Here is a 576716-nt window from a genome sequence, read left to right as displayed (position 1 = left end):
TGAAGAAGAGCCAGAGATGGAGGAGGAACTCTGAACTTTATACTTCAAGTGAAGGTCTATGTCTCAGAGCCTCCCCCGAGGCTCTGTATTAAAATTGCATGGAAGCAAGATGTAAACTGGTCTTCAGTGTTACACTGGTCTACCGAGCTGCCAGTACCAAAACTTGCTGTCCTGATGCAGCACTCCATAAAATTATGCCTGCCAGAGTGACTGAATCTGGCCTTTCAGAGGTTTGGAAAGATTTTTTATTTGAGAAAACCTTTCACATATCAGAAAGTATAGTCTTACCAGCAATAGTGTGAAAAAAATGATCTGGCAATAGGATAATAGAATATAATTTAAAAAAAGCACCCAACATCCCCCCTCCCCCCCAAACCCCAACACATTAAGACCCACACACTGAGTTTGGGCATAATCTGATATTTCAGGTAGACTATGATGTTGACTGTGTCCAGCAAGAGTCCTCTTCTCATTGCTTGTCATATTTAAAACCCCTGTTAAAACTTTTCATACAGTGTTTCTCATTTGCAAAGTGGGCTCGTCCTCTCCCTCCAAGCTCATCTCCAGCCCTGGCTGTTAGTGAAAGGAACTGAGATGTGGAAAAGACAGGGATGAGTAATTGTGGGCAGAGTGGCAGTGCTGGAGTTGGGGGTGCGTCCCAGGCTCATTGAAAACAGTGGGCAGAGCTGGAGGAGAGCAGTGATGGAGCTAATCTCATATCTATGATTCATTTGGAATTGCAGTGCATTTGTTTAACATTCAGCTTATGTTTGACTTGTATTTATTGATGTTTGCATTAAATCAAGTATTTTTCCTGCACTCATGTTATATCAACAAAGCTATATAAAGCATTTGACATCCTTACAAAAATTCTTCATATGCTACTGTTTATCATCTTAATACTAATAAATAGATCAGTAAAACAAGCAAACAAACTGATTTTCAGGTGCGCTGTCAAGTTACAACAAGTGTTATTGCTATACACCTTCCTTAGTTACTGGGAAATGTAAAATCAGGAGAAAAATTTAAATTGTATTTTTCCAACCTTGCACCTGCCAAATAAGATCCCATGACATAATCCCATGTGCAGAATTAGATACTACTTATTGTGAATGTGCCTGGCAGAATCAATCTGGGCTATGTAAAGGAAAATGAGAGAAGCGTCAGTGCTGCCTGAAGTGTTTAACAATGTTTTTGTTTTAGAGTCTTAGATGTACAGAAATCCCAAGTAATAATTAACTTAGACACATTCCGTACTGCCTTGAACAAACAAAAGCTGACACTGTACTATAAGCGAGCTGTGACTGTAACCCAAGAAGACATGTCCCACCAGAAGATTTATACCCACCCCAACATATTTTGGCACAAAGTTGCCTCAGCAACAGGGAAAAACAGATTATGATCAAGGTTAAGCAGCTCACAGATGGTTTTCTAATGACTGACAAGGCAGGTCTGTTCAAACTAAAGCTGGGGCCAGTCACTGTCCTTTTCAGTGGTTACTGGCTCCTTCCAGTGACCGAGCTGCTGTGGCACCTGAAACGTGTATCCAGAGCCGTGCCACTGAGGAGGTGAATGTCCCATTCCTGTGTGCTGCAGGACCGTCGAATAGGCTCATACCTTGTTGACTGCTGTGCACGGAGCCTGAACACAGACATGTTACATCACCAGTGACGAGCAACATTCCTCTTTTGAAAATGGCTAATGAACAACCCAGTCAAACTGCAAACACTTCTTACAAACGGTAATCGGGCTAAAGGTGACACACATACAAATTATACTTTGGAGTTCCAGTAACCCAACAAGCCATAATTAAAGATCACCTGATCCAGACATAGCAATACCCTGAGCTTATTTGTTTATGATTATACGTAATTTCCATCAAGGACTTCCAATAAGCCATATTCATCATTCTCCTTCAGACATCAGACTAATGACTACTGTGGAAGTTATATGGCATTAAAAAACAATGTTCCTAAACTCATGCATATTCAAAGTGATGTAACTCAGCACTGACCATCTGTCTGCCAGGAAAACGAATATTTCTACTTTGTAAATAGTTTAGTTTGTAGCAACTAAGATATCCAGACCGGTGATGTCCTCCCAGCTGGATGGGAGATTCCACAAGCATCACTAAGTAACAAAAGGGAAACCATATCAGGCAAAGATGAACATCAGGAAAGGCAGTGAGGAGTTGAACAATTGCATTAATTAAATTACTTACAAGGGTTTGTGAAAAGTCCCATAAGCCGATTCACTTGCAACCAAAAACTGAGTAAGGTAAAGGAGAAACTTGACTCCAAAGTCAGTTTCAACTCCAGGGAAGGTAAATTTCAGGATAGATTTATTAACGGAGATGCTGGAAGACTGTGTAGGGTATTTTGGCAGTCAGTTTGACAGGTCAATCTAACCAGAAAATACTTCAAAGTCAGACAGAAATCATGGGCAGCAAAATACATCTTAGACAAGTATTTAACTTCTCTGTGTCTGCCTTTTAATGGAGTGGCTGATTTCTCATGTCTTTCCTTTTAATATCATTTTTGCTTCTTATGCATTTTTTTTTAGTATAAAGGCAATGTCGGAAAATGACACCCCATTTTCATGAGGAAGGTGATCCTCAGTATGGGTGGTGGGCTCACTGACCATTCCCAGAGCCATCTACAAGATGACTGAAAGAGCAACAAGCACTCCTTCCTCAGGCCACGTGGCTGCCCGGTGATCTGGGGGCACAGGGAACACGCACTGGCCATAAGCTGGTCTTCACTAGCCAGTGCTTCTTCTTCCACAGGGCTTTTTGGTCAGTGCCTCAGTCACAAAGAGTCCTCCAAATATGAAAATGTTCCATTATAACAAAACATGGCGGAGGATAAGAGCTGCATTTCTCACTTTATCTCCTTCATCTCTTTCCCATCCCACAGCAACCAAGAGGCAGCATCAGGGTTTTCTCTCACACATCTGTATGTGGCAGCACCTTTTGCGGAGGAAGGAGGGGAACTTTTTTGCATGTTTCTCCTCTCTAACGATCTAACCCTTCAGTAGAGCATTCTCATATGAGCTCAGCTGGGTTGGTTACTATTCTAGGTAACCACAGAAGTGCACACACATTAGCTAGACCATCTCCCACCAGCACTGAAAGCCCTCTGCTGCACACCTCCTTCTCCCACTCATTCCTGCGCTTGCCTGGGAAGCTATTCAGGCAAAGCAGCAGCTGAAACGTAATCTTTTTTTAATTAGTAACAACTGCATGTACCAGTAGAGATGTACTATTGCAAATCTACGTGAGCACTGACCTCAATGCTCTTTAGCCTAAATAGAGCTCACTTGCTAGACCTCATCTGTATAAATACTGCTTTTTCCCTCCGCTAAACATGAAAATGTTTTAGCTTTCTTAAACCTGGGATTCATGACTGTACAAGGAATTACTTATCTTTGAATCACTGCCTATCACTCTGTTAAACCACAAAGTATCTCCCTCTGCTTTCTGCTGATAGGGTTGATTTTCAAAAGCAGTTAGCAATTTGAGGAGCTTTAATGTGGGATGCAGGAAAGAAGTCTCCTTTACAAAACTTCTGCAGTGTTTCCTTCCAAAAATCATTCCCGCTGAAACAGCTGGCTGTGGGCCCCTTAGATGTGAGAAGTTTGGAATTACAAACTTTGCTGAGATTGTGAACTTTCTCTCTTTATTATTGTGAGAAATTATTGTGAATTATTGTGGGGAAAAACTAGTCTGAGGTTGTAGGTCTCCACTTAAAATTGTACCCATGCTTGATCTCACCATCTTCTTTTTTTTTCCTATATATTCAGTTTATGTGCAACCTAGTTTCCTCCACTGAAGGTTGTGAATAGCAGATGTAACCTCATTGTCCTTACTGACTTCACTGAGCTATAATTGAACACCGCTTTTGCTACGCTCTCAGCAGTGTTGCTTGTATGCTGCAAGTCATCTAAGTACTAATATTGAATTTCTTCCATCAAAAACTAGCCCCTAGGGGCAAAAACAAACCAGAAATAATTAAATTCATCTAGTAAACCGCAGGCTCATTTGAATAACATTGCCTTCTCTTAACACTGTGTGTACATACAGTAAGCATAGATCATTACAGCCTGGCATTAGCTCGAACGCCTGTGAAGCCAAGATTCTCCATTTTGGATTCACAAATAACTAGTGCTTTGAACGAGAGAGAGAATAAATCGGACTTCCTTTATTTTTTCCCCAAGTAGAAATGCTATGTACTCTATTGCCAGGTTTTTCACAAAGTGCTCTGCTTTCTGTTTGAACTCCTTTTATATTGCACTAGTAATTTTTTATTGCTTCCAATCTATCAGAGTGAAATGACAGTAGTCTTATGTCAAACCAGTTATACATCTGATTGAAATCCCTTCACAGTTCACCTGAAGTTCATTAGTTTTCTCATTTCTATGCTGTTCACAGGATGAACCAGTTCACAGTTCATGCCTTCCCTAGGATCACTCATATCTATTGCGTGCCTCAGAGGTACAAGTGCTGACCGACAATCTATGGGATTCAGCTTATTATTTCTATTCAGTATGACACAGCTTCTCATATGGATGCTTCCCATTCACTAAGTTGTTCATCTTCCTATTTAATTTGTTACACTGCATTTCTCCTAGCACATACGGTATGGTAGGCAGAAACTTGCAATCAAGTGGCATTTATCAAGTGCCTTGCTGAAATTTAGGTCTGTATATAAAGCTCAGTGATGAATGCCACCTCTCCTATCTTCCTTCATCTCTTGACATAGAAAAGTTTTTGCAGTCAATGATTTAAGGAAACAAATCAATATGTACTTGAATATTGTGAAGTGAGATGTTTTGATTTTTAAAATTTCTCTGTTTCAGCTGTGCTACTTTGTATTTTGCATACGAATAAAAATCATGAAGAGTTACATGTCACACCTTAAATATGAAAGATAACTGTCAAATAATTCAAACAGAAGGCTCTGTAAGTCACTTTACTGAATAACTTCTTATTGGAAACTGGGTGAAATGAAGGAGAATAGTTCTTACTGAATCAGAGCAAAGGGAGTCTTGCCTTCCAGTCACACCTTTACACAAGTGTTTCACTACATAGCTGGATAACTCCCAACTTTGGTGTGTTTCAGTTTGTTTCTCCACAAAATGGAAACACGTACTCATCTGCCATATCTTGCAAAGGTAAAATATATGAAGATTTCTTTCAAGGAATTTCATCAAAAGACACCAAGGAAGTGGTCAGCACCATTATTTTTATCTTACTTAAAATTCTCCGTATCAAGACAAGACAATGCAGCTTTTCACTTACATGTCATTCAGCTTATTTCATATTTTCCATTAGGTTATGTGTGCTTTGGATGGAACGTGTATGTTCCCTCAGTGATAAACTTCCTTGTTTCCCTGGGAGATGGTGGGAGTGCTGCATACAACTACATGCCTCTTGTTCTAGTTGGGAGAAGTATTACAGGAAGAAGAATGACAGTTACCCTTTACTGAAGACCTGAAAGCATTTTGGGTGGCACTAGTGTCGCATAAAAGCACAATTAATGAATGTCACTGACAATGACAAAGCCTTCCTAAGGACGTGCACATTCACCACCTTATAACAAAACAAAGAGCAAATCCTTAAAGAAAGAGACACATTCTTATGCGTAACAGTAGTCTTAGTTTATGGCATGTCATTTGTATAGCTATTTATTTTTAACAGCTGGTGAGCAAATGACTTTACTATAATGTTGAATTCTTTCACTTGCTGAATACATTTTTCCACAAAGGTTTGATCCAAAGTCAAATCAAAGTCAGTCTGCATCAGTTTACAAACGAGCCTTCTGTTCTACATTAATCCGTGGTCTGACTGACCATGCTCCTACTGATGTCAATGACGAATCTATGGTGCCATTTGGTTGGAAAGACAACCAACCAAAACTGCCAGATAGCTAGAAATTTGGTAGAAGCTTGAATACCAGAGCTAAGATTACTTCAGAAGTTAGAACTAAACTCATATTTTTAAGAAAGTATCCACATGCAATATGATGCCTCTAGTACGCAAAACACATCAGAGGACCGTAAACTGCTTTTATGGTGTGAAATAAATGTTAGATGGAAGAATGAAAATGTTCTCAAGTTTCATAATGACAATTTTACAAATCATTCTGTGCAATCCTTTCTTGAGCCTTATTTGCTAGAGCAAACTATATGAATTACTACTGTATTATTCCAATGACATGGAATTGCTTAAAAAAATGGCTGAGAATTGCTAATAAAACTTTACGTCCACATCATCAGTGATCTTAAAACTTCAAATTGTTAAACTGTATTAGAAACATTTTTTTCAGCTATTCTAATCTACCCCTCCTTAGCTTTCCAAAGACGATTCAGAAAAGAAGTGAACCCAAACACCAGCTCTGTATCTCCCCTGCACTGTCATGATCCACATTTCTCCCTGAGGCAGGGTGCTGATGCCATGAGACCTCGTCATGGCAGCGGCTGAACAAGAGCGTGTCTGAACTCTCCTCCTCCTTGAACTGCTGCTTGTTGCAGAACTGCTGCGGCAGAAAAGTAGTGTTCAATATAGTATATCTCTAAACTAACTTGTGCATACCCTACCTACCTTCTTTGCCTAACCACAGTACCCTCTCTTTTGCAAGCCAGCACTTTGGTTTTCTGTATTCCTTATTTCTTATTAACATTGATTTTCTCTTCCTGGTATCCTCTCCGTATTTTTGGTGTCATTGTATTGGAGTTTTACTTCTCTGCCTTCCATAAGTAGCAGATACACCTGCTAGCCCTCCCAAGACCCGATGTGAGAATGCAGGATCTCCTAATTTGCAATGATGGATTCATCTATACTGTGCATATATGGCAGCCGTAGGGCTGTTCAGCTTACCTGCTGTTCAGCCAGCAAGCCTGTAAGCCTGACATCCAGCATGGTCAAAGCCACATGCTTCAGGATGCTGCATGCTTGAATGCAATAAGACGATTACCACGTTCCCTGGTGTTTCCAGACAGGATGTCTGCAGGCAATCTGCAATCTGCCAAGCTGATAAGATATGGACTGGAAGCAGAACATGCTATGTTGGCTGTTGTTCGTGAGATCATTCTTCCACAGAGAAGGATGGTATTTCTTTGTCTACAAAAGATCCCATCTACTCTGTTCCTCTTCTTCAAATCTGCAGGTTGTTAAGAGGTCTTGTGAAGAGATATGAATCTTCCTCTAAGCATCAGTGCCAAGATCTGTTGTCATGTGAGGAACTCTCCTGCTTGCTTCACGCTGCTCAAGCAGTGTGGCGATTAGGAAGAGATGTGTCTGTGTCCAAGGGAAATGCTAACACTCCAACTTGTGTTCATCAGAGTGATGAAAAAAATCTTAGGCATATTGAAATGCCAAGGTAGAAGCTGTGAATTTTATGGGAAACATTCAAGATTCCTTATCTTTCCTACAGTAAAACCTTGCTACCCAAGACATGATGAACGTGCAGAGACAACTGATTACTAGCAGTAACACCCTAAAAGACTAGCAGCCAGACAGGTAGACAATAAAGAGGCACTAGCTGTTGGACAACAGTTTTCCCATTCCTTATAGGCCTTAATTTCTGCTAGATAAGTAGAGAGCCATACAACAGTTTCTGCAGTACAAATGCTGCCTCCTCATAAGATCATCCTGGTGCTCAAGATGGCAATCCCGTATTAGAGGTCTTCCTCGTGATATGTGCCAACTCTTCCTCTCAGCCTCTAACACTTCCCATCCCTCATGCTATTCAGCTAAAGACTACTTACATGCAGTAGTAACTAACGCCAAAATTCACAACAGCCAAAAAAAATTCCCTTTTAATAGCTTTAATAGCTTGCACTGCTTTGCTGGCTATAAATGGAGCTGGTACGTGATAAGCTTGGGAAAATTTTCTACAGAAACCACCTTCTGACAAAAAAATGTATTTGTTACTGAACCAAAAATGGAGGGCCAAAAGCTGCTGCTTTCGTTACAAAAAAAAAGGGGGGGGGCACTCTTCTTTTTATTTAAAAACTACATACTAGAACTGAACATTATTGGTTTTAGGCTGAAAACCAGAATACTTTGGACAGAGGCCAGAACATTTCAGCTGAGAACTAGCTAATGCTTCATCACTGTGGTTAGCAGATGTGACTGGATCCACACAGGGAGTGAATTTGTTCAGCAAAACTTGACATTTTTTCGCAGTCACATTTCAGCTAGAAAAGAAACCCTTTGAAAATGCAGTGATAGATTAAAAGGATATCATCCCTTCTTTGTGAGGAAAGCCAGGTATGTACACTTAGAGTGGAACTGGAAATAAGGCTCTCACAGGCTTTCCCTGCTCGTTCTCCTCCCTGCCGCACACAGTCTGTCAGTCTCACCACAGGAGAGAGCGGTCAGACCTGTTGGATAATGGGCATGCAAAAAGCTGTCGCTTCAAGTATTTTTAAAAAGTGTATTAGCTTTTCTGTACTGCCCCCCCCCCACCTGACAGAAGAATACGTTTGGTAAAGGCCCAAGCCTCTGCAAAATATTGTGATTCTATGTGCTTGAGACACTCAGTTATTTAAAGGTTTACTGTATGTGGCAATCCATAAAGAGCTCAGGAAAGCTCCCCACTTAACATGTTCTTCAAGACAGGAGCCAGAGGAGTTTTAAAAAATTCAGGAGGTGCTTAAAATTATAATCACTCAGTATAGCTTATATTGCTCTCCTCATCATGCAGGTTGAAATAAAGACTGGTGTGTTTGTTGTTACCTCAGTCCCAGATATTTTTAAGCTGTGTTCATGCCATTCATTGGGGTTAATTTGCTCTATTTGTGCTGCCAGATGGAGAGACTTTCATGCTTTGCATACAAAATGCTCTGGCCATCTCCTGCCTCCACATCTTGGAAAGTCCCAAGCATGCCCAAGCCCCGTCCCCTCCCTGTGCAAGGGAAATCTGGCCACGTGGCCCAGAAACACATGCTGCAGCCTGCTCGCTGTTTGGCCGACGGAGGAATGGCATGGCACAGCATGGCATGACATGGCACATGAGGGAAGTCTAGCTGCAATCACTTCCGAGTGGTGCTACTCTAGGGAGATGCATCTGCTGTCATTTATTTTACCTTACTGCTTCAGAAGAAAGTAATCTTTTTTCTTCCTCTCTTCATCCTTTATTCCTCCCCTCTCCACATGGCAAACAGTAATTTTTCTGTTAACCATAGTTTCATTTTGCGACAGTAAGGGATGCCTGTTCCCCTGGGGCTGGAGTTGCGGATGCAGCTCAAGCTCTGCATGTCGCTGGGCTGAGGGAGCTCTGCCACTGAGGGGGCAAAGCTCCTGCCACAGCTGGGTTGCTGTTTGGCATTGCCAGTGAACAAAATGCACAGCGTAGAAGTGAAACCACTTTGCTCATTAGAGATCGATGTCCTTGCGTGGCCCAGCGCCCAGCAGCTGCCTGGCAATACTGTGCAGCTGTTGCAAGAGCTCCAGTTTAAAAGAGTATTAATCCACCTGTTTTGCATGTGCTTATTTAGCAAACAATAACACTGCTGTTACTGACAACTCTACATAGGAGTTAAAAGTTGGTGAAAGAACAGAAATTTTACTCCTTCTCTAAAAAAAGTGATTTCCCCCAGGGCAAAGGGAGCTACTGGCGTCTGTATGGGTTCATTACAGTCATCTCCTAAAGCTCTCCCCTGCTACACCAGTGGGGTGTCAGGGGAGCTCCTGAGCTAGCTCTGGGGTGTAAGGTCCTCAGGGACCATTGCCAGCTGCCATGCGCTGGAGTGCTGAATGGGCCCCATCCTGGCCATTTTCAGAGCTCATTCGGGGTTTGACATGTTCCTCCCTCTTCAAGAGCTGTACGCGATGCTGCCCAATAGACCTCTCTTCTCTTTCTCTTTCAAAAGCCTCAAAGCCTATTCTTACAGCTACACAGTACTGGTGAACAAATCCCTCAGGTGTCTCAACCCCAACAGCTCCTGCACAGGATAAACTACTGCTGTGCCACAGAGGCGGTAGAGGAGGTGGGTACAGCACGGTCTAGTTGGAGGAGCCAGCCTTGATATTTTGGGAGGTTGTAATCCCAGTCCTAACAGTTTAGAAAGGCTGTTGAAAGATCCAGTTTATTGCTTGGCAAAACATCCAGGTTTTGCCAAGCAACATTCACCCAGTCCAGACTGATGCTCGCCAAGGCTTGACAGACTTAAAGCACAACCATCTTTGAAATAGGCTGTAGAACCTTCCCATTTCCTTTTATTTCACTCTGTCAAGTGGATTTAAAATAAACCAAATCCCTCTCAAATACTCCACACGCTGCATGACCGCTGAGCACAAGGAGCTGCTCCATTACTGGTGTAGCGTAATGGCAGGCGAGGGAGTTCCCTCCATCCCCGCCGCCCGCTCATTCACGCTGCATTGCTAGGACAGCTATATGCCAGCTTACCTTGTCAGCTCTCACCATGCATGTTTAACGGCTTTCTTTTGCCACTACAATCAGATAGCTGCTTTCTTTACCCTCCTTATGACCTTAAGACATTAAGAACTCATGCATTTTTCTAATTATACCATTTGATTTTTGAACTTTCCACCACTGTTTTAAAACTGCCTGGTCTCTTCCAGCATTTGAAACTACATGAAAACTACAAGAAATATGTTTGCTACTCCTTTTAATAGTTCTTAAATATTGATCATTTTTAATGAGCTTCATTGTAAAGCACCCTTATGACTCTTAGCAAGGACACTGTGTAAATGCACGGCTGTGATGATGTTGACCCAGCAAAAATGTTTTCAGCACTTTAAAACCTGTAGTTCTGACATGCTCTAGAAAAATAGGCAGGGTTTTATTACAAACTGTCTCTTGGATACAACATGCTGTAGTAGTAGTAGTAGTAGTCTTAATATGTTTTATTTTTTTAATTAGAGCCACAAACAGGACCTGGAAGAAGAAGGCTTGGGGTGGTTGATCTTTTTCGTGTCTAAGGGCAGCTCTTTGTGTAAGACTATAATATTTTCGGTAATGGGCCAAAGTAGCGCAATGTGCAATACTGGTTCTGGCATGTTTTCAGTGATCATGGCAGAATTTATTTCACCTCTCATCATGAAGGAATATATTCTATTGGGTAAGGAGTGTTCATTATTTTAGGCTTGACTCAGTACAAATATATATTAAAAAAAGGAATATAACTAGCTTCAGCCCACACAAAGCCATGAAGCCAGATGTCTTTTTTTGCCTCAAATTCAAGTAGATCCTTTATAAACTGATGTGGAAAAAAAGCAGAAAGAGAAGTTTTAATTATATGCTACAATCAAGAAGTCATTTTACATCCCAATTGGCAGAGCTCTTACTGTGTATTTTAAGCAAGATGAAGATGACAGAAGAAAGCAGAGCAAAAACTAGCTTCTATACTAGTTCTCTGGTGCAAGGAACAGCTTGATCTTATTTATTGTGTAGTTTTTGCAAGTTCTGATATTTAGAGCCTGTCTTGTAACATCCAGGAAGAAACACTAAGAGTTCTTAACCATATTAGAATGAATTATAAATTAATTTCCTGGAGTCATAGCCACGGCTCCTAGAGGGATGTTAGCATATATGCCATTTCTTTTGGCACCTAATGAGGCTCTGCTAGATCTTTCATCATTAGTCTTCACAAAAATGAATGGGGATTAGGGGGGAGGGGAAATTCTTTCAGCATTCACTTTATAACTTCATGCTATTTTATGAGAAACAAGTAAAATATTATAGTTTTCCTTCTTAATGAATTTGCTTTGGCAACTGCCAGACTTATCTAACAGCTTTTTTAATATATCTAAACTGCAAAGTGGCAGGATCCAGGATTAATGCTCAACCCTCATAAAAATTGCATTTTGTAGATACACACCATTTGACTTCCCTCCCCTTCTAAACAGAAGACTGATCTAAATAATCAGTTCTTTATGCTTCAGTACATTTACTGTGCAAATTTAACATCCTGTTCTTGATTAGAAAATAGAATTCGGCATCAAGCTTTTTAAATAGAGCTGCCTGTAGGTTTTGGCTAGTAGGTTTCACACAAAGTCATTCTCTCCTCATTTCTGTAAGTTTTGCTGAATGTAGAAATAGCAATAAACATAATCATAACTATTAGCTTTATGTATAAACAGTTTGCAATATTGGGTACTAAAAAATACTGGAGAGTTTGTTTGGCACATCTAGTAATTGGTAATATAACTACAAAACATTAAACCTGAGGTTTTCTGCTTCGGTAAAAGCCTGGAGTAAAAAGGGTAATAGTGCTTTTGGGGATACGAATAATCTCTGAAGAGTGGAGCTGTTAAGGTTTCCCAGTCAGTAAATAGCACTACCTCTTTATTGAATGTGATTAGTGAAGTGTAATGATTGCATAGTTACACACTGGAAGAGCAATCATAATTACCACTGGTAACTATAACAGTTTCACTCCTGTGGTATGGAGTACCGAGTATCTGTTAACTGCTGATCCGCGTGTTAACTGTTTTAAAATGTCTGAGACAAACTGAGCCATTTGAATTCAGGTTTCAAAATTTCAGTCAGTATTCTTAATTCTCCATAACTGCTGAATACCTAAGACTTTGCTTAATTTGATTTAACGTTACAATCATTAATAGTTCTTTAAACATAATTGTTTCAATGCTGGGTGAGATATTACTTGTCCTCCTGTCGAAGTTAAGGCAGGTGGACCTTCAGGCACAGGGACTCGTTCTGCCTTTGGATTCCCTCTCACTGGCCCAGCCTCATGCTGCCATTTGGGGATGCCAGACCTTGTAGCACAGCTGCCAGAAGTCCCCCTGCCAACACTAACTACTAAGTATTACTAAAAGCTTATGTCCTCCTCAGTAATCTATCATCATGGATACTGTCATCTATTACTTTACACTTTAAGAAACACTTTGACAAGTAAGGAAAACAGAGATTTTTTTTTTTTAACAGAGGAATGTCTAAAGAAGGGACGTTTCTGCCACAGACAAAAAAGATTTAGAAAATTAGACAAAAATAAAGCAATGTGCATGGAAAAATCCTTTTATTAATCCTCTCTAAAATTCGAAATGCTCTCAGACTAATGACTCCCAAGGGTATCACAGCCCTCTCCCTATTCCTGTTGGAAGCCACTGGTGGCCAGAGATAGCGTCTTCTTTTCACATGAAGCGGTATGCTTTCTATTGCAAACCTGAATTACTTACTAATAAAACGGGGCTTTATCCCAGAGAGCAATATTATTTTGTTGCTATGTATTTTTGTAAATGAGTTACTAAATCTGAAGAACTCCATAATGTTCAACTGGCAAAAAAATTAGGGCTAACCATATGTCCAGAAAGCTTTACCCAAATAGTTGAGGATCCTCTGTGTGCTGGAAAATATTTTCTCAATTCTCCATGAAAGAGTATTTTTCATGCAACTGTTGTGTGTAGGTAGATTTTTATACCTGTGTACAACAGAGCTGATCTAATTTTACCTGTCTACAATATAGATGTGCCCAAGTAGGTGTTGCTTGTCTGAGGTCCAAATATATGCAGTGGAGATGTAGTTTCCATGGTCAGTGGTACCTGAATAACTGTTTTTCTTTCCCAAAAGTCGCTGAGTCACTCTCTAAAACTCCACTGACGTTGATGGGAGCTGAGACATCTGTATAAGTCATAGTGCATCTAGATGCTGGAACTATAAAATGTAGTGGGAGATGGTGACAAACTTAGGACTCAAACAGCAAACCTCAGCCCAAATGTTCTTCAGCTTTGATGGTTTGCATCCCTCCTTCACCAAGTATCAGCATGCAGTTCCCTTCAAAACAATAAGGCTTGGAACACTTACTAAGGAGCTGCAACATCGTGCTTCAGAGGCCAAATATCTAGTTAGCTGTGAGTCACATCCCATCTATTGATCCCATGCCATCTGGAAGCACAAGCTCAAATAGCTACCATCACCCGTTGTGTAACTTTGGTAAAGTCAAACTGTCAAGATATTTCAAGTCTCTGAAAGTGTTACTGGAAAGAATACTAGCTGGCCACAGGAACGTGGGGTACAGAAAAAATAAGAATTTGTTATGCCAGTGGACAAAATTGGAGCAGGGCAGAATAAGCCCCCTTAAGAAAATAGATGATAAAAGTAAAAGAAAAAGGGGTCAAGAACAGTCAATAGCTGCAACAGAGGATTAGGCATAGAGCCATTCTGGTGGATTTGGGCCAGATATAGCCTGAGGCTGTACTTAAGCCGCTCTGAGTTGGAATGTTTAGATGTTAGTTTGAATGGCTATAAAAGTTTAATTAATGTCTGAGGGGCTTGGTGAGACAGATGAGCAGAGAATTAACATCTGAAAACTGCTTCCCATAATGAAACGCTATCAGTTTCTCATAAAACTTACAAAAGCAGAGAGAAATATATGAAAAGATATTTTTTTCTTTTGTTAATATAGAGCCTTTGAAGAATTCCTTCATAAAGCTTAGAATTCTTACTATAGCTGTGATAATTATTTCATAGCTGCATCTATTTCCTTTCCGGACTAAGAGGTTTATTTATAAATATCTTTGATTTCAAAATACTGTGACCAGAAAGAAAAAACAAATCTTCATATTTGCATTTTTGTTGCACAGAAGTCTGAGGGTACCTTTCCCTGTCACTACATATCTCAGTGTGCCAAAATCAGTAGCAAAACAACTGAAGAATGCGATGACATATTTGGTAGCTGCACAGAACCTTATCAGTCTTGGTGCTTTGGACATTTATTGATCACCCTCTCTGGTCAGGTAGTTTTCTCCCACAGTGTGGTATTGCGTAGCTGACTGTGCGTGGCATTTGTATCTTCCTGCTGCAGCATTCAGCACTAATTAGTTCTAGATATGTGATATTGTACCCTTGGGCTGTTAGCATGTTTGGGTAAGGTAAATATTTCATCTCCATTATTATATATGGTATTATGAATACATTCAGCATGCCATTTAATACCTAAAAATCTACCCACATAGGCAAAAAGTGCATAACAAATGCAACCCATTACTTGTGCACATCGTCTTCTTGCGTCTTGAAGCAAAACTCTACTAAAGATCTTTGGTTCTGCATGATGGCTTACTTCCACAGCAACCTCCTAAGTTAGTTCGCATGTCCCCCACCTTTGGTGGGACGCTGTTAGCATGGTCAGCCAGGCTCTCTTTTTCCTTCCAAAGCAGGAGGTTCTCTTTGCCACCCAAAATAACACTGGCCACTTAACAACATAACAAAATAACACTTAACAAAATAATCAGGGCAGGAAATATTCAATCTTGTATCATAATGAGTTTATAAGATAGGCTGAGCATTTTGCCCTTCACGTTGGCTAGAAGCGGGAGTGCTATGCTTCTGGGAAGTGGAGATTTAGTGTTTTCCAGAGTATTCACAGGTACTTATTTTACTTCTTCATCTGTCCCCCAGGACTCCCTGTACCTACCCTGTAGGTAGCTGGCTGGTTGACTTAGTTCTGGTTGAAGTGATTATTTAATGTTGAGAGAATGTATTTAGTTTGTGGTTGATGATAGTAGAAACACAGAGCCTCGGATGGATGTCTCTTTTGTCTTCCCTAAATCTAAACAAATACATGAAAATCAACCTATTTTTCTTCCTTATTCTTCTCAGTTGCCCATAGTGACTGGAACCCAGAGAATTTAATTGGACTTCCATATTTGAAGGCACATTTTTTTACCCATGTTAAATCATCAAGTGTTTTCTTTCTGGGGCAGAACTGCAGGCTCAGCTTAGATAGGTTCAGTTGGAAGCCATGTTTGAAAAATTAAATCTACATTTTTTTCTCTAAAATGCCTACAAAGAGACACATATTAATGACCAGCATTTTGGAACAAGCATGCTTAGATATTAGATACTTAGGTTATTTTTCAAACATCTGAATGAGAGTGGCCTGATTTTCACGAATGTTAGTCACTTACCGTATCCAGTGGAATTCACTGGGGTTGTGAATTTTTCTGCAGTTCAGAGAATCAGTCCTTTCCATATAAGAAACAAGTATTTGGGCTTAAAAGTGTGGATTTTGTTGGCAGGAATATGGATATGCAATTTAAGGGCCATTGTTTTGAGACTTCTGATGAAGGGAGAAATCAACAGAGCATTGCTGTGGCAATGGGTGTATTACAGTATGATAGCACAGCACAAGCTGCTGATTCCTGTAAAAGTAAGTTTATATGCAAATGCCTATATGTTAGCACATATGTAAAGTAACTTTGGTTTGCAGCTAATCTGGAAAACAAAGTTCATAAGAGTGACATGCATGAATCCTTCCTCATCTGTAACTGAGCTATCCAAAAGTCAAATCCTTGAGCTATCCAAAAGTAAACCAAAGTTTCTGTCATCTTCATGTTAGGAATGGGAAGTTCCAATCCTCCACAATTCCCAAGGTTTGAGCTTTTCAAACATAGCTTATTTGGAAGAGAATCCACGATGAATAGGGTTTGGCTGCTGCTCTCAGAATATTTACAAGAATCAAAATGGTAATTTTGATTTTTCCCATCCAATTGTTTTGGGGTCTCTTCTGTTCTTAATTAGAAGCCTAGACACAAATAGAGACATCTCCTACAGACTTTTGAATGTGATTAGAAAGAACATAGTCTATAAAATAAGAAAAATAAGGAATGAAAAATCACAACCTCTAAAGAACAGGCACAGCATTATGGATGTTCAATTCCCAAAAGGGAACACCACCAGTGGCAGTGTAGCATTTTAGAAATCCCTTTCCCAGTGTGGAGCAGTGGAGTCTACAGGTCAATGGGAGTGTTGAAATTATCTGTTTGGGGTCAGCTCCAGCCTACTCATCAAATAATTACTTTTGGTCATTGGGCTTTTTTAATATTGCTGCTGCTTTTGATGACCTTTTCGTCATTTACCTACCCCTTATCTATGCAGGGACTATTTTCGGGAAGATTAAAGAGACAGTGCATACAAGAATATTTTAGGACCCTTCACCTGTTTCCTCTGTAGGATGAGTGACCAGGCACTGCATTTGCAGGACCTTTGCTTTAATTGGACCTCCAGGCATCATGGCTATAAATGTCTCCATCCTTATCTCTGTCCAAGACACTGCTACATTGCTCATTACAAATTCTGCCAACATTGTTAAAGAACTTACTGGGGAAACAACCCTTCATACTTGCCTCTGAGGCGAAAAAAGTAACAGCTGCTCATTTCTAGTGTCTACTGGTGTCCTTACAATGAACCAATTCATTATTAATGATATTATATTTATAGCCAATTCAATGGAAATCAATTAATTAGGCTGAGAAGTTTTGCTGCATGACCACCCCTAAAGCCTTATCCTACTCATTAATTAAAGTCAGGTTTTGTCACTAATTACACTAGGAGCATGCCCTAAAGAGAACTATGTATAAACCCTGTCCGTTACAGCCTACAGATTAAAACAAAGAAGAATGAAAACTTTCCAGAACTACTGAAGTTCTGTTTCAAGTCAAGTTTCATCTGTACCAGCTCGAGGGAACTTTTTGTCTGTTCCCTTTACACCAGTAGCTTCAGAAGTGGTAAAAATGCCTTTAAGTCTGAAGGACCCCAAAATGCTTTACAATCAGAAATCACTTCAACATGTCCTGAAGTGCAGCCTCCTTTGTCTTGAGAGGGAGCAGCTGCTCAACTGTGCACATCAGCAACACACAGCAATTTCAAAGTGAACAATATCAATTCTGACTGAAACCACAGGGATAAATTTAGGCCAAAGTAATGTGGTTGCCCAAGCACACTTGTGCCCAGGATATTGTCCCCCGCCGAACCCTCACAAAGACCTGCCAACAGATAATTGATTGCTACCTTTCTTTTTTTTATACTTTCTTCCAAAATAGAAGGGAGCTACAGCTGCAGTGTGCTGCAGCACAGATCCTCCCACTGCTTCACCTCTTGCTTAAAAGGGAGCTGTACAAAGGCCCCATCAAGATCCCTGTTCATAAAAAGCATGTGGGTATGCATTTCACATCACATGTAGGGTGCAGGTGCACTTGACAGGACCTCTGAATGGACAGATAGGGCAGGTGGAGCACACCAGCCTTGCAGACTTCTGCAGAAAGCCCCCAAAGCAAATGGCACTGCTCTAATCCTCCCCCAAACAAGAGGTGAGTGAAGTCACCTCTGGTCAGCTGTGCCATCCTGGGGCTAGCAAATCAATAAGATGATAGCCTTAAGGTTTCAGCACAGCAGGCGACACTGAATGCAGGTGGAAACCTCCAACCCTCCAAGTTCATGGCTCATAAGCACACTGCTGCGGGTGTCTCTGCGGAGTCACGCGTAGGGCTGTCTTCATTTCTGCCCAGCACTGGGAAACATCTGGCTGTACCGTTGCACATACAACCTAGTGGTTCCACAAGTTCAACAAAACCAAAAAAACCTCAGGGTTCATGAAATTTTGTAAACCTTCAACTGCAAACATCTTTAGAGATGAGAAAGAGTAGTTCAGTGCTATTTGCTATCTAAAAGAAAGAAAGTGAAGTCTTTTCACACAAATTCATCCCAAACGCTAAAGACTTTACATGTGCAGCGTGGCCACTACTGAAAGTTGTTAACAGAGCTCTACAAAGAACCCAAATATTACTAACCTATACATTTATTCCATGCTTGTATTTTTATACTTTCTCCCAATCAAAGCACTTTTTCCATTAAGCCAGTCGCTCCTCAAGTAGAACAAGTAATAGCTGCTTGCAACTTGTCTTTGTTCATTTTACAGCAAGATTGTAGGCAACTGTAATGTGCTCTGCTTGTCTTAGATCAAACTATCCTAAATATCCTCAAGGATGGACAAGATCTTTGTGATGCAAAGAATCATACATACTTAATTAAAGCCCAGGAAGTATCTGTTGTAAAGATGCATTGAGCTGAAGCGATTATTTTCTGTGTACACTTTTTTAGATGCAATCTACATTACTTTTAGATCTCAGGTTCAAACATAACCTTTGTTCTTATGTCATTAATTCACTCTCTCGGTGATTTACTCTTTATGATTGTCCCAGGGGCACTGAGAGCACAGTCGCACAAGCATCTCCCTGTGCTGCGCAAATGGATATGTGATACACTTTCAGGATCAAGGATTGAACTGCCTGTGTCAAAATACAGGGTTTGTATGTGGCTCTTGTAAGCCACATCCAGCTCACATATGAAGCATATGTGTAACAGGTTGGCGTGCTCTTATGCAACAGCATGAAATATTCATGGAAGTTCATTGAACTTGAAAGTATTTGAGGCTGTCGACACAGTAAAAGAAACTTATTCCACCTCATTATATCTGGAAGAATAAATCTTAATCATGTTGTTGGCATGCAATCACAGAGTAAAGCATAGCTGAGAAAGACTCTTAAATTTTTTAAAAAGTAATTTTTTTCTTTTGATTATCAATGTTTTTTCTAATATCATTAATAATGCATTTCTTTATAATGTCGGCACGGTTACCTTATGTAGCCTTTAAACTTTTAAGTCTTTAACTGTGTTCCTTACTATACTAGCATTCAATCTTCATGGAAATAAAAGGGGTTTATATCTTAAGATAATTTTTATTGCTGTACAGCAGTCCCAGAATGCTTTTGATTCAACTACCTTGATGCCAAAATGATACATACTCCTTAGTGATAGGTACAAATACATGTAGAAAGTATAGAATCATAGAAACATAGAATGATTTACATTGGAAAGGACCTTTAAAGATCATCTAGTCCAAACCCCCTGCCATGGGCAGGCACATCTTTCACTAGATCGGGTTGCTCAAAGGCCCATCCAGCCTGACCTTGAACACTTCTAATGATGGGGGATCCACAGTTTCTCTGGGCAACCTGTTCCAGTGTCTTACCACCCTCATCATGAAAAATGTCTTCCTTATGTCCAATCTAAGCCTACCCTCTTTCACTTTAAAACCGTTGCCCCTTGTCCTGCCACTACAGGCCCTGGTAAACAGTCTCCCTCAATCTTTCCAATAAACCCCCTTTATATATCGAAAGGCTGCAACAAGGTCTTCCCCGAGCCTTCTCTTCTCCAGGCTGAACAACCCCAACTCTCTCAGCCTGTCCTGATAGGAGAGGTGTTCCAGCCCTCTGATCATTTTTTGTGGCCCTCCTCTGGACCTGCTCAACAGGTCCATGTCTTTCTTGTTCTGGGGACCCCAGAGCTGAACAGAGTACTCCAGGTGGGGTATCACCAGAGCAGAATAGAGGGGGAGAATTACCTCCCTTGAACTGCTGGCCACGCTTCTTTTCATGCAGCCCAGGATATGATAGACTTTCTGGGCTGCAAGCGCTCATTGTCGGCTCATGTCCAGTTTTTCATCTACCAGTATCCCTAAGTCCTTCTCCTCAGGGCTGCTCTCAACCCATTCTCTGCCCAGCCTGTATTTGTGCTTGGGATTGCCCCAACTCAGGTGCAGGACCTTGCACTTGACCTTGTTGAATCACATGAGGTTCGCAGGGTTCCACTCCTTCAAGCCTGTCAAGGTCCCTCTGGATGGCATCCCTTCCCTCAAGCATACCAACTGCACCACTCAGCTTGATGTCATCTGCAAACTTGCTGAGGGTACACTCAGTCCCAAGTATAGGACAAAGTGAATGATAACTCTGTTGCAAAGCAAGCGCATACTCTCAACTGAAACATCATAGGCCAAAGAGGTGTTCCAGATTCCATAAAACTTTGAATGCTTTGTTATAAACACAATTGAACTAGCAGCAGAAACTGCTCTGCAAAATGTCAGGGGGTCTATGGAATATTCCAGTGGACTATTCGGTGCAAAAAAGGGAAAAATCAATCTGGAATATTGCATAGATGTGTAGGGCCCATCACAATGGAACTGTAAACTGCAAATGGTAACAGTTGCTGATTGATTATGTTTTTAATGGTCATATTCAGTACGTTAACTGACCTTCATTGGCTTTTGTTGTAGCTTTTATTACCATTAGAAACCACTAACAGAACATAATATGATAATTTTATAATATCTAATTTTGATAATTGCCTATTTAATAATAGATTTGTCATGCATATTAGGAAGTTGATTATAAAACTTCCTGCAGGAGACATAGGTCAAAAGGTCTAAAGAAGACATGGAAAAAAAATAGCACACTAAATAGGAACAACTGGGTCTGACAGACTTGTTGTAAACATTTTTAGAAATGTGAGAATTAAGAATCACTGTAAGATTGTCTCTTGCAGGACACTCATACTGGTATAATTGAGAGGAAAAAGTGCCAGTAGATGGAAGTCTCCAATGCCCAGCATTATGCATGGCTTTCCAGGAACACTACAGATTTTGCTGGGCATTGCTGACAGCTACCAGAATGTTGGTCTCTGGAAGTCTTGACTGTTTTATTCCCTAAAAGCACAGTAGAGCAGTACTGGCTCCAACCAAGCAAAGAGAATAAGGCCAGTCTCACAGGTTGGGTGAAGTTCAGCCTTTGTATTAAGATGACAAAAAGAAATGTCAGCATTTGCCAATGGCAAATGGCGTGCCAATGGCAGTATAGCGTGCTCTGCCTTCAAGACTATTTTCAGATTATTCTGACTCGACTGCGACAAGTGGCTGTCTTGTGTATACAATGAGTAAAGTAAAGTACAACTAATGTAGGGCTTTGCAAATTCTAAAAAAAAAATAAAGAAAACCATCATTGCTAAATACATGCTGGAGGTGATTCCGCTGCCTTTTTAAACTGTTTAAATCTTAGGTCAGAAGCAGAATCTCTTCCTGCTAGATTCATCATTTTCATACAAATTCTTTTGTGCACGTGTAGATTGAAAGGGCCCATCTTAGTTTGTTCTTGCCAAAAATGCTCGTGACAGCTTGAATTTTCACCTGTATTCCCTAAATACTGACTGTAACTTTTATTGTTTACCAAGTGTAAATGCTGTGTATGCAAGGACTTGCTACAAGAGAGCCTGTTGCAACTGTCCTGCCTTAAATCTAAATGGATGCTGAATTTTCAGTGTGTGCACCTTAGAGTCTGACGTTCCTCCGCCATTTGATAACAGCTTGTGGCGGGTGGCTGCGCAGCCAATACTCATCAAAGCCTCAGATTTTTGCCACAGTTATTTCTGCTGCAAATAACCACCTTTGGGACAACGACTGTTCCAGGAGCAAGGAGTCTATAGCTTATGTGATGAAGAAAGCCCATGACTTACTGCTGTTGGCAGCCACATCCTATTTATTTTTTATGTTATCACTGGACAACACAAAAATGCATGTTAACATGTTGGCCAATAAGGGTGTTAAAAGGGCCTGCTTGGCATTCATAAAATGACAGATCAATGAGTCTTTTCAGTGCAAAGGGAACATGTTGTACCCAGCTGAGATCTTCAATTTCCACTATCCACCAGAAAAGGAATAAAAAGCTAAATAACAATGCTTTGTTTCTATTCTTGGGATAATTAGTTTGGATTTGCTCTGAATTTCCAGGGAAAAGGTAGGGTTATGCCTGCTTTCTTTGAATAATTTCTATTAACTCTTTTCATGGGCTCGCTAGAAATATGGCAGCAATATTAAAAAAGAAAAAAAAAAAGGAAGGGTTGGCAGGGATAAGAGTAAAAAAGCTGTTTTCTCTGAAGGTGTTTCATGCACATGTTTACTGCCATGCTGAGACTTTCATTGTCAAGACTAGACTGATAATCCAGGGCAATGTCTTCTCCTTTATTAATGTAATGCACAGATGTTTGCCTGTTTAAATCTTAATACATGTAAATGCCTAAACATTGCAGTGGTCTGAGCTGTGTCTCTTTTTCTCAATCATTTTCTCAATCATAAACATACATTGTGTATATTTAATTTCTTTCTAAAAAGGACCTTAATTTTCTTCAGGTTAAAGGAAAACTATGTTTCCCTTTTTTCCAGCATTATGTCCAGTCAAGGAGAGAAAGCTGTTACTAGAATTGCTGTTGTAATTGAAGTCTCAAAACCTATCATGCTGTGCAAATTATAAGGAGAAGAACTAGAAAAGCCAAAGATACAAATTAGTAGACAAGTGAAACCCTGTATTATTTTCAGTCAGCACTTCTGAAACATCATTGTTCTCTATAAACTCTCCAAAGACTGCTAAAAAATGCAGTAGATAATCTCTGCCAATTGCAGTTCCTTGTAAAAGATGAAAAAAAAAAGATGCAAAAGCCTAAAGCAGACATTTCATAATTTCTTTTTACATTGTAGTCCAGCAGATTTTAACAAGTGCAGCATAACACTTATGATCTTCACTTTAACTTTGCATCATTTTCTTATCTGTAAGAATAAATAGAAGGTCTAACAGTGATCTTTCCTAGTGAAAAAAAAGAAAATTAAATTTAACCCCCCTTGAAATAGCCATGTTAGCGTGCCTTAAAATATCAAATATCGAAACCTTTGCTCAGTAAAGGCACTCCTGTTAAATGTTTGACTTTTAACTACCTGGAATCACACAAATGTGTGCACTGCATGTAAACTAGCAAAAATAATGGGAAATTAATTGTGGCTACTTATGATAACTAGTTTGAACTGTCTTAGCTCCCATAATATGGCATCAGCAGTTGAATTTACTAGTCAGTTATTAATGATTATTTATGAAGAGTAAGGCATCAAGCTCCACTCCTCACTTGTTAAGCAGTCATTAAGAGTTGGTCCTGGTGGGACTCCACATCTCCATGAAGCTGTGAAGAAATGGCATGGACTTAAGAGTGTGCAGTGAACAGCACACAGCTTCCTACTTGGAAAGGGGGTGACGGCTTCATTGCTATTAGTGGGCATCCTTATCTTGCTCTCATTTAGACAACAGCCAATTTAATCAGCATTTGAATAAAAACAGTTATGCTGGAGGGACAGAAGAAAACAAGGAAATTTTTCAGCTGGATTTAAGTCCTGTTTGTCTTAAGATACATGCATAATCTTTACTGGTCAGACCAGTATACAGTTTGTAAATGTTGACTTGCCAACAATGCAGGCAGCCAGCATGCTCCGTCCCCTAAAAGCAGTGGACACCATTTCCTACTGGTGACCGTTTTGCCGTTGTCTCAGAAGTCCCCTTGGTACAGCCTCTTGTGCTTACCTGCACATGATATTCTGAGCCTGTAACAAGCTCTGTGTAACACAGAGTGTTGCACCAAGTGAATTCAAGAATTACCTTGGTTATCACAAGGGCATTGTACCTGTCCTCCCATTTTTATGCTGACTTCCCAGGAAAAAAAGGCTCATATGCAAGATTTCTGTCCTCATCCTCAAGGCTTGGATCTAAAGTATTTATCTCTAGTGTTACTAGCATTCTATCATGAGGAATATACCTATATGTCTGCTCCTCAAATGCAGTTAAATTATCCATTGCAAAGATAAAGATGCAAGAATTTTCTTGGGAGACAAGCAAAGGATGAACCCAGATCGTGAAACATACTCCCACAGATAACCACAAACTGCTTTTATTTCTAAATCATGCTTACTTGACCTTGCCTTCATTGACAGATATAGAACAGATACATGTTTATATATTAAATCTCCATAAAATATGTGGCTGGGAAGCAAGCAAAAAGGGGAAAAAAAATCCACTCAAATTAGAAGCTGTATTAACCATGTTAAATATTCAATTAGTGAACCACACCAGTCAGGCCACTGTTTACAAGAAGATAGGTGATTACGTAGTACTTCTTCAAATATTATTTATCATTTTTATACATTAAATAAAAGAATATTGTTAATATACCACAAACAAGCTGTGAAATAAGCATTTAATATTATACCTTTCATTAAAACAAAACTCAGTTTTGCTTAAAGGCTAATCAAAGCTGTCCAACAAGGATCATATCTTTAATGATCAAGAGCTACAATAACATTTAAATAGGCCTTTTGTAACATACATTTTAGTTCAATTAACTCACATCACCTCCTTTCTGTTTTCTGCTTGTCACATTTTTAAAAAAACTTTCAAAAACTGTTAGATATTTTAATTATTCTAATCAATGACTTTTTATAATGATGCAATGCTGTACTGTAAATATAGCTCCTTTTTTCTCATGCCTTTTCAAGTGCCTTCTTCTATGGTGGACACCAAGTGAAGTCAATAATTTGTGTCTGATTTTACACCCCTACACAAACATATTCACACATGAATTGCATTAAACCAGAATCTGAATTACACAAAATCAGTCCTATTGAAGGGACTGCTAGAAAATCTCAGAGCCAGGGCAGATTTTCTTATCTAGTCACTGGAGTTGGCTTGCAGACAGGCAGTCGATCTGATCCAGAGCATCTCTCTGATGGTAGGCAGTAGGAGACATTACAAGGAAGTGTAAAACACCTATCATGGACAGCAATGTATCTGTCAGGCCACTCGTGCTCAGTGCTTTTGCCCTCAGGTGCCTCTGTCTTCCTCAGCCACATCCCCCCAGGGATCCCAAATAGCCCAAGTTTCTCAGTATTTTCTAGATTTTACTTCAAACCTCAAATCTCAGTCTTGGGTTTTCCCTTTCATGTTGCATAGCTGCCTTCACAGGCCTTACAAGTTAAGTCCTTCCCACCAAAACAGCTGATCCCCCACCTAAGGGTTCTCTGAATTTGGGAATTAACACACCCATCGTGAAATGCTGCAGCCACCCTCTTTAGACTGCAATTATTCACAAGGAGAGAATTTGTAGAATTCACAGGGAGGCTGGCTACAACAAATAGTCCTACATGAAGATCTTGGCAAAGTCCTCTCCTTTTCTCTATTGCGGCTTAAACTAGAAATATAGTCACTGCCTGTTTGATTGAACTTTCTACTAAAATTTCTTTAACAAAGATCAGGATGCACCCAGGAGTTCAACGAAGCTGAAGTTTTCCATTTGCTGAGCTTCAAGTGGCATGCCCTCAGGAATTACTGCTACACTTCCCTGACCCAGCTGTGCTAGCATGTTCAGAAGTGAATCATTTCCCTTGGAGAGCCGGCAGGAATGTGAGGCTGGCAGAGTCACAGGTGTAATGATTACATACCCCATTCTCTCTTTTGTATTCATGTCTTTGGATGCTCAGTGCTGGCCAAACCTAGCGTGTGAGATGAAGGGTTTGTGATGCTCTTCCTTTCACCTGCTTCTGCCAGCGAAGTGTAGTCAAATGGGCATTCATGAGCAATCTCATTGGAGGAGCACCCAACTGGCACACTGAGAAGCTGTCCTTAAGATACCTCTCATATCTGCCTCCACTCTCAGTGCACTGTGAACCAGTTCAAAATGCAGACTGATGCACAAATGCTTGACTGTAGGCTCAAAAGATAGGAACACTTGATTTTTAGCTTTCACAACTTTATAGCAATTTCAGATGAAGCAAAGCTAAATGTCCTTAAAGGAGATGCAAAAGCTTTACATGATTAGCATTGCTGTGTCCATGCTCTGGATAAGTAAACAATAAAAAGGGAATTTCTAAAAATACCCTTTTAGACCAAGAGCCTGGGCTAAGATGTGCTTGACTTGATTCAAAGGAATCAGTTTGTGTTCCCACCAAAAATAAATAGGCAGTGTTTTTAAATATTCCTCCTAAATAAATGAAGAATAAATTTAAAAAAAAAAAACAAAACCAGGAGTGGGACTCTAAACTGGGACACCCCAAATTCCAGGCCCTTTCTGAAAGTTCTGGCATGTGACTATTAAGAGATCTTTCAGAAATCCAGTGGCAAAAGCTGTGACTAGATTTCTCATTCTTACTGTAACCCCACCCCCCTATTAAAACCAACTTTTTTAATAAAACCAAGGAATTATACGTAAGCCACTTGCAATGACTTTAAAATCTCTATCTGAAGAAAAACATGTGTGTCCTTGTTTTGCCCCAAGCAACACTGGCTTTCTGGTCTCCTTGCTGTTTTCTGTGCCAAGCCTCTGTAGTTCGCTCTGAGTGGAAGTTCTGAGTCAGAGCAAACAGGGTACACAAGAAAGAGAGGGCATCTCTGCTGAGAGTTTCACAGATCAACCCCAACTGCATTTTTCAAAAGAGGATAGCTTCTGCAGAGTCATCATAATAGTCTTTTCTGGAAGCGAGAATATTCTGTGTGTTTCAAATCAGATGAGAGAAAATAGTAGATAAATGTCTGTAGCAGAATGACAGCACGGAGGAAAGAAATCTAAGGATTTCAGATACGATGAAGTGACAGCCCATGCTCAGGTTCTTAGAAGGCAGATTAGGGCTCACTAGCATTTCCAGGTATCAGTGACATACAGAGAGCCCCTCTACCAGGATTTTTTTTCAAATAAAATTTTATAACAACTTAATGATTTCCTATTATTTTACATCCATCACAGTCGTTCTCGAATTTTTAAGAAAAAGATAAGGACTGGGTGAGAAGCTGGACAATAACCAAGAAAGAATCAGGTCTTCAACAAGATCTGTATCTGACACATCAGACAGTAAAATAGTCCTAATGTTGGTCTTACTCTCTCAACAGCTGTAATAGAATAATTTAGGCAACATAAATCAACATTTAAATAGTTTAAGCTCTGTTAACCTTAAGATGTACCATAACTAAAGAGACTATTGTGATTTATATTGGGAAAGATTAATTCTCTTTAAAATAAAACAGTAAAAATGCATTTTGGAGAGGCTAATGAAAGAAGATAATACAGCTGAATTTTAGAAGATTAGCTAAATATACCTGATTTGCATTCTGAAACAAATTAAATCAAAGTACCCAAGAGAGACTTTGCAGCTAACCAGTGCAACTGATTTAAAAGGGAATAATATTCATGAAAACAATCTTAGCCTGTCTCTTGAAGATGTCTGAATCTGCAGAAGAACATTTGCAGTTTCCATTTGCCTAAATTTGTTGCTATCCCACATAACAGCTTCTCTGTCTCCCTGAAATGAAAGTGTAGTTCCACTGATTGAAAATTACATTGAGATAAACACCGTCCTATGTATCCTATCAGGCTGAATTCCCTTTGGTTTACACAGCTTTCACTTACCTATGTTCAGAAAGGATTGTAAGCGTGTATTAAAATAATATCCTTGACACTCTCAGACTTAGGGGTCTCAAAAAAAGATCGAAGTACGTATGGAAGAGCCAAAAAGTCACAGTTATTGAGCTGCCGAGGAAATTAAAATTGCACACAAATAATAATATTGACTACCATTATCAAAAGGGCGCTGATTTCTAATCGGGTAGGTAGCACCTTCCTCGAGGTCAGTTCCCTGCCCAGCTTTTCTGCTCTATGGCAGCGAGCTGTGTCTCGCTGGGTGAGAGGTGCTTTGGCTGCTTTTGCACAGAGTAACGTGCCACTACGCACCAGGAGTGTGGTGTGGAGACAAGGTCTGTTGGGGTGGTTGTAAAAGAGGGCAAGACCCAAGAGCCATTTCCTGGGAAGTGCAAACCACAGCTTTTTTAAGCTAACGCCTTCTTTCTCTCGTGTTGTGGAGACCGCGCTCTGAGGCCTAGAAGACAAAATGCTTTGGTACTAGGAAAGAAAAAATAACCACTGGTTGTTCTAGCTAGCACTGAGCTGGGTTTTCATCAGTGACAGATCAGTGTACTCTGGATTCTTCTAATGAAGCCCATTATTTCTGTTACCTGAACTTTGCACAGTGCAGCATTCAGTGTCACATTGCTGAAAGCTTCACAGGATAATATTTCCCTTGACTGCACGCTATGTGTCAATCATGTGCTTTTATATCTCTGTGAAATACTTCATTTGGTTAACAAGGCATGTCTACTATGCTTTTGGAAGCTATACTGTGTGGGCAAATTTGCTGGTATTAAGTAGCTAATGCTTACCATTTAGACCAGGAACAGTGAAGATTTTGTATCGGGAAATAGGACTCATATTATAAGAACATCTCCTTTAACTAACCTTCAGCAAAAAACCTGTGGAAAGAAACCTCAGCCTGAAAAGCAGCGAACGTTAACAACAGCTTATTCCAGCATCTGGAGTGCTGGCCTGAAAGGCACTCACACCACCACCCTCCTCCTCCTCTGCACTGCTCATGTTTACAGCTCTCAGCCACCAAAAGCAATATCTGCTTTTTAGACCAGTGGATTAAGCAGAAACACTCCCACACAGCTGCATTGTATTTTTACTTAGGTCGCTTTGCAGATCTAACTCTGTGGCATGGAGTCAGTTCAAAAAGATACGTGCAGTCATTCCTTCCAAAATTAAGATTTATCTGTTTTTTCATTAAGGAGCTCATCAGGAGAGCCCTTTTCAGCTCAGTTAACATCAAAATATTACAGCCTAAATACAATTTACTCAGATGGAGTTTCTCAAGCGGCCCCAGCTCCAGGAGTAAAAGGATGCTAAATGTCAGTAAGAGCATGATCCATGTCCTGATACAAATGCACCAGCCTTTCACGAATGCTTTCAGCTCTTACATAACATTAATGATTTTGCTCTGCATGGAGGTGCCTCTGCTAGTGGTTTACATCATTCCCTAGATCAGATTATTTACTCAGAAATCATTTTGTTTCTCTTATCCTTTTCCAAGCTGTTCCTGTTTGTTAGAAGGATCACACTGAGTGCCTCTATACTCCTAAATAAAACAAAGCCAGGGACCAAGCTTGATTGCTGATTGTCCACACAGCTTAGTTGTTCTCTGAGCCCCTGGCTCTGCTGTGGGTCACTCTGAACAGCTGTCTGTCTTAAGACAGCCCTGATCTGCATGAGGCTGCTGCTGCACAGCGTACGTGTAAACCCAGTCCCTGTCGCTTGGACTGGGTTTGAAACCAGCTCCTCTTTTATTTGGCGGTGTATACATAGCTCTGGAAAATAGTGCAAGGACTCTAAGCATGGCCCATGTGTGTAAAAATCAAACCCAAGGCAGCTCATTCCTGAGGGCTGCTCTTTATGCGTGCTGCTGTATCACAGTGCCTTGGTACACACTACTATGCTCAGTTCACTTTTCTGTGTGCTTATCTTTCTTTTTTAAAAGTTAATCTACATATTCACCTTCTTACTATAGTGGGCAGGACATGGCTGTCTGACACTTCTTCTCCTTTTGTAATACAGTGAAGACCACATTCTGGGAAATGGCTATTGTATTATGTGACAGTCCAACATGACCCTCTGGACTGGAGGGTGGCAAAGGTATCATCTATTTAAAAAAAAACACAACCAAAACAATTCTGTAGAAGGTCAAGGCACCCAGAGCAAAAAACTGAACTGCTTTTTTGGTGAAACTACCTACATACTATAAGAAAGACCAGAACAGGAGATGCGTGGATAATTTTGGGGTATCAGGGAAGAGTCACCATGGACTTTATGAAGGAAGTCCTGCCTCACAAACTCCTGAAAGAGTTAGAAAGCACTGCAGTAGAGCTTACTAGGTTTTTCAACTAGCTCCTGGCCACCTCGGTCATCAACAGTTCTTAGGGAAATGAAGCAACCATGGGATAAGGAAGGTCTCCACACGTATTGGGAAGAAAAAGACAATAAACCAGGTCAAAAGTATACGAATAAAAAGACAGTTTTCACAGTAAACTGTGGAGCTCATTCTGACAAAGGGTGGCAGGGATTCCTAGTACAAATGGATAAGTTATGGAAGAGACACCCATTGAGTGTAACTGAATACAGGGCCACCACCTCTGAGCTCAGTCTCTGTCGGGGGCTAAGAGACTACCCTCGGAAGTAGCACAATATGCTTGAATTTCCCTTATTTTCTGCTCTTATATTCTACTCTTATTTTTCTGCTTCTGGTCATTGTTGGAGAACATTTGGCAACAGCTAGTACTGCTATTCTTGCAGTCGTAATTACGTCAAGCTGACAAAGGCGAAAAGGAAATGCATGCAGACAGGAATAGTAACTCTACCAAAACTACAACCAAAGCAGAGAGAATAATGTGCTGATTTCAGTATCAGGGAATATTGGCATCACCTACATTACCAAATTACATGCTTAAGATAGGGAATGTGAAAATACTTCCTCATGAGAGTTCATTGCAGTCATTGGGACCCTTTCTAGTGGATCTCAGTTGTTTTTGCATACAATGAGGTAGTCTGTGCAGGAGCGTCTTTTTTTAATACATCTACCTCCCAATCTGTGGAAATTTATCTCTGTTATAGATAGAGTCAGCAAAGAAATAATGCTTGTTTTTCAATTACAGACATATCATTTTAGTAGAGCTTCCTTCCCAGGCCCCAGTTTTTTATATTTAAAGGTTTCAGGTGTGATACTGCTCTTTTGTAAGCTTACCTTCATAGTTTATGGTCTAATTTAGTGAAACTCACAGGAAAAGTTCAATTTATGAACAATACTTTACATATAAAGAAGGTGCTAGTAGAACAACCTGTGAACTACCTTTCAACGATGAATTTTTTTTTTTACCTTACTGCATTATTCATGATTGTCAGCTGTTTCAGAATTCATTGCTGTCAGTTACTGCATGTGCTTTTTTGGGTTATTCTGTACATCTGGGTGAATTGACAGGCAGAAGTATTTAGCATCTCTTCCTACACCGAGTACCAATTAATACAACCAGTTACCTGATCAAACCTACTGGGAAAAAGCTATACTGGATCAAAAGCTACTTTTTGAAATTACTTCTTTTGACCTATTTTGCATATTATGATTAAAAAACTTTTACCTCCTGAATTTTCTTAGAAGAAAGATATTTTTTTGCCCAGAGGAGACTGTACCTCAGCTTATGGCAACAATAAATATTACAATAGTGCAATGTGCACATTGCTACAGAAAAATGGGATTATATTAAAGAAACAAGCACAAGTGGTGGCCTTGGGAAGGCCATGAGCAGCTCTCTGTTCCCGAGGACCCCAGCCTTCTCTGAAATGAAGCAAGATGACACTTCTACTTGGTTCAGTTTGCCGCTGGCACAGAGGGCCCTCCCCACCTCTTCTCTCACTAGTATCCTGATTAATGCAGTTTTTTCTCTCCATATCTTCCCAATGACGTTCTTGACAGGAAAGAAACTGCCCACGGGTATGGGCATTTAAATCAGTTTTATATTAATATAGTTTCCCTTATTAGAAAGAAGTAATTTATTTATTTTAATTTAGACTGATCTCCTAAGCCACAGTGATACTTTTGTACCCTGCAGAACTCTTTACAACGTTCACACAGGGTTAATTTATATATGTTAATGAGCATTCAAATTTGTTCCCATAATTTATCAGAGAGAAGTGGCTACACTCATTAGGCATGCTCATCAGTGCACAACAACCACTTAATGTAACACAAAATACTCCCAGGAAACTTAGGTGACCATAAAAACATCATTGACTCTAATCCCAGAAAATTTCAGAATCACTGCTTTGCCTTCCAGCTGTTCCCAACCCTCTATGAATTACAAACCACCCTGAGAGAGGAAGAAGAGTAAGTAATATTTACTGCAGCATACATTAGTAATTAGCACACCCATTAAGAAAGATGGGGGAAAGTTGCAAGAAGGGAACAAATTGCCCACTGTCATTCATAGACCCAAATGAGCCGAAATAAGTCTTTTCACCTTTTGGCATATGGCACTGTAACCCCTGCTTCCAGTACTAACACCAGAGTGGTAGCAACCCCAGATATCAACCCCAGCAGAGCTGACAACCACTGAAAAAGAAATATATGTCACCAGATCTGCAAATATGCTATATGACCCTTGTTTTATTTGCCCATAACCATACTTTTGAAAGAAATACAGTCAAATGCTCTGGAGAGCTCTCCATGGACACGCATGCCGGGCTGCCAGAGAGCCGCTCTCCTTTAGGAATGGATTGTGATCCAAGAGTAAGGAGGAGAGCAAACTCTCCTGCTGCTTACCCAGCTTGCTCGACTCAGAGGCTGCTAAAGCCTCTCTGAGGCTGGCATGCCAGAAATTAACAATTCAGAGTGTTTTCCTGAAACTGCGTATTTACTCATACGAGGGGGAAAAATCTGAACGCCTACATGAAATAGAACCACCTGGCTCACCTTCCAAATAAAATTTTGAATTATAGCCTGTGATGAATAACCCCAGTGTAAGCAGTGTGTTATTTTAATGGTGAACAACAAGGGCCATTTTCAAGAGCTTACTGCCGCTGGGAGAAAAGAAAAAAAAAAGTAAAAATAAATTTTACAGTAACAGAACGAGTTATAACTCCCTTTCAGCCTGTAAATATAGACATCTACTGCTGATTCTCGATCAAAATAGTCACAAAAATGGCAAGTAGCATGTCAATTAACACACTTTCAGGATTAGGAACAAAATTATAATGCAATATTAAGATATATATTCAAATGCAGAAAGCTGAAATAACACAATGTTAAGGAACCCCTAGTGAATATGAAGTAGTCCTCCCACAAATACAGAGCAAATTAACATAGTTCTCACTTCAGTGTTCTGTACAGTGTTCTGTACCTGTACAGAACAGCCATTGAGTGACTGATTTAACCTATCTGGCAACAGATTTTACAGGCATTCTTTTGAAGTTCTTGGACCTTATTGCTACGGCCCAGAATAAGTAAGGCAAAAAGAACAAACAGAAATCAGTGTGCTGTTTTCTGTATACTGCACTGGCTAAGCTTACCCTGCTCCTCCTCTGGGGCAATCTCCAGTGATTGCAGCAAAGCTGTTCCAGAACATGTTGGGAACTACAATTCAGGAGCTACGTGAGCCTTTTAACATGAAATCCTGCACTATGCAAAAGCAGCTTTGTTTCAGTTAAGAAAGAAAACTAAACATTGTGTAAATGAACCGCATTGTTCGTGATCTATTAGGTTCTGATCTATTCTGGTTCTTAAAATCAGGAGCTATTCACAGGACTGGTTCTGCTTCTTGTGCCAAGGAGGGCATAGGTGGAAGCAAGGATCTCCAGACGCCAGCCTTGCACAGGTCGGCACTTGGAGTTGCAAGAACATGGCCTCAAAGCTACTGAATCTTTTGATCAGTCTGAGGTTTACTCAGTTACTGTTATGGAGTTGGGATGCAGAGGTATCAGTCCTACCTTTGTAAAGGGAATTTGTGCAATGAAGTAGGGAGGAGGTGAACATGCTACCGAATGGGAACAAACATACCTAGGACATTTCAGAGCTTCTCTTACGGTTCTTCGCAGCACCCTGAGAGAAGGCAACAGCATCTGGAAGGGCTGGGGCAGTAGGGGCAGTAGGAGGAAGGCAAGGGTGCTGGTAGAGGGGATGCCCCGACATCAAATATTTCACTTTAGTTGAAAAAAAACCACAAAGGGACTGGGTGCAGAGAAAGTAAAGCTATTCTGACTCCCTTTCCTAGCAATCTATCCAAAATGTTGTGGAGTGGAATCAGATAAAGCTGCTCTTAGGCTCTTCTATTCAAACGATGGATTGAAAAAAAAGAAAAGATAAAAAAAAAAAAAGTAAGTAAGTCCCATGAGCAGTGAGCAAATGCATCCTGGTTTCTTGTGGGTCTGTGATGTGTAGTTGATTGTCTTCAGTGTCTAAACTTAAGCTCCAATTTTAGTTTTCCCTGAGCGGATTGCCTATTTCCTACTGAAATGGGAAAAAAAAAACCCAAACCAGAAATACTGCAGGTTTTTTGTTAGACGAGGATACTTGCAAGCTCTTTCTCCTCTAATAGGCCACTGATTTTCACCAGTTGTGAATCTCAACCCTTTAGGCAGCTACAGCCAAAATTGCCCAGCAAGTTCAATAGTGGAAGGGGCAAGAAAAGCCAACAACCCCAGCACACAAACATAGGCCATGGGATTGACAAAGCCACCAGTCCTCTTCCAAGCACTTCACTCACCGGCCCATGGTATGAGACTCAAAGTTGTCACTGGCAGGCGTACCTGATCCTAAGGACTGCACACATAGGAGAAAGCAGGCACTGTCAGTCTCTGTACTGACCAGATAAAGGAGCATCTAGTCACTTAATAAGACATGCTGAGCAGAGGTAACCATCCCTAAGTCAGCCTGCTAGGCTTACAGTTTTAACATGCAAAATCAGACAAAAAAATTACTTATATAGGCCTTTCTAGCCAGAGTAGACGTTTCCTCCATTTTTGCAGCTGCAGTTCCTGAGCATGTTAGACACTTCAAGAGATTTGATTTATTTTCGTATTCAAGTGTTATAAATAAATGCAGGTCATCCGCTTCTAAGTGCCCACTTGTAACATTTGCAAACATACTGTTCAAAACCAGTATGACAAAAGAATGTGTGCCACAATAGAGACATTATTTTTCTATTTATCTATGGGGAAAAAATCTGTTCCTGGTATAGCATTAGCAGCAAATGTGACACTTAAATGACCTTCATAGCTTTGTGCCTCAGTCTAACATTATATACTTAATATTACACTTCAGAGCATATGATTTTGAGTATTAAAATTGAGCCTAAACAATAGACGTGCTAAATAAAAGATTACATTGAAAGAAATCATATATATATTATTTCAGGAATCCAAAATGGACATGCAATTTATCTTTGATCAAATTGAATGATTTTCAGTTTTAAGGCAATGGAAACAGCACTTGGGATTCCTACCTACCCTGAATTTAGTCCACCATTACCTACTGTTACCTGTCATGTAACACACTATCCTGCATAGAGCTCACCTTCTACTGCAGGGTAATAAAAAACTTTAATTCTTATTGGATCTATAGGTTTTGGGGTTTACTGGAGTCTGAAGGATCACTCTTTGGGGCATAACATATCCTGTTGCTATCAAAGAACAATGGAAATGCAGTCATCAAAGTTACTGAGATCACCTTTGGTTTTAGGAATATAAGAAATTGGGATCTGTGGAACTGCCTTGCCAGATCACACCGTTACCCATCAAGACCGTGCTTACCAGACATATTTTCAGGTGCCTCAAAACACTCAAGAAACACTGTAGAAAGCCCTGCTGCTACAGGAAATATAATTTCAAGCCTCATTGTCTCTGTGTCTGCTCATTAATTTCTTTTTTACTTGATGTATATTTCAATGGTTTTGTTATTGACACAAATGTCTAACTGCTTGGAGAATCTTGCTGAACTCTTGGGCTCAGTGGTTATCATATGGCAGTAAGTTCTACGGGTCAGAAATTCAGTGCTAAATGGAAGAATACCTGTGTATGTTTCAGGTTTTTTGTATTTCAGTTGCATGAAATATCTCCTTAAACACAGCACTTGATTGCCCTCCTCTGTATCATGATTTCACATACTTTACATACCCTTCTTCATCTCCTCTCTGAAACAGAGTCCCTGTCTATTCCATTTATATTCCTATGGAAACCTTTCATTGCTTCTAATTATTTCGGTAAGGAGTCCATTAAACGTGTAAAATGTTATAAAGGGCAGTGAAACAGTGGAAAATATTTTTATATGAGAAATATGTATGTGCATATTTCTGTGTGTGTATGTGCCCATGCAGAATATCTGAAGTATTGGCAATTCAGGGGTATAACATGACAACATTGCTCAGAAAGTCTGAATCACGGGACTATCTTTTTAAATACTGGTGCTTCTACAAATTCAACTCTGTAGATAGGTCAATATTTTATGTCAGTACATATATGTTCACAGATGTACTTACACACTCCCATCCATGCACCCACACACTATGTCTGAAGATACCTTGTAAATGTGTAATGAAATATGCTACATATACAATGTAGTATTATTTTTATTATTACTTATCTCCTCACTTAGGCATCCAATCACACTTCGACCATCACTGCAGATAAAGAACACTTTGGTGAATTTTTTTAAGGTCCTTCCTACCCCCAAGTGGTTTTTTTCATTTTAAAACTACCAATATCGTCCATGATACTGTTTTGTTGACATATTCCATCTATCATCCCACTGCCAGTTTACCTAGCTTTGTTAGGTGCCTTTGTTAGGTGTTTTTCACACTCTGTTGCACTTCAGGTGAGCTCTTCTGTCATTTGAAATGTATTTGACAGCATTCATATTGCAGCTCTGCAGTCATTGCTTGGCTGGCCTTTTGCCAGCATGACACCTGACCATTTGCTTATATTCCTTGCTTTTTTATGGCTTGCCATTCTATAATCATACTTCTCTCACCTTGTGATTACTTAATTTCCTTAACAGCCCCCACTTCAGGAATTTTGGCAAAAGTAGTTCTTAAAAGTCCAAATAAATTATTTCAGAATGTTTTACTTTAGACATTACTACGCTAGCACGTACAATAAATTGTCAGTAGATTGAAAACAGTACTTTCTTTTACAGCATCTATGTTGATTTGTATTATGTATCTTCATCTTCCTATTGGTTTCTAATGACTTCCTTTAATTATTGTTTCATCCTGTTAGCCAATACTGACACTGGACAAACTTGTTTATAATTTCCACAGTTACCACAAAGCCTTTGTTAGAGATAGGACTGAAATTTGCTACCCTAAGGTCTGCTGTTAAATTAACATTGTGTATTTTGTTAACAACACAACCATGTTGTTCTTGTGTTTCCACAGAATACTTGGTGGAGCAGCAGCCAAGTTTTCTTTTAAATACGCTAGAGCTTAATATAGCAGCTTGTTGTAACATCTCTTCTTTTGACACCTCAGTCTCACGAGGTTTCAGCTTTATTAGCTGGAAAACAGCTATTTCCAATGTTTTCTGTAGTCAAAATGCACACAAGAGCATAATTCCATTTAAAGACTTTATCTACCTCCTTTACATCTTTAATGGCACATGAATGAGAGAGAGGCAGCATGATAGAGTATGATCCTACTCAAATACTCATAGGCATGTCTCGGAGAGAGGGAAGGAAGAAACCTAGGTTGAAATCCCTGATCTGTGCCCTTGATCCAGGGACCAAATTGTCACAAAGTACACAAATCAAGCAGTGTCTTCGGATTTTGACAATAGCACACAATAAAATTAACACATGCTAATTATCGTCATTGAAGAACATTGTATGTAGACAAGCCCTTACTCATTTTCTCCGTTTCGATATACTGAAATGCTAATTATTTGCCTTGACAACTAAGAACACCCCCATCTTAGGGTAACCTTCAGGCTCTCATCAAGAAGCTTTTCTGAGAGATGTAGGATGATGGTCCTCAGACTTAAAAAAGAAGCTTGGGGAGTAGGGCAGATAGAGAGGCAAAAGAGAGACCGAACATGGGTTTTCCTGCTCTGGGTAAGCACTCCTGTTCCTTCAGGCATGTTTTTATGTAACCAAATGCATTGGACAAACACCGAAAATTGCTTCCAAGTCTGGCAACAGACTGAGGCAGTCTTAGGTATGTAAATAAGCAAATCTGGAACAGTCCCTGACCCAATACATAGACTCTGATAAAGTTTTCTACTGGTACTACGTAGCAGATAAACCAGAGGTTTTCAGGACTACAGCTGTGAATTTAACTGCCTAAATTTCACCAAAATCCTCACTTCAACAGAAACCTCTCTACCTGCAATTGTCCTGCAACTCACTGGAAGCTGGGGTACCTGAAGAAGTAAACAAAGCCAAGGAAGAATTGGTGCCACCGGTACTTCTGAGTGACTGATTTCTGTTCTTGGACATTTCCACAAAAGGAGAACAACACCTGCTTGCTCTTCTGAGAAAGAGCTGTCCAGACTTCTCTGGAAGTTAACTCCAGGAGAGGTGTGAAGGCATCTCTAATTAGCCCAAAATAACACTGACTGGAGGGAAGCAGATCTAAAGCTCTGTGTGTCTCTGTTGCTAGCTGCTACCTAAACAGCTCTTGTTTTGGCCTTTACGGGTTCTGTTCTTTGGTGTTAATTCTCCTCACACATTGTAGGAAGAGCAGACATACCTCCTAAAGGAAACTCCTACTGGGTAGAAGAACACCTTGTAAATCCTCCTTGTGAGCACAGACTGAACTATTTATTACTATTTAAGCATATAGACTACATCCAACTATATATCTGTAGGTCTCTCCCCTCGCTTCTGCAAAGTCCCGGCAAGATCCCACACTAAACATGCCAATGATTTTCTTAAGGCAACAACACCTTTACTAACTTGGAAGTTGATTTTCTATTTTTTTTCCCTCTTCCTTCACCTTACAGCATTAGCACTGTTGCTAACTTGGAAGAGTACCTGCCTAATAAAGCAATTTTGTAAACTTCCAGTGCAGCTGCTAACTAGGGAGCTGCTTCATGTCCACAGGTGAGCACCCCAGCGAGTGGCTGCAGCTGGTGAAGGATATAAGCATGAGGAGGAAGACTCAGTCTAAAGCACTGAGGAAGATTTCCCAATCAGAGGAGGAGAGGAAGCTAATGCTCTGGATGGAGGAGGACAACAACCACCACCACCAGCAGAAACCTTTCTAGAGGCGGTGGAGCAAGGAAGGAAAACCTTTGGCCCAGGACTAGCATAGAAGTGAGTAAGGGAAAGTTCATTCTGGCTGGATTGCACCACTTGTTAAAAGACTAAAAATAGCAAGGATCCCTTAAATCCCGTAATCTTTTACTTAGTCAGCCCTTCTTCTGTGGTCCTGAGGGAAGCAAGATGCAAAAAGACCAGCAAATATAAGGCTCAGTCCTGCCTTTCTATTGAACTCTCAGCTCCTGTTGACAGCTATTTTGGTCTGTAGAGAATGAGGATTTGGTCAGTTGTTCTTCCATGCTCTTTTTCTTGCAACCTTTAGACAAAAATGAGCAAAAACTCATTAAGAAAGTCAATTAATCAAAGCAAAGCAGAGGAAAAGCTCCATGAAATAGTGCTAGACTGAGGACAGGCATGTTTGCATGAATATTCACAGCAAACTCTTCTGCTACCTCAGACTGACAACCTCTGTTTATTCAAAAGCGAAGTTACAAGCCCCTAGAAAAACTAATCAAAGGACTTGCTCTATAGCTTTGTCATATATTGTTCATGAAGTTGGACATTTACTCTATTCCCTTGAGTCATTTTGTACTGAAATGGAGTTCTAGCCTAGCATTTCATTAGATTCATAAGCAATATAGGCTGAACTAAATGAATAAAGGCAGAAAGGTATTGAATTTTTTGCAGGCAACTTTCTGATTGGAATGTTTTTCATTTCTGTTGAGAATTCAAATGTTGCTTGTGTTCTACAAAACCAAAATATGAATCTACACACACTTTTATCCATTTCATGGAGCAGTGACTCTAGAAAGTTGCCTATATACATAAGATGACATAAGATAATAAAAGGAAAGTGTCGTAGTCACTCTTAATTTCATAGAGCAACTTCAGCAGCAGGAAATGCAGTTACCAGCAAATAACACAGTGGCCTGAAGCTGAACGTATGGTATTTGTCATACTGCTCAGCTGTGAAACTTGCCAATATGGCCATAGGAGGGGAAAAAACCCAAAAGTAACTATTTCATTTCGGTGGAATGTATTACTCGTTTGATGTAAGTAAACCCTGTTATCAAAGGCTGGAAGTTAAATTAAAAGACAAGTGTAGAAAATTCTGAGACATTTAAAATGGAAAAAATTGTCTCCCTGAATTGCAGGAGACCATGTGATCTCTCCCTGTAATCAATTGAAATAATTGAAATTCCGAATATTTAATTATACCCCAGTTCAGAAAATAATAATCTTTATCTCATTGTACTCATATGAAAGACAGTGTGGGCGAGCATATGGAGCTTAAAGATGATTAAATTAGTGACTAATTTACTGCAAAAAGAGAAGAAAACAGAAATATAAATAAAAGTTGGAAAAGAAAAATGTCTTTTCTTTTACAGATAGCATATGGCTAAAAATAGAGTATATACAAAATTTAATATTTTAGATAAACATAGTAAGGCTCTCATTTAAGATACAATATTCCCTTATATCTTAGCACAACTGATACCTGATTAGATAAGGATGATGGATCCTGGCTCTTCTGCTAATAAGGTCTATGACCAGCAGACTGGTGGTTGTGCTTGGAAGTAATGATTTCCACTTACAGTGAGACTTTAGATGGGCCAGCTGCTCTCTTTGATCTTGGGGGGACAATACCACAGCTATAATAATGCACCTTTCTTGTAAGGAAGGAGTTTGCCTTTTCAGAACACATAGAAGCTGCTGTGGCCAAGACACTGAAGAAGATGTGCCAAAAATTAGGGTCCAAAAGCCTTATTTAGGTGGGTAAACAAAGAATCAAGTTTTCCAAAGTGCTCAGCTGGCAATAATTTCCCTTCAAGAGACAGCTGACAAGAGCTTGGCACTTTCAGAAAGAGGTTACTTACTTAAGCAAGCGTAAGAATGCATAGGGAAGTTTGCCTCAAGTGCACGGGATTGCAAAGATGAAACTGTCTTGTTTCCTTAAGCCAAAGTCAGAGCGAAAATAAAGCTGACTGAAATGATGGTTAGCTGATTAATCTATATAATTTGCTGCCACAAGACCGTATTGAGGCTCAGGGCTGAGTACAACATGCTGTATGTGCAAAGTTGTCTTGGTTTAAAAACACTTAGGGACTGTCATAGGGTGATGGGATAATTCAGGCTGGGAGGGATCTCAGGAGGCCTCCAGTCCATCTCCTGGACCAAAACAGGGCCAGCTCTGGGGGCAGACCAGGCAGCTCAGGGTTTGGAGCAGTTGGGGCTTGAAACCCTCCAAGGACGGACATGGCACAGCCTCTTAGGGTGACCTGCTCCACTGCCTCCCACATGGGGAGATAGTTTCTGCCTATACCCACCCTGAAACTCTCTCACTGCAACTTGTGCCCATTGCCTCTTGCCCTCCTGCCCTGCAATGCGGTGAGGAGCCTGACTCCATCTCCTCCACGATCTCCTTGTAGCTACTGGGAGGTGGCTGTTAGTGCCCCCAAAGCCATCCTCAATTCTCAAAGAGGGTCCCGTGGTCATAAAAGCAAAATCTGTCACTGGGAACAGCCGTGCAGCCAGCTAAAGCCCCTTCCCCTGTGTGGCAGAATCCAGGAGAAAAACACCAGGACCTCCGTTGGCTGTGGCAGAGGTGCCTGTGTGGGGCAATGATCCAAGGGCCTGCTCAAGCCCCCGGCAGCGGGCCAGGCTGGGAGACAGGGGCCTGTGTCCCTGTGGGAGGGCGTCTCCCTCTGCCATCCCCCATCACTTCCCCCTGGTGCTGCGGTGGCTCTGGGATGCCTCTCCAGGCACAGCTTTCTGCCCCCACCTGCCACAGGGCACCCACCCTCCTTGCAGGACTGTGGTGGAGGGTCAGCCCTCTGCCATTGCCACGAGTCAGAAGCCTCCAGCCATCCCTGCCATGGGAGCCCCCTGTGCCCCACAGACTCTGCCGGGGCCCTTCTCTCTGCCAGGGACTCAGGGAGGGGCCCCTCAACCTCTCCGTCACCTCCCCCTGGGACCAGACCACCTGCTCGCCTCCTCCTCCGGCCCCTACCCAGCAGCAGGCGCAGCCAGCACTCTCGCCATCTCTGCCCTGGGGACGTGTCGGAGGCAACGGGCAGCTGGACAGAAGCGGCCGGAGCTGTGGCCGGAGGTGCCCCCTCGCCCCCGGCACGGCCCTCCTCCCCGGCGGCCTCGCAGCTCAACTTGCTCAGCCGGCGCTGCCCTCGCAGCAAAGTTATAAACTGGTTTGGCTAAACCCTGCTAATTTTAGGTATGAACTCTAGTAAACTGGTTTAAATTCAGCTTGCAGTGACTCAGCTGGCATTCATAAACACTAGCGTAACAAAAAGCTAATTTTAAATCTGTTGTCTTGTGTACGGCTGCATCAGTTTAACCAGAGGGGCTTGCAGGCAGATTTAAGCTAAGCTGGCGCTGCTTGGTTGCAGAAGAGCCTAGGTCTGGAAAAACTGACGTGCTGATACGAGTAAGACCGTTGGTTGTAATTATGAAATACTTCAGCTTGGGTATCTTCCTGCTGCAGGGTATAAACTAATGACCCGCTGCTGTATGGAAGAAGCCTTTCTTCCTTCAGGTGCTCTCGGTGGAGCAAACGAACGCCTTCCTCCAAAACACCTGCTGTCATCCAGCACCTCAGAAAGGCTCGTGAGCTGGACAGACCGCTACCCACTTCCATAAAATAATTAAAATTCTCAAGTAAAACACGGTGATGTTGTCATTAATTTGGGACCAAATCCAAGGGAATAGAGAGCATGGAACAAGCCGTCCCCTTCCACTGGATCAGATGCCTTTCTTGGCATTAATTGGGAATGCGTCAGCAGGGGAGGTAACTCTGTTAGCTAAATGAATAACGTTACTGAAATTTCTCAGGTTGTCTGTGCCAAATCTGTGTTTAATCGGCCTGACTTGGAAAGGCTATAAAGGATCATTTTATTAATCTCTAAGGTCAGGATTTTAGCAAGGATTTTGAATTATTAAAGAAACTGGCTGATAATTGGGGCAGAAGGTAGAGTCATGCTCAGCTTTGAAATCACAGCATCAGCAAAAACTTTCTTGAGACCTATTACTGGATTCAAAGGGGCTGAGACATGCATTTAGAGACAAGAACTGCATTTTCTGTTGAATGATTTAAAATATAGCAGTAAAATCCATCTGGATCCAGCATGTTTTAGGGTTTGCTGAACTAAATTGTCTATGTTACTTTCTTTGCTTAAGAGACATGGGTACACCACTGTAACCACAGATTTCACGTTTCCTGACTTCCAGTAAAAGAAAATCATCAAACATGAAGCCATACCAACTTGAACAGTTGTACTGAGCTATAAAACATGACTTTGAGAGTTTGGCCTAAGAACACCTCAGGGATGCAGGCAGAGAAGTGACAGTGGATGAGGTCTCCTGTTGAGATTACCTCTCGGCGGCATGAGTGACCTCCTTCCTGCATTGCCACAAGCTTCCTTCTCCCCATGAGGAAGAGCCGTCTATCCTGTACTTGGTTCTTCTGGGCAGGAGGCAAGCCGCAAGACTCCTTGACCTTTTTTCACTAGCTGATAGCCTTGACTCTTAGTGTCGCTTTCGTAGGCTGCATGATTAACAAGGAAGTTACTCTAGGCAGTCTCCATCCTGAAAAACGCAAGCACTACGAGTATTCATTCCCTTTCCAGTTCTCTAAGGAGCAGAAGTTGACTCCTCCATCCAACTTTGAACAGATGGGAAGATGTGGATCATACACCACAGATGCAACAGAGTGATGAAAGGAAGCAACGTCACCTAAAGATCTGACCTAGCACTCAGACTGGCCATGGTAAAATTTCCATGGTTTAAAGCAGATTTTAGTGCCATGTTATTATTGTGAACTCAGTTCTTCTGCATGAAGACATAGGTTGGTCTAGCTCAGCTTGTTAATGGGGAAAGAGATTCACTGAAGCTCTGCTCACTGCAGCAATGCAGCTATGGCTGACTGGACTTCTCTCAGCACAATAACCCAGACATTTAACTAAAACATTGTAACATCAATCACCTGTTGTCACTACAATCCAGGATCATTTGAGGAGATGAAAGTGATAACATCTGAATTGTTGTAAGATTTCTTTTCTTCCTGCACCTCCACACCCCCCCGTACCTGAAATTGCATCCAATTGTATGGAAGGGAAAAAAATTATATTCCTATAGAGCTTGCTGACCTAAGGTCAGTGTTATCTTATTGGAAGTGAAAGCATACATCCAGACTTCATTTTCTTTTAATGAGTGAAACACTTGCTATGTAGTTTCTTCTGCTCAAGAATTATATCGCACAGAAGGGCTATATATCCCCTAATAAACTCTTTTTCCATTTTTCCATTGCCTTTACTTTCTCAGTATCAGCCTTTGAAAACCACTCTAACAGTTCCCCGAATGAGAATGGTCTTTTTTTTTCCATCACTTTGAGCTCTTTCCTGTGTATAAACTGAGATGTTTGGAAAGGCAATATGCTTTCAGATTATTAGAAAATAGTTATGTTATTGTTTTTGCAAAGACCAGCAGACACAAGATGTTATTAAATGTATTTCTGAATATATTTAATATTCAATTACAAGGCAGAAGAGATGGCTCAAATCAAATCTCAGGATGGGCAGACTCCTTTGGGAAATGCCATCTCTAAACTGAAGATTTTTAGCCGTGAGGGCAATAAGCCATTGGAATATGATCCCAAAAGACATGAGCAGTGTTCTATTGTCTGGAGACTCTAAATCTGAATTGGAAACAAAACCCCAGCCACTCATTTCGCCGGGGATAGGATTTCACTCTGACTATTTTATGAACACAGTATCTAACTAAGGTACTTGAACTCGTGGTTTTCATGAAAAGACTCAGTGATGTTTTAGGGACTGTTTTGTGCAGGTTAGTGTAGATGTTCCTAATAGCTGGAGTAGAGGATTTAAAACCTCTAAAGGATTCTATGAGTATTTCAATTTAATCTTCTAAAATATCTGTATTTTCTATTTGGGGAGCACTATGTGCTTTACAGCTACTGATGAACTAAGTTTTAGCAGTCCTGTGAGATCAGTAACCATGTGCTTGCTACAGATGCAGAAGCTGAGGCACACAACATCGAAGTAACTATCCAAGAGCCACAGAAAAGAATAAAAATATCATCATCCTATGATCCCTCTGCACCACTTCCAGCCTGAACTGACACCTGACTCTCAGAAGTGATACCTACCTTACAGGCCACTGGTGAGATACACCCCTGTGAGCTACACACAAGGAAGATGAAGCTATGGCAGGATGCAGGGATACCGTGCTTCAGCTGACTTGCAGTCTTCTGCCCACTGTTCTCTAGGTTACCAAGCCATTATTAGGCCAGATGGTGGAAAAAAGGATAAAATCACATTAGAAGAAACAGTTACTTTGAAAAGTAGAGGCTAAGTGAGAATAGGCTGGGAAGGACAATATTTGACAATAGCCTTTGAACAAGATTTCCCACTTCTGGCAAGGCAATAATGATGTAATTATGTGAGAAAGACTGACGTGACATCATTTTCCATCCCACGGAGTTGAGAGAAAAAGACAGAGAGCAGGCACTTCGACAACAAACCTGTTGAAATTATTTTGTTGATTTATCTCTGGTGATTTCTGGTCACTAATATTTTAAAATAGCAACAACAAAAAGACATGTTTAGCTTTATACAGGTATCAACGGTCCTGGTTAACAGGGGAGGTCACTGACGACTGGAGGTTTGCCAACGTGACGCCCATCCACAAGAAGGGCCGGAAGGAGGATCCGGGGAACTACAGGCCTGTCAGCCTGGCCTCAGTGCCGGGGAAGATTATGGAGAGGTTCATCTTGAGGGCGCTCAGAGGGCACGTGCAGGATAACCAAGGGATCAGGCCCAGCCAGCACGGGTTCATGAAAGGCAGGTCCTGCTTGACCAACCTGATCTCCTTCTATGACCAGGTGACCTGCATAGTAGATGAGGGGAAGGCTGTTGATGTTGTCTACCTGGACTTCAGCAAAGCCTTTGACACTGTTCCCCACAGTATTCTCCTGGAGAAGCTGGCGACTCGTGGTTTAGACAGGTGCACTCTTCACTGGGTAAAAAACTGGCTGGATGGCCGAGCCCAGAGAGTTGTGGTGAATGGGGTGAAATCCAGTTGGCGGCCGGTCACAAGTGGAGTCCCCCAGGGCTCTTTATGATGATCTGGATGAGGGGATTGAGTGCTCCCTCAGCAAGTTTGAAGACGACACCAAGTTGGGTGGGAGTGTTGATCTGCTCGAGGGCAGGAAGGCTCTGCAGAGGGATCTGGACAGGCTGGATCGATGGGCCGAGGTCGATTGTATGTGGTTCAACAAGGCCAAGTGCCGCCGGGTCCTGCACTTTGGTTGCAACAACCCCATGCAACGCTACAGGCTTGGGGACGAGTGGCTGAGCTCCCCTGCAGAAAAGGACCTGGGGGTGTTGATCGACAGCCGGCTGAAGATGAGCCAGCAGTGTGCCCAGGTGGCCAAGGAGGCCAACGGCATCCTGGCCTGTATCAGAAACAGTGTGGCCAGCAGGAGTAGGGAAGTGATCGTGCCCCTGTACTCGGCACTGGTGAGGCCGCACCTCGAATCCTGTGTTCAGTTTTGGGCCCCTCACTACAAGAAGGACATTGAGGTGCTGGAGCGTGTCCAGAGAAGGGCGACGAAGCTGGTGAGGGGTCTGGAGCACAAGTCTTATGAGGAGCGGCTGAGGGAACTGGGGTTGTTTAGCCTGGAGAAGAGGAGGCTCAGAGGAGACCTTATTGTGCTCTACAACTGCCTGAAAGGAGGTTGCAGAGAGGTGGGTGTTGGTCTCTTCTCCCAAGTGACAAGCGATAGGACTAGAGGAAATGGCCTCAGGTTGCGCCAGGGGAGGTTTAGACTGGATATTAGGAAAAATTTCTTTGCTGAGACTGTGGTGGAGCATTGGAACAGGCTGCCCAGGGAAGTGGTGGAATCACCATCCCTGGAGGTGTTCAAGGAACGTTTGGACGAGGCATTGTGAGACATGGTTTAATGGGCATGTTGGTGTTAGTTGATGGTTGGACTTGATGATCTTACAGGTCTTTTCCAACCTTAGTGATTCTGTGATTCTGTGATAATTGGTCATAATTGCTTTTGATTTTTGTTCATCAGCACTTAAATTTCCAATGAAAATTAATTTCCTAGCAATACGCTTGACCTGAAGTTCAATGATCATAAACAGGGTTTACTCAGCAGCTGACCTGTATAATCTCCTAGCTAAGGAATTACAGGTTGGAGTGATATCCTGAGCTGTTGGGTTTTATGATGTCCCTCACCATAGCTCTGAAAGGTTTTAAAAATTCATTTACAATTCAGGAATGAGTCACAGTAGTCCTTCATTATATATGAAGGAAAAAAGTCTAATGACTTCCACTGGGATGATACTGCATTTCAGGAGAAGGACTGTAAAATCTATTTCTGCTTATGGCACTTCTGTTTTTTAACCCTTTCCTCTTACTTTCTTACCTTGAAGAACACAAAGAATTCCTGAGAGACACTTTAGCATTTTTGGTATCCATAGCAGCCAAAGGAAACACATTTTTCCAAAGTACTTTCTGGGAAAAGAAATTTTCAAGCTGCAGGCAAAAAAACCTGCCTAAAATACCCTAAGAAAAAAGCCAGTTTATCTATGAAAACAAATGAGCATCAAACAAAGATTTCTGCTAATCTCATGTAATAAACACCCATAAATCTTAAGCTAGTTGTTTGCAGGTGTACGTGGGTATGATAATATTAAACTGATCACTGCATATGTTTACACATTCAGCATTACCATACAAGACTCACTGATGTTACCTACTACTTATCTAGCAATAGTTACTTTAACCTGTTATTTTATAAGTAAGTGATGTTACTTGTTGCTAGATATATACTAGTTAAATAAAAATATATCAAAAGCTACCCATGGTAACTGTTGGTAACTATTAACTCTGTTATCTATATTTGATTCAGCACCCTGGTACTTTTACTTACGTGGTTTCACAAATGCTAACATGTACTTTCAATAGTTCAATCATTTTCTTAGTTACTTTGCCTACGTACTTGTGTCCTTCTAACACAAATGGCTGCTTTGAAAAAAGGAGACAAAAAAGGAAGAAAAGAATAAGGCAAATATTTCTCGTTCAGGTTAACTGCTTTCATTTCAGCATGTATTCATTTATTATTTAGCATGTATTTAGTCGTGCAACAAATCTGGCTTCACCTCTCAGATTTCTTCCATTACTGTTTCTGTGCCACGGTTCTCTGTCCTAGTCTCGGATATGGAAATGGTAAGTACTTCAGGGAGGGAAGTCTTCTTTGACTAACAAAGTGATTGCTGGTGTTTTGATGACCTGTAAGGTACAAGGGCTCGTTTGGTAAAGAAACTGAAAATCTGGCATAATGCTCTCAGAAGTTTGCCAATCCCTGTATTAAAGGAGGTTGGTCACTCACAACAACTTTGACATGAAAAGGACTATTTAAACTTGCCCATGTACATATTTCAGTGCTAAAACTTATGCATGGTTTTCCAGTTATTCCCCATGTGACAGGCATAAAGAAAATTCCAATTCTTTTTTAGGTGAGGAGGAACAATGCATTATCTGGAAATAGGTTTTTATTAATGAAATAATTGCGTAGGTGGCTACGTGCACAAAAGACTAAGAAAAGAGACAGAGGAGACAATTCTGTTATTTCAAATTTTGGCATTGGAAGAAAAGTACTGTATTTGAAAGAATGGATGAACAGATTGCTCACAAATTGGGAGCATGCTTCCAGGGACCAGAGTCACACATGTGCTTAAAACAACAGGGAATAAGGCCATTATCTCTACATGTAGCCATTTTTCCTGTGTGTAGGGCAAAGCAATGAAGACTCAAGCCAAGTGCATGTAACCTACTACTAATTCCCAAGGAAAAAAGTCTGATACTCAAGCAATCACAATCAGAGGGAATATCTTGAGGTACTTAATAATAGTGGTTGTAGAATACATGTATTTTTTTCTACATTTAGCAAGGGGAGGAATAAATTAAATCAATTCAAGAAGGAATTAGATAGTATTTTGTATGAATAATTCAAGCAAACTCTGCCTAAGCCTTGTTAGGCATTAATGTAGCTTTAAGTTTCTGGACATCTAAAACTAGGCAGGCAAAGCAGAAAAGCTAGCCAGAGAGATGAAACCTTGTTTGAGCTATATACTTCTGTAGGTGACACATAACGCTTCTAGAAACAAGGGAGGATGATGAAGTATGAGGGTGCTGGCACAGGTGGAAATGGAAAAATAGATGTGCCTGTTCCCCTAGAGAGCGGTGATGGGAGAATGGGACTATTGTTACCGACTGTGTGTCCTCGATGCTGCAGTCATCCCTTCCAAAGCAAGGGGAAATCTATGAAATGATCTACGTTCATTTCACTGAAAGGATACGCCTAATTCTGAACCTCTGACAACTATCTCAGAAGGCCCTTTGATTTATTCTGGGACAGACTAAGGAACTTCACTTGGCAAATACTGCTGGTTTCTATCCAACTTAGCTTCTGCCTATCCTTCAGTATTTATTACTAGTAGGTGGATCAAGCTCCAGCTGTGTCAAATAAGAAACTTCATCTACCACAACAGCTACATTTACCTTGTACAGTGGTACAGACAAGAGTGGGGGCAGAGCAATGTCAGCTGAAGGATTGGGTTTTTAACAGCCTCACGGAAGAGGCAAATTACTGAAATGCTGTAACAGCTTGCCCTTTCAGGAAGCCTTTCTGTCACAGGCAACCCTCAGAACTGCACATTTTTTTCACTTCCAAATGATCTTGCTAACATTTGGTTCCTTTCCTTCTCTCCCTTCTCTCTAAAAACAAAGCGAAACAAACAAACAAACAAGGAAAAAACCTTTGAGCCTTGAAAAGGATGCAAAACTAAGGTTGCTTGAAGGTTGCTGTGTATATTGCTACTAATGGCATATGGAAGGTTCAAACATACTACAGAGAGAACTGCTGGCCCTAAAATAGACTACTTTTAAAAATATATCCTACCTTGACTGTTATCTGTGGTGCAGCAAAAAGCTGCAATCTGTCTAATTCAGGTAGGTCTCATCATTTTCCTGTATATCAATCAGTCCCACAAATTAAGCATCTACTCTCTCACTTCCTAGGCCAGGAGTCTAACCTCAATACTCTGAGCTGGCAGTCTGATGGTACCCAAAGTCACTCATTGCTTCAACATGTAGTGAGGTGTTTATATTGAATAATAGGGCCTGATCCACTAGGGCTTCAAATGCTCCCTCTGGGACTTCTCTCCTACCACAGCTTTCTGCACACTCTCACTATAGCTAGCTAATTATTTTTGCTGTAAAAAAAATAATCAAAGTCCAGTTGGCCAGGGTTTCCCTGCCAGCCTCTCTCCTTTCCCTGCACCATCCCAGGTGTTCCTCACATGGCAAAATTGGGAAGGTGAAAGACAGAGTGGTGCTTGTTGTACAGAGAGGGACTTCTTGTGAAGACAGACAGTTTGCCACTAGTGAGAGACAACTGAATAAGGTAGAGCAGGGAAGGGGAAGGCTGTGCTAGGGTGACATAGTGGGAAAAAAATAAAAGCGACCTATGCATCCCCCTGCAAGTTCCCAGCTGCCCTCCCCCAGCTCTGGCCAGTGATCCCTCCTGCAGAGCAAAGCGCAGCCCCCTCCTCCTGTTACTCCTCTCTCCCCTTCCTCTCCCAACATGAATGGCTTTGCCACTGTGCAAAACTGCCTCCCCACACCATGCACAAGGATAGGGAAGGGATTTTGCTTCTGTTCTTCAGGCACCAAAATTCATTTTGGCTCTGCTGTGGCTGTGCTTTGAGCTGGCTCAGAGTTAAGTCATGGCTTGATAGCATGCATTGCATTAATGTCAGGGGAGGAGGAGCAATCAGCAAAGGGCTAAAAGGCTCACCGCTCATTCTTAATGACATTTTACACAGTCAGCCAAGATTATGTCAGCCTAGTGATCAGAGCAAGGAAAATTAGAGCTGGGGCTTCTTAGTTCTGCACCTTGCTTTTTCACTAGTCTGTTGCTTGGGCTTCCTTGTTACAGGCAGGTCTGATGATAATCCTCCAAATAAGCAGCCTTACATCATCCTTTATAAGCATGTGCTTTCTCTTGTTAGACCCTTGTTTCCATTTGCACTGGCTCACTGCTGTCTTTCTAGGCAGCTAAACCCCAGCATATGTGTGAAGGACACCTTCAAGGGGATCCGTGGCACAGTGCTGCCCTGTGTCATGGATACAGGCACTGGGATGGTAAGCAGGGAGCTTTGCCTACATTTGCTATATTTTGGCAACTACCAGCTTGTCTTAGGGCACCATGTGCAAAGGAAGCAAGACACATCTGAGCCTGGAGGCCAGGGACGGTTGCAAATATAATTAATAGTGAAGAGTGTGAGGAGCCTGGGAGGAAGAGGGGTAGAAGTACCAAGATGAGAGGATGGGAGGTTGGTATGGGAGGTCAGGAGCTGGAACAGCAGAATGGGAGAAGGCAAGGGAAAAGGATAGCACCACAGTGGTGAGGGGGACACCAGTGTGACAGCCAACTGGGAGCAAAGGTGTGAGTGCACTGGGATCAGGGCACTGGGGATGGGGTGGGATGCATCCTAGCTGGGTGAGGAGACTGGGACCAGACCAAAGAGCCAGAACATAGTGGTGATGGCTGGGGATCAAGAAAAAGAAACAGGAGTGACACAAAGGTGCGGGGGGGATTTTTCTCCACACTGAAGTTTTCTATGTTTTGACCAGATTCCCAGATCCTACTCAACTGGAGTCCAAGGCCTGAGCATGCGATTTCCATCGCCTGTTGACTCCAGACCTAGCAAGGAGGTGACACCTCTCTCTGTAGGGTAGGGCAAGGGCTCACAAAATCCCACCTCCCACTGCCTGCCTGCCACACCTCTGTGCTGGAAGAAGCAGGTGTCTCCTTTGCTTTGTCCTCAGACTGCCCGTGTGCTTATCCTGGCTTGTATGAAGGAGGTGCCACAACAGTTAACAGACACAGATCTTTGAGACTCATGGGTAGACAGTGCTCAAAATATTTGAAATTGTGTGTGCAAGTACCAGGTGCAGTTTCTTCAGGGAAGGAGTGCCTTCTGAACATAGGATAAATGCTGGGGTGGGAAAAAGAAATATCAAATAAAACAGAGGATGTTTAAAAGGCTGTAATAGGTGGGAGATGAAACAGCGGAAGAACATGTAGGGTTTTTTTGACCAGTGCTCTTTTTAGTGATAGGGATCCAAGCCAGATTCCCTTTCAATGCCAAATACATCTATTGAAGTCCAAGCAACAGACTTAATTGCAGCAGGAAATTGCTGTTTTAAAAAGCATATCTGTGAAGAATGGGAGAATGCATATGGCACATATGTGGCTCGACAGTTTTGCTAAATAAACCATGAATTTTGACAAGTGTGTATCTGTAAGTTTGCCATGGAAATAGGATTGTATAACATCACAGCTGAAACAAAAGTTCAGCCTCTGAAAACTGTGGGGGTGTGCTGCTAAAATGTTTGCTTCGAACGTTAGCTGACTAGTTTTATAACTCCCATGCATCTAGTTAATGCTCTTTTAGACAGTACATGGAAAGGGTGGATGTGAGGACTGTACAATAAAAGCATTAAAATTGTTATACCGAATGGTCAGAGCCCAATTTCAGAGTTTCAGAAAATGACAGAAGTTTCTTGCATTAGAAAATTTAAGAGACGAGACTTCCCAGCTTGTTTATGCAGGATTCTATCAAGTGGAGGTATGGAAAAATATTTTGTTCTCTGTTTAATGAGGAAATTACACTGTAGGGGTATTAATATCATTTGAGGGAACTGGTTAGTCTGGCAAACCAATAAGGAATGGGCTGTAAAGGCTTTCTCTTTCAGGTTGTTAATACAGAGCCATTCCCCTCATGCCAAGAGCAGGAATTATGGTGAAGAGGAGCTGTTACTATTAGTGACCCCATGATTCAGCTCAGGAGTCTCATGCAGAACCCAGTGAACACATTCTCAGTCCATAAATCACTGGCATGTTTGGCAAAGTGTTCGCTGTCCCATCAGCCAAGACCAAGAACTAAGTAGGTGAAAAAGCACATCCCCACAAGACTGCCAGAAGTGGTAATTCTGGCACAGGTTTGGTATGCTAATTGCTTCATGGGGGAAACAAACTGCCATCAACCATAAGGTAAGCATGGACATCTTTATCCAAAAGATAAACAGCAGGATGAGGGTTCATAGCAGCTTTTGTTGCACTGAGCACTCAAAGTCACCCTGCACTGGCTTCGCAGGTCAGTCATTCCCAGTCAGCCCATCTTGGCCTGTGTTCAGGGGATGCAAAATCTAAAGTAACAAAACCAAGTTTTCCAAATTCGATCTGAATTTCAAAATCACTGGGATCATTCTTAGTCTTCACTGAAGGTCTGTTTTGTAATTCACACAAACTGGCTCATCCTGGTTCCTCCAGATATTAGCATGACCACAGCATATTTTCAAGGTGGCTTTGGCTGCCCCTTGTTGTAGAGAGCTTTCTTACCCTGTCCTGGGTCAGCACGTGGCAAAAGCAAAGGCATCCTGCCCCTGGCATATACACCAGCAATGACCCCTCCACCGTACCCCAGTTTTGCTCTGTCCCAAAAGGAGAGCTGACTGGGGTGGGGGAAGGGTGATGGGGTACGTGTGCACACACCTGTGCATGCAGGTACATGCATGCACACATGTGTGTATGTGCACATGTGTTGGGAGACAGGTTCTTTAAGCTACAGCCCTGGAGGAAACACGTTGCTGAAGGAGCCAAAGTGTCCATTTCTCCTGTTCAGTAGCCACAAAATGTCCTGGGCACTGTACAAGGCCTGCCTTACCAAGTGTTTCTCAGGTTGGCAGGATTTCCCCAGGGAAAAAGGTCCAGCTATTGCTGTGGCATCTTTCGTTGTTTGTAAGCAAATTGTTTCTTAGGACTGTATTAATGTTAGCGTCCCCTAAAATAAAAAGCAGAAAACATACAAGACACAGGTCTACATCTCACTTCAGTCTTTCTAGACAGTGCCCTTTCCAAAAGGTTATATGTTGCTTGATTCATACAGAGCTGACGACCTGATTCTGCTTTTATTTTGTGCCCAACAGATTTTGTCCGGTATACACGTGTCACAAGTCCAGACTAACACACTACACATGGCTGAAGCTGGGCACATGAACAGTCAAGGCATGCACAAAAGTGTTTTTGCACAGAGACACAGATCACTGTGTCATGGCTTTTACAGGTATCCTCTCCCTCCATCACATGAAACATGTGTTGGGCCACATGCAGTATACAGCTGCCAGGGAAGGGCATGCCATAGAGGGCTGAAACATGGGATTAACGTACCTCCTTTTGCTCTCTGCTCCCATGGATTGGTTGGAGACAAAACTAAACTGGAGTCTCATTAGCACAAAACTTTGAAAAACCCTTGAAGTTTGGCTCTGACCACACCCCCTACATGGCTATACTCTACAGCAGGGTAATGTCATTTGCAAGACCAGGGCAGCAGAGGCATACAGCAAATAGGGAGCATCTTGGTAGGAAATTTGAAATTCACCAAATGGCAAAGATCCTGTTACAATAGTTTGTCTCCCCCACAGCCAAGACAGTTGATCTATTAAATCATGGAAATCACAGACCCTGCAGTTCCAGTGCACTGGGAGGATTGTATTAAACTCGGTCAGCAATTATCGGTAATATGGGATAAAAATCTTTACCCTGAAAGTAAGCTTTAAAAGGTCATAATGTAATCGCTGTCACTGATGGTCTCTGCAGCAGCTCTTAGTCTGATTGCAAAGCAACAGAGAAGAAATGCAGATGCATAAGATGAATGCAAACCCTAAACTGCTATTTCTGTCCCAGTGTTATTGGCAAAATTATAGACACAGTACGCATCAGCTTTCTCCACACTTGCTAGTCTTAATAAATTTACCTTTATTCTTCACCAAATTTCCTCTTTATTGTTGTTCTGTGAATGCTCATTATGAGCGAGCACAGAAATGCCAAATGAGACAGGGAAAGTGGGAAGCAAGCCAAGGAGTCAGTGGGAGATTCAGACACGTTTTCCAGGCCCTTTGCATTACTCACAGAAAATGTAACACACGACTTAGTTAAAGCTGCGCTGCCAGATTAGATCTGGAGCTGGACATGGTGGCACCTTCCACTGCAATGAGTTGTGGAACGGAGACATTTGGAGCCTGATTTGTGTGTTGGGAATTTGCACCCTGACAGGTGTTACAATCTGCCAGCTTGCATCAGTGCTGGCAGTGCCCAGCTCCCTCACACCCACAAGTTCAACAGCGGAGGCATTTCTTGGTGCCATTTCTTCATCCGGAGGGCACTTCCCGCTCAGTCATATCTGCAATTCCCTTCCCAAGGGGGCCCCGAATCACCTGCGCCACAGCACGTCCCTAAGGCAAGTGGCAGAACAGATTTCAGCTCTCCCTTGGCTGCTTCCAGAATCCCGCTCACATACCACAGCCTGGTTATGCACAGCAGTCAGCAGTTAATCCCAATCCATTTTTAAGGTAGTGCAGGTAAACGTCATTAAATTCTCTTGCAGATGCTCTCATATAGAATTAAAAAGGTCTTAGAGTGATTTAGTGCTTGGACTACAAGTTTTGAGGTAACATGTTATAGTATGCCAGCTCCTACATATGCATCAGTGTGTGCTCTCTGCCCTAGCACCACTCTAGCTTGAATGACTTCACTTCTGCTATATATTAAGAATCACTGACAATTACTGCAGATCCCTCATACATAATAATTTGCCATCTAATAGCTTGCTGCCTCTACTACACCACTTAGTTTATATCACTTTGAAAATAATTTCTGCTTAATTGAGTTAAGGTCAACTCTTATTGAGAGTGCTGGCACAGTGACTAAATGCAGTTCAGCTTATTTACTCTTAAGTGTTAATGTACAAGAAGCAGATTTTTCATACAGGAAACAAATAATTAGGCACATCCTGAGCAGTACAGCTGTTTAGCTTCACTGTACGTTGTGATGCTACACCTCTGACTACGGCAAATCCTACTGAAACTAAAATGGTCTCCTCTTCCCAGCAAATCGACTTCTTATTGTAAAGTCATTCAGTAAGTTACCTCTAACAGTGGCTTTACAAATGTCTCATGCTGCTCGAATGGCTCTAATTTGCTTAATGAAAGGGCAATTTTTAGTTAATCAAAAGCTTCTCAGTGGATTCTGAATTAACAGTTGGCTTGCTGACAAGTAAAATTAATTAGAACTTTTTTTTTCTCCTGCTAAAAGAGTAAAATAATCTCTTGCTCAAACACATTTGTGATAGAAGATACCAGGATGCATCTCAGGCATTTATTTTCTGAAAAGGTAATGATATCAAACTTAATAAAAAATAATAAGTCATGAATACCAGGGCTTGTGTACAGCTATCTTTGCTATGAAACTGATTTTAAACAATAAAAGTTAGCAGCCTTAAAGCTGCTCCTCCTTCTGTGTTTCATCTTAGTCCTAAACACCATAGCAACCTACCTGGATGAAGGAAAGGCTGGCAGGTCCTGTTTCTGCCATCTTCCCACAGCACCCTGCCTGCCTCACACAAACTCACAAGCACTCTCTTCTTCATTAAAACAGAAGATAGTACTGCTTGGGACTGAAGTGGGCCTCAGCACACTAACTGTGGCACCAGAAAAATGCCACAAGTTTCTGAGTAACTGTCACTCCTGCAGCTTCCAAACCTGGCTCAATATCTCTGCAGCACAAGCTGGGGCTTGTAGCAAAATGCAGCCTCTCAGACAAAACCTCAGCTGGTTAATGTAACCACCAATGCTCTAAGGAAAGATGAGACAATTCCTGTATTGACCCAAATCTAAAGCAAGCCTCAATCTAAGGTGACCTTCAGCTTTGGAAGAGCTGAAGCTGCAGAGCGGCACACTGCACAGCAAAACATCAAACACTCCATGCTGCCTCTCAGCCTTCTTCCCTCCAGTCCCCAGCACAGCTGAGCCAAAATTTCTCTCTTTCCTCTGTGAGCCCTTGCCTGAGCCCCAAACACCCTTCCTGCCACCGCAGAAACAGCCCCACAGCCCCTTGGGGGGGCACAAGCCACCTCGCCACAAGCCCCCCTCTGTCCCACCCTGCTTTCCCGATCTCCTGCTGCCCATCAGCCCTGGGCACCTGCCCCCTAACTCAAGGGCCTTACACAATTACACAAGTAACACTGCTTCAAGCCGGCTGTGAAGTAGCTAATTACGGCTGATAGGTGAGGGACCATAACTGGAGGGGTTCAGGAATGCACATTCTACCTCCCCAAATAAAACGGTGCTTGTCCTGCAGCTGCGATCACAAGTCCCATCATACTCTGACAGAACATCTCAAGGTGAAGCCCTTTTTGCTTTGGGCGTTTGATAGCATCTGCCCCAAAGTGAGATAGGAAATGGTCAAATGAGCTCTAGAAGATTCTTATTGCCAAATGCAAGTCTGCATATCGTTTAAAATACAGCTGGGGTCACTACAGTTCTGAGGTGTTCAACCAAGAGGGGTTTGTTGTTTTTTCTCCCCAAATTAGCTTATAGTAGCTATTAGAGCACCTGCCTCAATTCTGGAGAAAGTCATAGCCAGATCCAAACCCCTGGCCAGAGCCTGAAAGGTGCAGAGTAACACTGAGTTTATGTGGCATTTAATAGGAATTGAAGGTACATAGCACTTCTTAGGGCTTGGCCTGGACACATCATACTCCTTCCCTCCAAAGAGCAAGTACCAATGTAAAATGCTGAAACTGAAAGTAATCTGTTTTAGAGATATCTGTACATACCTACTATGGTTTCCTAACAAGGCTTATCTAGCATTGCTATCTATATGTCTACCTGTCATTCCTAATATCTTGTGAAGCTGCTGGCCAATTTCGAGGAGATTTGACAGAGTAGCAGAAGAATCAAGGGTGTTTGGTTTGAACATGATTCATGGAAAGAAGAAGCGAGGCAGAGAAACGACAGCCACCCAAGCTGAACCAGTGTCCACATGGTGGTTCAACCTCAAGACACAAATCTTCAGGGAATCAAAGCATAAGACTGGCTCCACTGCTCACTGAACCTCTTCTCCGCCACCCTGAAATCCATCAAAAACATCTGCTGGAACCTTCACTGCAAGTGGAACAGGAGTCTCAGTGAGCCAAAGGTTTCACAAGCAGCTAACAAATCACATATACCTCCTAATGTGAAGGTCAATCAGCTCCTGTGTTTCTATTCACGTATGAAATGAATAATACTTACCCTAGAACTGAAAGAGAAAAAACAAGCCATGTCACTGCCGGAGTTCATCCTATCAGCAGTGACCTCAATGAGTGTTAGATCAATTCACTTAAAAACACTAATTTTCAGCTTAAAAAAAAACAAAAAACCAAACTGAATGAAGTGGAACATTAAAGTCACTTCAGCACCTTAAGATGCTTTACCTTGAAAGGTGCAGGCACTGCACAACAGGAGTCAAAAGCAACTCCATTCGATGGCATTTCAGTGTGTGACATAAATGTTCATGAAAAGAGTTACGAAAAGAGTTGCTAAAGCCTACTGAATCCTCTGTACCTTCACTTCCCACGCCTGTTCTTCACTGGACTTCAAAACACAGTGGAGTTGACCTCCTCTGGTAGGATATCCATATGATTGCAAAAGAAAATTGCATTTGTATCAATAACTTATTACACATCTCATTAGGGCTTACTGTTTTCAACCATTAGCAGCCATTTGAATGGACCTTGTATGTTGTGTTATGGAAGGAGTGTGGAAGCATGCCATATGTCTAAGTAAAAATGCATACTTCAGGATCTATTTCAGCTGAGACTAAACTGATAACAATAGTAAAGACAGACTATTGTGATAAGAAATTGATACTGTTCACTGTTACAAAGATTTGTATCCACACTTCACTTTTGGTTGGTTCCCCCCCCCCCCCCCATTTATTGCCTTTCTTTATATGGTACCCTTTACAGGTCTTTATTTTGCTCTTTGTAATGGCAGGAGAAGTGTAATTATTCTTGTGAGAAGCTGACATTGTTTGTGCTATCTGGTTCCTTTTCCTTCCTAAGGTAAATGAAAAAACAGTCTGCATGGTAGCAAAGTTAATTTCTTTTTTCTCAAATACAGCTTCTTTTTCTTCGTGTGAAATGGCCACCAGCAAAGCGTTACCCTCAGTCTAGGGGGACGGTGTCTGCTCTCCCACGTGCCCAGGGGGAAGCCTGGGCCCTGGCGCTAGTGGGTGCTGCGGGGCAGGCTCACAAGCCTCGCCAGAGGGGCTGATTAATGGGGTAATTTATCCCGGATCTAAGTTGGGATATAGCCTGATACATATCTCTGCCCTGCAGGGCTGCGTGATGGGAGAGGAGGTTGTGACCAATGTCCTTGCAATGTCTGCGGTACCTACTTATAGCAAGCCTGTAACAAACTGCTGGTGTAGTTTACAACTCTTGGGCTGGTCTCTGTTATTCCTGGGGGACAAAGATACACTCCACGTCCCCCAAACCGGGAAAGAATAGGATGCCTTACAAGCAAATAGGCAGGGGCACATGTTTAAGTGTGTCTGCCAAGACTGAGTACATGGTCTTGACTCAGAGGAATACCCTGGATGAGAGAAAAGGATTCAATTCTCCCCATTCCCTTGATTCCCAGTGAAAAAAGAAACAGTAACATTGTTGTGCAGTTACTACAGTCACAGCTGAAAGACCAAGACTATGGCCAACTGTACAGCAGCACATCAACCAACACACAGCCCTTCAAAAGTATGCAGAGAAGTCCTCCTCCCTCCCTCTTCTCTCCCCAGACCCAGAAATGCCTCCCCATAAAATCCTTTTTAATCTACAAAGATCAAGGGAATAAAGAGCAGGTGGAACCAGCCCAGCTTTGTCCCATACCCCAGCTCCCACCAGGAGGTGAGGGAAGTCTGGTCAGGCAGAAGGAAATTAGAGGTCAGTAAGTGCTGTGAGATAACAGGTTTTCACCTGACGTTGCTGTATCAGAAAAACATCCTTTCCACTTAAAAAATCTGATTGTTTATATACCCATATTATTGATTGCAAAGGACATCTGAATATCTTTGTGCACCGTTAAGCAGTTCTAAAGATTTTGCTGGAGTCTGGTGTGTGTACAATGATCAAAAGAGACACCTCCAATTAGTATTGAAATTTGGCCAGGACTGCTCGTCTTATCAAAGATTAAAACTGAAGCAAAATTTGACTTTGTCACTACATTAGCCTAAAACGCTGTCAACATCTTTTTCTTTGTGCCAACCCTTCTCTCACCCCTCCAAACCCATTCTCCTTGCTGCAGTTTTTGCAGCTGCATGTTCTGGTCTTCAACAGCAAAAGACACAGTATCTAGGTAGAAACAAATCATCTCTACTTTCTTAAACTGGAGGGGACTTTTGACCTTTTAAGAGAAGAAAGAAACAGACTTTCCTACAGCCATTTAAAAAATTAAATGGGTACTAGCATACGAGCTCGCCTGGAGGTGAATTCTCTACCTGCTCTTTCAGGACTGCATCTAGCTTGATTTTTCTTCCTCTTTCAATTGCTCCTGAAAACTTCATAACCCCCTGCAACGCTGCATATGCAGAAGGTGTGCCTGCACCGTGGCTGTCCTCTGCCGAGGTCACCCTCTGAGGGGGCTGGAGGCCGGCTGCTGCGTGCACACCTCAGCACGCTGAGGGACACATGGACCTCAGCCTGTCCCCACCTAACGCGGGAGCAGTTCTCAATGCCGCGGCTCGCCTGCACTGTGAATCTGCTGCCAACACGGAAAGCAGCTACCAAATTAAGCGTTATTACTCACGGGCAAAACTGCTCCTCTTCCCCTTCATCTGTGACTCCGCTGATGTCCCAGGGAATGCAAGGGGTTTGCTTTTTCCCACCACCAAAGTCCCTCTCCATGATGGAGATGGGAATAAAGCACCGACCCTGCCCTTTGCAGGAGCAAGAAGTGCATGAAGCCGCTCTGCGCGTGCTGCCCCTTGGCTGGGAAAGCCTGGTGCAAGCTGGGCTTACTCTGTCAGAGCAACTCGGGGGAAGGAAAATCGCATAGAGGAGAGAAGGGGGGAGAGTGGCGGCGAGCGCGTGGAGCCCAATCACCTTTCATCATTTTACGAGTTGGAAACAAGATACGGTTAAGAGGTCATGTGCCCTGAGTGATTTACAAACGCAATGGCTGCACAGGAAGCCGCATGAGGTTTTCTTTTCAATAGAAGCAGCGGTTTTATTGATATTTTGTCCAACATCCAGGCTTAGAGATTGCCCATCATATATAAGGGAGAGTGTTAAAGCACTTAAAAATATATTAAAACAGTTTTAAAACCCACATGGCTGGGGGATGGTGTTTCCTCCAACCGGGTAGCAGAAGTGTAGGATTTAGCACTTTCAGTAGCAGACTGAAAACCTCTCCAAGGCAGTAAGTGGAGCCTCGGATCCTAAGCCTAACACTCATATTCGATAAGGAAAAATAGCCTCTTTTTCTGAACCAGGCCAATTTACTACAGGGATAAGGAAGATGACACCGTGAGCGTGGCTCTGTGTGTACCCACATTCCCCTCTCAAGTGAAAAATGAGGAAAACGGTAGCGGTCTTCCACTCCGTATTGAATCAAGCCAGGATGCTAGCAGGGGAGTCTTACACAACACAATGAATAAAGCGCATACTTTTCCTTGTGTATCTCTGTCTGGAAGGGGCTAACCATGTAATGCTTGTAGAAACAAGGAGAGGGTCTTTGCTTACAGGAGAATATTGTGAATTCATATTCCAAGTGTTTAAAGTCCACCTAAAGGGAACTTTAAACGTAGCACGATCAGAGAGGAAGAGAAAGATGTCAGGTACTTAGCCAGCAAGAAAATGAAAGAAAGAGAGATGCTGAGCACAGGGGAGCAGGCTGAATGTCTCTGGAAGTCTTGCCTCCAATTATGGAATACATAGAATGATTTAAAGGGATATTGTAAATTCAAATTCAGTGTTTTAAATAATTTATAGCTAGAATTCAAGTCCCTTGAACAGTCTATCCCTACACTGGTTTGGCTTCTTTCATCTGCTTAATATATTTCACACCTTTCCTCTAGCACAAACTGAATTTAAAGAGGCTAGAGATTTTCTTTGAGAAAACAAGATCATATTTGGTAGAAAATGCAGGAAATATTTGCACAAAAAAAGGACTCTGTCAGAGGAAGCTCTTTTAAAAATCTTAAGTGGGCTCAGTACCTGCTGGTGCTGACGACCACTCCATGGCTTGAGGGACTCACAGCTCTCACTCGTGCTCTGGTCCAAAAGGGGAAAGTGTGCAGGATCCTTCCACACCAGCCACATCACGCAGGCAAAGCACTGCTAGGCAAATCTGCGACGCTGCAACAAGAGCTCGTGGCTGGACCATCAAAAACAATCCGTGTACACTATGCCTAGTGAGGTTGGGCTACACAGCATCCTAGGTAGAAAAGGCAGAGCGAGAGGGGCACTGCAGACAGGAAGGAGGCAGAGATCCCAGGAGAGGAAGAGCATCCGTCTCTCGGCCACAGCCTTGGGGTGTCTGGAGAACAGGACCCTGAGGATGGGAGTTCATCAGCACCCTGCTTGCTGCTTCTGCAAGGCGGCCAGATCTTTCACATATTTTGTAAGCAAGCTGTGCTGGAAATCACTGTCAGCCTTCTCAGGGGAAACCAGCTTACTGCAGTGCCTTCAAGGGTAAATACCCAGGAGTCAGGGGCTTCCTGCTGCACTCAGACTATGGGAGAAATTACAGTGCTAGCCCAGCTGGGCATTGCCCACTTCTGCTTGTCCACCTCCTTCTGGCTGTCTCTTGGTTTATGTAAAAACTGTAAGCCTGGAAATGGGACTTTCTATTTTGGTTTGACCACCATTTGTTACTGTGAGTCCACGACACATAGCCAAGGCTCCAAGGTACAACTGCAGCGTGAACAGCAATGAAGAGAGTGAGCAGGGTCTGGTCTGGGGCACTGCTGCCCTGCACCAGAGGTGTTACAGAGGCTCAGGGATGATAGAGTGCTATACAACACAGCGGCCCCTGGACTGCTACAAATTACCTTGGAAGTAGTTCTTATTCCAAGCCCCAAAACACAGATTGGAACTCATGATATAAAGTTACCTCTTCCTTCTGTGTAGTTTCTCTTTCCTAAGGTACCTCTGGCAGTGCAGAAGATCTTGGACAGCATCATTTTGATCTGACGGCATTTCTGTTTCCCTCTCTATCTGGACTGTGCTTGGTGTTCTCTCTTCCTCCCACATCTAAAATAAGGAGACTGCAGACGTTTCGACAATTCTCATATTGAAATTCCAAATGGTTGTGAGTGCATTACAGAAAACACTTTCAGGGACTGTGGCTCTTCAATTATTTATGGCAATATTATACATCCAGATTTGCCTTAACGTAAATAGTATCAAACAGGAGCAGAAAGAGAATAAAACATTTGAGCCTATTTTTGAGACTCCTTACATGCCACGGAGCTCCTCACCCACCCTCTGAGATCTGTTCGCTCCACTCACTGCTGCAGCAGAGGGTGTGTAGGTAATCGTGCCAGGGATGAGAGAAAACCCTCCCTGGAGCAGGTCATACAGTCTGCAAAGTCCTTTGCAATTATTACTGAAAATACCAACTCCTCTGTTTGTTTCACTTAATGAAGGCTCTGGATGCATTACTTCATGCTTAATTTCTAGTCTGAAAATCCTGGCATGGCTGGCATCGATGCAAGTATCTTTTGTCCCACTAGGGCACAGATTAATTTGTAGGTGGTCAATGGGAGACCAGATGGCTTCTCTGAGCCCTGAGCATGCAAGCCCCTCATTCCCAGTTAAGATACTCTTCCAGACTTGTTACTGCTGCTTCATTTTGCATGTATCCAAAACAGCAGTCAGTGGAGATTTAGGAGCACTTCATTGCATAAAATGCAGACTGTATTAGTATTTGGAGTCTTTAGCAGATGGCTGGTGAATCCCAGAGTCTGGATAATATATCTGCTCTTGCCTGCAGGTTTTACAAAGCTAGGAAACCCGAGAAGACACTCAAACCTCTTTGTTGCTGGGACAGTCACCACTCACTCCTAGGGGCTCTGTGGCTTTGAGCAACTTCCTGCAGGTAAGACTGCAACAGTGAGGAAGCAAACACCGAAATGTTCTCTCTCCTTTGAGACTTATTTTCTAAAAGTAAATGTCAGTCCAGAAGTATAATAACGCCTCTATCCCAGAAAGCCAGTTTACTGACACTTACAGGAAAGACCTTACCTGTACAGCTCCCCTCCTGGGACGGTTCTGCCCACTGCAGGCACAGCCACAGTCCCCCACTAACTCCAACAGCACCAGAGCCGGCTTTGTTCCTCCCACTATCACTGCCCAGAAATGCGGGTGATCTCTTTCAGATGGTTTAGGGGAAGATATTCAGAAGTGAAAGGAAGAAAATTTACCTTATTTCGTCTTAGACATCTGAAAATACCCCCTTCCTTAGGTATATGACTGTGTTGCAGTAATTTGGTCATGACAATTAAGGAAAGTTAACCACAGCTCAGGGAGATGCATTTATATTCTTAATTTGACTTCCAAGAGCGATTCCATGGAAACTCATGGGACTGCTCATATAAACAGAGTTATAAACATATGCAAGCTTTTGTGGCAATGGATTGGTCTATATCCCAGTGAATTTTATAGACCTGTGTCTTTGCTGATCAGCACTCTTTCTTTTGAAATTTCTTCTGCAGCTGGGTTTGCAAGCAGGACTGTGGTGTACAACAGAGTCACACAGCCAGGCTATGTGTGTTGATGAATCATACACTGCACAGCCACTCATCAAAGAATTGTGTGCAAACCTCATTATCTTAAACCCAGCTGACAGCTAAAGAAAGAAAGGATAGTTAAAGAAAGGAAGGAAAAGGGAAAAGACAAACAAGCCAGCTTGCCTGTTCTTGAGAGCCTTTACAAGAATACATCGAAAAAATACAATTCAGTCTTCCTTTTCCCATTGAAAAAGAAAAACATCCAACCCAAAGGCATTTTAAAAAGCTCCACCTGCCCTGAGCATGCTCTGGTACATTCTCCCCTTCCTAGAGCTTGTGAAAATAAAAAGCCCTGAAGAATACCTAATAGCAGATTCTCTGTAGCTCAGCCACACTCCTACTGGGGGGCCTCTGCTGATCGCAAACTCACCTATGCAGTCCAGTGAAGAGAATTACTGGGGAAAATTATATTCCTATACTTTTCATAGCCAGATCCTACCCTTTCCCAGCCAGGAGGGAGCAGATAGTGTTACACATTGCTCACCGTGCAGTGGTAGTCAGTCAGATTTGGGCTCCCTTTACAGACCCTCACCTTCAGACTGATACCCGAGAATAGACAATGCACTGGGTGCTTAGGGACACCTGCCGTACATCCCTTTTCCCTGCTATTATATTCAATAAAAGCACAGAGAAACCAAAGTGAGGTTTTGTTTTCACCAAAACTAGGGCACAAATGAAGGACCAATGTCAACAGAAGAAATCCAATGGGATATCAGCCTGAGATCACCCATTAATCATAGGTAATATCAGTCAGCTGGCTGTGTCAGCCATCGTATGCTTTCCAACCTCAAAGACACTCTTAAATGAGAGATGGGGGAGGGATGAGAGAGCGGTGGAGGAGGATAGTCATACAAGGAGATAAACGTTGCACATTTATTACTAGGAAACATTCAAACATTAAGCAAAGGTGATAGAAACGACAAGTACTAAGTAAATCTATATGGCATAGAGTTTTCCTTTTAATTTTAAGAAAATTAGCATTTGTGCCTGTACATGCAGTCTTCAGAAGAACAAAGCAGAGATTATGTGAGCTACAATATCCATTGTCTTCTTTCTCATCTATGTTTCCATTATCTTTTGTAGAAAAACAAAGTTTGTGAATGAAGAAGGGAAACAAAAGGTGTCATGTATCAGGTATATCAGAATAACTTTGTTAATTTTCATACTTTGTAACAAGGTAGAACAAAAACATAGAGGGAAACCTTATCTTTTCTCACAGATAAAGAAGAAAAGGAAATATCTTTGTAATTAGTCAAATTGGTTTTGCATTTCTCCTTTCCAGAACATAAATCAAATGAAAAATATTTCTAAAGAAATTATTTGCGTGCACTGCAAGGCTTTTCAGAGGATGTTCAGGATCCAGAAGGTCACCATGAACTTAATGAGTTTTTCATTCACAGGTAGCCTTCAAAAACACATTTTAATTGACACAAGGAACTTCTTTAAGAAGTTGTATGGTGTCTGGCTATTTAAGAGAGGGAAGGTACAACAGCTTCTTGTTCTTTTTAGATTTGATGAAAGAGAAAAGTATTTTTGAGGTCGCACATTCTAGTGCTCAGCATCAGTCTGTGGTGTTCACTCAGACACCAGCAAAGGTGCAACCTATAATTTGCAAGTTGAATGCAGGCCATGTTGGGGGATGAAAGGAGCAGGGTGCTGTGTCTATAGGTAGGGATTCTCGGACACACAGTGCCTCCTGCAGGTATTGACAGGCTCCTCTGGATGTCCCCTTTCCATGAGGTCCCTACTGACAATGCGCATGTGGTTTTACCCCAAAAGAAGTGTCACCAGTGCAATAGCAAATCCTAATGCCAGTTCAGAGGACTCCCTTGCAGCTCCCACAGGCTCACAGTTCTAACCCTTTTAACCCAGTCAGTATCAGAAAGGAGAAAATTGGTCACTGCTTGCTGAATTTTCTTTCTTTTAGTGTTTGAATCACAATGCTGGAATTGAGATTCCCCTAAGCTGAGCACTGTACAACAGGAAGACATAGTCAATAACCACGAAAGACTGCAATCTAGATAGACAGGAGGTGGAAAGAGAAACAAGACAAGGAGAGACACAAATTGTCCAAAGTCACACAATAGCAAAGAGCAAGTCACTATCCTATAAACAGAATTGGATTTTACCTTTTAATCAGAAATATACCTCAAGTTTGTATCATTTCTAGCACTTCTCTTCCAAGATCAAATGATACCTCCATAAAAGCAAAACAGTTCTCTCACTTGAAACACTTTCTGGGTTCTTCATTATCTCTGGTAAGAGAAACCTAATACAGAAAAGCCAGGAATCAAGGAGTAAATCATTAGTATTGTTGCTTTTATTATTAGCATAGCTGCACTTCAGCTGCCCACAAATTTTACATACAGCTGTAGTGAAGCTGAGCTTTGATTTCTTTCCTTGAACTATATGGGTAAAATTATACCAGGTCTCATTACTGCTTTTTAATCCTCCCCATATTTTGAGGCTTATTAGCTGGGGAGGAAGAAAGAAAAAACGAAGTTGACTAATCATTAAAACTCCACAACTGTCATTAAAAGAACAACAGCACATCAGGCATAACTTGTCTCTGTCATGTGTGAACAGCACGCATGTGTGTTGGTGAACAGACACTGACAGTGCAGATGGTGGCCCATGGCTATCGGCAGCTCCGGGGACAGCCAGTGCCACGCTGCATTTCTGTGCCACTGTGCCTTTCGTCAGTCCTGTGTGGGCTGCCCCTCTCACAGGTTACAGGCTAGGGGAAAGAACAAGTACCAGGAATGTTGCTTTTCCCTCGAAGCAGATCTGTCTGCCAAGTGGGCACTATCTGAATCTGTAATGTGGCTGTGCTGGTGGAGAGGAGGATTTGCTCAGAGAAATCCCATCTTTTCCAAACCCAAAAGAGAGAGAAAAACCACATGGTCACCGTGATGTGTCTCTGACTCCCCTGTAAAGTTGGTGGAAGGAGAATAAATGGAAACAATAAATGCAGGACTTGCAGCAAGACAGCACGTGTGCCCTCCCACCAGCTCAGTGCCCGGCTTGTTGCCTTTCCCTGACCCCACCGTACCCCAAGGACAGAGCGGGGCTCTCCCACGCTGGGCTCAACCCACGTCTCTTAGAAGTGCCCAACTCAATTTAGTTCTGAAGGATTGCTAGAAAACCTGATCAGGCATATTTTGTAAACCAGTGGTCTCTTGCCAAGTCATTATCTCATTAGATGGGCTTCTTTTATATTGCTGAAAAATAGAGAGAGCCCTCTGAGCTTCCTGGATAGTTAACAAGACAACAATGGGTGAGATCACACTGTCATGCCCATTAACACACTGAATTTTATGTATCTCTTGGTACCCCAGTCATAAATGTGACATTTTCCTCAGGACTAGGTGATTGTTTCAGTGTTTACCAGGCACTCAGTTTTCACACAACACTGTATTTTACTCCTGAGACAATAATTCTGTCACTATATAAAGCTGAATTCAAGTGAGAGAAGAGGAGATTAATTTCTGAACAATAAAATTATTGTTTTCACAGAAGTATCCTTACAGAGGACAGATTTGGCTACCTTTGTTCATTTGAAGTAATCTTTTCCTCTTCTCAGTGGTTGGGTGAGTCAAGCTGCAGGAAGGTGGGCAGAGTTTGGCAGGTGGAAAGCAGCTCTCCTTTCTCCACTAAGCCTTCCCCTCCTCCAAGCCAAAGAGAAGTATCTGGAGATGGAGTCCTAAACAAAGTTTTTAAAAGCTGGTTTTATTGGGCATCACAGGTTCTTTCAAGCACTTCATCAGTTCATGATGAAATGAGCTCAAAGATGAGATGAGCGGATCAAGTCAGCCTGATCAACAGAAAATGCGAAGATAGAAAAAAGGAGGTAATAAACACATTTGAGCTTCTAATTAATCTATCAAAAGCTCTGCTTTCCTTTTAGTCTAAAATAAAAGAGATTTTAATAAGATTTCTTTCAAAGAATAGTTTTATGATTGTTGTACTTTTCCTTTTATTGACATTGATTTTTAACCTTTCCTTATAAGAACAGATTTTTTAAAAAAACCTTTAGGTAAGGAACATTATTAAGCAGCTTTTTCTCTTTTTGTAATGTCTACATGTGTGAATGGCAGACAAATTAGTACTGGAGTGTTGAAGGAACCTGAAAACACATTGCCTCTGACAGTGCTAACAATCAATAGATGGAGGATACAACAGTTTAACCCACAATTTCCCAGACTGTTTCTCTCCTCCCCCATGCACCTGTCTTTCCTGTAGCACAGCAAGGAATATTAAAAGCATATAAAATGTATTTTACTCTGGATAAATATTAGAAAGAATTAAATCTTAAAAGTAGACCCAGCCAGACATGCTAGTTCTCCCGTTCCACCGCCCATCACCCTGGGGCAGAAGGTGGCGACCGCTGGTACAGACCAGACCGTTTGCACTTCTGTTCCCTCTGCACACACAACGTTTTGTTTCTGTGAGCAAGCAATATTGCAGCACCAGACTGGATAGGATTGCTAAATGTTTTGACAGTTTGAGAAAAACCCAATAACGCAGCTTGTTCTCATATTGTAAGTGTAATGGTTTGCATAAAAATTCAGAGAGACACTGCTGGGGAAACACTGTTTAATTGGACTGTAAGACCTCATTGCATCACAGAAACAGTGCAATCAATAAGCCCTACCTACAGTTGCTTAAAAACGGAAGTAATTTATAAACAATAACAGCTGACAAAACCAATTTAAACCATCGCTGTGCTAAAGGTCTTGTTACTACTTTGCATCCTGTGTCGTAAACCTGCAGACATAGGGTGAACTTTTTGGCTCAGCTCTCTCAAAACCGGTGAAGGTGTGAAGCACACGTTGCGCAGAGGGCTGCAAACCTGAGCACTACACATTAAAGATAAGGATTCAAAATAACATACATCTGTTTTCCACACTTAACAACAGCAACAGTTACTGTCAACTGCATAAAGAGAATTAATCTGAAATCTGTTGCCAAATCAAACTTGAGCCTTAATGTGAAAGCCAAGATTTCATAAAAAGGGTAGATGTTATTAAGAAGACAGCTAATCAATCAACTACCAAGACACTCAGCTTCTCATCGAATCTGGTGCCGTTTGTAAAACATGTTGAGATCCTTGACTGGAATGAGATGCAATAGAAAAGCGAGGAATGATTGTGGGCAATCACACCCTGGTGATGAAGTGCCAAGGAAACATCAATAGTAGTCAAACGGTAATTTTCCTGATTACAACAAGCAATCTAGGCTCCCCTTTCCTCGGGGCTGATGAAGAGTTTTAGATCAACTGTTTCAGGCAACTGAGTTACAAGCTGTGACTGGGTAAAAAAAAGCACATATTGAAGTCTAAGCATATAGCTTGATAACGTTGTCTTCAGTGGAACATAAGCACATCCTTAGTTTTATAAATGCGTTTAAGTACCCTCCTGATGGGAACATGTTGTTAACGAGGCTTTTTACAGTAATTTCTATTGGAGTCATTTACAGGCCAGAGTTTCAGTGTGTTTGGCATAGTGAAAAAATTGGAGTATCAGTTTCTCTGCTCTGTGAATTATAGAATCAAAGTACAAGAAAGAGAAACAACTGACTGGCAGAAAGAGATGGGAAGCAGCAGGAACATACACAGCAATGGGACAGTGGAAAATAATGAGGTAAACAGTGGTCACTGCAGACGGAGAATGGCTTTCATCTCATTTAACTTCAAATTTTACAGTCTAAATTTGTATATCTGAGTTGATTGCCCAAGACTCCCTACATCTGATCGATTTAGCTGACTCACCATTATATGCTGAGGACAAATCACACTTTAACATACCTTCTCATCTCCACTCTTCATCTCCAAGCGCTGCAATGGAGCCCAGAGTAACTAGCCCATAAAAACTAATAAAAGAGAAAGGAAGGATGATAATAATAATAATAATAATAATAATGCCACCCACAGTAACTTTAGCCGAAGGGTGGAGATCCACAGTGTGATATTAAGGAAATAAAAAAACCCTAGAATTTTAGTTGAGACAGAAGCAACCATGCCAAGAGCAGCCAGTGGCATGGTGAAGGCAGCTGCTATTCACTCTGAATGAATTAACTCAAAGAATGTCTGTGGAGGAAGACAAAGAGGAGTTTGACGCCTGTAGATCATTTCTTGAATTTTCATTTATATTATATATATAAAAAAGCTTTACAATCCTTCAGGTGCAAACTGTTGCTGAAGCCTCAACTCTTTCTGTATTCATCCAATTCAACTGCAAGTTAGACAGGAGCTCCTGGGAAACGCTGGAGCTTGGTCAGAGAAAGCTCGCTCTTGCACGACCTGTGATGTCAGCCCAAGCAGCCCCCTGCTCGATATTTGTAGGGAACCCTTTGCCTGAGTCCTCTGCCGTATGTAAAACAGCCCTTGCAGCAATATCATGTGGGTGAAGCCAGGTCAGTCAGAAGTTCCCTCTGTAAGGGTTTTGCCCTTTCCTGCAGCGCATTGCTTGGTAAGACTGATGGGGAGCTGCCATGCACATCCCACTCAGTGAAAGCCCATGGGTCTTACTGTACATTGCTGTACATTGCTTCCTGCCACACTGAAGCTCATCCTTGAGCTTACCTGACTCCACTACAGGCTAGTGGGTGGCTTTACTCCAATCTTACTGATATCTTAGGTGACAGATTTGATCTGGAGTATATGATTTGATCTGGAGTCTGCTGAGCATATGCCTACCATCTGACCCTGTATGTGTCTGTGACTGTGCTGAAGTTAGTGCATAAGTATGCATATGATCCACATCTGAAAGCAACATTTTATTTTATTTTTAACCAGTCAGATGGCATACCTATCTCCTAACCACATCCTCTCCAGGTAGACCAAACAGGTAGACCTTCTTGCTTCTTGACACTGACTTGGCTGCATGAGGGTGCTCAGTTCCAGCTTGATTACCAGTAAGTATCCTTCAAAAGCGCCCAGCATTATGACCCACAGAAGCAGATGAGATGTCTGAGGTTTAACTGACCCTAGAGCAAAGCTGCCAGGAACAGCAGTTCTAGGGTGGATACATGAAATATGGAGCCAGGAGCACCCCCTCCTTTGGCTTGTTCTCTAGGCTGTACTCCAAGTAGGTGTTTCTGGACCAGAACCTGCTTTTGCTAAGTACTGCAAAAAAGGAAAATCATAAAGATGGCCCTTAGATTTGAAAACTTACATGATAAAAGAGACCAAATGGAAATGTAGACCAGTGTCACCACTGTGGTGGTCTTGCAGTCTCACTTGTTTCACAGTCTTCTTTGTACTCTCAGTCTACCAAGATGTTTCTGAAGAAGGCATTAGCTTTGCTATGAAGAATTAATTCCTCCGTAAAGCACGCTGCAAATTATGTCACACACTTTTTAAAATACTTACAATATTCAGTATGCCATACTACAAATAGATTTCTAAAATGTCAACAATTTTAAATAATCACCAAATGCATCCATGAAAATGAAATGCTAGTAGAAACAGCTATGATGTTCTATTATTCTCTAGATGTGTTTGCTGTTTTGGATAATCTTTTATAGTGCTGCAAAAGGGGTTTCATATTCATTAGCTGGCTCTTGTTTGTTGGAAACAGTTGATTTACTAAATATCTTGCTTATTAGTGCGGAGGCACAGAACAGAAGGCAATATTTCATGATTGCATTTTAATAAACAACGTTGAATACTTTATTTTTAGTAGGTAGCTGGCAGCAGTTAGGCTACCAGTTTTTATTTGTGAAATGATTCAGCTGATGGAATCTGATGTTTCCTTTAAGTTGACCCTGCCCTCTTCTGTCATCTTCCTACTAACACAGTTCTGCCAACCATTCAGGCCAAGAATCTTGCCTGTGATAGCTCAATAGATTAAATAGTTGAGATCCCAACAGATAGCAGCACCCATTACTGACTCATTTTGCAACCTTGAACTAATCATGTCATCTACTGTTGTAGAAAGTGTGTGAAATTGATTCTGTCGTGGTTTAATCCCAGCTGGCAATTCAGCCCCACACAGCCACTCACTGACTCCCCCACCAATGGGATGGGGAGGAGAAGCAGAAGGGTAAATGTGTGAAAACTCATGAGTTAAGATAAAGACAGTTTAACTGCGTGTGCAAGGAAGGCAAAAAAGGAATTCATTCACTACTTCCCATGGGCAGGCAGGTGTTCAGCCGTCTCCAGGAAAGCAGGGCTCCGTCATGCATAAGGTTACTTGGGAAGACAAACGCCATAACCCCAAACGTCCCCCCCTTCCTTCTTCTTCCCCCAGCTCTATATGCTGAGCATGACATCATATGGTATGGAATATCCCTTTGGTCATCTGGGGTCAGCTGTCCCAGCGGTGTCCCCTCCCAACTTCTTGTGCACCCCCAGCCTACTCGCTGGGGTGCTGTGAGAAACAGAAAAGGCCTTGAGGCTGTGCAAGCACTGCTCAGCAATAGCTAAAACATGCCTGTGCTACCAACACTGTTTTCATCATGAATCCAAAACTTAGCACCATACAAGTTACTACGAAGAGAATTAATTCTATCCCAGCCAAGCTCAGTGCAGATTCATTGTGTGCATGTACTGCATTTTGAAGACATAATAATTGGTTAGGTGTCACCTTCTGCCATGGGGTAATGGTTGAAACAAGAACCAGCTTTAGGGTTAATGTACCCATCTATCTAAAGCCCTGACCAATGTGAGGATCAACATCACTGGACATCTTTAATGAATTTTGCTTCACTTGGAAGCTTTGAGCATATATAAAAAAAGAGATGTTCTTTATGAGAAAATTAACCAAAAATTAGTTTGAGGAAGTTGAGAAATATATTGAAATTATAAGCAGAACACTCCCCCCAATACCTTTAGCAATAGCTAGTTAATGCTGTTCATCATTCATCAGTATAAACATCAAATTACCATCTGTGGTTTTACTTTGATTCTCTTCTTTCTTCCTATAATAAAGCCTGTGCCTCCTATTGGAGATGCATACTACATATATATATGCTATTCCATCCCCACCTTAATGGCCCTGCTGGTTTTCAGCACGCTCAGGATTTTGCCCCAGGATGTGTTTGTACATCTGTGTATGTGGCAGAAGGCATAGGGAAAGGATTATTTTTCACTCTTGACAGCATGAGGGATTTGAGCATCGATGTTAGGCACACTGAATCTCCTCACCAGAGTGAAATGAAATCTGCTCTAAAGACACAGTGGCATGGCAGAGACTGTCTCAAATGCATGCTTTGAGAATATTGAGAATATCACTAAAGTCATACAATAAAAGGCACTAAACAAAAAGGAACTGTACTTTCTCTGATTAGTCCAACCAGAGACCAGAGAAACCCAGTTACATTCAATCTGAGACCTTTAATCACTAACCTTTTAGTCACCCCTGTCTTTTCTGCACTTCAAAAATGAAACAGCACGAAACACAGGGTTACTTGCAATTCTTGTTATTATGCTTCTTAAATCAGCAATGGGTTTTAGGGGAGAATGAGACGTGAGAAAGGTGAAATGGGATATGAACGTGAGAGGATGTTTTCTGCATGCAGCCAAGCTCATCCAGATCTCCAGTGAGTCCCTAATTCACAGACCACTGGGACAACAGAAGGACTGCACTGACTCCACAGGCTTTGCGGTTCACAACCTAAATGCCCAAATGACATTCAGAATTTCCTGAAACCTGAATCGGTTCAGTCCAGAAAATGTTGCACCACAGTAAGCACTATCAATTCTTTTCTGCCCACACTTACTCTTTGTTCCAGTACGCTTCATTTGATTTTAAATTTATGCTCTTTCTCTTAAGGGAAAAGACTGCTGAGATTTCAACCCTGTTGTGATTTTGTAATGCCAAGCATTCCTGGATTACGCCAATTCTTGTTCTACTTTGCTAACCATTATGTTAGTGCACAGGGAACAGGAAATTAAAAGAATTGGTAAGTTTTCCTTGTTCAATCTGGACAAAACATTAGAAAATATCCTTCTGAAAAAGAAAATGTAACAGGGGTTATTCACCGTTTTTACAGTATACCTGGGAAACAAGTACTCATAGTTTTTCAATAAGGCTTTTAATCTGGAAGTGACCATATGGTCTATTTACAGGCATAAACAAAAGAAACACATGCATAAAACCTGATCAAACAATATAGTCAACCCATGTGGCACCCTACGCTAACTGAAGACATCCCCAGATATGCCTGCATGGTTTTCCAGGGAGTACTCACAGTGTAAATGGTAACTGGGCCAAGAAACTGTCTTGGCAGCCCTAATCCTGTCTCCAGATAATATCAATTGCTAGATGAACTGTAGCAATCCAAAGGTATCCATTCTGCCCAGATTGCTATACACCAGGCAAGCATCACATCCAAGAATTTGTCTCCCCTGATAGCCAGAACACGTTCCAAGGATCTTTCCGAAAGATGGAGCATGAAAGCTGGGTGACTAATCTCAATAGCATCTACTGCTGGGGAAGCCATTGGTCCAGAATAATCCACAGTAAGCCTTGGCACACGGATCAAGTCACCGCAAGACGCCAACCTCCACAGCAGTTCTGGTCCGCAGCATCCCTCTGAACGGGTGCTTGCAAATTTTGAGGAACATGCTGTTCCTTCCTCCACAACTCTGTATGCTCCCAGCCTATTTGTATGCTTTTGAAGTGCATATATTTTCTTCTGAAGGCTGAGATTATTAAACACTGGTGTTTGCTACTATTTTTCTCTCCAGAGGATGGGTGAGAAACAGAAATTAAATCGCTATATTAACACAGAATCAGGAGAAGGAAGTTACAACGGGTTCCCCAAAAGACAGATGATTCATATATTTCATAAAAATTGTACCATAAGTGTTAGCTATCATTCTCAGATAACATTATTGTTGTAGGCATTGTTGCATGTAACTCATCATTTATCTAAATTGAAGCTTTACACTTCTGCTCACTCTGCAGGTCTCGGCCCTGCTATGATGGAGCTACTGTAGCAATGTATTATAGTGTCAAATCAACTCACGTTTTATATTTTTAACTAAAGAAAGTCAAAATAACAAAATGCAGCCAAGGAAGGGACAACTGCTATCATCTGCAGCTACACGTAGCAGCTTAGTTCCTCTACTTTTTTGAGGATGGTTTCAGAGTTCCTGCAGAAGTGTAGAGTGATATTATGGAAGGCAAGTTGTGATTTCAGGAATCTCTATGTTCAGATGTCCATGCTGATATCCTTTACACAGGACTGATGTTCATAAAAAAGGTATTCAGCAGTTCTGACAAATGGAGCAGTTCAGGTCTCTTATTTAGATACTCCTGAACAAAAGCATGAAGAATCTCTTGTTGCTTTTGAAAATTTTGTAAATTAATTAGGAAAAAAATTGTCATGTCCTAAAGCAAAATATTTTACTCCATGAAGTACTATTTTCCTGTGTTCCATTAAAATCAAAACATGTAAGACACTTTCATTGTCTCTAGAAATTAAGAGTTATTAAATAATAGCAATAAAAATGAGGGAATATGTTATTGTTGACAAAATGTAAAGGCTGGAATAAAAGATTTGTCTTTTATTAATGCAATTATTTATTTCTACTAGATGAACATCATACTATTTTTTTCCTCTACTACTTTTCTGGCCCTAAATATTCAATTGCTTCCCAATCACAGCATACATTTCCACTTGGTCTTCAGGGGTTTGGGGTTTGCCTTATCCTCTCATTGCAATGAGTACATCCTGTCACTTACCCACCTTCCTCATGAATAGGGTCGGTTTCTGTCCCACTCTAATGGGTCCCTGCCCACAGTGACAGTAGTGGGAACGTTGTCAGCATTTGTGGGAACTTCCTTACCTTCTCAAACCTCTTGTCCCCTTGGTCTGCTCATATAATACTGGTGAAGTTGATACCTACTTTTTGATAGATGGAAACTGTCATGTCAACCTGCTTCAGCCCCAGGGTTGAGCCTGTATCATTATCAAGCACAAACAAGGAATAGGAACATGGGGGTCAATCATCTCACAGTTCTGATACCAGGCAGGCAAGCTAAAACTAGAAACAGGAATATGGAAACCAAACATATTTTTAGTAAACAACCTTGTGCCCAAAACTACTTGGCAACTGTAAGAAGTCACCTATTCACTTACTCTGTGAGTAGGAGGGAATCTGCTAGGAGACCGACACAATGTGAGTCGTAAAATGATCATTGTCACAAACCTCTGCTGGCAGCCTTTCACATTTAATATTTCCAGCTGTAATTAATGAGCCATTTTCCATTGTTCTTGCCTGGGGAAGCCAGTCACTGTACCCAGCATAACCTGCCTGTCCTCCAGAAATGAACTTGCATTTGTTGATTTTTTTTTTTTTTTTTTTGCTTTCCCGTAAGAAAAGGAATCTTGCCTCTCTTCCAGCCCTGTTGTATTTTGGTAGCGTAAGACTGAGTTTCCTCAACTCCTCCCAAGATCTAAAGGCAAAACTAAAATTCTACAACTGCCACTATTAAGAATTGGCTGGAAATTTTCTACTTTTACATTATCACTTGCACAAGCTCCACAGACAGTGGCAACTGCTGGAGCAGTCATATTGCCAAAAGTTCAGTTTTCTCCCCCCTGCTGCATTGTTCAACTTAATTCAAGCCTGTACTGGTGATCCAGCTGTAAGAAGCCCCCTGACCAGGGTGCATTAGACTGCTGGAGCTGCACTGCCATAATGGAACAGTGGGAGGTGGCCAGAACTTCCATGCCAACCGCGGGCTGGTTGACATGAAATGAGTTTGGGTTTTGTTGTTTTTTGTTTGGGGTTTTTGGGTTGGGTTTGGTTTTTTTGGTTTGGGTTTTTGTTGTTTTTTTTTTTTTTGCTCAGGATGAAAACAGAGAATTTTTATCAATCTCTCACAGGCACAATGAAAAATAATTTCAGAATCCCACCAAAAGAAAAGCTTAATTTCTTGGTTAGTTAAGAATTTAGATGTAGAGCATGGGCTTTGGAAATGTGGAAAAGAATTAAGCAGAAACTACAAAGCAAAACCAAAAAATCCATACTCTTCCCCTAAAAATCAGTAGTGGTATCTTAATTTAATGGTGAAGTAGCTTTTTAGCTTTTATTTCCCAGTTCTGTGTTCTCTGAGGTACTGGAAATGTAGAAATATAAGGTGGAACGACAAGATGCAAAAGGCATAGGAAGTTATGTAAATATGTCTAAAACAAAGAGCTTCACTTGCCTTGAGACATGTCAGAGTGCATACATTAACTTAATTTCACTTACAAATAAAAATGTCTTTCTTGCAGCTAAGTTAAACTTGAGCCAATGCTTCATTTCACTTTGCATAAAGGCGAGGATGCCAAGACAATATTCCAGGCATGCAAATGTGTAAACTCAGAAATCTCAAGACAGGAGTATTGCTTAGGAATCTCTCCACAGCACCTTATGAAAAAAACACATTCATGTAGTACTGTGCACTTTTTCAGTGGGATGAAGGGCACTCCCAAACCCTGCTTAAAGAAAGGGCAAAGTGGGCACTGAAAGAGAAGAAGCTGCTCTCTCTCTCTGAGTTGTAGTTTTCATTTGTTCTGAGACTTTCCACTGAATAGGCCAATCAATTCCTGTTTTTCAAATCAATTTTTTCTTGCCTTGAAGACCTTGTGCTGATAAAACACTTTCAAGTATGACTTTGAATTTATCTTTTTGTTCTGCATTTATTATTATTGGAAAGTAGAACTCCGTAATTGCCATTATGGCAAAATTTTTCCCACAACATTCTTTGGAATAAAAAATTATTGGGAAGTTGTTACTTCATCAGTGACAACCCTTTCTGATGCTCCTCTGCATTCAGCAGTGTTTCAAAAAGCAAATGTTTAAAGATCAAGCCTGCCAGTGCCAGTGTGCTGATTCTTCTGGCCTCTCTTCTGTAGCTCACTCTAATAAGGCAATATTTATGACATTTGCATGCAACTGTAGAGTACCAGCTGGAGTGTCATTGAAAGAAGCACAGACAGTGATTCCTGACACATTTAAATTACTGACAAAGTTGAACCACTTATCCCTTGTAACCTTTGAACTCACATCAAACCAACCAAACAAAACTAAAAAACCCCAGCACACCAAATTGTATTTATATCATTATTTTAGGAACATTTCTGTGGTGGCATTCTAGATAGCTCTACCTTACTCAGCTGAGTTACTCAATATATTTGTGATACTGAGCCCCAAATATAGCACTTGATATGGAAAACAAAGTTTGAAAAGACTTGAGCTTAGTAAGAAATACCTTTTCATTTCCGAAGGTAAAATTACTTCTCTTTCACTTATCTGATACTTCTTGGAGACCTCATCTTTAGAGTTCAGAACCAGAAATACTAAACTACCATAGCTCAGGATGTTCCGGCAGGGCTGGAGATCATCTAGCAGATAAAACAAAGAGATTGTCTGAAATTTCTAGACCGAAGAGAAATGCTTCTGTGAACCTGAGATTTCAGACACTGACACAGCATGAAACCTTTTGAAAATTTTCTCTCAATCCCAACCATCACCCATAGAAAGGGCAAAACCATCATCGTTTGATGGCATTTCCGCAGTGGGATGAACAGTTGTTCCTCAGCCCAGCTGACTCCATGCTTGCTCTTAGTTCTCAGCAGGCATGAGGTAAGAAATGGTAGGTTGTGTTTCAGTGAATGAGGCTTAACAAGAGAAAGTGGAAGACCAATAATTTATAGAACAGAAAATGGTGGTAATTAACAAGCATGATAATTATCACCATCTAGCTATTTTGACAGAACATCTGGGACTGCGCTTAATCCAAAAGAGAAAAGCTAAAAGTATGCTGTAAAGCCTTCATGCTGCTGGAACTCAACAATGAACCTGAAGGAGGACGGACCACATGCTCATCTTACATTTTCTTCTGCAAACTATTAACATTCTGATAACTCTACACACTTTGCAAGAGGTTCTGGCAAGGTACTCAGAAAAGGAGATAATTTTTCTGAGACAAGAGGAGCATATGCTTCTATGTCAGGGTGCTTACGGTTGTAACTCTGAAAACATAGACAGCTTTTATACTGAGATAAAATAAAATAGTGATGCACTTAGATTGAAAGGCAGTGACTTCATAAAAAACAGAAAGTCCTATAACAACATGATCCAGTAGTTATGGTAAGATGATAGTGTTGGCATGAATGCATCAATTAAAAACAATGCAGTGCATCTCTGAAGAATATAGATTAACTCAGATTTACTATGGGTTCACTGCTCACTACTGCCAAGAGTGATTTTATAAGCAGCAGCGAATATATTGAGAACACATTTTAGAAAGCATGAAATACATTTCAAGTTCCAGTAAAATAATTGGAACCTTCTAGGGTTTGTTTAATTATGCAATACAGTTAACCCCTAAGTTAGTGATTTAAAACTTAGGTTAAATATATGAGAAAAGCCTGACATTTCATTTGAAATAAATAAGATTTTTTTCACAGTAAGCATTTGAATTAATTTTTTTCGTATTGGAAAACTCCTATATGTTATGAAATGATGTTGCCCTGCCAAGTTAAGATGCTTTAATTAAATTTAAATCAGACAGACTTGCTACAAATTGCCAGATAAAAACAAATATGAAAAATGAAGCTGCAATAAAGAGATCTTCCTTGAGTTATTTTACCAAACCGGTGATTTTGAAGTCTATTAACAGCTGTAGGCCCAAAAAGTGTGTGAAATCATTCAGGTTGACAGATCCAGAGGTCCTTTATCACTAGAGGTGAAACTATAATTTCAACAACAGATTAGCCATTATACTAAAAAACTGTACTGCCTACAGCTAGCCAGTGGCCAAACTCCTTCTATAACATATTATAGAATTAAGTTATAGGATTATAGTTATTATAGAATTAAGTACATCTCAAAATGTACAACAAAACGTTTCTGGGACGTTTGCAGAATAAGGTTCACCCTGCAGCGGCTCGTGCTATGAAGAAGCTAGCTGCACTGAGTACGCACACAAAGTCTATCTTTACGACCTGCTAAAACACTGCAATTAACTGGAAGTCTTACAGCAGCCAGTTTCAGAAAACATACAAAAGGTCGACATTCATAACCTCTGCCTCAAAAATGCAGGGTGCTGGCTGACAAGAAGGTTTGTCGGGCCACATCCACCCTACCAGCCCCACTCTTCTGTGGCTCTTCTGCAGCCTACCTTCCATCCCCATCATAGGGAGGGAGGCAAGCATGGGCGTGCATCCCACATGCAATGCAGCACAGTCCACACAACACGCAGGAGACATGGACCAAGCCAGTGATTTTGGGGAGGAAAAAAAGTATTCGCGCTGGAAAAGGTGGCACCTCTGGAAAGGGGAAACTTTCCATCCCACCCTACAGCTGTCCCATGGCTATGAAGAGAACAAGAAAGAGCAAAATGCAAGTGTAGAGAGGTCTGTTATTGTGACCTCCCTTCTGTTACTGTATTAGCTGAGTAACTCACTGATTTTTAGCATCCCTTCCACACCATTATCTGCTCTGTAAGTCAGAGACCCAAGGGTTAGTTGTGTTAAGGGATTCAGGTTTTGCAGCAGCGAGCGTTGCAGTATCTGCCTTCTCGGTGCCTGGCTGCCGAGAGCCACCTCCACCGGAGGGCAAGGTGCCACCAGAGCCCAGGCACCGAGAGACCGAGTTTGCAACAGGCAGAGCTGGGAGCGGGGAGGCACCAGGACTTGCCAAGAGACACGGCAGAGAGAGAGGCACTTGTCTGACAGCCCGCTGCTCACGGGGCTGCACCTGCCCGAGTCATGGCTATGACATTAGCCTCAAGTTGCGCCAGGGGAGGTTTAGACTGGATGTTAGAAAAAACTTCTTCACCAAAAGGGTTGTCAAGCACTGGAACAGGCTGTCCAGGGAGTGGTTGAGTCACCATCCCCAGAGGTATTTAAAAGATGCGTAGATGTGGCGCTTAGGGATACGGTTTAGCGGTGGACTTGGCAGCGTTAGGTTAACAGACTCCATGATCTTAAAGCTGTTTTCCAACCTAAATGATTCTATGATTAGCATGGTGTTGGGATTTCTAGCCTGGAGTCCTCTCCTGCATTGCAGCTGTACATTGTACTGGGTCCTGTGTAACACAGAGAAAAGTCATTGCTTGTGTGACAGGGAAGCAGGAGGTTTCCATTTTAACCAAGTTATTTTGTACAGACTTCATTCGCTATCCCAACCACCTTGCCGCAGCTTTTACGGTCAGCATGTTCCTCTCCCCTCCTGTTGCAGTTGTATTACTGGGCAAAAAGTAATTAAAGGTTCAGTGGACTAGAGAGAAGATGCCTAATCTTTTAACCAGTGACTGGGAAACTTGACCAGAAGTGTAGAGGCTTGGTTTCTAACTGCTGCTCCCACAGCTGTTTGTAAGTGTGCACAGAAACAAAATATTAAATACTCTGTGAATGTAAGTATGAAAATCTGTGTACCTAAAGAATTAGCTTAGGGAGTGGGGAGTAAGGATCAAAATTTGGGGTTTAAGATGCTAAATTACTCATTCCCATTTAGGGGACCTCAATCCTTTATGAATTTAGGCCAATAATGAATATGACAGGAACGGCAGACTTGAACCACAGGCTCTCCAGACTGAGCCACCAGACTTGCCTTCCCCTCCACCAGCTGCTCCCACTCCCCTGCAGGTAACGGTGATACATATGCAAAGACTTATTCATTCTTGCAACAACATCGCATTGACTATTTGTCAGTTACAACAAAACTGCACAACTTCATATAGCAGCTATAGGGACTGCCCATAGCTTTAGACATTGTTGTCATCCTACCAAGACCTCACCTGGTAAGAGTCTGCCATAATCAGCTTCATTTTACAGTCTGCATTCTTCTGTATTCCCACCAAAATATTTTGCAAGTTTCTGATACATGCATCTGCCTTTGCAGAAACATTGGTTTATTGTTTAATCTTTGAGGGATCCGTGAAAATAGAAGCACATAAAACTTTGCCAAGATCTCTAAAACAAACAAACAAACAAAAAATCACATTATTCAGTCAGTGCAGGAAATAAAGATTTATAGAAAAGCAAACAAAAAAACAACACCTGAATCACTGCCTCAGTTTTTCCACCACATTTTCAAATTTGTTCAGTGTCAGCAGAAACTCCAGGGTTTTGCTAAAGTCTCATCTTTTCCAGTCCCTGCAGCTGAGTTACGTCTGTCTTTCTCTGATAATCAAAGAAAGGCTGCTTGTAAAAAAGCTTTTTCCTATTGTAAGTACTGGTTGCCTTCTTCAGGCAATGTCCTTCACTACCCAGAACTCAGTTTGGTCATCTATTTCTTGGCTACCTGCTTATCTGGCAGAGTATTATTTGCTCGTCCTTTACCCACGGATAACAAACTCATCCAGTTTTGTAGCCCTCTGCTAAATACAACACCTTTTCCAACCTGCCATAGGTGTGCCGAGTCAAAACAAGGAGGTTATGTTGTAGTTATGCAAGCAAACAACACACACACGTTGATAGAGATACATTTAGCCAGGTACCAACCCGCTACATCACTGATGGGTGCAAAGTCAACAAGTTTCACAGGCGTACTGATTTTGTTAAAGCTTTTACTAAAGGGAGAGTCTCCCACCACTGGCAAAACAAAACGCCAGCCAAACTTTACTCTTTTAAAACACATGCACTGGCAAAACTGGGAACAACAGATTCAAAAAGTTTTACTTTCTTTCCAACAGATTGAAAACAAAATCCTGAAAAGCCTCTCTGCGGTGAAACAGAATGGTTACGGATGCCTCTCCCTCAGGCACGGAGCATGCGAGACCAAAGACTGCTGTTAAAAAACAATTTAAACTATTTGCCCCATTACACTATGTGAGGCATAGTTATATAAGACTGTCTGCGTCTCCTGATGAAATCAGTGTCCATGGGCTTCTACAAATACATTTGCATTTTTAGCCTTCTCTTAATCCACAAAAGAACCTTACATGTATCAAAGTTGCATCTTGTCCTTGAATGCTCCTTTTTTCTCTAAACTCTCTATTTGGCAGTTTATCTGTTGTCTCCGCTTTCTTTGTGGCCTCTTGACACCATCTGTGAATTCGATTGGTATGTAAGTTTTCTTCTGTTATTATTGTAGGTCATTTATAGAGAAGTGAGTATTAGGCTCAACACTAATCCCCAGTGAGCTCCACTTTGCTATTTTACCACTCATAATTGTTTTGGTTTCTGATTGTTCAGCCAGTTTTGTATTAAAACCGCAATTATCCCCGTGTTTTTTTAAAGAAATTGTTTAAACTGGATTCCCTTTGTGGAATGCCTCAAATTTTTGCAGGAAGATTTTTCCTTTATCTACCGAAAGTAGAAATGAATGAAAGAAAGGAACCAAGTTTGTTGGGCTTCTCTTCAACCCATGTGGCCTGCAGCATATCTAGTTATACTCATATATAACTGCTTACACAATGATTACTTTTGTACTTACCATACTATAAAGGCATTGTACATATTGTACACTTCCATACGTAGCATACTTCTATATGTACTGTATGGAAGTTGGGATATATAAGACTTGTCTGCAGCATAATAAAATTTTACTTTCGACTCGATATAATGACAGTTGCTTACTCCTGCATATTTGAAGATACGGATTTTTACTATTACAGCAGTACCTGAAATTCCTATTCCTTATCTCTTCTTCCTCCAGGTAAGATGGAAAGAGAACTAGCTCAATGTTTATGTTTCCTTATAAATGCTTTCTTAATATAAAAGTTCAAAAATGAGGGCTAACTTCTTGTGATTCTAGGGAAAAAAACCACATTCTTTAATATTTCCAGCCAAATGTTAAGCTTTAATTAATTAAATACCACATAATGAAGTCTAACGATAGTCAAATACATCTTTCTCCTCTAGAATAACACTCTCTTAAAATAGCAGTTTCCACCATGAAGCAGAGAGCATAGAAAGTGCTTGATATCCACATCAATTGGACCATTCCTTGTTCTTCATATCATCTTCTGCCTTGTCCAGTGTCACCATGAGATGACAGTACAGAAATTGCGCCACTCCGATGAGCCAATAACCGTTGTTAACACCAGTATTCAGGGCTGGACACTATGCACATCTCCCTGTCCTTACAGGCAGCTGTACTTAAAACTTTCAAGCTATTTATCAGAGGCAAAGGTGCCGACTTCAGTTTCCTCTAGCACATTTCAGCTAAAGCACAATAAATGTTAACAAGACGACTGGAAAAATACCTAACATAACCCTCCATTCAAGGAAATGGTGTTGTCAACTAGGGGAGAGAAAAGGTTTTTTTAAATATTTTGACTGATTTGCCTCTTACGCTTTCATGTCTGCCACTCATAGCTCCACAAGACTTGTCAAATTCATTTTTCTAAGAGGAAGATGTGAATTTTCTTCCTGTTTTGCTCCAAGATGAAATCAAGGAAAAAAGAGAGGTCTTCTGTAATCTTTCCATACACTAAATATTTTTCCGTCTGCACTTGGACAGCATAATTAAGTCGTTCTCATTTTGAGTTTGAATCCTTAATCATGGTTTTCCTAATAAAATCCTCTCTGGTTTGACGGACCTCATGTTAGTTCTCCTCGAGTGAACTCCAGACTGATTACTTGACAGGGAGCATTATCTAATTAATTATTTAGAGAAACAGCTACCAAATTACACACAGAGATTGAACAGCATATGGTGATTCAGTTTTAATCCTCTACTCCAAAATCTAAATCCCAGGTGGTGGACTACATTCTTCTTCTGATTATTAATCTAATTGCACCTGTACTATCCCAGAAAATGAACTTCTTATCCTTATGGACTCTTCATACCGGCTCCCCTCCAGGGACAGCCGCAAGAAACTTTCATCATTTCATCCATAGTGACAGAGAAGCCTACACCCATCCCAGTTTAGAAAGCATGTATTACATGTCCACAAAATCCACTTGTTGACCGTATTTCTGAGCAGTTTCTCAGCATTCCTGGATGTTCTCCACTTCATAACCCACTCCCATTGTCACAACTGTAATGCCACCCTCAGCACTTCTCCTGAGGCACCCACTCACTGAGTGCTCTACTTCTGATGAGCAAATCTCCCTTGTACCTCCTTCAATACAGGAAGCCCAATTTCTTACCATTTCCTGTCATTTACTCCCAGTACACACATGCCCCAGACAGACTTAAGGAAACAGAATTAGGGTTTTGAGATTTGTTAGCTCTGATGATTACTCACAAGTCTATTTGGAAGAATAATTGAGCACATTAACTCAATTGACTTCATTAGTTGACTCCAGACACTCTATAGCTTCGTCTGATCTCAAATGTAAGTGTCACTGCATCTTTAGGGAAATCTTAAAGGCAGAGGAGCAGGCAGTACCCATGTGCGGTAAGAAGAGCTGTCAGAGAAGACGACAAGCCTGGCTGAACAGGGAGCTTTTACTGGGACTCAGGAAAAAAAGGAGAGTTTATCACCTTTGGAAGAAGAGGCAAGCAACTGAAGAAGAGTACAAGGGTCTCGTTAGGTCATGCAGAGAGGGAATTAGAAAGGCAAAAGCCCAGCTAGAGCTCAACCTGGCCACGGTCGTAAGGGATAACAAAAAAAGCTTCTATAAATACATTAACGACAAAAAGAGAGCCAAGAAGAATCTCCATCCTTTATTAGATGCGGGAGGGAACATCATCACCAAGGATGAGGAAAAGGCTGAGGTACTTAATGCCTTCTTTGCCTCAGTCTTTAATAGCCAGACCAGGTATCCTCAGGGAATCCAGGTCCCTGAGCTGGAAGACAAGGATGGAGAGCAAAATAAACTCCCCATGATCCAGGAGGAAGCAGTTAATGACCTGCTATGCCACCTGGACACTCACAAGTCTATGGGGCCTGATGGCATCCACCCAAGGGTGCTGAGGGAGCTGGCGGAGGAGCTTGCCAAGCCACTCTCCATCATTTATCAACAGTCCTGGTTAACGGGGGAGGTCCCAGACGACTGGAGGCTTGCCAACGTGACGCCCATCCACAAGAAGGGCTGGAAGGAGGATCCGGGGAACTACAGGCCTATCAGACTGACCTTGGTGCCGGGGAAGATTATGGAGAGGTTCATCTTGAGGGTGCTCACAGGGCACATGCAGGACAACCAAGGGATCAGGCCCAGCCAGCACGGGTTCATGAAAGGCAGGTCCTGCTTGACCAACCTGATCTCCTTCTATGACCAGGTGACCTGCCTAGGGGATGAGGGGAAGGCTGTGGATGTTGTCTACCTGGGCTTTAGTAAAGCCTTTGACACTGTTTCCCACAGCATTCTCCTGGAAAAGTTGGCAACTCGTGGCTCAGACAGGTGCAGTCTTCTCTGGGTAAAAAACTGGCTGGATGGCTGAGCCCAGAGAGTCGTGGTGAATGGAGTGAAATCCAGTTGGCGGCCGGTCACAAGCGGAGTCCCCCAGGGCTCAGTTTTGGGGCTGGTCTTGTTTAATATCTTTATCGATGATCTCGACGAGGGGATTGAGTGCTCCCTCAGTAAGTTTGCAGACGACACCAAGTTGGGCGGGAGTGTTGATCTGCTTGAGGGTAGGAAGGGTCTGCAGAGGGATCTGGACAGGCTGGATCGATGGGCCCAGGCCAATTGTATGTGGTTCAACAAGGCCAAGTGCCGGGTCCTGCACTTGGGTCACAACAACCCCATGCAATGCTACAGGCTTGGGGAAGAGTGGCTGGAAAGCTGCCCTACAGAGAAGGACCTGGGGGTGCCGGTTGACAGCCAGCTGAATATGAGCCAGCAGTGTGCCCAGGTGGCCAAGAAGGCCAACGGCATCCTGGCTTGTATCAGAAATAGTGTGGCCAGCAGGAGCAGGGAGGTGATCGTGCCCCTGTACTCGGCACTGGTGAGGCCACACCTCGAATCCTGTGTTCGGTTTTGGGCCCCTCACTACAAGAAAGACATTGAGGTGCTGGAGTGTGTCCAGAGAAGGGCAACAAAGCTGGTGAGGGGTCTGGAGCACAAGTCTTATGAGGAGCGGCTGAGGGAACTGGGGTTGTTCAGTCTGGAGAAGAGGAGGCTGAGGGGAGACCTTATTGCTCTCTACAATTACCTGAAAGGGGGTTGCAGAGAGGTGGGTGTTGGTCTCTTCTCCCAAGTGACAAGCGATAGGACAAGACAAAGTGCCCTCAAGCTGCACCAGGGGAGGTTTAGACTGGATATTAGGAAAAATTTCTTTACTGAGTAGTGAAACACTGGAACAAGCTGCCCAGGGAAGTGATGGAGTCACCCTCCCTGGAGGTGTTCAAGGAACGTGTGGACAAGGCATTGTGGGACATGGTTTAATGGGCATGGTGGTGTTAGTTGATGGTTGGACTTGATGATCTTACAGGGTTTTTCCAACCTTAGTGATTCTGGGACTCTTTATTTTTTTTAAACTTAGCTATGGCTTCAAGACTGTTTAGGCAGGGAAAAAAAAAGAGCATTACTAAGAAAATTTAAAACCTGCTTCAAAATGCAGTTATTTTTTTCGGCCTAAATGTCCATGCAAATGACAAAAGTAGTGTCAAACAGACTAGAATTTGTGTGGCCTCAAACTTAAGGACAGAAATAAAATGTATATTCAGAAATAACTCCTTTCATGATGCCCTGCAGCCTTCTTCATCAGAGCTTCATGCATGGCCTGAAAACCCACCTTCTGCATGCATCCTCCAGCAGATGCAAGTGCAAAGACTGATAATCTGTATATCCCAAATGGCCTTGCAAATGTGACACAGGTGCTAAAAGCTCAGCTCAGCTTTTTAAATATTTAAATAACTTCCCTGGAAAAACTTAGGCAACTACAGCCATACAGATTGCCATACTAGATTTGGAAAGAGAAAGGATTTGTGGACCACTCCCTTGCCTTACACAGATCTGACTTCAGTCTAGGTTTTTCTTTAGACACCTACTGTCTTAGACAGAGACAGGCCTCAGGCAACAGTGACAACTTGTTACCTCTCTCATCATAACCAGAAAGAGACAAATAATTCAACAAGTGGGTCTAACAACATAACCAACATATTTTTCTTGCACATACAGTATAGAAACAGTGGAGGTCTCATCTTGCTTCTTGTTTTCTTCCGATGCATGATTTCATCAACTTCACCATCATGCACAGGGTAATTCTGTTACTATGGTGGACAATTTATCTCTCTCACTTTATTAACAGTCATTCCAAACAAGTAAAAAAAACCCTGAATCTAGATATTTAGATTTATGCCTTTGGCAAAGGCAGACTGTTTTGTAGATTAGCAGATATAACCACCCTACCTGGAAAACCTTGCTATCTGAGGCTTGTGTTATGTTCGCACAGATGTTCACAAATAAATTCAGTCTCTGATTATTTTCAGATTAATGGCATCCTGCTCTATTAAAGCACTGCCAAACATCATTTTATTGCCAGTCTTGCAAGGTTTCGTGCTTTTTTTCCTGAAGCTCCAACTCTAAGACATGAGATTAGCCAAAAAACTCAATTTTCCTTTCTAAAGTCTCTAGCAAGCCTTGTCATAAGCTTGACTCATGTTACCCTAGGGGCCCAAAGACAGGAGTTAATCTTCACATTTTCTTAATCACTCTCAAGACTTTTAAGGGTCTGACTCATGGTTTCTAATGCCTACGACTGGCAATACTGCATATACATTACATGTGTCATATCATCCATCTGCCAGTAAGCAAAATCTTTACGAGATGTCCAATTAGTTACTACTCATACTGTTTCTAATAGATACTTTTTTTAAAAATGCACAAATCTCTGATGCCAAAGAAGTTATATCACTGCAGTAGTCACAGCAACAGAAAATAAATTCCTCGTTAATCTGATTAAAAACAATTAGTAAAATCTACCTCCTACTCAGTCATGCATGTGAAACCTAAACAGAACTACTTTAGATTCCTTAACTCAGCAGCGTACAAAACAGAAGGTTGTAAAGCCGTGAAAACTCTTACTAAGTATCAATTATGGAAGCATTCGCTGTACTGCTGTCATTAAAATACAAGTTGCCTCTTACACTTGGGAATGTTTATTCCATCTGAAGAGTCTCTCATGGCATGCTTACTGATGCCCCCAACCCACCAGTGGAACACGATGAGCACCTTCTGTGCAGGTTGAAGGCACTTGGCGAAGAGCTGCAGGTTACCTCCATCATTCCACTGAGACAGACACCTTTGCCAGGTTAGCCATGTGGCAGGAGATTTGTCAAACACCGTATTTCTAAGAAGCTTCTGCAAAAAGAACGGCAGAACGTCTTTTTGCTCATAACATGGGATGGTAGCATTTCATATGTTTAAATTCAAATTGATGGCAAAATTTGATGTTTTGATTACTCATGTTGACATTTAATCAATTTTACACTTTAGAGAAAGGCACTCATTTACAATACTTGGCATTAAGTAACCAAAACAAATCAGAGAGCCATATTTAAAATAGAAAACATAAAAATACATACAATAGAACTAATTTCAGGCATATTTAAATTATTCGATAACTTGACTAGATATTCACACCATTCAATTCACCTGACTCATTTTGGCTGTACTTTCGAGCCTACAAATAAAATCCTAATTATATTTAATACATATTTGATGATTATAGCTTAAAATGAATCAGAAACATCTAAACACTTAAGAAAACTGTGCAACTTGCTTAGTCTGAGTCAGAACCATTCTCCTCCTCTCCTTGAATCTCATAAGCATGTTTTTGTAATTTTCTAGACTACTACAAAAAATACAAGCAAGGAAAGAAGAAACAGAGTAAAGTAAGAAAGTTCGTGGGATATATCTTTGTTTCAAGGACTTTAAAGATTAATAACTTAATAATTAGATTGGTAATTATCAATAGCTTATAATTAAAGACTAGAAAAAGTTTAATAAATTGAACATCTACTCAACATTCACAAATATTAGAGGCACAACCAGTACACTACTGCTGTGATGGAAATATCTGCTGTTCATTTTGCTAGGAGCTAAACATATTTATCTCTACATTTTTTGCTATATAAACACACTTCATTTTCTGGCATTGCGCTGAAATATCCCCATGAACATATTGTATGATTCAACATTTTAATACCTGGGTTGCTTTCCCCAGAAGTAGATCCAATATCTCATGTTAGTAAGAGAAAAAGTAATTCTCAATCAAAACCTTCCGCCATTTCTAGCAACAAAATGTCGGAGAAATTACTCTATTCCTTAACAGACACTTTTAAAGGTCTGTATTAGTGCCAGGATTTATCAATTTGCATCTCACAGGTTTGTTCATTCTCTTTATGATGATGTTATCCACTTCACATGATGTGAGCGACCACTCCCAACTGACATACAGGAGGAACAACATGCACCTTTTTTGCCTTTTTTTTTTAAACAGATTTCTCCTTTTCATCTTTGAGTGTGTGTTTATACTTCACTGATTTTATTCAGCTTGCTATAATCTTTAGCCTTAATGCAAAAAAGTCAACTGCTATATGCATTAGAAGGGGAAAATACATAATGCATGCAATAGGGAGGATGCATTGAGTTAGATCTTAGTAAGCACCTACATCTGCCACTCTGTCACTTCTGATAGCGTTTTCCTGAGGGCAAGATATATTCCAAACTTTGTTTTCGGAGTTGAGGGGGGGTAGGTGTTGTTGTTGAAGTAAAAACCACCAAAAATTGAGGCAGAAACACTGCATTGGTACCTCTGACAGTAAAAGTACAGAACCTGTATTCACTAATTTCATACAGAAAAATGCAGCAACTATACAGAAAGCTGAAAAACTCTCCACATTCATTGTTTCATAAGCAAGTGAAATAATTGACTATGTAAACACATCAAGGTTGTACTGGTTATGGTCAAACACATTATGAAATTAACATACCATCTAGAACTGTTATTCCGGGGAACCTCATTACACTGAGATGTATTTACATAGAAAAATAAATAGGTAACTTGACTTGTTAATGCAATTAAATGCAATCACCTCATATCACAAAGGAGATTCTATAGCACACAGGACAAAAATACATTTCTTGATACAGTTGGCCTAATATGCCTGCATTGTGGCTACTTGGCATTTTCTCCTTGAATTTAGAGAGTAGAGTTCACGTGCTCTGAAGTGCAAACTTGCTTTCCAGCTCTGTTAATAGGTCAAGAAGGTAAAAGCAATCAAACATGCACCAGGCCAGAAGTTAAGATGCAGCTGTCTGTCCAAGAGCTGTCAGCATTGTGCTTTTGTACAGCTAACTACCGCAATAAAGGCTTGACTTGAGACTCAGGTAAGGATAATACATGTTGCTTCCTTCCCTCCTGCCCCAAAAAGCTTATTTCCACCCCAGTATACATACTTTTGGGAGACACGCTTAAGACTCCAGAGGGGAAAACATATAATTTTCAAGAAATGAAGGATTTAATATATACGTATATATTTTAACTCCAATAACCATCTCCCCAGTTATTTCCCAAATGTCTTGATAACATTTTTTATGATGCAAACATGAAAAGCAGTAACAGCTTTTTATTTCTAATCAGTTTTTTATTTCCTCTTTGACTGCAGACATTCCTCTCTTCACATAATCCAGAGCAAGGTCAGTCTGCACTACTGTTTGACAAGTTCCCACTAAATATTTCCAACATAACAGCTGACCACACACAGGCTGCTAGCCCACACCAAATGCCAAGTGAAACCGTAGCATCTGCATAAGCTTGCTTTCAGAACGGAACATGGAACATACTTTAAATTAGGACTTGGTCACATCTGCCTCAGTCATCTCAGGGGAAAAGGATACTACATGAAAGCCTGAGCTTTGAAACAGGAGTTTGAAAAACATAGCAACACAGTCGCAAAGTGAAAGGCAACGCAGCAACTCTAGATAGTGCACGTAAAAGAACAGCACAATTTTTTTTGAAGGATAGGTACAAAGTAAAGCCTAAAATTAGGACTAAAACTGAAGAATATTGAAGTTACATTCTGTTAATATATACCTCTTTGGTAATCTTTACAATCTATGTAAAGCACTTTACATACAGTCAGTTTCATACTTTTGTGGCACAGTGCCAATTACTCTGGTACCTTCATGCTGACAAAGTCAGAGCAGGTACTGGAATTAGTAGTATTTGTGCTAACCGAGCACCGCAGGTATTCACACGGCAGCACACTTTACGTGCCACATCAGCAGCATTACCTCCTTCTAGTTCTAGGCTGCAGCTGTTCTCCTCTGCCTTCTCCCAAGAAGGGTCATATTCAAAACCCTACACCACACCTAATGCTGGAGTGGCCTACTCTTGAAGGCAAATGCAAGGACTTGCCTTCAGCCAAGAGATCTAACAGTATGCACTATAATTACACTGGTATATTTTCCTCAAATACACAAACAAAAACCTCTTATTTGGAACCAGAGCCCATGTGTGTTATGCAAACAGCTACGCCCATGTAAACTATTACTGCCCATTAACCTGCTTTCTCAGCTCAGCTCCTCCTCTGCAGGAGACGGTCTCTGAAGTCTGCTGGCAGACTTGCTCATGTGAACGCTCCCTAGCCTGCTTCAGTCGGTTTTCCACATTCCTTCAGCTAACCTAAGCCATTTTGACTGAATCAGGTTAGAAAACATTGATATGAGTAGCTCTACAAACAGCGACCAACGAATGACAAACAGCTAAGCACAGAAACCTCTTTCATCAGTTCAGATGGATGTGAATCCCATCAAAAATCTCATCAGCCAAGGACATCCTGAGTTACAGATGCACACCAGCAGTATAACTATACTACTAAGCTTCCCCCAGACACGTGAGCCCTTTTCCATTCCAAGTGAATTTTGAGGGTCACACTGGTAAGTCTCTATATATCTTAAGACTAGTAAGAACTACCCTCTTACACAATCTGGTTCAAGTTTTTGTGAGTCTCTTGCACTGCTTCAGCTTAAAAAAAAAAGAATATCAGGTATAAAAATAGGAAAGCAGTAAAAGAAGAGTGACAGTAGGGAAGGCGTATGTCAAAGATGCACATTATTGTAATTGAATATATCAACCTAAACTTTTTAAATTCAAAGAGAGAGTGTCCAGGGAAGTCATGTCAATTAAAAGCATCAAGAAGTGCAAAAAGGTGCTACTTTTGAGAAAAGTTTTTTGGTTGTTATGAGAGCAAGATAGTTTGTAATATTATATCCAATAGCAGCTTCAAGAGAATTTTACAAAAAAGTTTGTTCACATAAAGACTACATTAACTAGACCTTCAGAATTTTTCCCCTCTCACGTCTTTTGAGAATCATCACAATCTATCATCACAAGGCAACACCGACAGTATTAATAACCCCTGTATGCAGAAATTGTCATTTTAACAATTAAACGCTGTCACAGAATAAGGTTTAAACTCCGTTCATAACTTGCCTTGTACTCACAGGTACCAATAGTGGAACAAAACCAGATTTGGCATATTATACACACTCTAACATTCCTGCAACAGAAAGTATTAAGAATGGAGTTTCAGGTAGTATTCCAAGATTAATCTCTTGTTAGTCATTAGCATTTTGCTGAACCATCTTTTTAGAAAAACAGGGTCTAAGCCTAGAATGAAACATGTTTGAAAAGTGGATTTTTAGCTACTTAGATTCTGTTAGAGATTCCAAACTTCTGCAATTTTAGAATGACTAAAACTTACAAATGTTTTTTTTTGGTACAACAGAAATGCATTAAAAAAGAGTAGTACTACTAAATGGTAATCTTTAAAAATAATGATGACCAAATCTGCATGCATCTATGCCAAACATATAACAACCATTAACACTCTTTATAGAAGTTTTTCTAAAAAACAGAACCCAAATTGCTAAAACCAAGGTAATCCTCACCTTTTCAGTTCAAAAGCTTTAACGCACCAGCACACTCTGAGAAGTGAGTGACAATGAATGTCAACAGTAGATTTCAGACTTCCTTTGGCCTCTTAGTCTAAGTTTGCCATTGACATTTGAAGCTGATTCCTCCTAACTACTAGTTTCTGCAAACCTGAGAGGAATGCGGAGTTTTGCATTACAGGTTAAGTGTTCTAACGGAAGTCTTCTGAACTAGGAAGGATTACAGATTGATTAATGCAGTAGTCTATGAGCCTTGAGTCTTATTTTCATAAGTGCTTTTAAAATCTGTGTCTGTCTTGACCTAGCAGAGGATTCTGAAGCCCAGAGTTCTGAGTAGTGGATGAGGTTTTGATGACAATCAAGACAAGAATTATATTTCCATTAATTTCTACTGAATGTATTGTCAGATTTCTAGGAACTCAGTACTCACTGAATTCCTACTTCCAGAGCTAAAGTGTTTAAAACTGTCTAAAGAGACATCCTTCAGTCTGTAAAGAAAACCCAATGATACAGAAAGGGCTTCTCTCCCTGTGTTGTCAATGCTCCCACCTCTCATTATATGCATACTTAGCAATCTCAAAAATACTAATCAAGCACAAAGATGATTTTTTAGTCAAAATCACACATTTACACAGCAGCCACTGTGAACTTTATTTAAAAAAAAAGAAGTGTTTGCCAGTTAAACTGCCATCACTTTATTGACTTCTCCACTTGTAGAAAATGAGTTCTTTTGTAATGGCTCTGGAAATCATTTATTGCCAGGTAAATGGTGAATCACTGGCAGCGTATGCTCTCCTTGGAACTCTGGCAGCCTTACCATGAAAAAAGCTATATACACACCTTTGCAAAATGCAAAGCAAGCAACATATCTTTCAATCAAGCAATAAAGTCATTCTTGAGGCAGATGTCATGCTAGCCAAACAGCAAAACCACCTTTACATTAAGCAATCTTTTCTATCATGACAGTTCCACAAAATGAAGTGCAATTTGTGAGGGAAAAAAATCCGTAAGACACCAGTTATGCATTCTTCTTCACGTAACTGTGTAGTCAAGTCTTATTTCTCAGGCTGGAGAGGTTGAGCTAAAATGAAACACAGCATGATGGTCTATCTTCATGAAAATGTCCTGTTGCTAACGCATCTGCTTTTGCCTCCTTTCCTCTTTAATAGTCCTATGCATTAGAAGCCAGAACAAGGCTTCTTCATTCATCTGGAGTCGGAGTTATATTCAGTCCTCTAAGCAGCTCACAATGCAGTCTGTAACACATGTCTGAAGAGTTCTCCGTTCTCAAGTAATCCAACCACCAGAGAAGATATTCCCCTATTTCTTCAACTCCAGAAGTGGTTTTAATTCCTTTTTCATCTTCATCTTGTAGCCATGTAGCAAAATAGCATTGTCATGGGCTACGTATAGTAGGATTTAATCTTTATTAATAGCATCAGTAGATTGCCCGAGGATTTTTAGTACTGTAGTAGGCTTCACATGCAGCTACATAAGCAGATTCTGGGAAGAAATCATCATGGTATTCTGCTAAAAACCTGAGAAGAATGCACACAAAAAAAAAAAAGAACAGAACATGAAACATTTAAGAGAAAAGCTATTTTCAAGTTCATTTTTAAGCTCAGCAAAACCACAGCCTCAGAATTAAGAATTATTATAGTTTGAAATTTGGCATACAAAAGGCTTGCCCTATTTTTACAAGTTTTACATAGTGAGAAACAGCCTTCCCCTATCACTCTCAAATCCAAATAGCATTTAAAAAATTTGCTCAAGGTCAATTAAAAAAAAAAGTTGAAGCTACGCAGAAAAGAATGCAAAGAACTATCACAGAAGAAAAAAGTGAAGATATCTTTCTGCAACTTCTGTTAGTCACCTGCTCAGCATGCTATTTTCATTTATATCAAAACCATGATTTTCAGTTATCGTTATGTCAGTATCTTAGACAAGTGGCCAGTGACCATTAACTCAAACTGTATCTTTTAAGGTAAGTAAAGCTATTATTTCTTCTTTCATGTGCCTGTGCATTTAGGGTCTCCACCCTTCATGCCTATCTCATTTAAGTATGGCTCTCAAAGACAAATGTGCATCCTTTGCAGAAATCTGAAACTAGGGAACTGGATTTGCAAGCTGGTCTTCAAATATTATTCCAACAGCTAAGCACCCAATATTTTATCATGTCTTCCTGCTCTACTAACATACAACTCTTTCTTTGGTTTAGGACTGAAAATGAAAATAAACAGTGCTGCTACTAACACCAGTAACAAACAGCTAAAATGACCATAAACTCTCTGCTCTTTCCTTTATATACAAAGATACCGGGTATACAAATGGGGGCAAAAGGGCAAAATGGTTCTTAAACCCTGAAGTACACCAACAAGTTGTACTTCACAAAAAAACACAGACCTTCAAAAATACCTGGATATTAAAGATCTGCATCAATAAACATGGCAAAATGTTAGCTACAGGTTCTCTGTTTGAGTTAGAGTGGGAAGCAACGGAAACAACAGGAAACAATGTCATTTGCAGAATCTGGTTTCTCTCAAGCACCAGTGGCTAGGGAGATGACTTCACTATGGGAAGCTAAAAATATCAGTTTAGCATAACCAATACTCTGGACACAGAAAATCCAAACTAAAAAATAAAAATGTACAGGTGAACGCGATTAAAACTATAGTGTTTCTCCAACCTCACTCACAGTTACACTGCCTGAACTAGGCATGTCCTTTGATCTTAAGAAAGCCAAAGCATCAAAGAATACTGACAAGATTCTCTACATAAGGCAATCTAAATTTAATCAGGAATATATTAATTGCTGAGAGCCCATACAGAAAGGTTACAGCACAAAACCACAGATAAATGAAAAAAAGGTTGATTTTTACACACACAGACACACAACCCTTGTACTTACACATGGGCATCAAACAAGTGCTAAACTGGAGATTACATCCTACTAATTCCAGGAAAAGCAGTGAGAAATACAAGCTTTTTTAGAAGAAATCTATCCTTCAATGTGTCACTATTTATTTAGAAGGCACTTTGTCAACTTCCTCTGTACTTGCTTATTTCACAGGAATTCTGTAATTAACAGTATAGAGGGACATAGGGTTGTTTCTGTTGTAAAACATTTCAGGTTTAAGACATGCAAGTGAACTGGCTGGACAACCAATACACTTCCAGAAGATCAAATGGCAGCTTGTTTTTGTTTTTAAAATATTACCTAAGGAATTGAGCAGAAAAGGCTCTATTACATGACCCGTAACAGTGTCTAATCAAGCACATAATTTCTAGTAATATTCATCTGGGCAGGTACTGCCAAAAAGGGAGAAGGAGCTTTACCATATTTAAAGCAAGGATCCAGCTGGCTCTGCCACAGACTGACACCACATAAGCTATCATAATAAATGTGTAAGAGCTAAGTAAATTTAAAGTTCCACAGAGTCTTCATTCATGCAATCCTAAGTGCATTAAATACTTTAGCATACTTTTTACTTATAAGTATTCATGCTGTGCTAGTTCCTCATTGGGTCCAACAGCAGCTTCCAATTTTATTAAATAGCACGAAGCAAAAAGGATTACACAATTAAGGTTGAGAGATAATTTAAAAAAACTTCTATGAAAACTATTTTGCCTAATCAAAAAAACTGTTTTCAATATTAAAGCATGTTACAGTTGAATTGTACTAATTTCCTATTTGCAGAAACAAAGGCATTTAAATAAATGAAATAAAAACAGCAGTGAAGTATTTTCCCCTGAAAGAGCAAACGGCAGTCACACTCAATGCAATGAACTACTAAGCAGTGAATACAAATTAGTTAAACTTTGGCAAAAGAATGAACCAGAAAAAATAGTTTTATTCTTTTCTTGAACTAAAATAAATAGGACAAATCTAGATTAAAACCACCAATATTTGATTAATACACTGTTTGAACCACAGTACTTAGTGATTTACTAGCTCTTGTAATTAAAACCATTCACCACCTACTTTTCTAGGCTTACCAGGCCATAAATTGCTATAATACTTTATCAAATGCTTTTTTTTCCTGAGATAGAGATACCCCTTAGAAAATAATCCAAAGAAACCCAAAACCAATTCACACAATCAGATCCTCCTAATCTTCACTGAAAAATGTCATTCATTTGCACTACACACATGCACACCTTACTCTAGGAAAACCACTACAAAAGAGTACTGAAATCATAGCAACTTAAAAGCTAAAAAAATAACTGAGTCATCAACTGCTATGACCTCTGACTGTAATTAGCTACAAATAACTTTCTGGGATATGTGGGGGTGGTATGAAGTGAGTGTGATAAGGCTTAAAACTTAACAGACTTGAGTCTAACTTTTAACATACTTAGACTGCACAAGATTAAGATGAGCCACGAGTGGAATTTAATTAATAATTCATTAATTCATTTAATTAATAATTCATTAACACATGTTAATGACTTCGAGATAAACAAACTACAGGGGCCAATCAAATTCTTAGTGTCACTGGATAACATTCCATAAAACACAGTACCACATGCTAGATCATACAAGGGAGTATGTTTCAAGAGGACATCAATATAACAAAGGAACCTTCAGAGGACATTGAGTAGCTGACAGTTACAAGAATTTTAAGGGCAAGTAACAGGAAACAGATTCACCTTCTCTTACAAATTTCTTGACTTTTACTTAAGATCATCAGTCATAAATGCCAGTTTGGTGCAAGATAAAGTGACAGCTGGTAAAGACAAGAAATTTTAGCTGAGATGCTTGTGGCACAGCTACAACTCAAAAAAAGAAAAAGCAGGCAGAACGCATGCAGTCAAATGTACCTCTCTCTGTTTGTAATGCAACAGCTGTGAAAAGCAAAATACCCCAAAGCTAGCAAATACAAATTACTTTCTGCAGAGAAGCGGGAGGAAACGGGCAAAATAACACAAGGTCAGCTTCTATCCCAGTCCCTTGTATATCTGTATACAAAGAACAGTGGCACTTCTGAAACTGCTTTCTATTCAAACTACATCGCAGTGCAAAAAGCTGGCACAGAAATATTAGGAGTCTCTTAGCTACTGGATATTTCACTAATGCTTTGCTCTTGGAAAAGCTGAAATAGCACAAAGATCAATTACACTGGCACCTGCAAGTCACGAGCCAAGATTTAAAAACAGAGGGAGCTGTACTTAGAGCAAGCAGAGCCAACATTCAGCTATAGATCAGAAAGCACATTGCTATTTAGCTATTCAGAAATTGCTTCATTACTTTTAACTTACAAATCTGATAAATTCAGTCACCTGTTGCATTATTGCCTTTTTAATTTTTATACTTTTTACAGAGTTCATATGCGTACACCTACACAGTGAAACTGCTTACAAGTAACTGACTTTTGAGATGCACAGTCCACACAAACATCTTGATGTAAGGCTGCACACTTTTTTCTCATCATAAGCATCCACAAAAAGAATATTTAAATTTTACACTCATGGTCAGAACAGAGAGGTAACATGGCACAATGCAGCTATTTCCCTCTCTACCACAGGTTCCTAGAAGAGCAACACTTAAGAAAGAACTAGAGGGGATGGAGACAAGGGAAACAGACACGTGGGCAACTTAGCTTGAAGAATTCCTATGTTCTGATCTTCAAGTGCGGCAGTCTGTAAGCAAGCTTACCTCAAATGACTCCAAGCAATAGCCTCACAAATATACTACCATCTGGCTGAGAGTTATGCAGGCAGATCTACCAAAAAGAGGCATGGAACTATCATTATCCACGTTAAAAGGCCACTTGACATACATATGTCAGGAACATTTCTTATAGTCACTGAATGAGCATGAGCTTTTAAGACTGTCATTTGGTAGTGAAAATGTCCTTGTCTTGGCAGCATCAACACAACCTATTACCTGAAGTCTCTGCATGAAGAAAAACATTCTTGTAAACATCAGCTACCATCACATGAATAAATTCAGGGACAGCCTGAAAAGTGTGAAAAGCACGAAGAGAGGAAAACCTTAATAATTTTGAGAAGGACAACCTCAGCCATAAAGGTATAAGAATAGAGTTAAAAGGAAAAGTTTCCAGGAAGGTGACATCTTACACACTTTTGCTACAGAGTTCTAGCATGTAAGCAGATGTTTTGATGAGATCGGTGGCCTGGGCTAGATGCTGTTTGAAAGGCAACTGTAATGATCTATCTAAAGGAATTTGCTTGAAGAGCATGGTAAGTCCTAACTCCGAGTCACCTCATCAAAAGAAATGTCATTAGCAGATTAAGAAGCTATCTCTTCTCCGAGACTACTACTCAAATGCAGGATTTGAAAGCTAAAACGCTTAGTTTCACAGAAAAGCATATGCCACCACCTGCCCCCACCCCCTCCAATTGATAGACATGTCTCCATCTGGAAGGCTGTTCAGGGCAAAAGCTCACCAACATAAAGTTCATCATAACCCCAATGCAGTCAACAGAATGAGTGAAGGGAAAAGTTTCAGACGTTTATTCTGATATTCAGTGGCTCAAGAACCATGCTAAAAGCACAGACAGACTTGTTTTGTTGACTGGACTCTTGTCACTCATCCACATACAGAAACCAAGATCATCTTCCTTGGCCTTGAAGAGCAAGTGCAGAGAACTCTGAAAATACCAAGCTGCCAGCATAACATTTCCGGTAATTAGGCTGAGTGAGTGAAAATTAAAAGTGGTAACTTCTAGTAGGCCTTTTGCGAAAACAGTCCTACAGGAGCTTAATACAGGAGTCCTTGGTTGGTCTTGAGGATGACAACCCACTTTTGGCAAGGCCAGTACAGATCCCAGAATCAATTCCTAGAGCTGCCTTCTAAAAAAGCTACCATAACACACAAAATATTTTGGCCAGCCTCTCACTTTAGATGCACAATCCAAACCTCTGCTACTATAATTAGGAATATGCTCATTCAAATACGCAGGCACCTGATGATTTGGTAAGCAGAAGGAAGAGAAGCAATCCACATGGTGCAGTTTCAGCAAGTATTTTTGGCAAAGCAATCAAACATTAGTCAAGAACAATAAGCACACATGAGCAGATTCTGCAGACCAACCAGACAACAAAAGCCTACTGAAAATAAGAACCTGCACCAGGTACTCATTGGCTAAGAAACATTCAACATAAATGTGCCAAAAGTTTGAGAGGACCCAAAATGGCAGTTACCTTTCTACCCATCCAATGAATACAGTGAAGCCCACATAAAACTGTAGTAACACCCTAAAATAAGGCATATACATTCACTGTGCCAGTAGAATTCCTTCATTTCCAAGTGTTTTAAAACTTTAAAAAAGTTCCTTTACCTGTTCGTGCCTCTAAACCCACCTGCCCATTTACACTCAGAACCTTGATTTTCTCACATTTAGGGTCCAGTTTCTAATATGTCATAATTGCTATGCTGCACAGGTACTTTTTGTCAAGTAACCAGTTAATCTCAAAATTGAGAGGCAAATAGAAAAGCCCTAATCAATATAAGAAACAGTAGCAGAATTGCATTCTTTGTGATCTTTCAAAAAGTGATTTTTAATCAGTTCCCATCGTGCAACTTTATTAAGTCACAATGAGCAGGAACTCCGTCACAAGCACCTTCACCTAAATAAAGATGTTTTCTATTCCATTCACCATGTGCAATGCTTCATTCTTTCATTCTCAGAAAGCCACTAATAACCTCTCATTAACTGCACATTAGCACAGACTAGTGGTCATAATTCACCACTGCAATTATTTATAATAAAATTATTACACTCAAAAAATGTTGTGCTTTCAAAACCAGAGATTATTTCTTACGGTTACCTCAAACAACTTGTCATCTTTCCATATACACATTTTATTATCACAGCCCTCTAATTTGGTCACATTCCAATTTGGCATCCTTCTCATAAAATACTCGACAGTATTAAAATACTTTTCTACCCATGGAACAGAGTGGCACAATAGATACAAGCAGGTTGCAAAATATCAAGAAAAAAAAGATCTAAAATGAAAGAGACAGCTTACAGGATATATTTCAAACTCAGTATCAGTGGTTTATTTTAACAAAACCAAAGTCTTTGACCATTAAGAATGTACTTTTGCATAATCTGAAATACTACATATTGGCTTCATCTGGAAAAGCATATTAGAATTTCTAGAAGCATTATTTTAGAAGTATTTCATCACTTATTCTTCTGTATTTCATGAAAGTCAAAATACCTATGGCTTTCTGAAGTGCTGTACCATTTTGTTTTGCTTTTTTTCCTAAAATGCAAACAACACTGACTGAAATTACCTCAGTGAAGATGGGTCTTACTATTCTAAAAGCAGACATGTGATATTCTCCTAATTTTTGAGTATCTCCTATTGGTCAACAGTCCTGAGAATTGACCTCTCTGATCCCAAAACAGTTTTACAAGTCAAGGTGTGTTCAAATCAATGGAAATGGCAAAACAAACTGGCAGCTTCTTGCCTATCATTTCTCACCACTTAAGCAGCACCTGGAGGCATGCTAGGCACCTCACAATACAGAGAAGTTGTATAATACAGCACATAGAGCATTTTATTAAAAATATGGCTGAAATAATGGACTTGGTTAAAAGGCAATACTTACTCCATCTCAAAAACTATTAACAGGCAGGAAGATTTAATCAGGGGTCCTTTGCTAGTAAGATTACCAGTTAGTAGGCACCAGTTACTGTGTTAGCTTCCACTGCTTGCTCCTGAAGACTAAACTCAAACTGTAAGTGAAATTCGGTGAAACCAGCTGGTGAGTTTGTCACTAAAGTCCATTTCAGACTGTTACTCTTCTGCAAGTATTAGGTATTATTTCAGACCTAAATAATTTGAAGTGAAGACTAAGAGTTTTGTACTTAATTTGAGAAACTGATTTTCTACACTTCTGCAAATCGTGTAATTGAGAAATCAACTTTCATGTTCTCCATGAAGACATTTTCATTATGCATAGCTGTAGAAAGCTGCATTAAGCACAAAGGGTAGAGTTTCTACTTAATATGAAACTCAAAAAGATGTATTTCATACATCCTTTAAAAATGTATGTTGTCTGGGAAACAGAGATCAATCTTGTCTAGCAGCAATCTGGGGGTATGACTGGAAAAATACTACCCATGTAGCATCTCAAAGTGAATTAATGCATCTATCAAGTACTGAGTAAACTCAATAAAACAAGCTTCCAGACAAAGTGTTATATTAAATAAGTCTCAGTTTCTCAGCCCACATGAGATTAATAGTACAAATGTTAAACGAAACTGCAAATTTTAGCCATAAAAATCGTAATTCAAAATTAAATCAGTATCTATGCCAGAATTAAATCAGTTGTGTACCACATGGAAGTTTTATTTAAAAATACATAAACTACTTATGCTTGGACTACTCTACCTAGAATTTAAAGAAGATTCAGAAACAGTTTTATTAATGCAAACAGACAGCTTCAATCCTTTGTCTGCTATTAGAAAAATAAAGAAAAGGAGAGTACTTCAGCTTGTCACTCAAGAGCAATTCACCAAAAGAAATTAGGCAGTCTTACGTAAACCGGCTGCTATCATCTAATGCATACAAACTGTGCAGGACAGTTCTTACCTTTCAAAAGGTAAGCCAGAATAGAACTGATAGAAAATATTTTTAATAAACATCCATTAAACCTTTCATTCCCAAAAGGGAAAAGACAGAATGTGGAAATTGAAGAACTAGTACATAATGTCACCTCAGCCTCAAGTTTTCTCTTGTGATAATGCAGAAGTATTTCTGTGATAAAAATCAAGTCTGAACAAGTTTCTAGAAACGTAATTGTTTGACCACTTTCAGTGACATGTGGGACAAAGAAAGAAATAACCCAAATGAAAGACGTCCTAAAGACCCATGAATACATGTTGAAAAAAAAATCTAATAATTTGCATTGGTTTCTATGTTACCTATTTGAATACACAGTAGCATATCTGGTAAGGAAACTAGTCTAAGAAGAATATTTATGGCAAAGCTACCTAAGATCAAATACTTCCTACAGCAGTAACTATAACTTGGAAGCTTTTTCAGGAAGGCTCTTAATTTGACCAGTTTTGACAAAACCATAGTAATCATTACTTTAGCATAGAGAAGAAACCTTGAGAACAGCATCAGCAAAACATACATGACACTGGCTTACAAAGCACTTGAAAAAACACACACAGCCCTTCAATATTTTGCTGTACCAAATATGAGATACCCACACTATGCTTGCCTTGGGGGGCTCATTTTGGTATAGTTGTAGTCTGGTCTTGAGGACTGAATGCCCCCTAATACTGGAGCACACTTCTGGTTAAGTGATTTCCAAAAGGAATCCAGCTTGTGTACTCAGAGCACTCTGCAATGCAACACAAAGCATGGTAAGCAGGAACTACTGAGAGATTTGCTTTAAAAGCACAGTTCTATCTGACCTAAAAATTATGATATGGAAACATCTTCGATTTTTTTTTATTTTATTTCTGTTTATAGGCAACTACACATTTCAACAAGATGGTCAGATGGAAAAAATAAGACACGTATGGATACTATCACTAGAATTTTCAGTTTAATCACCTGGGGGTGGGGGACATGTTTCCTCCTTCCCTCTATTCCACTCCACCACAGCTCATCCATAGAATGGGTATGGAGAAACTGCATTTAAGATGCTGAAGTGTAGAGACCTGCTCTGACCAACACAGAAGAATCTGAACAGGCAGAGGTCTGATAAAAACTGATTTGTTCCACAGTGAGTTAAGCACCCTAAATAATATTCACCCCAAGCAAAAATAGGTTTCCAATGATAAGCACTAATGCTGTCCTGCTTAAAAGTATTTTGAATACTAACAAGGATCTAACAAAATACAGATGTAAAAAGGAATCAGTAAAAAAACCTTAATGCTTCAAGAGAAAAATTTTGTATTGTAGAAACTGACATTTGAGACATCTTTTATTTTCAACAAACAATTAAAGTAAAAACATTTTAAAGCTTTCGTCTCCCTGATCTCTAACAGGACTTTTGATATGCTAGTGCCACATTATGTTACTTTTCAGTATGTGGCTATTTAAGAGTCTTTGACCAAAATTAAGTTAGGAGTTCCACATTTGTTCCAGATGTTTACTATTTACAACACTTTCTCCTATAAGTTTGCCTTGGCAAATTTATTTTCTACTGTACTGATGCTGCACATTACAGTGCCACACTAGATATCTTAACTACCACTACAATGTCATGCAGAGATACTAACTAGAGTACCTGACAAACAAAGCTGATCATGGTGCAGTTATAACCATACTGACTCCAGACGTGGACCTAGTGTGATGAGAAGGAGTTTGGGTACTCCTGCAAGTCACTGCATTGCATAAGAGAGAAACCTTTCTGTTTAAAGCTCAATTAGGATAGACTTTTCATTAAAAACACTACCATAATTAAAAACATATTCTAAACCACAAGTTTCTCCCCCGCTAATATTGATGCAACATCCAAACTCTCAGATTATGCTCTGAAAAATAACAATGCAGTGTTTGTATTTCTTCACAAAACATGCTTCTTAACCAAGTCAAACTTGTCATTCTACACATACTAGCAAACAAGCTTTAATACTTCAGTTCTCTATCACTGTGTTTATCAAAATTTTAAGCAGGGAGTTCAGGTTCCCTTCAATTTGAATTATAGAATCAAAAAATCTTCTATTAATCTTTATTCAAATTATTATTGTAGTTATAGAAAATCCCTTTTAAAAACCCTTTGTCATTCCAGGACACTTAGATCTATGTAACAATGCAAACACTGCTGTGGTACATTGTGTCACATTACCTCAGAAACATTTCGAAGTGTTTTACTAAAGCCTTTAGGTTTTTGTCAGGAAAGCACATCTTCCCCAGTATTTCTGGTAGCTTTACTGCAAATAAGAGAAATAATGTTTACAACTGTTCTTGTAAAAGCAACTTCTAATTACTTTTATCTACTATAGAGAAAAGAAGAATATAAAAATTTCTTCTCCCTGCAGCCTCCACTTCTCTTTGCAAGTTACTCAGTGATCTTTCAAAGCCTTACTAAAAAGAAACATGCTAAGAAAGTGAATGCTTCTTGGTCTAATGATGCTTGATAGTGTACTGGAAGTAATGTTTGCTTGCTTTTGTTAAATGAAGGCTTACAGAGCCAGTAAAAGATAACCAAATTTATGAACAGCCTAAGAGTTTTAAACAGACTAAAATGTACATTTCTCCAAGAATAAAACTAAATGTGATAAAGCAAATAGAAAAATCACACAGATACGGTCACTGGGGAAAAAAAAAAAAAAGAAAAAGAAAACAAATAAAGCAGTTCTGATTGAGCACAGAGTTTTGCATCAGTTTACCAAACATCCGTAGCAAATGTTGAGATCCATAGATATATGAGGGAGGTGGTGGTTGATCACTTGGTGGATAATTCTCTGGCATCAATTTCCAGGACAAAACCTAAACATAAAATGTGAAAATGTTGGTTATGAAATCTTTATAGCACCATAAATAATTTAGTCTGTGCAGAACTTCAAAATCAAAGATGAAATAAGTAATACAAACAAAATCTTTTCTTACATAACCCTACTCTGAGGTCCATGAAACCTTTAATCACTGAATCTAGGACAGTAACATAAAAATCTGTTACCTCATTCAATTCATTGTTTCTTCTACCTTCAAAGCCAGTAAAAACTGCACTCCCCTCTTTGCTAGGAGTCAAAGTTATAGGTGAAGATGATCCACTATGAACAGGGGTTTCTTCAAAAGAGAAGGAAAAACAAAACAAAAGAAATTATAAGTAAATTTTATTATCTGTTTTGTGGAACTATAAGCCATTAAATTAAACTAAGGCCTGCTGCTAAAATGTTTGAAGTCTTAAACACTGGAATTCAATAAATGCTATCCTAAAGTAGGCTCACAGAAAAGCAGCTCCTTGAATTCTGTTGAGAAATACAGTACCAAAGTACTGAGAATATTGCTTTGTATTTCTCCCTTTGATATAAGGCCTCAGAGATAAACAATTGGTACAAAAAGTAATGAATTCCCACTTCAATCATTCAGTTCACAGTCCACACGCCATTAAAAAAAGAACAGGACTTAAAATCTTGTTTAGAGCAACAGTTTAAAGAGCAAAACCTACTTTTTTCCAGGTGCAGGAAGAGCTTTGGCATAGAAGCCGGGGTCTCAAGATGCCGTCGTTTGGGTTGTGGGGAAGCACTGCTTTCTGATAACCTGTCGCAGTTAGAGCTATGGCGTGTAGAACGTCTCAGCGACTGCAGAATTTCAGGTTCAGCTTTTCGTCTTTTTGGCGTTGCTGGCTCCCCTGTTGTAGGCTGGCTGTCAGTTGACTGAGGCGTTGGCGGATTCAACAGAGGAGGGCTTGGGGAAAGCTCCTCCTGATTTCTAGGAATAAAGGCAGCTTTATGGAAGTGAAGAGACCAGGGCTCTTCCCCCAAAAGAGATTCTTCTGGTTTCACATATCTTGTTAAATACTTATTCAGATGAGACAGCCTCCCCCCTATAACTATCAAAGTGACGAAGCCTTCTTTTAAATACTGTTTTCCAGAAGTGTATTATTTTCAAATTTAAAAGTTAATTAATATAAATTTACATTTCAATGTAGTTTTTTTCCCCCACAAAGTTGCAGCGTAACTCTGCACCAGTCAGTACACATCCCTTTTGAAGTTAACCAGATAGAAATTCAGAATCTGGATTCAGGCAAGCAATTCACAGAAAAGTTCATCATTTTATCAAGACAATTTTTAAGTCAAAGTCTGTGAGAAATCATCCTATTCTGAACACATAACCACATTCTATTGCACTTTCCTCAGGTGATAAGCAGTATAGACTCTGTATACCCAACCTACCTGTTAGTATTTGTTGAGTTTTCTTTGATGGGAAGAAAGAATTTTGATGAAGTCACCTTCTTAAATTGAGCTTGTTCATAAGGATAGAGCAAAATTAATGGAAGTGTGAAGTCAAAGGTTATTCTCAGCCCATCCACCATCTCTTTACATAGCTCAACACTAGAGAAAAAAAACAAAGGATTATTAATTTCAAAGTTGCATGTCAAAATTTTTCAGTGTAGTTGTAGGAAATTCCCTTTTAATACAGATCATAATGTCTTAACTATGATATGCTGACTTCATCACTAAGTAATGATGAGTGATTAAAAGTGTACTTGAAGAGACAGTGACTGCTGTTGGCAACTTCAGACAAATACAAATTTTAAAAGACTGCTTAGTAAAGTCAAACAAAATCATACAATTGTTTTATTGTATTACTATTTACTGGATTAATAAAATCTACTTTACAGTACATAAATTTCGCTAGTTTTTCATGTAAAAATAGTTTTGGTTTTCAAAGTTTACCAGGCTCAAAAAAGAGGCACCTGCCACAAAAAGTAGTAAGTACTCAATAGATTGAATCTCTGTCTAAAAGGCATATGCAGAATTTGATCTATAGCCACTAAGATGCAGTTAAGGCTGTGCTTAAGAGATATCCAGTGAATCAATAAAAACAGATACATTTGCATTGGAGATCAGTTTCCAATGGCCTGCTCCTGGTAAGCAAAGCACTACATTTAGAGGCTACTAGGAGCTTCAGTTTTGGGCTTGTGTAAAAGACTCACGGTGCTAGGTGGTGAGTAGATCTGCTGTTACAAGCAGGACCAAGAACACTGAGTCCAGCCCACCTCCAACACCTCGCACCTCTATGAAGGTATTCATCTCTCACATCTCAAGTGCATATATGTGTACGGTAACAGTAATTCGATTCTGCCACAATGACCCACATTAGAAATTCCATATCTCCTATTACCATTCCATACTACCTGCTAAAACTACTGCTTTTTTTTTTTTAAACACTATATATGAATTGGGTCAAGGGACCATCATGTGCAGAAATTCTATCACATCCGAGAAGGTCAATTACCTTCTGTATTACAGCAGCAAGGGCAATACAATAAAGTTGTCAGCTGAATCTCTCCTACTTAATGGATGACTGAAATTTTCCTTATTAAAGCACATTCTTTATTGAGGAAGTCACTTAAACATACACCTTTAAAAATCACAATGTGTGTACAACCTTCTGTTCATGTTTCTGATGCCTCATCTAACTTCTTGTTTGGGAGATTATATTACAAAGAAGAAAAGTATCATTAATCTGTCAAATAATGAATGACATCAATATAAACCAAGACACTCACATAGACCAAAATATTGCAAGGAATAGCATAATTATGTACCATTGAAATAGAACGTGGTAACAAAAGTCAAGATTTCTCTTTGATAAAATACAAGATTTCACCTCAGTGTAGACTTAGATAAAGAAGCAGTCTCATCTAATATTGAGAATCTTTAACATAAGAGAAAAAAACAACAAACAAAAAAAACACTGCAAACACGCAGGGTTAACACACTGCATTTGAAGCATGGTAGAAGAATATACAGCTCAGCTGAAAAAACAGCAACTAAGATGCAATCGATTTTAATAAACAGGATTGGTATTACTACACACATTGTTTCCCTACATATTGACCCTAGGATTTAAGAGGATATGTGATAATGACATTTAAAAAAAAAAAAAAACCACACCTGCACTTGGAATTCTCTATAAGTGTTTGTATAAATCTTTTATCCTTTATAAAATTTGAACCTGTTCAGTTTTATTTAGGCAGGGAATTCTCATATCAGATACTCTCTCAGGGCTCAAAAAATTCTTCACATAAACAAAAGCAACACATTCTTCCAAAACAGGTCACAATATTACAGAAACACAGAATGATAGGGGTTGGAAGGGACCTCTGGAGATCATCTAGTCCAACCCTCCTGCCAGAGCAGGTTCACCTAGAGCAGATTGCACAGGAACGCGTCCAGGCAAGTTTTGAGTATCTCCAGAGAAGGAGACTCCACAGCCTCTCTGGGCAGCTTGTTCCAGTGCTCTGCCACCCTCAAAGTCAAGAAGTTCCTCCTCATGTTTAGAGGGAACTTCCTACGATCATGTCTGTGCCCGTAACCTCTTGTCCTGTCACTGGGCACCACTGAAAAAAGACTGGCCCCATCCTCCCGGCACCCACCCCTTAAGTATTTATAAGCATTAATAAGATTCCCCCCTCACTCTTCTCTTCTCCAGACTAAAAAGACCCAAATCCTTCAGTCTTTCCTCATAAGAAAGATGTTCCAGTCCCCTAATCATCTTTGTAGCCCTTTTGCTGTACCCTCTCCAGCAGCTCCCTGTCCTTCTTGAACTGGGGAGCCCAGAACTGGACACGGTACTCCAGATACAGCCTCAGCAGGGCAGAGTAGAGGGGGAGGATAACCTCCCTTGACCTGCTTGCCACACTCTTCTTGATGCGCCCCACGATGCCATTGGCCTTCTTGGCCACAAGGGCCCATTGCTGGCTCATAGTCATCCTGTGGTGCACCAGGACTCCCAGGTCCCTTTCCACAGAGCTGCTCGACAGCAGGGCAGCCCCTAACCTGTACTGATCCATGGCGTTATTCTTCCCCAGGTGCAGTACCCGACACTTGCCTTTGTTGAATTTCATAAGGTTCCTCTCTGCCCAACTCTCCAGCCTGCCCAGGTCACGCTGAATGGCAGCGCAGCCTTCCGCTGTGTCTGCCACTCCTCCCAGCTTTGTGTCATCGGCAAACTTGCTGAGGGCACACTCTATCCCTTCATCCAGGTCACTGATGAATATATTGAACAGGACTGGACCCAGTACTGACCCCTGGGGAACACCACTTGTTACAGACCTCCAACTAGACTCTGTGCCCCTAATCACAACCCTCTGAGCTCTGTCTATCAGCCAGTTTTCAGTCCACCCCACTGTCCATTCATCTAGCCCACACTTCCTAAGCTTGCCTATGAGGATGATGTGGGAGATGGTGTCGAAAGCCTCGCTGAAGTCAAGGTAGACAACATCCACTGCCCTCCCCTCATCTATCCATCCAGTCACGCCATCGTAGAAGGCTACCAGATTGGTCAGACATGACTTCCCCTTGGTGAATCCATGTTGACTACTTCTGACAACCTTCTCTTCTTCCAGATGCTTTGAGATGATAGGGTCTCTCTCACTGATAAACAAATTGTCAGTGTCACTGTACTATAGGTATCTGTCAAATATTTTAAGCCCCATAAATACACATAGATCACAGTATAAGCTCACAGAAGTGAACAGCTTTAAAATAGAACAATGACTGCAAAGTGATTCTTCTTGTGACAACAGAGCTGGACTAAAGACTACTTACTTCTTCTCCGGTGGCACATAATGAAGATTCATATTAGTGTGTGGAGTCATCTGATGGTGCCGAGATCTTTCATTGGCTGAAAAAGCAGCATTAATAGCAAAATGTTTCACATATGACTCCAGGATGGTTATTATATTTGTCTGACAAGGAAGCTTCACTAGCTGAAAAAGAAACAACAAATTAATGTCTTACAAAAACAAATAGTAAGTATACCAAGCTAAAACAGGAGCTTGTAACGTACTGACTAGTTTAATAAGTCTCTGTTACATGAAGTTATTTCATAAGTGATCAATTTGAACGCTTCAACTGCATTTTTGATCAATCCTTTATAAATGTCTGGAGAAACAAAAATATGGTCAGGTTAACAAGCTTACTACATTTCCAGCTTTAAAAACAATCTGCACTCTAAACCACAATTGGGTACTGAAATGTTACATTCTTAAATATAATGACATCACTGTTCTAGCTATAGAGAAGTCTGCTCCCTACACTCTTTTTATTCTTCCTTATATCGCCTAAGCTCACCTTTGCAATAAAGTTCAAAAAAACCAGGAGTTGTTATACGCAAGAACTACTTCTGATGCCCTCCCCACACTGACGTCCACATTCATTTCATAGCTTTTATTTCATACCCGTTTTCTTCTATTAATATAGTAACAATCTTCCTCAAGCTTCTTTTTCAAGACTTCAGGAATTTCTATGCTTATTGCTCTTTCTTCCATGTCCCTTTTTGTGTGAGTGTCTTGTTCTTCTTTCTACAACAGACCAGTGCAAGAAACAATATATTAATTGTGCTTTTGAATATTAGTAAAAGAGAACTTCAGTAGTCAGGATACAATACAACAATCAAGTTTTGTCATGCAAAAATAAAATATATAAAGTATAGTAAATATTTAAGTGGATAGTAGCCTTACTGCAAGCAATTTAACAATACTGCTTTGAAGTCATCTGTGAATTCATTTTTTAAAACTTTTTTAATTTAGCATTTGCTTAAGTATTTAACACAAAAGAACAAACAGCAATTTGTTAGGTTTTGCTGCTTCAGATCACCCACGCTGTAGAAGTTAGATTCCACAGACCTTCAGAACAACTGTTTACACTGTACTTTCTTTTCGATAATGTAGAGAAAATAAATGTTTTTTCTCTAAGTCAGTCTTCTACATTTTAATTTAAGACCAGAGTTGACATGCCCATTTCACATTAAAATACAAAAGCCAGAAAGATCCTGCTGCTGTTAGAATTTGTTCAACCTGCATAGACCAGTAAAATTTTACAGCACCCACAAACCTGGATAATCTAGTTTGCTATGTTTTCTCACATAAGCCTTATGTGTAGAAAGAGAGGAAAAGAAACAAATGTGTATTTTTAGATCAATATCAAAGAATTCTACAAGAATATGACATCTTCTATAATGTTCAAAAACTCAACCACAGTAAGCACCAGAAGAAAATTATGCTTTTAATTTCAGCTAAATAACCAGCTGTGGCCTATATTTCATCTACTTCAATTTTTCCAGTTTTAAATACAGATGTTCAAATTCAGTATGGAGCTCATGAATATACCATTTCTGTCCTCTCTTCTATGTCACTTTCTTCACTTTTTATTTCTTCATCTGTTCCTTCATCACTGTCATCAGAAGAAGAACTACTTATAGCTGCATAAAAGAGATTTCACGTATTTATCTCACATTATTACATTGCAGATGTTAAGACCAAAAAAATTCAGGCCTCAATGCAAAAAAAAACCACCACACAAAAACCCAAAAAACACAACTACCTTGTTATATTTAATGAGAATGAATAATTCTAATTTCTTTAAACACACAAGTATTATTTACAGCACACTATAAACTTTTTAAATACATATGACAAGAAGTTTACTGGAAGTATTCTTGAATCCCCTCTAATTGAAAAACATTCACTTTTAAAAGCTCCCTACATTTCTGAACACCCAGAAATCTTTTCAGTTTTTATTGGACTTTAGTTCTGAACAGGGGATTAACATATTAATCATTCAACCAGAAGGTCTGGATCTGTGCAGCAACAGTTGCCAGAACATCAGTTAAGTGCCAGCCAGTGTTCCTGCTGGTTTTCAAGCTACAAAGAAAAATGCTATGAAATGAAAGAGCTGGCTTGAGAGTGAAATCAGCCAGTCAGCTGACAAGAAACAGACCTTTGTGCCAGGTAGACTGGGGGGAAAAAAAAAAAATCTTACTGCCCCCTAAAATATGTAGAAACACTAGCAGGGGAAAGTGTCTTGTTTCCTAACACCAAATAAAGAAAACCGAGGGCTTCTTGCACCTAGTAATAGTACACTAAACAAAGCAGCATTAAGTTCTGAAATCACTGATTAGAATAGTTGAGTGAAAGTGACACAAGGAAAAGCCTCTGGAACACAAGAAAGGAGATAACAGATGCTTAGCATGAAACATGCTCATTCTTCATACGAGTGCCTCTGTATATTTCAAATAGGACTGTAATATTCTCGTGTCACCCTAATAGCAAGTTACAGCATGCACTGTACCCCTAGCTCAGAAAATTAAAGGCATCATGCCAGTTATTGAAGAATGAAAACAAGCTCACAGTTTTCACTACTCTCATCATTTTCTTCAGCAGGAAGGCTTTTTAATACAGAGTCAACACCAGGCAACCTGCAACGTCTCTTCTTTCTTCCCTTTCTTCTCCTACAGAACATAAAACGGTTCACTGAAATTTGGATAATATTATTTAATTTATTTATCCTAGCTAATTACATTACATGCAAACGCACAGGAAATGTATATTTATTTTAATTAATTAATGTTGAAATAATTTCGACAATGCTTATTTGAGAGTGGATACCTTAATGTGCGTACATTACCTCATATTCGTGTTCTCAAGCAGATCCTCAAGCCATGGCCAACCAATATTAGATTATTGCCTTTGGCTGAAAAATACTTCAGGTTTTCCTAAGTTATTTTTCAAGTATATTTCTTTGGGAAGATGTAGATCCAATACACAGGCATTTTGCAGCAATAGTTAAGAATAACATAGTTATTAAGTGTTAGTCATTTAGTGTGTTGTTTAATAACAATATGTAGGTATCTACCTTAGTATGAGGAGAGGAGCTCTCTAGAATGCACTAACTGTACTGAGTAGTTATCTACCATCTACAGCATGAGCTTAGAGGCCAAGCTCACTTTCAGACACCTGCATGTATCTGTATGAATCTCTCATTCATTTTGAGACTAAAAGGATTCCTTACATGCGAGCCACAGCCTTCCGCGCCAATTTACGCTGTAATCTGCGGTTTTCGTCTGTATCACGAAGAACATGATCTTCAGCTGCCCATCTATCCCAGCTAAGGATATGTCAAAAGAAAATTATTAACAGCTATGAATATATGCCACTCATGATTACTAGTGAATTAATATACATTAAATCTAAAAAGCACTCTTTTAATGTCATTCAGAAGCAATAACTGTATCACAAGGTTTGCATCCTTTTATATGCACATGGCTTCAACTCTCCTGTTGCTGTCTAAGATCTCTCAAACCTTGACTTAACATACGATAGTCTTTGTAGCACCGCCACATGCTATAGATCCTAGCCAGAGACTGCACTCATGTACTGGCCTTGATAACCAAACAATCCAGGTCTAGATTTGTACTGGCCTTGATAACCAAACAATCCAGGTCCAGATTTGTACTGGCCTTGATAACCAAACAATCCAGGTCCAGATTTAACAAAGTATAAACTCCTTTTATTAATGGAAACCTAGGAGCCACAAGTATATGCCAAAGACAGTTAACCCACGAAGTTTAAACTCATGGCTATCAAACTGATCCACTGAATTTATGGATACAGACCAACTGTCAACATAAGGAAGTACATTAAAGGCATTCATAAAACCAAAAAATATTCATGCAAACATCAAAGTTCTTTGACATTCTATGCAATGCTTTTCTATGCAGAATAAAATAGAAGAAATGGGAGAAGTGAAACCATGCATACAGGTTCTTACCTTCTGTTCCAACCGTTAAAATGGATCAGATATTCTGGAATCTTTCTGCCTTTCTCATCTTTTCCAACAACAATATCAACAATCTGAAACAAATATTGAATAGCATGTATTAAAAAGCTTGAGAGAAAGTGAGCTTTACAGTATTTAGGGAATTTATACACAAAGAAAAATAAGAAATGTTTATTTACGGAAATGAAATATACCTATAATTTTGCCAGTGAATATTGATATAAGCAAAAGATACAGATTACACTAAACACTAAACTAGCTTTTTTGTTGACCACTTTTAAAGTTGGGGACTGCTAACCATCTTTGTCCTGTCCTCAGATGTCCCATGCTTTCAAGACAAACAAAGGGAGATGCAAAACAATGCAGATATGTGGACATACATCTCAGCTGCTAAGGTTTTCTCCTGTGTCTTGTCTCTTCATGCCTTTAAAGCAGGAGACAGAGTTCTATATATATAAACCTCAGAAACACTGCTCCCTTGAACAACACTGAATCTTAGCCACAAAACATTAAAAGGCTTTGTGAATATCTGAGCCTTTGTTTTCTTCCTCTCTTTCACGCATGTAAAATGGGCCTGTCTGAAGGGCCTGCACCTCAAAAGAAAAAGACATTTCAGATGGATCATTAAAAAGAGCATCAGGACTAGTAATAACAAAGGAATCATTCTGCCTGCACTTGAATGGCTCTCAACAGAACATGAATCTCCAGATGCACCCAATAGTTAGGCTACAGTAATGTTTTAACTTGGGAGTCCAGAATTTAAGAACTATTGATGGAGTCAAGGACAGTTATGCTGGAGTTTGGGGTATTTGGAAGTAAAGAAGAAAACACTATTATTTTTTGCACTTAGATTACCTCTAGGGCTGGCAACTAAAGCTGTTGGGGTGGTCAGAACATAGGAATACATGTACAAACAAAAGGGCAGCCCAAAATATTAGAGGAAGGTGGAGTTCCTGATCAAAGATGTTTGAAACGCACTGATCTACACAACTAGCAAACTTGTAGCAAAAAGAATGAAATTGGTCAGGAATCCAACTGCAATACCTCCTTTTTCACCCCTCTCTGTAACAAAACAAAACAGCACAACAGAACTGTTTGCAACTTAGGTACAGATGAGATTTAGGACTGAAAAATTATTTCGTGTCCCACTGATATCCCAAAAACAATAACATATTTACATAAAGCTCTACAATTACTGTCACAATTCTTAAGGCCAGGCCCAAGTGAGTCAGTCACCTCTTACTGCAACACTTACGGTCCACCACTCACTACTTACTATCACATTTCTGTATATTCTCCTGTACCATCGGCACCATTTAAACCCTTTTGAAAGGCAGAAGGAAGGGCAGCAAGGGTAGGAGAGCAGGGCGGGAGAATAAAACAAGCTACGCTACGGAAGTACAGGGATGAAAGTAAGATTTCAGAATTACTTTGCAGGTGTTCAGCCGAGAACGGAAGGCGGGAACCGAGTCTGACACTTCCAGAGCCCCTCGGCGGCTCTGCTCGCTACCTGACGCCAGAGCAAGGCCCCGACGGCCTGGGCTCCATCGCCTCTTTGTCACCCAGGCAGCGGGACGCCTCCGCCCCGCGGGGGGAAGGCCCAGAGGCTCGGACGCAGCTGCTACGCGCACCCGCCACCCCCGGGCGGAGGGGCCGGGTGGGTGGGGGAAGAGAGCCAAGTCCCGCCGCGGGGCCGGGATGAGACGCCCGGGGGACAATGACTGCGGCACAAGGAGGAGGGGAGGAGAGGCCCGGCGGGGATGGGCACCGCCTCGCTTTGTCTCTCAGCCCCGTGGCGGCGGGCGGCCCCCGCCCTGCGGCCTCTTCGCCTGCTCTCCCCCTCCCCGGCCCAGCGGCCGTTTGTTTCTCGCAACAAGTGCTGCCGGCGAAGCCGCCTCCCCCCTCCGCCTCCTCGGCTGGGCCCGCAGCCGCTTCCCCCTCCGCCTCCCGCCCGGGGGCGCGCGCAACGCCCAGCGGGGAGCGTTAACGGCAGCAACGGCGGCGGGCCGGGCTCCGCGCCGGCCCCGCCCCTCCGCGTTCCCTCCTGCCCGGCGCGCCTCGCGGCTGCCTCGCGGCGGGGCGAGAGGAGGTGAGAGGGAAGGCAGGGTCGCGCGCGGCGGGTCACCTTGGCATCATAGAGCACTTTGGCCTTGGTGGGGTCGGGCTCGAAGCAGAGAACTCTCTCCCCCCGGTGGAACTTAAATTTCATTCCCCGCGAGGTCATTTGTTCATCATGGCGCAAAGGAGAGGAGCCCCGCCCCCTCCCGCGGGGAGGTGCCGCGGCCGGCCCCGCCCCGCCCCTCGCGGCCCCCGGCTCCTCAGGCCGAGGCAGGCGGGCGGGCGGGCAGGAGGGAGCGTTTTGGGATGCTGCGCCCGGCTTCCTCGGCCCTCCGCGGCTGAGCGGCGGCCGACCGCGACCGCTGCGGAGCCGGGCTGCCCTCCTGTGCCCGCCCCGCCGCCGGTCACGCGGGGTGCGGGCACAGGTGGCTGGGAACCGGCCGCGGGAGGGGCCGTGGCGAGGGCGCACGTACCTCCGGGCGGGAGGGCGGCCGCCTGCCCTGGGCTAGGGGAGCCTGGGCTGGGTGGCGCCAGAGGTCTCGGCCCTGGCAAGCCACCCGGCTGTGCTGCCCGTGCCCCCCCGCCCCGGGAGCGTGGGCCGGTACCCGCCTGCGGAGCGCTGCGCTGGAGAGCGTAAGTGCACCCCGAGAGCAACAGCGGCCCTTCTCTCCGCCACTGCTCCCCCTAAACGTCACCACACAGTTCCCATTCGTTACCCTGTTTCCTCTGTTCTCCACTAGGCAAAGATGTACTCCCAAGATGGCTACTGATACACTGTAACCTCCTTCAAGGTTTGTTTTCCTCTCTACGGTTCTTTTAGCCTTCCTGCGAGAAAATAACACTAGAAATAAATAGGGTGTTGGACTAGAAACTCAATTACCTAGAGTTTGATTTATCTTCCCAGTGTTCAGTTTCAAATTCTTCAAGTCTCAAACAGAATGCAAATAGTGGAAATAATCAAAATCAATTTGCATTTTTCTTGCCCATGTACTTTATGCTGACTGATGCTTGGAAGGGACTGGGGTTCAGTCACGGCAATACTGCAATTTCCCACACAATGTTATTAGATGCTTCCTCAGGCCATTACAGTTTTGATGCCAGTTCTGCATTTGATTCACACGAGACCATGACAGAGCCAGGAGGCCTGTGCTTAGCCAGCCTTGCAGAAAGACCAGTTAATTTGTGATTATTTAGCATTTCCAAAGTTGATTTTCTCTAAAAGCTGTTAGATTAAACAGAGAAAGGCAACTGTGCAACTGAGCATACACTAGTCCGGTGCTAATGGGAAGAGAAGTTTAAATCCTCCTTTTTCCCAGTCTCTGATACTGATAGCAAAGCTGGAAACTGACAGGAATGCCATGGGAAAGAACAGGGTGCTGTTAGTGTATTACCAGAAGGTTTCTGAAGGTCAAAGGCAATAGGGTATGCCCACAAAACAAGATTCTGAGAGGATGACTGCTCCCTGGGACAGGATGGACCGAGTACTCAATTTATTTTGATTCAAAACTTACATATTTTTTATAATGGGGGTGGTAGGAAAAACCTGCTAACTTTCTGCTAAGACAGGGTGGAGTGAGAGAAGCCAATTGATGGAAGAGAAAGAGTGTGAGAAAATTAAGGAAGTGTTCCTGAAATCATTCAGACATCACTGCTGCTTAGGTTAAGAAACAGGCTCCAAAAATGTACAGATGCAATGTCAATTGCAGAAAGTGTTACTGAAGTTCCCTTTTTGTAAAGAAAAGGGAAATGGTGCTGGGCACTTGCAGAACAAAGCTGCTTCCAAGGGACTACCATGCTTTAAAAAATGGGGAGGGGGAAAAAAAAAAAAGCAGGAGAAGGAAAACAACAAACTTGTGCTTGCATCCCTGCCTCCAACCTGGTGTTAAGAGTACTTACACAAGAGGAGCCTCCCACCATTTCTGCACAAACAGCTTTATGTATTTCCACCTTGATTCCCCCTTTCCCTTCCTCCCCACTTGTCTCCACTTGCAGACTCTGCTTCTTGTTCATCTCATCTCAGCCTCTCCTAGTTCACCCCAGCCCACTTCCATGGCTCCTACCCAAGCTACACCTCATGCCTTTTGACTGAAATTTCTTCTCACTGACATTTCCTAACACATATATACAGCTCTTTGCCACAGCTATTGGGGTCCAGTTGTTGCCTTGTCTCCCCTCTCCCTGCTCCCACACTCTGATACGTGCACATGTGCATCTGCCCTTATCTTCCTGAGCCACCTTGCTGCAGATGATCCTTGCCAGCAGATCCCTGGCCTTGCCAGATCTCCCACTAAGGCTCCTGCTCTAGCAGGATTTTTAAAAACCTGGACATGGGCTGCACTTAACAGAGATCCATCCAGAGGGAGCCCCGAGAGCATAAAGGCAGGCACATTTATGAAAAACTGGCCCTGTGATAGTGCTACCCAGGCAATGCCTAGGTCTACCAGGAGATTAAATGCAGAACATGGATTTTCTCAAAGGTTCTCCACAGCAGGGACTGCCAAATGGCTGTGCAAAACAAAAAAAAAAGAGCAATGGCCACTTGGAAAATGGTGTGCATGTGCATGTACATAACTACCTGTGGAATGCCTGTGATGAGTTGTACCTGCCATGTTTGGCACATAAACACATGTATCAGATTTAGCAAAGCTTGAAATATAAATCCTCACTTGTATCCAGCAAGTCCGTTACAAGAAGAAATGAAAGGCAGCAATGCTCTGTCAGGCGCAGTGTCTTTCGGTTCAACGTCCCAAATGCTGAGGAAGAGGGAGAGGGCTGAGAGCTGGAAGCGTCCAGTGGAGCAGGGCTTATTCAACACTGCTGAGCCAGGGGATGAGCTGACCCGCTGCATATTTTGAAGAGATTCCCAGGACACGACATCGCTTCCAGTAAAGAAGAGCGGTTTTACAGCTCCTCTGGGAGACAGAGTTGCGACCCTGGCCTGCTGTCAAGCAGCCCCTGCCAAAGTGCACCCCACCAGATCATGAGGGCTAAGGGTTTCTCGAGGAAGTATTTCAACTGCCTGCCTTACTGCAGGCTGAAAAATCACATTGCAGAGAGCCCCGCGGCCACGCAGTTTTTATTTAAACAACACAACAACCAGCGTTTACCAAGAGGAAACGGAGCCGTCGCCTGGCCGCGCCTCCGCCGCACAAGATGGAGGCGGCGCGGGGCTGCCGCGCCCCCCGGGGGGGCCGCAAGGCATGCTGGGAGCTGTAGTCTGGTGGCGGGGGGGGGGGGGCCGCAGCGCTGCCCGGGCCGGGGTCGCTCCCTCGCCCCGCGGGGAAAAGGTGGCAGGTGCTGGCAAAGAGGAGTATTCGGGGCGGTTTTGTGCCTCGTCCCTTTCTGCGCAGCGGTTTGGGGATTACCGAGTCACAGGCTGGCCGGGGACGAGGGGTGCCCGCGGCAGCAGGCGGTGCCCGAGCCCGTGTGGAGAGGGCTCTGGGCAGGCCGCGGCGCTGCCCGGGGGGCTGTGGCCCTCGGTGGGGGCGGAGGGCAGCAGCGGCAGCGGGAGCTGTAGTGTGCGTTTGGGAAGTTACGTGCGATCCTTTGGGTTGCTGCTCGGAAAACGGGCCGGTGCTTGCCTACGGACTGCTCTGCGCGGAGCTTTCACTACCGCCATGGACGTAACCTTAATTTTACCCCGGTCTGCTGTTACTAGGCTTCTAGTTAGACCACTGAGGTCTTGTTTTCCACACCTGCAGGCAAAAAAAAGTGACAGCACCTTAAAATACGTCTTCAATACGTAGATACATTTGTGGTGTGAAAACCACACATACTGATTTTTCACTCGGTAATAAAAGATGAAAACAATCAAGTTTGTTCAGGTTTCCACTGAGGAGTTTCCAAGGTACTGCTATTCAAGTTGACTATTAAGGATGTAGTGAAGGTCTTGTACATCCAGAGCACAAATTGCAAAAGTGAATTTCCAGAAGCAATGGTAGAGATACACACGCACACATTGCTTATAGTTAATAGCAAATTAAGTAGTGACTACAGGTTGGTCTAAATCACATTAAGCCATAGAATGTAGAATCTCTAAGAAATTATAAAGGTGCTTCTCAAGCACCAGCAGGTCACCAACCAAAATACACGTTTGCAAGATGTGTTGGCTCAGGGGTTCGCCATCAATTTCATCAGTGTTTTCTTTTTGTCTGGAGAAAAGAGTACTGCATTAAGACATGAGTGAACGCTATGAATATGATTACATCTCAAAAGAAGTCTAGAGGGAGGTTCTCCAACAAAGTCCTGGCTGAAAGGATGCCTAAAGCAGTGATGAAAGATGCAATCTTATGCTGCGTTTGAGATTTTGTGTTTAATACGTAAACAGCTCTGCTTCCAAGAAAGACCAGTTCTACCAACAGCATTTCCTAAAGTGAACAAACTGCATTATCCTAAATACTGGCTAACTGCTTGGGTCAAAAAGAGTCAAGACATTTAGCGGAAGTCTGTTATATATGGATGTTTTTAATTGTTGAACTTGTAATATCTTAATGACATACCCAGTTAGTTTGACAAGATGTAATATGCATAGCTGTGTTAGTTGTTACTGTTTGAACCTTCCCTGTTGTTCATTATTTTGCCTACGATGTTAGGATGGCAGGTACGTAGTTACCTGTATCATCTTAATTGGTCCAGTGCTTAGCCCACACACATTGAATGGCAAGGCACATCAGCTGAGGGCAGTAGAGGCAAGTGGTGTTTGTATAAACTCCAGCACCCACAGTGTTAGTATGTTTCTTATAAATGCTGGTGAAACTTCAGTTATAGTTAAGCGATCAATATTTTTTATCCCTGCAATGAATTTTTCTTTAAAATTCCTCCTTCATCTTTCAGGGTGGAATCCACAAGCAGAAATTTTTAAGCATTCTGAGGGTATTTTGGCTTCACGAGACTCCTTTCACATTGCCCAGTTTAGAATCCCTTAAGATTGTGTAACTTTCTTCCTAAACCTTTATTTAACAACCATCACCTGCACAGGTTCTCTTGTATGTTTTGTTTGTTAGCAAACAAAATTATGTGTTTTGGAGCTGATCAGGAGAAGAGAATACATTATTTTTGGCAGAGTGACATTCTTCCTTTTTGCCCACTCATTTTTCACAAGTAATTATAACCAGTAGTTTTAGCATCATGGGAATTTTCCCATTAATATTACAGGACACTCAGAGGAAGCAGAGGACATCTACAGTGGGCGGAGGAGGCAGTTAGAATCAAAGCACAGCTCACAAAAAATAGTCAATAACCCTTTGAGAATTTTTTACTGCATAAGTATCTTGCTGGATTGCAATGCAGAGAATACAATTTCAATGTGTGTCTGCACATTTAATGAAGTAATAGCCCAGTTGTCCTCTCCCTGTAGTTAATAAAAATTAGCTTGAACACCAACATAATGCTATCCTTGATTCTTTGAGGTAATCCTCAAAAAGCTCAAATGGTAAATGTTTAAGAAGGAGAACATACTTCTCCAGTGTCACTAAACTATATATATATATATATGTCTCTAAAAGTACTAAACTGTTTGCTTCATTTTATTAAGGCAAACCCTGTTCCTTTCAAATCTCCTAAAGTTAATCCCTGGCATTAATGCTCATTTCTGCTGTTTACATTGACTTCATAAGCCTTCAGACTAAACAGAGAAAAAGGAGTAAGGATTCTTCCCATGGAACAGCTCAAGAGAGAAATCCTGACATCACTTAGATGAAGTGTACTTCCTGCTTCAACATAATTAAATTGTGAGATCTTAAAAATAAAAACAAAGCAAAAAAAACCCGCCACCCTAATTTAATGTAAAGCTACAGACATCTCTGGGATAAAAAAGGGCTTTGCTTCCATATGCTACAGATGGGGAGATTAACAAGACCTGTGAAGGACATTCCTCCTAATGTTCTTGTTTGGGTATCTGTTTCAAACTAAGAAGTTTCAGCCAAAGCAATTGTTGCTTCTAGGGACAAAGCTAACATTTGTTCTGCACAAGGGGAAAAAAAAATCTCTGCTGGTTCTAAGGCCCTCAAGGATTTCAGCAGGATGGTGGCCTTAGTGTCACAAATGTGCCTTCTGCCATCCCCGTGAAGGCAAAACCAGATTCTTGCAACTGGGCTATGTTTCACACACAGAATCACTACAGTTGGAAAAGACCTGTAAGATCATCAAGTCCAACCACCAACTAACACCACCATGCCCATTAAACCATGTCCCACAATTCCACATCCACACGTTCCTTGAACACCTCCAGTGATGGTGATTCCACCACTTTCCTGGGCAGCCTGTTCCAATGCCTCACCACTCTCTCAGTAAAGGAATTTTTCCTAATATCCAGTCTAAACCTCCCCTGGTGCAACTTGAGGCCATTTCCTCTTGTCCTGTCACGAGTCACTTGGGAGAAGAGACCAACACCCACCTCTCTGCAACCCCCTTTCAGGTAATTGTAGAGAGCGATAAGGTCTCCCCTCAGCCTCCTCTTCTCCAGACTGAACAACCCCAGTTCCCTCAGCCGCTCCTCATAAGACTTGTGCTCCAGACCCCTCACCAGCTTCGTCGCCCTTCTCTGGACACACTCCAGCACCTCAATGTCCTTCTTGTAGTGAGGGGCCCAAAACTGAACACAGGATTCGAGGTGCGGCCTCACCAGAGCCGAGTACAGGGGCACGATCACCTCCCTGCTCCTGCTGGCCACACTGTTTCTGATACAGGCCAGGATGCTGTTGGCCTTCTTGGCCACCTGGGCACACTGCTGGCTCATCTTCAGCCGGCTGTCAATCAACACCCCCAGGTCCTTTTCTGCAGGGGAGCTCAGCCACTCGTCCCTGAGCCTGTAGCGTTGCCTGGGGTTGTTGCGAAAAGTGAAGGACTGCTCTCTAGCCAAGTGCCAAGACCTGGCCACATCCACCTTACAAAGCAATTGCTTCCCTTCCGTGGACCTAAGACACGATCATTAGTATGTTTATGCTTTTTTTGTTGGCTGTTTCTTTTCCTGCAAAAAAAGGCTTATTGGAGTGATGTTTTCATAGTATGAAGCTGAGAACATGTACACTGTGCGCTGGAGAGTCTGAGGGTGGTGAGAAAAGGTGATGCTGGGCACGGGAAGGGGAAAGGAGGGAGGCTGATGTGGCGTTTTCCTGGTGCATGCTGCCCGCTGGAAGGGGCTGCACATGCACCATCTCCTGGTCTGGACACTGTCTGGGACAGCGCTAGTTGACATGAGCCAAATCTTTTCCAGGACAGATGCTTGCAGTTAAGCATAATGGGCAATTAGCAGTCCAGTGCTTAAGCTCATTTCCAGGCCCTGTTTTTTCTAATGCTGTAGACATAGCTTTAGAAACCTTTGGGCAAAAACCATTATACTGCACGTGATCAGCAGAGATATCTTTAATTTTAGAAAGTCTCAGGCCAGGGTTCCCTGAAAGCAGCTTAAGAAGTTTCTGCTGCTGGCTGTTTTCTCCCCACCACCGTCAGCTGTCCTGGAACAGCTGTGTGTGCAGGAAGGAGGCTGATCCGAGGTTGGGTTGAGACCTTATAGCTGTAGCAAAATTGAGCAGAAGCTTGGGCTGAAATACAAACAATGTATAGTAACAAATATTCTTTAAAAGAAGAAGACTTAAATAACTCCAGGTGGACATCCCAATTACATTTGACTTCAATGTTTTTGCCTTGGTTCCTGTCTTGTAAAATGATAATAATGCTTCAAGCCAGCAGGGAACTAAAGCTAAAACTTTCACACCCTTCTGGTTTAAATGGACCATGAAGCAATCACGGAGTGTGAAACGGTGCTGGCACCAAGGCATGAAGTCTGCAGGCATCCAGGGAGCAGGCTGTACAATCCTTGGGCTTTCAGTTGTATTTGCAGTTTTGTCTTCAGATTTGCCTTTCGGTGGCCCAAGACTCTTAGGAGACTGAGCACACTTAGTCTGCGAGAAGCTTGGCCACGGTAGCAGAGTGGGGTCAATGAAGTTGCAGAAGTATTTTGAAAAAAAAAAAGGATGAAATATTCATAATCGCAAGTAATTCAATGGGTGTTTATTGAGGCTTAACAAATGCTCAACCCCATCCACATAGAATAAATATAGGGAAAATATACAAAATTTTGCTGTTTTCCTACAGGGTCTGTCATTGTTTTGTGTTGCTATGGAGGGCAAAACATTGCAGGGGAAGAAGTAGAAATAAGGTATTTGTACATACCATGTATCATGGAAATTAATTGTCTGTAGTAGACAACACACTCTGGGCATTAGGATTGTGCATACTTTTCTTGGGAAAGAAATGGCTCTCTTGGAATGCAAACCTCCATTATTCCTGGCCTTAGCACTGCAGCATCATAAATAATGCAGTTAGCTGCTGCCCTGAAGTCAGGAGCTTGGAAAGGAAAAAGAAAATACAGATCCTACGGCTGCTTTGGAGTCCAGAGAAGTGCTGAGGCTGAGTGAGGTAGGGTGTAAGAGGGCATGTGGAATTCGAGTGGGGAGGGAACAACTGGGGTCTGTGCACGAGAGCTAGGTGGATGAGCATTTTGTGGCTGAGCAGAAGCAGCCTGTGCCAGACAGAGCAGGGGGCACCCCACGCCCCAAACTGGTGACAGAGGTAGCTGTTTTCTGGTTGTGGAGCACAGCTGGGCTGCACAGCAGCACACATCCCCCCAGCTGTTGGACCAGGTTGCCCAAGGTATGAGGAACACAGTCTTAGAAATCAGTCTTTTCCCTTCTGCAGCGCCCACAGCACAGAAGAGTGTTTTTTGGTTTCTTCTTCTTTGTAAAGCCACTCCCTGAGTACTGATGCTTGCAGTCCCTTGATGTGGTCTGCAGAAAAGTCCCTGAGTTCAGGCAGCTGCAGAGACTGAGGTGAAATCCTTGACTTTTGGAGGGGACCTCGGGATGCACACATGGCTCTTGTTTTCCTCCTTACTATGAGCTCTGCAACCCCAACAATCCTTCTCTTCTCCACCCCCTCATTTCCCCTTTTAATGTTTGTCGTGGTTTAAGCCCAGCTGGCAACTAAGCACCACACAGCCGCTCGCTCACTCCCCCCCCTGCCCCAGTGGGATGGGGGAGAGAATAGGAAAAGTAAAAGCGAGAAAACTCGTGGGTTGAGATAAAAACAGTTTAATAAATGAAATGAAGTAAAATAATAATAATAATAATGATAATAAAAATTGTAATGAAAACAACAACAAACAAGAAAGGCAAGTGATGCAAATGAAAACAATTGCTCACCACCCTCCGACCGATGCCCAGCCCAAGCAGCGGTCCCCCGGCCAGCCTTCCCCCTAGTTTATATACTGAGCATGACATCATATGGTATGGAATATCCCTTTGGTCAGTTGTGGTCAGCTGTCCCGGCTGTATCCCCTCCCAACTTCTTGTGCACCCCCAGCCTACTTGCTGGCGGGGCGGTGTGAGAAGCAGAAAAGGCCTTGACTCTGTGTAAGCACTGCTCAGCAGTAACTAAAACATCCCTGTGTATCAATACTGTTTTTAGTACAAATCCAAAACACAGCCCTATACTAGCTACTATGAAGAAAATTAACTCTATCCCAGCCAAAACCAGCACAATGTTTTTGATTCTTTGCCCTCTTTCATTGTAGCACTTTTTGTCATCCACAACCATTTGCTTTTCCTCAGGTCTGTTTCCCACCCACCTCCCGTTTTTGTGGGCTGGGGAGAGATGAAATGACATTTTGTTTTATAAAGAAATGGGCTGATATACCTCCCTGGCATGGAAAATCAGTGAGAAAATTTGCATCTGCTTTTTCACCTAAGCCTCTTTTTTATTCCCGTTCTGCTTTCCAAATAAGAAGCTTGAGGGCACCTACCTGAGGCTTTCTAGTAGTGCTCAGGAAAGATTCCCGACAAAAGAAATTCCATGTAAGCAACTTCCAGCCTGCCCGTGCCACAGCTTGTGGTCTCCCCTTGTAGCCTTCAGCTCCCCACACCTCCCACTCCCTTGGCTGGAGTGCAAGGTTCCCATTAATGTTCTTTGGATGTAGGGTTTTTTGCATGACTCAGAAAGGGAAGGGTGAGCACATGAACGGGGTCAAGATTTTTCCTCCTGTAGCTTTAAGAGTATAAATTGGCAATTCATTAAAGTAAATGGTGGCTGATACAAAACTCTGACCCTGAGCACTTGTTCAAAGAGTCAGAAAAGTTGATGTGAAGTACAAATAAGCAAATTGCACCTTCTCCTCTTGAACTATGAAATTACCTTTTGCAAAGAGAGGCATGTCCTCATGCTGCCAATATACTGCATACCTTCAATTTATATGCTGATACAGTAAAGTCCTTCTTTTCATGTGCCCATTCTTCTGCTAAGCTCTATTTTTCATGGTCATCTTATTCCAAAGTATAAAGAAGGGGAGAGACTTTAAAAAAGAAATACCTGAGATAACAAGATACAATATGGTCTTTTATTCGGTAAGGTCACTCAGTCAACACCTTCTGTTCCTCCCTTTGCTTCTGTACCTGTACATTAAGCAAGTCAGACAAATGAAAGTTTCTGAAGTCAAGGCACAGAGTGTCATTGAAATATGATGTAGCATTCCTGAAAGGTTTAGCTGTCTCTAGTACAACAGGATCTGGACTATGCAATTTGTGGAACAACAATGTAAAAAAGTTACCAAGGTAACCTTTGGAAGACACAAATAACAGTGCCTACTATAATGAAGATATATTTCCATGGATCATTCTTGACAGTTTTTCATCTGACATGACAAGAGTACTTCTGAATTATTTCTAAATGAACAGACATGGCAAAATCCATATTAAGGAAATTGTTTCTTAACTTAAACTACTTTTATTCTTTTCATTAAAGAAATAATGGTGGAGGTAAGGCTGATGATAAAGTTTTAAATTCACATTTTCACGTGTTTATAATTTGTCCAGTAGTTTGACATTTTTCATGCTTTATTTGACCCATATGCTTTTAAGTGTCTTTTTTTATCATTCACAAAAGTCTTTTAGGCATCTCCTGAGTTATTTAGACCCTGAACATAAATTTCTGTAGTTAAAACATTTTGGGGATGTGTATTTTCTTTTCTTGCTTGCTTGGATAACCCCAAAATAACTTTAGCTTGTAATTTGGCATGTAGTTACTATGGAACAGAATGTCATTTTTCTGAGTGCTCAGAAAGAAAATTCTCTCCGAAATGGTGAAGCCCTCCATGCTCTTCCACGCATGACGCATATTTGCAAAGGAGTCCTTTAGCTCAGAGTGGTGGTGCTGGCTTCATGGGAAATAACCATGAATGGCCTTTGCTATCCTCAGTGTGAGGAGCTGACTAATGGCTTTTGGAAAAATAAGTGTAGGAAGGGGTGGAGCTCTGGAAGCAGTTATGTGTCTTCCCACATTTTCTTCCTCTCTTCCCAAGCTGAGACAAATTATTGTGGAGAGACAATAGCCCTGGCTACGATTGTAAAATGAAGGATATTTGGTATGAGGTAGGGGTCAGAAGTGGGCTTATGAGTCGAGGACTAAGAGCGGTGAGCAGCAGATGGTGTGGGAAAGAATTTGTGGAGTCGGATCGATCTCTGTGAATTACACCCTTGCGGTGTGAAACCCCACCCTCTCAGTCCTTCCTTTCCTTCCAGGCTCTAAGCGACTTCAAAACCAGTTCAGAAATATAGTGCACATGTTCCCCATCCCTTGTGCCCACTCAGTCCATCCTAATTAAGTTATAAGGAAGGCTACACAAACCAGTCTGAAAATGGGAGCAGAAAAACAAAGCTTTTGTTTTCCCCACTCTCTCATTGCCAGAGACTTTCTCCCATTTCTTAGAATACCACCCAACGTTCAATTCATAAAGTAGTCCACAATGAGCTTCCTTCAGGCTTCTCTTAATATTGTTTCACTGTATATAAATACTACTGTGAAAAAAAGACTAAGTAAGTGATGAGGAATGACTGTGCAGGCTGGTGGCTGGGTCCTTCCCCCAGGAGGTAGGACCTGGACCTACCCCTGCTCCAGTCAATGTTTAATTATTCACAGAGAATGAAAAGTATCAAGAGGAAAACCTGTCATTCTAGCCCTGTCTAGCAGCTGGTGACCACAGCAGTTCTTCAGTTTTTGGGAGAGGTGGATTCAGACGTCTGAGGTAGAGAAACTACCATAGCCCTGGCCTAGCCCACCTTAAGTGAGTTCTCTTCAATGAACTGGGAGTAACAACTCTCTTCCTCTGACATGTCTGCGATTTTTTTCCCCACTCAAACCTATCTAATAACCTAATATTTAAATTAGTATTGTTACAACTAAAATTAATTCCCCAGTTAATGGGATTTTTTTTGGCTTTCTTTTCTTTTGTTCAGTTTTAGATATAAGTTTTATTATTAAACATTTAATAATATAAATGTTCCCACTATGTTTTATTAGTAATATTCAGGGGATTGTTTATGCTCAATTAAAGCAATTACTACTTCTTATCTATTACTCAGGCTGCTATCACTGGTACATAGAGAATTAAAAATGTATTTTCATATTCTTTCAAGCCTTGAGTAATTCCTTTCTCAACATATTTATTTTGTGCTAAATGAGTGCATCTTTGTTCTTGTCTCTTCTGCCTTCTGGTATTAGTCAGTGTGCTCTCGATTAACCAGCCTTTCCCAGGGAAGAATGGTTCAGATAAAGAATGCAGAGTGCAATTTGTTTATTTTACCATTTGCAAATACAAATAAACAGAGGTAATGCACCCTGGAAAGAGAAAGCAGGAATGCTTCTCAGATGGTGGGCTCCCCTATGTTCTTTGGTTTTTTTGCTGGAGGCTGAAAATTCAGCAAAACACATAATTATCCCATGTGTGAAATTCCCTGTTTTGTTGGAAATTATGCACAAGCTAAACTCAGTTCCTATTCAGGAAAGAGCATTAACACATGCTGAAATATTAATATCTACTTTAGTGTATGGCTTAAATTGTGCCTAAATCTTTATGGTTAAGACAAATTAATCTTTTAGAAAGAGAAAGCTTCTTAGCTATCCTTCTTGTCATATCTGTGTGCATAATTTGGAGACATTTAGGGACAAGCTGGACAATGGGAAATGCATGTGCCCTGGTTAATCTAGATTCACAGGAACACTTTGACATGGGTCCATTTAATGGACTTGATAGACTAAAGGCAGCAGGGGATCCTCCTTGAACCATGGGAAAGAATAAAAAGCTTGGCTACAGGACAAAACAAAATACAGAGGGGAAAAATTTATTTTTGCCTAATAAGGAGAAAGAGAAAACACTGAGTGATTTTCCTGTAAAGCCTGTTGTTATTACCTGTCTTTTTAATAATGATTAGATCTTGAGAGAGAAAAGTAAGCTACAGTCACTAAACTTGTATTGATCTAGAGCCCCTTGTAGCTACAGGCAAGTGAGTGTGCCAGTATAAACTGACATTAAATCAGACCCATGAAGTTTTGAGGTAGCAGCGCTTTAAATCATGTTCTTGTCTGTGGGCATGGGTTTTGCATTTGACTTCAAAATTATGCAGATACCCTAAATGCCCAACTCAGCAAAATAGTTTGCCATCATCTCTTTGAAAAATAAGGGAGCTGATAAGATACAGTAAAAGTACTCAAGAAATGACTGCCTGGAGTTGTACTACTAACAGATGGATGGTAACAGTGAAATGCTTAATTCGTCATTAGGAAAAGCAAGATCTTTTCCACTGGTTCTTTTCCATAAGCCCTGAGCACAGAGCTTGTCACACCAGTCCCCAGGGGATGCCCTTCTGACCGGCAAACAGCCAGTTCCAGTGGCATCTTCCACTGTGCAGCGTAAATCCTCCACGAAGCTGGGGCTAGTGTTTCCCAGAATCACGGAATCACTATGGTTGGAAAAGACCTGTAAGATCATCAAGTCTAACCATTAACCCAACACCACCATGCCCACTAAACCATGTCCCGAAGTGCCTCTTTTACACGTTTTTTTAACACCTCCAGTGATGGTGACTCCACCACCTCCCCGGGCAACCTGTTCCAATGCTTCACCACTCTCTCAGTAAAGAAATTTTTCCTAATATCCAGTCTAAACTGGATATCAGTTTGCAGCAGATCATCAGCCAGCTCCTGCACAGTGTAGCCAGGGCAGACACATCTTTTGGCCAGTGGCAATAGCTCTGATCCAGCCAAATTTATTTATGAACAGGCATGTTTCTGAGGGAGGATATTGGATAACTATGAAACAGCTGTGGACCTTCTCAGTGGCCAATATGGTTAATTGCAGCTTCCCTTTGTACTCCATTAAATTATAGCAAAAGTTGTAAAAAGGCCCAACTGCAAAGTTAGAAAACTCTTTTCATTGGGAAAAATCACATGGATTATTATGAGGTTAATTTTTGCCAAACCGTATAAGTAGTTGACAGCATCCAAATGACAGAGCAGCCTGCGCATCCCTGCAACAGTGCTGCTGGCGTATTTAGCTAAAGTGGGTCTAGGTCCTCAGCGAGAGAAGTGCAGGAAGGCAAGGTGATGTGTCAGGACAGAGGGAGAAGGGAAGCAAGTGGTGAGCTGAAGGCAGCGCTTCAGAAGATGAGCAGTTTGGTTTGTGGGTACCAATGGCTGGCCTGCAAATGCCAGCATGTTGCTAACACAGTGATTCTTCTGGGTAAAAGATAGCCAAAACTTGGAAGATGTAACTTTCATCCAGCCTTTTGGGCCTGGCACATCTTTGTCAGTCCTTTGTGAGACTTTCCTTACCTAGGCCAAGGTGGGCCTGGGCCTCTTTCCTGTGCCTGTGCCTCTTGCCAAGCCACCTCAACTCCAACTACAGCCAAAATCACTTACACCGCATGAGAGCAGAGCACCCAACAAGACTGAGCCAGATGTGATGGAAGCTGTGCAGGCTGGAATCCTGTTGCCATGGCTCGATCCCCTTCAGCTTGGGCAGAGGCACTGGACCGTCATGGATACTGGGCAGAAGCATCCATGAAAGGGGCCATGAGCAGCCATACCACCCAGCATGCATGTCTGAAAATGTATCACTATGGCTGCTATAGGAATAAAGGGACCCAGTGTTTGAGGCAGGCGTAAACAAAAGCCAAGGAAATTAATGGAAGCCATGGCAGCACCAGTCTGACAACACCAAAGGCGCCTGCTTTATCACATCCAAAGTCAAGAGGTGAACATCATCCCTGAATAGCCTCCAGTTTCTCCAGGGAGTCTCTGGGGGTCTCGTTTGTTTTCAGGGCACGAGAAGAGAGATGAGGATGATGCCTGGACTGTAGGCGATGGGGCAGTGATGGTGACAGGGGAGGCTCTTGGCATTCCACTGCTTGCAGCCACAAGCATCTCAAGATGCCCAGGGGTCAGAACAAACAGCCATGCTAACAGGCACAGAAGGCAGCTTGACAAGTCTTTTGCTCATTTGGTCTGCTTGGGGTTTTTTTCTGTTTGTTTTTGGTTTTGGTGGTGATGGTGGTGGTTTTTTGAGCTAGATCTTGTGTGCTTTGCCATGAGGAAGTTTAGTGTTGCCTGCTATGTCTTGTGCTCAGCCTGCCTGTGGGATTCAGTGCCTCACACTTCTGTGTTGTCCAGGCATGCAAATCTACACCTCCCTCACCTGCCCCATTGTGCTGGCTGTGTCCTGGCACCCTCAGCAATTCATCCCAGACCTCACATGGCAGCAATTGTAAGAAAGCAAATGCAGGCATAGATATAACCAGTGGTTTTTTATTGGTTAGGTAGCTGGGTCTGCTTTTGTTTTCTTAACTTCTTATTCCAAAACCAATTTTCTGTGGTAAAGTGAAAATAGGAAGGGCCTGTTTGTTCTCTCTGGCAAGTACTTATCAGTTCTTCTTTGATCCATACATAGTGTACTAGGGGTTGTAAAATCAAACTGAAGGTGTTCAAGTTATCCCCTGACATCTCTGATGGCCCTGTATAGGTTGCTTTCTCCTGTCCATAAGTTCAGGTACTAGTGGATACCCTGTGCTTGAACAGTTTCAGGACATATTGGTCCGGATTCCCCCGGCCTTGAGTAAGATGCAGTTTCACTGATTAGCATAAAAGAAGTCACCAGGAATTAAAGGGCAAGTTAATGTCCTAATTAATTCAATCACAAGGACTTTACCCCTTCAACAAAGCTGTATGTAATAGGCGCCTTCCTAATTAAGGGGGGAAAGGAGAAATACAGTCAGTATACAGTCAGTAGCCGCTTTGGGGAGCCCAAGGCCAGGAGGAAACTTGTCAAAAACAGTGGGCCCAAGTCTGGGGAAAATGTGAAAGTCGTCTTTGTTGATGATCTTCTTGACAGCCTGCTAGAAAAAAGGAGTAGATGAGACAACTTGCAGCCAAGTATCAAGTGTATAAGATGTGTTATGCTTATTTTCCTTGCATGTGTCAGTTAAGAATGACTAACGGTGGCTGGCGAACCAGACGCCTTCAAGTCCCCCGAGAAGTTGAGGTCCTAGCCCCTGCTCCAGGTCTGCTCTTGCGATGCCCAGCATCTCAGTGCCCAGGGACCCTGGGGGGGCTGCAGGATTCTCATTCATCAAGGGTCAAACAGGGACTGCCTTGGGAGTTTGTGACAAAACCCAGAAATCCAAAAGGATTAGTGTTTGGGGAAATCTCTTTGGTGGGCAGTGGGGACTGAGATGAGTCTTGGGGTTTACTCAGATTGTGAGTAACATAGAGGGAGAGCTGAGAAAGGCTGAATAATCTATGAACTGGATCACTTCCAACAGCCTAGAAGATTGCTCTTTCCAGTATTGACTTTGGAAAGACAGGATGTTGAGATTATAGACATGCTAGTTGGAATAAGTAGCTCATTCCCATCCCATATTAATACAGTATTTGGCAACCAAAGGATGACATTTTGCACTTAGATTCCTGTGTAAACTAAATCACTTTACATGACACTGTTGTTTTTATATTTCTACTTCATTTATTTATTGAAGGCAATTGTTTATATCAGACTACTCATGCAATGTCCAAACTTCTTGGGATCATGTATACTAAGCTGTTAAGCAGAATAGCCTTGGCTACTGAAAGTGGCATAGATTTATATCTTGTACATATCTGAGAATTCCAAGGACTAGAAAAAAGTTCCTGAGAAATTTTTAAAGTACCTTTTGAAAAGGTGATACAAGAAAACTGACTTAGACCTATAAAGCATCATACAGACAGAGCATAATATATGAAAAACATATGGTCTATATATAGAGCATGAACTTAAAAATTAAGACTAAAAGACATTTTGCTGATCAAGTTCCAGAAAAACTAACAGATGGGAAAAGACATGGTTATTTAAAGGCTGAGAAATGAGCACAAATACTATTAGACTCTGACTATATTTCAGTGAATAAACAAATGCAATCCTTACTCCACAGCAACATAACATGTCATTCCAATGCTAAGAACAGTCAGAGGCAAAGAAAATGCTTCATCGGATTGTTTTATGGTCATCTCCCACATCTTAATGATACATTGAAGTGAAATCTAAGTGCGGGCAAGGAAACAAAGAATATACAGCCTATTTACAATTTAAAAGAGACTATGATTTGTTCTAGTTTGCTGCCAGGGTGGTGCTGGAGCCCATTCATCTCCTAACATGCAAGCTGAGGGTACTTCGGACTTGGCAGCCTGCTGGAGATGCTGTGGCTGACTGTGGGCACCGCGGCTCTATCCGGCCTCCTTGGCAAGCGGCCACCACCGAGCCCCCTCCTCATGCAGGAAAACAGGACCTGACGGATAACCACAGCTTTCATCTGACTTTTCTGGGACTTCTCTGCAGCACTTTTTTTTTTTTTTTTCTTGTATGGTGGTTAGTTTTCCTCATTATGGAAGGCTCTGGCTACTGTTAACCTGGATGCGGTAATGTGTATGAACATGCTCTGTCTTGACTCCAGCTTGGCGTTGCCTTGCCATAGCTCGAGCGCTGTGAGATAAGTGATGTTCTGCCCTAAGTTGGGTTCATACAGACGATTTCAGGGTGAAGGCACAGCACTAAACTGATTACCAGCTTACATTTTATTTGTTAAATATTAACTGCCAACAGCTTACAGCCTCTCTGGAGGCAGATGATTACCTTCTCTACCCTGTTATGAAAACAAATGTCCTCTCTTCCTTAGGATGCCTTTTCTGTTTAACCAAATTTAAATATCTGATTTTTTGTGAGACTTGCCATGGTTAAATCACTGTCATTTATTTCCTTTTGTAGTGATCTCAAATGAGTTTGGGAGGATAATAAAACTTTCTGTAACACACTGATTAGCCCTCTTAATTAACAGGGCTGAATACAGCCAAAAATATAGTTTCCAAAATATTCAGCCTCAGCCCAACACAGTTCTGTGTTGCTTCATGTGTCATTTAAGCATGCAATAGAATTCCCAGGAACTCTGATTCTCTTTGCAGGTGATGTTATTATAAATAGGACAGCATTTTTCAGATAGATGATTTCTGGTGCAAATGATTTGCAAAGGCATCCTTGATTTTTGTGGAGGCATATGTAAACATTCTTCCTGATATTTGGCTTCTTCTATTAAAAAGCCAAGTAAGGGAACAAATAGCCTTTCATATTTTAATGACAGGAAAACACTCTTCTAGGATGTGCCCTTTTCATATTTTCAGGTGCACCTCTGGTACTGCCGAGCACCTCCGGACCTCTTGGCACATGAACCTCTTCAGAAACCCTGCTGCAGAGATTGTGCAAACACGTTAGAGCACCAGCGTTTGGATCCCACCACGCAGAAAACTTCATCTTGTTTAATATTTCCAGCTGAGGATAGAAAGATATCCTTCCAGCCTGGAATGATTTCTGGAGTATTAACTAAACATTGCCAGGTTTATGGCCAAACTGAAATGTGGAAATCACGGATTAATGCCCCTTTTGTGCAACTTCTCAGCTAATTACTTAATTCTGAGCACACAAGGGTTTCCCCTGACCACGTGTGTGTTTTCAGAGGAGACTTCAGCTGCATGACTGTGCTTGTAAGACTGAAACTTTGTATGAAATAGCTTGTTTTATTATGTGCTTAGGCTGTGGTTTGACAAGGTGATTTAGGGTGTCTCATACTGTATCTAACAGGCACAAATTGCAAAGTGCTAGACAAACTCACTCGGCTGGTTCATAATGGTTCAAAAAATGTAGGTAGGAGGTATGCCTTGTCCTAGAGACTTGCACAGTCCGTCTGAATTGTTATGATGTAAGGCATATGTAAGGTATTATATAAAGTATTATAACACCTTCTTTTGGCTGAGGTATTGTTTGTCCTCCTGTGGCTGGCATAAAACCAGCATGCATAACATACTTTGCACTCTGATTCAGCATACTGCAGAGGTGTTCACATCTGATATAATCAAATATGTGCTGCCAGGTGATACAGTAGCACAGCTTCTGTATCCATTACCATGACTTATGTCACTTTTTACAGCAGAACCTAACCCAAAAATCAGCAAAACTCCCTCTCAAGTCAGGAGGCTTCGGAACAAGTCAGTCTCTCATTTGCTTTGCTCCCCCCAGGTTGAAACAGACTGGGTAACTTAACTGGTTTTAAAAGAATGCTTCATTTCTTAAGAGAATGGCCTTGACTTAATCTCATTCAGTAAAATGTTGTAATAGTGACTTTCCCACAAATAAGGAGCAGTACATTAGCTTTTAAGAAAAAGCATTTGATATTTAACAGCGCCGCATCTTAACTAATTTTTAAACTGATGTATCTATGGTATTTTTTTTAAAGAAATCTTCAGTGTAATTATTGGTTTGTTCATGTATTATTAGCCCTGGGGAGAACAAGGAAGGAAGGTGTGATGTGCTGTGATACGTATCAGGAGATCAGCCCTGGCTCAAAGGTGACCCCAGCCTAAGGCAGATAACTAAAGCATCTAACAGTGGTATCTGCTTAAGCTACAAAAATTAGGTGTAGTTTGGGATTTCAAAGGCTTCAGAAGAGGGGAGTGTTTTGATCTGGTTTTAGTTTTCGCCTGGCTTAATTACAATGCTCTGTTAGCACAGTCTGCTGCTGGTTTCTTTTTCCTCGTAGCAAATCTGAATGCACTCCTAATGCTCTTGACAGTGATCCCGTTCCCAAAGTCGTACCCAGGATAAGGCGTGTGACTGAAGGAAAAAAATAAAAGCTGCTCACAAAGCTGTGTCTCAGGCCTTTCAGACCTGCAGTTTGATTCCTGAGGTATGTTTCCCAACGTTGTCTTTCAAAAGGTGTGCACCTGCCAGGCCGAGTGGGGCTGGCCTTATCAAGATGGTCATGGAGGCCAGGAGGTTTCACATCACAGGTGAAACCACATTACCTCATCTTTCCAGACAATCATTCACCTGCTGGCACACGCGCTTCTGGCTACAGACTCACAGCGTGAGACATGCTGAAGTCAGAAGAAAAGGCTGTAGATTGCTGTGGGAATAGTTGATGTTGGAAAAACCAGGCAGCAGCTGTCTGTGACATTCCATACGGGTTCAGCAGTCTCTGCATCTCTGGGACTCGATGCAGCCCCAGAGCTCCGCATCAGTAGATTGTAAGTGAGATTGCAGAGGGGATCAGTTGTTGTTTTGGTTGGGTATTTTTCTGTCCTATATTTGCTCCTGTAATGAGAAGACAGTACATACTGGGAATCCTATGTGCTAGAGCACACAGTAGCAACTAAGCAGGAGCTATCATCGCTCTATGATGACAGGAGGACTAGTTATGTCAGTCAGGTTTACGCAAAGATATTTGTTTCTCTCTGCGCAGGCTGTGTTGCAACAGAACAGAACTACTTGGAGTTCAGCATTTGCTCAAGCCAGTCTTAGGCAGTGGTTTTATTACACTGTGCACACTGAACATGCATGTTTGCAGGGACTGGTAGTGCTTGGGAGCAGACTTGAGAGCAACAGCAACATAGCACATTTCCCTTGGGGAGAGAGGCCACAGCTAATTGACTTTCAGGCATGTGAAACAAAAAGGACCTGCTCTCAGAAGAAGGGGAATTACAGCTTGCCTAACAGAAGCTACAATGATTGAGCAAAAGCAACGGGTTCGAAAGAGAGTTTCTAGTTTCATTTCTTGAGCACAGGGACCAGGGAGTCAGAGACCTGAGGGCTGGAAAGTGGAAGGGGAAAAATTGAGCCAGTTTAGGCAGTATTACAGGCATATAGGACACACTGAAAAAGGAGATTATTGAATGATGACGGTATCGAGTAACAAAAAAATTGGCTGCAAAATTGAGTATCATTTGCTTCATCTGTCCTCCTTACTCCCACAGTGTATCACCTTACCTTTGAGATTTCTATGAGGCCAAGAGTATTTCCACCTTTTCTTTGCTGATTAGACCCACGGAGTGCCTTAAAGATCAATTTAATTATTTATTGCAGAAACAACGCCCTGTTTTTAACCAGGTCCCAAGCTGCTGAGTTAGGAGTGTCGGTGGGTGAGAAGGAAGACAAAACAGCAGCAGAAGCGGTGAAGAGTCTCCTAGTTTGAGGGCCGAGTTCGGAGAGGGGCTCCGGAGCAGAGCGGAGGTGGGTGGCAGGGATGCCAGGCGGGGAGGCGGGATGGGGACCTGGGGCGGGGGCAAGCGTGAGGACCAACCGAGAACGAGAGGCACATTCATGACACTCAAAGATGTGATGAGGAAAGAGCAGGTGGGAGGACATGCAGAGCCTCGGGCGAAGGGAGAGAAGGGGAGGAGGATGCTATGGGGACACGGGGCATAGAGAGGCTCTGGCATGCAACATGAGGAGACAGTTGTAGGAACCTGGGTACACAGTGAAGGCCCCAGCCATCAGGCAACGGCGAAAAAAGTTCACGGGGGTGTTTTTAATCTGACTCACAATAAAAATAATTTTTAGAAATTAAAGCAAGGATAAACAACAGAGGAGGAAAGAATCAAACAGCATAGGGACTATGTGTAAAGAATAGAAAGCTCAGAAGAAACTTTAGAAAAGGCATACTTCAGATTTAATAAATAATCCTGCATTGTAGGCCTGTATTGACAAGGAGCAAATGGTGTCCTTGAAAGGTGCCTTCTCAAATGATGTCTCTTTCTTATCAGTAAGAAATAGGGCTAGGTCTAGTAACTGCCTCCAACTTTCTCTAGAAATATTTTGGTTAATCTGAAAAAAAAAAAGTGTTTTTTTCAGAAGAACCAAGAGTTAGCTCAAAGAGACTGAGAGTGTTTTTTCTTTTAATCTTTTGCTTTGTTTAAGGAGCTGAAAAATCAGCCTGATACTCAGCCAGAGCAGTTGCAGGTACTTTGCAAGCTGCAAGAGTTCACCCCACCCCAGGGCACGCTAAAACACATCTCTTTGCACAGGGCAGAGTAGGAGTTCGCACAGAGTTACTGACCAAAGTCGCATTTCCAGTGCTGCACCGTAACTCACTGACACGACTTGGAAATGTGCCTTATTTGCATTGCTCGGCTAAGGGTTCGTTCAGCACATCCCAAAGAGAATGACAAAGCAGGTCCTTTCCCATGGGCTGCTGCCAGGCTGATCCTGAGGACTGCTCTGAATTACGCTGCTTTGCAGTAAGGACCCTTATGCCAACAACAGGCATGTTTCAGCAGTGCACTAACCGTGACCTCTTGCTTTCAGCAGGCACAGCTCTGACACTAGCAGGAGGCCAGGCGAGCACCATATAGGGCCAGCATTGCTGACTTATATTAGCCATACATCGTCCTGCACCGGTGAAATCCTCAACTGACCTGTGAACAGTGCAAAGGAGGATGGATCTATCCCTAATGCTCTAACTGAGAACTCCTCAGCCTGGTTTTTATGATGTTATGCTTAGATTTATCAGTTATTGGTGATGGATGTATATGGTTAAAATCCAACAGCAGACCCTCCACGTTTGTAAGTTTTCAACTTGAAAGCAAAATGAGTATCTAAATGTAATGGGAAGAAAAAAGCTTAGAAGTAAAAATGTAGCAAATTAACCATTTCAGTCTATTGTCCATTGGTTGGCCAGGACTCATTACAGTATTCCTGTTTACACTGAAAACACAAACATTAGCTGGATGTGAGCATGCAGGCAGTTAATGGAAAACGTGGATGGACTCTGTGTGCTCTTTCTCTTGATTTAAGATATCAAACTACTGCACACACATGCAAAAAAATACACTTGAATTCTACTTTCCACTTTGGGCAGCTACTAACTCACCATTTCCATTCCAAATGTTTATTTATTTTGTTTATCTCTTCCCATCTTTTTCCCAGGACACATGGTTGTCCTCAGAATGAATTCTCCCCCTTAAAGCACTGCAATGTGTTAGAACTCATTTCTCCAGCCAGAAGGACAATCTGTGTAATAATTTCTGTGTTATGAAAACATACCACCTACTAGAAGATGGTAAAAATCAAAGTACTCATTTGTTATTTGCTCTGTAGTCTGCTGGGGGATCTAAAAGCAATCAATGAAAAGATTGTCAGTGCCTCAGGAGGATAATGAGAACTCTTACTGTCCAGGAAAGAAAAGTTTATATTGAAGCTTAGTGGATACTCATCCTGTGCATGTGAAGATGTATGCTGTTTTAAAACATGACAAATATCTTTCTGACAGTGGGAAATTTTCCTGGGATACAAGAATGATGTGCACCAAGACAGCAATCAAAAGACACTGTGTCTCACCAACAGTTTGTGACCTGGTTTTCTGTCCTCACTCCACTTACCTAGGTTGGTCCAACAAGAGGTGCCTTGAATTTACGTGACAAGCTCTGTGGTGCACTGGTGAGGTAGCAGCTGCCCCCCCTGAATTTCAGACCGGGGCTGCTGTTGCAGTTAGTGGATGCAGCACTTGCAGTGCTTAGACTGCTTTGTGAGTAAAGTCCTGGCTCTCTAGCTCCCACTACAGAGGTGGGCATCTGCCTTGTCCAAAAGTGACAGATGAGCAGCAGAGCAGCAGTTCACCTCCTTCATGTTCCTGTCTCACTGGGGGCACTGTTAATAGCGAGCAGTGTAGCACCGCATAGGGACTGGCACTCGCCAGACCTACGTCACTGGGATGCTGCCACAGCTCTGCAGTACCTAATGCTCAGCTGCTTCTGCAACAAGCATCTCCTTTCCCTCGTAGTGACAGTGAAGCTGCAGGGAGTCTGCCATGCCAGTGCCACGGTCAGGCACGTGCCATGGGTTTGGCTTTCTCTCCCTAGCTTCTTCTTGGCAGCTCCAGGGATTTTTCAGGTGTTTCTTTTTGTATTGGTATTGGGAAGGCTTAGTATTATTCCACTTAAAAGTCTGGATGAGAGAAATTCAGTGCAATGTTACGGAGGCACGATACAGAGTAGCTACACCAAATGCTTCTCAAGACGCAGCGTGTTGCGATCGTGGAATGGTTGGTACAAGCTATGTCTTGGGAAGAACCAGGACAGTGTCCGAAGGAAAAATCCCACCATCTGGAATCACTTGTATGAGAACCCATAATTTCTAAATCCCTAAGTACTAGATCCTACAGTCCGCACACACCCAAAAATACGATTAACATTGGCACAGGAAATGGCTGCAAACAATCTTGAAACGAAAGTTTCTTCCTGTTAAATACAGATGAAATTCCAAGTTTAAAGCGGCAATCAAGCTTTTTAATTGCTCCTTTCAGCTGTGGTTTTGTAAGAAGTGGAAAATAACTGCACAGGCATTGGTTAATTTAGAAGAGTCTACTCTGAAGGGAGATTTTGCAAAATGTTAAGGATAATAAAACAGCCGTTTTTACATCGTGCCACAAAACTCCAAGTTAACAAAAAAAGCCTGGCTCCAAGCCGGACCACCAAAATAGAAACTAAAGATAGTGCTACAAATATAGTCTCAGAAATTGGTTCACAGCAATTTGGTTATTCTCCAAGTTTAAAAAAAAAAAAAAAAAGGACTGATTTTAAATTTCTGATTTAATAATGCTTTGAGAAATCCCACTTGTATTGTAGGCCATCTCCATTAATGCAAAAGCCAAGTTTTTTTTTTGTTAGCACACACACCTTTGTGTATTAACAAGTTGCATGATAAGATGATTATAATGTACTTCCAAGGATTTGCAGTAAAGAGAAAGAAATTTCTGTGCAAATTCCTAGATTAATCCATTTTCCTTTCATGGAGTAAAAGGGAGCAAAAATATCTTAAAATAATTGAGATGGGTTTTCTTCTGTTTTATAGAAATTTCTATTTTCTGGGGAAAAAAAAACCACCCAAAACCAAACAATTTTTCTGACACTGCAAGTTGTTAAAATAACATATTCAACAATGAAAACACTCAATTGGAAACACTTTTATAAATAAATGTAATAATAAATAAATGTACACAGGTGTGATGCTGAACATAAGGGGCCCACCTGTTGAGAAAAATTGGAGTAATTTTTATACAGTTGCAGTAGGAAACAGGTTCACTTTAAACAAAATGCATTTAGAGATTTTTTCTTTTTGGCATAATGCTGAATCTAAGGTCAGATGGCTAAGCGTTGTTTTAGAAACACAAGAAGTGGAAGCTTCTACTGTAAAGAACAGCACAGTGTCTCAGAGGACAAGAGACCAGACAGGAACAAAATAAACATGAGGACACAGAAGTTGAGCTTCTCTTACTCGCTACCTAGCAGAGGTATTTAGAGATGTTGAAAGCACCTGCATCCAGAATAAATTAGAAGGAATGCTGGGATATTTGAAAATTATACAGGCTGGATAGTCCATCTTTAAAGGAAATGCTGAGAAATTGCAGAGGGCCCTGGCAAACCATCAGATTACACAGAACAACAGTAGGTAAAATCCAGCATACATAAAAGCAAAGTAACACGCAGGGAAGATAAACCATGAGTATATCTTGGAGGGCTCTAAACAGTTTCTACTCAGGGCATCGCCACTGACTGCCCCCTGGGAACTCCTATTCAAAAGAAAAAAAAAAAAAAGGTAATTCCAGGACAAAGACTGGAGTGGAAACCACAATAAGAGATATCATAGTGAAGAAATATTCATATGCCACACTCAACAATTTGATCTGTACAATGCATCTTTATAATTTCTGACCCGTCTCTCAGTATTGACTGTCTTCAGCACAACAGGCAGCAAAGTCTGACAGATTTTGCTATTTCCTTACTGCTTGAAAAAGGCTTCCGGTTAAAGAGTATTTCCCATAGGTTACTGTTGACCATGTTTTCTCCGGCCTCCCGTAGGTCTGTAGTCACAATTCCCAATGCCTACACACAAATTTGTAAAACTCAGCTTTTCTAGCCATCAACTAAATTCCTGCTTCTGCCATCAGCTCCTGGAGCAAGATGAGCTCAGGCAATCGCGGTGCAGCCCCGGCACAGCACCACTTAATTCTCTATATTGCTCCCGCCAGCCCTCAGCCACAGCTCACCCTACTTCTCTCCCAGCAGCACTAACAAGTGTTCCAGCACCATTTTTGAACTCCCAGCCCAGGTGCCACGGGCAACAGGGCTGGTGAACTGACCCTTTCCCCCTGCCAAAGCCTCCACAGCAGGCACATCAGAGAGGCAAGGAGGAAAAGCAGGGAACCTACAGCCAGCCCCAAACACCATCTCTTTTCTGGATGTAGCACCTAGCATGCGGTGCTCCTTAAAAGGGATATCACAGATGAAGGTCATTAACTAAGTATTAGGACAACTCTCCCATCCTTAGCTATCTCAAAGGGCTCACTCTTCTTCACTGGCCCACCTGCTGGCCCTTTGACTCTGGTCCTGCCTATTTTCAAAGGGTGCAGCAAAAGAGAGGGGAGGGTCAGGTAAATGATATTCTCTACATTTTCCTAAATAACTCTAGCCTTCACAATGATGTCTGAAATTGCTTTCCTTTTCACAGTGGCATGTCTCCCACAGGCAGGAGTGAGGGAAAACCACATGAGAAGAATAGGTCCTTTGCTTGTTATTCATAAAGTAATTAATCAATAACGCCACTGGAAACCTGTGGTAGAACTTCACGGGCATTAAAACAGAAATACGGAAGTTAATTTAATTGCCAGTAGTTTTGAGCAGAGCAAACTAACAGATGAAGCTACCTAGAGCTAACATGTGAAAGCTTTCAGGTTCTTGCTTGACCAGGCCCAGCATTTGCAACACTATTTTTAAAACACTCACTACATCAAACGGGCACATGTGTTCAAGGCAACATCCCCATCTCAAGAAAGCCACTTCTGCATTTTGAAAGAGAGGTAAAATATGTTTCTTGTGACTTGCTAGGTTAAGCCACAGAGTCAGCCATCTCACCAGGATGTGTTTTGTCAAATAATTTTCTCCTCCTACCACAGCCAAACCACCCCATGCCCATGCCACTCTGCGATGATACACAGGGCCTGCTGTCATACACTGCTAGGCAACACAAGCTATAGCAATAAGTAGGTTTACCTTTCCTGGTCCTCCACCACTGTGAGATACCAACCAAGCTATGACCAACATTTCCCAGACTTAGGAAAGCTTGGTAGCATTCATTGCACTTTTACACTCATGAGGAAACATCTCTACCAGCCCTCTTGACCTGTTTCTTGGTTCCAGCAGTTCCCTCTTGCAGCAGCTTTGCAGAGCAAGATGTCAAGACTGAAGCTGTAGGAACACCAGAAAAACACAAAGAAGAAGAGTTTCTTCCATTTCCGTGCTATGCAGAAACTGCTTATTCAGAGACTGTGGGCTGGAGAGATCAAGAGAAGCAAAAAGTTGCTTCCTATGTCAGAGCCCAGCAGTTCAGCTGTTGTGAACCAGCGGGGAACCAGGTCACCCAAGGTCTTGTTCTCCCACTTTGGAAACAACTCCATATTAACAGCTTCCTCACACAAAAGGCAGGCAAAGGATATGCTTTTGCATTTGTCTCCCTTCTGTTGGAGAACAACCAAGACTACTTACACCTCTGTGCAGTACAGGGCCACAAGCAACTTGTGCTGCTCTCAACAGTGTTGTAACATGCTAAAAGTTTGTGTTTTCAATGCTTTGAGCACTGACAAAAAAAACCCCCAATGTTCTTAAATGCTTGCTAAGAAAGCCACAAAGCATTTTAACCAATCTTAACACTGGTAAATTGTATTGTTCTCTACCTTATTTTTATTGAAAGATTCAATTTTATTCCTTTTCATTTCCATGCAATCAAAATGTTTAAAATACAAAATGCATGTTTTAGGAAATGGTGCATACCAGATAGCACCCACTCTTCTCTCAAAAAGCATTTGCAACTGTAGCTGATATGTTGTTATTATTATTTGTTGCACATTCCAGTTATACAACTAAAGTACTTTATGTGTCTTTTTTTTTTAAAGCATAGTAAGGCACAAGAACAGTGATCTGTTAAGCTCCATAACCAGTCCCGTGAAGTGCCCTCATGCTTGGTGGGTCAGCAGCACCAGCATAAGGGCACTTCACTGGCAGGTGAAGCTGGCCAGGGCTCCTTTTTCTGCCCATATAGTGGCCTACAAAGCACCGATAGCAGTAACAACATGCACATTCATTTTCTGGTACCAAATCTCATGGAGATACTCTACCTATTGCTTTTCTACTAGCTGATACCACATTAAGCTGTGTAGCTGAATCTCCTTTTCCTAAGTGGCAAAGTGAAGGACAGATTGGGTTCCCTGAAGTCACTTTTTTTGCCCTTCAATACCACCAAATTTATTGTGCTGTTTCTGCAAAACGTCCATGTTGTTGCAGATGTAAACAGTCAGTCATTTCTCCCAACAATCCAATGTAATGTCAGTGAGATTTCCCCTGTTATCCACCAGTACTTGTTAACAAAGTCACATACCTGGCTTGGGAGACTGTTGGTGAGGGAGAAAGGACAAGGAAAATTACATGGAAAGAAGGAAAATGAAATGCTTCTCCTCCCAACCCACAGCACTTTGAGAAGCCTCTTGCTTCAAGTCCCTCATTAGCTGCACAGTCACACCAAGTGCAGCAAGATAGACACCTGCATGCCCTGAGCAAAGGCACCCTCAGAGATTTCCCCACCTCAAACTGATCTGTATTTTATTCTCAAGAATCCTGGGTTGCTAACATTTGTAATTCCAGTGCCTCTGTTAAGTACTTGTAAAAACTTCATTCCCCAGATTTAAGGGGAAAAAAAATCTTTTTGCTTAGCCCTGCATGGATCATCCATGGGAAACATGTATACAGTAGGGAACCATCTGCATGTACTGGTGGTATTTCTTCCTTTGAAACACCGGCGTGAATGACATTTGACTGTTATGGAGTGAAAAAAACCCAGAGGAGATGAGGGACATATGGTGGAAGATAAAGGCCGGAATGCCCAAGCAGAGGGTGGGAAGTTTAGGCAGGGGAGGTACGAACTCTTGGCCTGTGTTACGCATTTCAAGGAGCTGTCTTGTCTCTGTTTATGCCACGGACATCTATAGGGCAACACACAGTCCAGGTCCTCTGCCACCACATTGTCTTGCAGCTTATCAACTAAGCAGCCCCACCAACTAACACCAGCACACCCAGCCCTTTAACTGCCTATGACTGCCTCTGCAGAACAAGCCACTCGCAATCACGGGCTGAGATGTCATATAGCCTCATAACTTCATGTAACCTCTTATTTTTGGATAATATAGGGCATTTATGGGCACTTTGAACATCAGCAATGCAGGTGGTGCTTGTCATATCTGAAGCCAGTGTAAGCATATTTCTGTTTTTAAACAGCCATTCCTGACTTCAGATCGTTAGGACTGCCATTTTAAGCAGCAAGTGCAGACGGGTACACCTGTCTCAAAGGGGGAAAAGGATCTTTGCACAGGAGTCAGCAGGGCTCATTGAAAGAGCTTTAAACTAGATTTGAAGAGGGAAAAGGACAAAACCAGGCTTGCTAGAGATAAGCCTGGGGGCGGCACGTCAATGCTTGAGGGATGTGTGCTAGCAAGGTCCTTCGGTCTGCCGTCTCAGCGGAGGTAGGGGATGGAGATCTATGTGGCAGCAAAGATGCAAGGGTTATTGATGTGTTAGAAACCACAGAAGCGCCTGAGAATGGTCACGTAGGAAGTAGGGCTTCTCCCCAAGAAAAGGTGGCGGGATCAATAGCCCAACTGAAGTGCATCTACACCAATGCACGCAGCATGGGCAGCGAAGAGGAGGAGCTGGAAGACATTGTGCAGCTGGAGAACCACGATATAGTTGCCAACACGGAAACATGGTGGGATGACTCGTACAACTGGAGCGCTGCAATGGATGTCTATAAACTCTTCAGAAGGGATAGGCAAGGAAGGAGAGGCAGTGGGGTAGCCCTGTATGTTAGGGAGTGTTTTGATTGTCCAGAGCTTAATGAAGGTGACGATAGGGTTGAGTGTTCATGGGTAACAATCAGGGGAAAGGCCAGCAAGGCAGCTATCATGGTGGGAGTCTGTTATAAACCACCCAACCAGGATGAAGAGGCAGGCAAAATATTCTATAAGCAACTGGGAGAAGTCTCACAATCACTAGACCCTGTTTTCCTGGGGTACTTCAACTTACCAAATGTCTGCTGGAAATACAATACAGCAGAGAGAAAACAGTCCCAGAGGTTCCTGGAGTGTGTGGAAGATAACTTCCTGGCACAGTTGGTGAGGGTGCCAACTAGGGAAGGTGCCCCGCTGGACCTGTTGTTTGCAAACAGAGAAGGACCTGTGGGAGATGCAATGGTTGGAGGCCGACTTGGGCATAGAGATCACAAAATGATAAGAGTTTTCAATTCTTGGAGAAGTAAGGAGGGGGGTCAGCAGAACTGGTTCTTTTGGGGGACTTCAGTCACCCTGATATCTGCTGGGAAGGCTACACAGCCAGGCATGTACAGTCCAGGAGGTTCCTCCAGTGTATTGATGATAATTTTTTGACGCAGGTGGTGGAGGAGCCAACAAGGAGAGGTGTACTACTGGACCTAGTATTGACAAACAAAGAAGGACTGGTGGAGGACATTAAGATTGGGGGCAGCCTTGGCTGTAGCTATCATGAGAAGGTAGAGTTTAGGATCATGTGCAGTATGCATAAAACGATAAGTAGGATTGCAGCCTTGGACTTCACGAGGGCTAACTTTGATCTCCTTAAGAAACTGCTTGGAGAAATCCCATGTGTTAGGGCTCTAGACGGCAGGGTGACTCAAGAGAGCTGGGTGGTATCCAAGTCCCATTTCCTCCAAACTCAGGATCGGTGCATCCCTAAGAGCAGGAAATCAGGCAAGGGACGCAGGAGACCCGCATGGTTGCACAGGGAGCTTCTGAAAAAGCTCAGGTGGAAGAAGGAAGTTTACAGTATGTGGAAGAAGGGACTGACCGCTTGGGAAGATTACAAGAATGCTGTCAGAGTATGCAGGGATGAAACGAGGAAAGCCAAGGCCTCCTTGGAATTAAACCTGGCAAGGGATGTCAAGGTCAACAGAAAAGGTTTCTTCAAGTATATTGGAGACAAAAGGAAAACTAGAGAAAATGTGGGCCTGCTGTTGAACGAGACAGGTGCCAGGGTGACAGATGATGCAGAGAAGGCAGAGTTACTGAATGCCTTCTTTGCTTCAGTCTTTACTTCTCCAGCCAGCCCTCAGGAGACCCAGACTTTGGAGGTAACAGAGAAAGTTTGGAGGAAGGAAGACTTTCCCTTGGTTGAGGAGGATCAAGTTAGAGACCAATTAAGTAAACTGGACATGCAGAAGTCCATGGATCCTGATGGGATGCACCCATGAGTGCTGAGGGAGCTGGCAGAAGTCATTGCTGGGCCACTCTCCATCATCTTTGAAAGGTCTTGGAGAATAGGCAAAGTGCCTGAGGACTGGAGGAAAGCCAATGTCACTCCAGTCTTCAAAAAGGGCAAGAAGGAAGACCCAGGAAACTACAGGCCAGTCAGCCTCACCTCCATCCCTGGCAAGATGATGGAACAGCTCATTCTGGGTGTCATCTCAAAGCATCTGGAGGAAAAGAAGGTTATCAGAAGTAGTCAACATGGATTCACCAAGGGGAAGTCATGTCTGACCAATCTGGTAGCCTTCTACGATGGCATGACTGGATGGATAGATGAGAGGAGGGCAGTGGATGTTGTCTACCTTGACTTCAGCGAGGCTTTCGACACCATCTCCCACATCATCCTCATAGGCAAGCTTAGGAAGTGTGGGCTAGATGAATGGACAGTGGGGTGGACTGAAAACTGGCTGATAGACAGAGCTCAGAGGATTGTGATTAGTGGCACAGAGTCTAGTTGGAGGTCTGTAACAAGTGGTGTTCCCCAGGGGTCAGTACTGGGTCCAGTCCTGTTCAATATATTCATCAGTGACCTGGATGAAGGGCTAGAGTGTGCCCTCAGCAAGTTTGCCGATGACACAAAGCTGGGAGGAGTGGCGGACACAGCGGAAGGCTGCGCTGCCATTCAGCGTGACCTGGGCAGGCTGGAGAGTTGGGCAGAGAGGAACCTTATGAAATTCAACAAAGGCAAGTGTCGGGTACTGCACCTGGGGAAGAATAACGCCATGGATCAGTACAGGTTAGGGGCTGCCCTGCTGTCGAGCAGCTCTGTGGAAAGGGACCTGGGAGTCCTGGTGGACAACAGGATGACCATGAGCCACCAATGGGCCCTTGTGGCCAAGAAGGCCAATGGCATCGTGGGGTGCATCAAGAAGAGTGTGGCAAGCAGGTCAAGGGAGGTTATCCTCCCCCTCTACTCTGCCCTGCTGAGGCTGTATCTGGAGTACCGTGTCCAGTTCTGGGCTCCCCGGTTCAAGAAGGACAGGGAGCTGCTGGAGAGGGTACAGCAAAAGGGCTACAAAGATGATTAGGGGACTGGAACATCTTTCTGATGAGGAAAGGCTGAGGGACTTGGGTCTTTTTAGTCTGAGGAAGAGAAGAGTGAGGGGGGATCTTATTAATGCTTATAAATACTTAAGGGGTGGGTGCCAGGAGGATGGGGCCAGTCTTTTTTCAGTGGTGCCCAGTGACAGGACAAGAGGTAACGGGCACAAACTTGGTCATAGGAAGATCCATCTAAACATGAGGAGGAACTTCTTGACTTTGAGGGTGGCAGAGCACTGGAACAAGCTGCCCAGAGAGGCTGTGGAGTCTCCTTCTCTGGAGATACTCAAAACTTGCCTGGATGCATTCCTGTGCAATCTGCTCTAGGTGAACCTGCTCTGGCAGGAGGGTTGGACTAGATGATCTCCAGAGGTCCCTTCCAACCCCTATCATTCTGTAATTCATTCTGTGTAACTGCTACCTTGGACTTCCAGAGGGCTGACTTTGGCCTGTTGAGGGGCCTGGTTGACAGTCCCTTGGGAGGCAGTCCTGAAAGGCAAAGGAGTCCAGGAAGGCTGGACGCTCTTCAAGGAGGAAATCTTAAAACACAGGAGCAGGCCATCCCCATGTGCCGAAAGACGAGCCAGCAGGGAAGAAGACCAGCCTGGCTGAACAGAGCGCTTTGGCTGGAGCTCAGGAAAAAAAGAGAGTTTATGACCTTTGGAAGAAGGAGCAGGCAACTCAGAAGTACTACAAGGATGTCGTGAGGTTACAGAGGGAGAAAATGAGAAGGGCCAAACCCCAACTAGAACTTAATCTGGCTACTGCTGTGAAACACAATAAAAAATGTTTCTATAAATACATTAGCAACAAAAGGAAGGCTAAGGACACTCTCCATCCTTTATTGGATGTGGGGGCAAACAGTGACAAAGGCTGAGGAAAGGCTGAGGTACTTAATGCCTTCTTTGCCTCGGTCTTTAATATCCAGACCAGTTAGTCTCTGGGTACCCACCCCCCTGAGCTGGAAGATAGGGACGGGGAGCAGAATGAAGCCCCCACAATCCAAGGGGAAATGGTTAGCGACCTGCTACACCACTTAGACACTCACAAGTCTATGGGGCTGGATGGGATCCACCCAAGGGTACTGAGGGAGCTGGCGGAAGTGCTCACCAAGCAACTTTCCATCATTTCTCAGCAGTCCTGGCTATCTGGGGAGGTCCCAGTGGACTGGAGTTTAGCAAATGTGACACCCATCTACAAGAAGGGCTGGAAGGAGGATCCAGGGAACTACAGGCTTGGCAGTCCGACCTCGGTGCTGGGAAGGTTATGGAGCAGATCATCTTGAGTGCCATCACATGGCATGTCCAGGACAACCAGGTGATCAGGCCCAGTCAGCATGGGTTTATGAAAGGCAGGTTCTGCCTGACTGACCTGATCTCCTTCTATGATGAAGAAGTGACCTGCTTGGTGGATGAGGGAAAGGCTGTGGATGTAGTCTACCTAGACTAGTAAAGCCTTTGACACTGTCTCCCACAGCATTCTCCTGGAGAAAGTGGCTGCTCATGGCTTGGACAGGTACACTCTTCTCTGGGTTAAAAACTGACTGGACGGCCGAGCCCAGAGAGTTGTGGTGAATGGAGTCAAATCCAGCTGGCGGCCGGTCACAAGCGGAGTCCCCCAGGGCTCAGTTTTGGGACCAGTCTTGTTTAATGTCTTTATTGGTGATCTGGATGAGGGGATCAAGTGCTCCCTCAGCAAGTTTGCAGATGACACCAAGTTGGGTGGGAGTGTTGATCTGCTTGAGGGTAGGAAGGCTCTGCAGAGGGATCTGGACAGGCTGGATCGATGGGCCGAGGCCAATTGGATGAGGTTCAACAAGGCCAAGTGCCGGGTCCTGCCCTTGGGTCACAACAACCCCATGCAACGCTACAGGCTTGGGGACGAGTGGCTGGAAAGCTGCCCCGCAGAAAAGGACCTGGGGGTCATATTCAGCCGGCTGAATATGAGCCAGCAGTGTGCCCAGGTGGCCAAGAAGGCCAACGGCATCCTGGCCTGTATCAGAAACAGTGTGGCCAGCAGGAGTAGGGAGGTGATCGTGCCCCTGTACTCGGCACTGCTGAGGCCGCACCTCGAATCCTGTGTTCGGTTTTGGGCCCCTCACTACAAGAAGGACATTGAGGTGCTGGAGTGTGTCCAGTGAAGGGCAACGAAGCTGGTGAGGGGTCTGGAGCACAAGTCTTATGAGGAGTGGCTGAGGGAACTGGGGTTATTTAGTCTGGAGAAAAGGAGCCTCACGGGGGACCGTATCGCGCTCTACAACTACCTTAAAGGAAGTTGTAGCAAAGCTGGTGTCGGTCTCTTCTCCCAAGTAACAAGTGATAGGAGGAGAGGAAATGGCCACAAGTTGCACCAGGGGAGGTTTAGATTGGGTATTAGGAAAAATTTCTTCACTGAAAGGGTTGTCCGACATTGGAACAGACTGCCCAGGGAAGTGGTAGAGTCACCATCCCTGGAGGTATTTAGAAGACATGTAGATGTGGCACTTAGGGACATGGTTTAGTGGTGGTCTTGGCAGTGTTAGGTTAATGGTTGGACTTGATCTTAAAGGTCTTTTCCAACCTAAACGATTCTATGATTTTCTGCCCCTGCAGGTGCAGACACAATGCTCATATTACATGGTTCAGAAAAGAAAAAAACTGAAAACTTAATGTGATCTGAGTTTTAGACTTTGCACAGAACCAAAAAATTAAGCTGAACAGTGACTGAGTTTTGTGGAAAGGATTTTACGGACACAAATGTTTGCAATTAAAAAATTCAAAGAAAACAGATTTTGTTTGGATGTAAACATTCCCCTGCTGCCCTGGAAATACTAACACAGCAACACTGCACTGAGACATTGGGAAGAAAGTGTTCTTTAAAGTAAAGAGCGAGCAACAACCACCAAAAAAGGTAAAAGTACTTCTTGAAATATTTCAAGTTTACAAATATGTAAGATGTTGTAAACATGTTCCTGTTTTTTAGATCTCTGTTGCCATTTAGCTGATTGCCCAGTAAACTGCCAAACTGCAAAGATGCCAACTGGTTTTGATGAGAATTCCCCAGGGGGAAAAAAACTAAACAAAGGGAAAAAAAAAAGACTGCTGGGCCCAGAAGATTATATGGATAAAAATTTATGTGCTGTATTGGGCTGGACTAACGCACATTGAACTTTGTGATAGGGCAAAAGTCAAACCTGAGTGCCAAAACAAGAGAGGAAAAGTAAGATCTAGCTTTGTGATTTCTCCAGTCCAGTTTTCATGACATAATCTCTTTGTAGAAAGAACTGCCAAAAGCACTCCCATAGACATTATCAATTGTTGCAGTCCCTGTTAAGCATATGACCTAAAAAACAGTTTGATAACTTCGCTAGGCAACATTTCCGCAAACATCTAGTCTGTTAGCACTGACTCACATCCCTCCCCTCAATGGTTACAAGTGTCTCTGGGCTTTTGGTTTTGATTTTACCATGGGAGTGGACAGAAAGACCTGTTGCCAATGCAACCAGCTTCTCAAAAACACACGAGCCTTGCAGGCAGCCAGGGAGTCTCCTGCATGCACCCCATCCAGCCACACTTAGACACATACTAAATTTCTTCATGTTAGACCATACCAACTTGGCAGAACTATGTACAAGGGGAGAAAGGCTCCATACATGCAGAGAGTCCAGTCAGACACTGCCTGATCCCACGGCTGGCCCTCAGGGCATGATTGCTGTGTTCACCAGATTTTATAAAGAAGAAAACAGTAGTTGGTGAGATGATGGGAGAAAAAGGAAGATGGGAAAGCAACAGTTTAAGCTTAAATTGGAGGTTATACTGAGTAACTGACAGGATCTCATCAGAGCTCAGAAGTTTTGCCCAACTGCTGATGCGACAAGCTACCTCACATGCAAAATTTTCTCTTGCCATCTAACCTTTAAAAGACACATCATTATACTAGTAAGGCCAGAAGAGTAGTAACATTGTCTTATTTTTCATATGGTCCAGATATCTCAAAGCTAACTGCTGCACACAGGTGGAAGCTAGAAATCCCATTTATTTGACTCTACCTTTGCTGATACTCAACTTTAAACTCCCAAGCGGTGTCACCTTGCTCAGACATATGTAATTTAGCTTCATCCCTTTCTCAGTTGCAACACATTTTGTGCTGTTAAGAGTCACATTGCACTAGTTTTAATTTGCTCTTTGTAATAACAATGCATATCAATCCAGCACATGAAAAAGCACATCGGTGGAAAAAAAAATCCTGTCTTGCTTGAAATCCCTAACAATAAACTTGTCTGAAATTACCCCCCAAAAGTGCATGCTACTTAATTCTAGTCAACTGACAGAAAACTTTTTTTCCATAAGATGCCAGTCCTCCCAAACAAATCAATTCACATACATTTTACAAGTATTCCCAACTGGTAATTCCATCTGTCTTGGTGAAAAGCTTTGCTGCAACTTTGTACAAATGCTCAAGATTTTTTGAAAAAAGCATAAGAAATTGCAGCAACACTGAAAAGAGGACATGCCCCCCATGCTAAGTAATAGGACTAACAGAAATAGTATAAAAAAAAAATTCCTATCTATCACTGATTTCTGATGCAGATCACAGTTGCTGAACAAATAAACAGAATCATAGTTCATTTCCACGCTAAGCCTCTCACCAACCGTGTGCTCTATCTTCATACATCACTTAGTTAAAAGGTTATCCTCAATGTCTGCGTCAGTCAACAGGCATCTTCAGCATCTCCATGCTGCCTGCCATACCATGTAAATGACAGCAAGTTTAGCTTATAATCACCGAAAGAAATCGATTCGTAAGTCAGAGATGAAGAGAGGATATGCAATTCTGCACCACCCTTTCAACAGAGCCAGCGCGCTGGCTCAACAAGTACAAGACATCAGGAGGCGTAAAAGTAAGATTGACCCAATGTCAATGACATACGCAAACCCACACAGTAACTAACTGCTGGAATTTGAAGAAACCCATGGAATTCCAACCCTTTGAATGACAAACTAATGGACAAGGAAATTTCATGCAGAAGCTTACAGCACAGCAATGAGGGGGAAAGCACACATGCAACAATAAACCCCAAAGCAAGGGTGCACAAGGACCACAGTGAAATTACTGGGTGGCTCAAAGACAGTGATGAAGGCCAAGTTTATGAAGAACTAAAACAAAAAAAAAAAGCAGTGGTGGTAAGTCCCACATGTCTTAAAACACCACTAATAATTTGAAAGACAAGTTTCTTTATGAAAGCAGGCAACAATTTTAAAGCAGCCACTGACACTGGCGAGCAAGGCAGAACCCTGGCAATTGTCTACAGCAGACGCAGAAGACAGGGTGGTCCAACCCAGCACCAGTAGCAACCAGGAAGCTGTGAGGTGACAGAGTGCCAGGAAGGGCACCAGACTGTATGAAGACTGGAGAGAGTAACAAACAAACCCAACAAATTCTTGGCAGAAGGACTCAGCGAAGAACATTAGGAAGTGCTTCAGACTCCAGCTGGGTATGCTGCTCCCAAATAGGACAAGAAAAACAAAACTGTTGCAGCTTTGCTGCTCTGAGTCAGTAGGTTAAGACCCACACTTATGCAATTCATCAGTGGGACTGAGGAGACCAACGTCTGTTCATACTTCCTTGCTCCACATCCCCTCCTTCCCCTGCCTCCCCCCAAATCCTGCCACTATTACAGCACTTCCTCAGGAGGAGATGCCTGGAGTGGTTCGTGTGTAGCGATGATGGTGAAGAGACACAGCATGGACTAGTGAGTAACTGAGTTCTGATTTCTTAAGAAAACAGGACAATGGAAAAATGGCATGAGTGATCTGATTATTGAGCTTAAGCCCCTTCTCAAAAATGAAAGGTATTTTTATAACTTGTAATTCCATCTCTAGAAGTGCTCTATATTCAACTGTGTTGAATACAGATACCTCAGCATTCACTGGATCAGAGTCCCAGTCTGGAGGCCATTAGAATACTGGTATTTCAGTACAGGGGCTATTTCGTTTTCAGACAGATCAAGGCTTAATACATACTGTTGTCTCAACAACTGGCAAAGATGAATAAGCTACAACTACAGTTACAACATTATGAAGCCTTTATGCAAAATACTGAAAGCAAATTTCAAAGGCCTATGTATTTTCCGTCAACATTTAAGACTCAGTTGTGCTTTCATAACTGAAAAACAGAAATTTTGTAAAAGGTCAAGCGATGGAAAAAAGAGATGACAAAAGGGGAAGTGGCAATGTAAGAACAAGGAAAGAAAAAAAGGCTAAGATTAAGAACAGCATTTATATATAAAAATTTATTTAGGTGAAGTCACAAACAGTTTAATATCAATTTACAAACACTTCATGTTATGCATATTATTGAAACTATCAAGAAAGGTAAAGGAGAGCAGATAATGGCAGCTTTTTCCTGAAACAACTAAAGGCATACCCTTACCATCATGCGCGTTACTGGACCATAGTATTACCTTGATCATACTCCCTAGTATGCAAAGGAAAAGGAAAAGAAAACAAAATGCTGAAATGCAGAATGATTAAACCGTGAACCAGTGAATATGATTTTCATGAACACCAGACTACAAAGGTCTAGTCTGATGCTCAGGATCTTAAGTATTCTACAATGATAAAAAAAGAATAATAATTTAGGTCAATTATTATATTTGATCAAGAATTTTGTAATGCACAATTGGGCTATAACTGATTTCTGGCAATGACAGCAATGGTTAATGCATTTTTCAGAGAAGAATGGACAGGCAATATTGAGCCTCACAGAATAAATCTGTTGACAACCTGAGTTATTATACCAAGTGTATGATACTGTTTCAAGTCAAATATACATTTATGTTGCAGATAGTCTCAATGAAATGGTAAAAGTAACAGCTGTAACAAGACAAGTTATGATTTATTTTTTTAAAACAAATATAGTACATAGGTTTTTGAAGTGTCCGGTTGTGATCTGCAAAGATCCAGGATTGCACACAAGTTTGCTCAAATGAGAAGGGTTAATCTGCACATAAAATTGGCTTATACTTTCAAAGTAGTATTTTAGGGCAGGGTTCTCCTCCGGGAGACTGTTCCTGACCTCATTCAACCAATGTTCAATTTATTCACCTTCCTGAATCTTTGCCCTCTTTGGATAGTCTGTGACAAGTGCTGCGCTGCAGGAATTCCTGTTTTCCAGCAAACTGGCTTGCTCTGCAGGTTTGTAGTCCATTGTTACAATTGCTGATTGGGTAAAATGAATTTCCTACGTCTTCTCTAGCACAGCTTGCAACGCAACAGAAGCAGAGGTAAAAGAATGCACTAGAATACCAGAGCTCCACTTAAACACCAACGGAGTCAGGCTGTTGGCACCAATAAGAAATTCTGTATTTAACAAATCTGCAAATATTTAAAATCCAAAGTTACTCAGTTTTATATATAAACTCACCCACTTAGTCTGACTGCCATCCCAACTGGCGTTCTGTTTTCATGGAGTCTGGAAAAAAAGAATTGAGAATTGTCTGAAGTTAACGCAAAAATAAATTTGCAGGAATCAATCTCAGCTATCCTACATACGCACCAGTTACCTCACTCAAACTAAAACTAGGGTTTCTCACTTTGTTCTTTCTGTGTAAAGCAAAGTTACAGCTCTTCATTGGTGCCTTGGAAAGGACAGCTAGCCTCAAACACAACACTTTGTTTTCCTTGACTTTGTTTTTACTGGTTAACCTTCTGTGGAACTGCAGAACCAGAGATAAAGGCAATACATCAAGCTGAAATTTAAGGAGCCTTCAACTGAAATGGGAAATGAAATCCAGTCAGGCTGCCTAATGCTATCCCTTGAAATTATGAAAACAAAATCAGTTCAAACATACAATCTGGAAGAAAAGGTCTTTGTAAAACGCCTCCTCTTCCCTCCTGACAGCTTGAATGTGGAAAAGCTTAGGTTCTGGCCAAAGCTATAAGCCTATAAAAGCCTATTCTCTCCCATTTTAATTCTCCGATTCTTTTGTCCAAATGTGATGTCACGTCTTATTTCTCTGAAGTAGTTTTACACAACATAATTAGAGCTTGCAAGGAGCTGGGGGGGGGGGGGGGGCGGGGGGGGAAACCCACAGGTCACCTCCAAGAGAGCAACATTGCCTTTCTGCTGCCTTGCCAATGATAAACTCATGCTTTATCCTAGGCCTCATCTACCTTTAACAGCTGCTCAAACCATTATTTCAGTTAAGGACATTTTAAACAGTTCTAAGAGATTATGTGCTACCAATTAAAAACTGCTCTAATAATAGAACAGCAGTTGAACCCACGCTGAACAACTGCACAACTTTTACTTTTGCTTTTCATTGTGCCACTAAAGCACTACTGTTTTTACAGACATTAAACTTTGGTATTTTGTAAGTTATTTAGTTAAAATAAACATGCTTAATTTTTCTTTACACAATTTCTGTTTGGGGACGGGGGGGTGGGGAAATCAATGCCACTGCTAAAAATCAACTGAGCAATTTCCACGAAACCAAAGGGGATCAAGACCTCTGGTGCCTTCAGCAGACAACAGTGCAAAGCTCTGCACTGACAGACCAGCTGCTGTGGAAGAAGTTTCAAGTCTGGTTAACATGACAAGCTGAAGATCCAGTCTCGGATGAGATGAAATCTATGACCCACTGCTCATCTGGTGCTCACATAAGATCCGTAGCAAAACAAGAACTGAGCCGTTGTTCTTGAGAATGGAGAAATCTAAACAGAGATATCATAAAAAGTTGCATAAATCTAGAGCATGAACCACAGAAGGCCACAAGGCCACAAGGCCTGCACTGGGACCTGTTCATCTATATTACTGCGTGGTGTTTGCTCCCTTTCTTTGTCACAGGTTGGCCCAGAGAAGTCACTTTCGATAGGTATCAAAGTCAGAACTTGGTGTGACACACCAAACGCTTGCAGATGCCCTGAAAAAGAGGCCTCTCTTTCTGTATCAGGCTAATAGAGTCGAACAATGTAGCCACTCCTCTGCGCTGGCAATCCCCAGGAAGCACAGGATCTGATGAGCTAGCAAAAACCCTTCAAGAACACAAAGGTTCTTCCTATGGTCCTAAAAAAATTGTTTAGAAATAAATAGAGCCAATATAACATAATCACCCTGCCATCATTCCGCTGGCATGAAACTCAACATTTAATGTCCAGCATTTTCTGTGCTGGGAATTTGACAGACTACAGCCACCAGTATTTAGAGAAGCAGCACAACCCCTAATATAGGCAGGCAGCCCTTTGTACAAAGGAGCTCGCTGTCACAGCTCAGGCAGTGGAGAGGGTAGATCTGCCCGTGTACATCAGCAGTTGTACCAATTCAGTGACACTCGATGCCTATACTGAAAACGAAACCTTAACATACACACAATCTTCCCTACTTCCCCTAAGCACACCCACCATCTTTTCCCACAAAACAGGCCAGAACTTGTGGATTAAATCTACTGAGTCCCAAACCAGGTTAAATCTCCAAATCACAGTGAATGTGCAAGCTGTGGCCATTCATACTGAAGTTTATCTTGATTCACATCAATTTTTCTGGCCTCCCACACAGCCTGCAACTACCACATGCTCCCATAGTAACAGGAGAGTCTGTACTCTTTGTCTTACATATGGATAACTGTACTGCTGAGAAAGTTAATTTTTTAAACACAAGTCAGAGAAAAAAAAAAAACAACAAACACCTTTCTTCTAACGTCTTTAAGAAAAATGCAATTATATACCAGGGGAGGGAATTAACAGGGTTCCTCATTTCTGGTGGCCAGAGAAATAAACGCTACAAACAATTATTTGCTGAGAGCATGCTTTTCTCTCCAGCAATGCTCACACCTCCCACGGTGGCCAGCCGGACTCCCACACGGCCCCATGCCTCACCAGCTGATGCCGTGGCCCTATGGTCAGCATGAGCGAAGGGTCAGTGCCGTGACACGGGAGCTGCCGACTGACTCAAGGGCACCCCAGCTGCCCCCTTCTCCTCTTCCCCTCCGAGGGGGCACCGTACCCAGCCAGGGGAGTGGGGAAACGTGCTGCCGCGGCCGCCGGCCCATCACACCTGGCTTTTTTCCTCCTGCTTGGGGCTCTGGGACGGTGGTGGCGGTGGTGGCGGCGGCGGCGGGGCCGGCGAGGCCTGCGTCTCGCCCTCAGCACGCGGCTGCCTGCTGACGAGCGACTTGAGGGGCGCCATCCACTTCATCCAGAGGTCAAGGTCGACGTCGCCCCAGGGCAGGGTGGGGTCCTTGGCCGCCCGCCGCCGAAAGTCCTCGTCGTAGCTCATCCACGAGGTGCCCCCGTAGGTAGCGTGCAGCTTGCGGATGGTGTCCAGGTACTTGAACATGGCTCCGCAGCGCGCCGGGTGCTTCTCGCACAGCACGCTGGCGTACACCAGGAAGGCCGAGACCCACTGGTCCAGCGTGTCCCCCGGGCGCGGGCCGTGCTCGGGGGCCAGCTCTGTGTGGAGCAAGGAAAAGAGGTCAATGAACTCCCCCCGCCAGATCCGCTCCTTGGTGGCCTTGGCCAGCTGGTAGCCCAGCGGCCGCCGCAGCCCCACGTAGGGGGTGGCCGCCGCCTCCGCCGCCGCCTCGCCCTGCCCCGCCGCCGCGGCCGCCGCCGGGCCCCCGGCCGCGCCGCTCGCCGCTGCCGCCGCCGCCTCGGCGCAAGGGCTGGCTGCCGCCGCCGCCGCCCCCAGCGCGGCCTGCCGCTCCAGCCAGCGCGGGTTCACGTAGACGGTCCGCAGGCGCGGCGCGGCCCCCGCCGCCGCCGCCGCCCGCGCCGAGCCCTCGGCGCCGGGCTGGAGGCGCAGCACGGCCAGGGCGGCCGGCGCGCCGGCGGGCAGGTCGCTGCCCTCCCGCCGCGGGGCCGGCTGGGCCGCCGCCGGCACCTGGAGCAGCGAGGGCGCCGCCCAGGGCGGGGAGCCGCCCCTAGGCCCGGCCGCCGCCGCCAGCGCCTCTAGGCCCGGGAGGCCGAGCCGCGAGCCGGGCGCCACGGCGCCGAGCACCCATCGGGTCTCGGCGATCCCGCCGCGGTCGCGGGGGCTCCGCGACCTCCCCTCCTCCCGGCGCCCGGCGAGAGCCGTCCCCAGCGTCAGGGGGGCCGCGGTCCCGGCCCGGCGCCGACGGCGGCTCCGCCGCCTCCCACGTGGCATCGGCGCGGCGGCTGCGGGCAGGGCGCGCGGCGGGGGCGGGGGCTACAGCCCGGCGGGGCGGGGCGGGGCGGGGCCTGGCGGGGCGGGGCGGGGCCTGCCTCCCCGCCCCCGCGGCTCTGCGCCCCCCGCCCCGCCCCGCCCCGCCCCGCACGGCCCGGCCCGGCCCGGCCCCGCACGGCTCAGCCCCGGGTGATGGGAGCCGCGGTGAGGGCCCGCTGCGGTGCCCGGGCCTGCCGTGCGTGCGCATCTCGGCCGGCGGCCCACAGTGAGCGAGGGGGTTAAGCGGTTCCCGGCACGTCGCATGGGTTTGTACTGTTTGGCACTTAAATGCTGGGCTCGGAGCATATAGCATATATACTCTCTCTGTTTAAAAAAAAAATACATATCTATATAGTGTGTATATATATACACACACGATATAGACACACTATATACACTATATATAAAAAAGTACATATTCAGTTATATATATACTATATAGTATATACACACACACTATATATATATGTACACTACCATATAGTAGGTATACAGTAGCAGTCACTCATATCATCATCATTGCTTCAGTACAGCCAACATTTGGAGGAGTAATGACATTCCATCACTTTTGCCTTTCAGCCTAAATGAGCGTCTTTTTCTCTTTCTAGAAAATGGCTGGTTTTTTAAGGGTGCTATCACCCAGATTCAGCTGTCCTAGCTAAGCACTGAGTAGCCAGTCTGGGCAAACACTTGCTAAGACTCCTCAGTGTCTTGGCAACTGACCCACGGAGCCCTATGCCAGATAAGAAACAGGGGAACGTGAGGACTTGACAGGAGACGCAGCCCTATGGGCAATTTCCTTCCTAGTCACGTCAAAACACTTTCTGCGTCAGCATGGCACAGCCATACACATCTTACCAAGGTACTGCCAAAACACACGGCGGCCTCTGTAGAAACAGGACCAGGCCATCGCAGTACCTGGTCACCACCTAGGTGAAGGTCAAACACCACAGGAGCCAAAGCTGGGTGCTGGCTCCTCGCGTGGACTTGAGTTATGCACCCACCGCCCAGCTGCTTCCACAAACGCTTCTGTAGCACTTTCTCCTCTGGAGGAGCAGCTTTGCACATTGTGCTGAAATGCCTATGGATCACTTCCACTGCCATACAGACAACAGTTCTGCAAAAAACATAGCAGTTCTTCCGTCTTCACAGAAAAACTGGAAGAGCTAATTTTTAGATATAAGTCTTTTTGTCCAAAAAATCAAATCCTAGGAATTACAAAGTTAGGAATTCTTCTGTAAGAAAAAAGTAAGGTAAAAGAGTGGCTTCACTTTTTGTTATGCTTAATAAATTCTAAAGAAATAATAAGAGTAGCAAAATGCTCCTATTTTCTAACTCACCCTTATTTTCAGAGATTTGTTCAGAAGTCTGAACAAAATAGACTTTGCTTAATTCTTGAGATGAATACTCATATTTTGACAATTATTTTTTTTAAATGCTACCAAAACAGGTGCAACTGTGATGAACTTTTAAATATTTTTATTTTAAATTCTGTTCAGTATCCCCTTCTAATTCCAGATTAATGGCACATTAATAACACCAGAGATGGTTAAAATAACTCCATAATTTCTCTAAAACTTGCCCATGCAGCAGGCTTGCTAGTAAGTCAGGTGATATGCATTTATACAAAATCTCTAAAAATTTTCTGAAGGTTAAGGTTTTATTGACTTTAATACAAAATTCATATTTGGTTAGAACCACAGAGTCATTCAAGTTGGAGGAAACCTCGAAAGGTCTCTAGTCCAACCTGCTGCTCAAAGCAAGGTGAAAACTAAGCTAAGACAGGGCTGCTCAGTGCCTTGTCCAGTCAGGTCTTGAAAATAACCAATGATGGGGATTCCATAACGTGTTCCAGTGCTTAATAAACCTCAGTGATTTTTTTTTCCTTAGATGCAGCCCTGTTTCAGCTTATGTCATCCACTCACTCTGTGCTTCAGTACAGAGCCTGGCTCCACTTTCTTGATAACCCCCTTTCAGGTACTGGAAAGCTGCTATTAGGTTTCCCTTCTCCAGGCTGAACAACTCCAGCTTTCCTGCCATCTCCTCACAGGGCAAACGGTCCAGCTCCCAACTGTCTTGGTGGCCCTCCCAGGGACTTGCTGAAGTTTATCAAGGTCCTCCTTAATTGGAAGCACTCAAACTAGACACAGTGTTCCAGATGAGGTCTGTCGAATGCTGTGTAAAAGGCAATAATCACTTCCCTTGGTCTGTTGACTACACTTCTGTTGATGCATCCCAGGATGCCATTAGCCTTCATCCCTGCCAGGGCTCCCTGGTGGCTTATGTTTGGCCTACTGGCCACCAGGACACCCAGGGTCCTTCCCACCAGAGCCGCTCCCCAGCCTGTCAGTGCCTAGCTCATGGAAAAGCAGGGGGTTAGTCCGCACCAAGTGCATTTGTCCTCACTGACTTTTGTAAGACCCCTGTTTTCCCATTCATCTGGCCTATCTAGGCCCCTCTGAATGGCAGCGCTGTCCTGGAGTGTGTTGATTGTACGCCTTAATTTGATGTTGTCCACAAACTGGGTGAGAGCGCACTCTCTGTCCTGTTGCAGGCTATTGATACGGGTATTAAACAGGACAGGTCTCAAGATAGACTGCTGAAGGACTTCACTTGTAACCAGCTTCCAGGTAGAGTATGAACCATTAATCACTATGATCCAATCAGTTTTTCTCTCATTTAATTCCATCAACAAGGAAGCTGTGGGAGACCATGCCAAAAGCCTCCTATCCACTGCTCTCCCACGATCCATGGATCAAAGCAGGTGATCAGGTTGATTAGGCATGATTTCCCCTTGGTAAATCCATGCTGGGTCTTTCCAGTCACCTTTTTCTCCTCTATATGCCCAGAAATGGCTTCCAAGAGGACTTGCTTTTGTGATTTTCGCAAAGTGAGGCTCACCAGCCTGTAGCTCCTTGGATTGTCTTTGCCCTTTTTGAAGATAGATGCAATATTTAGCATTTTTCAGCCATTAGGTACCTCTCCAAATCTCCATGACCTTTCAAACATAAAAAGTGGCCTTGCAGTGACATCGGCCAGCTCTCTGAGCATCCTCAGATGCTTCCCAGCTGGTTCCCCAGACTTGCATGGGCTGGGACTCCTCAAGAGAAGACCCCTGACTTGGTCTTCTTCCACTATTGACAGATTCTTTTCTCCTTGAGGCACAAAGGGCTGGGAGACTTTGTTGGTGAAGATCAAGGCAAAGAAGGCATTAAGTAGAATCATAGAATTATTTAGATTTGAAAAGACCCTTAAGATCATCGAGACCAACTGTTAACCTAACCCTGCTAAGTCCACCACTAAACCATGTCCCTAAGCGCCTCGTCAACACGTCCTTTAAATACCTCCAGGGATGGTGACTCAACCACCTCCCTGGGCAGTCTGTTCCAATGCCTGACAACCATTTCGGTGAAGAAGTTTTTCCTAATATCCAATCTAAACTTCCCCTGATGCGACTTGTGGCCATTTCCTCTCATCCTATCACTTGTTACTTGAGAAAAGAGATCAACACCCACCTTTCAGGTAGTTGTAGAGTGCAATACAGTCTTCCCTGAGCCTCCTTTTCTCCAGGCTAAACAACCCCAGTTCCCTCAGCCGCTCCTTATAAGACTTGGGCTCCAGACCCTCAGTCTTGTCTGCGTTGTCACTAAGTCACCTGCTGCTTTCAGCAGAGTTCCCACATCTTCCTTCTTTATTCTTTCACTGCTACTGTGGTGGTAGAAGCTGTTCTTGTTGCTCTTGGCATGGTTTGCCGGTTTCACCAACAGCTGAACTTTGGCTTCCCAAGCACCATGCCTGTATGCCCAGGGAATACTTCTATATTCCTGCTCTGTGCGCTAAGACTGAAGATATTTCAGAATAAAAATGATGACTGGAAATTCATAACTGTCAAATGCACTCATCCTTCAAAATATTTCTGAATTCCTATTGCATTATAGATCCATATCACTCTTGCTCATTTTCAGAAATACAGACTTGAAAAGTTGAGGAGGGACTTTTACATTGCAGTAAGTCAGCTGACTACTGCATAAGGTGGTGTTGGGCTGTCAGACAGAACAAAGAATAAACATCCTCACTGGGTTTGATTGTTCCCTGTAACAGCGTATGACCATGCAAGCTGTGAGGAAAGCCTTTCTGGCTCCAGCACTCAGCACATCCACTGCCTGTACTGCTACCCCCAGCTCCAGGAAGGCCTGCCCAACTCCTTGACTGCTATTGCAACCTTACAGGCAGCAGTTACACAAACAGCTTTGCTTCGGAAGAGAAGGGCTGATGACCACTATTGGATCAACTGGCATTGTCTCACTATTCCTCTGCGTATACGGCTGCACAGCTGATAGCTTGTGGCTGGAGGTTAGTGCTAAGGTTTGGGGACTGGGTCTGTCTGTTTGCTCTGTGCTTGTACAGTGCCCACCAGAGCCCTGGAGCCTAGCTGCATGGGTGTCTAGCTGCATTGGTCTCACAATAATGCAGTTCATAGTGATAACCAACAGCAACTTAAAAAATAATCAGTAAGTGCTTATATTGCTCTTGTCCCCAAAAGACAGACAGCAGCTAAGACAGGTAGTGAAGTTGTCTAGACAAAGCATCTCTATACATATGCTGTATTTACTCACTGAATTGCAGCTGTGATTCTCCAGTTACTGGAGTTACTCCAATTTTTCATGAGGGCTCTCATGGAGAAAACCAGCTAGGCAATAGTAATACCTGGGCTAAAGTAGGTGGAAATCAGAATGCTTTGCTCCCACTTCACTTAGAGTAGCTACTCGTAAGCTGACGTATGCTCCTAACATTGCACTTACCCGATCGTTTCTGTCTCCTTTCACAGGTTGTGTGTGCAGTGTGTAAGGATCTGAGCCGGCACTTGGAGGTTTGCCCGCTGGCAGCTGGCTGTGCCTAAGAGTATCAGCTCTTCACAGTGGGAAATGCACCTTACTGAGAATGGCAGGAACTGTTTCCAGTGGGTTTTGGAGGCAGGCGTGATTGTCCTCTCTGCTCCTCATGTGATGAGCTCGTTACAGCTCTGAATTTCCCCCTCTGCCTTTTTCCTCATGTCTTCCTGTCTCTTCACGTTCCGATCATATGTTTGTAGAAGACAAAAAAAGTGAATACTTGGAGCCACACTTCTGTATAGCTATATTGCAGACGTGTCTCTCTCAACCAAATTGCTAGCATGGGCACAGAACCACAGAAAAAAACTCGGATCATTGTTTTATGCTTCAGACCTTCTTTTTAGTCTCAAGCATGAGACCTTATTGAAGGCATTAATGAGGAGGCAAAATGAAGCTTTAAACAGAAACAGCTGCCACCTTAGCTGCGGAGGAACTAGCGGGCTTTGGAATTAGGCAATAGAAGCTTATTAAAATAAGGAGGAAAAGCTCCTTTTCAGATGAAAAAATGGAGAGAAAAATCCCATTTGGAAACATTACATAAAACCAGAACAGCTCCCTTTGAAAGTGGATGGGCTAGCGTGCTGTTTCTCTTCATGAACCTTAAATAATGCCACAAAGGAAAGAACTGTCTACTCCCTCTATTGATGAAACTAGAAAATGCTGCCACAGAGCACTTACCTGCACAGGCTCCAGGACGCCTGGGAGGACAACACAACCTTATGCTAGGGTTTGAGGAGAAAATGCAGCATGAGGAGAAAATAACCCTCGTGTTGTGCTCAAGCGCTTTTTTTTTTTCAAAATAGTCAGTCTTTTTCTAAGGAATTTTAAGAGTTGTCTGCGATACTTTGGGGGCAACTGTGGAGCTGGTGGCTTCTCAGGTCAAAAGAAGGATGCTTAGGCCCCATGGAATCAGTAGTCTAAGGGTGATTTCATCTGAGACAGGGGAGATTCAAGAGTTGCACTGGAGCTCTTCGCTAGTCTGTCCTTAGGCGTCTTCCACTCCCTCCATAAATAAAAGTATAGGTCTAGAAGCAAAACAGGATTTGGGTTTGTGTGTTTTGCTTTTCATCTCGAAAAATGTAGTGGCTGTATTCCTCACTGACAACAGAGCGATAGATCTGAACTCACCCATGAAGCTAATGGTTAGCTGCAGCTTAATAAAGTTGAAACACTAAGTAAATGATGGAGTGGGGCCTCCAGAAAGAACCTGACAAGCATTGTCGTTGAACTGCTTCAAGTGAGGGGAGGACTCAAGAGTTCCCAGCTGGGAGAGGGGGGCAGGAGTCGGATCCTGTGGCTGAGGGACTGTTTCCTCCTCTCCAGGTGGGGAAGGAGCTGGCTGGCTGGCTGTGTGGTATTCTTTCTCTGTGTGTGTTCTGTTCCTGTATTTCTTTACAGTTTTGGCTTTCCTAAGTTTTTCCTTTTGCCTGATAAAGGTTTCCTTGCCTATGCTTGGAGAGAGAGCAGAGAAATCCTCTACAGAGGATCAAGCAAGTTTAGTTATTTGTCCTGAGGAGGCTTAGCTTCGTTGGTCCCACTCCTTTTTTCTGCTGCCGTGAGGTACCCAGCAGAACAGCTACAGGTCTTGGGTGACCCATGCTGCTTGTGGGACTCACGTCCACATGCCTCTACATGAGGTTGTCCTGCACAGGCTGTCAGACAGGAGTAGCGGAGCGTGCCCTCAAAGCAGGGGTTCGTTAAGTATGTAAAACCATCTTCTCAAACTGGTGCAGGATGGAAAGAGAGATTTGGGTCAGAACATAATTGCGGGTCGAGATCCGTTGAAGACCCGGTCCCGGCAGCCCTACAGACGTGTGCTGTAGACTGCGAGCACCCTGCCTATTGCTGTAAGTTTTCCCTGAAGGCACCACCTCTCCCCGACGCGGGCGCGGAGCATACGGGGGTCCCACAACCAGCAGCAGCCCAGCGCGCCCCCGCCGCTCACTAGCGGCCGCCGGCGGGACGGGGACACGGCGCTGGGCTTGGCAGGGTCAGGCTGGGGCTTTCCCTGGCTGCGCCTCCGGAACGACCGCTCCGAAAAACGACTGTCCCACGCTGCTCGATCCCTCCCCAAAGCGCAGCCGCACGGTGCCAGTGCGGCCGCAGACCCCCGTCGGGGCCGCCCGGGGCAGCGCCCGGGAGCCGCAGTCCTGGTGCACGCGCAGCCCGGCGGGGCTGCCGGCCGCCGCCCCCCGACGTGGCCGCCCCGCGGCGGCGCCGGGCTGCGGGCGACACCGGGATCGGCTCTCCCCGCCTCGGGGGAGGCAGGCGGGCCCTGCCACACGGGGACCCGACGGGGTGGGGGGGCTGCGAGCGGCTCCCGTGCGCATCGCGGCCGAGGGGGGAGTGACTTTGGCAGGCTGCGGCGAGCCGAGATAAAAGCTCCGCTGCTGCCTCCTTCCCTCCCCTTTTCTCTCGTAACTTTTTTTTTTCCCTTTCCCTCCCTCTCCCTCCCAGCAAAGTGACCGCGGCGGCGGCAGCCCCGGAGCAGCCCCAGCGCCGGACGCCGCCATGAGCCCCCCGGTGCCGCCGTCGGGCCGCGCCGACGGGGGCTGAGCCCAGGCACCGGGGGCGCCCCGGGAGCCGCGCCGCTGCGCGCCGCCGCGGCGGGGACCGGAGGCAGAGGCAGCGAGACCCCGGGACCCCCGGCCGCCCTCACCGCGCCCGGGGCAGCAGCCGCCGCGATGTCGGCGCAGAGCCTGCTGAGCAGCGTCTTCTCCTGCTCCTCCCCGGCCGCCGCCGCCCCCGCCGCCGCCAAGAGCCTCTCCAAGCGGAGGCTCCGCCAGACGCGCAGCCTCGACCCCGCCATCATCGGCGGCGGCCGGGAGGACGGCGAGGGCACGGGCCGGGCGCCGCGGGCGCGGGCCGCCGGCAGCCCCCCGGGGGAGCGCCGCGGGCCCCGGGGCGCCCCGCCGCCCCCCGGCGCCTCCTTCTCCACCCCCAGCACCCCGCTGGAGCGGTCGCCGCCGGGCAGCGCCCTCTTCGACGAGGAGAGCCCCCGCGGGAAGCGGAGCCCTGGCTGGGAGCTGCCCTTCCTGGCGCGCACCCCCTCGGCCTCGGCGCTGAGCGGCCCCGCCGGCCCCGCCAACAGCATCTTCTCCTCGCCTCGGCGCTGGCTGCAGCAGAGGAAGGGGCAGCCCTCGCCGCCCGAGCCTCGCCCCGCCGCCTACGTCGTGTGGAAATCCGAGGTAGGCCCGCCTGCCCCCCGGGGACGGGCACCCGCCGCGCCGCCCTCGCCCCCGGCGTGCGCCGCCGCCCTCTCGCCCGCCCCGGCGGGGCGGCCCCTCGGAGTCCCGCAGCTGCCGGTCGCCGGGACGGGGCGGCCCCGCGGGGGCGCCGCCTGCGCCCCCCTTCGGTGGTGGGTGCGCGGCGCGGCCCCGCGCGTGTCCGCGGGAGGGTCCGCCACGGCCCCGGGTGGTGGCTGCGGTGCCGTCGAGGCCGTCGTGGGAAACGGGCAGGGGTGTTAGCGCCGGGCGCGGGGATCCGCGGCGTTGGCGGGACGGACGGCGGCGTTTGGTGTTCCCTCGACAGGCTCCATATACTGTTGTGCCGGGCATGTAAAACCTTCCCCTCCCAGTTTCACACCTCGTAAACTGAAGTATGCGATGGCTTCTAACAAGATAGACAAATTATTTTTAATGTGCACACCCAGTGAGCTGTGATTTATTTGACAATGCACATGTGTCAAAACCACATGAGGAGCGATCGTATTCCAAGACAAATCCAACTTCGCAATACAAATATTTATTCGTTTAACTTGGATGTCGTCGATGTTGGACTGCAGATATCATACCATCTGGACAAATGTATTGAAAGAATGTGGCATTGTTTCTTGATAGCGATTGCTCGGTGAGTTGGTTTCGCACAGCCCTTCACAGCGGGAGGAGAAGAAATTTTTTGTTTGAAGTCATTCTCCATCCTGCTTGTGGTGTTCAGGTTTCCCGCTTTACTGCTTAGTAGTGCCTCCTGCAGCTTTTGGGCTGGGGTCAGAAGGCAGCCTTTTCGTTTTATTGCCATTTCCATCTACGATGTATTTATTATAAATAGCCAATACCAACTAGATCTACCACCAGAACAGCCCCATTGCTTCTGTGGGATGCAGAAGTCCTTGAAAAATCATTACCTTACACAGTGATCTGGGATCCGAAGCCACACTAGGCACCATCACTGCACAAGATTACCAAAAGTAGTTTTTAAGGGCAAAGGCTGCCTCTCACCCCAAACGAGCCCCCCTGTCCTCCTACTAGCTTGGGTATGAAAGCTGTCGACATCCGCCAGCTGGGATGGAGTGTCAGCACCGGGGTGCCCACTTCAGGCGTGGTGGTGGCTAGCACTGAAAGAGGCAGCGAAGATTTTTAGCAGTTTTCAAAAATGGATTATTATTAAGTCTTGCCATCAGAAGGTATTCTTAGCAGCATTTCATCTTGACGCTCGAATTTTAAGTTTGCTAAAAATTCATGTTTTCAAAGAAAGTTCGTGGGAGTTGCAGTGTCACTGACAAAAACCCTCCAGTGAGGCAGTGGATGCTCACACTAATTAAGGGTAAGTTGGCTGCTTATCCACTTACAATTTGATAAGGAACATCAAAAAGTATAAGATATGTAAGATTGCCTGTGCAGAGTTTCCTGACTGAGTCCAGGACTCCGAGCATGGTCTCTGATCTGCAGCTGTAAGCGCGTCTCCCTGTTTTCACTGAATCCAGGCGAAGGTGTCGGATGCTCGGGGCACGTAAGGGTTAGTTTACCTGGCATTTTTTGCAGGTCTGTATGTTGTCAAGCCACGTAGCACAGCACACCTTCAGACTGCAAATTCAAAAGCGCAATTATTTTTTCTACTTTGGTGTGTATCTAGCATTTTTAAATAGTCAAACCTTTTTTTGGGGTGTGTGTCATAGTGCTAATAACATGATTGCATTATAATGATGTAATTTATAGTTAAATTTGATTCAGTGCAGTTTCGTGTGATGTTACAGAGCTGTTCTCTGACAAGTTGTTGTTTACCTGGTATTTGAACCTCGGTATCTTTCATACATTTAAGAAATGGGTGTTTACCTGACAGAGTTCCGTCTTGTGTTTTGGAGGCATCTTTCATATTGGTGAGGCCTGATTTTTGGAGTAACTGAGACATATGTGTGAGTGCAGTCTTAAAAAAAAAATCACCTTTATGTGAGGAAAAAACCCCAACATGTGGTTCTGTCATAAGAGAACAATTTTGGGAATGTCTGAGCCCAGCGCTGTCAGGGCAAGTGAGTATCCACGTCTCTGTGCCGGGTCCCCGTGGCCGGGCTGGGCAGGTGGCTGGGCCACCCCTCTCCACGAGCCCTCAGTTGGGCACAAGTGTCATCACAGTCGTTGTCCCGGGAGTCACGGTGGTGGGGCTGCGATGTCGGAGCAGGGCGTGCTGCACCTGAAGCCGGGTTGCCGCGCTGGGTCAACGTTGTCACTGTGAATTCATGGCATTGTACATTGGTTGACATACAGCCTGACACCTACAGGTTTCAGAGTTTCTATTTTCAAGGTGTTATACAAATACTTAGTTACACTATCAGCAATGATGCGTATAAACGATTTTAACCTATATGTTAAATGAAACTGCACATACATAATTTGGATTGCCTTCTCCCTCTCATTGCAGGCATGCATCCTAATGTTCATTCAGTATGGTTTTATCATAAGCCAGCATTGTTCATAGAGGATTTAGTTGCTTGCTTCCTATTTAGTCTTTATTGGAAAAGGACTTGTTCAATTTTTAGGAAGTGAAGGACTCTGTTTCTGGGGCTCCACCCTAGCTGTGGCAAAGCAAGTGTACTTGAGGAGGTGAAAATACCACATTTTATTGGGTGAAAAGGAAATAACTATTTCTAATATAGTAACTTTAAAAGATCCCGTTATCCAAATTGTTGTATTCTCTATAGGAAATCTATCGTTCAGTTTTTTCCAACTTGAAAAATGAAGTACATCACGGCAATGATTTTACTCAGCTGTAAAAGACAAGTGAATAGAATACTGCAAGCCAAAAATGAGCATGGAAGGTTTTGGTCTGAGTATTTAAAAATTCCCATCCTATTAGCTGGGGAATAAAAAGAGATACTCATTACAAAACCTGCTTTCTTTACCTTCATTCCAACATCTTCAGCATAATTGCACTATTTGGAAAAGACTTCTCTAAATCCACTGTGAAAGCAACAGGGTTATGCACTAAAAATAATATTTTAGGAGATATATGTGGGAATTATTTTCTTCCCCCTACCTTAATCTCTAAAGCGGTAAAGAGAAGTAAAAACTCAACGGAGATTTTTTTCTTCAGAACCCCCCAAAATAATAACTTCTGAGCAGGATGTCCTTCACCAGTCCCAAGCTGGATCTGTGCGGTGGCGCCTAGCGGGACGTACGTGGTGACGACGGGGTTTGCAGCACGCCCTGCCGCGCGCTTGGGCAGCCCCGTGCCTCGGGGCTGCGGCGGTAGGAGCACCCGGCCGGGCTGTATTCAGATCTTAAAGCCTGCACCGAGCGCTGCCTTCCCAGCTGATCTGCGATTTCTGTGTATGAGGCCAAAATGTCCGTAGTAGCTTTGGTGCAGGGCCAGGAGAAGGATGGATTGTTCGGTTTACCTTTTTTATTCTTGTAGTTCTTTGACTTCAGCATTACTGGCCTAGGGAGGGAAAAGTTGCTGCTCAGTTCACGCGGCCACTCATAAATAATTTTTAATGCAACGCCAGACTGCACAGGGGATTTCCAGTTTCAGCAGCAGGTCACACCTGAAGGCTTTACACAAGGAAAGGTGTTAGGCCTATATTCTTGGATCCACGGATTTTTGGACGTGAGGCATCATGTGACAGAGGTATCTCTCACTCCTGGGTGATCTGGCGCTTCTTTATGACATGTAATTTTATTCACCAGAATATTTTACAATTGTAAAGATTATTTTTAGCTGAGCTTTACTTCGCTGACAAGCATTCTTTCCCCTTTCTGTTTTCTGTTCATGTATAAGCTGCCTAAATAAAAAAACCTGTTCCTGGGTCTGTGGCAATCAGTGAAAACACTTCCTGTGGTTTCAGCAGGGCAAAGCCAAGGGGGATTTTTAACAAGGGAAAAAAGCATTCATCCTCAATTCCCATCAGATCTCAGCTGTCCTTTCAAGCCATTTTCCTTAAAGAAAATTCATTTTCACTTACAAAATTAAGCCTGTTATGACTATTATGCTTTCATTAAGTGTTTCATAAGGTCAAGTGACTCTCTAAGTAAACTAAATATCATGGAAAAAGGTGGTAAAAAACCATAGAGATACATTAATGCCTTGATTCTGCCAACATTTAGTCATACATTTATGCTTAAGTATGTGAGTAGTCCCATGCAAGTTAAGGATGCTTACAGTGCCTGACTGGAATACGTCTGCCAGGTGAAAAGTCCAAAATAGCTCAAGATGAATAGATCTGTGTGAAGTCTCAAAGTGCATTGATTCTTTTCCTAATTTTTCTGTCCTAAAGACAGCAATGGAAAGCAACAGCACGTGTGTAACAAATATGGCAAATCATGTGAATGTATCTGAGTAATCTCTTTGTTATGATAAGCCAAATCTACACACTGAAACTTACACGGTGTGATTATTTTGCTATTGTACTCCGTGCATTACTGACTAATTAAACTTTAACATGTCCAGCTAATACGCTTTTTTTGGGGAGAGCTGTTTTTAAAGTAATGGTAGCGTAACATCTGCAGCCTTCCCGCTTGCGTGCCTGGCTGCTGGGAAGCAGGAGGCACCACTGTGAGTTTGCAACTTGCTCCTCAGCGCCGACGGGTTGCTGCGGGCGGTTGGCTCAGCCCTTCCTCACTTCTTCCTCCTCCTGGCACAGCCTGCGATCGACCCACCTGCTCGCCCGGGGAGGCTGTCTGTCGAGCACAACAGGGCGAGGGGTTTCCCATGATGCAGGAGGGAAAGTCACCCTGGTTCCTCACCAGATTTTGGGGGAGAAGCCAGGAGTCATCCTGGTGTCTCCTGAGCTGCCGGCCAGCCAAGCTGTGGCAAGCTGCGAGGATGTTGGAGATGCTCATCTGCAATATCAGAACAACATTAGTTCAGCTAAATTATTTTGTAACTTCTGTGTGAGTCATACGGAGTGATAATTTAGGGCATGGCTGTCAGATGTAGTGAACGCTTACACCACCAGTTTCAGCTAATACTTGCCTTGGGCGGTCAGCTTCCGTAAATTCACTTGCTTGATACTTTTAAGAGTTTAAATCCATTGGGAAGGCGATCTCAGATTCCCTCTTTCCGCTCCTCCTTGCTTGCCAAAGTTTCCCCCTGAACATCACTGGTTTTTGCAAATTAATTTTAACCTCATTTCCCAAGTTGCTGTGAGTGGCTACCTTACTTCTTTCTGCTTTTTTACAGCCAGTGCTTGCTTCAAAACTATGCTGGAAGGACATACATGAAAAATACTTTCCCAGATAAAGGGTAAAGCAAAATTCCTAAAAATTGGGCAGACCAAGAGGTCACATTCCCATATGGATATATATCTTTGGGTGCTTCAAGTGAGTATTTTTCTTTGAGGTTAGCGGGAGAAGTTGTTTTGGAGAGAGAAGGGACTGATGACATAATCAAGTTTGCAGGAGCAGAACCTGTTCATTGTAAATTTAGAGGCGGGAGAGCTTTTCTTTATTTTTCCTTCCCCTGTTCAACTCATGAGCAGTGATTGATGCCTATTCTGAAACTTTTAGGTTACCTACAGAAAAGAGAGAAAGAAGGCAGTTTTCTTCCATTTGTTAGGATGTATGAAGAAAACTTGAAATAGAAGTATATACATACTGCATCACTTTCAAAAGATCTAGGATGAGATACATAAATGAAGACATCCTTTCCCCAGTTTTCACTAGGCATTGCCCTTCAAGTGGTGTTGATGTGACAGCACATTTGTCAAATCAGGGGTAAAGCTGAACCTTTCGAGGTGTAAAAACAAAGCCGCTGCACTTGGAACTAGGAATAAGGCTCTCCCATTGAACGCTGCAATAGTTCACATCGTCTAAAGGTCAGTACTCCCCAATAAACTAATTTAACACTATACATGCAAATATTTTAATGGAATACCTCCTCAACATTTAGTCTTTTGTGACAATGTCATATTTATTGCTTTCCAGTTGCCATAGGCTTAGAGGGTTTATATTTGCTGAGCTCTTGGCCTCATGTTTTTGACTTCATTGCTTCTGCATTTGCCTGTGTTTTTTGTGTGGCTTGTTATGATGAGATGCTCTAGAATTGTTTCCCTATCAGATGCAAGATTTGTCCGTCTTTTGGAAGGAATCACAGGGAATGTATTAAATTGCCATCAGCACTAGCTGATCTTTTTGCCATAATGATCTCTGAAAAGTGATATATAGCTGAAGTTAAACGTGAGCTCACTGTTAAACTTGTCCTTAAGCACCTTGATACCTAACCCAGACACTTTTCTATATGGATGAAAGAGGGGTTTGAACATATTCCCATGTAGAGCCCTGATTAACTGTCCAGGATGCAAAATGGGAGTCTGGCATGTTTAAACGGCTTTTTGTCACCTTGTTTTTTTGGTCTTCCTCCAAACATTTGAAAAACTGGACACTCCCCCATCCCCAAAATTGCTAACTTCCATTTTTTCCCTTTGAGGGGGACTTTTTAATGAGATGTGTGAGAACTGTATTTTGGAAGGTTTTTGTTTTTAAAGTAAAAAACTTTGTCTGCTGATATTTACCACTGAACTGTTCAGCTTTATTTTCTTCCATAAGACACCCTAAAACACTAGACACACAGATTCGTTTCAGCCTCAGTCCATCCCATTCAATGCTGTAAGAGTTCTGTAATTGCAAAATTTGGTGGGCAGAAACGTTGTGGATCTTGTATGAAGAGGAATGCCATTAAAAGTAACTAAATATATTCAACATTTCTGAATTTGGCAAATGCACTCTTTGCATTCCCAACTAAATTACATCTGAAGACATTTGGTGAAAATATGCGAGTTGACAGCTAGGACAGACAGAATTCTCCCCGAGTGTGCATTGCTTAAGTAATGGGAAAGGAACTTGTGAAAATAATAGAAATGAGACTGAAAAGCAATTTTGAACAACCTCTAAAATATCAACAACCCAGACTGCTGTCTTGACTTCGTGATGGAGTTGTGGCACATTTAGCTTTGCAGACTCTCTTGTATAACAAGAACTGCAGCTGTCACAATTTGCAGGTGGAGAACTTTTCAGGAGTCTCTCTTCACTCTTCTGCAGTGTTGTGGCTGTATAAGCGTATAGGTATTAAGCACCTTTTTTTTTTTTTTTTCCTTCCAGATGTAAATATCAGAATGGAAACCAGCAGGGAGCTCTGAACACTTATGCTGGTATAGTAGTACCTAGATCGTATCCGTGTCAGAGTTGCAGAATTGAAATCTTAACATAAAAAGGTAATGAAAATTAAGGCTATAATGGCAATACTATCTTAGTCTCATTAAACACGATATAATGCTGCTCATATTTGATTTTCTGGCTATGTGGCATAGTATTTGAGAACATAAGGGTCACTGGAATTAAGCTGATGTTGTAAAACATAGCTTTTGTACATCCTAGGCTACACTGTTTTTTAATGGAATCAGGTGTCTGGATGGTGGGAGAAGAGGCCAAATACTCCATTCAACTTATGGAAACTGGAAGGGGGGCAATAAGGAGGTAAGGGCAAGATTCAGACTTCATTGGAATTTGACATTGTGACTCATTGTCCAGTTTTGCAAGGTACTGAGCTCTCAGACTTCAGTGTGACAGGGTACTCAAGCATGTGCTTTACTTTTGGCAGGTGAATACTGCTAGTCAAAACAGAGTATCGGGCAGGAAGCAAAGCCTTTAGTTATCATTCAGTCCTAGGAATTTTACTTACTTCACCTCTCTTTAAAACTTTTGCATCTATTGTTCTGTGCAGATTTTTAAGCTGTGTTTGTTCAAAATATTTTGTATTATTTTTTACCTGTTCTTATCCTGTAGCAATAATTCATATCAATGGAAATGCATCTGCAGGCTTTCAGGATGAGTTTCAGCTTTTCCTAGATGTGTACAGACTGGCTGTTTCAAGTTACACGTCTGTTCTGCTCTGGTTGTCAGCAAAGGAGTTATTAAATCCCTGGGAGAGTTAAGAGTGTTTTTGAAGGATTTGATGAGCTTCCAGTGCTTGACGCTCGCCACATTGTCATACTGGAACCAGATGCTGGGTACCACATGTTCGTGTTTTTGGAGCTAAGTAGGTTAGGTATTGTGTCTCTGGCCCATAAATACCAACACCAGTTTCCTACCCTAAAGCTCTTATCCCTGGATCATCATCCTCACAATCCTGGCTATGGGAACAGCTTGCATCAGCCTCCCAAGTTGTGAAACCAGCACTGTCTTTTCTGGATTTTCCTACTTGCTCTCTTCTGCATCCTCTCAAAGAAAGACCTTCTGATTTACAGTATTTCTCCATGAGGACACTTTGACAGTGTAAGGTCGACAAGAGATTTTTGAGCATTGCACTTAGTGAGGATGCACATGAGCACTCAGTCCCATACAGAAACTCTCCCTGTGGCTGCTGAGAACCTGCTAGGACTTTGTGTAGATCTTGCTTATCTCTTTTCTCCCCTATTCATTTGTAAGTTCCTGTTCTGTGCACTCAGACCTTTTCAGGTTGGGCTTGTCTTTTGTCCATTTCTAGTTGTCCTTGTTATGTGTATCTTCAGTTATCCTCCATGCAAAACATTAAAAAGGAAGATAATGTGTCCTTTTCTTGCTTTCATCATCTGAAGTTCATACTAAAAAAAAAGCTGCTTTACTGTTGCTGTAAATTGGATTATTAAATTATTTGGATTGGCCAAGTCAAATGTTAATGAGTCCTTTTGTTCTCATAAATGGACAAAATGGTTTTCAGCACAGTACAGAGTATGATACGGACTTTGCTAACAAATGAAATATTCATTTTTTTATAGTTTGATTAAGATTACTTTTGCACTGCTTCAGAGTCCTGCTTCTCCAAAGGATTTGATTTTCAGTGATGGGACTGTACCTCCACTGAACATCTATAACTTGTTTTGTAAGAGGAAGACTAATAGACTTTTTCCATTGCTATTTTCAGGTTTTATTTGCTTTATCCCTTTGTTTTCTGCCACTGTTGTAATATGGCAAGATACTTCTGGAGCACTGTCTTTTTCTTTTTTCTCCAAAGGGTAATTTCAGTTGACTTGCACCCTACTGAGAGTAATGTGGTGAGAAACCAGTTGGCATTGCTCTGTTCAGTTTTCATTTGCCTCTCTCTCTGAAAGTCTAAAAATATTCCTCCTACAGGAAATGTTTTTCATTCTGTTATGTCTTTTGCTTCCTGTAGGAGGTATTTCTTTAAATTTATTGAATAAACCTTTCTGAATTGTATTCCCATAAATGTTTAGGCACAATAGAGTCTTTAGGCAAACTGTCCCAGAGATCTCACCATCTTCTGTTTTTAGAAGATACGCAATTGCTTCTTTATACAGTGCCGTCAAGCTCTGGGACAAGCTGACGCTTACGTGAAATGGGAGAATTTGAAGCTAAAGAATGCGGATTAACACATCTGCTAGAACTTCTCAAATTTTGTTGTTTTGATTGTATGTATCATATTAATCCTTCTTGAACCATAAAGAAATCCCTCTTCTCTTTTCCCTGCCCTCAATTTCAAAAGGATTCTGGGCAGTATTTTCATCTCAATCTCATTACCGCAATTTCTTTTGTAAGTGTATGTGTATATAGGAAGGCTAAATCCTCGTAACATCCTGGTTGGAAGTCAACTATGTTTAGCTGTTAATTTAATGTGGATGACATGTCAGGCTGTTATTTGAAAGGGGCGGTGGGGAAAGAGAGACTGGGATAGATTACATTTTCATGCTCCAAAATAAGACCCTATCTATCTACTCTATCCTAAATTAGAACAATATGGTTGAGTTTTCTTGTGGCTATTTCATAACATTCCTGCTGACAAAATATGGTGTGCCTTTTGCTCATTGCTTCACTACTGTTTCTCAAGCATGTGTTCGTGTTTCTGCATCTAGCGACAGCTCTTGTAGCAGCACACCATGGGGACACGTCTCATATGTCTTTAGAAGCGGACAGTTGTATTTGCAAACTATATTCTAAGTGGACTGCACTAGATACTGGGTGCCAAACCATAGACAGCTGGGAGAATTAGGCAGCCAAATTACTTAGATAAGCACAATTAGAAGTTTTACTTTTTTTCAGGGATAATGCACCTTAATTCTGTATTCACTAAAGGCATATGATGTAATTTGCAGTCAGCCTGTGTGGAGAGTTTTAAAGCAACTTTTTAGTAGAATGTTTAGTAAGATTTATATTGGTACATTTGCATATTTGACAAATGCCTGGTACACTGGCCAAAATGCTTTTTGCTCTTTTTCTCTGCTTGAGGTCTGAGCAAATACCATCTCCATGCTCCGTGAAGGCTCAGATAAAGACATTGCTGTTTCATAAACCTCTCCTCAACGGAGGCAGAGCGGGTGTAACAGATGGGCATACTTTTCTTTCTTGAACTATCTAACAGAGCTTCCTGCCTTTTTTTTTTGCCCAAATGCAGCTAAATCACACCATCTCACATGGATCAGAGGAAAACCGGTTAGATATGTTAGTGAGTGGTGGAAGGTATGTAATGTGGAGTATGCCTGCATACTGTGTTGTATGACCAAGTAGGTAACTGGCAGGCCAAGAGAAGTGACGTGGCCCGTGTGAGTCCACGTGTGTGCAAGGGAGATGCTGGCATAACTGGAGCAAGTGGAGTGGAGAGCCATCAAGACAGTTAGGGGATGAGAGTGCTTAATGCAGAAGGAAAAGCTGATTCGTTTCAGCCTGGAGAAGAATAAGGGGGAATGTAATTCCACTTTTACTACCTAGATGGGGGCTAAGGAGAAGATGGAGCTGGGTCTTCTCAGAGTTGCACAATGACAGTCACAAGTTGCAGCAAGAGGAATTTTGACTAGATCTAAGGAAAAAACCCTTTCACAGCAGGAGTGGTTAAGTATTGAAATGAGCTGCCCAAAGAGACTCTGGAATCTCTGTCCTTAGAAATTTCCAACCCTTGACAGGGCAAGGCCCCGAAGAACCTGATTGAGCTTTGAGGCTGGCCCTGCTTTGAGTAGGAGATTGAATCAGATGACCTCCAGAGGTCCCTTCTGACCTAATTTTTTCTGTGATTCTGTGAGTATCGTTTCTTTCCGCAGTAGAATGAAACCTCTGCTTGCTTCCCTTGTACTACAACATACATTCGACTGAACAAAGTTGATGGGTTACTGCAGAAAGTGTGATGTTCTCCAGTGTCAACATTTGAAGCAGGCTTATAAGAAGAGCGATTTCTTTCATTGCATCGTTCTCCAAAGTTGTTGCTGCGATAATACTCTGTGAGGCATACCCTCGCATTACACTGCAGCTACACTGCTGGTGTCTCACAAATGCAAAGAAAGCCAGAGTGGTTTTTTTTAAAGATGTCAGTAAAATGGCAAAAAAGCCCCAGCCAAACCCTTCTCAAATGCAAGTGTTTTGCAGAGACAGCTTGACAGTGCTCTAGCAGAAATTCAGCAGGGGTTTGGCATGATCTTGACTGGCAGGGAAGTTTCAGTAACTACTTTCCAGGTAGGTTTCCTGCCAGCTCATTTAACCAAGCCTGCCTGTATATTCCAGCATTAGGGAGCACAGGGCTTACAAGGTATCTACCTTCATGACGACGTGCTATGGGGACAGACCTGCTCTGAAGTCGAGCTCTGTCTGCTTTTGTGGGTTATTTCACTTTAGGTTTAAAAATACTGAACATTTGGCAAAACACCAGTATCTTTTCCTCACCCATTTCAGGGTAGTTCAATGTGCTCATGACAGGCCATATGATTTGCTGCCTAAAACACTTCAATTAAATGCCTGTAGTAAAATGATGGTACAGAAGCATTCCTGTCGATTTCGCTTTTCTCACTTTCATTTTTGTCATCTTCCTGAGTGTATGATAAAAGTAGAAATAATCTGTGAGAGAAACGGAAGAAGAAGGAAAAACAATGAAGAGGTATGCGAGAAAGAAAGGAAATCTCCTGCCGAGCTTTGAGCTGGGAGTTGCATCAGATACCCAGAAAAATAGGTGTGGCAGTAGGACAGTTCAGGCTTTGCCTATATTGTCTTATACAGCAACAGTTTAACCTGATACTGACCTTACAACTTATGAGCTTAAGGGTATGGTTATGTAACTGGGATCAGTCAAAGCTAAACTAAACTGGAATAGGCAGATGGGGCCACACAGCCTGGAAAAAGCTGGTACCAAATTGGCTTGCTGAACTAAATGCTTCCATGCTACTATTTAAAAGGAACACAGGGCATAATTTGCTGCTGTTTACAGTGCAGTGGTGCGCTTTTTTGAGCTTCTGGAGTATGTTGGTCAACATCTGATCTCCTGTGTCTCTTCTCCTCGCTCTTGAGAAACGATTTTGGCAAGTCTGCATTTAGCTGGCAGAGGTTTTGTCAAGCAGCATCGAGTTTGAAGTTGGGCTGCCAGAAGGATCTTGCCCACAGTAAAATTAAGCCTTGATGGCTTGAGGTCATAACCTTTTGCAGTCTTGATAAGTACTTTTTTCCTTGAATGGACAAGAAAGTAAAAGAGAAGAAAGGTGACTGTGGATTACAGCTGTGTGGTTCAAATAAAAGGAGAAAAGGAAGGGGAGAAGACCGAAACAGCGTTAAGTAAAACATCATTAGGGCTGGAAAACAGGATTGCCACTGAAGTGCCACCACCGCTGGGAAGAGGAGAGCTTTGACCCCTGCTTGGATGTCCCTGCCCCGTCCTGGGTGTCCCCGCCCCGTGCTGTCCTGGGGCTGCTCTGTGCTTCGGACCGTGCCGGCTGCACCACCTGGCCCTCAGAGAAGCTCCCAGCTCTGGGGCAGTTTGGTAAGATAAAAGGTCGGTGTTGGACCAGCGGTGCGTGGTCCTTACTGGCTGCTGCGGTGTGTTGCACTCCCTGAATAGTTCTTACCATCGTCTCTAGTGATGAGATTTTCTGAAGCCCCTGACTCGCTTTTGAAGATGAACCTTGAGCTCCTAGATCGTTTAGATAGTTTTTGAAATCTTATTGTAGAGCTTTTATATCCATACTTTTTGTTACAGTAATTAGAACCTCCTTCCTTTCTTCTTCTTCCCAGAGGAAGTTGCCTGTAATGATGAGGTCTTCCACACAACTGAATACCATTTTTCAGCAGTAAAGGGGTCTTATGTTTTGTCCATATGTCTTCTTGAGCTGTTTCTCATTTCAGTAGCGCTTTCAAGTTGTTTCTGTAAATATTGTTCATGTTTTGTTTGTGCTTGCTTTACGGTGATTACTGTGTGCTTTAGCACAACTTGCTATATTATATTTGCCTTCTACTATCATTTGTTATTTTCAGCTTGTGACAGCGTATCTGCTTGTTTTTTAGAAACGTCTTGAGGCTGTATCAGTGCATTATTAAATTCCAAGTGTAGGCACTTCATTTCTTCAATCCAGTAGCATTCAGCTTATATACGCTGATGGTAAATGCAAATTGTGATTGCTGTAGAGTGTGGGATCTGGCATAAGTGCCAGAATTAAAAAGAGAAGGTCTGCTGTTCTTTGGCAACTCCCTCTGTCCCTGTGATAGCTGGCTTGGAGGGGACACTCGGGGAGCTATGCTGCAGGGCTGTACTTTTCAAACAGAGCTTCCTCTCTGGGAGTCTTTTGAAAACAAAGCTCCATGATATTTAGATACTGGGTTTGAGGGCTTGGTTGTTTGGGAATCTCTCTGACAAACTGGCTGGAAGCTGGGTATTGTCTTGCTTTCCGTGGAGGAGATCCTTCCTGTATCCCCAAGGCTGCCGAAGGCTGCAGCCCCAGCAGAGCCAGCGAGGTGCCGCTGCAGGAGGAGTGGGTAGCGATAAAGGGGTTGATACTGCATGGTCCATGTTGCCCAGGCTCCACAAACACCAGCTTTTACATCACGTCTTCTGAATCCGGATGACTGGTGTAGGGAACAGAGTGGGCACTCATTGCTTGGCAGGTTGGAGAGCTGTTGCACCCTGGAAACAGAGACATGGGAACAGCGAAGTAGTATGGCCATACTACAGTTGTGGTGGCTACACAGTCTGTTATGGTCTCAGCTGGCAGGACACCTTTCCTAAGTGCTTTGAGCTCATGGGGTCCCTTCTTCTGGACGAAGTCCAAGCTACTTGGACTTAGCATTCAGCGTGAGATTCAGCCATATACCTTTTCTGGTGCTGAAGATAGCAGGCTTAAGATGTGTCACTTGAATTACAGTTGAAAAGAATGAGATTCCTGCAGTGAATTATTTATTTCTGGCTTCCTTCCAGTTTTTTGAAATACACTCTTTTGGTTGAGATAAAGGCATTTAATAACCATATTGCTGTGCTAGAGGGTGACTGGCCCCTTTAATTAAAGTAGGACTAAAGCATTTGTAGGAGAGCAAGAGCTCTTCTTGTGCTGGAGCTAACTCAGACGGATGGAGTGGAAGCCAAGGGGAAAGGAGAAATATGGCTGGCAACATCTGGGGCAAATTAAAGCGAAGCTGGAAGGGAACAATTAGTTGGGATGTTCCCAAGGAGAGTGTGGAAGGTTCCTGTGGAAGACAGATAGCAGAAGGGCTTGTTTGCTGACCCCTCTTGAAAGAAAATCCAAGGCTAGGGGAGGCTGAAAGCAGAAAAGCAAAGGGGAGTTTCCTTGGCATGTTCCTTGGAGCCAGCGATAAAGGGCCAGAGGGAGTGAGAGAAGGGGTCTCTTTCCAGGCTTGAGGTTCTGGGGATGGCTGTGCAGCAGAAGCAGCTGCTGCCCTGTGGAGGGCACAGAACAAGCAGCATGCAGGGAGTGTAATGGGACCTCCTGTCAAGTCCAAAGGTTATGTTTTTGGTTATTTTGGTTATTTTATAAGCCAGCCTTTGCAAGCAGGGAGACTGAGAAGCCCTGCTGGGGAGGGCAGGAAAGATTCAGGGAAGAAAGACTGTGATGGCTGAACAGAGATCTGGTGACCACTGAGCATAGATGGAGATGAAACTGGGGTAGCCGTTGTGTTGATGCGCTCGAAGTATCATATATATTTTGGGAGAAGTGGTTGAGTTGCTGGGGCTTGTCTTATTAGCAAAGATTGTTTTGTGCAGTGAAGTGCTCTGATTTGCTTTGCAAGCCTTAATGAAACCTGGAATTGAACCCCTGAGGAGAGAAATTGTGAATTGCATCTCTGCTTTACCACACCTTCTATGAGGGGTAGTTGCCCAGGAGAGCCGGACTGCAAGTAGTTTGTGGGAGGAAGGGGAAGAGTTTAGGAGCACAATAAGGGAAAAGGAAAGCACGGGTGTTTTGGGATGATTGGTGTTATGAACTGCAGGGGAATTATTTAATTTTTGTGACAAGATGTTTTGCCTGTAAAAAAAAAAAAAGTATAATAAATATATTGGTTCTTTCTTTCTAAACTTGCAAGTAATGTTTGATATGTTATTTTTTGCATGGAAAATGTTTTTTGTTTCTGCATCTTTCTCTTCCATGAAGCATTATCACATGCAAAAATGTTAGTTTAACCATTTCATAACAATTTAAATACATCTGGAGTCCAAGTTAGTAAAAATCTGTATGTTACTTACACAAAACTTCATTGTACAATGCCCAGGAAAAGATAAATAATGTAAAATGTACCATTTCTTAGTAATGTATATCTGTCAGTAGTAAGTCAAGGTTTTGTCTTCGTTCTGTCAGGAAACATCTCCCAGCTATAAGATGTGGTTTCCTGGAGATGAGACAGTGCAAAGCAGGGTGGGTGAAGTTTGTAGTGGGTAGAGCTGAGGCTCCGCAGACATGTGTTTGAATGCTCAGCGTTGTGGAATATTGCTTTGCACTCCAGCACGGCAACTGCATGGTTGCATATGCCACCATGCCAGGGACTGTCGTGCTCGACTCAGATGGCATTAGGTGTCCCTACCAAACTCCCCCAGATGCCTTTTACTGAGGAGCTTCCAGAACAAGGAGGCATGTGAGCGGTTGTGAGATCAAATAGTTGGAGGTCAAATGCCTCCGGAGAGAGCTGGAGGGCTTCTGCCTTTACTTCAGAGTGAGGAATTGGTGATTTATGCTCAACTGGCGCAACATCAATGTGTAGAAAAGGATCTAACATACTGAATTTGGAAGAAATGAGCAATTTATTTTTTTTTTCCATGCTTTGTATTAGGATAACTCTGGAAATACTCTGTTTCTGGTTTTGCTTTTGTTCTTCCCAGCTTTTTAGGAAATATTTGAATGAAAGGAGTTGAGGCAGTGTTCAAGATCATTGAGGGAGAAAATAATTTACCCAGCTTGGAAACGGATCAGCTGCAGATTTTACTGCAGGGACTAAGAAAGCTTTTGCCCTTGCCTTCTTCCTCCCTTTGCCCTATGGATTGGGGCTACACCCACTCCGTTAGAATATGTTTTATTTACAGTATTCATAGCTTAGATGCTTCTTAGAGTATCTTTTGACTTCCTTCCGAAGAGTGGAACAGAAGTAGTGGTCAGGCGATCACTCGGTCCTTAGGAGCTGCCTGGGGGTGGCTTACTGAAGCACCGGGAAGGGACAAGGCTCAAAAAAATAGAGCTGCAGATGAGCCTGTGGATTTGATGGCTAATCCATGCAGGAGCATGGGAAGTGTCTACCGTGAGGGCTAGGTCTCTGTGCCACATGGCCCTACTGAGTAGGGCAGTGGGGTGGGGTGGGATTTGGCAAGTGCTGCTGGGTGTTTCCCTGGGGGACGAGGATGCAGCATTAGTTATTTCTGGAAACTACACAGCCTACAGAAATTATATTTAGCTGTTAGATAACTGGTTTAAACTGGGATTATGCCCAAATTAGGCGTGAGATAGTAAAGCTGAGTGATAAGAGTATCTACTCTTATCACTACAGTACCTGACTGTAGGGGGTTGAGGGACAGAAATGGGCATCCGACAGTGTGAAAATCCACAGAGAATCCAGAGGATTCGTGTGGGCATCCCTGCACCGCTGGTGGCCTTGTGTTGCAGAGGTGATTTTTACATTACCATAGTGTCTTGGTACCCTATTTGTGGGTTAGGCCATCACTGTACAAGATATTGTATAAACACAAGAAACCTTTTTTTTTCCTCCCAGAAATTTGCTTCTGTATATACAGAAGAAACAACAGATAGACACACTTGCACCAGGAATTGTACAGAGACTGTTTTGTGATATTTAGTGGCCTCAGCAAACAAATGTTTTGCCCTTGCTAAGTTTTAGAAATTCTTAAGCCATGGGAATAATAGGTTAGTAATACAGATATTTAGGGGTAATTTCTTTAATAGTAAGAGGAGAAGGAGTGTTACCCAGTGCACAAAACTGGGTAACGGAAACCTGACATGGTGGAACGAACATAGGCAGTAGCTAAGGATAATGGCGAGGATGGGACTAGTTGCAGGGGGGGTATGTTTAATGTTTGATGTAGTAACAGGCTGAGTTGCAATGGAAGGCTACATAGAAAAAGTCGACATCATCAAAGCCAAATAGTCTTTGCAGAGCATTCTGGATGAATATAAGTAGAGCAGCATTGCGTTGGACAGGCGCGGAAAGAGAATGCCGCAGCTATTGAGAAGATAGAAGTCTGCGTAGGATTTCTAGCTGGGTTTTGTATTGAAAAGGCTGTGCATTGACAATTTGTGTATAAATATAACTTCTTTTAGCTCCTGGCTGGAGGTAGGTGATAGGAGGAATACTGCATATGCTGACCTTTGTTATCTTTCTGCCTCCCTTTCCACAGGCATCAGATTCTCCCCATGTCCTGGAGAGTGTGTCTAGATGCGCAGTGGAGCATGGTGTAAAGATCTCTGGTCTAAGCTGGGAAGCCGATGTGATGCAGGGCTGCTGCACTGGGTCTGCTTGGGTCCCAAAGTAGTGCAGCCATGGTCCAGCAGTGACTAAGCTAAGAAATCTAATAAAACTTAATAATCTCTTGAGGAGAGGGTGCCAGGTACTGGGAAACCATAGTAATAATAAATGAAATGTGAATGAATTTAAGTATCAGTCTACTTTTATCTCTACGATAGCTAAGTGTGTTTCATTAGCACATGCTGTACCTGACTGGGGTATTGGATCATGCTTGTACTGTAAAAGGAGTTTGACACCCTTTGTGAATGAGATTACCTGGAGGTGAAGCAGAAACCCAAGTTCAGCTATTGCCCCTGTAGTGATACCTCACCACTCTGCTTCTCTCCTGTCCCAGCAGGAACCTGGCTGGCTCTGACAGCCCCTTGCCTGCGGCAGTGTTACTCCCCTTCCCAAGAGGTGTCTTATGATCTTCTTTCTTGATCCCCGTGAACAGTGGTGGTGTTACCCCATCGGTCTGCCGAGCATGTGGGGATGGTGTGCCTTATGAAGCAGTTACCGGACTGCCGTGGTGGCTGTGAAGGTGCCACCCCCTGTGGTGGGTTACTGAATCCTGGTGGCTGGACAAGAGGGTGATGCTGCCCTTTCAGCTGGCAAAGGCAGAGGCATTGTCGTCGGAAAGGGAGGAGGTAATGTGTATGGTTTTAAGTACACAAATTTAAACTCCAGGCAGAAATGCCTTTTTTTCTTTTAAAAGCAGCAAAAGGACAGTCTGGATGAACAATACTGATAAGTAATTCCTTTTGTTTGAAAGTTACTTAGCTTATTCCAAGAACCTTTTGCAATGTTTTTGTTGCACAGTAAATGTCTTAATGGAAAGCTGGCATATTGCTGTGAATTATTAACACTTACTTAACAGGTGTTTACATATGTTTGCCTTGAAACTTAGCTCTTTAATACTATCTGAATACACTGTGTTTTTGAGCCAGTGTGTTAATAAAGGTGCAGATGAGGTAGGAGAAGGTGGCTGCTGGCTGTTTATACATAACAGCTGTGCTGAGCCTCCTCCAGTGTTGTTAACCATGCACATCTGAGTTTCTTACCTGCTTGTTATGACCACTTAACTTCTTCTGAACTGTTACTCTGTCAGCAGCAGTAATTGTAAGCCTTTTCTCTAAATACCTTCTTTATTCTTTCTGAGAAGGGCAAACCAACCTTCAACCATACGCAGTAACCCTGGAGGCTCTTACTTGCCTGGAGCCCCGTTCCTGCTCATACCCAGTAGTGGACCACAGCAGCTTGTGGGGCACAGACCAGGGCACAGCTTTTGTCTTCTTCAGCACCTCAGCCCCCTGACAAGGAGAGGTGCCCCCGGAAGCATGACACTGTCTTTCATTTGGATGGGTGTCTTCATGTTCTCCGTTCAATACCCTTCTGGAGACAGACTGTCAAGCTTCCACTTTCTACAGTGGTTAATAACATCTCGCAAGGAAGTTGCTGGATATTATAGCCAAAGTTGCATGGTACAGTTCCTGGTCCTGATCCTGCTGCCCTCCAGAACTGTACCATCCTCCCCAAACCAGGGATTATTTCTGTGAGAACTTGCTTTAATGGGAGACAAACTTACCTGAGTAAAAATTGGTTTTGCAGTGGCCACTTTTTAGTACTGGGGGAAAAAAGAGAGAAAAAAGTGCAGTAAAACCACCAGAAGCTGAAGACCCATTCTCCATTTAAGAGGCCACATATCTTACTTGGAAATGCAAGTTCAGGAACGTGACTTTAATTATTGGTGACCTTGTCACCTGAGAAGATGAATTAATTTGTATCTTTTGCCCTGCGAGGTGGGTATTTTTGTGTCTTGATTAGATCTTTGTATGAGAAGTTGAGAGTGGAACAGGCAACTTCTAAGCCAGGTTTCAGCCTTGGTAGGGCCCAGGTGGCTTTCACAGAAGTCCTTGCCCTGGTAGTTAGCCATTACCAAGAGGGATCTAATGATTTACCTTTACCTGAACAAACATCTAAAAGGACAGCGCAAAGGACCAAGCAGCATATGCAGTGAAGCCTGCCTTGACAGCTCTAAATTTGCTGTGTTGGAGGTAAATACACAGAAATCTTCCCTGTGCAGCAGTTGCAGCTCATGGGGACAGTTCTGCACACCCAGGCTTAGCCACCATGGGGTTGCTCTGTGGTATTGGTGGCACTGGCAAGACAGCTGAAGATGCCTGGCTGTCCTAGGGTACGTGACCCCTGCCCTGCGGGATGCCCTGTGACCCACGGGCTCTCTAAAGTGCCCACATGTACTGCGTGCACTGTTCAAAAGCTGGCTTGAAAGTCCCTTCATCGGAGGCAGGTGTGAGTTAAGGTACCCAGTGGGCTGCTCCTCCACCTTTTTCCCCTACCCACCTGAGTTGTAAAGGTGTGCCTTGCATGGTGTCAAAATCACCTCCTGGGAGAGCGTGGTTGAGCTGTGCTTCTAAAATATCTTGTTTCACTGTGAGAGTAGAAGCGATGGAGTTCTGGACATCCAGGAAAATGGTAGGTTTGAAATTAGGAAAACAGGAATATGCTCTAAGCATTAAGACATGTGAAAACACTTCTCACTCTCCTTCTCTTAAATACATGCGATCCCATATATACAACAAGAAAAATTATACTCTTCAGTGAATATTTAACATATAAGATTTTAAATCTTTCCCTTATCATAAATGGCATTTATCAAGGTGAATCTTAGGATTAACTAAAACATGTATTTCATCTTTATTGATGAGTTTCTTTAAACTTTGGAAAAATCTCTTTAAACTACTTGAAAAAATAAGTATTTCAATTTTAAAGGAATACAAGCATCATCTCTCCTTAAAAGCATGTATAGCAGCTTTCTGTTGATTTCTGATCCTGGGCTCCAAGTCTGCTCATAGACATAGTGGGAGAATTAATTCATATTTATGGTGCCTTTATCTTGCTAGAATGTGCTAGACTTCAAAGTGCTGTGCTTTGATTGTTTTGCAGAAATGCAAGGCACTAGTCTGTAAGAGAAATATTTCTAGCCAGAGAATCAGAGACTTTTGTAGCCAGTTCTGCTATTTAATTTTTTTAAAAAACTAGAGATTGGTATGGCTAACGAACACAAAGCTTTATCAAGCAGCATGCTGATTTTAATTGGCATGGTTTCTGTATCAGTGGTGGTGGTCTTATTTAAAATACATCTTAACATCTTATGGAATCAATTAAATATTGCTTTGCAAATGGCATGGTGTTTCAACAGATGTGTAAACAACATGATCTTCCTATCAGGAAAAGGTCAGAAATAAGTCAGCTTTAAAATTAGGGTTGGTCATATAATGCTCACGAAGGAAATACGGTCTTTTATACTGAAATAATAGAGGGTATCCTGGTGCCTATTTTGGGACTGAAGCAGTATAATTTTTTGTCAGGGAACCACAACACATGGTCCATTTTTAATACATGTGTTTATTTTAATAAAATGAAAACTAATATTCAATCAAAAAAGCTCATAGTGCGATGCTGTCAGTCAGGACTCTGTTGCGGTCTCCGCTTGACGGTATTTATTTCTGTCTGTGATTGGGGTTTGTTTTTTCAGTTAATTTGCCTTCCCGTAGTAGGGAGGACTGTATTTATTAGATCTTACCATGCCTAATCTAACATGAACACCTGCTGGGAAGCTGTAATACAATGTCAACTGCGCCGGTGAGATAAGGACCCGATTTGTTTTTACTTGACACTGTTTCGTATTTACCGTCTTTCTTTAAAAAACATTTTGGAAATTTTGGTTTGGTGTGAATATTTGTTTAAGCTGTCCCATCAGTCACCACTATATTTTACTTCCATAGGCAACGCCGTGTCTGACTCCAGTACGTCCCTGCATGAGTCTCTTGATAATCTTTTGTGTGAGATGCGATCTGCCTCCTTCCAGACTTCCTACATCCACAGGCTTATTTAATTTCGAGACTTCTTTCACTTCATTGTTCTTCTTTGCTCTTTAGATGACTCAGTACTTCGTGGTTTAGACAGATCTTCATAGAGAGACTTGTTCATATTGCGAGAGGAGTAAGCAGCGTTCCCTTAGAAAGTGTGTTGCTCCTGTGACTTGATCTAATATACTGAATGGGAAAGAAATGCAGAATGTGTATGATTATTGACTTATCTGTTATGCTGTTTGTAACCAGTGAATTAACACATGAATACATTTATAAGATATTTTTAGTCATTTTTGTATGGTGTATGGCATTTCTTTGCTTAGATGCCTTACCACACCTTGGAAGCAGAGAGCTGGCATGTCATTTGTGTTAGAAGTAGCATTCAACAGGATATGAATTATTTTGTCTTTATATATACAAGCAATATTATATTCTGTCCTCCTCTGCTCCTGGGAGAAGGATAAAAAACAGATAAAATTGATACAAAAAGTGCGTATTTTATGCATATCCAGAATGAATCAGTGAGCTGAGGATCTGTAGGGAAACGCAAATTCATGAGAAGATTTTATCTCTAAGTGCATTTATATTGATGCTCTATAATCTGATTTATGTGGTTGTATGCTTTTAAGTGTCCCTTGAATTGAAGGACATCACTCATTTTGATGTTTTCATATAAATATAATTTCATCTGTATATGCTGCCATCAGAAACAAATATGCAGCTGAAAAGATAAAGTTTAAAAGAACTACCCCCATATAACATTGCAAATATATTTCTTGCACATGTGTATGTTCCCGTATAGTTCCGTGCATGAATAATTTGCGTATGTTCAAAATACAGGACAAAATGTTTCCCACATTTGGCTTTGGCAGGCCAAATGGTATGTGTGAAAACTGGACAAAAATAAAGATTCATTATTGGCCTCACATCTGAGGAAGTTCTAGAGCATAATGTTTTCCTCCAAAGTCCTCTTTAAGCTTGTGTTTAGTAAATTAGCTTCAGATCTTCCTATCCAGTGCCATTCTAGCATAGGAAGAGGAGCTTTGGCTTGCCAAGTACTGACCAGCCAGCTGAGATGTGCGTGTGGTGCGTCTTGATATAAGTGCCACTTTTGGGCAGGGACATATTGGGGAGCCGATCCCCATCTGCTAAGATAAAGAAGCCACGTGAACAGGTTGGATCTTGCTTCCCTTCAGCATAACTCTTATACCTTCATGTAGAAGCGAAGAGGCAAGGGAGCGAGGGGAGCAGGTCTGGTGCAAATCCAGGTCCTGCCCGTGGGTAGTGTCAAGAACCAGCTGGACCCAAGGGCACAGAGAACCTCCTGAATCTGTCACAAGAAGTACTCCATGGAGCTGATTTGGCTGAAGATTTAGATTGGCTATCTCTTAAATCCTTAGGGCTCTTCTACAGAAGCCCATGTGGGAAGACAGCACCATGTAGCTGGTTTTATTCTGTGACTTTCACAGGTGCTTTTCATTTTTGCATGTGATTGTATCCACTGCTTGTTCCAGCCCCAACATTAATGTGTTTAGAGTTATAGAAAAAAATGCGTAGAGCAAGAGCATCATGCTAGAGAAGTTCTACGTGACTGTATAATTAATGAGTACTTCCCACTTGAGTTTAGAGTCAAAGTTCTACAAGCAACTTTATCATCAAAATTTTGCAGTTTTGAATGCTTACATTTGCAAGTTTTGTGTTCTTGTTAGGTGGCCTCTCATACAGGATTGCACTTATTAACTGCCAAAATGCAAAGGCTGAGAGAGAAGGATGGTTTCTTTTTTTTCAAGCTAGTCCATCCAGGTCAGAATTCTGGGAATTACTTTGTTACATTTCTATACATGTGTGGAAATGCGGCGTTCTTACAGTTGCGCTTTTTTTGTTGTTTTGTTTGGCTTTGGTAATGGTGAGCTACAAATGAAATGATTAAAATTCCACCCACTTCAGCACAATCTGTATAAACATGAGCCTTCAGAAGGCCGGGGCTCTTTTAGTTTTAATCTGAAAAATTTTCAGTCTCCCTTCAATGTCTTCTATATCTTGTTTCCACTCTGCTTTGGATTATTGGGGTCTGCTCCATTAAGATGATTCAAAATGCTTCATGCTTCCCTGGCTAATGATAGCGGTAGGTGAGGTGTCCTCTCCTGTTCCCCATCCTCATTTTTCCCTGAGGTCCCCGGTGGGCTTTCACAGCTCAGTTGAATTGGGGCTCGCTTTCTTCCTGAAAATGCATTCACACATGCATTCACGGGTTTCATTTCTTTAGGATAATAGAACTCTGGGTTGCAAACAGCCCTCAGGAGTAAGGAACAGACTCCCGGAGAAACTGTAGCTAATTTGAAGTGATTTGGGGGCTCTGAGCAAAAAGCTTTTGCAAAGCTTTCTTGTCTGTCATGGGTAGGTAAACATCCAAACTTTGCCACATCACATTGTTAAAATAAATGTAGCTGCAGGCATGTGCTGTGGGTATTCAGGCAAGCAAAATTCCCTTTAACCAAGGCAGAGAGAAGAATGTCACCAATGTCACCAAACCTGTCAAGTTTATCTGGAAAATACAGACAAAGGTGTGACTAGCACCCATAATTTCATTAAGAGTAAATTTCAGTAAACTCAAAAGAACTAATTTATTCATTTGTGTTTTGTCCTCAGATGCTTTTGGCATTCTCAAAGTTTGTTACTTAAACTTTTGGGGAAATTTTCCAGGTGCTAAGGATGTCATATGCTGTTTATAGCTGAGTTATAACCCCTTGTCTTGCCTCTTGTCTGGGTCTTCGATTATATTTTTATTAGTGGTCCTTTAGATCATGTTTGTTTTTGCAGTCCAGGCTGGTTAACTGTAGTGGTTTTAATTGCTGATTTTAAACATGTACTTAATTAGTAAGTGAGGGATTTGATGTAAAACTTTTTGGATTGTATTTCATGGTTATTTTTCTTGCAGGATTGATTTGTATTGATTGATAGCTGTTTCATGTGTTGAGTGTCAATGGCAATATAATTTTTTCCTTAATTTGGTACTTCTATTGCTATTCAGACTGACAAACTGTGTACATACTCTTGTTATAAATGGTGAGTGATATATGTAACATGTGGTCATATTTTATTCGTGGTGATGTCTTCTTGGAATTCAGTTCATGAGGCAGAAAATCAGTGTTATAAAATTGTTTAAATAATACTGAGTTACATATATGAGAAGCACTGAAAAGTGTCTAAACCCATGTTTTGCTGTTGAAACTAAGGGAATTATCAGACAGTCAGTTAAACAATGCTGCATGTGCATTAAAATTATCATTTTAATATGGATCAGGCGTGTGCGTTGAAACAACTCTGTTCGTCACCTGCACTCACTGATTGTGGAGCAGCCTTGGAGCACGTGAATGGAATTGCTTTTACATGAGATTAGACTGCAAAAATGTACTAGTGCATGTTTAGCCTACATCAGGTACGCTGGACATTTGAAAAAGCAAGCTGTGCTTTGCATCTATAACTAAGGCAATTATTAACTTGTTAGAAATCCTGGACAGTATCTGTAGGTAGGACTACGTAGGTGTCTGAACAGACTGTTCTTGGTTTCCATTTCTTTCAGATTTCTTTCAGATTCTGCCAAGTTTTTACAGATTTGGAGGGGGAAAAATATCCTTTCTTCCAATCAGTTCCTCAGCCTTTAGATGAACTAGTTCTTGAACTGGGCCGAACTGAAGAAAATGCTCTTAATTATCAGCAAAGTAGTTTGTGACTGAGCAAACCACTCTGTTGGTTTATCACTTTGATGCATCCTACAGGTCCTTAAGCAGTTTGTTTTCCAGTTCAGTGGTTTAACTTCCTCGTAAACTTCATGGGCAGATGTGTACTGTTTGAATTTAATATCAATTCTTTCAATATGATACAAAACCATAAGATTATAGTAAATAAGATTTTCACATTCTAGAAGTTTGTTGTTTATTCTTTTGGGGTAATTTTCTGGGTGCTAAGGATGTCATACCCTGTCTGTAGCTGAGTTATAACCACTTGTCTGTTTGTCTAAATAGATCTATTTAGAAATAAAATAAGTAAAAGCCATAGTTATCCATCTTGTCAGTCACTTATACCTCTATTGTCCAGAATCCTTGGATGCAAACCATACCTGGCCCTCATTATTTCTGCTTTTTCTCATCTTCAGCTATCAACAGTATATTTCAGGGAAGAGTAAGTATGGGTGTTATTTTGCTAATGTCCTTCCACTGTAAAGATGGAATGCAAAAGATGCAAAGAAATCATGCAGCTTTTGTGTGTTTTCCTCATCCTTGAGCCCTCCCTTCTTCTACCTGTTTCGCTTTTATTCCAGAATGTCATGACCCTGAGTTTCTCTTCCAGCACATGGCTAGGAGCGCCCTAGGCTTTCTTTCAGCAAGTGAACCACTTCTGTGCTCGTACCCGAATCAGCCGTGAAGTAAGCAAACAAGTGTCAGGGATGGGTGGGATGAAAAATCATGCTGTGCTGCCTCCTGGGGACCAGCTGTGTGAGTGTGGGTGTCCCATATGCCCAGAGTTGCCTGGGTTCCCTAAGTACTTCTGAGATGGCTGGCATTGGGCTGGGGAGGGCATCGCTCTCTTTCGTGTCCCAAAAATAAAGTGAAGGAGTGGTGCATCTGGGTGCTGGGAAGAAAGAGCTTGGGAAGCCTTAGCCACCCCTCAAGCGTTGTTTCTGTGACTGGGGCTCGGCGGTCTGCCCTTAGTGCATTTCTGAAACTGGCCCTGCGGGCTAGCGGGGACTGCAGGGAGAAGTGGGGGGCTCTGTTTTGGGTTCATGACTTAGTACTGTGCGTAGCAGAGTGTGAGCCCCAGACTGGAGCTGGCCAAGCAGGCAGTATAGATACAACTTTTGTCTAGACCTCCCGTGAGACCACAGCCTATGTGCTCAGGAGGATGCAAGTCAATGAACTCATCGTTCTTGTGCTCACCTAGCAAGAGGTCACAGTTGTCTGTATATGCAACAACTGAAAATGAAGGAAGAACTTCCCTTGTTGCTTTTGGGCTGTGTAGGGCTAAGGTAAGCACTGCTACCTGAAAATAAAAGGAGGCTTTTCTTTGTTTTAAGTGAGATCTTTGCACAATCTGTGCTTTTGGCTGCTAAGGAAAGAGTACTCCTTTTAGTATTTCATTCTTCTAGATAATGATTGTATTTGAACAATGTGTTAAGCAGCACAGCCCTTCTGAGCAGGGAGTACTGTCAACTCTTGGCTTATTTTCTCATGTAGTTTGGTCCACAGTTTGGCTACAGCAGCACAATTTCACAGTATGCGCATGGGGTTTTATATCCATTTTCGACAAAGCTTTTATTTGGCATATGATGTGCTGTCATCCGATACTACAATTTAATATTCTTCCCTTCCCCTCCTCCCCTTCCCCTGCTGTGGTTTTGCTATCTGTCAAAGTTGCTCTATGGCTGTTTGCAGTTATTTACCTTTTTCACAACTCTTGTTCAGTATGGTTTGTATTTTCTTCCAGATTGTTGTGTTATGCTCTCAGGTCATTAATCTCTACATTCCCTTCCCAGCAAGGTTGTGGAGGATCAGACCTTGGAGGTCTCCTGGAATTTTCTTTAGCAGAGTCCAAGGTCATGAGTTTGAATGCATTGTTTGAATATTCATCCAACAGGACCTTTGGATATGCAGCGACTGAACTCAGCTGAGCCCTGCTGCTTGCAGCAGTCGTGATCAGTCTTTGTTTATTTAACCCAGGCTGTACTTTAAAGGGGTTTTGGTTACAGGCGTATTTGGAATCCTATATAGATTGCAGCGGCACTGACGTCCTTATATTATCTCTGAGTATCTTTATTGCCGCTGAGCAAAAAGGGAGGCTCTATTCTTTTTGTTATATGATCAATGAGTTATTCTAATGGCTTTTAGATCTTACTGTCTGGGGAAATTTTGAGTGAAGCTACAGAAGGTCAACATTTCAGAAAAAAGTGAGACTGCGTTTTATAGCTGAGGGAGTAAGATGCGTGCATTACCAGTTCTGGTAGAATTTAAGTTTAGATAAAAACGTCTGTAGTTCTTTTGATTTCGGGAGGAGCTTTCTCCCAAATGTGCCGGGCTAAGAACCGTTTTCCAGATTCTGCCGTTAGACAACTCCAGGACTTGCCAGCGCATGAACTTTGCCAAACTGCAGACAAGTGACTCTGATAACACTGTGGGCAGTTTCCCTGTGGCTATTTCGGTCCTTGTGACAGAAAGGTAAATGGTAAAAATCACATGTGTTTCCACTTCAATTTCTTCTGGGATGACATGAACAGTTATAAAAGTCAGATCACGAATATTCATGGGGAAGGAGAAATAGAAACGATAAAAGACTGGAGTAGAGGACTGGAGGCACAGGGTTAGGACAGCTTCATCCTAAACCCAGCCCCTGAAGAGACCCTGGTGTGGAAGGTGGGGCCATCTAGCAGGAGGTAGGGAGGTAGATTTTGAATGCCTCCAGGGAGATTTATTGTAGGACGTATTGGGAAGGGTCGTTCTACCTTTCATACATATTAAAAGGTTGTTTCCTTAAAAACTGTACATAAATGGAAGAAATCTGCCAGATCTGCAGTGTTCGGCACTGCAGTCTCTCAGGGGCTTTCGAGAGACAGGTGCTCAGAGCCGGCTTGGGGCATGTCTGTAGGCCTGTGGGGTGCGGGGTCTTTGGGCGTAAACCTGGGATGCTTTGGGATGTCAGACAAAGAAATAGGGTTTAGCGTCTCACTTGTCCCCCCATCCCAGCTGCTCGTGGGCTGCTCCCACCAGCACGGCACTGCTCCGGGCGGCTGGCAGAGCTGCTTCTGGGACCCGCGTTTCTCAGTCTCAATCAGCCAGGTTAGCTTCTAGTACTGTGCTCTCTCAACGCGGCTATTTCTGCCCGAAAGGTGCTGGCAAGCTCCTGGGAGCAGCCAAGCCAGCAGTCCAGGGCAGGCATTAATCTCCAGTGACGGGGAGATGACAGGGAGCTGGGGCAAGCCAGGGGCCATAACCTTTGCAGTCAGCACAGCTGGCATTGCAGAGCGACGCACGGCCAAATACCTCAGTGTCGGGAAGGCATTTAATACCCACTGTGCTTTTATTTCTCATTATATGTACCAAATACGTTAGCTTTAAGTTATGCAGTGAGAAGTTTTTGTGCTAGAGATGAAACTCATGCTATTGCAGTTCAGTTTTGCAATATCCATAAATTCTGTGTGGGATATAAAATCACTCTGCAGTTAGAAAAGTTGCGATATAATTGTAGGCTCCACTGCAGGCATTTGAAACATTTTGAATGGTTATGGCAAAAGTTATGGCAAAAAGTATGAAGACATCACCAGCAAAAAGTATTTGGACATCACCAGAATTTAACGCATGCTGCTCAAGAAGCTCTGCGCTAGTCAGACTGTGTGCCGTGGAGTCGATCATTCTGGCTCTGGCTGTGGCTAATGCTCAGTGCTGTAGAAGAAGATGAGAAATTCATAATGCAAGTGCGTGCGCCTGTGTGAATACAATTACGGAAGGAATTAATACGCAGTAACTTCAAAGAGCACTCTCCAGCAAGCAGAAAATCACCGTTTAGCCCATGGAATCTTTTCTCCCAAGACATTTGTCGTTGTTGCCTTACAGGGCACAGTTTGTCTTTTTCAGAGTACACAGTATAAATGATGCAAACCCAATTTCAGATACTCAGCTAGCCGTGACACACAGCCCTGAGAAATGCTCATTATTCTTTGGCTTTGCTCTTCTTTTTACTTATTTATTCAAACAGATTACATTCCCATTTGGATGGGATTAGCTGTGGTTTGAAAGTATTGCTGCGGTTTGTTCTGTGAAAATGAGTGTAGTATTTAGCTGAGAGATGTCTGTTTCATGACCTGAAACATTTTGGATAGAGCACACAAAAGTGTCAGCATTTGTATCTAACTAGATTTCCTGTCGTATAAAGACGTGAGGCACGTTTGGGGACTTCTCATGAACTTACTGTTCCTCTTCCATGGGGACAACACAGAAGTTGGGGTTTTCTTCATAGTTTTTCTAGGAAACAGATGCAGTTTTTTTCTCCCTCACTGTTGAGCTTCTGATTAATGTTAATGAATGTATCCAGAACAGTCTAAAACAGTAGTGCTCAACATTTTGCTGTGACGGGGCACGTGAGAGCATCCTGTGGAGTGACCTGCATGTGCATGTGTGTCCCCAGTGTGCCTCCATCCTATGCCACTGGTTGTATAGCCCAGTGATACGCATGCACAGCTGTTTTTTCAACAGTCAGCAACGTGACTTTGCCTTCAAACAACTTAAATTTGCATTTTTAGGATTAAAAATAACCAGATAAGTGCAACAGATGTGATGTATATTTAATGCTTATTTGTGCCATTTAGTATGGCAAATCTGAATTTTCTTAAAGAGACAGGATTATGGAGCTTGGCTTCCAGGTTCATTTTTCAAAATGTGAAACAGAGCGTTTAAGCTGCTGTGAATAGCTACATTGCTGCTATGAACATGAACTATTTTTCCTAATTTCATTTAACAGTTTTATTTTGGATACAAGTAATTTTGTTAGTGTTGGAAACCCACGCACAATAACATAGCTCTGATGTTGAAGGACTGAAACTCTAATTGACTGGCCTTGTCTCTCAGAAGGCAGAGTGCAATGTAAACAAGAAAACACAAACCATAAATGGTGAAAAGCTTACTTTTGAATTTTAACCTCCTGAGCTAGACTACTGAAAATTCATGCTGGGAACCAACCTCAGCATGAATGCACACCATTATTTTCGTAGGAAACATAAATTTTTTTATCCTCTGCAGTGGTGATATTGTTAAAACATGGTGTAACCGCTTTATGGTATCTATGTGTTTCTTAGCACAAATTAAATTGTTCCTTGACTCAAATTGAAGTAAAATAAAAATCTGTTTATATTCAAATGGACAGAGTTAAAAAATAGGGTGCAAATTTAACTAACCTCAATATCAATCTCCTCCTTGCTCATTCACCCTTTGAGAAGCACCGTTCCACCTCCCCAGGGAGACTTGTGCCCATCTGAGACCATCCCTTCGCTAAGGAGGACCTTAGGAAGAATAGGAGGTCTTGTTGCCACTTCTGTTTCTTGAATATTAAGCAACAACCACAGATATAACAAGACAGCAGGTTGTAAACCTGGTTTGCAGGTGTACGTCTTCAGTCACGTGAACTCATGTAATCTCAGGTTTTTTTCTGACTCTGTTTCCTCAACTTACATTTTTCAGGTATGGCTTAGACTTCATTTTATAATACCTGAGTATCTACAGCCTTAAATGGGAAATGTCTGGTCCTGTTTACAGTACTTTATACTGTGCATTAGTAAAAGGGCTACCTCTAGTAATCCCTGGTATTTTTGATGTCCTGATTCAGCCTGTATCTCTCACCTAAGAGTTTTAATTCATGGCCCCTGAGGAAACTTGTGGCTGGTGTTGAATACAATGACCAGTGCAGAATTCAGCAGCAGAAATGTGAAAACCCTGGTCCGGTGTCTCTTCTTTGCATTTCTGTGGACTCTGGCCTTTCTGCCAGTAGCAAAATTTCCTTTGCTACCTTCAGGATCTTGCTTGTGATGGAGACTGCTCTCATCAGCTGTATCCCATCAGGTCCTGGAGTTCCTGCTCTATAGATTAAGGTCACGTTGAATGGTCCACTGGACCTGATGTAAAGCTAGCTGTAGTCAGAGAGAGACTTAAATGAACTTTCTGTCAAACCCTTTCTCAGGAGCTGGACCTACATCAAAGAACCCCCATTCCCACAAGAAATTAGCACAATCTCAAAACTCTCCGTGTTCACAGCTGACTCCAGCTCCCGTGGTATAGCTTATCTCATCCATGGTAAACACTGAGAGCCAAAGCTTATTACTTTTTCATGTTGAACCTAACAGCGGAGAATTTGTTCTTTTTTCTATTTTGAGTCTTTCTATTTTTATACTGCAATGAAAAGCAGTACCTAGTACTTAGCAGTGAACCTCTGACTTCCAAATGTGGTTCACTCTCAGGATCAAGGGACTGGAGACTGGTTCCTCATTTTGATTTTTCCTAGACTTTTCCAATCCCTTTGAACCAGTGAATAAATTGTCCCTGTGTTTTCTTGCCTGTAATATGTCCTCATTGTAGTCCACAGCTGAAATGGTTTCTCATGAGAGCAGGAAATAAGTTTTCCCAAATGTGTATTTGTAGCATTTGTAGTATTTTCTTGATAAGGGTGGACTCCTGAACTTTTCCTAGTTACCTATAGATAGATTTTTTTTAAAAACTGGAATTAGTCCAATTCCTTTTTTTATCTCTGTTACTCTTTAACAACATTCAGATATACATGATCAAGGTGGTGAAACTGTTTTTTACAAGAATCCAGCATTGAAAGAAAGGTGATTCTTTGATCCCTTTCGGAGATCCTGTAAGAGGGGACTGTAAGTGTTTCAGTGCTACATAGTAAGCCAGTGCTTTTTCATGTTGCAAATTGCTGTGTAAAGACATTTAAAGCCTCCTGTAGTCATTAAGATTCCTCAGCTGGATCCAGCGATATCATGCAGAGCTGCAAAAAGTATTTTATGATTAAGGCTGCTATCTGGTGATGCAGTCTTCAGAAGAACTGTTTGATGCTTTCCAACAACACTTTACATTTTAAGCTATACCAATGATTTTTAAAATGCATTCTGAAGGTCTGGTAGCATTTCAAGAGAGTGCGTAGGGTGAGGGGGTTCAGAGTCTAACAGCCAAACAGAGGTGAGGCTGCTGCGGCTCTGTGACCCCAGGTCCAGCATCTATCCCTGATAGGCACACATGCACTCTATATATATGTGTGTGTGTATACATGGTTATATAGACACATGGATCAATACAGACAGAGGACACACAGCAGTCACACAAACATGAGTGGCATAGATGGCCTGATCCTGTTTCTCCTTTCCTGCCATATAAGATGAAAGTCAACTATAGACATCTATATAGAGCACATCTATATAGACACACATATATATAGCATATGTATGCACATATATATACTCAGTCTAGTCCGTAGCTGCCCCGGGATCCCAATCTCACCAGTTGGTGGCACTTGGGCATGCAGACCCTGGAGGCACAGCCCCACTGCAGTTGCTGGTACCGCAGCCACTCGGGCCCCTCTGCCCATGGGCTGGCTCCAGTTGCTGCATTCAGAGCCCTGTACACACATGTGCAGGCCGAATAGGTTGCCCCTTACCCAGGAAAATAGCTGGAAACAGAGCTTAACAAGAAGGCATCGTGCTGGTTGGGCACAGGGCACGGCGAGACACTGATCAGAAATGTATTTATGTATGACTGGCCCGTTATCCCCTTTCCCCTCTATTTCCCCAGGCTTGTTCTTGCCCAGTCTATCCTGACACCTCTCTTTCCTCACCTTCCACCCCCCTGCCCTCAAAACACCCCATAATAAGTCTCAGAGATTCCCACAATCCCTTTAAAAACACCCCCTGGTGAGTCTTGCGCAGTCCCAAGGTGCTTTTCCCCATGCTCCGTAGCCTGTACCCCCAGCTGAGGGGGGCTGTGGGGCCAGCTGTCCCGGGGGTGCCACCCCCCAGTGGGCTGATCCTCCTCCTGTGATGGTCTGGGGAGCATTGAATGGGGCTCCCTTGGCACCAGCAATGTTACTGGGGTCCCTGTGCTTGTTCATCTGGTCCTGGATGGGTCCTTGTGTCTATGGTAATCAGCCCTTAATCAGCCACCCTAATGAGGAGGCTCTGTGCTCAGGCTGTGTGTCTCGACTGAGATGTTCCCCTCCTATTTCTCTGCAAACTGGTGGACAGGCACCAAACCACTTGTACGTGGGTGAGGTGGTACCTGCAGTTTAGGTATACAGCATGCTTGTTTCCATAAGCACCCTGTTCAATATTTGTTATGACATTGTTTGTCTTTTTTCCTGGAAAACTGAGTGTAAGTATGATTTCTTTTGATGCTTGAATTCTGGGATTTTCTCCCACTGTCTTCACGCTGCTCAGAGAGGCTGGGCTGCATAGGCAGATAGCTTTTGAAAAGCTATAGCCAAAACCTTGTGCCCCTGTGGCAGGTTGCTGGGAGGCTTTCACAAAGGCTTTGAGCTGTTCAGTGGGAAGCAGAGAGAGCGACAGGTTCACCCTGGAAAGATGACTCAGTACCCTGGAAAGAAGGAGGTCTTGATGTGTGTCGTATTACCCTGAGTCAGCTTTATCACTGAGAAGATTTAATGATAAAAGCATGTTTACTCAAAACACAGATTTACAGGAATGGAATGAAGTCACTAAAGAAGTTAAAATCACAAAAAGATATTACTAAGGGTACAGTTAAAGCAAATTCTTCTTTCCCACTTCAGCATTTTAGGTAGCTTGTGAGGCTAATTAGCTCTTTTGCAGCCTGCTCTGCAAAGTAGTTAGAATTAAGTGATGAATTATAGGGGTCTGTGTGGTTCCTGGAGAGAGCTGCTTCGGATAATCCCCTCCATCGTTGGCTCAGGGGGGAACGAGCTCCTGCCTCTCTCCTCCTGTGTCCCTGGCCCTGCTCCCTGTGGTGGGCCATGGGGTAGCACGTGGTGGTGCTGGGCCAAAGTCAGTCACACCCACTGTCTCACCACCATGGCTTGAGGAGCATTTCTACACATCAGTGCGTTAAGTAGGCATTAAGCTCCTCCCGTCAGGTTTTGGTACCTTAACAGTGACTTAAAAGTTTATTTCATGAGAAGGAAGAATAATGGACTTTTTTTTCCCCCATATTGATTGTAATTGCTGTATGCTTTTCAGGGAAGCTACCCCAGATCTATAAACACAAGGAAAGAGGAACAGAGTGCCTAGGCACTGTAATCTTTTACTATCTAATAGGTTAAGGCTAACAGCTCCTAGGACCCTGACAGAGTCTAGTTTCTTACTGAGTTTGTTTTATTTCGCTGCACTGGAAGTGGTCTCTTAAGGAATGAAAATATTGATGAGGGAAAGCTCAAAGAAAAGGAAGTAAGCTTATTAGAAATTCTGAGTTTAGGATCTGTTTTTAGAACTTGAAGTATTCAACACTTGATTCAAATTAAAGCACAAGCCCCTAGGCTGAATCTGTGACTAAAACTGAAGGAATGGATGAAAGGTAGACTGACTTTCAGATATTAAAAATCATGATTCTTTTTGCATTTAGGGGGAAATTAGAAAGGCCTTCTGTCCAAAATGGAGTGAAATTAATTGATCCAAGGTGACCTTTTCAGTTCATTGCACTGGTTGGTTATACTGTAGGATTAAACAGCTCTGGGCCAGAATCGTGGGGATAACATCATCAGAAAGGTGTATTGGTTCGTGCTTAGTAAGATAGTCATGAGTTGCCAGCCATTAAACTGTTTGTGTTTCAAATATCAACACTTAGCCTGAAACAGTGAGCCAGTCTTGAAATTAGAACAATTTTCATTACATAACGATGGGAGTGCTTTGCAGGTATTTGAAATGCCAACTGTCTGCTGCACTGGCGTCACCTGCAGTCCTCCGGTTTGACCTACCTAAATACTTTCTGCAGCTGAAATGTGTGAGCCTGTGATTATAAATACTGAAGGTTGTTTGAGTTGTGATAGCTGCCGGTGTGCATGGTCTTGCTCCATGGAAGTAAAGTAATTCAAGCAGTTTGTTCCACCTGCTGGCTCTTGCTTATAGGTGTTGGCTGGAAGCAATGTATTGATGCCAGAAGAATTGCTGTTAGATGAAGGAGAATTGGTCTCGTGGCTTCAGTGCTTGCTTGGTTGACTTTTTCTCAACAACTTCTTTCTTTATCTTTGAGACTATCTTGTATGAACCTGAACTGAGGTTAAGCCAAAAGCTCTGATGTCCTTGGTGGGACTGTCAGGCCTGTTCAGTTTTTTTTTTTAAAATGCAAGGAGGTTTCCCAGTGACTTCTGTGTTGATAGAATTTTTGAAAACCCTGTAAGGATTTACTTATTTTTTTACCATAGAAAACATTGGATTGAAATGAAGAAGTGGGAACTTGGCCTTTTTAAAGGCCAAATATTGGGTTTGGGGTTTTTTTTCCTGTTGATAAATAGGCTTGGGCAGTTGGTGATCAATAGTTTGTGAATGTTTATGGGATGCTTCATCAGATGCAGAACAATTAATTGTTTCTAGCAGTGGTACTTGCTTAATCGGTTCTGCTGGCGGCTGGAGAGAAATATGAGTATTCTCCTGGGCAATGATTACACTCCATGGATCTTTCAATCTGGTAAGACTCCAAAAAAGTGTAAAAACTCTGTTTTGTAAATTAAGATCAGAAACTATTATTAGCTTTTGTTTGTATTTCAAGCATGATGTCATATTTGGTATAGTGCTACAGAAAAAGACTCCTAGCTCATGGCTCATATCTGTTTTTTCTCAGCTTGGCGTCTTCGGTGGCTGCTCTTGAGGCTGCCTGTCTCTCTAAAGAGGAATGCTTCATGTGATAACCAGGTTTTTAGGGGCTGATTCAGTGTTATTGCCCTCATGGGAAGAAGGACAGGAGGCTTTGCTTGGAGCTGGTCATGACTACATGATTTCCAGCCACCTTATCCTTACATAAAACTGGATTAAACAGCTTCAATTTTTTATGCTGGCATAAAGCCATCTAAGGCCATTCTAGCTAGACGGCCCCAGGCTTTGTGGGAGGGGTGCACAGAACTTGCTTCTGCATTTTTTTGATGGTTTTTTCCCATCCTTCTATTTATACTGCTAAATAACTGTAGTAATTTAGGGTTAAAAAAGGCTTGAGGAAGTATAATATCACAACAAAAACATATGTTTGGAACTGTAAAGCATCGCAGGAAACAATGTTCTTCCAAGTTTCATGAAGTTGCAGTATGTTAACTGCCCTTTTGTAACGTCTCTTCCAGTCTTGGCTTTTCACACAATGAGGATGGAAGCTGCTGAATTTTGGAGTAACTATGTTAAGTAAAAGTCACTATAATTGTGGAGGAGTAATATGATCTTTAATAAGTCTCTTTTCAGTAATTGGAAGTTTTCCTGAATATTTATTTGAATAAAGTTCTGGATCTATCAAAAGCTTGAAAGCCTCTTGTATATTGTGTCTATTTAAATTCAATTTACTATAAACAAAATCTATTCATTGGAAAGTCAAGTATGAGGGAAGGGGAATATTATTCTTCATACACTTAAAAACAACCTTTCAAACCAGAGACATCATCAGTTCATGAAGACAATGTTACAAATTTTGTTAAATCATTATTTCATTTAGGTTTCTGAGTCCTTTGGCCATGTATGCAGAAGCGTTTAGTGAGAATACTGTAGGGGTTGCAGTTAAAGGTAAAATACATCTTTGTCAGAGGACTTTTTTCTTAATTGTTCTGTTTGCTGGCTGAAACATTCTCCTTTCCCTTTGTCCATAGAAATGTTTTCTTCTTCCAAATGTGGAGTTTTATTCTCTTACAAGGTTGAAAATGATGCAGTAGCTTGAGGGGCAGAACAGCCAATATACAGTATTGGAATAATAGCAGATTTAAAGCCTGGTAACTTGTGAATTAATAGGGCTATAAAAGAAAGCCTCATAATACTAGAAAACAAGCACTCCCCCATTCCCAAAGGAATTGTACAATGTGTTTATAGACCTGATGTATCCTGAGAGAAGGCACTTCGCACCATTATTGTATTATGCATGGCAAAAGAAATGTTAAAGAAGTAGATACTGAAGAGATAAATAGAAGGGTAAATATTAGAGGTGTAATTTATATTTACAGCTGTCTACTCTCTACATTAAAGCTAGATTTCATGAATGAAGAAGCATAGCTTTATAGGCAAACGGACAGAAAAGGCAGCCCAATGAATTGTCCTCTTACCTTCATTACAGCAGTGAGGGGCCAGGATGTTGTCGATACATAGACAATACGGCTGATGCTGTTGTGTCTCAACCTGAGATGGCTCCTGCAAGACCAACCCGGCCGTCCCTCACGTGTGCTTTGCAGCATTCCTAGTTGGAGGAGCACTGTGCCAAGAACTTGGACCAACCCTTGGGGCTGCAGAGGTTATGTGTGGACCTTTGTCTTGCCGGTGCCCACTGCAGCTTGGATATTCTCATCACTGGAGATCTGACTACAGAGATTAATACAAACCTTCTCCGAACCGTTTGACTTACAGAAAACACTTGACAGCCTATTTTTTTTGTGGAAGGCTTTTATTGACAGTCACTTAAGATAAACAACTTCATTCCTTTGTGGTTTTGCAACTCGTGAGTAATGACACGATGTTGGACTATTCTGTTTTAAGCCTTCAGACCGTAATGGCATTGTATGTGTTGTGTAATAATGTTGCTTTGTATGAGTTTGTCAAAACTCTACCAGGTGTCTTAAAGGCAGTAACACTTCCAGAGCATTTTCCCCCCCCCCTTTTTTAGAAATCATTACTGTATTGTAGTGTGCCATAAATAGTGGAAGTGAAGCAAATGTTCATCTCCTGAGTGCCTGTAGAAGTACTTCCTTGAATATTCAGCTTAGCCTGGCAAATAGTCCTTGTGTGACCTGTCTTTCTTTCTATACTTTCTACTTTTTTGCACTTGGAGTGAAGCACTTGGTTAACTCTTTCTGTGAAATCTAATCTAATATTAGAATGTGCAGCTTTCAGGGCTCTGTAGAAAGTAACCGCACATGAAGTCCTACTCCACTTCTTAGCATCAGTAGCTCTAGCCTGGATGGTAAGCATCTCATAGCGTTACAAGGAATAGGATCAAAACACAGCAGCACAGAGACAGCTAACACATGTCACCACTTTACGTACACAAATATGTTTTATAACTAAATAAGCAGTTTTAAACAGTACACTAGTTATTACTTCAAAAAAAGCCCAGACAACTTTCCCTATGAAAACTTTTAAAGCTAAACACTAGGAGAGGTGAAAAATGTTCTCTGTAGAATTGTGCTCACACTAACATTATGGTGTTTTAGAGATGATTTTCCAAATACAACAGCTGTGGTTTTGTGTGTGTAAATGATCTTGTTTTCTATGTAATGTACATACTTCAGTAGAGGAAATGAAATATGAAAACTGTAATGTAAATATTTTTAATTTCAAAAGCATGGTGCTCCTGCTATCTAATATACATACATACATATATGTATATATGGAATTCTGAATGTGCTGTCAGGTGCTATAGGACAATTTTTCCTGAGACTTTGTAAGTGTGAGACAGAGGAGGTGGCAGCTATTTGAATCTGTTCAGTGCTGTGCTTCACATCTTTCCAGATCAGAAGGCATTGGGATTTATTTTGCTCTGCCTGCCGCAAGTGCTTGCAACCTCAACAGGCAGCAAAAAAAGGGCAGAAAGTGACAGTGCTGAAGGACGCTTGGGCAGTAGTTCATCTAACTTTCTGCAGTAATTAATTTCTCTACTGGGTTTTCAACACATTTGTGAGTATTAAATAAACCCAGACATTTGCAGCCCATGTTAAGAAACCGTTTGTCTAACGGACCCAGCAGTAATTTTGTTTTATGGCTCTCCTACCGAAGAGCCAATAAGGGAATGAATAAAATGGTTCCTGGATCTCTGCTGACTTTCTGTTTAATCGCATTGCTCTTCATAATAGTTGGAAGCAGCTTTGTGTCTGTTACTGATACATGCTTAGTCCAAAATAATTGTGAAAATCAATAGCCTATGGAGCATGTTACCAGCTTTAAAGGACAACTCCCCCACCCCCAGGTTGAATGTCTACAAGAAGGCATTTTGTGAAGTTCACTGTTTTAACTTCTTACTTGAGCAGTCTTCTAAAGGAGCCCCAAACACGTCAAGTTGTTACAGGATTCTCACAGCAGTCTGACAAGGCTTTGAATTTTGCTAGCTTCCCAACAGAATATTATGCTAGAAGTATCTCTTTCTTTTTGCTTTTTTCCTTTTCTTTTCCTGAGGTGCAGTAGCTTCATTTGGACTAGAAGATGCCTAAGGCTCTTTCATAGTGCTTCAGGCAAATAATCGTGTGGTCCAAGTTTCAGCCGTTTAGAGTAAATAATTGAATTAAAAAATCTAGGAATGTGATGCTTGCAGGTTAATTTTTCTCCTTAAATGTGCTTCTTATATGCTTGTGACAGTGGACTTGTATATAGTAGTTCCAAAAATGACAGTAGTATCTCTTTACCGTATTCCTGATGCATCTGTTCTCAGTACTATCTGCTGACCTTTGCTATAGAAGAAATTTTGTGCTGTCCTTGGTTTTTTGCACCAGCATTGCAGAATCAGCTGATATAAAACAGGGAGTTCTTTACTGCCATTTCATGGTACATATAATGAAGCAGAAGAGGTGCGTTTTCCTACTCCACTGCCTCCCAGGGTATCGTTCGCAAATCATGAAGAGGAATGTTGCATATGAAGGGCTATCCAAGTGCTAGAGGTGTCCTCACTGGACTGAAAAGTCCGTGACTGCATAACCTAGAAAGCACTTTTGACTTTCTAAAATTCAGGGTGGCTTTAACTGAACTTGAGATTTCTTTGGTTGATTGAAGGCATGATGGAGAAAACCTTTAGTGATTATTGCATGATGGGTGCCAGGGAAATTTTTTTATATTTATGTTATATGAGAGCAGTTAATTTGATGAAATGCAATCTCCATTGCCACCCTTCTCTCACCATGTTTGCTAAATCTGAGCACATATGCAATTGTTAAGGTTTTGCTCCTCCACATCTTTCAGCATTGGAATTGGGGTGGCAGGAAATCCAGCTGAGGCACTGTTATTTTTGTTCATCATACAGAGTTTATATTTTAAAAATAAATACAGTTATTTTTACAAAAGGGCAATAACGCGTGTGAACATAACATAGAAAAATCACAGAGGAGACATCAAATCCTTAAATGTTAAATAATCTGCTTTACAAATTAGAAGAGTTACGCCAATTCCCATCCTATCTGGGACCTTTCTGCAGTGAGACTTTTGAAGACTAAAATGTGTGTTTCGCAATAGACCAGCAATAGTCAACAGTATATATTTCTGCTTTAGCATTTTTCTTTTTTTCAAATGCAGATACAGAAGGAAGCTTTCCCTACATATTCTTCAGATTAATTTCTGCTCTATTCCAGAATAACGTATTAGATCTTAAGGCAGGAAAAGAACATGATGATCCAGGCTGACCTCCGGTGAGGCCACCTGTTCCTGTATCTACCCCAGCATCTTACGGCTGAAATAAAACAACTTGTGATTTTTTTTTTTTTAAGTACAAAATTAAATGCATTAAAAGAAAATGAACACTTGCACTAATTTTTGTTAGATACGTTGGCTCCACATGCCAGATATATAACCTGTTTGAAAATTTGATTCCTTTTTTTCCTTAGCTTCCTATTTTTCATACTGAATAGACAACGTGTTATTGTGGACTGGATGGAACCTTAATAAATGTTTGACTTATCTTATTCATAGTAAAAGTAAGAAGGGCATTATAAAATGCCTCTGCTCCCCAAAATCCTGTCCTTCAGCTGGCATAGAGGTTTACCTTTGAGGCAGAAGAAGTATCCCCTGTCATCTGATAACCATTCCTGGGATGGGAAGACAGTGTGTTGAAAACGCAAGTGATCAAGGGAAAAGCATTAGTAAACCAAGCACAAAATCAGAACAAGTACTAGGAATGAGCAGTGGAGAAAAAATTGCAGCCGAGGGGTTGTTCAGGCTGTGTTGGCAGGATAGGGCTGGGAACTGTTACCAAAGAAACTATCTTTTCTTTGATTGTATTGTGTAGAAGGGAAAAGGACATTGCATGCTTTTTGTAAGAAAGAGTTGGGCTTTATCAGACAAACGCTTGACTCCATTGTGGTTTCTTTTTCTGACACAAGTAACCTGCAAAAGCAGAATTTTGGTTTTATGGGTCAGAAATGCATAAATCTTATATGCACTATATGCACACCTGTGAGCATGTGTGCAATTTACATTTCTGATACAGCAAGTTAACTAGACAGAGTTATTAGTGAAGGTCAAAATCTAATAAGGTTATCTGCTTCAGCATAATGTATTTCATTTCAGTACTAAAATGGTAAAGCAGGGCTAGGCATCTAAGCCAATAGACATGAAAAATAATGAATACATTTTGTACTGATTGCCCAAGCTAATCTTGCTCTAACTTCCTTGGCTCCTAAAATAAAGTAACTATTGACCTAGTTCTAAAAATATACAGGATCAGGTAATATCTTAATTCTGATTTCTTTTGTTCAAACTTCGAAATGCTATTGCTTGCAGCTGGCAAATATATGCTGGTAGGGAACAGTGCCATCGTGAAATGCTGCAGACTGAAAAAAATCACCTGCTTGTCCTGGGATGAGTGCCATCGCTGTCTGACGGAAACGTCAGGCTGGTCTCTCAGCCTCTGAATGGGATGCAGATGTTTCCAATGGGGGAGGAATTTATCTATATAGCATAGGGGATGATGCAGCAAGAGGTGACAGTGTTTTGCATGCGACTTCTTGTATCAGAACATAGGACTTTTTTCCATTTCTCTAAAGGCAAACCCACAATCTGGTAAATATTAGAAGAAGATTGCTCATGTACTGGCAGAAATTCAGGGCAGCTGTTTGTTTTGGCTGATTCAATTTTAAAATAAATATTCCTAACAAAATAATAGAAAAATATATGTAGAATATTGTACCTTTGTTTGGCATTTATGGTACGGTGCACTGAGTTCTCATTAAAGTTATCATCATCATTTTTACGTAGTAGTTGGGCATCTAGTCAAAACAATGTATGCTCACAAATAACTAGGCCTGTGCCTGGAATAGTCAAGCAATATATGACATTGGCTTTCCTTATTGCCCTTGTTTGCTCCTTTTTTTTTGTGTGTGTTGGGCATCAGGTCTGTGAGCTAGGTCCAATGTTTGAATCCAATTATTGGATTACTTCTTTCCCAGTTACTCCCCAAAGTCCTGTCTGCACAATCCTTTGATATCTGTATTGAAACTGGGCTGCAGTTAATTTTCCAGGGTGGACTTACTGAAAAGGGAAATTGAGCAGATTGATGTTTTCCCATTTTTAGTCTTTACATCCTTTTGCATCCCCGCTTGGAGGTGGGAGAGCAAAAGGAAAATACATACCAGTTTATGATAAACATGGTCCTCAGGAAATTCTGCAGCCTGCAGATCAGAGGTAGAGGTATTATATTAATATCTGTTGCAGTCTCTAAATGCTTTTGCCCTGCTTCAGCAAGCTGCTACTAATAGTCCATTCCATAGGATATTACTAGATGCTTTTTATTCCCTCTGTTTACAACCAGTTCCTACCCTTCATGGGTGCAAGCAGGTTTATGGGCCCTGCCCTATCACCTTGCCTCCCCTTTGAACTTGAATCCTCAGTTGAAATCTGGACCTTCTCATAGACATCATTCCTTGGATATTTGTTTAATTTCATGCTGAATTGACTGTCTTCCTGCTCTGGGCTTTGCTTTGATGTGACCACATTTTGTTTCCATTATTTAAAGTTGTGGAAAACCTATTTCCTGTTCCCTTGTAATTTCTTAATTTAGTACATTTTAATGTATCTGTCCATATTTCTTTCCTGTGTATATAATGTCTAATAGAGAAGAAAATCCAGGATGATATAAAGAAAAGTTTTATCAGCATTAGCATCAGGATAGCTCTGTTATTTCTGGGCAAAGGCCACAAATGAGTTATTCAAGACATGATAAATGAAGGGGAGACTATTGTAGGAAACTTCTTTATCATGCATAACCCATATAAATCACTGTATATGGGCAGAGGAATACTTTCAAGAATTTAAAATTCTTGTTGTGACTAGAATGAATTCAAAATATAAATGTTAGTTTATTAGAACAATCAAATTAATTGAACAAGTTGGCATGTTTTAGAGCAGTTTAGGTGTGATGAAGTCTTACCAGAGCAAGGCAGGCTCTGGGAGATGCTTGACAAGATGGGATTGCTGGCCGACTCCTTTGAGGACCAGTTTGTCTGTTGTGAAGATACCGACTCCAGAGTCCTCAGGCCTGAGGCGGGAGGCGCTCTAACCAGGACTACCCTGAATTCAGGGGTTTCTGGCCCCTTTCTCACCTGTTTTCTCATTCCCCACCTTTGTCCTAGCACCCCTAATTCAACCTGATTAGGACTACTGTCATTGCATCTATAGCGGCAGCGTTTGTTTTGCTGAGCAGACACAAGAGGAATCAAAAGACATTATGTATTTTTGGCAGAACAACATATCTAGGTCAGGGTTATAATGTCTTTTATGGGGGTCCAATTTGGTGAAGAAAGAAAATAAATGCACTTGAAGCACACAGGGAAGACCCATAAAGGGCCAGCACATATGATTTTTGTCAGCTCTAACGGGGCCTTTTTTGTATCGTTCAGCCTGGATCACTGGCGTACCTTGTCCCTTTGCTCCAGGGTCTGCTGGGATCTGTGAACAACCATACATGTTGCCTCTGCCTCAAGGGCCCACTGTTTCCAAGACTAGATTATTTAGCTTGATGCAGTTTGAGCTTGGAAAAATTCTCTGGTGGCGTAGAGGACCACCTTTCAGTCCTGCAGAGATGCCAGCAGTCAGACTCAATCTGGTGATAAACGTGTTAGTAGGATGGCAGTTACTCTTCCCACTTCTCACCACACTGAGTCTGGTTTGTCCAGCACCTCCAACCATAAAAATTTTATTCTGTGAAGTGGAGAAAAATAACATCTTCCTCTGAGACACTTATTTAAAATAGGAAGCTCTTTTGAAGCTCACTGGTGATGTGCAATGTTGAGAGAAAATCTGGTGGAGGGATTAATTGTGGTTTTGGGGATGGGATACATTTGACTATAATTGTGACCCCATCCTTAAAAGAAAAAAGAAAAAGGTGGGCACAGTTCTGATTTCTAATGTCTACTTTTTCACTGCTGATAGTAGGTTTAGGTAATCTGTTGCACTTTAGGAATAAGATCTTGGGTTTATAGCAGATAATGTTGTACAAACACAGTTCAGTAGCTGTCAAAAATGCAACTAGATTTTTAGGAATTATAGAGAACAAATAAAGAACAAAACAGAAAGAGAGCTTTTGAAGCAGTTGCCTGATCCATCCTTGCCTCCTTTGCTTTGCTTTGCCCAGGAGCCGTCTCAGGGCCCACAAGCAGGTTTCGTTTTAGGAGAAACTCACCCAAAAGATGCATTCAGAAACACACCTAATGTGCTTAATTTGCAAATGGGCATTTGGTCTGATCTATTCCAAAATACGCAGTTCCCCCCACCCTGAACAGGTATGTAGAGTCAGGTCCTCTGCTCTGCACACCAGCCCCTCTGGAGTTGCAGTACTTGCTGATGTGGAGGCAGCGGAGGAGCTCCTGCTGTGGGCCCCTGTGTCGTGGTTTAAGCCCAGCCGGCAACTAAGCACCACGCAGCCGCTCACTCACTACCCCCCGGTGGGATGGGGGAGACAATCGGAAGAGTAAAAGTGAGAAAACTGGTGGGTTGAGACAAAGACAGTTTAATAAGTAAAGCAAAGGCCATGCATGCAAGCAGAGTAAGGAATTCGTTCACTCCTTCCCATGGGCAGGCAGGTGTTCAGCCATCTCCAGGAAGGCAGGGCCCCATCGTGCATAACGGTTGTTTGGGAAGACAAACGCCATCGCTCCGAACATCCCCCCCTTCCTTCTTCTTCCCCCAGTTTTTATTGCTGAGCATGACGTCATATGGTATGGGATATCCCTTTGGTCAGTTGGGGTCAGCTGTCCCGGCTGTGTCCCCTCCCAACTTCTTGTGCACCCCCAACCCACTCAACAGTGGGGTGGTGTGAGAGGCAGAAGAGGCCTTGACTCTGTGTAAGCACTGCTCAGCAGTAACTAAAACATCCCTGCTTTATCAACACTGTTTCCAGCACAAATCCAAAACTCAGCCCCATACTAGCTACTAGGAAGAAAATTAACTCTACCCCAGCCAAAGCCAGCACACGGTGGCACGGAGGAGCATGCCATAGAGCTGTGCTTGCTACATGCTTGCGCTCCTCTCCAGGTGTCTCCAGGTACTGGGGACCTGATACTGGGCCAGGCTAGACCTTTGGTCTGTTATGGCTGTATGAAGGATACCAGGATCTTAATTTTAATGGAGACATCAATAGAGACATTATTGAAATAGAGTTACTGAAAAATAACGATGGCCGTATTCTTTTTCTTTTTTGGTCATTTGAGCACTAAGGACCTTACCAGGAACAGTGTATTTTTTGCATCCATTTCTGAATGTAAGAAGGAGGAATACCCATCTTGTTGTTAATACAGTCCACGTCCCATATGAAGAACAAGCTTACGTCTCTCACAAGAACTGGCTTTACTGATGCTGTTAGTGAAGGCCTGGGAGTGGGATCCCCTGGCCAAGCTGTGCTCCAGTGCTACCCATCCTTGAAATTTTCCCTCTGCAATCTTTTAATCTTAGAGGGTGTTTTCTGCCTCCTGGTGATGCTCCATCTTAATTCATTATATACAGCATAACTTGAATATAGTGTCATAGCTAATTGCCACCATATGCTTGTAAACCACAACAGTTTTTTCTACCACATGTTACAACAGCAACTGAACTCTGGCTACTTGAAATCTGTCCCTCCTTGAAATCTGTCCAAGAGCAGACACCTAACTCGGGTCCTCTGAGTTACTCTCTGGCAGTCCCTACCTCTCTCCGCCGACTCCATGTACTACTTAGAATCACAGACTCACAGAATGGTTTAGGTTGGATGAGAGCTTCAAAGATCATCTAGTCCAACCCCCCTGCTGTGGGCAGGGACATCTTTCACTGCACCAGGTTGCTCAAAGCCCCGTCCAGCCTGACCTTGAACACTTCTAATGATGGAGCATCCACAACTTGTCTGGGCAACCTGTTCCAGTGTCTCACCACACTTATAGTAAAAAAATGTATTCCTTATATCCAACCTAAATCCACCTCCTTTCAGTTTGAAACCATCACCCCTTGTCCTGTCACTACAGACCCTGGTAAAAAGTCTCCATCTTTCTCCAGGCTGAAAACCCCCAACTCTCTCAGCCTTTCCAGCCCTCTGATCATTTTCATGGCCCACCTCTGGACCCCCTCAAACAGGTGCATGTCTGTCTTGTGCTGGGGACCCCAGAGCTGGATGCAGTAACTCCACCTGGGGTCTCACGAGAGCAGAGTAGAGGGGGAAGAGCAGAGTAGAGGGGGAAACTTATGCACGTACCTTTTGGAGACCTGTTTATACCAGTCTCAACTAGCCTGGAGTGGAGGGAGTATATACACCTTATGTTTTCTGTGCCACAAACTCATCTGAAGTGCCTGGAATGCAATCCTTGGGGACAGTTAATTATGGCAGCATTTACATTTCTAGATGTGTAACAGCTGTTCAGTTCGAGGCACCTTTTTGGTGCAGTGCCCAAACCATGTGCCGTGAGGCTGAAGGAGGGTGTCAGCAGCAGCAGCGGGTGGGCAGCAGTTTGAAGTGAAGGGGGATAGGTACAGACACACATAATATTTGGGTAGCCCTGATTGCTCCAGCAATCAAAGAAGAAGTGGACGTTTTAACACAGGACACTATGCAGAAATAAAAAAAAAAGACTTAAGAGAGGACTTAGGCTCCATGCTTCTTCAATGGTCTTTCTTTCTCATCCAGGTATCCTAATGAATTGCCTGCAATGGCTCTGCCTACATGAGCAGTAAGGTTTTTGCAGGTGCTGGTCCTATTCATCGCAAGGTCATAGGCCCTGGTATACTAGTGCATCAAACTTGGGTTTTTTATATAGAAGTGTTCAATTTCCAGATGAACATCAATGATCAGTAACTGACATGCATATGCCTGTGTGGAAGGAAGGATGCCGGCTGGGTGGCGAGCTGTCACCTCTCTCTCCCTTCTTCTCTCTCTTCTCTTCTGTCCTTTACGTTCAGGCTTTGGCTGCAGTTCCTGGAACCAGCTGCTATCAGACTGTGGAAGATCTTCTTCTGATGCCAGCAGCAGCATCTGGATGCCTGGCACAGCTCTTTGAACAGTTGTCTTGATTTCTGTTGTGGTCAGCATGCAGCTGGAATTTTTTATCCTGCCTGGATGCCTTTTCTCTTTTGGCTCACCTTGAATTATTTGGAATTTATGTGTTTCCATCCCATGGGGGAAACAGGACTTTCTGCAGTTACTTCTCAGTACTTGTGTAGAGGATCCTTGCAGCTGAAATACAGCGAGAATTCCCTTCTGCCTTTGCGTTTGGATGCGTTTCTCGTAGGAGATGCACACTAAAACTTACTCTCACCCTGAAGCTGTTGCACCCTCGTAGAGCATATGCTGGGACTGTGAGTACAAAAGGAGAAACTTTTGTAGAGGTGGTTGAAAATTTTTTAAAATATATTTTGTATCAGAAAATTCTAATTTGTCCAAGCAGAAACTTTTTGCGATGTGTATTTTTTAAAATGAAGATTCAGCAATGGTCTTTCTTGGGTCTAAGGTAGGATTCCTGCTAGCAAATATGGATATGAAAGCAAAAAAACCCCTGAATTACTAGTAATGAACCTCTTCCTCCCTTCACCTGGGTATGAGGGAGGTAGGTTCAGGTTCCCGCTCTACCTGATTTAGTGCTGCAACAGCCTGGCTGCAAATTTGGGGTGTTTCCCATTACAGCCTTTTACTAGGCCAGCTGAGATGTTAGCCCCATAGCCCGCTGGCTAGCACATGAGCCTGAGACACAAGGAACTACAGCTGAATCCAGGGCTTCCCTGAACCAAGGTGTGGATTCAGGAGATGGAGGAGGAGATTCCTGTCCCCAAAATGTTAGAAAGAACTGGATTTTGTCACACTGTGGGGTAAAACTAGGTATCACTGCTGCATTTTTTTTTAAAGGGTCTTATTTGTGGTCTTGGCCATACCTAACTGCTCATTCGCTTTTCATGCTTGCTTACTCTTTTACCGTGCGGGGGTCTGAGACATCTGGGGTGCAGGTTGCATCGTCCTAGAAATACTCCTCTGCTGCCCCTTGCTGTGTTGAGACAGATCCTTGCCTGACAGCAGTTTCCTCAGGCTGCAAGCAAACATGCACCCCGCAGCAGGAGAAGCCAGAGGATTGCTACCAAATTAGGAGACGGGTTTGCTGGCTAGGTCAGCAGAGATACTGTGGAAATGTAAAAGACAGCTTTCAGATCTGCCAGCTGCTCTGAAGAAGCCTGAAGTAGTTTCTGGAGCAACAGATATTTTCGGGGATGCAGCAAAAGCGAGCAAATGTTTTTGGGTCAGCTGGGGCTTCCTTTAGTTAGGGCTGAGTGGTTGTCACTTTTGACGCCTTGGGACAACTTTCTCTAGGAGGAAAAACTGCCTTTCATTGTGTCTGAAAATGTGGTCCCCGAACTGCATCAGGAGAGTCCTTTATGGGGGAGCACGAAGCAGCGTGTTGGCACTTGCGCTGCGGCTGCTGCCAGGCTTGCAGCCCTGGCTGTGGTGTGAGCAAAGGGCCTGGAAAGCTCCCACCCCTGCCCGGCTCGGCTGCTTCCCCGCTGCACCAGGTGGAAGGGAGGGAGAAGGAGTTTTGGCCTCCTCAAACCCTTGCTTCTTTATGAAAATGGCCAAAAGAGCCAAGTGGAGCTATTCTTTCCCAGGAAAGCCTTTTGCAGGTGATGGCTTTGCATCCTCACCACCCTGAGTCATTGGTGGCAGGAGGAGGAAAGGAGAAGCTGAGAGGAAGCAGCTAGGGACAGCTGCTGGTCCTGGCTCCCACTGAGGATGGACAGGCTGACGACTGCTTTCACTTGTCCCCACCAGCCCGTCACCCAAGGTCCATCCCAAGGAGCAGCGATCCCCCTGCCTCCCCATGGCTGCGCTCCTGGGGGCTGGGAGGAAGAAGTAGGGGAGAGATGGACCCTCCCAGGTGATTTTGGGGTGCAGAGTGAAACAGGGCAGAAGTCTTGTCGGCAGGTGTTCATTATAGCTCTGGCCTCTTCAAAATAACAGGCCTTATTTGGCTTTTGAACCAAAAAGGTTGGGACACCGTTAGTTTACTTAGTGCTAACAGCAAGTCAGCAGCATTACTCCCAGGACTTCACATGATCTTTCCTACCTGTGCTAGCTCACTATTTCCCTCACTTGGCAGCTACATTAACTGAAATAATAAGGGAAGATGTGACTGCGGTTACACATGGTGCTTGGCAAGGACTCTTTGTCCTGTACGTTAGCCACAGATTTATCCTTCTGCTATGCGTACCGTCAGTTTTTAATTTCCTCCCTTTATTCTGTATTCCAATTTCCCTTCTTTTTTCTTCATTATCTTTGCCTTTACCCAGCCTTGTTTCTCCCTGTGGTTCAGTAACTGCCATCTTTTACCTTGGGTCTCTCCCTTCGCGTCAGTGAGAGAAGAGACTGTACACACGTACCACGTGCAGACATCTCCTACACACACACGTGCATTGGGATCCCTGCCCATGTGGGCATGTGCACATGACCAAGTATGTCTGATTGGTTTTGCACCAGTAATTTAACCTAAGCCAACTAGCTTTTATTAAATCCACAACTGTCACATAGGGCATAGGCAAGAACCGCAAACCATATGTTTCTTCTGTTTCACCACGTGCTGTTCTGACTGCGTGTTGCAAGAAATACTCATATGCCCCTAGTAAACCCCGTAACTAGTGAAGTTATGGCAAGGTGGGGTGTTTAGTAGAAGACAGTCTTTGGATTTCTAGTTTGGACTGATCATACCACAAATAAAAACCTGTAGATCTGTTCTATGCATTTCAATGATCATTATTACAGGCTCTTTTTTTTTTTTTTATCAGGGGAGGAGTAATTTTTGAGCAACTTGTAATACATTGCTTGTAACTTAAAGGCAGGGTATCTGAAACACGTAGCTGTGGTCTAATTCCAGCTTCATCCTAGAAAATATACATGTAGTCAAAGAGGGGACTTTAGATTTCTGGACATTACTCAGAGTTCAGTCCAAAGACACTTTAAACACAGGCAGGAAATAGAACAATTTCAGTCCTTTTTTTTTCTCTTTCTAGCAGGCCGAGAAAATACAGAAGGTTCTCCCTTATTTTCGTGGACAATTTGTTTTGTGCCGTACTTAACTAGCTGTGCTGAAGATACATAGCCAATGTAAAAAAACCCCTTAATTTATAAATTGTTTGCATTGGAGAATATCCTTCTCCAAAATCATGTTGCTATTTTAACCTCTGTTAGTGTTAGTGTATGGAGGAAGACTGGAACAATTTGCTTTATAGCAAAAGTGGAGGAAACTGTTTTGCCTCGCACAGACCTGAATGAGCACACAAGGAGGGCGAATGGCTATGGCATGTCCTCCCCGTTCCTCCCACTTGTTGGTCAAATCTTTGTTTCCTTAATTCTGTGTATTTCTGAAATTTGAATTTGTGTTTGTTTTCTGACTGAGCAGTTCTAATCTCATAAGGTATTTATCAAGTACAGTTTAGACTAGTAATGGGAAACACAGATAGTACATTGAACACGTTAGTAACTTTTCTGAAGGCAAGATCACTCCTTGGGTAACAAGTTTTTCTCTTTCTAAATGAGTTGCTGTTGCAAGATTTGTTTTCCTCATACTAAATGCAAGGTCTATCACAAATCCATCTAACTTCTTGGTCCTGGTTATCAGATCAGAAATGCTGTGGCCACATGGAGCAAAGCACTCATCCAATGTTGACTTCTTCCGCTCCTTCAAAATTTGGGGGTTAACCTTGTGCCAACAAGATTTTTGTGAGTCAGGTATTGTTCTGGCCTTCTGCAGCCCGCATAAAAGCATAATGATTTGGCCTATTTAACAAAAATGTAGTTGTGTGTCTGTTCCTGGTCTAGAAGAAATTTCTATTGCTGGCTTATCTCGCAGTGCGCAGGGTGGGTATCACGGAGCATGGAACCGTGGCCAAAGGCTCTTCCTGGGTGTATTATTTTGATAGCCTTTTTCATGATTGGTTTAGGAATGAAAGTGTCCATACTGAAATGTAGATCATCACTAGCAAGTTTCAGGGTACATCTGTTAAAATCTATGGCGTTCACACTTCTCCGAATACTTAGTGTGCAGGCTCAGGTAGGTAACACTGCACCAGCGATAAACCCCTCTGTCTTTACGTCTCCTTGGCCTAGAAAGAGTTGACATTTCATGCCATGCGAGATGACTGTGTGCTGCACTTCTGTGTTTGACAGATATTTTCAGCTACCACAAACAGAATTTAAGAGAAAATACTGATGATCTTAGTGTATCATCTCACTTTATTGCAAGTGAGAAATAGAAAAGTAATACTGTTTTCATAATAATTCAGGCTTACTTCCTGACCACTGTGTTACTACTTAATCATGAATGGTATTGTTTAGGCATTTTAAAGGGAAAATACAATAAAACGAGAACACTAAAAGTTTCTAAAATATTTGTCTTGCTGTATCACTTTAGCCCACAGTAGAGTACTGAGCAATGTTATGTTTTAAACCATAACAGTTTTGCTTTCAGTGGTGCTGTGTAATTGAGCTGCCAGTCTACCCCGTTTTATTTCCTTCATACTTTTGTCATCGCTTCTACAGAAGTAGCACAAAATATTCCTTTTCCCTGCTGTGATTAAGATTCATCATCTCATGAAGATTTCATTTTTCCTTCCATTTCCACTTCCACGGTAAAGCAGTGACTGATCAAAATCAAGTCATTGTATACCAGCTAAAAAGGTTTAAACTGACAAAAAGAATCAATCCTAAAAGAGAAGACAGCTTTGCCATAACATCTGTTTCTTTGAGGGAAGGAATAGTTTCATTTGGGATGGAAAATATGTATTTATGGATATGAAATTGTTCTTTTGCAGTGCTTTGGTGCTTTTGCTACATTCCAGCACTGCATTTTATGTTAGTAAAGGCAGTTTAATGCCATAAAAGATCTGCTTGTGCTAGCTGGTAGATGATTAACCTTCAAAATGCATTTCATATGCCCAAGAGTTTCCCACTGTAGTGTATTGGCACACTAATCCCCTTTTTGTTACTTGAACACCTCTATCATCCAAAATGGGTGGATAGAAGATTGCTTTAAGCATTAAGTTCATGGGGAAGAGCTGTGGAAAGGGGAATGGTGAAAGAACATTTGTCCAGGCTGTTGGAAGCTCTGACAAATGGTTTTGGAGACCTTTGGTGAGATTATTAATTGTTACAGCTACAAACCAGTCTTCTCAAGAGGAGAGGTGGCCCTGAAAATAGCTGAGGACTGGTTTTGAGAGGAGAAGGCTATTAGTGGTTGGACCATTGTGGAGGAGGACTTGAGAGCACTGGTAAGTAAGTAAAGCATGGCAGGTTTGGCGGACGTGAACTTTGCGATACTGATTGACAGCATTGCTGGGCTTAAGCATGTGTTGATGCCCATGGATAAAATATGCTATGGTCAGAACAGGCCAGATGAGGAGGCAGAGGCAGAAGATCAGACACAACTACCTGTTAGATTGGTGAGCTAGACGGGGCCTGGGAGAACAGCGGAGCAGAGGAGCCATGTTGGCACCTCCATTAAGACTTTAAGACTTTCAAGTGAAGTGTGTAACCTTTCCAGAAATTGTGTCTTGCCAGTGGGAGGCTGAAGTACATATGTTTATTTAAAGGACCTGACTGTGCTCAATTTTTAATGCATTGATCTTTTTTCTTCTTTCCACTGTTTCTATTTATCTAATAATAGCTTCCTGGGTGGTAAACCCAGGCAAAATAACTCTCAAGCAGTGTAATTACTGATAATGTGGCAGCTGGAGAAGGATTTATGCTGTTCTTGTTGGAATGATCTTAACTGAAAGGCAGCAAACTCTGGACATAGGCAGATCAACAAAAAAAGGAAAATTTATTACACTTGGCTGCATTTGTTGTTGTAGTGAGTGGGTGTGAGAGAAATATTTTCATGATTAGCCTCAGATTCAGGGCACAGCATTGGATCAGATGGTTAGTAATAATGTCTATCTTGTCTCCAGTAACTATGCTTACAACATCGGTTGACTACAATTAGTAACTTGTTCCAGGGCATAAAACTTCATTGTTCCCATTTCTATTTTGTTTCAAGTCCTCGCTTCAATGCGATCAGGTCACTCGTGGCAGAACTTCAACAAGGAGCCAGGACCGCATGTCCATGGGTTTTGTGTGCTGGATTCATGGAGAGGGACAGCCTGCTCTTTCTGCAGAGAAGTCCTCATAGATGCCAGCAGCGAGGTGATGGGGAGCAGGAGGGCTGTGAATAAGGGAGGACAGAGACACCGATCTCCTGTCCTGCTCTGCTGCCATGTCCCAGATACCTGGTGGCACCTGCCAGCTACCTGTTTTCAGCACTGTCCCGTCTCCACGGGGCCTCTGGGTCTCCTCTGTGGACAACTTCTTAAGTACTGAAACCTCCTGGGTGGTGAAAGTTGGCACAAAGGCATTAGGTTGCAGGAAGGGACGTGTTGCGGCTTTATTTTGCCCTCCTGTGATGACATGGGGTTTCCCAAGAATCCCATCTGTTTTCAGGTGGAGGGAGCATCATCACCTTTTGTAAGCAAAGGGGGAAAATCCTCCTTGAGGGAAAAGAAAATCAGAGGCGAGCTATAGTGGTTTCTTGATCTTCATTTTTTTAGCAGAGATTAGTGAAACTGTCCTGGTTTTGCCTGGGATAGAGTTAATTTTATTCCTAGTGGCTGGTATAGTACTGTGTTTTGGATTTAGGATGAGAAAAATATTGGTAACACACTGATGTTTTAGTTGTTGCTGAGTAGTGCTTAAACTAAGTCAAGGGCTTTTCAGCTTCTCATACTGCCCTGCCAGCGAGGAGTCTGGAGGTGCACAAGAAGCTGGGAGGGGACACAGCCAGGACAGCTGACCTGAAGTGGCCAAAGGGGTATTCCATACCATATGACATCATGCTGAACAAAAACAAAACTGGGGGGAGTTGGCCAGGGGGGAGTGAGGCCACTCCTAGGGGACTGGCTGGGCATTGGTCAGCGGGTGGTGAGATTTGCATTTCGCATCACTTGTTTTGTGTACTTTTTTATCATGGTTATTTTTATTTTCTTCCTTTTCTGTCCTATCAAATTGTTTATATCTCGACACACGAGTTTTATCTTTTTTCTGATTCTGTCTCCCATTCCACAGTGGGGAGTGAGCGAGCGACTGTGTGGTGCTTAGTTGCTGGCTGGGTTTAAACCACGACAGAAACAAAAATACATTTGTAAGAAGATAACTCTAGGATTTTGAAGCATACTTCTGTAAAGCTCAGGAAGATGGTAGTGATACGCAGCACACATACATCATCTACTGTTGAAAAGATTGAAGAAAAATCTCGGTATTATTGGAATGATAGAAACTTAATGCCCTGACTCTATCATGCAAAGATATGTGGAAAAAGCCTATTCAAGAGATTATGGGAATTCATCAAGCATGAACAGCTGTGAAGGCGGCCTTAAATTTTGAGATTGATGGAATTTTTGCAATACAGAACATTTTAATTACTTCATCTAAATTCTGTCTGCAAGTTAATGTTTTGTACTGGTGTCACAGTGTTTGAAAACACTGCATCATATGATGATGAAAAAAGATGATCCTCAAGGGTGAGAAAAAGGCTGAGGTACTTAATGCCTTCTTTGCCTCAGTCTTTAATGGTAAGACCAGTTGTTCTCCAGGTACCCACCCCCCTGAGCTGGAAGATAGGGACGGGGAGCAGAATGAAGCCCCCACAATCCAAGGGGAAATGGTTAGCGACCTGCTACACCACTTAGACACTCACAAGTCTATGGGGCTGGATGGGATCCACCCAAGGGTACTGAGGGAGCTGGTGGAAGTGCTCACCAAGCCACTTTCTATCATTTATCAGCAGTCCTGGCTACCCAGGGAGGTCCCAGTGGACTGGAGGTTAGCGAATGTGACACCCATCTTCAAGAAGGGCCAGAAGGAGGATCCGGGGAACTACAGGCCTCTCAGCCTGACCTCAGTGCCAGGGAAGGTTGTGGAGCAGATCATCTTGAGTGCCATCACATGGCATGTCCAGGACAACCAGGTGATCAGGCGCAGTCAGCATGTGTTTATGAAAGGCAGGTCCTGCCTGACTGACCTGATCTCCTTCTATGACCAGGTGACCTGCTTGGTGGATGAGGGAAAGGCAGTGGATGCTGTCTACCTGGACTTTAGTAAAGCCTTTGACAATAAAGCTTGTGTAGTGCTGGAGCGGGAGGGAGCCCTTTGCCCTGGGCCAGGCACTGCAAGGTGCGTGATTGGCTCTAGTACGTGGGACGTGGCACATTGGTAAAGATGCTGGCATGACATTCACCAGGTGCCATTGAGACCTGTGTGATAATTGTCACTCTCTGTCTTGGCTTGAAAAGCCGTCTAGGATGCCTGATAGCCTGCCTTGTCATCTGCTTGTAAATTATCTTCCATCGATTATGTCCATCCTGAAAACGACCCTTTTTCTTGGACAGAGAGTTCCTGCATCATAAACTTGTTAAAGAATTCGTTTTACCAGAGTGGTATGGATCTGCTTCATCCTCTTTTAGTAAAGTCCTTGAAAGTCCATACTTTTCTTTTAAAGGAAGGAAGCAAGCAGTGTTATTCTAAATTTTGCCTTAGCTCATCATACATTTTACGAGCAGGTGGGTCATCTGTGCTGTAATGACTTTCTTCCAGGAACATTCCTTTTGTTACATTCACATGAATTCTTCTAATGGAATTGTTTTCCACATAGCTTTTAGTAATGCTCCTTTATGAAACTTCCACCTGCATGTAAGTCAAATTGTGTAAAACTTATTACAGTATTCCTGTAAATGATTTAACTGAAGAAAATTTACAATGAAGAAATATTTTACTACTGAAACTTTTCTAAACAGCCAGTTTTCAGTTGTATTTTTCTTTCCCCAGAGCGATGAACACTGATTCTTGAGGCTTTATATCTGTGTGTGCTAATGCTGAAAATGTATTTAAGGTCATAGAAGCCATTTTTACTGGCTATTTTAAAATATCCCAAACAAATAGTGAACCAGATTTTCTAATGTCAGATTTTTTTTTTCTTCATCTGGCTATTCCAGTGTTGATTTTGCATCTTCTAGTACTACTGAATAAGAAATACAAACTTTTGCTGCCAATCTTGATAAAAAAATTGTTGCTTCTGAGGTATGAAAAAAAATTTTCTTGGATTCCAGTTTCACTGATGTGTGTTACAGCTGCTTGCCTTGTAACTTGCCCTTGATTCAGCACAGCAACTTCAATGTGATTATTAATTAGATAGTAAGATATGACTAAAAAAAGTGTCCTTGAAGTAGAGCTTATAGTAAACAACATATTTTTCCATTTCTTATCTACATAATAACAGTGCCTCGAAAAGAGAGCAGTACTTTCTGGGCTTGTTGCAGCACTTCAGCTTTCATCTATTTTGCAAGTAGAACTAAAGTGGGTTTTAAAGTAGGGTCAGCAGCACGCTCTTTGTAGGCTACTGCTGTGGTAAAGACTTCTCAGCCACCTGTGCCCAGCATGGAGCTACCCTTGCTCTCCAGTTGGGAGAGCTTGTTGAGAGCTTGTTGGCCAGGCCTCGCAGGTTACTGGTATGCATGCTAACTGCAGTGGTATTTCTGTAAGGCGAGTAAATCAGCTGGTAAGGAGAGCATCATAGGATCATAAAATCATGGAATGGTTTTGGTTGCCGTGATCAAGGATGTCAAGGATGCGCTGCTGAAGATATTAGTCAAGGTTGAATCAAATGTATGGGGACTACACTGCTAACCTGCTTAAGTGCATAAATAAGGTGGTAAATTTTTACGTCAACCAGACCTGTGGAGGCCTTTGAAGGCCCTAGTAGTGTTGCTGCGATGTTGTCCTTTCTCATTGGTTTCTGATATTTGGTTCTTGTTCCCTGGTTGCAGTTTTGCAGCCTACACTTCGGTTGCAGCTGGCGAATCCCACAAACTGAATTTTGTCTATTGCTTCTGTTCCCCAAACTGTGATCTAGCCACTACCCCTACTCCCCAAAACTCCCCAAAATATGAAGTATTTTTTTCCAAATGTTATTTTTAGCTTCTTTCCCACTTATCAATGACTGAAATAGTGGAAATGGCAATTGTTGTAACTGACCTCCCTTAACAGTTTAGTATGGAAAAATTTCCTTTTTGTTAAAAAAAAGATGGCAGTTGTAATCCAGTCAAAGAAAATGACAGTTCCAGCTCCATGGGAAGAAGCAGTGGAAGCTGCTATACACTTTTTATAACCACCATTTTGCTCGATTCTAATTTTTCTTTCTCTTGATACTGCCTTTTTTTTCCTTTTTTTACAGAGTAATGTTTTATCAGACCTGGAAATGTTCCCAGAGATCTCTTAGCTAAGGGGAAAGAAAGATAGAATCATAGAATCGTTTAGGTTGGAAAAGACCTTTAAGATCATCAAGTCCAACTGTTAACCTAACACTGCTGAGTCCACCACTAAACCATGTCCCTAAGCATCTCATCCACACGTCTTTTAAATACCTCCAGGGATGGCGACTCAACCACCTCCCTGGGCAGCCTGTTCCAATGGCTGACAACCCTTTCAGGGAAGAAATTTTTCCTAATATCCAATCTAAACCTCCCCTGGCACAACTTGATGCCATTTCATCTTGTCCTGGAAATGATCACACCATAAGGGGACCAGGGGCTCAGATCCCATGTACACGCCAGCTCGTGGGCATGGAGGTTCCTACTGCCAATTACATGGCATGTGTTTTTGCCTTTGCCATCAACAGAACCCTCATCCACACTGTGGTAGCCCAGACACGCCCCCATACACACCCCGGCTGTCTTTGCTCCAGACGAGCTACAGGTGATAGTCTGGAGGTAGTGGGTGTCTCAGCATGGTGATCGAAGGCAGTGAAGCTAGCTTGATTTAAAATATGCTTTTTGTCCATGACTGGGGGGAATAAATAAGCAAAACCATATCCAATGACTTTGAACATCTGTTCTAGTGCTGTCTGGGGCCATATGAACTGTTTATAATCTGAGGAGGTCTAAGTGCATAATTACTCATTTGCTGTCTTTCCTATTCATTTCTGTAGCAATGCTTGATATTTTTCTTTCCAGTTTACACTTGAATTTGATTTTTTTAATGGGTAATAGTACTTGTTTCAGAGGAAATTAAAATGTGCCGCTTAAGTTTCTATTCGTAACGTACTGATAATGAGTAACTTAATTAGTATTTTAACATAATCTTAATTCTAGGTTAACTTTGCATTTAGCTATAAAATGTGCCGTGTCATGTTCCAGGAATAATTCAGATTTAGGCAATTCAAAAATATTAATAGCTTTTGTTGTGTCACGGGAAAAGAAGAAGAAAGCAACAAATATTAATGTGCCTGAGTCACTCTGACTGTCTATTCTATCATATATAGAATATATGTTATCACATAAAAGGAATATCCTTTTAATTGAAAAAAAAAAAGTCCCTATGAAGCAACTCTTTTTCTTTCAAGCTTCCTGTCTAGACTTACAGTCAGAAAAAATCTCCAGGAACTGACTTTTCCGTCACTGTCTCTAGCTAGGGCTGAGTGATACGCAGTCTGCTCAGTCCGTCCAGCAACATCTCCTATCTGTACGTGAAGACTCCCAGGAAAACATCACCATTTCTAATCAAATGTCCACAGGATCCCTGGGGAAAAGAGATGGTTTCCTATCTCTGGAGATGTCCCTATAGCGTTTACATGGCTGAAGAAGAAAAGCGGGAGACAGCAGTTGGTCCCAACGAAGATGCTGCAATGGTACGTGGGCGTCTGATAGCCCCTACATGAAGATCCCCAAAGGGCCTCTCATTTTATTGTTTGGTGGTTGCTTTTTTTTTTTAAATTTATTTTATTTATGCTAATTACTTGGTTTTTTGCTTAAAATATCAAGGGTAAAATCCTGGCACCCTGCTGCAATTGGTGGGAGGTTTGCTAACGAGTCTAATGGAAGTGTGTAAATGTAAAAAGGCTTTATTCTGAAATGTAACGTTTTACTTTTGTTTTTAAAAGAAGGCTTCCTGCCGGCAGAGCTTTGTTCAGTGGCTTGGGCTTTGGCAATGACCCTCCTTGACTGCCGGGGCTGCCTGAGGGGCTGTGCCAGTCGGCTTGATTCCCATGCTGCTCAGCCCTGGCTTTCCAGGCAGGCTAGGCTGGGCTGGCTTCTGCACTAGCCGGTGGCTGGCTCTGGCGTCAGGGAAGGTGGATCTGGCAAGAGTCATACTGCAGTTCTAGCTAAAGAGAGCTGGATGGGGTCTACAGCTTGGTAAGAAGTTTGTGAGCAAGCAGGACCACTGGCTTACAAATGTAAGTAAGAACTAGGAAAGCCAAACAGGTTGGTGTAGCTTCTGTCGGCGCTTACAGGTTGTTTGGCTCCCCCGTATCCAGTAATAGCTGCTTAAACATTGAGTCAGAGTAGTGTACTGGCTAAACCCATAAGTAACACAGGTCCTTGCCTTGAGAAGAACTCATCCATTCATTTTACATCTGAATTTCCTTCGTGTGTGTACTTCAGGAAATAGCAGAAGGTACTGCTGTCATTCCCTGCATCATGGAGACCATTCCTGGGACCACGTCTAACCCTATGGGTCATTACTCATTTGAGCTCAGCTGCTGGTCTTCAGCCCCAGACCTAATTAGGAAACATCGCCCTGTTCTCTTCACAGCTCCTGATGGAGGCTGAGGCGTTGGCTGTTCTCAGGGAGGTGTGGATGCTCCCCTCATGCTCCCCTGGGCAGCCTGAAGTGCACTGTTATCTCAAGGAGAGTACATTTGGATTTGCAGGCAATGCTAACACTTAGGGAGGCAGAGCTCTTCAGTTCTCATTTTTGCAACATGCAACTGATGGAGTGGATTTTGGCAAGTTCTTTTGACATCATAGCAGAGCAAGGAAGCAAGTAGCTGATTTTCTCTTTCCCATGCCAAAGCACTGGGAAGAAAATATCTGAAGTTTGTAGTAGTGGGACTAGGGCAGGCTTTTATCTGTTTCAGATGGGCAGCTGAGACATCATGTCAGGCAGCAAAGTGCAGTAGGGTTTAATCCAGATGTAAGCATGTCGGGACTGGAAATGCCCCAGCAAACAGCCCAGCTAGTTTCTTGCATCCCAAATCTGATTTTAGGGCATATTAGCCTGTGTTGTAATAGTTTGCTATTTCTTTAATTCTTTGCAGAGAGGACATGAAGGAACACCGCGCTTGTATAATATTCAACTGCTCAGTGGTGGGGGGTGCAGTGTTTTTGAAGGCCAGACCCCAGCAGCATCCCTAGGGAGAAGCCATAACACATCAGACTATGATTGGAGTTAATCTGGAAACAGAAATCTAAGACAGTTCAGGCAGGCAAAACAGGTAGGAAGTAATTAGGTGTTCATGAGCTCCTTGGGATATCTACAAAACAGAAGAAAGGAGAAAAAGAGAGCTTTAAAAAAAAAAGGTAATTGGAGTGCTATGAGCCCAATGGGAAGGAAATGATTTTGTGTCCAAATGTGCATATGCAGTGACTTTTTCCTTCATGTGTTTTGCTCCAGAGCTTTTATTTGTGCACCATGTTCTTGTGCCTAATAGCCTATCCTGCCTTTGGAAGGGGATGAAGGAGGATTTGGTCAGCAACAGCTGATAGTTGTTATTAAACTGTTGTTGAGCCTACATGGAACAGGGTACACTGGAAATTAGGGGCTGTTGTGAAGGGGAGAATTATAGCTGCATCTTGGTATAGTGCATTAATGCTGAGCCGGATGACTATGAAGTTCACAGATTTGGTGTTTATAGTAGTGTAAGTATGAAAATATTTCATGCCTGAATTTCCTATCAAGAGCAACTGGAGAAGATAATTCTTCCAGATGTCTTGTAAATGCAAATTTGTTGCTTTTCATAATAATGCTGTTGTAGTGTGATCACAGAAAATCAAGGCAAAGCTACAGTTCCTGGTAAAAAGGGATTTAAAGCAGATTTCTAACTGAGAGAAACCGATTGCATGCTCTCTGTAGCCCTTGCATGTGGCTCCCATTGTTGCAGTTTCTTGCATGTCTTGCACACACTTGTTTTGTTTTGTTCTACAATGTTTATTTACCCAAAAATTCCTTTTGGCTCTTTTCACATCAGGCTTTGAGTCTCAGACTGACTCCTTATAGCCCAAGTCCTGTAGCAGTAGTGTTTGCTATGGAGACATATTTCTGGGAACCTGGAGAGCTCTTGACTCCAGCAGGCTGCAGGATACAGGGAAAGTGAAGTGTTTCATCCATCCTAATACAGTAGTAGTGTATTTGGTACCTCGGTATTGGGCCCAGAATCCCATTTCAGAATAAGTTGCCTTTTTTTACACTTCTGAGAAGGGAAGCAGTGGGGTTGTACCCTGGCCTTCCTGGGAGCTGGCCAAATCAGGCGGCAGGGATACATGCAGGATGGAGGCAGGGGGAGATGCGTGCCTTGGGTAAGGTCAGGAAACCCACGCAGTTCAATTTTTTAAAATATGTATCTCAGAGAGAAGGGTAATAGGAAGGAGGCTGAGCGGAGTTTATAGAAAAAGGGCTAAACTGTAAACTCTTCCCCTTCGGAAAGCTGAAGGATATTAAGGTTGCGACCTAACACATGATCCCAGAGAGGATGCAACTCAAGATGTTTTCTTTTCCTCCTTGTGAGGTCTTGAATGCTTATTATGAAGAGGAAATGTATATTTCTTCACTAAGAAATCACATGGGGATTCTGGGGCTTCTCAAGAAGTTGGTCTCGTTATTTTATTGGATCCTAGTTGGAAGTATTGGAAGTGCTGTGCAGAAGGTGTAAGAGCTCTCATAGCTGCCGAAAGCCTGTACGTGATGTTCTAGACTGAAGTGGGATGAAGTTTAGCAATTATTTCCAGTGTCCTCTTCACTTCCTGAGTGAGAAGGCCACTTGGAGCAGTGCCCTGATTTTGCTCGGGGTAGGAAGCATTGTCTGCCTACGTGGTGGACACCATGGTTTCCGCCCGCCCTTCCAGCAGCGGTCCCTGCCCGGGCAGCGGGGGCATATTCCCTGGGCATTAATGGTACAGATGGAAATATTGGCAGAGCGCCTATAGCTGTACCGTGTTGGTGTGGTTTTGTATGGAGAGAGTGAGGGGCAATGGGATTTGCACCAGCAGACCTCTGGATGAGGCAAGTTGGGCTGGTGCTGGTTTGCTGCGCTGGAGCACAGTGCCCGGGGCACCCTGGGGAAACAGATGTCCCATGCTGCCGGGATGTATGTGCTGCCAGGATGTATGTGCTGCCAGGATGTATGTGATGCTGTTGGTGCGTCCCAGTGGGGCTGGACCTGGTCACCGCTGTGGCAGCTCCCCGAGGGGCAGGCTGCACGGTCATGGATGAGTATCGTGGAGCCATTGACGTATGGTCTCTGCTGCCTGTCTCTGGTGCTTCCTCCTTCCTGTCCCTTGTATGTAAAAATCAGCCACAGCTGCTAAACGGTGCCCTGGTAGACTTCATCTCCGACTTTCTGCTTTTCAGATGCATAATTGCATTTTTCAAATGGTGGTGGTATGTTTTGCTGTTTCCTCCCTTGTGCAGCCCAGCTGCTCTCTACGTCTTCGTAGAAGGTGTGGGTTTCAGGCCAGGCAGCAGAGTTCATAATTTCCCTTCTCCTGTGGCTTTTCTTTCATTTCAGGCATTTTATCTTATGGGACATTGAGGTCAGCATTATTGTTATTAGAACATTTTCCAAACTCTCATTTAATAGACCTTCAAAATTAGACAAATAAAGGATACGTAATGAGTCAATCAGGCCATCACAAAAGGCTCGATAAATGGGCAGTAGACCAGTACAGTCAAACAGGAAGACTACAGGAACTCAGGAAAATGCTACCTCTCTTCATAGATGTTTTGCCAGATGATGTTTCAAAAAGAGGGTTTTTTTCCTTGGAATTTTTTTTAGTGTGAGGACCAGGGGGATCCTGAGCTGAAATCTGCTCAAATCCCATAAAAATAGTTGTCCGTACATGTAATGAACTGATCTCTGCTTTCAGCCTTCCATTTTGTTTATATTTTGTAATTATTTGTGGTCCAGCTGTTATTGCTCTTTATAAATAAGAAACTAGTGAAATATAATGGAGTTTTTCATTCAGATACCCTCCAGAATGTGTTTGGTTATTCTTGCATGTGCCATCTGTTTTTAGCAAGAAGAGCTTGGATTAATCAACCATAACAACTGGTTTAGCAATATTATATTTTCTAAATAGATCGGTATGATAAGTATGATTATATTTGGCATGAAAAGCTGGTAGATCTTATTCCTGTATACGTAGCTTTTTTTTTTTTTTCAAAGGAGAGCAATATTTTTTCCTTTGAGGAATGTCACTATCGCTGGAAAAACGTACTAAGGAGGTGAATCGTATTTCATCAGGCGTCCTAAAAATCTCAGACTCCCTGTCAAGGCGACTCCGTGCCATTCCTGAAAGAGTTTCTAGACCAGTCCTGTATCATATAATCAATATACAAATTATCACACAACTGTTTCCATATCTTTAGAGTTTCTAGTTGGACGTTGCTCTTTTCCAGTATTTCATGTTTTATTATTGCTCCCCCTTAGCTTTCAAATATGATGTTAATTTATGTACACTCTTCCTAAACTCAGCTTGAAGCAGATGAGACCCATATGTGAGCTAATAATTCTAGATATAGGCCATAGAAGAGAGCTGAACACTTGTTTCCCTTTTCTCATTCTCCTATGAACCCACATTGACTATTTTTGCATGATTCATCATATTAAATAAAATAACCAACTCACTAAGAAATAGTTCATTTCTGTTTGTTAGAGAATTTGGTTGAACATGAAATAAAAATGAGGTACACCTTCAGTGAATAATTCCAGCTGGAAAAACAAGGAGGCACATTATTGAAAAGGCAAAGCATTTGGCATCTTAGAAAGGAAATGTTTCCTTATTAATTTCACAACACATAAAACATATGACACTGAATATAAATATGCTTTCATTTTAAAAAGAGTGAAAAGTAGCCCCTAACCTCCTACACGAAGGAATGGGGAAATATAAGTTGATGAACTGTTTGTTTTAATTTATAGTGATATTGAAGCTGAGCAGTCCTGTCAGGAAGAAAACTGAAACAGTTTCTGTAGAAGAAAATTGTATTTTCTGCAGTTTTTCAGTTTTCACATTGATTCAGAAAAATCAGTTCGTGGCATGCTATAACAATATACTTTGCTTCTCAATGCAATAGGGTATCAGAGTCATATTGCTCTTACCACTTTAAGTATTTATGTATAATAAGTAATATATATGTAAACAGAAACTATTTAATGTGCTGAATACTTACGCCTTCTTATTGTTCAGTGTAAGACAGTCAGTTTCTTCTGTAAGCTAGGACACAGGACAGAGCCCCTCAGAGGCTTGCTTGCCTTTACATGCAGACACATTTATATCTTGCGATCTGCGCACGATGGCAATGGAATATGCAATTTTTTTATACATCTGCAATGCATTCTGGATAATGACATTGCTGTTCCTGCCTGTGATTTCTGAGGACTGAAGGGTATTGTGAGATCGTTCTGATTTGATAAACGCTGTTGAAAGTTTAAATATAATGTTACAGCAGATATTGAGATAATTATGGAAACAAATGTGTTTAAAGTTGGATAAACACATCTATGTTAAAAGATATTTCAATTCGGCAGTATTTTGTAGTTTAATAGTATTTTATTATTATGGCTTCTAATCATCTCATTTTAGATGTGAATTGTAGCACAAATATGTAAGTCAGCTGTGAATGTTCTGGGGTTTGAGGTCCTGTTTGAATCTAGTCAGGTGTAGTAGTTTTACTGTACAGGTAGAATGAAAAGCGCATGGTTTCACACTTCGGTGGTCTGCATATAAATGGCTTATTGCAATCAGTACGGCTTCATGGATGTGCTATTTGCAGGATGCCCTCCACATACTGAAATATGGAAGTGCTGGGAAAAATGTGTTTACATGAAACAGAAATAGAAAAGGAGTGTATTCATAGCTTCTGCTGGAGAAAGAAAAAAAACCCTTTGCGTACTGGTAAAAGGACTAGATTGTATGATTCACATTTTGGAGTGGAAAAAATCAGGTAACAAACAGTAATTTCTGTTTTAAGTCTCCTTGCACTCCAAATGCACCCAGGTTAATTTTCTCTTAACTTTAACATGTAGTGTGAGTATGATTTTTTTTTTAAGGATGAGAAAATGTGGCCCTAATCTTACCATAGCAAAGCAGCATACTGTATATACGTATGCCCCCCATATAAATACATATATACACATACTCCACCTTACAAAATATTGGCAGTTCTATTGAAGTTAATGCTTCTGACTACTGGCATAGCCTAGAAACAGTGTTATTCTGATATTTCATTATTAGAGAAACAGTATGGGATCATTCAAAACCCATCTGCAGACTCCTACTGCAAGTGAGGAAGGGAATACAGTTAGGAGTGTGTAAGCAATCGTTCTCACTTTACCGTTTCCATAGTGTTGAGTGCTTTATTTTGCAACCTTGAATTTCCCTGCTTAGGGTTTTTTAAAAGAGAAATAAAAGCAAGTTTTAAAACAAAATCTTTAATCCACATGGTAAGAATTAAGTTAAAACCAAATAATAAAATTCAGAGCTTCTGTACCGTATTCATTTTAATGCTTCAGCATTTCTGACGTGCTATGAAGAAGTCAACCTTTGCAGGTTACAGGTTATTATTAAAAGCTATTCTGTATTAAAAATGCATAGTCAGTATTTTAAAACCAGCAAATCATATGCAGTACGAAAAGCCAGATTTTTCACCTTTATCCTTTTCTCGTACTTGCTAGGGCTTTTCAGAGATACAGCAGCCAAAATCAATTTGTGAGAGGGAAAATTTATCTTCGGATCGGCCACTTCTGAAGCATGACTAGTTGTTCCCCCTCTAAAAATCCAGTGGCAGCCCTGAAGAGAGGGGAACGAACCATATGTCAGAAACCTTGGGGCAAGGTGATGGAGCTGCCCCTCAGCCGGAGGTTTACCTTTGGCCCGCAAAGGCTCACCCCCAGGTGATGTGGTGTGCCAGTGCCGTTTCCATCCCAGCCCCAGGGCCGCCTGCCTCTGCACTCTGTGCCTCTGTGCTTGTGCCTCATGACCGCCTGCACCCCGGGCAGTGCTGCTTTTGGTTGGAAGAAGCAAAGATTTATGATGCTCGGTTGGTCTGTTTTCTCTGTACATCATCATACCGAGCTCCCATGAACTGATCCGGTTTGTCCCACTCCAGGTCTGAGGTGGGTATGGGTCTTCCAGATGTCTTTAAAGGTGAATCTTCACGCCAGTGCCTTTTCTGGTTCTTTTTTTTTTTCTATTTCCTAGGAACCAGTACATGCTGCCAGTTGCAATTGTTTGCCTCTTTTGGTGGAGCTAATGCCCTTCTGTTGCGCCCGCTGCGGTGCTTTGGGCAAGCCAGAGTTGAAGCGATTTCTCCCCCTGGCAATGCTGGCAGTGGGCGAAGGGTGGTTAGCTGTGTACAAAGGGGCTGCAAACCCCTCTCGCTTCCTTTCCTGCTGGCCAAGGTGCAGATTGGGGGGTGTCTGTATCATAGGCTGTTTACAGCTGCATTTTGACTCTGAGCTTTATAGAGTTTGAAGCAAAAACCGATTTTCTGAAATCGGTTACCTCAGTATTTTGACGATGCTTGTCTCTGTTGCATTCGGTTTACTATTGCTAGGATGGTATAAAGTGGGTGAGATCACTTCTTCCTTACATACAAGGGAAGCTAGTTAAGAAACAAGAATCCAGTTGTGTTTCTCTTGAGGAGCCAGCATGCTAACAGAAAAGGAGTATTTCATAGTCTGCTTGGCTTTCATTACTTCCATATTCCTAAACTCATGCTTTTACTAATGTACATGTTAATATTTTACTTTGCTACTGATTATGCTCTATTTTTGGTTCCTACTTCTTTTTTTAATGTCAGTTCTTGCCCTTAAACACGTTTGACGCATGATTATCCCTTTTCAAAGAGCAGTTCCGTCACTGTCCCAAAAGGAAGTGTATTGGCCGTGTAGTTCAGGAGGCTTCACGGGTGAGTAATTGGCTGTGTAGTTCAGGAGGCTTCACGGGTGAGTAATTGCAAAGATCAAAGATCCTCACATATCTGGTGATCTTTAGAGCAAATTAAGTGCTTCTTGGAGATGATGCTATTTTTGCGTAGTGTCAGGCATCAGCCTGTTAATATCATGCTCTATTTACAGAGACTGTTGTCTTTCCTTCTCTGTACAAAAGCAACTTCCTTTCTGTCTCATCTGTTTCCACCATCACTGTCTCCAGGATGGAAACAAATTTTAGCGAGACTGTGAATAATAAGGAATGGGTAAGTAAACCACCCAGAGAGAAAATACAGAGAAGAGTGCCAAGCAGCCTCTTTCTTCTTCCCTGGCGGGGTCAGGTGGTGGAGGAGAAGGGCTGGGGAGAGGGTGACAGCAGAAGTGGCACCGTGAGGTACCACTGCCCCGTGGAGTTATTCCAGCCAGCGGAGCAGCCCTTTCTGCCTCTGCAGGTGCCCACTTCAGCTGTTAATAGCACGTGGGTTTGTTTCTCATCGTGCTGTTCATGGGGCTGTAACAGGCTGTAACAGGAGTTAATATATGGGTACAGGCATGGGTGCTGTGGCCGGGAGATGTTAATGCGGGAGGCAGACTCCCCTTCTGAATGTAAAACATGACCCCCAGGTCTCTCCAGCCCACGGTTAGCACCAGCAGGTCATTTGCTGTTGCCCAAGGGCTTCCCCTCCCAGTGGGACATTTGTGACCTACTTTAGAGGAAAATAATGAAAATATCTTGACTCTCGCACCTTTTGTGGTAAAATATTTAAACTTCTGAAGTTGTTCTTCACATAAATTGTAAATCATTCAGTTAGAGGCCTTGCGAGCTGGTCCTACAAGCTGTGATGGTTTATAAATCGCCATTTGAGAAGGTGAGCTTTTCTCGACCAAAACAAAATTGTCTGTTCCCCAGGAAGAGCACAGCTCAGGGGACACTTGCTCCTCTTCACGTGCCTCTCAGTTTGGCTTCCAAAGAAGAGCCAGCAGAGGCAGGGCCAGTGTCTGTGACCATCAGGGCAGCAAAGCATATTGTAGGCTTCCAAAATTTGCTTAGCTTCCTGGGTAGAAAAGTGTGCATGACTGGTCCTGCACGCTGACTAGTATCTTGAACTGAGTAGCTTCACTGAAGCCAGTGGCAAGTCAGAAACCTGATGCTTCTCTGCTAAATCTTTGCAGGATTTAGGGCTGTCTCTGGACCACTGCTTTCTTGCCCAGACACACATGCGCTGCACATGTCCTCATGGTTTGCTAGGCAGTCCCATGTGCTGAAAAGTGATGTAGTATTACCAGCCCAGATTAGTATTGTTCTTCCGTAAGAACTGACTGCCTTGAAATCAGGGACTGTAGTTGAGTACAGATGCCCTCACTTTGTGATGCTCAGTCTCCAGATGTGCTGTGTTGTAATGACACTCTAATGGCAATAATTTACACTCAAATTTTGAAGGCAGTGCTCCCACAGGACGAATTTTAAATAATTACAACAGTGGCATATCAAGTTTTAAATAGAAATCAGTGGGGCTCCTTAGGATGTCATGAGATCTGGGAGCCTGGTTTTCGGTTGCCCATGTGCACAGCTGGCCTGCCAGCCTAGGAGCTGTCAAGGAGGCAAGAGGGGCTTGGGAAAACAGGCTGATTTCTTCTGAAAGGGAATGGGTTTGACAATTTCTGGTGAAATGTTTCATGCTCAAAGAACTGTCGTGTTCCAAGAGGAAAGTATTTTGCCCAAGCAGTTTTTAGCAATGCTGGTGGTGGTGGTTTGGAGTTCGTTTTCTTTTGTTCCTACATGTGGGTTAGCAAAACATAGGTGAAAAGATAGCTAAGAATAGAAGGTACCATTGCTTTATTGTGCTATTCCTCCTTTTTCCCTGTTTCTCTGACACTGTTCAAAGACTGTAACACGTAAAGGGTACAACATTTTAGTTTCTTCCCCACTATATGAAAGAGTTAAGTTTAGGGCTAGGTTATGCATGTGGATTGTGCAAAGCGCCTGCAATGCCCTTGTGAATTTGGCGGACAGCCTTAATGTTGCCTGCATACCACAGTGACGGATGCACCAGCATAGCCTGGGAAGACGTATGTGTGTCCCAGCAGCACCTGCCCCTGCACTTACGGTTTATGGAGATGGGCAGTTTATTTTCTGTTGCATTTGTTCAGTTGCTTTTTCATCATCTGAGGTTGCTTTAAATTCAGCTTTCAAGTTTTAAAAACCACTGTGAAGGCGGCAAGTTAGGAAAATATGGCTTGATTCGGGGAAAAGGTATTGAACAGGCGATTGATGTTACTGAACCATGGCATTGCCTCTGTCTGCCCCTTCCTCCTTTCTTGTCTTCAGATGGTGACAAATTCGGAGAGACGACATCAGCCAGACCTCCATGGTATGGCGGTGGTGCTGTGATCCTACTGCACTGGATCATTTTTCAAACCTATTTCAAGTCCCTGTTTCTGTCAGTGTGTCCCAGCATTCTGTTCATTTTTCTGCCGTTGTGCACACTGAACAGTTACCTTCACACTAAGTCATGCTTCATTTTCACTAAACTAAGTACACCAAAGCAACAAAATGAAGCCATTTATTTTCCCATTCCGGTTTCCCCAAATGTGCTGTTTATGAGAAAAATAAGCACCTTTGCAGCTGAGAAAAAAAGAGAGTAATTTTCATCTACATTGAACAGGAATGTGCTATTTTGTATTTATATACAACTTCCAACTAATGTCATAAATGGTTAAGACAATAGTATGTCCATCAGAAAGTATTCAATCGGTACATCAGTCTATAGTTTCTATGGTTGGCTGATAAAGCTTTCATATTGTTTTAGTCTTTATGCACTGTCACATTAATTTATTGCATGTTGCTTTCATGGTATATAGTAGCTATCTTTAAATCTGTATATAGCTCATTTTTGCTGACTTTCTTTCTCTGTATGCAAACCTACTCTTTTTGAACTCGGATAAAATCAGTTGCTCCGCATGCCTTGGCGTCTTGTGTGAGAATTCGCTCCTTATCACTGTGCAGTAGAAAGCTTTAGGACTTTAATTTATTCATAAATATTTCAAAGGTCTTTGCTCTCCTTGTTATCTGTTTGGTTTACATAGATAAAATGCCTAAAATGAAATATTTGGCTTATACAAGAATAGGGCTCATTTGTAAACCCTCCGGAGAAAGACGGACTTCCCATCGATGTGGAAATAACGCTGGGGGCTCCTGCCAGCTGTCACTGCCCTGGGGTGCCTCTTTGGTCTGGGGTGCAGCTGCAGTTAAAACTCCTGAAATGCAGTGAAGTGAACACAGTGAAGAGGGAGAAGAAGTTTTGGGGTGTCAGATAGTTTTCCTGACCACACGTGACAGAGAAAAGCTGTTGCTGAGCAAGTTCTGCCCTGCGAAGCGAGTACCCAGGAGGGTTTTGCTTTGTAGGAAAAATAATACTTTCTAGATTGGTGCTTTATAAAGTGAAATAGTAGAGGGACAGTGTCTGCTGATAGGAGACAAGGTTTGGCAGCTTGGGTGGGGAGCTTGTGGCACTGCTAGTGTGGGGGAGTCAGCAAATGCTTCGCTTTAATGAACGAATCTAGCCCACCGCCCCTGGGCGTCCGTCTGTCTCTCTGGCTCACACTCTTTTACCACCACACGTCTGATGAGACTGGACGTCACTGGTGCCAGCACCGTGCTCCTTGGGGGTACATACGTATACCCAGACCCACGTGCTTTTAATAGCTTCGATTGTGTTTCTTAATTGGCTAACTGTTGACAGTGTGCAGAGCTGTGAAGAGGGGTGAAGACGAAAAGAGCAGGGCTTTGCTCTGTTATATAGATATTATATAGATATTATTTACAAATAATAAAATAAGAAGCTGTCCCATGAGGAAAAGAACTAATGAAATCTGTTACTTCCTAAGTCTTGCCCTCCTCCTCAGCTGCTTCACTCGGTCTCCCGACCTTTCTGGTAGCGCTCCTCCCCTCCTCCCCTGTGCGGGTACCATACTGCCAACATCATCCTCGGCTTGGGGGCAAACAGTCATTGTACCCCGCAGGTCCCCGTTTGATGTGCTGGCTGGCACGCATACACTGATGGGCAGCCCAGCGGGTGGCACGGACTCATGCCGCACTCGCTGTGTGGTTTTTCCCTCTCTGACACTTCCCTTTGGGCTTCTGCTCACCAACTAGGGTTGTTACAGAGTCTGTGGGAACACAACGCCTCCTCTGTCAGACTTCTCTTCTTCTGTGGGGTGTGGCTGATGCTGGCCAGTGAGTCCACAGGAAAAAGGGCATTTGTCTTATTCCCTTAGAAAACTGGCCTTTTCAGGGGGGAAAAAAAAAAAAAAAAGCTGTATCAAACCCCCTTTTTCCAGTCTTTTGTGTGGAGCCTGCCTCCATTAAAGCTGTAGATGCTTCAGGGCTGAAAGCTCTGCACGTGTGAAAAGCATGGAAGCATTTGGGGCTTGTTGTCACATCGACGGTGCTAGCAGTGATGACGGGAGGTGCATGAAGAGCAGGCAAGGTTGGTTTTCTGTATGGTGATTTTAAAGGCACACCTATAATTAGAGGAGTGGGAGTTTAGAGATTTTTGTGATTTTGTCCGATTGAAAGATTTGAAATAGCCATTCCAGCAAGTTAAATTGAGTTTCTTTAGGAGGAAAGACCTAGCAGCACACACTGACTAACACAGTCCATGTCATTGCTGCACAAAGACAGAGGTTTTGTGAGAAGTTTTATTATAGAATAATCCTGATGCTTTCTTTTTTGAAATCTTTAAAAATAACAGCATGCCATTGTGCTTGAAAGTATACTGTTTTGATGAAAATCTACAGAGAAAGACTTCTTTTCCTATTACTTTTCAATTCTTGGCACAGCCTCTGAAGGAAACTATAAGTAACCATATTTGCTTGATTTAGGTAGGGGGCAGAGGTGGAAGAGAAGACTTGGGCTGGGAGCAGTATGTTTTGCCACGTTAATCATTTAGGATTTTCTCACTTGAAAATGTGGCATCCCATTGTTATTCTAAACATAGTGTTTTAAACATACCCAGTGGTAGGGACAAATGGATGTATTTATGTACATCTATCAAACATACGTATTACGTGACCTCGCGTCAGCAAAATATTTTGCTGCTTCTTTGTGCTGAAGGAAAAAGAGATGGGTTTGAACCACAGCCTAAAAATCGTCAAGTGCCGAAGATCTGAATGTAATTCTGTGGTTTTGTTCCCAAAACTTATTTTTAGATTGGCCTGTCTTCTCCTCACTGGAGAAATAAATCACAAGTCATTTACGAACAGCAGATAAAGAATTGCAAAACTTCGGGCTGGATGCCCTTACCACAGGCTGGTGGACTGATTCTCCTGAAAGTATTATAAACTCTCCTGATTTTCGCTGAGGAGCGGAGAGTCTTGCTGTGGCTGCAAATGCATTCATCTTGCAACATGTTGGATTCAGCTTCAGGGTTTTTTCCCCTTGCCTTTTCAACTATTTCCTCATTTATTTTTTTCCCCTTTTTGGGGGCTGATGCTTCTTAAATTCCACGTAGGTGCTTCTCTGAGGTTTTTTTCAGGTGAAGAGGTTCGTATACCCCAGCCATTCCAATACATTCAGATCTGAAGCTTCGCAGTGCAAGCATAACTTTGGCTGGCCACATCAGCCTTGTGTTGGCAGTGCTGGTGGTGCTCCATCGCCTCTCGTCCACCCCCATTGCCACCTGTCATGAAGTTACAGGGACTCTTGCCCTGTTGCTTGCTTTTCTTAAGCTTACGCTCACTGGGGGATGTAGCTTTCATCAAAAATGAAAAAATAGAGTGTTGGCACTTGCACAAAATATCTTGAAAGCTAAGGACAAATAGAAACTACCTGAAGGTACTTATTTTTAGGTTGTTTTGCTGTGTTAGTGAGTCTCATACAATTAATGCTGTCCACCATGAATAACTTCTGATTTTGTGCAAGTCTGCCAGACTTGGCAGAGAAGGAGAGGTTCCCACCAGTTTTGTAGAAATCAACCTCTGGGTAGAAGAGAGACACGGATGAGCGCGGCCACACAGGCGGGCAGATTCCTCTGCGCTCCAGATGCACCTCAGCAGGCAGTTGCTGGCGGCCCGGCGATTCCTCATGGACCTCTGTGCTCCATGTCGAGGTTTTGAGGTCCCAAGCCATGTTTTGGAGTACATCGGTTCGGCACCACTGTGCCAACCGAGAGAGACAGCCCAAGCGCGCCCTGGCTGGAAGCGTCCCCAGGCCTGGTGTCCCTGCTGGCAGTGGGAGGCATGAGGGACACGAGGGTCTCGGCCCATCTGGGGGGGCACGGTGGGTTCCCACCAGGGAGGCGCTGCTTTTAGCAGCTGGGAGCTTAGCAGAGATGGGACGTGACCGTTGCCTCTGTTCGGCCACGTCTCTTTCTGGATCCTGTTTTCAAACTGGGAAGAGTCATTAAACCATCAGTTTAATCTCAAAATTAAATTGTAATTATAAAATGAAAAAATACTTCCCCATCTTCCCTCCACCCCCTCCCCTTCCACTGATGGTCCTCATTAAGGGATGTCACTTTCCTGTAAACCAAGTGACATCCAGGACACTTTCAGAGTGGATCCAGTTACTAGGCATGCGTTTGCCATTGTGAGGCTGGCTTCTGCATGCTTTGCGAGTTTTACTGAATATATTTAGCAATTCCAATTGTTTCTGGTAGTGCTTTTTTGTAAGCACCGCTGGGAATGCTTGTAAGTGTAGCTGCACTGTTTTCAACATCTTAGCATCTCTAGCTCACGCTGGCAGCAATGGAAATCGATAGTGTTGAACGTGAGCCTGGGATGTTGCTGCTTTGTCGGCATGTCCAGAAACTCCTTAAAAATTCCTTTGGGGTCAAGTCCACAAAATCGTTTCAGTGAATCCTGGGTGGTAATTAACCAATACGTTTATTTCAGGCTGAATGAGAAGATTAATTTCAAGAGTTTGGTGGGGTTTTTTTGCCTTTCAAGTATTTTTGCCCTTTATGCAGAGAATATTTTGAAACTAAAGCATTGAGTTGAGGAAGCACACCGTTTTCGTATTGAAAGTTTTGGAGCACATCAGCTGTTTTGGAACTGCCTGTGCATTGACACAAGCGTTTCAGCAGTAGAAAAATGGAGAGGCAAAACATTTCGATGCTGTGACTGTATTTGTGCATACATGACATGAACTGAAAAGTCTTGAGGGAGCAGTTTTACCTTGTTGAACCCAAGCCTGGCCCCATGGGTTTGGAAGTCCAGCCTCTCAGCCCCTCTGGGTGAGCAGCTGCTGCCGTCAAGGGTGTTGATTGCGGGGAAAGCCCCAGGGTGGCAGGGGTAGGTAGGTAGCCTGAACCAAAAGACGTCCTGAGTCCCACATCAGCAGCTGAAGAACAAGGTGATCAAGCATTAACTCTCTTCTGAAGATGCTCCCAGTGCTCCTGGTGCAGAGACCTTGGCAAAAAAGGGGTGTTGATTGGTCATGGCAGCACAGAGCTGCTTTGAGCCTCCCGCAGGGATGTCATCCCATGGAGAGTGAGGCTTCTGCTCCATGTGACTTTGACAAGTGTCAGGGGTCTTACCAAATAAGCCCAGAATTAGACATAGTTTTTGCCTTCTTGAGAGCAGATTGATAGGTGTTGCCTCATGGTGCTCTGTACATTATCAAGGGAATACGAGTTAACTGGCTTCAGCAGAAGATGCACCTGTTTGATGCAGAGGTGATTTCCTAAGGAAAATGTTACATTGTGCCTCAAGGAAATGGCGGTGGGAATTGCGGGGAATACTCTACGAGTTGAAAAAGAGAGCACCATTAGCCTCTCCCTGGAGGCGCAGCGTAGCCTGCCACTCTTCCCACCCTTCACCACCCCGGGAAGACGTAAAATCAGAGACAGCCAACACCAGCGTTGCCGATCACTGCTGCAGTCTGGAAACATCAGCACGGAGGAACTGCTCCGTTTCATCTACATCTACCCTCTTCACTTATTTGATATTTTTTTCCTGTTCTTCACATTGCTTCCTTTGCTGTCTTAATTGCTCTGGAAAAGGTCATTTTGAACGTTATTTAAGAAAAGAATTTAATCTGACACAGGCCAGGACTGAGTAAATGAAATTTCTGTTTGAAAATGGCTGTTAGCGCTGTTTCCTGTTGGCTTCATTTTATCCCGTTACTTACTATTAGAAAAAACAGCATAAGATGCACTTCTTAGAAAATCCAACTAATGCATTTGCTTTTTATTCATTATTTTATGTAAATCTTTAACACTACATTCCCTTTATTGTTTTACTCTGTATGTTTGATTTCTTAGCAGAAAGTTACCATTTTGACACCTGAGCACAGCTTGTACTTTAAATGATTCATGTAGTGACAGGCTGGTCAGTGCCATGCATGGTGGCCTTGGGAGTGGGAAATGCCATTAAACCTAGGTATCCATAAACCTTAGCTTTGAGTTTAATCATTAACAGCAGCATCAGCTTCCAGTTAATGGGCTCAAAAGCTTACCGGCAGAGCAAGCTGCGGTGAGTGTCACCTTCCAGATGAGCCAGGAGCAGCAGCAGTCCTTGCTCCTCAGAAGAGCCCTGTCCTTCAGCATGCCGCTGGAGTTCCCTTTTTTTGCCTCCATCTTACTGAACAGCTTCATAATGATGCTTATAGGTAAACTTTAACTCATAAGGTATTTCCCCACCAGCTGCTGTTTGGCAAAAGGGCGCAGGTTTAGACCTGCCGTAGGTAGATCTTTGTTCTTAAAATGCCCTTTCCAGTTTGGTAGAGAAAAATGCATATTCATCTTCTGTGAATTCAGATTTATTTCTTGTGTGACCCTGGCACTGAGTGGGACAGTTGGGGTGCATAGGTGTTTGCTGCCAGTTGAGGTGACCTTGGCTGTCCCACCTGTTGGCAGTCCAGCACAGGGCCTGTGTCACTCTGCTAGCTCCCCGGGAAGTCTCAGATAGTCTAAAGTGCCTTTGAAGTGGCACTAAATGGTTACGCTTAGGCCCCTGGGTCCCTCCCAAAATGTATGCACACCCCCTGTTGAGCTGAGTGTTTCAGTGCCTCTGATTCCTCTGAGATCCCCCTCTTACTAGGGAGGAAGAAGATTAAAGTAAGATAGGATTATTCTAGAAAATTTAGGTTCTTGATTACAAAAGCAGAAGCAAGCTCACTGCACAAGAAAACAGAATTCAGTTCTGGATGATATTTGACTGTAAAGCTCATCAGCAGTTGCTCTGATGCTCAGCTGGCATAGAGGACCGCCTCACCCCGTCTCAGAGACCATTGTGAAACTATCATGTCTCCGTTCTTTTGATACAAATGGAGATCCCAGCTGCTCTCCAGAGACACTGTACTCTCCTCTTGATCAAGGCAAAAGCAGCTCTCTCCTACTTCTTACCACACTGCTTTTCCCGCCTCTTTCCTGCCCTGCTCCCCCCGGATTCACATCATCGTCTCTTCCCTGTTGCTGGAAGCTGGCTTCCAAAGCCACAAGATAACGACAGCTTCTAGGGTTTCGGTCTAAAGTGAAGATGGCAGAAGAGAGAACACATGAAAAATTACCTCTTTCGTGACATTCTTTGCTTTCAAGGTTGTCTGCTTTAGACTGTACTATTTAGTATCACTCTAAAGCTGCAAACTAAACTCCAAGATACCCGCTCTCAGCTGCACACAGCCAGGATGGTCTACCCTACCCTACCCTACCATAGGAAGCTTAACCTTGGCCTTTGTAGCCTATAGATTGGAGGGACCCTTGGGTCATTGGGTCCACCTTCCACCTCTGCTGGCAATCATAACGGATGGTTGGTCCAGTGGGCTCTGCACGTCTCCCTCATGGCACAGCGTGGAGAGTGGTTTTTGGCACCCAAGAGCAAACTGAGGAGTTTTAGTATTTGAGATCTTTAGGCTTAAACAGTACAAATCATATGTAGGTTTGAGGCCATGCTTTCTCTGGACAAAAAAAGCTTTGAATTGCTTGTATTGAAGTTATTGATACCTGTGCGTGCAAGGGTAAAGAGGGCTTTTGCAGGTTGCGGCCTTCCCCAAAGCGAGCGTATATGTTCAGGAACACCCCTGCAACAGCTGCGGGTTCCATCAAGACACGGAGTGGTGCGACTCCTCAGAGCCCCACAGAAACATGTGTTGCCATGCAGAAAGCACGCTGCCAGCTTCTGTGTGCTCTGGCAGGAGCAGTGTGCCCTGCATCCAGCCCAGCGGGTGGGGGACGGCCCCTCGGGCTGCCCTGGGAGGGCGAGTGGCCAGTCCTGTGGGGTGGACGAGGTGGTTGGACCTCTCCCCCCAGCATGGGGGGGCTGTGCTGCCAGTCTCCAGCCTGGCCCCCAGCAGCATCCTCCCGCTGGATGCGGGGGGGATTTTAGCCATAAAGAGCCTTTTTTGTCTATTAGGGGAAGCACTTGCGAGGAGGGTGGATCAAAGGACCTTAGTAGCTCCAGATGAATTGCCACACACCTCATTAATCAGCTAATAAAATGCAATGAATATCCTGCACTTCGAAAGCCAAGTGAGAGGCCTCGCAGTCCCTTACACCGTGAATTTCCCACATTGTCCTCATTTAACCTTGCTCTGCAGTGGCTTTTATTTTTTATTATATTATTTATAGAGTGAATATTAGTGTAATCCTTTCTTCTTCAGCAGTGGGTAGCATCCTTAGAAACAACAATCAAGTGCAAATCAAAAAATAGACACCCATATATTTTTGGAGTTTATTTTACAAACTTATTTGTAATGGCCAGAGAAGAAAACACAATTAATAAGGAAGCAGGGAGTGGAAGCTCTGTTCTTTTATCTGAATATTTGTTTTGGCAGTGACCTGGAGTTCTCTGAAACACTGGCTTAATTGTATCTCGAGTTTGCCAACTGTAATTTTCTCTATTATTAGAAATAATGGCATTTTTTGGTTCACTTGAAGAGATTTATTTTCATAGCAAATGCATTATGTGGATCCTGTTAATGTAAAAATCTAACTTTTTGTTAACATCTTGCATTTAAGTTTATTTTGTGGCCCCAAGTTCTGAGATTTAACTCTAAGGAGCATTAACGCATCCTGAATCAGACCATGTGTGAGGGGCTGCTTCCTGCCAAGTGATCCCCTCTGTGGACCCATACACAGCCCCGTCAGCGTGTAAGGCTTTAAGGGAAGGAAGCATATTCAGACCCTTCTGACCCTTCTGAGCATGAACATTTTCCTCCAGTGGAGCAAAAGCTACATCTCCTACATGGGTAACCTCTGTATCCAATAATAAACTCCTGGCTCAAAGTGTGTAAATGCTTGGGCTTAATTTTTAGCAGCCTTGTGTACTTTACAGTTGTGCATTAGACTTTTTGCAAGAAAGCAAGCATTTCTTTTACTTTTGATGTGGAACCACTAGCATTTTTTTTTCATATTTTCTCTGAAGTAGCTGACATAGAACTTTCTCCATAATGGAATATTCACATTACTCCTGATATTAAGACTACACCCAGTTAAGACTAAAACACCAACTATTGCCAGAGTAGTGATAAAATTATGAAAGTTGGTGAGATGATTGCCTTTGCAGAAAGATTTCCTGTGAGTAGTAACTCTGATGATGATGTTTCATGTAGAACATGAAATAAGAAATCTGCAACGCCTACCAGAGAGGACAACTTTACTGTACAGTTTGGACTCTTGGGAAGCTGAAGGAGTCATTAGAACTGGCAAACTTTGCAAAGTATTTATGTTCGTGTATGAATATTCACAGATGAACAAACAAAGTAACATCCACGAGTGCTTTATCCAGTCTTCTTTGAGATCCTTCAGAGGAGAAGGCTTCCTCTGCTCCTCAAGACCTCTTCTGCTTTTGACTGCCATGCAGCAGTATATGTGAGGGCTGTTCCTTACCTATCAGAAAAGAAAACGCTCAATTTTGTAATGGGGGAGAGAATCCAGTCTTTAAAAACCATCTTTCAATTTATACTGTTTGTTTTTCTGGCAATTCCCTATGACCACTTTGCTTTAATAATTTCAACATGTTCCCTTTTCTTTTTTCTTCCATCTTTTACTATATCGTTACCTGCTTAAAAGCAAAATTTAAACCCTCCTTAGTGTTTTTTTTCCACATAGAAGCATTTGCAAGACTGAAGTTAGAGTAACTGGTATCTTTTGCAAGACTAGCATTCTCCCTAAAAATAGGGTGTGAATCAAATTAGCATTTAGCAGTTTTTGTCATTATCTCGCTGGTATATGTTTCAAACAGCTCTTTGTAATGAAATTTCTGTATTTATAGCCATCTCACTAACTGAAAATTTTCCTGGGGACTTTGTAATTGTGTGCTTTGTAACGTTAAATGCTCTTCCTTAATAGCAAAGGACAAATTTTGTTAAACTCTGGTGATATTTTGTAGTATATATCAGTAATGATGTGGTGAGGGAAGAGAAATAAATTATGAGCGTTATAGCTTATAAGTATTGCATTTACAGTCCAGAAAAGCAATTAAAACTTAATGAAGCGACGAGTTTGGGAGTGTTGCAAGGGATAGATTGGGTGTCAGTTGCATAATCATATTACTGCTGCTTAGGAGTTTACTGTATTTTAGTAAAGAAGCTGTTTGTAAGAGTTCGTGCACATGTTCCTTGCCTGTGGCAAATACAAAGTATTCAATTTAGTTTAGATTGCAGTGAAAGTACGATAATTCAAGTCATATTACTTTGCATTTATCTACGTCTAAGCATAAATATAAACAAGTTACTGCAGATCAGCTGACACACACTAACTTGTTAACTCTTCTCATGAACCATGTGCTCAAGCCCTTAATTCTGCCTAGGAGGGGAATCCCTAAAAAAAATTGAAAAACTTTAAATACGTTAAATTCCTCAGTCATTTTGTTTCATCTTAGCAAGGAACAGAATACCTTACATTTAACCTGAAAGTGGATTTTATGGACTTTAACAGTCTTTGTGGATTCGCGTAAACTAGCAAAAACGTACTTTTCAGTTTATAGAGGGAACTGAAGCCAGCCATTCCAACTTTTCATTAAGAACAGGGTTGAACGTTTTTTTTGTGGAGACTAATTTGCCAAAAAAAAAAGTGGTTTCTGTAATCCAGAAACTATTTGGAAATTTGGGATGATTGGCTAAATAGGTTTGGATGGAAAAAGGTTTCAGGCTAATGTGGTAATTGTTCTGCTTTTACCAATTACCCTGTGATGAGGGTGCTCACAGATGATAACAAAGAATGGGTTCAAGGCCAAGAGGACTTGAAGCCACATCAATGATCTCTTACATGAGTAACGTGATCTGCAAAATAAAGGATATTTTGGGCTATATTAGTTCTTATCTCTGCTTTTATCGTTTTCCTTTAAAACAATAAAATAAAAGACTTACGTATTTGTTGAGCCTGAGGAATGAAGGGTGAGAGTGCCAACGCGCTGGTGGTTAGGGCACTTGCCCTGGATCCAGACCTGGCCCAGATGGTTATTTTTGTACTTATAACAGCTTATGATTTATAACAGTTTAGCACCTTGCCACCACCACAGCTGCTGCGCTCCCTTTCCTGTGCTGTTAGAAAACATGCCCAGGGAATAGCCATTCCAGTGCAAATTTAAATATTTTCTTTGACTTGCGGAAAAACTATGGATTGCTTTTCATTTTAACTTCAATGAGAAAGTTTGAAGTATTTACAAAAAACCCCAAAACAACAGCTACATTTTATTTTCCTCCTGTTGAATTGCTAAAATAAAAGACAAGCAAGCAGTTGCACGGTCGCAACTCAGAGCCATTATACCACCAAAGCAGGTATCCCCAGATGGGTCCAGTTCTCTGTAGCTTTGACCCAAGTGAGGTCATCTCTTTCACCTGAAATGTATGGTCATCTTGCCATTCTTGTATGACACCGCTTGCTGCTCGCTCTGGAGGGGTAGACTACCTAAGCTGCAAAGCGGGATGGGTACCCTGTGTAGCAAATCTAGTATTGCGATAGGCTTAGCGATGAAAGTAAATTGAAACTTAGCTTGAAAAGGCTTGAAACTTAGCTATGAAAGTAAATTCTAGAGAGTTAGAGGAATAAACTTAGCTATGAAAGTAAATTCTAGAGAGTTAGAGGAATAGAGCAGAAGTGTTGATGGCAATATGGACACACTACTCTCTGTCCATTTAACACCTCTGCTCCATGGCATCTCCTTGTTTGCACGATGAGTTGGGCTAGTAAGAGACTGAACCCACTGCGGCGATCACATCTTTGCATGTGGTTGGAGAGAAGATCTCTGATAGACCTTGACTTTTAGCTTGTCTGAAAAAAAGCATAATGAATTAATTTACTAGAAGCTGGAAAACTTTATATTAGAGGCAGGGACCAAATTTTCAGTGAGGATGTACAAGTTTTAATGTCCAATGAAAGGATACGGTGGGATGCCTGTAACTTGACATGTTTAAAGCAGAGTCGCCTTTCTAGCTGCCAGAAATCTGAAATGTGCTTTCTTTTTAACACTTCTTTTCCTTTAACTGGTATGATAAGTTAAAAATCCAAAATTTCAAGAGAAAATAAGTTTTTAACTGTGTTTTATTTTGATAAAATTAAACCATTTTGATACAGGTAAGTCATAATAATTTTTTAAGTTTTTACTTAATTACTGTATCTTTGTGGAACATTTTTAGTTATCAGATAATCTCTTTCTACTGAACAAGCTTTCCAGTGGAAATATGTTATCTGTTCATAGGAACATGTTCCTGTAGTACCCATAGCCCACAAAGAGGGTAGGTGAACACTGTGAACCTATTAGAATTCAAAACCTCTGATGAAACAATTTTTTTCAAATACTTTATTTTTGTAGAACTAAATTTTCAAAGTATGAGTTCCAGAAGGATAAAATGGTTTTCATTGTTCAGTGTTGGTTTATGGCATTAAAAGAATGCATGACATTTTGAAGAGAACAACAGGTTCCTTTTAAAAATAGTGTTTAATTCAGGAATAACACTGTCCAGTGAAAGATCACGAGAACTGTAGCAAAGCGCATACTAATGCTGACTTGAATTTATAGACTGTATATTTTATCCTCCTCCCTAATAAACATAGAATGGGCTGAGAAGAGATTTTGTAGACTCTGAGATTACAAGCCACTGTAGAAAATACTGTTTTTTTAAAAAGAATATCCCACTAAAATCAGGGGATATTTGTAGCATACAGCAACCTGTAGTAACCCATACCCGTGCCATGAAGTATGGCTTTCTGAATAGCAAAGAGGACTTTGAAAAGAGCTCTTGGAGAAAGCCAGCCTCCTGCTTTCTTTTCTTGTTCCCCATTCTTTGGGGAAGGGGAAGCCTTGCACAGTTCAGTCAGGGGTGTTTGCAACGTGGGAATCAAAAGAGAAATCTTTAAGTGTCTGTCAAAACGAAAACATATTGGAAAAAAAAGGAGTACATCTTTTAAAGTCTCCTTCAGTTTAGAAACATCACCTTTTTCCTGGCCTGCGTGGTATCTGAACTGTCTTTAGTCTTGCCTTTTGTTGGAGAAAAAAGTGACACTGCTGCTTACCATTTGTCATAGATCTAGAAGGGTGTTTTGAGTGATGGGAGGGAAAAGGTCACCATCTCCAGGCATCCCCATGCTCTGAGGTGCCCCCTTGGAGGGGAGCGTGGTGTCAGGGACCCTCGCTGTTACTGAGAACCTTCTGCCGAATGCTGCAGGGCATTGGGAAAAGTTCTTGAGAAAATGGAGGCATTTTTCGAGAAAAATGAGATTGTTCTGAGCTTTTCCATTTACAAAACCTATGCTTTTGGACAGCAGGGAAGAGCTCTAGCCTGGTCGTTTTGGGGAGGGTAATTTTGGTGGGGCTCCAGAGTCAGGGGAAGGCTGCAGAGCACTGAGGTATTGTGTGTTCTGTTGTAAGGTGCGTCCCTGGTGAGGGGCTTTCAAGTAGATACATTCTGTGGGGGAAGCAAATTGCTCTATTAATAGTAGGATGCCCACAAAAAATCCCTTCAAGTGCATCAGTTAACATATCCAGTGCGATCCTAAAAGGCTAGAAAGCAAGGCAGTGACGAGTTTAAGTGGGATGAAAAACAGACGCAGCTCGTCTTTAACCTGAAGAGACCGCTTCGGTGGGCTGACATGCAGTTTGCTCTTGGGGAAGGTCTCTCTCCCCTTTTTTGTTTCTGTTTCTAACTTACATATTTTGTGTTTTGTCTCCTGTAAATGCCGCTGTGAAAGCCCTACGCTAAGAGCGCACGTGGTATTAAAGAGGTGCCAGCCTTTGAGATGGCAAAAAGCTTGTGTGACGGAGAAGGGGACCGTGGTGAGGGTAGGAGAATCTCCCAGTATATCCTGAGACCCAAAGGAAAAAAGCACAGGCAACACCTCTGACAGAAGCCACTGCAGCTGTGGTGACCTTCTGCCCTCAATGCTGACTCTCCAGCTGGAAAAGATACCAACCACGAAATGTCTGTCAGCATGGCGAATGTAGGACTTCCCTCTTCCAGCAAACGCAGAGACGAACCTTGGACTTCCCTCTTCAGGCATTTCTGTGCAGAAGCATCTGCCCCTGTCCCAGACGTGGACACAGCTCTCACTGCCATCAGCGAGGGGTGCGGGAGACGCCATCCCGTGCCGAGTGAGCCCTGTGAACGCTCAGCCCTGCTGCAGCTGCGCATGCTGCCAGCCCGGCCTCGCTGCCCTGCGAGGTGCCTCCGCTGCGAGGCTGGGGCTGGGAGCAATTAAACCATTTTGCTGAGTTTTTCAAGCAGTTAAAAATAAACACGCTGGGAAAAAAAATAAATACACTTAGAAAAGACCACAATTACAAAGACGTTCCCACTCCTCCTTGCTTTCCTGTTTAAGTACGGATAGGTTATCTGTTTGGGGGGGGTGGAAGAATAGGAGCAAGGCTGAGGAGCAAACAAAGTGACTTACTCCCGAGTTCAAGACTTAGAAGAAATCTAAGCTTCTCAGACCATCTTCTTATAGTGTCTTTCCTCACAGAAAAACACCAGGCCTGTAAAAAAAGGTGTTGTCAACAAGAACTAAGTTTTGTTAGAGCGACCTGGAGCAGAGCAAGGCAAATTACGTGCAATATATTTTTCATCAGAAGTGTTTATGCTTTTGTAAAATGTCTGCAGGGTTGAAGCTTATTTTTTTTTTTTTTTTTCGTTTTTAGAGAGGAGTTTCTTACTGGCCTTATGCATGGTTTGCCTTTGTTTCAGTGTTGCTTCATTTTGCTTCTGTTCTCCCCCAGATTCTGCTGAAAAATACTGAGATGCATGTAACTTCTTTTTTAAACTTCATACTACTGCTGCTGTGCTGCAAAAGCTGCCTTCAGTTAGTCCAATGGGTTGCTGAGCCTCTTCGGCATAATCAGGATGAATGGTGGATGTCATTTGGTCTCCCTGTCTCTTGGCAGACAACTAAGAAGTTGAGTGGGAAAGATTCAGTTGCTGATGTTACTGGGGAGAGTAGAAAGCTGGGCTTGGCAGGGGGGGAATGTGTGTTTGGGTTTGGGTTTTTTTTTACTGTGGCCCAATGGTGCATCCACATGGCTGAGGCTCACATAAAGATGCTCTCCTTAGCCGCTACCGCCGTGGCGTTTGGCAGTGTGGCATTCAGCGGTGTTCAGTGGGCAGTGGTGGCTCTTGTGTGTGCAGTGAGAGGGGTTTACAAGCAGTTCTGATTCCCGCAGCCATCTGTCCTTCCTTCACCATCAGGCTTGGTGATGCTCTGAGTGTTTGTTGGGATTTTGGTTTGAGAGCAAAATCCCTGGCATACCATAGCAGGCATAGCTACTACCTCTGCCTCTGCACATCGTGACTGTCAGTTGCTCAGCTGGGTCTCCTGTTGCCTCTGTTCATCAGGGCTGGAGCCAGGCTGCCGGCAGCACGTCCCCCCATGGGCATGCAGAGCCACCCTCTCCCGTCACACCCGCCTGACCGCCACCTGCACACCACCCATCCTTCAGCTTGCTGTTGCCTCCAGTGGAGTGGTATGCTTAGGTTGTGCTGCTTATCTTGTATCTGTTAAACTGTGGACTTTTATATTTTGCTCTGTGTACATGTGTGTGCGGCAGTATGCATATGGATGCATGCGCATGAGTATTTAAGCTAGGTCAACTCTTAAAATACTTAACTTTGTAGTGTATTTACACTCTTAGAAATATGGGACTGAATGCCACTGTTTTAAACTGGGTGTTATACAAGTTTGCTGATTCTAATTTAATTTCTGAAATCCTTGCTGGAATGAAACTAGCTGTCTCACCCTCGGAGCATATATACTATGAACTTCAGACAGACATGTGTGCACAAGAGCAGTCTCATCATTACTTTTGAAGGGAAAAATTGTGATCACAAATGAACACTTGCCTACCTGTTTGTAGGATCACAGCTGTGACATACCTGGTACACTAAAGATAAATGACAGCGAACCCCTCTACTCAGGATTTCCTGAGACTTCTTACTGCTTAAACTCTCATTTCTTATCCTGATAATTAAAAGCTAAAATTATGTAAGGCTTCTCACTTGAAGTTTTTAATGAGCAGAGCCATTCAGGAAGGTCAGTATGATGTGGTGCACCTCTTCAGATTCACTGCTCAGAGCAGTACGTGCTGCTACCCAAGGAAGCAGAGATACTGGTGTAGTTGGGAGTAAATGCAAATGGACATCAAGCAGCAAAATCTGTCCTCCTAAGAAAACTTGATTCTTAACCGCGCCACAAATCTTTTTGAATTTCACCCCTATTGTCCTTTGCACTCCCCAGAGCTGGTTGTCTATTTAAAAGGGGTCTTCCAGGAGCAGCTTTCCATCCATTGAAGAGGGTAGAGGTGCGAGCTCATGGGGAGTAGCTGCCTGGTTTTTTGGAGTTGGCAGGAGGGCAGCTGCCAGCACCTCTAAGACCATTGGGCTCTCCACAGAGCAGAGCAGAAGTCAAAAGGCCTGAAGACCTCAGGCAGCCACGTTGTTAGTGGGCAGGCAGTATGAGTCTTACAGATTTTAATATTTAAGATTTTAGTTCAGTACAGTGGCATATAAATACTGCAGTCCTAACTAAAACTAATCCTTCCAAGCCTTAGATTTGCACCTGAAGGGCCTCTCTAGACTTAGCAGTTCCGTTCTTCATATTTTGATGGAGTTTTGATCTTTCCTTTTGGGTTCGGAAAAGTTATGTTATTCTGTAGCTGACATCATAAAAAAAGCCTGGGTAGGGTCTCTGGAGGGTGCCGCAGGGGACACTTCACAGCGCTGCACAGATTGCTAAAACAAGTTGAAATACAGTCTATGGTAAGTGGAGTCCATGGAAAGTCCATGGAAGTTCTCGTCCATAGAAAGTGTGTGAATTTTGTCTTGAGCAAAAAGCCCATCTCCTGTAGAGGCAGGACTGAGGTGCTTTAGGTGGACTTCCAACATGCAGTCTGACATCCCTGCAATAAGCCCACGGGGACACTGTGTCAAGGAGGTGGTCACTCCAGTAGGCTTTCAGAACTTGCTGCAGCAAGTAATAAGGAAATGTTGTCTTCAACTCCAGCAGCAGCCTAGAGGACTTTAGGGTGGCTACCTCACTGTCATCAATATCTGAAGTATTTCTGTATATTGTGAGATATATGTATCTAATGCATATTATACTTTTAGAAAGCTATTAAATACTACATGTGCCGAATATTGAGTGCATTGAGAAAAGGGTCTGAATCCACCTTGTATAAATGCATGCTATAATAATGCTCATTAAGAGTGGAAAAAATATGCTCTTGCTGATACTGTTGTAAATGCAGGCTAGCTATAACGGTTTGTTACAATTTATTACAAAAAGATTAGATGGCTTGTTTATGTATTGTGTCACATTCTTGCACCAGTTCTTACTGAAATTGTACCCCACCTTCTTATGCCCTATGCACTTTTCCTTCATCTGTGGCTACAGCAGTATCTTCTGTGTAGGAAAATAAAAAATAATCTTGCTTTGCAATGTCTCATACATTGAATAGCAGAAGTTACTGAGAAGACTCAGAACTTGTCTAGCAATGGCATTACGCTTCATCCTTTTTCCTCCCCACAAGCTCTTGGTACCCAAGGTGAGTCACTGGTTTTTACTTTATTACATCTGTGGTTTTTTTCTTATCTCCCATTTGTGGATCTCATCAACAATAATGGTCAACAGGAGAATAAACTGGATGTGTTATGTTATTACTGCTTATAAATTTTAAATTGACTACTATCAACTTTCTGAAGCAGACAATAAAATATTTCTCATGTGCATTGCATTTTAATAACAGGAAGAAAGAAGGATGAGCTTGAGTTTAGCTGTCATGTATTGTTGAATGCTTTGTTTCAGCTGCTTGCAACTGCAGTGGCCCTTTTGTTTAATTCTGTAGTAACTGTAAAATGCTGTGATTGGTGTGGTTTTGGGTTGGGTTTTTTTTCCCTAAAACAGAGGCAGCCTGTTTTAGAAGCATGTAACATATGCCTTTGGGATGCTGAACAGTCCTAGATTTACATTTTTCTTTGCAGATTGCAATTATCTCTTTTAATGACTCTTTTATATTAAAGAAAAATAATGGAAATCTTCCATTACAGTTACAGTGTTTCTAATCTTCCTTAATTTCTAGGAAGATAGCAACAGAAATCAGTGAAGGGTGAGAGGAAAAAAGTGGAGCATCCAGATAAGCTTTCCTGGCTAAAGAAATACATAAAAAGATAGAAGTTTTCACCACCCAGATACAGAAAGGACCAGAGGACGTTCATGCTTGGTAATGGGAGTGTAGCACACCAATAATGGTCATTTCTGGTCCTCTAAAAGCGTTTGAAGTCAAGAAGGCTTGCTTGGAAGTGGTAGATATTTAGGGTCTGCAATATGAGAAGTGTGCCTTTTCATTAGAGGGTTTGTACTGCAAACAGTACACTGATCTGTGTCTTACAGAACGGGGACTGTCTTTTCAGTTGTTATTTGTTTACTGCTGCTCGGGTTTTATTTTATTTATTTTATTAAGTTATTGGGTGGGGAAAGAGATTTGTTGTCTTTGACATCAGAGCTTTTACACTTTGGCGCTGCCACCCTGCAGAGGCTACTTTCCACTGAAGACAGGCTGATGTTGGTTCCTCCCTTAATTCTTAGGCTCTTTTAGGAGTCCTGAATATTTAAATACAGGCCTTTTCAATCAGCTTGAAGCCAAATAATCACTGACTTGATAGGACAAATTTTGAGGAGAGGGGAGCTAGGAAGTGAAGGTTAGTTATGAAAGCTAGAAAGTGAAGGTTAGCCGTGCAGATGGACAACTGGATGGAGAACAGGAAAGTATTTCATGGAAATGTTTGCAGAAAAAAACATACCACATTTTGAAGCTGAATTAACTCTGTGATTTGAACATTTTTAACTGATTCCACAAAGGATACGCTGAAAACTGCTGTCACCAGCAGCCTGGTTTTACGCCTTGCATCCTCAGGATTTCACCCAGCAGCTGTGTGCAGCTCTCTTTCCAGTAACAGCTTCATTTTTTGTTCCCAGTGGGGTTTAAGATCACTCTGTCTCCAGAAGTGAATGGTGATTTTTTTTTTTAAGAGCTGGTTAATCTTACATTTGACTATAAAGCTACCTCACCAGTAAAAAAGGTACCAATATCTGGTGTTTGTACTGCTGAAGCAGGGCAGAGCCAAAGGCGATGCTGCACGCCTACGTCAGAAGCGATGTACGTATCGATGCTCGATTCAGCCTCTCCTTACTCTTGCCTACACTGCCATAAGGAAGGTGAAAAGAAGGGCAGCAGAGAGAGGGTTGCTGGGAAGGGCTCAAAGTGTTTATGATTTCTCTAGCAGTGGCCTGCCAGCATGGTCTGCCTGGGTGTGTGGCACAGATGATGGAGCTGGTTTGGGTCAGTATTTATTAATGCACTATTTCCTTTGCCAGTCTCAGCAGGAAGGACTCCTTGTGCAATGACTTCAAGCGCTTCCCCAAGGACAACTTAAGGGAAGAGAGTGGGGAAAAGTTTATCTGCCTTCCAAAATTCAGTATCATAGGTGTAAAATATTTGTTTTGTCTCTTGCATTTTATGTTTTGGGGTTCAACTCCATTTCACAGATACTCCTTCTTTTTAATTTCATTAGACTACATGCTCTTAAATTATCTCCCCTGTCTCTGGTCCCTTCCCTTTTCAAACCTTTAGCGTTTGAAATTCCTAAAATATCGTCAAAGTATTATTTTTGGGTTCTTTTATGTTATCATTGGTCAATGGCAATAATAAGTAGTCGTTTGATTGAACTGAATTAATCATTCCCTGCATAAGTTAATAAGAAAGACCATGCTAAATTTATTATGTAAAAACCACAGCTTGAAATTAGGAACTAGCAAGAACATGATGCAAAAACACTGATCCTCCCAGGGAGATGCTGATGTTACAGCTTATTATTTTACTTCCTTTTTTTCCTGTCATGTGACGAATCCTGTTTGTCCTGAGCTTCGAATCCTTTCCAGCGTCCAAGAGAAACCTAAAGATGTTGATTTGTTTGGCTTCTCAGGCCCTTTTTAGGAAAACAAAATATTTGGACCCAGGCAACAGATAAGCACTAGCGCTGTGTTTTTAAAACACTGCATATTCAGAACTGGGTAATAGGGTCATTTTAAGACCTTTGGTAGGATAAGGGCAATAAGAGCTTTTTTTTAAATGGCATCTGTTAATATTTTCCTGGAGCTACTTGCAATTGTAAGGACAGTTCTGTCTTGTGCTTGTCTTAAATTTCGAATAGTTCTCATCGCTGTCCAGAGAGCTGGTGATGCATTGTGGTTTTCTGCATTGTATCAGGATAGGTACTGGCATTTTCACAGCTGAACTGAACTGCCTTGTAATGAGTTGTAGCAGCATGAGGAAGAAGGCAGGCTGCAGAGCTTGTCTCATTGCCAGGGTTTTTTGTTTACTTTTTGTTATGATTAAATGCCTGTAAAAATAAGCCAGTGATTGAATCCAGTCCTTAATTTGAAAGGGACAAAATGGAACTGGGAGTAGGAAATGTCACGCCTGAATCCCCTAATCATTAAAAATCAAAGCTTTTGGTGGTGTCCCTTGCTGAACCTTTTCTGCTCGCTGGAGGCCTGTGTCTTAAGATAAGGCTGTATGGAAACCACTCACTTGGAAGGTCAGAGCAAAATCTTTTGTTTCCATGGAAGAGGGCAAAGTGTTCTGCCACATGGTAGAGGACAGGCAATACACAGGCTTTTGGTGGGAATAAAGTGCTAATTTTAGCACTGTCCGGCCAAACCAGTACTGCTGTAATGTCAGGGGCTGGAGGCAGCCACGGTGGTGGTGTGTCTGCTGGTCTGGTCCCAGCAGGATGTATTGGCTTCATTGTGGAAACAGCCAGACAAATCTGTCCCTCTGAAAACAGCTCATCCCCAGGGCTTACTCTGCAGCGTGGTCTATTGCTACCCTTCTCATCCCAAGCCCTTCTTTTTTCTCTATTCCTTGTCATCGGTGAGTAGAGATACATCTAGTCTAACTCTAGATCTTTGCAATGTAGGTGTCTACATGAGAGTTACCCACCCCAGTGTCTCTTTGCAGTCAGTCCAATGGAGGGAAGAACTCCATGTGCTGGATAAGATGAGTGCCTTTGCCTATGAAAAGCTTCTAGATGACCAGCCCAGATTTGCCCTGACCAGGGCTTCTTAAAAATGGCAGTTGATCCAAATGAATGGTTTGGTTTTGGCTTTTTCATCTGGATGAATATTCCAGTAATTAAAACTTTATGTAAATAACATGTATTTCACATTTGGTAGTTCCCAGTGCTAGAGTTTCAGAAGTGGATGGAAGTGAAAAAGGCCCACTGCATAAAATCCGCCAGGTAGACTCAATGCTTTCTGTCATTAGAATCATAGAATCATTTAGGTTGGAAAAGACCCATAAGATCATCGAGTCCAACCGTAAACCTAACACTGCCATGTGTCCACCACTAAACCATGTCCCTAAGCACCACGTCTACATGTCTTCCATTGCTCAAGAAGGGCTTATGGTTGACCTATAAACTGGTCTAAGAAAACATTTCCATTTCAGGGACTGTCATTAGATGCCTTACAGTCTAGGAAACGATCATGCTTTCCCTTCAAACAAGTATTACGGTTCTTTTTTATTCTTTAATTCAGAAATCCTTTGTGCCTTTTTGTTGTCATAATGGAGCGTGCACCTCTCATTAAATGAGAAGGTCTGTATAGATGCTAGGTGTGACATTTTCTTGAATATTAATGACCTAATTACAGATCTGTGAGGTCTCATTTGTTTTGGCTGTCACTTGCTCAACAGCCCACATCCCATTGTCACTTGCCACAGCGTCTGCGCTTCTGGCCGCAGCATGGATTGTGCTGCCAGTGCGCTTTTCCTATGAAGGAATTTATTCTGTGGTCCAGATTTTTATAAAGGGAAATCAGATATGGTACTATCATCCTGTATTGTCTGTTTTTCTCTGGAGCTATGTCCCAGGAAACTTCAGGACTCCTGGCAGGAAAGGAGTTAATGCACTAGAAAGGGATCACTGCAAACTGGGTGGGTTTGGGTTTTTTCTCACTTTAATCTTTGGTGTTTCATAAACCTCTCTCCTTGGTTTAGAAACTTTAAGCTAGTCCCCTGGCTTTGGGATAATAAACCAAACTCTTCCTGGAGAGTGGCAAAAATAAATAAAGTGTGTCCCTTGCTTTTGGAATATGTACAGAACAGTCACTTTTCTTCAAGAAAATATCAACAAAGCCAGTCCACAGTCTGGCCAGGATTAATACTAATAATCCATTTCACCTCTAGCAGGGTCAGGTGCTCTGTCCCTTGGATTTTGGCCTGGTGGTTTGAATCTTCTACATGCCACTCCAGAGAAACACTGGTCTTTTCTCAGACGACTGTTGTGTTACAAACCTTGCTTTTGTGGGTTTTTAGGGGTCCCAATCTGAGGGCCATTCTTCCAGGCTGGGCCCCATAGGAAGCTGGTGCTAAGGCAAGGAAACAACATCTTTTGCCCTTTTCAAGAGAAAGATTAGACCCTGAGTCAATCTCGATCTTTGGCAGTGGTGTTTCAGCTCCACTAGAAACAATGTTAAACGAGCACAGAATGACAGGGAAGGATGAATGCTAAGATAACACCGTATGTTTGGGGACTCTCTGGGGAGCTTTCTCTGCTCCAAATTTTCTTAAAAACAACACAAAAAGGGGTGTCAGATCCTGTCCTTGCATTTTTAGGAAGCAAAAAGTTGACTGGATTAAGAGCAGATCTTTCATCGTGGTATATTTTAGTTCAGTCACTTACGGGAACTTGTGTGTCATTAAGCAGATATTGATGTTAATGATGGCAGGATGCTGGCAAGAAAATTACCAAACGTTAAATTCATAGGCTAAATGTGATTAAATCTCCTTGATCCATTGAGGAAGTTTCATTTAGATTGCTGGTAAGTACTTTTACTCATTAGTATGGAACTGTATCTTTTGTGTGTATGTGTGGGTGTTTTTGTTAAATTGAGACACTGAAAGGATATGAGAGGGACACACTTGGAAATTTTCCAGGCTTAGACTAGTCCTCTTCTTTTTGCGGAAATCATTCATGAGACTTGAAAGCACACATTTATTGTGTATTCACAGTGGAAAATAATTCAAGACATCTTGCTGTCAGCCCTTTTCTTTCCGTTATCTCCCAGAACTTACTCTGAAGAAGCTCTGATACTAATTTTAACTTTGAGTTCTGATGTCAAAGAAGTTAGTGCTAAAACTGTACTCTTTGTAGTAACTTTCTGGTTATCCCTCATGTTCGCAGGTAAGCTATCGTGACAGTCCCTAAGTTTCTGAAACCAATGAAAGCGCTACAGTATTTGTCACATTTTAAAATCTTGCAGCTTCTACAAAATGAGCTGCCATCAACAGGAGAGAGAGGAAGCTTGAATGTAAACACTGATTTGCTCATGGAAAATATAAAAGCATCTGAGGTCATTTGGGAGAAGAATTATCCACAAAGTGATCCCATACTAGAAGGACCCATCTGTTAAGTTCAAGCTTGGTTCCATGCTGGAAACCTTGTGCCAGAACCAGATGAACTTTTTTTACAGATTATCTGTCATAATTTCCATAATACATATGATTCCCCTGGGAATTGTGAGCCAAATAACAAAGGACAAATTGCTTAAGAGTTTATTGCCCCAGTAAGTAATTTTTGAATATGAGATGGGTACCAAAGCACCTTTAGCTGTTGTCATGATAATAATTTCTCTGTGGTGTGAGGGTCGTGGTGTTTTACTTCAGGGACTGACTGTGCCTGTAAGGATCAGCTTGCAAGTTGCCTGTTGCGTGGGAAGAAACCCCTCTTCAGATAGCTGACATGACAGCTCTTACCCCATTGTTGCAAGAATCAAATGCCATGCTTTGAGGGAACATGGTGCGTCTGCAAGCGTCTCATCTTCTTTATAGTCTCACCACAAGCTGGCTTCTTTGTGTTATTTTCAGAATACCTATGGGATTTGCACATGAGTAGGAAGTGTTGAAAGGAGTGCACTCTTCAGCAAGCTCTGTGGACAAGGTAACTCTTGGGTAAAGCCACATCGTTGGCATTTATTGCATTCCTTCCACTCAGGGCGGGGGTGGCCACTATGGCCAGTTGCGTTTGGTGGAAAGCATCTTGTCTGCAATCTAACATGAAACCTTGAGGTCTTTTTTTACGTGCTGAAGAGACTGGGCTTTTGTTAGATGAGACGACTGCTGTTTCCTCTCAGATCAATAAAAGACTTTGTAAGTGTTTTTATCTGTGGGCAAATGTAGCTGTAGGAGACTTACTGCCCTGAGAACAAGGTGTAGCATCGTATCCACTGTCCAGTGGAGGCAGGTGGGAACATAAAATTCCTGTGATCCGCAAACCTGTATTTTTTCCGACTTCGGTTTCTGGTGCTGATCAGTGAAACATTTTACCTGTTCTGTCTGAACTGCCTAAAAGTCTTTTTGGTTATTCACAACTTCCACGGGCAACTGCATAGTAAAACGTGAATATAGTAAAACATGAATATGTGCTCTTGCTGTATAGAATAGAGATAGTAAATACTAGGCATCTAAGAAGAAAACTTTCAATGATGCAGGTCGAAAGGCATGATAAGGGAGTGTACTGTATATATCCTGCAGATAACATCTAGCAGTACTAGCTTAATTTAGAAAAGTGCAAAGAGGAAAATCTTGCTTTGAAAGACCTGCAAAATCCGTCTTTATAAAATGATGACAAGAACTGTCCTCTGAGTAGGAAATGAACATTTTCTTGAAGCAGAGTTACTTTATGAGATAAAAGCTTCAAAAACAGGGTCATTCCATACTGAAGAGTCACAGATCCCTGGGGCATTTTTCTGTGTTTTTATATCTGTTTCACAAAATCACAAGATGAAGGGGTTGATATAAAGGCAAGACTTTGTATCTATAGAGTCCTTTATTTCTTGAAAATCATCACTGGTGGATAATTTCTAAAAATAGTGTTACAAGCTACTGAAATGCTACATCAGTTCAACAAAAAAGCCTGAGAAAAGAAGGATGATTCGTAAAAAAATCAATTGCAAACTCATCCCTTATAGTGCTTGAATCCTTGAAGAATTTTAAATAGGAGTATCCTAAAATGTGTATTATTCACAAAGGATCCTGCTGCTGAGGGGCAGACATTAAGTGCTCTTACTGTCATCATCCTCTGGGTCAGTGCTTTGTAAATCCATAATCCCCAGCCTCTGATATTTTTTATGTAATTTTTCTTAGCGTTTAATATGACTTTATGTTTGTTTTCTGTCTCACAAACACTTGGTTCCTATGGCAGCTGTTGGGGGGGAGTCCTTTACAGTGTGTTTGATGAGATTTGCTTTTAATAGAGCTGTGTTTCGAAGCTTTCCTTGTACTGGGATCCCTTAGGGTGGAGTACTGAACTTGGTGTGTATCTGGTAGGACACACTCTTTGAAGACGTCACACTCTGAGCAGTACAGAAGAGCAAACTGATGTGACCATTGTCACAGAGCATCTCTCCAGCCACACTCAGTGAATTTGTGGACTGATTCATGTTGCTGTTCCCTGGTGGTGTCCTGACTGTGGGCTGCTGTGGGTGCTGGGTGCAGGTGATGGGAGCTTTTCCTGCTGGCTGGAGATGAAGGGATTCATATAACGGCAAGGTCACAGAAACAGTGCTTATGCCTTCACTCGAGATTCTGCTTCTTCATGTCAATTTTTCTTACTTAGAAAATGAGGACAACGTTAGCCAGAAAGGTTAGAGCAGTCAGCTGTCATGCTGAAATGCATATTTCTGCTTTCTACTTTCTTACAGAGATATTCAGAAGTTACTCTTAGGGAAAAAGACATTCTGAGGGCAAAAGAACTGACATTAATACTAATTTCTCCTTTGCTTTTGGCATTTTGGTGGTGGGGCACTGTCTTATTTTCTGGACTGCAGTTGAACAGGGCAAGAGGCAGAAAGCTGTTTGCGTGGTCCTTGAAGGAAAAATGTCAGTCAGTATTGTCTGAAAGGTAGGCCAGAAAAGGCAGTAAGTGGCACAGTAAAAGGACACTTAGGCTTGCACAGCTTTGTGGAGGTGAGCCCAGGGAGAGTCTTCACTCTCTCAGTCCCTGTGCCAGAAAGTCACTCTGGCTGGTGCAGTCGGCATTACTGGACTGCTGGCACTTGCCATCACAGCTGATATGGGGGTAGGAGCAAGTGATGTTTAGACACGTCTAACAGTGATGTTTAGATATTCCTAGATGTAAAAGACTTTCACCAAATAACTAATGAACCTGTTAATACTGTTTTATGTGTGGTTTGGTGAATAGAAGAATTGGAAGTGGTATTGCAAACTGAGGAGAAATGCTTGCAGAGCAGCCTACTCAGACCAGTCAAACAAAGAACTTTTTGAGGTGGTTAGAAGCAAGTAGTGAGTTTTCCCACAAAGAATAGAAAAAAAGAACAGAAACATCAATAAAGAAATGTTTAAAAGTCAGACACACAAACCCATAGTAAAAAACCATGAGTCCTGCTTAGTTACCATAAAAGAAATGTGCCAACAGTAAAAGTTCTTCAGCTATTTATAAAATAAGGGATTGCATTTGCTCTGCAGAGATGGCAAAGCAGCAAACCAAAATGATTAAATGAAAAATATGCTTCAGCTTTCAGTGATACCCACTGAAGGGAAGACGACTAATGGAAGTGAGGCTTGGAAGTGGAAAATAGCACAACCAAGAGGAGGGCAACTCAACTGAATGATTCAGAGGGTATTTCTCTGATTATTGCCAGGTTCTTAAAGTAAATGGAAATGTATATCTGGCAAAAAGGATTTTTAATGAATGTCAAGTCAGTCAAGTTGGTGACTGTCCCTGAAGGAACACAGGGCAGGAAATGTAGTACTAAAATTTGAGAACAGGTAGAAAAATTTGGTCTAGGTAATACGGATTACTTCACTGAGTTTCTCTGTGACCTGAGGGCTTTGAACATGTGTTGAAGGAAAGACTAGTTCAAAACATGGAAGGAAATGGAAAATAATGTGACACTTTTCTTTGAAAAGAGCTCATTTTCAAGAAAGGGAAATGTAGTAGATCTGATCTTTATTTCAATATTGCCTTGAAAATCCTAGGAAGTGTGGGAGATTGGTGTGCTGTATCTCCATAACCACAGTAAACTGCCTGTCTGTCTGTGCAGGCATTAATGGGACTCATATACTGAGCAAGAGGTCAATCCTATATACTGAGCCAGACATCTGTCTTGGTCCAAAATAAATTAACATTTTTTATTAGTGACTTGGAAAGTGGAGTAGAAACTAAGTTTATTCACTATGCAGCCAATGCCAAACTGAGAGAGGAGTTGCTCTGCAAACATTGAAGGACGGGATTAAAATTAATTTGTTTTGGTCAGCTAGGTCTGAAATAAGATACAAGTCAAGTGTAAAATACTGTATTTATTTATCAGCAATCAAGGGTACATCCCCATGATAGGGGATGAATTGTTTGTTAGGCAACAGGTCTGCAGAGGAAGATGCAGTGATTATTGTTGCCTTGCATTTAATCTGTGCTTCAGAGTGGCATGTGTCGTAAAGGAAGCAAACAGCATACCAGCGTGCATAAACAGGACTGCTGCATACAACATTTGCAAAGCAATCTGCCCACTTTAGTTAGCCCTGCTGAGGCTTTAGGAAAAAAGTACCATGTCCATTTTTGGGCATCCCTCATCAAGAACCATGTGGGCCATCTTGAGGTAATTCCGATCTACCAGAAGTTTACAGACTGCTATATATAAAAAAGTCTGAAAGAACTGGGATTGTTTAATTTGCAGAAAAGAAGATGTGGGAGAGACACTCCAAATTTCTTAAATATAACCACAGGCAAAGAGGCAATATAATTCTCTTTGTTCGCAGCAAATAAGACCCCCAAAAATAGAGTGAAAGGGACACATGTAAACATCAGTATTTCTCTGATGATAAGAATAGTGAAGCACTGACATAGATTGCCTAACCTGTACTTACCTTCCAGGGAGAGAGATTTTACAGCTTTGCTAGGTAGCCATGTCCTGGAATAGCTCAGCTGTAGCTGACCCTGGCTGTCAGGATTTTCCAACTATGCCTTCAGTGACTCTTAAGTTCGTCTACAGCTGAGCACAAGGGTTTATACATTGATAAGAAACAAGTAGAGAAGGTGACAATATGTTGTTCTAGAAAGAGGAGGAGCATGTAGATGGACAATGGCTAGAGAGTTTGTTGGAGATGAATTCTACTGTAAAGTGGGATACTTCTCCTGTACTTTTTAAAACACCCAAAAACGCATGATGGAATTTCCCATAAACTGTCAGGAGAAAGAATCAAAGACTGTATGAAATCCTCTGTTGCCAGTCTACTTTACATAGAAAATATAGTGATTAATAGCATGCAAATTCTCTGGTGTGTACATAGCCCATGTATCCAGAGAACTTAGAGATCTGTAGGATTATTTCCAAATCCCTCATGTGAAGAAAAAGGCAACTCAGAACTACTGGCCTGAGTGCATCTTAAACCCAGCCTTTCTCAGAGATGACAAGAAGTATGTTTCTTGGACAAAGCAGCGCAGCTGCAACCGCACATGAATTAGTCAGTCTAGCTGCTGTAGCAAGACATTTTTTCTGCTTGCTAATTCGTACATGATGTGGCACATGGAGCTGAAAATTGCTTATTCTGTATACTCATTAAAATAACGAGCAACATCTTTGCAGGCATGGTGGGTAGCATCGTTTGCATCAGTGTGAGCAGAAATGCAGTTGTGGCACCCGTGGTATGTGCCAGACAGTACCGGCTCCGGCTCCTGGCAGCGCAGCCCCGCAGCAGGGCTCTACCCCATGCTGTTGGGAGTGAGAAACAAGGAGGAGAAACCTTCTCTGCATTTACTGTACATATACAGACAAGTTCTTTAGTTGACATTGCTTCTTTGATGTGGTTGACATGGTAAGAAGTAGGAAGACATGTGTGTTGGCCAAACCAGTGTCCAAATACATGAATGGAGATGAAGTTATAGAAAGTACCTTCAAAAGGCCTGATCCAAAAGCCATTTGAGTAAAAGAGGTTCTTCTGTTGGTGACAGATTTGGCTTATATGGTTGCCATTTTCACTTTTCCACCTGTTCTTTTCTTCCAAATCTGTGAAATAAGCATTTTTTAAAACAGACTGCAAAAAGTGTATGTGTGGAGAACAGTTTGTATTAGATTTTCTTTCTTTTTTCTCTCCCCTCCTCCACCTTTTTTTTTCATAATTTGGATCACTTGACAAAGCTGGGTTAGGATAGGACTGGATGAATAGTTAAATTAGTAGAACTGAGAAGATTGTAACTGTAGGTGGGAGAGGATGTATGAACTATTGGAAATAGTAAGTGGATAAACTGGATTTGACAATAATAGAGTAATCCTTGTATTCTTATGGTCACTTTTGAATAACCGTTAGTCCCATTATGAAAATAACTTTTTCCTTGGTGACGTAAAGAAAATCTGTAACTTGCTGTTATTGAAAGGAACAATCATTATTGAAAAAACTTCATTCTCCTACTCCAGCCTCCTTTTAGAGGACAAAGACCACAATTTATAGAAGCTAGTCCACAGATGAATAGAAACAAAAATCCTGAAGTCTGTGGAAGTGACAAAAATAGGTTAATTATGGCTGCTGAAAGGAAATAAAAGGAGAAGGAGTGATTCCACCCTTGTTTCTGTGGGAAGATTTTAAATACAAATCTTTCAGGGAAAGACAAATCTGGCTCTTGAATCAAGTTCTTGCCCGAAATGTACGTGCTCATACAGAGACTATCAGAGTAAGGAAGTAGTGGATAGACAGCTTTGTACCACGAACTCATTCTGCAGAAAGGATTCTCTTTTTCTAAATGTTTACATTAATTCAGTGGTGTTGAAACCCACTGTGCCTCGTGTCTTGAGCTTCCCTTTGCGCATGCATGGGGATGAGCGTGGGCAGCCCTGCACGTCGTGCATGCAAAGGCGGGGCTGGACAGGAATGCGTGCCTGCCCATCGTTGCGTGGGAGCCAGCTTGGGCACACTCAGGCCTCTCAGTCTGTACTATAAACACTTTCAAATGGATTTTGCTGGAATAAAAGCACAAGAAGCAAGGTGCTGTGCAACACAAGACGCCCTAGCTTTAGGAAAGAGGGATGGAGGTTTTATTCTCATTACCTGAAGAGGGCACTACTGAAGACATGAGACATTTTCTACCCCATGGGTGTTTTTTTTATTTGGGGGGAGTGGGGGTAGAAATAGGAAGTTTTGGGGTTTGTTTGTTTTTTGTTTTCCTGGAAGGTTCAGTTGAGGCAGATTCCTCTGTGCTCATACTCCCAGCCGTGAAGATGCTCGAGCCTAGGGGAGACCTGGGACAAAAAGTGAGAGTAACACAAGAACAGAACTTTGCAATAAAATAGTTGTGATATGCCAAAAGTGCAAGGCTTCCTGTCCTATCGTAAATGTGTGCAAATCCTTCAAGGATGAAAGCCTGATCTGCGTTAGGTCTGGTACATGCACATAAAGACAGTCTATTTAAGAGATTACCAAGAGTGTTTCTCCATGAAAGGAGTGGAGAAGGTGGGTTGAGAGGGATGGGATAACCAAACAAATAATTCAGGGATTGTGGTCTAAGACTTATGATGAAACCAGGTTAAAATGAAACTCTTAACAACATCTGAAAGTCTTATGAGCTTGTTATCTTGTCATCTAACCCTCTATCTGGTAGGTATATATGGGTTCTTGCATAACGACTGGATTAATCTTTTAATTTCTGACCTCCTACTTTTTAACTGTGTAAAAGGGGGAAAAAGAGAGCTTACCGAGAGTTATTCCTTCTCCCCACCCATTTCCTAGTAGTGCTGAGTTGCTGTCTAAACCGTGACCCAAACTATTTCCCAACCCAGCATCCATGTGTGCACACCACTTACATCCTTCCTGCCAATTGAGATGTAACTTGGGTTTGTAGCTTCTTTCCTCACTCCCTGCACTTCAGTTTTACTGGAAGGAATGGGCATGGTACATGGATGGGGAAAGAAGGGGCAATTTGGTGGTGAGATTTGTGGGATGCTTTGCAGACCCCAGGTGTCTCATTCATGTGCTCCAGACAAAATAACATCCACGCTCTTGCTTTTCTCCTGACACTGCCAGCACACTTCATCGAGGTAGTGAGCATATGCCTCGCTTCACTGGGATTGTTTAGGTGCTTGAACACCCTGACTTTTGCTAGAGCTCAAATGCTCTTTGAGGCTGTGAGTTGTTTTATATTTAATTTTATTCTGTGTTTCTTTCTGTTTCACAGATAGTGACCATGTGTTTTTACTGTATTTATCCTTCCCTTTGAATTTCTTCTTTGCAGAGAGATGTATGTATGTGATTCAACATTGCCAAACCCAAGCGTGAATTAAATTAAGCTGAAAGATCCAGTTATTTTACAGCAATCTTCATTCTGAAACTATCAGACAAGGCTAAGGGGCAGTTTTGCACATCAGAAGACTAGTTTAGATGGCTGTCACAGGAAACTGGTTTAACTTTATATATTCAGATCAGTAAGGTATGCGAGACATTTACTTCATTTTAACAACTTCATGTAGTCAGATACTACAGCTCTAGGTGGTAATGCCACCCAGTGGAGAAGAGGAATATGGTCAGCTTCCGACAGGGACCAAAAAAATGCAAATAAGAATTTCTTACTAGTAAAGGTGTAAAAACACTCATTTTAAGAAGGAATTAAGATTTTTGTCCCTTTTCTATATTTAGTGATTGTCTTGCTATTTTCTTATTTCTAACTTTTTACAAAGATATCTGAAATTTTAATCTGTTTTAATATTATTAAACTAATACCTGTATTTTAAAATGACAGAAAAATTGTGCTGAAAATGGAGTTCATATAATGTATGAGATTTCATTATTTCAAAACTTCGTTTTTCCTTTGAATTAGAATAAAAATTAAGATATTTCAATCTTTTATAAAGAAAATTGTTGAAAAAATATTAAAAGCAATCAAAATGTTCTTATGTTGAAATTATTTTTATATACTTCATGATTTCTTATATATGAAAGAGAAAATGAAACTTGTTGAAAAGTTTTAATTTGATTTTACTATTAATAATACATTTTTCCCAGGATAGAAAGCTAGATTCCTACATACTTAAACTCAAGAAAATGTTTCCTGGTGGCAAACTAGAAAAACATGTGAGAATTTTTTTCCTTGTGTTTCATAAATACCGGGTTTTGAGATGTCGAGTTCTTACCAGGAGTGAATTTGTTCTAAAATGACTGATACAATATAATTAGGAACTGTCAGTCAGATTTGTTTCTTTAAGCATATTGCAGTCAGATACGCTTCTTTAAGTTTCTTCAGTCACATAATATGCCATCAATCCTGAAATTCTTGGGAAACCTGGAGTTAACAACATTCATAAAGGAAGATGTTTGGCAAGTTGCAGCTCACAGAGGTGTAAAGCACTCATATGTTGCCTGCCAGCTTACTAACTGTTACCAAGCAGTACTTGGTATTACGAAGACCGCTGAGGCTCCTGCGGTGGCAGGGGGGTTGCTGCACGCTGGTTGCTGAAGGAAAAGAAGGCACCAGAGAAGGAGCCTGGGTGGGTTGAAGGTTGCGGTTAGGTTCAGTAACATTGTTCATCCTTCACTCTTGCCTTCGTCTGAAAAGGTGGGATTTTACTTTAATGGTGCCTGTCTGGTTTGCTACTGAAGTTGCTCAAACTGTGAGCCCTGGTTGAACCCAAGTAGAGCAGCCCACCCAGAACGTTGTTATTGTCCCATCGTTATTGTCCCATTCCAAATTGCTGCCTGTCTTCACTGTCTGGTCTCATGGTGAGAGTTTGCTCAGATCTGCTCATGACCTGCTGCGAAACAAGTTAATTTTTCAAGCAATTGATTGCTTGGCAGGTGAAAAGAGATCAAATTACTTTCACTTAATGTTTCTTGGCAATCTTACTGTTTCTGTTGTGTTGCGAGGGAGACAGCATCCCTCATGGCTCACAGCCGCACTGTTAGTCATATGCTGGCCTGGATCAACACTGCCCAGGTTTTGGAAAACTGAATCCTCCCAGGGAAACTGCAACCTTTGCCAACCCAGCCAGCCAACTGATGCTGAGGGGCCACTCAACTCGATGGCTGTGTGTACTCGGCTTGTTTGGAGCTGTAGTTGCAGGCTCATGAAATACCACTCCATAGCGCATGAGCATTTTGCCAGTCCCTCTGCAACAGTTTGGATTTTTCCATCACTGTTTTCCCATATCCCAGGTTTGATGTCTTCAGCCCCATTGCAAGTTTGTGCGCCCTCCTGGCGTGGGCGATGGGGGAGCTCAGGGCTGGGATAGTGAGAGGCTGCCCTGCCACCCGGAGCCAGGCATGGGCATGGCCGGAAGAGAGCAGGCATGGACTTCAGTGGGACATCCCTTGCCTCGTCGCTGCTGTTTCAACTAGCAAACTAGTTCCTGACCAAACCCTAGGCCTGATGATTTTTTGGGTCCTCTACTCAAAAAGTTTTTCAGCTTTTTTTTGAGCTTCTTTGGTTCTGTGCTTATTTTTTCATATTGCTTGTGGCCTCAGAATCATGCTATAGCCAGCAGCTTTGCTTTTAAAGCTGCTTCCCTAAAGTTAGTAGGTGTATGTGAGGGTTTTTTAAACAAAAAAGCTGCAACTTGCCGTATGATTTTTTTTTTACATATGGGGGAATAGGGAGAGAAGTGATGACTGGGAGTTAGAAAAATACACTGCTTTCCTCTGAAGGTTGTTGCTGACTGTTCTTTGTGGAAGAATAATGACTAATTTTTCAAAAATGATTCATTAAAAAGAACACTGCTGGGTGATTTTCCTGACTGTTCTTTGTGGTAGAATAATGAATAATTTTTCAAAAATGATTCATTAGAAAGAAATCTGCTGGGTGATTTTCCTTATTTCCTGTGGGCTTGTACATGGCATTTTGCTCTGATTCTGAATGGAACAGTGAGGAATGATTAGAGCATGTACTGATGGAGATGTATTAATGTCAGCTGACCAAAAAGCTGAGGTCTCTGCGTCAGGAAGTGTGTTTTTTACAGCGTGTTTGCTGCTAATGTAGCGATCACGCATTTGAAAATGTTTTGTTTCATCAGTATCGAAGCTGGAGTTTTCAGGAAAGCCAATGATACAGATGTTAATGTTACTGGACACAGATTAGAGGAATGTGTGCATGCAGCTATGTAAAATAAAAGGAAACGTCATTCTTGTTTATGTACAAGCGTAGACAAGTTTATGCGTCTTTAACTATAGTAGTTACCCTGGGTGCTGCACGGGACATCTGTGATGCAATGAGTGTTCAGTGATTCACTGATACAGAACATGAGGACGAGTGTGATGACTCACTTTTTCCCTCCCGCTTTCTTTTCCCATTAATCTGAAGTAAAGCTTAACAACTTCTACCAGATTTTAAGGAAAGATTCATACGGGCTCTAATAATTTGAGAGCGAGTTGTATTCGATTGTAAATTAAGTTTCCCTTAAGATTCCCTGAAGGGAAATAAGATTCGCTTACTTCCTTAGATAAAGAAAAATGAACTAGACAAAACACTTGAGAATTGCTACAGGGATTAAGCTTGCAGCAATGCCAATTTCCGAAACCCAGCTAGAGCAAAGATTGCTAGGTTTTGGGAAAAAAAGATAATATGAAGACATTTTTACTCCTCCAAACTTTAATTTTTCTTCTCCCATTTACAGATATAAACAGACGTTTCTATTTGACCGCCTCAGAGTTCTCCCATAACAATCGGAATAAAAAAAATACTATTTTGGAAGAAAAAAGTAAAAAATGTTGGAAGCCACCTTTGGAGAGGAAAAAGCAGGGGCACCTGCTGTGCTGGTTGTAGGTATCTGTTTTAGTAAAAGTTTTTGATGGGCTAGTCCCTTCACAAGGGTTTAGATTATTCTGCCATTATTTTCCCATGCCCCTTGTTTGATGTATCCATTTGGCTAAAAACGATTGAGTTTTGCTTAGCTTGCTATTTGATGGCGATTCTGATTCAGCTTTTCGGGAAGGAAGAACTGTATTTCACAGACCACACGAGGGAGTGTTGTTCTGCGTGTCCGGCTGCCAGCAGCTCTATTGCTAGCATGGGGCACTTCAGCTTCTTGGTTTTACCCTGCTAAAGGAAAACATTTTCTTCAGCAGTTCTCAACTTTTTCCAGGCTGAAGTAGTTTCTCAATAACCCAAAACTTTTTTCAGTGGCTAGTATTCGGAATTTATTGCTTAATAATGCCAGATCCTGAGTGCTGGCTGTACAGCTGACGCACTGGCTTTCCACCCTGTGCAGCACCTGTGCTCGGAGTGTGTGCTTTGTGGGAGGGTGAGTTGGGGGAAAGCAGGCAGGGTTGTTTTATGTACTTTTCTGCTTCCCTCTTCTCCTGCCAGGAGAAGCACAAGTTCAGCTAGATCTTACCTGAAAAGAGTCCTTCTATCGCACTAGCTCTAGTTCCCATTACAGCATCTGCTATGTTGGAAATGTTTGTCAAACACCATTTATCTTGCACTTCAGATTTCAGGAAGTAATCTCAGAGCATCACCCTTTCTGCTTTATGGAGGGGTGGTTTGCTTTAAGGCTTGCACAGACAAATTCTTTGCAGCTGCATTGTTGGCAGCTCTCAAACAGGCATCTTACATGAACTCAATCTAGGTGCTTGGTAGCTGTATGCCCATGAGTTGCTTGGCTCTTTTCACAGAATCACAGAATCACTATCGTTGGAAAAGACCTGTAAGATCATCAAGTCCAACCATCAACCATACACCACCATGCCCACTAAACCATGTCCCACAATGCCACGTCCACACATTCCTTGAACACCTCCAGTGATGGTGACTCCACCACTTCCCTGGGCAGCTTATTCCAGTGTTTCACCACTCTCTCATTAAAGAAATTTTTCCTAATATCCAGCCTGAACCTCCCCTGGCGCAACTTGAGGCCATTTCCTCTTGTCCTATGACTTGTCACTTGGGAGAAGAGACCAACACCCACCTCTCTGCAACCCCCTTTCAGGTAATTGTAGAGAGCGATAAGGTTTCCCCTCAGCCTCCTCTTCTCCAGACTGAACAACCCCAGTTCCCTCAGCCGCTCCTCATAAGACTTGTGCTCCAGACCCCTCACCAGCTTCGTCGCCCTTCTCTGGACACGCTCCAGCACCTCAATGTCCTTCTTGTAGTGAGGGGCCCAAAACTGAACACAGGATTCGAGGTGCGGCCTCACCAGCGCCGAGTACAGGGGACGATCACCTCCCTACTCCTGCTGGCCACACTATTTCTGATACAGGCCAGGATGCTGTTGGCCTTCTTGGCCACCTGGGCACACTGCTGGCTCATGCTCAGCCGGCTGTCAACCAACACCCCCAGAGACTGTAGGGCAGCTTTCCAGCCACTCTTCCCCAAGCCTGTAGTGTTGCATGGGGTTGTTGTGACCCAAGTGCAGGACCCGGCACTTGGCCTTGTTGAACCGCATACAGTTGGCCTCAGCCCATCGATCCAGCCTGTCCAGATCCCTCTGCAGAGCCTTCCTACCCTCAAGCAGATCAACACTCCCTCCCAACTTGGTGTCGTCTGCAAACTTACTGAGGGAGCACTCAATCCCCTCGTCGAGATCATCAATAAAGATATTAAACAAGACTGGCCCCAAAACTGAGCCCTGGGGGACTCCGCTTGTGACCGGCCGCCAGCTGGATTTGACTCCATTCACCACAACTCTCTGGGCTCAGCCATCCAGCCAGTTTTTTACCCAGAGAAGAGTGCACCTGTCTAAACCACGAGTCGCCAGCTTCTCCAGGAGAATACTGTGGGAGACAGTGTCGAAGGCTTTACTAAAGTCCAGGTAGACAACATCCACAGCCTTTCCCTCACTCACTAGGTGGGTCACCTGGTCATAGAAGGAGATCAGGTTGGCCAAGCAGGACCTGCCTTTCATGAACCCGTGCTGGCTGGGCCTGATCCCTTGGTTGTCCTGCACGTGCCCTGTGAGCGCCCTCAAGATGAACCTCTCCATAATCTTCCCCGGCACCGAGGTCAGGCTGACAGGCCTGTAGTTCCCCTAGACCCTCCTTCTGGCCCTTCTTGTAGGTGGGCGTCATGATCGCAAGCCTCCAGTTGTTTTCTAGTGCTTGAGGCAGCCAGAATGTCCCTTCCCCTTGCAGTAGCAAGAGATGCGGTCTTGAGCCCTGCGACATGAGGTCAGGACTGGAGCTGATAGCCCTGTTTGCATGTCCCATAGGACAGGTGGCTGCTGGACACTGCCAGGGCTCGTAACTGTTCAAGTATTTAAATGACGTCTCTGGGGTATATGCACCCAGAGCAAGACCTGAGGCAATTTATCCAATATCTAATTTTACCCTGAAGAACTGGAACCTATTTTTTGGAGGAAATGCTACCACACATTGAAAGAGAAACGTGAAGAGCCCTGGAGAGAGCATGGCAGTCACTTGCCAATCAATCCAGAGAGGAACATTATCTGTGAGTGATGTTACAGGAGACCCCTGAGTGGACAGTCCTTTTGAAGGCACTATTATGTGACTCTGTCCAGTAGTGTGATCTCTCCCTGCAGTGTAATTCAACAGATGTGTTTCCACTAGTTTTCCTAGCTACAGATGGGCCAGCACTTTGTTGGGTAGAGGAAAGTACCTCTCTAGTCATGCATGGCTTTTAGCTCCCTACTGCCAGTTTTTTCCAAGTGGCCTCTATGCTGGAGAAGGAAATATTTTATCTTTTATTTCTTACAATATCTTGCCCATGCATTCCTCTTTCACAAAAATTCAGAGGTCATGATTCAAAGGCTTCAAGCGAGGCTGCCAGTAGCTCAAAATCCTTATGTACTTAAGGCACTGTCATGTGTGTTGATCATACAGAAATCTGTCAGTCTGGCAATGCACTTTAGTTTGGTCTGTGGGACTTAAGGCAAAGAAAGTATTCTGTTTGACAAGAGTAGTAAATGATGAAGTAACTCTCTCAGCACTCCCTAAATAGCCTCAAATAGTTCCAGGAAACATGTGGTACATCCCAACTGAGAGATGTGAAATTAGACTTGTGGAGAATTAGCTTCTTGGAGCAGTCTCAGTGGAGCAAATGATAACATGTGGCTTTGTATAGTGATAGAATTAAAACCTACAGAGGAACACAGCTGCTGGGTTGCACTACACTCCAGTGCCCTGCAAAACTGAGTAAACACTCCACACTGGAATATCCATTTCAATGAGCCAACTTGCAGATTGTTTCCACCATACTCAGTCCCCCAGGAGATAAAGTCTTCCTTGCCATGACTTGCTTCTCTTCTTCCTAAGTTTAAAAATTTCCAGTTCTTGTGGAACAAATGCTTTTGTTTTCTGAAACCATCAAGTGCATTTTTAACTTTGTCCAAAAAACTTGATACAGTTCTGGCCAATCTGCAAATGACAATACGCCAGCATTTGCCATTCTTTATACCTAACTTCTCATTTTCCATTTTTCTCCTCCCTTTTCCCATGCAAAAGTGTATTTCCTGTCTAGCAAAGTCTTTCCTAGCCACAACTGCCCTTGCCACTGAAGTGGCAACACTAATGTATCTATGACCTATTTCCTTCACAAACTGAACTTTTTGTCCCAGAGCTAGCCTCTGCAACTGCTCAAAATTTCAAAAAATCTCTTCATTTCCTGCTTTTGCATATTATCCAGGATTTTTCTTATTAGATACTGGGCAAACTGCTGCAGACTGTTCCCCTCTGAGAAACAGAAAGTTGGGAAGCATGGCTCTGTCATCTAACTGATGATCTTCTAAAACCACACAGTTGTACAACTCTGCATTCAGTCACACCTCTTCTTTCTGTTGGTCAAGCTTTCAGCAGGAGGCTCCATAAACCAGGAAAGCCAAGCATAAGTTAGGCCTCTGGTTATGAGAAGGATTTTAACCTTCCGCCCAGCTTCTTAGCAAGATCCAGCAGTTACTGCCTTGCAGCCAATCAAATGTACCTGACAACAGCAGTGATAATGAATTTATCAACACCACCTGGACAGCTGCTGGCTGCAGGGATAGATCCCTTCCAGCTGGGGCTCACAACATGCTGCTTGTGCTGTGGGGTACTCCCAGGTTAGACTTCTGCCACAAAGCGTTGGCATGAGCCCCAGAGCAACTTGTAGGAATACTGTCTTTGTCATCCTCCAGTGCTGCTGTCACTGCTGGTCTTCAGAGTCCTCTATCACTGTGCGGTCCTGCTGGTCATTGCTCACTTAAGGATCATGTGGGACATGCTTTGCCAAAGTCCTGGCTTGGTGCCTCCATTCTGTTGTTACAAACCACATCACAGCAGCAGCAACATCCCCAAGAAATGCCATACATACATGTATGTATTTGTGGAAATTTTTGAGTGAATCTTGTAATGACGCCTGTTGGTTCACAGTTATTTCTGTGTCTTTCTGCCATTTCTGGAAGAATGTCTTTTTCTTATATTGTAAATGTTGGGTAAAAGTTACTGTTCTGGTGCTAGGTGGGACGTGCAGGAATATTGGGCAGCAGATTTTATCATGAATGAAAGAAAGACTTTTTCTTAAGAGCACATGATTCAACTCTGTCAGGATATTAGGAGGGGCAAGAGTATAGATGAGTTAAAAAATGGATTAGGTAAAAATCAGAATGCTTTGAATATAGCTTGTGGCAGTCCTTAAACTTTGCATTGCTGGAACTGAGGGGGAAAGCCAGTGTAAGGATAACTTCATACTTGCCCAGTGCTTCTATGGTCTTGTAAAACATGTAGTTCTGTGAGAGAGAAACCAGCTGAGGTCCAGCCAACCTTTGCTCTGACACACCAAGCCTCAGAGAGGACTATTAATAGGATAGCAAAGTTATTTTTTAATGCTGTGGTCCTCCTAAAGGTATCTTTAGACTTTCAGGTCTTTCAGGTGCATTTGTGTGGCCTTCTCAATGGTGCATTTGTGTGGCCTTCTCAATGCTCCAGAACAGTTTTAGCATAGAAAGAATTGTAAAGATTTCTGAGGGATGCATTGGAGGATGAGTTGCTTTACTGTAGAGGAAATTGGAAAACTGGAAAATGGGTTAAAAATGGAAACTACTTTTAAATTTCACAGTATGTGCACAAATACTGGTCCATATTATTTCCCTTCTCAGCATATTTGAGTCTTATCAGTACTGTTGTTTCATACCTCCACCCTTATGAGCAGTCTAGGCATCAATAGGACATCAATATCTCGGAAACATCTGGAGGTAAGTGTGTCGGTCTCATGCATTAGAAGCAAAAGGAAAATTATTCTACGAGTAAGCATTACCACAATCATCTTTACTGTTTGGATTTTAGGGAATGTGAGCTAAGACCCATCCAAATGTTATTAAGCTGTTACTTTTAATGAGGTACAATTGACTTGGTCATAATTTCTTCTAGGCAGCTGGGCGTAGAGTATTAGGAGAACAACATTTTCCTTTTCAGGAAAGTGAACAAAGAATGGGATATAATTGATTATGTAGGTAATTGTGACCTTGTTCTTCTCATGGAATAGTTATGGCTTCTCAGAAGGAAACTTAAAATGATGGAACAGGAGCATAACAGAATGGCACAAAGAAGATGATTTCTTGTTTATGGAGTGAATAATAACTGTGAAATTTTTGGAGAGAAAGGTTGATCAAAAAACTGATTCTCATACACTAATGACCAGTAACAGCTGTAGTTTGAATTTGATTTACTGGGAGGGTCTTCACCTAGAAATCCAAAACATGTATACTGCAGTAGCAGATGCACTTACAATAATACCTGAATTAGATTAATGGAATTTTTTACCCCAGCATTGAGTTAAAGAGAGGAAAGGACTTCAATAAATGAAAGAATAAGACTGAGTTCTGTCAGTGACTTGCAGCAGAGGCCCTAGCATGCCTTTGCTCATAAATAACATCTACGTTGTAGCATTATGATGAAACTTAATTTTGGAAATACCTTATGATCATTGGAAAACTATTAATTTGCATGTGTATATATAGTTTTATTTGAAAAAGAGTTAATCCATTGTACAATTTTGGTCATCCATATTCAAGTACAATGACCTAGGGCTGGAGTAGATCCAAGTAAGTGCTGCTAAAATCAGGGAGGAGGAAGATCAAAAGATTTTAGATTGCTTAGCCTCACAAAAGAAGGACATTGAGAAGGCGGTAGGATTATCCTTTCTTAGTAGGGACCAAATGCTAGGGATGAAATGGGAGAGCATAGCTATTTAAGCTGAAGATTTAAAGGGCTATAATGTGGCTCTAAATAACCTCAGGACAGAAATTAGAAGATGGTTTCCAGCCATCAAAACAGTGAGGCTCTGAAACTCTTCAGAATGAAAGTAATGGGAGTAAAGGCAAAAGGTTTATGAAGAGACTTGTCTGCTCAGAAATCTTGTGACTGTGGCCTGAACAATTGCTGCAGTAGTTGCCAATACCCAGGACTCTCGGCTCAGAGGTGCCTTTCAGTCCCTGTACTGCAGGTTTTGAAGCTATAGTGCAAGCCTGTTTTACGTCCAGGCATACCCTTTTTTTTTTTTTTGTTTCCACACAACAGCATCAACAGATATCCAGAAAAGCCACCAGCCACAAACAGCATACATCCCTAATATATGCTTTAAGCAGGCTGAAAGGATTTTAGGATCTGTGGCTTTGACTTCAAAGGCTGAAGCATCATCATGGGATGCTCTGTAGCAGCACGTCCAGGTGCAAGACCCTGCTTCTGACTGTCTTGACCATGAATGGCAACTGTACAGGGAGCAAGGGCAGTTGAGTGTGTGGTGGAGTTAGGAACAGAGCTTGGAAGTCCCCAGGTAGATGGTTACTGAAGCTCTGAACTCTATTTTAGAATAGTGCTCTTTCAAAATGATTGTATGGTCAGCATGCTTTGAGAGGCCTGCAGAAGGAAGGGCTTAACCTAAAGAAGATGTTGAGTCTGGCTGCCATCAGTTAGGAGAAAAAAAGGTGTGTATGGCTACCTGGCACTGCAAAAATGATACAAAATCAACACCTCATAGTTCTGTTGGGTTTTCTCCTCCATTTTTTTTTTTTTCATTTAAGCACCAATAAAATGTTCCTTTAGTTATGCTTAAAGGTTTTTTTCTTAGAACTTCCTCTTCTTGATTCTTGACTTTGAGTCTTGAAAAATACTGATGTAGGAAATTAATGGTTTTGGTAGAAAGGCAGCGCATTATTGTGACTGAGGGTGAGCTACTGTTTTTGGATGATCAGCTAACACTGAACAAAGAAACAAGAGGCAAGCGAACAACAGAGCAAATGTAGCCCTAAAGAGCGTCAGAGCTTGTAAGGAGGCTCTCATAAGCCAGTCTCCATGGTACACTGTGTACATTTCCATGGCCTTGTTTATACAAGGAAGTATTGAGTAGGCAGCTTAGCTGTTCTCCTTCCGCTCTCTAGGCAGTCTTACATTAGAGGATTTTAATAATGCAATTACCATTGTAGCTGTTTAGCACACCTACAGATTACCTTGCATTCCCCCACCTCTCCCCTAACACAGGAGGCATACAGCAGAGTGATGCTGGAGAAGAAGAGGGACCGCTGTTCAGAGAGTTCCCCTCCTTCCTGCTCCTCACAGCACGAATAAGCCTGACTCCATTTTGAGGGAGAGGAGCTGCTCTAAAGGCAGGAAGGGGAGTCAGGGAATGACAAGACTGTTTGCAGGGTAGGTATGATCTTGCAGAAGAGAGTGGGTGGGAGAGGTATTAGGAGAGAGGAAGGTGATCCCGGGGGAGCAGTGAGAATGGAAAGGCCTCCTCAGCCTCACGCCCACTAACTCATGCTTTCCAGTATGGACATCAGTGATGCCAGCATGGACAGAGGAGGCAAGTGTTCCAGCTGGACGTAGCCATACTCCTTCTGCACAGCCTCATGGTATTACTGCCTATTTTAGGGGGACAGCTATGACAGACCAGAGCAGTGACTGGCACATCATGTTTCACTACCTGTAGCCAAGGGCCAGCCTGAGAACGCGCCAGGTCCTTCCAACAGGTCTGGGGTGCCCCGTTCCTTCATGCACTGTCATGTCCCAACCCAGCAAGAAGCAGCATGTACTAGTTAAAACCAAACTTGAATACAGCTTTTAAATACATCACTGTTTGGGAAAGGGGAGGGGTGTGTTAAAGGGCTGTCAAACGTACAAATCAACAGGGTGTCACATATACTCGGCAGCAGTTCTGCAACTGGGGTCCCATGGAGCTGGTAGGACCAAAGTCAGATGTGTAGATAAGCCCCTTCTTCCACAGCCATGAAGGAATATGCACCAAAAGGCTATGCCAGGAACAAGGACGCCTAATCTAAAGGCCTTGAAGTGTTTGTGAGAAGGGTCATGTGAATCTGAAAGTTGGTGGCAAATATCCTGCCCATGGGACTTGCACTCACTGAGACATGTTTATGTAGGTGGAAGTTGTTTGTCCAGATGGCACTCAAATAGCTTTGCTCTCCATTTCCTTGTAGCAGTAAAAGAGCTGCACATGGATCACATTCAGGAAGTTGGCCCTCTTTATTTTTTAAAAGCCTAAATATTTACAGTTTTCTTTCTGGGTGAAAGAAAACCAGGTGAAATTGCGTGAAAGTCCATCTATCAAGAGGAATTAAATGAGTTGACTCATCCTGTTGACGGAGAGGCTGGCTCTGTGGTTACAAACCAAGGCTGAGGCCAGCTCTGCTCCAGACCTCTGCCAAGGCAGCTGGGTCACAGCTGGGGTGTGAAACTATGCGAGCCTTGATACCGGTGGCTTTTCCTGGCAGGAACACCTCGTCTGCAGGTAGTCCCTCTGGCAAAGCTGCATGTAACCTGATGGTTGTTTCTCTCGCAGGGTGGAGGTTTCCTATGCAGCAAAAAGTGGTGCTGCTGGAATGAAGGGTGTCTCAGCCAGAGGCAAGTTTAACAGATCAGCCTTCCCATGTGAGTAAAACACTTGGGAGCCCCAGGGTAGGGAAATCTAGAAATCTGACTTGGCAGATTCCCCCTATATTCACAAGTAAGTTGTAACAGGGCACTTGGGGGTATGTAATAGCTTTCCCATTGGCTTGCTCTTATACTCCTGTCCCCCTGGATACGCCACTGCTGTGTGACAGGGCTGCAGCACTCAAAAACTCAATTTGTCAATGAAAAATTGCATTTGTTTTCAAGCATCCAGAGGCATTAAAGAACAGTCATAGGTGATTTTGTTTGCCCAGTTTGAAGCACCTTTAAAAAGGCATGGGTTACTGCATGCTTTCCAGAAAAGGAGGTCTGCAAGAAATCACCTTGTTTAAAATCCTTCCAGTTTTTCTAAAGGGACTAGCAATTTTTGATGTCTAATTTAGGCTAACAATTTTAAGATAGAAAGCACTATAAAAATGCCACTGGACTGGATACAGTACGGTTTATATGCTGTAGCAGAGGAAGCAGAATTAGCATTTTATAGTGTTAAACCATGGCTCTTCTCAATGTGGTTATCCTGTATGTTTCCTTCGTCTTGCCTCCAACAAAAATATTGTAAAGTGTAGGTTGTGAGGGCAGGGAATACTAAAAATGCTATGAATGCTTTTTCACACAGTTTGAAAGAGAATTGGATCGAAAACTTAAGCCGCAGAATAGTTTCTTGCTGAATACTGGTTAAAGTGCTGTAGGTTTAGTGTTTGGGGAACACATCTTTGTAATACTTTCATGACGTAAAGGATGATGGCAGAGGCCACTGTGAGTTCAAAACCAAAGGAACTTTGGAAATCAGATTTTAAATCCAGAAATTACGCGTAGTACTAAAGTCAAACACATGGCAGAGAAATACCATGTATTAGTCATGTACTGAAAAATAAATATTTTGCCTGTGAATTTTAAAGGTATGAGACAAACCAAAATACAAACACACTGGTTTAAAATAATGACTAAAATAATATTCGCTCTACATAACTAGAGTATTTTTTTCTAATTTCAACTGTATTTCGGTCTTACTTGTTTTTTAATTCGTCCTGGAAGAAGAGTATCTCATTTGTCTGCTCATACACTTAAGGAAATGCCTCCTGAAATGCATTGGATATACCCAACAAATTGTCTCAAAATGGCTATCTACCAGTCCTCATCCTCTGTTCCTTACCCACTGCATCTTTTTTCTCACGTAGCTTCTATTTCATCTCCTGTTGCTGTCTTCCCACAGTAGCATGTAGTCTTTGAGTTCCCATCCCCGGATCCTTTCTCTTGCATCTCACATCGTCCAGCTGTCAATGCCTCTGCGCAGCTCCCCATTCAGTGGAAGTGTGAGATGAAAGGTAAGTCTTCCTTGTGAGACCTCTCTCCAGCTTAATTCACAACATATTGCTCATTGTTTCCTCTAGGTTTAGGATAAGAACCCTGGTGTATTTTGCTTCCTCCAACTAGGGAAGCAGAGACCTCACAGAAAATAAAGGTACAGCTGGAAATCTGTCCAGTTCCAGCTGCACTGATTCCCAGTAGGTTACCAGGGGGTATTCTGACTCAGCTGAAATCATGCATAGTCACAATTTTCTCATGAAGTTTACAGCCATGCATAAAATAAAAGGCCTTATATAAATACAGTGAATAATATATATTTTAAGATTACTGTAAGAACAAAATAGCAGTGGCTGATAAATGCCAGGATGCCAAATAAACGATAATATCCTTTACATTCCAGTAATGATCTGAAGTCCTGGTAGAAAAGATTTTGAATGAGAAATTTAGAAGCGTGTGGCAATCTGATTTTTAATTCACTCAGGACGCATCCATGTTCTTTCAAAATCAGTGGGGGTCCCATACTTCTTTTGCATCTTCTGTTATCAGTACCTTGTATCATAGGTACTGCTTTTTTGGTGAAGGAGTACCATCTTCTAAGGTCATAGTTATATCTCCTTAAACAATAGGAGGTATGAGAGAGGGGGAGTAGCGAGTTAACGTGGGCAGTCGTACCCTTTTGGAAAGAAATTAGTTTCTCATTAGGCAGCAGGCCAGCCTGATGTCATTATCTCTCACTGCCCAAGCACTGGATGTTCTTCCATGTTTCATTGTTCCATAATCTTCTTGTGTGGAAGAGTGGTGTTAAAAGGTTCCTAGTGGCGTTCAATAAAAAAAGCATGGGACTGAAGAAATTGGCACCGACGTGATCTTTCCTAAGGGAACAAGTCCAGTAGCGAGCTGTGAAGGACACGCTGTTTAGAATAGCAACCTTTTCTGCAGGACTGAAAAGCTTAAACTGATTTCTCTTAGATACTCATGAAGATGAACATGTATATTACCAGGCAAGAGGCCTTTAAAATTGGTGGTCTCTCCCATTTTAGACTGAACATGCATCACTGTCCGAAGACTGCGTAACATACTTGTCTGTTTTCACTGCTCTGTTTCTCCTTAAGGGTTTGTGTGGAAATTAGGAGTTTGCAGTATTTCCTTTATCAACTTGCTCCTCATCTTTCTCCTTAGTCCCGAGTACTTCCAAAGGAGCTGCAACTCGCTAGTTTAGGTCCCGGTCTTTCAAACATTTACCTACCCCTAAATTTAATGCACATGGACAATTGCAGTGAGATCAATTAAACTAGTTCAGTACATAGAAATCAGCTTATGTACATGTACATTTCCTGAAGAATTATGTTGGCTAACTTTTCTGAATACAACAGTTCTGCATACCAAAATGTTGTTGTTTTTTTTTTTTTAAATATACAATGGAAAATGACAGACACAGTAAAACCTCCAACTGGGGTTCAGTATGCTCCAGTAGTTTTGTGGTTGTTTTTCTCGCACAGACTTAATGACAGCTGAAAGCACATTACTATGAAAATGGCACTGAATTATTTGCACTTATCATAGTAATTTTCTGGAACTAGTTTTTTTCCAGTTTCTTGCCAGAGATTAGGATCATATGAGGAAAGAAGAGTTATTACGCTGCTTGTCAAATTCACACAGAAATGCACTTGCTGTGATGCAACAGTGAATCACCTTTTAAGCTTGGCACAAGTGAATAAAACTAAGGCTCAGGTAAAGCAGCATCTTAAATGTAAGCATGTGTGGGACTGCAAAAATCCTTAACTAAGGACCGATCTTGGCTTACAGTGCTTTTAAGTTACCTTGTGAGTGGGTCAGACTGAGAGCTCACCTCTGCCAGAAGGGCCAGACTCACTCTTTCCTCGCTTGATCCTCCTTCCCTGACCCAATCGCATTGTCTTCCCCCTCCCCTCAGGTCTTGGCATTTCTTTATGGTGAACCAGTTCAGCTCTCAAACCTAGCCAAAAAAAAGGAGAAACCCTACACATCTTTTTTTTAACCCAGGTTATTCGTCTAGCATTTTAGAGAGAAAAAGGTGGCAGAAATAGAGTGGACTGGAAACTCCTCATTTTGCCAGTGAAGAAATCAAGTTGCCTCAGGCCTCATCACAAAATTGCAGCATTTGAGCTTGTTCTACCAGACAAGGCAGATTGAGATGTGAATTAAGAAGTAGCTGTTCCTGGATAGTTTTCTGCATGAGTGTTTGAGTTAGGTTATGTATAATTATTCCAGAATAATGCCCCATATAGACTAGTCTGTGCCACTGATAATTCATTAGAATAAAAGAAACCAACTCACTGATTTCAGGCAGGCTTTGCAAGGCTAGGACAAACAGCTATTTAACCCAAAGTGAACACGACTTAATTTGGGTATCTGGTTATTAACTGCTACTGAACCCTGAGGTGCCATTTTTAGTCACTTTTCACTCAGGATGGTCTGGAAAGCACCAAGCTACCCCTTCGGTGTTTCAAAAACTATGACTTTTTACTGCACTTTTGGAACCTGAAAACTTTCAGTGCTGAACAGTTTCAGTATAAGGGACAGGAACCTTTTCGAGAATCTAAATTACTGGAACCAAACCTAATCTATCACAGAGAAGTAGGAATTTCAGCCTTGATGTACCCTTGAGGCCCTGATATGCACCAGTCACATACAAACTTCGTTTTGTTGAGGATCTGGTATTATCATATTAGTCATCAAGGCTAAGCCCATGGGGAAAGCGAAGAGCTAAACTGAGTCTTTCCCAGTGGAATTTGCGGATTACTCATCTTTTTCTCCTTGTGGCAGGGGAGCACACACAGGCTTACAAAGCACAACAGTTTCATGACGAGAGTTCAGGTGGACAGGTCACCATGTAGGAGGGACTGCAGTGCACTGCAGTGCTTCTGACTCGATGTCCCTGCTTTTCCCCTGCCAGTGGGTCAACAGATCATCCCCCTTGTGCTGCGTCAGGAGGTCACACGATGAGCTGGCTCACCCTGAGCTGCCTTCCCGGTTGAAAGAGAGACAGCGCAAACCCAGGCTAACATTTTAAATCTAGGTCAGTGCATTGGTCTTCTTCACTAACTGATCTGGGGCTGCCTAGGAAAGGCTCTCATCTCATGGGGCTTTCCCCCCTGCAGGACGTATTTGCTGCTTCCCTGGCATCAGTACGGTGGTGGAGTGGTTCAGACGAGCTCATGGATACAGAAGGGAGCTGGCCTGCCCTCCAGGGTGGCTTGTCATGGTCTGTGCAACCAGAAATCAAGCTCAGCATCAGGGCTGGGGACAGAAATCCCTCTATGACTTATCATGAGCCTCTTCCTGCAATTTTAGAAAAGTAATGGATCCATCGAAAAAGCAGGATAGCTTTCTGCTGTCCTAATGAGTTACGGCTCACTGAAGAGCCCAATGAGGACCGTGCAGGAAGCGTAGAGAGGAGTGCAGGCATAGCACTGCCTGGTCCTGGGGAGGGAGGAAAGAAGCCCCTTGCTTTCCAGCAGCAAATATTCAGGTTGGCTCAGTGGCCTCTTAGCAAGTACATTACCGTGTTGCATACCAGTCATAAAACAGCAGGTGAGAGCACAGAAGCAAGGTACAGAAGCAAGGTACAGAAGCAAGATGGTGTCTGGGGGAAAAATATGACCAGTGTTATAGCCAGCTACAGTAACAACAGCCTTTTTGGCTTTAAAAATGCCCAAGCCACAGAAAGGCAGAGTCACCAGAGAGGAGGGGGTGTTTCAGCATAGAGTAGGCTAGGGAGCAGTGTATTAGTCAAATACAAGCCCAGCAAGCAATGCCTCAGTTTCGGTAGGTGCGACCCCAGAGGATGCAGGAGGATGCACATGGAGGGGGCCGGGAGGTTCGCGTGGGTGTGCTCAGGACCCCGTCCGGCTCCTGACAAACCCCTCCACCTGGAAGGAGTCAGCTCCTCGCATCGGGGCCCTTTGGTTTCTGTGGCATATATCTCACTTTCTAACGTAACGCCATTTGCTTTTGACATTCCAGTTTAGCATGGAGGTACGAGACAACAGGAAAGGCAAAGAAGCCGCACGCCCCAATTTTATGGTCTGATAAGGGTGGAGGGAGAGAGGTTGCTCCCAGTGCCAGGCAGTCCTCCCAGTTTTGTCTCACTGGGTTATCCAGAGGCCAGCCTAAAGATAATGCTACTGTCAGCTGCCCTCCTTCAAGCATGGTTAACGTCACCCTTGTGACTGCAGTGTGTTAAAAGGAGACTGGGGAAAACAGGAGGACATATTTGTGGGGATTATTATAATTAAAATCAGTGAGGAGCTGCATTTGCACCTTTTTAATAGGTCTTTGTTACAATCTAATTTTCTAAATTACCACATGATGGTACTCAAGATGATCTGCTCCACAACCTTCCCCGGCACCGAGGTCAGGCTGACAGGCCTGTAGTTCCCCGGATCCTCCTTCCAGCCCTTCTTGTAGATGGGCGTCACATTCGTGTCATTCAATCTGGGCTAAATTAGAGAAAAGCAAAATTTAACATCAGGTAGAATTGTGTGGCTAGATTTAATGCCAGAAATTTCATGTTAATAATTGTGTCTGCTATGCCCTACAGGATTAGGCATTTAATAAGGCAATGATGAACCTCACAGAAAACCATTTCCAAATGTACAAATAATAAAAACATGAAAGAATGTTGCAAAAATGTCAGAGCAAACCATTCTCTGAAATGAAAGTATGATGGTACCTGAGTAATTAATGCTGCACAAAAGCAAAACATCTGTGAAAAGGTCCGTTTTCCTTGCTTCTCACAGGTCATCAACCTTGCTCTTTTCAGCGGGGTGTTTGTATCATGACTTTCAGATAACAATAACTGCTTTCTTGTGCAGTGTACAACACTATTAATATGACATGACACAGACACCCTTAACTTAATTCTGAAGGGAGACCGGGGGCCTGTTTGCACTGCACTCATCAGACTGCTGTAGCGTCCCGGCGGTCCTGCAGGTGAAGGTTATGGTGTAGCACCACCTCCTTCTCTGGCCTGATACTCTGAGCTCTGGGGACCCACCTACAATAAAACTTTCAGTCACTCTTGCCGTACTTTAAAATTAGGTCTGATTAGGTTGCAATTTCATGATTTCTTTAAGGAAGGCAGTATTCCTTCTGCTTCCTCTGTGTCAGCGCCTGCTAAAGACACAGCTGCATAGTGAGTTGTTAGATCAGAAAACTGATCCAGCTGAGAACTCATCTTTTGCTCCTTTTTTGCTGCTGGGTGAATTTTCAGTAAGTCATTTTATCACACAGTCACAAAATTTTTAGCACTGCGATGAGGAGGAGACTGGGAACATGAATATAGAAGTGATGGGAAGGTGTGACCATCACTTTAGGAAGCAGTTATGATAAAATTGGCTGCAAATCAGGAAAACGTCTTCATTTGTAGCTGGCATAGATGTGGCTCGCAGTGGGAAACAGGCAAAACTGTGCACAGAGGTATTCTTTCCCATTGCCAAGCAGACATGCCTGTGTAAGCAACCTCTTTTGAAGAGATTGCATTTTGTACACTGATCTCATACTGCTCTGGGAAGGGAAGATAATTGAGAATTACTGCCTCCAAGTATGTAGCTGGAGAGGTGGAGGAACGGAGCAGTAAGAGCACTCAGTGATACGTTTCTGGTGAGTGGTTTTCTAGCAGTGCATGCCTGGTATGTCATCTCCATTGTGTGATCTGCCAAAGAACTGCTAGCAGCATCACAGTTGGCAGGACAACCGTATGCAAAGGGTTAATGAAGCATCAAGACTCATGTTTTAGGCAGCCAAGAGAGCACCCTTTCTCTGGTGTGTCCCTTATGCCTTCTCTGTTTCCACTCCACCTCCAAGCACCAGTGTTGGCAAGGGAAGCTAAGAGCCTTTTTAGCAACAGGGAAAGAACTGTGAAGTGTCTAAGTTGGAGTAAATCACAGTGCTGCAAACAGCAAGATTATGATGACTGTCATCCTCTTGTACTGAAGAATGACTGAGCCCTGTGGTCACTGTTAGTTATGTTTCCCCTTCTGCAGATGTCTGAGTTTTCTGTGATTTCTCTTTCAGATCCATATTTTGGCATGTGGGATGGGAGGCGTTCCTGGGTGCTGGCAATCGGGCAGGAGCACACCTGCAAAGTGACAAGGGTCAAGTAATGGTGTTGGAGATCACATGGCATAGGAGGGCAGGGGATGCACAGCTGTATTCTCGAGAGGACTTGTCACAGGGCTTTGCTAGCAAAGGCATCCCTGTTGCAGTGGAGCAGCATGGCTTCTGCACTGGGAGGAGTTGCCTGATGAAGCAAAGTTGGTTGCCTTCAACCATGATGCAGCAGGCTGGGCAGGTGCCGTGTCCCACAAGCAGCACTGCACTATGTTGCTTATCTATGAGATGTTGTCACAGCAGTGAGGAAGTAGGAGATGGAAGTTAAACATGAAAATTATGCTCAACAGTCCATATCCATCATTATGTACCAGCATTGACCAGTGGCAGGATTTCAAAGCCTGCTGACAGTAGTGGAGAAATTTCTGGTTATTTGAGTGTGTTTAGGAGCCAGCCCTAAGGCAGGAGTAGAATGTAGCTCCCATTTTCCTGATACGGTATGCTCTTTGGGGAATGGATGCAACATAGTTGTTTGTATTCTGGGGCATCAACCCTGTTTGAGCCTTGTAAAACAACAGATAAAAATAAACAGAGGTCTGCCTGCTTGCCCTTGCTGCTATAGAACTGTCACTGGTGTTGTACATTCCTCATAATTTTATGTATTTTATTTCATATCAGTTATTAATTTTGTCGTGTCTACCAAAACCATTTTTGTTTCCCCCTTGAATCATCAGCTTTTAAACTTTTTCTCTCTGATACTGCGATACGTTACTTCCTCAGGATATGACATTTGTCTGCCTTGGACTGTGCTCCTTTTCAGGAAACATCTCATTCCAAATGTCTATGTTTCTGTTTATTGTAACATTCTTCTTGTAAATGGGCTGTGGTACAAATGCAATTGCACTAGCAAGTGCTTAGCTTTTCATTCCTAAACTACTTCAGGAGATTGGTTGATTGATATCTTCTTAGCCAGATACTTTCAAACTGACGTGTCTCTGTAGTCAGGAGGTAGAGGCTTACCTTTGGGGACAGCGTTCGCTCAAGTGAACAGCTGTCCCTGAGTGTTAATACCCAAGAGTAGGGGAAAAAGCAGAGCAAGGTTCCCCTCAACAAAGCAGCAAGCACTCACCTGGGAGGAGAGACCTGTTTTCTAGTGCCAGGTTTGTTCCTATGTCCTTTCAATGACTTCTCAATGCTAAATCTGTCAGCGGTCTTGGCAACAATGACAGGAACTCAGATATCTGCCAGCTGAGGATTCACTATGAAGAATAAGATGATGTGAGCCCCCTTGCCTCTGAGTATTGCCCCCTTGCCATGGCGTAGTCTCATACATTGCAGCTGTGTGGTCCCTCCAGTCATGTAAGGGCTCTTTCCACTGCTCCTGCCCTTCTCCACAAAAAAATGTGCTTATTTGTGGGACTAGTTGACCATGATGCTCACTCTCTGTCATAACTTCTCATCTATTTTCCAAACCTCATGTTCTGACCACCACTGCATTTTTTAAGGAAAAAAAAAAAAAAAAATTACTTGCTTGCCCTTAAAGAGAGGACTTTCCAGGAGCGCATTTAGCATAGCGAACATATGTCTTACTTGCCAGTGAGCTCTTGGATAAGAGCATTCAGCCATTAGTTGAATAGAAATTGTATAGCTGGGCATCTTGCCTGATGACTTTTGTTGTCAAAGAGGTAATACTTTTTTATTCAGTGTTGGGAGGCCCAGCTGCGTGGTAACTCATGGAATTCAGTTTCAAAGCATCATGATTTAATTAAACAAAAGGATTCCCCTCTATTTGATAAACTTGCTAAGATGGAGAAATTGCATTAGAGAGGTAGAGCTGCATAACAAAGAATGTGTGATCCAAGAATAACAGCACAGTAGTTTTATGTGGTGGTGTTTTAATGTCTCCTCAGATGTTGAGGTACTGTGCTAGTAAGCAGTAAGCATTACTTGCTGTGTACAAGTCAATCCCTTTCTTCTGATCTGCAAGTGGGTTTAGTCTTTTGCAGTTTTTTGGATATTTGGAAACAAGCACATCTAGAGGTTTAGTCTGGCAGTAAGCAAGCTTTGAAGGGCTGCAAATCCAGATATATCCAGAAGCTGAAATGCTTTTTCTTTGTTGTTGTTGTTGTTTTGGGGTTATTTTAATGAAAAACCTGGAATGAAAATCTATGTCATTGCATAGGATTTCATGGTCTTACACTCTTTGAAAGTAAGTTGTCAGAAACCCAGTCTTTCTTGTGGTATTTTGTAAAACCCAATCAGTGCTGAGGCATGTAGAACCAGAGAAGCAAACCTTACACAAAATGGGAAGTTCATTGCATTTATTTGACCCTCTCATCAATCTTGAGTTCTTTTTACATTTGGTAAATGAGTTAAGCTTGCTTTAATTTCACTTCATTGGTTTCTCTGTTACTGCTTGCTAGCTGGACTACTATGCAATAATATTTTTACTTAGCTTTATTTAAGTTTATCTCTCAGCTGAAGTGGAGTTCTTTTGCGCCTTACTGTTATGGACAGAGTGCTGAAATTTGAAGTTTCAGACTTGTGCTTCACGGTATCTAAAGTTACAAGTACATCTCCCTACCAGGATATTTTCCAGCTGAAGTCACTCTTGGTGAGGCTGGATGGTCCAGAACAGAAAAGACGGTATGTTGTATAAAACAAAACCTGATTCTATACATCTTCTTCTTTTTCAGTTGTCTCCAGTACTATTGTGAGAAACTTGATTGGGATCAGCTTTTACTTAGAAATCATTTACCATGGTAAATTATAATATTTATATCACAAATATTTACACAAGTTTAGTATTTATAATATTTATACAAAAATTAAGCCAATGAGATTATAGCAAAAATAAACAAATAGGGAAAAATAATGATAGATAAATGAGAAAAATTCAGGGACCAGCAGTTCAGCTTCTTGGAAAATATTTCTAGGTTTTGTATTCTGGGATGGAGTTAGTTGAAAGCAAAATAAAGGTGGTATTTCTGAGAGTTTCTGAACGCGGGAGAGGGAAACAGAATCCTCACTTTTTACATTTGATTTTTCCCTCGAAGTTTCTACACTTAATAATCAGAGGGATTTGAGAACAGATCAGCCCTGTAAACTGTGTTGACACACGGTTTGTCCAAACTCGCCCATCCTCTAGCACTGGCCTCCTCTTCCCTACCCCTGTGCTCCAAGCTGCCACCCTCTCTGCTATGCCCACAAACCACCACGGCCTCGGTGGGCACTAGGCAGGGCTGCAGAATGACCGGTTTCACAGTGCAATCCCCCAAGCAGATGCATCGGCACCATGGGGGGGGATGGTGCTCAGCCTTCAACAGAAGAGGGAACGAGGCAGCAGGGAGCTGGGGACCAAAATTCCTTAGACTGGTGTTGCTGCCAAAGGATTTGTTTTGTAGAGGTGTGGCCACACAGGTCTGCAGGGTCAGACCATTTGGCCCTGGGAGCAAGTGTGCTTTTGACATCCTCCCATGCTGCTTTAACTCAAGACTTTGGGTGTAGGCTTAGCCTAAGGAAAGAGGGACCTAGCTCTTATTTGGCCAAGTACAGGATATGTGAAGCAGAAGGTGCCATGATCTAATCCTCTGATTGACGTTGCGAGATTGACCTTCCTAAGCTGCATGGGGATCACACTGTGTGTTGTTAGCTTTGCAGTATATATGACCCCAGGCCTACATCTGTATTTAGTTCAAAGGTGAAATAAACCAAGATCTGCCCTGAGGCTAACGGGCACATACTGGCTGGATTCAGCACACCACATAGCACTTGACCCTGCATCTCCTCTCGCCTTTGGACATTGAACTTAAGAAGCAAAAAACACAAAGAAAAATAATAACAAAGTGTATGAAAAAAAGAGGTGGCTAGGTCACAGCTGTCCAGAGTATGTTTTTATAGCATAAACCCAAGAATATGTCTGGCATGAGGGCGTATAGGCACCCCTAAAGCTGTAAAGCTTATGGAGGTACTGCTGGAGAACTCTGCTGGGTCCGCCAGATGCTACGTGTGTCAAACGTGGCAATTGGCTCTAGCCATTTATATTCATATAAAAGCTTTGATGTGATTAAGAGTTTCTAATCTCCATTTTCATATATAGTTCTAGCCTGAATTCAAAATGTTTTGTAGCTGCTCAGCAAGACCATTCAGGTGACTTTCTTTTATTTCAGAGGAGCATGATTTGTCTCAGATGATGAGCAGGATTACCTGTGAGCGGGATTTACAGTATTGAATATTATTTGGAGATGGGTTTGGAAATACTTTAAGAGGAGTTTCCTGATTGTGTGTCAGGAATGTACACTAAGTACATAAACATGACCTTCTCCATCTTCACCCTTTTACATGAAAACAATATGAACCCTTCAAACAATGTGTATTGGGAGATTATTGCACTTCTTTAGTGGCTCAAGTCTTTCACTCAGACACGTAGAATAAGTGATATGGCAAGAATTCCTAATGTTGCTAACAGCATTCGCAGTTTTGTCACCAGAAGTCTTCCTAAGGAAGCACATGAACGGAAAATGTTAGCATATCTCATTTGAAATTACATATTGTGTGAGAAAAACTTGTTTTCAGCTGCAAACTGACTGCCTAGAGTATTTGTGTACTTTTGAAGTTCTGCTAGGAAACAGGAAATATTTTCATTCCTAATGTACATTTTTTTAATTCTGAGGGTTAAATGGTTTCAGTCTCCTAGACCATTTTAATATTTCTGGTGCACTATGTTAGACAACACAAGGCCACATGCTGCAAAAGTTCTGTCACTGTACTGAGGCTCTTTCTTACAGGTAATAAATTACTGCTGACACTCATCTCTGAACTGTCAGGAAACCAACTGATGTATTTGGGTGAGATGATTCAGGTTCAATAAGAACAAATTCAAGGAATTCAGGAATTTTCTCCTTAAGCACAACAATTTGTTATTAACTATTATTTCAACTTCTACAGCTGGGGTTTTTTTTTCAGTTCTGTGAGGCATTGAGAAGCATCAGTACGAAAAAGACAATAATAAAAATTGTATTATCTTTGCAGCAAGCATATTCCCCAGGATTTGCAACCCAATTTTTCAAGATATATGCAAGTACCTAAGGATACTTACCTGAAACTGGTCTCACCAAGGACTCATGTTTTCTTTATTGCTACATATAGACAATATATTCCTTTGAAAAAAAGAAAATTAACTTTTAACATAGCTTCTTTAGAAGCGGGTGCAAGAGTTAAATGGACATAAGACTAATGTAGGGCCAGGATAGCTTTCCAGTCATTCTCCTGAGGAAATGATAGCTACATCTCTCTTCATCCTGACCCAGATCCTCCAGTAGATATCCCTGCTGCATTTTGCTGGCAAGACTTTAGAAGTAGGATGATGCTGCTCAGCCAGCCCTGTCTCCTGCCAGGCCATCTGAGCAGAGACACATCCCATTTTGTTACAGGGAAAATAGCGTATGGCACGAGGACAAGTTAGACAGCTGTGTATAGGAGCACCCAACCATGATCTGGGCCCACAGGCTCCATTTGCACCAAAAAAAGTTGCAGGGCTTCTATTTAAATCTGTTTTAAAATTGTTTTTGCAGGCAGCGCAACTGCCTGATGGGTATGCTTATTTCAGTAAAGTTTTAAACTGCTTCACTGGCACTGGTGCCCCTGGCAAACTGGTTGAGAGAGAGAAACAACCTTCTGAAAAAACATGAAGTGATAGTTTTTCTTCTGTGTGAATTCCTAGTATCATCTCACTGTAAGCTGAGGCAGGAGCTGGTGCTAGCAGTTGTGGGCTGAACAGGGGCGCACTGCAGCTCTTGGTGGCACTTCATCATTACCCGTAACATGGAACTGCACCCTTGACTGGCTTTAATTCACTGCATCTTCTGTCTTAGGTAGATTGGTTTAAAATACCCTCTCTAGCATGTTGTAGAAGCTACTCTGGCAAACCCTACTCCAGCAGTCTAAGAAGTTACTGGTCACTCCCTCCCCACTCCGTCTCCCAGCTGGAGATGGCTGCCCTTACAGCAGCAGGAGCAGAAGAAAAGGTCTGTCGGTTGAGTGGAACCGGTCAAATTTTGGCATAAAACTACCTTCATCAGCAGTTTTAGCTGAGCAGCCAACATCCTTCCAAATCAGCTTTGGCACAAGTGCTCCCGCAATGGAAATAACCACAGCTGAGGTTAAAGCCTCAGCTTTACTCACACTCACTTTCTGTGCTCAAACTGCGAGGAGGAGAAGACAGAGGGAAAGGGAAAAGGGGGCTGAGTAGTCCTCATTGGAGGACAGGCCGGTTGGCAGACACTTTTACTCTGTTATGGCTCTGGTTGTTCTGGAAGATGACTTAATGAAGTATTTGCCTGAGCTTTTCCTTTAATAAGATTTTTTTTTTTTTTTGATGTATACTTCTTTAATTGACCTTAATGTTTTTATTACATAGAGAACTGTTATATACAATGAGTCAGATTAGCAGGAAAAAAATCTGAGATGAGTAAGGAATTGGCTGATGGTGGTATGACAACAATTAGTGCTGAAAGCAGAAATGTTGGCTGGAGGGAAGTTATGGAGAAACTCCTGTTGGTCTTCGGACCAATTTAGTATAATAGACCTTTGGAATAAAAGAAGAATTGTACTAATGAAATTTGCTGATGATGCAAAGCTTGGAGTGGTAATCAACAGAAAAAAGGATTAAGATGTCCCTTTCTTAAGGGGAAGGAAGGAGCTGGATTATCTTGCAAATCAGACAAGTGGAAGTGGTGTGATATGAGGAACAGAATGCCTAAGGAGGTAAGATTAAGAGTTTGGCTGTTCGGTGTAGAAAAACAAAGCCTGAGAGGATTTGATTACTACCTGTCTGGAGAATAAAAATCAGGGAATGCTTAGAACTGTTTCACTTAAAGGGCTGTCTTAGTATATAAACAGATGATCTGAAGGAGGACACATTTAGTCTAGAAGTTAGAAAAATTTTCTAACCATCAGAGGAGCAAAATTCTGCAACAGCTTCTCAATGAGAGAAGTGGAGATGCTTACCTAGTTCTGCCTGTGTGCTTGGGTAATTTGCAGAAGGTTTTGCGTGATGTTAATGCTTGTGACAGTAGGAGACTGGGCTTGAGATGCAGAATTCAATATTCTTTTTCCTGCCTGGGAATATCTGGAAAAAACCCCACTGACGTTATCATAAGTTCTGTTCATAAGCTACTCAAGCTGCTTACTTCAGAGCATGATCTTTCCTCTTACTTCTGGTTATTTCATTAGGTTGCTAACAAAGCTGACATTCATTTATCAACGGCTTTCAAAATTAACAGCCGATTGCTCTGAACTGAGAAAGGTCACACCTCTCTCAGCTGTTGTTGCAGGTTGCTGGCAGAGCTAGTTCAAACACTGTGCCACCGGTATGCACTGAGTCAGAGCTTTGCAAGTGCTCTTTGCAGCTCAAAGGACTAGGGGTTTACCGAAGTTTCTATCAATAATCTCGTGCTTACGAGATAAAAGATTCCCATCGCAGGAAAATGTGCCAGGTGTCTGAGTATTGTGAACTAAGCCCACGGGCCACCTGGGCTCAGCAGGAGGCTGTTGGCACTGTCCCACTTGAGACGTGTTGACCCCTCTTCCTGTAGGGTGGAAGAACATCAAAGATTTGTGAACTTCAGGCAGAGGCCTTGGATGTAGCAAGGTACTGCCAATTGCCATGACAGTAGAGAACAGCCAGTTAAAATAACATGTGGTTTAGGTGGGAGAGTATTTAGATCGGACAAACAGCGTGTTTGTTCTGTACGATTTCCAGGACTGCTCACCAGAGAAGTTGCACGTTCCTGTGTCTACCTGTGAGTGCAATGGCTCAAAGAGGGGATAACGGAGCGTGGCTTATTTAGGAGCAAATTCTATTAGTCTTAGTTTTGTTCCTGAATTGATTTTTGTAATTTACTCACATAAAAATCTGAGCCTTTTAGCTGTAGCTGGAACCATATCTCTGGGAACTCTGTTGAGCCACTGTTTCCTGTGCAGCCCTTACCTGGCCTCCATTCTATATCTATAGACCTCTTGTTGTATAGGGAAAAAAAGTCTACAAGGGTGGCCTCTGTTTTTTTCCAAGGTTTTTCCAGTCTTTTGAGTAGAAGATGTGCTCTGATAGCATTCTCATCCTAAAGATGATCCCCTTGGCTTTCCATATTTATCATCATTTCCCCACACCTTACACGGATAATTTCAAGAGGATTTTGCTTGGTCCAACAACTGTGCACTCTCACCTGTACCGAACACTATCTCTGTGCGTGCACGTGTGTGCGTATGTGCTGACCACAATGTTTAAGAGAGCTTTTGGTCAGAGAAGTCTTGTATGTTGGAATCAAAATATCCCTGGAGATGTATGCAATTCTGTTGCAATTCTTGATGGAGGTGAAGCCTGTTTTTTCCTCCTACCCATCCAGTGCAGTTGGTTGGCTATGAACAAGGCAGGCTGCTTGACATGCTGAGTGACAGCTATCTAGGGAGGTGGCATGACAGCCTGTTAATTCTCAGAAATGTCTCTTTAGTGGAGTATGTCACATTTCCAGCCTTTCATTCCATTTTAAAATGGGAAAAAGACAGAAATACAGATTTTTTCATAAGATGGATGCTTATATTTCATGCACACGTCTAATTCTAGAGATTTTTCTAAGAACTATAACATGAAAATTAAAGTATTGTATTAGAAAAGATTTTGTTGACTGAAGAAAATGAAACATTCTTAACACTTAATGAGCTCTGTTACCTACTACCTATGCAGCTCCATATCTATATTCAGCTGAATGATGCTGTTGAAACTATACGCAGTAATGCACCTTAAACAACCATAAATGAAATCAAATACCTTTCAAGTGGTTTAAGTAAATGGAAAGTTATTTTTCTTTTTTGTAATTGATCTGGGACTCTAAATTAACGAACCATCTGTAAATTATATCTTTTCAAATTAAAATTGTGCATAGAATGAAAAGATGAGCACATTGAGACATTTGTAATTTTTGTTTAAAACCTGTATTTAGGATCATTTTGGGGAAGAGTGGTGTTTAAAAAAACCAATAATTTTCTGTTCAAGCCAACTGACTGATCTCTCTGATAGTTTGGTTCTTCATGTATTTCTGGTTACCAGCAGTCCTAGGCAAGGCCCAACTCTGACTTCACTACTTATGCTCAAGATCATTCTACTTCTGGGTTTCTCTAGATGTATACTGTTTCCTGCGTGGGAATTTTGTCAGGGTAACAGTTGTGGATTTTTCTACAACTCTTTGAAGAGTCCCACAGTCTGAACTGAACTGCCACATAGTTGTGTAGCACCAGATTACGTCAAACCCAGTGTTTTCCGTGAGCCTTGGTCTCAGTGCCATACTTGTGAGTAAATGCAGATAAACTCTACATATCTGCTTCTGTGTTTACTGACAACTTCATGTACTGGTAACTTTACTAATTTTTTAATTTACTGTTCCAAAACTTGCTGGGCAGGCCCACATAGAGCCAGTGGGTCTGATGCTTTCAGGAAATGCTGGATTTACTGCATCTGCTCTATACGTATACCCAGAAAGTCCTGGCTTGTGCAATAACATTCTTCACAGTTGTTTCTTGCTACAAGTGGACTCGTTTTGGGTAAGACCCTGGTTTGCAATGGGATGTTCTTGGAAATTATTAAACTTCCTGGGACTCTTCACCACCTGGTGGTTACTGGAGAAGTTACATTATCACGGTAAAACCAAATGATGTATCGAGTCTGTTATGAAAGCAGTCATTAGTCAGGCTTCACATGTGCTTTCAGCTGCATAATCACCTTTACTATTGCCTCTTCTTCTGGGCTGTAAAGGAGTCGTGTCCTTACTCATCACCCCCTCTGACGTGTTAAGTAAATGAAACAGCAGCAAAGTGTACACAGTGGGGATACCATAGCTTAGAAGACTTTAGCTTCAGCATTTTCGAAGTCATCACTGACATCACCGCTGCTGTGGGGGTTTTTTGTGCATGTGCACATGTGATTTGTGGGCTATTAGCAAAGAAGGATTTTGCTCCAAATGCTCCCTTGAGCATTGTCGTAAATGCACCTCTGTTCTAAGGAAGGAAAGAAAGGACCTGATGAAGCAGACTGAACTTTGCTGTGCAACCTTAACAACTGTTTTATAGCTAGAAGCTTTATTGAGTTCCTCTGAATTTCTCTGATTTTTCTCTGTAGCTTTTAAGCCCTTCTGATAACTGACGGTTGGTGATGACTCTCTTGGAATAACTGGAGTGATTTGGCTGCAGAAATACACTTATTTGCTGTGGGAGAGGCAGAGACATTCTGTTGCAACAAAACTGTGTAGGACCCAGTACATCATGACCTGGGTCCTGCTCAGCAGCGCTCAGTGCTGCTGGTATATGAGTGATTAATTAATGCTTAATAAGAAACTAGCAAAGACCATGCATGATAAGAAACAGCCCTAAAGTTGTTGTTACAGTTTTACAAAGCAACAAAAACTGTGAAGTTTATTCTGCATGCAGATAGGTGCCTGAAATGTCATTGTAGCTGTCACTCTTCATTCCTGCTCTGACAGCAGTAGGTTCAAGATAAATATGAAGTTTTTCCTTGAAGGGGAGGGAAACTTAAAGAAGGATGACAAAGGGTTTGGGGATCCGTAGTTGGTTTACTGTGAGGAGAAACACAGGATTAGACCAGATATCGGGTCTGTTCTATCCAGTACTCGAGGCACTTGAAATAGCAGCCAGCACTGAGAGCCCCCCATGGTGGGGGGGCAGACACCTTAGGAGCCAGGTGTGGGTTAATGAGTTGTACTGTATCAGTATGCTCAGTGATAGATTTGGTTAAACCCTAGAGCATTAGATCTAATATTGCTTCCAATTCTTTATGTTAATGCTGGACATGCGTGTTGCATGTCCAGTCCTTTTTCTTATTTTGTCGTCTGTCTCAACGACTTAGCATGGAAGTGGACCATAGAATCTAGGTAATTAGGCACAGTGTTTTCCTTCCCAATTCACGTATTTAATTTTGTAATCCATTGCAGCTCAGGCCAACCTCCCTGCCCCCCTCCCCCCCAAAAAAAACCCCAACAAACCAAAGGAAGTGCATGCATATACAACTATTGCTAGTCTAACAGTAACAGACACCAAGATCTTATACAATACTTTACCTCAAAGCATCTCTGCAGGAAATAGTGCTGCAGCATTGTACCAACAATGTAGCAAAGCTCAATGCAATGCCTTAGGGACCTCATTTATTTTAAAATTAATCCATTTTCACTTATTCTCCCTCTCATACTCATGAGCACCAATGTGCATGTGTTCAAGTAGTCTGTCTAGTATTCAGGCATGAAGATGTGTGCATCCAGGTGGCCTGCTCAGGTTTCCTTGCCATGACAGATGGATCATCTCCTGGGTTCTTCATAGCTTGGTGACTATGTACTGGTTTCTGACAGGGATTACTCTGTTCTCCTCCTGCTCTCTTGAGCTGCCAGGATCTACTCACTGTCCATTGTCTCCTGATCTGGGAGCCCTGTCTGAGAACTGAAAGTCCTGAAGTTGTGCAGGGACCTTGGTGAAGGGCTAGCCAAGATGCCACCACCACCTGCCATTGCCACAGCCCTTCCTCTGCTGCTCCTGTGCCAGGCATTTCCTTCCATTCCCCATCTGTACAGGTCTTAACTTACCTATTACTGTGTGTCTGAAAATACCAGCCTGTCTGCAGTAAGGCATCCAGCACTGAGGGATGCTGTTACTGTGTGCAGTTGTGTTATTGCAAAGCAGTGGTCAAGGTTCATTACGACTGAGAGTGGGACACCATGATCCTCTTGCCATGCTGGTGCAGACAGCTGGTATGAAGGATGCAAACTCTTGATGCTGCATTTGTGTCAGCACAGTGGTGTGCAACCCTTAGGACAGTCAAGCTCAAGCTTTGATTATACATTTCACCTTAGGTCTCTCATTGTTCACCTTTCTGACTGATCAGCATTCATTCAACCTGCAAATGCAACTTCAGTGTTTTCCTGTTTTCTGTATTCAATGTCGTTGTTTCATTGCTGTTAGGTTTGCAGAAGTTGCTGTTGTGTTTATGAGGGTACACAACTGGAGTTGCTCAGAACACACAAGCCTGGCTTTACTGCTGGCAGCACAGGTAGCAGTGCATTAATGGACCCTGTTGCATTTCTACAGTTGCTGTTACAACATGTGAAACATGACATGAAATGTATTCTTTTTCTGCAAAAAAGGATTCGGTTCCCTTGTACACAACATGGCATCTGGAGGGCTTATTCATAATACACAAAACTAAAAAGCCCTTTCCTTTTGCTTATAAAACAGCCACACATTTACTTCATATCTGTATGATAATAGCACTTGGATGATGCTAACAAAATCAAGGCCATAGCATAGCAAATTTTCAGAAACAAAACCTAGCTAACATAGCAGAGCTCTATGGGAGGGGAAAGTAGTTTTATTTTAAAACAAAACCAGTTTCACACACTTTCACCCACTCTCTCGTACACATGTACACAAAACCACCAAGACCATGTCTCCAAGTGGTTTGTCTGGCATTCAGTCCCCAAGTCCAAGTGATCCAGCCAGGATTACAAATGTCAAGAGATGCAGGTCTCTCTCATCACGTCTCTTGGGCCCTTAATGGTTGTGACCATTCTCTGGTTTTGCATGTGACATTTGTACCTTGTAGGAGCTGACAGGGATTGTGAGCTTTTAGCTTTCCATCCTACCCCACCTCCATGAGTCATCAGTAACACTGCTGAATTACTCACTGTCTTTTGTCTCCTTGTGTGAGTGTCTTATGTCTCCAACTCTGGTCTTCGTATCTTCCCACCTCAGCAGCCCACCTTCAGGGACTGAAGGGCAGTATTTTCTTGATAATGTTAGGCTGAAAGAAGGATAGCCAAAATCATCATAAAAGCCACTTAAACAGTAAAAGTTCAGTGACTTAATTGCTCCCTATTTGGAATTATGTATGCATAATTTTAATAGACCTAGCGATACTGGTTAAATATTCTTTAAAATATTAGGCCTAATAGTACCTTAATGAGGTGCAGATATTATTTACCTTGTTTTACAGAAGAGGAAATGAAGCCGTTATCTCAAACTAGGGGTACTAAAGTCTTGGTACCCTTGCCTACCATGACACCTGAAACTAAACAGTATTTATCATGAGGGTTTCTTGCTCAAGCAATAGCATCACAAACATCACTGGAGTGTTTGTAATTTCTCTTACTTTAGTGGGATTAGGGAATCAAACTCTGCTTATTTTTTTTTAAGACTAGCTTGTATATTTTAGTTATGTTAATAGGTCAAAAATTGTAGTCTGACTGGTAGGGATCTCTCATGGGGCAGGTTTGAGACTTTATCTCAAAGGGGCAAAAGGGAAAACAGAGTTTTCCTACGTTAAAACCTGGTAATGAATTAAATGAGGTAGAAAAAAAAGATTTTTTAAAAAGAAAAACAGATACATTGAAAATATTTCTGTCTCTTAGTCTTAAATGCACTACACCAAAGTCTGTCATGATATTTTAATACAGCTTTTATTAATCAGGAAATTATCCATTTTATACCAACGTGCTTAAAGCAGCAATGATTGTAAAGCTGCATGTTATTTTCTAGTAGAATGTGTTCCTTTGTTTGTTTGTTTTAAGAAAATATTAGAAGTCTGAAAGTTATTACAAAGGGGTTGTTCTATTCTTGTGGCCTGATCAGGGGAACCTCCAAGACAGCTTCAGGGGAGAGGTTGTGAAAGTTACTACATAATTACCTGTATTTCCACGCAGCAAAATAATTTCTTGGACTTATATAGGGAAGAAAATTCGGTTTATAGCTTTTTCTATACTTCTCTTGGGTTCTGTCACAACATTGTAAACAAAACGTACTTCAAAATTCTTTGTAGTCTTCCTTGTTTATTCCAAGGAGAGAGTTCATTGCTGTGTAGACAAAAGCCAGCAGAGCTAATTCCTGGTGTCAGACTCTGCCTGGTCATTCATTTTTCCTTTTACAACTGGGCTGATGGTAACGCCAATGGGTATCTGGTTGCAGTAGGATTAGGAGCAAGACTTGGGAGAGCAGGCAGTGTTGCCCAGGCTGTGGCTGTGGGTGTCGGCACATGCAGCGGCTCCCAGGTAATCTTTGCTGCTCGGGGTGGAACGATCATTCCCATGGGGACACAGCGTCTGCAGGAGTGTGTCCAGCTCAGGATGCAGCTCTGGAGAAACATGATGAGTGTTGTAACGTAGTGCAGCCAGATATGTGAGTCCCCAGGAAGCACAGAGGTAATTTAAAGTCATCCTTATACATTGAACCCCCTTTCTCTTTCTCTGCAGTTTGGAGCATTCTGCAATATTTTCCTTTGGTCAAGTGGTTGATTTATATTTGTAAAAATATGTTTTATGGTGCAACATAGAATTGCACTGAAAAAATCTAGGCCACAGTAATGGTGTGGTTTTAAAACTAAGCACTTTTTGAAGTTGGATGGCTGAAGATGTTACTACCCACAAGGCCTGCTAGAAGGATACCACCCCACCACCAGGTCTGCTGAGAGAGCAGTCTTTGTGATTATTTCCTAGCCCACTTTCATCAAAAATCATCTGGATTAGCCAAAGAAGTTTTCCCAGTAGCACAAAGAGATATTCTTAATTTAAAAAAAAAAAAAAAGTTCATTTATACACGTCCACCTGCCCGTGTGTTTCCTCAGATTTGCTTGTAGAGCCAGGTTAGCCAAAAGCCAGGGATTAAGTTAGCTTGACGCATTCGGGCATGAGTTGGGAAGTCCTTGGCTGAGCAAGCGAGCCCTCAGGCCTGAAGGGGCTGCCACCTCCTGGAGAGGGGCTGTGAAGGACCACTTGGGAGGGGTAACCTCTTCCTCCAGAGCAGCCCAATCCACAGAGTCCTCCTGAAATCCACCCACTGCCTTATGCCCTGTCCCCACTCAATCTGTTTTTACTGGACTATACCGATTTAGAAAGGGTGTTTCGACACACCTGGTGTGAATGCGTTAACCTCTAACTTCTAGAAGTAGTCACATCTGTCCAGAAACTGGGTGCAGAGGTCAGACCTCAGGCAGTATCTTTCCAATCATGATTTGAAGCACTCGTGTGTCTGTGCTCTGTATCAGTGTCTTCAGTTAAGTTTTTGTCTAAGGATTGAGTGCACAGTGTTTTTGAGGCAATTATGACTGTGTTATCACTATGGAAATGTCAGACTGATACATTCACTGAAACATTTGGAAAGCAAAGAACTATTTTAATTTGCTAGTGATAAAGCCATCACTTTTCTTGAAGAGAGTCGTGTCCTCTGTGAACGTGCAAGTGCTGGTTCCCATGACCCTCTTCTCCTCAGCATCCTTATTCTGTCCTCTCCTGCCTACATGTCCCCTGTCCCTGCACCCTCTGATCACTTCATCCATCCGATCCTATGAGTAGCAGTTTTTTTGGGGGGACCAGCTCCCTCTGCCATCCCACAGAGGGAATGGCAGGAACCTTATTTGGACTTTCCATGCGGGAACAAGTTGCTGAGGCTCCTCCAGGATTAACTTGCAGCTGTATTTACTAGTGTATACCTTTTTTTTTTTTGGAAGAATAATACACAGCAGGAAAATGGTCAACCTTAAACTAGCACAATATAGTTTACAACTATGGTTACACTCTGATCTTTCAATAAATCTACTGTACATGCTTTCACTTTGTGCAGTGTCTTTCATTTCTATGCATGGGAGCGCTGCACATGGACATCATCGGGACCCAGTCTGTGCCTGGCTTATGCACTGTGCACCTCTGCACCTTTTCTTCTAGCCTATAGTCTCTGAGCAGGGAGAACAGCAGCATTATTTGCATGGTCTGAAATGTTTTATTGTCTGTCTTGGTCATTGGCTAACTACACATCAAGGTAGCCTTTTGGGAAGACTGGAAAAATCTCTGTGCCCAATGACTGTTCCTAGTGGGCTAAGTTAAACCTTCTCAACTTCTGAATAAGAGTTTCCGTGGAAAGTTCACAGTGATCTGGCTGATAGGCTTGGCTGGTATAACTTTAGCATGTTAGCCTGCATTTCTGGAGCAAACAAATATGGTATGGATATGTTGAAGTAACTAACACAAATCTCCTGAAGAAGCAAGTGTATTGAGCAAAAACTTTGTATGAAAGACCTCGTATGTATTCAGAATTCCAAGACTGTGCCATGTTAGAAATCCTGCTTTTGTTAGGTTAACGTGTCTGTGTAATGAAGAGATTGCAGGAGAGCTGATGGAACAAGAAAGCCGCATGATGAACTGCTGTACAAAAACTGCTGCTCTGGAAGCGGGTTTTCACTGCATCTTTAAGCACTGCTTGCTTTGGGAAGGTGGCTGTGTCTGAATTACACTTAACAGCTCTGCTTTCTGTGTTTTGTGCTCACTGGTGATGATTTCTTAGTGATTATTTCTTGCCTACTTTAAGCTCTAAAGTATGTTCTTGCTGCCGTTGCATCCACAGACCTAGCGCAGCAACCGGGACGTGTGCTGTGCTCTGTCAGACGTGCTTGGCAGGGCTCATCTCTGAGTTTCATGCAAAGAGACTTTGGAGGGTGCTCTCCTTGCAGAAACTATGCAGTCCCAGAAGATGGAGTGGCAGTGAAATACGACTTGAGAAGAAAAAAGCCCGGTGTTTCAGATCCTGTGTTTAATTTGGGAGCTGGCAGTTAGCAAAAGCACCCATTAGCTTGGAAACTGAACAAATGTGTTATGATAATTAGTGAGAAACGAAGAATATGGGACCCCTGAATACCATTTTAATTAAAATAATTTTTCAGAGAAGAACAGCATTTTAAACGCATGCTATCTTGGCAGCCCTGAGAGGAATATTAGTAGCAATATGAACTAAAAACTCTGACAGTCACCTTTGGAGAAAGAATGGCTCAAACTGCTGGGCACAGTCAGATATGCCCTTTCCAGATCCATGTGGAGCTGTAACGAAGTTACTGCTCTGCTCCCAGAAGTTACTGATTTCTCAGCTGAGTAATTGAAAACGTGAGCACTTTAACTTTGCTGTGATAAAATGAGTTTGCTTAAATCCCCCAGCTGAGCGGGTGCTGGTTTCCGACTGAGGTGAGGTAGCTAACAGCTGTGGCCAGTAGCTTTTAAACAGCTCTCATTTGATTGCTTGTAATTGCCTAATTATAGTTTGAGTCAATTAAAAAATATACTTCTACTTAAACTGTCATTAACTCATGGTGGAGTTGGGGCTGCTGCCTTCAAAATCAACTTTTTTAGATAACAAAAAAATTGCATTCCTTTTATTCTCAAACCCTGCTAAATCTGTTTCCATAAATTGCAATATTGTACGTTAAGTCAGAACAAAAGGTGCTAAAATGTGGAAAATACTGGCATCCAGAACCAACATCCTAGGGCAGGTTCTCTTTCATTTGTTTCATCAAAAATTGGCAAGTATATGAAAGAAAATATTTACTTTGTCGTTTGTGATTCTAAGGACCCCCCTTGTCTACTCCTCCAGACTTTCTCTTCATTTTTGCTGTCAGTCATGAAGGCTGTGGCTTTATGAGCCTTTGCTGGCTGACTAGTTGCTGGGGTTGTTTTGTTTCTCCTTTCCAGGGGCCCCTGACTCAGGAGCCTCCAGCTTTGAAGCATCAGTGCTAGCAGGAAGCCTAAACTTAAACAACATCAGTTTTGTCATGTCTTTGTCCAGAGGCACCCTGACAGCTCAGAGGCTTCTCTGCTCATTTGCTATGTACTGACCTGCCCTAAAACGTAGATGTTTGGTTTATGTCAGCATTGGTAAAATAAATCCATGCATGTTTATCCAATACAATCTTGTTATACTTTAATAATAATTTCTGCTTTCCCGGTGTCCTCAAGACTGTTGATACTGTGGGAAGTCACTGATATGACGTGGTGAGGTGGTAAGAATTACAGTGTGAGGAAACCATGTAAACATATAAAAACTGTCATTTGTTTATGAACACACACAAACTTCATATCCCTTGCCTTTTGTTAGCTGAAGGCTTGGGTTGTGCAGTTATACTCCTTGAAGAATGTTTGTGTCATTGTTTAAATACGTATGTGTATATATAGGTACGTATGTATTTGTGTGTATAAACCCAGCCTTTTGACTTGGAGCGTACTTTGAGATGACAACAGCTACAAAGGTTTAAAAACCGCATAAGCCGTGGCATTCAACTCTTTCATAATCGTGAGTTCAAATCGCATCTCAGAAGTGCTGTTAGCTCGTGGTTGCTGAGAAGTCCTGGATGAATCACTGCTGTCAGCAGCAGAGCAATCCAGGTTGGGGAGGTTTTCTGTTCCTGCTGCCTCCGTGGCAGAGGCAGATGTGGGAGCAAGGAGTGAGAAAGAGCAGCTAAGGACCTTGGTGGCTTTCTCTGGGACTAGATAAAGTCTATGATGGGAAGAAAAGAGACCATACTAAGAAAGATTGGGTTGGTAAGGGGAACAGTGGTACCTGAAATAAAAGGACATGTTTAGGTCAGTATTTTGCCTCTGCGATAAAAATAGGGAGGGTGGAGGTTGCCCCAGAGCTGGACACATCTCCTGAACACAACAGATACATTGGTGCGCCGCATCCCACAATATGTGTCTTTGAAGTAATGCATGTCAAACTAGACAGTAATGGAGGGAAAATTGCCATTTACTGGGGATTTAACAGATGTGACATTTGTTAATATGCAATAAGCAAGGCTGATGTCGTAGCAAATACAAATCCATGGAAAATTGACTGACTTACGGTAACTGTTAATGGGTTTCTGAGGAATTTCTTCTACGCCTGGTAAGAACCTTTCTTTTATTAGTTTGAGACCATCAGAACAGTTTATCTGCCCTGTGGGGGTTGTTAACATATGCCAAGAACATCAAGATAATATCAGGAACACAGAATGAGAAATAATAATTTAGGGACTGAAATGTAATAGCCTCAGGGGAACATGTGGACTGGTGACTGGATAGAGTGGTAAACCAAATTTTACTAGGGGTTTTCTTTCCAACGGTGCCACAAATGGCTTTGTGGCCAAGAACCCCATTTAACTTCCCTGTGCACGAGTCTATAATGAAAGTATTCATGTTTGCCTATCATCTTCAGCGTGTGTCAAATCTTTGTTAGTGAAAGGCTTTGGGATATTACAATGTAAGATACTGAAGATGTGCAAGGCTTATCATAGTATCTTAGCCACGAATAGCTCCATATACAAAAAGCTAGCATGGGGTTGACCCTGTTTCCTGAATGAAGCAGTGCTTTATTTTGTTACCATGTTGCCCTTCTTTCATTCAGAAAGATTTTTCCCTACCAAAAGAGTGCTTTTATGAAATGAATATTTATGAATGAGTGTCTTAAATTATGTTTATTCCATTCCACCAACCTCATAGTAAAATGAGGATCTGGCAGAAAACATGACTGTATTGCTTCAGTCTATGTCATTCACTTGGACTACAGCATTTTTGCAACAGGGAATATCCCTGACTGTGTGCACACCAAATATCTTTCTTCAGCTCTTCATGTGCTGCTTTAGTATAGTAACCACGTGGAGGATCAAAACAAAGGGATTACAGGAAGAGAGGGATTTGAAGGTTGATGTCATATCTATTCACACATGTATATATAGTCTGCATTACTGCTAAATTCTTGGGGCTATTTTTACAGATAAATCATGGGATATATGTAAGCAAGTTGACTGATAATGCTTCTAGTAAGAAAAAAAGAGTGTAACTGCAGTTTTTAACTGCAATAGATTGATACGCACTAGTTTCCTTTATACTATAGCAAAACAAATGGCATCTGTGAAGAGCAGTTTACAAATGCAAATATTTTCTCAGGTATTTAAAAAGCCACATCCCTGTTTTAAGTAAAAAATATCCATCCCTCACCTTTCTAATTATTCAGAATAAATACTTTCAGAAATTTCAGCTTGCACAGAGCAGCAAACAATAAATAAATCACATAGCCAATAATATATCCAGCAAAGACCTATTAGTTGAATAAATACATCCATAACAATTTTGAAGAACATTGCCACATCAAAGCCCTCACATGTACTCTGCCTCTTCTCTCTCTGGCTTCCCACAAAATTTAATATGAGGTCAGTAGACTTGAGCTAAAGACCAAAATGCTTTGCATTCAGGAAATGACACTGACAAAATTAATGGACACCAAGAAAATGACCACGAGTGTATGTGAGTTTGATCACAAGCCCCAGAATTGTCCTGGTTTCTGGAAGGTGTCTAGCATGGGACAGGTTCCTGAGCAGGAGCCTGCATTAGCATAGGTCTTCCCCGGCATGCCGAGCGGTTAGTGCAAACAAGTGCCGTGTTGTCTGGATGCAATGATGAAGAAGGTATTCAAGCCACATAACAGACTGCTGTGGCTGCTTTTCAATTGCTGCAATTAAGATGAACAGGCCAAATCAATGTAACATACTGTATGGAGGTGGCTGACATATTGCTCTGAAAATAAGCTCTGTAGCTTTTAAATATAAATTATTCTCAGCAAAGTGAATTGCACATGCCAGGTCTGATTTACAAGGCACAGCCTGAAAGCATAGCAGCAGGAAAGAAATGAGAATGTCCTCATTCATCTTAGCTTTGAAGTCTAACCAACAATTTAGAAACCTATTATTGGTTTGCTGCAGAAACATTGGAACATCCAGCAAATGGTTTTATTCCACTTTAGCTGGAAATGCTGATATTTGCCCAGTTGACTGATTGTTCCACTGATTGTGTGCCTAAGTCTAAGCCAGTGATATGAATAAAAAATAATAAAAAAGTCATAAAATCAATCTAGGGCAACACTGGCCATGTTCTGTTTCCCTTTCTGAGAATACATGCAAGGAATTCATGAGTTTACTAACCAAACATTTCATCTTTAAAGTTAGCTTTAAAAAAAAAGCCAAATATATCATTTTGCTGAAAAAAAGAATACATGCTCTAATTAATCTTTCCCTTTAACTCCTCTGAATTCTCCCTTTCTCCTCTTTACATCACAGCCATCTAAATAAGGAGGTAAGTAAGTGCTGTGTCCACGTTATCTAGGAAATGGGAGGCAGAGATGCTGCTGCCCATGTTGCCTCCAGATGCTGCTTGGGTTTGGCACTTCGGGGTAAGACTGGGCTGCTTTGGAGGTGCAAGCTAGGACTTCCACACCATCAGCCACTGCATCATATAAATGTACCTGCTTAGATCTGCGCTGGTTTGGGTGCGAACGCTGCATTGTGTGGTTTTGTGTGGTACACAGTGGAGCATGCACACTCTCTGTCTTACTCTCCGTTCATCTCTCCTTCCCCGGGGGCCGTGCCTGGGGCCATCCTGGCCACCCTGCAGAGTGGGGTAGGGGCAGGTGGGAGTGCAGGGCAGGCACTCCCTGTTGCCTCCACCTCTTACCCCTTCCCTGCTCCACAGGCCCCCGTGGACGTTGGACCAGTTGTACTAGCACACCTGGTCTGCTGGGTGCCTGGTGTCTGGGGTGAGGCTGGGTGCGGCAGGCGACAGGATGCATTTTCCCCCTGCCCTCAGCTTTCACCCTGCTGAGCCTCGCTCCCTGTGCACGCTGCCATAGGTGGGAAGGGAGGGGGAAGGGAGAGCATCAGTGGGGAGGAGGCATTTTTCCCCATCCTGCCCTTTTTCTTGCACCGTTTTTGCTTTGTGTAATGGGAAGGCAGCTTGTGGCATGCCAGGGGCTGCCAGGACACTTGACCGGCCCTCAGCATGCTGGCCGAAAACCTCTGCTGTGCTCAGTGCCTTGTCAGACACGGTGCTTCAGGCCCCTTGCAGCAGGGACGTTATGCGGCTACAAGGTCCTCATCTTGATTACACCTCCGGTGTCAGTGTGATGCCAACATCCCGCCTGCTGCCAGGGGTTTACCGAGGGGGACAAAGACAGCTTTTGGGCTGGTGCAGCCCAGCAGTGCTGCTGTACCTGCCCTGGCAGCTCCCTCCTCCCAACACTGGCTGGGCTCTGCCTGCCTCCGGCAGAGAGAAACACCCGTGTCGGTGCGTGCGTGTTTCTTCTTCCCCAGTTTAATGAGCTCGTGACACCTAAAGGAGATGCTGCCGTTGTAATGGGTACTTTTTGTGGTGGCACATGTACCTTGTGGCACTGCGTGGGCAAGTATGGCTGTGCATATGGAGTATCAGATGCAATTGCTTTCTCTTGTTGTGCTCCATTAGGATAAAAAAACCCCAAGGAGCACTTTGGTAATTCTTATATAAAAAGCAGATACCTACAGTCGGTAGCTCATGAGTCTAAATTAACTCTGTGTTAAGAGGCAATTGTTCCGAGAAGGAGTCTCAGGGAGGCAGATAGGGCCGGCTCCTTTAGAAACCCCGTCAGCACCGCAGCACTGTGACCCGGTGCCAGCACCGGCTGATAAACACATCAGCTTCTGGCAGGGGAGAGAAAGGGGGAGTATGGTTTGAACCACGGGCTAGTTTTAACAAAAATGCATCTTTTTTCTTACTCCTGCTCTTTGTACTCTTTGTGCCGTGGTATTGCCATTATATGGAATGGAATTTTTGACCTATTAAGTGATACACTTGCCATGTCTATAGTCAGTAAAAAGGAACACGTTAAATGGATGTGACCACAACTTCTGTGCAGCTGAGGCCGACTGCGGCATGGCCAGGAGTCTCTCATATCTGGGGTGAAAGAATAAAATTTAGCAAAACATTTTAGAGCGTTAGTAGAAATCTGCAGTTATAGTACAGCATTCTGCCAGTCAGACTCTTGAAAAATCAATAGCGAGGTATGCACTCATTTTTTTGCAGAGAAGGTTACAATTTTCTTACAGCAACAAAATTAGCATTAAGAGCTGGCTTCACGCAGACATTTCTATGCTGGCATGAGTCATGAACTTGAAAAGCAGTCTGCCTAGGTAATTAATTTTCTCTGCATTATTGCAGATCTTGTTGTTTGCTTATGTATTTTTTTAAAGGATCCATTTAAAATTTATTTTAACCATAAGAATTTGGGCTGGATTTAATTTTAATAGTACTTATCTGCATGGCTTCCAATACAAGAGATGGTGGAAATTCAGTTTTAAATTTGTGAGCGTCTTGCTCTTTAAGTACTTGCCTGGCATTGAGTGGATCTGCCACAGAACTGACCCATGTGTGTGATTGTTTGCAAGTCATTCCCTGCTTCAGCTGCCATCTTTAAAATGGGGCTAATTATATTCGTTGTAGATATGTCCCAGGAGTTGAAAGTCTTTGTGAAGAAGCCTGATTTCATGATGGCAGAGATTCCCTGAGCAATGATCTGAAATGTCGCATGTCACAAAACTGTGATCTTGCAGGGATGGTAGAAATGCCATTATACACGTGTGGAGGGAGCTGAGTCATTTACCTCGTTCTTCTCAGGCTGTGGCAGTGAGGAAAACAAGCACAGGCTGGTAGCAGCGCTAACTTTCATAGCAACCACCTATTTGCTTCAGACTGACATCCCTCTGGAAATCTCAGCTAGGGACACTCTTTAAGTGCTGGGAGATGCCCCAAATCTGAGACAGCACTGCAGAGCCCTCTTCTATCCACCCTCATTATTGCTTCTCTTGCTGATACTGACACGTAAACGAGAAGAATTTCAAAATCCGGGGCAGAATTAATTGGATCTCACAAGCACCACCTCATCAGGTGGCGTCCGGTTGATGCTGATGGTCACCTGAAAGCTGCTGGCAGGCCAATACATAAACACAGTCCGTTCACGTGAGGATGAGAAGTTAGTTTGCATCCCTGTGAACCCCTCTTTTTGACCTGTGTTTTGATGCGGTCTAGATACCCATCTAATTGTGCTGGTGTAAAGCTTCTGAAGGCTTTCAGTGGTGCTGCCTTATGACCACAGGTGCAAAACGACACCCGCAAATAGGCAGCAGATTCAAAAACGTGCTCTGTGCTGCTGAGCACGTCACTGATGTACTTACCATGTTAAGCCTCAAGAGTACAATACTGAATTTTTGGGATATAAGAAATACAGCATGCTAGATTTATGGATTCTTGTGCAAACTATGGCGCCAGTAAATAAAAATAAAAACACATCTACAATAAAAACGCTTATATTAGCAAATCCATCCTTACAAAAATACATGCTTTAGGTCCTAAGAGTTACTGGCTTGGGAAAGTACTTTCTACTAAATGTATTTTTTAATGCTTGGATGCATATTGTAATGACATATTTTGGACACCAGGTATTTATCTATTGGGAAGAAAAAGTTATTTTTTTTTAGCTTACTGAACTCTTGAGTAATCAATTGGTTGCCATCCATAGATAAATGTATTCTAAAATGATGATTAATAGGGTTTACAAGTGTTACTGTGAGAATCAGCCTGGAACAGCTTGAATACCTAATGTGATAAATAACTGCGATCAGTTGCACGATAATGTAATGTTTTTCTCAAGTTCGTGCCGTATAACTTTTCTGAAACTTGCTTTTCTTTAGGAAAAAAACAGGTAGTTTCTGTCTGATATTGCTTTGGCAACAAGGAGACATCAAACTAAGCAAACCCTTTAGTTTATGTTGGATTTGTTAGCACCAAGCCCCCTTTCACACAAGGAAACAAAAGGGTTTGTTTTGGGAGAGATTTCTGGAAAAATCTAAGCAACAGAAGCATCAAAAGTCAGCAGTGCTTGTGCTTCCTGTAAGGCATGCGCTTCTCCTGCACTGGCTTTGGGACGGTACTTCTAGAGCAGACCCGTTCCATGTGTTGTGGACATCAAAGGCACAGGAGTTCCCAAGCTCCTCAACGTCCCAGACAAGCACGCTGAATCATTACAAGCAAATCTGCTTTCCAGACTCATATGCTTCTCAGGGCATTGCTGCTGGAAAAGGCCTCTGGATGAGTGGCTTGGGTTGTTAAGGAACACCATCTTGGGAGCAACATGCTCAGAAAAAGGCCTGGAAAAAACCTATCCCAGCCAATATATGGCTCAGAGGGCAAAGTATGCAGCAAAACCAAGTTAAATAAACTTTGTAATCTGTTTCTACTACTGATTGATAGCTGCTCACTAGGTATCATGATTTTGTCCTTCTCCTTGGATTTACTCGGTTCCATTTTTGAAAACCCATTTTTCAACATCATCTTTCTTCATCTTAAAGTAACAGGTATCAAAAGAGAAGTCCATGGTGTTCCTTACTTTCCTGGGTGTCTAGTCGTTGAAGAAATGCAGACTTGAGAAACCATCTGGTGAATCTTCCTGGGCAAGAGCCAGACTTCTGTTTGGCCTCACCCATGGTTACTGTCCTCCTCACAGGCTTAGCATAAGAATATGGTCTCTGTCCTCTCCACATTGGCTTAAATACCTGATAGAGATGAACATGCAGGAAAACAGCAGGGTGATTAAATATTCCCAGTAGTGTGTTGCCAATGGGCTGCCTTTGATGCTGTTGTGCTGGTTTTGGCTGGGGTAGAGTTAATTTTCTTCCTAGTAGCTAGTATGGGGCTGAGTTTTGGATTTGTGCTGGAAACAGTGTTGATAAAGCAGGGATGTTTTAGTTACTGCTAAGCAGTGCTTACACAGAGTCAAGGCCTCTTCTGCTTCTCACACCGCCCCACCAGCGAGTAGACTGGGGGTGCACCAGAAGTTGGGAGGGGACACAGCCGGGACAGCTGACCCCAACTGACCAAAGGGATATTCCATACCATATGACGTCATGCTCAGTAATATAAAGCTGGGGGAAGGAGAAGGGAAGGGGGGACGTTTGGGGTTGATGGCATTTGTCTTCCCAAGTAACCGTTATGGGTGATGGAGCCCTGCTTTCCTGGAGATGGCTGAACACCTGCCTGCTGATGGGAAGGAGTGAACAAATTCCTTGTTTTGCTTTGCTTGCCTGTGCGGCTTTTGCTTTACCTATTAAACTGTCTTTTTCTCAACCCATGAGCTTTCTCACTTTTCCCCTTCGGATTCTCTCCCCTGTCCCACCTGAAGGGGAGCGAGCGAGCAGCTGTGTGGTGCTTAGTTGCTGTCTGGGGTTAAACCATGACACGTCCACCTCTGTATTCCACCAGATACTCTATCAGGGAAAATACTGTGTGCTCTCTAGCCGCAAAGGCTTAGTGCCGAACCGGAAGACCTGCTTGCAATCACAAATCCTCTTTTGTCTTGGAAATGTAACTGGTGGAATTTTTTTTTTTTGAGTCTGTTTCTTTTTTAGTCTCTAAGGGTAGACCCTGGTTCTCCAAAGCCAAGGGTGAAAACAGGCACGAGATGAAGATTGAGAAAAATTCCCACTGTTTAAAACAATGCTTAAATGTTCTTTCAGGATGGAAGAAATGAATTGCGTTTTATTAAAACATCTAAACCTGGTGAGAATACAGCCTCTGATTGCTGGCAACTGTTCTTCTCTCTCAAGCTATATCTTTTTTAGAGGCTCACCCTTTTTCTGAAATACTTTCTAGGCTAGACACTAATTCCTCTGCTGACTTCTATTTATCTATCTATCTCACTTATTTATTTTCCCTTCCTTTGCTCTGGAGGAAGGGACTGTCTATTTCAGGATCTGGGTTGCTTTTTCAGTGAACTATGAATTTATGCTGTTTGTGCAGCACCTGGCAGAGAGAGGTCTCCGCTCACGCCTAGGACCCTCTGATATCACCGCAATGCTAAAAGAATTGCGCTGCTCTGGGAGTATCACTGGTACAAGGAGTTTGGGGAGGCTGGTGGCTCCACGTGTTTTCAGGTCTCTCTGGTTTTCAGGCAGCATTGGTGACGTGATCCCGATTTACAGTCATTCTTCATTGCAGGAGGGGAGGAGGAGGCGCTGAGAGTCCTCCCCTGTGAGGACTAGGGAGAGGTGGGAGCGGGCTGCAGGGAAGCAACACGCACCGGCGCTGGCTTTGGGTGCACCAGCAGCCACACAGACATCTCCCACCCGGTCTGGGCTCGAGATCCCTCTTATGTTAAAATCAGCGTTCAGGAGGCTGTGTCTTGTTATTTGGCCGCTGCTGTGTCAGCCTCCTTGGTAAATTGTTTTGGGATAGCTTGAGTATGAAAAGCATGAAGAGAAAAGTTCTTTTACTATATTATGTTTTAAGGAAAGCCAGACTGATTTCCAAAGGTAGTCTGGCAGGGAAAGAATTGCCAATAAAGAAAATCTTGCTTCCACCTTAGAGGAGAAATTTGTATTGGCCTTTCTCCTTTTCCATATAAATATATATATATATATAGATGGAGAGATAAGGAAATTATTTGCTTTTGTAATAAAAAGGTTTTGTTTGTTCAGCATGCCTTGGTGTCTAACCAACAACTTTTATTTTAACCACAGAATCTTTCTAAGACATGCACTGAAGTTTTCATCATTTTTGATCAGCTATACAAATTACAATCTCAATTATTCACACTGCAGAAAGATAGGCTGTCTTCCTACCTCCTGTACGTGCCTAGAACCATTCATGGCATCAGTTTGGCAAAAAGCTTTGTCTGAGGAGTAGTTTTGACACCTCTGCGCTTTTTGCATCTGAGTAATTTTTTGTCTCCAAGTACAGCAGTTTATACTGCAGTTCTGTAGCACATCCATCCTTCTCCATGGGTGCTTGCTCGATGAGAATGTGGAAAAATTTCAGTTTAATACAGTTTTACAGAGCAACCTTTGATGCATGACCAAATTAAATGGAGAGGACAAAATGTCATGAATGATGTGGCCAAGGTTTGTCTAAATCTGAGCTGGATCTTGGGTTGTTTGGTCTCATTTCTCAACTCCATACTTCTCTTTGCAAGTTATATTAAAACCCCCTCACTTTCCTGTGCTTGCTTTCTCCTCAAAAGGCTATGTGAAGAACTCTGCGTGACGCCAAAAGCAATATTAGTTTTTGGAATCAGCTTTCAGGATGTGCTGAAAGTTGTGTTATCAGCACCTTACCTCTCAGAAAGACTGGGTGCTTTACTCTCCTACACCTCACAGGCATGTGGGGCCTGGGAAAGTTGGATTTTTTTGGCTACTCGAGAGACCTGACTAGAGAATTAAATGGTCTGGAAGCGTATCAAAAGTTTCTCCACCCTGGGTTTAAAGCTAGGTCCATCTTGACATCAGACTCTTTCTCCAGGCTATAACAATATTTTGAGGAAGAAAAAAAGAGTCAAATGAAACTTTAAAAACATCATAGTAACTAGAAGAATACAGTAGAAAAACACTAAATAAGGTTATGATTTTTCTTAAAACATAAGGGAAAAGCAGTAATAGCACAGTGATAAGCATAGAAAAAGAAACGTGTGCAAGCAGGGGAGTGAGCTGTTGGCAGTACTGCATCGTCCACAGGAGAGCTGTGATTCAGGATTGGGACTTCCAGGCAATCGGAAGTGATGTCTTGTGCTCTCAGCTTCAAAACTGTGTTCCCTCTAGAGACTACAACACTGCTGTCCTAAAATGAACGTGCATTCAGAAAGCCCCTTAACACAACGTAATCATGTTTTTACCTGCATTTGGTGAACTGAAACAGGACTGAGTTACCATAATGCCCTGCCTGAGAGCATACGGTGCTGCAATTGCAATTTACTTTGACGTATGGGGCAGAAACTGTGGGGGTCCAGAAGTTGCTTCAGATGTTGTTCAGCTTTCCTTGCTGCAGTCACTGCACCCTGCATCTGAGCACCAAATGGATGGTGGGTGTCAGTACCCACTTCATTGCCTTGGTGCATGTGAACTGGAGCTCTGACTCTCAGAGCTGTGGTTTCTTTTTAGATGGTTTGAATAATATTTGGTTTCAGATGAAATTTATGATGCATCTTGAAGTCCGCATAAGATAGGTCATTCAGGACTATGCGTGTGTAAGCAACTCGTCTCTCCTTTTCAGCAGCTGCCTAAGCAAGTTCTGTGATTAAACGTTGTATGTTTTGGACTGTGGTTCCACAGCACGAGTGGTTTGGCAGCAGCGCTGGATGAACAAGTTCCCACCCCTGGCACTATGCTTAGGGTGGTGTAAACTGGTGTAGAAGTGAGGTTTGCCTTTGATACAGCTGGGAGCCAGTTCTTGGGCATCAAGAAGTCCTTAATCTTGGTATTGCCACTAGCCCACTAGGCTTATGAATTGCTGAACACATTTTACAATGCGATATGCATAGCAGAATAATTACTAAGTGGCCAACAGCTTGAAGTGGCTAACATATTTTTGTTCAGCGAAGAATCCTCTTGCCGTTGCACGGTCACTCAGAAAAGGCTACTGCGGCCGGGGCGCTGGCCCGTGCTCCCCAGAGAATGAGCTGGGGCTTGGTGGGACAAGCAAGAAACCAGTGCTGCTGCTGAGAGACACCCAGCTGGAACCATTCCCTGCTCCCCGAGCTCACACCAAGCCAATGTTTGCACAGGGCTCTAATGAGGAAAAGGAGTGGATTGTTCATTACTCATAATAACAAACTCCTGAGTCTCCAGATAAGCAAAACACTTAGGATGAGCTAGGCCTGGAGATTTGGACTGGAGCGTCCTGGAAGGAGAAGCAGAGCCATTCAGATGATATGATAAGGGGCAATACCGGCATGTATTTCTGCTGAGATCTCCTCTTCGTAAATGGTTAAGTAAACAACCCAGGGAGCTGCTGGCCAGTTCTTCTCACTTTGATATCTAGCATAGCAAAAAGCAAATAAAGAGATTATTCTGTAAACGGTCAGATGGTAGCAGGTTGATACACTGTGGGGAACGTGGACTTTTAGAAAACAGAGCAAACTTTGCGAAGCTTGTATATTTTTGAAGCAATCGTAAGCTTTTTAGTAAGGTACTTGATGTGAAATTCAGGGCTGATGTCATCAAATTGAAACTGAGTTTAGGAATTAATGAAGACATTTATGCAAATACCTTTGTGTCAAGGGTAAATCTGTAGTTTTGTTTGTATTTTGCTTTCATGAATGATCTGTAACTTTAAACTAGATGGTTATTGCAATTTGTGGAAGGTTAACAGTTCTGGGGGACTGAAACTGCCAAAGGCCATGGAGAATTCTAGCAAAACCTGCGGATTCCAAGAGTAATTCCAACATCATAAAGTTATGTCAATGAGAGGAAAAAAATCCCAAGCCAAACTTTTATCAATCAAAACCCAGAAAAAAAAAGGTTATATAGTAACAGTGGGGAAGAGGATCTGGGCATTAACAGATAACAAATTAAACACACAGCAGTGTAATTTGCAAAAAGGCAAAGACTGTTCTGGGCAAGGTTCCTAATGTTTCTGCTTCATCTCATCCAGGATTACTTCCAGTTCTTCCCTATAGGGGCTTAGTTTTATATTCTCCTCAGACTTTTACATAAAGCTTGTGGGATCACGAAGCACAGTTTACAGAAAACGTGTGTTAAAGTAGTTGCATATTTTAGTTTCAAGTTGTATACAGTGGGGGTTTCTGTGTGTGTGTGTGTGCGTGCGTGTGTGTGCCCCAGACACGTATTTGGATTACTACAGGTCACAGTAATGGTTCTGAGTTATATTTATCCTTTGCCTTCCTTTTAAGTCCTCAGAGTCATCATTTCTCTCTGAACAACATAGACAACACTGGGAATAGTCCATAGAAGAACAGTGAACAAATAAAAACCCTCTTCAGTGAACAAAGGACAGGGATAGCCCAAAAAGTTAGGAAAAGTGACTTTAGACTTAAGGCCAGCTTGGAAATACACAGTGCAAGAGGAGGGCCAGGAATACTTCAAAATTGTTTTAAAACATAATGTTGGTATTTTTAAAAGTAGTAACAGAAAGAAAAGAATTATTGCGGGTGACCAAAGAAATAAGCCAACAGAAAGAGGGTGACTCAAACTATGTATTAGGGAAAATATGTAAGACCAGTCAGAAAAAAGGAAGGATTTGCGTCACCCATGGAGTTTGCTGAGCTCAAAACGAGCTTAGTTCTTAGAATGGGTCTAAGGAAACTTTATTTTCTATGGAAAAACTGGGCTTCATTGAAACACAGTACTATCTCAAAAAGTGCTTGCCATACTAAAAAAAATAACTTTTTGTCAGGAGATTCCCTCAAATTAAAACCAAGTTACTAAACGTTGAGATTTTCTACTGGTAATTTACATTAGGGGTAGGAACAGAAGCAAATTGTTTTGTGAAGGTAAAGGTTTTTCCAGCCAGCTCCCTGTCTTGCTTTGCTTGGGTGAGCAAGATGTGTCTGTGTGATGGTGCTAAGCCTTGGTGAGGTGGAGATCACAGGTCTGTCAGGAAGTCAGGCGTCCAAGAGGGCAGAACACCTCACCCTCTGAGCTTCAATCGTCCTCCGCTGTGGGGACGCCCGGTGCCAAACAGCGACCCATTAAAGCCTCCCCAGCTGTGGCAGCAAGAGGGAAGAGAACCGTCAGGAGCCCTTGTCCCTGCAGGGTGGTTCTGTTCTCTGAAAAGCGCCTTTCTTCCTTGCAGCTCCAAAATGTGTGGAGGGAGAGCAGTATCCATCCCCTACGGCTCTTCAAAACTGTTTTCCCTGCAGAAGAGGGAAACTTCTGCAGTTTTCTGCCTTCCCTTTGACTCACTGCTGTGGGCTCCTGGGAAGGGTGGAGGAAAATGTGTCAGTGGAAAACGAGGAGTAAAGCTGCGGTGCGTGTTGTACAGCTTCTCTGAATCCTTAGCATTTAGGCACAGCAAAAGTAGCTTTAAAGAGAAACAGGCAGGCTTGAGTTCAGGTCTGTGTCTTCAGCGGACTGCACAACTATCTGACTTGCAAATTCAGCAGTGTGATGGGTTAAGGAAACACCCTTTTGCCTCTGAAGAATGAGCCTGAATAACCTAAATTTAGTGGTCAATTATAAAATTACCAATTAGGTTTCCTTCCTAGTCCATGCTCATAAATGGCAGCAGCCAAGATGTGCATGGGTGTTGCATGTCAGAGCAGCAGTAAATGAGCAGGGGTCTCTGGGAGAGCAAGCGGAGGCTTCTGCAACAAGCCTGAGCACTTGGCAGGCGAGGGAGCAGAGAGGGTGGTGACAGCGGGGGAATGTGGGGACCGCCGGTGGCCTCCGCAGAAGGGCACAGATGAGGCTGTTGCTTTGTGTTAACCTTTCAAAGCAGCGAGCATTTCTCAAGAGAGCCTATCTGCCTTTTTTGCTAAATATAGGACTGCCTTTCTCCTTCCCAGTCGGTAAGTGTGCGCTGGGGGTGCCAAAGCTGTCTGCAGACTCTATCCTTTCTTTTCCTCCTGCCCTCCTCGTGTCTTCTGTAACCAGCTCTGTAACGTCCTTGTAAAAGCTTTGCTGCTCCTCATTTGCCTGCTGTCTTTCCTGGCGTGGAGCTTGCTCCAAGGAAGGTGCAGGGGCTGCCTGCCCTGCGGCCATGTCTCTGGGAGGCAGGAGGGAGCCCAGCTGTGCACGGGGCTCAGGTGGGATTCGGGGCTCAGGTGGGATTTGGGGCTCAGGTGGGATTCGGGGCTCAGGTGGGATTTGGGGCTCAGGTGGGATTTGCAGGCAGCGGGTGATATTTCTGATAGTTGGGATTGTCTGTCAAACAATGCTCTGCCCAGCTTTACTTCTCCCCATCACAGATAAATTCAAATGAAAGTCAGAAGAGCCATCCTGCAGAAGGTCTTGTTCTCTTAACAGGAGTCTGTACGTCAAAGGACCGTGCTTCATGTTCATGCATTAACACAGGTATATCTGAGCCGAGTCCACACAAATCCTCTGGCCGCAAGTTCAGGAAAGCATGCTGCTTCAAGAGGACTCTTGAGCACCTGCTTTCATTTGCAAATGTGTTTTTATGGCATCCTGGTGTCTAGAGTGAAACGCAGGTTAATGTCCTGTGGAATGGGGGCTCCAGTGAAGAGCAGTACTGAAACCTGTGACTACATCCCTTCCAGCTTTGTGAGACTTAAAGGCCTCTTCTGCAGAGAAACTTGATCCATCTAAACCTGAATCTTCATGCAAAAGCTTAAGCTAATAGATCAGGTGAAGTTTAAACCAAATCTGAAATCTAAAATGCACTCATTTAAAAATTAATATTTATTTTTAATATTTGTTCCTATTTATTATTTGAGTAAAATATGTCATCTTTACTGATTCCATTTTTTCTTTTTGGTCCAAGAGCAACTGTCTTTGCAGCCATTGTATTTTTCCTGCTCTATATTTCTTTTTTAAGACATTCAGCTTCATGAATCTTTTTTTTCTTCCCCTTTTCAGGCTTTATTTTGTGAGCAACTCTATAGAGGAGTTCAGCATCTGTAGACCTTTGCTAGTGGCATGGTGAGAATGCTAGTGATGATAGCACTGCGTTTCCCTCTAAGGGACTCATTGATTACAGATGAGGTGCCAAACTCCTGTGAGGTGTAGGTACATCAATATAAGAACTGGCATACTGGCTGAGATGAAGAGGATCCCTAACACCATAATGCTGCTTTCTGTAGGCAGAAATGATGATTAAAGACAGTGTAGAAGACAGTGGAAAAATTAAGAAGTGTAAGATATAAGGTATGTTTTCCCATTCCTGAGGGTTAGTGATTTAGGGTCTTCTTGAACTACGCAATCATCTGAGCGATTTTGTTTAATAGCCACTAATGGCTCGGAACTTGTCTATTTGGTTGCTGAACCCATTTTCACTCCTGGATCTCACAGTCGTGACAGTGAATTCCACAATGGAGTTATGTACGGCACAGAAAAATACTTCCTAACACTGATAGTGCCTGTCCTTTTGTAGAAAGGGAAAACAACGGGTAATGTAACCTCTTTTAGGAGTAATAAGCCCTGAATATGCAGGGTTTTAGGAGGGCGAACGTACAGTTGCACAAAATGTTTAATTACTCCAGTTTAATTGCAGGCCACTTTTGAAAGGCAACCCATAATCATCCATTCCTCCCGCTTCCCCTGCACCAGGTATAGCAGTTGAATGACCTCAGGGGGAGTTGATCTGACAGAAAATTAATCCACCAGAAGGCTATTAATTTTCTTTCAGAGTAGCAGCCTTACCACACAGCCACTAAACCAGGAGCATGCGGACAGACATGAGGAAAGCAGAGGGATGCAGGACCACTCCTCTGGGAGCAGCCCACCACCAGACAGGTTAAGCCCATCGTGAGTCTGCACAGGGTCTCAGTGGCAGGAGCGTTTGAGACGTGTAGAGCAGCATATACTGTTTGTCTAACTTATCATATAGATACCACAGCTTTTCAGGGCTTGCCATTAAGTGAGAAACTTGTTTGTTTTTTTGTAGTCCTCTAAGACAAATTCCACCCTCAGTGACATGGGCACAACAGCCACCTAAGTTTGAACAGAACATAGTTTAACAACTGCAAGGAGAACAATGGGCTTGTTCCTATTGTGCTTGAGTAGGAGGAGCCTCATAAATGTAGTTCTCCAATCTGCTTCCCTGACATCACTTGGAAAAAAAATCCCACCAACTATGCTACAAATGGTAGCTACAAGTTTTCCTCCTCTCTATTATTGCTCTTCAGATCTTAAATCAAGATTTTCCATTACAACATGAGGCATTAATGTACTGCTGTTTTGTATAATGCACAGTGCTTGTCTGCATATTGGCAGCACCTTTATGTTCCAGTGCTGTAGGGAAGAAGTAAGACCTTACTTGCAGACAAAGTGACAGACACTGTCAAGTTCACTTAGGGATTTGGATTTAACTTCTGAATTTAAATCAAAAGAGCATTGATTCACTTAATTTCTTTTCCTTTGTATATATCTCATATTATTTCATTACAATAATACCAATTTTCCATAATGGTGTTGCTCATTTAAAAATATTCAACTGAAAATAAATGTGACAGTTAAAACATGAAAAGATCCTGAGTCAGCTAAAAAAGCCATGAAGCTCAGACCTTAAAGGATTGGCAAGTTCTAACAGAGATTTATTTCTTATATCTATTTACAAAATTTAGTCTGATTTTCTAAAACTGAGGGAGGGAAACATCTGAGTCTCCCTTCCCCACTTAAAAAGTCTGCAAAGCTTTGTTAAGAAAATAAACAGAAAAGGTTCCGAGTAACGCATGAGCTCCAGACGAATCCTGTGGTCCAGCTGCAGCCAAGGCTGAGGGACATCGGTGGCTCCAGTTGTTTGCTTGCTGCAGACATAGAGCGCTCTCCTCCCTTCTGCTGAGAGTCCCCCTGCATGGTAGAGTGTAGGTCTGTGTGTCATGACAGCCCTCGAGCAGCAGAACTGCCACGTCCTTCTTAGCCTCCATGGCACCACGGTTCATGCTCTGGTACCTCCTGCAGCATTTGTTGTGCTGCACCTGTGGGGGGATTACACACTTCACTGTGCAAAGTGAAACACTCTGCTCATTGGATGGTATTTCAGAGGTGAGTCCAGAGGAACTGATAAAAGGTCACGACAGCGGGGGCAATATGGAAGGTTTTCCTGTGTGAAGTTCTGCCACGGCTTTCTGTCCAGTTGAAGTAATGCCTGAGAGATGGCTTCTCCATCTGAGACCCTTAGCTGGACCTGAGGTCATCCTGGAGGTAGCAGATATAGCACCCAGAGGTGTGTAGCTTTCTGTGCCTTTGGTTCAGGAGCAGTTTTCCACAAGAGAGCAGGAAGAATCCCATAGTTATCATTTCCAGGGGTCACTGTGGGATTCACCACACTGCCCTAAGGCTTTGTAAAGAATCACAAGGAAAAAAAGCAAATTAGACTTAGATTCAGACAAACATTTAATCATGTACAGGGCTTTAAAAGTATGAACAGCCTTTGGACTACAAACATAGTCAAAGCTATGCAAGTAGTTAGCTGCTACCTTGAATCACAGCCATTGTCAGCAGCCTGTGATTAAATAAAGAGTAAAAGGGAGATTTGTATTGCACTTTGGATGTTTCACAATGGGTTTAAATTAAAATAACACAATACCGAGAGCATTCATTCACAGTTCAGTAGGGTAACTACTAAAAATCATCCCATTTATCGGAATAATCCAGATGGTAGGCAGATGTATACAGGTATCGTCTTCTGGATCCCTCTAGGCTGATGGAACAGGTCACCGCAACCATCTGTTCATCAGTGTACTGTGCTGGTAGGTCTCAGAGGTACCAACAGACCAGGATGCGTGAAAGCTGGCTGGTTAGGGTTTAAGCAAGAAATCAGTCAAATCGTCTCCAACTATTGGTGTAAACCATTCAAGCAAGCCAAGATGCTTTTGCTTAAAATTAAATAAGGAGCAGCATAAATTTTTTTCTCTCTGTGGACCCGTGGGATCAATAATTTCTGTTAGGACAGTGATGATTCACCCAGGATCACAGAAGAACTTCTTGTGCTGGTACAGCTGGGAGCCTAAGGGAGCAGAAGAGTCCGTCACGGGCGGTTTTCAGACGTGACTTTGTTGTTTCCTGTCTGTTGTTGGAGTGCTCATCTGTAGAACAACACCAGGCCTGGGCACCACCAGCAGCAAAATACTGCTGCCTGCCTTTTTAAAAGTACCAACAAAAAGTGAAAACCTGTCTTTTCCATCTCAGACAACCTGCCTGGGTGTCTTCGCATGTGACCATTGCTCTCCTTTTCTTTGGAGTCTCTTGTGGGCTTATAGCCAGTCTCTCCAATCCTCGTGGGACAGTTCAAGTGCCATGATTTCATCGTAAGGCCAGCAGTGAAGTTGTGCTGGCACAGGGACTGATCCGCACTCTTGGCTGTGAGTAGAGCTAAGCCAACAGGGATTGCTCAGGCAACATTGTTGGGTCAACTGGGTCCGCAGCTGTGTGTGCAATTTAGTGCTGTCCCAGAGAGGAGCAGTGGGAGCTCCTGGCCATTGTGTCTTCATCTCTGAGGGCTGCTCCAACAGGCATTGGAGCCTGCTCCAAAAGGCCCTCGAGTTGGGGGCATTGGTCACATGAAGGCTCTTGATCACATGAAGGTGTCCATTTCCAGCCAATGATCAAGAAATTTGGTCATTCCTGTTGTATTGCCATATCCATTTCTTCATTCTTTGCTAACACTATCTTTTCTCACATTCTCTGTCATAGAAAGATTTAGCTAATTTAATAACAAACCTTTACCTATAGTGAGTATACTATATCATAACTTAGTGGAAAAAACCTGAATTGCTTTGCAAATTTCAGCGTAGTACCAATGGTGGATGGAGAGATGGTATAGGTGAAACCAGGAGGAGGGACATTTTCCTATCTCGCTGCCAGGCACCTGTATGCCTAAGGGGGAAGCTACAGATCCTTTGATTCCTGACTTTGATATCTGTCTTTGAGTACTTTGGTCTGAGTTTTATGGGTAAACTTTTACGTGACATTTCGTTGAAAGATCATCATTAAACTGAGATCTTAAATAAGAGATATTGCTCAGGCTATCGAGTTTACAAATTACAGCCTTATGTACACTGAAAATTGGGGAACCCTGTTATTAGAGACAGACTGATATTCTTATAAAGCTGTTATAGACAGACATAGGAATTTTGAACAGAAAAGGAAATAAAACATATCCATTTGATCCCTGCAATTGCATCCCTATCAGGACTTCAAGCTATGAGTAAAAACTTAGACTTCTAAACTGATTTTGCAATACAGATCCAACTTTCTATGAGACTTGAGTTAAAGTAGGCATGTAGGAAAGGGGAGGCATGAGCGCTGCTGGTTGGGAAGAAGGAGAAGGAAATACCTGAAACCCCTGTTTCCTTTTCTCCAGCTGTGCCATCTAGCTGTTTCTAGCTCGGAGACCAGAGCAGCAGACTGTGAAGCAGAGTGGTAAAAGAAATGAAAGAGTTAAAGTAAGTTTGAGAGAAGCAGGGGCAGTGTAGATCTGTGGAAGGAAAGCGCTTCCCAAAATGGATCAAAAAATAACAAATACAAAATGTACTGAATGAACTTCTGTTTTTGCTTAAGAGTAACTTAAATTTTTTAGAAGAGAAAAAAACACTTTCTCTAACAACACGAACCCTGTGTATATTTACCTGAGGCTTATAGAAATAGCTCATATGACAAGTCTGGCTCCATAAACTCCACCTAGGAAGCCTGGATCAGCAAAATTCAATCTGGAAACTGTCTATAAATTTATGAAACCTGTCTGAGGTTTCTAAGTTAACTAATAAAGTTATCTTTTGTTTGTAAAAGGATATAAGAGTTTTATAAATTAGTACTGAAGTCCATGGAAATAAATTTTCAGCATTCAATGCCATAGCTAACTTTTGTTTTAATTCTACCGATAAAGAAATGCTAACTCAAGACAAGGCACATAAAGTGAGGGCTATTTGTAAATAGGTTTAATTATTTTTTTTTGTATCTTTTTGTCTTTTTTACTTGCTGGAGACTTTCAGCAGTTTCATGCTTCAAATAAATCTGAAGGAAGAAGTTAAAGCAAGCAGTCAGCTGCTCTAAGGCCTATCAAATAGTGCTTTTCTGCATATTTTACTAACAGATGAACAGGCGATCCCATTTATAGAGCACACTACATGTTGACAGAGCGCATTACTTCATTTTGCCATATTGGCAATTTGAGATCTTAACAAAACAATGCTGAGGTCGCTCTCATTCTGTATTGCCATCCTTGGAATGCGGCTTGGGTTTTCATTAACTCTGTCTCTACAAGGTACCACAGATGGAGGCAGATTTTATAGGGGGCGAGTAATAAACATTAGAGAGCAGAAATTTGTAAACAGCTTAAATTCTTTGTCCCGTGCAGTTGAATTCCTTTCCTTTAACACTCTCTGGTGTTCTCAGCATCTTGTGGACACTTGGTCTAATTGGAGGTGAATGGGTGGATGGCTTGCAAGGGCTTTGATACCTCCCAGCTGTCGTGTGAGGAGAAGTGGTCTCGAACTCCGGCAGCCAGTGAATATAAGCTTCAATATAAACAGTAAAAGTTTGGAGATTCAGCCCAGCGCTTGGCTCGCAGCATTCTGGCTCTGCTTAGGAGAACAAATTGCGTACAGGACCACTTCCAAGATTTCCTTCAACTTTTCAATCAAGGGAGAAGGACAAAAAGGGGGAAAAAAGAGCACGTCTCTGCTTCACTGCTGCGTTATTCCCGCTTTCCCCTATACTGGCTTCATTGAAATCAACGGTATTATCAAGTTAGAGTAAAAATGCGGTGAATCTTTCCAAGGCCTTTTCTGTACTTACATTTTTGTGAGTCTTACCACGACAGTTAAAGCAATACAAGTCACTTGAGAAGAATTTAACTACAAAGGAACTGGGAGTCCGTATTGCAGAAGGAGAGCAGGCTCATGAAGGATTCTTCAGGCATAACTGTAGTGCTTTCAATTCATAGCTTACCTTTTTCCAAAACAATTGCCTGAGAATAGGCCAGCATTTTATACAACCCAGCCTTTCCCAAGCTATTTTGCCCAGGGGGATCTTCCCCTCCCAGATTAGCATTAAGTGTCATTGCTCAGCACTGCAGCTATATCACCTCTGGATCCCTGGATCTGGGAGGCTATGGGCTGTGCCCTGCTTTCACCTTCCTCCCACTGCTGCAAAGGGGATAGCCCCAGTTTGGGATATACTGGTATAACTGCATCCAAGCTACTAGGGATTCACTATACTTACATCAGTAAAGGATCCTGCAGCTTAAAACAATACAGCTGTGCAAGCAGAGAAACTGCTTGGACGGCGGTGCATATCTTGTATGAATCATGCTTTCATGTTCCTGGTGCTTTTTTAAAATCACTTTCTCAACAGTGCTGGCACTCAGGGCTCCAGTTTCCAGGTAACAGGGAGCACCAGACACCCAAGCGCTGGGTTATTTAGCCTTTCACTGAATGCAACTGGGAACCGGTTGTGAGCACTAACATATTATAACCCTTCAGTTAAATGCAGCTTTTTTGGCATGAGAACTAATTTGTGAAAGTGAGATGCCATCTTTATGACACAGCAGTCACGTCTGGTGCAACTGTTGTCACGACTGCTGCAGGGGAGAACAAAAGTGTAATAAATAAACCTTTTGCTGTATGTTTACTGGGCTGTGTTTTCAGCAATGTGCACTGCTCAGTACGGAGTTAGTCCATGAATCCTCTTGGGTAAGGTAGTAATCAGTTTTGCCTGGACATAAGACAGGCCTTCTTGCAAATCCCTTCCCCAAGGTCCAACCGGCATGCATTTTGGTTTATATTTTGGGAACACGTGACCATTAAATTAGGCTATCCAGCCAGCTGGACAAAAGGTACTTAACATAGTCATTCTTTCCTTTGGGTAGCACAGCTTATTGTAGGGCTCTGTACATGGACATGTCTGCGACAGCAGCTTCTACAGGTGGGCACACATAGCGTACTCAGCTGGGTCTGGAAATGTATTCAGCAGGTTGAACATGGTATCTGCTTTACACTGACATGTCCCAAATGATTTTGACTCTATTGTCTGTATAGAGTAGGTCTTCAGTGACTATAATGGGGACCAAGACACCTAACTCATGCATAAACACCGACGGGTAGCTGTCTGAATCTGAAGATGAATCCCACCTGAACACTTGGATGTGGTTGTTGTTGGGGTTTTTTTTGCCTACCCACTTTACAGTGTTTTCAGGCTTAGGGTAAGAGTTGTCCAGAGTGTTTAAGATTCTGCGTTTCCATATCTCTCCTTTGAGTGCTGAAGTCAGTTCCCTCGTATTCTCTCTCACTTGTCATGACAGGTCAGGGGAACTTTTATGCCTGAATCATTAGGTGATTGAAGTTTCTTACTAGACAACAAATAGGCTTTGAAGTTTCTTACTAGAAAACAAATATGCTTTGATGCTTCTGCAGCCTCGAGGTGAAAACAACGATGGACTTAGAGCCAGGGAAAATGATGCTCGAATAAAACTTATTACTGCTCAAAGCTCTCAGAACTCCGTACAGTGAAATTGTAATCATACACTGAAATTGTAACCATACCTTTTCTTCAGAGCAACAACAGACTGTGAATGTAAATTGCTAGAGCACACTGTAAAAATAGCCATTGTTAACTCGGTGGACAGCCATATATACAAGTTTAAAATACCTCGTAACGAACTCGGTGCGTGAGGTTATTGCATGTGATTCCATCTTATAAATACAAAAGAAGAAATGTTTCAAAAGCCATTAATCACAGTAATGAGTAGAAATTTGCTGCAGTGGAAAAAGCCAATTTGCTGGCCTTCGAATATTTCATTTGCAACTCCTTGAATCCATATCTAACCAATCCAGGAAAACTATCCCTGGGTAACAAGCAGGCTGCACGGAGACTCCGGGTTTATGACTGTGAGAAAATTCTCCTGGGCTGTCCCACAGCCCAAGGCCCGGGACCAACTCAGAGTGGTTAAGTCCATGCAGTGATCCAAACCAAGATCCAGTGATCCTGAAAATTCTGGGTTCCCATTTCTAATGCAGGCTGCCTGGCATAACTGCTCTGCAGCGGGCTCCCCGGCTGCAGGGCAGGCTGCCTGCCAGGGCTTGGCAATGCCAGAGATGGCACGGCCCTGCAGCTTGCCAGTGCCAAGACCTCAGGGTGTCACAGGATTGTGGCAAATACTAATTCCATAGTAATTCTCAGGCTGGCTTTCTGGCTTCCCAGGCTCCCTGCCCTGGAGCTGAGATGTACTGGGATGCCTCCCAGGGACTGTCACTCGGAGGGCAGTTTGCATGAGCGCTCCCTCAGGGCTCAGAGAAAAGGGGAATCTTTGTCAGGCTCATTACTAACCAAGCAGACTACTTCATGATTTGTCTTTTTCTGGCTCAAAAAAAGTATAAGAATTTACAGTTCACAAGAAGTTTTAAAATGTTGGCTTTAGATGCAATTGGATGAAAGTCAAATTTTGAAAAGCAAAGTTCCTTCTCAACTGGAACACTAGCTCCAGTGAATACTATCAACAATAATACCCTGACTCTTAATTTACAGATGAAATCCAGAACAGAAGAACACAAGGTCCATCTGTTTACACGATCCCAAAATTATTGACAACTACAAAAACATGATGTTTGTAACCACTTCACATATAGCCTGAAACATATTAAACAATGACTTCATTTGAAGAGGTTTGTTAACATTATGAATATTATTATTGTTGGTCACAAGAGGCTTGGTCTTGTTCCAGTCTTGAAATAATTACTTCGACACTGCAAAACTGGTTTATGAATTACAACATTAAATCAAAATGTACAGTAGTCACGTTACTTCTTGGGAGGTTTTATTGTGTAGTTATTATTTTGCACACTAAATGGATTTTAACAATCCTATACTATCCACAAAACAATTTTGAATAAACTTTAGGTCTGTGAAAGAGCCCCTCCCCGTTCTAAATTCTTGTCAAATACCCAGGTGGTACATTCAGACAGAAGCCCATTCTATCCATTGTTGATAAGCATTCGTCTTTCTAGTCAGAGCGAGCAAATCATGTATCTGTAGCTGATTTGTTTCAAGTTAGTGTTTTTTAAATTTTTTTATATAGCTGCAATTTCTGTAAAAGTTATAGGTAATGAAAGAAAATTGTGCTTTTCTCCCTCTCCAGTTCTCGGAAGACATTTTAGGGAGAAGGAAATTGCTAGTGAGAGCTCAGCCCAGTAATGCAGTTTACAGTGAACGTGAGTTGCAAGGAGATAAACAAGGAAGGAAATACATGGAGATTTACCCACTTTCAGGAACTAGAAAAATCTTCCAATTGTTGTTTTCCCAGATGTGTATCATTTACAGAGATGAGATTTCACTGAGATTTTTGGCTTGTATGCTTAAGCCCCTTAAGCTGTTTTGAAACTCTAAACCTGGAAGTTACGTTTGCTTCCATTTTTTTTCCTTCTTTTTTTCCCCCTTCATTTTTTCCCCTTACTCCTGTCTCCCTTTTTAGCTTGTTCTGTCAGCAAGGAAAACCAAACATAAAAAAAAAAAAAATTAGGCCTGAAACTGACATTTATCTTCACACAAAGCAGTGAGTGGTCCCATTTATTTAAATTGCAGCCTTTGAGGAGAGAAAAAGATGGCAGGATAACTGGTAGTTTCTTCTGCAGCTTTAAAACCTGAATTAATTCTAGTGACCCACAGGGTAAATGCTAATTTTTGTTGAAAAACTATTTTATGCTATGTGATAGGGTTGTATTTTTGATTTACATGTTAGTAGTTTGGAGTTTTAGTTTAAACATATTCTAGTGAATTTTCACTGAAGCTGGACATAGAGACCAATGTGCAAATATAAGGGATGCGAAGCAACTTAACCTTCTTCTAAAATACAAGTCTTTTAGATTAAATTTCTTTGCCAAGCTGCTGACAACTGATAGTGCAGTAATGTGCACAATCACATACAGAACATAACTGGCCTATAAATTACACAGTATATATACAGTGGCCTATAAATTAAACAGTGTAGTGATTTATTGAATGAAAAAAATTACGAATGTGGTAACTAATATTAAATACCTGAGTGAAATTCTGATGACACACCAGTGCTAACACACTCTTGGGTGCTTGCTAACACACTTTCATTAGGGAAAAGATTTCGCTTGTGATTGCTCTGCGTTGTCGGTTTCTTATACTGAGCACTTACCAGAAGAGCTGGTTTTGGCCCCGGGGACACATTGTCTTTGGGTCTCACCTTCCCCTGGAGCTACTTTTGCATTGCTGCTGCTCCGTCCCAGGCGGTGCCCCATCAGGCAGTGCCCCATCAGGCGGCAGCAGCTCCAGCAGCTCTGGCTGACCACAGGCGGAGGGCATGGAGAAGAGTGGAGTGGAGGGTCCTCCTCTAGATGCTTACTGATGCCATGCCTAAGAAAAACTGCTCCTCCTGCCCCTCCCCACAGCACAGTTTACCAGGTCTGAGTTACTTATGTGGAGTCTGGTTTCCTCTCTTGGGCTTCTCAGAGTTGGACAGTGCAGGAGTGTTACGTGGGTGTGCAGCAGGGTGCAGCTCCTCTCAGCCTGCACCACCTGGTGCAAGCACAAGATGGATGTTTGTGTTTGGGGAACACAGGCTTCTTTGTATCTGCTCCCGAGGAATAAAGCGCTAACTTCCTCTCCACGGGTACGAGCAACACTCCGGCAACTGTGCTTCCTGAGAGCTGTAACAGTGTCATGCTCTTCTAGTGCATTGGATCTGGTATAAAGGGGTTTCAGACATCTAGGAAATTACAGCAATCGAGTTCTTTCTAAATAGGACTTCTTTTGTCTCAGAAGATTTATGTCACTGTTGTGAAAAAGCATCTGACGAGTGAGATGGCACTTCACTCTTCACGGGCATTAAGTACTATCTCCCTTAGTTCTGTTACAAACTGGTAAGAAACTATCAACATATTTTGATAGGTAGCAAATAAATACTTTTTTTTAAAAAAAGTAGTTAGTTCTGAACAAAGGATTTTTGCAGTGTATTATCCCTAAATTCTGATTCCTTAGTTTCTAGTTTTTGTTTATAGAGCTTTCTGCATTTAATTTCCTTGTCAGTCATCTTTTCTCTCTCTTCTTTTTGGGAAATAAACTGTAACTTGTAATGACCAAATGAACATTTGGCCAGAATAAGGAAAGTGCTAATTCCCCGAGGAAGAAGTGTGCTGCCAGTATCACTCTTGGCTCTGGTTCAGCAGCCACAGAGGCAAGTCTTTTCCAGATTTGGAGTTAGCTCTGTGTGGAAGCTGCATTCATGTGCTATTAGAAAGGTGAAACAAAACAAGACCTTCATGTTTGCCTAAAGCTTTTTCACCTGAAGATGTCAATTGTTTTTTCACCTGATAAGTACAGTAGCCCCTGCTTTCTGGAATGAAAAGAATCAAGACACTGAGACTATTAAGGACTTTTCTGAAAGTCGAAGTGAGATTTAAAGGCTGATCCTGTAGCTCAGCTCCCAGGTGGGTTTCCTCTCACTTAACTGCAGCTGCCTGAAGGGCAGACATCTGAACTAATTGTCATGGACTCCCACTGCAGTGAAGTAGGCACTTCAATTTATGTGACCTATTTTAGATGCCGACTTGGAATGACATAAATTATCCACCAGATGTGTCTGTTTCTTCCCATGGACTAGGGGACCCTAGGGTGATAAGCTGAGATATAGATTGTAGATGTTTACATTTAGGTGAGACAAATGCATTACTGCCATAAGGACCAAGCTGGCTTCCCTCCCATAACAGGGTGGATTTGGAAACTTTTCCCCGCCTCATCTGATGTGACATCAGACGGCTTGAGTCACTAGTTCCAGGAGTCGTGGCAGAGAAGTAAAGAAGTCATTTCTCCCCAATTTCATAATTGTGTGCTGTCTGCAACTGTATAGCTAGTTTCCTTTGTTTAAGAGCAATTAGTGTTGAGAAAGCACTGGGCTGATAGAGTAATATTGGAAAAACAAAACCTGGCTTCATTAATGATCAGCACAGTAAAATTCAATTACCTGCTCATTTCCCACCTGCTGTGTTGGAAGCAACTAAATTTTAGCTGAAACATTCTTCATTCTTCTTTGCTGTTGTCAACAACAAATGATAAATAGGAGAGAAGGAGCGAAGGTTTTACTGTAATCTACATCTGCAGGTATAAAGCATACATTACAGCCTCTTAAAGCAGTGTAAGGAACAATCACAATGGGAATCATGGAAAGCATTAAAAAAAGTGCAAGGAAGCAGTACCTCATACAATAGAAATTATTTAAAATGAATTACTGAAAATTTTCTGGTTTATAGTGTTTTCTTTTAATTGAGTAGCCTTGGAGCAAATGTGCTTTGTATCGCCTGTTAAGAAAAGCTGACCTGGAAGGTTTACACTTCCCAAAGTGAACTGCATGCATTGGTTGGGTCCCCCTTATCAGGTAAAAAAAGGAGGAAGGAAATTTGGAAGGAACTCCAGGGAGGAATCATAAGTGAATGTGAATAAGGAAGGAATGTGAAAGGGGAAAAGGTAGTCAGAACTGCTGTGAAAGATCCATATGTTAATCCTAGTTGCTAAGTGGCTTAAAAGAGGGACTGATGATTGCAAGCAACTAAGTAGTACAGCTCAGTCAGTGACTGCTCATTGCGGACCAGGGGCGTGCTCCAAATCCTCTGCAATCTGAGCACAATCAAGAGAGACTTCAGGGCCTTGGGATGACTGGTAAGGGATCATGAGCACGAGTAGCGTTCTCCTCTATCCTTCCAGTTGCACAAAATGATGAGGGAAGAAACAGGAAGAGCCAGCAGATCAATACTTGACTCTGAGCCTGGTGTCACCAGCAGAATTTTGGGTTTTTTGATCATGGGTCAGCTTACATGACACCAGGCCTGCTGGCAACAGATGGGGTACACCTGTCTCAAAGGGGGAAAAGGATCTTTGCACAGGAGTCAGCAGGGCTCATTGAAAGAGCTTTAAACTAGATTTGAAGAGGGAAAGGGACAAAACCAGGCTTGCTAGAGATAAGCCTGGGGGCGGCACCTCAATGCTTGAGGGATGTGTGCTAGCAAGGTCCTTCGGTCTGCCGTCTCAGCGGAGGTAGGGGATGGAGATCTATGTGGCAGCAAAGATGCAAGGGTTATTGATGTGTTAGAAACCACAGAAGCGCCTGAGAACGGTCACGTAGGAAGTAGGGCTTCTCCCCAGGAAAAGGTGGCAGGATCAATAGCCCAACTGAAGTGCATCTACACCAATGCACGCAGCATGGGCAGCGAAGAGGAGGAGCTGGAAGACATTGTGCAGCTGGAGAACCACGATATAGTTGCCAACACGGAAACATGGTGGGATGACTCGTACAACTGGAGCGCTGCAATGGATGTCTATAAACTCTTCAGAAGGGATAGGCAAGGAAGGAGAGGCAGTGGGGTAGCCCTGTATGTTAGGGAGTGTTTTGATTGTCCAGAGCTTAATGAAGGTGACGATAGGGTTGAGTGTTCATGGGTAAGAATCAGGGGAAAGGCCAGCAAGGTAGCTATCATGGTTGGGAGTCTGTTATAGACCACCCAACCAGGATGAAGAGGCAGGCAAAATATTCTATAAGCAACTGGGAGAAGTCTCACAATCGCTAGCCCCTGTTTTCCTGGGGTACTTCAACTTACCAAATGTCTGCTGGAAATACAATACAGCAGAGAGGAAACAGTCCCAGAGGTTCCTGGAGTGTGTGGAAGATAACTTCCTGGCACAGTTGGTGAGGGTGCCAACTAGGGAAGGTGCCCCGCTGGACCTGTTGTTTGCAAACAGAGAAGGACTTGTGGGAGATGCAACGGTTGGAGGCCGACTTGGGCATAGAGATTACAAAATGACAGAGTTTTCGATTCTTGGAGAAGTAAGGAGAGGGGTCAGCAGAACTGCTACCTTGGACTTCCAGAGGGCTGACTTTGGCCTGTTGAGGGGCCTGGTTGACAGAGTCCCTTGGGACGCAGTCCTGAAGGGCAAAGGAGTCCAGGAAGGCTGGACACTCTCCAAGAAGGAAATCTTAAATGGAGCAGGAGCAGGTGTCCCCATGTGCCGAAAGATGAGCCAGCAGGGAAGAAGACTGGCCTGGCTGAACAGAGAGCTTTGACTGGAACTCAGGAAGAAGAGACTTTATGACCTTTGGAAGAAGGAACAGGCAACTCAGAAGTACTACAAGGATGTCGTGAAGTTATAGAGGGAGAAAATGAGAAGGGCCAAACCCCAACTAGAACTTAATTTTGCTACTGCAGTAGAAGACAATAAAAAATGTTTCTATAAATACATTAGCAACAAAAGGAAGGTTAAGGACACTCTCCATCCCTTATTAGATGTGGGGGGAAACGTAGTGACAAAGGCTGAGGAAAAGGCTGAGGTACTTAATGCCTTCTTTGCCTCGGTCTTTAATATCCAGACCAGTTAGTCTCTGGGTACCCACCCCCCTGAGCTGGAAGATAGGGACGGGGAGCAGAATGAAGCCCCCACAATCCAAGGGGAAATGGTTAGCGACCTGCTGCACCACTTAGACACACACAAGTCTATGGGGCTGGATGGGATCCACCCAAGGGTACTGAGGGAGCTGGCAGAAGTGCTCACCAAGCAACTTTCCATCATTTCTCAGCAGTCCTGGCTACCCAGGGAGGTCCCAGTGGACTGGAGGTTAGCAAATATTATGCTCATCTACAAGAAGGGCCAGAAGGAGGATCCGGGGAACTACAGGCCTCTCAGCCTGGCCTTGGTGCCGGGGAAGGTTGTGGAGCAGATTTTCTTGAGTGCCATCACACGGTGTGTATAAAACAGCGAGGCGATCAGGCCCAGTCAGCAATGGTTTATGAAAGGCAGGTCCTGCTTGACTAACCTGATCTCCTTCTATGACCAGGTGACCTGTTTAGTGGACAAGGGAAAGGCTGTGCATGTTGTCTGCCTGGACCTTAGTAAAGCCTTTGACACTGTCTCCCACAGCATTCTCCTGGAGAAACTGACTCCTCATGGCTTGGACAGGCGCACTCTTTGCTGTGTAAAAACCTGGCTGGATGGCCGAGCCGAAAGGGTTGTGGTGAATGGAGTTAAACGTAGTTGGCAGCTGGTCACAAGTGGTGTTCCCCAGGGCTCAGTATTGGGGGCAGTTCTGTTTAATATCTTTAACAATGATCTGGATCGAGTGCACCCTCAGTAAGTTTGCAGATGACACCAAGTTGGGCGGGAGTGTTGATCTGCTCGAGGGTTGGAAGGCTCTGCAGAGGGATCTGGACAGGCTGGATCGATGGGCCGAGGCCATTTGTATGAGGTTCAGAAGGTCAAGTGCCGGGTCCTGCACAAAACCACCCTATGCAGTACAGGCTTGGGGACAAGTGTCTGGAAAGCTCCCCCGCAGAAAAGGACCTGGGGGTGTTGGTCGACAGCCGGCTGAAGATGAGCCAGCAGTGTGCCCAGGTGGCCAAGAAGGCCAACAGCATCCTGGCCTGTATCAGAAATGGTGTGGCCAGCAGGAGCAGGGAGGTGATCGTGCCCCTGTACTCGGTGCTGGTGAGGCCGCACCTCGAATCCTGTGTTCAGTTTTGGGCCCCTCACTACAAGAAGGACATTGAGGTGCTGGAGGGTGTCCAGAGAAGGACAACGAAGCTGTTGAGGGGTCTGGAGCACAAGTCTTATGAGGAGCGGCTGAGGGAACTGGGGTTGTTCAGTCTGGAGAAGAGGAGGCTGAGGGGAGACCTTATCGCTCTCTACAATTACCTGAAAGGACGTTGTAGTGAGGTGGGTGTTGGTCTCTTCTTCCAAGCGATAGGACAAGCGATAGGACAAAAAGAAATGGCCACAAGTTGTGCCAGGGCAGGTTTAGATTGGATATTAGGAAAAACTTCTTCACTGAAAGGGTTGTCAGACATTGGAACAGGCTGCCCAGGGAAGTGGTGGAGTCACCATCCCTGGAAGTATTTAAAAGACGTGTGGATGAGGCGCTTAGGGACATGGTTTAGTGGTGGACTTGGCAGTGTTAGGTTTATGGTTGGACTTGATCTTAAAGGTCTTTTTCAACCTAAACAATTCTATGATTCTATGATTCTAATTTTAAGTCAGATAGACTCCTTGGCCACTATAAATACAGTGTAAGTAAGCTTTCTAGTCACGGCCACAATAACTTGCTTTCAAAATCCAGAAAGCTTTTGTTTTAAGGTCTGGCCTTTGAAAACACCTTCTGTAATTAGCAATTAGTTTTAAATTTTGTTACTAGGTACAGAAGAATCTTGAACTGTACTATTAAATTTCTTATACCTGCAACTTACCAAATCCTTTAAGATTTTCTAAGTGAAAATACTTAAAAAATCTTTTCTCCCTGTTTTTCATATTGTGTGGGCAGAAAAATACTGCATCTAGTAAACCTGCATTCTTCTGGGTTGACACCCCCCAAACTGTAAGTTTCTGCCCTTAAATCTTTCCTTTTCATTGTAAAAAGTTCTACTACATTTTCCTGCTTGCATATTCTTTATTTTTAATCTTAGCTGCACCAATGTCAGAACCTGTCACTATTGCAAAGGTACTTCCATGCACACTCCTCTTCTGCCCCCGGTATCCTGCTCCCACCTAGACAATCTCCCGCTTTCCTTTGTGCCAGCTGTGGCACTCATCTCCTCCCTCAGAGAGCTGATTCAGCCTGCGAAATGGGAAGAAAACTGCGTGCTGCATTTGCTGGATTGGTTTGTGACAAGCACTGAGGCAGAGGGAAGGGAGGTGGTGGCAGCGTATGGCTGGGAGTGGGGGACGAAGAGGATTACGGGAGCTGGACTCTCCTTAACGGTGGCAATGAATGGCTAGGTCAGACAAGTTCAACCTGCAAAACCTCACCTTTAGTCCTTCCCCACTCTGGCTTCTCCCTCTGGCACATTCTTCAGCTTCCTGGCTTTATGGTTTTCTCTCTTTTCCTAAATTACTCTGTTTCCTCAAAGTTTCACATCTCTCCCTTTGCTAGTCTTTTTCTTCTCTACCTTCCAGTTGGGGGTTTCTGGTCTCCTCCGTACTATTCTTTTCACTTTGGGGTGTTTATTGAGACATGCCTCCCCATGTTTTAATCCATTTCTGATGTTTAGCATTTCCTTTTGCATTGACCGTTTTCAGAGGATGGGGCTAAAAGGAAGGTGGTGATGCTATAGAGCTCGAGGGTAGAAAAACTATATGCCTCTCCCCAATGTTGTTCACCTGCTTTCTGTTGCTTTCTGTGCTCAAATGTCATACCTGCAGAGCAGAGGAAAAATCGTTTGGAGTCAGAGCATATGATATATGCAGAGTTCTCAGGTTGAAACTGTCTCCTTGAAATAAATAAAAAGGAGAACTTCAGAAGGGAAAAGCAGGCACTCAGATCCTTTCTTTAAACTTTTTTTCCCCCCTTCCTGCTTGGAGAGCCTGATGATTTGAAATGTTTGATATGTACAGTTTCTTTCTGTTGGGTACTGCCTTGCAATATATTCTCTGCAACTGCTCAAATATTTACCCTGCCTTGTTTTCCAGGAAGGGAAGTAGCACAGATTGTTCACCCGAGAGACAAAAATGGACTTTATGGGTAAATGCAGATATTGTATTCTTTGTCCATGCCAAGTTAACTGAATACTACCTCCCTGTCCATGGGAACCCTTAAAGATGATTTCCTCTGCAATAGGGATTAAGATCCATGGAAGATCCGTAACTGGAAGCTCGTTGGGTACAGTACATCATCATCAGAGCACATAAAAACTTTGGCTCAACCGATTTATCCTTCCAGCATGTATTTTGAGTTATTTTACAATTTTTTTCCCAAAATACCTTTTCTTTTTCCCGGAAAGAACTATGTTACCTTTGTTTATAGATAATGCAATGCGCTGGTAACACGTTTGCCTAGATTGTAGGTCAGAAACAGTAAAACTCATTAATTTCATATACGTCCTGCAGCACCAGAACAAGGCCACTTCCTCAGAGAACAGCTGAGGGTAACTGGGGGAGTTACTGTGCTAACAAAGATTTGTGCAAAGCATTGAAAAATGATTAAAAAGATGGAAGAGGGCTCAGGAAATCATCTAGCCTGCCCCTAGCCTCGCTTTGCTGAGTTCATGCCTAACTGAGGGAGGTTTATGTATTTTTAAACACTTCCATTGATGGAGATGCCATAGTCTCCCTAGGCGAGTCACACAGAAGTCACTACTAATTATAACACAGCAGAATGCAATTTTTCTTCAGAATTTGTTTCATCTTCTACAGTTTGTGTAAATACACATTCATAAAACAACGAATAGGGGGTGAAATAGCGTTTAATTTTTCAAAGCCTACGTGTTCAAGAATCGTGACCCATCCTCCCAAATCACGCATTATAAAAACATGAATTAGAAAGTTAGTTTTGTTTGTTCCTCCCTCCTTAACCTTTAGGTCCTCTCTTGCAAGACCGGGGCCGCCCCGCCAAGGTCCAGGTGCTGCAGGGGGCCGGCGCGGGCTGGTCGGATGCTTTGCCCGGGGGATGAGGGACGGGACCGCTGGAGCCGCCGCTCCCGGGCGGTCAGGGGCTCGGGTCCGCGCCTCCACGGGCCACCTCGCCCGGCGCGCCCTGAGCGGGCGTCGGGGACCGCCTGGGACGGTCCGAGCCGGGCACGGAGCCCCCCGCCCCGGCGCCGCCCTCTCCTCCCCTCAGCCCTTCGGGAGCCCCGTCCCGCGGCGGCGCCCCCCCGCAGGAGGGCTCCCTCCGCCGCCCCTCCCGCACCGAGGGTCGGGCCGCAGGTGCGGCCGGTCTGAGCGCCGCGGGGGAGACCGGCCCCGCCGCGGGGGAGTCACCGGCGCTGGGCGGGAGGACTGAAACCGCCGCCCCTCCAGCGGCACGGGGGGGCGGCGGCGCCTCCTCCTGCTGCTGCTGCTGCCGCCGCCGCCGCCGCCCGGCTCCGCTGAGGGGCTGCGGACTCCCGCGGCGGGGTGGGGACAGCCGGGGGCGGGGTGGAGGCAGAAGTTGCGAAGAGGGGCGCTGGGGGACGGGGCCGGAGGCTGCCGGGCGGGAGCCCCGCGCTGCTGCCGCCGCCGGCTGAGGGCAGAGCAGCGCCCAGCGCCGCTGCAGCCGCCGCCGCCGCTGCGCCGTGTGGAGAGAGCGGCCCCGCCGCCCGCCCGCGCCCATGGGGGACTCGGTGTTCAGCGAGAAGCCGGCGCTGCGCTACGCGGTGAGTGCCGGAAGGGGCTGCGCGGGACGGGGGCTCGGGGGACGGTGCGCCCACGTGCGCCGGGAGGTGGGTGCGTCCCTCCGTCTGTCTGCGTGCGCGCAGAGGCGCGGAAGCCGCCCCACGGCGCCGCCGGGGGTGGGCAGCGGCTGTGGGGGAGGCTGGCGGCAGTCCTGCCCCGGCGGGGAGAGCGCGGTGGATCCCCGGCGCGGGGAAGCTGGCTGCAGCCCGCACAACCTGTGGCGGTGCAGCTTCTCTCGGGAGGCGGCTGGGGGAGCAGGGGCGCCCTTGCGTAAGGAGGCGCTTTGCGGGAGTCCGAGAGCCGCCTGCAGCACCGCCTCGCCCTCTGTCCCTTCCTCGCCAGCGGACTGAGGGGGCGAACCCCCGGCACCAGAAGTGCTCTCGGCAACTGGTTCCGGCACCGCTCCCGCTGCGTTTGAGATAGTAACACCGTCTTTTATTATTTCCTTCACGAGAGGTCGTGCTCTTGAGAAGCCACTTCCTTTCTGCCAGCCTTATTAGGACCATTTTCTCGGGTGCTCGGGCAGAACAAAAAAAAAAAGCCGCATAAAACCAACCAGCTGCCTCCTCTCCCGAAGTCATAAATAAATGCTAGCACGGGTAATAGCATGCGAGGTCTGATGCTGCTCTCGTTTACGCTCATGTAAATAACGAATAGTTTTATTGCTGTTGATGAAGTTAGGTGGGAATTGTCACCCAGAGCGGGCTTGCTTTGCTGGTCCTGGTAAGTACGGCTGCTGGCATTGCAAGGGTGGCTTGGTAAGTGTATCGCTTACGGGACACACTGCGATGTGCTTTTCTCCTTTGGTTCACTTTGATTCCTTCAGTATTGGCCATTAAGTTTCTTTTTATGCCTTTTTTATAAACCTTTTGTGAACAGTTTAGAGTAAAAGAGGTTGTTTGGGGTTTTTTTTTGGGGGGAGGGGTAATGTTTGTCTTTGTAAATACTCTTATACCCACTCAACTGTAGGTATTTGTGCATTCAGCTACTGTAGTAATACTACAGCTTTTAGAGTTAATGGCATGTTGGCTAAAATAGTTACATAGAAGCAAATACATTCTGTATCATGTATGAGTAGCGATAGTGATTTCACCAGGAAACTAATTACCATGCATCAAATGAACTGGAGCCTCTTTTTTTAATAGGGTAATTGCCCCGTTCATATTTAGACACATGGGAGACCAGTGACAGTCGCATCACATGCTAGCTCCATGAAACTTTTATTACTTCCCGTGATTGTGCTTGTCAGTCTACCATTAACTGCTAGTTACAAACACATTATTGTTTCTGTCAGTTGGGTATCAGTCCATTTTCTTGCCCGCAGCAGATAGTGCATTAAGTTCAGGTCAGCAGGCATGCAAGGGAAGAAGCAAGGTGCCCAGCCATCTCAGATGACCATTACCCCTGTTGCAAAACCACTGCTCTTTGCTGTATATTGCAGCAAAGGGGAAATTGTGCACCTAAGAATAATACTTTAAAATAAATTATTTTTTACTATTTTAAGATATATTTCAATAATAAAGTAACAACACATAGATACAGCTAGGAGGTAAGTGAATTTTGCAGGTAATGCTACTGGTTTGTTTGGAGAATATAGATCTGGATGCTGTGCATTATCCATGCATACGCTTAATGTGAAGTCTGTGAATAGCCTAATTGAAAACAAATACTTGTTGACCTGAAGATAATCTAAGACTAGAGCTTTGTTGGATTGAGGCCTTAGTAATTACTGCTTAAATGTAACTGAGTAACATTCTCGTTAACTTTGAATAATTGCGTGTTGTAAACACAAATCAAGTTCTTGGATTGTTTTGATAACTGTGAAATAAAAATTATACAGTGTTATACTATTTAATAGCAATTAATTTATTGGCAGAAGAAATTATAGTGACTTCTGTGGTGGGCTTTTCTTCTGCTTTTCAGGACTGCTAGTTAAAGTTTCATGATTTTCATAAAAGTGCATAAGGAAGCATCTGCATTAGCATCTTGGTTCAGATCAGCAGTGTGCTTTTGAAGGGAATCTCCCAGTCTTGCCCACTCGTGTGCCTTGATTCATGTCTCAGCGTAGTCCTGGAGAGTGGGAAACAGTGTTTGTTCAGGTGATGCTGAACTGGGCGATGTGCTGCCCGGTGCCTGGAGGGTATTTGAGCCTCAGGACCAAGCTAGAGTCAGCTTGAGTGTAAACTTCTGAAATTTGGATGGTTTGGACATGGGGTCCTATATACCAGCTCCTTAGCTCTGCAATGTGCTACTGCTAGTGCAACATGATAATGTAGCCATAAAGCAACAGGGATGCCATTGCGATTCTGAAGCTTCATAGTGTGTTTGCAAGCAAAGCTTATACAAGCAAAGACTTAATAATTTAAGACTGTAACATCTGTGGGGATGGTCACATAACGTACGGCGTGTTTGATCCAGCGTATATTAAGTGTGAGTGGGATGACTGATAATTATGTCACAGTTACCCTTTGAACTCAGCATTGGTGTTGACTCACCAAAAAGCTCCAGTAGGCAAAGAGGTAATTTTGATCATGAGAAACATCTTTTTTTCAATGAAAAGTAAGTTAAAAGAAATCAGCCAGCTGAAAATGAATAGAAGTATCTTTCTAAAGGAGAGTAGGTAAAAAAAAAAAGGGGGGGGGGGAAGAAAGAGGGTTACACTTGCACTGAGTCACAGAAACAATTTTTTTTCCCTCCTAATATCTTTTCACTCTCCCAGAGCTCTTCTCCCTTTCTGATATTTATATCTACTTAGTATTTTTATGAAAACTTGTAGAAAGTTAAATAATACCTCATCCCCACTGTATGTTGCCTGGCCAAGCTGTACCCTTTAGTTTTTAGACCTAGGTTAGTTTTACCTGCCCACTAATCATCCGGCTGAATTCCCTCTGATTTACAAGCTATTTTTGTTATTGTGGTGTTTGTAACAGATACTAAGATCTCCAAAAGCTCCAGGAACATTTTTCAAATTATTTCATTAAGAGGGATGGTCACCTTCCTGACTTGGGATTTCTTCCTGTTGGTTCCTAAATTAATTATGTTTTGGTTTTTTTTTTTTCATCTTAGCAGCAGTTACAGGGGGAATTAAAAGCTGCTTCATGTATTTTGGCTAAAACACCAGAAAGCAATATTGTACTTAATTTATTTTAAGAGATCCATTGGTAACTTGAAATGTAGTTTTTTACGTATGTGAAGAAAAGACTCAAAATAGCCTTGGGTGTTGCCCAACTAACCGTCCCCTCAAGTGGTCCAAAGCAGGAAGCTTAAAGTATGATCTGGTTTGGATATAGCCATTTTAATCTTGGTGTAGCATCTTTAATCTTGTTTTGTCTTGAAACATTTACCAGAAGGGATTTCCCTGAAGGGAAAGGACATTTGCTCTGATGTGGAAACTCTGGCTGTCTTTAACCAGGGAATATGAGAAAATGGGGAGGAGCTGGGATTTGGAAGTGGCTGCCGTGACCTGTGGGGTACTGCAGGGGATTCATCTGAAGAGAAGATGCGAGACTCTTCCTTGGGGCCAAAAACTGGGAGTTCTGGCAGTCGGACTGGAGGGGATGTGTGGGTCCCTGGAGGACACAACTATGAGTTGGTTTAAGCCTCTGAATCTATTGCTGGTAATGAGGTCACCTCCAATTCAGATGTCAAACAGTATTTTGGGAAGAGAAGGGTTTTTCCCTGCCTCCAGCAGTATTTTGGGGCATTGTGTTGTCTTGTGCGTTGGCTCAGCCTGTACCCAGCTGACCCTTTGCTGTGCGGTGGGCAGACTTGCTGCTCACTCTTACCATCTTAAATCCATCAGTCTGCGTGAAAGAATGGAGGAAACAAAAGAAACAGTTTGCCAGGGAAACTATGACACTAGTGAACTGCAGAATGCCTTCTGGAGCACAGAGGGAGTTAAAAAGAGGATAATAGACATTTTCCTCTAATATTCTAGTTGTAATGCTAATTGTTACTCGTAACAATTGGATTACAGAATAATTCAAAGTGGAATAGTGAGATTGGTAGTGACACTGTAAAGCTGTAAGCTAGGACTGTAAAAATCTCGTGAGGAGGACCCAAGCACTGACATCCTCCTGTGGGCTTGCTTATGTTTTGCAAGAATCCACTTTTAAAGAGAGTTGCTTGCCTTTCTCATTTCAAGACACGTTGCCTGATGACTTGAACCTTCAGCCACTCACGGATTTTAACAACAAAATTATGTGCTTCAAGCAGACCACATTTATTACCGTGATTGTAGTAAATCCTGCAAGTAATTTTATCTTACAGGACTAGTAAGTGTGCTGCCTTCAGCTAGACCATTTGTCTGGTTTCTCTCTCTTCCCAACGGGCTTGCCAGCAAGAAGCAGCACAGGAGCAGACCAGACCAGTGCATATCCAGATCAACCGTAACGTACGTTTGAGGTCAGGTTTGGTGAGGTGGAGGGCAGGCTGTGGGATTCAGGCAGTGCTCGACACGAGAATAAGTTCTTGCCCCACCAGGCTCTAAAACTTAAACATCTCTGCTCCACAGGATGTAGCTGCTTATTTTCTTGTATTCTGAGTACTCAAAGGCAGAGCTAACTCATTCAAAAAAATTAAATCACTCTGTAAGTGTTGTTTTCAAATTAGGAAATTGTGAAGAAAACTTCCAACTTGATCAGATAAGCAAGCTACAGAAGAGGCAATTAGCAGTAGAGAAATGGTTAAATGTCAAATTTCTGGTATCTGACTCTTGGATTTTATTCATCAGGGACTTACGCTGACCTCATGCATGTTGGATGTTTTGCTGGAGGAATATGATTTCCGATTGCTGTTGAGCCCAATCCTTCATTCTTCATTTGGGTGAAATTTCCAGTGACGGTGATGATTCATGCTTACACTTTTGCAACATTTGAAAGTGCTTTTATTGCTAATCTCTAAAGAGCGTATATAAATATAGGAAACGAACACTATTTGTCGCTCAATAGTGAACACCAAGGCCAAGCTTTGATTGGGATTGATGGAATCTGAAGTGAGTCCAGCCGGCTTTTATCTACTGTGCAAAGTGGCCGTGAGTTAATGCCGCAGAGCCAGGATGAGGGAAAGACAGGAATCGAAGAGCTCTTGTGTCTGTTATGGGCTTTTAAAAAGTTGCAGGAAGCAGATTTCAATTCAGATCAGGTCATATTTTTCACAGTGCCTGAACTCTTGTTGTATTCCTGGGGCTCTCCCCACGCACGTGGATATTAATGTCCTTCCTCTCGTGTGGAGAAGAAAAGATGGGGGCAGACGCAGGTTCAGTTTGACAAGGCTTGCTAGGTCAGACGCAGAGCCACGCTGATATGGTCGTATTAGTCTGTCCCCAGATATGGGCCAGGAATACAGGTGGCCTAACATATGGAGAAAGTGGCCACCCCATGTATAGACAGCAGGAGTTAAAGCTTCCCTTTCATCTGATTTCTGTGCCTCTCTTTACATAGTATAATCTATCACTGCAGCACAATTACAGTTCTTGTAATAGTACTTACAAAGATGCTGTTTAATAAAACTCCATGTGAGTGGAGCTTCAGGGTTTTTATTCAGAGAGGCACATAATCATTTGGCTCTGATCTGGTGGTACGCTTCCCTGGTACAATTTACGCTGATTGTGCTTCTCCAAGAGGGGATTTAATCAACCAGCAGTAGTTCTTTGTAAAGCTGCTGGATGGATGAGGTTTTGGGCTCATGGTACTGAGGAGGTCTGGCTGAGCAGCAAGGTCTTGCGTGGCCAAAATGAGCAACCTGTGCCTGGAAGGAAGGTTGGCCATGCAGATGAAGCACAAGATGAGAACTGAGGATTTTGGTCTCTGTCATGTCCTTTTTTGGTAATTTTTAGGCAAGGCTCTTCTCCGGTCCTTTTTTAATTATTTGTTTTTCTGTGGAAATACCTAAAAGAACTGGTGTGTGGAAACACATGCTAACCTTTAGAAGTTGTCCAGATTATGAAGGTGGTGTGACACAGAACTACCCTGAAGTAAAAATGTCGGATTCCATGTGATTGATATTCCCCTTGCAGGCTCATGGTTTGTATTTCAGTTCTGTTTCCCAGAACGTTTTTGAAACTTGCAGGCGCATTTTTATGTTTCTTTCAGCCTGAAGAGTGAAGCCGTGTAAATGGAAGATGATTGAGATCACAGATATATTTAGATAGTTGGTTCTACTTTTATTTATCTTCAGTTGCTAATCAGTTACCTTTTATGCCCGAGTGTCTGCATAGTACTGTGAAGAAGGAGGTTACTTGCTTGAGAGATTTATTTCTGTTAACTTAAAAATAGGAAAGTAGTTTTGCTGGCCTTCAAAATTTCATTTATTTAGAATTTAAATTTCAAATAAAAATGACACCTAAGGAACAATCTGTTTCACATGTCATGCTTACAGGGTCTTTTGAACACCTTTGGACTTGTTCTTTCATTTGCCTGCTAAGCACCTCTGTTGTTCTCCGAATAGTATACCTGTGCAGGGGGCAGTTTGCTGCTCTTGTTCTAATGGAATACATGTACCTGCAGCAGAAATACAGCTGAACTCTCAGTGGCTTGGAAAAGAAGTACTCAGAGTTCAAATTTCACACTTTTCCTGCCTTTCTATGACATTTGAGAATATAGAAAGCTGTTTCACGCCATGCAGTGAAATGTTTTTTTCTTGTCTAGGGAATAAAGGAGGTGTGCATGCATTGTATTGCTTACCAAAAGAATCTGACAACCTTTCTGTAGCAAACCTTGGCTGACGAATCCACATGGTTCACGCTGAGTTCCTCTAAAGGGTTGTCAAATCTTAATGCTCCCTTGGGAGATATCCAGGTCTTATCGGGCATGGCTGACTCGAAAAGAAAAATAAGTAATGTTTTTCTTTCTAATGATTACTATCTAAGCATTATCGACAGTGCACAATTAAAAGGATTTCCTGAATCTATCCTCTACTAAATCAAAGTGTGCTAGGAATTGCTAATGGGGAATTGAATATTACAACAGTACTTAAATAGATGGTAGTAGTGTTCAGTTGCTAAGGGCAATGTAAGTAAAGTTTGCGTTTGTTCAGGCTAGGGTGCCCTCAGGTATGCAGGAAGAGTAAGTGCTGATCGTAACTACCTGTAAGATAGTCTGCTGTTATTCCATACTTGGATGCTTTACATTTTTGAGGCAGGTGAATGAATCTTTGGAAATTATGCTGGAGGCTGTTTTATATTTCATCATACAATTGAACTGTTTACTTTTAAATAACATCTTATATTTTTGTGCGTTACTTTACCTGAATCTGATTATCAATCACCTTTGCTACGCGGCCATGAAGGCAGATGATCCTATGATTTTATGACTGCTGTCCAATTCCACTAGATGAGAACCAGTCTTCACTGGTTTTGTTTACTGTAGATGATCAGTTTTTTTGAAATCAAGCATCTTGAATGGCTAAGTATGTCTATAGGTACCTGGTGTGTAGCACTCAAACTTTGGCCTGAGTGTCTGTATCTCCTGAAACTTGCAGTTATTTTCTTTCAGTGTTGATAAGGGTATAATATTTGCAAAGGTTTACATATTTAGAAAGTTGATTGCATTGTCTGAGTTGTCAGATTTGATTTAGAGACCTAAATTAGGTGGCGTTTAATGTTGATTATTTTCACTTTTTGCCTGTTAGTTTGTAAAAGCTCCTGTTATGCTCATCTGTATATGACATGGTGTATGGATTCACTATCCTTGCAGGCTGAAATTCTCATTTGAGTAGATTACTGTATTTTTTTCCAGTCTCGTCCTATTAATGAATATCCTGAGGCTTGCAAAGCACTTTGTTGTTTAAACACAAGCTGTGGAAAAGAATCTGAAGATCATAGTTTGATAGATGGTTATTAAGCTTGCTTAAAAACTTGTTATTTATACTTTCTGGGTGGGGTCTTGAATGAGCATAGTATATAGTGCTATCTGTATGAAACCAAAACCAAACCTATAAACAAATCGTGTAGGAGGAAAACCATAGGTACTTGCAACCTAGTCCTGTTCTTGCTGAAATACGTCCTGGCTTTCGAAACAGATGTTGAGTCCAGCTTTGTGCAGAGGCCACATCCTCTGTTTCCCTTGGCAAATTGTCTCACATTCCAGCAACCCTCTGGGCAAAACATCCTTTAATTGGTACTGTGGCCTTAAGTGTTTCCTTTTTTCCTCTGTGGTAAATTGTTCATGCCCTATGTCATTGCAGGCTGTCATTAATATTTGCATACTGTGATTATATACCCCTTTAATACCAGCTTTTGTAGCTGCACATTCTGAATGTTGGAAATATTCCCCATTTCCATTTAAGTTATCTTAAATAAAAGCAAGCGAGTAATTTATTTTAGTGCGGAGTATGGTACCGAGGAACTTGCAGCAGAATGCTGGAGGTCTTGTTGGTTTGCAAGCAGAGATCTCTCTGAGTAACTGGGAAAACCCCTGATTATCTGGTTGCTTCCTCTCTCAGATGCCTGTTTCCGTGGTCTTTTCTTGCGAGTGCTTTTGTACTCGGGTTCAGAGCCCGTTCCAGCATCTGAGCACATCTGGACAAATGGTAGAAACAGGTGGTACGAGAGAAGGAGCATGACTTGGCTTTTTACTGGAGGGTGGATGTCTTTCACAGTTGCAGCTGCTGAATTTCATACTTTTTGTGCCGTCTGCAGTGTCTTGCAAAGGTAGGGGTAGGAGCAATGACCAGAGGGGTTTTGTTTCAACCTGTGAGATGTTCAGGTCTTGAGAAGATGTACATATCTCAGTGACATATTTTCACTGGAGATATGTCTGACATACACCTGCATAGCTCTCAGCATCATTTGGGTGACAGGCAGTGCATCTTAACACTTCTGTTCAGCTCAGGAATCGGAGATGACCCTTCCTAGTAGGGAGCTGCTGACCTGTATCCTTGTAACCTCAGAGTTGAATTGCGGTGGCGCTGCTATGCCTGGGGCGAGTGTTGGGAGGAACACCGGAGGCTGCTGCTAGCGGAGGTATAGCACCATGTAACAGCTGAGCATTGCATTCCTCGCTTCCAGTTGCACGTGATGTACAAAAAAGCCTTTTGCCATTTGCTCCTGGATGGTTTAGATTTCACCTACTCCCATGCGATGTCATGGGAAGCCATGAGTCAATCCTAACCTCAGCATGTCCTGGCAGTTTTGGATTTAAAGCCACTGGGTTTTCCAGAGGTGGTTTGTAGTACCTCTTCTTCAGCAGAAAGTGAGCCTCTTCCCAGTTTGTTGAGCTTCAGGGCACATTGTTTTTTCTATCACGGAAGGATTTTGCTGGTGCATCGTTCTGGCAGGTAGCTGGTTCTGGCCTGCTTTGTTTTCATGTGGCTGGGTGAGCCCACAGCTGGAGGTTTTGGCTGCAAGAAATGAAGCTGCTAGTGATGAGCTTTGTTTTCAGAGTTAACGAGGAGCATCAATATGAATTCCTCTATAAATATTTATAGAATTTTTTGTTCGCATGTCCTTGTTCTGAAATGTATTGAAGAGGTCTGATTTAGATTGACGTAAATCTGAAATTCCATTTAAGGCCACAGAAAAACAGAGTAATTAAATGCAAAGTTGAGAAGTTTATTGCCCCCTTACCTACCTTCTTCCAGAATGTATCTGCATTTTAGTTAGGATTTTTCCATGCATGACTGCACAGCCCATGCAAAGCAATGTAAAATTCCGTATTTATGGGAATTTAAGATGATAAAAATGTTGCGACAGGGCAGAGTTACTGTCAGAATCACAGAGGAGAAAAAGGGTAAAAAGAGAAAACTGTGCAGTCCTCCTCCATAATTGTACATTACTCTGTCAAATGTTTTTGTTACTAAATTTAACAAAGAGAGTGTGAGAAATTTAACAAAGAGAGTGTGAGTTGCTTACATTTATTTACAGAAAAGATGCTGTTGTCCTTTCTGATTGCTGATCAGTTGATGATTTACCTTCTGGCTAATTAATTTTTCTGGGAAATTCTCCCTTCGGTGAGTTCTCTAATGGAGACTAGTTGTCCCAGTACAGGTGATTCATGGCATCAGAACTGGTTCTTGCAATTCTTTGATTATCTGATAGTGCTGTAGTCTTTGAAAGCATTCCTTGATATGAGAAATTTGTGAGTCTCCATTTATTGAGTCTTTTTGCATGAATTTGGAGAATTTCTTCGTTGTCAGTGGTGCTGAACAGAATCATATATTTTTACTTCTGGAGAGGGTGCATAATGATTGCAGAGTATGTAAATCCTTCAGTGCTAGAACAGCATTTCTGCCTCTAAATTAAAATTGTCATAGTGTGCCTACTAGACTGTAAATTAGACTGAACTGGAGTCAAGATTGTGGCCCTCCCTGCAGTGGGATGAATTTGGGTTTTCCCATACTGTTTGTCACACTATTTTGTATCACTTTTCATTTATGTATTTCAATCATCCATTTGAAGTAATCTAATTCTGTATTTGCATTGGTGCAGACTTTCTCAAACCCAGGTAAGCAAGACCTATTTTTGTGCCTTTAAATATGTCATTCAAACATCCTCTGTGAGGTGATGGGGAAAAAATGACACTTCGGTTTCTCAAATTTACTGTCTTTCAGTGACTTTTAGGTCTGCACAGCTGAATTTGAAAAGATGCCTTTGCTAGGAGCCAGTCCTGTACATTTAGCCAGCTGAAGCCTTGGGCTATGTTTCTTTCTTTTCTCCTGTGGTGTTGCCGATACAAAATACCCAGTAATTGTTACTGTGCAGCAAAACTCTTTTAATGCTGTTGCAAATCCTTGTCTCTCTGCAGGGCTGAAAAAAAGGTGAAGGGCAGTATTTTCTGTCCCTAGAGTAAATAGAGAGTAATTGAAATGCACACAGAGAGCATGTCTGATGAGTAGCAAGCTGCTGTGTGGTGTTTTTTTTTTTTTCTGTCTCTGAGCATAACCCCAAAGTGTTTGGCAAGAATATTACTGCCAGGAAGCCCTTACAGTTATTATCTATGACCATAAATACGGTACCTGTTACCTTCACTTGCATGTAACATTAAGCAGAGTTCACTTACATCTTTCTTTTGGCTTATTTTGTACCAGTTGTTTAAATCACTTGCCCTTTATGTAGAATTCATGCCTGAAAAAGGAATTCCAACTGAAGAAGAAACACTGAATTCCTTTCCTTTAGTAACATGTTCCTGAGGATGGTTTTTTGTTTATTACGCTTTTTTTTTAAAGTTCTCTTAAATTCTGTCTCTTGAAAGAAAATGAGAAAATGACCCATTGTGAAATATAGACGCTCTGTAGGTCATCCACAAAAATTTCATAAAAGCTCTGTGCAGAGCACGTTATCAGCCCAACTGATCCTGTGTTGTTTCTGGTGGAATATTTACACTTTTTAATCAGTTTTCTAATCTTCGCTATATGTTTGGCGTTAAAAAAAATACAGTGCAATTGGCTATTGATAATTATTTACTTTAATGTGTGAGGTTTTACAAATTAAGACATCCCTTTTGCTAAAAGTCACAGGAAATAGCAGGGTTTTCCACTTCTCCCAAGTTGTGTGTGTGTGCGCTCATATTTAATTTGCTAACACATGTTCTCCAAGGTAGGTTTGTCAGAACTGAGAGCTTCATGCTGTTCTCCTTTGTTAATTATTTTTCCTTTAATTTTGCTGGTGTCATTTTGCAAGGTGGGGCTTTGATTTGAACCTGTGAAATTCACTTGTGCTGGAGGGCTTCAGCTGCAAAGATGTAGAAGATTGACATTAAAATGATTCCCTCTTTGTCTTTCCCCTTCTCTTGTATGGATTGTCATTGCATTATGTGTGTTAGTCTTGTGTTTGAGACACTTGTATGTTTGATCTATCTAACACTGTTCCTCTTGTCAGGGCACTAGGCCAGGTTAAGTCAAGGTTTCATTTTACACGGATAAATGTTTTGTTTACCATATATATTACAAAAGCTCTATCTGAAGTTTTCTGAAATGATGCAACTTTCCTTACACTGCGGAGTAAAGCAAACTTCATCTTCGCTGAAAGCAGGTTTCAGTCATTGCTTCTGAAAATCCCAGCATTCGCGTGGCTGCTTGACAAGGGTGAGTATGGTTTCAGTGTTCTCAGAATTACTTACGTGTTCTTTGTTTAAAATAAGTTCTTATCCATTTCCTTTTTCCATTTCCATTTATACATGGACTCTTTTCTGCTGCATCGCTCTGTGTGTGTGGCCTCATGCAACCCCCTCCACTCCCCAGCCCAAATCTTATGTGGTACCTCTTTCTTCCACGCAGGCATTTGAATCATCTGTTAGAAATTATTGGGTTAACTTGTACCTCTGAGGTTTGTTTTAGATTCTGTGGAAGCTCAGGGGATTTTTGTTGTTGTTGTTGGGTTTTTTTGCAAGTAGTCCAGCCAATAATGTCTATTATAATGAAAACTCAAATTGTGGTATAATCGGTCTTTTTCCTTCCTCAGAGTGCCTTGTATATTGTTGTTATGTCCTATATAATTATTACAGTTGAAAATATGTGATTTTGTCAAACGCCTTTTATCAGTATTTTTAGTTCACAGGAATTCAGTAATTCTCTTGTGATCAGAAGAAATTTGAATCCTATTTCTGTTCTTGATTTCATTAAAACCACATGTCCTATAAATTTCCTTTAAAATCATTAACAATGTGTACTGCAAAACTTTGGAGTTCTTTTTGTATGAACTGATACATTGGTGTATTCTGTACTAGAGAGACTATAATTAAAAATGTATTTCTTGCCTTAAAAGGCAAATTACAAACATTTATTTTCTCTCTGGGGGCCAGCACACAGGTGGAGTTGAACATTGGAAAGCAAACTGTTGATCTGAAACATATCTTGTCATCTTAGAGCTATTTTAGTTAACTACAGCTCAGAAACAGAGTGTACCCCTGTTTGAGCAACCACGCCAGATCCTCAGGGTAACCTTTATGTTGCCCCTTCTCTTTTTTGAGCATGTCAGTTCCATCGTTTTTAATGAAATCAAATTTATAAACTGATAGGAGCAGAGCTTGTATGTAGCTTGTTCTGTAAAGTGTTTAATACATTTTATTGCATTCAGAGGTAATAGCGTTGGGAGTGCATACATACATCCTTGGTTTTTGCAAATAACCTTGTTATGTTCTTGGTGATTCATCTTGCTGTTTTCTGGCATAAAACTTTTTTTTTTCCAAGTAGTGGTAATAGTATGCAGTTTTCTGTTAACTCAGTAGAATTGGTATTTATCTATTAAGGATGCAAAAGCAAGGGGGAAAATGGGAGGTCACATTTATTCTGGGATAAGTATCTGCAGTTAATGGAGTTACCATGAGAAATTAATGTGTCTTGCTATTCATATTCTTTAATTCCGCTTGAACTGGCCTCTAGCTATCTTTGTGGATCCATTTTAAAGCAAACTTGAATGCAGCTTAAACAGGGTGACTGGAGCAAGGCAACAATAAATACTCTGACTCATCACAGTGCATATTTAGGTATTTAGACAAATATTTAACTCTTAAGTGCAATTTCTCAATCTGGCTCCAAATAAGCAGATAAAGGAACAGGCCTTTTTGGTCGCATTGATCAGGCAAATGAGGTTGCTTTAACGTGAGCTTTCTTTGAATCTCCTAAGGAGTTCTCTGCTTGAAGCAAAAGTGGGAAAACCTTCCCTGTCACCCATTATAGTTATGTCTTGTGGTGAGGTTTCTTTGCATTTGGGATTGTCCTTTTTGCACGCCGTTCAGATGGTCCCAGCCCTATGAGTGGTGCTTTCAGCCTCAATGATGGTTATAAATAAGCAAATCTAGTGAAGACTGAAGATCAGGACTATTCCTGCCCTACTGCATTGACCTGCTCTGAGCAACCACAAGCTACAGGAGTGTTCTCATTTGTTTCAAATGAGGAGAGTAACATGGTGTTTGGGTGGGCCCTGTAGATGCAGTCTTACTGATAGTTTAGCTGGGTGTCTTCCTGAGCTCCGTCCTGCCCATAGCAGCCAGTCGCTGAAGACCACTGCCTCTTCAGCCAGAGTGCACCAGTGTTTGATGCATGCTCTGTCTGAGTGAGTGTAACACTTTAAAAGAGTTCCTTGTATAGAAACTGTGCTGACACTCGAAAAAGGACTGAAAAATACCCCTATCCTCTTGTGTTTGGTGAATCTTGAGTCTTTTCAACTACTTACCAATGGCTTGGTTTTCATTGGTCCTGGGGTTGTTAGCTCCCAAAGACTTCAGCTGCAGCTTTGTTTCAGCAACATCGCTGAAGAGCAACGCTTGGAGATTGAGTTCTACGTTCATGTAAATCTTTCTGGCTTATAAACAACCCTGGTGACACACCCATGTATGTGAAGGCCAAGCCAGGACATGGACTTACCTTCCTACCATGTTAGCGAGGAGCAATGCTCAAAAGAAGATGTTTTTTTAGGAGAAGAGACCCTTGTAATCACAAGCATGTCTGCTTTGTATCTTTCTTTTGCATATATATAACACGATGTATTACTATATATCTGTGTGCATTTTAATGTTATATTTGTATATACTGTTCTTTTATTTCTTCTCTGCTGGAAGTATTTCACTTGAGGGTATCCACAAGATTACCCAATCACCACATTATGCTTGGTCTTTAACAAATGTCATTGGCATTGCCACTGTACGAGAGAGCAAGCGAGGCTTGCTGGCTGGCCTCTTGAGAGTGTGACAGAAAACTCTTTCTCTCTTACTAGCGGATGCTTAAGTTACCTCGCCAAGACCAAGTTCAGTTATCCATTTTGAAATGTTTTCTTTATGAGTACAGGCATTTCTTGTATCCTGTAAAAATAAATGAGAGCAGTGTGCCATGTTCTAATGCAAGGCTAGATTTGCTGGTGTAATACCTAGTTTTGACTACAGACTGTTGTGGTGTTCTCAGTGTTGGTGTTATTGAGACCTCACCTGTGAGTTTTGGACAATTATTACTCTGAAATACTTTTCCTTAAAACCCCTCCGTTTTCAGTGGTAGCTTTTGTCTTTCAACAAAAATAATTTTAATTAAAAAGAAGGAAGAAAAAAAGAGAACGTTGAGTTTTGACAGCAGCAAGAGTAATTGCATTAGTTTTGGGAGTGAAAAGTATACCAACCAAGTATACCAAAAGTATACCAAGAATTTTAGGGACGAAGATACACGTATAGGCAAAGCATAGGTGAACTTACAGTGATAACATTGATGCACTTAACTTTTACTCACAGCTGTGCTTGCAGAAGGGTGCCTCTTTACAGCATATAGGCTGGATCTGATGCATAAAAACAACTTATCCAGAAGTTTTTAGTGTCGTATAATAGTTTGACAGCCTGCTTTCTGTTGCCTTCTTTTGATGCTTGTGTACCTTTTCCCGACTTCAGGATGAAAACTGTGTCTGCCGTTTGACCTTGTGCTGGGGAGAGTCTGTGATGATCCTACAGGCCACTTCCTAGTCCCAGATTTTTATATTTGTGTCAGGAGTGTTTGGTAGTTTCCTGGCTCACTTACAATTCCCATAGGTTTATACCCTCTTAAATGTATCTAAATTACTTCCTAAATGACCTCTGAAACATGTACTTCTGAAACATGTACTTCTAGTCTTAGTAAATCTATGTAGGTGTAACTTGAGCACCAAGGAAAATTGTGCAATGGGAAAAAAAAAAAGAAAAAGAAAAAATATATTTTCTGGAGCTCCTTTAAACATCCTCATGCCCCCCATTGCTTTGGTACACATCTTTCTCCCATTTGTAGTAGGCTTAGATTGTTTTTAGCGCTCGCACTTTACTCTATTTCCTGGAGACTGATGAGATGTAGCACTGCAGAGGGACCAGAGGAAATGATCTCTTGTCTGAGTATATTAATTATTGTTCCCCCGAGAATCTGTTTCTTCTTCAGAAAGAATGGCAATAGCAAACAGAAAAAGCACTCTGGAAACAAGCTAGTGCAATTATTACTCACGTGTTTGGCAAATTAGGGGACTGATCCTTTTCCCGAAGGTTTCAAAGAAGCATATTCGTTCTGTTTTGATGTAACTTTTTGTAAGAAAATCAGTCTTTGAGCCTGTATTTCTTCATACTTGCTTGAAGCTTGAAAGTGATTTCTTTGGAAGGAAAATATTCGGAAAGTTTAGCAGAATTCCACTTGGCCAATATCTAGGAATGTAAGACACGGGGGACCTCCTGGGCCGTGGATCCCTGCCCCTTTCTGTTGCACGCAGCTACGCATAATCCCTTGCATAAACACAGCAGGCTCTGTGTCCCAGAAGTAGTTTTTTCTTCAGTTCACTCCTTCAGCTGAAGGGCTCTTCCAGAGCTCGGTGACTGATACTCATCTTTTCATATTGGCCTAAACTTATTCTTGGGGAAACATGAGCTTTTAGCTGAAATAGCACTTTTGCTGCCCTGCTATTTATCCAAGTTTTCCCGCTTCATTTTGTTTTGGTTGAGGAAGGGGAGATGGCTCTTTGCTACGATGGCCATCTTTATTCTGTGCCTCTACCTAGAAGCTGCCCTTTGTGCTTGTTGCTTTCTTCAGGTGTGGACTTCATGCACAGTGGAAACGAATGGCTGCCTGGAAGAGCAGAGTGACGGGAGCTCATATCATGGCCTGAAGTCAAAGAGAAAATGTCCTCTGTCCCGATCCCTCCGCTACCCCAAAACTATAAATGGAGCCTGAGCTTAGCAGTTGACTTGAACATTGCAGCATTCTTCATTTAGATGAATACTGCCCTTGGCGACCTTTTCAACTCATGGCTTTTTTTTTGTTTGTTTGTTTTTCATTTCCCATCTTTTAAATAGATGCCCTAATCAGCTTTATTCTGCAGTTCCTCAGAAGCAGCATCCCCTCAGAGACTGGGATCTGCTGCCTCCGCAGGCAGAGGAGAAGAAGGAAGCTGAGCCCATACCTAACCTTTCTCACTCTGCTGCTGTTTCTCTTGAAGTGTGTTTTACATGGCTCCTGGCTTCCGGGACAGAGGAGGGAGAGGTGGAGTTGGGAGATAGCATGCTGTAGATACGGGGGATGAAAAAGGAAGGAAAAGGGCGAAGTATTGATATGAGAGAGAGAAGGGTATAGCTGAGGAGACCCCACTGCTCTTGTGTTTGGAAGCCAGCCTGCAGCCTGAGCACTGATCCCTCGCAGCCCCTGCAGCAGCCCGCCCTTGCACCAGTGCCCCTGGCATGGCCCAGGGCGTATAAAAACGCCTGGAACTTGGAGTAGCAACTCTGGAAGAAGCTCTTAGGTGCCTCCCTACCCCAGTAAACCATAGTAAGTGAAGCAGGTGTTGATCACTGTGGGGAAACCTTTTGCTCATATGAACAAATTTCTTTTGTTTGCACCGCTACTGCTGTGACAATAACTAATTTTTTGTCTGGATAGCTTGATTTGAAGGAAGCCTCCAACTTTTACATTTCTCTAGCAATAGTTATCAATATGTTGTCAATGGGAAAATCGCACTTCTGCCTGGAACGCAATATAGATGTTTGAGAAAGATGACTGCAACTTAAAAGAAATAATGTGAACGTCTTCAGTACCCTTCCTCTCCCTAATTCATTTGCTTCACCAGTGCTATTCTTTCTGTTTTGCCCAACTTGAGAAAACAGAAAATATAAGATTAAAAAGACACAAACAGTGCCTACTGTTTAAAGAAAATCTGTTGCAAACTGAGTTAACTTAAAAATTACATACATTTTTCATTCATATTGGCTTGATTCCTCTCTTACATGGCTGCACTTAAGATTTAAAATCATTATCTTTGTGCTAAGCAGTGGTCCTTGTGCTCTGCACGTTCATCAGGGATATGTTGCGTTTTCTGGGGGAAATGTGATTTATACTTGTAAAATTTTGAAGATGACATTACATTAAATAAAGGTGTGTTTTTGCATGTCATGAATCTGAATGAGGAAGAAGAGGAACCGATCTATGTATGCCTTATTGTTTAAAGTGTAAGTGTGCCAGCTCTCTCCTACATCTTTTTTCCCCAGGGCTGTAAAGTTTTAGTAGCACTTAGCAAAATGTTCAAAGGAAGCACATGCCAATATGATTTTAAGGACAGCATAAGGCATTTTGAAGTAGTGACTCATGCAGAATGTTAATAAATACAACTGCACTCAAATAGCTTAAAGCTGCCTCTGTTACACTACAAAGGTGAGAGGTGCTTCTGAAATGCCAAATCAAGATTAAATTGTCTTCAAACTTGTCCATCTCTAAACATCTGTCTAATGTAGATAAGAATCTTCTGTTAGGTCACATTGGCTAATTTTCTGACGTTTTTTGGCAGAAGGCATCCACAAACTTCAGAAGTTTTAAAAAGCTTGGCGAAGTTTATGAAGTTTTCAATTTTCCTGTCACTAGGAGTATTTTAAAAGTGGATTCTGAGTGAGTTTTGTATGAAGTAAGTAACAGTGTTAGTTGTGCTTCCCAACCTGTTCACGTGGTGCCAGAATGGCGCGGGAGTGGTGAGAAGGTTATCCCAGTTATTGTTGACCTGGAAAGCCTCTTGGTTGGTGGGGTGGAGCAAAGACCCGTGCACTCGCCCTTCTCCTGCTTTACGTTTCCTGGACAGGTTGAAGATGTGAGGTGCAGTGGGATGGTTTAGGAGTCTGCTGTAGATGCCAAGTTCAGTTTTGGTCTGGAAATCCTTAATGTTGCTAGAGAAAGAAATACTACTGGGAGATACATGTCTATGGGAAACTTTTTCTTGGAGAAGATATTATTAATAATGATAGGAAGGATATTTCTGGATGTCGTAGTCAACATATTTCTTCTCCTAATAGTTATTGAATGAAAAGACCACTCTGTTTCGGGCTTAGCTTTGGTATGTAGGAATGACCTTGTGGAAGAACCGACTGTGAAAACAATCCTGGAACAAATTCTTACCACTTAATCCATTTCAAATAGGAAGTTGAACAAAATACAATCAGAAATTCAGGGAATTAATTAACTAAAGAGATCAGGGGAGACATAATTTTTTTAAAAAAATGAAGTCCCCAAACTGTCACAACCACACATAAAATGCTTTATTGGAAATGCAAATGTAGGATTAACTGCTTCAGGATAAAGGGTATGCAGAGATTCTGCAAAGGAAGCGGTGGCTTGGTGGTTAAAGGCTTCTGTGACAATTGTCAAAAGTCAAGCTGAGTTCTTTATTGAGGAAACTGATGCAAGTAAAAGATGTTCTTCAGACATAAGAACGAGGACTGAAATGAAGCCACAATGCATTGAAGGTGTAGTATACCTGAAAAATAATCTAGATATGATCTCAAAACTAGAAATATTTTCTACCTCCACTCTGAATAGAGTGAATATAGTGGAGATGCTCTATTAAAACCAAGATAACTTGTATAAGTGAGGGCCTGAAAAATAGGATCTCTGATTTAAGAATAAAACCTAAGTGTCTGATCTTCCTGGATCCTGAGAACCGTATGTTAGCCATCCCTAAATAACCGTAAGAATGTCAGAAGGTCAAAAGTCCTGTGTATATTTTCTTCCCCCTAGCTATATTAATTGATCTTGTAAAATGTGTTACTCTCTTTGCAAGTCTTGCATTGGCTGTGTCATTGGACATCATCTCAAAATATCATAGGGGACAGACACATAAAATTTAAAATCTGATCTCAAGCATTTTTGGTAGATCAGTCATTTCAGAGCTGCTCACTATGACTCGAGAATAACAATATGTTTCTTGCTGTTGAGAAGCAGCAAAAATGTGACTCAGGCACCTATAGATTGATTATTCTGACACCTGTTATGTGAGAGACTTTAGAACAAGGAAGTCATTATTAAAGACAAGGAATAATGATGAATGGAAGGTGAGAGGAAAATGAAGCATAATTTTACCATAGCCACATTATGCCAGAATAATTTGATGGTTCTCTTTGATAGTTGTTGCGTTTCTGAGAAGTGTGTGTGGGTGCTCCTTTTTCTTTTCTAAACACAAGCCTTGTAGAATATATCAAGTGTTAGATTTTTGGTAGAGAAAGGGATGTGTTTATACCATTGCAAAGAGCACTGGTACGGTTTCACTGGGAATCTGAGAACATTTCCAGTGCCCCATGTTCAAGAAAGATAAATTAATGTCTGGAGGAACTGTAAGAAAACATTTAAGGAAATAGAGGTACTATAATCTGGAGGAGAATAACTTTGCTTAGCCTAGTGAAAGGGAAGATGAGAAGGGTGTGATTATTATCAAGGGAATAAACAGAAAAGAAAGATAATTCTTTCAGTTAAAGCACAGCAGTGACAACAAATGAATCATAAACTAGGCATAAATTAACTCAGGTTAGCAATTAGGAGGCTTCTTCCATGGAAGCAGGGTGTTTCTCAAACCACCTCTCAGTCAGATGGTGCTCACCTTCCTCTTCTCATGTTCTCTCATGAAAAGTGTTGTCTGGAATAGGAAATACCTGTTCTGCCCAGGAGTTGTGGGGTTCACAAGAAGTATTGGTTTTCACGGAAGAACTATTTTAGATAAAAAAGATTTGCATTGAGGAATTTGTGGTGGTTTTTGTGTGTAAGGACTATTAGCATTGTGTATATCTGTTCAAAGGCTCATATTCCACTCTGAATAAATGAAAAATAGAGCCTTGAGTATCCATGGAGACAAAATGTGCTGGAGGACGTAAAAACTGAAAAAGTTATAAGATATTTTCATCTCTAGACTTTTTTTATTGAATGGAATGTATTTACGATGGGGGCAGATTGCTTTATAAGACATCTAATCCTATGTACCTGTTGGTGTTCTGGGCTTTAAAGCACCTTAATATCATGAAGGCAGGAAATGCAGAACTTATGCACTTGACTACCAATCTTTGCTTTAGGAAGATGAAGATTGAGCTTTAGTGTCACTGGGGGAGAAAAATAGCTTGTAGTTTCAATGTAATGATTTAATCCCATTCCATTTTTCCCACTTTCCTTTTTTTACCATTTGCAGGGTAGTTTTAAATTTATTTTTTTAAATTTATTTTAAGGTTCCTGCTGAGTGGGAGAGATGTCACTTGGCCATCCTTTCCCCTCTGGTGAGGAATGAGATGGCGTTTTTGTCCCCATGCGCATGGGGACAGAGCACGGTTTGATTCGCGTAGAGGGATAGAGGAGAGCCCTGGGAAGCACTAGCAATCCAGTCCAGCAAATATGTGAGGTTCGTTTTTTTTTTTTAAGTCAGAAGCTATGCAGCCTTAAAAGGACTTGTTTAAATTTTTGTGTGTGTGTGTGCTGAATATGTCAAGTTTGTAAGGAGCCAGCGATTCTCGCATCCTTTTAAAGTGAAAATTACAGAATACTTCACATACTGTTTCTCACCAAAATGCAGATCCTATCTCTTGCTACAAGTAGAATCATAAAGCTGAATTTAGTGAGAAACAGTGTGTGGACTGTTCTCATAATTTGCTGTTTAAAAAGTGAGTTGGGAGGCCAGGATCTGCTGGCTCCTAACAACCTTGACACAGTGCACTCAGAAGGAACCCCCTTTCCTCCCCCTCCCCCTGCAAACCTAAACAAGTCCTTTTAAGGCTATATGAGAAGGATGGCTGATAGCTAAGGATATAGGTGCTATACAAATAATTAAATAAGTGCATTAAATAATATGAGGACGAGTGGAGTGAAATGGAAACCAGAAATGGCAGCAGAAATGCAAAGCTCTATAGAAATTAGCTGGAGGTTTGATGCATTTCGTGGCTTCTTTGCCTTAAAGTTGGTTCAGATGGTTGGGGAGTCTATGGTATATTCCTGTTGTATAAACACAGCCGAGCTAGGGTCTCAAAGAAGGATCTGAAGAGTGTTTTACACAAACACTCAGTAATTGGCTTCCATGAATTGCTACAGAGTGCAGCTACGGAGGCACTTGGGATTTCAGTGTGTATGGTTTGCTAAGGGGGAGCTGAGTGGTAGCGTGCTCATTTGCCTGTCGCCTTTCAGAGAGCTTCCTTAGCTTACAGTTATTTTGTAGCAGGCAAATCCTGTGAGCCTTTGAACTAAGTGAAAAACGCGGTTGCTTCTTCAGGACAGCTTCATTCTTCCCTGCGTGTGTTAGGTGTCTGGCTTTTCCCGTTTTGAGCTCTTGTGATTAGGTTGCACACTACACCTAACTTTCCTCCCACCAGGCGCCATGCTTCACTAGCCGTCACTGGATTTAATGCCATTCCTCTTCAATGTGTGGCTTATTATGAAATGTACGTTGGGTTAATGGGCATGAGGTGCTTGGCTTTGCAAGCTGATAAAGCAATCTTGTTTTCTTTTTCCTGTACTAAACTTTATTAATTTAGGTATTAGCATGGGCTTAATGCAGTATCACTTAGATTAGCAAAACATTAAAATCATTCCTGTGAGTCAAATCCCTTAATGCATCTTCTCATCTGTGAAAATCCTCTGGAGGAGCCTTGACTTAGCCAAGGCTGCTCTCTAGCACTGGTAACAGGCTGTGAACTGTGATCTTGCTATGAATAAATGTAACGCAGTAAAGTATATCCTGATAAATTTTTTGCCTTTACTCCTATTATACGTGGAACTTTTAAAACATATTTGATTTCTCTGTGGCTTGTAGTGTACCTCTGTCTGCAGGACTCTGATCCTAATCCCTTCAACATGAAAGGGAGTTGTTTTTTCTCTCACTGGAGTCAGTTGAAAAAGTCCGCAATCTCTTTTTTTCCCTCCCAAATATTGCTGGTATGTCAGACACTCAGCACCACTTAAGCATTCTCAGGTGTCTGTCTCATTTTACCTCTGGAAATGGCTTTATTACCAGACTTTGAATAGTGGCTCTTTAACTGGGCATTGACTTCATTTGTAATCATCATGACATGGAGGGCAGAGCAACCTCCGCTCCTTTGGAGGACTCCTCAGTATTTTATTACTAATAATTATAAACATGCCACACCACTGTACAGACAGTGCAGGGTACATCAAAATCCTTTTGTGGATTAATGCTTGCCAAACATGACAAGTTCATCCTCTTTACCTCTGTTAGTAAGGAACACTAGCCTGGTTGAAGGCATAAAGACTCATGCCATCTTTTCATGTTGTCCTCTCTTCAACATTGAGTAAACTTCCATAGCTGATGCTGTTTTGACATCAGTGAAAGTCATGTGTCACATTTGTCATGGAGTACACAGTTAACTAGTTCTGCACATTAGAATCCCACTCTGTGGGAAAATGTGGTCAGGAGACAGTGAGTTGGGACAGATGCTTTTGTAAAAAAGCATCCTGGCAAGAGGGAAAGGCAAGAGACTTGATTAGGGCAGCGCTGTTCCCGGTTGAGTCTCAGCATCAGACAGATGCCAGTATTTGTGTGTTTTGAATGGAGCTGCCCATCAATAACCTTGAGTCCAAAGGGAAGATACCACTCCTCTCCTGAGGAATTTCAAGGCAGTGAGACAAACGAAAGCTCCTCAGAGGAAGAAATGGTTTGGCTTGTCTTTACTGTTTTTTGACTCTAGAAAACATCAGTTTTTATTTTGAGAGTTGCTTTCTTTGATTTGCAGTAAAAGACCAGACTGTTTCCTTGGCTTTCTTCCCTAGCCACACAGTTTTGGGCAACTTCGCATTCCGATTTGAATCTAAATTCTTTGAGTCAGCCTCATCATTGGCATGAAATAGTAAAATAAAATCTAAGTGTGATGGGTTTCTTTTAAACATAAAGGTTTATTAGCTTATTATTTTTTTGGGTAGTTTGGTAATGAGTTACGCAGGCAAATGTTTTTATTACTTTTTTTCTTACCTCATTTTTTTTTTTGTCCCCTAAAGCAAAGCTCTTGCTTTTGGCAGTGATATTTATTGGCCACATTTAGATGGAGTATAAGTGTGCAGCCAGCATGCTTTCTTTATGCTGCATAATTAAAAAGTGTGTGCTATCATTTTGAATTATGAAGAAACTTGTTTTCATAATAACTTTGAATATTCTGTGGGGTGTAATTATTTATCACAATAGGTACTTTTTGTTTCAACAATGTACTAATTAACATGCTAATACTCTTTAAAAATCCAAGACTGACAGTGAAGGTTTGGGGAGAATAGCATGATGTACCTAATTGTTTTTCTAAATGATATTTTGCCACTTATTTTCTCAGCTGGTCAGTAAACTACTGTACATAAAAGTTTCTGTTTATCTGATAGAGGAAGTTTTATGGGTTTAAAACAGTTTTTCCTTCCTCTGGGAAGGATGGAGAATGAAAATAGTAACTTCCTTGAGTCTACTGATAAACTTCAATGAATGGCACTGTCAGCTTAAAAACCGTATTTCTCTATATGCATTGTTGCCAGTTTTACAAGTACTGTCTAAGATGACTTGTACCAGGGTGTCGTGGTTTAAGCCCAGCCGGACTAATCACCACACAGCTGCTCACTCACTCCCCTTCCTCAGCTGGACAGGAGAGAGAAAATATGAGGAAAAGGCTCGTAGGTCGAGATAAGGACATAGGGAGATCACTCACCAACCACCATCATGGGCAAAATAGACTTGACTTGGGGAAATTAGTTTAATTTATTACCAATCAAAATCAGAGTAGGATAATGAGAAGTAAAACCAAATCTTAAAAAAACCCAACACCTTCCCCCCACCCCTCCCTTCTTCCCGGGCTCAACTTCACTCCCGATTTTCTACCTCTCCCCCCGAGCGGCACAGGGGGACGGGGAATGGGGGTTGCGGTCAGTTCATCACACGTTGTTTCTGCCGCTCCTTCCTCCTCACACTCTTCCCCTGCTCCAGCGTGGGGTCCCTCCCACAGGAGACAGTTCTCCACGAACTTCTCCAACGTGGGTTCTTCCCACGGGCTGCAGTTCTTCACGAACTGCTCCAGCATGGGTCCGTTCCACGGGGTGCAGTCCTTCAGGAACAGACTGCTCCAGCGTGGGTCCCCCGCGGGATCGCAAGTCCTGCCGACAAACCTGCTCCAGCGTGGGCTCCTCTCTCCACGGCTCCACAGGTTCTGCCAGGAGCCTGCTCCAGCACAGGCTTCCCACAGGATCACAGCCTCCTTCAGGCATCCACCTGCTCCAGCGTGGGGTCTTCCACGGGCTGCAGGTGGATATCTGCTCCACCGTGGACCTCCATGGGCTGCAGGGGGACAACCTGCTTCACCATGGTCTTCACCACGGGCTGCAGGGGAATCTCTGCTCTGGCGCCTGGAGCACCTCCTCCCCCTCCTTCTTCACTGACCTTGGTGTCTGCAGAGTTGTTTCTCTCACATATTCTCACTCCTCTCTTCTCCGGCTGCCGCTTCCCGGTTTTTCCCCCTTCTTAAATATGTTATCACAGAGGCGCTACCACTGTCGCTGATTAGCTCAGCCTTAGCCAGTGGCAGATACGTCTTGGAGTCGGCTGGCATTGGCTCTATCAGACATAGGAGAAGCTTCTAGCAGCTTCTCGCAGAAGCCACCCCTGTAGCCCCCCCTGCTACCAAAGCACTGCCATGCAAACCCAATACATTAGAAAGATTAGAAGTTATCTTTTTTTCTTTCTCTTTATTTTTTACAGAATTAGAGAATAGTTAAGATTGGAAGGGCACCTCTGGATATCATCTAGTCCAACCCCCTGCTCAGAGCAGGGTCAGCCACAGCAGGTTGCTCAGGGCTGTATGCAGTCGTGTTTTGGGTATCTCCAGAGACGGAGACTACACAGCCTGGCTGGGCAACCTGTTCCCATGTTTGCCCACCCTCACAGTAAAAGTGGAATTTCAGTCTGTGCCCACTGTCTCTTGTCCTGTCACGGGGCACCACAGAGAAGAGTCTGTGCTTCCTCTCCGCATCAGGTATTTCTACACATCGGTAAGACCCCCACTAAGGCTTCTCATCTCCAGCTCTCTCAGCCTTCCCTTGTATGAGAGATGCTCCCATCCCTTAATCATCTTTGTGACCCTTTGCTGGAGGACTTGCTCCAGTAAGTCCCTCTCTCTCTTGTACTGGGGAGTCCAGAACTGGACCCCGCATTCCAGGTATGTCTCAGCCAGGCTGAGTAGAGGGGAAGGATCCTCTCACTTGACCTGCTGGTGACACTTTGCCTAATGCAGCTTATGCAGCTTAGGAAGCTGTTGGCCGCCTTTGCTGTGAGGGCGCATTGCTGGTTCAAGTTCAGCTTGTCCACCAGAACCAGGACCTTTTCTGCAAAGTTGTTTTCCAGCCCAGCGGCCCTGCTATATTTGACTTGTGTGCTGGACAGTTCTTACGTTATGCCCAAGTGTCCCTAGAGATCTGGCAGGTCTGCCATGATGTGGGCCTGACAGCCAACCTTGTCATTAAGTTTGTGTACCTTTGTGCAGCATGCCTGCACTGTCCTACAGGCAGCATAGGCAATACGCATACCCGTTAACTCGTGCAGCATTTGACATCTGTAGCTAGTTTATGGGCCTCATGATGGCTACTTGACATAACTGCAGTGATCTGCTCGGAAGCATGGTCCCAGGGTTGAAATCAATACTGTGTGCTCAGTTTGTGCACGCAGTGTAGACAAGAATACACAAGCTTGGTTCTGCCCTAAGCTTTCTCTATCTTGGGTACCTTAGTATCTTACCTTACTCCAAAAAGTTAGCTAGCATCCAAAAAGTTTTGACACAAGGATAATTGGTCTTGTTCTCAAAAGCCAGTGTAGATCTGCTGCTATCATATAACCACTTTCCCCGAGTGTATTACAGATGCAAGTCTTCTCTCTTTTTAGTGTGTATCTTTCACTCATATTAAGGAAAAAAACCCCACAAACTTCCTTGTAAACCAATAAAAAATAGTAAGATTCAGGAGCAGATGCTGTACCTGTAACTGCTCTTTGCTTCCTATTTAAGTTGTGCTGGATTGCAGTTCAACACTCTTTGAGTTTATGAAATAAAGGAAGCTGGAAAGCTGTATGCATGTTTCGGGGTCAAGAAATCTTGCATGTGGACATGAAAAGACATCTTGTGAAATGTTTATCAAACAGGAATAATGTTCTGAAACAAAAGCAAGGAAATCAAAGATGCTCTCTAGCATTCCTTGCAACTTTACACCACAGTGCTTTTAAAAAGGCATTAAATATTTATTTGTCAGATGCAAAGATGCAATTCTACCTTTCTAAATGCAGAAGACTGTCAAAATGATAATCCTGGTTTTCCAGTCAACACTTTTCTTCCTCTAAGTAAGGAAAACTTATTATCCATATAATGCCAATACATGAAAGAATTAACTGCTTTAATAGGCAAACACTCAAAAGTACTGAAGCCTTGAAGCCCAGCCTTGAAGAGAAAGTAAGATGTCAAAAGAACAATTCAGTTCTATTTTTTTGCTTTTTTTTGGTTGTATAACCGTGTATCAGTGATGAAAACAGCTAATATTACCTCTATATTTGGAGCCAAAGTACTTAAATGAATATGAAAGTCCTATGTAACACTTTTTTTCCCTTGACTTGCTGCCAGCAGATTTTTTTTATCTCAGAGATGTACAGCATTTAAATGGTTGTGTCATTTTTAGGCTCATAGTGGTGTTGTAGAAAAATGCATGTAGTCCTGAATTAGGAGGATTAAAACTCCAAAGTAGTTACTTGTTTTGCTCCAAATGTTCACCAGAATAATGATGAATTAAACTTGCCTTTAGCTGTTCATCAACAGGCAGTCTTAGACAGTAGCAACTAGATAAGGAATAGAAAAGAGAAATGCCTGAGTCTATACATTAACAATTATAAATGTTCAATAACTCTTCTGGAAAATAACAGTTCAGTCCAAAAAGCAGATGGACTTTGAAATGAGAGTTAAAAAGTATTTACATTGGTAGTAAGAACCCGTGGAAGACTGGTAGTGTCTTCTAACCACAGACTGATGTGATGAGCTATGCATACCTGTAGTGAAGAAGAGTGCATCTGTTGCAAGAGAATGAACCAGTTCTGAACTCCTGATGTAGCTGAGATAAAACCATCTGGACCAACCATCTCCACTCAGTGAAACGAAAGGGGGAAGAAGGAGCAGAGTGCTGAGCTCTTTAGCAGAAGAGGGAGAACGCCTTTTCTCTCATCTTGGATGCTCCTCAGGACCAGTCAGTTAGCCAAATATTTCTGTTTTATAGGCTGAGGTGCTTTGTCATCTCTTTGTAGCCCTGTTCTGGGCTGTGAATGTACGCTCTTGGAGGTGCACAAGAACAAGGAATGTGCCCGGACTATATATGCTGATGTAGAAATGACTAATGATTTAGGAGACTCTTTTTCTAACAATGGCTGTTTCTACTTAAGCTGAGCAGTATTCATTTTATGCGATATTCACAAAGATTTTGGGCTGAACTGCTAGTACTTCTTGGTATTCCACAGAGGAATCTCTACAAGATCCGGACTGAGCTAAGTACCTGTGTGTAAGCCTGGTCATAAATATATAGATATATGAAATGAGATAAGGATGTGTTGGAGGAGAAGAGTTTCATTCCTGTTCCCTTTCAATGAGAGCAGAAACCTTTAAAAGGTTTTCCCCACTGCTGTCCTGTGTGCGAAGGACAGTCGTTTCTGATAAGCAGGCTTCAAATTTCTCCTTACTGTTAAAATACTAGGCCTGTGGATACCTCACTCTCCACTTCTCTTGTGCGGTCCTCTGGCACCTTAGATCCACTGGAGCTCTTTACAGCTCTTGCCAACTCTGGCTGCATGCAAGACCCCTTGGTGTAGAGCACAGAAGTATTCTTCATAACTGAGGCAGTAGCCCCAGTAGCTTAAGTATTCACTTAAGCTCACTTCTGTTGATTAGTGTTCACTGAACCTACAGAAAGTTTTTCAAGAAGTTGTCTTCTGCTCATGAGGGAGAACTCTGTATATATGATCCTCTCTACACATTAACCTGATCTGTCCTTTAATTCTTAGGAGCTAGGACTTAATGATACTCTTTCTAGCTGGGAAAGAATGAGTTTCTGTTTGACTATCAGTAGCTAGCGCTGTCACATCGTTAATGGTTGGGGGGCTTTAATGTTTTGTTATATTGCGAAACACAAATATCCCCCTGGATATTTGGAAACTCACAGAGGCTGATTTGTTGTGGTACCACTGTCCTCTTGGAATTTAAAATGAGAAAGCTCCCAGGTCTGTCCCTTTTGTGGGGCTGCTCCCCAGAGTCTGTGGCTGTGTTCCCCAGTCCGTCAGAGAATCTTTTCATCAGTAAAATGAAATTAATATTAGAGACGACCTACTAGCTCTACCACTGTATCTTTACAGAAGACTTTATACCTCCCTTTTTTCCCTGCAGTTCCCTCAGTGTCTCTGTCAAGGTGACCAAGGCAGATTGCCACGTACACAAAATCCTCTTTAGTCTGGCAGCGTATGTGATTATTCTTATGCTGGATGTATTTATAACTAACAAGACCAGGCTCAGTGTATTGCTACATGAAGGAAGGACTATTCTGGCATACATCAGTTAAGTCATCCAGATGGTAGAAGCTACTTCTTTTGGGTTTTTTCAGATTCTGCTTTAAGAATTGCCTCTTCACTGGTAATACTGAGAAGTAAGGCGTGGGGCCTTTTGAAGGGTAGCAGTCAGCATGTGCTTTCTGTGTGGGAAATGGCCAAGTGTGTGCTGCTGTACTTGCATGTCGCCTGCTCCAGTGAGAGCGGGAGGGGTAACTTCCCGCTGAGACGTTTTTGAGGTGGGAACCTAGCACAATAGAAGCCCCTTGTGAGTGTACGATGGCAATATAAATTTTCGTTAGCGTAACTAACTGGAGGGTTTGAGGTGGGGTGTTGAAAAGGTGGAATGCTTTCTGCTTGTGACTTGTCACCTTGGATGAAGAGATTGGCCCCATCTGTTGTCATTTAAGATAATCACTCTTTGTTCTTCATGCAGGGTGATGTTTTCTGTCCAGTGATATTATCATACCTGCTTTTGACTCTCCATTACTTAAAATATTCTTAGAAGCTACAAAACAACTCTCCTCACACATCTGTATTTTCTTTGGTAAAGGTGTTGGAGCCCAACCCTTTGTTGTCTTCACATTTAACTTCGAGAAGACATCACTGATGATTGTCATGTTAGGAAAGAGAATGAGGAGATTTGGTCATTAAAAAAAATTAGCTGAAGGATCCTCATTGTACTAAATTTTTACATGTAATAAGAATGTCTCTTTTTATATTGACCCAACTGAGCACCATGATGGTGTCCAGCAAGAATCTGCCTGTGGTGGCCTGCCCATGCCTGACTTGCCTCTGGGCCAGGAGAGTTGTTCCTCCCTGGTAAGAAGAGGGGTTGGTGTGACAGTTGTGCGTCACACAGAAGAGATGCTCTGGAGGAAGTGTGCATGCAGTCCCACGACGCGTTGGGCTGTTGATGTAATTGGTTTATGCTGAGAGAAAAACTCTTATTACAGTCTAGTAGGACGGCAAACCACAATCAAAACAGTTACGTTTGTACACAATGTGAAGAAGCTCATTTAATCCTCAGGCAAGTTGCAGAGGTCAGGTCCTTTCATCCCATTGCCTTGTCTTGGCAGAGGCCCAGCGCCGAGGGAGAGTCCTGTCCTTGCTCTGTAATTCCTTCTCCAGCCAACCTCCCCAGCCAGAAGAGTCTCTGTCTCTCTCAGCTGTATTATCTCCCTGGACCTGCTGAATGCACGCACAGGGAAGCTATGCTGGAAATGTGTGTTGCTTAATCGTCTTTTATAGCAGTTCTCGATGACCTGGTTCCCTTCAGACCCCCGATCTCCTCCCGTCCTAACTGGGGCTGTGTACGTGCGAGGGTTTAGGGAGCTGGAGCGCATGGAGACTGCTGCGGTTGGTGAGAGAGGAGGGGAAAGACATGTAGGTTTCCAGTAGGTACAATGAGACGGCACCACACACAGGCGGGAGGTGAGAGGGCTGATTTACTGGTGTGTGGGATTTAAAGGGAAAAGGAGAGCTAGCAGGCCGAGAAAATGGCAGACTGCGGTATGTAAGGGGAAATACAAAGCAAGACCTTGAGAGGGGAGAGAAAGAGAAGGAGGATGCGGTCTGTCTGAAGCTGCTCCACTTAAGAGAAACACAGGAAACCTCTTTTGGTACAGTTTGAGGAAAGCTGAGGGGCGACCACAAGCTTATTTAGGCCAGTGCTGTCAGAAGTTCTTGTGAATTGTTTGTCTTCTGCCTAATTTTTAGGACCTTCTACATGCATGTTGCTCTGCAACTTGAAAAATGAGAGGAAAACTGTGAAAATTTGACTACATGAAGTTTTCAAGAGCAGGGAAGCAGAAAGCATTGCCTCTAATAAAACCTGCATCTTCTCAGAGTAACTTCCATAATGGTGATGCGCTCAACTGCTCAGTTAGATTCCTCGTGAATGTGACATTCAAAATATTTACACGAGCTGCTGCCTTGGAATGTCTCACTTATCCTTGGGGTGGTGGGGACTAGCGGCTGTGGTGGCCTCTGCCTTCTTGCTGTTGGGTGGGGTGGCTGCGAGGAGTCTCCGTCTCATCCTGAGCTTTGCTTTCCAAGGAGTTTATTTAATGCTTCTCAGTTATTTATCATGTTCAAGCCAGCTTTTATGGGAAAGTCACGTTAATTCATGCAAAGTGAGCTGTAGGCATATATGGCTGAAAAGATACTGAGAACTGTGTGGATTGAAAAGGTAAAGTTTTATTCAAAGACAGGACACTGCTCTCATTTCCCAGAATACACGTAATCAAGGAGATAGAATTACATTAAATGGCTTGGCACCAAGAAATTAAAAGCTCTTTTAGGCTTGGTCTGGAGAGATACGGAATGTTCTTGTTAAACATTAAGCATCCAGGGAACCTCTCACCTTTCAGGTACTGGGACCTTTGCAGGGTTGAACGTTTGGAGACCTCTTTTTATTTTGTTTCATTCATATCTAGTTGCCAAGTAGTCTATTAGCTCCTCGACAGAGAGAGAGAGAGAGGAGCTAGTTAGCACATATGGAAAGATGTACTCTAAAATAAACAATAGTTTTGTTGTTGAATGTTCTTTTAGGTCTTGTAGCTTTAAAAAAAAATGACTGAGAATGGGGCAGCAGCAGAATTCTGTGCTGTCAGAATACTCCCATCAGTGCATTATTTTTGCTGATATGCTGTATAATTTTTGAAACCTCAAATTAAGGGAGAATCCTAGAAGAAAAGTGATTAAACGTCCTTAGTTGCTATGAAGTACTTACGATGCAGTTCTGTTGCATTATTTATGAGATAAAAGTATTTCATTTTTACTCTACTTCATAAAAAAACAATATTCTCAGATAAGAAAGATTGTGCAAGGTTAAAAAAAAAACATAAAGAAGGCTTTTCGAGAGGTTTCATGGACTGTGTCTCAGATGGAAAATTCCTTTATCATATGGATATGTTCTGTTGCGTTTTCCATTACAGATAATGTAAAAGGTTTGGTTGTCACTTTCAATAACATTCCTTTACATTTCTCTGACTATGTAAAGCAGCTAATAGTGGTAGAAAATGTATACTGTGAAGATCCCTGGTGTAGGTGACAGCAAGACCTAAAACAGCTTTCCTGAAGAGTTTACATTTCAAAAATGTAAGCAAGTTACAACAAAATAAACTTGAATGTTAGTTTGTTGGATATCAGCTATTAAGGAGTTTCTGTCCATTACAAATGCTCTTACTGTATGATACATGAAAAGTGGCTTTGTTCTTTGTCACAGAATCACTAAGGTTGGAAAAGACCTGTAAGATCATCAAGTCCAACCATCAACTAACCCCACCATGCCCATTAAACCATGTCCCACAATGCCTCGTCCACACGTTCCTTGAACACCTCCAGTGATGGTGACTCCACCACTTCCCTGGGCAGCTTATTCCAGTGTCTCACCACTCTCTCAGTAAAGAAATTTTTCCTAATATCCAGTCTAAACCTCCCCTGGTGCAAGAGTGTCCTATTTCATATTCATTACAGGGTTGCAGCGTGAGCATAGGCTTCTCGGCTGTAATCTTCCCACAGAGTTTACCCAGTGGCAGTGCTGCAGCAGCTGCCTGGTCTGCCCGTGTTTCAAGCTAAGAAGAAATCAGACAACTACTAATGAATGCTGTTTGAGTAAGAAGAGTAGAAGCAGGGGAAGCAATGCAATAGTGGGATTAGTTGAGAGGTTCATGTATGTGTTTTCAAAGTAATTGTCCTTTATTGTTAATACATTGCTAGGCTCTAGTATGGGCGTAAAGGAGGTGAGGAAGAAGACATGCTGAAGAGAGTGAAGAAGTCTAAGAGGAGGAAATGGGGAAAGGAGAATGTAGAGCCCATCCAGGCAGATTAGACGGGATTAGAAGAAAAGTATTTCAGGCAAAGCAACAAGATCAGTGAGGAGCAGGTCAAATGACTCCTAAGAAAGAGATCACTGAATAAGGAGTGGAGCAAGTGGGTCATGCTTTGATAGGTGACCAGGAGATTTTGAGGATCAAGAAGTCAATCTTTATTGAATGGAAGAAGTGAGTAATGGTTAACTAAGGTGATAAAGGATCTGGGTTATATTGTTCATCTTTATCTACCATGAAAGTAGTTACATGGGCAGTTCTGGAGTATCAGCATGAAAGGTTAAGATAAAATCCTGTGTGACTGAACTCTGTGTGTAGTCCCACTGACTTCAGTAGAGTATTTCTACTCGTAAGTTTTCAGTATCTCCCTAACCAAACTGACAGCATGAAATACACCTGAAGAACTCTTTTTAAAAACTTTGCATTTTAAGATCTGGAGCTATATAAGGATTGCTTCTTTAACATTTACGACTCTAAGCATTCTAGTTCATTGTTTAAAATAGGGATCAAAGAAACCCCAGATTTTATTTTTCTATAAAAAATAATGGCATTAAGACAAATCTTAACTTACAGCTGTCCTAACTTACAGTCTGTTGGACTTCTTTAAGTTGAGGTGGAACCTCCCATCCCAGGGCCAGTGTAACATGTCAGGAGAACTGAGTATTCTTCCTTCTCTTTTACTGACATTTTGTGGCAAGTTACTTCACTTGTCAGCAGTTTGAGTTTCCCTATTTTTATATTGAGTCAGAGAATGTCTGGCATTATTCTTATTTATTTCAGTTCTTAAAGATCAACAATTTGCTTTATTACTGTTTTTCTAGATGAAGCATGTGAGTGACTTTCTGAGAGGTGCTTTTCTAATATGGTTGAAATGCTGTAAAGCATTAGAACAGCAGTCATTCCATACTAAACAGAGATCTGCCACTACTGCCCCTCTGGGTTAAGGTTAACTACATTTAAGATTCCTATTGCTGGATATTATCTTTCTAGTGAAATCTTTCAGTGAAGCTGTCAGACATATTTATGAAATGAGTACATGTCTTTGTGAAGTTTTCTATAATCCTTTCCCAAGTTCACATCAATGTGCTGTATATTTATGAAAAGTGCTTAAGAAAAGTTAGTAATATGGATGTTAGCATGTATGCAGATTAGGATAACTAGTGGGCTATGGATGAAAGAAAAAAATGAATGGCAGATGAATATGTGTGGATGCCTACTTGGCTCTCCTTTTTGGTGGAAACCTTCCTGTGTTGTATTCTCTCTTGAAATAACTGTTACAGTCTTTAATGTACATGTATATTATTTAAAGTCTGTAATATACACATTTTCCAAAAGCATTCCTTTTCAAAATCACCTTGGAAACTCTTCAGTCTAATGTAGTTGATTATATTATACTTCTTTTTCTTCACTCTATCTCACTTTCATCTTGTTGTTTTCTCTGTAATGAGTTGACAGATTAAAATAAACACTTAGCTACTAACAAGTCTTTATATTTTTTTTTTTTCATTTGAAAGCTTCTAATAGGTCATGGCTTGGAGATGCTTTGTCCTTGTCTGTGCCAAACTCAACAGCAACCAAAAGAAACCCCAAACAACAAAAAACCCAAACATGATTAAGGATTTTTTAAACTACACTGAGATACTGGAGATAGATGGGAAATTCTGTTAATAACTTAAATACTATCCTTTTGTCTTACATTGTTTACCATAGTGTGAGAAGTGGGAAAACTCCTTGTTTCTTTGAATCAGCGAAGAATTGCATGTTTTATGGTGGCATTCTTCGAACTTATTTTGCCTCCACTTTTTTATTATAACTTTTCAGCTGAGCTGTGAAGTGAGGCAACTGACCTAACATGCAAGATGTATATAGAGAGGGAAAACACTTAAAGAATGTTTGATATTCTTCTACAACATTTCCATTCCAGTAGAAAATAATGTAATATTTAATAAAGGGTAGTGGAAGAAAGTTGGAAATAAAATTCACAATGGGAGGACATGGCTTTAAAAACTTGAAATATTTGCTCTTTATAATTTGCCTTCCTTGGTTGCCAATACAATTATTTTCAATAATCTCAGTCCTTTCTCAATACATTATGTTGTGAAAAAGCAATTACTGAAAGAGCTAAGCTGGTACAGGAAAACTATTCAGACCAAACTGGTAATTTTCATTTCAGGACAAAGTAAAAAACGGCATTTGAATTGTAAATGGTTCCCACGTGTATAAATAAAAATAGAGAAAAATCAGTCTGAATTCAACTTTTATGTCACATTAATAAGAAACAAAACAGAAGCTTAGCTGAGTAACTGTATTGGGAAATACTTTTACAGCGAATAAATAGCAATCTGTGATTGCCATAAATGTTTTGTACAGTTTAATTGTTTCATATTGATTTCTCTTTGTTTTGCAAGTGGTTAAGCTTTGGGGATTTTTACCTGCTTCTACAGGAGGATTTTTTTAGTCTTCTGCCTTGCTGTCCCATACGCGTTTTATGAAGACGATAAATTCAGTGTTCAGTGGCTTCTCCTGCCAATCCTATCTTCAAATCCACCCGGAGCCTCCTGTGACATCTGCGGTATGCGGGTGGGAGGCAATGATGCTGAGGCACACCTCGCCCCCCAGGCAGGCACCCTGAGCACCCGGCTCTGGTGTAACCGAAACCGGCCTCCTGCTCGCTCTTCTGCGTGTTGCAATTTCCATTCTGGCACTTGTATCCCGAAGAGGATGAGTGGGTTGAGAGCTGGTGTGTTACAAGCCTCTCCTGGATGATGAGTGTAGTCATTCAGCGCTGTGAGGTAATGTAAGTTGGGACACCCACATCTGCTGCTTCTTAGGGGCTAGTTTGAGCAGCTGCTTACCTAGCACACCGGCAGTTGTGAAAGAGGTTGGTTTTAAGTCCCCTTACTTCTTGTACTTCCCAGCGGGACACTCCTGCTTCTGTTTGCAGCATTGAGGATTTAAGAGTGAAGCATCAGGAGTGACTGTCCTTTTTGCAAACCTGACCCTTGAATTGTTTTTTTCCCCAGTTGGTAACTACGTTGGCTTTTACTGAGGTGAATGAGAACTGCGTGCAGTCAGTGCTTCCGACAGAACTGGCCGTTCACTGAAAAAAGGAGCCGTGTGGCTCGGGCACAAGAAATGGTGGAGGTTCAGGTGCTGCAGGTGACTTTCTGACCTCTCTCACTCCTCCAGCTCACCAAGGGTATTTCCTACTCTTTGTTGCTGGATGGACTTTTTTTACGCTTGTCACCATGTAAAGTATATATTTGTAGCTCTTAAGCGTGTAAACGTGTCTTGCTACGGAGTTATTAGCATCTCTTCTGCTTTGCTGCTGCTTGCGGTTCTAAGACGCTTTTACCAAGGATTATTATAATAAATCGTTAAATAATTGTTGAGGAATGCTCTGATTCGAGCTTATTATACATGTGAGGGCTAGTTTAATTTCTGTTGGTAAAGGGAAACTATTTTCCCTAGCAGTTTGGGACTCTGAACAGCTGAAGCATCTGCAAACAGATTCATCAGGGTGAAAGTAATAAAACCAGTGCTGCTCAGGCTCCTCTCCTCCCGTCCGTGTGGGAAACATGACGTTTTCTAACAAGATAGTGGGAATGTTTTCTTCTGCAGGCCTGAGTCACTTGTGAGGAATGCCAAGATTAATGCACAAGATTAATTTTCTCACTGATGCCTTCTCCACTGCAAAAATGGAAGTTGGCTTGCCTTTGAACTATTCTCTCATTTCCAGCAACAATTCAGGTACTCTGAGCATTTTTAGTACAGATTCAAACCCAGTTTTACTCTGTAAAATCTGTCCTTGCCTTTTAGTGATGATAATAAGCACAGAAGTTGATGCATGTCTCTTTCAGACTTAGCTTTTTTTAGAGTACAGCAATTAATCTTTCTGTTTGCGCTGGTGCATTTTGTGCGCTGCTGCAATATACAGAAAACCTTCTGTTCTCAGAGCTGTGAACAGTTTTTACTTAATCAGAGTTCCCTAGATATACAATATCAGTTTGATTCAATTTTGTCCATTTTCAACATACTATTAATTATACCTAATCTGTAAAAACATCTGTTCTGAAATGGCATTTATATTTAGTACTGGATTCTCTATATTCTCTATATTCTCTTTCTTAATTAAGCATTAAGAATTTTTGAAAGAATTAGTCTTAAGTACTAAAATTAAAATAAAAGAAAAGGTAAAGGATACCTTCCCAGGTTGCTCCAGAGTAAGCACTGCTGTCTATACATTGAATCTCATCAAAGGCTCATGGCTGACAGTGGGCCAGTTTTTAATGCATGTGATTTCACTGTGGCGCGTATTGCACGTACGTTCCCACTGAATTTGAGCAAGACGACTTAAGACTGTCTGAAATGAATAAACTACCTGCTGAAGTATCACAGAATCACAGAATCACTAAGGTTGGAAAAGACCTGTAAGATCATCAAGTCCAACCATCAACCAACACCACCATGCCCATTAAACCATGTCCCACAATGCCACGTCCACACGTTCCTTGAACACCTCCAGTGATGGTGACTCCACCACTTCCCTGGGCAGCTTATTCCAGTGTCTCACCACTCTCTCATTAAAGAAATTTTTCCTAATATCCAGCCTGAACCTCCCCTGGCACAACTTGAGGCCATTTCTTCTTGTCCTGTCACTTGAGAGAAGAGACCAACACCCACCTCTCTGCAACCCCCTTTCAGGTAATTGTAGAGAGCAATAAGGTCTCCCCTCAGCCTCCTCTTCTCCAGACTGAACAACCCCAGCTCCCTCAGCTGCTCCTCATAAGACTTGTGCTCCAGACCCCTCACCAGCTTCGTTGCCCTTCTCTGGACACGCTCCAGCACCTCAATGTCCTTCTTGTAGTGAGGGGCCCAAAACTGAACACAGGATTCAAAGTGTGGCCTCACCAGTGCTGAGTACAGGGGCACGATCACCTCCCTACTCCTGCTGGCCACACTATTTCTGATACAAGCCAGGATGCCGTTGGCCTTCTTGGCCACCTGGGCACACTGCTGGCTCACATTCAGCCGGCTGTCAGTCAACACCCCCAGGTCCTTTTCTGCGGGGCAGCTTTCCAGCCGCTCTTCCCCAAGCCTGTAGTGTTGCATGGGGTTGTTGTGACCCAAGTGCAGGACCCGGCACTTGGCCTTGTTGATCCTCATCCAATTGGCCTCAGCCCATCCATCCAGCCTGTCCAGATCCCTCTGCAGAGCCTTCCTACCCTCAAGCAGATCAACACTCCCACCCAACTTGGTGTCGTCTGCAAACTTGCTAAGGGTGCACTCAATCCCCTCATGCAGATCATCGATAAAGATATTAAACAAGACTGGTCCCAAAACTGAGCCCTGGGGGACTCCGCTTGTGACCGGCCACCAACTGGATTTCACTCCATTCACCACAACTCTCTGGGCTCGGCCGTCCAGTCAGTTTTTAACCCAGAGAAGAGTGTACCTGTCCAAGCCATGAGCAGCCACTTTCTCCAGCAGAATGCTGTGGGAGACAGTGTCGAAGGCTTTGCTGAAGTCCAGGTAGACAACATCGACAGCCTTTCCCTCACCACTAGGCGGGTCACCTGGTCATAGAAGGAGATCAGGTTGGTCAAGCAGGACCTGCCCTTCATGAACCCGTGCTGGCTGGGCCTGATCCCTTGGTTATCCTGCACGTGCCCTGTGAGCGCCCTCAAGATGAACCTCTCCATAATCTTCCCCGGCACCGAGGTCAGGCTGACAGGCCTGTAGTTCCCTGGATAATGTAATTTCAGCAAAAGCAGTAATACAAAAATGAGTTAATGTTCCCATGGCCAATGCACCTTCATTTTTATCTTTTTAAGATTTAACACATGTAGTTGAAAGCCATCGTTGAGTGAAAAGAGTACAAATGGCTTTTTCTTTGTAGCTTGTAAATAACAACATGATCTGTGTATAAACCCTAAAGGAGCAGGGGCAAAGCTCCAGGTATCTTCCTTTGCACTTTGGTCTGGGCATTAGTTTCCAGCGCTAACTAACAGCTTTGTCCTTCTCTAACCAGTGCTGCTGCTTTCGAGGCTGTAGGGGAAATGCCTGGCTTTCCTCCTGCCCTCCCTATGTCCCAGGGCTGCTCCTCAGACAGGAGGGAGAGAAGGTGACACAGAGGTGACAACGCTGGCTCTGGGCCAACCAGGGTCTTTCTGTCTCTTATTTGATTAATAAGAGCTAGGGGGAAGATATGCAGATGTGTCAAATGAGTATGTGAGTAACTTGGTATGGTCGTTTGCAGGTATCACTGCTGTGCATCATGTGGCTGTGTGCCTGCTAATGCCCGTTGCTTGTGTTCTCCTGGGTGCTCATATGGTTGGAAGAGTAATTATTCTTATGAAAACTACAAAAAAAAAATTAAAGATTATTTCCATTTTAGATAGGTTGCTTTCTTAGAGAAGCTTATTTGTCATGAACACGTGTAAAATCCTACTCCACTGATGTCATTGAGATTTCTGCCATGTTCTTCATTTAGGATAGACGTTTACTCAGGTTACTTTACTTACCCTGAGTATTAAGGGGCAGAGATTATCTTGCAGCAAATGTCCCATTCTGCTCTTTGATGGGATTCTGGTTCTCCACTGTGATATGCAGATTGGGGGGGGGGGGGGCGGGGGGGGTAGGGGAAGTAACATTAAAACTCTTGGAAATTTGTAATTTCATTGAATCAATGAGAAGGCCTAATTAGTAATTGAAAAGATAATTAAACTTTGACAGGCTGCTAAGTTTTGTATAGCACGTTGTCATTCTTTTTCAATAGTACATTTTTATTTTAAAATTATTCATGACTTTTTGGCCTTTTTTTTTGTTTTCTGCCTTCCTGCATCTGATTGCTCATTTCAGTTCTTCTCATTTTCTAATGCTTTCAATTTTTCTTTGTCTGTTGTTGACACCCTATTTCATTCTTTGGTCTCCTCGTTTACGTTTTCTGCTTTTCCTCCACAGGTCTCATACTTTGACTCTGTTGCTTTCCTACTCAATATCATATTGGGTACTCATTAACTTCTGTGAATTGTTCCCTTCAGGCATTCAACGCTTGCTTCTACAATTCTTCACGATCCTTCTTTTGTTTCTTTCATGTTATACTTGAATCAAGACTGGTCATTATTCCTATTTGCCAACATAATTTTCTGAGACCCTTGTACCGTTAAGTAGAAACAAAGGCAAGCATGTATTTCGGTGTGTATAACAAGGCTAGAAATGAATTATATGTGTGAAAGATAAAATCTTCCTTTTGACTCCAAGAGTCCCAGATTTCATTTGAGTTCTCAATTTAGATAATCTTGTTATTTCTGATTATCTGTATTCAGATCATCCTCTATCTATTTTCCCCATATTAATACATTGTCAATATAGGACTTGTTCTCTGATTAGTGAAGAAGTCCAGATAACATGGATGAAAAGTCCTGTTTAGTCTAAATGCGAGGGAAATTGGTCTTAGTAAGACTAATTGAAAATACCTGAAGCACCACACAGATCTCACGAGTCAACATGTCAGATTAAACTTGAGAGGAAACAGATTGAACCACAAACTGCAAAGGACTTCTTGAGCATCTGAGGCCTTCTTCAAAGACATTTTTTTTGTTTATAGTGTATGTTAACCTCAGTATGTTTCTAAACAGACAAGAAAGAGGAATTAGAGTCATAAGAGTACAGAAATATATTGAATTTTAGCATGAAAAGCTTCATACTGCTTTCCAGCCTGTCCCACAACAGTTCCTGTAGAGCATCTGGAGAAGAGAAAGGATGAAGCCCTGCGTCTTTAATGATGCACTTATACTTGCCCAGTGAGTAGCAGGTGTGGTCTGCTCCTGAGATTGTTGGTGGACTTCTGTTCCTGCCTCTACAAATGGTTCCTTTCTGACCTTAAACAATTTCCTTGTGGCTAAATTAAAATAGGGAAGGAAGTGTCAAGCTGCAAAATCGTAACAGACTTTTGATACATTTGGCTTTTTCTGGAGGGGAAACTACAGCCTTGAGTGTTTGCCTGAGCTCACTATGGAATGGAAAGGAAGAAGCAGGTGTGCACAAGACCCAGAAAACTCAGGTTCACTGTTCTCCAGTGTGGCCTTGCAGGAGGTTCAAACTCCAGGTTCTTGGAAAAGCTAGAAGCCGCAGGGTTAGAGAATAGCGTAAGATCAGGGCTCTCCTTGTTTGTCTTACACCTGCACTGGTTGGTAGTGGGATTTTTGTGGTGGTTGTTTTTTGGGTTTGGTTTGTTTGTTTGTTTGTTTTTCTTTGTTTGTTTTTTTCCAGAAATGTATTCCCACATCTGCTTAGTCTTCTGGCTATGAAGCTCTTCTATAAAAGAGCCTATTTCCATGTTTCTGAATGAAAGCCGTGGTCATCCCTGTGTCCTGTAAGCACATGGCCTTTTAGATGTACCTCTGGGAGACCACCTTCCCAACTTTCCCCCTTTTGAATCACTGCTGTGTGGACCGTAGGGTGGTGTGGCAGGGCTGAGATATGGAGGATTGACTAGCCTGAGATTTCATTGATCGTGGCAGAAGGGCTGCAGATGCCTGGGCAGTTTCCCTGGCCTAAGTTTTAACACCTACGGACAGTGCCTGTTAAGCATCTAACACAAACCTGTCATCTTGGTCTTTCCCAATGTAAATTGGAGCGATTATTGAGAGCTAGATGCTTCGCATGAATGTGGATTGGTCCCCTCTGCTGCTCTGTGGATTCAATATGCTGTATATGTTGCTAAAAACTTAGCTTACAAAGTAACCATAGTTGATTTCTTCTTAATAGTCACAAGTCTCAAATGATGTGAGGTATTATTCCCACTTGATTTCTAATACTCAGCACAGAAGACAGCAGAGATGTTAATTCTAAAAATAAAATCAAGCATAGTCATTCTTTATGCTCTCAAAATCTAGTAAGAAATGAAGGTTTACCTTCTGATTTTCTCTTTATAGGATCTTCTTTACCACTCAGACTGATATTCCTTAGACTGAACTTTTCAATATTATTAATATGACTTTTTGAGGTCATGCGCTCTTATACACAAAACTACAATAACATGACATTGGGACCATCAGTAGCAATTGGGACCACTTTATCACCAGTCTTCCTTGTTATTTACTATGTAAAATCTTTACCCAGTGGACGTGGACTTACTCTTCAGGGACAAGTGCAACTTACGATGTCTCTAATCCTTTCTATGGAGTGCTTCTTTTCGAACATGTAAAAAGGCTGTTAAAAATACTGTGAAAAAGCCTAGTCACCAAAAATCAGAACGTTTCTGACTTTCTTGCTTTTCTAAGTAGTGACTGAATCTGCAAAATAAATACCTTCAGGAACTGCATGAGAAAAGCTGTGAACCTGAGTCGGTCTCTGTTTAGCCTTCCTAGAAAGGCTTTCCTTCCATCAAGCCTTTTTGCTAGTTAAGACATTAGTATAAAAACTTCGATAAACAAGGTGTGAAAGCAGAACAAATGAGTGTGGTCCTGCTCCTGCTAACATTTGCTGAAAGATTGATGTGAGCTTCCTTTAGGGCAACATCATCTTCTGTGTGTATACAACAGGGAGGGAAGGTGTGGGGTCTATACCAGGGTGCTGTAGAAGCTCCACCCTGCTGGGTAGCTCCCACTTAACTCTTTTCTCACTAGTTAATTTAATTTACTGACATTATTAGGGACCCTTTAAATGTGGCATCATGGTCAGTTTGGGATTCTACTTTCTGGATTTTTGTTTTCTTGAATGATGTACTGGCAGACCCATGTGTCTCAGACGTGAATAGTGGTTTGGGGTACCTCAATTTTTGGAAGACCAACTGAAACCACGGATTTTTTTCAAAGGCTGGGGGCTCATCAGCAATCTGCCTCAAAGAGCTTCACAAAGTGAATGTCTGTAACCTAATTCTGAGGCAGTGTATTTATACAAAAAAGCATACTCCATGTCATAGAGAGCGAGATTATCACTTGGCTCATTCCTGGAGGGTTATTCACTGTTAAGATTTGGGAGGGGGAACACCAGAAGCAGCACACGCGGTCTATCCAAAGCAGCAAGCTCTTTTGTTGTGTGAGGAACTAGAACAGACTGAAGCTTTGAAGTCATGCAAACATTTCCTCTAGAGATGTAGAAATGTGTAAAGTATAGCAGATCCCAATTTTTAACCAGGACTCTCATATTTATAAATGTACGGGGAAGGAAATTTGACTGGTTTGCTCTTATCTTTGTAAAACATAAGTAGGATGTGCTTAAGTATTTTTATTCTTTATAGAGGTAGTTACAATTTCTGGGTTGGATGTTACTTAACATTCATTGAGGAGCTAAATTTACATCCTTGGACAGTTATTCTGTGTCACACATTGCTACATATTAAAATAATTTGTCAGATGAGTGTTGATTTGAACAGAACAAGTCTCTTGCTCAGAGTGGCCCTGCTCATGCTAAAGCTGTGCTTTAGCTTCAGGAAACAAACTATAATTAAATGCCAATAGAAATTGTTAACTTGGCAATAGCTCAAGCGCTTTATTGCAATGAGGCCTTGATTTCTTTTATGCCAAGGTAATGTTAGAGCAACACTTGATTTATCCTGAATTTACAGGACCATGACAGATCATGATCTAGTTCCTGGTCATTAGAATACTTCCCTGAAAAATAGGAGGAGTGCAGTTAAGTTTTTTATAATTATACTGTTGTTTTTATGGCTAATAGAATATTCTTCATACATAATTCTGAGTATAGTCCTGTGGGAGCTGGATGGTTAATATTAGACAAAGTTGAAAACATCAGAAAGGCAAAAAGCCTGAGTCCACTTTATGAAGAATATAGAGCAGTATTGCATACATAGTATGAATGGGGGAATTCCCTGCTTTGTCAATTCAGTAGTATGTATGTATTTCCAAATGTGACTTAGTTGTCTTTTTTTTTTAAATAAGAAAGTAAATCCTCTCGTTCTCAAGCTATATTTCAGAGATGATAGGATTTTTTTGTATTACTTTTCTCTTTTTCTTCAACCCCCTTTGGCCCCAACATTTAGCTCTAGTCTTGAATCTAAACAGTACCCTTTGGATTTTTGTACTTGGATTTAGTCTTATTGAATAAAAACTCACAATATTCCCAGTGAGAAGCAAACAGAAGCTGCAGTTTTTCAAGCTGCAGTGTAATTTGGTTACTGAAGATTCTGATGTACATCTGCTTGGTTAAGCAATAAGGATATTTATTCTAATGCATAAACCAGGTGCTAAGTGAAGCGAATGTCTTATATACAAAAATCTTTACATTGATACTTACTCATTTCAGAATAAAGGAATTTGCACGTTACTCAGCTGTTCGTGCTTCCAAAAGATTCAGCAGCACTTCTCTATAAGAGTTCAGTGCTAGAAACAATAAATTTATATTAATCAGCTCTATTGTGCAAAATTGTACTGATACGGCAGTTAAAATAATATGATAGTGCTGAGCAATTTGCTTCTCATTTGCTTAACTGAGGAAGGGATTCAGTCTTCATGTTCTGAGTGCCTTTCAATCTGGTGTATATATGATTAATGTTGGTGAGTCACTTCTGATGGGAATTTTAGCTTTTTCTCACACAATGAGATAGGGAGACTTTCTGCTCCTCCCACCACTGGTTTAAAAGCACTGCAAAAGACAGAAAGAAGGAGGTAATTTTTCAGGTTTTCAGAGTTGCATCCTATTAAAGGAAGCGAGGAGATAGCCAGTCCATTGGCAATTGCTGCACAGGTGTCTGCAAACCAACTAGGACAGCTGAGATTGGGATAAAAGTGTAAGTAGATTGTTAATCACTTGAGAAACCATCCGTTCTCGCTGTTTATTTAAATTAAGAATTTAGCTGGGAAGACTAGCCCAGAAGAAGGGGGAAGAAGGATTTGGGAAGGAAATAATTCTGAAGGTGCAGGAAGGCAAATCATGAAGTGAATCCTGTAGGGGTTCATCGTAGGAACTAGTGGAGCTCTGGAGACATGTTTACCCCTGCCAGAAGGAAGTGGGGGAGAATGTAATGCTTCATGTACGTAGATAGGTTAGCTCAAAAGCTTGCTGTAGCTGAATGTGAAATAATGTAGGCGTGTCTACGGAACTTTCCCTGTGATTTTAGAAAATGTTTTTTCTCTGTTTATGTATGTGTGTCTCTGCATAAAGAATATAATATGTAGTTTGATTATGAGATTCAGTTTCCACAGAATTCATCGAATGGAGCAGAATGGCTTCTGTACTGAGGAGTTTTAAAGGGCTCCAGTTCACATGAACCTAGAGGCCCTGGAAACGCATAGGCACATAAATGTATGAGAAGTCCTCCGTGGCATTTCACAGCGTTTAAACAGACTGCTGAGTTAATAACTCCTGATCACAATAGGGTTTAGGCAACTGACTTGCTTCTGTTTTAGAAAGCCCTGCTAGACCTCTGTGTGTAATTTTAGACTTTAAAGTAATGTTAAAATATGATCTGGTATTTAAATGTATATGCTTCACCTAAAAGTTGAAGTCTACCCCCCATCACTCGTGACACTGAGTACCGATCTCTTGAGTTAGTGCCTTGTGGTTTTTAGTTTCTGTGTCCGTATCGTCTGTCTTGTTAAGCTGGAGCTGTAAGATAGGACAGGCAAGATCACTTGAGGCTTACCCATGCTGCTGCAGGCAACTGTATCATGTAATTCTTTTCGTTATGGTAGTGATATTTACTATAGATAACATTACTGACTATTCAGTGACCTCTAGAAATTTAGTCTTGTATCTTCTGTCTAATGCCTTTTAGACTAGCATGTATTTCAAAACTGACTCAGCAGAAAGCATATGGCTACAATGAGTATAAATGCCAATTATCAAGACATTAGTAATGGTGTTCCTAGTTTGGGTTCACATTATTGTTAGATTTGTAGGTTTAATTCATTCTATGATGGAGAAAAAAATGACATTCAATTTGTATTACTATCAGGTTGGGAAAAAACCCCTAACCCTTGTAAAGGGGGGGAAGGTGTTGTCTAAAGCACACAGAACCAACACTTTACAAGGTGACTTCCATAAAAATAAAAAAGATTTGAGAATGGTTCTGTAATTTATTGTATCAGAGATTGATTCCTTCCCTTCCTCCCTCCTCTGTTCCTCACAGCTCTTAGAGCTCTGTTTGCTTTTCAGGAGTATAATGACATACTCTGAGTGGCTGAAAAAGCTTATTTCCTCCCTACGCTGAGAGCAGAAAGAGGATGAATGCTTTGGTAGTGTGCTGGTAATGTGCTGATCTGAACACCGAGGGAGAAAACAGGTCTTTACAAAGATGTAAAATGAAAAGATTTTATAACCTCTTCATTAGTTCTAATGTTTGTTTTCAGTATTCTCTGTAGTAATTTTTTCTTTTCTGAAGACATCTATAGCTTCTTCACAAATTGCTTTGCCCTATTGGTTTTCATAATTAATTTTTCATTGCAAATCTCAAAATATAGACAGAGAAGATGTTCAGATCAAGCTCCTGGCTGCTATTAAATGTGCACTAAATACTAAGTATGCATGCTGGTGGGTATTTGCACTTATCTGTCACGCAAGGATAAACTGTCAGCCACCCTGCAAAGAATTGCTAAATATCCTGTAAGGCTGCCATCTCTGAGTTCGTGCAGTACATACAGCGTGGCTCTTTGAATAGTTTTTAAAAAGGCAAGACCAGAGAAAAAGTTAGGAGCGGGTAAAGAAAAACAGAGCTGCGTATGTGTGGGCGAGGAGGAGAGTGTTTCTCCTGTGCTCTGGCTTATTCCTTTCTCTGTATGGCCTTTTCCCCATTTCCCACACATCTGTCACACAAGGTTTGAAGTGACCCTCCCCTTGCTCTCCCTTGCACTCTGTGGAAGGGTATTTGGATCAGGAGGGGTCAGTTAGCAATGGCACTTAGCAGGGATCAGCCACCTCTGGACTAGGTTTGCACCATGGGCTACCATCTTTGAATTTACCAACCTTGCCACGCAGCCTGCTAAAGGGTGTCCACCCGACTGCTCCCTGATGGCATCTTAAGCTCAAGATCCCCACAGTGCATTCTTGCATCCGTTCTAATGGACTGGCACCTGGAAAAATAAACCCATTTTGACCACGAACTCTTACTGTAACACCTGCAAACTACTGTGACACCCACTTTCTAAATACCTTGAGTAGAACATAATGTTTTTGTTATTCTTCTGAAAAGGGATCAGAAAAATGACTTGGTACATTGCCTTCTCTGAATTCCCATATTCTGTACAGCAGTTTGAGGCTGTGCACAGACGCCTTTGTTTTTATAGTTTACCTTTTCAAATCTTTATATCGTCTGAATACACAAAGGAAATGTCTCTTTCTGCCTTTTTTTCACATCATCCTATGTATTATATAAGGAGAAAGAAATTATAAAAAGAAGATTGAATAGCAGATCTTGTTTTGCAGCCACTCGCAAAGCTTAGAGCCAGGTCTGTTTTCTTCCTGGCTGTTATTTCCTGTGTGATGCTGAATGGGCATGAAGCGCTTTTCTAGCATTCACCATTGTTGTTAAGTCTGATTTGTTGAATGGGCAGCTTCTCTAATAGTGGTTCAAAATATTTTGCGAATTTGTGCCTGGTGGCGTGATATAGCTCTAGTAGTGATCCCAGTGGGAACAGATGAGGAAAAGAGTTTATAAATTACCACTAAGCTGTAGTCACATCTGCCAGATTTCTGAAAGCTGGCCATTACTCTTGCTGATCTGGTGAAGATATATGAATGCTTGTAGGAGACTCACTTGGGGGCTCAGAAGTATCTGGTGAATCAAAGAAGGGCAGCCACAGCTGTGGCAAGCAGTGGGCTCTTCTAAGATGCCTGTATGAAACTCAATACAGATCAAGGCAACCAGGTAGGTAAAATGGCAACATCTTATTTTTTCTTTTTTGAAATGTCACTTTTCTATGCTCTCTGTAGAGCTCCATTTACTAATCTTCAAAAATGGTTTATGCTGCATAGTAAATGGTCAGTGTACAACAGTTAAAAATAACTAAGTGATGCCATCTACTGTCTTAAAAACTTATTTAGTATTACATTTGATGACTGAGTTGTTATCCTCAGAAGAAATGGAAACAGCCTACACTGAATATAATGTCAGAACTGTGACATGCTGTCTGATCCGTATCAAAGTTATGCAATATAAATATTGATTGTGATTAAATACAGTACACTATAGAATGTCAGAAGGAAATGTGATGCTAGTGTCAATCCAAAATAACTCCTCAGTGAATCTACTTTGCAAATAACTAGAGATTTTTTTTCGGGCTGCTTTGTTTTTTGTATTTCTGAGAGGAAGATGTAGATACCTATGGAATAGAGGGTAGGTTGAAAGAACATGGCACACCATCCCTTTAAAGTGTATGTTTATCAAAATTTATTTGTTATGCAGTGACATTCTTCATGTTATATCTATATTTAGTACAACTTGTTATCCACAATGGCTTTACTTTTAGGTGCTTTGTGGAAAGAGTTAACCTGACCATGGACTTCAAAGAAGTTGAGAACCACGTTTGTGTAAGACGTATTATTCAAAGAGAATTCAGCCATCATCTCAAAAAGGTAGAACAGATCATAACATTTAACAGTTGAATGTATACACTAAACTAAATTTGAAATGAAGTTGACTGGGGACTACAGTGCTCAGCCTTGACACGGTAGCTCATTCGGAGAATATCAAATGGTTATTTATTTCGTATATGTATTGTTAGGTTCGTTGGGGTTTTGACAGCAAGAGTTAAGGATGTATTTTCTTCAAATGCAGCTATGCCAGATTGCAGTTCAAAGGTTGCCACTTAGTGAAACAGTGAAACATCATAGACTGTTCTGAAGGTCCTGCAGTCAGCAGTGCTTAGCAGGTATAAATGGGTGCAGAACCAGAGAGCCAGGATTGAAGGATTGATGCTTAGCATTTAACTCTCTCTCCCTTTGTTCTTTGTTTCTTTTTGCAATGGTCTGTAAAGCACCGAGATAATCATGGCTTCCTGTACTTTATTTTTACTTTAGTGAAAATAGTCTGAACCCTGTTAAGTAGACTGTGCATTCCAGTATTGCAGCGACTTGTAACTTCTTTTCCTGAATGGATATCCTTATTCATGCCACACTAAATAAGGCATAGGTTTGGACATAAAGGCATATAGAACCACAGTCTGATAATGAAATGTGTAATTTCTTGTGGTTGTTGGTTTTGGTTTTTTTTCCAAGTATCAATACTGCAGTGATGTGTCTTTCCGCTTGTATGTTAAAAGGTACACAGTCTGTGCTTTCTTATGCTTTTGTGTAGTTTAATTTTCATGGCAAAACTCAACCAATATGTAAATAACCATTTTCAGATATAGTACACTAGAACTGTCCATTCAAACACTGTAAATAACAGAAGACCTTCAGTTGCTTCCTCCCTCAGTACTTGGAAGCATATCCGCAAGATTCAAATTACCAAACCAACAGTGAATTAATTCCACAACTAATGATCCCTAGAAAAGTCTTACTTTCCAGCTGCCTTTTAAATCAAAAGGTCTGCAAATGGGTGTGGCACAGTCCACGCTTTGACAGAGAGGAAACTATGCATGTATTTACATCCTTCTTGTAGCTTGCCATACCTCTTTGTTTTAGATTTCTGTAAAATTCCTTCCTCTGCAGCCAGACTATCCAATTTGGAGCATCCAGAAATCATGAGATAGATTGAAAAATACAGTGATAGATTTCAAAAATATGTACTTGTTGGTTCTTTTGATTTTTTTTTTTTCTTTCCCTAAACATTCACATATTTCCAAACTTCTCTGCACAACTCTGAGGGCTCAAACCCTACTTTAAGAGGCAAAATAAAATGTGAAATTGAGATTTCCGTATAATCATGGGTTGGGCATAAAAACGCAGGAGCTTCACTGCACTTCACAGAGGTCACTGCAAAATGGTGAAGTGTCCATCAACCAAAAGCTGTGACAGTATAGAATTGTGATGCATTTACTTACATGCAAACCTGATGTTGTTTATGTAGCCCAAAGCGGGCATGAACTGTAAACTGTGTGTTAGGCCTTAATTAGGATAGTGTCCAAACAGGTCGGTGTGGGGGGGGTGGTGTGGGGCTTGGGGGGGAAGTGACCTAATTTGGATAATATAATCTGTGAGTTCCTGTTATATTTCCAATATATTATATATGTTGTATATATTCATTACATAGTGTCCAAATGCAACACTCATAATTAGAGCATCAATAACAATGCGAGGAAATTTTATGCCCTTGGCTGTAGAAAACCTTACCTGAAGGTAACAGTAGATTTAAAGCTCTTGTTGGAAAAAGCAGGAGATTTTATTCCTCATGAAAACTCAAGGAACTCTTGAGACAATGTTTTAAAGAAGTTGCAAAAATGTACTCATGTTCTAATTAGCACTTCCTTCTCAGGCAATGATGACTGGCTGTTAGCAAAGTTTTTCTGGAAATGTCTAGGCTTTTGGATAACGCATGTCTTCCGCCACTCCAGGCTAGCTGTATGTAAAACCGAACTGCTTCGTATCTACAGGATAATGCAGTGTCCTGGTGGCCGGAGTGCTCGTGATTCTGTGAGGTGATGTGGAAAGTGGTGTATGGATGAAAGGCTGGATGATGGGAAGGAATGACCAAGAGGTAGGGAAGATAGTAGAATGAAAGAATAAAAGGAAAACCGGGCTGTCAGAATTGTCTTCTTTTCAGTCTGCCCACCATGATTTTCTTACGCTACGCTACTCTTGACGATAACAAAGTGCTTCATCAATTCAAAATGTAAATGCAAAGGATTTCTTTCTCTTCTTCTCTGGTGCAGTAAGACTCTTGCTCTTTTCCAGCTGAGTGCTATTTCCAGGGAAGCCAATTCATGCGTTTCAAGTGAGCAGTGCTTCGGGAACTCTCAAATCTGACTGAAAAAATCCAAAACCTTAAGTGAAGAATTGACACGAAGACCTAGAAATGCAAGGAAGCAGACATGTGATCAGTATTTATCTTTGTTTCCGGTACTCCTGTTACAGGAACAGAAGTACTTCCGTACCTCATCTGCTTTTTTGGTTTTGACGCTGAATTGCCAGAGACATGTGATTCTGACTGTAAACTCCAAATTATCAGAAGTTCCTTTTAGGCTGTGAAGTGCCATTCTAAGCACTGTCTCGTGGGAGAGGACTTCTTCGTCTTACTGCAAACCTCAGGTCTGTCTGCAAGACGTCATCAGGGCTGACTTGCTGCAGTCTAACACCTGGTGGGACGATGATTGAGTAGAATGTGGTTGCAAATCATGATGTCTTATCTTTGAGCAGTAATACTCGTCGTGGAATTTTGATCTCTAAAACAGAAAAGATCATCTGTTACACACCTATGTACTAGGTGCCAAAATGCAATTTCTCTGGTAATTAGCAACAAAAGTGCAGTAGTATTGGGGATGCTTAGATTACATAATGGCTGAATAAGTAACTGGTCAGGATCATGGGGAAGGTTGCTGGATCAAAACATTTTTTTCTCTTTTCTGTTTTCTTTGTCAGTGGGATACCAGAATGTTTAATTTTACACAAAATGTTTCTCTGTAGCCTAAGATTTGGATGATGAATACCAGCTTTTCAAGGAAGTCTGGTGCTTGTGGGATAGGTTGCAAGTGTGGTGGAAGGTTTTATTGCCTTGGAAAGATTTTCTTTAGTCCCTTCAGCATTACCCTGTTTTATTACCTCAGGTTATTTCTGTAAGCCTGCTTTGTGAAAATTCTGGATCAAAGTTAAGATTTAATCTAAACTTGAGATGATTTGCAATTTAATAATGAAGTTCCATGCGTAGTTTGTTGTCAGTTTAGAAGAAATAGAGTTATTTCCACTTACTAGGCCAAGCAGATAGAGCTATTAGGCCAATAAGCCACATTCACTTATTTTTTTAAAGTATAAATCTTGCATTAAGATAATTTTTTGTGCATGTTAGAGTGAAACTCAGGCAGCTGTAATTTTTAAATAAAGATAGATACTCTTCTGAGGAACAAGAACACCTTTTCCAGTTCAATAATTTTCTATTGTTTTCCCTTTGCTTCTTGCTTGAATTTCATCACACAGAGTAGAACACTAGCTTCTCTGAACTAAGCAAATATGTTTATATCTATAGGCACTCTATTTCCTTGCTCTCTAAAGTGGCTGTAGTAAAGAGAGGAAGATTTGCTGAGTGTACTGTTCTTCTTTCCTTTCCTTCCCAGCAGCATAGCAAAATGTATCAGCAATTTAGCAGTGTATGCATGGGTGCTTCTGAGGGGGAAAAAAAAATGGACTGTTGGCTGTGGCATTTAATTCATGTGTTTCATACGTGCAATGCTTTATAGGAACTATTAACAGAGGCTTTTCGGAGAGTGTAAATTACAAGAAACTGGCTATTTATAGAGTTTCAGAAAATGTCCCTCCATGCATGTGCATTGTAAGGTATTTCTTCAGGTAGTTGCTGCTATTGTTAAATGGCCGAGCATTTAATTGTAGTTTGTATCATCAGATCTGGACTCCATCCAGAATTGGTATTTCCCACTTGTAACGCTTTTCAGTTTACAGACTTGCATGTATGCTGTTGGAAATTAAGGCCAGAGATTGACAATGGCTGTGGTGGTGTGCCTTGGGGAAGAATTTAGAGCTGCTTTATACTATCAACTTAAAAGGTCACAAAGCAAATCAAAAACCTGTCCTGTTAAAATTTCTCTATATCTAGTTACCCCGGTGTTTTCACACATAATCTGTTTTGGCCTTCTCTATAGAGTCTTTTATTAATTATTTAGCTACTTGCTATATTTACAAAATGCTGGAAGACTGGGAGAGGGGCAGATAAACAGCATGCTGCCTATGACAGGAGAAACATCAAGTAGATCCAGGTTACGGCAGTTCAGACTTTAGCCGCTTGATAACTGTTCAGCAGTTTTGACTTGCAGGTCTGTCTTCATATCTACAGTATCATAACTTAAAACTGTGGGAAGAGAAGATAAAAAGCAATTAATCTTTTGTCTCTCCACAGTACTAACTGTCTAATGGCATACTTACAGCTGCCAGTAAGAGCTGAATGGAGTTAGTTTTTACAGACTTGAAGTTTGGTGATATTGAGCATATAGTAATTTATAATTCAATATTATAAATTTGAAGTGGGTCTAGCTATGATGTGATCTGATGGCCACAGCCTTACTTTATTCTATGATACAGTGTGAGCATACAGCATTAACACTCTGCTTAGAGAACTAGAGAGTCTTTAATGTCCCAGATCATTGCATGGTAAATCTTGTTGCCACGGCCCTTGCTGTCCCTGCGCGCTCTCTAGTTTCAGTCAGTTCAGGTTTGTGAAGGCTCACTGGCTGAGTGGAGTTTTACAGATTCCTGCTGACCCAGGATCTTGAGGGAAACGTAGAGTCCGCAGATGTGGGAGCAGAACCTGCAAGAATCTGTAAACTTGACTACAGATAGAAAACGACCACATCCATTAAAACACAAAATAATGTATCTCCCACGCACTGAAAAAAAAATAAAATGCAAAGCCAGACTATGTGAAAGCATTATCTAGTATGTGGAAGCACTGTATGTGTTTCTATTTTAAGATCATTAAACATAAATTGATGTTATCTAACTCCACTTGTCTCCACTGAGGGAATGTCATCCTGAGTGCACAGAACATGCACATTGACTTGAAAGAATGAACAACTCTTCTTTGCTATTTTCTCTGAGTAATGAAGGTAGGGAACAGGGAACGCGATTTCTCTTGCTGTCTTTAGCTCCTTCCTCAGGTCGAGCTTGTGTCATAAACAAACAAGCAAAAAGAATTTTTTATTGGAACAAACAGGGGGGAAAAGATGAACTAAAGCCCTGAAGGCATCTTACCTTCTGAAACCTCTTGCCACTTGGCATCACAAATACTCCTAATGTTCAGGATTTTGCACTGTATGAAGGCCACACGGAAACCTGTCAATGGTACTTCTCAGTTAAGCCTTGGGATGAGGTGGCCTTGTTTGGGAGCGGCATGAGAATGAATCTCCTTGCTGAAATCCAGAAGGTTGAGGGTGGATGAAAAATACAGTCAAAACAACACCCTTGTTTTAGTAAGCACCATGGTTCCTACTTTTCCAGTTTCCCTTGCACCTGGCAAGGGCACAGAGGCTATTTTTGAACTGTCTAGACTACTCTTCTAAAAAGAATCTCTTCTTTTTCCTCTTCTAGTTATTGGTCATCAGGAAGAAAGGAGTTAGCAAGTCTATTTGTGAATTTGTCCACATGCTGAGCCCACATAAATGTTTTACAAAGCATGTTCCTAGAACTGTTGTAAGAGCACATCTGTTCGAGAACTATGCATTTATAAAACTGACTTGCATGTAGTTTAATCAGTCCAGAAGGCCAACTACCAAAGCAAATTTTTACATGACATTTTGTATTAAGGTAAAATTCTGCCCCCGTCCCCCCCATTTAGCTTTAAAAAGTTTATACATGGACACAAAGATGAAACATGAATGTGCAACTGAGTCATTTAAAGTTCAGATTTCTGATAATTGATTATGAGAATCATTATTGTTATTATTATTGATGATTCTGATGATTGATTATTTCTCCTAGGGGCACAGCTTGTTTGCTCTGTCTTCCTGACCCTTTCTTTAGGTGAGACCCTTCATGTTAGAGACAGATGGTGGGACAGGAAGATAACTCAGCAGGCATCAGTGTATCTGCCCGCTGGCTCTGAAACGTGGCTGGAAGGATGCTGCTGTGCTTCTCATATTTCCCTCTTGGCTGCTTTCTCGTCTCACCACTGAAAATCTTGCTACTGCTTCTCTTTCTTCTGAAGATGCTTCTCCCTGCTGTTCACTTTTCCTCTTTTTATTTTTCCCCTCTTCTCTCCCCAGAGAATAATTTAGGAGCATTCTCGATTTGTTATGTGTGGGTATATATGTGTTTATAACTTCAGCACTGTGAGAGGTTGGTTATGAAACGCAATAGCTTTTCAGACAATCTGATATAGTAGAAGAGAGAACGCTTGTCACAAATGTCACCCTGTTGTAATCTGCAAACATCCTAGCTTTTCATTAAATGGTGTTGCTTTATCAAAGCGAACTGGGGTTGGAAGTTGCTGTAGATTGCTCAGAAACCTCTTGGAGGTGATTTTGTGCTTACATGGAAAATCTGACTAAAATGACAGTAATCATCCAATTCTGAGCGGAACAGGGAAGCAATGGTAGATGGTGTTGGTTGGGGACACAACAAGTAAAACACTTTCTTTCTTTTCCCCTTAAGCGTTGTCTGTCATGCTGGCCAGTACAGCCTCACTCTTTTCCTCCGCTCTCACATCTGCTCAGCTGTGTCCAGCTGCTGCTGCTTTTCTTGTTCCTGCTCTGGTGTGGTGTTTACAGAGAGACCAGACTCTGCTCTTCTGTCTCCGCTGATATCTCTCCCTGACAGAATTGGTTGTGTTTAGACAGGAAATTCAGCTCAAGTATGATGCTAGGCTAGTGTGACTGTGAACTTGTCTGCTTCGTGGCTTCTGAGGATAGTGTGTTTTGCATAAAAACTCATGGCATGTCTCCATCCAGATGTGAAAAATGCACTAAAATTTCATTCCTTGCAGCACTGTTGTTGTTATTACCACTATTATTGTTAAGCATTTGGACAACCCACTTGTAATGAACGACCTGATCCATGACAGTAATTCAAATGATATCTATCACTTCAATAGCAGTTGGAACATGAAAGAGCAGTAGATGCCAACAGCAGCTAAGACTCCAAAGGGGAACAGGGAATGACCGGAAAAATATTACCCTGTTAAACATTCACAGATGTATTTTGCATAACATGCTACATATATATATATATATACACACACACAAACACACACATTTATGTATGTAAGTATATGCAGACATAGTTTAACAAAACCTAATTCTTGTAAAGATCGTGTTAACTGTGATTTCATCCAGTATCAATTCCAGATGGCTTGATTACAGGCAAGCAACTGAAATAGCCATTTCACTTAAGTTTTTAAAAGAATATTATTTCTGGAGATAAGCTTGTTGCTCATTTCTCACAAGCAGCTATTTTTCTGATGCTCTGGTACTTACCTGTGTGTGTGTCGGCAAGATAGAGCAATGTACTTGCATATGACTGGTAAGTTTCTCCTGAATTTTGTTTACAATATATTCCTTCTGAGGTTCATTTTTAAGAAAAGGCAAGACTTACGTACCATACCTAGTTTCACAGTGAATTTAAGACTGCTGGAATCATGCTTAGTAAGGGCATTTGATGAAGTCGTTTCCTCTCTGAACTCTGGAAGATTTTGTCCCAGGACAAAGCTCAGAATATGTTGCATTTTTTTGAGTGCATATATGAATAGGAGTCCACATCTTGACATCACAAGTGACATCACAGCTTGATATTAATTATATAATATTACAGTAATGGTGCTGTTTCACCTTGCTTTCTCTTTTCATGTTGAATAAATGCCAATCATACTTGAATATCTCAAGACTGCTTGTCAGTCATTCATTTTTAATTGCCCACATTGCTTGCCAGGATATTTTCTGCATTGGTCAAATTCTGCATTCAGATAACCAGGTGACTGTTAATTACTGAGTAACATTCTGATAGTTAAGTTCTGTAAAAGATAGTGAGGGATTTTCCCTTTTTTTTTTTTTTTTAAGCTGTATTTTCCTTTTAGTGAAATGCATTGTGAGTCAAACCTAGTTCAGAAATGTATCTAAGACCATTCCTCCTCCTTCTCTTCCAAACCTACTGTCCTCTCTCTGCCCTTTCTCCTTGTAACTATCAAGCTATTTACCACCAGATTCAGGCTCTGTAACTCAGTTGTGTGCCATCTTTTGTCTTTTCCAAGGCTTGTTATGGAGTTTTCTGTTGCATGACCAGCAGTGTTTCCATCACAGTAACGAAGTGTAGGCATTTCTCCATGGGTAAATACCTAGTGATTCAGGGGGGGACACCAACATTTTGGTCATGGGATGGGAACATGCCTAGCTGCAGGATGGGGTGGATGCTGAGGCAGCCCTTAATTTGTGACCCAGTGGTCACAGGCGCTTCAGTGCACTTACCTGAGCAGATGTGCACTACAGACTCGATGGGGAGGGAACTGGCATTTTGTCATGTAAGAGGTGTCCTTCCAGCCTTGTGACTGGGAAGGGACTGAGAAGACCCCAGAAGGCAGGGCGGCAGAAAAAAAACGGGGTAAGTAATCAAGACAAGTGTTTGGGCAGGCTGGATCCGAGCTGTTGTAGCCTGAGCTTCCCTGCTCTTACATGCAGTCTTACAAACATGGGCAGATCCATACATAGATGTCATGGTATAACAGAAGCTGTAGTCAGTCTTCTCTCTTCTCACAGTGCCAGATTAAATTTGACTGGGGAAATTATCTGTTGAATAAGACTGATATTTTGGGAACTGATATTATATTTACATCCTAACCATAGCTCGGAGCTGGATTCCTTCCTCTAAAGAGAAAGAATTGGCTTATTTCACCATTACTGTTCTTTAGTTCTTCAGTAAATATTCAAGATCTTGCAGTCTCATAGTGGTTTCCTCCATCATAGTGTTGACTTTGTTATTAAAATGTGATTATAGTGCACTTGGTTGAAATGCAGCTTTTTATTTTTTATTTTTTTTTAAATTCTGGAAGTTCCTGATAAATGCTTCTGTATTCTAATGGTAGTTGATATCTGCAAGAGGATGTCAAACAGTCCTTCGTATGCATGCTATTCTGCTTGCAACTACAAAAATGCTTTCTTTGGATCGAAATTATATTCTTCACTATAAAAATTTTTAAGCTGGTAAAGGGTGGGGTTGGTTTTTTTGGGTTTTTTGTTTGTGTTTTTTTTTTTTTTTACAAATTTTGCCTCTGAAGGAGATCGAGTAGAAGCTGTTTGTGCAATTGCAGAGCAGCAGCTCCTCATATAAATGGAGAGAATGAAAATCCAAAGAATGAAAGAAAAAAAATCCTTCTTTCTCAAGAAATTTACTAGCTTTTTTGCTTTTTGACATTTGCTTTTTTTGGTACCATCACAGGTGATCATATGGGAAAATCCCTCCTAGTTTAAGCTTTTTTATGGTTCCTTGCCTTATCCTGAAGCTGTTTACACCTCTTTAATGCTGTAAAACTTGTTGTTTAGGAACTTACAAAAAAATATGAAAAAGAATAACCTAAGGGCTTGTGCTATAGTGTATGACTCATCATGGTTTTTTTTGAGAGGAGGAACTTGCTGTATCCTGGTACATACTCAGAAGTAGCCAAGCTACTAGGCTCAGATATTTTTTTTTTCCTCCTTCTATCAGTCTGTATGCACTCAAGCTTCCTGTCTCAGGAAATGGGTATGAACTTCTTTCTCTCTCCCTTAGTCCCTGGTTTTTTTCATCTGAAGGGAGCTGAGTTTCTGGTAATCAGCTCCAGGAGTGGGATATGTGGGATAAGAGGTCCTTTTTGGTTTGTAGCTAAAACAGAACTCAGAAGAAAATGTTATCAAATATTTGCATTTTCTAAAGAACAGGTTCACTTTATTATTTACAGGCAGACTGAGACAAATTAAAAATCTGAAGTTATAAAAAAACCTAGAGAAATATTTTCAAATCTATCTCTGTAGCCAAGTTAGTTCCTATTCACATTTTATAATTTCGTTTTTTTAAAGTGTCACTTTGTTTATACCTGGATAAAACTTGACTTAAACATGTGTCCCTTTACAATAACTTTTACTAAAATACTGTAATATTTGATGAAGCAGAGCTACTTGTTGTACATGATCATTATTCTAAAACAAAAGAATTCAGATTAAATAGCTGTGGTGCTGAAACTGAGATAAGCTTATAACAGAAAATACTATTGAAGTGGCAAAAACATGGTACAATTCATAGTGTACCATGAAACATAAAGCTGTAGATCACAGAGGAAGTATTAAGAGAATATTAAGAAGCCTCTTGCTCAATAGCTGGTCCTGTCAGCTGGGTATCAAATTTAAAATGCTGTATTTAAAGAGGTTTGTATAATCTAGATATTTTTGTATAGGGATAATAAAATAAGTTAAAATGGCAGTAATACTAGCTATGCGTCTTTTTTTTTTTTTTTAAGAACACACTGGAGTCCCAAATCCATTTGTTCCTCTCTAGGCATGAACTAGGGGTATATACCAATGCAAGAATTGCTGCTCAGGGCAGCTTAAGCAACACGCAAATGCTCACATCGTATACAATATCCCACTCTTGAGTTGAAGCTGTAATAATCGACAGAAGGTGCTGAACACTGATGAGCAAAGACCTTTGCCATTTCATGTGGCTGTGGCAAGGAGAACGCATCTTTCTGTAATCCTTGGTTTTAGGCAAATTATGATGAACTGCCTCTGACTATGTAGCATGCATAATTTGCGGTTATGCCTCTTTTGAGCGTACAGCACATGTAAGCTTCTCCCAGAGCTGAAACTTGAATATATATGCAAGTAGTCAATGAGCAGCACTCTGAAAATCGTTTCTCCGAAACACATGCAAGATGAGTCACAGGCAAATGAAGGTGGAAGGTGAATACAAAGGCAGAAGGGATCCAGGTGATACCAGCCCATATATCATTCTGGCACAGAAGATGCGTGTTTGCACATTCTGCTGGAGCAGTTTAATATCTGCCTACAGCTGTATGAGCTATGCTTTATGGCTGTCGTAGACAACGCACCCTAACGGGTAGTGTGAATGCTTCCATTTCTCTCTTAATGTAGATCAATGAGGTGACCTGAATCAACTGAAGAACGAAGCATAGATGTTAAATAACGGCTAGCTCAACTGTGATTTGCCAGCTGTAAAGTGGTAATGAATTTCTAGGGTCAGTAACTTCTCAATCCAGCCCACCCACATATGTGAAAGTGTGCCTGCATATGGCTTTGTAACAGCCTGGATATTTTTTATGTGTAGGGTGAAGATCCCTTGCGAGATTCCTGACTGACCTTTGCTGGTGAATTGACGGGATGGAATTGCTTGCTTTGCTTTATAGTTAAGCACACTGTAGTTAATGAGGCCCTACTCTGCCACACCTTTTCTGGATGTAAATCACACAGTTCTGCTTTGGGAACCTTAGGAACTGCAGCAGCCCTTGTTTGTAGCTCTGGAGTTCTTTATTTCAGCCCTAAGTCTGACATCCAAAATGTCACAAGGTGGCCTTGAGCTGCTGGCTGCCATGTGCTGCTTCTTTCGGTGCAGAAGATCTACAGATGCCAAATGGTAGTAAAAAGCACATGGTATCTTGCACTTCCTTCAGGAACGTTCATTAGCATAGCAGCTTGAGTCCTTCGCATGCAAGTGCATGCGTCTGGATAAATTATGGGGTACCATAGAAATAAGGGATGTGGTGAAGGAGAGGCAGTATCAGTAGAAGTGTGAAAGGAAGACTGGGCACAGTAAAACAAAGCTGCTTGGAGTGTCTGCTCAAACACAAGATGCAAAAGACAGAGACCAGAAGAAGAACTATGGTATGGGAATAGTCCACCAATCTCTTAAGTGCAGCAGAAAAATGTCGTCTGGTTTGGGATTTCTGATAGGAAGGTCAGCCATTAATGCCTACTTTCAGCTATTGCTCTTGGGGGGCAGAGCTGGGACCGAGTAAGGACATCCCTCAGCTCTCCTCATCTCATCGCAGGGAGTGATTGCTGTTAACTTGGGGAACAGATCGGTTCAATGCTTGCAGTTCAGACTGGTGGTTGTGTGTCACTGCTCCCAGGAGGCAAGTGACCTTGTTTATGCTGTGTAGCTGGGCCAGTATGCACCTGTAAAGGCTCATAGAAAGCTGGTTTCAGGGTATGCTTGTGCATATTACTTTGCAATTAATTTTGCATGGACAGACACGCTAACCCCTCCTCCAATAGTTGCCGAAGTGCTTTCTACTGGTTTAGGCAGAACAAGTACACTGTACATTGTCAGTTCATTTTTGCCCTGTCAGAGAAACAAGTGGGTTGGTAGAAAGGAACAAAGGTGATACTTAACGGCACTGAAGAAACGAACTGCAAGGTTTCAAAGTAGTTTCAAGCACAGTTTCAAACAAACTACCCAAGTGGCTGGGTAGCTCAAATCCTTCTAGAAGAACCAAAAATAATTTTATGTGGAACCATTAATCCCCCAGTTTACAAGACACTTCATGGGAAAATTATGCTAAAACTACTATGATGGGAAAAGGTAAGTATATCCAAGTCTGAAATTGTTTTGGAAGAGTAGAGTTTCTATATATTCCTCAATACAATCTGTGCAATACTATGACACTCTCTTTTCTAGATAGCAATTAAAAATAATCATCCCACTAGGTATGAGAACAGATTTGTTTGCGTTAATAGTTTCTAAAAACCAAAAACATTTAGGCATGAAAATATTTTAAGCATCCCATTCTGGTTGGAAATAGACTGGAGCTGCTGGGGATTGAGGGAGGTAAGAAGGTGGGAAGGACCTCTTTTCTACTGTACAAACATCCTTCCCTGGGTAGTGTCCTTGAACATGTAAGAGCTTGCCAGGGATCTTTGCTTATTATTAATATTGGCAAGCTGCACAAAGGGGAGGAATATATTTTCACTTTCTCATGAGATTTTCTTCAGTAGTGTGTGATTTGTCCTGTTTCTGACAGAGCTTTCTCAAGGGCTCTCTTTATGCCGGTGGTTTCCAGACTCTTTTTTTTGGTTTGTAGCCTATTCAAATGTGTCCAGTGGAGGAGAATTTCAGGCAGTTGAGAGAAGGCTTGTTCTCCCTGGTGTCAGAGCAGGCATCCCCTAGGGAAGAATGAGAAGCAGTGGTTGTGGAGAGTGGTTGTCTCTTTAGGTGCTGGGTAGGAGGCATGTCTTTGACTTTGCGTTTCCTGACCTAGAGTTGTTGCAACATGTGTGTTATGAGGTGATGTCCCCATTGCACGTGCCTTTCCCACGAGGGAAGGAATGAGAGAGGGAGTGACACCTGACAGATGTGTAGGCATTTTGCTTAATGCTGGAAGATGGAGTGATGAAATAAGCTGCATGGAGTAGTGTTCTCTATAATGCAGCGAAAGGAGGGGAAAAAAGGAAGAGAAAAAGAAAAGATGATGTAGAGGCAGGGAAAAAAAGTAAGAATTTTAAGGATTTCAGGTAATTGTCTTTATGGAAGCATGCCTTGGAGCAAAAGCCATGCGAAGGATTTATCAGCTCCTTGGGAGCCTCTTTCTTTTTAAACAATGCGAAAGTGCCAGAAACCGTGTCCTTCGGCTGGGGGAGGACTATGGTGTATGTGAGTGTTTTGGAGAAGTTCTGTATCTTGGAGGAAGAGGAGCTGGAGTGTGGTTTGACAGTTGCTACAGCAACTAACATTTTTTTAATGGAAGGCAAGGATAAGTGATGGTACAGAGTCTTGTGTAAGTGACGTACCTTCCCCCGCTTCCTGCCAATTTTCCAGTGTATTAAAACAATAAGTAATTTATGAGTTCAGCTGAGAAATGGCTCTTCATTTGCCCAGCTCAGCCACATTTGCGAGACAGCATGATCTTTATGGAGACAGCAGAGAAAAAAATATTTACACACCAGAAAGCAAGGATTCAAGCATCTCTGAAAAGTATACTTTGCAAGGGAAAAATGCATTCCTTGTTCTGCCTGAAGAAATTTTGTTAGATGTGGATGTCACTGGGCTGACCCTTCTTTGTCTCATAGCTTCCTTTCTTCTCATCCTCTCCCTTCTCCCCACTGTGATTATTTTTTTGCAAAGTTTTTTAAACTCCCTTTGGTTACTGTGGAATTATTTTTTAATGTAGGAATGATGATGTATTATAAAGCAAATGAAAAACGATGAAAACTTGTGGCAGGAGGGGAATTCTGCTGGCCCTCCCTGCAGCAGTGTTGCAGAACCAGCCCTGGCATAGACGTGTTCCAGTAACTACTGTCTAGGGAGAGAATTTAACCTTCGTAATTCTTTTAGGACCCAGCTGGCTGCTAACATCTGGGAGGAACGATACCAGAGCAGAAACTACACATCACGTCCCAGAGTATACAGCCACTCACTTTAAGATACAAAAAGGTATCTCAAGCTGAGCTTTCATTCGCCAATTTAAGGTTACGTATTTAAATTTAATGATGATTTCAGTTTTACTAGTGAAATTTGGGGGCATTTTAAAGCTGAATTTCAGGGGAAGACAGTTTGGCTAATACTCTGTGTTTTTTGAAGTCTTGCTGGAAGTCTTAGGCTGAAAAGGGTCACTTATGTAGCGCTTTGCTTCTCCCTTCGATTCTCTGTGTAAGATCAGAATTAATTTAAAGTAGAATTAAGGTTACTGATTTGAATTAGTAAGTATTAAACCATTAAGCATCTTTATAAAGTGAAACATAAATATGAACAATTATGGCATCTTAAATATAAGGTTATGCAATTTTTACACCAGTGTTAAAGCCCTGTTTTCATGAACCAAACATGTTTACCTAGCTCTTTAGAAGTAAGATTTATGTTACAGATGTCCTTGCTAGTATTTTGAGCATTAACAACTCATAACCAGAGCTCCCAGGTTTGTAGGTTTGAATCCTGTGTTTCATTTTACAGCTTAAAAAAAAAAAGTTACCTTCGATACAATTCATGACAATTTTATACTGTGCACTTACTAAAAATTATGACTGAACTAAGAGCAGGTTTTCAAGTGAATGACACTGAGGTATTTAACTGGAATAAGCTCACTGCTCTTGAGTTGCTGAGAAGCAGTGCATGAAGCATGCACATTTTTTTGCACGGATGAGAAAGTAATAAACATTTGCTACCAATTTTATGCATTTTTAAACTCAGTAGAGGCCTGGTTATGACCTTGCCATTCAGTAAGCCATTTTGTGGATTTGTGTGAGATGAGAGAGATAACTGAAATATTTGAAGTAAAGGGAGGACTGGCAGAGAGCTCTCTTCAGATACTTGTGTGCTAGTGACCATTTTTTACCCCAAGAGAAATTTCCAATGTTTGAAATATGTGACATGAACATCTTCCTCCCCATAGCATCCTGTCCAATGTTCTCTTCCTCCTACAACCCACTCCTCCTGCATCCTTCCCTAGATGTTGAGACAGCTCATTGTTTTTCTTTCTCTAACTCACTCACTTGCCCCGGTGACACAACCCCATCTCCAGATCTCTTTTACGCTGTCCTTCAGGCTCCCTCAGCGTCACCCTGCTGCCATATTCTTCTTTACATCTCACCTTCTTTACCTTAGTGATACAAACCTGCTTTCATCTCTCTCATCTTAAGAAGCATGTTGCAGTCTTGATTCTCTGTGCTATTCCAACTGCCGCCCATCTCCCTTGTTTTCATGTCAAATTTATTGATTCAGCTACTCAGAGTTATTTTTCTTCAGTTCTGTCTGGACTTCTTCCAGGCTGGCTCTCATCTCTTCCACTGCATTTGACTGCCCTCAACCAGCATCCCATGACTGCCAGATAGCACTGCGTTAGCAGAGGAACACCAGCAGAACTTCTTGTACTTGATCAATGTGCATTCTTTCTGCTCTTTAAGTCACACAAAATGGAAATCTTTCAGCACCACTGAATTGTTAGTGTAGGTGAAAGGAAGATACTTGATTTCCTAGGGAACAGATAAGGGTACCTGTGACATGAAGAACTATACGTAACAGAGAATACCAAAATTTTTATGCTTATATTGTTTTGAAATATGGAAAAATGTCTTGAGATAATGTGATGGTCAGCGAGTGACTACATATACAGTATGCAAACCTCCCATACCTTTGAAGGTATGGTATCTCCCCTCAGCTATATTTAATAGTTTCAGATAAACCTCCTGCTTAATACTGTGGATTATGCTCTGACATGGGAGAGCATGCAGGTATTTGTTTGAGGTTTTGTTTTTCTTTTCTGAAACTGGATACACTGTTGCTTTTTGATACAATTCTTGGGTTTCTGATTCTTGGGCGTTTGGCTGGAGCATGCTAACGCTGATGGCAGGTGTAGGCGTGCAGCACACATTTGTAAATGGTCTGAACTATGAAACTTTGAGATTTACTGAGTGATTGGAATATTACAGTGTCTCATTTAGCAAAGCACTTCAGACTTTTTCTTTAGATAAATGGAAGTTTCTCACTTAAAGAAATATTGGTATAATTTGAAAGCAAAAGGAAGTTACTTGCAGTTCGTCAGACTAATCGGTCCTTACTGGCATCAGTAAAAATGGAAGGTTGAGACAACAATATATGAGGATATTCAGATAGGGCTTATCCAGGTTCATTTAGTGATCTAAGATAGTGCTAGTTAAAAACTTTTTGGGCATGGAAACACAAACACATGTGTTTTGTCTTAGGAAACATAAAGGAAAACCACTGTTTTCTTTCTCTCTTTTTTTTTCTTTCTTTTTTTCTTTTTTCTTTTTTTTCGCCTCAGATCAGACAAGAAGTTATTTGCAGTTGTCTTGAAAGTGAGTTCCTACTAAATGGCTCGAAATAGCTACTATGAAGTATTTGCAAAGTAGCACTAAAGCAAAGATTTTTCTGCCTTCACACTGACAGAATTACAGACCAAAGGACTAGAACTGAAGCTCAGTTTATGCAACTGGTGATAGTATTTTATTGTCAAAAAGCAGCACTCCTGTCTGCAACATTATTGAAACCAGAAAACTGTCAGTTGGGAAATTGAACAGAATAGGTTACGGTCCATGTTTTCCAGCAAATGGCTCTCTGTGGTTCTTCAATGAAAGCAGGTGCTCGGCTGTAACAATAGGAGGCTCCATGTGCAAAGTTGTCCATAAACATTAAATTTAGTGGGCAAAATTCTGCCTTTGAAAGGGTAGCTGGCCTGGCTGGGGTTCAGCTTGTAATTATGGTAGGATAGCTTTTTTCTCCAGTGTTTCGAAGTGTATTTAATACTTGTCTTTCTGTAAGGTAGGTGCATGAGGTCACCTGAGGCACCGCTGCATTTTATAAGGTAGAAGGAAAATCCGATTTAGTTTTACTCAGTTAACAAGTTCATGTGATTCCTCGGGAGAGATGTATAAAACTGTAGGCGTGACTGGGTTTCCGTGCTATAGTTTAGTGTTAATGCATCCCTAAATGCACAGATATAAATTGAAGGGTAAAAGGTTGTTATATTTAAAACAAAACAAAAAAGATCAAACAGAAAAAGCAAAAGCAGTGAGAGTATGCGCAGGCTGTAGGACCCAGCTCCATAGCAGTGAACATAACAGCACCAACTAGGAGAGACGTCTCCTGGCTGGCTCCGTGCAGGCTACCCTATCCGAGGCTGAGCCTAACATCAAAGAGAGATGCTAAACCCTCAGCAGGCAGGAGAGGGAGGGAGCTGAGCGAGCGGTCAGGGAAGTGATGCTCAAGGTGTCAGTGCAAACGCTGACAGGCTGGGAAGGCTCAGAGAGACGCCGAGGGGGTGCTCTGCAGACCGCACGGGCGGCTTCTCCGGGGCGGATGCTGGTGAGTACGACCGTTTCCTAACAGGCTGCTTTACCTAAGGAGCGAGGCTTCAAGGCTTCATGCAGTGGGCTCCTTATGTCGTGGCTAGCGGAGAGGTTGCCCTGTGAGGCTGTGGCAAGGAGGACGTGCCTTCCCCAAGGACTCCCTTGAGCATCCATTGATCAAATCCCGTGAAGAAACACCCCCTTGGCAGCGTCGGGGTTCCACTGTGGCCATCCTCCTGCACGGGGCCTCCTGATGGAGCCGCCTGGGGAGTGCCTGGTACATGGGAATGCAGTGTGGGATGCCGGAGCACGGCGCTGTATCGCTGGAGCCTCTGGAGGAAGCTCTTATGTAGCGTGTGAAACCTGGTGAGTCAATGAGTAAGCTGTAGCCTTACGTAAGGGTGCAGTTGAAGAGTTAGCTGCAGATAAGGGGTGACCGAGATATGTTGACTTTTGTTGTGGAATAATTGATGCTCTGCTAAAAGGAGTTGGTTTTGAATTTGTTGAATCAGCTGTGGTAATAGCCCGAGAGTGAAACTTTTGACAGCTCCAGCCCTGTTTGGACCAGTTGCAGTAGGTCTTGTTATCCAGAACCTGGTCCAGTATATGGAGAGTTATGAAGTGTTATCTCTGTTGCATAATGTCTGCATATGATAACTTCTGGTGATGTGAGATGGCCAAAAAAAGACAGAAAGAAGTTCTGGTAGCTTTCTAAGAAATGCGCTCAGCTCTTTAAAGGAAGAAGCTCTCTTTGATATATGATATCCCTGAGTGTTAAATGAGAGCCCAACCTTGCAGCACAACGAGCTGCAATATTTCTTAACCCAAAGACATTTGGAGAGTTTTCAGTGAGGCCTGGCCTTTGTTTCTAAGTATTTATATGATCTGTGTTGCCAGGAATATTGATAGTTACATGCAGTTTTACAAGGAGGTGTATTGAGCATTTAATGTAACAACAGCACTTGTGTAGGGGCTGTTACTTCTTTATAGCAGTGCTTATTTACATTCATGTCTTGACAAGTCTTTCATCCTGTTTTGCCTTTCTGCCGTTTCCCATGAGTCGCAGCTAAGCAGTGGGTTTCTCACTGCCACCTTGCCTGTGCTGTGGTGGTGAGATGTCTGGACTGTGTGCACGGGAAGTCTCAGAGTGAAAGAATTTCCATAGCTCTTACTGCTATGTGTGCTGCCTAGGTGGTTGCATATCTATCCATCTATTAATGAATATATAACATGGCTGTTAGGAGAAGCTGGTGTTTACACTCACTCGCTGGGAATTCTATTAGCAAAACAAGATAGACCAAATAAGGAGAGGAGCATCAACAACTATACTGTTAAAGCTCACTGATGAACAAACACAGCTTCTGCCACCTAAATTTAAAAGTGCAAACCTCCTAACACAGGTTACGGAAAAATAGCAGCCATTTTTTTCACCCATTCCTCGACGTGTTTGCCATGGAGCATCTGCATTAGCAAAGCCAAATTCTGACGCATTGTCAAAATATTCTTTTTTTTTAAAAAAAAATTATTGCTACTTTATCACACTGTTGTGAACTCATGTGTAGCAGCTCTCAGCTTTTGAGGGCTTCTGTACTGCCAGGGCATTGCTTTTTCTGCAGAAGCAAGGAAGGCCATGGAAAAGCCTTTGCTACTTGCAATGAGATTCCTCTTCTTGGAGGTGTGGGTCAAAGCTAATTCAAGGCTGCCCCCTTTATGAAGCAGGAAAGTTGTGTTGTTGAGAGTATAGGTTCCCTTAGCACGCAGTTGTCCTCCTGGGCTGCAGGAAGGACAGCTGGGAGATACGATGATCAGACTTGCCCTTTCTTCCCAGCACGTACAACACGGAGCACCTCCGCCTGGAAATGAAAGCAATTTGGGGGACGTTGTTGTGCCAAGATGCCTGGGTCTGTGTAGCTGTCATTGTTTTTTTTTCCTGAAGAGTAACAGCGTATCTTTCATGGTGATGACCATCCCACCTAACAACTTTAGCTTATCTTTAGACCGAATTAAACTGTACCATTTGTTGATGGTTAAACTCTGCTAATGGGTATGTTATATACGAGATCAATTTAGAACCGAAACTGGAGGGTTTTTTTGGTAGTTAAGTCTGCAGGAGCTTTCACCAACTAAGATTTTACAGCTAGGTAATACTCCCATGCAGTTACCTTGTCGTTACAAAACAGCTGCTTGGCAGTGGAGTGGCCTGTCTGTTCAGACTGGACCTCAGAAATGGGTGGGCAAGTTGTGATTGGAAGTAGAAGATGACTATGGCAGGTTGGAGAAAGCTAAATTGAAAAGTTGTCAGTTAATCAGATTATGAAGGAAATCTTGATTTGCTGTGCGTGTTGTCAATTGAGAGGCTTATTAACGTGGTCTCATCATGGTTTAAGACTTTGGTCACTTGTGGATCATCCACCTCAGGCTGTAGATGTGCTCACGGAGATGCTATAAGAGGAGCTGTTACCCATAGAGATACAGTGCTGCAATGCCTGCATCTGTTATCTTTAAGGATCTAGCAGCCAGATTATCAAGTTCACAAAATGATAACAAATCTGGCATGCTGGCTGAGATGGTGGCACGGTTAATGGATTTCCTCGGCTCTGACAGCCTGAACACGCAGGATGGTGGATGGCTTGGGAGGGGAATGCTTGGGTGTGCTCCTGCCCATCTCTGCTCTTCCTCTGGGTGTTTGCAAGATACTCTAGTGCAAAATAAATTTTAAGCACCACCATCACAGAGTTGCCTCACACCTGCTTTGTGTCCCAAGGTTTACTTTTCCAATTTAGTATGCTATTCCTTGAAATGTCAGCCAGCTCCAGTGTTATCCTGCCTAAGTTGTAAAGTTTTCTCTCAATTCACTTGGCTCGGGAGGTGGGGAGGTTTTGGGACCATTCCAGGCTTTTCTGAAGTGGCTTTTTCCACTGTCAGGCAGGGTCTGGCGCCGAGTCAGCTGCTGCTTCCTGGTTCTCACCCTTCCCTTGCAGGCAGACAGATGACCTGCCTTAAGGGAGCAACCTTTCTTGGAAAGTGAAATCGGGCATATAAATTAAATGCTGGCCGTAAACATTAGCCACCTACATACCTATGGACATATTAGTCCCACGTTAGCACTCCCTGGTGCAGTGTTCATTGATCAGTTAATTAGTATTTGTGTAGCACTTTGAAGATGACAGTGATATGTACATTTCTGTTATCATTATAGATTAGCATATTACACCAAGCCAGAAACATTACTGAGATAATTTATCCATATTCTAGTGAGAGAGGTGTGTGTTTATTAGGAGAGCTCAGTGAGGCACAGGACGCATCTGTTACAGTTCAGAAGAGGAAAAATTTGATAACCAAGTGGGAGTCTTATTAGACACATCTTGCCCTGTGCTGAGGAGGAATGAAGGTATTAATTTACCTGTCTTGCTCTGTTTGTGAGTTGTAATGTCAACTAACTTTTCCTCCTTCCCCATTTCCTCTCTGGAAGGCTCCTCTCTCATTTTATTTTGTGAGTGCTTGAGTGCCATCAGTTTTCTCTTGCCCAAGTATCCATGGAAGAGGATAAAGGAAGACACCCTTTAAGTAGCTGGGTCCATCCTGGGCTGCTCAGGAAAGGAACAAATGCCTTATCTGTCTCTACAAAGCATGATCGAGGGGAGCTTGATCCGCACCCATCAGCATTTACCAGGGCTGGGGGAATTCCACAAGATGTGAGTTTCCTGCCCCTTCCTCATCCTTGCTCTTCATGTTTCTGATCTCTTCTGCCCACTCCATTTAGTCTTTACCATTAAAATTGTTTTTCCCTGGTGCCATGCTTAACTTGATCTGAGTTCATGCTTTGTATAAGTAGATGTGAGAGAAAATGTGATCTGATAATAATAGCAGGCATGCTTTTTGATCATGTTATGTACATATCCATTAACTTAAGGAGAAGCCTTGGGCCTAAAATAACACTCATTGCACAGACATAAAATTTAAAGAGTAAGTCATGTGAAGTAAGAGCCAGTGTCTAGAAATCTCCCTGGCCCTGACCTTACCAATGGTTCTCCTCATAGAGATGTTGCACTTAGGTGGACCATTGCTGACTTCTGGGCTGCTCCCGTGGTTGGGGAAGGTTTGGGAGGGGGGCCTGTACGACCGGAGGAACCAGGAGGGTGGCTGACCTTGCAGTCAAGGTCTATTAATTGCCTCTTTCAAAGCAGTACGTTCCATTTTGGCTCTTAGTGTTTGCTGTAACTCTGGGCTGCTCTCTTTCTCAGCTTCAGGGGAGTGGTTCATAACTTAGAGGCCTTCAGAATCATTCCTCTCTCTTCATTAATCAAGGAATTAATCAGTTTACAGGGATCTAAGTGGGCTTTAAGCCCTAGGTTTTTAAGTTCTGTGGCAATTTTCCACTCTTAAACATACGATAACATGCTGATTCACGCAAGTTAATGGCATGATACTTCTCTTGGGAGATAATTTTCTGATTGATCTTATTGCAGGTAACATTATCTGTGGACAGCTAGTATCTGATGGGATCTCTTCGCTCCTGCTCGGCGAAGAGATGGAGCCTCCCAGGGCGGCTGCATTCCAGAAACAGCTCTGAGTTGCTGGGAATCCCTGTGGGGCCCAAAAAAATTCTTAAGTCATTTTTTTTTTTCAGAGAATGTTTTTCAGTCATTTTACATGGCTTTGATGGTAGAATAAAAGTGATGGAAAAAAATACCTGAGCCCCTTCAAGCTGTTCTTTTTCGTCATGTTATGATATTTGAAATGTACCAATTTGTTTTATTTTAGCTGTCAGGAAGAGAAATTTCCCATGGATGCTTTAGACTTGAGAATACTTGTACTTTACTTTGCTGGAATTTTTAGGCAACAATAATAAATAGTCTTTGCATGTGAACTTGTATCAAGAGAAACAGAGATATTAATCCCTTAGGGGAAATCATAACTGTTTTGCTTTCTAGATGAATTTCAATTAATTTCATATGGTCTCACATTGATTTTCATCTTCTTTTTGTAAGCTCTCCTTCTCTGTTTTATTCTTTGCTTTACACCAGTGTCCCTTTGCTTTGCCCAAAGTTTCATCTATCTCTTCTCTTGTCTCTAGTGGGATATTCAGTACTTCTCACTATCTCAGTCTGCATTCTGTATCTTGGGAAATTCCTCCATCTTGTCTCAGGTTGCAGGTTGCTAGTGTGATGCCCCTGCAATCTGCTGGAGGCTTCCCCTAATTCTTTTCTTGTCATTCTCTCCCCTTTGTGTCTTCTTCCCCAGCCTGTCCCTTTCAGTCTCTTACATGATTTTTTTTCCCAGTTAACCGTCTCCTGCAAAAGCCAATTGGCTGTCACTAAAGAAAATAAGGCATTTTCAGGCATTGCTTATCTCTGCCTTGATTTCCAGCAGTGCCCTCTGCCAAATATGTTGTGTATTTATAGAGGTTACCTTTTTCTCTAGCAGTAAGTCAGTAGCTGTAGGAAGAAGAAGGAGCTCAGCAAGATGCAGGTGATTTTTCTTAACTTCCTCAAGTTGTCTGCTCCATGCAAGTATGTTATCCCTGTATGCTCTCTTTCTCTATGAAAGGCTGTATAGCAAAGGTAGAGGTGAGGGAATAGGACATAAATCCAGGTGTGTAATTTTCTGTCTGAGAAAGGGACGCAAAGCTAGTGGGTATGTTGCTTTGATGATAAGTTGAGCTCATCTTTTCTTTTTCCTTAGATATATGTTAATAAGTAAGGGAATAATTCTGTATCAGGCGGGAGCTAGCGAACTGGGAAACGCTGCTTTCAAAATTTAAAAATGGTAAATACATGTGGGACAACTTCTGGGACAAGTGGCATTAGAATAGTGGGCTGCATTTCTATAGAAGTGGACTATACGTGAAGGAAAAAGATTGTTTGCTCTTATCACTCTCTTAAGTTGTCACTTCATGTCTTTTGTCAGGGTAATCATAAAAATGGACCTTTCTGAAATCATAAATGGCAGCTCTGTGGTAACATATGGGCATCTAACTGATAGCTGATTTGCTCTTACGAAATCTCCATCTTAGGGAACGGGTTTTCAGAAGCGTGGATTCAGAGATATGCATTTCTTGTGTTTGCAAATGATTAATGTGCTAACATGCTTCCCAGTTGGCTGTGGCTCTGAGTTGTCACTTGTGGGGTTGGAAATCTTCTAGTGAGCCAACAGTTAAGAAGATGTAGAGATCCTTCAAAATGTTGATACGCAAGATTTTGGTCGCCCTTCAGGTCCACTGGCCTACATGCAGAGGGCTGTTGCTCAGTCTTTTTTCTTGTCTCATTCAAATGTACTAGTTTTATACCTTCCTTTTTCTGATGCCAGTTCCTGATTCTCATTTCTCTAAAAGTCACACTTTGGTTCTCAGAAGCAAATGAGGGCAAAGAGCCTGATCTTAATTTGCAAATTACCTTTAAAAACAAATTAAGCTGAACATTTTCCACTTGAATTCAGTGTTCTTACTTCTACTTGTGCTTAAAGGTTAGTAACTTTTTAATCAGTATTCAGTTTTGTCTGTCCAATACTGCTTATTGGTCCCACTGTTTGTTTGTACCCCCCCCCGCCACTTTTCCCTTCCTTTTTTAATTGTCTTCCTCCATCTTTGTCTTCTTTTATTTTTCACTGCTTTGCTCAATTTCCTACACTTCATGGGACTGAACTCGTTCTCCATGAAGTCGGCTTTGCCCAGTCGCTGCCCCTTGGGGCAGCCCCGTGTGCTCTGTCCCGGCAGAGGGAAGTCTGCACCATGCTGCTCCGGGGCTGCTCTGCTCCACGAGAGACCAAGCGTCGTGCTGGCAGAGCTGCTTCTCTTGCAGGACTTGAGCTCGCAACTCAGCATTGTGCCAGGCCACATAGGCGGATGAAATCAATTTGAGGTAGCTTTGGGCAATGCACAGAGGAAGCCTAAGTAATCTCTTGTGGAAAGGAGATTCTGCTTCCCCCATTGCTGCTGCATTTTTCCTCGTGTGAACTGTCTCTCCTGTGTTTTACGTATGGACATCCATTGCTGTAAGCTGTTCTTTGACATCCAGGGACAGATACAGGACCAATTCAAGGGAGGCAAGTAGAGGTTTAAACTCTTTTGTTTGTGTCATGTTACATGGTGGGGCAATCCCGAATGGTTGAGTTACAGATGAAGTGCACAATCCCGAGTGCTGCAATAGCTCCTTTCTAGTTCTCTGCATTTCTTCTCTCAACTTTGAGATGAGCTGTATGTAGCTTCCTACGGCTGAAGTGGAAACTAAGGAATTATCTAATCATGGGGCTCTGCAAAATGTCCAGTGTAGTGGATAAAATCCTTTATTTTGAATAACAGCACTTGTCATACAGTTATTTTGAAATGTTGAATACCATTTACTCTTTTCTAGTGCAAGCATCCATGCAGAAGGATGTTGTCAATATGCAGAAGAAAAATCTCAGTGTATGGGCAGCATAATGTAAAGGGTGGGTTTTGCTTTGAATAGAAAAGCAAACGACTGGTTGGTTTGGAGTCAACTAAAGCTTTTTTTCCCCCCTTCTCTTTTTAGGTGGTTATTGTTATTCTTACATTTCTTTGGTTTTTAAAACAGAAAAAAGGGTAAAATGATTTTTTTTTGGCCATGCATTCTGAAAATATAGAATATTTTGGATGAAAAGATAAGTGGGTTTGATAGAATTCTGACTTTCTGTTGGCTTCAGGAGATGCTGCCTTGACAATTAAGCTAATAAGAGCTAAACTTTAGTAGGTCTAGCATCCTGCATAAAGGAGATGAGAGCAGAAGAAATCATGCCTTGGAGAGGGGTTTTGTCAGTGATACTGAAGAGAAGAGGGCCGGAGCCTGATTCCTAGACCTAAAGCCAAGACCTAAAGCCAGGCGGTATAGGCAGCTCGTGTTGACGCTGCTGACAGCAACACCTCTGTAGCAAGTTTGTCATGAAGACAGTTAGTTCAGGTGAACCCTCCTCACTGCTAGGTGGTTTTGTTCCTATTGAATGAAGCAAACCAAAAGCATAGAGATCTTTAAGGGACTCAAAGTACACTCTCTGCAAGCCTCAGGGGATGTCTGCGTAGTGCGGCAGAGGCGCGGGTGCCCGGTGAGCACAGTCCCGGCCAGCAGTGGAGCTGAGAGCCGTGTGCTTGGGCCGTACCTAGCCCAGGCTCAGCCTGCACTCGCTGCTGGGACCTGTTTCGGGGATTTTTTAGCGGCCAGTGCTCACCGCGGGCGGCTGAATCACTGCTTTATGGTCACCAGCCTTTCTCTGAGAGGGCTCTGGCAGCGCTTTTGCTGTCAAAGCAGGCTGACAGGCAGCATGGTACTGGCTTCCCCGAGTCAGTCCGGGGAGGGGATTTTTTTTTTTTTTTTTTACTAGAAGAATTGAAGCCTCTTTCTTTATTTTCTTGACTCTTTGGGAAAGTGAATTCTGACAAGTGTGGTGTAAATCCACCCTCAGCATGCCAGCTCAGTGACAGTCCTCGCTGCATTGGTAGCAAATACCTCTCTCCTACCTTTCCCTTAGGTACATCTGTTGAGGATGCTGGTACAGCCTGTGATCTGGCACTGTGCCACCGATAGAGGTAAATTCTACAGTATAAGCCTGTCAAATTTAATTTAAGGATATTATAACTAATAATTCCCTGTGTGAGTGTGCCTTTTTACAGGAGTATAAATGGTTTAGATTCTTGTGACATGAAGTGAGTGAAGCCAGTGATTTTAATGAAATACTTTTTATTAAGTTCTCAGTTCTCTCAGAAGAAAAACCTGTGTTCTTTCTTACCTCATTCGTAAGGGAAGGAGTAAGATATGGCCTTGTGTTCTCAGATCATTTGTAAAAACAAAACTAGAAACAGTCCATGGAGATTTAATTCTCTATGTTTTTACTAGAAGTGCAGGGTACATTGCAACAGTGTCATGTTCTCACTGTCTAAAGTCAAATTCAACCATGGTACAAGTTCATGGTGTGTATTAGCTATGTCTCTATTTTAAGTACTTTTTTGCAGATTGAAGTTATAATGTACTCTTTATAATTTGGTATATCATAGCTTTTCAAACCGCAGTGTGACAGTTTTTTGGCATAGCATGTTTATTCTGCTCAATCAGTGTACTATTTTCGGTACAAAGTGTAACATCTCAAGCTCATCTTTTAAATCCCAAGCTCAACAAAAAACATTGGTGTTTTGGTTTGGTTTTTTTTAAAGTATTTTTATTCTTTGCTAGGTACACACTTTTGTTTTTCCAGTTAGAGTGCTTACTGAGAAGGAGGGTTAATGGAGGCATGCACCACTAACTACAGGAGATGGATTGGTTTTTGAAAGCAAGTGAAAATGCCTAAAATACTTTAGCTTTTTTTCTGATTTCCTGGTCTCTTTAATCCTGAAAGAAAAGGAAAAGAATGAAATTAAAACCAGCCTTACAAAGAGTTTTCGTGCAGTGGTGATGGCGTTTGTGTTTTGTCTCTTTTCCATTGGTGATAAGAAATGAGTTCTAAGATACAGAAAGAATGAGATTTGCAACTTTTTCCCAAGTAAAAGCATTAGTGAGCTTTAAGTATAAAATGGGGAGAAAAGCAGTGAGCTAAAAATTGTGGAAGCTTGTTGCACTGTTAGAAGAAGCTGTTATAATCTTCCTGCCTTCTGAATCACGTAGCGAGCACGTACTGTATTGCATGCCTGGTTTCTTTTAAACATAAAAGGGCATGTTATTAACTCTATCTGTTGCAAAGGCCATGGCTTTAGTATGTTTATATTTTCCTGCAGGATGCAAGGTCCTGCAAAGTGTAGTCTTCCCTTTGTACAGCATTGCTCAATTTGTTAATACACGTTTCTCCCTCTGAAATTCCATGTAACTTCGTGAAGCTTTGGCAGGACAGACTCGAGGCTGTATTGATATGATAGATCTGCAGTAACAGATCTGATCTGACAGTCATCTGCTGGTTTAATTAAAAATTTGTTTAAAATTTGATCTTTTGCTTCAGTCTGACAGAAGCTAAGCTGATATAAACCAATTCCAACCTGACAAGAGTGTGACTGCACAGAGACATATATTGATTTCACTAACACACTCTCTGGCCCTAATGGCTGGGGAAGGGGGGGGTGGGGGGGAAGCTTTCTTATTATTTCCTCATGCGTTTTCTTGTCGGTGAACTGCCGTGGCTCCAGAAGCATGTCCAGGAGCAGATGGGGCAGCAGGTTCATGAGGCACGTGGGCAGGTGGGGATTCCCCAGCTGCTGGGGCTACATCGGTCGGCTGGGATTTACGGGATGCTGAGGCTGCTCGGGCAGGTTTAGCTGTTCACCCACCCGTGGCTGTGCTGTTTGAGCTCGCATTGGCAGGCTTGGTTGGTGCTGTGCTGCTGGTGAAACTGGATACAGCCTGGGGATTTGCATCAGCTGGTGCTGGAGTGCCATAAAGCCTGTGTTGGAGAGGTGGTAGGCTCTGTACTTGTGGATGTTGCTGGACTGGAACTGATAATGTTGGTTGATGATGTAGCCGGCTCCCATTGAATCATGGCCATAGGAGGGATGCACAGATGGAGACAGACACCCACTTTACTGTGTTCTTGCTGTTAGTTAACATGTATACTGTGTTGGCACATAGAGGCTCTCAGGGATGGCCCCTGTTATGCTGTCTAGACCGTATAATAGAAGCTCTTGGACCAAAGTTTGTCTTTCCTGTGATTTGATGGTCTGCATCTTTTCAAACCACAAAAAGAACACTATTATATTCTCCAAAACAGGGAGCATGTTCTTTTATTATATACCCACTTCCGCAAGTGAGAGGATAATATAATAGAAGTATAACAGAAGAAATGTGCAAAATACTTACTCGCGTGCGATGTTTAAGGGAAAAGTGTCTGTACACCACAGTACAGTGCCATATCTGTCCACACAGCGTATTGCCTCATATATTGTCTTCCCTTGTGTTTGAATTCCAGCTATGGAGCATGCAAGGAAGACTTTCTATTGCTTCCTCCTAGTTTATGTCCCCGTGAGGGTACTTGGGTGTTTCGCTTTCCAGATGCCTTGACGCAGCACTTCTAAATGCTCGGCATTTGAGTGTTCTTGTAACAAATGTAAGTGCTCATGCAGGAGTAATATGCCTCTATATACATATTCATAGGTGGTCAATATCTATGCCAGTTTTTCAGTGATAGAGATTTTGAGGCTTGTGTATAAAGAGAAAAGCAGAAGAAATTTGAAATGTGATACCTGAGTTTCCTCAGGCTCTGGTACCATTTCAAAGGTGTTAATACCTTCCAAAGAAGGTATTCCTTCCTCCAAGGAAGAAAAGGAGACAACGGTAATCTATAGGTGTGTCAGCTTAGCATATTTCCTTGCCTAAGAACAGGTAGCAAAGCCAAACATTGTGTTGATCGTGCTATTACACTCTGAGTCAGTTGTAATACCTATGATTGCATCATTTTTTAGAGAAGGTTTTCAATATCCTTCGTGTGCTGAACAGCATGCAGCAGTACAAGAAGACAGAACAGTTTGGGTAAAATCATTCCATGAAAAAAATGCTCAAACTTTGTGTGCCAAAACATCCAAAGTTTGATTAATAGGAATTGGTCATAGGAAGTTCCATGTAAACACAAGGAGGAACTTCTTTACTTTGACAGTGGTAGAGCACTGGAACAGGCTGCCCAGAGAGGTTATGGAGTCTCCTTCTCTGGAGATATTCAAAACTCACCTGGACATATTCCTGTGCAACCTGCTCTAGGTGAACCTGCTCTGGCGGGGGGGTTGGACTTGATGATCTCCAGAGGTCCCTTCCAACCCCTATCGTTCTGTGATTCTGTGATTCTAATTTATGGCAAATCAAAGATGCGGATCTTAAAACCACAGGGTCTACTAGGATGTCTTTCAGGTGAGCCAAGAGTCTGGAAGCCCTGAAGTTCCTGGTCTAGACTTGCCTACATGGAGACACTGGCCCAAAGTCACAAATTTTGAGAAGTCCTGAATTTGCTGAGTGAAACTGAGGCAGACAGAGGCATTCTGGTAAACGTTTTTTTTCTGTCTTTTTCCCCAGCCCAGAACCTCCTGCTGTAACACATTTTGAAAGTTTTGCTGTAGACCTGATGTGAGCTGAAACTAAATTTTAAAACCGTTACCATTTCATGAGAATGAAAACCTCTGTGTTTCCAGTTCTGTTCCAACCTCGCTGCTGCAGTCCAGAAGGTTAAAACTTAAAGCCATCTGGTCTTAGAGGAATGGGAAATATTTTCGTACTAGCTAAAATACTAAAGCAGGAAAAAAAGCAGATATCATAGTTTCCAAAATTTGTGATTCTATTTTCCTAATGTGATGATCAAGTTTTCTCTTACGCAGATAACCTTTTCCAAATATTCAACACTTCTGAACTTTCTGATTAGCTACAGGCAAAAAATACTCCCTAAAACTGGACAAGATTTTCTTGTTTTTTGTTTTTTCCCCTTCATTTAAAGCATATAATGGGCTTTTATGACTGTGGAGTTGCCCGAATACAAATGCATGAACATCTCCCATTTTGAGGCAAATTCCTTTGTCATACAATACAGCAAAACCAGAATTTAATTTACTGCATGAACTTCCATATTCAGAACAACTTTCTGGGCTGATAAACCAGGACTGGGACTTGAAGGTATTCTTTGTAGTTGATGTGGCTTCATCCTCTGAACTTGCTTTGAGATTAATCTCCTCTTGTCTGAAGACCCATCGCTCTCTACAATTACCTGAAAGGGGGTTGCAGAGAGGTGGGTGTTGGCCTCTTCTCCCAAGTGACGAGTGACAGGACAAGAGGAAATGGCCTCAAGTTGCGCCAGGGGAGGTTTAAATTGGATATTAGGAAAAATTTCTTTACTGAGAGAGTGGTGAAGTATTGGAACAGGCTGCCCAGGGAGGTGGTGGAGTCACCATCACTGGAGGTGTTCAAGAAACGTGTGGACGAGGTATTGTGGGACATGGTTTAATGGGCATGGTGGTGTTAGTTGATGGTTGGACTTGGTGATCTTACAGGTCTTTTCCAACCTTAGTGATTCTGTGATTCTGTGTGACCCGGTGGGTCAGGTTCACTTTGCAGTTTTACATCATCGGGAGCTGGTTGACACTGATGTAAGTCAATAATGAATCACTTTCTTCCTGCTACCAGGTATGTTGAAGTGAATGAGTATGTCAAAAAGATGAAAATATTTTGCCTCCTAGCTGAAGTTGATAAAACCAGGATGTATTGGGTGGGAGGTAGCTAGAAAAGGAAACGGACAGATATTTTGTTTACCTTGGTGTTACAAAGTAAAATTACTCTGAAGTAACATGCCGCTTGGCCTGGGTCTTGCTGACAATCTTTGAGTTCATGTAATGAATATAGCAGTGAGAGATTTGTCTTGCTGAGTTACTGGTAAGCCATTATGGGTAGGATTTTTCCACCATGAGCTTTCTCATCTACCAGTTAAACATATAAGGCAATTGTCTCGTACCTCACTGTAGTTGATAGAAAGAGCGAGCACCTCTTTAGGTCAAAGCATTCCCTTCTATGATGCCAGGGTGGGTGGAATGAGTTGCAAAATAGCTGAAGCTCATCCGTGCAAAACCTAGCCTACATCTGTGATTCAAGAGAACAGTTGCACACAATAGATAGCAAAACTTCTTAAACTAAGCATGTACTTAAATGTTTTGCTGACTGGCAGATTTGCCTTCTGTCTGAAGTCATTAGGAGCTTATTTTTACATGAAACATTAGCAGTCAAAACAGTGTTGCTATCTCTGCTTCATTCCTATGGAGAGATTAATAAGATTGGAGGAGTTTGGAAAAGAAATCCAGTCCTTTGGCCCGGAGTGGCTGCCAACTCCAGTACATCACGCCGTGGCACATCAAATAGTATTCCAGGTCTCAGAAGGGCGAGTTTTCATCTACAGTACTAATATTTTTCCTTTGCTATTCATGAAAGCAGGATAACCTTCAGAAAGCAGTAATGGCACAGAGCTGTCAAATGCCGTGTGTTAACTCTGAGACCAAGACGGGCGACTCTTTGCTAACACTCCCCTACGCATACCGGACGTGTCTGTGCGGCGCTGCGCTGTGGATACTCTCTGGCTTCCTGGCCGAGCACCACATGCGCTTGATGCTGTGGTGAACCATGTGGGGTTTAGGTGGGTCCTTGCTCTCAAGGGGCACCAAGGCTCCTTCTCCAGCCAGTGACACTGCCTCGTAGATCAGACAAGGCATTCCCAAGAGGTCTGCTAAAATTTCCTCCACTCAGAGCGTTTAGTGTACAGACCAGCTAAATCTTCATTCTCTCCTTTGGAATTTTCACTTTATAGTTCTGTATATGATGGTTGATGTTGCATCGCAAAGTAAAAAGAGTATTCACTGTCAAGCTTCACAAAACTGAGGATTGAATTGCTGTTGTAGTTACGACGTGACTGTAATACTGGTGTAGCAAACATTGCACCTAGGAGACAAGTGGTCAAGATCCAGCCCTCCGTTTTTCTCAAAGTTTAGTATCTGTAACAAAAGGGAAAAAAACAGTGCTCTGGCTATCATTATATCAGAAAAAAAGCAATGCTCATATATTAGCATCTGAATCTGAATTAAACTAAACAATCTGTAAATATCAAGGACAAACATTCTGCAGTCCACTTGGAAAGTTGGATCATTCATTATTAAGTATTTGGTGGGAACAGCAAATTGGTGATAAAATTCCTTTGGATTTTGGAATTTATCTTCAGACAGAATGCAAATGTTTGAACTTTTTTTGGTTTTGGTCTCCATTGTTTTTGCAATCTCTGAGGGCAGTTCCCTTTAATTTCGAAGCCTAGCTCATAAGTACCAAAAGCAAAAGGACTAAATGTCATTTAAAAGAAATGTAGCACTACTTGCCAACAGCACAGCTTTAGTAGATTCTGAGAGGAATGTGGGAGCAGTCATAGCCTTAAAAAAACAACAATAGGTTTTAGCAACTGGAGAATCTGCAAAAATATTTGAGAGCTGTACATGATACCTTCTTGCTGTGTTGAGTTTTTGCTCTCATGGTTTTTTTTGGGTTGGTTTTTTGTGGGGTTTTTTGGGGTTTTTTTTGGGGGGGAAACATCACAGGAGACTTTCATGAAAAAAAGTTGATAAAAATATTTACTTAAGAGCTGCCTTGAAGACCACTCCTTCGCTTATAATTATAGAGTTATAATTTTCTTTTCTGCTTTTCCTGGCTGTTTTATCTATCTTAATGTAATTTTGTTCACAGAGTATAGAATTCTGTGCCAAATTTATAATTCACATATCATTTATTATTATAATGGTGTGGTGTGTTTCTCTTGCTAAAAGTATTATCTGAAGTGACCTCTCTGCAAAAGTGTGCATCAAAGCTAAGGAGGTCGCACTTCCAAAGTGCTGCCATGGACAGAACTGAGAAACTGGGAGGAGTTGATATGTCCTCTGTAGGAAGCTGTCCTGTTCTCATTGCATTAAGAAATAATAGGTATTCAGTGAAAAGATTTCTCAGATTCAAAATTCAGTATTGGAGGAGGAGGATTACTATCTATTTGCACACAGTTTTAAGCAATCACAGAACTGTCACCTGTCACCCAGAGGGTGAGCACCCAGATCTCCATACAGGGAACATCCTCACTCACTCCAATGAAGAGGAGGAGCAGAGTGGTCGGGTGAATTCCTGCATTTGGATCACATTCTGAAAGGCTTTTCGTTTCCCAGCACTTAATGACTTCATGCCTTTAAAAATATGGCCCTGCGGTCTTCCATCATTTGTATCATCACAGTTGGGAGTTGACAAAAAGTAAGGTATTTTGCTTTTCTTACAATAAGCCAATTTAGGTCATGTCCTGTGCTAGTAGTACTATGTCAGGTCATGAAAACAAGCTTAACTGTGTGGTTTGGTAATACTCAGAAATAATTTCAGAAAAGAAAATTGTATGACTAAAATTTCAATTTTGATGTATAAAGCTCTTGGCTTCTGAAGTATTTAGGTATGTATTTTTCCAGCCAGACATGGTGTTTCTGCTCCTGGTGTGAAGTTTCAGGACAAAAGAATCCAAGGTTTTCGTGGTGATAGAAGTTAGGCTAATGCACCAATTTTTAAGTGATGTTTTCAATTTTATTACCATTAACCTTATTAAAGTCTCAGCAAGGAAGAACATTGCAGAAATGCTGAGTAAGGCATAGTAGGTTACAACTGGTTTTTCATACCATGAAAAATAAAATGCAATAGTAGTGTGAATCAACCCAAATATTTCCTATGGCTTATAATTTCTGTGTTCTGTGAGCATTCTTTAATTAGAAGTTGATGTTCATGTTCTGCATTAAGTAGGAGAAGAAAGGGATGAACAGTAGTTTGGTTGGATAGTAGTTGGCTGAGGTAAAATCACGAAGTGAAAAATGCTCATCTGCATTAACTCACAGGGAAATCACAAGTACCTTTTTTTGCTAGCATAACTGAAGTCTAAAGAAAATCCTTATGCAGCCTAAACTTCCCAGTCTGCTCCACTTACACAGAGCCTGTTAGTGTTTTAAACACTGTTGATCACCTTTTGCTTCCTTCTGGAGGTAAGTGAGAATATCCCTTCCGCTGTTGCTTCTCAAGGAGTAATGGGATCACTTTCTTTCCTGCCAAAGAGTGGAGGGAATAGCTCTTTTCCTTTGGAAAGATCATTTTCTCTGGGCTAAAGGAAAAAGATTAAATAGGCAGCAACAGCTCCTTCTTGCGCTTCTCAAAGTAGGAAAATATATCCAGTAGATCATAGGCCTGCTTATTTCATTTGCCTTGAGGAAAATGTCAAACTGTTCTCTTGTCCCAGGAGAACAGGAGAGAGGGGCTCAAACAGTGGGATCTCCTCTTAGGAACTGGGAAACTGTAGCTGTCAGGGACCCCATTGTGTCTGAACAAGCCCTTCATGTTTTTTTTTGTTCTGGTATCAGAAGAATTGTGCAGGCATGAAAATAGCAAAAAATAAAGAATATACTGAGCTGGGAAATCTGGTTTAAAATGTGCAATGAGGAGAGCACTGCTACCACGCTCTTGCAGAGCTAAGAACTGCCAACAGCCAAATTTGTTGCAAGTTGAATACAACAGGGTGGCCAAAGGAAAGATATCCTTTGTATTTTGAGAGATTTACTGATTTGGCTGTCATGGAACAGCACACGTCATCTTGTGCGTAACTGCTTGGACATAAAGTCCCACTGACTGCAGTGTGGGTTGGCGAGTAGGTGAAAGAAGTACTTACCACTGTCTGTAAATGATACTAGTAGCTTCATCTGTCTTTGTTAACTGGAGCGTACAACTTCCTAGGTAATTTTAGAGAGGCAATCCCACTGTCTGCTTTATAAGAATACAGCATCAAATGATAACACATGTATAAATCAGCGTTGTAGGAATAGACTTACCTGACTTGGGATTCATTGAGTCTCCTGTCATTTGACCTGAAACTATATGAGGCTCAGGTGAAGCTCGATGCCAGTTTTAATAGTGTGACCCTGCTAGTAGGACTGAGACTACCTTGGAAAGGCTTGCCTAACATAAGTAAATGTTAATTAATGGTATAGCATTTATATTAATGATGAATGTTAGTTATTTTTTGTTGTTAGTTGAAACTTTGCTACTACATGGTATACACACAAGTTCACTCTTATAGAAATATTTCACATAGCTTGGGCAGGAAAAATAAAACACAAAATGTCATATTACTGGTTTTGTACAAGTTTGAAGAATTGACCTGATCAGTCACAGGCAAGAATCTCCTTTCTCTTTTTCATTTGCATTCCCAAGGTCAGGCAGTAGGCAGCACAGGTCTAGCACAACCATGGAAGCAGAAGGAAAACCAAGGAGATGCTTCTCTTTCTCTCCCCTTGCTTTATTCTTGACAGTACAGCTTCACATCTTCTCTCACTTAGGGCATATTGCAGAGTGTGAGTAACTTTCTTAAAGATAAGTAAGTGCCATTACTGCAGGTGTATCTGCCTTTCTGCCTCGTGCTCTGCTCTCTTTGGCCATTTCTACACAGAGAGATTCCTGAGCATAGAGTTAGTACAGGCCAGGGATTATTTGTGACAGACCATTTGGACATGGCCACTCTGCAAAGGAAGGCAGTTTAATAGTGTGGATTAAGGCTGTTCCCTGCCAGCTGGGTTGCTGCCAGGGCACAAGCCCAGGCACGTGTAGTTTACGAGTATAAATTTCAGCCTCTGGTTACGGGCTTGTGGTTTTCTCCATCCTGAACTGAAATTGCACGACTCCTCAGTGCTCAGCCTGAGCACTGAGCGAGAGAACCTTTTGGTCAACTGTCCTTACCAGCGGTGATAAGCCATGATATGAGGAATGTCACAGGGTTGCTGAAGCTTAGCAGATGGCTGAACTAAGGTACCTAACCATACACACGCTCTTCACCTGGAAAAATGCTTTGTAAATACATTAATTTAAACTTGCATCACATTCATAAGCTAGCACGTGGTGTCTTTCATTAGCTGCAAGTTAGCAGTGCTAACACAGATAGTAATTGCACTGCTGTTGATGTGTTGTCACTTGTTCAGCTGCATGAGCTTGATCACATACGTGCTTCTTGGCTCTGGAGGCGTATGTCTTCTCCCTTCGTACGCATAGCTGCTGGAGGCTGCAGCTGTACCACCAGACCAAGGTCACATCTTGGCTCCCTTGTGTGGGGCTGAGGGCATGGTCTGGCTGTACACCAGCCCCCTCCCTGCAAAGAAACCCAGGCAGGCTGGTCAGATGGGAGCCTTGGTAAGACCCCACAGCTTCCCCATCTGCACTGAGTGGAGCGGGTGCCGTTGTGTGTCCTGTTAAGTGTAGGGACAGCCCTGAGGGTCACACACTTTCTGATAAATATTTGTAAAATAAAAGCATCTGTCATTGATGTACATGAAGCTGTGCTTGCTCTTCAGTCAGGACTGGCACCTCCTTTGGGGACAGTGGGGTCTGTCTCCACCAGCACTTACAAACCTTCCTAAAATCTTCAGAGTGCAGTGCCGTACAAACAGGAACAGTCAGGAATATTTGCTATCACAGTAGTACTAGCAAGGTGAGGTTAGCTTTTAACACACTGGAAAACACTTCACCTTGTAAAAGACCACGTAACTGTATCCTACATGGCGCACTCTATGCTCACGCCCAGTTGGTACCTTTGTGTGGAAACTGTTAAATATGCAGCAAATTAAAACAGGTAATAACTTGTTACAGTGTGTTACAAGTTTCGGTAGGTTTTTATGGTTTGTTTCGGTTTTGTTTGCTAATGCATTAGCAGGGCACAGTGGGAATTTTGCAGGCTGCCCCAGCTCACCTAGGGGCATACAGTAACTCGGCCTGGGTGGGAAGTGGGGAGCATAGGAGAAAGTTACAAGGTCTTCACCCCTGTAATAGCCTTTTTTCCTGCTTCTCAACCTGTAACAACTGAGTATTCTCATTCTGTTAATACTATTTTGATAGTGAACTGTTCTAAATGTATGGTATTTTTCTCTTAAACTGCCATTGCATTACAGATATGAGTATGCATGCACACACACACACATCTGCTTCCAAATTTTACGTTGATATCCTTACAGCTTCTGCAGAGCCCCAGCTGTATCTGTGTGCCGCACTCGTTTCCCCTGGGTTGTTTTACTGGGGAGGCAGAGTCCAAGATTTAGAAAACAGGTCTAGATCCAACACAGCACAAAACCCACAAGATGGCTTAGATGAATGTTTCTTGGCTTGTGGAGTTTGAAAATCTATGGTGGCTGTCAGCAGAGCCAATAAATTCTCCATCCTTGGCTTCAGGTAGTAACACAATGCTATTGGCCAGGTAAATGTCTGCTCTCTGGAGATATGTCATATATCATACAGAAGATATGTCCTTATACAGAAGGTACCTCCTATACAAAGAAAAGGCTGTGAGGTGTGTAGTGTCACTGAGAGCGAAGGAGCAGATTCTGACTGTGTTTACATGAGGACCAATGCTAAGTGATTTAATAGCCCTATTAATTCAAACTGGAATGAGCAAATCTGGTGGTAAGGTCAGTGGGAAACAAACAGTGTAATTTTTTACGTTCAAAATGTGCGTCCTAAATTATGAAACAAGATACTCAAATACAAGCATGTGGTAACACCCTGATTAATAATGTGTTTTCTTCAACAGCAGTGTACTACAAGCTGACCTTTCAAGTATTTTGTTACCAAAAAAATTTCCTGTATTTATTTCAAGCATAATTGTGCTGATTTTATGCCAGCATAATGTAAACCTAAGCAGCTGTAGGTACACAGATCAGTAGACTATCAAAAGCTTTTCGTGCATCTTGTGTCAGTAAGGGCAAAGAAAAAAATATTTTTTTAAATTTTTTTTATTTTGGGGGTTGCAAAGGCAATCTGTGGTGTTGTATAGATCAGGTCTGTATGGCCAGCCCAGGGCTACATTATACAGCAAAACAGATGTCTGCTGAGAGGCTGTGCTATTTGATTACAGAAGTGTTTGGGAGCAGGACAGTCATCCCTCAGGGGTGCAGCCTAGCTGGTGGGATGCAGCTTGGACAGCCATTTTCTAGAATAGCCTCAAGTAATTCACCACAGCTTAGACGATTCATGAGTTGAAAAGGAGCAGGCAGTATACGAGGGGCGGTCATCTTTAAAATCATACTGCATTTGAAATACCGTATGTGCTGTAATACAGAAGAGGTATTAAGCAGAAGATAAATGACAGTCCTTTTCTCTCCTCATCCCTCTGATTTATTGTTGTATTCTTTTGTGATGTTAATAGGTGTTTAGTTTCTCATTTGCCTTTTTACAGCAGTTGTTTTCTGCTTGTGCAAGTCCTGCAGGGCTGAAGGGCAGAAGAGGGAGTAGTGACCATAAAGCAGCAGGACTAGAGAAAAATATTGTCGAAAAATAGGAAAACACGGTTAGAAACCTAAAACTGGTGACAACTGAGGTTGACTGTGTGCCTTCACGACTTTGCCCTCAGCTCGTCCCTGAGTCCCAAGGATGGAGATGAGCGCCTTCAAGGGGAAGGACTCTGGGTTGAGCTGAAGGCTGTGGCTGCAGACCCACCCTCTGTCAGCTCTCCCTCTGGAGAGGAGCTGTTGTCTCTTGCAGGGACAGCCTTCTAAAGGGACAGTGACAATGTGGTGGGATGGTTGATTAGCTCGTTGCTAAGTTCAGTAACATTTATCACATATTAGTTCCTATTGCAAAACCTAAGGCAAACTAACTTAAATCGGTTGTGTGAGGTGATATGGTTGAAATGATTAGCTAGTCCGGAATACATCTCTTCTCCAGTGAGATAAACGAGCTGGGTCAGTGCCTCTTCCCTCTCCTTTCCCCTTCATTCTGCCCCCTCCTGCCCTCTCTCTCTCTCCCCTAGGTTTCTCAGAAAGTTTTTGTCTGGGTAATCTAAAGTTTTAAAAACTGTTTATCTTGCACAGTCTGAAATGTTTCTTACCCTCTCACCCACGGTACAGTGAAAAAACAAGTAGGCACATTTTGTAAAGACATCTTTAACAGCAGACATGATGGATGGCTCTTAGAATTACTTCTGTAACTACCAGAAGAATTGAAGATAAATGAGAACCTGAGACATGCGGTCACGCTCTAATAGTTGGCATCTTAGTCTTTTACCTTAGAGCTTAAGGCTTGGGTACAGGAGTTTACTCCTCTCTTTGTTATGCAATTAATCCAACTAGAACTTGCTGATTCTCATCGGGAGCAATTCTAGGAAACAGTATATATGTATAAAAAAAAACCTCTTAAGACTTTCTAGGTTGTTAGAAAATCTTTATTGGCTTGGAATACTGTATAATAGACCTGGTCCTCACAGATAGACATTACAGATGTCAGAAATGAATGTTTCAATGTGCTTTTAAAGACTGCATATTGTTTTATTGTGTGCTTTTTTGCACATCCATAAAAGACTATATGGGAAGGAAAGAGTAAAATTAATTTCCAGAGAGAAATGTTTCAGGATACTGGGCATTTTTCCACTGAACATCTCTGTGGAAATCTGGAAAAAGTGTTATTTCATTTCTCTGCAAGAAAATAATGCTCTAACTGTACTTCTCTTTCCCACCATTAATAAACTTGAGAAAATACTTCTGTAATTATTAACTAGTAGAAAAAAATGAGCTTGTTTTGGAAAGAGCAACTTAGGAGTTTATTGGCTTTTAAACAGAGTACTGTTAGAAGTGTGAACTGTGGATGGTATTTGTACTATTGTCTTCTGGTTTGCTTTCAGATAGAAGGCAGTTTTAACATTTTGGAAAAGATATGGGAGGAGGACAGCATTAACTATATCATTGCAATCTATGGATGCTTTTTGCATTTCTCTATTGCATGCTTCTCTATGTAGTCTGCTGTAGCCTGAATGCCTTGTGTATAGGACAGACTGGCAACAACCAAGTCCCTAATGGATTTGAAAGAGCTCTGGCTCTTTTCCTGTTTTGGGTTATGGATGTTTTTTTGAGAGAAGACAGTAAAAGGCAGCAAAGTTTAAGCTATTATTAATTTATATTGGTTTCTAATACTCACTGTTAGTTACATAACACCACCATGCATTGCAACTCTAAGTTCAACACATTGGTGTTTATGATGAGTATATTATTGCTTCATCTGGCATTTTATGCTCTGTTCTGCAGGAAGAAAAAAAAAGCAAGCATAATCCTACTTTCAGTGAAGTTACTGCAAATCTGCCGTTCATTTTTGTGGGAGTTCACATCCTTAGTAATAGAACTCATTGGGATGATTTTCAGGGTAAATTTTTGTAGTGCTGGAAACTGTTCTTGTAGAGGTTGGCACCAAATTAGTTGAAAACCAGTAGTAGTATAATTAAAAATTGCGACTGACTGTTTGTTTCATAATAGCACAGCGTGTGCCCAGATCCTAGGGAAAAAGACTCTTGCAGCAGCTGAAGAATGCAGCCTGTGATCTCCTTCTTCCCAGGGACGCTCCACCCAACCCCATCGCTATAAATGGCAATTGGACTTCAGGGAATTACAGCAGGCAATGACCTAAGCAAAGACAGGTTCCTCCGCAGCTGATATTTTCACTTCAGGGCATGAAATTAATAAAACGAAGAATGACCTTGAGCTGTTTTCTGAATGTTGCAAGGGCCTCGGCTTCATCTGGGACATGGGCTGGGCTCTGTAAGGATGGATTGGTGCAGTGAAGGTGGTGGTGGTCTGACTGAGCTTGGTCGGAGTCACTTGTTTTAGGGGACCGTGGGAGGGGCTGCAGCTGAACGAATGCAAGTTTGCCACAAAACCCCGTGTTTTATCAAGCAGCTGTGGAGATGACCGCTGATAAGCATGTTCATCATGTTCCTGTTGCCTTGCTAGCAAAGATCAGAGCTCATAGGAAACTTAGCAGTGCTCAGCAGCCAGGGAGAATGGTATTTAAAGGGGGAATTCATCTCATTTCGCTACACATCTGTGATTTCGCCACAGTGTAGACATACACCTCTGAGCTGGCCACCATACACTCCCTCCCTGCATGAGAGGAAGTGGGGAAAAATGCATTTCTAGAGTTTTATTCTTGTCTCTGTAAACCAAATGAAATTAATTGCTTCCCCAAAAGTACCCTGTTGATCACCACTGGTTGGAAGTGGTACTTAGAGTGTCTAGTTAGATAGATGCCTGTGTTTTGAAAGCAATCCCACTGTAGGTCTGGTCTAGTCCATAGCTGATCTGTCAGCATTTGAAACATCCGTAATTACTCTACACTTTTGCCATTGTTGGCTTTAATTACTCTGTCAAATGGAAAGGGTAAAACTTCACAAAGTCTAAGGGATTCCTCAAGGATAAGCTAGTTATTCTGTAATGAATGATGTATGGGTAATAATAATAAAAGTAATAACACTGGTAACATACTCTTTCATTAATTCTGTGCTGTGTGAGAAGTCACAGAGGAAAAGTGTGTTTATTGTTTATTGTTTATTCAGTGGAGAAGTGTAAGGGAAGTAGCCTTCTACGGAATAATAAACTTAAAGTTATACATTTAACAGATGCTTCATTCTTTATTATTCCCTCAGTTTCCGTCTGCAAGCATTATTGAGTATTTTTATCCATCTTTACCAAAACATCTCTTGCATACAGTATATATAATTTATTCAGCCGGGGTGATGTATTTCATTGTGTCAGTCCTGTAAGATACTGAATGCTTCTGTATGACCCAGAGCTGTATTAGGAGAAAATACTACTAAGGCAAATTTCAATTTGCATTGCGTGGGTGAGTAGGGACTCAAATACAGAAGTTCAGACAGGGGTGAGAGCAGTCGGGGCAGTGCTACCCTAGGTATCTGCCACCAGCAGAAAGTGCCGGCTCCGTCCTGCCACAGCCCAGTTACCCCTAGGGAAGGAGCAGCTCGGGGAGCTGCCCATGGTTTTCCTGACACCAGGAATTCTATCTGCACGCTTCAAAGGAAGAACCACTTGGGTCCTGAGAAAAGCAGAGTGATGAAAATGGCTTTAAAATGATCAGGTGGAATTAAAAAGGGCATTTGAGTTCATTTTCTCAGGTTTTCACTTTCCAAAAGTGCAGAGAGCACACCTGCAGGCTTCTCTCTGCAACGGCTGGAGCTTTACGTATTCCTTATGTATTCCTTACATAAATACATACACTGAGATGTGCCTATACTTTCACATACCTCCTGGAAATAAAGCTTTAAAGCAAATACCAAATACCACAAAGCTAATCAGTAAAAATACTGTGAAATGTTACCAATTCCTTTAAAATCAACGTAGTCTTTTAGAAATGTACCCAGCTTTCAACTTGACCCCTGGAAAGTCAGTCTTGTAGCTGAGGATATTTACTCTGTTCCATTTTTTGAATGGGATGCAGCTGTTGAATTCTTCAGACCTGAGTAAAGGCTCTTAACGAGCTTTATTTATATAATTTTTTTTCTGTCCTCCTCTGGTTTTGAACAAATAGCCACAACTTCAGCTAATGGAAATTGTCATACTGCAGGGAAGCTTATAAAGTCCTACTGCTTTGCTGGGGTGACTTTTCTGAAGAGCTGGACCCTTATGTGAGAACACATGTGTAATTATAGTAAAGTGTGAAACTTCTAAAAGAGACTAGCGCATGATAGAACCTGTAGGAGATCCCTGGGGATCTCGAGAACAAAGAGTACATCTAAGGTGATCAACTAAAATTCATCTGCAGCCTGTTAGAAGCACATTGCAATGATACTTAAGTGTATAATCTCTCTTATTTCAAAATACAGCCTTATGGCTTGAGTTTCCCTTGAATAAACTTTGTGCTTATTAACAAGCTATATCAAATAATCTCCTTTAGGTCATTAAAGTGCATAATGCAGATAAGAACTCTTTAGATCCTGTAAACCTCAAAATGAGTTTGCTCTTTAGACCTCTGTTACCAGAAATCTTTGACAGTAAGCTGAAATGCTGTGATATTTCGATGTTAGTAGAGTTTGGTAAAAGTTCAAAAGCAATATGCTGTGCTGCTACGTGTCTGTGGGATGAGGAGCTCTTCATACGGCAGTAGTGTGAGACCCAGCAGCAAATCTAACCTGGCAAGCAATTGTTGATTTTGCAAGGATATTGCAGTGAAAGCTCTTTAACTTCCTGTGTCTGCATGCCTTTTTTTAGCAAGAGCTTCATACCGGCTCTTAAAACCCCTACTCTTGGTTCCTTCTTTTTTCAATAAGCACTTTCCTCAATTGATAGTGAAAAGTAAAGTTCGAAGAGGTTTAAGTGGATCTTTCAGCTGACGAATGTGTATTTTAATTACAGTATTAATAATGTCGATAAGAGGAGGTGAACAGCTGCTGTGGCCACTTCACACAGACAGATTAAAATAGTTGGATTGGGGGCGTCTGCTAGATGCCATTAAAAATTTTACATAGGAGCAGAGAGCATTTGGCAGCCACCAACAAAAGCAGATGGGGGGAAGAGAAGAGAAGGAATAGAAGAGGAGGGTAAGAAGAGGACATTGGAAAGCTTTCATGCTGTTCATTCATCTAAAAATAGGTTTTCAGTCTGCCTCTGAGTTTGTTTATGTTTATGTCCTTCATTTGGAGACTGTGGATGGAGACATGTCTTTTCAAATGCTTTGGGAGCAGGGCCTGCGCTCTTTAAGCTTTAAGTTTGAGGAGCAGGAGTTACAGCCTTGCAGACACGCATGTGGTTGTGTATGCGGGCAGCTGCTGCGAGCTTCTCCCTGGCCGTGCTGCTCCTTCCGAGAGCTGGACAAGGTCCTTGCTACACCCTCTTCTCACCAAATACTCTTTTAAAATCTAGTGCATAATTTTCCAAAACATCATTTGAATCCATAGTTCTGTGCATGCGCTGCTTCCTGCCCGGGAAATCTGAACATGCCCAAAGATGGGAGTTTGCCCTTGTGATTCAACCACTGGTAACGTATGGGCTGTACCTAATGCCTAACGCTGCTCGTCGCACGTGGATTTTAGAACTTCAGTAAAGGGAAAATTCGCCGTACAGATTTTATAAAGGCAAAGCTGTAAAGTGGGGTTTTCAAGATACTGTAATGACTCAGAGTATGTTTGACTGCTTTCAAAAGTCTCAGAGAAAAAATCGAGTGTCCTCTTCTCCTGTTATTCAGCGATTACAGCAGCACTGGCCTGTCTAAGCAAACCCAGCTTTGGTTCCTCCAGGATTGTGAGCGCTTCCCCTTCAGCTGTCCGTTAGCTTACTGGAGTCTCTGCAACTCCTTCCGAGGTTTTCCTTTTCTAGAAACAGGAACGATGCTGCATGTTCTCTCTTGATCTATCTCACTGTATGGGCTTTTATGAGAACCTAATATAACTTGTCAGAGTTACGAACGTCATCTCCTTTGGAGTCATCAGTTTCTGTGAATAGGTAACACTTAAAATCATGAGATTAAAAACCCGAGTTAAATGTATTTAATTGGTTTTTATTTGCTTTCTGCTTTTTAGAGTTTCTGAGGCACAGGCAGACAGTCTCTGGAGCAGTCAGGGTGTTTTGTGGTTACTGGACCAGACAGCTCAGATATAATTAAAGTGTCTTTTTTGCATATGTGGCTTGCTACCACTTCTGTATTTTCACAGGTCTTAGGATCACATCAAGCATAAATCTAATAGAGGTTGTTGTAGTTCTCTTATTTGTTTTTATTTTTGAGTAAACTGTGTCACTCGAGCTTAATGTGTATAACCTTGTGTGACTGTGGATACCCAGTTTATCTCTGGGGCTCCCCAGTATAGTTGAAAAGGAATCCAGGAAAGGCTAAAGTAGTTAGGATTTTTCAATTACTTTTTGTGGAAATACACAAATGAAATGTGTTTTTATTCAAAATAGCTCTGCCATGTCTCCTGGAAGCTATTCTGCAGGGGTTTTTCTACACCCCAGGTTCTTTTTAATGGGCCATAAGGGACTTTTCATGGTGCAGTGCTATCCCTGGAGGTGAAGGAAGGGGTCTGTCACAGGAACCCCTGCTCACAAGGGGAAAGGTAGCCAAGCACGCAAGGTGCTTGAATCGCAGCTCCCATGAGGCATGCCAGAGCGTTTTGGACTGAAAACGTCTTTCTTAGCTGCAAACCTTTTTGAACTTTTTGACCAAACCATCATTTTTTTTTCCACAGAAAACATATCTTTCCTGAGTGTTTTTTAAGACAAAACCCTGATTTCTTCCACTGAAAAAATGAGATTTTTGGTCAATTCTGTTTCTGAAGCTATTTTTGACAGTCCCACGAGGTTTTTGTGGCCAGCATTGGTCATTGGTGTAACAAGAGATCAGCCAGAGGAATTCTCAGCTGCCTGCTAATTCGGTTCTCCTAATCCTGCACCCCTCCGGAGTGAGAGTCAAGTCCTTGGAATTTTGCATAATTAAGAAACAAAAGTTCCATACTGCTTATCTGTGAATGACACAGTTACAATATCAGAATCACTTAACTAGTTTCTCCATGAGAGTTTAGGCCAAGCTCAGTTTAAAATTTTAAGATTAATGTTTTTGAGTGCTCTGGATAGAAATGAACCCCAAGTAGACAACAGAAATAGTTAATTGTCTTCCATTTTGCTGCTGATAGGGTATCTTTTATATAACCTCTCCATAAACTCTGAATATTTTGTATTATTCCATCATGAATAGCATATTTTTAAATATAAAGCTGTGCATTACTGAAAAAAGTAGTTTGAAATGGGGAAAAAAAATTCCCCAGATGTACTGGTAGCTAACAGAAATGATATAAAAATAAGATCATCTAGGTGTTGACAGTGTACCCCAAAGGACCCTGATTTTTTTGCAAAGAACACTGTTAGCTACTGAGTAACCTGAAGAACTCCGGTTCAAAGCAGAAGTCAGTAAGTATTGCTGGACTCCTCAGTTTCTGAGACGGAAACCCTTGCTGTCAACCTATAGTTCCAATAAATAGGTCCAATATAGTTCCACATTTGTTTATCCAACGTAAAGGAACGTAACCTTGTCTGGAGCTGATAAATACAAGGGGGACAGGCTAGTTGGATTCTCCACAGCCACCCTATTTTATCTTTCTGCAGGCCACCAAAAAAGGTTGGTGATTTTTAGATTCTTTGCTTGCAGGGCGGCTGCTGTGCAGAACCTGGAAATGGCAGTTCCTTCATCACATGGTTCGAGTGACTGGTTTCATGAAGGAGCATGTCTCTGTTTCCAATTGTATAAATAGCAGAGCTTTGCTCATTAGAGGAAACTCAAAGAATAATGGCACCAGGGATATATGGGCTGAAGAAACTTTTTTTGGAAGAAAGATTGCAAGAACTACAAACGTACAGCATAATGACGAGAGGACTAGCAGGACACTGATCTCTGGCTACAGCAATTTGACCGGGAGAGAGAAATCTAACTTCAGTGCCGTGGGTTTGTGTTGGGATGTAAGCACAATCAGTGACAATACTTTTCTGAGGTTATTCAGCTGTCTTTGCAGCCAAGAGAGTTTTTTTTTCCTTGGAAAGCTTGTATGTTACGATGCTTAGTGTGCAACACTGGCTGTCCTTAGCACCGCTCAGCCCTGGGTAGTGGCGTGGAAAGAGACTGGAGATGGAGGTGAGGAGCTGCATGACTTGAGGATTTGATGTCTGATCTAAGAAGCACTGAAAATGCTGAGGCCTGTGCATTGTTTTCTCTGGGCTTTGGATAAGGCTCCAAAGTTAGGGACATCCGATGTCTGTGTTTGCTGCTGCCAGGCAGGCACTGGTGGCCAAGATGTCGAGCCGGGAAGGACTGCATGCATTTCTGAGCTGTGAGCGCAGGCTCTCGTACCCCGGCAGGTGGGAGGCTGTTCAGGCTACCTCGATTTAGAGGTTGCACAAAGCATCTGTGTGGATATATGAAAAAAAAAGTATTTACATAATCTCCCTTGCCATTGCCAGGAACTCTAGCCCGTGGTTTCTCCTGCTCTGTGAGCAATCTGATGAAGCGCTAAGTCGTGCCAGCCGAGAAACAAAGTCGTTGCTCTGAATGATGACTTGGTGAATTGCCACGTGGGGCAGAGCTGCCATCAGAATCATTGGTGATTCACTGTTTTTCACAAATTTTCTACGCTCCCTGCCCACACACTGTAGATTGTGTATGGGGACTGTGAACATGACAGACATTATTTATGAAGGAGCGCCTTTATCAAGGATTTTTTTCCTCTAGCATACTGTGTAATATGCTCAGTCTCTGTGTTGCTGTTGTCAAAACCATGTTATAAATATAGCTGGCCTGCCTGCTTGAATAGAAAGTTTTCAAAGGTGTTTTAAAAATCTCCAAACTAACTGTGTGAAAAGGTCAGGCAGAAACCGCTGAGTGCTTCTTGCTGTGCTCCAAGGAGCCATGGCAGCTGTGTCCAGCACTCTTTTGGCTACTCCTGGTAGGGAGAGTTTGGGCAGTTACAGTTGGTTTTGGGCTTGCACAGCCACGGGGGAGAAGGATTTTTGAGGGGAGGCCTGCCCCTTCCTCAGCACTCCCTGCACTGTCTCGGGACATCTTCTTTGGAGTAAGAATCAGGGAACCCGGTCACAGCTTGCCTGTGTGATTGGGCTTTCCCCTGGGCTGAGCTCTCGTCTTGCTTCAAAACGGAGAAATGAAAAGATCAATTTTTTCCCCCTAAGATTCATGACGTCTGGCAGCAAAAGGTGTCCTGGGAGTCACAGCTGCTCCAGCTGGGCTCTCTCTCAGATGCTCGATACACAGCTTCAGGTCAACAACATTATTCTTATCTTATTCTTACTTTATGAAACACCGTAGTCAGATCCAGGTCCTTTATTTGAATCTGGTTTGATCAAAAACTGAAGGACACTGAAGACACAAGAGAACTTAGTTAATGGGTAAGGAAACTGAATAATCTCATACGTAGTGTGGTAGAGGTAAGTGTGATGGAGAACATGTGCTGAATGTGGTGTTCATGGTGACATGAAGTTTAATTTTTTTGCACTTTAGCTACGTTTGAAGAAAACAGAACAGCTTTGACTCAGTGGGGGTAAAATCTGGCACTACCAACCACTTACCACACTCTGGAGATCCATCAATAAACTGAGAGCCCTCAAATGCTGTTTGTTTTCAGACTAGTTTCATGACCTTGCCTGTGTTCACAGTTGGACGGAGAGGAATGAAACTACGGAATGGGAAGTGGTGTCACTTTTTTAAACCAAACTGTAAAATTAGGCTGATTTGTATGAGTGGCTTCGTCAGGTGGCTTGCTTTGAAGTCCATGGTGACACTTTTATCCTTTTCTGTATTCTCTGTGCATGAAGGCTCAACAACCTAGGCAGTTGTGAGCAAAATATGCTGAGGAGAAAGGCTTTTTGAAAGCTGATAGCATGACAGCTGCAGCTGCATAGGTTCAGTTGGGCGAATAACAGTTTCTGTAAGCATCAGGTTTTATGGCTATGACTGTGTAATTGTTGCATTTTTAAATTTGAGTTAGCTGCGTAGAGGAAAGTAGAGACCAAGAGCTGTTCATCTTCTGGCTTGGTCCATGAGGAGCTTGTAACTCTAGCAATTGTTTCTGTTTTTCATAACAGTGGGAACTTTATGGGCTATTTTTCCCCTCTCGCTTTCCAAAGTAAATGTGCTGCTAAAAAACAAAGAAAGAAGTCGTGGACTGTCTGGCAGGCACACAGTTTGTACTTGGGGTGCCTCAGGGTGGAGGGGCAGTTTACAAAATGTACCTTTCTCCTGAAAATTGATGTTGCAGCACAGTGGTTTTATTTGTGTGGATCCATTTTACATTTCTTTCTTTGGAATGCCACATTTTTAATGAGTCTCCATGTTAATAGAAAACGATGAGCATCAGGGTGCTCTTTAGTGGGCTTTCCAGGAATGTACACTGATCCATCAATCTGACCTATAGCTATATATCCATTCAGAGCAGTTTGTATAGTTCCAGTGTAGCTGAGGTGGTTTCTTAAAAAAGATTTAAACTCTTGTTTGGTATTTAACTTAATGGCAAATCAGCAGATTCATGAGTGCAAACAGGATTTTTTTTAATAAGAAATGCTGAAGTAGTGCTTCTCAATAAGCTGTAGTATTATCCTTTGCTGTGCATTGCAAGAAGAGAGCATGCACTCTTTCAATACATAGAAAACAGGAAAAGTAATTACGTAGTTGAAAAGTAATGATAATGCTAGTGAGTGCAAAGCCACCTCTTTGTACTCACAATATTTTCCCTAATTATTAGACTTTCTGTATTTTCTGAACTTTTCCATAGAGAATTGTCTTTGCAGGGTCTTCAGGAGAGCAACAGAGTCATCAAAACGGCTGCCGATGTGGGTGGAATTTGATATCCCATATCTTAAAAAACCCACCCCAATACAAAGCAAGAAACACAGTCCCAATAAACTGGAGTAGATTGGCAGGGCAGTGCAACTCACTTAGTGGTACATACTTCTCCCAGGCTGCCTGACATCTGTGTGTAGGACATGGTAGTGTTTGCACGTGTGGACATAGTGTGAGAGTGGTAAAACCAAAATGGAAGTGTAGAGTGATTATGTAGCAAATGAAGTGAAAACTCCTAATCCCTAAAAGCTAATTGCTTACTTTCTGCATATTTGCAATGTGCCTGTCCCTGCCTCCTAGAGGCATGCATACTCTGTGTTGCTAACACCTGCAACACTGCTGGCTGGTGATAGAAACTCATGACTCAGAGAAAACATCCTTAAATAAGAAAACGTCTCCTACAATGCCTTTGTTTCAGCCCAGGTTGTGAAAGAGAGAATGTGCATGAGGGTGCACACATGGTCACAGTAGGGAGTGAGTGGGTACTCACTGTTGGAGGTGTCCAAGTCAGCTCTGAGAGCAGCCATTCACATAATGAGTTTGCAGGTCGTTCTGGAGGGGGCTGACAATCTCTACCAAGGTGCAATATAGTAGTGGGGGTAGATGTTAGAGTAGCCGGTAGCCTCCTGATAAGGTCGTTTGCCTGCGATGGGGTAAAGCCTGGTGCAAGCTCTTGCTCTAAGCCAGGTAGTACAGACCTCCTCCTGAGTACTCTGTGTCTTAGCTGAGTAACCGAGAGCTCTCACTCTGCTTTCAAAAGTAAATATTTGGAGATGTCTTGCATTTTGTTCCTATCAACTAAATCACACCCACTCCCACTCTCCCCTTCCAAAAGAAGTAAAACCCCTAGAATTGTTTCCAACCAGACCTGGTATGTAGGCAGTTGGAATGGCTATTTGCCACATGCGCAACAGATCTAATTTTCTTTAGACCCAAAACCCTTTCTGTAAGTAATATCAGTTTATAGAAAATACTGGTTTGAACTGCTTGAAACAGTAAGAATAAGGGGTTATATTGAATTAAAGGCTTTACTCTTAGTCAAATCCCAGTTCTTGGAATCATGGAATTAATTATTTCTTCATGATGAGATTCTGACAGTATGCTCAAGTCAGATAATCTAATCTACATGTACCTTAAAAGCTCAAAATCCAGGAGGTAAACTAAAGTGATCAAATACATATTTTAGGCTTGTATACAATACTCAGGCTGATAAGATTTTTGCATGCTTGGAAATGACAGTGTGTGCTCTCACATGCATTCTCTCTTTCAAATAGTAGATCATTTAGTTCTCTTTAAAATGTTGCCTTTTTTTTTATGCTGAACGTAATAGAAATAGATGCCACTCCTAACCGTCCAAAGCGTTTGCTGCAGTCACATTAATACTTATTATTGGATGCAGAAATGGTTAACTTCTGTGCTGTGCTAGCAGAGATCCTTATTGTTTCACCAGGGCATTATGTACTACTTCAGGACCAGTAAAGCTACAAATAGGACATACGATTGTATTTGCTTAATCCAAATTGTTTAAATGCATTTTGCATGTAGTTTTGGCCTTATGTTTTCATATGCTTAGTAGTAATCTCATTAGGCTTAGGAGAAAGAGCACTATTTCATATTCGAAATCTCATTGGAAATCTTTACATTTAGTAGGAATGTAACATGATTGGATGGCATTCGTGGCATGAATGGATACTACAACGTGTAGTATTGAGCAAAGGTTGTCCTCGGGATGGAGCCCATGACTTTTGGGGCACAGGAAAACTCAGAGAGGACATGAGAGGACATGGCATTCTTCAGGGTCTCACGGGCTGTGGTTCCTTGTTCAGCTTCACGAGCAGTTGAACGTTGAGGGCTGTTGGGAGCACGTTTGTGTTGGTTGCAGAAGCTGGAGTGGGGTCTATTTAAGGCAGCTTTGCCTCTAAAAATAATACTTGTGTGACTATTGATTGTATTTGATTTTGGGTCAGCTGCCATTAGCTTGCAGAGTTCATATTATTCCTGCTGAAGCAGGAAAGTGTTTTAACACTTGAGAAAAACACAGCACCAACCTCTCAAAATGTACAGTATATGAACCGGTAAAAGGGATAAGAATTCTCCTCTTAATCAACCCAGGCTGTCCCAGATCTCTTGTGTTGAGATTGATGAAACCTCTGGCTTTTGTTGTATAGGCTATTATTACTGTGGTGTCAGATGGTTTTAATTACTGCAGTTCAGCTTGTTACGGCATGCAGTCGTGGTTGTGACAGCTGTGCCTGTACTCTCAACCTGCAGCAAAATTCAGAGCATTGCAATGTGGCTTAATTCTCTTTTACTAACAAAAATACACAAAAATCTGTTTAAGTGAAGACCGACAAAATTTCAACTATAATTGTACAGTTGCATCTAGGCTTTTTAAGGTGTTCTGTCTCCATTTTGGCACCTCCAAAAAAGTACTTGGCCCATTCTGGCTCTAATTGTGGTGCTTCTGGATAAATTCCTCAAAAAATATTTGTATCGGTTGAAGTAAGAGATTCAGAAAAATCTGTATTTTGATGCATTTTAATGGAGCTTTCTAACTTCTGGAGTTTGGTTTCCTGGATGTATAAAAGTTCAGTACAGAGTGGGTATATTAGGGATGAATATTTTCCTAGGCAGTACCTTTGTACATCATTCATGTTTATTAATGTCAGAAAAGGAATGAAATACATCTCCGTTACACATCAATTTTTTTAAGAGAATGCTTTTTAAATATTCTAAACATGAAGTAGTATCCCAAGGCATTTGGAAAACTTGGAGAGGTTGATTGTAGAAGAACAGGAAATATTTTTCCCTTTATTTTAGCAATTTCAATACTACTGTGAAAGCATGCTCATTCTTCCGCTCCCTGTTTACCCTTAGACTAAAGTTAGAATGGCTTTTTTTTTTTTCCCTGATGAATGGAAATCACCATTGTGATACTCTGAAATGTGTGTCTTTACCTGGGCATGGGTTCATGCCATCTTGCTAGATGAAGTATTTCTGCTGTGGATGTGAATTCTGCCTCCCCTGTGGGGAATACCAGCTTTCCAGTGTCCCACAGGGGTTGTCTTGTAGTACCGATCCTGAGTACCTGGATTTCCAGCCTTGGGAATGTGCCAGGACGCTAGCTAGGAGTGAGGAAGTGTCTGTCTTTGGCAACGCCATGGCTATATTAATTGCCATTAAATAGTTTTGATACCTAAACCACTGTTTCGTAAAGTGTGATCTTTTTGACGAAACTAATAGCTTTTTCTGCACATACATTATTTAATACACATAAGTACAATATAGCATGAGATAAGGAAACTAGTGCAAGGCTCTGAACTGTAACACAGGATCATCTAGACTGTACTTATTCTGTTCTTAGTGGAGACATTATATTAATAATTTTGCCACTGATGTCAAGGGGAACAGGATGTCACCCTAGATAACGACCTTAATGAAGTCAGTCTTTCTTAACGAAGATTAATTGTTGGGGCCCCATACTTTGTGCATCCATGTTCAGATATCTTCCTCTGAATGCTTTGATGTCATGCAGCAAGTCTTGTGCTTCTTCGTATTTACTATCTAGATGGCGTTTCATTAATCTGAAAGACTTGTCTTCTTTTGTGATACTAGCAGTCCCTTGGGAGCATCTGTGTGATGCCTGCTGTGTTTGGAATTGCCAGAGCATCCTAGGTTGCGGTAGTTTGTAATGCCAGCTGGAAACCAGTGCGTTGCCTGTCACGAGCTGCGCTGGCTACGGAGGAGCATCTGGAAATAGGGTGGCAGAGAGAGTCAGGCCGTAGCACACTCATACCATCCAGTTGTTTCCTAACTCTTTATTAATCTGCAGGCGGTTACCTAGGATGGCATTAGTAAAGGACTGGCCATGAGGTTCTTAACTGCATGTAATGCTAAAATGGATACTTAATGTAGTTTATTTCCCCCTTCTCCTTAATTCTCATCCTGTCCAGGAACAGTGTTCAGTACATTGATTTCATTTGATAGAGTATATAGTAGTACTGGAGTGACTGGCTTTCACTTCAGATCTGGTTTTGGTTCATACTAACAGCAATGCCAGGGAAGTGAGGAAGAGAGGGACTACCTGCACCAACAGTCAAATTGTGAGAGTTTATACCTGAGGAGTCTGGAAATAATTTAGAGAGACTTGAAATAAATGACCAAGATAAGCGAAAGGTTTATAAAGTGGCAATGATATGTGGTTTCATGAAGCTTAAAGAAGTAATTAAGCAAGCTGAATTAAGACATTGTAATGCTATATTTGCCATGTTATTTGCATTATAATAATTTCATGTGCGAAAATACAGAATTCTTTTACAGTGGAGACCCATCTAAATAGAAGCACATAGCTAAGTGTTGCTAGGGTAGGAGAAAAACAAGTAGACATAATTGGTTTTGATCTTAGTGGTTTCAAATGGATTTGAGCAAAAGACTAATGAAAAGTAGACAGCTAATCTGATAATGGCATTTACCTAAATGAGTACTGACTGAAGTTATTAACAATAACAATAATGCAGTAAGATAAAAATTGCTTTCTTCGTCTTGCATTAAAATTTGTGATATCTAAAACTGCCAGGTGTGGGGGTTCTTATTTCCCACCCTCTGCACAATCCACATTACTCACTAAGGCTTAAAACTCCGCAGACATCAACAGAGGTCGATCATCACCTGTAGATTTCCATCTACATTCAGGATTCCTTGCAATAGTTGGCAACCGGTTTCTGTATTGTGCAAAGGACAGAAGAACGAGACTTCGCTAAGTGACATCTGAAAGACTGTGTGTTGGAGGGTCAGGAACACAAGAGTAGCCTACACATACTTAAGAGTAATTTAAGGGAATAGTGTTACTTAAGTCAGGATGTACCACCTACTGTTTATTTTGGAGCCACTGAACATCCAACCCATTAAAAAAAAATGCTTGAAAGAATATTAGTAAAACTGAAGTCTGCATGTTATTAAAAATGTGCTTATGACCGTGGACAAGAAATATGGGAAAAGTGGACAGGTTCTTCGAAGGCACAAGATGCAGTTAATCAGTCATCTCCTTTGCTGAGTCATCTGCTCTGGTGTTTTAGTTACTTACCCAGTACGTGAACTGCTTGGTTGAATGGAGGAAAGATGTTTGATGTTAGTGGGACGGCCAGAGGGAAAATGAACCTGAAGCTGGAGACTTGTGAGGGAAAAGAAGTGGCTGGTTGGTAGAAGAAACCAGAGAAGGCTTTTAGTCTGGTTTAAGGTTTCATAAAAGTCAGTTATGAAAGCACCCTTTGCAGTTAGCAGTTTGTGTCCGATCTGGCTGATCACTTTATCCCAGACCAATACTTCTGTTTGCTCTCTTCTCTGTTTGTTTTTGTGTTGGGTTTTTTTTTCTTCTTGGTGATGAAGGAGCCATTTGCAGGTCATATTCTGACCTACAATCCTACAATCTAAATAATAGAGAAGAAGCTGTGTATGTATGTCTGAACACGTATGCAGGGCATGAGCTTCAAAAACCAGGTCACTCTGACTTAGTGCTTAAAGGTCTTCTGCTCCTTTTAAGCTTCTGCAAGGAGCTATGTCAGGCTGATGTTGAAGTTGAAGTAGGCTGACAAAATGTTCCTCCTCATATGGAGAGAGAAACAGAAAAGATCCTCCGTGTCTGCCCTGCCCTTTGCCTCCTTTGGTTGCCCCACAGAGTGGAGAATAGCCTTAGGCAGATGTGACTGATGTAATTGCACCAGCACCCATTTTCCAAGGGAGCTTGACTTTTCTGGACCTCTCCCAAGCCTGGTTGATTTTGCAGTAATACAGGCTGTATGTAAAATTGTACAGTGCTTTAGAAGGAGGATGAAGCTTTTAATTTAACTTGTGTCATGCAAAGCATAGGAGTCTTTGAATAGATTAACTTACCAAATACTGTATTTTGGCCCATAGAAGACAGTGCTATTTATTTGCCAAATAAACCAGACTTTTTCAAGGAAACATTTCTTGAGCCTCTCACTTCTTTAGCAGATTAGGAGATTCCACTGGCCCTAACATATGATTTTCCAAAAATATTTTAGTTAATTAGTCATGTGTACCATTAGCATAGTAAAAACCTATGTTAATGTGACCTAGCAGAGATTTTATCAAACCCATGGAGTATAAAAGAGGAATGTCTTCTTCACTGCACAGAAACTGGATGGAATGATTCCACATTCTTTATCACTGCTCAGTGATCTGTCATGGCATTGGAAACTGCAGAGCTTGCATCCCACCGTTTCTAGCCAGGCAGGACCAACCCAGTGAGCGCCAGGGACATACTGGGAGTTTGCAGACAGCCAGAATAAAAAATCTGGTTGGAAAGAACAGCCCTCATAACCTTGTTGGGGGCTTTCTTCTTTCACTTGGTTTTAAACCTTTGACCTCCTATAAAAAAAAAGGGGTGGGGTGCTCCCATATTAAGGTAAAATTAGCTCGGGTAGGATTCCTGAGCCAGTGCTGAGTTGGCTGCTCTGCTGATATAAAGCAGCACGGCTGTCTGCAAAGAGGCTTACTGGGGTCCCCAAAACAGAATATTAATGCAGGGCTGTACCACAGCTAGCAAGCCCTGTCTGTCTGAGTTCAACTGGTTTGGCTGGGCTAACAGTTTAGCTGCAGTGTTGCAGTGGTACAGCTCACTGCTTGCTTGTGGTGACAGAGCTAATTCAGAGATAAGGCAGAGGATGCGGAGTTACCTCCATAGTAAGATTTGCCCTTGGTAATTTTTATCTGAAAAAGAGCAATAATTCATTGTCCATGCAAAATTCAGTTAAGGTATGTTTATTTTACTTGTGATAATTCCTAAAAGCCCCACGCACCCCTTCGTTTTTGTGCTCTACGGGAAAGAGGACATGTCCTATAAAGTTTACTTATTCTGTTACTGCAACATTTTCTAATGGGTATCCTTTTTGCTTCCCATTCCTGTTTCAAAATTAAATATCTTGGTTTGAAATTTTTTATGGTAGACATATCAGTGATATTTTTGTTTATGAAAATGCTCATCTCAGAGAAATAGATAAAATCCCCCCAAACTCTAACATAGAGACCTATATTTCTCTCTCTGTACTATTTTGACTGTAGCACATTTTGTACATTATATGTTCATGAGGATTGAATTGCATACTTCTGTACTTGTAAAGTTTCTTTTGCGTTATCAGGCTTGGAAAGGAATTAGTTTCTTAGTATACATTGTCTGGTTGTGGATTCTGTTCTCAATCACTTTTATCTATAAATGACAACAGCTTTTTAAAAAATGTAAATGTTTACTTGCAGTTTTGCAAATAAGGTTTATGTGACTCTTGCTGCTTTGGTTTTGCTTGAGTTAAGCTAATCAGCTTGGCTTGTGTCACTGTGCAAACCTTTAGTTTGAGATTACTAAATCTAGCTAATCAACAGTAAGGCACTAGAAGAGCAAGAAGAGATGAAGAGGCAAAAAAGTAATGAACAAATTCCAGTAGTCAAATATTGGACTAGTGCAGAAGTTTGCATATGTAGCCCATGTATATATAAATATTATAAGGATATTGAGCATAGTACATGTACTGAGTGTACAGATGTGCAGTTGTTCACATTGAGTTAACAGCTTTATCTATTATGGTTGCCTAATGACTTACAAAAAATACAGTGAAAAAAAGCTTCCTTGATGAACTCAAATGTACTTCATGCATCATAAGAAATGGTGATTAATGTGTAGTTCCTTTGATATATATGGCTAGATGGTGCTGCATGTTTGTGAATTTTTTTTGGTCTAATATGTATATGTGAATACACACACGCAGTCATAGGTATGCATATACAGGTATGTGTATGCGTTTGTATACACAAATGTATGTAGAGTTTGTATGTGTGCACGTATATATACATACACATATATAATAAGCAAAATATATGGAAACATGCACAAAGGCATTTACATACAACAGGATGCATAGCTGCTAAGTAAAGCCAAATTTTACTGATTTTTGTAATAAGGAGGTTCATCCAATGTCTTTTAAAGTCTACGGACATCCTTTGACTGCAGATGTGTATGCTGAACAGATGAATTATAAGTGAATGGTGAAAAACTGAGCATGCAGTGAAGGTACAGATGTTGAAATTTAAACTAAAAATGTGCACTTCAAATGAGAGTGAAGTTCGTTAATTGTAAGTTTGCCATGTTGTGATGAAGAGCAGGTTGGTGGATTTGTCTTTACAGCTCAGCTGATGTACATCAGAGTTTTTCCATTATCTACAGCTGCATCAGGTTATACCTACTGACAAGTTTTATGTTTATTTTTTTAACACTGTTAGAATGAAACCCAAATTCTTCTTTCTTTGCCTGTAGTGCTAAAATGCGCTGTTTGATGATGCTTTGATGAATTCTGAAATTCTTGCTTGAAGTTAATTGTCAGCCTTTAAGCTTGTCTGTGTGCTTGCACTTCTCTTTGACTGATGATTACTTCTCTCGCCCAAGCTAAGTACTAGCTAAGAGAATAGCTTTTTGTGTATGTTATCACAGGTGGGAGATAGAACAGCTAAAGCTTTTGATTTGCTTTCCAAGCATAATTGGTACCTTACAGAGATGTAGCATATCTCATGTTGTTTTCCTGTATAAATTTTAACACATACGTTGTTATTGTGCCTTTTCAAAAACATCAAACAGCTTGTCCTTTAGTCGATCTTGGTCTAAGCACAGTATCGTCATAAGGAGGGGATGGGATGTGTCAGAAAAGAGAAGGGGCTCTGCCTGTGTACTCTCTCAACAGTCTGGTGGAGTGGGATTAGCAAGTTGAGGGAGAGAAGATGTGTGTTGTCCCTGGACCTGTGGAGGTCTGCACGTCTGACTAACTGTGGGGAAAGGAATGAAGTGACGACCAAGTACTGTACAAAGAAAGCAAACTGGGAAAAGCAGACAAGGGCTTTTTTTTCCTGCTTTGTGCTTTTGGTTACTGGAATCCTAATGTTTTTGCAACAATACTTGCTTAAATGGTTTCAGACAGAATTGACTTTTTGTTTTGCATGTCTGTACTCCTTTTAAGGAATGCTACTCTTAGGAAAACAAAGATATTTGAAAGGCTAGAGATGTCCAAGAAAATGGCCTTTTAGAAAAGAGGACCTGTGTTGTTTTTCCTAGCAGTAAAAGAGATGGTTCTGTTTATTAAACCGTGAATACCGTAGGATGCTTCATATTTTTCCATTTGATTTCCTGTAGGGTGATTTCACTTGGAACAGCATGTCAGGGCGCAGTGTTCGGCTGAAGTCAGTTCCCGTTCAAAGCCTCTCGGAGCTGGAGCGTGCTCGGCTGCAGGAAGTGGCTTTTTATCAGTTGCAGCAGGACTGTGACCTGGGCTGTCAGATTACTATCCCCAAAGGTAAGGGCTTGATAAACCGTCTCTGTTTAGATTGCAAAGCCACTGACATGATATCACAGCAATAAAAGGGAGAAAACACTAGATTGTTTATTCCACAGACATTGTCTTCCATTTAATTTTTTCTTAAACGTAGTAACTATGTAAAAATGACTAGTAATGTTTGTCTGCTATATCCAGTGCAGGCCACCTGGGGTGGGAGCATCTGATCAAGGACAGATGTCAACAGGGCAGATAATCTAAATCAGACCTATCCATGCTAGGATTTCTTGATACTCAGCTGAGATAAAAAGGCTTTTCTTACACTTCCTGACGTCCAAAAGTACCCATCTATGTAGGTCAGATACTTCATACCATAGAAGTGGCTTTTTCACTCTGTATTGTATTGGCTCCGGAGGAAGCCAAGCATCACTAGTCAGACAGACAGTGAAGACATCTGCATCAAATAAGATGAATCTTACCTAAGTTTCCCTAAAGACAGTGGCGATTATTTCCTAGAAAACAAGTTAATTTTCAGCGTAAATCATTGAACTCCTAAGGAACAGGAGATTAATTGAAAAGAAGCTCAGCTATCGGAATCCTGATGCAGGATATGTGCACTTAGTAGACCTGTGCTTCAGTTACTGTGGAAGAGATCTAAACCTCACTAAAACTAATGCAAAAGTTTCCATTGTTTCTTGTAGGCTGGAGATCAAACTTAGCAAAGACAGCTGTTGTGCTATGATACAATCATCTCAAAATCTGGCTTTCCTGTTGTTTCTTTCCAATTGTTGTATACTTATTTAAGGAATAACAAGGGACCACAGAATTCTCACCTTTGGCTACAAGCAGAGGTACAGTGATGCCACAGGACCAGTTTTTGAATGAATCAAAGTTAGGCAGCAAAAAGTTGTCTAGTCAGTGAAAATAATGGTGTGGAGGAGAACATCATGAAAGACATCAGCTTGGGTATTCATGAACTTTGTAGGATCCGCAGAAAACTCCGGCCAAAACCAACAAAGTCCAACTTACCAATTACAGCAGGGCATCAGTTTGTAGTGAGATGGATATGATGAAATTCTTCACAGCTCCCCTGGTCCCTCAAAAAATGCTCCATCGATAGGAAAACAATTTTACAGGACATTCATATGAGGAACTGGATCACTAAGGGAACTGCAATGTTTTCTGGCAGTCTGAACTGCCACTTGCAGTTCCACTGCGAGATGAATATACATATCTGGAGGTAATACCACCCAAGACAATAGAGCATACATATTCATGTTCAGAAACTTTGAACTTCAGAGAGTGAATACTATTTTTGTATTCTCCTTGCTGTTTCCTGCTGGGACTGCCATGAAAGGCTAATCATCTGGGAAAGCCAGGGTCTCTTTCCAGTCAACCTACACTTCCTCTGCAAAATGCTTTGGAGTCACAGGCAACGGCACAGTGATGCCAGGGCTTGCAGACTAGGAGCTGTTGAATCTTTCAGATTCAGATCACACACAAGAACAGTTTTTATTTTCACAGCACATATATACGTGGGTAAATATATGTGTAATTAATTTTAGATATATTGAGTATTAAAAGTATAATTTCATGCATAAAAACTGAATAAGAATAATACAAACTCTGGTGAAGCATCTTAAAATAAAAGTCACTTCACAGACTCAGGAACCCAGGTTCCAGTTTCTTCTCTATGGCTGGCCCCATCATTTCATGTATCTTTTGCTTCAGTTTAGATGAGAAATAAATTACCTATTCAGTTCTGCTATTCAGATTAGATTTACCAGTGAGATTATTGATGAGGCACATTATTTCACATCTACATACTTGCTCTGAATGACTAGATCATGAATTTTTCTGTGTGCTAAGGCACGCAGGTGAATGAATAGCCGGTGCAACTGAGTTTTAAAATGTTGTAGTACCATCTGTTGAAGGAAATGAAGGTAATAGCTAGAATTAAGGTGCATCTAGTCCATCCTGTTTCTAAATCTAGCACCAATTTTGGCATGCTGCAATTGTGTAAATAATAACAATTCTGTCATTCCATCATGCTACATCTATGCTGGCACTTTGGTAGGAGAATAAGAATCTACTGTATTCTTAAATTACTACAGTTTAGGCCCTTTGCAGAGGCTCTTCTGAAGTCCACCTCATGTTCCCATCACTCTTGAATGGCATGGAATGAAAACATATGGTAAGAGGGTGCAGGCAGCCATCCAGTTGATTTGCAAACATCACAGGACTGTGTAAATGGAGAATTTCAAGTTTTAGCAGTGTGAAATGGGATTGGGCACTCTGGGCATGCAGGAATACAAATAACATAAAACTCCATTGCAAGCATTTGTGCTTCAAGTTAAAAACAGACTGAAGGCTGTTAAACTTTTTCTCTTAAAAAAACCCCAAACAAGTAATGTGTAGAGCTGGGGGAGCTCTCTAGGTCTGGAGAGATCCAGGCATAGAAAGGTGTGCTCTACAGCTTCTCCTTCAGACAATATGGCATGAAAATACTCAGGAGCAGAGGTTAGTGGGATAATCTGTGTATGAGAAGATACAAAGTGGTTTTAAAAGTTGGGATTCTTTGTGGTTCTTTGAGTGTTCTTCAAAACTTGCAAATGGCTGACATTAGAACATGCTTGTGCCTGCTGGGCATTTGCTTCCTGCAGGCAGTTGAGTAATTACATTTACTGGGACAGGTATTGTGGAAAGTAAAAATTCATTGTTCTTGGGTAACAAGTATTTGTGCCAAACATGCTTGCCTGGAAGTTAAGTCAGAGTGCAGAAGCATCTGCTGTATCTTTACAATCACAGTCATGCCACTATTGGTTACTTCTTCATAATGTTTCCATCCTCCCGTGCTCAGAAGCTGCCTTTGTCACAGCAAGTGCAGTTAGTTAGCACTTTTAGGGCACATCTAGCTATTCCCACACTTGTAAAGGAATGTGTAGAATGTAATACCTCACATGTAATCCCTCTCCTCCGCTGTACTGCAGTCATTACTGTTAATAAGGTGCATTACTGACATCTCTTAGTTAAATATCATGTGGTCAGGGAGAGGGGACCACCTCTCACAGGAATTTATTTAACCAGCATGTCATTTAAAATACGCTACAATTGCACTGCAGTAGGTAATTAAATGAATTCAAATTGATCAAGAGTTATTATTTTTATATGTGACAGAGATGCTTCAGGTTTGTTTCTTGTTCTCTTGTTTTTCTGCCTCATATCTGTCTTTCAGGTTCTGTAATCAACATCTGTCTCAGCTCCCATGTCAGTTCCTCATCTGCCACCAGTAACTATAGCAAGAATTGTTTATACTGTCTCTAGGTTAATGTGTTAAGTTGCAAGAGGCTATCATTTCCGAGCAGAGCATTACACAGTTTCTCTACCAATGCAATTACTCTGTGAAAGATTTTTAATTTGTTGCCTGATGTTCTGAATGGCACAACAGTATGATTCTGGTGGAACTTCTTTACAGCTGCTGTTTAGAATATACTGTGTTTTTCTCAATTTCAAGGAAGTCTATCTTCTCTTTATGAGAGGAAAAAAAGTCCCTGTGATGAAATTCACTTTAGATGTGCATACATCTTGGTGACTTTCCAATTGTGTATGTCTTTGTATGCAATTAGTGAGAAAAAATGAACCTTTTATACCATGTCTTCACAAAAAACGTCGGTAACTCAAGTCAGGTAGCTTTTTCAAAGTAAAACTGGGATCAAAGCAGGAGAAAAGTTCCTTTTCTTCCCCCCTGTTCATAGGCTCCAGGTAGCTCTTGAGCAGAAGAGGTATTGCATGAGGCTTGTTCAGAGCGGTTTCCTAAATACCTCATGGTTATAACTCTCCTCTCTTTCACAGTCCTGTCCCACTTCACTGAGCCTATGTTTGGGTGTACTGGTAGGCACTGCAGGGCTTTATCAGTTAGAGCAAATGAGGAATTAGGGCTCCAGCCCTAATTCAACTCCTCAAGCATCTGGCTGGGTTCTAAGGGATAATGTGAACCTGTTGGTAGGGACTTGAAGAGGATTTGGGAGTTGGGGGTCACAGTTGTAGCTTTCTCCTTTCTATATTCAAGAATAGCCTGCGAATTACTCATGTTCTCACCAGTCCCCAAAAGGATGTGCTGCTGTCTTCTCCACTTTGGAATGGGCCTGGAGGAATTGTGGATGGAAAGGATAAATGAGGAAAAAAAGAAATGCTCAATGCTAATTCTGAATATTGCTTAGATAGGTGTGCACTTACCAGTAGGGCATGAAAGCAGAAATGGCTGAGCTGCTTTTTGTGATTGCTCGTTAAGATGATAAGTAAGAGGGACATACATGGATAATTAGGAAGTAATGAAGCTTGTATAAATACAAGTGCAGATAAAGGAAAAAAGCAGATGAGAGGATCACTAGAAAATAAATGCTATCTGCAAACTGTTGAATCGGCATGGCGTATATTCTGAGGCATCTATAGGCACTGGCTTCTTGTTGTGAAAATTGGGGAAAAATTTGTAGGTACTACCAGTGTTCAGAGAAGTAGACATGCTGTAGTGAATTATTATAGAAAGCTTGAGCATCCCCTGAAAGTCCTCAAAAGTATTATTTGAAATTGACTTAGAGGTGATTTAGCACATGATTAAGCTCATCAGACTGTAAGCTGACCAAAGACTTGTAAACAGTGGCTTATGCTAAATGGTGGTGCATCCCAGTGAAAATAAGGGCCAAACTGGATACTCGGCAGATATTTAGAAGTTTGTAATTCTGTCTGTTTGCTTCTTTTTTCTTTGACCTAGCAAATTGTACAGATCGAACTATTGGGCCTGGGTTTCTCATATACAAATTTCTCATTTCTTCTTTGAAAACTCACGTGTTGGAAGGGAAGGACAATGCAGGGATGTGGATGCAGGAAGAATAGTTAGGATCTGTGCATCTTTCAGGACCGGTTCCCTACAGCACTGTGTGTCCTGGAGCTGCCATGTGCCACAAAGCCTGCCCCTCCTCACCTCTGTGAAAGAGGCCTCTCTGCTGTCATTAAAATGGTGTGATAACCACTGTCTGCTGAGTCCAGCTGTCTTTGTTATTCCTATAGGTTAGGTGAAGTCCTGACTTTTCATCTGAGTTTTGACCCCTCCTGATGTTGATGTTCATGATAGCTACTGCAATCCTGAGGAACTTTTGTTGATCTCAGTAGTGCAGAAGCATAGCAGCAATATATTTTTTCTCATGCATTTGTTTACCTGTACAATGACAAGCAGAAATTTGGCCAATATCTCTAGTAACTTAGAAATGGCATCTTTGCTTCTGATCTTCCTGACAGCAAGTTTTTGACTTCTGATCTACCTCTTTGTATATAAATGGCCACATTCAAATCCCTATATATCAATGATGTCTTGTGTTTTATGGATTTTCTTATTTGTCATCACTTTGTCCCTTGTGACAGCACAAGTGGGATGTGTTTTCTTCATAGTGTCAGCAAAGAATAATGGAAAACTGTTAATGTTTTCGCATGAATAAATCTCTTACAGTTCCAGAAGTCGCTCAGTTGTATTTCTCACTGGTAATACTGTCCTATGCTGTAGCCACACAGGCAACATTGCTGCACAGTAAGCATCTTGGTATAATTAGGTAAATTGCATTATTACTGCAATAACAATCCAGCTGCCTGCAGTGTCCTGGGATGCAAAAGAAGCATGTCATGTATGTGTCTGTGCAGCAGAGTAGAAAACTCATGTGCTGTTATCACAACAAATGTAATCTCCAAAACTCTGGGGAAGGACTGTGGCTAGCAGAGGACTTAAAGAGTTATGAGCATGTAGAAGTCTTGTGGGCTAGGAATTTCCCCCAGGGAGTTTCCATCCACCTTCCTCTTGCCTCTTCCATAGCCAAATACAGATGGGCTTCTTGATAAAAGCGAAGAACTGATGCCTGAAGTTGAGTCTGGGAAAACAATTTAGTAAGTGTTGTTGACTACTCAAAAGTGTGCATGATATTCTTCCACTGCATTTCTTTGGAAAGTTATAGACAAACCTGGGGGGATTTCTGGAGAAGCAACAGAAAGCAGCTGCATTGCTACTCATGTCTGTTTAATACTGCTTTTACTTTTATAAAGCAGAGGTGTCACCAATAGTGCTTGCTACCACAGCACTGCCCAAGATTGTTTTTAGAAGAAAACATTCCACTTGTTCTTGCCCAATCCTGGCTGCTAGGGCTGGTACAGGGCATTGGTAGGAACCCCTTAGGAAGAGGGGGTGAAGACATTGATCCAGTGGGGAAGAAAGGGATATTAATAGATGATGGGGAAGAAGTAGATAAGAAAATTTTCTTATTTTATGAAAAATTGCTGTAACCTCTTCAGAGGCTTTATATTTGAATTATAAAAGCATGCTACATGTTGCCACTTGTGATTATTTATTTCGCTCTTTGTGGGTAGATGGTCATTGGTTATTGATTCATATGCTGCCTCCCACGTCAGGAGCATAGGCTGCCTGCCTCACAGTCTCAAGTTCAGTAGGAAGAAGAAACCAGTAGGCAGGTAGTCATACTGGGCGGTGCACAGTGATTGTGCAATCGTTCAAGCATAGCAACTGAGAGCATGCAGACCAAACTGCTGCCTTTTTCTCTCCCCCACCTTGTTAATTGTCAGATGACAATGGTGCTTCTGAGCGTTACCAGGCTGAATTAGCAAGGTGTTGTAAAGGCATGTGCATTGCCATTGCCCACACAGTACAGCTTGGACTCAAAACTGACTTCAGACACCAAAAAGGGAGAACAGGCGCACAGCACGCATATCTGCTTGTGTGTTAGTTTTGTTTTGATTTGTTTTGACAAGCTTTGGGCAGCCTATGATTATTTATTAAGACATCAAACAAAAGTTGGGAAGCTTTTTCATATATATCAGCCTGGAGACTACTGTTTTACAGCTGCAGCTGAATATTGCAGCTGCATGTTTGGAACTACCTGCTGGAAATAAGTACTTTTCATGGGCTGATAATAAAAAAAAAGAGAATCGCATTTATTTTTCTGCTGAAATGGGGTCATGGCAGTAGTTACAACTAGGACAACTACCTGTGTTTTTATTGCACTCATACGTTATAGCTTCAGCTATGAATCAAGGCTCTGTTTTGATGTAGACAACTGTGCAGTGGTTTTGGCCACCAGGACTTAGTCTCGGCACAAGCTGGGGGCAAGGGAATGGTGAGCAAGACCCAGGATGTGTGTGGATGGGTTAACCACTGAGGGGCTTTTCAATATGGAGGAAGTGGTGACCAGCAGGATGAGGCCTGGCTGTTATGATCATTGACCCTCAGTTCCAAAAAGGTTCAACAAATCAAAAGACCTTCTGCTTTTAGGAGAGAGCTGCCCCCAGCCCCACTGATTTGTGGTTTGAAATGTCCCCTGAATCCCATAACAAGAATATGGGCTCGAAGAGTGGATCATTTTATAGCTGTGTTTAATCTTAGTTTAGCAGATCTATCAGCTTAAGGTAGCATCAGCAGATCTATCAGTTTAAGCTTGCAGAATTGATGAGGCCTCTTGATATCCTAATGTTCATCCTTAAGTGGATGACACATTCAAAGTGACTCTTGAAGATGGGGAAGGTGAAGACACTGAAAGGACTCAGAAGGATCAGGAATCAGAAAGGGTTCTTGTGATGAAGGAGGTTGTAGGACTAATCAATTATGAGAGATTAAGGTAGAGGAAAACTACTTAGAAAAAGGTGTTCTCTTTTATTCCCCAAAAAAGGGGAAAGAATTGAAAATTTATGCTGAATTCTTCTATTAAAGTTCAGAAATATTAATTTAACATGGATGGAGTAGAATTTGAGTCAGCAAGGGGAATATATTATCTAGGTTTTGCACAGACTTTTACAGAATCTCATTGTTTTCCTTATTAAACATTTTTGGTTCTAAAATTATTTCAGGCCAGAATTTCAACTGTGAGAAAGTTGACACGGGAGCTTTTGTTTGTGTGTGCACTAGGAAAGATGTCAGATGCCTGGGCTTACTCAGTTTAGAAGTTCTGCTAGGCAAGAACCCTAGAAGTATCTTTTTATTTTTCATATGTCATTCTTTTTTTTACAATTAATAATAATAAATCCCAGTATTAACCCGTGCTTCAGTAGAGTATTAAAGGGATGCTGTCAAACTTCATTTTTTGTAGGAAGACTACTAGCAGAAGAGTTCAGTCCCACATCTTCAAATTGACATGGTGAAATATCTTTGTTCCAATTTCATCTTCAAAATACAATATTGGTGTATCTAAGATTGAATATTGAGGTTATGTCTTGGCCTAGGACTGTTAACAGATCGGATGTGGCAGATTGCAGTGCATGCAGTAGGTTGGTCTCAGGCCAGAATGCCCATCTCTGATGAATCTTACCTTTGTTGGCTTGGGTCACAACCTTAATGTTATGTTGATGTAGTGTTTTGGTTTTAACATGCACCACATACCAAAGTATATTTATGCTTTGGTACAAGTGTTGCATACGTTTACTTTGTAACTTTGGGTTTATTTTAACGTTTCTCAAATATTTTGGAGTGTAAATCCAAAGGTGAGACACAGAATTTGTCTTCACTTTCCAGAACTGACAATAAACATGTTACCCAGCTATTTTAGCAAGTGTACCAAATTGTAATAAAAGAGATTAACTGCATTTACTAAGACAACTGTTTACTGTGTTGATGCCACCACCTATGACAGGAATGTATATCCACACAATTTCTTACTGTTAACAGCAAGTAGGTCATACACAGTAGTTTCAGTAATTACAGCAAATGTTCTACTTTCTGAGCAAATTGATTTTTTTAGACTTACGGGGACATTTGGGGAGAAAGAAGGTAATCCTTAATTTTACTGCCAAATCGAATTCTCAGTTTGTTCGATTAGTTGTAATGAATATGATCTAGGGTTGGGTTTAGAAACCTAAATGCGGACCCAGTCATTTAAGGGAAGATACTGCTTATGCTGCTTGAACATGTGCTGTTGTACTTTTTTGCGTGCAAGTTTTGTAGCCAGTTCCACCAGATGTGTGATGATGAGCATCTGCTCACATGAAGTGAGCATTAGTCTCCTGTACGACTTGCTTTAGTAAGGCGAATTTGAAGGAGCAGGACTGGATAAGTGTGTGATTACAGACTGAGTGTTGAGACAACCCCATCTCTGAAATGGAACAAGACATACATAGATGGGCTTTTTGAATTTTTATTGTTCATTGGTGCACTTTGCCCCCAATAGGTTCCAGTTAAGCTCTGAATAAAACTGGGAATTCAGAGTTATGTGTTCTCCACTTCTTGTTTATTTTGGCAGGGAGTACTTTTTTGGATCTGTTTTTTGCTTACATTACTCGTCATTGTATTTCATTATCCATTATCCTTAATGCTGAGAGTGACTATCGTTTTTATCTGGATTTGCATTTTTGTGCGGGCTCCGAGCTGCTCATTGTTTTTAAACACTGACCATGTTACAGACTTTGTAGGCTGTTATAACAGCGGAAAGCATCTAAGTAAACTGTAGCCTATACTTTGTGGAGCTATGGGATTAGAGACTGGATGCTTTTGAGTTGGCTTCAGTATACCTTTTAAGCGAAGAGGCTTATTACCACCCCTCTTAATGCCAACCTCTGCCAATTCTTTTCATATAAATACTGTCTCTAACATGATCCTGTGAGTCCATGGATTTTCTTTCAATATAGCAGTGTTCATGAAGATTATATTAAGGGTAAGTAAGACTGTAACCTGAATTCTGCTCCTTTACACTACATTAGTAAATCTTGGATCTACTGTATCAGGCTTGCTGTGTCAGACTTGGTCGGAGGTGAAAACTGTGTATCTTGCTGATTTTTAGATGGAAGCTTTCCGCCCCCCCAATTCAAATTTTTGGTGGAAACATGGATTTTTCTGAGGATTTTTTTTTTTCTCCTGGGAAAATCAAAACAATATTTCTTAGCCTAGAAAAAAGAAAATAAAATTGACTTAATGTTTTAAGCTAGGAGAAGTCCCAGCTGCTGCAGGATAGAGGTTGTTAGAGCACGCAGCCTTGCACTCTGCTACACAGGAGTTTGTCAAACTGAAGGTGACAGGAGCGTTTCCAGGCATGGAGATAAGCAAGCCAAAAAAAAGTTTCTCTTTTTTTCTTCTCCCATTAAGGCAATTTGCAAAAATGTCTTGTTGTGAATTTTTTTTTCGGATTTGACTTTTTACTGCTGTTGAAACAAGAAAAAAATGGAAATACATCAAGCTTGCAAGAACATTTTTCTAAGAGTAGAAGAGGGGAAATAATTTATTTTCTTCAAAACTTAACTTTTTTAGTGATCTGTTCCTTTTTTGCTGTGAGGCAGTGCTTTTATAAAAGACTCTGTAAAGCTCAGCAAATTGATTTCTGAGTTTTTCTTGTATCACATAGCAGGTTATCATGAACACTTTATTCAGCATATGTATTCCATCAGTTGGAGACAAGCTGATAGTTTTAAAAGCAACAGTTCCCTTGCTCACTACAAACAAAAAAAAGTTTGTCTTTTTAATTAGTAGTTTGTATTTTGGTAAATAGGTAGGAGCTTTGATCAAGAAGCAGCATGCATTTTGTTCAGAGCTGTACAAATACAGCAGTACAAAGCGCTAGGCTTCTTGATGAAATTAGTGGCACTGTTAATGTGAACATGGAAAAATTAGTGTATACCATAACAGAGTTAACATCTTTAAAAGAAAGATTTGTGTAACTTCCGAGACCCTACCTGTTATATAGGTGTGTTTTGTGAAGGTGGAGGAAGGGAATGGGAAAAGGGATGGACGTTGAAGGAACACTTTGCTGAGGAGCTCACTGGGCAGGAGCACGCTTGTCTTCCAGTGGGTATCGCAATGAATGGAAGAGATCTTGCTGAAGCTCCAGAGATAGATAGGGAAATATTACGATATGCATTTCCATCCACAAATGTCATGAAACATAGTCATTGGAGATGGAATCATTACCAGAGGTCTTCATTATTGGGACAGGGTAATTCCAGGGGTTTGTCTTGCTTATTTAGCAACTGACCCTTGTGGGTTTGGGGTACTGCTCTTATAAATCCAGATCCAGAGACTGCTGTGTGCCTACATTTGATGTGAAGTCCCACTGAGTTCAGAAATTACTTCTGAGACATTAAAAAATTCCTATCTAATTTCATTTCCTTAATAGTACACTTTAAATAGCTGTTGACTCTAAGTACATATAAAAACATTCAGTATTTTTTCTGTATTAGTGTGTCACATGGAAATGTCAGCTTCCATTTTAAAATGTTACTCAGAATCACAGAATCACAGAATCACTACGGTTGGAAAAGACCTGTAAGATCATCAAGTCCAACCATCAACCAACACCACCATGCCCATTAAACCATGTCCCACAATGCCACGTCCACACGTTCCTTGAACACCTCCAGTGATGGTGATTCTACCACCTCCCTGGGCAGCCTGTTCCAGTGTCTCACCACTCTCTCAGTAAAGAAATTTTTCCTAATATCCAATCTAAACCTTCCCTGGTGCAACTTGAGGCCATTTCCTCTTGTCCTGTCACTCGTCGCTTGGGAGAAGAGGCCAACACCCACCTCTCTGCAACCCCCTTTCAGGTAGTTGTAGAGAGTGATAAGGTCTCCCCTCAGCCTCCTCTCCTCCAGACTGAACAACCCCAGTTCCCTCAGCCGCTCCTCATAAGACTTGTGCTCCAGACCCCTCACCAGCTTTGTCGCCCTTCTCTGGACACGCTCCAGCACCTCAATGTCCTTCTTGTAGTGAGGGGCCCAAAACTGAACACAGCATTCGAGGTGCGGTCTCAGCAGCGCTGAGTACAGGGGCACGATCACCTCCCTACTCCTGCTGGCCACACTGTTTCTGATACAGGCCAGGATGCCGTTGGCCTTCTTGGCCACCTGGGCACACTGCTGGCTCATCTTCAGCCGGCTGTTGACCAACACCCCCAGGTCCTTTTCTGCGGGGCAGCTTTCCAGCCACTCGTCCCCAAGCCTGTAGCGTTGCATGGGGTTGTTGTGGCCAAAGTGCAGGACCCGGCACTTGGCCTTGTTGAACCTCATACAGTTGGCCTCGGCCCATCGATCCAGCCTGTCCAGATCCCTCTGCAGAGCCTTCCTACCCTCAAGCAGATCAACACTCCCTCCCAACTTGGTGTCACCTGCAAACTTGCTGAGGGTGCACTCGATCCCCTCATCCAGATCATCGATAAAGATATTAAACAAGACCGGTCCCAAAACTGAGCCCTGGGGGACTCTGCTTGTGACCGGCCACCAGCTGGATTTGACTCTATTCACCACAACTCTCTGGTCTCGGCCGTCCAGCCAGTTTTTTACCCAGTGAAGAGAGCACCTGTCTAAGCCACGAGTCGCCAGCTTCTCCAGGCAAACGCTGTGGGAGACAGTGTCGAAGGCTTTGCTAAAGTCCAGGTAGACAACATCCACAGCCTTCCCCTCATCCCCTAGGCGGGTCACCTGGTCATAGAAGGAGATCAGGTTGGTCAAGCAGGACCTGCCTTTCATGAACCCGTGCTGGCTGGGCCTGATCCCTTGGTTATCCTGCACGTGTCCCGTGAGCGCCCTCAAGATGAACCTCTCCATAATCTTCCCCGGCACCGAGGTCAGGCTGACAGGCCTGTAGTTCCCCGGATCCTCCTTCCAGCCCTTCTTGTAGATGGGCGTCACGCTGGCAAGCCTCCAGTCGTCCGGGACCTCCCCTGTTAACGAGGACTGTTGATAAATGATGGAGAGTGGCTTGTCAAGCTCCTCCGCCAGCTCCCTCAGCACCCTTGGGTGGATGCCATCAGGCCCCATAGACTTGTGAGTATCCAGGTGGCATAGCAGGTCGTTAACTGCTTCCTCCTGGATCATGGGGAGTTTATTTTGCTCTCCATCCTTGTCTTCCAGCTCAGGGAGCTGAATACCCTGAGGATACCTGGTCTGGCTATGAAAGACTGAGGCAAAGTAGACATTAAGTACCTCAGCCTTTTCCTCATCCTTGGTGACAATGTTCCCTCCCGCATCCAGTAAAGGATGGAGATTCTCCTTGGCTCTCTTTTTGTTGTTAATGTATTTATAGAAGCATTTTTTGTTATCCCTTACAACTGTGGCCAGATTGTGCTCTAACATAAGCATATTGAAAAGTTCAGACACATGGCCTGAGTGAAACAGTGTTAGGAAGCAGAATGCACATATAGACACTCTAAAACACAATGTTTTGCAAAATTAGGTGTATTTCGTTCTTTTTGTTTGTTTTCTAAATCTTTGCGAGGACACTAGTGTAACAGAGGAATTCTTGATTGTGTTCTGCCAAATGTCTTCAATATTTGATGTAGTCCTATCCCTCTGTTTTTGAACACTCAACTAGGCTGTCCTGTGCTTTGCAACTAATCCAGGTAAGTGTGTGGTGTTTCTATAGTGACTTAAGATTGTGCGCTTTATTACAATTCAGAGCCAAAGAATAAATACCAATTAATATATCCCATGTGAGAAGCTTTTGAACATTTATTAAGAATACTGACATTGCAGCCTACTAATTTTCATGTTCTGCTTGCCTTTGGCAGAGATTTGCTTTAACATATGTATTCTTCTGGTATGTATCTTTTAAAAATTTCAGTTGAAAATCAGATTTATTTCTGTTATCTTATGTGTATTGCTCCTTTCAAAAGTGCATTAGGGAAGTATTTCTGATGAGGATTTCTTCTTGCCTTAGGTAGACATTTCTAAAGTTTCTTTATAGAATCATAGAATATCTCAAGTTGGAAGGGACCCGTAAGGATCACCAAGACCAACTCCTTGCTCCTTGCAGGACTACCTAAAACTAAACCATATGACTAAGAGCATCGTCCAGACGCTCCTTGAACTCTGACAGGCTTGGTGCTGTGATCACTTCCTTGGGGAGCCTGTTCTAGTGACCAACCACCCTCTCAGTGAAGAACATTTTCCTAATGTCCAATCTGAACTTCCCCTGATGCAGCTTCATTCCATTTCTTCGTGTCCTGTCGCTGGTCATCAGAAAGACGAGATCAGCACCTCCTGCTCCACTGTCCACCTTGAGGAAGGTGTAGACTGTGATGAGGTCAGTTGCCCCTCAGCCTTCTCTTCTCCAAGCTGAACAAGCCAAGTGACCTCAGCCACTCCTCATAAATCTTGCCCTCGAGGCCTTTCACCATCTTGGTTGCCCTCCTCTGGCCACACTCTAATAGTTTGATGTCCTTCTTATACCAAGGCACCCAAAACTGCACACAATACTCGAGGTGGGGCCACACCAGTGCAGTGTAGAGTGGGACAATCACCTCCCTCGGCCGGCTAGCTATGCTCTGCTTGATGCACCCCAGGACACAGTTGGCCCTTTTGGCTGCCAGGGCACGCTGTTGAATCAGTTTCAACTTGCCATCAGCCCAAACCCCCAGACTCAGTGAGGCTGCTTTCTCTCATCTCACCCCCCAATTTGTATGTATAACCAGGATTACCCTGTCCTAGGTGGAGAATCTGGCACTTGCTCTCATTAAATTTAATATGGTTGGTGATTCCTTAGCTCTCTAGTTTATCCAGATCTTTCTGTAAGGCCTCTCTACCCTCAAGGGACTCCACAGCTCCTTCTAGTTTAGTATCATTGGCAAACTTACTTAATGTACACTCAATTCCTGAGTCCAAATAATATATAAAAACATTGAAGAGAACTGGCCCTAAAATCGAGCCCAAACCCAAATGCATGGTTTCAGTGGAATTGTTGTGTTTGGTGCCAGAAGTCTAAGTTATGTCTCTAAATACTGGTTAGGAAAGATAAGATGACTACAGACAGAGCTGCAGTACTACATATATCTTTGCATTAGGCTTTTACGCTGAAAAGGCTACCTCGAGATTTAACGGAGACCTAATCTCCCACTGAAGGTTTTTAAGAATAAATTAGACAAATGTCTGTGTGACTCTATTTCTGTGCAGGAAGTTGACCCAAGTGTTCTCTGCAGATCTCATCATGACTTTTATCTGTGTGTTTTTACATTTTTGACACCTGTTCTTGTTTATTAATAAAAAAGTATGTAAGCTAGACGATTGATGATACAAAGCACAGATAATTGTTACAACGAAACGTTATTAGAAAGAAGATCAGCTGGTCATTTTGTAAAGGAATAGCATCTCAATTACTGGGGCCACCAGCCTGTCCGGTGAGAGACCTTCTGCACCTTGATTTCACTTCCTTGCAACAAAGGCTCTTCTCTCATTTCGTTTCTTCATCAAGGCTCTGAGCATTGTGGACTGGTTTAATTAGTCCTAGAGGGAGCAAGTTATGAAGGCCATTTTATTTTCTTGCATAGCGCCTTCTTTAAGGTGAGAGTCGGAGAAAAGGCTTATATGAAGGGTTCATAACAACAAAGCGATAGTCAGAAGGCAGCGGAGACCTGGACCCCCCAAACCACCTCTGTGACCACCAGCAGGTCCCCTGAATTGCAGAGAGTTGGGGGAATTTCCTCTTTGCTTGAAAAGCTCAACTCGTGCTCACGCTGAGAGCAACCTGAGGGAAGGCTCTAAGGGAGATGGAAAGAAAATTGGTTGCTGCTTCACCTGCCAGTACAGGTGTGCAAGTCAGCTTATCAACACACAAAAAGTTCAATGCCAGCTAGTGGCAATTTAATGTCTGGTCTGCCCATAGCGCACCCCGTACTTTGGGGATTAAAAGTAATTCTCCTTCTTATCAAATCAAGAGTCACTTTGACTAGAAATGGCCTGAAAGTACTTTTTGTATTGTAAAATGATTTTTTATTTAGGTAACTGATGCAAGGAGACAGTCAATTTTCCCATCCCCAGTGAACTGGAAGTAGTTTTAGAGCTGTTATTTGTATTTTTCCTATCTCAAACTACAGCATCAAGGCTCCTGTTTGTTGTTTGTTTGGGCTTTTTTGGGTTTTGCTTTTGGGTTTTTTTTTCAGTACAGCTAAAGTATTTTCCTTTACTGTAGTTGTTTTGTTGTGGTAGTGTAGACAGTTTGTGACCTATTTTAACTTTTAGTTATGAAAGCACTCCGAGCATGGGTTGTTGTTCAGTCTTTCTCAAAGCTTTTAAACCTCTGCCCATCGTCATGGTTTCTGAGTGCCTTCCATGTCGAGAGAAGGGCAGCAGCAAAGTCCCTGATGTACCACAACCTGTTTAAGTTAGGAACTCACCTACCTTTTGAGTTTAGGGAAACTCCTGCCACAGTACAGAAAATGCTACAATCTGAAAAAATACAGTGTCTATATTTAGTCTTGCTCCTGCTACTTCACATTACTGTTTTGTGAATCCTGTCATCAGTCTCAGTATAGCAAATATTGCCCTGAAGTATAGAAGGGGTGGTTCCCTCTAATTTCAGTATACCTGGAGACATTTTTTACTTCCTCTATTTCACACAAGGCATCTGCTCCATCAAAAGAGCTTCCCGGAGAAAAATTTGTAACAAGTTATCCTTTGGCCCATTCTTTCTGGGTTTGTTTTTGGGTGTGTTTTTTTTTTTTTGTTTTGTTTTGTTTTGTTTTGTTTTAAATTTTATTTTATTAGGCTACTATGATTTGGGACTTCTCATGACACAGCAAATCCTGAGCTAATGTAGCACTGAAGCAAGCAGAGCTTTGTATTAGTTGAGAATCTGACTCTGTCTGTGCTCAGGGAAGTCAGACCTGGCATCCTGCATCTTTATCTGTTCTCCCTTTCCAGGGATGCACCTGCTTTTTGCCACTCTGCAGTGGCAGCCATAGAAGGGCATACAAGGGCATTTGGCCCTTCCTTTGTAATCCTCTAAAGGCTGCCAGGTAGCTTTGCATGCTTGAGTAGGTTATTTCCATCATCCCTTCTATATATGCCAGCAGCAGCAGTTTCCCTCATCCTAGCATAAAAAAAGGTTTGAGCAACTGTTTATTTTAATGTCAAAATAGGTTGGTTTCCTTAAGTCCAGCTAAAGGTTTAGCAAATACCAATAAGCTCCAAAACAATTATACTTTAGTGTTCTGATTTTTCATTTCCTCTATAGAACTCACTGAATACCTTGTTCCTCAGAGTTCATGTAATATAGCCATTTTAAATTTATTGGTAAGTAAAAAAAGTATTTAAATGATCTAAAACTATATTTTTTCATTCGAGTAATGCAAAAATAGCTGAAAAGATTTTTTTTCAACTTTTCAAACACAATTATCTCTAGTTAAGAGTCCAAATGTGAAAGGATTAAAGAATACATTAAAAAAAATCAAATTAAAAGGGAAGATAGAGACCTTTATTCTTGGGTTTGGTGTGGTGGTTTGAAAAACTCTGAAACAATTAAAAATTCTGATCTTTTAAGGATATTTATACATGGCATGCACAAACTGAAGGCAGGCATCCTCTTCATATTCTCTTAAGGGTTGCTTTTGGTGCAGTCCTGCTCATGCTGGTCGATTAGACCTGCAGCTTCCTGCACAGAAGGAGTGCGGTGGCCTGGGGCAGGACTGGAAAGCAGCTCCTTCCTGGCTCTTCTCCTCGCAGGGTTGGGCTGTGCTGACAGCCCCCTCCCTCCAGCTGTGGCTTTTGCAGCCCTGACCTTGTTCCAGAGCCCAAGTCCCGTATCCCCTATCTACTGAGGTTTGGATCTCACCTTTAGAGTACGTTGCATCTGCATTTGCCCACCAGTTAACCCAAGTCCTTCACAACAGAGAATCACGGAATTTGAATCATGGTATTTGAAAATACCAAAGTAGTTATTTTCTTCCAACATATATACTTGGAGACTATTTAAAACCTTATATACACTAGGGAAGGTGTAGGCAAGTGGAGCTGAAATGTCGTGTTTTCTTATGATTCCTCTATCCACAGAAATTGAGTTGTATTTGCTATCTGAATTAGAGCATTGCCCGAAGTAAGCTTTTTTTTGCAAAGGAAGGTTCGTACCTATCTCGTTACAGTTATAGTCTGTATCTATATCCTGCTGTTTTCCAACACGTAACATTTTTTGTTCAGCAAGTTGGGGCATGACTCTTTCTGATAGAAATAGACCTTGATAATAGAGTTCAATAGCAATGGTGCATTTTTCACTCTAACAGATTTGATTCTAGTTTGGAACTACACTTTTAAGATGTGTTTTTCTGAAAGACAGGACAGTCTACGGATAGTATGCTCAGCTGGTGTAAATTTGTATATCATCTTTGCCTTCAGAAGAGGTGTTACAGCATCAAAAATCTATTAATACCTGGGAAGCAAATTATGGAGGTGTTTTTTTTTTTTTTCAATTTGTATCAGAATCATAAAAGGATATTGTAAAATGTTATTTGATTAATAAAACTCTGGTCCCTGTAGGGATGCAGCTTTCTTTTGAAGCAGGTGAGGTTTCCAGCAGTTTTGCCTTCTAGGCAGGTTCCACGGCAACTTATGAATACTTCCTAGATAAATAATTTAATTCATATACCAGTATGACCGAATTCTTACTGTTCCACAGTAAAGAGATTGTATATAATGTAGGATTTAAACTTCCAGCAGCTGCATCACTTAAACCTGCACATTTGGACTTCGTAATTCCCCTGTGTTTCATTTTAACAATCAGTAATGCCTTAGCCCCAAGGGACTGAAGCCTGTATCTGAAGAAGATGCACTAACCGCAGGTTATCAAAGAGTCTGATGGGATGAGGAGGAGGAGAATAAAAAGCATTCTTTTGTATGATGGTTTTGGGTTTTCTCAAGTGGTAGTATTGTATGCGCTGTGTATTGCTGAGAACATCGTTTCCTGCGCAGTCAGCTTTTCCCACGCCTCACCGTTTCTCACCATTGCCCTGAGAAGGGTTTGGGTCAAGGTAGCACTCCTGCAGAGGGGGCTGCTACGCTCCAGCACTGGTCCTGCCTGTGCCCAGCCCACGGGGAGCTGCAGCCCCTCTCCTGAAGAATGGGCTTTGACTTCAGCTGTGCCCTTTCACACTTTCTTCTGCCATAAACGCATTCAGCGGGAACTTCCCAGAGAAGAAAATGCTGAAGCTTGTTTGCTGCATCAGAGAAAGCAGCATGTAAGAGAGAAGCTGCCTCTGGGCATGTTCGTGATGCCTGTGGCTGGCAGCCCGAACCTGGCTCCGTGGGCTGAGGTGAGCACATGTGAGCCGGCTGCCACCTGGAAGGTCACGGCTGCAGCTGTGGGATGTGCTTGAATGAATATAGTTTCTCTTCCATCAGCTGCAGGCTGACAAGCACAAAGGAGTGCTGATTTAAGTCAGAGTGGAATAAAGAGAGCAACGTAGGCCATAAGGAGAAGCAGTGTGAGAAACAGGGAGATAGTATAATCTGCATCGCTGAGGGAGATCTGTGTGTGTGTGTACTGCCGAGGACAGGTTAAAGGGAGAAGGAGAGCAATGGGAAATACGTGTGGGCTCAGCTCTTCCCTTTTCTTATCGCCTTATGTGCCAAAATCTGGAGCTTCTGGTTCTCTCATTGAAACTACCTTCTATCTGTGCTGCAGCTGGCAGTGCTTTGGAAGTTACTGTGTGGGGACAGGGCGTTTCAACAGCAAGTTAATCTACATAAATACTTCAAGGTGGATGTTTATAGTCACAGAAATAGCTAAGTACAACCAGCACCCTCTTCTTCAGCAGAGCAGCTCTAAGTGTGCATTCAGAAGCAAATTTGCTTTGTGTAGTGACCCGAAGAAGCGATGCAAACACAAACACAGTGCAACTGTCAGTGAATGAAGCGCAGTCTCATCTTTATTGTGCTCTGTCAACAGAATTTAGCAAGTTTTTCTGATTGCAGAGTCTCTATTACTTGTAGTACTGCACAGGCAAGAGAGACTGTAGCTTTGATGTTTGGCTCGCAGGCTGAGTGCAGGAGGCTGGCACTTGGGAAATGAGTCGCTCTCGATGAGTGAAGTGAACCGAGAAGTCCTCAAGGGAGATCAGACTCGGTGCTTTGTGGTGCCGTTGGTAGTAATTTTCAAGACAGAATAGATTACACTTTTGAAAAATACATTCTATTTTTATTTTTTCTTTGAATGCAATTGGATCCAATTACTAATGCCTATAAAGGGAAAATGGCCACGAATATAACTACTATGAAGAAGTATTTTAGAAATCTCACGATATCAACTTTTTCAGCTGTTTCTGTTTTGATAAATGAGCTATGGGTATGATATTCATCTCTCGCATAACTCCTCTCTTTATACTGTGTGAAAATAACTCTTAATTGTAGAACATGACAAATTTTCTTCCCTAAATGGACAAGAAACACAATTCTCATAAGCAGAGGAAGTTGCCAATAGGTGGGAGGGGAGTTCTCTTTACTCAGTAACCCCATAAGCAACAGAAGGTCTCTTATGTCAAAAACCCACTGAGTTTAATTACTTTAAAGTCTCTGTATGAATTTATAAATTATGTTTTTTATTAACAAAAAAGAGTGTTCTTGCATGTAAGTAACACAAAAGGAATGTCCATTCATATAGATAATCCACAAGCCCATGTACAAGGAAAGAAGGTGCTGAAGAATCGTATTTTTGTTACAGGTTCACTTTAAGCTTATCACCAAGGTACTTTCTGTCATCTGATATCTAATACTAAAGTAGTCAGTGTCCTAAAAATGACTTAGAAGGTCAGGTGCTGTTGTACTTTTTGCTACATATATTAATTATGAAAAAAAAAAAAATGGATTAGGGCTTCACAGTATAGTGGCTATTAAGTGGTATAATATGAAACTGGTGGCCAAGAGTTCCTGAATGTTAACTCCAGGTCTGCTGCTAACTGTATCATCTTGAACAAATTCCCTATACCTCATTTATGATGCTTTTGCTTATGATGAGCAACACTTGTACCTACCAAATAGACATGTTGATTTCCATAACTTTAAAATGAGTAAAGCAGTACTGGAAGTAAGTAATAGTAACAGGATTCAGCCTGCGCTCTCTCTTTTTGAATCATATGTGGTGTTCGTAGGTTGTCTTGTGCAAAACAACAAAGCAATCCGTCATATAAAAAAATACAAGGTTACCTTTCTTTCCTTTTTTTAACTTTTAGAGCTGAAATTTGTATATCCTCAGCATGAAGATGGCTTCTTATTACCTAGTTTGTAGAACCCTGGTCTGACTTAGAGTGAAGTTTAGGCCCTGAAATAGGCTATACAAAATCTGGGGTTTGAGAGTATAACTGCAAGTTAAATGGTGTTAGTGATGACATTGTAGATTAATTTCAACCTTAAATCAAAATTTCAAAAATCATAATCTCAGAAGTTAAACTCCTCAATTCTTGTCCAAAGCCGGTGTATCAGTGCAAATACTCTTGTATTCTGCAGGCTTCGTTCACTGACAGAATCCTAAAAAGATGACCTAATTTTTCGAATAGAAAAGTCTTTCTGGCATTAACTGAACCTGGAAGTGCTCACCGTTTTGGAAAAACAGGTCATGTCACATGTGCACTTAGGAGTTTGATTCTAGGCTCTTGCTCTTTTAAATATTCATCATGCTAGTCCTAATATATAGATGCCCAGAGAGTGATGTATGCATTGCAGTGAAAAATGCAGTGAACATACAAATTAGTAAGCATTGAACAAAACAAGTTCATTTCTGAAACAACTGATCTGCACAGCTGCGTGGGCAGATGTTCTTCAGGAAAAACAGAATGGGTTAATAAGGGAAAAAAATGCAGCTTCCTTCACTTTGACAGTTGTCTTTTGAGTACTTCTCTTGTCTTGCTAATATTCTTGAGTGGAATCTCTTAGAGGAGCAGTACATTGTTGCTCTATAGAAAGAAGACATTAAGTGATAATTATATACACAAAAGGCTGGATAAAAGAGGGGATCCAGTGCACCCTCAGTAGGTTTGCAGACAGCACCAAGTTGGGCAGGAGTGTTGATCTGCTCGAGGGTAGGAAGGCTCTGCAGAGGGATCTGGACAGGCTGGATCGATGGGCCAAGGCCAACTGTATGAGGTTCAACAAGGCCAAGTGCCGGGTCCTGCACTTTGGCCACAACAACACCATGCAACGCTACAGGCTTGGGGACGAGTGGCTGGAAAGCTGCCCCACAGAAAAGGACCTGGGGGTGTTGATTGACAGCCGGCTGAAGATGAGCCAGCAGTGTGCCCAGGTGGCCAAGAAGGCCAACAGCATCCTGGCCTGTATCAGAAATAGTGTGGCCAGCAGGAGCAGGGAGGTGATCGTGCCCCTGTACTCGGCGCTGGTGAGACCGCGCCTCGAATCCTGTGTTCAGTTTTGGGCCCCTCACTACAAGAAGGACATTGATGTGCTGGAGCGTGTCCAGAGAAGGGCAACGAAGCTGGTGAGGGGTCTGGAGCATAAGTCTTATGAGGAGCGTCTGAGGGAACTGGGGTTGTTCAGTCTGCAGAAGAGGAGGCTGAGAGGAGACCTTACCACTCTCTACAAGTACCTGAAAGGAGGTTGTAGAGAGGTGGATGGTGGTTTCTTCTCCCAGGTGACAATTGATAGGACAAGAGGAAATGGCCTCAAGTTGCACCAGGGGAGGTTTAGACAGGATATTGGAAAAAACTTCTTCCCTGAAAGGGTTGTCAGTGGAACAGGCTGCCCAGGGAGATGGTTGAGTCACCATCCCTGGAGGTATTTAAAAAATTTAAAAGATGCATGGATGAGGCACCTAGGGACATGGTTTAGTGGTGGACTTAGCAGGCTTAGGTTTACAGTTGGACTTGATCTTAAAGGTCTTTTCCAACCTAAACGATTCTATGATTCTATGAAAAGTCCAACAGCATTTATCACTTTGTGGTTTAAACATTTCCAAAGCACGAATGAGAATAGGAGGCCATATTTAATAGCACTTTGGTGTGATGTAATACTGTTTTGCATGAATATTTGTTAATTAATTTTTAAATGTACAGTAGGTATTATGCATGGGTAATAATGCTTTGCCTGTTTCCTAAGAATGCTTCAGATATTAATTATATTCTCAAAACACACTGCAGATAATAAGTACTAAGTATTATTATTATGAATTGGGTTCATTTAAGATGTAAAACTGTTGAGTTGCAGAAGTCCTTAAGCATGTTATGAATATTTTAGCAGTGGTTATGCCTGATGTAACCTAAATCAACCATCATTTCAAAACGTATTTATTTTTACAGAATACAGACTGTACTTAATCACATCATTTTCTGGGGGAGGAGAAGAACTGGAACTGACCTCCTGACAGATCTCCTAAGCTTTAGCTTTTCACTGAGATTCCTCTCTATTATTTTCATATGCAACTCTTTTTCTCCTGCCATGGGGTAAACTGTAAATGTAAGTGGTCGTAGCTCCACTGCCTTCAGTAGAACTGTACCTATTTGTCCAAGGTAAAGTGTATCTCCTCTATTGCTCTGCGATCTCTTTTGTTGCTCAGGAGTGCATAGAGTGGACTCTTTTCTGTATTTGCTGGTTTGTCCATCTCCAGAACTGCTTCCTGCTTCTTACACTCCTCTGGGCCTGAGCATCACTTGTATCCAAAATTCAAGGTTTGGAGAGACAAATGCGCAAATGCTGTCTCAGCCTGTCATTTACTGAGGAATTACTTCACTGTTGGAGTTGCAAGAATCACCCATTCAGAACAAGGTTCATGAGAAAGCGTTGATAGTTTGGCCCTAGAAGTCATTAACCTGTTTTCCATGGGGATGTAAGTGCCATTTGTTCCTGTGTTCAATGTTTTGAACCCATTCATTTTTCCTGTATTTCTGTTGTATTTGACTATGCAGCACTAAAACACTCCAGAAGTTGCCATTGTGTAATTATAATAGCAAACCACTATATTTTACATCCAATTTTGGCTTTGTTCGCATTTTTACGTCTCAGTAGACTTCAGTGGAATGTCAGTATATCAGTAAATGGGTCTTTCGAGAATAGAGGCTCTAAGACTCCAAAGAAATGCAAGTCATTTATCAAAAGGCTACTGTGAAGCAGTAATTTGAATTTATAATATGAAAAATAATTTGAAAATAATTTTATATATATAAACCCAGAACAAAATGGACGTAGGGAACCCTATAAAAACAAGCAGCACTGTCAGGTGTATGTAAGCAGGCTACTGACTATTCATATTGCCAAGAGGTGAAAGAGGAATTTCTGTAATAAACTTGGTCTTATCAGAAGGTGTGAAAAGACTGGGCATCTTAATCAATCAAAGTGTGACTTTGAGTTATAAACTTGTCATGTGGTTACGAAAAAGGAAAATCTAATCATAGACCGTGTCAGGCAATGAATTACCATCATTATATTGCTGAGCTCTCATCTGGAATACCTTATCTGTTCTAGTCAGACTTATTTCAGAGAGATGAATTCTTACTGGAAGAGGCGCAGAAAAAGGGGAATTAACATAACCGGCAAATGTCAATCTACCTCAAGAGACAGGAACTGAGTATCATAGTTAAGTTTGAGTGCTGGGAGCAAATATGCTCTAAATAAATGCAGAGTGCAAGTGTGCAAGTGGAGTTGATCAAACCAGAGTTACATAAAGTAAAAAAAAAAAATGTTAATTTTAAAGTAAAAGGATATTAACTGGCTATGAAAAAGTCAGAATTTGTCCAGTTGTCTGCTGAGTAATGTTTTGGGCCTGGCTTGCAGTTGGAGTTGAGAGAAAACTATGGGGAAACGGCTTGTGTTCTCTGGTGGCCCCTAATTGCAAAGATGAGAATTCATCCATGAAGATCCACTACCCTCCTCTGTGGTATGTTCCTTACTGTAAAAGACCACTTAAGACACTGGCTTACATAACTAGGAAAATGTGTTGAGGCAATTTATTTGGTGACCTTCTTACCGTAAGAGTGAAACACAGATACGGTGTGTTCATTTTTGAGTTTTTGCCATATTACAAAACCAGTAGGGCAAAGGTACGTGTTCATTGCCCTTTAGCTAGAGTGGTGCCTATGTTAGCGTTAGTATTAGTCCCTGTGTTAAACCCTTTATATTGCTTTGGAACTTAAAAAATTCAAAAGGTACAAGTTAAAGCAGGCCCATGTCTTAATCCCTGGTTTTTGTTGAGACCTAATAAATAAAATGCATTTTTGTTGACTTTTCATTATAAAAGATGCTGCTGAAGGAAATAATGATAGCCAACCTTTTGACATAATTGCTTCAAGAATGAACCTGCCTACACTGTTGCTTAAAATCTTTGGTCCTTAATACCTTAGTGAAAACTTGGATGATATATAGGGTATCAGAACAATAATTTCTCTGAGACAGTATTCCACCTGAACCAATCTGAACATGCTGTACCAAACTGCAAGCTCCCAGTGTGAGTTCAGATCAGATGGGTCCTGTGAAGGTGGTCAGCTGTCACCCAACTGGTATGCCTGGTATGCAGAATTTATCCTGGAGATTAGTCATCCTCCCTCTCCAGATAATACCTGCACCTCTACACTTGAATCACAGTCTTGTGACCATGGATGAGGGCTAACCAGTACCTTTAGGTTTATGGTACCTTGCTATCAAGAGCATCCAGCAACAAATCTCCATTGTTAAGTCTTCACAATTAGCTTTCCATTCTGCCACATGGGCTGTGTGACCACACGTGTAGATGTGCCCGGCAGCACGCAGTGGGATACATTTTGGTTCCCCAGTACAACCATGGCACTTGGGTGAACAAAGCAGCACCCCTTAGGGCTGAAGGACTGTGACAGTCCCTAGCCTTTGTGAGATGTACCCCGTGCCCTTCCTGACTCCAAGTGCTGAGGCCATCCTATTCTATGTTCCTACAGCTTGTGCAGCAGTTTGTTCAGCATTCTTTCACTTCACTTACTTCCTTTTTTTTTTCTTTTTTCGTCTTACAGATGGACAAAAGAGGAAGAAATCATTAAGAAAGAAACTGGACTCATTAGGAAAGGAGAAGAACAGAGACAAAGGTAAGATGAAATGAGTACATACTTACTGATTGGGTCTTAGTTTTGCATATGAGATTTTTTTACTTTTGATTGTACACTTTCTGGAGCAGGATAATGTTACCGAGCTGAGGTACTGCCTAGGTATTTATTTCCAAGTTGAAAAATACGTCCTAGCTTTTCTATTTGCCATTAGTATGAGCCAGATCTCTTCAACTGAAAGCTTATTTCCTGGCAGAAAAGGAGGAGTTAAAGGACTGCATCTTTTCTTCCTTGTTCTTTCTCCCCATTTTCGCCATCTGGTCTGGATAACATGATCTAGTTGTTTACCTGTATTTGCACTCTTTCAATTTGCAAAGCATGTGAACCCAGCCCTGCCCAAGCAAGTCAGTTGGTTTGCTTTTCTTTTTTTAGTCTTAGGAAAATAGCCGTTGTTTAAAATATATAAATGCTTCAGTGCTACTGTTCAGTTGGGTTTTAATAGACTCCATGTGACATGGATTTACAGATATGGTTGGACTCTTTTGTTTGGACACTAATCAGCTTTATGGGCTGGGTCCTAATCCACAGGACTTGACCTGTAATTTTCAGCCCTTTGAGCTAAGTCTAGACATTGAGACCTGAAACGTGTCTCTGAAATTGCAGTTTTCTGCAGGTAGGTAATTGTGCATCTAATTTTGTGTGCCCTCCTGGAAAAGTTCTGGAAAAGTGGTAGTAAAACTCTGTATTAACACCCCAGTTTCACAACACACACACAAACACACAAATTTATAACAAAAGAAGTGATTTGTTTACTCTGATGTTATTGCTTGTAATCTATTTTGGTAGAAAGATGAAACTTTGAAATTCCATTGAAAAAATGAACATTCCCACTTCAAAATTACTTCAAATATTTGTTGGGAAGAAAGCGCTTTTCTTTTTATTTTTGTTTGTTTGGTGATTTCATATATGTGATTATTGTTTTCTTGGTTTAAAAATGTCTGTGGAAAATATTTGCATTAATCCTTCTAAAACTGAAAGTCACCTGACACATTTGTTTGGATAAATCCAGTTCCCTCCCATGTTGGGTTGTGAGTAACAAATCTTTCATTTGTTATGAGAATTACTTGACGTAGGACTGAGCCCACATGCAGAATGAGTCTTTGAGGGAGAGGTTTAATGATTTTATAGCCACCTTTGGGGGAAAATCTATCTTGTACTGCTCCTGTCAATGCATTATATTTGGCTGCAATGTAATTAATCAGTCATTATATTGCTTAGTTGTCTTGCTTTTTTCCCATAGATCTCCATGCAGTTAAAAGTGCAAAGCAACATAGTTCTGTGCAAAACCTTCCCCGCTTTTCAGTGCATTTGCCAGATACTGATCTTCATAGTGGTCTGTGGGGTGCTATTCTGCATGGGAAATGGCTAACCACTTACTGCCTTTTTTTTTTTTTTTCCCCAAATGTTATGTCTCTCACAAATTTTTGTTCCCCTGAGAGCTTTTATCTTTCCCCCCATATGGGTAGCATGACTTCAGTAGTCGCCTTTGAAAGTTTCTATTTAGAAGCTCTTTTGAAAGATTAAATACATTTTATCTTTTTATTCTCACATTTTTCATTGCAGTAGCAGATTTTAGCAATAATAAATTGATTTGATAATTCACTAAAGACCTGCTTTTGTTGTGTCACCCAAACCTGGTGGATCTTTGCAATTGCACTTCCACAGCTCCTTCAATGCCTCTTTTGTGCCATGCCTTGAGATGTGATAGCTTCCTTTGGTGATGCATACAAATGTTTATCCCAGAGTTGCTCTTTATTCATCTAAATTCTCTGTTGCCAAAGATATTTCAAACGGTATTTTTTCTTACATTGCTTTGTACTCTTTTGTGATTTCCTTATAGCCTTGTTTTATCTCAGCTGACCTCTCTTTCTGATAATTACACAACCATACTGGTTGAGCACTTACAGATAGTATTATTTTCTGCTATTTCATTTCTGTTCAGGGATGTTTTTGTATGTCTACCTTGCATGATAGCATTTATGCTCCATTCAGTTAGTAACTTTGGCGATATACTTTCTGTTTTTATTCTGATGGATTTTCTGGGTGCACTTTGCCTTTTAGGGCTCAGTAGTTGCCCACAGCAAAGGTCAGCACTTTGTACTTATTCATCTTTGTATATATTTATCTACTTCCTGTTTTTCAGCACTCCTCATATCTTCTGGTTAACTATACCCAAGCATTTTTTAAAATCACTGTGCTGATTCTCTTAATTTTAATTCTTTTTTTTTTTTCCTTCTTTTAACTTCAGGCATTTCAAACGTGTACACCTCTGCTTTTATCCTCTTTCTCCCATTTTCCACTGCCTTATTCTCATTTATAGAGGTGTCTTACATGCTCTCTTCATGTATAAAATCTTGTAGGAGCACCCCACAGCAGAATCGATATTTCTCTTCTTCCTTCAGGACGTCTGTATTGGCAGGGTGTTGGGTTGGTCAGTAAGGGTACAGAGGGCCAGGAAATTGGAAGGAGTCAGGCTCCCAACCAGGTTGTGTCAGCAGAGTGAAAAGAAAGCCATGTTGGCTCTTACTTGTTGCCGACAGCAAATGTTAGGCAAAAATAGCCCAGATAGCAGCATATGGCACCCTACTTCTCAGGGTTTCTGTCCATGGTTGTTTCTGGTGTACTCTTCTCCGCCTTACTGAATTATTAAAGATCTCTGCCCCACAGATACTTGCTGAGCAGACTCTTAATCCCTGATGGCAGAGGGGATGAGCAACCAGGAAGGTGCTGGATTGTGCCATGCGGGCCGTTAGCCTGGCACAGTTGGTGAAAGGCGGCTGTTCTGTGGGAATCGGCAGCACCAGCTTCTCCTGCCCTGCTGCGTCTGCTGGGATGCGTGTGTGCATGCCAGCCTCAGGAGTTAGGAGCGACAGCGTCGCCCAGCTTTCAGGTGTCGAGCTGGCTCTGGAAGGAAATATGTAAGGCCTCGTGCTGCTGGTCTCCATAAGGATGAGCCCTCCATGCTCACATCACAGCCGAGTCCCACCACCTTCCCTGAACAGTGGTCTCTGTGTCACCCAAAGTCAGAGTTAACCTCCCTCAGCGTGTGTGTCACAGCAAGCTGGAATTATTATCCTGGTCCGTTCCATGGTGTTTTTTAACAAGCATTTCTACCATTCATTTTATATGATATCTTCCATTACTGGGCAACCAGTCCAAAACAAACACTCTGCACTGTGGACATGGGTGTGCTCACACAAAAGACCAGAAGCACGCACTTACCCACCCAAGCAGGTCCCTAGTCCTCATGCCCATACGGAACGCCTTCCTTCTGTTTCCTTTTGGATTTTTGTGGGGTTTTTTTGGTAAGTAGTTCAGATGCACCATTGTGAGAAGCAAACAGTGAGACCAGGTCACAGGACGTCGGAGGGGAAGAGGGAAGCCGATTTCCAGAACACTTTATACAGAGAAGTTGCAGCTGCCTTAGTACAAACAGCATTTCCATCCCTTCAGCATCACATTTATAAGCATAGTTGCAGTTTGAAGAGTATATAATTAATTCCAAACATTTTGAGTTTCCCATTTCCCAGCCTGGGAGACCCCACATACCCAGGACAAGTAACAGCCAAGGGGGCCATGTTGTTAGGTCTTGCCTGGAGTATGTGCCACCTGAAGTCTTTTTTGGGTAGACAGGCTCCTGAAGGTTAATCCTGATGATCATGCAGCACTGTGTGATCCTGTGTGTGGGTTGCAGCCAAAGATCACTGAGATGTGCCTGGTGTAGGAAGCCACAGAGACGGACAAAAATGCCACCGTGCTGATCACCAGGGACGCACAATGGAGGCCTTGCTGCAAGGCGCACAAGGCGTGAGCCTGGCACGCAGCTTGTAGGGCGTGTGGCCAGCGTTGTGTCTTCTGGTGTGGGCAGTTCCTGAGAAAGAGCAGGGAGGACTTGTGTCCTTGGTCTTGTCTGACAGTCCCTCTCCTTTAGCACTGACATGTACTGAACCGCCCTAGGGTGCCGAATTCTCGAGTTGTTCTCTCTGGGGAGGTGCAGCCTCCCTCCAGTTTGTGCCCACGACTGTTTTCACCTACCCCACCCCAGCAGGTGGTTGTGCTTAAAAAGCATAGCCAAAACAATATGGTACTCATTTCTTCTAGGACTGTTTGGAGATCTAATAATCCGTATTTTAGGGCTTGGTCCAGTCTGTGGAGTTTTTACTCTCCTAACATCACGTTTTATTCAGATGGATCAGTTGATCAACCTGTCTATCTGTTAAGTTAGAGTTTTAGCAAACTGCTATACTCTTGAAGGCCAACAAAGATTCTAAAGCAGAATTTAATGCATTTTAAATGAGATTCATATCGTTATTTTGTCCTTTTTGACAGGTACGCCTGTCGTCATCTCATTAAAAGGGGAAAAATTCTAAAGTGTTTTTTCAATTGTTTTTACATCTCTGAGTGACTCACCAGAGCAGATTATAGCAAAACTTGCTGGATGTAAACAGACAAAACAGGAGACCAGCACTCCACCCGGATATTTAAGCTATATTTTCAGCTTCCATCATTCAGCGTCTTTGCTTTTCTCTACCCTGCCTCCTTGTTATTAATGGCCATCATGCCTCTCAATCGTGCAGTCTACGTATGTCTCCAAACATTTGCTTTAGCTGCTGACAAACAGTACTCAGGCTGGAGGACCAGTAAAATGTCAGTGCTGCTTAGAATAAGAAATTCTCAGGATGCTCTGTATCCTGGCAGCTGGGTACTGTTCCCTTACAAATTCACTGTTAATTTTGACAGCAGCAGGAGTGGAGCCTGCCAGTGATACGGGGGTCAGCATAAGCATGCCTACTTGGAAAGTACACACAGGCATTCTTGAGAGAGATGCCTCCCAGAAAGGATTTCTCCTAGAAGATTTTATCAGTAAAGCAGTTCCATTTTGTCTTGGTTCCAGTAAACCCTACAGGTGAACCGAAACACCTGCTCAGAAATAATAATCAGTTGTTACATGATTTGTTGAGCAACTGAGGATCATCACTTTTGCAGGTGTTTCTGTGTGGAATGTAAATACTTGACAGGTTCATCCATGTGGCCTTAGCAGAGCTGCTCTGTATGCTGGACTTTCTGAGAAAAGGCCTTCCTGGTAACTCTGTGGCATATGCAGATCCAGCAGTAGATGTTTGATTTCTCTTTAGCTCAGAATTCTCAAAAATGTCTTCCATGTTTACTTCCCAGCCATGCCTAGTAAATTTGGAGGTATTTCTTAACGTTTGCATTTGTTCTTCAGTAACTCAACTTATCATGATGTCAGTATGCCTTGGCACAGCCTAAGGAGAAAGCTGAATAGATGAAGTTTCTTTTTTGTTATAGTTTGTCAGAAACGTGTTTTTCTCAAGCCTTTCCAGCACCCCACTGTGCTTTTTTAAAAACTTCAGAAATGTTTCTCATGCTGTCTAGGTATACGAAAGGTTTTATTAAGCAACAGTCTGTCATATTTTGTACTAAAGTCAACTAAAGGACTGAAGAACCTCTCAATTTTTTTTAAAAAACAAAGACCCACCCCCAGAAAAAGCCTAAGTAATTGCAAAGGCCTTATATCACTCCTTGAAGGTCAGTGAGCTCTGACTAGCTCGAGAAGGGAGTTTCAGCCACAGAGCTGATGCGGTGAGAACATTGTCTTATCTCGAGTCTTCTGGAGTCAGTGCAGGGTTTTGATGAACCTTCAGATGGAGGGAGTTTTGCCGTTCCCATTATGGATTGAGGTTCCAATTTTCCTTATTTTCTTGCTTCCATTACTCCCTCTACAGATCCAAAGTAATTAATTTCAGTTAGCAAAACAGAGTTACCCAGTCTGGCTAGCTGGGGAGGTTGAGTTAAAGACCCCTTTAAGTCCATTTAAATATCCCTTTTAGAGCATATTATTCTCTGAGCTGCCTCCCACTCTGTTCCTATAATTTAAATAGAGGTAGTACAAGCACCTCATTAGATCTTGGTCACAAGGTTTTAGCAGCTCAAAATCAGCACTTAAGCTGTACTTAAGAAAAAAACTCTAAAGTGCTAAGGAGACTATCCAAAGTTTCTGTACTGTATGCTGTTCACTTTATTGATGTTGAAAGCCTCATTAGGGTCTATTGTATAGACCTCACTGGTTCTTAATAGACTGCTATGGTTTGTGGGGTGGAAACCACAATTTTCACCAGCTGAAACTTCAGAGAAGTTTTCGAAACTATACTTGGATGGGGAGGCATGAGGCCAAGTAAGCTAACCGTATGGGTCAACATCCTGGATATCGTAACTTGATTTGCAAAGAAAAGGATTTCTGGTCACTGAATCTCTTATTTGATCTGGCTGGGAGTTTTTCTGTGACATGCTGCTTTTTATTAGAAAATGCTGATTTGCCGTCACAGAAAGATTTCTTAGGAACGTGCCAGTTTCGATCAAAATTTTGTTAAGAAACTTACCTCAGCTGCAAGATGGACTTCCTGGTAAAAGAAATTGTGCACTTCTCCAAAATAGCAAATTGTCTCCTGTGCCAGTAAACACTAAAAACCAGAATGGATCAAAAGTTAAATCCTTATATGCTGCTGTTCGGGCTAAGGATATGAGTCTGCGTTTCCACACTGTTTGCCCAGTCTGCCAGGTTGTTTCACATTTTCACATGGCGCTTTCCGCAAAATGGCTTTTTAAGCTGCCCACTGATGATTGAATAAGTGATCAAATTTTTGTTGGTTTTGCAGAGAGTAACTAACTTAGCAGCTTTGGCTCTCACTTAGTATATGTACAACAGACCAACGTTTGAGCCCCTGCTGTAAGGAATGTTTCTTCATACAAATTAAACATCTCCAACAGTAGGGATCCTCAGCCTACAGCAAGAAATAGGCAGTTGGAGCTTTTAACTTGATCGTGAGACCAGAGCCTCAAACCTACACATCTTACGTCTGGGCAGTGCCCTTTCTCCCCCATCAGTGTGTTGCTAAACATTTTGCATGACTACAACTCTCCTTTCTCTCACACACTCTCACACGTGCATACACACATGCACACAAACACACACACACGTACGTTTTGGTGGGAACTTGAGGCTGTCGCCAATCTGCGGAGGGTGAAACCAATTCTCTTAATTTCAACAAACGAGCAAAAAGTTCCTGTTTTTGCCAATTCTTCAACATAATTACCACTGCCAGCCAGCATCACTTCCATCTGTATTTAGTCTGAAAATCAGCCAGTTGATTTTCATCCAATTCCGCATCTCTGCCAGACATTGAGAAATTGGGGAAGTGGTTCATGTCCTCTGAGAAGGAGGCCTACGGCAAAGCAGCCTAGAGCAGAAGTTCAGTGTCCTTTCGCTGCTACAGAGGCATGTTGAGCAAGAACAATTAAAAACCTGGAGTCCCACACCTGAGGGTTTTCAAGGAGGAGCAACACCTACCTCAAAATATCAGCCTTTACATAATGAAGTCAGGGAGAGAGTCATTTTAATGATGTTCCTTTAATGAAGCAGTGCTGAGATCTCATCTCCTGCTGATTTTGTCCCAGTTGATGCTAGTGCTGTAGGATCAATGGGATCAGCACGCTGTCGGGCATCACTGGGCTACATGCTGCTGTCCCATCCCAATTTGAAGCACAAGTGTCTGTGAGCCAAAACCAGAGAAATACTTCATGTTCAGGATTTCATTTGGCTCAGTGGCTTTTCTCAGGAAATGTTGTGGAAGGACAGATAAATAGGGACACTGGAGGTGTAACAAAGCATCCAGTTAGACAGGAAGAAGGGGAGACATGTTGCATACATGTGTTTCAAGTTTGTGGTCTTAAATGTTCATTGGGAAGATAATTCAGAACAGTAAAAAATTTTAATACTAATACTCTCATCATTTTATAGGCACACTGCTGGGTTACGGGAGGGATGGGTCTAACTCTGGACTCCCGGAACTGGCAATCCATTGATATCCATGTGATGATGTTCTTTCTTGTCCTAAATGAAATGCAGACAGTTTTAGATGTCATTTTCCTTACAGGTCACCTCCAGACTTGCTTGATATGTGAGGCTCTGCTTCCTGATTTAGTTTTGTCTGGCCACCAATGTTAGTTCATGTCTTAACATTTCATACTTCTGAAGAGCAGTAATGTTTCTCACCAAATCAGAACAACGGGCCCTTGTCTCTTTAGTATGATAAGCTAATAGTGTCCTCATTCAGGATTCATAAAATATACTTCTCTTTCCAAGGCCTTACTTTAATCTTAATGATAATGCAAGCCTAGATAAAATTTGAAAGGGTCATCAAAGATATAGTCAGACTTGAAGTCCCAGTAGGAACTTTGGCCTTTAATAATTTAGGCAATTGTGGCAAAAGAGAGGATGAGTATATAAGGATTTGTTTGCCTTTTGTTGTTGTTGTTGTTCTTTTTTTCATATGTAAAAAAAAATGTTGCTTTTAATTTCTGGTGCTTTATTTATTCCTGATAAGGGCAGGTCTGAAGCTGCAACCTAGTAGAAGTTGCACCCATTTTCACCACGATGAATAGAGTCAATAGCTATTTTTTCATTCCATTTGAACACAAAACAGTTCTGGTTGGCAGTCTGACCCAATGGCTTTGGTTCTACTAATCTCAGATAGGTCTATATCTGAAACAAGCCATTTAATGTTAGTTGTTGGCTGATTCACTGTAGAGCATTCTTCTGTTTTGTAAAGTATCTGAGCATTTTACTTTGAGACCTGAAGTATAAGCATGTTTTGTACATTACAGTTATATGGATGTGGGATGGGATTATGTTCTTTCTGTTAATTGAGAGAAACCTGTATTCTGGATTTCTGTATGTCCATCTATATTTTTGTACTGTTACAAAGGACGTTTTTACTGATATACCACTATTAAATTGGCTTAATCTTACCAGTAAGTTAAAGCAGTATAGTTCATGTATATAATGAAAACCATATCCTTGAAGGCTCAGTCTAAATCGTGGATGCACTTACAAGCTCCCTGTACAGATAAGTGCATACCCTCCTGACCTGTAATGAGACCCATGCATGTACCTGTACCCCTTGGCTCTGGTGCCCTGCAGCATTTGTGAGAAAGAAACCTGGTGAAGGGGTCTGAAACATGAGAGAGCTGTGGCATGGTCCAGCCTGGCTCCCCAGTCTCAGAATTAGGTTAGTGGAGCCTCTCATGTCCCTCTGCACCATCTAGATATAGCCAAAGGTGCCTGACTTCCAGTTGCTTTCAGTGGAAGTTAAGATCTTAATGAGATCTGCTCAAGATTCTATGTGGTATAACTTGCATGATCCAAATGGAAACAGGATTCAGATACCATGGGCTACAATTACCTGGCACGTCTCCACTATTATTTTATTGTTTGAATGTTGTTATTATTATGCAGTCCAGTACCTCATTGGAATTATTATATATTTAAAGGGACTTCAGATTGTTTTTCTTTTTAACAGCTTAATGCTTAATTCTTTTTGTACTAAATAAGTATCAGATGTTCAGTAAATATTATTTTTTTTGTTGTTGTTGCAGAATTTATTCCCCAGGCTTTTGGAATGCCCTTGTCCCAAGTGATTGCTAATGACCGGGCCTACAAGCTCAAACAAGACTCTCAGAGAGAAGAGCAAAAAGATGCTTCAGATTTTGTGGCCTTTCTCTTGCCGTTTGGAACTAAAAGGCAGAACAAAGAACTTTCAAGCAGTAACTCATCTCTTAGCTCAACCTCAGAAACACCGAACGAATCCACTTCTCCTAACACACCCGAGCCAGCACCACGAGCCAGGAGGCGTGTAAGTAGAACCATCACAATCTGGAGCATGCCAGTAAGTCTGGAGGGTCTAGCTGGAGCAGGAAAAAGCCCTGTTGTGTCTATGAATTGTGGAATATTTCTTCTGTCATGCCCGAGCAGTGATTTTTTTTTCAGGTGGAAGCCGAACTGGTCAATACCAGAAAATTCTAACTGTAGTGGAAATCTTCTTTCTCTGATGCTGAGGGGGAAAAGGTCATATGGACTATGCAAGTCTGTTACAGATCGCAAAGTGGCAGAGAGATTGTTTAGAAGTCTTCCTGTTCACTCCCTTTATCTACCTTCTTCTGTCTAGGTCTTTTAGATTTAACCAATTCCATCCATCTTCAACCTAATTTTTTCAGCTGGGACGGCTAAATATATGTGATTGATATTTATATGTATGCTTACGTTAATCTAGCTTCACAAACTTGGAAAAAAATCTAACTACTAATCCCCATCCTAATATTAAGAAAAATCCCCATGGTCTAATTCTGATCATGTCCTTGGTGGTAAGTAAGAAGTTGTCAGAGTAAATTTGTACCAGGGTCTTTGAAGGACATTTCTGCATACAGGCTATGAAAATGCCTTTGGCAGCAGAACACAATGCAGTGGTTTGGTTGAATGTTAATCCTGTATGTAAGATAAGTACCTGGTAGACAATTTGTTTGCGGGGTTCTGTTCCTTTTAAGTAGATTTTATGCTCTGAGCTTTCCAGTTTTCCAGTACTGCAGCTACTAACAGTAGTAGATATAGGGGGTTTTTGTTACCATGGGATAGAGGTTCTAGAATTACTGCTTTTTAATTTCATTTGCAATGGAGGGAGAAAAAAATGCATAATAAAATACTTTCAAGAAAACCCCTCGTGAAGTAATCTGAGAAAGAATTTGGGGTGCAAGAACAGACCCTGGAAAAAAAAAATATTTTCTTAGGATCCTCACCTTCTTTCATCCCTAGGATAAAACCTGCTTCAGAGAAATGCCATGTAGGGCTTTTCAAGCCACGGTATTAAGAGGGGTAGAACTGCACTAAATTGCAAATTAAGAGAAGATTGAAGAGCCCCATGACCTGCCTTCTTTCCCTCTAGCTGTCCGCTGAAGCTTGAAGTGTCTGCGTTCTGTCTGCAAATAGCTGAGGGCATCATATTTGAAGATGTTTGCATTCTTATGTACGCATAATGCACATCTGTTGGCCTCTCCACACTGTATGAACAGGCAGTTGTGTTCACACAAAAGTGCAAAGTACACTTGAATATAAGTGTGAAGGGAAACCTGCCAACTTCTTTCAGAATTTGGCATAGGCAGTGACAAAAACTAGAAATTCACTGTATACACCCATTGGCTTCACAACCTGTTTTCATATGAAGGGAAGATAACTCATGTGTCCAGATATGGCTCATCTGCTGTTCTTTTCACCAAGTGTGATAACATCTCTGGCATGCATTTGACCAGCCAGCAAGCAGAAGGAATCTGGATCCTTTGTTAGATCCAAGGGATAGAGCTCCATCAGGACCAAGTTCCTAGAAGCCTATGGGGGTTTTGCTGGTTTGTTTTTTTGGTAGTACCAGGATTGCAGCTTTCAGGGTGTTGAATTTGAGCTTTTAGTCCATAGTCATGAGGATGCAGTAGCACATGGTTCACCTCCAAAGAAGTAAGAGTAGACTAAGGTGGGCGGCGTGATGTGGAGAGAGCTGGCATTTTCTCTCTGGAATGAACCTCGGTTATTCAGTAATGTACTTCATTAATTGTCAATTATTTAACACTAATATCAACTCATGTCCCATATCTTGTCTGTCTTTGGCCTTTATACTTCTGCTTATCAGTGTACTTACTCTACTCCCCTGAGTTTTTTTAGGGGATGGTAAGGAAGCCTGCACTTATCTTTTATCTCTTGGGCAGTGTTGCACTGTTTATTTTCAACTATATCAAGGCAAATGCTTAAGGAAAAAAAAAAAGATTCATTAGTACATGCAACTGATACAGCCAGTTTCTCACACAAATGCTGCACAGACACCTGGAGTGCAGTCCTCTTAAACTTAAATTGCAGGGTTTATCATTGTACCATTCACTCCTTTGTAATTGTGTTATTCACTTTTATGTGTTCCAGTGAGTCTTTAAACACTCAGCTGAGGCTTTCAATAAGGGATATAAGGTAATGCTGGCTGCAGAGCTCATGGTATGAGTGCTGTGGTTATCTCTCCTCCAAGAGCTAGACAGAAATCAATGTTGCTGCATTTTCTGTGTAGGATTTTTGCCCAGCAGTTGGAAGTTGAGACACTGGCCATCCAGCAAGGCACTATCTGTGTGCTTGTTATAGAGAATATTCTGACTCTCTGTTAATATATTATTTACATATATATATTATGCAGCCAAAATTTATTCAAGTATCAGGAGCTCAGCCATACTGCTTTACTACTCAAATAGCATAATGTATGGAGTGCAAATGGGTCTGCCATGGGTAGTACTTGATCCATGCATACTCTGTAATATTGCTTATCTTTACAAAAGGGAAAAGCCTTCTATAACACTTAAAAAGTAAAGAAAAGATTCATCTGACCTTCATTCCACACCTGTCCCTCTGGCCTTCATTTTGGTTTTGCTCTTTCCGTCTCCTCTGTAATCTCCACTTTCCTTCATCAAGGCTTTAGGAAGCCAGCTCAGTGCCCCAGTTAATCCACAACTTTGATAAAATGCCCAAGGATAATGGCGAACTGACTGTATTTACATCTATTTTAGGGATCTGAATCCGACTTAAGTGACTCTGTGATAATGATGATTCATGAGGTGAGGATGCTTTGCTGACAGGGAAGGACCAGTAAAGGCAGGGTATAAAGGAGGGCACCTGTAATACAGGAACTGCCTGGGAGCTGCAGCGGCGAGGATGGTGTTAGGATTTTCAGTGTCAGTTGACTAATTTTGATGTCTGAAACCCCCAACTCTTAAAATAGAAAAATTGTTCAGTTGGAATTTTACACACATGGATCATAGCCAGAGATTCTTGTTTAGTGTTGGGGTTTTTTTGGTTTCCTTTTGGCAAGAAATGGTAAAGGGAATCAAGCAAATGTACTTCTGAGAGACATCAGAAATCAAGGTCAAAGTTGCAGTCTAAAGGGTCTAGTAATTGTTTAGAGATGTGGGTCCACAAAAATCTAAAAACATCACTGTGTTTTATCTATAAGTCTTCCATGAGTTATGAGAAACATAACTATACCTGATAAGTTAGGTGCTTTTTAAAAAAAGATATTATGAACTAAAAATTTTTAAATTCATTTGAAATCTCAGTGGACTTTGTATGAATTCACTGTAAGTTGGAAATCTTTGTAAAGTTCAGTTGTCTAGGCTGATGGAAGAAAATACTTGTGGAGCTTGAAATTCCCTAGCAGTTGTACAGTTTTCATTGAATAGACTTAGAGATCTCACCAGCAGTCTATGAAATACCAGTCAGCAGAACAGCATGCTTTTAAGATATTAGAGTTGTCAGCAAAGCTTTGAATGGGAATTTACATTTTCTGCATTATTTCTTGGGATGACATGCTGGATCCCTGTACAGTACATTTTATGTTATGGTAAAATATCTCCTTTGTTTCAGAAAGAAAGAAAGTAATTTACAATAGATATTTTAAATTATAATTAAAACAAAAATTTTTCATTTTTGTTTTATTATTATTTATAAGCCTAGATGTCCTCTAAAATGTTTTTGCTCGGTAAGTTTAAAAACAATTGAGGGAAATGGTAATTTTGAAGTGACAGTAATCTTGTGGTTTGAAAAAAAATAACTTATTTTTCAAGTGTGAACATTGAAACATGCCATAAACCTCCTGCTGCTTGTGCTGCTTCACCCTTTACAGACTGCTTGAACTGCTGTGCCTTGCTGTAATCCAAACATAGTTTTCAAAGCTTTCATTGGAATTTTAATGATTTTAAAATATTAAGATACATGAAGTAGAATTATCTAAAAAATACTACTCTTCTACTTCTCTGATGTGTCTTTGTTCTGTGATAACATGGGATTATTTCATTCTCTGCAGTTGTATGTATTTGTGTCATTAGTTCACTGTATGTGGTGTATGGTTGTAAATCTGTTTGCATCATTTTCACTGATACAATGGCCCAAGCTGCAGAAGAAGTATGGAATCAGGTTTAAAAATGTGTATATATATCCATGCACATAAATATTGTACTGCTGAGGTGCACACACAGACCATGTTTCGTCCTTGTCCTGCAGTATGTGCAGGCTTACAACAATAAAAAGGTGTGCTGAGTAAGTGGAAAACATTTAGTTTTTTCAATATCTAATTTGTATTCCTTGTAGTATGGTAATAATAGCATTGGTACCGTTGTGATTTTCCCATCCATTACACCAGTATTATAACGTCATTACTTTACAAAAACTGTGTAGCAAATTGTATTTTTGTATTAGTTTGTTTAAATTGCAGGTAGGCAAAAGTCTTTGTTAGATAAGGTCTTGTGGCGTTTAGGTTTCTCCAGCCATACTGATTGTTCATGTGTGTGTATTTTACAGGGCGCGATGTCTGTGGACTCTATTACAGATCTTGATGACAATCAGTCACGACTGTTGGAGGCTCTCCAGCTCTCTTTGCCAGCAGAAGCCCAGAGCAAGAAAGAAAAGGCAAGAGATAAGAAGCTAAGCCTGAATCCTATTTACAGACAGGTTCCCCGGCTTGTAGATAGTTGCTGCCAGCACTTGGAAAAGCATGGTAAGAATATTTCGTTTTCCCAGGAGTGGCAGATATATTTTTACTATAATATAAATAAATGTGTACTTTGAGAAGAAAGCATGTACTTCCAATTACAAGGTCGTCTTTGAAAGTCAGGCGCTTTACCTCCTATTTTGCCTCTTGCTAAAGATACTGTCTCACAAATAGTTACTTAGATGATATCTTCCCAAACTAAGGATCTGCTACAAGCTTGCAAACTCACCCATACAGCATGGGGGGAGAGACATTCGTTCATCTCGTACTGGAGTGCTCAGGTCTGCAGGAATGGCTCTTCACACCCCGCGGGTTTACCCATACCTTGAAAATGAAAGTCTGAAATGTGCCAGTCAGCCTGGAGTTGTTCTTGGCAACCAGTGGATCTTAAGGTGTAAGAGCGAAATTAACTGTTTATACTACAGTGCAAGACTTAACTAGAAACAGCATTTGAAGATAGAGGCTCAGAGAAAGAAAAAAACCCCATGCTAAATTTTACTAAGCTCCAAGAAGCTTTTTCCTGTTCACTGCAAGGCTTGCAGGCTGGCTACTCAATTTGTCCCTGGCTTGAGTCTTCCTGACCAGCCTCAGGCTCAGGCCTGCTCTCTCTGAAAGGAGTTACAAACTCCTGCCAATATTCTTCTCACGTCTTCGTGATCGTCCAGACACAAACCTCCCACCAGCTTTATGTAATGCAGAAACAATAGTTAATCAAGGTATCTGTTCAACATCTCTCCCAATGTATCTTGTCTTGTAAAGATTTTTAATGAGAATTGAAATACCTTGGCCACAGCAAGACGCAGTTATCACATGGCCAGATAATAAACAAACCATTAAGTAATGGTGACTGCAACACCAAATGATGCATTGGATGCCTAATTTAACCAGAAAGAAATAATTTACTGACTCTGAATGAAAGGCTTTTGCAGATGAGGGACTGCAATTTAAATAACAATGCTAAGCTTTTATGCTACATAGTTGAAAACCATGTTGCTTACAAATATATAAAGGAAAACTGCGAAAGAGAGTCTTCGTTAGCCTTTTACAGAGATTAGATACCATGGCTGACAAGTGTGGGGATAATTAAGTTTGAGATGAATGACTTCTGTCCCTTTAAGTAAGGGTAGCTGAGTTTGGAGAACGTAAGAGTGTCTGAATCAGCCAAAAAAGCCATGTAGCTGAGTATCCTTTGGATACTGTGATTTTATGTCACTTGAACATCTGATAAATTTTTTAATCCACTTAACCCACTGTCGTAACAAAGATCCTTTTCTATACAACATTCTTTACTAAAATTTTTGCTTTACATAGAAGTTTCCTTTTGAGAAAATTTATGATGTTTTTTTGTGCATTTTCTAAGAGTGCCCTGTAGTACCCCATAACACAATAATCTGAGATAACTTGGGGCAAATATTGATGTTCTTCAATTTTCAATTTAATCCGCCATCCACAAAACAGTCATTGGCATTGGTTGACTTTGAGAAATTTAAAGATTGCAGAAGACAGACACTACTGTTTGCTTGTTGGCTTTAGGGGTAATAGAGGACTTTCTGTTCTAGCAACAATACTGTAGCAACATCATTCCAGGCTATATGATGGACCAAGTTTCTGATTCTGAAAATACTTGCCTGTATGCATCAGTCCTTTAGGCCAGCAGCAAACAACCTAGGGGTTTCTCACAAATGCTTTAAATGATATTTTTGAATATTGTATGACAAAAAATGTTTATGTTTTTAGCCATAAAAGCCCCTGGCCTTGTTCACCTTCCCTGTTTTCCCTGGAATCATGTCCCAGAGTTGTAAAGGCTTGACTTCTTGCAGACCCGCAGTGTAAAACAAATACTCTGTGTTTGTGCAGGAACTGGTAACCAGCCTCTAGTTTTTGCCCAATATGAGTATCTACATCTCAGATGATTCCCTGCCAACGTTCCTGGGTTTACTAAATGTTACTCCATCATTGTAATTTTCTGTTAACCAAAGGTAGAAGAATATTTGAAGAGAGGTGTCATGTTGAGACTAAAAACTAAAAGGCAGAATCCTCTCTGAATATCTCTGATGAAAATTTGCAACTCCAAACACCACTGCAAGCTACACATCTCTAGTAAGCAAGTGTAGCCTCATGGCTGTCAAAAGGCTTTTGTTTTGCAAGGTTATTTTACATCTCCTTTATGTCAGTAGAGAAAATAAATGTTGCAGAGTAGCATTTGTTAGACCACAAACTTTTCAAAGCTTATAGATAATTTCATCCTTTTTGCAAAAATGTCTGTGTGAAATGATGTTATGTACACAGCTGCTTAAGTCTCTAAGATTTCCACTCATATTCTCATTGCTAAAGACCATGTCACCTCTAAGGTGGCATTTACTCTCAAATTTTTCAGTTTCTGTTACTCGGTAAAGTATGTCCATTCCACAATCACGTTATCATTTGTTTTGTATTCTGGTAGTATCTACAAGGCTAGAAGAAGGTTTGAACTGATTTCTTAGGGAATAGCAGGCAACACCAATTTCCAAATCACTTTAAGTCTAAATGACACAAGAGGCACACCTTCTGCACTTTGCCTGAAGTACAACAGTACTTCTTTATAGCTTTCCCTCTATATAATAGCTGTTCCTACCCTATAAACTGCACACAACTCCCAGGCAGAGTTCTTCCCTCTCGTAATCTGCCTGAGTCCCTTTGAGGGAAACTCTCAGTTTTGTCTTGACAGCCGCTATAGAGCCAGCAGGTAACCCCGAACACCAACTGCTTCCTGTATCCAAAGACCGAGCTCAGTGCCCAAGTATTTAGTTATTTTATTGCTTGTTCCCTTTGATGTCAGTCCTGGAAGTGCTACCTCCAAATGCTGAGCAGTGCCTCACTCTCTGCATACCTCTGTCCCTCACGGAGTAGCAGTGGCACTACCAAAATGGCATCACAAGAAATGTCACAGAGATGCTGTTTTGTGGGTTAGGATGTGAGGTCCTTAAAAACTACAGTGGATGGCTTCTTAATCCAAGACAACTGACTTTTGCCTCAGCGTGGTAAGTACAAGTTTGTAGAGAAATATATTGCGGGTTTTTTATTCTTTTAAGTACACACATAGCCCAGATTGCTTTGGTTCAATGCAATTTTCAGCAGAAAATTAAACAATAAAATGTTGTCTGATGTGCTATATTTGCAGGTCTCCAGACAGTAGGAATATTCAGAGTTGGAAGCTCAAAAAAGAGAGTAAGACAGGTGAGTGGATATGGATACACTTTTCCCTCATCAGCTATGATACAAACAAACCAGGTTCCTTTCTGTTAAGCGATTTCCTCCCTATCCATAACCTGTTGAAATTCAGGCTTTCTGGGTCAGTGACTTTACTGGCTTTTTGATGGCTCATAATAGGCCATTTCCAGTCATCTTTTACATTTGGTAAAATCCTTATCAGGTTCTCAGCAGGTTAACAGTCTCTGTATGTTTTGCTCTGCAGAAGAAGTAGCACAGGGTTGGAGATCCAAATAGACTACAGTGAGGAAATTTCCCAAAGGTTACACTGTAGGGAAAAAACATCTCGGCTGCTAGGTTCATCTCAGAAACAGCTGAAGCTCCCAAAGTAAACCCAAACTGTAAATCTTTTTTGGAAAACTTACAGTATGAGAAAATGCGCAAGTACAGAACAATCTCTTTGACCCTCAAATTGCTGCTCCCAAATATCACCTTTCTTTTACCCCTGTTATACTTGAAGGTCAGATCAGACCCATCCAAGTCCTAGTCTCAGCCAAATGTTGAAAAAGAAAAGACAGTGTAGTTAGGTTCCAGAGACGAAGTCAGAAGTCAGAAGTGTATGTTTCTTCAGCCCTAGATAATGTATTGTTATTCCCAGAAGTTGGGAATATGTGTTGAATTAGAGCAGTAGAGAATAGTGCTTAATGGTTGCATGATGCTTAGGGAGGGGATAAAAAGTTGCAGGAAAATACCCCTACCAGGAAGTATAAGACTAAAAAGATCAAACAGAAAAAAGCAAAAGAAAGCTTGACTGCATCTGATCCCAGAAATAAAAGTTCTTCATTGCAAAAACTACACAGTGTAATGTTTTGTGCTCTGGAAAGTTACCTTGAATAGCTAAACTGACTTGACTCTGGCTGGTAGGACAGTATAGCCTACTGATTTGTAGCTTATTCTCTAGCAGTTTCTATTGCTGAGTAGCTGGTGTAACATAAAGCTAAAAACATTCATGGTCTGCAGATACAGTTGTTATATCAACACTGAACTAAATAAAGTATTGAAAAGTAAGTTGCCTGTCATTTGCATTACAAGCTTCAATGTCAAAACATATATTATTATGCAGGGATGAGTATAATTGCATCATACCTCTGGGGAAAAAGCAGAGGGCTTTTATCATTCACTTGTAAACTAAGCCTGACTTTGAACATCAATGACTTTCACCAGTTTTTCTTTTACTGTGTTTTCAAAAGCTGAGGAAATCAAGATATTTAGGTATTTATGTATTCTATTACAAGGACTAATTTATTGAATTAGGTGAACTAATATATTTCGTTAAACAACATGGAAGCATCAGCTTGGCCCTTGGAGTTACAATAATAAATGCTGTCAACATGAACACATGGGAAAGTCTGGATTCAATTAAAATTCCACTCATTTTCTGAACCATGGAAAGCCAAGCCCAGTACTCAGATTTTGGTGTGCTTTTGCAGCTGTTCATTAGTTTTTCTTGTGTAGAAAGTAGGCATAGTTTTGTTTCCTTTCCTCCCCCAGTTAGAAAATGTCCTATTTCAACTGTAGTTTGTTGCAATAAATACATAAGTAAGTAAATGCATGTGCCAGCGGGGTTTTCGGTTGGTGAGCGGGAAGAGAAAATCTAGAACAAGTGCATCTATTACAAACCGCCTCCTTCACATTCAGTGGGGTGTAGGACAAAGGTTCCTGAGCTAGTGTTGACTCAAGGTGGTGGGTCTGGTACATCAGGATGCCAGGTACCAGCTTGTGCCCAGAAAATCTACAGATGCTTGAGCAGAGCATCGTTGCCGACCTTAGGGTGGGCAGCCCTCTATGCTGGTGACTTGGCGGCAGCTCTGCGGATGAAGCAACCGCCAGACCCAGACGTTGAAGAGCGACATGGCTGGAGCTCTGCTCTCCCATACCCTCTCCCAGCACAGATGTCCTCAGCTCTCACGTCTTAAGCTCTGGTGGATGCTGTAGTTCACCAGGTGTATTTTCCAAAAGTCTTAAAGTATTCCCTGTGAATAAAGTCTGAGAGATCTAAAGTTTAAACTTAGAAATACACAGTTTTTAACAGCCGTGATACGTGGGCCTGAAATGTGGCCATGTTTCACCAATGATTATCTGATATTGTGCTAATTAGAACATCTCTGTAGGCCGCCCAGGATATCAGATCAGAAGTGCCATATTCCAGACTGTAACAGCAACTTATGATTTAGACAGCTATTTCGGAAGTCCGAATTCCTGATGCAGTGCTAATCTGTTTCCTCAGCTGCTTTTGGGCACTAAGTGCAGAAGCAGTCTTCTGGATAGAGGTAATTTATGGTGCTCCACAGGGATGTTCCACATTTGCCACCAGTCTGAAGAGTAGAATTGAGCTGGGAATGAAAGCCCCAGGTTGGCACTGGAAAATCTTTGACCACAAATCAGCAGGGGGAAGCATACTACTAGATAAAGAACAAATTCTGGTCTTCATAGCATAATTATTCATTAGTAGTAATGACTGATATTAATAATGTTAAAAGTAGTCTTAATAAATTAGAAAGGGGGGTGTAGTTTTTATAGAATACTTTTCACATCTGTTACGAAAGCACAATTTCGACTGAAAATACAGCATTTTCTACATTCCTCCACACTACACACACTCAAGATAGATTTGCCTGTGATGAAGATTTGCCACAGATTATCACAGACACATAGTTTACTTCTGATTTACCTTCTTTCTTCTTTTTGATAGGTCTGTAATAATCTTGGTAAAGAAAGCTGATACCTCAAATTTCCTCTTGTTTAGATATAGATATAATTTAGATATAATTACTCTCTGAGAAGATATATGTGAGATCATGATACCTCATAATATTAGCAAAGATACAAAATTTTCCTAGGAAATAGTTTTAAAACATCGTGACTATTTTCAAAATCAGAAGAGAGTAAAAGGTGGAGCTCTCAGCCTGAAGAAAGTATTCTGCTCTAGGTACTGGGAAATCTCTCCAGAAAGGCAGGCTTTTATCTTTTCGTAAGGCATATTGGATGTGGGAGAGGAATTTCTTCTGCCTTTGGGAAGTGTGATGCCTTTGAATTATACAGAATTTGTCTGAGGACTGTAGCTGGAAAAAAATACCGATACCTCATAATGGTATTAGCTTGCTGTTTGTTAACTCCCTAACGATGATCACTATGTGAATATAACTAAATTAGGAAATCAGAACAAGTTGTGTGTGGACAAAAGCCATGTAGTCTTAGCGAACGTGGCTGCTTATGTCTTACGCTTAAATACAGTCTTAAATCACAAGAGAAATGTGAGTTTGGTGGATTTTAACATTGTCTTATTATTATTATTGATGGTTTTGTACAAAACCATAAATGATAGGAAATGCAATTTTAGTCTTTCTGGTCCTAAAATCTAGGAATAATGCAGTAAGGTGGTATACGAAAGCCTTTCTTGCAGTTTTCCTTATTCTCCCTGGTTTCTGCCTTTGATAATAATCTTATATTTCTGCAAAAATTATTATCTACTTGGGCATTTTTTTTCCTAAAAGAGTGCCATATATTAGCTGGAAAGAAAAAATTTTATCTTATTACAGTCTGGTACAAACCTTAAGTTATGCATCATGGCATAAGCAGCAATTAGACATGAATTGTATCTTTGACCTTACCAAAAACTAGTCATGTTCAGATTGGAAAGTGAAAATAAGTAAACCTACATCTTAAAAGTTTTTCTGTGTTGGGATGTACTAATTGGGACAATAAGTGACTGTGGGTTTGTGTCATGATCTTTTTCAGTTACGTGAAGAGTTTGACCGGGGCATAGATGTTGTATTAGACGAAGAGCACAGCATTCATGATGTTGCTGCTTTATTAAAGGAATTTCTGCGTGACATGCCTGACCCGCTTCTCACCAGAGAACTTTATACACCTTTCATCAACACTCTCTGTGAGCTCTGCAGCATCTTGATTTACCGATTTTAAAAGATTACCTGTTTGAATTCTTTAATCTCCACTAACCGTATTCTTTTTTCTGTGCATTTAATGCTCTACCCTTGATTTGCTCCAAATATTTGTATAGTATAAATTTGCTGAGGTCTCTCCTTGGTTTTCATATAGTGTAAGTATAGCCCTGAAAACTAGAACAACAAAGATTTCACTTATTATACCTATTTTCGCATTTGTATATAGGATGTGATTCAAGTTATCTGTTAAATCCTGACCCTGTCATTGGTTCAGCAGTAGCAGATGACAGACTCCCATTTGAATCCTGGTGTCTTAGCACCATTAATGCTTTTAATTTTTAGAGCTATTCACTGACTAAAATTCCAGTCTGGCTTCAAAAACCTAGCTTCAAAATTTTAAGTTTCGTCACAGTTAATGGTCCTCAAAACCATTGTATTAAGTACTCCCAAATGTGTTGCCTAAGAGCTGAGCGCAGACTCTCACAGATTTGGGAAAAATTTGGGAAAAAAGTTGGATCCTTCAAGCTTAAGCTGCTGCCAGATTCTTTCTAGCCCTCATGTCTGAGATCCTGCCTCTGTCCCACCTTTGTCACTGGCTACCATTGCTATTTAGATGGTTTAAGTGATTGTGGTTGCAGACCATCCTTCATATCTCTAGTTGCTTTTCCGGTCTCCTAGTACCTCTGCAAGATGTGAAATTGTAAGAAAAGCCATTTAAAATGGCTAAAGTATAAACTTGACTGGCATGCTTCCCAGCGGTACCCTGTATATTCCAGTAGCTATACCTAAATGAATGGAATAAGTAGAAAATTAAACAGAATTTTTGTGTCCAGTGACAGTGATGGAGTGTGCAACATGGATTTTGCTCTCTTATAGGCTGAGAAAAGATCCTATAAACCTGTGAGCAAAAAGTTGACCAACCAAGGCAAAAATCCCATAACAGTATTTGTTACACTTTTGATATTCCCTTGGAGTTTTCTCTTTTTCTTCTGACATTATAAGGAAATGATCCTTAAACAAAGCTATTCTTATGCCTTCCTATGGGCTGGGAACAGTATATTTGTTCTGCTTTAGGTTAGTTGGAGTGATTTTCTTAGAATGTTTTTTTTCCCCTCTTAGTATTAGAGCCAGATGAACAGCTAAGCACCTTACAGCTTCTCATTTATCTTCTACCTCCCTGTAACTGCGATACCCTACACCGGCTGCTGCAGTTCCTCTCCACAGTGGCTGGCCATGCAGAAGACACCACAGACAAAGATGGCCAAGAGGTAAGTCCTGGTCACTTGTGTCCTTCAACTTTGCTTAATTCATGGTCTGAAAAGAGGTCTTTAAAGCTGTGAAACAAACACGATGGTGGCATACCTCTGAAAGATGGGAGAGATTTCATATTCTTGCCTGCATATTTGCCATTAAGTTGTTTACTATGTTCTTAGGGCTGTGAGGATTTATTTTTTATATGACTTAATCAGTGAAGAATCTACCACTACATTTGGGAGATTCACAGTGTAATCGACTTTGTTGTTAAGAATGTCGAATGTTATCCATCCTTTTTTCCCCCCTTGTTTTATTCTATTATATTATATGGAAAAAAATACTCACATAGGAAAGTGTCAGGCATTCAAGAGTATGCTTTGTCATTCTCTTTTCATTCTCTGTTGTTGCTTTCTTTTATGACCTTTGGACATAGCAGTTCACTTCTTGGTTCCCTTAGCTTACCTGTATGCACTGGGTAGTGAATAATAAAAAATAAAGGACAGGAATTACACCTGTGCCCTTGCAACTGTTGGAGTGCAATCACGAGTGCCATCAGTAGTTGGAGTCAGGGTCCATCTTTGCCTGCTTTCCTTCTGGCCTCCTTACTGTTACATTCTGAACCAAATTCAGTGGAGGGGTTGGAGTGCACCCATACCACAGAGACAAGAACACCCATAGCCATATGGCTGAGCTGTACTTCTGAGCATTGACACGTGTGCATCTGCGCCATTCACACTAGAGAAAATAAGAAAATCCAGGCTTCCCTTTTTCTATCAGGAAAATGCTTGAACTAGTGGGCTGCTCTGCAAAAGGTGGCAGCTATTATCTTTGACTGAGCTGGATAATCAGTCACTGCTTGACGAAATTGTACCACTTTTTCTGTGGAAGACACTTCTGTGTCTTCTGAACTGCAGCCGAGACTACTTCTGATGTTACTTCTGAGATCCTGCTGAAACTCCTAGAGAATTTTGTCTTCCAGATGGAAAACCCTGCTAACTTCCATCAAATTTGGACACCTTTTGCAGTTGGCTGGTTTTAACAACTGGCACTTTGAGACTATTTTGCCAAATTTCTGCTTCAAGTCCTAACTTCCAATGTGCTGTATGTGACTTCAAGACCTATTTCAGTTTTAAATCCACTTTAAATGCTATTATTCTTATCCTCAGCAAGGAGTTGATAAAAAACTACACCACTATGGTGTAAAACATTTAAAAAGAGCAGGCTGTAACAATTTTACTGTGCTTAAAAACTTTGCATGAGTAAGCCAGCTAAGGTCGTGGTCCCCCTGGTCCTGCAAAGAGTTCTCTGTTGGTTCAGGAACGTACCCAAGAGAATCTTATTGCAGGGCTAGAGGCTGATGCTGCTTAAGAGAGTTTGTTTGGCACAACAGTTGTAATAAAGGCATTTTCATTCCCCTTAACAGTGCATCAGCTCTGCTACAGGTATTTTGGCAAGGCAAATTTATGTAAGCTATCTTGGCAGTATTGTAAGCATCAGGAATATTAGGTGCAATTGAATACCTGTTACAGATAATATAGTATTCTACTCACAATTATTTAAGCTATTCATTAATAATTAAGTGAATAAAGGCATACAGGGCAAGAGAAATTATTTTATCAGACCGTTTGCTATCACTGGAAGGAAAACAGCCAAGCTTTGGCACACAGGCCCTCTTCACGATTTCTTTCAAAAGCCCTTCTCATGAAGATGGATGACTAACTTTATTAAAACTACTCATTCAGTTAGTGGATATGTTTACAATATTTTTTAAGGGATGCCCCAAGGCTGCCCATAAGAAAAGACTCATTGTTTGTACAAACAGTCTGCACATGCAGATCCAGGCACAGCCAGAGGCTGCCCCTGGCACACCGAAGACAACCGCATGCCTGTGCATCCTTGGTCGCTCAATACTCTGACAGTATTTTAAAAGTAGGTCACCTGAAAAACAGCCGGGTGCATGGTGGTGCATAAGTAAGGGAGTGTGCTGTACTCACAGTCATGCTGGGATGAGTCTCTAAACAAAGAGCCGACATGTTTGTAATGACTGCCCATACACCTACTTAGTGCAGATGTCTTTCCAAGATTACACAGTGGCTCCACCGATAAAGGGAAAAGCTCTTTTTACTATCATCTCTATGTTGTCTAGTTGAGCTCTGTAAAAAATAAACCAGGTGCAGTTGGTGTACAGTTGTAAGTTTGACAAGAGTATTCAGTAAATGACCAGCTACAAAAATAAATTAAAATACCACTTTGAAAAGATTTGTTTTGTACCACTCACTTCTTGAAATGCTATTTTTACTGCCTCTTTTTGGTGCCTCTTCCTGTCCTTTTTTAAAATTAATTAGTTCAAATGTAACTGAAACAAATGAAAAAGAACTCTTATGATATTTTTTTATTCTTTAAAAAAAGCCTGCAAGAAATACTGGGTCAACAGCTGAAATTCACTTACAGTCTTATATAGTCAAACTGCTGGCATCTTATTCTGCATTCCCAGAATAGCAACCAAGTGGAGACACAGAGAGGAAGCACATGACCCCTGCTTTTTGCTATGTTAAAAGAATAAAAGGGTAAAAAAGTAGTGTAATCACAAATATGACAGTGAACATTTTTATTTAATAACCTATATGACATCTTTCAGATAATTTCTGTCTAGTCTAGTACATATTCCTAGCCTTCTACTTCCTCCAAAATCAGGTTACTATTGCTTCTTTGAACACAGAGTTGTAAAATTAGGAAAAAAGTAAAAAACCAACAAAACCAAACCAAACAAAAAAATCCACCCAACAAGGAAACATTTGGCATGTTCTAGGAAACAAACAAACAGGAAAATACTAATAAAAATAATGAGCACAGTCCTTAATTATCTAAACTGTTTAAACATGGAAAAGTGTGTTTTTCCTCACTGTATCTGTTTCAAGTCATGAATGCTACTTGAGAAAGCTAACAGTTTTCAGTATTCAGTCCTAAGAGACAGTAATATGTTGAGGTGGTGAAATAGGAGGGAGGTTTCCCTGAGTTCAGAAGAAGTACGCCACTGCCAAGCTTCCAGGGAATTAAGGGCAGGCAGCACTTCTACCTCCAATCTGTTTGAAAATATATCCAGAAAATCCACAGTGCTTGTGGCAGAGATGTCCAAATAAAGTGTTTCAGCCTTTCCAAATATTGTTCATTTTTTATTTGACTAGCACTCGGTTTTGGTTTTGATAAATGAACCATCTGCCAAATGGGGCAGGGGGGAGGTGTAGATGTAGAGGGGTGTGTGTGTATAGCTATGTGTATATACATACATATCTGTATACATTAGATGCTGGGAGACCCCACTTCATTTATATTGTGTTTTCTAGATTACTGGGAACAAAATGACATCACTTAACCTGGCTACCATCTTTGGTCCTAACTTGTTGCACAAGCAGAAATCTACAGACAAAGAATTCTCAGTTCAGAGCTCAGCTCGAGCTGAAGAGAGTACTGCTATCATAGCTGTCGTACAGAAGATGATTGAAAACTATGAAGCCCTTTTCATGGTAGGTGGATGTTTCTTCACACTACTCCTGTGCATTTTTAAGTTAAATGAGGAAATACCTGGTTGGTGTTAAAATAGACTAGGATGAAATAAACTGTGGAAACTGCATTAATTTAGGGTCAGTTAGTATTGGTAGAAAAAGTAGTCTTCTATCAAGGAGAATGCTTTGCAGTAAGCAATAATATTAAAAATGTGTACTTACATCTTGCCTGGAATGGTTTCTCTGTAGATAAGAGTATCTTCCTTAGAAGATTTCTGTCCTTGGAAATGATGGGGTTGCTTCATTTATTGTGCCTTGAAACTAAACAGGACTGCATGTTATACTGAGATCCAAAGCAAGAGGAAAAATGCTCTGGAAAACTACTTTAGGGCTCCAGTAAAGCTGGGTGCTGGATACAGCCTTGGTGGGAGAAGATGGACAAGCCTGGACTGTGGGGATGTGGGACTGATGGCCTCACAGTACTGTAAGAAGAAGGTGTCTACCAGATTTCAACTGGGAGAAGAGCATGAGAAAGCAGTCATGAGCCCTGCCTATCAGTCTTAGCCTCAGATGAACTGCTTTGTGGTTTTCTTGTCTTTTACCTCACACTGTATTGCCTTTCATTACAGCCTTTGCTTTATTTTTATTCTTGTTCCAGTGAGACACTTGGCAAGCTTTTTTTTTTTTAATGCTTTTCACAGTTTGGGGAAACTTTAGGTGCTATTTTTCCTTCCGCAGCAGGAAAAGAAAGTGACAGAAGTGCACTCTTGTGCGAAGGTCTGCTGGCCCAGAGCGTGCACTAGCAAGTTTAAAATAGTACTTGAATAAGAATACTTGCAATAACTGAAATATTCTTAGTGTTGTTTCTCTTTAGGAACATTATACAATACTTCAGGCGCACATTCAGACTTTCAAAGTGGAAAGGGTGGGGCTCAGTGTTAGACTAACCTACATGTGGTCTCTTTTAATTGTGACAGATTTATTCCTTTCTCTCTTCAATGCTTGTATTTTCAGCTGAAGATTAAATGCAGCATGGAAAAATGAGTTTTCTTTTGTTTTCTGGAGTAGCTTTTCAGATTGTAGAGGGAGATTAGAATCAGATTTCAAAATGAGAGGCTAGCTGCATGTGAGAGAAAGACAAACCTATCTCAGATGCTCTCCTGAAAGCTGAAATACATTGATGTGAAATTTATAGAAATGTCTAACAGATGAGCATCTCTGGGTCCTTTCTCTCTTCCCATTGCCAGAGTTTAACAAACAATATGGCAAATTCTGCCTGTTTAGACTCACACATGATACTTGATCTGTAGGATTGTGTCAAATTGCTCATAGTTAGTGATTTACAAAGCTTCTACCAGGGTTTACTTTCAGCTTTTTCACGTTTTCAGCAGCAGCACAGAGAGACTCTTTGTATCCTAAAGATAATTAGCCCAGTGCAACATTTGGTAATAGATGCATTGAAAGGAAAAGACTTGTACATGTAATTGTAATAAAACTCTGATCATTTGAAATCAGGTGGCAGGAATTCATTTTCCAAACCCGTAGGACTGGGCCCAAACCAGAACTGCTGTTTATACTTGACATTTATGCTACTTACAAAAAGAAAAACCTCTGGACTCGAGCATTCAGCTACAGCTATAACATACAGTTTATTGCTGCTAAGGTGTTTTTGTGTTTGGTTTGGGGTTTTTTTTGTTACTTTTGTACATAGGGAGGTTATAACACTCCAGTTGCCTTCAGCATTGAAACTGGAACAACATTTGTGAAATAAAACCTAAGAAACCAGGTTGTGTTATGGCGCCCAGACCACAATATCAGAATGATTCTGACGTATTGGTGGGTCAGGAAGGTTCTGTTTGTCAGAATGACTCAGGATACTGGGGACTGTTTTTATTAAGCAATTATCATTGACATCAGTAATATGCAAACATGGATTTCATATAGAAGATGGACCTTGCTTCATTGATGTTAAGGATGTTAAGGTTTTTCATATCCAATTCTTATCCATTTCAGTGAGTCTTAGGGATGCATTAAAGCATTTTGTGGGAATGTACAAAGGACTATTCTGTGCCAGTCTCTGAACTATGCCCAGCAGCTGGATGCGGGGAGGCACAACTTGACGACACTTCATCTCATTGGCTTTGACTTGGCATGGAGGATGGAGAAGAGAGGTTATGCATTTAGCAGCTTGGTCATGCTTTTTCATCTCCTAGCACCCAAATCCAGCCCTGCTGCAAAGAACCACTATGTAGTATCTGAAATTTCTTATTTTTACTGTTAGAGGCTACTGTGACCTCGCCACTGAGGAGGCAGTCACATGCTGCCTCTCTGTGCCACGTCAGTTGCAAGGGACAGCACAAAGGAGACACTCAAGGGTCCCTCCACCCATCTGTGTCTCAATAGCTGTGACTTACGTAGCACCCAGCTCCAAAATCTCAGAATATCTCCTATTCTACTGGAGTCCTGACAACCTCAGAGCCCTCTGATCCATCCCAAATATGTGCTCAGCAGCTGTTATTTCAGCAGTGCCTTGACTTCCCTTCTGCCCCTGAATTTCAAGTTCTCATCCATATGCTCAGCCACAACTGCCAGTTAAACAATTAATTCAATAATAATTATTGCAGCCATGTAACATCTTCCTGAGATACCAACATAGTACCTCTCTGTAAGTGTAAGTTTAGAATTACATGCGTATCATTTCTACACTTGAAAGATAGTTAACTAAACTGAAGTAAATTGCTGCACAGGAGGAAACCCAAAACCCAGTAGATAGCTAGCAAGGAGACCATCAGTACAAAGCCAGTTGAAGGATCATAGATTAATATCCCTCATTCACTCAGATAAAAGTCCTGTAACTTGGTAGAACTGTTAAGTCTGGATTTCACAGATGCTTTCAGTTGGAACTGAACTTCCTGTTGGAACTTTTTCAGAGTAATTTCTATGGAATGAAAGACTGGTGTTTTTTGTTTTGTTTCATTTTTAATACTGGAAAATATATTTTTATTTTTCTGACAAAGTCCTCTCAGTAGTCTTACAAGTTTATCAACTTGATACAAAGCTGAATAGTAAGTTACATACAGAAAGACATGAATTCTGCTTTACCTGCAAACTTTATCTGGATTTAATACTACTGTACAGAAAGGCTTTCTAAACAGAAAAGTTAAGCACACCAGGTTTCCAAAAATGTTTCCTATAAAGAGAAGATAATTTATTTAAATAATAAAGTAAGATATTTTTCCAGCTTAGAGGCTAAATACAATTTTTAAAAAAGGAATATGTGGTCACACAAGTTTTTCATAGAGATTTTGGATCAATTTGAATTAAATTATGCATATCTTCATTTATTTTCAAAATATTTCTTTTTTTAAAGAAATATGCCTTTTCTGTAACTTGACTCCCTAAATACCTCCCAAACTGAGGTATTCCCCTGAGGAATCTATTAGTAATTCTATTCTTATTTCCCAGAAAATGTCAGGGAGAACAAATGGCCCATGCAGTGTGACCTGAAGGTCAAGAGATTCAGGCCCTGACAAATTGCATCCAGAAGCATTTTGCACAGTTGATGACCCCTTGCTGAGATTGTCTTGCCTCTAGCTCCATGCGTCATGAGTGAACCTGGGCTGTTAGTTCAAGTCTCTCAGCTGGTTTCATGTGTTTCAGTGCCTTGAAGGTTGAGTTGAATGTTCCACTGTGATGTGGACAAACTCGCTTAAAGATTGATAAGCCTCATGTAAAATGCAGTCGGAAGCACAAAGTTTACTTGGGCAGGTTTTGCAGTGCCATTACTGCTACCTGCCCGGGAGATGTTGCTATATCCTGCAGCAGCTGAAGCTATCAAGTGTTTTGAAGGTTCATCTCCATATAAAGTGCACTAGAGAGAGTTAGCAAATCAGAAGGCCAAACTCCAGAGAAGATGACACAAATTCTGGCTGAGCCTGTTGCTACTACCCAAAATCCAGAGCGGCTGGAGATCCAACAGGACCCACTTGTAAACCTGAACTCTGTAATTACTCAAGTTCTGACTGAGCACAAGCAGGAATTTAAATGGTTCTAGATCCCAGGATTTGGCCATATGGTTACCTGAATATTAAATGTTTATAAGGCTTCATTTAGAAAAACGTTGACCTTTGGCAGCTCTCACTGAAATGAAGCAATTGAAGAACTTCATAGATAGAACAGTTACCATGAAATTTCCATATGGGAAGGACATAAATAAGTCAAATGCCACAGAATATATGAAGAAACATTCTTCTCCCTGTCTAATTACATTTCACATTGTTTCTAAAAGAAGAGAAGTGCAGTTGCTTGGAATGGAAATCTGTAAATGTCCCCAGATCTTTGAATGGGCACATAGGGTGAGGACCTTGAACGGGAGCTTTTGAGATGGTGATACATGAGTAATCCCACTGTTGTTATCAGATATTATACCCAACCGGATACTAATGGGTTATTCAACAGTAATCAGCATTTGACATTGTACAAAGTGATCTTTAGTCCTACTTCACCTGTTGTTACATATCTCTCATTTAAGTGGAAGCTTCTGAATATTTATTTTATATATTCTCCATAAATGTACTTGTACTTGGTCTTTTAGATTAAGCATAGTACCAAAATTAATGTATGTCAAAGGATATTAATCTCCAACTAAGTATTTTTTGTTGTCTCCATAGGTTTCCCCTGACCTACAGAATGAAGTGCTTATTAGCCTATTGGAGACTGACCCAGATGTTGTTGACTATTTGTTGAGGAGGAAAGCTTCCCAGTCATCGTGAGTAATCTGTTTTTTCATCATTCCTGTTTCTGCTGGGAATTTCTATCTCCCACTGGAAGTGTTCAAAAGGTTCTAGTTTTCCACAGCTCTTCTGCACTGTCTACGGTGGAGTCGAAATATCCTCCCCATTACACAGACTCTGCCAAAGAAATTATGACTCTTGTACAGTGTTTTCTAAAGACAAATCTTGTTTCCCGATTCAGAGGAAAGATTGCGTTCTGCTGCAGAGAACAGAATGACATGTACGTAAAAATATTCAGTGCACTATTATCTGACAGGATGTATTCTAGCGATCTGCTGGTTCATGTCTTGTGTTTGCTGTAGTCTTCAATAACAGGAGGCGTGTATTACACGATCCTTGCAACACACCCTAGAGTGCCTTAACACAATCACGGCTAGCCGTTTGACCAGTTTGTTGTTCTTTTCCTATTGTATACACATAGGACATTGTAAATGAGTCAACTGCCACAACAGCAGGTTTATGGAGTCTCTTCGGATATTATTTAATTGTATGCTTTATGAAAGTTCTGAAGAGAAAAATATCACACCTATCACTATTGAAGTTATGATAGATAACATATTCCAACTTTGTGTATGGTGTATATATGCCTACACCCGTGTGCCTTAACACTATGAGTTTGTACATTCGGATTAACAGGATTTCTGGCTTTCTCATGGGACACACAGTCATTGCCTTTATTCTAGTGAATCCCAATATGTCAGACCCAAAAATCACAAAATTTGACAAGCTTGCTTTAAGTAATTTTTAAGAGGTTTCCTGGACTCTAAACTCTCTGGGACAATTTGGACTTTGTCTTCCTGTGTGCGTGGAAAGTGCCTAGTGCATTCAGAACATAATTAAAATTGAATTTGTACAGTCAGTTAACTATGATTTTTTTTCTCTCCCTCTGAACACTGTATAGTTGGAGGTAATGTAATAGTGTGCCTGGCTTTAAAGGAAGCGGTATAAAAGAAATCGTATAATTAACACACAGAGCAAAGAGCTTTCTTCAATTATAAAAATTAAAAAAAAAACCCGTGCAGAATATATCATGTGTTGTAAAGGATTTTATTAGTTTGTTGACTTAACCACATGAACACATAACATGCAGTAGCAAATTATCACAGATCATCTGATTTGTGGTAATTGTCTCTGTGTGTTTTCTCAGTGTACCACAGACATTAAATAATTTCAGTTCGTTTATATCTGACTGACAAGTAACCATGTGTATATTTAGATCACAATAAACGCAGAATAATTAGAGGTACGTTAGCTGCCTTTTACACTTGTTTCACATTTGCCATGAGCCAAGACCACAATTAGGAGAGACACTGCAAATCACATGACATATGGTGAGGTCTGTAGAAACGTCTTTCTTTAAGTTTGGAATGATGATATTATTTCTAACTCAAGCTAATAAAAACCTTCATGCTGGATTTCACCGTCTATATACTATAAAGACTTATAAAATTGTATCTCACATGTGGCTACACATATCAATTGAGCATAAATTTGTTGCAAATCGTTGTGGATGTAACAGATTATTGTTAGATCCTGTTTACCTTAAGTTAATTGACCTTTCCTTGAGCTTCCTAACTTTTCAGCCAGCATGCACACCTACAGGAGAAAATGGATCTTTTGTGCAAAGCTGGTCACAACTGATAAAAGGGGTTTTGTAAGAAAAGGTTACGAAACCAAATAGGAACATACAGATACACTAGTACCAATGTATTTTATTTTCAGTAATGGGCAGATGAAGTATCACTGAGATAGGAAAAACTTACTTTCTGTCATTTTTCTTCTACTCTGCTATCATATAAGTGATTTATTCTTAATGTTAATGAGATACGTTTTCACTGTGATTGCAACTTCTTTGTTAAGATATTCCAGGCAAATAGCGGGAATGTTGCTTAGTGTTTATTGCTAGGACTGCGATGCTCTTAAGAGATTAATCTATTTCAGAACATAATCTCAATTCTGAGGCTACATATTTGTTGGTTATTTTTCCTGTAAGAAATGTGAGGCAGCAGACAACAAGGAGATGTTTGTCTTGATTTGATAAAAATGAGCGTCCAAAATACATCCTTAGTACTCTTGGAAATTTCCTGGTCATGTATTCACAATCCAAACTGGGATCTGTGGAACAGAAAACTTTACATATTCTTGAGACAATCTTCATCAGAGAAGCTAGTTGGCTGCATAGTGTGGTGTATGAAATCACTTCAAGACTTTAATGTCATATTATTTGCTCTGAAGGTCATGCTTCTGCAATTGCCCTCACATCTCTGCTTTTGATGTCATTACAAATGCTTTATTGGCTCTGATCTAACAGAGAAAACACAATCTCTTTTCCTCCCCGGAGGAGGACAAATCAGATGTTTCTCATCTTTCAGTTCTCTTAAGAGCTGAGCATTGTGAATGGTGTGTCAGGGAGTTTATGGGAGTCGTTCATAGTAAAGCACTAATTACCATTGGCAGCAATTATGAAGTGTGCTTTTGTGGATGACTTTCCCAACTTTTTTGTATGTTGGCTTGATGACAATGGAATTTGGGGTTTCCAGCTGTAAGATGAAGCATCTTTAAACTAACACAAAAATAAAATCTCTTTCTTATGATTATTTATTGCTTATTATGGGTAGTAGTCCTTTTAGAGTGAGTGAATTTCAAAGTTATAGAATTTTTGAATGTTTTTCGATAGTGATGATGGGGTTTAATCCATCCTAACCTGTGGCACGAGGATGAAGCCATACAATAGGCCACACAATATGTGTAAATGCAGTTTTCAAAGCTGCAGAGGCTCCCTGAATCAAGTCCTCTACCCTGTTACAGTAGCAACCACATCATAATCGTGTAATAATCTGTTTTGTTAGTGGCACCTGTGTTGCTCAAATATGTATGGAAATTACTACTGCATGCTGCCAAGCCATCACACTCTGTATGATTTGCCTCTTGTAAGATACAATTGTTTTCCCACTCAGAAGCTTTAAGGTATACCAGAAAAGGATTTCTGCCAAAACCAGTAAGGGATTTCCTGTTTTGATGACCTTGATGCCAGTAGAAAAGTAGGAATATCCCAGTAGAAGTAATTAATATTATTATTAACATTTTTCCAGTTCACCCATGCAAGTAGACTCTGGTGGATAACATCCATTCAGAAGGATGCCAGTTAAAAAGGAAGCCCAAGACTTCTTCATATAGCATAGTTGATTTTTGGTTTGGAATCTGAAATAGTATTTTTGAACACATGGCATATGTTCCTTCTGCAGCTTTCAAATCTTTCAGTTTGTACGTAACCACTTTTTTAAACTATTTTCCTTAACATAGTTCATAACATGTAGAAAATATTATATTGCCTTCCAATTTCTCACATTTTAAAATACATAATCTTCTATTATTTTTTGTGGAGACCCTAATCTGTCCTTACTCATAGACTGCATATAGGTGAGTGTGTACCATCTTGCACGGTATTTACATTTGCCTCCCTATTTAGTTTTTCCCCAGTGTGTGGGTAGAGAATCTCAGAGGACTCCAGGGGAAGATGTATTTTGAATTTTAGTAAATATCCATTTGCTAATGAACTCAAACTGTAAAGCAAGCAATGCAAAAGTTTTGTTTTAAGGAATATGTGAGAATTCATTCTTTATTTGGAAAGATACAAGCCAAAGTCTTTTGCAAGTGTGTTTTATTTTGTTCGTGAAGAGCATCATAGAGCTGCAAATGTATGAGATCGATTTCCAACTTTAAAGTATTAAATCCATTTTGATGGTTTCTTGCAGTAAGACTGGCAGAGCCCACAGGAATTTTATTTAATTTTTAAAACTATTTTTTCTAAACAAATTTGAAAGTGATATAATACATATATGAAATTGCATGGGCTTACTAGCAGAAACTGTAAATGAGTTTAGAAACTTGAACGTTTGGATCTTTCCAAAGACTTGACAGTTTCTATTTAAGTAAATTTTTATCAGGAGCTCTGTCTTGAGAAGAGATAGACTATAACAGATCATTCAAGGTAAGACATAAAATCAGTGTTTCACAAAGCTCAAGTTTATGTTCCCACATTCTACCATTTCCATTTCCCTTTCCCCTCGTTCCTTGTGTTACCTTGCCGTGGCTAAGTGGTGGTACAGCTCTCTCTTTGCCCTGTGCAACATAGTTAGGTTTTCATCCTGCAAAGATTTACATGCAATAAGCCTTCTTGGTGTCACCATTAATGCTAAGTATGTCTGTATGCTAACAGGATGAGGTTTAGATGATGTTCAGCCTAGAAGGCTGGAGAGAAAGACATTTGGTCATAGGAAATCTACAGATAACAACATTCCTCCCCTTTTCTCTCAGGTCTTTCCGGTTCTTCTAAAATTCCAGAGACATTGCTTAAATCTCGTCTTAACTCACTGCACAAGCTTTTTTAGAACTTAGGAGGGCAGAAAGAGAGGCATAAGTGACAAAAAAAGAGAAGAACGATTATGATAGAATTATACACACTTAAAAGACAAGAATTCTTCAGTGTGTGTCTGTTTATAGCTTAATTTACCTTGGACTCATCTTCAGATGAGAAGTTGAGATGGGAAGTTACATAATTGTGGCATGGTTTACTTTTTTTTTTAATGACTCCCCAACATGACCTTACCAACCACAGTGGAAAGCCTGGGACAGCGCTACTTTGCCAAATAGCAGCTCTGGTTTTGTGAGTTGGCCCCAGTTAAGGTTTAGGATCAGTTTAGTCATGGATTTCTCGCGGGAGTTACTGAGGAGTAAACTTAGTTAATTAATTCCCAACGCTTTATGGTTACTTTTATACTGAAAAAAAAAAAAAAAGGTAATATTGAATAACATAATAATCATGATGTTGAGTGTATATATTTGATGTTTTGGGACATGCAACATGTAAATCAGCCAGGAAAAAAACCCAACAGCTTGAAAGTGGTGTTAAATTTTGTTACTATTTCTGTATTAATATTTAGTGTGCTGTGGCTAGCCTGTCTTACCGCTGCCTGTTTTCTTTATTTTCTTTCTTCATTTTTATTTCATTTGTCTGGAAAGAGGGTTATTGTTCATAACAAGTAATGTGCTTTGGCTGCTCACTCAGTTCAAGCTCTCTTTGGATTTGACTCTGAGAAGGGCTGACCGTTGTACACATTTACAAGAATGAGCCACTGTCGTATCACATGGAATTAGAGCAGATATTAACGTGAGGTCACTGAGAGAAGCGTTTGAGTCAGGAGAAGCAAAAGATAAGCATCTAAGAAACAAAGATCAAGGTGCAGAGAAATGAAAAATGAGTAATAAAAATATATAACAGGGAGGACTGATAGGAAAAAAGTTATGTTTGTTTACAGAGTATTTCTACATATTCTTTGGGAAGCTCAGCGACTCACGGACTGCCTCCTATCTGCGTAGTAAACTGTAACAGTTCAAGAAATCTCCCTCAATGTTCCCAACACACTTTAAAAATGAGAGTTGTCTCTCTGAGCCTTGGCTGTACTTTGGTGGGGGTTTTGTTTGCCTTTTTTTGTCAAAATTAAATGCAGGCTATCAGCATAGCCAGTTGTTTGCTGCCCCCATCAGAAGTATGGTAAATACATCCGCTTGTCCCCTGTAGAATGTTTACCTTCTGATGTCTCGAGAAGAGGATCCTTCTCACAGCGTGAGAGGCGAGCTATGGTTTTGATTTCTCTGACTGTGTAGTACTTCAGAGTGGAAGAAGTGGTTTTAGCATACTGCTTAACATCAGACTCATCTTCCCTATCATGCCCTCAAATTTACTGTTGCAAGAAGCTAAATTGCCAAGGTAACATAAGGAATTGATTCACTGTTTAATTTCCTGTGCTAAACTGTATGGTTGTGTGGTTTTTGTTGTTTTCTTTCTCGACAGCAACATCTTTTGATTTTTAGTGGCCTCTGCTGGCCACTTCATGACAAAAGTTCTACTCATGGAAAATTCACCTCTGTACCGCTTCTGAAGTGGTTTCATTTCAGCAGCTGTGATCATACTCCTGTATTTGATTTTATTTGTATGATGTCAAACTGCACCTGTAACTTTGAACATAAAGCATTTTTCATTAACAGTAGTTTGTTTATCAACATTTCTCAGGAGTCCTGAGATGCTGCGGTCAGAATGTTCCTACTCCACAGGAGGAAGACATTCTTCCACAGACTCCAACAAAGCTTCAAGCGGAGATGTCTCTCCTTACGACAACAACTCCCCGGTACTGTCTGAGCGCTCGCTGATGACAACACAAGAAGAAGTTGCCCGCAGCCCAGATAAGCTGTACAAGGTACCTGAACAGTACACGCTGGTTGGACATTTGCAGCCTAAGACAAAGGAGAATTCTTCTGCATCACAGGCTGGAAAAGGTAGAGTACATCCTGCTCATGTTCCTCCTCCTCAGCGACCGATGGGGGTTTCTGAAATAATTGAAAAGTGTCTGCTCTTTTTTTATCATCTACCAGGACTTGAGGAGCAATAATGTAAATAACCTTATAAGAAATGACTGACCAACATCCTTTTCTTGTGTTGACCCCGAAGGGTCTGTGCTCAGTCCTCCTCGTTAGCTCAGCCATCTGTCAGGGATGCTCTTGGTATGGCATTTCTCAAAACTTGAAGCTATTCTTTAGGAAGATAGAACTACCTATGTCCTGCTTTTCAGCCTGTCTGTGACAGCATGGCAAAGACACTGATTCCTAGTCCTGCTTCATAGGACTGTAATACCTGCAAGGTTATGGTCTGGACTTTGGAAAAATCTGAGACTTCAATATGTCAAGCTACAAATTTTCTCCAGTTGAAAAGGATGACCTCAACACCATCTCACTGGACAACACAGCTGAGCTGCACAGCTTTACATCTGCTACCAATTACACACCTAGCAATACTAGTGCAGGGATACATAATTTCCATAGCTATCTAGGGAGTGCACACCTGAATGATTTCTTCTGTAAAGAACTGTGGTTTAAACTGATAGCTCACCAGCTCGTCAAGATGCTTTTCATTTAAAAGTACTTTTAAAAAAAAATTGCATTCATGAAATGCATATTAGTGAGCCAAACTTTAAGGACTTTCAGTGCTTAGGGATGCAGATAACTGTTTGGTGGTATTTTTAAAACCATTTTATTTCAGAGGTACTGGTTAGGCACTTAATTCCCTTTGGAATTTATGGGATTTAGATTATTATCTCAATTATATCCTTTATAAATGCCAATGGGCATTTATCTTCTGTATTCAGCATCTAAATCTCTGAATAGGTTCCAAAATTTGGTCAGATTTCTGTTAAGTTATAAACAGGAAATTACATGAAGTTTTATCATATTAGCCATCTTTTGGACTTTAATATGCATCACAATGATACTGGACCATGACAAATCAGGAAATTCCTTTACTGCCAGATGGAATCAGAAAAAGGCACGAAACAGTTATGATCCAGCACAATGCCTGATGTGTGCATTTCATGAAATCTCTATTCTATGACAGCAGTTCCTTGTAAGAACCAAGTGATGCTGCAGGTTGATAGAGCATGCCTTACAGTGATGCCTTGGGCTGGGGCTGCCTGAGGGAGCTTTGCCATTCTTTCCTGTAAAAAGCACATGAACTACCTTCTGTTGACCAAATCTTCCTGTTCTCCTGCAAAGTCTCCCACTGACTTCAGTAAGGCTTAAGGGAAGTTCCAGTCTTTCAGCAAGCTCAGGTGTCTTGCCCATACAGAGCTCACTGAATTCATTACAGGATCTGAGCCTGAAAGTAACTGTGAACAACACATTTGAGATCTGTGTTAGGTGCATGGTAAGCCAGATGCTGGTATTTGTTAATGACTCTGATACCTCTTCCTCTTAACTTACCGTTCCAGTTGAATGCTTTTAAATAATAACTTATTCATTAAGGATCGATTCATCATCTTCTTCCTGCTCTTACTGCTATTTAGATGTTTCTGAAGATAATTTTGGTATCTGGGGCACCTGGCATTCAACGCTGAAAAGTGGCTGCAAAGATCCAGCAATGACAGGTCAGTTATTTCTCAGGATTTTTAAGCTGAAATCTAGGAAAGACGTAACAGTTTTCTGGGTTTGAGAAATCACAGTGAAACCAGTAGGAGAACCCTCATTGTCCAGAGGTGGACTTTTAAAAGGTTGCTGTTCAATAAAATACAGAGAAGCACAGTGGTTATACAAATGCAGTGACGTTTCAGACTGTACAAGATAATTTAAAAAGTAATTTTAAAATTACTTCAAAAAATAGTTTTATATTCTTCTAAAAGTCATTGGAAGGTGGGTGCCCGGTGGGGATTTGAGAGTGGCCGCCATAGTGGCACAAGCGCAGGCTGTGCCACCCAGGGTTCTGGCCCTGCCCCTGGCTGGTGTGGTCACAAGTCCCTGGCCCGTCCTGCCTTTGTTTTTCTCCCATCTGCTTTTCAAGCATTTGAAAGGTGTTAAGTGCTGCAAGGCTTTATGTCAGAGCAAAGTATTAGAGTCACCAGGTAATATAATAGGCATGGTTGAGATAGACGCAGGGCTGCTGCTCTGTATCCCCAGGTTCAGCCAGTGGTGATAAAAGCCCCCGTCCCTCTTCTACAGTGTGATACAGGGGAAAAGCAGTAACTTGTTAAATGCCATGTAAACTATTACACAGACTGATGTTGTCTTTCTGACTCTGGCCCCCAGGTTCTTACGGCAACATTTACGAAAGCAGCTTGCTGCGACCTGGACAGTGCTCTCTTTCCCAGGGGAACCTCGCCATGTATTCTCCTCGGTGGCAGGGCAGCTCCTCCGAATCGGACAATGGCAGGCAGGTCATGCGAAGGAGCCAGACGACTGCTGCCATTCCTGAGTGTCAGCTCCATTCCACGGTGTCTCGTGTGTGCAGTAACCCACACATCGAAATCGGCAGTAGGAGTTCAGACCTGTCACACTCAAAGTCGGAACGGCACTTGACTTTAAGCAGTGTGGAGGACCTCAGTGAGCATGACTCGAACGCGTGTTGTTCACAAAGCACAGCCAAGCCCTCCTACAGAAAAGAGAGGCCACCACCCCCATACCCAGGCCCAGCAAAAACAAGCTCTGCGTTGTCACAGCGATCGAGCGTTTCTTCAACGTTGCACTCTTTGTGGAAACTTCAGCGCCAAGAAAAAAGGTCAGGGACCAGAGCAGCTGGAGGACCGCCAGCCACAGCCCCTGACCAGGCCACCTCCAGGCAGGAGCGGCTGGCCCCGCACACCCAAGCAGGTCACATCTATTCCACGGCACCTCACAGTCAGAACAGTAAAAATGTTTCAGAGGCGGACTGGCATGATTGGCAAAGGGAGAGGTGGCAAATTTGGGAGCTTTTATCAGCTGACAATCCCGATGCCCTCCCGGAAACCCTTGTATGATCGGACTCTGCAGAACTGCCACTCATACCTATGCCTCCCTCTCATAGGAAGACAACAGTGACATTGGAAAATGGGGAGGCCTTCCTTGTTTGTTTTATACCAATTGAATTGCATATACTTTTTTTAAATGTTGTTCACTTTAATTTCTTAACAGCACTGTCAAGCAGTCCATTTACAAATACAGTATGTTCCTGTTTTTCAGCAAGCTTTTGAGGAAAAAACAAGATGAAAATTTTAGTCTAATAACTGTACACATACACTGTGTATAAGATAAAACTGTTGCTTTGATGTTGCTAAAAAGGTATTTATATATCTGCAGTTTTGATGATTGTATATTCTGTAATGGGTATTGTATGATAATCATATATTATGTTTTCATATACAGACGTCAATCAATCATGACTGCTTTTTTTAAAATCACTGCACTTACATTACCGTGATTTGCATTGAAATTCTTTAGAAAGTGCACAAGCTGGTTTCTGTGCTTATATAAAAAAAAAACCTGTTAAAGGGGGAAGTTGTCCTTTTCACTGCCTATTGAAAAACACTAAAATAGAGTGGAACATGAAAAGCCATATATTTTATAAGGGTAAGAATGAGCTTAGGGGGGAAAATACCAAATATTTTTTTCTTATAAATATATTTGCAAACAAAATTAAAATTTGATACAAGATTGTAAAAATATTTTTTTAGATTCTGATAGGAAGCAGCTCAGAGAATCAACTAAGAGCAAGGCCGTGCCTAAACCAACTAAGGATGTAATGCAAAGGTCTTCCCTCCCATTCTAGAGGAAAACCAATGTTATGTATACAGGACATAATATATATTTATAAATGTATGATTTTATGTATTGTTCTAAAACAATAAACTGGAATCCAAATTTTAGAAAACCAAACCCAATAAATTGAGGTGTAACAACTGAGAAAGAATATGGCTTTTCCTTTGAAATAAAAAAGCTTCAGCAGTAAGAAAGTTAGACAAAGCAAGAAGAAAAATGTAGCAAAAAGAAAAATGCAGACAGATGGACATACGAAAGTGAGTCGCACAGAGTTTCAGAAATGAACATAATGTTTGGAGAAGTTCACAGCTGCATTTCTACACATATTGTGCCAAAGTCTGGGTCAATAGTACTTCTTCAATAACTGTATGTTGTATTGTTAAATGTTGCTGTTTTATACATTCTGGTGTTTTTAAATTGCAAAATTGTTTATGGCCAGCAGGTGGCAATGTACTTCAGTATTCTAGAGAAAATTCTTTTATCACTTGATAAGGGAAACTGTACAATATATAAAGAATTTTATAAAACATATTAGTCTTAATTCTAATGAAGTTGAAGACTTATTCAGTGATGTTGTCTTTAAGTTCTATCTTGTGCCATAACGATGGAATAAAAAGCTAAGCAAAATAATGAGCATATTTTTGCTCCTTTTTTTAAAGTAAGGTTTATAATAAAAATTCATGTGTTTTTATAACATTCTCGAATATCTCTGTCAAAAACATTTAAAAGGCTTAGGAGGTTAAGGACCACTTTCAAATACAACTTAAATATACAAGATCCAAGGTTTTACTTGAGTTTTAGGCTTAAAATCCGTGATATAAAGAGTCTGCCCATCATATCTCCATTTCCCAAGTAAGCTTATAAGATAAAAGCGCCAACCCAAGTAGAAAGGGGCAGGATTTGGCCTTTGACTGTTGTAGCACTGTCCGGCTGGCCAGCTCTTTTTATGAATACTGCATTCAGAATAAATCTCAGCTCTCTTCTTCTAGTGGTTGCAAGGTTTTTCCAAATACCATCTTGATATGAGACTTGATAGGAAAAGGTTCTTGCATGTAGCTTGTTGCAGCAGCTCTGTGTCAATTTATTATCAGAAAAACACCACCCCAAGTTAAAAAGATAGCGTAGTATAAGGAAGGACAAAAAAGAGCTCTCACAAGCAACCTTCAATATTTGATCTAGTCTCAGTATTATCCCAGGCTTGATACAGATTTGCTACAGGAAATTAAAGCTCCCTAATAGTCCTCAAAACCAGGCATAGTGTAAATCCTGCTGCAGGACATACTCTATTCACTAGATGTCCATCTCTTAATTATAAATCCCTTTCTAAATACCTGCACGTTTTTAAAATTTTTAGTTAAAGATGTCTAATGATTACTCAGCCTCATAAAGAGCTTGTTTTTTGCCAGTACCTCTGTATATATCTGTATATTACCATCTATATGGAGTTTATGCAAAAACGGAGAATAAAACCTAAGATCACTGCTGGAGGACAACCTTGTCTGCACACATGTCAATATACAATTGCTTGGAAGAAAAGAGATATAGAATAAATTCCGATGAATTGAAGTAACACTTGCCAAGATGACATAATTTCTGTCTGTTATTTTCATTTGAACAGGACAGAGCAAAATTATCACGAGCAGGTTAAGGATGTAGTAATTTTTAGTTGTGCCACTTTCCAGGCTGAAATAATTTCTTTTGATGTCTTTTTTATATTTCACAAGAAATATAGCTGTGAGAGGTTGTTTCTAGTTTTATGTCAGCTGATAGATCTGTGTGGGCTACTCCATTTTAGATGTCTGCAGTGTTTTTCTTCCTATGACACATGCTCTTGTACAGCCATCATATTCCTCTTAGGGGGAAAGTCCGTAGTGTGGGGATATCAAAGCCTTTTCTCTCACTGTTCCCCTTGGGAGCAGGATTCCTGTTGTAGCAAAAGAGTCATGGGCTTCTGCTTCAGTAAAGAGCGTGGTAAAGAAGGTCTTCTCTGGAGGTCTTGAGGCCTCAGGGCAAACTCCTGCAGTTCAGTTCCCTCCCATCGCTTCCTATCACACCACGCTGGTTCATACCTAGGATTGAAAAAAAACCTCTTTCCCTTGGCTGTCTGCATTACCTCCTCTCAGGGGGTGTCTCCCAGCTGGGAGGAAGGGTGTGCTGCACTTGCAGGTGAGCCCAGGAGAGGTGAGATGTGGGTGCCCGAAGGATGGGGTGCCCACAGGGCAGAAGTTGCTCTTCTCTCTTCTGTTGCAGAAACAAAAAAATGAGAGGAATCAGTTCAGCTCTAGATACAAGCCAAATGTGGTGGGGAACCTCTGAGCCAAGGAAAAAAAGGAAAAGCTCAGACTTCAAAATATTACTTTAAAACTTACTGTTGCTGCCAGTGGTTTAAAAACAAGATGTGGTTACACAGTTGACTCTCCCATTCCAAGACCATGCTCCACTGCTGAGGGGTAAGTTGCACCTTCTCCGTCTTCCCCAGCCTTGATTCCCGTCCCTTAGACCAGCTCTTGGAGTGGTGGGAGGAATCCGGGGGCTCGTTGCTCTGGCTGAAACTTGCCCAGTACAAGGAACACATAAAATTCAGGTAGCTCAGTGGCTTTCGCAAGTGGTAGGCACAGGGGAGGAGAAGGGACAGGATCAGAGATGGAGGAGAGGAGGAGGGTGGGACTGCCTGCCTCCTCTGGCAGCAGCCTCCAGTTAGCCCTGTTTAAGCTACTCATGCAACTGCAGGGCTTGCTGCTTCAATGCATAGGCAAGAGCCCATCCAAGCACTTGAGAGTGGCTCCATGTTACAAACCTAAGCCAATCCAACTGCCGGCTTAGGTGCTTGAAATCTCCCAAGTGCCCTCCTGCCTACATCGGGAGCCTAGGCTGCTATCCTGGCATAGATTAATGCCACTCAGAATGTCTCTGCTGTTGAAGTGATGTGGTTCAATGGGCTGGAATTTGTGGTTGTGTGGTCTGGGGAGGGGGAGGTTCCTAGTTTGTTACTGGTTTTGTTGTTTCACAGGCATCAGTCGAGGTCAAAAACCTCAACTCCAGCCTTTCTGGGGCACCATCTTGTCCTGTGGTGCTGCTCTGGTCAGGGACTTCTTTCTTCTCTGGGAAACACACGTGATGTCTGAGCCTCACCTTGCTCCCTCTCTCTGTCTCTCTTTCCCTTCTGTTTGCATTCATTTCCAAAAAAAGCAAAGAGTAGCTCCATTGTGCGATGCCATAACCTCACAGAACTGCAAAGCAGTGGAAATGGTTCTCAGTCACATTAAAGTGTATCTTGACATCAGTAAGCCCTTTTACAACATCACTGAGAATAGTGAACCACTGCTATGCTACAGTCACTTTAGGGGAAGGCATCTTGGCATCCAGACAGTGCTGCAGAGACCGCAGAGCTATTCAAGGCATGTGGACACCCAGAATGCTGGGACATAAAATGCACCGTCTCCGAGAATAGTATTCATCTAATTTTTCTGAGGTTTAAAGCATCTCCAAAGGTGGTATCTACAGCTGGAAAAGTCACTCACAAGCTCCCTTTTTATTCAGTGGAGAGAGACAGGTATTTCTGTGCCACCATCCATATAGTCTGCTTGAGTCTTTCTTTGAAGGATGGTCCCCTTTGAAGGAATGGTCACTAGAAGAGCCTGTTTCTTTCCATTGCCTATATAAAGGAAGCCTAAATAAGTTGCCCAAATAGAGATCTCTCTACGGTAGCCCTCTGAGTTTGGCTGAATGAATCCCACTCTAAGGGTCTGATAAAATAGAAAATGGTTGTGATCCCGGTAACAGTGAGAAGGAGCATTTAATAACGCCGTTGTCTAATGCCAACAAATTATGAGAGCCTGGGGAAAGGAAAGCAAGACGTTCAGCACACCTTTCCAGCTCCTGGGAAAAGCAAAACTTATCCAGAGGCCTAGGCGATGTTGTGCTATTCCCAGGGTTCCCTGGCGAAACTGGGGATGGTGGGGCTGGCAGAGACAGTGCTGTTCCTGGGGGCCTGCGAAGGGGGCTGGCAGAAGGAGATGGCATGCTCAGCTCTGCTGGGTGCTGTAAGAAATCCAGGCTTTTTTGAAAGTGAGGGAAGAGACACTGCCTGGTCTGGAGTTGCACTTTTTTGTTGTTTTTTGGGGGGTTTTAAATGGGATTTATTTATTCACGGAAAACTGTTTCCAGCTGACCTGAAAGTGTTCATGAAAAGGACCAGAATTTAATTAATTTGTTCAGTGAATTAAAAAATTAATATGGGATTTATGACAGCAACCTGATTTGGGCATTTTAGAAATAGAGGGAGGAGGGGGTTGCGCTGAATCCCAAGTGGCACTGGCAAATAGAGACAGGCAGATGAAATCTTCCTTGTGAAAGATGGGGTTTAATCCTCTTTCCTCTGCTGCTGAGTAAGCAAATGTCTTTGCCACTGAAGTTTTAGGATCGCAGAGGGAGGGAGGGAAGAGGAGAGCTGCACTCTTTGGGTGAGGACTTGAGCCCCAGACTCTGGACGCTCTTCTAATGATTATTTAAACTTTTAAATAGAACAGAACAATTTTTAACAGTGTCTCTGTTAAACAAAGGGGACATGAGGGGATGCCTCAGATCGCCATTTCCTTTTGCTGGGATCGCTCTTTTCCATTTCCCTCTGTCCCCTTCCAACCATAGCTATGAGCTTTAATAAAAAAAAAAATTAAAAAGGTCCGGGAAAACAAAAGCACTTGCTTCAAAATCTGGGGTGGAAAAAAAAATCAGATCTGGGAAAAAGATCAGAAAATATCTGGCCCCGTCCTACCAAACAACAAGCAGCCCCTTCCTCTTTCCTGCGCACGTGTGCCGGGGGGGCTGAATGCTGCTCGCAGGAGGGAGCGAGTCCGGCTGGTGGCCAGGTGTTCAGGCATGGGGCTTCGCGCCCAGGTGCCAGGAGGAGAGGAGGGTGACTGCCATATGTGCATAGGGCCATGCAGGCACTGGGCAAGGCGCCGAGACCGGCCCCAGCTCCGTCCGCCTGGAAGGTGAAGCCCTCCTTGCAGTTGGGGCCAGGGGACATCCCCGCTGCTCTGGCCAGATGGGACCCTGCGAAGCTGAACCAGCTCTGCCCAGACCAGGCAGCGTGTTGACACAGAAACCACAACTCCCAGCCGGTAATCACCGACAGACTGCTCCCTGCTCAGGTGCTTTGCCTCCCTGGTCAGGAACAAAGATTTTTTACTGCATCATCTTAATAAAATTCCAAATTTGGTCCGATTGAAAAAGCGCTACCAAAAAATCAAAGCTTCCTCGAGAGTTTAAAAACTCTTCAGTCACCAAAAAAAAAGATCACCTGAGCCCTGGTTACTATTTTCAACCTCACAGAGGTGAGTAGAAAAGTGTCCAGAGAGAGAGACAGAAAGAAAAGAAAGAAAGAAAGAAAGAAAGAAAGAAAGAAAGAAAGAAAGAAAGAAAGAAAGAAAGAAAGAAAGAAAGAAAGAGGAACACAGAAAAAGAAAGAAAGAAAGAAGGAAGGAAAGAAGGAAAGAAAGGAAAAGAAAGAAAGAAAGAAAAGAAAGAAAAGAAAAGAAAGTTTGGACTGAAAAGCACTTTCTCATGCAGAAAATAACAAATGCACACAGTAGCCTGCCAAGCAGGGTTACTGAAGTAAAAACACACTGTTCACTTGAGGACAAGAGTCATATGATCACTTTGGGGAGACTGAGTGTTGAATATGGAAGCGGCATCTGGCTTTTCTCCTAAAAAAAGGTTTAAAAGGGTGAGGTGCTGAACAAACTCTTCCTTACACCCACAGGCTATTTCTGTAGCTCCCAATAGTCAGCTAAAGGTTACCAGCTATGCTTTTGCCCAGGGTGGTTATCAACATCGTGTAGCTGTGGCCTGATTTCTGATGGCAGGGAGAGCTGGAGCCCTGAAAGAGCTCAGCGCTGTAAGGAGGCTCTTCTGAAATCTTCCAAAAAAACCAAAAAGGCCACGGCTCCAGTGTTATCAGCCACTTTGCAGTCTGCATAAAAGCAGTGAAGTTGAAAGAAAAGAAGAAGGGAGGGCTCTGGAGTAGCGGCCCCATCCCACTGGGGCTTTCGGTGGGTGAATGTTATTTTAGAACAACCGATTGCTGCTGCCTCTGAGAGCTGACAGTGCTACATGAGTGGTAGGACCTGGGGTGCTGGGCGACTCCCCTGTGAAAGGAAGAACACCTCTAATAAAAAAAGAAAGAAAGAGGGAGAGAGAAAGTTTGCAACGGAGAATGAGTGCTGTTCTCCCATGACAGCCGCTGACAGAGCAGTTTCTGAACCTTCAGGCCTTCTCACCTTTGAAGAGTCAAGATTTGCAGCTAGAAACATCCAGGATAGGTGTGATGGAGTAGAGGCGGGTCTAGGAGTGGGAGCACCAGAGGGAATGGTGGGGAGGGAGGGTGGAGCGGCACGGGGCCGTGGCGCCTGGTTTGGCAGGTCAGTAAGCATGGCCACAGCCAGCTGCTCCGGAGTCCCACACCAGGAAAACAAGGGAGAGCCTTGTCGAGGTTGGTGTTGGTACCTGCATGGGGCTTGGAGGTTGGGGCAGCAGAAGTCCTGTACTACCTGCAGCCTGGCTGCTGGGCTGATTTCTGGGGGGGGTAGTTGGCGCACGTCTCTCCCACAGGCCTGGACAGCTGAGGTTAGCTGAGAGGCTGGTGCCTTTCCCCAGGGACAGGGACCTTCAGGCGCTGCTCAGTACTCAGCATCTTCACTGAGGCCTCCGTGCCCTGGGGCCCTTGGACAGCTGCTCAGCGCTGGAGACGGAGAGCTGTTTTGGCGTGTGTTGCACTGAAACGCCAAAGCCCCAAGGCTTAGGGGGTGTGGGTATGGCCCTGATGGCTTAAGGCCCAGGGAGCTTGGGAAAGCTTGAGGCATGCTGTGCCAACAACACATTTTGTGCTGGGAGTAAATAGGAAACCTCAGGCTCCGGGGCTGCCCCTGAGAGCCGGACAAGCTGAGCCAGGAGCACGCTGCACACCGGGCAGCCTGGGTGGAAGCGCCAGCTTGGAGCCTTTAGCTCCCAGGCAGTTCAGGCTTAGATAAACTGCATTCCCCGCCTTGCTCTGCTTCACGTCTCGAAAAAATGAGCAGCAAAGTTTAAACCTGGGCTTGCAGTATAAATAACTGACAGGCAAGGGAGAACCTGGTCTTGCAAATCCTCAGGGGACAGCTGGATGTTAGCTGGAGGGAGAGGGCAGGGCATCTCACCGGTCACTGGGCTGGTGGCTCCGGGCTCCTCCTCTGGGTGAGTGCCTGTGGGAAGGCAGCAGCGTTACCCCTGGAAAATGAGCGCTTGCTAGCTGGTAGCAGAAGTTTCTGTTTCACTCCTATTGCAGGAATAATGGGAAAGTGCCATGACGACAAAGGGAAGGGGCTGAAAAGAAAGGAAGGTTTTTCTAGAAAAAGACCTGTGTTTGTAAGGGAAATTCCTCACTCCTGCCACTGCCCAGTAGGAAACATCCGATTGTCACTGCAGGTTAGCCCTGAGCAGCGGAGTTACTCCCACATCATTCTGGGATGGAGCAGGGCAGCATTCAGCTCCAGGCCACCTGGGCTCTGCCTGAGGTTTTGTGGTTGCCTATTTGTGGTTGTTGTGGGGGTCTTGGTTTTATTTAATCTTTCTCTGCTCTGCCCTTGGTCCCACTGATCTTCATATGCATGTGGACCATTGGATTTGCCTTGCGTACGAAAGAGGGAGCAGAATTTTGTATGCCCCTGTGAGGAGAGCTGTTCAGAAGCTTTTTGGTTTAATATTCATACTAGCCTTGGGCAATTTTTCTACTCTGTGTTTTAGGGAGTGGGCAGGGAGAACATGTAGTTGTCCTTTCCTCCGATAGCAAGGGATTATCTTAAGCACGCAGATAAGGAACATCGGGGATGCAGATGGCAATGGAGGAACAAAAGTAACCACAAGAGACTGGGAAGATAGGAAGCCCCTCCATCTCTTTTCATAGAAAAGATTAAAAAAAATCTTCTATGACCATTCTTCCTCCAAACAAGTGAGCAATACCCAGTGTCAAGCCTGATCAGTCCCCACCCAGTGGACTGGGACAGAACTGAATGCAGTATAAAGCAAGGAAAGAAATTCGAGCACCAAAGACAATAAAGCCACATCATTAATTTAGCGCAGCTTTGTGGTCAGAGGTTTGTCTGCCATGCTCTGCTGTACCGGAGCTCATTTCATAATTGTAAAATGTAGACAACTTCTCCCTGTTTGTTGAGGTGTGTCACAACATACACAGTAAACCACTGGGAACCTCTCAAAGCTAATAGGAGCTAGACAAGATCAGAGTTCTCAGGACATGATTTGTATTTACAGCTTAATAATGGGTTCCATCCCCCCTCTTTTTCCTTTTTTTTTTTTTTTTTAAATACCTAGTGTTACTATAAACTTGTCCAGGCACAGCAAGGAGAGCATTTCTCTGCAATGCTGCATTTTAGAAAAGGGTAGCAGAGTCTACTGCATGTCCAGTGTATGGCTAGGCTTGGACTTGGTGTTCAAAGCCAAAAGCTGACTCGTGCTGACCCTCAGGTTTACATTTACCTCTGAAGAAGTCTTAAGAGGTTTCTTTTGAGGGACGGAGAGAGAGAAAAAAACTGTGAACCACAATCATGATGCTTTTGCTGCTTGGCAAATGTCCATTTCACATCTTTGTAGGCAGCTTGGTGGATTTACTATAGTCTCCTCAACAGACGTAGAGACAGCCCTCCCTGGCAGCAAGCACCTCTCACCTGTAACTGCTACTGTGAGGAGCACACCTAACTTTGACCCTGATGGCAGCTGGCACTGTCAGCCATGCACAGCCGTGTGTGGCTGCAGCAGGAGCAATGCTGACCCTCCTGCAGGGCCCTGGGGCTCCATGCTATCTCCACACCCTGCGTCTCCGTCTCTCCACAGCTTTGATGCCCCTCTACAGCACATCCCTCACTGCCTGCAAGTTTCGCGCAGGACAAGACTCTGCACGAGGAGGTGGGTGGGCAGGGTACGAGCCCCAGGAGTTTCCCATCCTCAGCCCAGCTCCAGGCGGGATCTTGTGACGGCCATGCACCCAGCTCTCCCTGCCAACCCACAGGCTTTGCTGTGTGACCATGTCAGATCTGGAGATCGGAGGAGTCTTTGTAAAGCAGAGATGAGATTATACCGTAAGGATTAGCAGCGTATACCCAGAACTTCTTACACTTGTTTCCAATCACCCAGCAGGAGATGTTGTTTATTTGGCAGGCATATGCAAACACGCTAGCAGGGCAACTGAAGCAGACCTTTCCACTTAGAAAGTTTCTGCTCACTGCACAACTGCGTTAATGTAAATCCATTATAATTGGATCAACAAGAGCCGTGCTGAATGCCTCGATTCTTCCACCCAGCAAACAGGCTGCTGGGCTGAGTTCCTCATGGCCGCAGCCCAAACCCTGCCAACCTTGTCCCATGTGAAATAGATGTTCAGTGAGGGGGGAGACAAGGAAAAAAGGCTTTTCTTAAATATATCCATATGGGCCTTGCCTTTCAGCTTTTTGGTCTAGGTGCGTATCTTTTTATTCAGTAAACTAAGACACGAGTCACGTAGCTAGGCCAGCTGAAAACTGAAATATCCGTTGCATGTTGGAGCTTGTGGACCTTATCTTTAAAGTATGAGAGTTTTGGGCCATGTTCCCACAAAGGGATTAACCAGAGAAAGAGTCTCATTGCCCAGCTCTCTCTGCGAGTCTGGGTGCTAAGCTGCCTTTCATGTCCTCTGAACGCTATACTCTTGTAGATACGGCAGGACAGACATAAAACTAGCTTTGTTTGTGGGACCTTTTCTAAGGGCATTAAGTTCTGCTTCAGTTTTTCTGCTTGTTGCTGGCACATGTTTAACACCAGGGCCACTCCGAAGTGAACACTGAATGATCAGGCTGCCAAAGAAAGTCAGTCCCTTTAGAGATTCATGTTAACAGGATGGCATTGCAAGCCAGATCAGACTCATGTAATATTGACCATTTCATTTGACTGAATGCAAGAAACTGTCATTTGGAGAAATGAGATTGCAGCTGTCAGAAGTACATAGATAAAGCAAGTGTGTGTGCTGGGAGAGAAACAGGACCAAGACCTTTGTGTGCTCTTCAGGCAGCATCTGAAGCACTTGGTGGCTTTATAAGTACAATGTCCCAAGAAGTGCCTTCATGGCTCACATCTAAGGTAAACTATGCCTATCAGAATGACTTTCCTTTATTTTAAGCATCAGTTCCTGAAGATTATAGGGGGCATGTAAGGATATTGCATGTATTATTACAAGGCAAAACTTGCACTGCCGCAGGTGTGGCTAGGATGCTTTCCCTGTGCTGTGGGAGAACAGCTGGGGAAAAGCAGCACTGGAGCCCTCCTTTCACCTCTTCTTTCATCCCAAGCATAAGGTAGGTCTCCTCCTAATGCCTGTTCTCAGAGGCAGGGGCAATTCTAAAACATTTCTCAGTATTTACCTTAGTATTGCATGATAGATGCTCAACAGAGCGAACGAGGTGGTCCCTGTGGTGTGATACAAGTAGTTTAGAAAGGACTTCTTACACTGTGGAGTTTCAGGCAGCATGAAACAAAAACTCACAAAATCCCCTTTCAGAATTATTATTAACTGACACCACTGCACTAGCTACCCAAAATGCTTGTTTTTACCTTATTTTTCTCACAAGACAAACCTTTTTATAAGCAAAATCCCCAGCTTTGGTAGCACCCCAGTTCTGCTGCTATCCCTAAGTGCAGCATGGTGTCTCGGGCATCACCTGGGGTAGCTCAGTCGTGCACTGGCAACTTGTTCTCTCATGGTCTGGAGCACTGTATCCAGAGCACTGGGATGAGGGAAGCATCCACACAGCTACCCAGATCTCTCCTTTGGGAAGGCTCTGGCTGGAAAGACAGACTTGGTTGCTATTCTTCATTAGTGGCTCCTGAGACCTCCACTATTATGGGAGACAAGAGCATGTATGGGAGCGTGTGCGGTAGAGCAGAAGGTTCAGCTGCAGCCTTGCACAAGTGATCCCATCGCCTCCTGTCTTACCCAAGTAGGATGTTGCCCTGTCTGTTTTGCAGTGTAAAACGTTAAGATGAACATTCCAAAGCAGCCTATTACTATACCAGGAAGCTCTAGGATTTTAAAGAGGATGATGTGCTATGGCTTTCAGTCAGGCTGTAATTTCATCCAGGTTTTGTATCGGCCAGCAAAACCACATCAAACGGAATGAAGCCTTGAAGGCTTTCAAGCGGTCTGTTAGTACTGCTTAGACAGAATCCAGCAGAACATGTGAATATTAATCACAGCTAGGTTTCAGCAGGGATAAAGGAAGGAAAAGAGATTGCCAGTAAGCAGCTCAAATCCTGGCATTTTCAAGGGGAGCTCCTAGGCAATGTTAAGTCTTCTGAGCATACAGAGGGATGAACAGATCTAAACACTTCTCTGGTAACACCTGAGGTCTGGCTAGGCAAGGCATGGCCTCTGCTGCTTCAGCTGTGCCTTGGATGCAAGCAGTTGTGCAAGGAGGAGTTTTAGGGCTTCTCCTACTTGCAAGTCATCAGTTGTCATGCACATGTGGAAGTCTCCACCCAGAGTGGTTGTGATCTGTCCGCACAGAGCTGCTGTGGGGCTGTGATGGTTACATGACAGATGCAGTCAGACCTTGCTGTTTCTGCTGTGATGAAAAGCGAGAATCGAATGGACAAGGAATACAACATGACCTGGAGGAACCACTGGGAAGAAATGAGGCTAGAGAGTTACCTCGAGTGCCTGGGTTTACAAAGTGCGGTGCCTGAAGCACAAGTCATAGCTTGAGGTCTCTCACTTTGTGCAGACCTGTGAGGGGAGCGTGGGGCCTTGGTCATTCACGGATGGTGCTTGAGATTCAGCAAACTAAGCTTCGTCTCTCAGAGGCTGACTGAGAGTTAAGTGCTAAAACATTACAAGCTGTATGAGAGGCCAGTGTGTAAGTGGGCGAGCAATGCACTGTCCTGTTCCACCCAGGATCAGCTGCACTTGGTAAGGACAGAGGGGAGGGCAGAGAGCACTCTCACAGCACAGTTCAGTGGCAAGGGACTCCAGAGGTCATCTGGTCCAAGCCCCTGCTCAAAGCAGGGCAAGCTTCACAGTTAGAGCAGCTTGCTCAGGGCTGTGTCCCATCATGTTTTGAGACAGGGATTTCAAAACTTCTCTGGGCAACCTGTTCCAGTGCTTGACCACTGTCATGATGGAGAATGTTTTTCCTTACAACTTGTTGGGATTTCCCTTGCTGCAGCTTGTGACCATTCTCACCCCGTTGCTGTGCATCTATGAGAAGAATCCGCCTCTGTGGGAGCATCTGTACCCCTGCAGTGCCAGGGAATACAAGGGAATTTCAGCTGAGCAGTCGCCCCTGGCTGCACTATGTTGGGTCTGGGGAAATGCCACCTCCTGAAGAGGTCTTGCTACTGCATAGAAGAACCACTGCAAAAATGAAGGTAGGTGCAAGTCCCAGAAATTCTACATCACGAGCTGTCACCGCTTGTTCAGGTCTTTGTAACTGTGTGAGCAAAAATGACCACTCTTCCTTCTGCTTTTAGATGCTCAATACCAATACTCATACTCCACTGACTATATATATATATATTTTTTTTTTTTTTCCCTGTCTCTTGTGACCCTCTAGCACTCCAAGCTGTGTCTGAGGTGATCACCACAAACTGTAGTCATGGGACACTGGGAACGCAAAAGAAACTTCCTCAGTCAGCTGTTGCTCATCTTTCTTCAGGTCTTCTTTTACCCAGACTTTTTCAACATAGCACTTCACCAGTAGTTCTTCCTAAGAAGCTCTTTTTTTAATGGTGGATTTCTAGGGCTCATAAAGGAGAAGATGCTTCCAGGAGATATCATTAGGGATACTTAGGGTGTATCCACTTTATGAAATGGAGAATTGGGAAAAGACTTGCAAGCTAAATGGTTTACCTTGTGGATCTACAAGACAGAGCACAGCTCTGTGTGGATATACTAGATCAGGTCCAGCTGGTAACAATTCTGGCATACTGTCAGGCACAATGTAAGAAGCTTTGCCTTTTTAATCAGTTGATTAAAATCTACTGTGCTCATACAGTACTGTGATGGCATAGCTATACTGCTTCTAGTTCAACAGCCAACTATACTAGTTTGTCCATTTTTGCATTCAATCCCCTTTTGTGCCATAGGCGTACCTATGCTTAACCTACCTGGACAAATTGCCATTTTATTTTCTTTCAGAGCCCACCCCTATCAAAGAAATCCTTGCTTGCCCTCTTCCATCCTCTGAACATTTTCTCTCCACAAAGTCTTTGGGACTCTCACCCAGAAACTGCCTATCAGTGCTTAACATCACGCAGCAACTGAAGGCCTTCTGTATTGTGTTTTCTGGCTTCATCTGTCATGGCTAAAGGATAATCTGGTGACCTCTTGCTGCCCTGACTGACGATGGCACATGTGTCTATGACAGGGAGTTCTGTCACCTCTCACTGATGTAGCTAGACATAGGAATGATATCCAAATGCTTTGTTGCTGAAGTCAAGTCCTTCCAGAAGACCAATCATTTCAGTACTGAGTTGCACAGGAAGCTGCTGGGCAAGGGATTAAGTCCTTTACTCTCATCCTATTGTGCCCCCAAACTATTTTCATGTGAAACACCTCCTCCTGGGACCGAAGTGATAGGCAATTGCCTCCCTCCCTCCAACCCCATCACATTGTACCAAGAACAGTTGCTGCAGCCTTTGGGTAGAGTTTCCATCCATCTGTTCTTCTTACAAAACTGTTTCTGAATAATATCTTGTTTTCTCTGTTCTCTATGTTCTGTACATCTTTGTTTTCCTGTTCTGTCCTGTTGTATACTTCATGCTTTCCACGCCTTTACATTTCTTGGCCATGAACTCGCCAGAAGCTTTCACACTGCTCAGAGTGGAGTTGTCCTTTGGGGCCATCCTGTGCTCAGCGAAGTGAGGTAAGGATGGTGAGATGGAAGGTAAGGGTTTTACCTGAGACAGGAGCTACAGTGCATGTATGTGTCACTGCTGTGAGGGACTTGATGATCTTACAGGTCTTTTCCAACCGTAGTGATTCTGTGATTCTGTGACAGGAATGGAATATGAATGTCCTTTCTGCTCAGGCCCCAGGCAGGAACTGCCATGCCAGAGAGGAGAAGGGGTAGTTTCCCCCCATCCATCTGCCTCTAGAACTGGTCCTCCCTGAGCCCATTTTAAGAAATCCTACCCAGGGGGTCTATATTATCTTCCTTACTCTCCAAAGCCATGCACTAGATTGACTTGGCAAGATCAGTAACATTCTCAGTCCCAGGATATTAGTTGCAGGTTTATTTTCTGGAACTGTATCAAAAGTTCTTGTTAAAGATATTAACTATGAATTGTTGTTCTTTATTAGGACCAAGAAATATTTTATTTACTAGATGGAAAACTATTCTGACTCAAGAGATAAATGCTCTTATGGAGTGCTGCTTTTGTATAGGCAAGCCTGGAGGGATGGGCTGGCAGATTCTTTTTAATCCCTTTGGAAGCGGGGCTGGGGAGAGGGATTATTTTTGTCAAGGAAAAATGCAGATTTGGCATCCTAAAGCTATTTGTCTGAACTTGCTGGGTAGCGTGCATTCTGTTGTTTTATGCTAGATGAATAGAAGGGAGTCAAGCATCTCTGTAACTTACTCAATAGCCAGTCCAGCAGGAATGTGGAAGACGCAGTTTTGAAAACTTTCTCTTCCTGAGCAGGGTTTTCACCTCCTTTCCCCTCTCCTCCCTGCCGGCTCCCCTAAGGACAGGGTATGAACTACAAGGCTAAAGGGTATTTGCAGACAGATCTTCCTTGGGGTGACTTGGTGGTGCTATGCCATCCGTTATTAACACACAGATATTCATTGGAAAAAAGTACGCGACAGGGCATGCACTGAGAGGTGAGACATGCTGGGAGTGGGAGATGCAATCCAATTCCTCCTCAAGGCAACAGCCCAGTGTTTTCCACAAAGCTCTGCGGTGTGAACAAGGGAGTGAGGGAACTGTGTCGGGCTGACCCTTATCACTTGAAGAGCAAGGCATACAGAAGGCAGATGATAAAAAATAAATAACCTTACCTAGAGAATGGGATTGAACCTAAATTTTCCATGCCTCCGGTAAATGTCCTCACCATTTGGCAGAAGAAGTGTGTGTTTGGGGGAGCACCAGTTCTGACTGAAATGTTTGATTTAGGTCCTGCCAAGTGTTTGTTTGATTTGGAATGAAATGTGGGATTGTTTCCAAGAAAACAAAAACAAAATTTTCAGTGATCTGCTCTTTATTTATTTAGGTCAGCTCTTGAACCGAAAATATCCTTTCCAGGGCACACGATGCTGCTTAAGAGCGAAGTGCTCGAAGTGCTCATTCGGATGCAAGATGGACAAAAGTAATAGCACAGGTCTTCAGGTTGTCCCGCCAGAGTTTCCCAAGTATCTTCAGGAGGACTGAGATGCTTGTTATTCCTTGCATGGGAAATCAGTTCTTGCAAATAAAGAAAAAATATCTTCTCTCTCTTTCTTTTCCTCATCTCAGATGTTTTGGACCATGCTGAAGTAGGGCTTGTTCCTATAGGCGTAGCCATCTATTCCAGCAAATTTTGAATTGGTTCCATGCTAAATAATCTGAAAGAATTCAAGAAAGCAGAAAAGCATGACAATAGGCAAAGGAAGAGCTTATATTCCTCTTGCTCATTCTCATGGTCACTTGCTACAGACAACAATTCAAAATATACATCATTTACTTTGTATGCTTGGCTTATTGCACTTATTTTGATGTCTGAAGGTTTATACATAATATGTAAGAAATCTCAGAGGACAATGAAATGTTTTGCTTCTTTGGAGTGGAAACAACTGAACTCCCTCTAGGATTTTCGAAACAAGGCCGCGTGAAACACTAGGCTTTTATTTGCAAAGTTGGCTGTGTAAATTTGTGATGAAAACTGAGACTTTCTTCCAGGTGTGTCTTTTACCTGTCTTTCTATTGTACCATTAAAATCTGGCCCTCACAAGGTTCTTCCAGTATAGCAGCAGAGCAATCATTAAGAAATTTATACTCACTGAAAACACACAAGACACTGAATATGTTCAGTCCTTTCAGTGATCTTGTCTACCTCTAGATATGGCATGCTCTGTGAGCACTATTGTGAATGCAGTTAAGGGCACCTGCATGTACACGGAAGTCATATTAAAATTGTTAGTGGTCCTTGAAAATAGATGCTTTATATAATACAACATTAGCAGAAAAAAATCCAGTCCATCAAGAAGGGGAAACAACTGGCATTCACAAAAGAAAGGTTTCCAAATGTGATTAATGCAATCGTAGTCTAGAGCATATGTGCATGTAGGTAGGTAAAGACTGAGGTAGGAGGGAGAGAATTGCCAAAGTCTCAGTTCTTCAACCTGTGGAGATTCTAGCTTACTCTGTAGCTGTTTCAGCTGATTTAAATATTACTGTCCCGATTTTAAACCCCTTGGAGACAGGTGTGTGTGCATTTCTGGAAGCCCTACTATACACCCTCTGTATCGTCAAGGACGAAAGTTCAGCTAAAATGACGACCCTCAGTCCCTATCTGCACCAAATGGATGTTGAACATCTAAAAATGTCTTTTCAGACTGGGAGTTTTGCCTTCGTAGCTAGCCTGAGCATCTGCTCTTTCCTTACCTCCATGTAGTGTAGTGCATGCATTGTTTAACCCTCTTCTCACCAGAACAGCAAAGCTTCACATGTGCTTGAGTGAAACCTGTCTGCACACAGGCACACACTCTCACCCCTCGGAAAAAACCTGCTGCTTTGCACCTAGAATAATCAGTTGCAGCTCTTCAGCTAAGTGAAGAGATTGGAGTCTGCTCCAGAGCCCATTGCCCTGCCTGCCCAGGGACCTCGTGTCTGCTCAGGGCAGTGGAGAATGGCATCTGTCAGCCAGGAAGTTTAATCCTCCTCCTCTGAGCACCTTCCACTATGGGTTTCTGGCTTGGGAAAGCCTTTTTTCTCCTTTTTCCTCAGCTTGTGCTGATGGTACAGCTAGTTAGACTCAACACTCTCTGGCTTTGGCTTATGAGACACACGAGCCTTAACCAGCTAATGTGTATTTTACACTGCATTTCCCATAACATATCTTGGTTTATGATTCACTTATGCTTTCCAGTGAACATACAGGTGCAATACAAAATAGATACAATGAATTTAAGGAGATGCATTATTTTTTCTTACAATGCTGTCAGAACACTGTCGCAGTCAGGATTAGGTCCTTTCTCCCACAAGGACTTAAAATCCCTCTAAAGTTCTGCATGTTTTTTCCCTCTTATGTCGCTAAGTATAGTCTGCAAGAGTTTGCTTTACTAGAAGATAAATACAGGAATAATCCAATTTCCCTCTCTAGTAATTGACTGGATTTCTAAACTTAAGTGACTGGAAATGTCCTAGTAAATGAGGATTTGTTCAGTGAACTAGGAAAACACTTTGAACTTTAGGAATACACACATTTAGTGAAGGATCTATTCATTTACCCTCATTCTCTCCTGTCATCAGGGCTTTGACAGAATGGCAGAATTTTGCACAGAAAATGCTTAGCACAGGTCCCCAGAGTTAACCTCTCCGATACCCTCAATAACTGTCGGTTACTGCCACCTTTACTGCACGTGCACAAAACATGCCTTCTCCTCTCCCCCCTTCCTTCTGCCACATGTCCCCTCTCCTGTGCCCCAGAGGGTCCCTCCCTGCAGCCCCAGGCCTCTTGCCGCCCTCTGCCCCAGGGCTGGCTGTCTCCTCGGGAAGCAAATCAGAGCCCCCCAGGACTCGTTGCACCCCACAGCTGCGGGCAGCTGGTTTGTGACCCTGTGGGACTGGCACACCAGTTGGTAAGCCTCTCATTTCAAGGAAATAGACGCAGTGCTTGCTTTAGCCTATTAGGAGATGATATTTTTTAAGTGTTGCCTGAAGAGGGTGTAGAGGAGGGCTGATGTCCAGGGATGATCTAGGGAAATGCAGAGCTATTCCCATGTACTGCTCAGCACTGTGGGGCTGGGACTCTGATTGCTCTTTGGTAACGCTGCCTTGCTACCCTCTTACCTCACTCCCCTTATCTGACTGAGAGTTTTCATACTCCTTTAAGAAAGATTAGGTCCTTGGACACAGCTGAGCTCGTCTTCCAGTGTGCTCAGAGAAAAGATGTGTGCCCTGAGGTGTGCTTGACCACTTCATAAAGCTTCCTTCTCTGAGGACTGATGTTACAGAGGGTTATAATGGTAGGAGAAGGAAAGGAAAACAAGAAAAAAGTAAGGGCCACCTACCTGTGCGCTTTGCTGAAGCGGAAGGTGTCTGCAATGGAAGACAAACTCCACTATACACCTCTGAACCGATTTCATGAGGTACTGTCTGGTTTCTCCCCTTATGCAAGATCAGGTGTACGCTGGCTTTTAGACTGACAAAAATCCCATTAGGTTTGGGTTTTAAAGTTAGCAACAAGACAAAAAGTGTTATGTTGTTTTGTGTAATAATAGTAGTAATAGTAATGATTAAGTTGAAACAAACTTTTCGAGATGCTCTGTCAGTTGTAACTTTCTTCCTGTGGAGAGTTTCAAGAAAAGAAAATAATCACACTTAGCAGTGGGAACCCTGGCGCAAATCCCTATTTCTTACTGTTCTAATAAAACCCCCTTGAGTTAGCGCTCCCAGACTTTCCATGTGCTATCTCACTGCTGGCCTCCTCAGCGGCAGCGGAATTTTTCAGATGCGCGTTTAGGCTTCTCGGGTCTTTTTTTTCGCCCCTGTAAGCGTCCCTTCCTTTACGCGACGGCAGTACCCGCTGAGGCCCCGGTTCCGGCCGGCGGACAGCAGGCGGCAGCCGGTGCCCGGGGCCCGCCGGCGGCTCTGCCCGCCCGGCTGCGCGCCGCCGCGGGAGGGAGGGGCGGCGGGGGAACGGCGGGGGCCGCGGTGCGACGTCTGGCGGGGGTGTGCAGGGGCAAGTGGGACCGAGCTGTAAATGGGTTCGCTTGAGCCGAGGTGACAGAGGCGATCTGGCAGCCGATGGAGCGGGACTGACCTGCCTTTTTGTGCAGGTTTCCCTAAAAATCGGCGCCGGTTTGGAGCCCACTCTGCGAGGCGCGTCCTCCGCTGCCCCGCGTCCCTCCTCCCAGCGGTCCGCGCAGGGGTGATTACACCGTCGTGCTGCTCCACCGGCAAACTGGTGAACCCTCTGTTGAGAGGGGGTGGAAGTGCTCTACCGCTATCATGTACATCTGTGTATCTAAGAAAAAACCACCCCCCCCCCCCTTGTCGTTCTTACCCAGATGAGGGAATAGGGCAAAGTCCTGTGCTGGCCTACCTGCTGCGCCCAGCCTTTGAAGTTAGTATCCTTGCACCTGGTGTAACTGCTAAAGAGTCTGACCTGCAGTACAATTGTTTTGTAAACTTCACGATTTGGGGGTCAAAATACTTGGACAGAACCTGTAAAAAAAGAAAACGAAAATAAACATGGCTTGGTTTCTGCCTGAGGACTTTCTGTAGCAGCCCTCGGGAGCTTACCACAGGCTGAGGGAGCAGTTACAATCAGTGTCCGTCAGGATTTTCAGAGGTGCCTCTGCTTCTTGTGGAAATCAGCACTGAAATTTCAGATTTCAGAGAAGTGTGATCCTACTTATTCCTGCTTTTTCCCTTTCTTTGACTGCTAATGCTTCATGCTTCTGAGGGATTTGAATTAAATACTGTCTAAGCAGTCAGATTATCTCTCCTTCATGCTGTACACCTGGTTGGGGAAAGATGTCTACCTTTTTCTTCCATCTTTTTTTTAAGGACATGCTCAGCTTTATGTCATTTGGGCTGCGTGCCAATAACAACAAATACATAGGGAGTAAAAGACATTATTCTATGTCACAGCAAGAATAGGAGTGTTGCGGTAAAGCATAGTGCTGAGGAAAACTTTAGGCTGAGCTCTGTGCTGACATAATTGAATGAACCCTGAACATAATCCTGTTAAGAAATTCATTACGAAAACCTGAACCGAAATTGCGAACAAGGCTCTCTGTATGACATATCTCGTCCCATCCAGATGAAGGACCAGCTCAATCCTACAGCCAATTTAGAGAAAAGCAATTGCAAAGCCCTACAGAAGATAACTGCATATTCTATTTGCAGTTTAAATTAGAGATGAAGACCTAGTCATGCAGACAGGCATAAGCAAATTCTTGGAGTTGATATAAGGTATTCTGTTGAATTACGTTATCCGGAGGATTATATAGATTATTTATTCTATGGATTTTTACACTGGTTTTGCTCTACTACAATAACAAAGACTTGACTGTTTAATTTTAATTTAAGTATCTATATTTCATTCGTTAAGCAAACATAGCATAGCTTCTGCTTTGTAAGCCGGTGTGGTTTTGTATTTCTGTATACACACACAGAGCTGAAGAAGCCAAGCTTACCTTTGGCATCCATGTGTGAGGGAACTTCAGTATTTTTTTATTCACTAAGTGTGGGCCTAAGATCCATTTAATTTCTCTCTCTTTTTTCCGTAGACCATTTGCAAGTGGTGATTGTGCTAACTCCTCCCCCCCAGAAACATTCTTGAACACTCAATCCAGCTGAACTTTTGGACGGCATGAAATGGGCATGTAAGTGATCTGTCTGAGCCTAATTTCCATGCTGAGGGTTTAAGAGGAGTGGTAGGAAAAAGACCCAAATGAGGCTTAAAAAGTGTGTGTAATTAAACAACTTTTTCCTTTATTTTTTTCCCTATGGTGTGCAAATTTTTTATGTAATGCCATTTGTCCTCTGCTATGTCTTGGAGTTTCTAAAGCTTTTATTTCTACTTCCTCAAGCAGGGTCCCTGCGGAGTATAGACATCTGTTTGGTTGTTCTGGCACACCTGAACAGTGGACCAGGTCTTGGCATGGTTAGGTATGTTCATATGTTATGCTTCAAGCAGAAAACGAAGCTTCAGGTTCATCCAAACACTTCTGTATGACCTAAGTCACACAGAGCTCTATTTGCAGTTTTGGTTCAGGTTTCCATAATAAGATTGTCTTTGGGGTTCATTGAATTATCGAGCCTGGGAGAAGTGATGGGGGACTCTGAGCATGGAGGACAAGGTCCACTTTGGAGCCTTCACAGACATAAGCTGCTGCTTCTTCCTTCCTGCAGGGAAGCTGAACTTGCACTGAAACATCGGGGAATTTTGCACAGAGGTAGGAGACATAATGGCTTTTCTCTAAAATATTTTTATCGTTTCCAGTTTGCCTGCTTGAAGTGGTGAAGAGAGGGAAGGCTTGTGGTAGTGACTTTGAGGTGACTTGTATAAGAGCCAGAGATGTGTTGCCCTAATGTTACAAATCCTAAAAATCTACAGGGAAAATATTAATGGAGGCTTTGACTGACTATTCCTTCTGTCTAGAGGGGCATTATTGCCACTCACAGCAGAGGAGCCATGTTATACTGATCAGGACCACTAACAGGCAAGCATTTCCTTTCTCCAGGCAAGACAAAAAAGCAAGAGACATCTTTTTTAGCATCCTGGCAGTTGTATTGCCAGCTTCCTAAGTGAAACCAAAATAAAATCCTGGGGCCAATTCTTTCAGAGAATCACCAATTTTCTACAACAACCTCAACCTCAGAATTTAAGTAATGCTTAGAATGATGCTGCAACAGAAGCAACACATTGCTCATCTCTAGCTTTCTGCAGCATCCTTGCTGTATATACTTGTACTTCACAGAGTCCAATTGAGTTTTTGCTGTTCTAAATACCATGGAAATAGATAGATAGATAGGTAGGTAGGTAGGTAGGTAGGTAGGTAGATAGATAGATAGATAGATAGAAAGAAAAGTCTCTGCTCCATGTAGATTATATCAAAGGATGGGCTGCATTAAAACTGAATTATTTTTACTTATAGAATGCAAGAGTGAGGGAAGAAGACAGCAAACATGGTCATACAGAAACCTTAAATAATCAGCTGAAACATGGCATGCTACAGACCATTTGCAAGAGTAAGAATGTTCAAATTTCTACCTTTAAAAACTCTCATATCTTTAAGTTTTAATTCAGGCAAAAAATGTCAGAGAACGTTTTAGAAGGGAAAGTTTTAGAATGGCATTTTAGAACGGCTCATAATATGGAATCATTTACATGCAACTTTGTTGCTAAAATGCTTTTATTATTGGATTTCTGTTATGCTTTTATTACTGGGCAGTAACAGATTCTTGAGATTTCTGTAAAATTGGGTCAGTCTCATCAGGCTTCAACAAACTCTTTTGTTCTTTGAACAGAGAAATTCAGCATTAGCTGAATTCTTCAGAACATGGGTGTTTTTTTCCAGTAGGATGTGCACACTGATGTTGACAGTGTAAGTGGTATAAAAAATACACGCAGTCTTTGCATGGCAGTCAAACCTCTGAAATGCCGAAGTTTGTACCTCAGCCACAGTTGAATGGGTTAGGTAAAATGAAAACAGCCTCAGGGTTTATAACAAGGTAAAAGATCAACCAGAAAATGTTAATGATTAAAAATAAAAAAAAACATTCACACTTTAATTCTTCTCTGATACTAAGCACGCTAAAAATCTCTGGAGAGTCTGCTTTTGTTAAGGTTTTAGGCCCCATAAGCAGACTGGTCTTTATTCCACATGGGGATACAGGTATCTCAAACTGACCAAACTTTTCAGGGATTAACCACACCTAAGAAACTTCTGCCCCGCTTGAGGTTCACTCATGAGTGAGCTGCCTCCCTTTGACATTGGCTGGGCGTAATGCCAGAGAGAAAACAGACACGTGGTTAGTCATCTAACGGCGGAGAGGTCCTGGGGAGAAGAATGACCCACCTGTGCAAACCAGAAGAGCCAGAAGGAAGCCTGCAGGGCCTCTGTAGACCTATGCCCTAAGGTGCTTTACGTTTAATTGCTGTTCCTCATACCTACCTGTCTAAGAGAGTACCGGAAATTGTCACTCACCGGTTTTAGCAAAAACCCTTGACTTTTAACATTCCAAGTTTTATCAGCATTATTAGAGTACCTTAAACAATTTAAAGCATTCATTGGCTGACTAAGGCTAAAATTTGCTCTATCATTTCAATAGGAAAATCAATTGCATTGAAGTGCAAAGTCATTTTAAGCAAAAGTGGTGGCTATTTTAACACATAGCATATGTGAACATTGTCCCCACTCAGCCCCTTGAGCTCCTTGCAAGTTCAAGTAACTGCAAAATTAGTGTGTACAGCCACTGTCACCTATGGGAGGTCTGCGCTTGTAGCTGCTCTGTTACAGCATACCAGCCTTTGGAAGAAGGAGTGCTGAAAACAATACCCAAAACTCATGCCAAAAATACTTTTGATAGAAAGCGATTTTTTGAAGTGTTAAGCTGGCTTTGAAGCCTGTGGATTGATTTTTTTTTAAAAGCGTTCTGCTAGAAGTAGCACTTGAGGAAAAAATACCTTTACTAAGCTACTCTCCCCTTAGAGCTGCAAGTGAGTTCCGTTCTTTGACTTAATATATGCTACTTTTAATCACACTTTTTTGGTAAACCAGCCTGGAAGAGGAGGGGGAAGGGAGGGGGGATCATTGTTTGCTTCTGAGCCCTAGTGTCTGCTAGAAATTATTAATGTTTGTTTCACAACAGGGTGTGAATTACTTGGTTGCAGTCAACCATTGTTTGGAAATGTATTTTGGAATGTTTCCTTTATGAAAGGTTTTTATTTGCTTAGGATTCATGATTCTGTATTTCTTTCAGCTGTTCACATGTTCTGTTGCTACAGTATTGCTCACTTTTATAGTAATGGGTTCAACTAATAACCAGACATTTGTTTCAAACTACATCTCGAAGCATGGTGAAAATCTAACTCCTGAAAGCTGTATTAAAACAGGATCTCATCCACTGTGCATTCTGCTAACAGTGGTCCTGGGGTTTAACTTTTAATAGAAATCTTCCATTATTTCCTGGAAATAATTAAATAAAAGGTGTGGTCCTAAATTTTTGCAAGTGTGGTGAACATATTTTCAAATGTGATGATTGGGATTGAACTGTTTTGAATCTTTTTAATATGTTGGAAGACAGCAGTTGTTTTTTCCATTTTGTCTGACCGTACGTGAATAGCTACATAAAATGAATCTGAGTTCATTAGTGCTGGATGATCTGGGAGACTAAGGCTTACTTTTGGCAGTGAAGGGGAAAGTGGGGTTTTCTTTTAATAGTGTTGATTAGAACTGGATCACTTCCAGAGGGATCAGTTTAATCCAAATATTACCACCACCACCCTGCCCCAATTTGTCAGAGGGAGGAACGTGCCTGTGGGAAGGACGTAGAGGTGGTTGGACTGGTACAAGCATTAGAGTTGGAGTGCCTTTCTCACGCGGTGCCAAGATTTGAAGGACCAAGCTGAACACCAAAATTCAGACTCAGGCTTCTGGCTCAATGTTACAGTGCTGGGTAGCCAGAACCTACTGCTAATTGAACTGTATTTGTGGCTTGGTAAGCACTTTTGAAGACAAATTTTCACTTTGGGACTTAATGAGTTTTGGCATTCTGGAAAACTAGGATCATGGATGAAAATTAAACTTTGCTATCCATGTAACTATTTTTGATCAAAATTTTGATGTTGCAGCTCCCTACCAACCTCTTGCTGCTGGTTTGCAGGAATTACCTTACCTTATTTCCTTCTGGATCTACTTTATTTACTTAATGCAAGTGAGCAGGTCACCTCAGCAGAAAAATCTGGGAGATGGTGATGTGTGGCTTTTGTGTCACAGTTGCTATCTTTCTTTGTGTTCATTACGTGGAGACATACAGATATGGATTGGAAAAGACCTCCTGAATCGCCTAGTCCAGCCCACTGCTAACCTAGACAACCATATCATCTACATCTGAGAAATTTGTCTTTACAGACTTGAGTTCTAGTCCCACTACTCTTTTTGAAAGGCTGCTCCATAGCTCTGCTTGTAGATGATTAGAGGCCTTTCTCCAATTACATGTGAACATCCTCAGTCAGAATTGCCTTGCAATTGGTTTGCAGCATCTGTAGCTTCTTACAGCTGTGCAGATGAGGCTATTTTTCTGATCTGAAAGCTCTTTATACCCTTTAGCTTCAGTATAAATGCCTGCTCCAGACAAGTGCGGCTGCAAAATGGCATGCGAATTTGCTTCCTTCTTTCACCATTTTTCAGCCTGCTGCTCTCTATGTTCTTCCTATAAAAAATAAAAGGAGTTAGGGCTGAAGTATGTCGGGAAGCTATTCCTGTAGAAGAGTTTGGGTTTTTCCCTGCAAATTATTTACCTTGTTTATTTTTCATTTTGCTTTTCCTCAGGTTTATCTGTTTTGTTTGTTTTGGATTTTAGAAGGTAAGTGTAGACCTTTGTGTCCACAGCCTCGGTAAAGGTTATAGTAGACCACTAGAGTACTACAGTAGGAGACCACAGTACTCCATCCCTTGCTTATATCCTGCTTTGCAACCTGAAAGCCTTGCTCTCCTTCCTCTCACCTCTCCACACTCTTGGGCAGAGCAGATGAATCAGGGAATAAGTGGGATTGTTGCATTCCTCTGACTAGTCTGTTATTTTAACTATGCTAAGTGGTTCCTTTACCAAATACTGTCTTGTTTTTGCTGAAAGTCAATCTGTTAATCATATGAAATTCAGTGTAGAAGACAAACCTAGACAGTCCTGAAATCCTATACCTTCCCCAGGCGCTCGGCTCATCTGTCAGGGCTCCTGCATGATCTGCAGTACCGTGGCTCGCTTTCGCTTCGGCTGTCTGCTCAAATCGATTGGCCTGAGGTGCTTGTTTCCTCTCCAAAGGAATCCACCTTTATATTATTTTGCATCTCCTGTACGAGATTTTATTTTCTCACTTTGCTTCATATTCTAACTTCTGATGCACGTGGGATGTCCAGAGGTCAAACAGAAGAGTGTCAAGTGTCCCTTTTCCTGACTCCTGTGATGATAATCTCCAATAAAGAGAATTTTAATTGGTGCTACTGTGACAGTGTGGGACCAACGGCTTCTTAATAGAGATGAGATTGGATTCAGAGTTTATAGCTGCACTTCCAGTTTCTGTTTAAGGGAAACCCTTCAAAAATAACTTCTATTTTGTAGGAAAAAGCCATTCTTAGTAATACTTTGTTTTCTGATCCTGGCACATTTTGCACTGCATATAATTTGGGACTGTTTACATATACAGAAGATTGCCAGGTCTCAGTTGAAAATGATATTTTAGAAGCATGGAGAGAACTGGCAGGCATCAGATACTACAAATCTTACATGTACAGCATTTCTCAGTTTTCTTCAATGGAAAGTGAGCCAAACATTGCTTTGCTGCCTGGTGATACTGCAGTTTTATACCAATAACCGCTGTGAAATAAATACAGTTACGCTTATGCCTGTGGGTTTTAGTGAGTGTATATTTGATAGGTTGTTTTCTGAAAGACCTGATTCTGTTACTTTTGAAGTCAGTTGGGATTTCACAAACGTATCTTTTGTGCCCAAATATACACCATGCTTAGCTAGTCAGTCAGTGAGTTACTCTCTGCTCAACTAAGGTGGAGATTTGATTAGTTATTTTTTTTCCCCAGTTGGACATTATCTATTCCAGTTTTCTCTGACAGTGTAACATAAATTGATTTTTTTTTCTTCTGAGTTCTTCTGGAAGTGGTTTAAAATGAAATTGGAAGTTGACGCCGTCAATGGTAAGAAAAGCAGAGTTAATCAACACTGTGCATACCCAGCTACTCAGCTGCTATCCTGCTTCCTTGCCAGGCTTTTGGGAGCCTCAGGGTGTATCAGATTGGAGCTTAACTTCTTTCTTTTTTTTTTCTTCCCTGTTTATCATCACTTAGCAAAGTAATTCTTACCAGCCACCTAGAGCAGTGGGCAAAGGAACCATCAGCTGACAATGGTCCCATGGTTTTCTTGTATTGGTACAGATGACAGCATTCCTAAGGCCACATTAATTGGGATCGTTTCCTGCCGGTGTCCCTAGGGGCAAATGGAGCTGGGTGTGCTCTGAAATCATTCCCTTCCCAGCCCCACTCCCCACAGGCAATGGTTGAGAAGAAAGGGAGCTGATCTGATGGGCACTGGAGCTACTTCCCATTAGGGGGCAAACTGAAACAGCGAGACTTTGGGATGAAGTGTGTGTTATTTGGACTGCTCAAAGTTGTTTAACAGGGGAGAGAAACAGCCCTTTGTGACTCTGCCATTTTTTACATGATGGGATCAGTTTTCAGAGAGGAGAATGGATATGAGTGCCCTATGCTGTAATCACTAGATATAAGCACTGGCAGGGTCCCCAAAACTTCAGTGTCTCTGGATGCTCAGAGATACAGGTGAGAAGGGAAGGCCCATCTCAGTGAACAGCAGCACTGTGTCTTAGCTTTCATAGTCTCTCTTTGACAAAGAAAAATTTAGGTATATTCAGTTTGTAAATTAGGACACCTACATTTAGGTGTCTACATGTAAGTGTCCCCATGTGGGCAGAGTGTGCTCAATAGAGATTAGAGAGCTGCTTGGGAGATCAGTTACAGCTCCACTCTTTTATCTGAGGTGGTTTGAGCACGGTGGGACCTGAAGCACCTAGTTCACATGGGGACACCTACATAGAGTCATATGTAGGTGACTTTAGCTGAATCCTACCCTTTATGTCTATTGTATGCTTAGCTGGATTTTTTTCCTCTAGGGCAGCAATACTTACATCCTTCCATCAGAAGTCGAAGAGCACCCCAACAATGCAACAGGGGCTGGCACCAAATCCTTGCAGCACCTTGTTCAAAGGCAGTGATATTGCCCACCTTCCCCTTGCTGTCCTGGCAAAGGCAGATGGACTTCTCATGTTCCTCGGAGAACCTGGGCTGGTGGTGCAAACTGGTGGTGGTGGTGAGAGAAGAGCAAAGGCATCAGCTGCTGCCAAAGCCAAAGCTTAGCACAAGGAAAGCAGAAGGGTAGCTGATGCCATCTCTCCGAAGAGCCGGACATCCACCCACCTTTATGAAGATAAGCTGCTTCCTGTGTTTCTAATTATTCAGAAGTAACTGCCTTTAATAGTATTCTTTCTCCAGCAAGATTTTACCTTGAAAAAAATCCTGTCACCTGTACAGCTGATGTTAATGAACATGCACGTTTTGGCTCAGGGCTGGTGTCGGCCAAGTGAGATGAACTGAGTCAATATCCGTACCAGTGAAATGTATCCAGTAACATTTAGATCAGATGTTTTCCCCCTCACTCCCCTTTGCATTCAGGCCATGTTTCACCAGTGTACTGTACTTGGCACCTGAATAAACACTTGCAAATATTTATAATTCCCCACCTTCTCATAGGGAGCTTTCTGAGATCTTTCCCACAACTCTCCCATATAAAACAGTTGAATCCCTCTTCTTTCTTAATATAAACATGGAGGTAATGTGCCCCTTGTCACAGCAGACATCTGTTATATGTATAGTAGTTATTCTGTAGCTTACAGATTAATCATTGTGCTCCATCTCATTTTGCATTACAATCTGCAAATTACAATGATTCCTTGAAGAGACAGAAAACAGGTTTGTTCTTTGTATTATTAATAAACTCTAAATCACTCCCATATTCATAACTGGTTTTATGTGATTTGTTCCATTCTCCAGATGACAGAAATTGGCTGCTAAAGACACTTTACTAAGATGGGCTTTGCTAATTGCCATGAATGAAGCTTGAATTGAACATTAATTAACTATTTCTGAAAAGGGCTCATCACAGCAAAACCTTCTGCACTTGTGTAAATTTATATTTAACATCCCATGACAAATGCATGCCTTTCAACAATTGGTTTGCAGCTCTTGACGAATGTTTCTATTTCATTCTATAAGTTATGAGTTCAGTCACTGCATCAAAAATAGCCATGGCTTAGGTTTGCATTAAAACAAATTACTCTTGAAGTGCATTTCCAGTCTTTTGGGAATCAGCATGCTTTCTCTAAAATGAGGATCTTCCTCCCATTTTTCCTGAATGTATATGTTTTTGTATAACAAAAGAATTAAAAATATCCATGAGGGCACTGCAGTAATTCACATGTAGGGGGGTGATGCAGTACAGGAATTTGTTCCAAACCAGTGTGTCTCTCTCTGTGCATTTTTTTGATTAGGCTTAAATTTTCCATCGCTGGAAAATAATCGGTCACACTTGGGATCCATTCTAGCATTGCTGCCCTCCAAAGCCCTTGGATATAGAGGAGAGCTCAGGGGAATGCAGAACTTTTGTGACCATCTTCATCAGCAATTTTATTCTTTAGGATGGAAATCTGGTGTTCCCAATATAATCCTAAATTTTAGGTCTGCAGTATCCCATAATGGTGCATACTGGAGAAGCCAATGGCATTACCTTGATGATAAACCACCAGAATGAAGATTTAATTTGGTCCCTTGGTCTTCCTCCTTCCTCCAGCAGTACCGATAGCAAACTTTCCAAAGGGTGGTGGTATTGGGAGACGCAGGTGTAAACAGCAGTGATCCACACTGTTTATAACAGTGGTGCTCTGAAAATGGAACGGGCTCCTGCAATTGCTTGGATTATGCTACAAAGACTGCTTCTCTATGGCTGAGTGTATTGTACAGCCTCCTACTATATGTTAGGATTTTAGTTTCCGTATATACAAGCAAGCGGTTCCTTCTGCAAATATTGGAAAGCTAAGCTGAAAGATGTGGTGAACACTCTGCCCAATTCCTGGTATGCAGCTAAATGATATTTTAGGCTATTTTGATGTTGAATAAATAGGAGGACAATGCACTCATCTAGTAGGAGTGTGAAAGGACTGAAAATAAAATTACAACTACCCATGAAATAAAATATTATGGATGAGTTCTATGTTTGCTTTTCACAGCATAGCTTTTTTAAAGTCTTGACTTCAGAACAAAGAAGCTTAGCCTGGAAAGAAGAGTTCAAATGCGATTTCCAGGAGATACCTCTAGAGTATTCCTTTAAAAATATATATATATGTATTTTTTTTCTGTAGGCTTTTTTCTGACAATTAATTTCCTTTTGCATTTGGTTTGCATTACAGCATGTGCTCAAGCAATTGTTCTTGGAGAAGAGTTGTGCAAATATATATCAATTTAATCTATTTGTGCTAATAGAAATTATTCTCTGTGATTTTCTTGGCCTTGTTGAGTTTATGCCATGTACATCCACTTTACTTTCCTGTTTCCTGTATTGTCCATGGTTTATCTTCATTAGTCTCAAGTTTTATAATTCTTTGTCCTTCATATGGCTTGAATTTTGTGCAGAGCCTGGGACTGCATACGTTGGGAACTAGCCTGGAATTCAGGAGAAGCAGAGTTACTTTTCTTCTCTATGATTTTGAGCCTTGTGACTCCAGGCAAGTCCTTCAGTGCCTCTGACTCCTGCATTTTTGTCTAGTTAGAATCTGAGAGCGAGCTCTTCAGGGACTCTGGCTTTGTGCCCACACAGTGACTTGAGAAATCTATCTGTGAGTGTCTAGGTGCCACCAAGGTTCCCAAAAGGTGTATGTCTTAGGAGAAAAGTTTTCATCAGAAATATGAAGATAAGTTTTTAGTGCTTTTTCATGGCCTGCTAAGTCCATCTACAGGCTTCTTGTATGGCCACAAATGTTTTTGCAGCTACACAGAGGGGAGGATACATCCTCCTTCCTGGAATGGGGTCCCACATATAGACTTCATTTCTTCAGGGGCATTTTGTACGCTCCCTTCCCTTCAGGGCTGTTTCATTTATTGTCTGTGCTGTGTGTTTGTTTGCCAATCTGAATCTTGCTGTATAGATGCAGAGACTCTGACTCCTTCTTACAGATGGAGGAAACCACAGCCAGCATATTCTGCCTTGGGTTCTGCAGCGTGTCAGGTTTGGGTCAGTCAGCACTGTCTTCAGTAGCTGGATCAGCTGGATCCTCACAAGCTCATGCTGCCCACTTCTTGAAACAACTCTGCAACTCATAGTTAATCCTGTAGATTACACCCCCATTATCATTAGACTGTTTAACCCAACACCCTTAACCTTACATGTTAGGCTGGCTGAAACGAATGACTGGTCCCTCTCCTGAGCTCAGCTGTGGTGTGCTTAAAGGGTGGGTGAGGTTGGCTACTCCTGTTCATGCTCTGAAACAATGCATCTGCTCATTAAGTAAAGCTTTTGGGTGCCATTGCTTGGGTGTCTGGCAGCTGAGAAAGCTGCCTCAAATGTGCAGTGGTTTGTAAACACAGGCTGGCAGATGCATTCAGTTAAAATCTAGTCCCAGGCTTGTGGCTTACCCTTGAAAGGCTTTCTTCCATCTAGCAGCACCACCGAGCTCTCATCCAGACTGAAGCTGAGCCAGCTGTCTGTCTTCCAGGTGCTTATTATCTTCTGAAGTGCTGAAACATCTTACGGGTTTCACTGCCTTCTGTGTCATGGGAACCCCAGTAAAAGCAAATGACTGGAGGAGAGCTTGCCTTTCTAGCATTTCCAGGCACGACAATGAGACAAGTTCATGGAAGAAAACTCCACCCAGGCCTATTAAACATTAAGATGCTGATGCAACAATTGGCTCAGGAAGTCCTAGATTGGGCAGTGCCAGGAACTGGTAGAATATGCAAGGGAAATATCTATGTCTGCTTGCCCTTGTCTCTTACTCTGTTCCAAAATATTCACTACTTTGAAATCAGCTTCTGAATTAAATGGATCTTCGGTGTGGTCCTGTAGAGCTGGACTTCTCTTCTTAACTTCTTAGAGTGTTTCCCATATATTTGAAAGCATTGTGTGGTCTCCACAGAAAGTTGGCAAGGGACCCAGATCACAAGCTTGACAAAATGTATGCATTGTATGACATTTAATATGAGTGTTTTAGTAATCTCTAGTGGACCAAAGGAGTAATCCAGACTGGGTGGAGGCAGTCAGCCAGCAGGGCTGACTAAGGAGAGTAGGAGAGAGACTTTAAACACTTAAGTCGACCAGTCCCATCAGTGTTCATATTTAGATCACGTGTTCCTGGATGGCTATGTGCAAACTGGGGCTGGAGAAATCCTGCTGAATAGTCAGAAAAACTGAGCTAGATAGATTGTCAAGGGACACTTGAATCAGCAGGAAAATCTGACTCCAGAATACTGGAGGCAGCTGGGGAGGGAGGGATGTCTCTCTGAATTCAGGGTCCCAGGACCTACAGCAAGGAGAGGCAAGACAGGAGTTCTTGCAGAGTGGAGCTGAAACAGCCAAGCAGGAGCTTCCTTAAATATGGCTGAGGATTTTCTTTGATTTATGGTTTACTGATTTATCTTTTCTTTCTTTGCCTGTATCTAAACCCCCTTCTTTAAATCTTGTGAAGTAGAGGGTCCTGATAAAAATGCCTATGCATTTGTCATTAAACCTGGGTTGAAGTGAGTGAAGGTGATGCTGGTCAGCTTAGGGTACACTGTTCCCATGGAGGTGGTAGGTCAAAGTAAACAAGTGTTCAGGTAGTGTAAAGGGTTTGCTAAAGGAGTTCAGGGATCATAGTGTGCTTCCACTAAATCAGCAAAATATGGGCTTGGTTCTGACAGATGCTCCTCCTTCCTTCAAGAAGGGAAGTAGTAGGGGGACTCCAAGACCATCCCAAAGTAAGAGTCTTGCACTGAGGAGAAGAGGTGCCATTAGCATCTTGTATCTGACTGCACTTATATATTCTGTATCATGCCATGCCTTCAGATACAGCACAAGTAACAAATACGGGGCAAATCACATTTTTTCTTGGCCCATCTCTGTGTGTAATAGGGGTCAGAATGATATCCTTAACCAAAGGCAAGCTAGAAAGAGAAATACACTAAAATAAGGTGAGCTGGTCGGAGAAGAATGGCAACAATGGCAATAGAATTATTTTAGCTAATTATAGAGGAAAAATCAAAACTAATGTAAGGTTTCATCCTGCTCTTTGGCTCTGAGGCAGAATTCAGTCCTGCTTCACTTCCGTCATCTGAGGAGCTGTAGGCCACACTGATCAACAAGCAGTAATAATGGTTGTCAGAGTGGATCAAACTGATAGTTTATTAACAAAAATAACAATCTGGTGTTATAGTCCCATTCATTATCGCTTGTTTGCCACTCTTTTCTAAATTAAAAAAAAACACATAGGTAGTAAGCTTGGCAACAGTTTTGACTTTTGAGTGTGTAGTGTACACTCCATACTACAGTATGTACTTAGTTATAGCACTTAGTAATATGTTGTGGTAATAAAGGGAACATTTTCAATAATAGCACCTCACATCCTGGGTAGCCCAGTCGGGTACATGGACATGGATTGTTGAATAAGTTACCATTAAACGTGAGTAGCAGTCAGCGGCAGACTCTGCCTCTGAGATACTGAGCATTTTCCTTAAGTAGCTGATATTACTGAATGCTTGACAGTTCTGCTGTATGATAGTTTTCATGAATTTCCTGCCTTTGAAATTCCAAATGGGCCACTTCAATCTCTATAGAGACATTAATTTTACATCTGCTTTTTTTTTCCCTTTAGAGCTGAATTTTTTAATTAACACTAAATAAATAATCTTTACAAAGTGTTATAAACAATAGCCATGAAACGCAGTGGGTAACTGGTTTGAACCTCAACTGTCCGTTTCCTTTTTACATCACTGGGGCAACCCTGTCTGTGCTTTCTCGCGTATGACCTCTTCTGCCCATCCCCTCTTCTCATATACACCTCTCTCCTCTCATTCAGACTGTTGGGATTCCAGTTGAACAGCAGTCTATTAGGTCCCAGTTTTTCAAAGCATACAGTAATTTCCCATCAACATGAAAGCAAATTACTCTGATTTAGTTTCTCTTTAGAAAAGGAAGCGTTCCGTTATTTTCCCACTGGAACTTGTTCATCCTTGCTAAGCACTGCTGCAGATATCATTCCCTCCTGACAACTTCATATTTTTTTTTCTCTGACAGTTGTGAATTTCAGTCAGGCAGTTTTATTTGTCATTTTAAAGGAATGTATTATGTCAGCACAACTCTTGCTCTTGTGCTTTTCTACTGTAATTGGAATAAATTAATTTGGCCGCACACAAACTAGTTTTACAAAGTAGCTTTGAAAAATTGGAAGGGCCATGATGGAGAAAACAAATAAATTTATCATATTTTGTGGCATTAAGGTCTCACTTTCATATCAAAACATATAGCTTCCGGAATACTCATCTCAGAGCTTTAAATTAATCTCTGTTTTTGCATGCTTCAGTTGAACTGCTTCAGGACAAATTTCTACCTTCATACATTGCTAGACACCGATTCACAGATGGACTTCAAATGCCAGTAACTAATAGGGGAAGGGAATATTTGGCATTTTTTCATAGAAAGAAAGAAGTCACAAAAATATTAAATGAAAACCCATCTCCCTCCAGACTTGAGCTGAAAAGTGAGCTTTCTACAAAATTCTACAAATAGAAAAGGGAGAGGGTGAAAGATTTGAAGAGGAATTGTCAAACTCTTTAGAAATCACTGAGAATTAAAAAAAAATAAAAATCCTTCATATAATTATGCATTTTCATCTGTTTTTTTCCCTCTTACTCAAAATTAGCTTATATTTATGCTTTCGAGACCTCCTTAACTGTGTTTCCTGTCTGGGTTTGGAGAGAAGAGATTTAATGAGGCAAAGTGGCTGATGATTTGATGTTAACCATCATCAGCAGCATTTGTTAATCCCAATTTCATAGGCATTTATGTCCAATTGCAAAAGCTACCCAGCTTGACTGAAAAACTCATTCAAACTATCCTCTTGCATGATCTGATGCTAATCTGGTAGATTACTGATGCAAAATGCAAGTTCAAAGTGCAGGTTTAGATGTAAATTGATAATTTCCAAAGGTCAGGTCACTGAAGTTTTCTAAGGAGCTAAGGGCAAGGCCCAATGTGGGAATATACAAGCGATGAAGAGAATTTAAACTCCCAGAATTTTTTTTTGCGTTGATTAATTATTTTCAAAGGTAAATAGAGTTTTGGTAGCTTCTTCTATTTAATTTATTGGCCAAATTTTCCCATATAAGTAGGATTTCTACCACATTTAATTAATTAGAAAAACTAATAGTAAAGTGTTTCTCAGCTTCATTATTTTGAAATAAAATCTCAAAGTAATAAGTTTTGGGGTAATTAGTGGAAAAAATAAAGTTTTTAACCAGGAATAATATAATGCATGGTGAAAACCGAAATCACAGTTCGCATAGGTTTATTTTTTTAAGTAACTCATCAGGACGTGCAGAGTTCTCCTGCATTCCCTTGCCTGCACAGCAGCCAGCTGTGGGGATTTTGCTGACTAACCCCAGACTCACAAAGACAAGCACATAGCAGCTCAACCCTCACTGAGAGGGTCCCTTGGGAGGCGGTCCTGAAGGGCAAAGGGGCCCAGGAAGGCTGGACGTTCTTCAAGAAGGAAATCTTAAAGGCACAGGAGCAGGCAGTCCCCATATGCCATAAGAAGAGCCATCGGGGAAGATGACCGGCCTGGCTGAACAGGGAGATTTTGCTGAGACTCAGGGAAAAAAAGAGAATTTATCACCTTTGGAAGAAGGGGCAGGCAGCTGAAGAAGAGTACAAGGACCTCGTTGGGTCATGCAGAGGGGGAATTAGAAAGGCAAAAGCCCAGCTAGAGCTCAACCTGGCCACAGTCGTAAGGGATAACAAAAAATGCTTCTATAAAAACATTAACAACAGAAAGAGAGCCAAGGAGAATCTCTGTGCTTTACTGGATGTGGGAGGGAACATTGTCATGAAGGATGAGGAAAAGGCTGAGGTACTTAATGCCTTCTTTGCCTCAGTCTTTAATAGCCATAACAGGTATCCTCAGGGAATCCATCTCCCTGAGCTGGAAGACAAGGATGGAGAGCAGAACAAACTCCCTGTGATCCAGGAGAAAGCAGTTAACGACCTGCTATGCCACCTGGACACCCACAAGTCTATGGGGCCTGATGGCATCCACCCAAGGGTGCTGAGGGAGCTGGCGGAGGAGCTTGCCAAGACACTCTCCATCATTTATCAACAGTCCTGGTTAACAGGGGAGGTCCCGGACGACTGGAGGCTTGCCAACGTGACGCCCATCTACAAGAAGGGCCGGAAGGAGGATCCGGGGAACTACAGGCCTGTCAGCCTGACCTCGGTGCCGGGGAAGGTTATGGAGAGGTTCATCTTGAGGGCGCTCACAGGGCGCGTGCAGGATAACCAAGGGATCAGGCCCAGCCAGCACGGGTTCATGAAAGTCAGGTCCTGCTTGACCAACCTGATCTCCTTCTATGACCAGGTGACCCGCCTAGTGGATGAGGGAAAGGCTGTCGATGTTGTCTACCTGGACTTTAGTAAAGCCTTCGACACTGTCTCCCACAGTATTCTGCTGGAGAAGTTGGCGACTCGTGGCTTAGACAGGTGCAGTCTTCGCTGGGTAAAAAACTGGCTGGACGGCCGAGCCCAGAGAGTTGTGGTGAATGGAGTGAAATCCAGTTGGCGGCCGGTCACAAGCGGAGTCCCCCAGGGCTCAGTTTTGGGGCCGGTCTTGTTTAATATCTTTATTGGTGATCTGGATGAGGGGATTGAGTGCTCCCTCAGTAAGTTTGCAGACGACACCAAGTTGGGTGGGAGTGTTGATCTGCTCGAGGGTCGGAAGGCTCTGCAGAGGGATCTGGACAGGCTGGATCGATGGGCTGAGGCCAATTGGATGAGGATCAACAAGGCCAAGTGCCAGGTCCTGCACTTGGGTCACAACAACCCCATGCAATGCTACAGGCTTGGGGACGAGTGGCTGGAAAGCTCCCCTGCAGAAAAGGACCTGGGGGTGTTGATCGACACCCGGCTGAATATGAGCCAGCAGTGTGCCCAGGTGGCCAAGAAGGCCAAGGGCATCCTGGCCTGTATCAGAAATAGTGTGGCCAGCAGGAGTAGGGAGGTGATTGTGCCCCTGTACTCGGTGCTGGTGAGGCCGCACCTCGAATACTGTGTTCAGTTTTGGGCCCCTCACTACAAGAAGGACATTGAGGTGCTGGAGCGTGTCCAGAGAAGGGCGACGAAGCTGGTGAGGGGTCTGGAGCACAAGTCTTATGAGGAGCGGCTGAGGGAACTGGGGTTGTTCAGTCTGGAGAAGAGGAGGCTGAGGGGAGACCTTACTGCTCTCTACAATTACCTGAAAGGAGGTTGCAGAGAGGTGGGTGTTGGTCTCTTCTCCCAAGTGACGAGTGACAGGACAAGAGGAAATGGCCTCAAGTTGCGCCAGGGGAGGTTCAGACTGGATATTTGGAAAAATTTCTTTACTGAGACAGTGGTGAAGCATTGGAACAGGCTGTCCAGGGAGGTGGTGGAGTCACCATCACTGGAGGTATTCAAGGAACGTGTGGACATGGCATTGCAGGACATGGCTTAATGGCCATGGTGGTGGGTTGTTTTGTTTTGGGTTTTTTTTCTTTGGGGGGGGGTTGGGTTTTTTTTTTTTTTTTGGTTGATGGTTGGACTTGATCATCTTCCAGGTGTCTTTTCCAACCTTAGTGATTCTGTGATTCTGTGATTCAAGCTGTGTGTGAGAAAGGACACATAGGAAGAAGTTACAAAGCCCTTTGCAGATAATAACCCTTTTTTATAATTTACAAATAAATAGTCTGGTTTGGTTAGTATTAATTTTGACAATGTATAATCTTTACTGAAGTGCAATGTGGAAAGCAAACAACACTGTAATTCTAAGGGTTTTTTTTACTGGTACTGCTAGAAGAGTTAAAGTACTTACAGAGGGCACCAAGAACAGTTGGAATTTCTTCATATAACTATTACATGATTTGGGATATGTCTTTTAATCTCTGCTTTACAAGGAAAGCCTAGAAAATCTAGTCTAGTGGGAACTAGAAAGATGTAGAGCAAACCTTTCCTGTCATTGCCCTTCCTTCTGCCACTGTCACTCCCTCTCAGTTGGATGAGACAATGGCTTGCATACCAGCTTGCAATCCAAGCTCAGAGAAGATACCTGGATTTAGATGATCCCAATTACATCTTTTCTTCTGTGATCTTGGGGGCAGTCTTCTTGCCTAAGTGCAGTAGTGGTATTCCTCCTGCTGGTATGGAATATCCACCTCTGGGGTTTTTTTGCCTTTATAACTACTGGGCATCCATAGTTCTATGCTGCAATTTTGTAAAAGGAAAGTAATAACACTTATGAATAGCTGTGGTTCCTCAAAGAGACTCCCCAATGCTTAGATATGGGCTGGAAAGGACTTGAAGAACTGTGAGGCACACATGGCTCTGCTTGCATTTTGTGGTGCTGGTCAGGGTTTGACAGCTCACCCTGGTACCCAGTGCCAGCTGCCAGGGAGTTGAGACTGTGGGTGTTTATTAGGGTACACCAATGCTGGAAACCATTCCACCAGGCACCATACCATGGTCGTGTGAGATGGGCTGCCTCTTTTCTCACAGTAGGAACAGACAAGTTATCCAGAGGGCAAGGACTTGGAGAGAGCGTTTTATATGACCAGATGGAGCCACTGTGATAATCTGGTATGAGCTTCCAGATAATTTAATAAGAATTGGCAAGAGCAGGACATCAGTTCCTTGATGGTTTTTTGATGAGGGGAGAGAGTGGTGAGGTGTTAATTAAGAGGGAATTAGCTCTCCTTAGCTCTGGATATACATGTTCAACCATGTGCTTGTCTTTCCTTGTTTTAGACGCAGAGCATTGTACTACTGACCTTTAATTTGATAAATATTTCAGAACTGGAAAGCCAGAGGAGGAGAGCAGATGCCAGGGTATCCATGGTAGTGGTGCAGGCAGTCCGTCTAGGTTTGCTCACTGGAAAACTCGGTCTTGCTGCCTGACCCCTCAGCAATGATGGACTCACAGCTCAACACCACAGAGTGCTAAGGCACCCGTGTTAGTAAGGCTGGTGTCTTCTATTTTGGATCCTGGTAAAGCTGATAAGATTTAAATAGGAAGTCACGGTACAAGTGTCTGGGGCATGCTAGGGTTGGCTTTTTAAAATAGATGTCCACAACTGAAACAGTGCTAACCTCTCTCAAATCTCTCTTTGGGGCCCAATCATACACATGACATGTATTCTTCCTTCAGTCAAGGACCAAATATATACAGGGGGTGCCAGAGTGATGAGAGCTTGAACTGCAGAAAGTGAGGGCAGGTGAAGGTCATCGAGGATTTGATGGTGAAGAGCCGATTCCTGAGCTCCTTGTTCAGGGGCTCACTGTGGGAGCAAGGCTGTGCCACCGTGCTGCAGGGACTGCCAGTGAGAGCCACTCAAAGAAGCCACTTTTCTTCAGGCATTCCCAAAAATGAAGAGAAAAAATAGCAAGTGTCTGGAAGAGAAGCAGTCTGAGAATTCGCTTCCTTTTAATAAAATTATCTCTTCATCTGTGTATGCTTTTCCAGGAGACTGTCATTCCTTTGCAGAGCCGTCAGCTAAATGAACAGCTGAATGCCCGCTTGTTCACTCAGCACTCACATGCTGAAAAGCACGGTGGAAGTGCTAAATGCTTTTGTTTTTAACTACTGAGCCAGTTTAAACTAGTAAAATGCTTCAATATATTTTTTGTTTGGTAAAAAGGTGGTCATATAAAATTATCAAAATTACAATAATTATCAAATGGCAGAGGAAGGTCTTTAGGACGTGTAACTCCAAAGTGTAGGCAATAGAACTGTAATTTATAGGCTGACACATCAGTCCAGCTATAGGCAACTCCAGCAGTTGCTTTGCTACTCATTAAAATAAGTGCACAGCTATCAGACTAATTATAGCATGCAGCTATGTAGAAAACTGAACCCAGACGGTGAGACAGGATACCTTCTGACAGAAGTAGATCCACAGCCCATTGCAGCCTGGAAATCCTTCTGCATTTTAACCTGTTGCCTCCCTAGACACATTTGCAATGCTGTTTATTTTGTACAGCTTCCTTTTGCTCTCTCTCCCCTGCCTCAAGCCCCCCAAAGATATCATGGTGTCTCAAAAGGGCAATTACCAAAGGTGCTTGGGCTGCAGCAGCTGCTGCTTTTGTTTTTTGCTCTTGGAGAATGCAAACCTGTCCTGGTGACTCCCACCTGTTTATTATTAGAGCATAGATTTCAGCAGCTGCCTGACCATGCGAGGGCAAAAAAAAGAAAGGATTTCTCTTTTCTCACTCATGTCCCCTCATAACTGGAAAGACTGGATCCCATTCTGGAAATAACTTGCTGCTGTGTTAAATTTGTGATTAGGGCCATGGTTGTGTGTTAAACTGTTCTAGGTGAACAGATAAGTTAGGTCATCCTGATACCTTCCTGGAAAAGTCAGTTTTTGTGAAAGGTGACCAATTTCTGACTTTTCTTGCAGGCCTGTGGGTTAATTTGTCTGCCTAAGTCAGGTGCTACTGCTCATTTTAACTATGTATGTATATGAAAGAGCCAACAGTTTGTCTCAAGACACTTTTCAGTTAACAAGGCTTGACTAAAGTTTTGGGGAAAGTGTTGTATTTTATTGTCTTAGGGCAGCCAGTGTGTGTCAGGCTTGGTGGGCCCTGCTGTGGAGAAAGGGGAGTCCTTAGCTGCAGCACTGGCATCAGCAAGTCACTCCACTCTTCCTCAGAGCAGGTTATACATATTCTGTCTTCAGAGAGATTTCTTCGGAGAAAAGAAGCATTTGGCCTTTGGCTTCCTTCTATAATGATGGGCTGCAAGCATTTTCTAGCATGTGCTCACATCTTGGCTCATAGCCGAGTACCACACAAGCATCCTTACTTCAAGATGCAAACTAAGCTTGCTAAATTTTGGAGTCTTAACCTGAACTTCACTGCCTTCAGCTACCTCTTAATCATATCTTGATTCATATGTTTTCTTAGAGAAGACATATCAAAAGATAAAACAGATTTGGCAGGAAAAAAAAAAAAGAGAAAAGCCCTAAGATCATGCATCTGGAAAAAGCTTTCTAATCCATCTTGACACATCTGTTGCTTGAGAAGAAAAAAATCTCCTGGCTGCACTGGGTCCCTGCAGCTATGTGTGTTGGGGGCCTGGCTGTATAATTTGTGGAGAGCAATAATTCTATAATTATATTGCTAATTGTGTGCTACCACTTTTTTATAATAACAGAGCGAGGTGATTTATAACTTAACAGTTTTACAGGAGCTTAGACAGACTGTTAACGGAAAATGAGCACTTGCAATATAGCTCCTAATAACTGCTATTGTTAAGGGCACGCTATCAAGCTGCGTGAATGCCTTGCTAGAAGGTGTAGCCTTGCAGAAGTATTTCAGACTGAAAATCTCAACAGTACAGTGCCTTTCCAGTCTTGCCTGTAGGTATATAAGAAATAACAGGAGGGAGGATGGGAGAAAGGTTAAGAGTAAGAGGAAACTAAGTCTAAGCAATACCCACAAAAAACTCCAAACAACTGCAAATAGTAGGAAGAATCTGAATTTCAAAATGGAAGAGGCATTTGCAGTGAAAAGTGGAGGAATTGCATTTTGGGAGAGATTGAAGTACTTTTTTTTTCAGTAATGAGGAAGAATTGGCAGTCCGGGGATTAGACAGGACCTTCTCTCACAATATGTGGAAGATCTAGAAATTATGAACTGGGTTGCAGAGGCAAGGTATTTACCTCCTTTTCATTAATGCTTTGGACTGTTGCCTTTTCTGAGCTGAATATGTGTTTGGGGAGCCACAGCTGCTTTCTCTGTCTGTGGACATAGTTTATCTGGGTGCTGCCAAGGCTGCTTTTGCTTCCTGAGGTTGCTTTACCTTGGCTGGAACAGAAAGGAGTAGCTGCACTGAATTGTTCAGGCAACACATGGTATTAGTGGTTTTGTTCTTCCAAGTGTTATAAGAGGGAAAAGTACTGCATTTTACAGAAATAAAGGGGTAAAAAAAGAATATTTTTTAAAAAAAAACTTACATGGAACTTCTACATGTAAAAAGAAGCATAGATTGGCCTTTTTTTTTTCTTCCCCCCAAAATAGAATAGTCTACTATCTGAGCTGGTGTGTTAAGTGCATAGCAATAACTACCTGTTGGGACTTTTGACTGCATACTGCTTGCCCTGGAAGTATTTTAACTTTCAAAATACAAGTTGCGGTATGAAAAGAGCAATTCTTCTTTCAACTCTAGGTATTAAAAAATGAAACACATCCTGTATTCTTCTCTCATTCCTGCAAGTGTAGTTTTATTGTAATGGTTCATTCAGGAATTCAGCTTTTGGAGCTGACGATTTACTACCTTTGGCTTACATTTTTACTGCTTGCAAAACTGAGTGTATAGGCTTATCATTTCAGAAATAGCATGACCTAGGTTATGAGATCATTATGAAAGATTCTTCATTAAGAATCATACAAGGTTCATAGAATTATTTTATTTCAAGGGATTTTTTTCCTCATTTCTCCCTGGAGAAATTTTCAAGCCAGTTGGTTCTGATATGATACAAAATATATACAATACTCATTTTGTACTCAAAGTTGCTTGACATAAAGATCAATAGATTAAACGGCATATGCTTTTGGGGGAAAACATTTGAATTTGGAAACCATATTAAAGTGAATATATTTCAAAAATAAAATCACAGTATGCATGTGATTACATGTGTAATTTAAATGTTCTGCAAAATATGATACCAGACACATTATCTAACTCCATCTGTATGAGTCGTTTTGGCATGTTCAGAATTTGCCTAATAGACTGATGTCAATAGATAAGAATAACTTGTTCAGCATGTCCAGACAAAGTAGTTATAAAAGAAAGAAGGAGAAGAAAAGTTAGAGCAGTGGAAATATTTTAAGTAAAGCGACAGGAACCTGGAATACGAGAAGTGAAATAGAATACGTGAATATAAGTGATAGTTCGGTATTCGTTCTTTTTATTGTTCCAGTTAAAACAGTTCAGGTCTGCTTCTGCTTCTCTCAAAATCTGTGGCAAGGTCTCTGTTTTCATTAGTAGGCTATGAGCATACAACTTCTAGTACACATGTCCAGACTATCAATAGCTATTTTAAATTTTTCAGTGTGATGAAGCTATTGACTTTGGGCCTTTACTTGTGAGAATTGCAGAGTCTATGATGAAAATGTGCCATTACTGTTACTAAGGAAGCATGTAAAGTTCTACTGATAGGAATGTAACAGATGATTTTCTGCTAAGCATGGATTTTGATTTTGTCATTTCACTCATTGATCAAAATACAAAGCTAGGTACAGCCTTTCAGAGCCCTAGTTAAATGCACTGCATTAATTCACAGCATTTGCCTTAGTTTCTCATAATGTTATCCTGCTAATAATCAAAACTTCCTTTAAAGCTTCTCTCCTGCGGTGTTCCCTTGCATGATTTAATGCAGAGCCTCCATTCATAATCTTCACTGTTTCAGACTGTTTAATCTGCTTTAATATTTGACTTTACTGTACGCTACAGCAACAAATTGAAGTACGCATCCAAGTTGAAAGCCAGAGGAAAGGAAATAAAAAACCTAAGGATATAGGCAGATGCTCCTTCTTCTTGCCTAATGGATATACTACTGCTTGCTTTGGATCTCTGGGTGAAATTTTTATGTGAAAGATTACCAGTATTGTCTTTTGCTCTGTAATCTTGCTCATGGCTCTGATTTCTACTTCAAAGTAACAAGTTACATGAGATTCCCCTGGAGGTAATTTTTGGTAGATAACTTTTCAAGCAATTTAAGAAACGATTAGAAAGTTGTCTGAGCTAAATATGTACAGAAAATTGATCAACAATAAACTTTTTTGTGAGATATAAAATACATTATAGGGCATAGTTCTGTAAAATACACATCTCATACTATTAGAACTATTTATTTCTGTTACGTCTTTTTGTTTTATAATGGGCTTTAATATATGGACTTCTGCTAGTCAATAAGGGTTATGTAAAGACAGGCATATAAAATTGTAAACATTCTCAGTTTGTTTGCAATATATACTGAAAATGTATTCATACATTCCAATCTTAGAATATGTAAATTTGATATGGGCATTCAAAAGGGACTAGATGGAGAAAATAATTCCTGAGAGATTATAAAAGCATTAAAGAAATGAAATTCCATTTCTTTCATGAGGTGAATTCTATAAAAAGAAAAAAATACATTTATCAATATTGAATAGCCCCAGCAAACCCACCGGCAACACTGCTGTGCAAATACTCTTCCCACAGATTCACAAAAAACGGGGCATGTATGGTCCTGCACAAACACCACCTTAAATGTAGCAAGACATAGGGATCTTTTGCAAAGACACAAGCCTTCCTTAGCCTAGTCAATAGGCTAGGCTTCTTTAGCCTAGGAAGGCTTGTGGCAGCAGCTTCTGCACAGTATGATTCAGGGACATAAAGTTAAACACCTGTTGTGAACAAGTGCCGCTCTTCTGTATCTACACCTATAGTCAGTGAAGGGATGAAGGACCTAAAGTTAGCTTTGAGGAATAATTTCCAGAATTTGTGCTGGATTGCCCTTCATCCACAATGCCAGCGTCTTAAACTCAGGCAGTCTGGATGAAGGCTGACCAGTTTAACATCACTGTATCAGTGGCTAACCTTTTCCAATTGCTGAGTCTTTTATATATATGTAGAGTTTCTTCTAGATCATACTCCCTCTCCGCTCAGAAAGGTACTCAGTTGAGCAGCACTATGCATGTATGTGGCGTATGATCCTGGCTTCCTATGTGCATTATTTAGCATTTGCTGAATCTACACGTTTGTGGCAACTCAAGCATTCTTTGGAAGAAAAGATATGAGAAGGTTTTTTTGCGTCAGTATACTGAATATACAATTTCATTAGCCTTCAAAAATACTTTATGCAGGTATCAATCTCGACAACATGTCAGAGCAGAGTTGCAGATTCTGAACTAATTTTTGGAGTTGTTTTCAAAGTATGAGCCTTCTACAGTGCACAGACCCTTTAAAATCCTCAGTCAGCTGAACTGTAGTTGCCTGTCAGACACGAGGAATATGGGGCTGTTACAACTAACTAGGATTAGCTCCTGTCTTTCTCATTAGTCAAACTTCTAATAATGGTTCTAAAGTACATTTTGCAACTTAATAATTTTAAACTGGATAATATGGCCACAAAACTGGACACTGGATAAATTTAGTCCTTTGAATATGCTCTCTGCACCTTAACAAAATACATCACAGAGAGTTAATAATTATTATTTTTATACTGTGTTTTTTTATGGAAAGTATCTCTCACCAGCAGGAAAGTACAAGGACTTCTAGGAATCATTAGGGTGTAATGAAAGTTGCCAAAAATGTAAACTAATACATATTTTCTTATGAACCATGAAAATATTGTGTTTAAACTAAACCCATAACCTTTAGCCTTTGTATGAGAATAGCAAAAAAATATGAACAGGGATTTTAAAAAAATATGTGTGTATATAGACATCTGAGGTCTCGGTCCTATTTTTCTATTAAATAAATAGGGCCTGAGATCTCAGATGTCTAGAAAATACCAGCCAACTAAACTAACAACAGCAGATCAATGGATGATATGTAAGTGGAAAACTTCTAGTCTGATTAAATCTGCAAAAAGAATCTGAACAGTGGGATCCCCTCTTTTTGCTTCTCAGGTGCCTTAGTGTGCATTTAATTGCAGCAAGGTGCCTTTTCACCTCCATAAGGGCATTTTTTCTGAGATTTTTCCATTCTGCTTTTACTTCCTCCACTCAGTAAGCCAACAGACTTTAGTCAACGTACCAGCAATACTCTGAGAACAAGAATGATCTACCCAGCAAGCAGCATCCAGCAACATAGTATCAGGACAAAATAAATATTGCTCCTGAAGAGACAAAAATGGTAAGTCCCCAGGATGCTACTTGCTAGGGTGTCAGAGTGTTGAAATATGCCAGGATGGCATTTCAGCTCCCTAGACTGAAGATCAACTATGGGGGCACACAATCAAACCAGGAAGCCTATGAAGAATGAAGATAATAAAACCAGAGAAGGATCTTTTCAGTGGGGTTTTTTTTTTTGCTTGATAAATTCAGTTGTGGATCAACTGAAACCATTTACTGAAAGAATCCATTTTAATAATTAGTTCTGGTAACATTGTAAGACCCAAAATTAGTTTTCTCATTTTGAAGTTCAACAAAAAAAAAAGACCCATTTTGGGGATCAGATACAAAAGCCAGAACACTTTGTTGAATATCTTAAAAATGGAATGGCGTGGGTTCTCTATCGTAAAACTTGTTTCCCTTTCAGAATAGAACAAATATTTTTTTTCTCCCCCCCCCCCAACCTTTTTCACTAAAGGGAATACAAGGGTTAAATAACCTGAAAGAAGAAAAGGATTAAATGAATGTTCTGCCTGACCCCAAGCATTTTTTTGCAGCTTTGGTTCAATAACCCAACTAAAATATCCCTTGTTAACACGATTCTAAGTACAAGGTACCTTAACAATTCCCAGGAGATGTTGTAACACCTTTGTCAAATTCGGTTTAATGTCAAAGTGGCTGAGAACATGTTCATTCTATGAAAAAAGAGGTATTTCAACATTTCCATCCTAATTTTGGAAAAAAACAAATGTTGAAATATTAGAATTTCCCCCAGGATGAAAATTCTAATATTTTACTCGGCTCTAGTTTCCAATAACTCTTACACTTTAATTTTGTAATATTTAGCTTAATGTTTCCCATGTGAGTATTATAGCACTAGTGGGTAAAACTTTAGTCACCTCACAGATTAGGCATGCAAAGGAAAACAGTTCGTATATGTAGAGGGACAGATTTCTCCCTTCACAAGTGCCTTCCTCTTGTTTCCCCTGCTGATGAGATGTCAGTTTATTACAGACTTGATGAATGGAGTTTCCTTTCTCAGGAAACAGTAGTCAGGCCTATGGAAGCATTTATGTAACAACATACGTTCCCTCCATGGAAGTTTCCTTATTATCCCTTCCCTTGGTTGTGTTGGACGGCACTCCGGGACAGCCTGAAGGGAAACGGTGAAGTGCGGCTGCTAGGGCATTTGTGGGAAACAAAACTTAACAGTTCTGGTCTTAAGAGTTGTGAAGCCACAATCGACCCTCGCTTGCACCTCTGTGGTGTGCTGAGTGAGATACCTTCTGCACAGTTAATCCCTACACGCTCAGAAAGTCTGCTTTTCATGCCTGGGCAGGGCAACTTTACACACGTGCGTGCACTGAGCCTGGTTTTGTCACATAAAATCTCTCTTTAGGGCATGAGGTTGCTTCCTACCAGGTCGCAGCTCAAACAGCCCAGGTCTAAGGTTGCCTCTGGTACTGGGTACTTCTAAACCAACCAACCAAGATGAACTGCAAGGTGAACTAGATCCAGTTCCATTTCAAAGTTAGTGCAAGATAATATGAGCTTCTCCATCGCATACACTCCCCTAGATCTCAAAATACTGTACAGATTAGCTTGATCTAACTATCTCAGTTTTACAGACTGGAAGACTGAGGTGTTGATGCAGCTACAGTTACCAAATCACCCATCATGTTCTCTGGAGAGAAGCTCTCCACTGCTGCTCGGGTGTCTTTCCTGGCAGGCTCTTCCACCGTCATTTGTGAAAGAGGATGTCTCTCGAACTTGATAGCAAGAAGGGAAGGGCAGAAAGCAAGGGATGAATCCAGCTACTGAAATAATCCTTTACTGCATGACAGGTTAGACTGGCTCAAGATTAGAGAGTAATAAATCCTCTCTTACTCCTTGCAACAACTAAACCAGAGGAGAACACCTGGCTTAATCCCTTCAGTGTATTAACTCAAAATAGCATATAAAATGTTTTCTGCTGATTGTCCTGGGCTTGTCTTGTTTCTTGTCGGACTTCCTGTTTCCACAGTTAAACTTGATGTTTCTTCCATGCTCCATTGAGACTTTCTGATAGAAAGTACAGTGCTAGGTCAAAATACTGCTATAGATCAGACATAGTCAACCTTTTCAGAGGGTTGTGCTGACAAATTGATATGCTAGTTTCTTGTCCTCCCTTACCCATCAGAGCCTAAGGAAATGCCTTATATTACAGACTGGCGTATTTTCATTTTGGTGGGTTTCAGAATTATCACGTCCTTTGTTCTGTCCCTCAGCTGGTCACTTACCTCTTCACGAGCTGCTGCTCCCACGGGCGGAGAAGAGCTCTTCCAGCTCTGACTCCTGGTAACGTTGCTGTGAGGTACTGCCCTGACTGCCACTGGTGGTGGTAAAGGAGGAGACTACCACAAACGTTTGTTCATAGGAGTACAAAATGAGGAGAAATATACTTTATTACTCTTTCTTCTTCCATCTGTCTGCATAACAATCAATTTATTTCCTCATACCCACCTATCTCCATTTCTTGTCATAGTCTTATGACTAAGCTAGCACGAACTATAATGTAGCTTTTTGTTAACAGGATCTATTTTTGAAGGTATACTAAAAAAAAAAAATCTTTCTATCTTTTCTTCATTGGTTAGAAGGTCTGAATTTTATTTAAATACATGTTTTTGTTATTACTAGCTTTTTTGATAAAATACACAAACTTTTCTGAAATCTATGATAGCTGACGACCTCATATGTTCATGTGTTAGTGATAGCACTTTCCTTCATGGAAAGAAGGAAAAAAAAGTGAAGAGGAAATGTCTTGCACTGATGTTCTTGTTCTGTTCTTGTCTACCCTCGTTTGATTTTGAGTGCTTTTTTTTTTCTGTGTGTGCTATTCCTAGCGTACTGTCTTGGTGACTCATAATAAGAATCCTTTTCAGGATAATTTCCTGAAAAGTGGCCCCACGTATTTATGATATGTTAAGCCTTACTGATCATCTCACTCCTCCTTATTCAAGCCAGCACCTATACGTTGTCAGCTAATATGTATATGCAAACACTGCAGAATATACTGTCAAAAGGAATAATTAAAGGCGAGTACTGTATTTCATGGGCTCTGGTGCCTGCTATTCACCTCATTTAAATGGCCTTCTCTGTCCTTTGGGACTCTTTGTGTGTTTTAAATTAATAAATTATTAGATTAAAATATGTAAACAGCTTGTGGAAGTGGGATTAGGATCCAAAACTCCTCCCCATCAAAGGTCAGTCCCCCTGCTGCTGGGCTGCAGAATCATGGTGGGCTATTTTGTTGGACCTCTTCTTGCCTGATACATGCCTTTTATCCTGGTCCATGTGAGGGATGAAAAGTGGTTGGTCTGTTTGTCTCTCTCTCCAGCCGAGGAATGTCTGGTTATCACTCTCTCTGGCAAAATATGAGGTGTGGCTTAAAAAAGCTCGAATGGAGAAATGCTTTAACCACGTCTTGCAAAGAGGTAGACACCACTGCTGCTGACTTTGTTACAATAATGAAAGTATTTTTAAGGGGTAAGTCAATGCTCCCATACCCAAAGACATGTTCTAGGGGAGGTCAGTCCCTGCTGGAGTTTCAAACTGTGGTCCCATATATGCATGGGACTTCAGAAAGTTCAATATTCATAGCATGTTGACTGTGTGAATCTGCTTCTGAGCATCAAACTCTTCCTCATTCCTTAAGGTCCTAAGTATCTAACTCAGCTTTTTCAGGTGTAGCCCAGGAACCAAAAGTACTGATACGGTGTGGCCTGAGGTGGCCCTTGTACAGATATGGACCTCAGCTTCCACACAGACCATTCTTGTACTCCTAGAACATCCCTTACTGTCACTGTTAATGAGGGGTGTCTTATGAAGCAGTTAGATTAAGTACAACTTAAAGCAGAGGCAATTTTTTAAAAAAAACCCTCAAATGTACAAGCTCCGGTACAGTTATGATTAACTCTTTACCTGGAGAAAGCTGCTGAAGGTAGGTGTTGAAATATGTACCACAGTTTATGAAAACAAATATATTGTGCATGCCAATAATATTATGTGATAGGATACGATGATGGTACTAAAATAAAAAGCCTATAACAACAAACCTAGAAATACCTTAAAATGTTTATAACCAAAATAGGAAATTATTTCATTGTTGGTTAAATGTTCCTTAATTTTCAAATTATTCTTCAAGTGCATTATGCTTCGTGGCAAATGTAACCAAAGAGACAGAACCAAGAAGCTCAGGATTCTAATAATATAATAAATGTTGAGTTTTTTCCATCCTCCCAACATTCAATTCAGCAAACTACTTTTCAGGAAAATACTCCTAAGGTGTACGTGTTGATGGTGAGGCAGAACGAAGGTTGTTTCCATGCCTTTAATGCACACTTGTAAGTATTTCAGGTTTATTTTACCTTATCTCAGAACTTTCCATATGTCCTATTAATAGCTCTTGAATTCTCACTGTTTTAGTTTTTGCTTTCAAAGCTTTTTGTCTGCAAGTTCATTACCTGTGCATCATTCATCGTTAGCTTCCTGTGTTTTGTTTCTAGTACACTTTATCACAATTCATCTATCAAATATGATTCTTGAAATACTAAACCATTCCTAAGAAGAACTTCATGTATTGAAAGTGAGTCTTTTGTTTCTGTTTTCAAAAATGCAAATGCAGTTGAGTTGACCTCTGATAAAATTCTGTGTAAAAATCAAAGCCTTCCACATATTACCTATGTTGTTTTTTAAGAAAAAGTAAGTGGAAGCATAGGATCCAAAAAAGGAAAATATTTTTCTTCTTAATGACTTGATGTTAGGCAGTTTTACAGGCTTTTGGTAAAATCTGAAAAACGTGTTTTGAATCAGTTAAGATGCTAAAGTTGGACAAGTCCCTAGAAGAGGTTTTTTAATTTTTTTCCCCTCTAAAGTTTTCTTGTAAAAGCTGAATTCTCCATTTCCCTATTCCATTGCATGTGACATGTAGCATCATCACAGTCAGCTCATGAAGCTGTCAGCAGAAGTCTCTTGAGACTTCTTTCATGATATCACGATGATGGCAGAGGGACTGTCTGTGCAAGTTCGGCTGCTACAGGCAAAACAAATAAAGCTTGCTTTAAATGATATTTTGTTTGAAACAAACCAACCATAGCAAGGAAGTTCTGAGTTAATGCCTCTAGAACCCAACCTAGCTCTGCTTAGCCCATTATGAAGAAGTATTACATCCCATTAGTGAGTATGACAATGGGAGCTGAAACTCTGGAATCTTTGACTTTGCTACAGATTTGTTAAAAACTATAATGAGACAATTATTCTGCTGTTTTCTTATCTGTCAGATGAGGAAAGGAAACTGCATAAATGCAAGCAGACAATATGTGTTTCTTAAATGCTAAGTAATAAATACCATGTGATTAAAAATTAATACCACAGCTGTGATAACACAGAACAATGATCTGCACTGAACAATATATTTGTTCCTTCCTGAGCCAGGAAAGGCTGGATGAATATATTATATGTCTTGCCAAATTTGTCTAACCTGTTCTCAGGAATTACAGTGATATATATCTCCGAGCTTCATAGGCAATCTTTTACAAGTGCTTCACAGTACCTACTGTCTAACCTGAACCTCATTTGCTTTAATTTAAACCCTTTTACTTCTGGTTCCGTACATGATGAACTTGCTAAACAGATTTTTTTTTTTAAGATTTCGACATGCTTTTACAAAGAAGATACTTTGTAAAATCTACAATGTATTTTGTAGATTGATTAGAATTTTCAAACATTGATTATATTAATTACAGATCTCATACGTCCACCTGTTTTTTCAGTTTGAACAAGTTTAGGTAAGACCGTCTTTGTAAAATATTTGTATTTTTTTTCCTCTGTATGATTTAGTAATACAGGTGTCAGAATTGGTTTTTTTCCTTATTACACTTAGTATTGCTAGGATGAAGATAAATGTTTATGCAAAAAGATTACTGGTCTATTTTGCTTGGGAGGTGATGTGTGATAATCAACCAATCCAATAGAAAGGTGTTCATAATCACGGACCAAATTCCAAAATCCCTCTCTTCTTTGCACTTGAATGCTTCATTTCAGACATTCAGTGTTACACACATTGTGAAATAGCATGGTTTTGAGGAGAGGATTTCTGAGATGGCCTAAGTCACTGATAGCATTCAGGCTCAGGAATTCAATATTGACCAAGTCAATATGAGTGTGCTGAATTGCTTTACAATCATGAGCAGAAATTCCATCTGTTCCTCCTTTGCTGTAGGAATGATAATATTCAGAATAAAAATATTGCCGTAGTCAGAACTGGACTGCTCTTTTTTGAAAAAAAAAAAAGTAATTAAAAAAAAAGGCATCCCATTTAATTCCCCATTCTAAGGACTGGAGCCTATGGGTTTTGCTCTGACTCTTTAGTTTCCCACTACAGCTTGACAAAGACTTTCTTTGAACGTCACTGAAAGTGGGAGCTGGCTTGTTTACAATTTAACTCTTGAGGAGGCACATGGCAGGGGTAAGCAAACAAAGCTGTAGGGATTGACTTTGATAGAGGTTCCTCCAGACATGCCACTGCTTTTTCCTCGGAGATAAAAACCAAGAGATTACAGATCAACAGTAAACTTCCTTAAGCGTTTTCGTTTTACAAGGCCCAGGGTGTGTTTGGGAAGGGAAGCTATTAAGACAGCTGAGGTTTGGTGATATATTGTATTAGGTGCTCGTATGGGACAAAGGGATCCTTTGATTCCTGCTCACTTCTATCCCCTCAGTTGTGTTAGAGGGGCTGTGCTACCAACTCATTAAAGGACCAGATGTGCTTAAACCTCTTTGCAAATGGTTTTGTTGTTGTTCTTGCTGCTGCATCTTAAAAGCTGGGTCTGTTCTGGGGCTCCCAAGCAACAGTTTGGCTCAGCTGGGGAGGCTCAGGGGAGAGGTGGCTGGGCGGTTGGGGGCTCGGTGAGATATGGGGAAATGGAAGGTGGAAATGAAACTGTAGGGCTCCCTAAATGGTATGGTTGCCTGAGGCAGTGGGCTACAGAGATGAAGGGGAATGAAGAAACTGTGGCTGCTAACAGCCTGTGGTGTTCTTGCTGAAGAACAGCTATTAGAGGAATATCTGCTCACCGAATGCCTGGATGATGCTGGTGCTGCTGCAGAGGGAAGACCCAAGGGGACTGGACGCTGCTGGAGGAGTTGTCACTGGTGCCCATCTTTGGTAGGGCAGCAGGATCTGCAGGTCCCACCTCTGGGACCCTCCTGGCTCTGGCTCCCTACTCTCCATGGTACAAGGAAGACATTTCAGCCAGCTGCTTCCCTAGTTGTGCCAGTGCCACTGGAAATACAGGAGTGTAGGAAGGGGTGGTGTGAGGGGCGACCAAGGGAAGGAAGGGGGCTGTTACTGGAGGAAGGAAATGCTTTCTTTGGTGAGGATGCGCAGGACAGTGAGGAGGAAGAGAGGGAGGGCATCAGGATGTCTAATGTGTGTGGGAGGGTAAGGACAGTCTAATTACAGCACAAAGGTGTTTCTGGCCATTAGCGGGAGGTGAGGGCTGTCCCTGCGCTGTAGTAAAGAGGAATATTTCATTGGATGGGAGGGAGGGAGAGATGGAGGTCTCTGTCCTCACTATTCACCACTGTTGGTAAACTTCCTTTTCCCTTCCTGAATACCCACTGAGTTTGCCCTGGCTCCCATCCCATACAGCCCTACTGATATTTCCCAAAGCTATTCAGTGATGCAGATGCTTGTGAGGAGCTTCCAGCAGCTCCAGACCAGTTGTTCCTCCATCTGCCAGGTTCACACACACGTAGCTTTGCTGGACAAGTGGAAAATGAAGGAAAATGTTCCTGCTCCATGCGAAGGAGCTGTGTATTTCGGCTTGGTCTGCATACTGTGGGACTCCGTTTGCAACAGTTTGCTGTCTTCAGAGAGGCCTTGCGAGGCACAGCCAGGCAGGAGTGGGTCCAGGCTGGAAGCATCCTTCAGGAGCCTGGGAGGTGGGAGTGCTCGGCGTGCTCCCTGCTGTGGATGGGGGTGCAGCGGCCTCTTCCTACGTCCCCTGTGATCCCCTTGACCACCTCTCCTAGGGCAACATTTCACTAACACATCTAGCTAACTGCCAGGCTCTGCTGAAAGGTGAGGAAACAGGCAGCTGTCAGTCTTGTGCCCTCTTCAATGCCTCCACTGAGTAAAAAGTTGCTGTGACAGATGCAGCTCATTTGTTATCAGTATTGAATTGTCCAGTGCTGGTGTTGTAGAGAGAAGGAACTAGAGGGAAGGACACCTGTGTATTTTGTTTTGAACCTGTGACCTGTATCTTAACTTGCATTATACTCTTGAAGCTTTTTTCATGCCTGAGTGAATTGGGAGGGTTTATTTTTTCAAGAAAATACATGGGTGATCCTTGGGCTGAGCACTTCAGGCAGGTGTGTTCAGCGTGTGCTAATGCACTGAGGTGCAGCAATGTTTGCACTAGCTTGAAACATCATGGCTTGGGCGCTACAAGCAGCAGAGCTATGCTAACAGTTCTCTGGGGTGTAGCTAGCAAATAAACCCAAGTCTGGTAGTGCATGCTAATGCATCCAGACACAGGCTGTCCAGTCCAAAGCCTGTTCAAGTGCATCTGGATAACACTGCGTCATGCCATGAAAGTATCCCCATTCTTCTACAAGGAAGAAAAAAGAGGGTTAATAAGTGGTAGAACAAAATCTTAAAGAAATTTTTGGATAAGATTAGAGAAATGGAGATATAATTGGCAAGCAAAGAAGAGAAAAGATACAGAAAAGTTATGAAAATAAAGTATTGAGAACACAGATTAACATGGAGACTGAAATGCAGAAAAGGAGGGAAAAGATGTTCTTTAGATGTCCTGTAGCTTAGACTACATGAAGCAGAAGAGGACATATAAGTGATTTCTAAGGTAACATGCACATTACTCAGTATCTTGGATTACTGGAATGGTGTTTGTAGCCCAACTGTTGATGTCTCCTGGGCTCTCTTTGGCCTGTCAGTCCATATTTGAGGTTACTTCTGCATACGCTGTCCATGAGCAGTTGGCAGCTTTCATCCTCATGCTCCACTCAGACTCAAGTGGGTTAAAAGCTATTCCCTCCTTGTAATTTTGAATTTATTCACAAAATGAACATGAAATGAAACAAGAAATCCAGACCAGACTTCTCTGCAGTTCACAAAACTCTCTTCCAAATATAGCTGAACGTGCAGTTTAGACTAACACTCACTTTCCTATTCCTTTTTTCCGAGCAATTTGTGACATAGCAAAAAAGCACAACATTTTAATCAGGATTATCACATGCTCTCTTGTTAGGTTTTCGGACAAATGCTTTCAACTAGTGGAATATAATTTACACAGATGCTGCCTATAAATAAAACCTTACCCAAAGTGATGGTTACAGTAAGCACACAGTATAACTGCCCATCTCTAACAAGAATTAACAATTAGACCAGATGGCTAAAAAATAAATGACAATGATTCACGAACACTGAGAAAGAAATCAAATACATTAATAATCATGCTTCAGTCTTCTCCAAGTGCAAAATGATACACTGTGAAAGTACATTTGTCTAATCTTCTGCAGTAATAATAATTATCAGTCCAGGCATCCTTTTTAAGCATATGGTATATCAGGCTTTTCTTTCCAGCAGCAGGGTCCCTAGTGGAGGGACTGCGTTGCTGTCACAGTACTAACACAGACAGTATGAGAAAAGCTTGTTTGGAATAGTTGGAGACAGATGCTGATAAGCATTGTCAATCATGTTCCTGTCTTCAGTTCTTTGTATAATGGTTATTATTTCTTTTTAAAAATACTTAATTATTTGGGTTAGAAATGTGTATTTAACTATAGAGAGTTCTGGTAATTATTACTTGGGGTGAAGGTACATATAAGGTACATTGAGTTTCCATAAGCAGAATTATATGTACCTTCACCTTACAGCTCTTCATCTATGAGTTAGTTACTTAAGGATCTCTGTCAAGAGCTAGCTAAACCAGCCTTCTTATTATGAAGGAGCAGAATGAAGTAGTTCACTTAGTTCAGTCTTAGATTTTTTACTAAAGTTTTACCCTTTTACCTTGCCTAATCATAATTTTCCTCTTATTTTAATCCGTAAGATGAGAAACTGCTGTTGTTTTGGTACAAGCAGGATTTATTTGATTATTTTTTTCCTGATTTTTTTGCAGCTTGAGGGGTTGTGCAGAGCCTGAGGAAAAGGGCTGAGAGGGTAAAGAAAACATAGCTCAACATTTTGTGTTGCTCATGAGCAAATTAATGACAGCTACAATTAAATATGCAATGATATTTGCAAAGATGTACAGTAGAGATGAATTGAACCTAACTCATTCTTAGCAGACTTGTTTTACATGAAATGTAAATACTAAAGGAGAATAAGACTTCTTTTTCTTTCTGGTGTCCCTCAAGACTTGTTGCTAAAGTCCCCCCCAACATACTATGGGCCTGATCCTGGTATGCTTATGTGCAATTGATTATTATACTCTCGTAGTATAAAAGGAACTTAAAATGCAAATGTAAATAACTTACACCAATATTAAGCGATGTTGTGATGCCAAAGCAGTGTAAAGAGGCCTCAATGTAAATGAAAATCAGACTCTGTATGTTTATGTGAATTACACATCTGCAAACTATCTATAATATAGAACATAGCAGTTGTTTAATTTTTACCTAATTAGAGAGGCTTGAAAACATCTGGTAGTTGACACCAATCCATTTTTTCCATTGTATCCTTTCTTGGTAAGTTGGGAACGGAATACAATATATCCCATGAGATGCTCTGTAGTTTATGACAGGTGTGCATTTCCTAGCTGGTCATTGCATGACACTGTTTGTTTCCCACAGATACAGCTGGAAATACATTCATTTGGCAGTGAGGAATTGCAAGGGAAAGAAAAACTGGTTTAGGAGGAAACTTACAGCAGAGATGTAGATATATAATGTTTGCACAGAAATCTCAATGTGGCATTTCATAACTTTCACAGGCATTTGCTTCGTCAACCAAAATATCATAAACTTAATAAAGAGGGCTGGTGCATAATTTCCAACATTAGTATAAGAAGTGAAATGAAAATGTATGTTGTCCAACTATAATTACCCCCCTAGCATACGTAACTGTTTTTATTTAAGCTGTGAGTGAGTTACTCCTGTTGTGCTTTCTGCCGCTTGGAGTAAGGGGAACAGTGAAGTCGGCTGACTGCTGGCCAAGGGGTGGTTTGGGCTCCGTGTGGGGTCCATCGGCATGGAGACCAGAGACTTGTGCTTTCTCCTCCTTCCTCTTCCTAGGAGATGTGGAAGCCACTGGGACGCATGAGAGAGACTGAGGGAAGAGCTTAACATAACCCAGCATGGAGACCCTCATCTTCTGATTAAAGAAAGAGCAGCTCTAGCAGTGTTGCTCACAGAGTGTGCTTTGCTTTAGCAATAGCATTGGTCTGGCACTTAGTCTAGACTAGTAAACTCAACAGGGCCAGACCGTTACCTGGCCCTGAGGCCAATATATGTGGAGCAGCTCATAGCTATGCTATTAAACTCTTACCCTCCAAAACAGTCATGCAGACCACCTATTAGCAATGGACCCAAGTTAACTTCCAAACTGTGCCTGGAAATAGTTTGAGAGTGTTCTCCATAGCCTAAGTCAAATCTATACCAGAAGTGAATGACACACACAGCCAAATTATAGTGTCTGGGAGCATCCCCTTCTGTCATTTACTGGTATAGGCATAGTCCAAATGTTTCTGTTTCATTTATTGTTCTTGACTTGGAGTTTCCCTAGAAAAGCATATGAGGACAAATACAAACTTGTGAAAATTCCTATTTTACCTAAGCTTCATGGCATAAAAAAGGTCATTTCTCTAGTCCAGGACTTTTTTTCTTGTAACACTTCTGTTTTTTTAAACAGGAAGCTATCTTTTATAAAAGCTTCCAAAATCTTTTAGACTGCAAAATGTCATTCAGCCCCTTGCAATATAAAAAGATGTAGGATGTGAGTGTGTTGCAATCCCATAAGAGTGCCTCACAAAGCATATGCACTCAGATCGCAGGTGGTGTGATCCCACTGCTGTGTAGCCCAGGCTCCCTCCGTGCCCTCATCCAGAGGAAACTACTCTGTTTAGGATTTTTCCCCTCAGGTACATGAAGGAAGATGATTGATTTTCTGTATTGGATCTGGCACACACACAAAAATCTGTCAAAGCTGTGTGATTGGGAAGGGATTTTTTTTTCCCCATATAGAATATGGAGGAACCTTCACTCCTGGTGGAAATAGGCCCAATTCAAATGCTGCTGGATATAGAGAAGTGGATTGGTGTAGGATTTTTATAATTATTTTTCTCTGAACAGTTCATGTTTTCTCTCAATTCAGGTTTTGTTTTTTCTTTTTAAATTTAAGCTTCTGTCATTCCTCTAAAGTTGTTTCTTGCCCTGGCCACCCCCCTCTCCCTCCCCCAAAAAAGCCAGTGCTTGATCTGATGACATTGTCAAAATAGATTTATGGATTTGTTTACTAACCAGGATTTAGAATGGGATGAAACAAGTTTGCCTCTGGGAATGGATATGACTGATGCTGTTTCCCGAGAGCTGATTTTTGTCACAATTTTTTAAAATGGATTGCTAATAGAAAATGATTTGTAACTAATGGAAATTGACGTAAACAGCTATGTTCTTATATAAGTTCTGAAAATGGCAGCTTGGCATTTCTAAAGCTGGGAGGTGAAATGTAACTGCTCTGTGAAAAGCATTTCCTCTTTTCTTTTTGGCATGTTTTCACTTATATCCAGGGTGGTCCTGAGGATTTGTGGGCTCAGGAAGAACAGGAAAGATTTCTCACCAAATATTCCTTTACCTCCCATTTCCCTCTTCTTTCTTTATCTCTTGTTTTATATTTTTTTTGCATTTTTCCACTCTCTCCTATTGTGACCAGGTCTGAAGAGTGACGTCTCAAACATTTGGTTAAGAATACGTCCTGTATGCATAAGAGGCACCACACGCAACCCTCAGGCCCATCAGAAAATGCACTGTCAGCACAAACTGTCTTGGGAAGGTGCGTGGGAGCAGCCAGCGGCGGCTCCCTGGGGGCTCAGAGCCTTGCTGGGGGGCTCTGCTGCTGCTCTTCCCCATGTGCCCCCTCTGCCTGCCCCAGAGGTAGGGGGTGTTTTGCATTATGTTGCCCCATTCTTCACGGGGCAGGGAGCCCACGGCAGGGATGAAGCTTTCTTTTCTCCACCCCATTCCTTGCAACTCTACTGATAATTGGTTGGTTTGGTTATTTTGTTTGGTTGGTTTGTTGCTTCTCAGAATTGTTTTCAAGTCTCTGACTGAATTGTCTCCTAACTGCTTTTCTCAATCACTGCAATCTAATATTCCCTGGTTTTTACATTGAAAGTTTCAGGCCTTGTTTCTTCCAAAATA

General features: G+C 42.0%; 2 protein-coding genes across 3 annotated transcripts; one reads left to right on the top strand and one right to left on the bottom strand.

The window, feature by feature from the left end:
* Positions 1–95213: 95213 nt before the first annotated feature.
* On the bottom strand, positions 95214–118074 carry MSL3 (MSL complex subunit 3). 2 transcript variants are annotated; one of them, XM_059818376.1, is made up of 13 exons: positions 117957–118074; positions 115823–115905; positions 115064–115159; positions 114403–114503; positions 113383–113474; positions 112453–112575; positions 111821–111981; positions 108437–108595; positions 107710–107972; positions 107218–107327; positions 106928–107027; positions 106384–106468; positions 95214–96132 (listed from the first exon to the last, which is right to left on the bottom strand). In XM_059818376.1, exons 1-13 carry the CDS (start codon positions 118053–118055, stop codon positions 96033–96035), a joined length of 1572 nt encoding a protein of 523 aa, XP_059674359.1. In that variant the 5' UTR covers positions 118056–118074; the 3' UTR covers positions 95214–96032. The 2 variants fall into 2 exon arrangements, with proteins under 2 accessions (XP_059674359.1, XP_059674369.1); XM_059818386.1 differs by lacking the exons at positions 113383–113474; positions 115064–115159; positions 115823–115905; positions 117957–118074 and having other exon boundaries at positions 114403–114472.
* A 51148-nt stretch (positions 118075–169222) lies between these two features.
* ARHGAP6 (Rho GTPase activating protein 6) lies at positions 169223–516949 on the top strand. The gene is made up of 13 exons (XM_059817233.1): positions 169223–169726; positions 450445–450604; positions 476296–476367; positions 485842–486098; positions 490616–490811; positions 493966–494021; positions 497793–497943; positions 499079–499227; positions 502558–502737; positions 507387–507484; positions 513583–513845; positions 515405–515485; positions 516141–516949. The coding sequence occupies exons 1-13, from the start codon at positions 169223–169225 to the stop codon at positions 516845–516847; spliced, it is 2874 nt and encodes a 957-aa protein (XP_059673216.1). The 3' UTR covers positions 516848–516949.
* The last annotated feature ends 59767 nt before the right edge of the window (positions 516950–576716 follow it).

The sequence above is a fragment of the Gavia stellata genome, chromosome 1 (genome assembly GCF_030936135.1).
Source record: "Gavia stellata isolate bGavSte3 chromosome 1, bGavSte3.hap2, whole genome shotgun sequence".
Lineage (NCBI taxonomy): Eukaryota > Metazoa > Chordata > Aves > Gaviiformes > Gaviidae > Gavia > Gavia stellata.
Note: the sequence above shows the minus strand (reverse complement) of the source record. Positions and strands in the feature narration are given on the sequence as shown.

Bases quoted from the DNA above. Each gene is read 5' to 3' on its own strand.
- MSL3 (XM_059818376.1), bottom strand. From the start codon at position 118,055: ATGACCTCGCGGGGAATGAAATTTAAGTTCCACCGGGGGGAGAGAGTT. The intron at 114,504-115,063 runs GTAAGGAATCCT...TATGTTCTGTAG, and splicing joins CGGAAGGCTGTGGCTCGCAT to GAGAAGAAAGGGAAGAAAGA. The intron at 108,596-111,820 runs GTAAGTAGTCTT...TTTTTTCTCTAG, and splicing joins TATGTGCCACCGGAGAAGAA to TGTTGAGCTATGTAAAGAGA.
- ARHGAP6 (XM_059817233.1), top strand. From the start codon at position 169,223: ATGTCGGCGCAGAGCCTGCTGAGCAGCGTCTTCTCCTGCTCCTCCCCG. The intron at 502,738-507,386 runs GTAGGTGGATGT...TTGTCTCCATAG, and splicing joins ACTATGAAGCCCTTTTCATG to GTTTCCCCTGACCTACAGAA. The intron at 513,846-515,404 runs GTAGAGTACATC...ACTGCTATTTAG, and splicing joins TGCATCACAGGCTGGAAAAG to ATGTTTCTGAAGATAATTTT.